This window comes from Cervus elaphus, chromosome 17 (assembly GCF_910594005.1).
Source record: "Cervus elaphus chromosome 17, mCerEla1.1, whole genome shotgun sequence".
Lineage (NCBI taxonomy): Eukaryota > Metazoa > Chordata > Mammalia > Artiodactyla > Cervidae > Cervus > Cervus elaphus.
Window position 1 is genome coordinate 59,067,552 of NC_057831.1, and position 539,949 is coordinate 59,607,500.

General features: G+C 42.4%; 2 protein-coding genes, 1 long non-coding RNA gene and 1 other non-coding gene across 22 annotated transcripts; 2 read left to right on the forward strand and 2 right to left on the reverse strand.

Annotated features, from left to right (window-relative positions):
* Positions 1-843: 843 nt before the first annotated feature.
* LIMCH1 (LIM and calponin homology domains 1) lies at positions 844-348,860 on the forward strand. Of its 19 annotated transcripts, none has more exons than XM_043871027.1 (33): positions 844-959; positions 143,199-143,269; positions 168,672-168,741; positions 247,722-247,828; positions 253,278-253,308; positions 255,285-255,395; positions 263,535-263,730; positions 269,256-269,508; positions 270,558-270,824; positions 279,014-279,316; positions 282,104-282,346; positions 282,867-283,199; positions 285,248-285,369; positions 285,455-285,566; positions 290,811-290,846; positions 295,740-295,866; positions 297,366-297,523; positions 297,728-298,136; positions 302,079-302,297; positions 316,689-316,779; positions 317,910-318,073; positions 320,209-320,314; positions 324,829-324,869; positions 327,593-327,673; positions 330,100-330,192; positions 331,045-331,149; positions 332,540-332,667; positions 333,841-333,959; positions 334,450-334,573; positions 336,715-336,801; positions 338,280-338,388; positions 340,581-340,683; positions 345,938-348,860. In XM_043871027.1, exons 1-33 carry the CDS (start codon positions 864-866, stop codon positions 345,961-345,963), a joined length of 4,641 nt encoding a protein of 1,546 aa, XP_043726962.1. In that variant the 5' UTR covers positions 844-863; the 3' UTR covers positions 345,964-348,860. The 19 variants fall into 19 exon arrangements, with proteins under 19 accessions (XP_043726962.1, XP_043726966.1, XP_043726965.1 ...); XM_043871031.1 differs by having other exon boundaries at positions 336,715-336,792; XM_043871030.1 differs by having other exon boundaries at positions 333,844-333,959.
* Positions 299,706-299,777, reverse strand: TRNAC-GCA. Its single transcript has one exon. It is a non-coding gene; the product is annotated as a tRNA-Cys (tRNA).
* A 59,524-nt stretch (positions 348,861-408,384) lies between the features above and the next one.
* On the reverse strand, positions 408,385-411,960 carry PHOX2B (paired like homeobox 2B). Its single transcript, XM_043871176.1, has 3 exons — positions 411,360-411,960; positions 410,316-410,503; positions 408,385-409,343 (listed from the first exon to the last, which is right to left on the reverse strand). Exons 1-3 carry the CDS (start codon positions 411,598-411,600, stop codon positions 408,825-408,827), a joined length of 948 nt encoding a protein of 315 aa, XP_043727111.1. The 5' UTR covers positions 411,601-411,960; the 3' UTR covers positions 408,385-408,824.
* A 62,314-nt stretch (positions 411,961-474,274) lies between these two features.
* LOC122673191 lies at positions 474,275-505,743 on the forward strand. The gene is made up of 3 exons (XR_006334635.1): positions 474,275-474,316; positions 487,280-487,283; positions 505,642-505,743. It is a non-coding gene; the product is annotated as an uncharacterized LOC122673191 (long non-coding RNA).
* Positions 505,744-539,949: the final 34,206 nt, after the last annotated feature.

Consider the following 539,949-nt stretch of genomic DNA (forward strand, 5'->3'; position numbering starts at 1 on the left):
TTTTTATCCCATTTCCTCTAGAATGTAATTATTTTGAGCGCCAAGACTTCCCAGTTCTTCCTCTTCCCACCTAGCCCCTGCCTTCCCTTCTCTTTTTTCATCCTTGTGGTCCCAACACATAGTAGGTGCACAATAAAGATGAATTAAATCAATCAGCACAGGTAACTTGCCTGGAGAGACAAAGGTTTATAAAGGATCGTTTGTCTTCTTTATCTTACAGAAAGATCAGGGGACTGAACATCCCTGCCACGGGGTCAGCGGGCTGCCCCTCTTCCCCCCACTTCCGTAGCCGGGGTTGGCGCGGGGTGCGGCAGGTGCGGGCGGCCACTGCCCGGCTGCGGCAGCGCGGGCTCCCCGGGGACGCGTGCGCCGCGCTGGCCGCGCGTCTCCCAGGTGCGGCCCGACCTGCCGGCCCCTCCGCAGCCGGCGGGGCGCGGGGCCGTGCGGGGCGGCTGGCCGAATCCCTCTCCGGGTCGCGTTGCGGGCAGGGGAGGGAGGCACGGTGCTCACTCTCGGTTATTTTTAGTCGGTGGCTGACACCCCCGCCCGGGAGGGGCTGGTGCGGCGCCCGCAGAGGAGGTGGGGCGGGGTGGGGCGGAGAGGGAGCTCCCGGCGCCGGGGCGCTCGCTCCCGCGGGGACACACGGCGCGGCCGGGCCGGGCGGCGCGGGGAACAGCTGCGGCGGCGTGGTCGGCGGCAGCGCGGCGCTCCTCCGGGACCTGCGCCGCGCGGGGGCGGGGCGGCCGGGGAGGAGAGCGGGCGGGCGGGCGGGAAGGGGCGGGGAGCGCGCTCCTGCGGCGGCGGCGGCGGCGGCCGTCCTCATCCCGGCGGCCCGGCTCTCGAGTGGACGCGGGGCTTCGCAAATGGCTTGTCCCGTTCTCGGTCTGGAAGCTCTCCAGCCCCTGCAGCCCGAGCCGCCCCCCGAGCCCGCCTTCTCCGAGGCGCAGAAGTGGATCGAGGTACGTAACCCGCGGCGGGCGGGCGGGCGGCCTGGCCGGGGCAGCGCGAAGCCGCCGATCCGCACACGCCGGGACGACAGGTCGGGTCTCGCCTCCCCTACTCCCCCACTCCCCGCTTTCTTTTCCCGGCTGCTCCGGGTCAGCCAGCAGGGCCTCGAGCGAGCGGCCACCCCCCGGGCGCTTTGCGCTGGAGTCTCGGGCGAGGGTGGGCGCGCAGGGAGGACACTGCGGTCTAGCTGTGGGTGTCGGGGGCGGGAAGCAGTGCCCTGCGCTTCCATCCCTCCTGCCCTCCAGTCGCGCAAATCTCAGCTCCTGCCGCTTCCAGGCGCTGCCCGGGGAAGCGCAGTGCTAGCAGAAGCGCCGCAGAGGCGCATCAAGCGGGAGCCCCCGGAGTCCTGGGGACGCCGCATGTCGGCGGTCCTGCTCCCCGTCCTACCTCCGCCCCGAGCCCCCCTCCCCGTCCTTCCGGAGCGGAGTTGTTAATGTCTCACGGAATCGCACGCCCACCGGAGCCTCTGGCTGTGTTCCTGGCACCGGGTCAGGGTGTGAGGCTGGCACAAGCACACAGGGCCCGGAGCCTGCAAGACCCACCTGCGAATGCACCATCCGCATAGATGTGGCCCATCCATTGGCAGGCCCCTCTCCGTCCCGGAGGTGCCGGTTCCCGGCCCCGTTGGCGTATTTCACTTCTTAAATGGCTCGGTGGCAGGCCAGGGAAATCACTGGAGCTCTCGGCTGGCTGAGTCCAGAAAGCGCTCGCTGGCCGATCCTGATTCTCGATATCTATCTGTAGACGCAGCTTGGTGGCCCCGCGCTCCCGAAATGCCGTGTCTTGCGGGGCTTAGGACGCTTGGAGGACGCGAGGGGTAAAGGTGACCCCCTATGATCCATGCAGTGAGCCTCGGTTTCGGCAGGCCGCCTTTCTTGAAGCTTAGTGAGAGACTGATTTGACCCTGTCTTCCTCAGGGAGGGGCAGCTCACCCTCCCTGGTAGTTCAAAGCAAGAAATGTACCGCTAAGTCATGATTCGGTAATGGTGAAGCCTGTTATTACTCAGACGGTCCCCCCGGCGGCACCGCACATCTCGACGCGGTTGGACAGATTGAAATCTGCTGAACTGCCTGGGAAAACCGCTTAATGCTGCTCTAATGCTCCAGCCAGAGGCCTGCACCTTACCAGGTTAAGCTGTTTCAAGCAAGCAAGAGTGTTAGGCAGAGTTTAGAAAGATTTATTTAAAAATAGGGTCAAAACAAACAAACACAGAAGAATCAACTCAAAGCTCTGTTGCTCTAAGCCCCAAGCCTGTCTCTCATAATTTGATGGCTCATGCCCAGATGAGAAAAAGACTGTGACTCTTGTCTGGGATGTGTGGCTGGCACGGCTTGGCCTGTGACAGGTGTTTTCTCTGTGCTTCATCCTTGGGTTCACAGGACATCCAGGAAGCATTGGTAGTCACTGGCTTGGTTGAGAGTTGGAGAATTGTGTTTTTCTTGTTGTTGAACTTTAAAATTCTCAGGAGAGATTTTTGATGTGGGTGGTGATGAAGGGAGGGGTGAGAGCGGAACACGTTACAGTTCTTGAAGGCAAGTGGTTTGTTCCCAATTTCCTTAATTGTAACACGGACATACTGTACTTGAAAAAACAATGTATTTTGGTATAGTTACACACAGGAGAGTGTATACTTCTTCACTGCACACTCTGTGAATTTTGACCTAGGTATATAGTAGTACTATGCTGCTGTTTAGTCACTCAGTCATGACCATCTCTTTGCAACCCCATGAACTCTAGCCCGCCAGGTTCCTCTGTCCATGGGATTTCCCAGACAAGAATCCTGGAGTGGGTTGTCATTTCCTTCTCCAGGGAATCTTCCTGACCCAGGGATCGAACCTGCGCTGCATCTGCGGGTAGATTCTTTACCACCAAGCCCCCAGGGAAGCCCATATAGTACTGTAGCTCCTCCCCTAGGTCATGATCTAAAACATTTTCCATCCAGGTCAGTCTGTTTTTAAGTGGTGGTATATTTCAAGCTAAATATTATGCGGTGCAGAATATCTGCTCTTGTCCTGGTTCCATAGATTATTTTAAAAAAGAAGGGCTTCCTTAAGAAAGCTGAGCCCCATCGGGCCCTATAGACAGTTGGGCATTGTTCTTGATGCTTCACCAGATCTACCAGCTCAAGAATGTGAAAGCCGCAGCGGGCAGTGCGTGGCTTTAGGATGAAGCGGCCGTGGCTTTGTGCCTGTGCATTATTGAAGCGGCCTATCTCCTTTCAATCGCGGAGTTGGGTTTCAAGGAAAGGAGCGCTTCCCCTCCCAGGCTGTATAAAAAGGTGCTTGCTCCAGAGAGGTAGAGACCGCCTTTCTTCCTTCCCGGAGGTTCCTCTTGAAATGTAAATGCCCTGTCTGCAAAGCGAGGGGAACCCAGCGGCAGTAACTGATGGTTCTGCGCCCAGTTGCCCAGTGAACAAAGATTCCTCAGCTAATATAGCAATAATGTAGTACTTAGTGTGAGCTGAATTCCCAGGGGGACTGTTATCTCAAGACAATTGCATCTCCTTTAGGGGCCCCATTGTCTCTGGCAACATCCTCATTGGTAGGGCTTTGTTTTTCACTTCTGTTCAGCTGGTGATTAAATTTCCCACAGGCTTTTTTTTTTTTTTCCTTTTGAGTAGTCAGGAATTTCACCCTTTCAAAAAAATGTTCCCTTGGGTGTTGCAGGTTAATAAACAAACTTTGCAGCTTGTCTCTTCTCTTCAGTCCCTGGTCTTCCTTAAGTCAAGGATTGGCTTGAAAACTGTTCATTCTTAATAAAGGCTCAGGGAACAAGCTCCAGGAGATAACTTGTTAGTGAGGAATTTCTCGGCCTGCAGCCTTGGCTATTTGAGGGCTGTGTTACTGGGCAGGAAACGGTGGCCTGGGAACCATGCCCCAGCCTCACCCCACCCTAGCCTCTGCCTTGGCTGGCAAAGGTGAAGGCCTCAATGGAGGTCATAGGCGTGGGGTGGGGGTCGGGTGGAGGGAAGTGGGAATAGTTCCCTAACACTTGGAGTGACTTTTTATAGCTGTCGGAGCAGGCTACGTGTCTTAATGTGGCATTAGGGAGACTCCAGAAGGAAACAGCAAACTTCAAGCTTTAACTCTGGCTTCCAGCAGGCAGGGGTCTAAATTCCTTGCACATTCCTTTTCTAGCAGATCTTCCTAAGCAAAGTGGCAGCAAGTGCAGCGCAGTGGTTAGAGGTCAGGCTTTGGGGCTGGGCAGCCTCGGTTGGCATCCTAGGTGTATTGCCTTCTAGCTGTGTGACATTACAAGGCTGTGCTTCCTCTCCTTTTGGTTCTAAATCGTTTCTCTGAAAGCTAGCTCTGGAAAAGTAACAGAGATATTGTTGAAAGCGGCTGTAAAACAGGGGTACTAATAATAGATTACCTATCTGAAAGGTGTGCTGTGAAAATGAAATAAGTTAATAACATTTAAGATGCTTAGACTAGTACCTGGCTTTTAGGAAGTGCTGCATAAGTAAAAGTTGTTATTATTGTTGCCATGACATCACTCCTGCTATTAACATCCTCCTATCATTGCTATAAGAATCCTACTACCATCACCCACTGCTCTCTTTATAAATGCTGCTATTACTATCATTATTGTTCCTATTGTTAACACCAACTGCAGTTGAGTTTAAAGAAAATCTTTAGAACCCTGAGTTTTTAGTGTAAGAAATAGAATTCCGTTATCTACCCATCTCATTCTATTGTCTTACCTTATGAACGCCGGATACCTGGTCTCAAAGTTAAGTAGGTGCTGTGTGTTATTCTAACTTGTGCTAAGTGAGATTGAGGCTTCAGAGGAGAACCAGTAACATCTGCTGATAAGATGACTCTGATAGTCCAATGAGGCTTGGAAAATTATTCCTCAATATTATGTCGACTATATAAGTTTAATGCCTTTAAAGTCTTTGTTATTAGACTCCAAGCAGAATGCTCAGTTCTCCTCTTGAAGACAATCCAACATTAAATCGTTATACAAACGGTAGTTGTCTGAATGGTCATCTCCAGTATAGCAGTGTTTTGTTCACTGAAGTTGTGTCAACGCCCTCTAGAAAAAGAATAAGTCACCCATTTATTTTCCTTCCTGCTTCCTCACTTCTTTTTCCTCTTTCTCCCGCTGCCCCCCACCCCCACCGCCCATGATGGTATTTGTTAAGTTACAGGGCTTTGTTAGCAGGTCAATTATTTGAATTTTCTTAGTTCCCCTCCTGACCTTTGCCTCTCAGCCCACAACAATATTTATCTGTTCTAATCTGCAGTTATTCTCTACAATGCCAAATACTTACTGGAGAAACAGATGTCACTTCAGCTTGGGTTCAGTTGTGACCTGGAACAAGTTGCCAGGCCTTTAAGGAGGGGTTGGAAATTTCAACCCAGCTCAGCCTTACTTCTCAACTTGAGACGTTTCTCCTTTAACTTTAATCGTGACATGCCTGTGGGGCTTGGTGCTGAATATAATCTCATTTGTGACCTAATCCATATTTCACATAAGTCGGAACTAGGGCTGGAAGGGATCAGTTCTTCATTTTGGGTCATTTCCCCCCCTGCTCACACAGAATTGTTTTCTGATTCAACTGGGACCTGATTTTGAAGATTCAAAGCACTGAGGGTACCTTAGCTCTCCAAGACTGAAAACAGTTGTGTTGTTTGGCAGTGGGAGAATTTATGTGTAGCCTATGAGAGGATGTAGCATTTGGTGGCCAGCAGCATGACATTTGCAATGTAATGGTCAATGACCATATGTCATAAGTTATACAGTCATCCTAATTCTCCTTCTCTGTTGGGACTTGATGACTCTTACATCCTTTTTACAACAAAGATTTAACATTGCATACGGTTCTCTACTTGGCACGGAGAGCCAGGGAAGAGGAAGAAAAACTTTTCTGGCTGGATCAGGAGTAGAGTAGTGGTCTGAATAGATATGGAAATGAGAGCAGGCGGCGCCATTCTCACAGTGACATGTAAATGGTCTGGCTTGTTTGTACACAAGGGCTGCTATGACACAGTGCTATCGCAGGGTAGGAGAACAGTGAGGTCCCACAGATTTGGGGAAAGGGGAAGTGGAGTGGGAGGCGGAGCTGGCTTCTCTGGCCCCAGCATCTCCCTGGAAACCAAGTTTGCATCAGGCCAGCTCCAGATGAGCAGACTGAGCTCTGGCCACCAAAAAGCAGTGGGGTGGGGCCTGTGTCCCCAGGAACTGGTTCTCTGGGCCCCCGGCTCTCTGCGGATGTATGACAATGGAACCATGATGCAGACATCTGGCCAGCGATTCTGTGGCAGGCAGTGCCAGGTGGGACCAGGCAGCCCCTGGAAATTGGCCTGGCAGCTTCTCTTTTTGCTTTGGACTATTCTGAAACTTAAAAATGTCATAGCTCGGGTTAACATGGTAATGATGGTGGTGAAACCGATGCTCATGATGATAAAAGTTGCTATTTTTTGAGTGCTTACTCTATGTCAGGGACAGAGTAAAAAAGTCAAGGTAGGCATTAATCCCTTCTAAGTAAGTACTGTTATTATCCCCACTCACAGGTGAGAAAATGTCTTGCCCAAAGTTACAAGTAAGTGGCAAAACTAGAACTTTAATTGAAGCATCTTTTAAAAATATCTACAAGTATTTGCACCCAGATACCCAAAATCTGCAGTTGAAGACATCGAGGCTTCCAGGAATTAGGAGTCTTGCCTAGGTTCACCTCGTCAGGAAGTTCTGGTTAGAGTTAGGATTCCAAACTCAGGCTGCCTGACGTCGTAGTCCTTATTATCTTTCTAAAATATTTTTTAATTGAAATATAGTTGATTTACAATCTTGCGTTAGTTTCTGTTCTGCAGTAACATGATTCAGTTATACATATGCATGTTCTTTTTTTACACTCTCTTCTGTCATTGGTTATTACAAGATATTGAGTATAGTTCCCTGTGCTGCACAGGTCCTTGTTGGTGATCTATTTTATATATAGCAGTGTATATATTTTAATCCCAAACTCCTAATTTACCTCTCTCTCCCACTCGGATGTCCGTAAGTTTGTTTTCTGTGTCTGCGAGTCTATTTCTGTTTAGTAAATAATTTCATTTGTATCCTTTCTTTAGATTCTACATATAAGTGATATATGATATTTGTCTTATTTGGCTTATTTCACTTAGTATGATAATTTCTAGGTCCATCCATGTTGCTCTGTCGATGGACACTTAGGTTGCTTCCATGTCTTGCCTGCTATAAGTAGTATTGCTGTGGACATTGGGGACGCAAATATCTTTTCAGAGTATGTTTTTCTCTAGGTATATGCCCAGGAGTGGGATTATAGGCTCATACCCTTTATATTGCTTTCTACGTTTAGGACCACGTGTGCAAACTCCTGCAAGGACTGAATTTCCTGTTCCTCTGACTGTGCAGAGGCCCCCCACGCCTGTCATTCATTTTCTGAGTCACAATGTGGATTTCAGAAGCTGCAGCTGCCTAGTTAGTTTTTCTTCGCTGTTCACACCTTTCCACTACCAGGGCTGAGGGGCTGTCCTTGCAGGACAGGCCTTCTGCTGGGTGAAGGCGGGGGTGGGAAACCAAGTCGGGGGTGCTACCACGGCCCTCAGGTGAGCGGAGTCAGGCTCCGTGCCTTTGCTGGCTGCCGTCAGCCTCACTTTGCTGAGGTGGAAAGGGGCACTGGAATTGTCTGTAGCGCACGGCTGCTAGACTGGTTTCTGTCTCCTGTTGTTACAGCCCCCAGGCCCTCCACTGAACTTTTCTTAGGGCAAGTGGCTAATAGGTAAGTAATTCATTAAAAAAAATTTTTTTAAGCTTGCTGATTCGTTAACATGTGATTTCTTAAGAGGATGGATATTCTAGAATAGACTTATTGGAAAAGACCCTGATGCTGGGAAAGATTGAGAGCAAGAAGAGAAGGGGGCAACAGGGGATGAGATGGTGGGATCACATCATTGACTCAATGGAAATGAGTTTGAGCAAACTCCGGGAGATGGTGAAGGACAGGGAAGCCTGGTGTGCTGCGGCCCCTGGGGTTGCAAAGAGTCGGACACGGCTGAGTGACTGACCAATAACCTGACGTTAGGGACCATGGCTGTCTCGTAATGGTTTTTACCTCCAATGGCTGTTCCATCTGCTGATGAATGTGTAGTCCCTGGGCGCTTTAGCGTGTTCTAGTGGAGCAGGTGAGCATGCGCGTTATTCCATACTTTCCCTTCCCAGAGAGTTTGAGCAAAGACCTGATACCCATGTGATCTGTTCTGTGCTCCAAGTACGGGCACAAAGGGCTCTCTCTTCCCCATGCCGATGTGTGGGAGCGCTGTTGGGGTGTCTGTCTGAGGCTTTACCAGGCTCCTTCACTCCCACCCGAGAGTTCTCCCATCTGGACAGGGGCTCACCTGGGAGCACTTTTGTTGTTGAGTTCAGCCAAGAGGCAGGAGCTTCCAAGAGAGGAGCGTGGCAGCCTCTCCTGCAGCTGTCCCAGACCATCCTCAAGAACTGAAGGGTCTGAGTAAGCAGTTCTGTGACTTCTGGGCGTCTTGGCTTGTCACCTACATTCCAGTCTAACCCAGGTCATTTTGGCCTTTATTTTCCTGGTTGAGGACTGGATCACTTAACAGTGGTTGATTTTTGACTACTCTCATTGGACCTAGATTTTTTTTTTTTGGAAGGTCAGTTCACTCTTTTGTGATTTAGAAAACCATGCAGTACAATTTATAGTACTTCCCCTCATCTGTTCCTAAGGATGTGTGTGTGTTTACTTTTGAAGCAAATGAAAGGTATCAGGGTCTTTTGGTGGGGGGAGGATAAGAGGGAAAAAGGATGACTTCAGTGCAGTCAAATGAGGAGGGGATAATAGAGCTTTGTTTTTAAGTAATTGAGAAATATAAAAATAGCCTCAATTAGAGGGTTACTAGATGATACAGGAAGAAAATAGTCCTTAAAAAAAAATGATGGAACATTGGAAAGACTTCTGCCTGGACACGGGGAGATGTTATATCTCTCTCTGCAAGGCAGAATGATGTCATGGAGTTCAGTGCTGCTGTGGTAAAATTCCATGTTTGCAGTGTTGAAAACAACACTCCCAAAGAGGTGTCCTCATGCAGCTAGCTAACCCTGATGGTGTGGCCATAGAAGCTCGGAGAATTATGTTTGGCAAACGGGAAAAGCCAAGGGGAAGTAGTCATACAACATGCACCTAAGGAATATCTTGGCTGATACCTTTTCACACTAAACTTATACCATCAACAAAACTGTATCCTTTTATCTACGTTGGGACCTTGAGGATAAGATATTGGTTAGACTGAGAAAGCTCCATGTTTCCATGGCTCTGCAATTCTGACTGTGACATTTGCAACCATTGTCAGAGGCAACTCAGTCTCCTGGTCAACCTTAGCAGTTAGGGATGTACCCCACCCATCTATCCCTAAATAGCCCATTAGGAGACCATGCAAGAATAGACCTGCACTTGTTTTTCTTTTTAATAAAGGTCAGGGGCAGACAGGCTTGTGGCTTTTTTATTTTTACATCCCAATACTGTTATAAAAAAGTCCTCAGCCTTATTTTTTACCTAGTGGGGCACTAAGTGAGGAATTGAATTTATTTATTGTGGAGTAGATGGCTCTCTTTTCCTCTCCTAAGAAGTATTTTTTAAAAATAGTATTCAAACAATTATTTTATTCTAATAGGAAACTGAACGAAGGCTGAGATAGGTTCAGTCAGGTGGTTTGAAATATGAACATAATTATTTGGGATACTTGGTTGTCCCTCATAAGTTGGTGTGTGTGAGCTCAGTCGTGTCCAGCTTTTTGAGACCCCAAGGACTGTAGTCCTCCAGGCTCCTCGCTCCATGGGATTTCCCAGGCAAGAATACTGGAGTGGGTTGCCATTTCCTTTTCCAGGGGATCTTCCCGACCCAGGGATTGAACCCTTGTCCCTTGCATTGGCAGGTGGATACTTTACCACCGAGCCACCAGGGAAATCCTTCACTTGTGAGTTCACTTCAGTGTAAACACTAAAAAGAAGCATTAATGGTGAAGATAAGCACTAATGTGTGAAAGCGTTTTAAGCGGATTTTAAAATTCATTCCCTGAAAAGTGTTAACTGAGCTTTGACCATGTACCAGGCATCGTGCTGAGAACCAAGGTTAGATGGTGAACAAAGTAAACGTGATTCCTGTCCACAGGAAATACACAATGTAGCAGAAGTGGTGGGCATTGAACTTAAACAATAAATTCACAACAACAAATTGGGATAATTGCTATGACAACAAAGAATGAGGGTCTTAAGAGAAAATGACTTTAGGCAGGCAAGGGCTCATAGTGAAAGTGATGTTTAAGCTAAGACCATTGACGGGGTAGCATATTAAAAAGCAGAGACTTTACTTTGCCAACAAAGGTCCGTCTAGTCAAGGCTATGGTTCGTCCAGTGGTCATGTATGGATGTGAGAGTTGGACTGTGAAGAAAGCTGAGCGCTGAAAAATTGATCCTTTTGAACTGTGGTGTTGGAGAAGACTTTGAGAGTCCCTTGGACTGCAAGGAGATCCAACCAGTCCATCCTAAAGGAGATCAGTCCTGGGTGTTCACTGGAAGGACTGATGCTGAAGCTGAAACTCCAGTACTTTGGCCACCTCACGTGAAGAGTTGTTTCATTGGTAAAGACCCTGATGCTGGGAGGGATTGGGGGCAGGAGGAGAAGGGGATGACAGAGGATGAGATGGCTGGATGGCATCACCAACTCGATGGGCATGAGCTGAGTAAACTCCGAGAGTTGGTGATGGACAGGGAGGCCTGGCGTGCTGCGATTCATGGGGTCGCGAAAGAGCGACTGAACTGAACTGAACTGAGAGGGGAATTAGATTGATGCTGGTTTATTGAGATAAGGGCTTACATGCTTTTATGCTCTTGTAGTTCTCCAAGTGTGTTGAAGGCATGTGTGTAGGAGAGCAGGTGGAGAAAGGCGCTGAGTCAGAAGTGCTTGAATATTCTTGCAGGCCACTCAGAGTAGGGTTTGCATGATGGTCGACTGGAGCACTTAGGATCAAGGCACAGTAAATCAAGAGACCCTCTTCTAGAAGAAATGGCAGAGAGAACTTTGGGATTTACATTTGAACCTGGACTCTGGGATTAAAAGTCTTCCCCAGAATAGGGTCTGTAGAACCTGTGCTCTGCTCTGAGGTGAGAAGGGACTGCAGAAAACCTGCCTAATTTTAGTGAGTAAGCAGAGCAATTCTGTGTGAGACTTTGAGTGGTGACCCACAGATGTCCTCTGATTTGGGAACTTGTCCCCCAAATTCCTCTAAAAGAAGGTGCTTTATAAACTAATAAAGTTGTGTGTCATCTGGGAGCCCCGTTAGTTGTAAACCCTGTGACTTAGATTTCTTTTAACACTGAAACCCATCATCTCCAGACCCTGCCCCTCCTCCTTCCACATGGCCCAACATGGCTGCTGGAGATTCACCATCATATCACCCTTCCAGGAAGCAGGGTGAAGAAAGGGAAAATGAAGAGTGCATCCTTCCGCTATAAGATGCCTTTCAGACAATTCTTTCTGACACTTCTACTTTCATTTTATTGCCTGGGATTTCAGTAACATGACCTCTCTTGACTGGAGGGGAAGGTGGGTATTCCCAGGTAATAATCGGGGTTCCGTTCCTCAGGAGGAAGGAGAGAATGGTGGTTCAGGTAGGGGTGCCCTGGAATGCCCCTTCTCCACTTCTCCAGGGGCAGATCCTTTTAAGACAGGGCTTAACTATGACTGCTGCTGGGACAGACTCCCTGATTCCTGTAAGCCCACTGATCCTCTGTGCATACCTGACATTTAGGATTCACCTCTGTCAGAAACGTTGTCGTATTTCATGGTAACAAGCAGACTGTTGCTTGGGGCCTGCCTGCTTTGCTAAGCCCCAGGGCTCTTGTGGCCATGGTGTGGGTCTTGGTGACCATCCCATTCCTCTTTGGTTTATTCTCTCTGCTCCGACAGGGCCCCAGCGCCGCATTCCCCGCTGCCCGAGAGATTTCTCAGTGAGTCCGTGCCCAGCTATGATTGCCTGATTGGCACTTGGACTCTGCTGTGGCAGAGAAAATAGACTCTGTTGCTGCCCTGACGGGAAGCAGGGTGGTTTTTTTTTTTTTTTAAAGACTGATTAAAAAAAGCCGTTTACCCAGTAGTTGCCTGGAGACAGTCAGTGATCGGACACTTGGGGAAGTGATTGTACTCTTGGCTCTTAGGTAGGTGATATCAGTTGAAGGAATTATTTAGGAGGCCGCCCTTGCCCTCAGGTTGGACTGGGGCAGGGCTGTGCTCTGCCCTTGGCGTTCCTGTCGGCGGGGCTGGAGAGCAGACGTCTGCTTTCTCCCAATAAACATGCTTGCTTCCCAGCATTCTGCCGCCAACTCTCACCGCCCCCTTGTGTCCCCACCTCGGCCAGTCAGCCAGCCTCCTCTCTCTCCCCTGTGGTAGGATCCAGGTAAAGAGATAGCAGGGAGGAATTTTATGCTAGCGGTCATCTGGGTAAGTTCCTATTGGATAGGTATTTTAAACGGACCATGCCCCCCACACAGGCTAACGACCAGCAGCTGACATTAATCAGGGGCTATGACTGTGAGCGGTCATTGTCATGACCCAATGGAAACACTGAGAAATGGCATTCTCTCTGCCTTTCCTACAGAACATGAAAAAAGGGAGCGTGTGGAGCTGAATGTTATCAACCAGCAGATGTGGTTGCCGCCTGTTTCCTCAGGAACCTTGCAAGATGTCATAAATCGGAGGGGTGGGTGACAAGTGGAGGCCTGCTTCATCATGTTGCGGGAGTTGATGGAGTGTGATAATGTAGAGTGATAAAGTGGATAGCTCAGTGCCAAATAAATACAACAGTTAACAGAACTCACTTGTAGAACACATCTTAGGGCCGTGCGTGTCTAGGAGCTTGGCTTATAATATATAATATAATGTAATATAGCATAATATAATATAACCTATAACCTAGCACTGTGCCTGGCACGTAAGGGGCTTCTCAGGTAAGCACCACTTTATGCCCATTTTACATGACAGGAAAACTGGAATGCAGGAATGTTACTGATTTGCCTGAAGTCACATAGTTAATAAGTGGTAGAGCTGGGATTTGAGCCCAGGCGGTTTGGTTCCGGAGCTTGAGCTTGAGCTGGTGACTGCTCTGCTTTAGAAGTAAAAGCAACCATCTGCTTGCTTAGATCCCAGCCATCTAAGCCAGCAGATGACCTGCCCTCCCGTCTTCCTCATTCCCTCAGCAGCTGTTTAGTGAGCATCTTCTGTGTGCATCATACTGTTGGTTGCTAGGAAACAGTCCCACCTCTGTGACTCCCAAGCGCATTCTCTGAAACTGGAGCCTTCTTATTGCTTTTAAAAAGATACATTTTGGCAGTAGCGTGGTTAGGACTGTGATGAAAAACCATTGCAGGAGCAGAATAAACCATGTCTGATGGGTGGAACTATTTTTACTTCCTTTCTCTTTACCAGTCTCTTTTCCCTTGGTTGAGATATGGCTCCGTGTTTTTCTATCCAGTGGTCCTAGACCAGGAATTGGCAATGGCACCCCACTCCAGTACTCTTGCCTGGAAAATCCCATGGACAGAGGAGCCTGGTAGGCTGCGGTCCATGGGGTCGCTAAGAGTTGGACATGACTGGGCGACTTCACTTTCACTTTTCACTTTCATGCATTGGAGAAGGAAATGGCAACCCACTCCAGTGTTCTTGCCTGGAGAATCCCAGGCATGGGGGAGCCTGGTGGGCTGCCGTCTATGGGGTCGCAAAGAGTCGGACACGACTGATGTGACTTAGCAGCAGCAGCAGACCAGAAATTATTAACAGGAGGAAGAAAAGCATGTGGTTAGTATGCATCTCTGCCAGGCATTGTGCTGGGTGTTCGGCATTTGTCATTGTATTTAGTCCTTGGGTCACACAGATATCCGTTGCCCACTGACTCAGGTTGAGGGTCTCTGCTGTGACTGTTGCAGTGTGTTTCTTTAACGTTAAGGCTGGCTGGCAGATGGGTCAGGACTCAGATCTGATGCGGCTCCAGGGCCCTCACACAATGCCCCTGCGGTGGTCCTTCTCTTGGGCCAGTCTTTCAGTACTTCTTGATTGCAGCTCCCTTCTCAGCTCTCTGAGCCGGCCTGGGGCCCTGGTGTTCTGAGCAAATACCATTGGCTGTGCTACAGTTTATGTTTCTGTAGTGTGAATTATTGCATATGCAATTGGGAAATAGGGAGTGATGCTTTCAAGATCCACGTTGCAGCGGTTCATGTGAGATTTTCCTAGCACCTTTGTATCTGGCATTACCCGTTAGCAGTAATTGAAAGCAAAGAAGACTAGTGTTAAGTGAACCAGGGAAGCAATGGCACCTTGTTCTCGCTCTGGGCTCCATTTGGCTTTGCATTTATTAAAAAGTTTGATTTTCCCAGACCTTTCTGCGTTTTATCTTATCTTCTTAATGCAGCAGCTTGTCTTTCCTTACACCCTTTCCATACTGCCTCTTGATCCCATCCTCCTCTCTGGTACAAGTCCCACATTTATAACAGGAAGTAGAAAACATCTTTTTATATGTGCTAGTAATTCTCAGTTTCTTATTGTTTTTGTTATTCTGGTTACAAAGTTGAATGGGACTTGAGCCTTCTGTCCCAACTCTAAATTTTCCATCAGCCTTATTATTTTTTAGTGTGTGATTTTGCAATATATGAGGTTTTTGGTTATTTGTCTTACTTTGGGACATTATTCATTCATTTTCAGGAATTGCTTTGTTTTATAGTGGAAACACTTGGATTTTAATGTTTTGTGGAGACTCTCTCTACTCACATGCTCAGATCACAGACAGAAATGTGTAAAACAACAGCTGGATGATTCCTGATGCTGGAATTTAGACTCTTGGGTCATAAGAAACTTTTTAAGGAATTTTACATTTCCTACCTACCATCAGACGACCTTAGACAGCATTCCCCAGAGAAGCTCCTCCTGTTTTTGGAGAAGGGGTGAAATAGCGCAGTCTTTTCCTCTGAGGCATCTTTCTTTTAGATTTTATGTGTTCGTAGTACTTCAAGTACCTTCCCAGGCGGCTCACTAGTAAAGAATCCACCTGCCAATGTGGGAGATGCAGGAGATGTGGGTTCGATCCCCGTGTCGAGAAGATGCCCTGGAGTGTGTGTGCGTGTGGTGTGCGTTCAGAAAAGGAACAGGAAGTCCTGTGGACATAGAGAGGTCTGGGCCTCCTTCACTCTGTGGGCCTTGGGCCGCTTCTGTGAGGAAGAGCTGCTGAGCTGAGACCTCAAGGATGAGTAGGGACTGGTCAGACAGAAAGGACCAGGAGACTGTGTTCCAGGTGGAGGCTGGGGGATGGACAGAGACTCCAAAGAGCGAGCCCTGGGAGGCGGGCGTGTGGGGACCCAGGGCCGGGGAGGTGCAGGGCGAAGGCCGTGGGGGGAGGGCCGTCAGCCTGGCGCAGAAGCTGGGCTCCGCAGGGCTGTGGGCTTGCGCCTGGAGGCCAGGGATCAGATTTTCTGTCAACGTCCTAAAATTATCCTAGTTCATGACAGTAATTTATACTTACTGCTGGCTGGCCCTATTCTAAGCATTAGCTTCTCAGCCGTCCTGTAAGCCAGGTGCAAACGTTTTTTCCTCTTATTTTATAGAGAAATAAGTAAATAGTTGAAGATCACACAGTCATTAGATGGTGGGGCTGATCTTCAAACCCAGGCAGTCTGACTGCTTTATCTGTGCTTGTAACCACCACTCAATGGGCCGTGATCCAGCCTCTTCACCAAGGGCAACCTTGAGGGATGTTGGTGGTGGGGGGCAGCAGTGAAGAGGTGGGCCGAGTGGGAGTGTGGGTGATGACTCCGTGCTGGAGGCCTGTGTTGACTTTGAACATGTTTTCAGTAATTTCCAAGAAACTCCCCAAGTGAATCTTTTCATCCAATATACTGCCTGATAGTTGCTGCCACCTGGAAGGGGGAGTTATTTTATCCAGATGAGGCCTCAGGCATCGCCCCAGCCCTGCATTCTAATGCATTTATGGTCTTGGTTCCTGGGTGGCCTGATGGACCCTGATAAACCACTGATTTTTAACTTCCACCAGGAGCTGTGAATTGTATAATGTGTCAAAAATTTTTCTTATTCATGTGGTTTTTTATGAGTGTGTTTAGTAATTTTATTCATTAAAACATTCTTTTGTGTGTTTGAGTTTGTAAAACTAAACTAACTGTTCTTTTGCAAGCAACAGAAATTCAACCTAAACTGGCTTTAGGGGAAAAAAAGATGGTTTATTGACCTCCTGACAGCCTGGAGGTAGATTCCTACTTCAGACGCGGTTGATTCAGCGGCTCTATGGTATCAGTAAAGACAAGGATTCTCTCGGCCTTTCAGCTGTGCTGTACATTGCATGGCTTTATGCTCAGGCTTTGTGTAAGTATCTAACCTGCCCTCCTCCATTCCAGAAAGTCCAGGTTTTTCTCCTTGCGGGCTTGGCTGGGCAGGAGCAATTCCAGTCCTCATGTTCTCTTTACACCCTCTGGGCAGAGAACGGAGACACATCCCTCTTTCATAATCACCTGGGGAATAGATAAATTGATTAGCTTAAGCCAGTCAGCATCCACCTTGGCCCATCCCTAGTAAGGGATGGTATGTTCATCCCCACCGCTGGCTCCTACCCAGCAGTGAAGAGGTGAATTCCCTAAAGGAAAATCTGGGGGAAGTAGATGATGAGAAGGTAGATGTGAGTTTGAGCAAGCTCTGGGAGATAATGAAGGACAGGGAAGCCAGCAAATGTTAGCAACATTTTGGTAACCAACGAATGTTACCAACATTTTAATTAAAATTCAGTAGTATATAGGAGGGCATTCACGGGAGCAAGACTATAGAGAAAAGCAAGGAAATAGTTAAAAAAAAAACTCAGAACAGTGGCTCCTTGGAGCTGAGCTTGGTATTATAATCTAGGTTGGTTAAAAAAGGCATTAACAGATTGTTTAGAAGACTAGAAAAGGGTCAGTTTAGAGATGTCGTTGAGTGTCACATCCCCAACTCAGCCCCTAGTTGATTCTATGAGGTGTAAAGATGTGGTTGAGTGAAACACTGGTTTTGAAGTGTTGACTAAAAAGTAATGTAACTCATACAACTCAATAGTAAAACCACAAACAATCTGATTAAAAAATGGGCAGAGGAACTGAATAGACATTTTTCTAAAGAGGACATACAGATGGCCAACAAGTACATGCAAATGTGCGCAACATCCCTCACCAGTAGGGAAATGTGTCAAAACCGCAGTGAGATATCACCTCACACTTGTTAGATGGCTATCCTCAAAAAGATGGTGAAGAACAAGTGTTGGTGAGGACGTAGAGAAAAGGGAACTCTTATGCCCTGTGGGTAGGCATGGGCATTGGTGCAGCAACTATGGAAAACAGTGTGGAGCTTCCTCAAAAAATTAAACATAGAGCTACCATGTGATTTAGCAATTCCACTTCTGGGTATTTTCCCAAAGGAAATAAGAACACCGATTCAAAAAATATATGCACCTGTATGTTCATTACAGCATTATTTACAATAGCCAAGATATGGAAACAACCTATTAATGAGTGTCTATCAAGAGATGAGTGAATAAAAAAGATGTGATCTGTACACACACCCAGACACATGCATGCACACACACAATGAATTCTAATCAGCCATAAAAAAAGGAGAAAATCTCTCCATTTGTGACGTTCATGAAGGAACCTTGGGTATTATGCTAAGTGAAATAAGTCAGACAGAGACAGATAAATATTGTATGATCTAACTTATATGTGGCATCTTAAAAAAAAAAGTTGAACTGATAAAAATGGAGAATAGAAAAGTGGTTGCCGGGGTTGAGGGTGGGGGAAATATGGAGAGGTTTGTAAAATGGTACAAACTTTCAGGTGTAAGATGAATATCTAATGTGTAACATGGTGACTGTAGTTGATAATACTGTGTTGTTAAGATTTGCTAAGAGAGAACTTAATGTTCTCACCAGAAAAAAATCCCATATATATAATATACACAAGCATATATATATATAAATACATGAGGTGACAGAAAGTGTTAATTAGTTAGATGGAAGGAATCCTCTCATGTATATGTATTAGATCATCATGACAGACATTTAAAATATCTTGTCATTTTATTTGTCAATTATGCCTTAAGAAAGCTGAAAAAAAAAAAAGAAAAACATAAAACGGTCCAGCCTGGGTCCTTCAGTTCTCCTTTGCATTCAGTTTACGTTGACTGTTTTACTGAATTATATAAGAGAGGCGCTGTTGACAGATGTTAGAAATGAGGTCATGCAACGCCAGAAGCCGATTCGTTCCCCCATCCAGGTTCCTGTTCCTCAGGTGAGGCTGTGTTCTGTGGAGCCTGAAGCCTGGAAATAGCAGAGCCACGCCGCTGCTGCTCGCCGGAGAAGGCCCGCCGTGTCTGCACGCTCCCCAGGCGTGTGGGTTTCTAAAAGAGGGTCTGGCGGCTGTCGCCCACTGATCCTCTGGCTGAGTGACCCAGATTGGCACAGCGCAACTGGATCCTGGGCAGAGCCTGTACGGGAAAGAGGAGGGTAAAAATAAAAACCACTCGGACCGGGTAGGTGGAGTCAGGATGCTTGAAGCTCACTGGTTGCTTCACTCCGCCTTGGTTAGATTTTCTTTCTTTCTTTTTTTTTTTTTTTGAGGACTAGCAGTGGTCATAGGGATGGTTTTCTAGGTTTCTTAAACAGTAAAATAGTTTCATATAGCACAGCAAAACACGTTCTAAGATGCGTTTTCTATATGTAGAAAATACATTTTTTGAGTTTACAATATCTTACCTGTAACATGTAGAATATCTTTACCTGTAAAATATCTCATGTTTTATTTATCCCGCTTCCCTGGTGTCTCAGACAGTAAAGAATCTACCCGCAATGTGGGAGACCTGGATTTGATTCCTGGGTTGGGAAGATCCCCTGGAGGAGGGCGTGGCAGCCCACTCCAGTATTCTTGCTTGGAGAATCCCATGGACAGAGTAGGCTATTGTCCATGGGGTCGCAAAGAGTCAGGCATGACTGAGTGATTAAGCATATTCAAGTCTTTAATAAACCTTATTTCCAAAGGCATCTCTTTTATGGAATTTCTGTCTGAAATAAGACCTCTGTCTTTCCCTCTTTGATAATTGAGTGAAATGAGCTTGTCATATAGGGTTTTGTTTTACACATGATTTTCTTTGTTATAAAGAGTAACAGTGTTTAAGTATGGTGTCAATTATTCAGTGCGAATAGTTTTTCAACCCTGTCATTTTTTTGGGTTTTGACATTTCTATTTTAAAGTGTGGATTTGCTAATTTTTGAAGCTCTGGTCCTCATTAGTGGAAATTTTGAGTTTTTTATTTTTGGCATTTGACCAAGATGATTTTTTAAAGTGCAGAAGCAGTTTCTATGTCACATTTTCATCATTACTGATAGCTTTGAACTGTGTGACATTTTTTTTTTCTCTTACGCTTGGTGTTTTTTTATGTAAGCATCTTTCTGTGATCTGTAGATTGAAAATTAAAATCCTCCAATGAGCATTGCTTTGCAATGCAATATATGAGTATTAAATATTGATATTAAATATCAATTGATATTAAAATATATGGAGAATGTGAGTATAAATTATTTTAAAAATAAAATTAAAAAATAATCTCATACCCTAATAGAGACACATTTCAAAAAAAAATTTTTTTTTTAAATTTTGGCAGTGTTTATATCATGATGCTAGTTTGGAATAAGAGTTCTAAGAATTTTCTTACATATCATTTATTAAGTTACTAATTATTTTAAAATCTACTTAGAGACTAATAATGCCTATGAGTATCTTTTGGGAGTGATAGAAATATTATAGAATTAGATGGTGGTGATGGTTGCCCATTTATTTATAATACTTAGTGAAAATACTAAAAAAAAATTCTGAATTATACATTATACATACATTAAAAGAGTTTTATGTTAAATCTATTAAAAGCTCATAATGTTGTCAGCACTGTTCCCAGTCCTCAAGACATGTTAAAAGACACATGAAATTAAGGTATATATTAGTTGACTCTCGGTACAATAGTGCAGTGTGACGCATCAATCACCCACCAAAACTCTCAGAGGCAGAGAGCAGTAGTTTTTATTTTTTCTATCTCGTGGACCCAAGGGTCTCTTGGAGCAGTTCTGCTTCGAGCTCCGGGTTGTCTGCACTTGAGTCAAGCCTGTGGATTGGGTTCAGATCTGCTTCATGTGTTTGTTCTCCTTGGCCCAGAGACTATGTGGGAGACGCCTGCATGGCAAATGCATGACAGGTGCACCAGAGCGCAGCCAAATCATGCAGCAGATTTAAGGTCTCCACTTGCCTCGCATCTACTCACATTCCCCTGCCAAAGCAAGCGGCGTGGCCAAGGCAGTGGGACAGGGCAAGGCATTCTTCTCACAAGGGGAGGGGAGAGGAAGGGAAGGGAGGGGAAGGGATATTCTTCAGGCAATACTCCAGTCTGTCCTGAAGCGTTTGTGGTTCCTGGTAGCTGCAAAAGAAGAAGGGAACTGATCCCTGGATCAGGATCAGTGTCTTTGAGAAGATGAGCATCGGGTTGAGTCTTGATAAGTGAGCCTGTGTGGTCAGCTGGAGGGAGAAGGTAAGGGTGAGGAGGATAAGAGCAAGGGCTGGCGAAGGGCCTCTGAGATCATGAGAACACCTTGAGCAGAGGCGTGGAGGTCTGCAGGAGCAGGGCATGTCCAGGAAGCAGCAGGGACCCAGAGGACAGCATCTGGAAAGGGCTGCTGGGAGAAAATACCGGGTCCCACCCATGAAGACCTGTGTGCCGTGCCTCAGGGTTTGGTGTTGGAACTAAAAGGGCTGGACTCTGGAATCACAGCCTGGGTTCAAAACTTGGCCATTCCATTTCACTAGCTCTGTGACTGTGGGGGAACTTACTTAGCCTCTCTGTGCCTTAGTTCATCATCTGTAAAATGGTAAAGGCTGTTTTCAGTGCCTACCTCGTGAACTGTTAGGATTAAAAAGTTAACACATAGCACCTGTAAAAGTGCTTGACATTTAATCAAGTGTTTAATAGATGTTGACAGCTAGTAGCATTTTAAAGTGGAGTTTAGATTTTGTCTGGAAGCAAGGAGGAATAACTCAAAGGAAGGAACAGACCCCTGGTGGTTCAGATAGTAAAGAATCTGCCTGCAATGCAGGAGACCCAGGTTTGATCCCTGGGTTGGCAAGATCACCTGGGGAAGGGAATGGCAACCCACTCCAGTGTTCTTTCCTGGAGAATCCCTGGACAGAGGAGCCTGGCAGGCTGTAGTTCATGGGGTTGCAAAAGAGTCAGATAGCTCTGAGCGAGTGGGAGGATAATTTTGGTGGCAAGGAAGGGAATGATCACGGGGATTGGTGCTGAAGCAGGGATGCCAGAGGGTTATTGCAGGAATATAGATACGGTGATCATGGTAGCAAAGTGGGTGTGAATATGAGAGACATTAAGGATGTAACATGGATGAGATTTAATGAGTGAATGGATGGGGGAGATGAGAGAAACGGAGAAATTGAGAGCAACTCCCAAATTTATCGCTTGATCAGCTGGGTGGTAGACAGGGGACATAGGAAGAAGAGTGATGTGAGCAGAAAGAGGATGAGCTCAAGTTTTAAATGCGTTATTGGAGGAGCCTAGTCAGGGATGTTTAAGGAACCGTGTCCCTTGGCTGTAAGAGGATAGTGTGAATTATTTTAAGCGACTGCAGTGATCTAAGGCGTAGTGAGTGGTATAGAAGCGGGAGAGGGGGCGTAGATGGTAATTTTGTGGTGCTTGACAGTGAAGAAGGCAGACAGCTGTAAACAGCAGGGGGAGAGGCGTACAGGATCGTAGTAGGATTTGTTTCGTTCTGTACATGAAGATGGAGAGATGTGAACATATTACATGACTTTGAGAGACGAGGAGGGGAGCTATTGATGATATCACAGTGAGAAGGAATGACTGAGAAGACGAGTTCCTGAGACATACAGGAAGGGAATTTAGATGAGATGTAGGTAGGAGAAAAGATGCTTCTCGATACTTGTCAAGAAAACTATTAAAAGCTTTGTGATGATGCATTAGTTATTTATTGCTGCATAACAAATTAATCCCAAACTTAGCAGTTTAAGTCAACAAATATTTATCATTTCTCCAGTTTCTGTGAATCAGAAATTTAGGAAGGTTAGGTGCGTGGTTCTGTCTCAGGGTCTCTTTGGGGGTTACAAATCAGATTGTTGGCTTGGGGTGTAATCATCTGAAGGCTTGACTAGGGCTAGAAGATCCTCTTCTTTTTTTTGAGGTCTTTATTGAGTTTGCTACAGTATTGCTTCTGCTTTTTTTATGTTTTGTTTTTTTTCACCCTGGGGCATGTGGGACCTTGGTTCTCTGACCAGGGATTGAACCTGCTCCCCCTGCATTGGAAGGTGAAATCTTAACTGCTGGGCCACCAGGAGAGCCCCAGAGACTCTCTCTTCTAAGACAGTCCATTTATGTGAGCAGGAGCTTTAGGTCTTTGCTGGCTGTTGGCAGGAGGTCTTAGTTCCTTGCCTTGCAGGCCTCTCTGTAAGGGCCACTTGAGTGTCCTTGTGACAACTCACATCCTCCCAGAGTGAGTGATTTAAGAGAGTCAGGATGATGCCATAATCCTATTGTGACCTGGCCGCAGACTTCACAGGCTTCCATATCTGCCAAGTTGTATTCCTTAGGAGTGAGTCAATAAGTGTAACCCACACTCAAAAGGAGGGGAATTAGGCTTCACGTTTTGAAGGGAGGAGCATCAAAGAATTTTTAACCACCGTAAGTTGCTATAGAATCAACATGTACTTCTAACTGTAATTGATCATGTATCATGATTTGTATATAAGGAATTCAGTAGGAGGTATTCGACATATAATCATTTAACCTAATCCAATCTATTTGGATAAACAGTGAGTATACGATGGTCTCTCTAGATATATTTTCCAAAATGGATCAAGTCTTTTAAACTACACAAGTGTAAACAATAGCAACAATGAACAATTCAGGGATAAGACAGCCTCTGAACCAAGACTCTCACCTTTTACAGATGATCACTCATGATATGGACCATTTATACCTAAACCCATGTTGCTCAAAATTTTGCTTGATTTGGAGCTTTTTGTTCCAACAAAATCTTCCAGAGATTTTGAGTTTTCTCAAATTTTATTTTATTTTTTAAATCAGCATGCAATAATAATTACTGCCTCCCTGTTAGCAGAGAGCTTCAGCTCAGCAGTTCTCAGCTCTGGCTGCACATTGGAATCACTTGGGAGCTTTTGATTTAAAATGATCTGGATCAGGGCCTGGGCACTGTTATTTCATAAAAGTTTCCCCCGAGTGACTCCAATGTGCAGCCAGGGTGGAGAACCTAGCAGATGACAAAACAAGCAAGCGTCGGTTGCACAGGGCAATATTGGCAGATGTAAGATTTCAAGCATATTTTAATCATTATTTCTGTGGGGGTGTGTGAAGGGATGTGCATCTGGGGAATATAGTTATAGTTTCTGCCAACAGCATCATTCCTATTGTGTGTGATGGAATAAACTAATCAGTATTTCATGGTGGACTCTAAAGAAGAGTGTGAAACTCCAGGTACCCGAACACATTTGACAACAGTTTCTTTTAGGAGAATCTTTGTTTTTTTCTGCATCAAAACACAGATGTCCCAGAGTGTAAGCTCACATTATAGTGTTCTTTATGTGAATACATTCATTAATAAAAAATCTTGAGCACCTACAATGTGCTAGGTACTCCCAGGCACTGAATGCCCAGGGAAGAATAAGACACATATTCTTGCTTCAAATGAGTGACTCTTCCTCTCAGTGTAGGAAATATGCAGGTCTACAAATAAGAGGAAACGAAGGTAAGAAAAGTTAACTGTTTTTAAAACAGCATAGCACCAACCAGTCAGAACAGCCCTGTTACAGTGATGCCAGCCACAGATGGTTGCTTCAGTCCTTACTGGCTGCCCTGAATATAGGTAATATTCAGGGCAATAATATTTTAAATAAAAGTGAAAGTCACCTGGTCATGTCCAACTCTTTGCAACCCTATGGACTGTAGCCCTCCAGGCTTCTCTGTCCATGGAATTCTCCAGGCAAGAATACTAGAGTGGGTAGCCATTCCCTTCTCCAGGGGATCTTCCCAACCCAGGGAACGAACCTCAGTCTCCTGCAGTACAGGTAGATTCTTTACCATCCAGGCCATTAGGGAAGCCTGTAATATTTGAAATACCCAAAGACAAGAGGGGGCAGAGAGAATAGAACACTTTTATAATTCCAAATCCCGATTTCCCTCATAGAGCAAAGAGAATGAGTATGGTTGGTTGCACCCACCTTCATCCTGTCCTATATGCATCCTTTGCCAAGTGAATACAGTTCTTACTAAAGAGGTGGAGTCTGTTTCCCTACCCTGTGGATTGGGGAAGGCCTTTGACTTGCTTTGGGGAATAGAATGTGGCAGAAGTGATGATGTGTCAGTTCTGAGCTTAGCTGTAAAATGCCTTGAGGAACTCAACTTGCTCTTGCTCCCCTGCCATTGCTGTGACTAGATACATGAGACAGCCTGCAAGAAGATGAATGACCACGGACACAGCCAAGTTGCCCCGGTTGTCCCAGATGCGGCTATATGCTTGGTCAGCAAACAGCCAGTGCCTCTAGCAGGGTTCTTCAACAGTGGCACTGTTGACATTTGGAGCTGGCTAATTCTTTGTTGTCGGGGGATGTCCATTTTAGGATGTTTAGCATCCTCCTGGGCCTCTACCCACTAGATGCTGGTAATACCCACCTCCCTCCAGTTGTGACAAGCGAAAAAGTCTCCAGACATTCCAGATATCCCCCTAGGAGAGAAAACTACCCCTGATTGAGAACCACTGCCCTAGACTTATGAGAGTGTCCGTCCAAGATCAGCACAACTGCCTAGATGGTGACCCCAGGTACATGAGCGATAAATGCTTATTGTTGTTTGCCACTGAGATTGGTGGTTGTTATGTAGTATTATTGTGAACTAGGTAGCTAATACAATGAGTGAAAACATGGAAATGTGAAAATGGGAGGTAGAACTGGATAATAGCAAGTAGTCCAATGTGGTGAAAGCATGAAGAATGGGTTTGTACTAGAATGGGTTAGTGTGAGGTACATGCAAGACTGAAAACCTTGGTTAGGGGCTGTTTGCATGGAGACTTTAGGTGCCTTGGTGTGAAATGTGAACATGATTATTCATGGGCAAGGGAGAGCTGTAAGAAGTTTTATGTTTTTGTTGTTCAGTTGCTCAGTCGTGTCCAGCTCTTTGTGACCCCATGAACTGCAGAACGCCAGGTTTTTCTGTCCTTCATCAACTCCTGGAGCTTGCTCAAGCTCATGTCCATTGAGTCAGTCATGCCATCCAACCATCTCATCCTCTGGCATCTCCTTCTCCTCCTGCCTTCTGTCTTTCCCAATATCAGGGTCTTTTCCAGTGAATCGGCTCTTCCCATCAGGTGGCCAAAGTATTGGAGCTTCAGCTTCAGCACCAGTTCTTTCAATGAATATTCAGCATTGATTTCCTGCTGGCTGGTTTGATTTCCTTGCGGTCCAAGGAGCTTTCAAGAGTCTTCTCCAACACCACAGTTCACAAGCTTCAGTTCTTTGGTGCTCAGCCTTCTTTATGGTCCAGCTCTCACATCCATACATGACTACTGGAAAAAACCATCGCTTTGACTATTCAGACTTTCTTGGTAAAGTAATGTCTCTGCTTTTTAATATGCTGTCTAGGTTGCTCATAGCTTTTCTTCCAAGGAGCAAGCATCTTTTAATTTCCTGGCTGCAGTCACTGTCCATAGTAATTTTGGAGTCCAAGAAAATAAAGTCTGTCACTGTTTCCATTGTTTCCCCATCTGTATGCCATAAAGTGATGGGACCAGATGCCATGATCTTCGTTTTTTGAATGTTGAGTTTTAAGCCAGCTTTTTCACTGTCCTCTTTCACCTTCATTAAGAGGCTCTTTAGTTCCTCTTTCTGCCATAAGGGTGGTGTCATCTGCATATCTGAGGTTATTGACATTTCTCCGTCAGTCTTGATTCCAGCTTGTGCTTCCTCCAGGCCAGCCCTTCTCATTATATCCTCTGTAAATAAGTTAAATAAACAGGGTGACAGTATGCAACCTAATGTGCTCCTTTCCCAGTTTTGTACCAGTCAGTCGTTCCATGTTCAGTTCTAACTGTTTCTTCTTGATCTGCATACAGATTTCTCAGGAGGCAGGTAAGGTGGTCTGGTATTCCTATAGCTCTTTAAGAATTTTCCAGTTTGTTGTGATCCACAAAGTCAAAGGCTTTATTTAGCACAGTCAGTGAAGCAGAAGCAGATGTTTTTCTGGAATTCTCTTGCTTTTTCTGTGACTCAGTGGATGTTGGCAATTTGATCTCTGTTTCCTCTGCCTTTTCTAAATCCAGGTTGTACAGTTGGAATTTCTTGATTCACGTGCTGTTGAAATTTAGCTTAGAGGATTTTGAGCATGAACTTGCTAGCATGTGAAATGAGCGCAGTTGTGCGGTAGTTTGAACATTCTTTGGCTCTGCCCTTCTTTGGGATTGGAATGAAAACTGACCTTTTCCAGTCTGATGGCCACTGCTGAGTTTTCCAAATTTGCTGACATATTGAGTTTTATGTATGTATGTATTGTTTATTTTGGGGCTTCGCTGGTGGCTCAGAGGTAAAGAATCCACCTGCTAATTCAGGAGGTATGGGAGACTCGGGTTTGATCCCTGAGTTGGGAAGATCCCCTGGATAGAGAAATGGCAGCCCACGCCAGGATTCTTGCCTGGGAAATCCCACGGACAGAGGAGCCTGGCGGGCTATAGTCCATGGGATTATAGAGTCGGACATGACTTAGCACCTGAAGAACAGCATTATTTATTCATAGCAGAGAGAACAGAATAATTAGTCTGTACTTTAGGCAGTCATAGGTAGAGGGAATTGGAGGTGGGAGGGAAGGTTTTGCAGTAGTTCTGTGATGGGTATAGAAGGCCTGAATTAGGGGATAATTGTGGGTTTGAAAAGGATGGTTGCCAGAGACATAATTGGTACAGTTTGGGAACTGGTACATTGCTGCCTTTGCACATTTGGTTTCCTCCATGTGAAATGTCCCCTTTCCTCTGGGATCCTCTACTCAATATTCAGGATTCAGCAAGAAAGTCTTTTTAGTGACATCTTCCATTTTTCATGAAGGTAGAGCTTTTCTAGCTCTTACCACTGTTTTTTTCCTGTCGTAGGACTGTGTTTATCTTTTCAGCATTGAATTTTCCCATCTTTTTAACAAAGCAGTTGTAAGTCTGTTTCTTGAATATTATCAGCTGCTAATTCCCTTATTGTGTGTGTGTTAGTTGCTCAGTTGTATCCAGCTCTCTGCAACCCCACAGACGGTAGCCCGCCAGCCTCCTCTGTCCATGGGATTCTCCAGCAAGAATTCTGGAGTGGCTTGCCATTCCCTTCTCCAGAGGATCTTCCCGACCCAGGAATCGACTCTGGTCTCCTGCTTTGCAGGCAAATTCTTTACCGTTTGAGCTACGGGGAAGTCCTTAATAACTCCTTTATTAAGCATCTACTTTGTATTTGGCACCATGGTAGGTTCTTGGGAGACAGCTGTGAATTCAAGAGATATATACTTTCCTGGGGCTTATGGTCTGTCCGGTGGAGCCACACACAGATGAACAGGCAATCACAGCGCGTGCTGTGATGAGGGGAGCAAGGAAGAGTGTGGGGGAACTTGATCCAGAGCAAACGGTGCCCGTGAAGGCCTCCTGGATGAAAGAAATGGCAAAGAGGCAGAATTTGGTAGGGGAAGAGTTAAACCAGAAAACTGTGGTTTTTATAGCCCTAGGTTGAGAGGAAACACAGCACATATGAGAAACAGAAGAAAACTCAGCGAAAGCTTGACCATGAAGGGTCTTGTCAATTATGATCAGAGATGTGCTGGGCAAAAATCACATTGATTGATTTTTAATCCTGGCTGTACATCAGAACCACTTAATGGAACTTTTAGTAACATGGGTACCTGAATCTCACTCCAAACCACTGATCATTATGACCAGAGTATGTGGCTTATATGTGTATGCATTTAAAGCTCCCTGATATGTGGGCAGGCTTGATTACTCTAGGCCTACAGTAGAGAGAAAGGACTGGAGGAAGGGCATGATTGGATCAGGGAAAAACAGGGAGGAATCAAGTGATCTTGGTGGGTAATAATGGTGTGAATGGGCTTGAAGAAAGCATGTACAGAGTAAGAGATATTGAGGAATTAAACCAATAGAACTTAAGATTGATTGGTTGTTGGGGGATGGAGGAGTTCAAGGAAGACTCCCAGTCCTCTAGCATGGTCATGGAAAGGTAGGTCGTATGTTTTACTGACATAGGAAATGTTGGAGGAACAGGTTTCATAAAGAAGATAAGGCTTTTAGTTTTATTTGAGTTTGAGATGTTCAGTGAAACCTCCAGATAGGACTGTCCATTAGATAATTGGTTATAAGAATCTGGAGTTCAGGAGAAGTAATAGCCTGGAGATGAAAGAACAGTAGGTCATCACTGTCTGATGATCTACATCATTGGAGCCCATGACAGTGGGTGAAATGGACTAGGGAGTATGTGAGAAGGAAAAAGGGAACTGGGAAGAGCTGCAGAATTTAAGAGATGTGTAGAAAAGGAACCTACTAAAAAACAGATAGGAAAGTAAGGAATGTTGGTGGACAACTAAGAGGCTAGAGTCTTGGGCACTCATGGAAGACAAGTTTTCAAGAAGGAAGGAGTGAACACTGTTGTCAAATGCTGCCAAGAAGGCAGAAAATGAACTGAAAACTGACCACTGGCTTTGGCTGCTGAAGGCTGTTGGCGATCTTGTCTGGAGCCGGTTCAATGGAGTGGTGGGGTAGAAACCAGACTCTGGGGGTGAGCAGTGAGAGGGAGGTAAGAAAGTGTGGACAGTGAAAGGGCCTTCACACTGGGTTCTGCTTTCTTGGTTTTCATGGAATCCTCTGCACTATAATTTTAAATAGGTGGAAGAATGGATAATGGTGGAGGAAGGGGCTAAGGTGATGCAAAATTTTTAGCCTGGTAGATTGGTCACATGGTAATGGCATTTGTTGAGATTCGCAGCAAAGCAGGAAGAACAGCCTGAGTTGGTTTTTGTGTTTTAGGTGTGCCCGGGGTAGATCCTGGGTGGGATTTTGGGCGTGTTGAATTATGATGCTCTTTTTCTGATCATTCTGTGAATAGAACATTATCTTCAAAATCCAGTCTAAATACAACCAGGGATATTGGTTAACTTGGCAGATAACCAAAATTAGGTTTTTCCTTAACTTTATAAGCTTGGGAGAATGTAATAGAACTTACATTAAAAAAAGAATAAGAAATATAGGGATTTAAGATAAAAGTAATAAAAAATATCTTCCTAGGTGTGAGTGAACTAGAATTGATGCAAGGGAGAACATATCCTCTTTGGATGAGCAGGTAGGACTACTCCTATTATGGTATTTTCAAGTTGAAAATTTGACTTTTCAATGTATTTAGCTTCTCCATTCTTTGAAGTTGGGAAAATTCAGTTGTACTCTGGACCAATGTAGAATTGTGATCTGGCTGTGTTCCACTTGGGCAGGCTTCGTTTCCTTAATGAATGCACTTCCTTCATCTGTGAGTGATAAGAAGGCAAGTGAAGAATTCTTATCTGCATATATGGATTGAACATCTGTTTCTGTTCTACTGTTTCAGCTAGACTTCTTTGCTAGGAAATTAATGCAAATAAGGAAGCCCTCTCTTATGTAAAGCCACTTTAGATTGAGAGTTATCTGAGCACCTTGTATGGATTAAATTGATAATTCAGATCTTTTACTGATACTTCAAGTAATGCAGAAATCATTGTCATGTGTTCCCTAAATATTGCAATAAATTAAGGAAATGTAGTTTTGTGGATAATGACTCCCAAGAGTAATCTATGGGTGTTCAAAATTGTCAGAGTGCTGTAACACATTTTATTCTGCCTATAAACAGTGTTCCAGAAAGGAGAGCAAAAAAAAATCACCATGGAAACTTGGTAGAATGCTCTCATTTGTTTTTCTGAAAGGAAAATTCTAAAACTAGATAATGAAGTATAAAAGAGCAATGCAGACTGTGTAGCTGGCTTCCAGGAAATGAACTCAAAAAAGAATGGATTTGATGCCCTGTGTGGGTCAGTGTTATTTATGATCTCATTTCCCTTTTCTCTTGAAAAAAGGCTATAAAAAGGTCCAACAAATAGCCTGTTGAGTTTTTCTTTGTAGTACAACCTTTTTGGAGACACTTGCAAGGGACAAGGATGAATGGCGAACTATAGGAGTTGGTGGAGGAAGACCCTTGAAGTTCCATTAGACATCATCTTGACCACTGGAATAGTGTTACTGGAATGACTTGCTTATAACAGTTTTGAGAAGGGGAAGACAAATATAAAAAAAGATGTAATGCATAGTCAGTGAATTGATGCACTGATCAGTAAGAACTAAAAAGTGGGATCAAATCCACCACCGTTTTTGTGGACGGACTGGCAGGCAAGGGCATCTGGAACTCAGTGTCTGACCTCCAAAAGGTAGGACTTCTGTGCCCTGTCTTGGAGAAGCACCATCACACTTACAGGGATACCATTACATGTATTCAGTAGGGGAGGGAGGAAGCACTCAGGCCTAGAGCCCAACTGACCAGGTTGGAGTCCCAGCTACACCATTAGCAGCTTAGGAAGGTTGCCTAATCTCTCCCAACTTCCATTTCCTTATCTATGAAATGATTATGATAATAGCACCTATCTCATAGAGCTGTTTTGAGGAATAAATGAGTTAATATATAAAAGAAATGTCTGAAACACAGAAAGCACCAATTATTAGCTCTGGTTATTCAAGAATCTCTGAGCAAAGCTATTTTGGCTGGGATTGTCTCTGAATTGGATCTTTACAAAATGACCAGCCAAGCAGTTACTGTATGTTGTTGTGCTTTAGCAATTGCTATTTTTCTTTAAAGCAATTAGTTTTGATGACTTAAAATGGGATAAATATAAACAGGGAGGAGAGATAGTGAAACTCACTTTTCAATCATGTGGCAGCATGTGCAATACTGGAAGAAAACTGACGAAATATTCTGATCCGAAGCATTTAGGGAAGTGTGGCTCTTTAGCAAAGGAATATCGAAAGGGTAGCCTGGATAATCATGAGATCAGCTCAAGGGTGGGGTTTCTGATGTGCACTAAACTCAGGGGTGACTTTTCTGGTGTGAACTATAGGAAAATAAATTGCATACTTTTCTCTTCTTTTGCTTCTTTCTTTCTTTCTTTCTTTTTTTTTTTAGTTAAGCAGCCTCATACCTGTATGCTGTGGTGGATGCTGCAGCGTTTGGTCCAGAGGAGTCTTTTTGATTGTCTAGGCTGTCCTTTTCTCACTCTGAAGAGTGATGAAGAATTGGCTACCAGAAAGCGCAAAAAGAATGAAACAGTTTTACTTCTTAGACACAAATTTTTATTGATGATAATAATTAAGTAAATACTCATGCATGTTGTATTTTTTAAAAAATTAAGCAAACCTTTCTTTCATTTTCTTATTATAAAGATATGGAAATACAGCAAATCAGAAAAAAAATACAGCAAATCAGAAAATATAAGTACAAAGAAAAATGTTCATAAATCCTTTCACATGGAAATCTATCATCTGAACATTATCTAGGTACATAAACACATTTTTATTTAAAAGGGGATGATAGAAGTCCTATTTTAAAATATAAACAGATTTCCTCTACAATGAATATATATCTACAATGTAATTGAGCAACTTACTTTAAAAGATAGACTAATAAAAAGTGTTGAATCATTAATCAACATGTAAGGTTTTACAAGTTTTGTAAACCTGTTGCTAACTAACCAGGACTGGCTACTTGCCAACTGTGCATAACAATGAAATTTCTTCAACTTAAAAGGTTATTTATTTTAACAGCCAAAGAAGCAGGTACCCTCTGCATATGTGCACAGTGGGGGACTTTTCTTGATGAAGGCATTTCATTGGATGAAAAGCCTACATCAGTTTTATACGGGAGGTATAGGAGTATTCAGTGAGGACCTGAGTGATGAGCAAAGGAACAGTAGGTAATTACCTTGGAAATCTGCACTTGGCAACTGTTTCACAACAATTGCCAATTAAAACTTGATATTCACTTTCTTTAAAACTTTACTATAGACGCAGCAATCCTACTTCTAGGTAAGAGAATTGAAAACATGTATTAATATTTATACAGTAACTTGTGCATATGATGGTTCATAGCAGTATTATTCATAATAGCCAGTAGGTGGAATCAGCCCAAGTGTCTATGAACAGGAGAATGTATTACAAAAGGTGGTCTGTGCATATAATGGAATACTATGCTACTTAGAAATACAGACAAATGAATTACTGCTCTATCCTACAACATGGATGAACCTCAAGAACGTTATGTAAATAAAGGAAACCAAACGCCAAAGACATACATTGTATTACTCCATTTATATGAAATGTCCCAAAAAGGCAGATCTGTAGAGACAGAAATCAGATTGGCAATGGTCTGGGGCTGGAGGTAAGAGTGGGCATGAACTCTGGAGGTAGGCATCTGGAGGCTTTTTGAGGTGATGGAAATGTTCTAAAACTGGTTTGTAGTGATGGCTGCACAACTCTATAAATTTACTCGAAATTACTGAGTTAGTTATTTACAATGGGTAAATTTTATAGTGTGTAAATCACACATCCATAAATCTATTTAAAATAAACCTCGATGCTCTGTACTTGATTGTCAGTACTTGAAAAAGGAAACTGATAAGACATCTGCAGCAGAATTTTCCAACCTGTCTGCTTATCAGAATCATTTGGAAAATTTAAAAAAAAAGAATCTCTGTCATACTAAATGAAGTAAGTCAGACAGAGAAAGACGAATATCAATATCACTTATATGTGGAATCTTAAAAAATGATACAAATGGACTTATTTACAAAACAGAAACTGACTCACAGATAATGAATTTATGGTTAACTGCAGGGGAAGGAGGGGAGGGGATAGATTGGGAGTTGATTGGGAGTTCAGGATTAACATAGACACACTGCTAAATTTAAAATAGATCAGACTTTTGGACTCTGTGGGAGAAGGCGAGGGTGGGATGTTTCGAGAGAACAGCATGTATATTATCTATAGTGAAACAGATCACCAGCCCAGGTGGGATGCATGAGACAAGTGCTCGGGCCTGGTGCACTGGGAAGACCCAGAGGAATCGGGTGGAGAGGGAGGTGGGAGAGGGGATCGGGATGGGGAATACATGTAACTCCATGGCTGATTCATGTCAATGTATGACAAAACCCGCTGCAATGTTGTGAAGTAATTAGCCTCCAACTAATAAAAATAAATGAAAAAAAAATAGATAACCAACAAGGACCTATTGTGGTATAGCACAGGAAACTCCACTCAATACTCTTTAATAACCTAAATGGAAAAGAACTTGAAAAAAAACAGATACGTGTATATGTTAACTGAATCACTTCACTGTGTACCTAAAACCAGCACAACATTGTTAATCAATGATACTCCAGTGGTTCTCTGGTTTCAGTGGCTTTCCTAGGTGGTTGTCATGGCCAGTTGGGTTGGAAACCACTGCTCTGTGACTTTAGCTTTGGAAATGTTATTAAAAAATCAAAGACCTGCATGGTCAGTGGTGCAGGTTTCACCTTCCCTTCCATCTGTGTTGAACAGATGTCAGATCTCCCCTCCCCAGCTCCCTATGGTTTCCCTTCTTCATGGAAGCCTTTCTTCCTGTTTAAAGCTCGGTGCTTCTTTGCATTCACTGTAGGGAATTGACAGCATGGAAGCATCCACACCATAGAGAGATGAAGAGAAGCATCAGCCACAGAACAAACGTTCTTCTTTCCCCTGAATCCTGGGTGTCCTCTCTCTATGACCGTTCTGCCGACTCTTTGCCCCATGCTTCTCCCTCTTGTTCTTTCCAAAGCTTGGGTGACCCCATGTGTTCTTATTCCACCTGTTTTTCTCAGAGAGGGGATGCTCTTCACACTGAGCCTCTCTGCCTCCCTGGACTTCTGAGGACTACAGTTTTCTTCCTTCTGTGGACTGGTGGTTGCATTCATGTCCTGCTTAGTTCCTCTCAGGTCATCAAAGAGTCGCAGAGGTAGTGATGTGTTGGAGGGTCTGCCGTGTGTGGTGTGTGATGTTACCATGCATGGATTATCAAATGGCGTCAAGGTGTCTAGGCTTTGCCATCTGACTAGGGTTGTAAGATTGGAGAAGGCAATGGCAACCCACTTCAGTACTCTTGCCTGGAGAATCCCATGGACAGAGGAGCCTGGTAGGCTGCAGTCCTTGGGGTTGCTAAGAGTTGGACACAACTGAGCGACTTCACTTTCACTTTTCACTTTCATGCACTGGAGAAGGAAATGGCAACCCACTCCAGTGTTCTTGCCTGGAGAATCCCAGGGACGGGGGAGCCTGGTGGGCTGCCATCTATGGGGTCACACAGAGTTGGACACGACTGAAGTGACTTAGCAGCAGCAGCAGGGTTGTAAGATACAGAACACAAAAATACATGGTGCCCAGTTACATTTGAGTTTTGAATAAAAGACACTGTTTTTAGCATCTCTATTTCCCTTTGTCTGCAAATTCAGATCTAATTTTGTATCCTGTAATTTATTGGGCAGCTGTGAAGTTTTTACCTGACTGCCTTCACTTTTGGTTTCTCCACTCAACTAGTTAGGAATTCAACAGATAACATCTCTAAACCTGTTGTTGTTTTTTTTAGTCTTGTTCAGTTGCTTAGTCATGTCTGACTCTTTGTGACCCCATGGACTGCAGCACGCCAGACTTCCCTGTCCTTCATTATCTCTGGAGTTTGCTCAAACTCATGTCCATTGAGTTGATAGTGCCATCCAACCATCTCAGTCTGAAAATTAAGGTAAATATTACCTGTAAGCATGGGCTCCCTTCTCCTCAGTGGCTTCTGAGGTCATGAGGGGCAGTGGTTAGGCTTATATGCTGAGTTTAGAACTTCTGCTTACATTTTACTGTCTGGGCTTTAATCCAGTGGCTCCACCTAGCTCCCAGAGTGGCTTGGATATAGTTTTTATTCTGGGTAACTTAGTGTCTAAGCTACAAATTGAAGGTTCTATTATATGGGAAAAATTTTGGAACAATGAGTAGTCTTTACACATTTCATTTTCTCTCAACAGTGAAGTTAAATAAATGCTATTGATGAAACACAGTTAATAAAACAAAGGGTATTGCCCAGTTGCAACAATCAAGAAATTGTTTGGATCGTTGCCAAGGATACAGCAAAGGGGATTATTCTGGGACTCATCTCATTTGTTGTTTTATCCGGTCATATTGGGAAAATATTTTAATACTTCCATGCTCTACTTTTTCCATTTGTGTGGTCAGACTCAGAGGATGAGATGGTTGGATGGCATCACTGACTTGACGGACATGAGTTTGAGCAAGCTCGGGAGTTGTGCCTGACGGACGGGAAAGCCTGGCGTGCTGCAGTCCACGGGGCCGCAGAGAGTCGGGCACGAACTGACTGACCGGGTCAGGCTCTACCGGAAAAAGAAGGGGTCTGTGTTGATTGGGTCCACAGAAGTAACCCTACGATATGACTGAGTATTGATCCCACATTTGACAAGGCACCCACATTTTATACACCTCTTATATCATCTTCTCTTAGTGACTGAGTGGACTTTGGAGGTGCAGTTTTGCAAGCGTTATGTTCTAAAGTCAGCACACAAAGCAAATATCACATGTAGTTAAAAGGACTCCTGAGCGTGGGCTGATATAGTGACTCACTTCTAACAATTAGAATATGGAAAGGGGAAAGCAGTATCTTTACAGTGGAGGAAATCGGCAGTACCACCTTTCCCAAATATTCAAGGCTAATGTCAATAATAACAACAGTAATAAGCCTCATATGCCTTCTGATATGGTGCAATGAGAAGGGCGCTTTATCCCTGTGTTATTCTTCTCCACAGTCCATACCCCAGACTAGTCATGAGAAAGCTTCAGACAAACCCAAACTGAGGGACATTCTACAAAATATCTGACCAAGTACTTTTCAAAAGTGTCAAGATCACGAAAATCAAGGGAAGATGAAGCTGTCAGTGGTTGGAGGAGACGAAACACAATAAGGACATTAGTGGAAAAATTGGAGAAATCTGAATCAACCTTTGCAGTTAACAGTATCGGGTCAATGTTAATTTCTTAGTTTGAAGAAATGCACGTGGTTAGATAAGTTTACACTAGTGGAAGCTGGGTGAAGGGTACATGGGAACTCTCTTTGTAATGCTTCTTAAATCTGAAGTTATTTTTTGAATATTTTTTAAAAAGTACTTCCTACATTCTCTGGAGAATGTCCTGTGTTGTGAATGAGAACCATGTGCTACCTGGAAAGAAGATTAGTGTGTCTGTATTTCTCCTGGTGTTAGAGCAGATCACTGTTTTACAGATAGATTTTTTTTTTCCATTTATTTTTATTAGTTGGAGGCTAATTACTTTACAATATTGTAGTGGTTTTTGTCATACATTGACATGATCAGCCATGGATTTACATGTATTCCCCATCCCGATCCCCCCTCCCACCTCCCTCTCCACCCGATTCCTCTGGGTCTTCCCAGTGCACCAGGCCCGAGCACTTGTCTCATGCATCCAGCCTGGGCTGGTGATCTGTTTCACCCTAGATAATATACATGCATACTCCTGCAGCTCAATTCTAGAAAAATAAATGACCCAATCAAAAAATGGGCCAAAGAACTAAACAGACATTTCTCCAAAGAAGACATACAGATGGCTAACAAACAGATGAAAAGATGCTCAACATCACTCATTATCAGAGAAATGCAAATCAAAACCACAATGAGGTACCATTACACGCCAGTCAGGATGGCTCCTATCCAAAAGTCTACAAGCAATAAATGCTGGAGAGGGTGTGGAGAAAAGGGAACCCTCTTACACTGTTGGTGGGAATGCAAATTAATACAGCCGCTATGGAGAACAGTGTGGAGATTTCTTAAAAAACTGGAAATAGAACTGCCATATGACCCAGCAATCCCACTCCTGGGCATACACACTGAGGAAACCAGATCTGAAAGAGACACGTGCACCCCAATGTTCATCGCAGCACTGTTTATAATAGCCAGGACATGGAAGCAACCTAGATGCCCATCAGCAGACGAATGGATAAGGAAGCTGTGGTACATATACACCATGGAATATTACTCAGCCATTAAAAAGAATTCATTTGAATCAGTTCTAATGAGATGGATGAAACTGGAGCCCCTTATACAGAGTGAAGTAAGCCAGAAAGATAAAGACCAACACAGTATACTAACACATATATATGGAATTTAGAAAGATGGTAACGATAACCCTATATGCAAAACAGAAAAAGAGACACAGATGTACAGAACAGACTTTTGGACTCTGTGGGAGAAGGCGAGGGTGGGATGTTTCGAGAGAACAGCACCGATAGATATTTTAAATTAATTTTTATTGGAGTATAGTTGCTTTACAACGTTTTTACTTTCTACCATACAGCAAAGTAAATCAGTTATACATATACATATATCTACTCTTTTTTAAAAAAACATTTATTGTTTGTCTGCACTGGGTCTTAGTTGGGGCATGCAGGATCTTTTTTTCTGTTTTTTTCGTTGTAGCATGGGATCTCTTCATTGCATCATGTGGGATCTAGTTCCCTGATCAGGCCCCCTGCATTGGGAGTGTAGAGTTTTAGCCACTGGACCATCAGGGATGTCCTATAGTCACTCTTTTTCAGATTTTATTCCCATAAATACTTAACATGGGACCTGGTATTTGTGACACAGCAGTGAACAAAACAGTTAAAAAAAAAAAATAAAGAAGCAGAAAAACAAAAACCTCTGCCCTGATGAAGCTTACATTCTAGAAGGAGGAGATAACAAATAACACAAAATGTATGTTAAATAGTGTTAAGTGGTATTGGGAAAAATAAAGCAGAGAAGGAAGAAGCAAAGTGTTGGAGGGTTGGTAAGCATTTAGATCAAAGGATCAAAGAGACCGCACTGAGAAGATGACTTTAATGTAAATATACGAGGAAAGTGAGGAAATGAGCCACATGGGCTATATAACTGTTTTGGGGGAAATCCTCCCAGACGAGTAAAGAGCATGTGCAAGGGGTGACATACTTACTGGCATACTTAGGATACTGCTTGCTTGTTTGAGTTCCAGAGTAGGTAGTTTTCATTTGGGGTTATGTTGTAAGAAAATCTGTATCCTTAACTCCTGGAGTCACACTCAACGTGGGACACTTATACTATAGGCAGCATGTAGGAACTCAGCCTGATTGAAGGGGCAGCCTTGTCCCGTCTCGTCCAGCGCCATCCCCTTCTCCAGTAAAATGTCCATGCTATTCAAAATGTTATTTTTCTCTGTTTTTGGTCAAGCACATATGGTTTATATTGAATTCGTTCAAGGCCAGTTGGATGGGACTCCATAGTACATTCGTGATTGGAAAAGGCTGACTTTCCAGAAAAGGCTGCCATTCTCCGCTGACTTTCCCCATTGAGTGCCCACTCTCCTGCCAGCTTGCAGAGGGAAGTGCGGGAGGAGAATGCTCTGTGTTCATTCCCTTTGGTTGCAGATGAGAAGGTGGCAGCTGCTGCGGGTTGTAAATTAGGGTGATTATGCTCTGCTGTCTGAATGTCACTCTCACGGCAATAAAGTGTGCTTTAGTAGAATGTGTGGGGCTGTTCCACCTGGCTTTGGCATGCGCTTTGGTAAAAGATTCCTTTATTATAGGGCCCTAAAAGGCAGCCTCTTTAAACATACCTGGTGAGAGGACTGGGCCCGTTACACAGATGAGTGTTCTAGTTACTCACTCATATGTAGCTTGACAGTCCTGTAAGAGAGGCTGAGCAGCTGAAGGCTCTGTAGGGTGTAAAAGAAAACGAGAGTCGCTCCTGTGGAATACGGAACCACAGTTCGTTTGGAGCTTTAAAACCATGTAACAAAAGGAAAAACACTTTTATCTTGACCTCTTCAACCTCTAAAAATGGCCCTCTTTCTTAGTCATCTGGACTTGTAGGTATGAATATAAACTGTAAAATTGGAAAGACCAGAAGATGCTTGTACAAAAAGAAATAAACTTTCCTTTTCTTTAAAACATATTTTTATTGTCTGGCTCAGGCTTTTTCATTTTTAGATGTATAAAATGGAACCATTTCAACTAAGTTATCTCAGCAACTATTTTTACTGTGTCATTAGGAAAAATAACAAGGGTTTTGGAATAACAGAATATGTCCCCAGGTCTGAAATGTATGGGTTTAAGTAGAAACTTTATATCTGAGGGCAGATTTTTATCCTTGCTTTGAGGACTGAATTCTTTGTCTATGTAAACTTAGTTCACGTAATTTTAAAGTAACTACATAAAGAATTTTCCCTCCGTTTCCAAAGGGTGCTATGCCAAAATTGTCCTGTTTTATGTCTTATTGACAGTTTGTGATTGAGCACCATCTGCACTGCCAGGAGAGGATTGCTGAGTGCATTAAGAAATGAACACTTTCAGTAGGACCCTGGTAATGGCAGACTGATAGAATCAGAAGTTGGATTCTTGGGTTACATTTAAGCCCTCCCAATGAAAAGGACTTTTTTTGTTTATTATGCTATGAAACAAGAATGAAATATTCACTTGCTCAGAATCTGTTAAATTCTTAAATTTCATATAGGAGGTACAGAATAAAGACCTATTGTGGACTAAACCTAATCTGAAAATCTCTATCATACTTCTCTGCAAGCTGGGAAAGCTGGGCAGCTGCACTCTTGGTCTTGGTATTTAAAACCTTTGGATTTCCTGAGATTGGGAGTGGACGGGAGTGGAAGTGAAAATGCCGAGGAAATGACTGCTCTCCTTGATCTGGGACTGTAAGGGCTTCTGGGACCTTTAATTCAGAGTCTTCATTGTGAGTCACCTTCATGTTCCCCTGGAAATCACATGTGTCGCAGAGCACCTAAATAGCTTTCTCCTGATTCTGTAATTGGGAAGTATGTAGGTCAGCACAGATGATTCAGAGGGCATCTTTTGTGGCTGCAGGAGTCTACATGCTTGGAGACCTGGCAGAACATTGTGGCATTTGTATGCCATGCTCGGGGCAAGGCGCTGCCTGGATCCAGGTCAGATCAGGCACTAAGGACCTAGCATGAATTCTCCTTAAAATCTGTGTGGTCATTGAATCTCAGTTAACAGCCTCACTCCCACCTTGGACAAAAGGATAAGATGTACCACTGGATGTCCGAGAAACTGAACTACGTGCGCATGTAAAGATCGGATTTGACGCTGACAGCATAAGTAAGACGGGGAGGAGTTGTTCAGTTGCTAAGTCACGTCTGACTCTTTTGAGACACCATGGACTGTGGCCCACCAGGCTCCTCTGTCCAAGGGGTTTCTCAGGCGAGAATATTGGAGTGGGTTGCCATTTCCTTCTCTGGGGATCTTCCCGACTGAGTGATTGAACCCATGTCTCCTCCCTGCAAGTGGGTTCTTTACCATTGGGCCACGAGGGAGGCCAAGACAGGGAGTACCAGGACTCTTCTGTACAGTTCTGTTACCTTTGTTGTTCAACTAGTTTCTCATAAGGGGAGAGGGAAGAGAAAAAGTTTGCCTATGTTGTATGATTGTTGGGCATCAAATGTTAATTTTAGCAAAATAATCTTATTTGATTGCTGGCAGCTTACCCTGGGAAAGAGTAATTTGATACACTATTTTATACTTTTAAAATGGATTTTATCAGCTGGATTAGTAGAAGTGAATATACTCATTGGTGACATAATTATTTTTGAACTTAAGAAAGAAGAGAAAATAGACTACACTATGAAAATACTTCTTGGAGGCTAGGTTTCAATTTATACTTTTATAAAGGTGTATTTTTTTCCTGTTATGCTTTCATCTTACCCCCATTCATTCATTCGGCAGATGTTTTTTGAGCACCTATTATGTGTTAGGAACTTTTCTAGCTCCTTGGGGTCCCTGCCTTCAGGAAGCATATATTCTAGAGAGTAAAGACATAAAAGGTAAATATGTACATATCAGGTAGTGATAAGTGCTATGGAGAAAAATAAGCAGGATAATGAAATACTTGAGAAAGAATATGCTGTATATAAGGTGGTCAGAGGCGGTCTCCCTGGGAAGGTGACATCTGACCCGAGACTTGAAAGGCACAAGGGAGAAGCTGTCGGAACGCTGGGGAAGAGAGACCTTTTGTCAGTGGGAACGAGAAGGAAGTGGTGGCGCGGAGAGAGGAGGGGACCGAAGTGGGAGATTCCCTCGAAGAGACCATGGGACCAGACGTATAGGATCTCGCAGGCCAAAGGGAAGATTTTTGATTTTTTTTCTGTGTTGAGTTGTATTCTAAGGTGACTTAGCTCTTCTGCTCAGCCTTTCATCCTTTTCCTCTACTATGCCCAGTTGTTTAAAAAAAGAATAACAGAAAGCAACCCAGAGTGCAAACAGTTGAAATCTGGGTGTCTCTATTAAACAGTCTTCTTTATATGTGTCATTTGCTGGGGAAAGCAACACTTGCTCCTGACCTATTTACGTCTTCTGAGCTCAGGGCCCTTCCCCGTCCAACAGGATGAACTTCGCCCTCTGCAGGGATGCTGTGTTTAGTCACCCAGTCGTGTCTGACTCTGTCACCCCATGGACTGTAGCCCACCAGGCACCTCTGTCCATGGGATTCTCCAGGCAAGAATACTGGAGTGAATTGCCCTGCCCTGCTGCAGGGGATCTAACCGCCCCCCAGGAATCGAACCCAGGTCTCCTGCACTGCAGGTGGATTCTTTACCAGCTGAGCCACCAAGGAAGACCAGAAATACCAGAGTGGGTAGCCTATCCCTTCTCTAGGGGATCTTCCCAACTCAGGAACTGAACCAGGGTCTCCTGCATTGCAGGTGGATTCTTTACCCACTGAGCCACCAGGAAGGTTGATAAGTTGTTTCAGGATTGCATCATGCGGGTTTTTTGGTTGTGTGTCTGGCTTTGCTATTCACCTGCATCAGGGTAGTTGTAGAAAGTAAGCTTTGAGCAGACAGGTGTGCTTTTTAAATAGTGGTGATTGTGTTTGACTCCCGGTCATCCAGGCCGCCCACCTTGGTCACTGTGGTTGACGGCCTATGTGCGGTTAGCCCCTCCTAGTGAGCTAGTCCTGGGTTTCATGGATCCTAGCCAGGGATTGGATAAGAAATGGGCTGGTAACTCAGTCGTGGCCAAAGTTGGGGGGAACATCTATGAAGGGTTTCTGGCTTCTAAAAAGGGCAGGAAGAGAAAGTTGTTCGTTTGCTCTGGCTGGGTCTGTAAGTAATGCCTGGAACAGCAGCAGCCACCTTGCTACCAACCTGAGGATGAAGTCAGCACGTTCTGAGCTGTGGAGTCATCCTGCTCAGGAGCCCACTGCTATGGGCTCTTTATGGTGTGAGATATATAATACACATTATTATTCCGAGCAAGTTGGTTTATTTCATTAGAGCTGAAAGGATCCGAACCAACAGAGATTTGTTAGTTCCCATTCTGCAGCTCTTCTCAGAATACATTGTGTGGATTTACACTTAGTGTTTTCTAGTAATATTTAGCCTCATGGACTCCCAAGTTACTGAAATGATTTAGAAGATTAAAACAGAAATGTTACATTAAATTGCCTTGTATAATATCTAGAGTTTTGTGTATATAAAGTGACTGATAATTTTGGCTGTTTAAAGAGCTGGAAAGACCCTTTAGACAATACTAATTTATTTGAATGATCATACTCTGCTCTTTAATAACATCTGAACTGACAATAGTAGGAAAAAAGGTAAATTTTAAGATACAAACCTGTGCCCACATGCCTGAGTTTTTTGAGACTTCTCTTGCATATGCCCAGATACTTAAAAAACTTAAAAAAATTGTTCAATATCTTTGGTTATTGCTTTATATCCTGTTCATTCACTAGACGTAAGCACAGGTGATACTAGCAAATTGCCACACTAATATACAAGGGTTTCAAGTAGGCCAGAACTGAAGTCTCATCAATTTCTGTACTTTTTTATCATCCGGCAGAGTTTAATGAATTAGGAACCTTACTGCCTTATTTATGTGACCTAATATTTTTGGTATTTTGTCTTAACCCACATATCTCTCTTACTAGTTGTAAAAGTTTGCAGTGGAACCTTCTCAAAGGCAAGTGAGCAGATGAAATGAAACGTTTGGCCAAGACCCTGGGAAAATGCTAACAGTGAGTGTCTTTTCTCCACCTGACCTGAAATCTGAGCAGTTCAGAGGTTCTGCCCATGCAGCTCTGTGCATATTTCTCTCATTGTTGAGCCTGCCCTCAGCTGCCTGACAGGCTTCTGATAATCGATGCCAGAGGACACTGTTCTCATTCAAAACCGTGTGGGGCCAGGCGGACAAAAAAGTGTGAAGTAAGTATTCTCTTCCCAAGTGCCCCCATCCTAAGCCTCGCGCCGCTGCAGAACGTTGACAAAGACTTAGAAGCAGTCGTCTCTCTTGCCTCCTTCACCCCTGATTACAGCAACAGGCAGACAACCCAGATGTCTAGCAGGAAGAGAGTTCTTTTTTTATTTTGGCAAAATCTAGGAACTCCTTGTGTTATGGTGCCTAGAAACATAAAAGGAGATTTCTATGAAAAGATTTCAGCTAATTAACATTTACAGGGGGCCCATTGCTCTGCCACTGTCTGATGTGGTGTTTAAGCTTTGTAGAGAGAAATCAACATTTGCCTTTGTCTCCTTGCCTGCTTAAAGGGGAAAGCAGAACAGGAGGTGTTATTATAAAGTAAGGAGGTTGATTTTCATGTGAGGCTTAGTATAAATCAGCCTCATTACTTTGTCTTATTGTTTATTCTGAAAATCTTCTGTTTCACACAATACAGACTTCTTTCTTTATTTGCTCGTTTCTTATATAAGACTGCCCAGTAGGACAAATAAGATGGAAAAAAAAATCCTGCAAAATTAGAAAGGATGATGAGGGTGCGGGGAGAGGAAGTAACTAAGGAGGAGAAGAAATAAAATGATTTGCCCGAAGGAAGCCAGGAACTGAGGCAATGGAGGGAGTTGAGATTGAATTCAATTAAAATAAATGAGGGCAGTTCTTGACTGAGAGAAGTAAGATTCCCTATTACAAAGTCTTGCATATAGCTGGTGAAATATGGCAGGTTATAGATGTACCTTTCACGAGAAGTGGTAATTATAAGAAGAACATTGGCTAATGGTTTATGAATGTTTATAATGTTATACATTATAACATACATTATATATGTATGTATGCACTGACAAATTTTATTTTCTTGGGCTCCAAAATCACTGTGGATGGTGACTGCAGTCATGAAATTAAAAGGTGCGTGCTCCTTAGAAGGAAAGCTATGAAAAACCTAGACAGTATATTAAACAGCAGAGACATCAGTTTGCTGACAAAGGTCCATATCATCAAAGATTAAAGCTATAGTTTAAGATTAAAGCTATGGTTTTTCCAGTAGTCATGTGTGGATGTGAGAGTTGGACTGTAAAGAAGGCTGAGTGCCAAAGAATTGATGCCTTCAAATTGTGGTGCTGGAGGAGACTTTTGAGAGTCCTTTGGACAGCAAGGAGATCAAACCAGTCCATCCTAAAGGAAATCAGTCCTGAATATGCATTGGAAGGACTGATGCTGAAGCTGAAGCCTCAATACTTTGGCCACTTGATGTGAAGAGCCAACTCATTGGAAAAGACCCTGATGCTGGGAAAGATTGAGTGTAGGAGGAGAAGGGGACGACAGAGGATAAGATGGTTGGATGGCATCACTGACTCAAGGGACATGAAGTTGAGCAAGCTCTGGGAGATGGTGAAGGACAGGGAAGCCTGGCGTGCTGTAGTCCATGGGGTCGCAAAGAGTCAGATATAACTTAGTGACTGAACAAAAACAACCACATAATACATGTGCTCATACTAGTGGGAACTGAGATTTTTTTGCATGTAATTCAACTAATTTTAGTTTTAACTCTCATATGAGGTGGGTGTGATTTTCATTTCCTTTTTTTTTTTTGAGGAGAGAATTGAAGCTTAGAGAGATTAACTTTCCTAAAGCCTCAATTGACAATAAAACTAGAATTTTATACCAAGGCTGTGCCCCTAATGGCTATCCTAGACTGTGATTTGAATACTTGAGGAAATAAAATAAAATACACAATTGAAATCACTTTGTACAGTTTTTTAAGCAGTAGCAATTGAAGCACAGCATTTTATAGTTTAAATGGTTTTTAGAGGTCACTTCACAGAAGAGAAAGCTGAAGTCCAGGGAGAGTGTCTTAATGTTCATAACTGGTCATATGACACCTTCAAAGAATTTCCACCCTTGTATTTAAACTTTGCAAAGAGGATAAAATGCATATTCTATCCTGTCGTTTTTTCTCCCCAGCTTGTTATTCATTAAATGTCAGGGAAGATGTCTATTTAAAATTGGACTTTGTCATTAGTGATGCTTGAAGAATTACATACACTTTGCAGTTCGTACTGGATGTAAGACTGAAGTACAAGAGAATTTTCTATCTTGTACTATCTCATTACACGTGGGATTAGAAGAACAGAACTCTAATGCAGTTTATTTAGGAAGTGTAGGATGCCAGCAGTAATTAAAATTATTATTATGCTGTAATGCCAAGGGCTCTGGAATATAGTTTAAATATTACTTGGTGTTTTCTAGATAGATCTTAAAATAGATATCAATATGAAACAACCTTAATGGTATGTAAAAATGGATCCTAGAATGTTAATTCTAGGACATATTTCAGTGAGAATGTGAGAAATTAGCCAAAATTCACACTTAGCCCCTGGAAATTTGCAACAGAAATTTCAAAACTAAATATGTATAAGTGTTCTTTGAGCCTGCTTTTCTTGTTTTGTTTAAAAAAAAAAAAAAAGACCTATCCAAATGCTGAAAGTGAAATGAGTAGGAATTTGATGAGGTTGAAATATTTCATGTTGACAATTCTATGTAGTTATTATGGCCTTAATATTTTCCATGTCCAAAAAATTAATAAGCCTAGTGGATCAAATCTAGGAAAGGAGACTGAATGCTATAAAAATGTCCCAATTGTCTATGAGACATTTTATTACTCAGCTTTCTCCTGGGGTGAGGGTGGGAAATAGAATTTCTTACTTGATTTATAACATGGAATTTAAGCTGTAAGAAACTGTTGCTTTTTCTGTTTTAAGGAACCCACCAGAGTTCTTTAGCTTTGTTCTTCTCCACTGTATGTGTGTTCAGTTGCTCAGTCCTGTCCGACCGCATGGACTGTAGCCCACCAAGCTCCTCTGTTCATGGGATTTTACAGGCAAGAATACTGGAGTGGGTTGCCATTTCCTTCTCCAAGGGATCTTTCTGGATGAGGGATCAAACCCACATCTCCTGTGTCTCCTGCATTGCAGGCAGATTCTTTACCACTCAGCCGCCTGGGAGCCCTCTTCTCCATTAGTAACCCACTAATTCTCACCTAGCTCCTTCATTGATCCTGTATATTTTTCAACTTGAAATATTTCAGTTGACCTACTTGTGTGTTGAATTCCCATGGCAAACTTCATTAATCTCATTAATTCCATGCCCTTGTCAAGTACTGAGAAGAAAATTTGGAATTGCAATGAATTCTGTTGGATGAAAAAATAGAATGGTGGAGACATTATTTCCTTTCCTTCCTTCCTTCCCACCCTCTTCCCCTTCTCTTTTTTTTTCTGTCCAGATACTTTGCTTTAAAAGAAAATTATAAAAACAAATTGATTTCAGGTATTTGAGATGTACTGTACTGGGGCAGCTGAGGTGTGTTTGATACGGGATAGAGGTCCAGGGGAAATGTGGTGGTTTTTATATGCTTAATACTCTGTGCCTGGGCCAGGGTGGCTGGATTATGCATCAGTAACAAACAACCCAAGATCTCAGTGATTGGCATGATGTTTTTTTTTTCAGTCATGTGATGTGTCCAGTATGGGTTAGTTCGCAGACTAACAGAGGCATCCTTCGTAATATCTAGTGCCAAGTCACTCTTGCAACGGGGAGGGAAAGTAACTTTGCTGGAAGGTGATTCGTTGGCCAGGGCAAGTTCTACAGGGTGCCCGACTCTAGAGGAGACAGATCAGAGCCGTCAGACCCTGTGTCTGAACAGCAAAGCCAGAAACCCGTGGCAGCTAGTGCTTTCCGTGTCTTTCCTGGGCAAAGAGCAGTATCAGCAAAGGTTAAGGTGGGTGCAGGGCTAACTACTTGAGTCCGGTGCCATCTCTCTGAGAATGTCTTCTTTTTAAAAATCTATGAACAGAATTCAGTAAACCAAATGTGGTATAAGGAAGCATTGGCCAAATAAGTGATCCCAGGGCATGTTTGTCTGTTCATTCTCTTCTTCATTCCTTTATTCCTTCAGTAAATATTTATTGAACTATCATATGTCAAGTAGCTAATGTAAGCTTTGGCCTTTATTTTCTTGATTTTTATTTTACTTGCATAATCTTTGGTGTTTATTTTTTTAAACACATTTTTTATTGCTTTGTCAGTCTTTTGTGTGTGTGTTTATTTTGAATTTATTATTTTTAACTTCCTTCAGGTTATGGCCCTGACCTGTTTTCTTTACTGGAGTATCCAGATGTGTTCTTGCTAAATATTTGATAACCAAGGAGTAAGCGCAGTGCTTTTGTTGTGTCTTTCTTAATGTTTCTGTAAAGCAATTTCAGTTTAAAAAGCTTAATTAAAATTTTATTTAATATTTAAGAATTTCATCTATATAACGTTGAGTTAATTTTTCCCTTGCAGTTTTATTTGAAGGATCAAATGACTCCATTACATGTCATTCAGGTGACTCAGAAAACCTCTGAATAATGAGTGAAATTATTCTAGGTGAGGGATATCATTTAAGCATTGAAAAATAGAGTGGTTCTTGAGTTCAACTGAACATTTCTTTTCAGTAATCACTGTACCCTTGCTTCATCTTTGCTTTGTATTCTTCATTTTCAGCACACAGTCAAACTTGTAACGTGGTTCTCTAATTTTGTCTTCCTCAGCACTGGTGAGCACGGAAAGTATGTTACTTATCTTTGTAGCCTACCACCCCTCAAGCCTCACACAACACCGTGTACACACAGCTGTTAAATATAATCTTGTTAAATGGATTCGATTTTCCTTGTGTGCAGTGGTTGAACTTTTGAAGTCATGCAATGCTAGAAGCACAACCATAATTATTTAATACATACAGAAGACAGTTGTAAAGCTAAGTCTGAGAGGAGATGGGACAAGAGAGACCACCTTGAAGTTTCTGTATGGAACATTCTCGCCTGTTTAGATTGTCTCCATGTGTTTCAAAGGGAACAGCTTGTTTCACACCGCCTATATACAATTAATGTTCTTGAAGTTGAAAAAAAAAGTGAACTTTCTGACGCAGTGAAGCCTCCATCAATCACTTGTCCTTTCTTCTTGGAAACTTCAGTATCTTCCTTTCAGGAGGGTGGTTGAAGTCAATTCTTCTGGGACAAAATCCAGTGTTTCTGCCTTGAAGAAACATAATTAACTGACATTTTAAAGGTGCTTTATAGGCCTGTTCTGACCCTGGGCAAAGAATATTACCTGATTTATAGTTATGAAAAGCCTACTTTCAGAATTTGGGTATGTTTTATGGTAGCTCTTTTAATTGATTGCTTTCATTTTTATTCAGTAAATTATTTAAAACAGCTGTGTGATGTCATCAGAAGCTTGACTTTTACTTGTCTGTGCTTGGAAGGCTGAGGCACAGGGAAATATCTATTGCACAGTGTGTAGGGAGGCTCAGCATCTGTGCAGAGAAGGTAACTGGGGATGAGAACTAATGTGAATTGATTTCCCTCTTTCTGTGGGAACCAAGGGTTTGAATATTATTGAGCAAAGAATATTGAAATGTCAAGGATTTTTTTTTCTCTGACTCTGGATTTTCTGAAGACCTGCTCTAAAAGAGTCTAACAATGGATTACAGTGTCTAAAGACACTTAAAAAGATTTTTTTCATTAAATTTAAAAAATTGCAACAAAATACTGCACAGTCATACCTTCCTTTGGTGTCCATGGTAATAATTTTTATCCAAGTGAACTGAGACAGGGTGTATATCCCGACAAGAACACTATTTTAAGTTTCAAAGAAAAGATTCTCCCAAAGTTACCATCCTTTAGGAAATGCAATGAAGAGTTGGTGACGTTTGTTCACAAGCCACAGGCATCCTTGGCAGTTTGAGAACACGGTTTTGTGTGTGATCTGCACACTTCCAGGCATACTTGACTGTCATCGCTGAGTGTTCTAAGCTTCTCTAAGGTCTGTGGCATCAGTTCAAGTCCATGTGCCTCACGGATTTCAGCTGCTTCAGCGGAGCCCGGCCCTGCTTTCGTGACAGTGGATGTCTCCAGTTTCCTAATAAAGAGGCTCCGTGCTGATCCTGGTTCCTTTGTGAGTCCAGATTCCACACCGAGTCGTCCCCTGATCTTCATCTTCCCTGAAAGGGGCCCCAAAGGTAGTGGTCAGTGTCCCTTGGCCTGCCTGCACCCTCCGGGGAAGGGTAAGAGGAGCAAACAAATGAGCAGGGCAAATCCAGACATCCCAAGTCTGGACTTGAATATCTGAGTCCTCGAAGCTGTTTTCCTTACAGCTCTCTACATTCCCAGGCTCTCGTGACCCAAAGTCCAGGCTGTAAGCACTCCGGATGTTTCAGTTTGTTGCCCAAGAGACCTACTAAGTGCATTTCGCTGGACTGAGTTTTGTGAGTATTATTAAAAAGAGTTCCTGGAAACAATACACCCAGAAATGATTTATATATAAAGTGATTGGCCTGGCCTTATTTCATAAGGTTATTTCATAAGCTTATTTCATGAGCTTCACCTGGCTCAGTGCGTCGTCCGTAATTGATGCACAGAATACCAGGTTGAATGGAGGAGGAATGGGTACCAGGTAGAGTCACTGATCCAGGGAATGCGGTGAACACAGAGGTAGTTGGGCAGGGGTGGGGGTGGGCACTGGGCGTGCCTAGAGGAGCTGAGGACAAGAAAAGGCTCTCTGGGCTGCCGAGAAGAGACGGCGGGGCTGCCGCACAGAAAGAAGAGTGACTTTCTTGAAGCGTCAGTCTGTGACATGTTCTTCAGAACACAGACATGCTCGTGGAGAGGACAAGGTTTGGAGTTAGTGCTGGGCTCTTGTTCGGGCCCTCTCACATATTGGCTGTGACCTTGGGCTGGCTGTAATATGTCTTTGGGCCTTTGGTACCAGTTTAGTAGTTGGGATGATTAATACATGTGAAGGTGGCTAACCCCTGTGTGTGCGTGTATGCCTGTGCATGTATAAAATTTTGCTTTCTGATTTATCAAGTGCTGCGTAATTTTTTAGTTTTAGTTAGTATTTAGTACTTAGTTTATTTAGTTTTTAGTATTTAGTATTTAGTTTAATATTTACTGTAGTATTACTACAGTGTTCTCAGCGCTTTCCAAGTGTTCATATTAATTCATGTAATCCTCACAGCAACACATTAGGTCAGTATCACTCTTGTTTTCCAGATAGGGATGCTCAGGCACTGGATAATACCATAAGACACCATCAGCGGGCAGCGGAGCTCAGTGGTCTAAGACGAGCCGTCCTGTAGGTGCTCACAGTTACAAGGTCTAGAATTGGACTTCCTCCCACACACATCGGGTTGGTTAGACTCTGCAGTGAAAATACCACAGATAGTCACTGTGTTAATTTCATTTTAGTTAAAGTGGCCATTTCTCCTATCCCCCACCCCCTTTAAAAAAATACTTGGAGTGATTTTGGGGGTTAGAGTTTTAGTATTGACTACTTACATTACTACGTAAGTCACTTGGCCCTTTATTTCTTCAGCAGTAAAATAGAAACACTGTATATCTCTTCAGATTGCTGGAATATGCAAAGAGGAGACTAAAATGAAAACAGCAGACTGGAAGGCATCATAGAACTGAAGGCCATTTGTCACAACATTTAATGTCTTGGCCTTGACCAAATGCCAGCGACAGCATTTAAGAAGTAATTACTTTGGCTAATGTTTGTGAAGCATCTGTGATATCCTTAAGCATCTATGATATTTTAAATTCACTTTCAAGTCTTATTTTGCACAGGGATTAAAGTCAGTAAATCAGGTGAAAATATATGTATGAAAATTATCCTTAGAATACCTACATTTTCTTAACTCTTCCTCAGGTGAGCTCTATAATGTTAACTCCAAGGATTTTGTTGCTTTCCTTCACTGCTGCATGCAGGACCTGGAAGAGTGATCAGTACATATTTGTTGAATGAATTAATAGTTGATTTGCATTGAGGGACCAATTATGTGAAAAGGAGATACGTTTTAATGCCAGCATCCCACTCAGTACAGTAAAAGGCTCATCCTAAGATATCCTCATGAGAACTCCCTGTGTGGAGTCTGTGTGGTTGGATTTCTTTAATTTAATGCAAATATAACATGACTGTGATGTGCTGTGCGTAGCCGCTCAGCCCTGTCCGACTCTTTGCGACCCCATGGACTGTAGCCCGCCAGGCTGCTCTGTCCATGGAATTCTCCAGGTAAGAATACTGGTGTGGGTTGCCATGCCCCTCTCCAGGGGATCTTCCCAACCCAGGAATCGAACCCCGGTCTCCCACATTGCGTGTGGATTCTTTACCAGCTGGACTACCAGGGAAGCCCATAACGTGACTACTGTATATGTTTTTATGCTTACAGCAAGCTGCACGGCATCTATTACTATCTCATTTTAGAAATGGGAAACTTGGAATAGTCAAGAACTCATCCAGATTCCCATAACTGGTTTTCATCTTAAAAGGTTGAGTTTTCCATTTTTTTTTTTTTCTATTGCAGCAAACTATATAGCATTTTTGCCCTGAGTAAAAGTAGGGAATGAGTGAGAAAAGTAAGTAGGGTTGTTTCCTGTGTGATTTTATGGCATCACAAAGAGTTGTTAAATCAGCACGTATTGCTTTTGCCTGAAATAACATCTTCACTTTGTTTAGGCCTTTTAAAAACATCTGTGATGGTTTGAACTTGATGGAGTTCACTGAGGTTAACTTCCAAGATGGAACAATTATTCGTCCCAACAGTTATTGCCGTGGAATCTTCTAGCAATTGAATTGGCTCTGATGTTTCTGATAAATTCCAAGGATGATCAGCAACTTGGTCTTGGAATTAAGGCTTTTCACTTTAGCTGCAGGAACCAATGACCCAGAATAATTTGATGGCATCTGTATCTTGATAAAAAGTATTTTATGACATGTACTAGCCCTGACTTGGTCAGTGCTTGGGTTATGTAGGTCAGTGTGGGAGAGCATGCTTGCTTCATTTTGGGGACTTTTTTTTTATTATTACATAAGCTTGTAAACTTGCCTTGCAATTCTGTGATATGACTCTTAATCCTGTAGTAACACCAGGGCTTGACTTATTGTTCATGCCAAATTAAAAATAAAAACATTATAAGCTATGACATTTGACTCATTATTACTCATGAGCACCTGAAGTCAGCAACTTGAATTTTGAGTCAGTTCATTTGGAAATACTTAGCAAACAACATTCCTTGAGGCTCGTTTGGGTCTAGAGTGTCAAGGGGATTAATGCAACTAATAGACCATTTCTACTATGACATTTCCATTGAACAAAACACCATTTAGGTGGATCAGAAAATATATCCAGTGATAACTAGTAGTAGCTTGGTATTGGGTAAATATTAATTGATTTGATTAATCTTTTAAAATTTAGATATCCTTGTTATAATTAAAAAGCTGTCATATGTACCTAAGTGAAGAAGGGTAATGATTTGAGAGCTGTAAGCCATGGAGTTTATTCAGAAATTGTGTTGAAATTAACTTATGGGTGGTTCCTATAAATGATGTAACAATACAGTAAGACTGTATTAATCCTTTAGAAGTCTACTCTTGGCTCTTTTACTCCAATAATGTTGCCAGATTTTACAGCTGCAGTGTAATCTGAAACAACGTGAAAATTGCTCTGTTTACTCATTCCAAGCAAAAGGGCTAATGCTAAATTAGTTTTTTTGTTACAAGTTGATTGAGGTGAGTAATAGCCAACTTTATTCACTCTTCTCTGGTAGTGTTCTTTTATTATTCTGAACATTATAAAGTTTGTGTGCAGTTGTTTGTCCTGAAACTCAACAAGGATTTATCTTGGATTTTACTTACTTAATTTTTAAAAAAAAAATTGATGTATAATTGATTTAAAACATTATATTAGCTTCAGATGTACAGAATAGTGATTCAATATGTTTATATATTACAAAATGATTACTACTAAGTCTAGGTACCATCTGTCACCATACAAAGTTATTATATTATTACTATATATTCTTTATGCTGCTGATTTCATTTCTGTGACTGATTTCTTTTTTAGTTGGAAATTCTGGTCCTTTTAATTAAAGCCTTTCCTTCAATACAACCATTTTTATTTAAATTCTTTAAGTTATGAAAAAGAAAACCAAGGTGTTTCTTTAATATGCTTTAGAATAGCTAAGAGAAAGAGTATGAGTGATGTGTTAGGAGGTCCTGAAAATGGAATCATAGCAGAGTTTTATATCTTACACTGCCAAAATCCTTTAGAGTAAACAGGAAAACAAACCAACAAATAAAAAAAACCCATCAGATTTGGAATGAAAGCACAGGGGAGAAAAAGTCAGGAATGATTTTAGCAAAGTAGCCTCAGAGGATATATGCATTTTGACTGTCTTGCCTTCCAGAAACAAGAGAAGTGGTGATTCAAGGTCTGATTGATACCTTATACTTTCCTGGGAGGCTGTGCTTCGGGTTCCTTAGGGCCTGGAGTATCTTACACAATGTTTGATTCTGCCCTCCTGTCTGGGTTAACTCAAGTCTTCACATTCTCACTACAGTTTCTTTTGGTCAATTAAAATTTGCTTCTGCTCTTCCATCAGAGCCTGTGCTGTTGGTACTACAAGGAAGAGAGATGTCTTCCTGTTGCCATCACTGTTGCTTTTCAGTGGTCCGTATTGCCTTCAAAGCACTTTACCTCTAGACCTGGTTGTAATAGCTCTTCTTCAGTTCGGTCGCTCAGTCGTGTCCGACTCTTTGCGACCCCATGAATCGCAGCACGCCAGGCCTCCTTGTCCATCACCAACTCCCGGAGTTTACTCAAACTCATGTCCATCGAGTCGGTGATGCCATCCAGCCGTCTCATCCTCTGTCGTCCCCTTCTCCTCCCGCCCCCAATCTCTCCCAGCATCAGGGTCTTTTCTAATGAGTCAACTCTTCGCATGAGGTGACCAAAGTACTGGAGTTTCAGCCTCAGCATCAGTCCTTCCAATGAACACTCAGGACAGACCTCCTTTAGGATGGACTGGTTGGATCTCCTGCAGTCCAAGGGACTCTCGAGAGTCTTCTCTGCTCAGGTGCACGTAAATAAAATGTGATGAAGAATAGAGCTCCCTGCATTCCCTGTCAAACAGCTCTCTCCCGGTGTTAGTCATGGCCAGCAGCCCCCTTCCTCATTCTTGAGATTCAGTGAGAAGTATTTGGGGCCCAGACATTTGTGGGTTACATTATCCACTTCTGTTTCTGCTACATAATTGGTTCATTTAGCCTAATGCCGTGCTAGTCAGCTTACCTCAGATTAGTGAGTGGTTCCTCTGATTTTTTCCCATACTTATTGCAAAACTGAAGAGAATTATTATCTTTTTGTTGTATTAGAAGCATTTTTAAAAAGTCACTATTTCTCTCTGTTCTGTAGGACCCTGCTTATAACTAAGGGCTTTTAACCTATTTTTGTGCTCTAGACCCCTTGATTGTCTGGTCAAGCCTATGGACCCTCTCTCAAAATAATGTTTTAACTGTATCAAATAATATAGATACATGGTACTACAAAGGAAGCCAGTTATGTTGGAATAAATTGTGAAAATATTAAATTTATGATACAGTAATATATGTATTTAAATAACAAGATTCAGTGGTGGCTCTAAGAACTACCTTAATTTTAAAATATTGATGATAGCTAAAGATAATTTTGATATCTTTAGTTGTAATGTGACCACAAAAAAATCCTTGATTTCCTTTGGTCATATTAATAGATTGTGCTAATACCAAAGGAAATGTTAAATATTAAACTTCAGAAACAAAGATGTAATTTTTCTCCTCCCAAGTTCACAGACACCTTCAATGTGGTCTCTTGACTCCCATGTATGATGTATGCTGCCTGCCTGACTTTTTGCTTGACTTCCCTGCACCAAGCCCTTATCAGCTTGGGACAGTGGTACCACCTTGTCTGTCCGTCTTACTTACCTGGTCCTTTTGCCTCCCTGTCCTGACCCTGGGGTCAGGTGAACTCACCCCATTCTGCAGTCTTGCCCATTGTGTTTATAGATGTTTATACAGCCCAAGAAAATGTTCACCATCATCAGGTTATTTTTTCCCCTTTCTGTTAGACTGTTAAGATTCTCAGTCTTCTCAGACTCAATCCTGATATAATAGCCTACGTTTGTAAGCATTTTTATGGTGTGCATTTTACCTAGATGTCTCACTTGTTCTTAAGAGACAATAAGGATGTGCATTATTATATAGTCCATCCATCCATCCATTTATCCATCATTTATTGAGAGTCAGCTTGGTGCCAGGTATAGATCTAGACACGTAGGACGTGGTAGAGAAATGCCATGTGAGTATACAGCATGAAGACCTGGTCAACCTTAGGGATCGGGGATAGCCAGAGGCTGTGAGGTTAAAAATATGAACTGTAAGATTTGGTGAAAGAAGGTTGGATGTGAGGAGATGGAGGGGTCCACACAACCAGGAACGTGGGAATTGTTTTGCTTTCCTCTGCGCCATTCCAGGGTTAGAAATTACATGATCCTCTGCAGTATTTTGCTTCTGTTGACTATTTCAGTTTATCACTACATGTGGAAATAGCCAGTCTGACATGTGTGTTTCTCATCCTTCTCTCTCAAGTTGGATATTCATTGAAGAAGTGTGTGTGTGTGTGTGTGTGTGTGTGTGTGTGTGTAACTGTGGTATCAGTTAAAATTCTATGAGTTTGACTGGTACCCAGGAAAGATTTTATATTACATGATAATGATAATGATGATGACATGATATGGTCACACAGCACTAGCATGCAGACTTCCCTGTGTACCAGGAAGTCTTCTATATACTTTAAACATATTCATTCACTTAATCCTCAGAACATTCCTCTGAGATAGAGAATATTATGGAAGTACATAGAGGCGGAGTGCTCTGAAATTATAAAATGTATTTAGGACACACTCAGGCTGAGATTTCAACCCAGGTAGTTTGGCTCCAGAGCCTATTTTTTTAAATTACTAAGTTTTATACTTGGGATAAATGGGGGATAAGAATTTGCACATACTTCTTTATATAATAATGTAACCCATTCTTTTGTTTACATGCTATTCTAACTCATCATGGCCAAAATTATCAAAACTTTTCAGCCAAAAATAACTGTGTGACTGTTTTGCATTTTCTCAGTGAGTTTCCCTGAAGGTTTAAGAGATCTTCAGACCTCACAGTTTCCTCTCTGTCTGGTTTGGCCCTAATGTGATTCATTGTCTGGTTGGCGCTTTCACCTCCCACTTCTGTGGTCCATCACTTGCCAATGAACTCAGCTCCTAGAGAAAGAAAAGATAGCTTAGACGCAGGTCAAGAATGCCTGTTTAAAATTGACTGCAGAGAAAAAACCCAAAACACAATAAAAATAAACAAAAAGATTGCAGAGAATGAACATTGTAAAAGACCAGCTCCATCAGCAGAGGCTATTAGCTGTGTCCCACTATGTCTCACTTAAATTAAGTTCTTTTAGAAAATATTTTCTTCCTTGAGGCTGCAATCCACAACTCTCATCCTCAGAATCATGCACTGGAGTTGGTGCAATTCAACAGTGATTTATTAGGTACAAATTGAAGATTTCATATGCAGCTTGGTTTTCTCATGCCTCTTGCAGCCAAATATTTTTAAGTGTGTCTAAGAAAGGGTCCAGTTGAAAATTAGAATATAAAATTATTAAGTGAAATACAGTTATGTATTGAAGATATCTGACAGCTGGAGTTTTAGGTGCTGAATTGCATATCTCAACTCATATTTTCCCTTCACTTTTCAGATCTGAAAACTTTTAGATAATTCCAGTATCTGTAGAGGTTACTTAAGGATACTAAGTGACTTGAGGTTTTATAGTCATAGGGGGAACTAGAGGTAAAATGGGAAGCTCTAAAACATTAAGATTTAGGGCAGTATTTAAAAAAAGAATATGGTAATTGGGTCAGTTTATATATTTGTGCATGTGCGTGAGAATAACACATGCATTGGAAAAAGGAAAACTTTTTTTTTTTTTTTTGCGTTACATTCTAATACTGTCACATGTTTACATAGTGCTTCATTGAGGACACATGAGCCTCAGAAGGTTAAATGGCATGACTGAGAGGTTATGGGGAGTGAGGACAGAGCCAGCATTGAAACATGTAATTCTGGCTTCAAGTACACTTGACCTTGGCCTTCAGGCCAAACAAATGGTGAGAAGGATCTACTATGTCAAGAGAGAAAGATGGAAAGACAAGGTGTTCATCTTGGGGACTAATGTGGTATACCTGAGTCTGGATTTAAAAACAAAAGGTTGACACTTCCCTGGTGGTCCAGTGGTTAAGAATCCATCTTGCAATACGGGGGATGCAGGTTCGATCCCTGGTGAGGGAACTAAGAACCCACATGCTGCAGAGCAGCTAAGCCTGTGTTGTGACTACTGAACCCACACACCCAGCTGGAAGGTCCGTGAACCACAGTGAGGATCCATCTGATGCAGTGAAGAGCCTGTGCGTCACAGCTGAGACCCAATGTGGCTAAATAAAATACTAACAAAAAATGTTTAGTGCAGTTCTGGGCTTATCAGATTTGTAACCTCTGTAAGTTACTAGACCTGGGACCTCAAGTTGGAAGATCCTATTTATACCTAACCCGAAAGGTGTTGGGGGGATCGAGTTTGCCTACCCATTCTGAGATGAACTGAGATCATGTACGTGACAGTATCTGGTGCTCGACAAATGTGACACTCCTTTCTCCTTCCTTTACATACTGATCTATAAGTTGTCTACATTTTTCCTTCCGACATTGTTTTCTGCTGAGTCTTATTTGTCTTATAAAACCTCGTAAAGAACCACTTTATTATATGCAATGTGCATGTGTGCTTAGCCACTTCAGTCATGTCCAAGTCTTTGTGACCCCATGGACTGTAGCCTTCCAGGCTTTTCTGTCTATGGGAATTCTCCAGGCAAGAATACTGGAATGGGCTGCCATGCCCTCCTCCAGAGGATCTTCTCAACCCAGGGATCGAACTGACATCTCTTATGTCTCCTGCGTTGGCAGGCGAGTTCTTTACCACTAGCAACACCTGGGAAGCCCCATTATATGCAGCATGTAGATTTAATAAGTAAAACAGAGCTTTTCTATGTTTAAGGTATCTTCCTGGAGGTTATCTGGCCACATGGCTTGACACTTTGTGGGGCCAGGAGATTCAGTCTCCAATTTAACTTTCACAAAAATAGCAAAGATGTAACATAAACACCAAGAGGAACAGTGAGATGTTCTCATCTTATCCCATTTATCCTGTGGCTGTGAATATTTATTTGGCCTGGTTGTGATTTTTGTTCTGGAGTGGTTAATGTCCAGATCAGCTCACATAATGGAAAGCTGATCTCAAGTAGGAGGAGGATAGATGTGTTAAGAAAAGAAAAAAAAAAGAAAGACCAGTGGAGAGTGCTGTGGTTTGTAAAAAGGAAGTAGTCGGGGAGTAGATTGATGACTGAGGATTAATAGACCCTGGGTAGCTGGTGCAGGGTTTCCATGAAGACCTTGAGAGTAAGGGGTGGTGGGGCCATGCTTCCCTGGAAGCCTGGAGCCTGGTAGAATGGGAAATATCATTAGAGGATAATAAATATATTTAGTTGAAACTTTGATTCTTTATGTTTACAGAAGAAAGGACTAGATTGCAGATTTATTATAACTGATTCCCCTGAATATCTGGGAGTGAATAAAAAGCTGAATAGTCCTCTATTATTCATATTAACAGGGTGGAGGAGGCAGGAAGAGGGTGTGTGGATGATATACAACAATGAATGAGATGGTGGCCGACAGACTCCCACAGAATCTTCTCTGTCTTCTGCCTGACCTTCTTGGCTGGACAGCACGGGACACAGCCAGATCTTTAGCAAGAGAAAAGGAGATGGGGCAAAAGAGAAAACTCACGCTCTACTGACTGTTGATGATCTTAAATCACCCCAACATCCCCTCCCTAAAAACTGTTTTCCTCTCAACTTCCCACAGTTGGAGAAATACACGCATAAGCCTCAATGCCTGACTTGATCCTCGCTGTAATGATTAGAGTCAGATGTTTGGACATTCTAGGTGAATGTGCTTTGACTCGGCCTTAGCTGAGCCCATAATTCCACATGACAGATACTGGGTGACTGCCACTTTTGTTTTGAACATAAACCGCATCGTACCTGGCGCCTGATGTAAACTTGTGCTTTATGTTGCAGCATCAGCTGATCGTCATGGAAGCCTTTGTTTGCTGTGTGTCCTCATTGTCTAATTTCGGAGAATGAAATGCAATAGAAGGTGCCAGTTTCAAACTCAGATGTCAGCCAGCTGTGATGATAAAGTTTCCTAAATTTGTGCTATAAAACAATGTAAATCTCATAGGTGGTTCTCAATATAAAAAGAATAAAATCATTCAGTGCTTTTAAAGTACTGTGCACATTATTGTACTCAAAATATTCAAAAAAGCAAGTGTTACTGATAGAATGGGAAGCATGATACAATGATGAGGAGTGTGGGTGGTGGTTGTTGTTAAGTCGCTAAGTCATACAACTGTTTGTGATCCATGGACTGCAGCACTCCAGGCTTCCCTGTGCTTCACCGTCTCCCAGAGCTTGCTCAAACTCCTGTCCATTCAGTCGGTGATGCCATCCAACCATCTCATCCTCTGTCGTCCCCTTCTCCCTCCTCCTGCCTTTAATCTTTCCCGGCATCAGGGTCTTTTCCAATGAGTCAGCTCTTTGCATCAGGTGGCCAGAGCATTGGGGCTTCAGCTTCAGCACCAGGAGCATGGGATTTGAAATTAAACCTTAGTCTGAGTCTTGGTCCTGGTCCTTACTAGTCCTTTAATCTCTTTCAACCTCATTTCCCCCATGTATACAATGATACTTGCTTCATAGAGATGTTGTGTCGATGAGATAACGGATTTAAGGACTTTCACCTAGCATATTGTGAGTACTCAAGAAATGGTAACTACAGTCAATAGTAATGATAGAAATACGGTTACCACCCTTAACGTTTTGGATTTATAGTACCTTCTTCAATATGGAGAGCTGTTCATGCCTTTTGCTGTTAACTGATATCGCTTGTGGGTGTTAAATCACTTCAGTCGTGTACGACTCTTTGTGACCCTATGGGCTGTAGCCCGCCAGGCTCCTCTGTCCATGGGGTTCTCCAGACAAGAATACTGGAGTGGGTTGTCGTGCCCTCCTCCAGGGGATCTTCCCAACGCAGGGATCGAACCCGAGTCTCTCATGTCTCCTGCACTGGCAGGTGGGTTCTTTACCATTAGCGCCACCTGGGAAGCATATTTATTTTTGTCCTTTAGTGCCTTTTAAAGCAGTGTGGAGATACCAATACTGTGTCTCCAGGGTTTATTATTGGTTGATGACATGCTAGTGACTTTTTTAAAAATATCCAATTAAAGTGAAATGTGCTTTAAGTTTTCCATCTCCTCTCTTGTCCCCTTCCTGCCTTAAAGAGAACTTGGGTGGAATAAAGTGTGTATGATTTTTTTTTTTTGCAGGCATAAATGATCTAAATTCTTCGAGTATATGAAATAGCATGTTGTGGTAGAAAAAGAACAGGACAGGAAGTCAGGAGTCTGAAACCACTCTTGTCTATGAATCTGTCTTCAGCTTTAGAGGACAGATTTTGGAATTATCACCAGCTCTTTGCTACTTCTGTTGCTCTGGTTAGTCATCGCTTTCTTTGTCCACGTCTGGTATTGCTATTTGTGTACATGCTGCTGTTACGCTTGGAACACCATATGGTTATTTAAAAAATTGGAGCTGCCTACCCACAAGACTGAGAGTTCTTTGAGGGTGTTTTATGTATCTTTATATTTCCAGTGCCCAGCAGAGAGCCTGGTGTTGAATACCGACTTTAGTAAACACTTGTCAAATGATTGCATGGCCAGAATCAAGGCATAACTTCAGGCTTCCTGGCTGGGTGGTCTTGAGCAACTTACTTTTTTTAAACCCACAATTTCCTTGTCTCTCAAATGAGTGTCACACCTGACTTGCCACCTACAAATCATTATGTGAGCTCAAATGAATGAATGTGAATAGTTTATGTACATTGTCAAATTCTGGGCAATAGAAGATAATGGAAAGTCATAATATTGAAACCTAAGCTATACTTTTTATTGTGATACAAATTATAATAGTGAGAATTGGAAATGTCTATCACTGGGACATTTGCTAAATAACTTACAGTATTATAACATTTAATATTGGGCAGCTGATAATATTGATTGCATTTTTGCCATGTTCCAGGTCCTATTCTAAGCATCTAGCAAATATTTAATCCTTACAATGTTGCTGTCAAATCTGGATGCCATTGTCCTCAATTTACAGATGAAGCAGAACTACATTGACTAGCATTGAAAGAGATACAGACCATCTTACACATGGATAAGAAGCAGGTCAGAGAGCAGCATGCAGAGTGTTGCGTATACTTATTAAGCAGAAAAGAAGCACCTGTGATAGGCCATCCACCCAAAATGAACAGTGGTTGTCTCTGGGGACTGTCTCTGGGGATTTATGAGGAAGCTTTTGCTGTGTGTAGATTTGAAAAAAAAATTTTTTTTTTACAGTGAGCAAGTATTATTTTATAGTCAATAAAATAAAGCTAGTAAAGGATAGTTCTCAACAAAAGAAACATTGTTTTCTTATTTAAAACAAAAGACACTGAAGACTTCTTTTTTCTCTTTCTGCCCATCATTTTCCGTCTCCTGGGTCCCAGCACTTCACTCGCTTTTGACTCTCACTTGCCGTCTATGTGAGGGTGAGTGAAGCTTTAGCTAATGAATAAGATGGTATGAAACCTCAGTGACTGTGAATAAGGGTACAGCCTTCTAGCCAGCAGACGCTTCTTTTCCATTAGGGAGCAAAGTCTCTCACTTCCGAGAATTTAACATGCCGAGTGACTGCCTGCTAGATGACAGGGAAGCTATAAAGCTTCATTGAATCTGGCTTCTCCGTTCACCAGGTATGAGGAGGTCCTCAGCCCGGGGAGGCTTCTGTTTGAGCAGCTGGCATCGGGCTCCCTGGTCGCCCACGTGTGGTGCAGACAGTGAGACCCTCTGGGGCTGCTTGAGGGGTGCCTGGCTGGGTGCGAGGGGCCAGCCGCGTCGCCAGGCTGCCCCGAGCCTCGCCGGGGCAGGGGGCCGCGGCCGCCTGGCTGGCCGGCCTCACCAGCACCTGCGCCTGCTGCCGGGGGATTCCAGCTCTCGTTGCCTCCTCGGGGACTTTTGTTGCCACAGAACATTCTCACACTCACTGGCCCAGATGTTCGCTGAATTCCAGGGCTCGTGTGTGTGGTCAGGCAGCCAAATTCCAATTTTAGAATACTGCTTGTGACTGAGAATCTCTGTTAACTCAGGCTTTTAGAGGGCTGACTGTGTGTGTGGTGTGTTGGGGATGGGACCGTAATGAAGAGCAATCAACCAACAGTTCCCAACCAGAGAACAAACATATATGCTTCTCAAGAAGTTTTGAATGTCAGCAATGAGCAAACGAAGTTGTCCAAAAGGTCGAATGGCCCTGGAATTTTAAGTCACACCTCAAAAGGACTGCACTAACTTTTTTCTACCCCTCCCACAAAAGACAGTGCTTAATTCATCCCTGAATTTCCAGCCAGTTTGCAGCTTCCTTTAGTAATGCATGTCAGAATTTGACATCATTTCTAAGCCATGAAGTTCTTTCTCTCCAATGTCTAAAATAAGCCTTTCTCCCTCAGACTTATGGAGACATTTCCTCCCTCCTTCCCTTCCTTCCTCTCATACCTAAGTGCCTATTCTTTGACAGGCATTGATATTGGCATTGGAACTATACCGGACATTATTATTGGCGCTGGAGCTTTGAACTAGACAGACAAGTTTCCTTGCTCTCAGAAACTGACATTCTACTGGAGACAGACAATAAATAAATAAGAATTTCAGATAGTATTAAGCACTGTAGATAAAACTAAACAAGATCATGTGAGGGAGAGGGGGCTGAGAAGTGGAGTGGGGAGATTTATTGTTGCTCTCTCTTTTTTTTCCTCATTCCATTTCTTTTTATTAAACCAACAATTTGTGCAGTCTGTGGCCCTTATTTCAAATCCTTTTTTTTTTTCTTCTTGCTTTCTGTTGCATGCTTTGGTCATGATTCTCTGTGGAGCTGACCTTTCAGCTGAGACCTGAATGATGAGTAATTATGGAATGGACTCATGGCTAGACCTGGGAATATCATTTTTCCTCAGTGTAAATGGTGGCAGATGGGGTGGGACAATGATACCTATCTCCTAAGTTGGTTGGGATTAGCTAAAGTAACTTGCTTGGCATAATGCTTTGTCATATAAAATCCTTAAATTATAATAATAGTAGGGCTTTTAAAAAAACTGCCGCCACGATTTTGTATGTCCTTTAGTCGAATTAGTCATCATATCATCTATTAATATATAAAAATCTGTCAATAATAGAGGCCAGAATTAAAGGTCTACTGGAGTTATGCTTTGGATTTACATTGTAGGAGTGAAGAAGATAATGTCAGGATCTAGCCAGACTCCTTGATATCACTAGAGGGGTCAGTTTTCTTCTGTTATTTACCAGCTTTATTTCAAGAGTTGGCTACAACTGAGTTACTTGATAGAGGAGTTGGACATAGGACTTCACCAGGTCAGCCATGCCTTAGATTTACTTAACTTGAGTCCTGCTCCCCAAGGAGCTGAGCTGCAGGAAGCCCTGAAGGCAGGGCCAACACCCTGACCTCAGGAGCCTCGTGGGCGTGCTCAACTCTTGGCAGGTCATCTGCTGAAATCCCCAAGTCCTGCCGTGCAGAGCCTCAAGAGCTGGCGTTGGCTTGGGAAGATTTGACGGCAGGTGTTAATGTGTGGCTTCCAAGCACTAGAGGACAGAGATTCCTCACTGCAAGAATGCTGCAGAGAGCGTGTTTTACTGTATGCGGGCCAATTTGACTTTTACTATATGTGATTGTTGTAGACTTTATTTCACAAGCTGCATTCGAGGTTTACTGAAGTAATACAATAACGATAATTAGTGCTCACGTCTGGATAATGTTTATACCTTGACCTGGATCTTTGTGCCTTCCAGCAAGCCTGGTGGTTGTCAGGGTCATCCCAGGAATGGGCTCGCCAGTGGTGCGGCAGAGGATCAGTCAGGCTATGATGCTGTGATGCTGGGTTCGACCACCAGTTGTGAGCTACTCATTGATATTTGACTCCTCTGTGACGTGGTTCCTCATGGTAAAGTGAGGCTCACAGTGCTTATCTCAGAGGAGAGTGTGAGGATGGAGTTAATATATGTAAGCCCCTTCAAGTAGTGCCTGGGTCTGAACCAAGACTTTGTGTGGGGGGGAGATGGAAGCTCCAGAAGTCGCATTGCTGGCTTGAGTGAGCCCATTTGCAGAGCAGAGACCCAGCGTGAATCTCTTGATTCTAAGTCTAGTAATCCTTCTACTTTTTCTTGTGCTGAACAGTTATTAGTTATGATTTTAAAATGCAAATGCAGAAAGTAGCCTATTAGGGTATTTAGTGATAAAATAGCACATATTAGTACTTGTGCTGTTAATGCTACTTGACCTACAGGGAAACTAAGGTTCATAGTGGTTACTTTGAAATGACTCTTAATGTTACTTTGGTGATTTTTTTTTTTAGCCTGCCACTGGTCTTTCTCTATCTGCTTTGTAATTGTATAATGAGTGTGTAAAGTCTAACACTGAAAATCATATTTCCAGTATTAAATAAAATCAACTTTCCTTTGAGACAAAACTATAAAAGAATACAATGTAAAAAAATGAGCTGGAAATGTCTATGTCACAATGAACAGTTTCCCTTCTGAAATGAAGTTGCAGACTTTTTCTACTGATACCATCATTCTGTAAATATGCCAGAACTTTTCTCCTTGGAAATGGCCTGAAAAATCAGCATTATATTATTTTAATATTAATTTTTAAAAATAAAAAATTTGAGGACACATTTTATAAATATATATATATATATATATGGAGAAAAACACTTGAGGTTTATTCAGAAACAAAAAGTGGGTTCAAAAGTAACACATTAAAAAAAAAAAGTAACACATGAAAACAGTCAATGAGTCATCAATTTGGGATTAAAAAGCCAAAGGTGTGGCAGCTTGTGACTTTTCCCGTGTGATTCTGGAAGATTGGTGGAAGATTTCCAATGGCATCCTCTGTCACCCATGGCTGCCTCAGTGCAGAAAGTGAATATGCCCTCCTGGAAGACGACTCTGAAGGCTGTCCTCAGAGGACACTCTTCATGGTGGTGTCCTTCGGAAACGTTGCCAGAAACCTTCAGTGATGTGAAGAAGTCAAGAAGAGTCAGTAAATTTATGAACTGGGTTGAAGTCATTACTTTTCTTTCCAAGGGTTATTGCTTAAGGGAATGCCTTTTGGCTTTGATTACAGCCATCTACAAATGGAAACATGTGAATTTCATGAAGCCTGGGAGAGAGTTTTGGGTGGGACACACACCCAAATGTTCAAATGAATTTTGCAAATGAGTTGAAAAATGATTTTCATTAACTAGAAGTCTGTTGTCTTAGGGTAAGAATAAATCCCTCAGATCTCCGGGGAGAGCACGAGGGTATTGATTTGGGAGTGGAGGTGGGAGGAGATGTGAGAAATTACGGCGATCTGTTGGGAAAGGCAGAGGAATTGGTAAATTGTGGGCTTCTGGAAAATTTCCTGAAGGAGAGGGGATGTAGAGTTAGCCAAGGAGGGGATGTCCCGAGTGTGCCCCCAGACCAACTTGTCATGATTACCGTATTTGCCCCAGGCACACATAGTTGGTGTCTGCTTGGAGTTACAGATGAGAGACTGTTAAGCCCAGGCACGTCCCTGATTCAGAAAAACCCGTGCAAAACCACAGTGTTTCATCAGCCATTCAGGACTGAAAGCGATCACTTTGTTCGCCTGAGGCATGGCGCAGTGGATGTAACAAACATCTTGGAATGTGACACTTGTACTTTCTCCTGAAACTTTTATAGCAGACGTATAATAGCCAGACGTGTGTTTTACAGCTGATTGAATCTAGGATTTCCAATTGCAGCGGTGACACTGGCTGTTAACTTTCACAACTTATTTCACTTGTGCTTTAAATCGAGTCTGAGGCGATAATCGTTGCGAACATCAACTGTGTGAACGCGTGGTCGTGTTCAGGGAATTTAAGCATTGGGAGATGATTGTAACTTGGTTGGAGATGGGAATAAGTTTCTGTTTCAAGGCTGACATCATCATGAGGAATACAAGCCAGGAAAATGTTACCCAGACATCTACATTGTAAAGACCCCTCCAGGTACCTGTTCAAGAGGAGAACTCCTTCATCCAGGAAAGGAAGCGTGTGCAGTTTTCTTTGTCGTTTAGACCGAAGCCTTAGCTGGGACAGGGAAAGGAAAGCCAGCCTTTCTCTGACCTTGAATAAGTCTCTCTAAGCCTCGGTTTCCTCGTGTCAAAAGTAAGATTCCTAATAGCGTCTACACTACTTGGTTTTCCTGAGACTGAAATGAAACATACATAGCGTCTGGCATGTAAGTGTATGTGAATGTAACAGAAACGTCACGTGAAGTGCTCCCGTCAGTCAGGGAGATAAGTCGCAGTCGAAAGAGTCGTAGACTTGAGTCCTGTCTTCATGGCCACATATTCACGTCATGGTGGGGCTGAATTCAAGCTGAATTCCTTCTGAATGTAGAAGTTCAGACTCTCCCCATTGCACTTACTTTTCCTGATTAACCTGTGTGGTGTAAGTGAGTGAATAGGAGGTTCATTAATCCTATTAGCTCTTATCATGCTCTGGGTCCACTGTATCTTAGCAGAACAAGCTTACACACGTTGTTTCACCTTTCTGGACCTGTTTCCTCATCTGTAAAATAGGATGAAGACTGGTATCTGTATATGGGATTGTCTGAACACTCAATGAATTGAAACACATCAAGCTCTTCCCTCAGGGCCTGGCACATTGTACATGCTCAAGAAGTGCTGGTTATCACCGGCTTTATTCCTAGCACTGCCACCATCACTGGCTCTGTGTTGGTTCAGGGACTAGGCTTTCCGTGTCGGCTTTCAGCGCGCTGTTTGACTTCTTCTTTGGTAGAGACAGGGGGTCTGGCACGACCCCTCCAGGCATCCCCGTTTGTCTGCTATCAGCTGCCAGGACTGGAGACTGTTTGTTAAGAGCGTGTGTGCATGCTAGGTGACTTCAGTCATGTCCCACCGGACTCCTCTGTCCGTGGGACTCTCCAGGCAAGAACGCTGGAGTGGGTTGCCATGCCCTCTTTCAGGGGATCTTTCTAACCCAGGGATCGAACCCGTGTCTCTTATGTCTCCTGCACTGGCGGGCAGATTCTTTACTGCCGGTGCCATCTGGGAAGCCCTTGTTAAGAGCAGGCCAGCATATTCATTTATAAAAGACAGGGTATAGATGCTGTGTTAGCTTTTTAGTATCTGGAGAATTCTGACACATAAAAAGTATCTGGCCCCAAGACTTTCAAATAGGGCTCTGTGTGGACCTGGACCTGGTAAGATTACTTTAAACAATCAGTAAGAATCTTTGAACCAGGACTCCGGATATTTTATATGGACACAGTTGTTAAATAGAAAATAAAAACAATGCTTGGTTGAGCAATAATCAAGTTTGCTGGGATACTATCTCATTTTTACCTTATTCATTCAACTAATATTTTAATGAAAATGTTTTTAAAATTGAAGTATAATTTACAGCGTTTAAAGTATATAGCAAAGTGATTCAGTTATAACTGTATCTATTCTTTTTCAGATTCTTTTCCATTATAGGTTATTGTAAGATATCGAATATAGTTCTCTGGGCTATTCAGTAGGTCCTTGTTTATTTGTTTAATATGTAGTAGTGTGTATCTGTTAATTCCCGTTTTATCCCTCCCTTCACTTTCCCCTTTGGTAGCCATAAGTTTGCTTTTGATGTCTTTGAGTCTATTTTTGTTTTGTAAATAAGTTAATTTGTATCATTTTTAAAATTCTCATGTAACTGATATTATATGATACTTGCTTCTGTCTGAATTCACTTAGTGTGATATTCTCTAGGTCTGTCCATATTGCTGCAGATGGCATTGTTTCATTCTTTTTATGGTTGAGTAGTAAGGATTCTGTTAGATATCTATCCTGCATCTTCTTTATCTGTCCATTTGTTTATGGACTTTTAGTTAACCAACATTTTTAAAAGGCCCCCACCATGTTAGACAGATAGGTCCGAAGTTCCTACCTTCTCAAAGCTTACATCCTCTGTGTGTGGGTGTGTCTTATAAACAGATGCATTTTAATATATACTGGTCTTTGCTGTGATCACCCCAGGCTAGGAGAAGTCTTAGTTGAAGGCTGAGAATTGGGAAGTGAAGTTTAAGCTGAAGTGAAGGCAAGGGGCTTAGGGGAAAGGAGGCATGTGGTGGAGAGAAGGTGGTGGCTGGGGAAAAACCAGTGAAGCAGAGTGGTATTTCCAGTGGGCAGCGCCAGTGAGTGGATGTTCTGAGCCAGTGAGTGATGTTCTGAGCCTCAGAAAAATTAGATAAGATTCTGCCAATAGCTCTGTTCTTTCTCTCTTTCCCTCCCTCTCTCCCTCTCATTTTGATATGATCAACGAAGACTTCGATGAATTTTTCTCCACTCACATCCAGCCCTATGCATATGACAGAGTTCCTTTCTCTCTCTCCTCCCTCCCTCCCTTCTTTCCTTCCTTCCCTTCTTGTGCTCCTGCTGAGTCCCTAAGACGTGTCCGACTCTTTGCGACCCCATGGACTGTAGCCCGCCAGTCTCCTGTGGCCATGGAATTCTCCCGGAGTGGGTAGCCACTCTCTTCTCCCTGGGATCTTCCGACCCAGAGATGGAACCTTCATCTCCTGAGTCTCCTGCATTGGCAGGTGGGTTCTTTACCCCTGAGCAAGCTTGGAGGCCCTCCTTCCCTTCTCTGTTAATTTCTGTAGCTACAGTGATTCTTATTCCTGATCTTGCTTTATATACAAGGCAAAAATAAAATTGAGACCTTTCAGAAATAAACACACCAATACCTAGCCAATTTCAGGGACATAGTGAATGCCCTAAAAATGTTGGTTTAATGAAAGAACCTAGGTGAAAATTAAAAGCTGTTTCATAAATTCTTGTCTGCAACCTAAAGTAATCTTGCTGTGTAAAGATCCACAAACACTTACCTGAAATTCTTGGGGCCAAATACATTCATATGTTAGAATTTTTCGATGTAAAGGAGTTAGTACAGTGCATATAACACATATTTTGTAACATCTCCCTTTGCAACACCCTGTAGTCAAAGGCATTACTATTATATGAATGTTTATATTGGATGAGTAAAGATAATACAGGACTTCAAGTAAACTCAGGTCAGGTTTTATCACTAACTGAGTTTTCACCAAACTTATATACTTTTGGTTTTCAGAGCTTTTGGAATTTTAGAATCGTGGATCAGACATTGTGGACCATAGTGGCTCTCTGCAACTGCTTCTTTCTTATGCTGCTGCTGGATGTTGTCCAGTCCACCTTTAAAAAAATCATGTTCGTCTGGGTCAGAGTGGCTGTCCATATCACTTGTCCTCTCTTTCCTGCAGGAAATCTGTGTTTCTTTCATGCTCCACAGTCGCAGAGAAAATCAGAGGAAAATTCATCTTTGGTCTTCCCTCTGGGCGTCTGTCTGGATGCTGACTGAATCCGTTTCTCAGTGATCCCAACATTCCTCTCAACCACCAAGTCTCTTAGTCCCTCTGCTGGCCCCTGCTTGAAGAATACGATGACGTTGTTCACTGCTTTGAACAACCTTGGTTTGGCCTAGTACAAATGGATTCTTCAGTTGAGACGAGCGTATCTGTTCTTCTTCTGAACACTTAAAACTATTTTGAATGTTAAACAGACTGCAAAGAGTAATTCACTTTAAAACAAGTGAAACAAGTGTATTAAAACATACAGAAAGATAATACCTTCTAATGGCTTCATGTCTGTAAAGAGTTGGGATGCCATTAATGGTTCCAGCCTCATTTGTTTTTGCCTAATTTCCCTTCCCATCGGCACAGTTTCCACCTTCACTTTTCAGTACGCTCAGGGGATCTCTTTCCTACCCCCCCATCTCTATTTCTGTAACCTGCTGTTTTGTATACCAGTTATAAAGACTCAGTTCTTTATATCTGCAGACTGGGTGTCTGTGGGCGCTGGCTTGGACAACCAGTTGCCAGTCTCTGAAAACAGTTACCCAACAAGCCCATTCACTGTTACTCACTGTTCATGTCAGAGGCTTTTCTGGATTCTGCTGGGATATGCAGACACTTAAATGTCTAGTTTCCTGGCTGTTTTAGGGAACTGGGGTTTCTGGACAGCTGAGAGCTGAATGTCTGAGATGCTGCTGTTTTTAGAAACATTTATTGACATGCATGTGGATACTTTAGATCTGAAACCAAGGCTAACTGTGAAATCTGAGAGAGTGAAAAGATTCCTATAAAATTCCAGGTGAGTCTTAGTTTTTTTCATGGTATGTATATAAGAAGGATTTTCCTGTATTCTTCTTTATAATGCTGAAAGATTTATTCTACATAGATGTTTCATAGGAGACTTTAGTGAAATTTATGAGTCATAACCGTATCCTGGCAATTTTACTTTAGAAATATTGTAGGCTTTAGAGTAATTCAGATAACTCAGTCTTTTGAAAGTTCTCTGCATATTACTGCCTTTCACATTTGAGGAGAGGTTTGGAAAGGATTGTTCCCTGGATGTAAAGAGTCTAATATGTATGACAACTGGTTCCACACAGATATGTCATTTCTTAACAGGGTCTGTCCCCTTAGACCAAGGGTTGACATGGAACGTTATTGCCTAAAAGAGCCACCCCATTCTTGAGTGCAGCTTGACAGGTCTTTGGAAAGAAATTTCTTTAGCCTTGTTGAAATTAGGGAATATTTCAGCCCTCACAGTTACATTTCACAGTTACGGAGCAATTATTGTTGGCTCCCTTTCATCTCAAATAATCATTACAGGTAAGATACTAGGTAAATAAAGCATTCGTTTATACTCTTGTTACATAGAAACACACCTGCTGGATGTTTTCTGCAAAGTTCCAGTTCACTTGCAAAACCCTGCAGATGAAGATGTGATGTTAGTCTCTGTCCCGCGTGCCTTGCCCAATTCCTGGGCACAGGAGGTGTTCAGTTCACACTGGGGGAATCAGTGAAGGCATGATCATTGGTGCCTCCTGATGATCAGACAAAGTGGCCAGACCTAAATTATTTTACATCAGAGCATTTCTTGGGTGGTTTGGGGAGAGAGAAGTTTTCAGACTAGTGTCTTGAGATGCTTTTGAGTCTTGGGGGCATTTCCATGGCTCTTCCTACCCCTCTCCTTTTCCTCCTGTGAGCTGTCAAGGGTCTTCCTGTTCACACTCTTCATTTCTGCCAGCTCAAGGGGAGACCATGTCACGTGTTTTCAGGACCACATGAGGTTTGTCCTCAAAGTGAAGCTGCCTTTGACAGCTCACAAATGATAGATTTTTGTTTTCCTTCTGCCTGAGGGACAAGAGAGTGGGCAGATCTGTATTTATCAGTCCACATGGCCATTTCCTCCCTCCTACCCTGCTACCCTCTTATGCAAGAAATCAGTGGGTGCGTACAGTGACCTCCACCAGGTCAGACACAATTCTGGAAGCCTTTGTATGTTCATTTCCTTAAATAAGTGGAAGGTAAAATGTTTGAAAGCAGGGCAGCTGTGGGTTGTTCTAAAACAGCAGTGTTGGTTGTTTGTTTTTCTGGATGTTAACTCTTTGCCAGAAGACCTTTGCACTTCTGCTCATGCAACCCCCACCTCCAAGTTACAAAAATACATAACAAAAATAAAACAGAAGCCAGACTTAGGGTTATCTTACCAAAGCAGGACTCCTTCCTTCTTGAGAACAGATGAGTTCCCCAGTTAGTTTCAGCCAATCATTCCTGATGACTTCAGTGCAGGTTGTGCTTTATCTTGAAACCATACCACTTTGTCTGGTCCTTGGGGCTCAGTTATGTTTCCTCATCTTGTTTGCCCACCAAATGGAGAGTGCATCTGGAAAAAAAAAAAAAGAGAGTAGTTTACTGCTCTGTTTTTCCCTCTCCAAGTGTTCAGCAATTAGAAAAAGAATTTTTTCCACAGTGTGTGCTGGGGAATAAATAATAAGTGGTTTTCTTTGGGTGATCTTAGTAGCTCAGTGGCTAGATTGCTCTGGAATTGAGATTCTCAAAGGTGACCTCTTGATGGGGTTGGGGGAGCGCTGACTTTCTCATGTTTGGAAGAGAAGGGCATGCAGCCGTGGAGAGAGAGAGCGTGGAGGAGTGGTGAAGAGCGGAGCTGAGGCCCGGCTACTTGGCTTTGAATCCTGCCTCTTGCCTTCTCCTCATAGTGGACTCTGGACAGTCACTTAACCTTTCTGGGTCTTACCTGTATAATGGAGATAATAGTGCTTACCCCATGTTATAGTGACTAAAGAACTCAATATTCCTAAGGCACTTAGAACAGAACCTGACACTGAGTAAATGCCACGTGTTGGTTAAATAAAAGGAACTAGAGGTGGGAATTAAAAAAACTAGCGGTGGGTATTAAAAAGCAGAGACAACACTTTGCCGACAAAGGTCTGTCTAGTCAAAGCTGTGGGTTTTCTGGTAGTCGTGTATGGATGTGAGAGTCAGACCATAAAGAAGGCTGAGTGCTGAAGAACTGATGCTTTCAAACTGTGGTGCTGGAGAAGACACTTGAGAGTCCCTTGGACGGCAAGGAGGTCAAACCAGTCCTTCCTAAAGGAAATCACCCCCGAATATTCATTGGAAGGACTGATGCTAAAGTTGAAGCCTCAATCCTTTGGCCACCTGATGAGAAGAGCTGACTCATTGGAAAAGACCCTGATGCTGGAAAAGATTGAAGGCGGGAGGAGAAGGGGGCGACAGAGGATGAGACGGTTGGATGGCATCACTGACTAAATGGACATGAGTTTGAGCAAACTCCAGGAGATAGTGGAGGTCAGAGAAGCCTGGCATGCTGCAGTCCATGGGGTCTCTAAGAGTCAGACGTGCTTAGCGACTGAACAGCAATAAGAGGTGGGAAAATGACAGGAGAGATTAGTGTCAAGATAACTAATGGAAACCTGCTGTCTTGCACAGGAAACTCTACACAGTGCTCCGTGGTAACCTAAAAGGGAGGAAGAAACCGGAAAAAACCAGTGGGTGTTTGTATACATTTAGCTGATTCGCTTTGCTGTACGGCAAGAAGCTCACACAGATTGTAAAGCAACCGTATTCCAATAAAAATAAATAACGACAACAAAAAGTCCTCTTAGGAGGCACGTGTCTCAAAACAGAAACCCTCCAAGGGAGGAGATGGATTTCAAATGAGAAGAGGTAATCAGTGGACATAAAAATGGCAGAGAAAGCAAGTAGGTGAGGATCCAAAGGTAGACCACAAGGCAAGTATTTGAAGGTATTAAGTGGCTTCTAACTATTCAGATGTGTGACCTTAAGCAAGTCACGTAACCTCCCCACAAGTTACAGATCAGCTGGCTAGATATTCTTTTAGGTTTGTTCCAACTCCAGAAATCCATGGACCTAGCGTCCGTTTTTAAGGATGTACCAGGAGCAGAAGCTGCACTGTGGCTTCAGGTAGGGGTAAGGAAAGATGATAGTATTCACATCTGGTGTCTAAGCCATTTCCTGAGCTTGAAAGAGAAAAGAGCGTCAGGAGGGGCAAGGCCGAGGCTGGGAGGCGCGGGCTTGGATTGCTTCATGAAGATGGTGGCTCTCTGCCACCGTGAAGCTTTCATGGGCTCCTTGAATGCGTTTTCCTCTTCTCCTCTCGAGCACTGGGTTCCATTTCTTATTTTTCGACCTTTTCCCTTTTTAAGTTGCCTGTGAAAGGGACTCATTGTTTGAAATATTTCTCCTTAGGAAGGAAGAGTGTGCTCAAGACGTCAGCAGCCACATAAAGAGCAGGTGCCAGGACTCCAGATGGGCTCCGGCTCGGGGAACATGCTTAACTGGCTGTGCTGAATTCTCTCTGCCCAACTTGATAGCACATTTTTGATATTACAGTCCATCTGCATGCCATTTTCTTATGTGTATGTTTTTGTTGTTGTTGTTTTTTTTTTTTTTGAGTTGATTTATTGTTCTCACTTTTCCCTTGGGCTCCTTAAATATTCCTGTTTTACAAAGCGGCATTTGGCTTTTGTTTGTTTGTTTTTGTTTGCTTCTAGTGCTCTGACTTTGGGTTATTTGAATATAAATTTATTGTGTTCAGCTACCGAGTGAAGGGTACTCGTTTCTGAGGAACAGACCTGTTATTCTGGCTTAAGATATGCAAACAGGTGGTTCTCCACAAATTTTAGTATCTTTGAGAGGTGATGCTGACTGCATGGGTCTTTGGCAACCTGATTTAAACAAATATTCACCTTGGTCATATTAATGTTTGTATCAGGCTGTGGTAAGCACAGTGTTCCTGGATTTGAACCTGGAAGGAATTATGAAAAAAGAACAGTGAGTTCAGTGGCAGTGGTCATCTGCCTATAGACTTCAGGTTTTCCTTTCTTGGCTTTTCTTCATTGAAGTTTCATTTGGAATATTTTTTATTAGGTTGTGCTAGGTTAAGCTATAGTAACAAAAAACACTCAGATCTCAGCTGCTTAAGACAACGGAGTTTTCGTTATTGTTTATGTTGTTGTTGAGTCACTCACTTGTGTCTGACTCTTTGTGACCCCATGGACTGCAGCACCCCAGCTTCCCTGTTCATCACCGTCTCCTGGAGCTTGTTCAAACTCATGTCCAATGAGTGGATCAGGTCGTCTGACCATCTCGTCCTCTGTCGTCCCCGTCTCCTCCTGCCCTCGAGCTTTCCCAGCATCTGTGTATTTTCCAATGAGTTGGCTCTTCGCATCAGGTGGCCAAGCTATTGGAGCTTCAGCTTCAGCATCAGTCCTTCCAATGAATATTCAGGGTTGATTTTCTTTAGGATTGACTGCTTTGATCTCCTTACAGTCCAAGGGACTCTCAAGAGTCTCCTCCAATACCACAGTTCAAAAGCATCAATTCTTAGGTGCTCAGTTTTCTTTATGGTCCAACTCACATCCATACATGACCACTGGAAAAACCACAGCTTTGACTATACGGACCTTTGTTGGCAAAGTAATGTCTCTGCTTTTTAATATGCTGTCTAGGTTTGCCCTAGCTTTTCTTCCAAGGAGCAAATGTCTTTTAATTTCATGGTGGCAGTCACCATCTGCAGTGATTTTGGAGCCCAAGAAAATAAAGTCTGACACTGTTTCCATTGTTTCCTCATCTGTTTGCCTTGAAGTGATGGGACCGGATGCCATGATCTTCGTCTTTCTGATGTTGAGCTTTAAGCCAGCTTTTTCACTCTCCTCTCTCACCTTCATCAAGAGGCTCCTTAGTTCCTCTTCTCTTTCTGCCATAAGGGTGGTGTCATCTGCATATCTGAGGTTATTGACTTTCCTCCCGGCAATCTTGATTCCAGCTTGTGCTTCCGGCTTGTGTCACACTGTTTATGCTGCACACCGATGGAGGGCTGGCTTCTGGTGGCACATAGGCCGGTAGAGTTTCCTCACCTGGGATGTTACTGGTAACCGTGGTGGAGGGAAAGAAACCCCGTGAATCATGCACCACCTATTATGGGATTTGTTCTGGAGGTGATATTATTTCTACTCACATTTTATTGCTCAGTAAATAAAAGGCTACTTGAGGCAAGTCAAATGGCCATACTTAACTTCAAGTGGGCAGAAAAGCATAATCTTATCATGTTCTGGAGGGAGGAGAATCAGAAATATTTGATAAATAGCACTAAATATCTACCACAGGTTTTACATAAGCCAGATACTGTAATGGATGCTATGGACACAAAAATGAACAGAGTATGTCCTAGGCCTAGAGAAATTAAATTTTGGGGAAACAGCTTTATATAGGAATTTCAAAAATAATGATGAAGCAGCATTGGTTTAAAAATTATCTCTGCATTAAGAGACAGGGACTGTTTCCTTATTTCCAGTTTTTGTAATTATTTTCCATAAGCTGCAAATAGCTATGAAATAGTCTTCAGAACTTAAATCTGGTTAAGAAAAATTGGCTTTACTTAATTTCACATAATTTTTAGGTCCTCTTTTGCATCATTATGAAACAGACAGTTTTTGTGTTTTTGCCATGCTTTAGGAGTCTAAAAATTGAATGTGCCTAAGGAGAATAACTTCTTTATTACAGGCTGGCTGAAAACTCAGACAAAATTCCATTGAAAGCCAGTTGGTTTTCTATTTTTTTCCAATGTGTCCTTCAGCGCTGAAATTGGAAATAAACCAGCCTTATGGCTTCATAACTGAAAGTGTAGCAATTCTGTACAATATACAAGCAAATTTGCCATTTAAAATATCAGACATCTGTCTGAAGTTGGTGCTGACCTTCTAAACTGCAGCTGAATGTCCAGATTGTTATTTCTTCATCCTCTTCGGAGGCATTTCAGTGCTGGGTTCACAGCCCCATGATTCTTGTCTGCTTCCTAGCTGGTTATGGGTTGTTTCCTAGAGTCTAGACATGAAATGAAAAATGATTATGTAATTCATTTCCTGTTCGTCCATGCAAAATTCAGAGGAAGGTCTCAAATCTTGGAGACATATACCTCCTTCTTGGTAGAAAGAACAGATGCTTGGGTTTTATGGACATGAGTGGAAGTCTTGGCTGGCCTCCTGCTACCTAGACAACCTTGGGCAAGCTGCTTAATTTCTTTAACTCTCAGTTTCCTTCTCAGTAAAATGCGGAACTTAAGAACTGTTTCAGAGGGTTGTTGTGAGAGTTCAGTATATGATGTATATAAAATGCAGCAACATCTGACGTGTACTAAGCACCCAAGAAATATTCACTATTGGCAAGGTACTTACTGGTTTTCAAAGGGTTTTGTTGGATTTTAGCTCATAGGAATAAATCAAGGAGGTAAAAGGCATATTGAAGTGGATTTCCATTAATTTGACAAAGATAAAAAAAAGACTTCTAATTCTCTTGGCTGTATTAGTCACAGCTGACTTAGTGGAGCTCTAATCTAATTATGATGTGTCTTTCTTTTCTCCTATATTCACATTTCTTCTCACTTGGCATTGTGTTAGATTCCATATACATGGAGTCTCTCCAACCACATCTGTTCACTTCTAAATCTTTTCTGATACTTTTTTGAGTGTTGAGTGGTTACCTTAGTAAGGGCTTCTCAGGTGGTGCTAGTGGTAAAGAACCCGCCTGCCAGTGCAGGAGACTTAAGAGACGCAGGTTCAATCCCTGGGTCAGGAAGATCCCCTAGAGGAGGGCATGACAACCCATTCCAGTATTCTTGCCTGGAGAATCCCATGGACAGAGGAGCCCGGAAGGCTACAATCCCTGGGGTTGCAAAGAGGTAGACATGACTGAAGCAATTTAGCACACGTGCACACACGCAGCTTAGTGAGTAGTGATTAAGGGCTGAGGAACTGGGTACCAATGCTATACGTAAAGAGAACAAAAACTTCCATAATTTTAATGAGAATAGCCAACAGTCATTGAATCTGTGTCTAGTTAGTAACTGAAGTTTTCTTTTCTCATATAAAATCATTGTTCCCTCAATCCTGTAAAGTAGCCATAGATGAAGAAATTCAGGCCATCCATTAAATAATCTGCCCTGGGCAACATACTTAGTAAATGCTAACAAGCATGGTGTCTGGAATTTGAATCCAGACTCCTTGACTTCAAAATATTAATAGCTTGTTTTTCTCCTCTGAGCCCTATTATACAGACAAGTTTGAGTTCAAAATAGGGAGGTTATGTTCTTGGCTAATGAATGCTGTGTGAACATCGCTTGAGTAGATTAACTAAAAATAACACTGTATTGTTGCCTTTCTGGACAATCTAAACTTGCTTGTCCCAGTGACTTTAAAATACAAGTGTGGCTCTGCTCGAGATGCCCCAGAGGGAGTTTTGAGACCTGGAATCCCGTTTTGGGGGTGACTCTCCGTTTGTAATTTCATGTTTTGTGTACGCGTGGCCTCTCGTCCGTATCCATATGGGTTAGGAATGAGAAGAGTAGAAAAAGCAAACAGCCTATACCTTCCTGTCTGAATAACTCCCCCATATTTCCCACCTCTGACAACTTTCTAAACAGACTGGCCTAGTAAGTCAATCCAGGGGCTTTCTGTCCTTGTTTTTAATAATATTATTTGTGCATGGCTTTGTGGTCAGTTTTCCATTTAAAAACGTTTCCTAAAGTCAATGTTAAGGCCTAGGTGACAGCTACTGATTGAGACGTTTACTTTGAATTAAGAGGCTTACTTGGCTGGACATTGCTCTTAAATGATAGTAATCTCTCGTGACTTAAAACCTGATGGCTAAAATGCAGGACACTTGGGAGCTCTTAAAAAGATCGAGTTTCTGTTTCATTTTTTTTTTTTAAAGTTGACAGTGGACGCTGGTGCATAATTTTCCGATCTAGTTTCACGGTCCTTTTGATCAACCTCAAATAAGACTGAATGTGACAGCATCTCTCAAAGGGTTAATACCCTGGAATGTCACACTTAACAATTGGCATTATGTCTTCTGCATTCTTGAGGAATTTTCTCACTGATGTCAAAAGATTTTGGCTTGTTATGCAAGACAGTGGTCCTCTGACTTTGCATATCACATTCTCTCAATCTGGATGGAAATCCCTGCATGCTAATTGGGGAAGAAAAAGGGTGGTGTAAGTGGTTCCTTGGCTACAGGTGAATTAAATGCGTGAGTGCATTTAGTTAAAAAAAAAATAAGCACAACAAAGCTCTTGAAAATGAGTGGGCATTCTGTTGAAATGGCTGCTTCTCACGTTTTTGTCACTTTGCGTCTTACTACTGTGCCACTGTGATTACACTTTAGGAAACCCTTTACTGTATTTATATCTTGTTTTTCTATTATCTGATTGGTCTTCGTTACATCTTAGCTGGGTAAGAAATCGTCCCAACTTATTGGCTTAAAATACAGCAGTTTATTGTTTCTCAAGATTTTCTGAGTTGACTAGCTCAGCTGGGCAGTCCTCTTCCAGGTGATGTTGGCAGGCCTTAGTCTTCAGCTGGTGTTGAGAGGCTGGGTTGAAAGGTCAGAGAGGTCTTCTCTCTCATGCCTGGTATCTCAGCGTCCTCTTATAACATGGTGATTTCTGGGCAGTTGAACTTCCTCAGGTAGCTGGATTCCAAGAGACAGAAAGCAGAAGCTGCTCATCCTCTTAAGGCTAATTCCAGACCATATTCAGTTCAGTTCAGTTCAATTGCTCAGTCGTGTCCGACGCTTTGCAACCCCATGGACTGCAGCATGCCAGGCTTCCCTGTCCATCACCGACTTCCAGAGCTTGCTCAAACTCATGTCCATTGAGTTGGTGATGCCATCCAACCATCTCATCCTCTGTCGTCCCCTTTTCAGTCTTTCCCAGCATCAGGGTTTTTTCCAATGAGTCAGTTCTTCATATCAGGTGGCTAAATAAAGTACTGGAGCTTCAGCTTCAGCATCAGTCCTTCCAATGAATATTCAGGACTGATTTCCCTTAGGATTGACTGGCTTGATCTACTTGCAGTTCAAGGGACTCTTAAGAGTCTTCCTCAACACCACAGTTCAAAAGCATCAACCCCAAAGTTCAAAAGCATCCAGACCATGTACTTTCACCATATCCTATTGGTCAAAAAAGTTAGAGTTTAGATTCAAGGGGAAGCAAATAGATCCTGCCTCTTGATGGATGAAGACGTGTGTGCCTAAAGGGATGGAAGGATTGATGGCCGAACCAGACAGGTAGAGGCAGTCCTCAGGGTAGAGAGCATTGTCCTGGCTGATGCAAATGCCGAAGGCAGAGGCACATTTTGTCCCACTTCCTGTGTAGGGCTCTGGGTGGAGACTGCTTCACGGAGTATCGGCATGCCAACCTGCAACAGAGGGAACAGCAACGTAAGAGGGGGGCACAGTGGTGAAGTCAGGTGGAAGGAGGTCTCAGCTGCACTCTCAGCCCTTTCTCAGCTTCTGTGTGGTGGCGGAAGGCACCAGAAGTTCTTCATTTCTTCAAGGGAGAACTCACAAGATAGTGGAATTAAAAAACGGTGGGCTTAGGGCGGGAACTGGGTGGAGCCTGAGACCCAGAGCTGGCTGCAGCCATACTGGAGCCTGGCTGGTGGTACCCAAGGCCCTGACCACTGTCTGTCGATGTCAGTAGCAGATGCCCATGGAATATCACGGGTGAGAGAGAGAGCCAAACTCACTTCTGTGGTCCCTAGGCAAGGCAGCAGGGGCCAGACAGGATTCAGAGGATACCATCTGATTTGCATCCCCCATCTCCCATGTCACTGTAATAATGGAGATATATCACCTTCTCTCCATACACCTAGTTACTATCCTGGAGATAAGCAGGAGGAAAGCAGGAAATTGGAGCAACCGATCATGATGCTTAAAATGACTGAACTTAATGGAACTGTTTAACTGATTGCATTGGACTAAGTATTTGCCAGATTTTTCTATAATTAGGTCTCTCTTCTTCTGGTAGTCTGAATGATGGCTCCCAAATATGTTCATGTCTTAAACCTTGTAACCTCTGAATATCTTATAGTATATGGCAAAAGGAAACTTTGTAAGTGCAATTGAATTAAGGATCATTTGATGAAAAGATTATCCTAGATTATCTGAGTGGGCCCAGTATAATCACAGAAGTCTTTGAAGAGTGATACATGACAACCGGGCCAGATGTTGGAGTGATGTCTTAATGCTTTGAAGAGGGGGGGAAGGGGCCGTGAGCTAAGGAATGCGGGAGCCTCTAGAAGCTGGAAAAGAAAAGGAAAGCTCCTCTGGAGCTTTGGAAAGGAACGTAGCCCTGCCAGCACCTTGGCACAAGACTTCTGACCTCTAGAACTGTAAGAGGATAAATTTGTGTTGTTTCAGTCGACTAAAATTGATGTGGCAATTTGTTACAGCACCAGTAGAAAACTAAATAAAGTCACTTGGAAACACTGAAGCTACAATTTTATTGTTCATCTGGGTGCAGAACAGAGCTAGAATCAGCTTTATTTTATTCCACATTCATTCTCCTAGTAAGGTATTATTTCTATTTGATAAATACGAACACTGAAGAGCAGGGAGTAAAGGTCAGTAGCTTTGTCCAGACTGAATGGTTAATGATTGAGCCAGGTCTAGAGCTCAGTTCTTTCTGAGCCACAGAGAAGCTCCCTGGGCACATCATGCAAAAGCATGGTCTTGTACCAAAGTGTGTCAAGCAGAAATCGATATACAGAGTACACTTCCAGGATCTCAAAAATCCTGTTTTACAAGTCCTGCACTGAGGGACTTCCCTGGTGGTCCAGTGGTTAAGAATCTGCCTTTCAGTACAGAGAACTAGGGTTCCATCCCTGGTCTGGGAATGAAAATCCTGCGTGCCGTGAGGCAACTGAGCCCGTGCTTTGGAACCCACACCCGACACCTAGAGAGAAGCCCGCATGTAGTGATCAAGAGCCCACACGCCACAACTAAGACCTGACGTAGCCCGCCGCCGCCCCCCCCCCCCCCCCCGCCCAAAAGAGAAAGAAAAAGTTCTGTATGGTAGCAACTTACTGGCATGATACTTCCAAGAAATACCATGACAACAATTGCCGCTCCATGACTAGATGACCCTCACATCCTGACTTTTGAAGATTTTGATTCCTTAAGAAATAACCAAGGGGAGAAGGAAATGGCAACCCACTCCAGTATTCTCGCCTGGAGAATCCCATGGACAGAGGAGCCTGGCAGGCTACTGTCCATGGGGTTGCAAGAGTCGGACACAACTTAGCGACTAAACTACAAACCATCACATCCCATGTTACATTTCAGTAAATTGTCCTGACACTGTTTCTCTATTAAGATTCTTTACATATTCCCTTAAGGCTTTCACATTGTACAGACACTAATGAGTATTACTGGAAAACATGCTTCCTAAGAGAAAACTGGCGTGAATTAATGGCTTTCACATGAAATTCTTTTTGTTTTAAGTGTAATTTTATTTTTGAAATTACATGAGTAAATATACTGTAGAATAAACCCCCTTCCCCAAAGTTCTATTCTTCCTCCATGTAAAGCACCACTGTTAATAATTTTGATGTATCAAATGTATTTTCAGTAATGTTTTAAACTTAGTTTTTCCTGCTTATAATTGTAGAAAATTTTGAGATTATAAAAAGGAAAATCACTCACCACTCAAAAGCAATTTGACAAAAATTTTGCCTTGTTTTCTATTGATATTTTAATATAATTAAAATTATATTTATATAATTTTGATCACTTCCTCACATTAAACCACCTTATATATTTATCATTTGTAATGGCTGCATAAATCTATCATGTAAAAATATATTAATAATTTGTTTAAAAAAAAAAAAAAAAAGAAAGAACCAAGGTACTATATTCTCCTTTAAATGGTGTAGGCCGCCTTCAGTTCTTTACAGTTTTTGACAAAGTTGAGTTCTAGTTACTTTTGATGGGAAAGGTCCCAGAACCACAGGAAAGTCCTCTGGCTTTTGAATTAAAAAAAAAAAAAAATCCTTCTGATCCCTACATTAGGATGCCAGGAGTCCTTGTTCCATTGCTGGAGGTAATGGTGGCCGGGGAGGGTTGAGCCTCTTGTTTCCTCATCTTCATCTAGACTTCTGGACGCCAGGCGCCTTCATTCTTTGTGCCCGTCCGTCACTGTGGTACCACTGGACTGTGAGTGGGCTCCCCTCCACGTCACTTCTCCTGGAGTGGTCTGGCCTGCAAGAAGTGGGCTCTTGCCCCCAGTGGAGGATTGGGATTGCAGGCTTAGCCACGGCCTGCTTACCAGTCTGGGTCACTCAGAAATCATATCCATATGTTGGGGACAGCTTGTGTTAAGAATAAGCTTTGTGAGCCAGTTAATACCACGAAAGATTTTTTCCTCACGTTGTCATTGTGCTATTTGCAGCCCAAGTTCCAGCAAAACAGCTTTTCCATTTTATCATCAGGATTGTGGAGGCAGCATGCAAAGCAATTGAAAAATGGCGCCAGGGCAACCTGTGTGAGAGATGCTGTCAGGATGGGGCATGGAGTTCAGACATTTCTAATTTTCTGGGCATGCTCTTCGGTCATACCCAAGGAACTTTAATATGTTTTTCATTGCTTTGTTTGCAAAGGATGAGAAACGTGGATTTGCTGCATGTCCAGGTATGTATTGGAAGTGTGGCTCTGGTAGAAATAAATCCACTAAGGAGATGCATTAAAAAGTGCCTCACTGGGCTCAAAAGACGTGGCTTCTAGCTGGTCTTCCACACCTCCTACGGAAAAGGGAATTCTTTAAAAATGAAATCCATCTCCAGAGTCCCCTAGGTAACGTGTCAAACCCTGTCATGGAGCGCGGATCCCTTTCGATACGCTCTTTGTTATTTCTGAACGTGAGCCTGACACAAAAATCTTCTAAGAAGGATTTCCAGAAGGGCTACCGTAGCTGTGTGCATGCTTTAGAATAAAAGTGAATCCGTTTTTCGCTTAAACACACACACACACACACAGAAAACCCAATTTGTGTTCATGAAAAATATCTTTGCCTGTCTAGACAGTAGTGCTGATCACTTGTTTTTCATAAGGAAGGGATACAGAAAAACCATTATTCTCCCCAGAAACCTTGTAAGATCCTATGCGACCCAAGTGACCTCTCCCTCACCCAGTGTAACAGGAGCCAGAGTGTGTAAAGAGCTTGACGGCTGATGTTCTAAAGCAGACCTGGCATTATGGAGCTTTCCTGTTTGGAGCCTCTTAAAGACGATTGCTGATTGCCCTGCAGATTGAGGGTGAAAAAGCTTTGGAACCAGTGTGACTAGTGTCACTAATGTGTTGTGAGGCTTCCACCCAGATGGCGTTTATAACTAATAGAAAGGAAACTCTGTAATGTAATTAACTGACATAAAGGAAGGAAGCATTAAAGCCCAATTTTACAGGCAAGAACAGCAGAGAAGGATCAAAGGGGAGTCTTTCTTTGCTATCTGCCTTTCCAGATACTGTGCTCGGGGTGTTGCAGATGGGGCTTGGCAATAATGAGAAAAGGGTTTTGCTTTTGTTTTTCATTTACAGAGTGGTCAGAATGGCCTAGTGCATGCCTGTTAGGTCTCTGTGTATTTCCCTCTATTTTCCACATAAATTCATTTTTTCCCTCTTGTTCTCCCAGACATCTTCTGCCATGTTTATGACTGTAAGTCATCAAAGGCATCTTGAAAGCTGTTTTTAGGTCTTCAGCTGTCATTGGGTGGTGTTGAGAAATTTTTGCTCTCACAGCAGCCCAAAGTGAATTGTCGCATGTGGTTAAGTCCGAACACCGCAGTGACCACAGGATCTAGTCCTGTGAGCCCATTGCGCACAGAACTTGTTGCCAAAATATTTTCCACCTGGGGTATGAGAAGATGCTAAGACGCTCACTGTATTGTTGCAGGCAAGCTGTTGCCCAGAACAGATAGCAGTTTGTTCATATGTCTGAAGCACATTCAGTGTGTGACTGACCCTTGTATTGAACACATATTGAAATTGTCACGCATCACATGGGGAGAAAGTGGGTTATTTAACAGAGACACAGCCTCCTGCATCCTGATCTGCTCAGATAAAAGGATGGAGGTGCAGAGAGGTTAAGTAACTTGCTCGGGTCCCAGGAACAAGAGGACACACTGCTGGGTCTGTTGGCGTCCAGTGCCTCTGCTCTTTATCACGGGGCTTCTCAAATCTCGGTGGTGATGGATTAAGTTTTTGTTTTCTCTTTAAAATTTCCAGCCCATTGTTAATACTGTAACCATAGTATTTTGTGGTGATTAGTACACAACTTGCATCACATGCAACTAACCCAGCCACCTCGCCAGCACCTAAACCAACTGAGATGCCGCTCAGCAAGACAGGTCCTCTAATGACGTACGTGCTTGGATGGGGTGGCAGTGCCAGATTGCTGTGAAAGTTTCTGAATGCTTATCTTCAAGTCCATGGTGACGTCGTAGACTGGTCTGGATGGACCCGCAGCTGGCACTTGGGATAGTGCCCCTTTGGTGTGCGGTTGGTGAAGGGAACTGTCTGTGTGGGAAGAGCCAGACTCTGACTCAGGAGGAAACACGGGGAGTGAAGGTGAATATGTGGAAGGTAGACCCTTCCCTCTGGAAGATGTGCTTTTCCTACTCTCTCCAGGACGATCCTGAATTCTGGAAGATCGTGTTTGCAGCCTGTCTACCCAGGTTATTGCTGTCAAGTCAGATGGGAACCTGTTGCACCCTCCTCTGCAGGAGAAACCCCAGGAGATTTCTAACACCTATATAACAACATTGACATGCGGGGATGAAGGGCAGGGAGATTCATAAAGGGGAGGGTAACAAAGCACCCATCTTGCAGTTGTTTTTCCCAAATCCATTTTAATCACTTGGAAATTTGTTCAACTCATGTATTGAGCATCACCAGTACACTTGCCTCTTGGTAGATGTTTCATGACTAAGGTAGTGTTTATGGACGTGGCAGATTGCTGCTGCTGGAGGGAGGGAAGCAGTAAGAAGACACTTAAAAATATCATTAAATAAACTTTAGTATTAGTTTTGTTATTAGTTGCTCTTCTGCAAGTAACAGTTTTAAGAAATGTTTAATGCTTAATTATATCCTTTGTATGTGACTAAATACAGTATTTGTAGTAATTTTATTTTTTTTAAGGATATTAATCAGGAAAAATGAGGCCTTACAAATAGCTCAGAAAAGAAGAGAAGCTAAAGGCAAAGGAGAAAAGGAAAGATATACCTGTTTGAATGCAGAGTTCCAAAGAATAGCAAGGAGAGATAAGAAAGCCTTCTTCAGTGATCAATGCAAAGAAATAGAGGAAAATAATAGAATAAGGAAAGACTAGAGATCTCTTCAAGAAAATTAGAGATACCAAGGGAACATTTCATGCAAAGATGGGCTCAATAAAGGACAGAAATGGTATGGATCTAACAGAAGCAGAAGGTTTTAAGAAGAGGTGGCAAGAATACACAGAAGAACTGTACAAAAAAGATCTTCATGACCCAGATAACCACAATGGTGTGATCACTGACCTAGAGCCAGACATCCTGGAATGTGAAGTCAAGTGTGCCTTAGGAAGCATCACTATGAACAAAGCTAGTGGAGGTGATGGAATTCCAGTTGAGCTATTTCAATCCTGAAAGATGATGCTGTGAAAGTGCTTCACTCACTATGCCAGCAAATTGGGAAAACTCAGCAGTGGCCACAGGACTGGAAAAGGTCAATTTTCATTTTAATCCCAAAGAATGTTCAAACTACCACACAATTGCCCTCATCTCACATGCTATAATGCTCAAAATTCTTTGAGCCAGGCTTCAACAGTGTACATGAACCATGAACTTCCAGATGTTCAAGCTGGATTTAGGAAAGGCAGAGGAACCAGAGATCAAATTGCCAACCCCCACTGGATCATCGAAAAAGCAAGAGAGTTCCAGAAAAACATCTACTTCTGCTTTATTAGCTATACCAAAGCCTTTGACTGTGTGGATCACAACAAACTGTGGAAAATTCTGAAAGAGATGGGAATACCAGGGCACCTGACCTGCCTCCTGAGAAATCTGTATGCAGGTCAAGAAGCAACAGTTAGAACTGGACATGGAACAACAGACTGTTTCCAAATCAGGAAAGGAATATATCAAGGCTGTATATTGTCACCCTGCTTATTTAACTTATATGCAGAGTACATCATGAGAAATGCCAGGCTGGATGAAGCACAAGCTGAAATCAAGATTGCTGGGAGAAATATCAATAACCTCAGGTAGGCAGATGACACCACCCTTATGGCAGAAAGTGAAGAAGAACTAAAGAGCCTCTTGATGAAAGTTAAAGAGGAAGAGTGAAAAAGTTGGCTTAAAACTCAACATTCAGAAAACTAAGATCATGGCATCTGGTCCCAACACTTCATGGCAAATAGATGGGGAAACAATGGAAACAGTGACAGGCTTTATTTTTGGGGGTGCTCCAAAATCACTGCAGATGGTGACTGAAGCCATGAAATTAAAAGATGCTTCCTCCTTGGACAAAAAGCTATTAGCAAGCTAGCCAGCATATTAAAACTCAGAGAGATTACTTTGCCAACAAAGGTCTGTCTAGTCAAAGCTATGTTTTTTCCAGTAGTCATGTATGGATGTGAGAGTTAGACTATATAGAAAGCTGAGCACTGAAGAATTGATGCTTTTGAACAGTGGTGTTGGAGAAGACTCTTGAGAGTCCCTTGGACTGCAAGGACATCCAACCAGTCCATCCTAAAGGAAATCAGTCCTGAATATCCATTGGAGGGACTGATGTTGAAGCTGAAACTCTAATATTTTGGACACCTGATGTGAAGAACTGACTCACTGGAAAAGACCCTGATGCTGGGGTAGATTGAAGGGGGGAGGAGAAGGGGACGACAGAGGATATGATGGTTGGATGACATCACTGATGCAATGGACATGAGTTTCAGTAAACTCCGGGAGTTGGTGATGGACAGGGAGACCTGGTGTGCTGCGGTTCATGGGGTCGCAAAGAGTCGGACACGACTGAGCAGCTGAACTATACTGAATCAGGGAAATAGCATTTAGTTAGAACAGTGTTTTTATAGGAAAAATCAGATCTTCCTGAAATGTTTTTTTACTTTAACACTTTTCTCAAGAATAAAACCTGTCAGAAGTGTGAAAACTGCCTGTACTTAGGAGAATAATTTATTATGTGAGACAGTACTGGTTAAATGGTGCAGTATAGTACCATTTGGGCTCATTGGCCCAAGCATAAATAATTTTCTAGAATTTTAGGATCTACAGAATGAAGAAGAAAATATCACTGTCTGTTTCTGGTGATATGGGCAGACCTAATTCTATGGTGACCAAGTATAAAAAAGATTAGTGACACTCTCAAAAGTCTTTACAATGACTCCAATTATGAAGGAGCAGAATAAGAAGATCTTAAGTCAAAGATCTTACGTCTTGGACTCTCACTGTCCACAGATTCTGTCCTTTCCTGTTAGGTTTCACTCCTGCCTCACTCAGTGTTTCATTTAGTGCTGTTTGTGCAGTGTGGTTGGGCTTCCCAGGTGGGGCCAGCAGTAATGCCTAACAACGCAGGAGACACAAGAGACGCAGGTTCTGCCCCCGGGTCGGGAAGGTCCCCTGGAGGGGGGCATGGCCACCCGCTCCAGTATCCTCGCCCGGAGAATCCCACGGACAGAGGAGCCTGGCGGGCAGCGTCGGACGAGGCTGGAGTGACTCAGCACGCACGTCCTGTTGGTGCGCTCTCACCGGAGTCTCTGTCCCTCGGTGCTGCGTGTGTAGGTGGCAGGGACTTCAGTCTTTCTTCCTACCACTTCTTTGCCTTTGAAAGTCAAGGGTGTTGTGGATTGCTGGGGGTTCTTGATTCACCTTGCATTGCATTTCATCTCTTGCATGGAGATTACTTGGAGAAAATATGAAAACGCATATCTAAAATTTATTATAGAGATCAGTAAAATAAAATTTAGTTCAGTCTTAATGAAAAATGAAAATCTAATAGCTTCTTTATAAATAAAATCTATTAGTAATAACTTGAGTAAAGACCTAATTTCAGCTCACTTCAGTCGCTCAATCATGTCTGACTCTTTGTGACCCTGTGGACTGCAGCATGCCAGGCTTCCTTGTCCATCACCAACTCCCGGAGCTTACTCAAACTCATGTCCATTGAGTCGGTGATGCCATCCAACCATCTCATCCTCTGTCGTCCCCTTCTCCTCCCCCTTCAATCTTTCCCAGCATCAGGGTCTTTTCCGGTGAGTCAGTTCTTCGCATCAGGTGGCCAAAGTATTAGAGTTTCAGCTTCAGCATCAGTCCTTCCAATGAATATTCAGGACCAATTTCCTTTAGTTGGATCTCCTTGTGCAACTGAAGAAGAACTAAAGAGCCTCTTGATGAAAGTGAAAGAGAAAAGTTGGCTTAAGACTCAACACTCAGAAAACTAAGAAACGGTCCCAGGTCCCATCACTTCATGGCAGATAGATGGGGAAACAGTGGAAACAGTGTCAGACTTTATTTTTTTGGGCTCCAAAATCACTGCAGATGGTGACTGCAGCCATGAAATTAAAGGACGCTTGCTCCTTGGAAGGAAAGTTATGACCAACCTAGACGGCATATTAAAAAGCAGAGACACTATTTGCCAACAAAGGTCCGTCTAGTCAAAGCTATGTTTTTTCCAATAGTCATTTATGGATGTGAGAGTTGGACTATAAAGAAAGCTGAGCACCGAAGAATTGATGCTTTTGAACTGTGGTGTTGGAGAAGACTCTTGAGAGTCCCTTGGACTGCAAGGAGATCCAACCAGTCCATCCTAATGACCTAATTTATATGTATTAAAAAATACTATTTGTTGTAGATTTGTTGGCTTGATACTCTCTTTCTCTGTTTTTGAGTTTCTAAAGAGAAAGGCTTCAGTACTTAGAGTGTCTCGCAAATCTGTGATTTTTTTTTCTCTCTGGTAAAGACATCATTGTACTTTAGTTTTAATATGAGGGAAAATGAAGGTGGGAGTGGAATTTCTATTAAATATTTGGAATTTTTGTCCCCCCCCCAACATCTAAAATATGCATGGGATTTGGAAAATGAATTAGAAAGAGAATCTTTCACAGATATTTAAAAAATGCTCTTCTAAATGGTGAAGAGTTCTGATTTCTGAATAGTGCTATTTCGTTTAGGAGCTTAGGTTGCTAAGTGGTATGTAATAATCTCTATTTTTCTTCTCCTTGAGTTCTCCTACAGAATGAAAGACCTTTTATTAAAAAAATTAATTTTAAATGTCTACTTTGCTCACATAAACTCTTTTGCTGGTGTAAACTAACAATAGTACAGGCTAAAAATATATTAATTTTACATTTTGGGGAGTGGACCTCTGCTAAGGAAAGAGAGAGTGATGAGAGTCAGGTTTGTTTCTTTGTCTCTCTGCCCCTAAGCTCTTGGGTTAGTGGGAAGCTGGAGATGGCACAGGAAACGGGGGGTGTGATTTCTTCTCTTAGACGTTAATTTTAACTTAAAAGAGGACAGATGGGCCAGAACAGCCCACCAAAAATGCATTTTACAGAAGACATGAGTTTGGCCATTTAGAGCCGGGTCTAAAATAGATTCAGTGTTGTACAAATGTTCAGCATGTCCCCTGGCATACACGGCTCTCTGTCTTTTTTTGTGGAGCCAATGAGTGAAATCAGAATAATTGATTTCGATAATGAGACCTTCACTAGTGTGGGTCTCCACTGTGGGCTGAAATCACCTGTGTTTTCCAAACAAACTTTGTGTGCTCATTTTGGTTGACTTGGTTGAAGGCAGAAACTTTCTAACGCTCAGAAGTCCAAGCACAGCTTCTCACAAAAGCATTCATGTTACAGTGATGCAATATGGAAATAATAACAGGTTGAGTTTTAATCATTTCAGCGGCACATGTCCTCTCCCTCCTCACTCCTTTTTATCACGTGTAATTACATTATTAGGCATCAGTAGCTTAACCACAATAAACAATAATTTCTGGGAAACTATGGTTTTTAATTTGGAGAGAGGAATTGCTATGTAAATGGAAGGGAGAAGTAGGAACGTGTTGTTTTCGGTGACTCCTTTTGGGTAACTGTTTAGCAATTCAGGAAGTGACTTAAATCTTGCCTGCCAATGTTTGATGCTAGGTTTTTTTCGAAGGAAAGGTCATGTCGTTTTTCATGTGTGCTTAGTTAGAGATTTGTTTAAATGGAAACATACTCTAGCAAGCATCAGTCTCAAATTTGGGGGATGAGTTCCTGCATTAAAAACTTTGTGTCTCCATGCTCCAACATAAAGAGAGAAAAAAAGAAATCATATTGTGTGTCTTTTTCTTTCTGCTCTGGGAGTGCAGCAAATGTGAGCAATGTTGTGAGTTCAGACCACCTGTGAGACTCCAAATTGCTTTCTTGAATCTATGTTAAATTAAGTAACAACAGTTGATTATAGTATTTAAAGCAAATCAAGGAATATTGAGATGAATCAGTGGATAAACACATTTAATAGTAGTATGGACCTTACTCTTATTGCAAATGGATTATTATCCAATGAAACCATGCTTTCATCTTGTAAAGCTTTCCAGATTACAGGAAGCCAGGGCAGCTGTATTTTTCAAAACCTCACGTGTGATCCAAAAGCACCATTTTCTAGGAGAAATGAAGTTCTGTGGGTAAACAGTATTTGCAAGCAATGCATAACCTCTTTTCTAAAAACCTCAAACATACACCTGGTGAGGGAAAGCTCTCCTGCCAGATAAAAGGGAGTGTTGTCAGTTAACCAGGGAGCAGCTTGGCTGGGAGAGAGACTCACGGAGCAGGTGCTGCTGGGTCTCCGGTTCCAGCGTGCAAAGGATAGGAGCAGATTTCTCTGGCCTCAGGGCTTGAGAGCTATTAATATAAGCGACTCAGCAAACTTCCTTCTGTGTTGCTGGCTTTGTTTTGAAGGATGTACCCACATAAAATCCATTGGCTCAAGGAAATGCAGGCTGACCTAGACCTATGTAAAACTGTGATTGGCAGAAAAAGCTACATATATCCTTCAGAGAGAACTATGATAGTGCAGCTGTTTCTCTCTGGGTAGGTATTGTCAATGGGACTGAATGGAGTTGAAACGCGTGCAGGAATGGCTCAGAGACAGAAGAGTTCTTCCAGTTTGCGTGAGTCTGAATAGCTCCCAAAACTTCAGACATTCATTTGGCTTGAGTTTAAGATCTGGCACGTTTCCTTTGTACAAAATTCTATTTTTGATACTTCTAAACAGTCCCTTGGTAACTTTTCAGTGCCATATGTGTGTGTATTTTTTCTCTCTGTTGTTCAGGGCATAGCGTTGATTTATTTCTGTAGTTTTTTTGAGAAGTGATAAGGATGTTATATAGTTACAGACTTTGGGGAAAATCCATACCAGTACATGAGCTTGACCTTCAAGATAAGTCACTGGTCCTGGAACTGTTTGGTGGGTGTCAGGCCAGTACATCATTTGTGTTTGTGGTGGTGACTCTTCATTGCTGGACACAATGGCCTCTTTGCCTGGCATCTCTACCTCTCATTAGGCAGTCAGCACATCACAGCAGCGCTTTCCTCCCCAGATAACCCTGGAACAGAGACGCTGACACAACCATAAACCCTCGCCAAGTACAACAACATGAGGTTCCATCTGCCCTAAGGAGGATCATCCCTAGAAACCTCAGAGCCCCCTGGGTTGACCCTCACAGCAATGGGATTTCACTCTTGCTCAACATTGGGGATTTGAATATCTCTTAGGACAATCTTCCCTTCCCAAGTGGTTATGGATATCATACTTATAAAAGAAATCTTCTTGTGGACTATATTTTGCCTAAATCTGTGCATCCACAGTCTCTGTTTTAATGACTAGATCATCAGACTGAGGTCGCAGTGCTGGGTGATTTATTGGTGATGTTGCCAACTTCCACTGGCTCAGATGGTCTTGCTAAATAACCAGTATGTGCTTTCCTCGGTACAGAGTAAGTGACTCTTCACTGTTTCCCCTTTCTCTATTAACCTGTAGGAATCATATTAGGATCTTAAGCCTCTGATTGATGATCGGTTCGTTGATTGCCTGTGAGAGGTGAACTCAACCCATCCTCTGTTCCTCAGTGTTAGTTTAGGTGGAGAATGACAACTGCCCTCTGAAATGAGAGCCCTTACAAAGTAACCGTAAAGTGGGAAGGTTCAGAGGCACCTGTGGAATTTTCATCCTTAAATTTTTCAGCAATGAATATTGCAATTGAAGCACTCTTAGTATTTTCAAGAAAAACAGTAAAAGTAGACTGTTACAATTAGTTCTTCCAATTAGGTATTCAAGGAAAGCATAAAAATAAGTGAAGTGTTATCTGTTTGCTGACTTGTATCTTTCCACAGTACTTTTCAAATGGAATTTATTTAGCCTAAAAATGGAAACTAATTTTGCATGATAGCTTGAGTTTCTGTCTATTCTGGAGATGGGATAGCTACTGACTGATATCTTGCTTTATTATCTGTTGCTCTTGGCAGCACCTTCCTCTTCCACAGCACTTTCCCGGAATGGTTCGGTAAAACAAATGCAATCTTTGGAGAACTTTGGTTCCTTGTGGCTGAGATAAATATATGTCAACTTAAAGTGGGTTTTGTTTCCCTCTATGAATGAATTCTTAGAGAATTGCCCTTGTGAAAAGAACTGAGAAGTTCAAGTGTGATAGAATGAAGTTTCCCTAAACGGTTATGGTTTGACGCCTCAATACATTGAGTGATTGTTCTATCATAGGTCCTTCTCGTCAAAGGGTTTGAGGGTTGCTACTAGTTCATATCCAAGCTGAAGATGAGAGGAGCAGTTGTAAACTGTAGGTTCAGTCGGAACTTAGTGGGGGAAAAGTTGCCTTTCTGGCCATTGTCCCTTGTTTGAAGTGAGATGGGAGCTATTAGATCTGGGCAGCCCGGCGTGGGGGGTGGGGTATGCAGTAGGATCTAGGGGATTTGGAGTAGCCATCCTATTCCTGTTGTATTTTTGAAACCTCTGAGTCTGTGACTGCCTCATACAAGTGTATGTTAAAATAGATGAACAACTAGATCCCTCACCAATCAGGAAGGGAACATTATCCTAAGAGATTCACAAACACAGAAGGTTAGTGGAACCATAACTTTTAGAAGTGCCGTATTCAGAGCTCAGCATGGAAATAGCTGGAATAAAGTGAGTTTTGAATGCCGACGACTGCTTTATTTTCATACCAGCTAATGAGTTAATGTGCCTCACATCCTCTAACCTTTCTGGAATGGTGAACAAATGGAGCGATGTGCTGAGTAAGTGGTAGAAGACAACATGAGCCCGAAGGCAATTAGCTGGAATTTAAAGGAATAAACCATGTGTTTATGATTAAACTAGTATGTAAATCTAATTGGTAATGCTTTATCTAAAGAGAAGTGATAAAATCCCTAATGTTTTCCTTGATCTCTCAAACTTTCTTTAAAATGGAAAATGACTTCAGAAATTGAATTAGCGTGAGAGGAAAAGGAAGAGTGATGTTAGTGTGTGTGTTTCTGAGTTGAAGGTTCTGATGTGGATCAGTGTAATGGAAGCATCAGAGACAAATCTGAAGGTTAAATTAATGTATTTCGTTACAAGAGGAGCAAGTGTTGTGTGAGAAGGCTCAGGGGCTTTGGGTAAGTGGGGCGAAATACTGATTTTTGCTTCTTTAACAGGATCACCATCTGCATCTATGTCTGGAAATAAGTAACATGATTGTTAGGCAGCAAAATGCTGTTTTTATTATTATTGCAGTGATGTCAATCCAAACTAGATGACTATGATTCATGGAATCTTCAAGGAAAACCAAATGTTTCTTTTAAATAAAGTAATGGAGTTAGGATTTGCACATCTGCTCTTAAAAATCTGTTTTTTATAATATGGAACATATGTTAATCACTCCATCTTTTATTAAACTGAGGGAAAATTCTTGTCCACTGGATTAATTCGAGATCCCAGGAATGTGGAACAGTGGAGAAGAGCAGATTTGAGACAAATGCCCATTTGTCTCACCTCTTACCCACAGAACAGTGATTTCTAAACTGCTGCTTGTGACCCTTTCGAGGATAATCAAATCAAGCTAGTGGGTCGTGACTAGCATTTTAAAAGATGAAATGGAATAGAAAATATTGACTCTAGTGAAAGGTCAGCACTGTCCTGCAAACTTTGTATTAGCCCTATATGTGTGTGTCCACACAGGTGTAAGTGGTCATGATGGAAGACAGGTTTTTTCTGTGTTCTAGAGCCTCAGCTTTGGAGGCTGCTTTAGGCTTGGGTAGACCAGAAAACCCTACCACTGTTTGGAGAAGTAAGGCTGACGAGCCCAGGCTAGGGTCCTGGGTCTGACTCAGAGGGGTTCCATACCACCACAACTTTCTGGTCCCTTATTTGGAAGCTACGTTACCCCTGCAGGTTCAGCTGCCTGCACGTGTCTGTCCCCCCACAGGTGAAGAAATGCTCTCATTTATCACAGGTGTCTCCTGCTGTCCCCTTGACCTGCACAGACCCAGGAGCTAGATACGCTTGCCATGTATGTGTGTGTGCATCGCTCAGTCGTGTCTGACTCTTTGCGACCCCATAGACGGCAGCCCGCCAGGCCCCTCTGTCAATGGGATTCTCCAGGTGAGAATACTGGAGTGGGTTGCCATTTCCTACTCCAGGAGTTGCCATGTATAAAGAAGCACAGTTCTCTAGTTCTTTTTTCTTTTTAGTTTTCAGATAGCTTTTTGGAGAAATAGTCCATATACAGTACCATATAATTCACCCACTTAAGGTATGAAAATCGTGTCTTTAGGGTATTCACAGAGTTGTGCAAGCATCGCCACAATCAATTTTGGAACATTTTTACCATCTCAAAAGGAAGCCCCATATCCTCTAGCTATCATGGGTTCCCCAGTCTGTCTTCTCTTGGGTTGATGTTGCGGACTCAGAAAAAGCTTTGAGGAAAAAGGTGAGCTTCTATATCTAAGATGACTCAGTTTATTATATATAAATACATTTATAAATCATATATGTCACTATACTAATGTATTGTTGTATTATCAGACACAGACTAATGGAGTAGGAAAGCAGATAATTTCCCCACACTCCTCTGTGGTCATCTGGTATACCCCACCCTCTTCTCTCTTTTTTTTTTCCCTTAATGTTCTTGGTGTATCATAGACAGCGCACTTCAGTTAGGGCCCTGAAACCTCTTAGTTTCTCTTCCTGCCCTCTGCACTATCCAAACCACTTCTCACAAACTCCAGGTGGCTTTTTTAGATTCCAAGGGTTTTTTTGTTTTTTTTTGTTTTTGCCCCCACTTTGCCACCACTATATCTTCGCTGTTCCCAGTGCCTGGAATGCTCTCTGTCTCGTTGTCCTTCTGGAGGACTGTTCTCTGAGAGAATTCCCAGCTTTGCCACCTATGCTGCTGCTGCTAAGTCGCTTCAGTCGTGTCCGACTCTGTGCGACCCCATAGACGGCAGCCCACCAGGCTCCCCCGTCCCTGGGATTCTCCAGTCAAGAACACTGGAATGGGTTGCCATTTCCTTCTCCAATGAAGGAAAGTGAAAAGTGACAGTGAAGTCGCTCAGTCGTGTCTGACCCTTGGCGACCCCATGGACTGCAGCCCACCAGGCTCCTCCGTCCATGGGGTTTTCCAGGTAAGAGCACTGGAGCGGGTTGCCAGTGCCTTCTCCGGCCACCTATGCTAGTCTTCTTTAATCTCCTAAGCACAGTTAGGTTTAGTTCTGCCTCTCTCTTCCCTTCACAGTTCATACCAATTTATTATAACTTAATATATTTGTTGGTGTCCCATGCTAGATGGCAAGGAATAAACTTGTAGATTGCTTTCTTTCTTCAGTTCAGTTCAGTTGCTCAGTCATGTCCGACTGTGACCCCATGGACTGCGGCACGCCAGGCTTCTCTGTCCATTACCGACTCCCGGAGCTTGCTCAAGCTCCTGTCCATCGAGTTGATTAACCTATTAGAAACAGTGTTGTGAAGAACATTTTCCCTTGTACATGAATCTCTGTACGTTTCCACCCGTCTCCTTAGGCTAGATTCCTAGAAGGTCCATGTCATTTTTTTGTCCTACTTAAAAAAATATCCAGAAAAATAGGTTGGGATCAAGATTGTGGAGTGGCTTGAATATCAGATTGAAGTAATTTCAAGCATTAAAGCTTGTTTATGGGGATGTTACTTATGCCAGTTTGCTAAGGCTTCTGTTACAAAGCGTCATCAACCAGATGGCTTAAGAAACAGAAACGATTGTCTTAGTGCTCTGGAGGAAAGAAGTCCAACATCTGGGTGTTGGCCTGGTTGGCTCCTTTTGAGGACTTCAAGAAAAAGGTCTGTCCTGGGCCTCTCTCTTTGGCTGCTTCATGGCATTCTCCCATATGTGTGCCTGCGTCTACAACTTCCCCTTTTGGTGGGAGGAAGGGATAGTGAGAGAATTTGGGACTGACATACATACATGTACTTAGAATGGGTAACCAACAACACCTACTGTATAGCACAGGAAACTCTGCTCAGTGTTATGTAGCAACCCCAGTGGGAAAGAATTTGAGAAAGAACAGATACACGTATCTGTATAACTTTGCTACAGACCTGAAGCTATTGCAACACTTGTTAACTGACTGTGCTTCAACATAAAATAAGTTAAAACAATCCCCCCAGTTCCCCCTTTTGTAGAGACTGCAGTCAAATTGGATTAGGGGTCTCCCTACTCTAGTATGACCTCAGCTTAACTAATTATGTCTGTAATGACCTTATTTCTGAATCAGGTTACATTCTGAGGTTTTATGGGGTTAGGATTTCAACATTTGAATTAGAAAGAGGGGAAACACAATTCAACTCATACATTGATACAAAATTGAATTTATATTTTGTTTGGGGAAGTGTGATATACTTAAAATACTGGAATTTTTCTAATCAGGAGCAAGATGTATTTCTCTTTTTATTGAAGTCCTGTTAACATGTTGTATCAGTTACATTCTGTAGATTTATTGGACTTGAGGCACTTAGAAAATTACAGTATTTGGGAAGTAACATCAGAATACGAATACTGGATGAACTGTGTTAGGAAAGTTAAGTAGATATGAGAATGAAATGAGGTACCTGGCAGATTGTTGGCACTGCGTGGAACAAATTTGCTGGAGGGAGTAAAATAGTAAGGGAGAAAATTTAATTTTGCAATGTAAAAATTGTGGGAAATGTCACTGTATCATCTAGGGGTACTTACATATTTGAAATAGTCTAAAATTGTCCTTTATCAGAATGGCTGAGATTTAAATGGGGTAATTTACTTTGTGTGTATCGTTTATCATAGAATAAGCTAGTAGTATACTAGGATAATACTAGTTTATCATAGTGTAGGAGGTGAAATACTATTATGAGGAAAGAGTTCGCATAAACTCATTACCACTTAGGGTCTCCTTTCCCTTCTCATGTTAGTCTTTAGAAGTACAGGTATAACTGAAAATTATTTATATTACATGGGGAAAAAAGAAATAATTTCAAAAGGTATTTTTAGAACTTTTGTTTTCATGGTCGAAAGAAAACTTCCCGCTCTGTACCCTATTGTCTTCCCAGGTCCTGGGAGTTCTTCCTCCTCCTGGGTCTTTCCTTTCCCAGTCAAGTGCTGGTTCAGGAATATCTGAAGTTTGGCCTGTTGCATCAGCTTGTGACATTTCACGTTTCATCTCAAATCCTGTAGCTGAAAGCAGAAATATTTCAAGTTTTGAAAGCATGAAAAGCCTTTACATGGCACAGACCTGCAGTTCCTGGTTTCAAAGAATTGCCTTGAAATTGGCTATGTTATTACAGTGCTCGGTTCGAGCTTCTACGTTTTGGGTGGCACTACACATTCAATTATTACACTGTTAGCTTTTCTTTCTTCTTTTTATGATGCACAAAGATTCATCTCTTGAGCTAAGCTCCACCCACCCCATCCTCTTCCTTTGGCTTAGGGCGTGTTCCTTGAGGGAGTCTTCACTTCCTCATGAGCCCTAGTATGCTTCCTCATGAGCCCTAGGACAGGCTTTCTGGACACAGTCTTTTATTTTCACCATCAAACAACCCAGCCCCTGCCTGGCTCCTCCTTTAGGCTCAAGATCTTAGCTACAGAACCCCCATCCCTCCAGTACAGAAAAAACTGCAAAGAGGCAAAATGTGCTTTTGCTGCCATGGCAACCACCGCCTGCTACTTCTTAGCTCCTTTTTGAAGTTATTTCCTTGTTGTGAAGGCTAATTTGCATCAAGTTATCAAATAGCTGGGCTCAATGCCTTCACTGTTCCCAGTCTTCATTTGAAGGCTTCTCTTGCTTCCTTTCAGAACCTTTACTATAGCTCTTTGGTGCATAGATGTCTTTACTGTAGGTAACTTAGAATATTTCCCCTGCCTATGCCCTCCAGAGCATTTCATAGACAGACTTATAAGTCCCTCTACGTGAGGCGGTACATCAGCTTGCTATGCTGACTCTCAGTTTGAAAATATGTCTTGGATGATGCGTTGGCTGTGAATCTGAAATAGGGTATTATCTTCCAGAGTTGAGACTTAACACATGGTAGCTCACTTTGGGCCATTGTGAAGGCAGAAATTCTTTACTCCTCCTAACAATGGTTGACCTACAAACAGCTCTCAGGGACTGCTTGCATTCCTACCATTAGTATGGATGGAGATGTCTCGAAGACCGTGGGAACACAGAATCGAGTGCAGGCGATGACGGGGAGCGCGCAGATGGCTTCTAGCGATGTGACTAGGAATTTGAGGTCACTTCTGCCGGGTGGCCATTGAGTAAGAATCCTGAAGCCTTTGAGGTGGTGTGGTTCCTGAGTCCCTTTGCTAAGTTTTGGCCCAGGTGGGTTTCTCACTTCACTATAAACATCTTCAGGGTTGTTTGGGAAAGTCACTCTGTTTTGGGAATGCCATTTCAACCTCGTCCATCTCCTCCTTCAGTAGCTTTTTCATATTGAGACTCCTTTCTAAGGGCTGCCATTATGTCAGCTTGTCCCTGGGTTTTCCAGCCGTTTGGATTCCCTGGACTGTGTACAAACATTTGCATCTGTTGCACAGTTAGGACACAGTAGTAGAAAGGAGTGATGTGCTCAAGCAAAGCCATGGAGGCAAGCATCCAAGAAATGCTCATATGGAATGTTGGTTTGCTGACTCATTCAACAGACTTTTGAGGACAGGTAAGTTGTGGAGCAGAGCACAGATGCTGAGGACTTAGAGATGATAGGTGTTGTCCTGGTTTCAAGAGCAGGGAAGGGAGTATATATATCTAAAGCCCATTCTATACCTCTCCCCAGTTATACTCTTTGCATATTTAGAAGCAACCACTAGCCTGATTTTGTTTTTTTTTTTATCATTCCATGCACACTCTTATATTTTTACTGTATATGTGTATCCATAAACTATGTATAATATTGCTTTGCATGATTTTGAACTTTCTAGAAACAGTAACACACCGATTGAGTCATTCAGTAACCAGTTTTCTTTGCCTTGAGATTTACTTGTGTAATTCTAATTCATCACTTTTGCTCCTGAATTTTGTTATATGAAAGAAGCATTGTTTGTTCATTCCATCTGTTGATAAACACTTGGTAGTGTCGGTCTAGTCACCAAGTCATGTCGGACTCTTTGCGACCCCATGGACTGTAGCCCACCAGGCTCCTCTGTCCATGGGGATTCTCCAGGCAAGAGTACTGGAGTGGGTTGCCATTTCCTTCTCCAGGGGATCTTCCTGACCCAGGGATGGAACCAGGCCTCGTGCATTGCAGGCAGAGTCTGCAATGACAGAGCAACAAGGGAAGCCCAATACATACTTAGGGTTTGTCGGTTTTTCACCGCGGCCAGTCTTGCTGGAGGGAGCAGTCTGCACATGTCCCTGTACAGAGTTTCTCTAGATTTGTTTGTGTAATTGTTGAGTCACGTGAGCTGTGTTATCTCCAGGCTTTCTAGACATTGACCAGTTCGTTGCTTCTCAAGATGATTATGTCAACTGACTCCCACCCGCACTGAATTTGCATTTCAGTTCTGTATATTGTCATTAACGGTGGAGTCTGTTGTCTTTTTTAACGATTGCCCTTCTGATATTCTCATAGCTCCCCGAACTTTTGTTTTCTCATCACACTTGTTCTTGCCGGACTGTAGACTCTTGAGAGGCAGGGACAGCACCTGTCTGTTCACCCTCCCATCCCCAGGAGTTATCTAAATCTGACTCCTTCATCCCTCTCTTGTACCACAAGGCCGATTTTAGATGCCATGTCTTCCTTGAGCCCTCAAAATAAGATGGCTCTTCCTTCTTTGGGGATGAGCCTGAAGCATTTTATTTGCATCTCTTTTACGTTTACCATCGTCTGACCCGACTTACACTAAACGTGTACTTTTCTGTTGCCCCTACCTGATGAATTAGCTCTTGGGGATAGAGAAGATCTTACCCATCTTTGCGGCACCCACGGTACCTGCGCCTTGTCTGTTCTAGGTGCTTGGTAAATATCTGTGTGTGTACTTCAGTGCCTGCTATGTTCTGGGAAATCATTCACACCCTTCTTACTTCACTGTCTTGAATTTGGGGTTGCCAGCAAAAGATATGCACTCATTGTGGGTTGTTGATCGGTGGCCAGGTGGTGTTCTAGAAGGACTGCAGAAACAAGAGGACTCCTCACGCCACACCTGCCCCAGTGCTGAGGTTACTAGTCTCTTTATCTTTGTCAGTAAAACAGAGAAAATGGTATCTCTTTGCTTTAATTTGCTTTGAACATTAGTTAAGTTGGACATGTTATGAATATTAGCATATATATATATATATTTTTTCCCCTTTGTGAGATTTCTGTTCATGTCCTTTGTTCTTTTCTCTTTTAGAGTGTCCTATTGTTTGTATGCCTTTTTCTACGTTTATTTGTGTAATTGTTGAGTACTTTTTCCCAAGTATATATATTTTTTATTATTAATCACAATATCACAATATGACATACTCTGAACCATCCCTTCTGACCCTCATTCAGCTCTGTGTGAGTCACCAGCGACTCTGTTGAGGGTCACCCATTTTCTTCTTGTCCCAGTCCCTTCTGACACTCTTAACCTGGTCATCTCCTACTCATCCTTCAGAGCTAAGTTTAAATACCATTGCTTTGGAGAGGCTTGTCCAAGCCTGTCCTCCCAGCTCATGGAAATCACCCCCTTCTCCCACTGTCCTCTTCCATAATTGCCTTCATGCCCCCTTCATGGCCTGACTGCTATTTGCAATGTATCCACGCTTAATGTTTTCATCCACCGCTACAATATAAACCCCTTCAAGGTATGGGACAGAATCTGCTTGATAAATAAGAGAGAGAGAGTCCATTTAACAGCCAACTGGTTCTCTTTTATCACTCCTTTATTCAGTTAAATCAAAATTAAATTTCTGTTTCATCAGATGGTAGAGAAGTTGTTAAAGACTTCCACTTGCATTCTTAAAAGAAAAGGGATATGTTTGCTAAATGGAAGCTATAAAAATGGAGCTTTTTCCGATGGGCGGGTGATGGGGGGAGAGAGTGTCCATCTGGAAGCGGAGCCGCGTGTCTGGGGGTGGGCGTGGCCAGCTAGCGTGTCTGTGGGTGGGCGTGGCCAGCCAGCGTGTCTGCGGGTGGGCGTGGCCAGCCCTGCGCCCCCGGAGCGCGCTGCGCCTCGCCTGGTATGTTTGCCCGGGGGCTCCTCAGAAATCTGTCGCGTTTGAACAGCCCTCCGAGTGGGACTCTAGGTGTGTGTCTACTGGCAGTGCACATTTTACAGATATTTCCAAAAGATAAAGCCGAGACGTAAGCTATGCCAGGCACGTCCGCATTCCCAGCAGGCCATCTTCTAGGGAGTATTTGTGAAGGTGATCTGATTATTAGGCTATTTTCACACATGGTAGGTGTGCTTTAAGGGCAATTCCATGCTCAGTGGTGAGAAAATGGGAGATCGAAGTCCTGACCTTCTCTAATTCTGCATCAGATATTCTGATAGCACAGAAAACCTATTCCCGAGGGTTTTAGAGCTGTGTGCGCCTGTGCATGAGCGTGTATGTGTGTGCGTGAATGCACATTCAAGGGCATTGTCAAATTTAATGCAAACACGTTCCTTTAACTGGTTAGTTTGGAATTATTGAGGTGAATACTATAGATATAGCCATTAAATGTGCTGTTACTTCTCTGTGGGCTTGACTATTGTAAATATGTACATGCATTTTCTTTTCTAATATACAATTTCCCCAATTTTGAAGGCAAACTATAGCTGACTATTCTGAGATGAACAAAGGGGAGGCTGCTATCAATTATTGTGTTTAAAAGTATGGCTTTAGAAAAAAGGATGACTTGTTATTTAATGTATCAAACGATATTGTGAGCAAATTCTGGTTGACCACATCTGGGTGTGTCCCCTTTGACCCTAAAAGGAGAGGAGTGAGCCAGGAATGATGAGGTTGGAACCAGTGGATTGTGTGGACTGGAGAGAGACACTGTTAGAATTGGTCCTTAGAACTGAGCCTGGGGATTTGGGGAGGACATGGCTTTAGTCCAGTTGTGTGCAAGGTCAGCTGCACATGATCTTTAGTTATTATTTTAAATCACCTTCTGAGAATATAGCTTAAACTCTCACATATTTCTAGGTGGTTGGCGTCGTCTATTTAGTCTTCTTTTAGATTTATTTCATACCCTGCCCAAAATGATTTTTAGCAAGCAAGCAAACAGCCATCCTCCACATATACTGGGGAGGACTTCTGCGTTTGGTTGCTTTGACTCAGTACAAAGATACGTTTAATGCTCCGAGTTTGATGAATTATTTAAGCCCTACATTGTTAACTGCTGTGGTTACTCTAGAATGTCAAGAGTTTTGTTAATCATTTTGGCTACATTAACCTGTTCCTAAGGACGGACTTCAGACACCATATCCAATGGTGGTAGTTTCTGATGTGACCCTAAAGATTTAGAAATTCCTTGTTCATTAATACCTACTAATATAATATTAATATGATTACTTACCAGTTGGTGAGTTCATATTTTAACATTCCTTTTTTCTTGATTTACAATGCTGTGTTTAATTTCTGCTATATAGCAAAGTGAGTCAATTATACATATATATGTGTATATATATATTGGAGAAGGAAATGGCAGCCCACTCCAGCATTCTTTCCTGGAGAATCCCATGGGCAGAGGAGCCTGTCAGGCTACAGTCCATGGGGTCGCAAGAGTCGGACATGACTTAGTGACTAAATCACCACCGTGTGTGTATGTGTGTGTGTGTGTATTATTTTTCATATTCGTTTCCATTCTGGTTTATCATAGCATATTGAATATGTTCCCAATATTCAAAACTTACTGCTTTTTAAAAGCCTTTTAATTTTGTATTGGAGTATAGTCAGTTAACAATGTTGTGATAGTTTTAGGTAGACAGCAAGGGGATTCAGCCATACATACGCACGTATCCATTCTCCCCTAAACGCCTCTCCCATCCAGGCCGCCACTTAATTAAGCAGGGTTCCCTGTGCTATGTAGTATGTCCTTTTGTTTTTTAAACATTCCTTTATTTCTGTTTTTATTTAGTTCCCGGATCTGAGACACCTGCCTTTTTTTTTTTAACCTGCATGAGTTTGGGTTTTTATGATATTGATGGAATAGCTAGCTCAGTATCTTTTATTACAGTAATGATTTTGTCAAAAAGAATATTTGATCCATCAGAGTTATAAAACTTATAACTCAGTAGCAGCATAGCTTTATCAGGTATTATTTTGGAAAATGGCTATTTTATATTTTTCATACAGCTTATTATTAATGTTGGTTTTAGGGCTCACACCATATTATTAACAGAGAAAATGAACAATCCAATTGGATTCTCTTTTTTTTGTAGTTTTCCGAAATCTATACTACTCTGATGCATTTTTTCCTAATTTTTCTTATCATATTTATTTGATTCGGGGAAAGAGGGATGAACTTTTCTTGCCCAAAAGAGCAATCACAGATTTCCCAGGTGCAGCAAGTAATATATGTTGTCTTAACTAATTAAACAAATAAAAAATGATCAGATTTAGATTTAGTGTGATACTGTGCCCTGGACCACCTTCCTTGACCAGCTTGGCGGTTTTGAAGAAGATGCACTGAGGTGTGAGCAGGTGGAAGACTCTGCCTTTATCAGTTAGCTGTTGCCACGTAACATACCGTCTGCTTTAGTTACTATGCCTCCTTCACTAATTACCCCAAAACTTGGTGGCTAAAAACCATGACAGACTTTGTTTCACTCCCAGACCTGCACTTTGGTCAGAGTTCTGCAGGGGTAGCTTGTCTCTGTTCCACTCAACATCTGCTGGGTCAGCTCAAGGGCTGGGGGCTGGAATGATCTGTGGCTCGCTTGCTCACATGTTTCATGGATGATGCTGGAGGCCAGTGGGACCTCGGGGAGGACTGACACCGTCATACCTGCTTGTGGCCTCTCCGTGTGGCCTAGACTTCCCCACTCTGTGGGGGCTGGGTTTCAAGGACACGGACAATGTCCTGTTACTGTGTGAGAAAGCGATGCCAGCCAGTACTCTGTCACTGATGCGCAGACCATCAGAGCTAGACCATCAGAACGCAGAGGGGGAGGACCGTTTGGAAACGGCACAGCGAACCTAAAAACCCAGAATTTATACGTTAGTTAAATACAGGGACCATGTCTGTGTCTTCCCTATGGGAGGCATGCTCTAACAGATACAGTGGGTTTATTGGATACATAACTTTCAATTTAGACAAGCTTTTTGAAATATTTTAACTTTTCAACGGTCAGTTTTATCTTGCTTTCACAGACTCATTGACATTATTCTACTTATAATAAATTTGATTATTGTTTATAGGTACAGACTATCTGTTTTCTGAAGGCCACAGTAAAACCTAGAGGGAGATTATGGGATCTGAGATCTTTACCTCCATGACTTATGGAAGTTAGGTGCGTTTTAACCAGTTCCACCATACCACTGGTTTGGGAGGTGATGTCATATTAGTAAGAACTAACATTTATTGAGCACTTAGTATACTCCAGGCACTATTGTAAGTAAGCACTTGGTATAAATATCTCATTTATTTCTCCTGGTAGAACTATAAAGTCGTTTTATCATTTTCATTTTAAAGGTGAGAAAACAGTAGCCCTCGTAGTTAAGTGAAAGTGAAAGTCGCCCAGTCATGTCCAACTCTTTGTGACCCCATGCTCTTTACAGTCCATGGAATTCTCCAGGCCAGAATAGTGGAGTGGGTAACCTTTCCCTTCTCCAGAAGATCTTCCCAACCCGTGATCGAACCCAGCTCTCCCACATTGCAGGTGGATTCTTTACCAGCTGAGCCACAAGGGAAGCCTGTTAAGCAGCTCGTCCCAGATTATACAGATGTTAGGAGCTGCAGCTGAGTTAAAACATAGGCAGTTTGACTGTAGAGTCTGTGCCCCTAATATGGTGAAGGTAGGAATTTGGACAGAACCTAGGTCTTTGACTTCCATTTTTTTCTGAGAAATCACATGATGCTGCATCTGTGAAGGGTTGTGTAAATGACCTAAACAATGTTTTGCAGATCATCTAAAAGTTCATTTGTAAATGTCACTCTTAGATGCTGATGAGAGATTAAAAAAAAAATCTTTAAAACACCGTCTATTCTCCCCAAAGACTTTGCAGTTTTATAAAGGTAATATTAAGATAAGAACACAGCTAGAATACAAGCCAAACATTAGAGAAATAAATGAGAACTTATTAAGTGGGGAATTTCAGAGAAAGGTGAGATGATGGTGCTTTGGAAACAGTAGATATCACCTCTCTGTGATGTAAAACGAGAGGGGGTTTGGGCAGCAAGGAATGGATCTGAGTAACAAATGACTGGCACAGATGGAATTATAATGCTGTTTCCAAAGCACCAATAATTATAATTATTATGCTGAAGTCAAATTGAATTTTGAATAGGCCTTGACAGGTGCCTAAGGGATAGAATAGGGGTGGGAAAACACTTATTCCATATGTAGGGAAAGCTGCATGTTGTCAGTCTGGATATGAATAAGGAGAAAGTAGAGCTGTGACTAGAAGGGTAATTAAAACTGGATGGCTGAGACTCTCTTTTGAAGAGCAGGCTGAGGAAGTTGAACTTTTTCCTGAGACAATGGGGAGTAGTCGACAGTGTCTGAATAGTGTACTAGAGAGGAAGGAATTTGTGTGACCTGATATGCACTCTTGAGACACGCTGAGTCACTTGGTTGCTATTTAATCTGTGTAAGCCTCTCTCTAAGCCTCACTGGACTCAGTTATAAAATGGGGATAAAAATATTGACCTCCTAGGGTTTTATAAGGAAAAAATGAGCTATGATATGTCAAAACCCCAAAGCTTGACATAAGCACTGTTTAAAAGATGATTTCTGATATACTTTTATATCACATCCTGTTTTGATGGTGAAGATGATGGCTGGTTTCATGATAACAATTATCAGAATAAATTAAAGAGGAGACTCGTTTGGGTGGAGTCTCATCAGTCTTTCCTAAGGAAAACAAAAACCATATTGGATATTTTAACAGAGGGAATTTAATAGATGGACTGGTTACACAGATGGTTTAAGGGCTAAGAAGCCTAGACCCACAGTGAGCCAACCCAGAGATTAGTAATGGTAGGAAGGTGCTACTATTCCTAGAGCTGAAAGGATCCAGGGAGAAAATAGTGTGACCTGAGCCCAGAGAGTGGGGCTGCTCAGTGGGAGACAGACTGTGATGAAGACTGCCAGTGAGAGCTGGAACTCTGGAAGGGAGGTGACTGCTGCTAGAAATGCCTCCTGAGGCAACGCTAGGGATGGAGAAGCTCCCTGACTTTTCTACTGCTCCTGCCCACTCTTTCCCAAAGCTGCTCACTGACAACTTGCTTAGAAGCCACTTGTCAGAGGAAGCTGGGAACTCAGAGTCCCCTGTGATGTAAAACAGATGGGGCTGGGCAGCAGCAAATGGATCTGAGAGGCACCAAGTGACTGGCACATATGATATTATAATCGGCTATATCTATGCATATTAAAAGCAGAGACATTACTTTGCCAACAAAGGTCTGTCTGGTCAAGGCTATGGTTTTTCCAGTGGTCATGTATGGATGTGAGAGTTGGACTGTGAAGAAAGCTGAGTGCCGAAAAGTTGATGCTTTTGAATTGTGGTGTTGGAGAAGACTCTTGAGAGTCCCTTGGACTGCAAGGAGATCCAACCAGTCCATCCTGAAGGAGATAAGACCTGGGTGTTCATTGGAAGGACTGATGCTGAGGCTTAAACTCCAATACTTTGGCCACCTCATGTGAAGAGTTGACTCATTGGAAAAGACCCCGATGCTGAAAGGGATTGGGGGCAGGAGGAGAAGGGGATGACAGAGGATGAGATGGCTGGATGGCATCACTGACTCGATGGGCATGGGTTTGAGTAAACTCCGGGAGTTTGTGATGGACAGGGAGGCCTGGCATGCTGCAATTCATGGGGTTGCAAAGAGTCGGACATGACTGAGCGATTGAACTAAACTGAACTGAACTGATGCTGAGACAATGGGGAGTAATTAACAGTGTCCAATATGGTCACCATGAGCCACCTGTAACTACTTACATGAAATGAGATTTAAAATCCGCATTTCCTAGGTGCACTAGCTGTATTTCAGGTGCTCAATAGTCACATGGGGCTAGTGGCCACCATATTGGACAGTGCAGATATAGAATAGAGGGCTCTATTGGGCAGTGCTGGTATATAAGCTGTCGTTAGGATGTATTAGGATAGTGCAAATAGAAAAGTAAATTTAGATTTGAGAGGCAGTGAAGGAATAAATTGAACAGACCTTATAAAATAATGGAATGAGGAAGACCGGGGGCAGGGGGGCGTGTGGAGAGAAGACAGGTGCTGACATTTATCTCTGTGGCAAAGGTACTACTAGTAGTTTTAGAAGTGACAGGAAAACCAGGAGAAGGATCTGCTTTGGAAAGAGAGATGCTAAACTTGTTGGTATCCAGAAAGCTATGTATGTGAAGCTATCTAGGCGTCATATTGGGATCTTGTTAGAGACTGAACTTGTAATGTAAATTTGAAATTTGCTCTCATTGAAGTGGTGGTTGAAGTTCTGGGAAGAGAGCCACCCACTAAATTGAGTTGTTTAAGGGTATAGGTGCAGACGAGTACCTGTGGTCCAAGCCTTGGCAAATCAGGAGATGGTGATTCCATCTAAAACTGTCAGTCATGCAGCCCAACTGAAAAGAAAGGTTGTCGAAGCCAAAGCAGAAGCGATGGGTTAGGAGAATAGGGCAATTGGAGATCTCAACGGAAACAAAAAGTTGATCCAGTAGGTGGGAGGTAGTGTCAAGGATAAACGGATAGCAGGGGAGCAGATGCTGCCACTAGGAAACAGAGTTAGGGATCTGTTTGGAGATGCTACCCAGGGTGGCGTGCAGATGAGGTTTGGGGTCAGGGAGACATGGACTGGGGGAGCCTCTCATTTGCAGAAGAAGAGATTTGAAGACTTAGATCCTTTTTGCAGTTGAAATTGCTGTGGATTCATTCGTTAAATAAATATTTTTGAGCTTTTACCGTGTGACCAGCCCTGCAGTAGGCCCTGGGCGTGGCGAACGACAGAGCCAGCCCCGCCTCGTAAAGGGATGCGGAGTCTAAGCCAGAGCGAGAGTCTTTTTGGGGTGGGGGTGGGGTGGGCCTTGTTTGAAACACTGGTGCTGGGCCCACCCCTAGAGGGTCTGAGAGGTTCAGGGTTTGGAGACAGAGGACATAGAGGGTGGGCTGTGAGACAGCAGAACTGAGAGAGCGGGGGTAATTCTGGTCCTGCGGGGAAGATCGTCACAAACTCAGGTCTGGGCCACAAAGCCTTCCAAGAAAGAGGTAGGACAGAGACAGAGGGCAGGTGGTGGACCCGCATTAAGGCAGGAGGAAGGCCAGAGAGGCCGGCTCTTGTTTCTGGAGGACTTTGCAGAGCGTGGTTGTCATTGTTCAGGTGCTCAGTCGTGTCCGACTCTGCGACCCCATGGACTGCAGCGCACGAGGTTCCTCTGTCCTCCGCTATCTCCCGGAGCCTGCTCAAACTCAGTGATTCCATCCAGCTAACTCATCCTCTGCGGCCCTCTTCTTTTGCCCTCAATCTTTCCCAGCATCAGGGTCTTTTCCAGTGAGTCAGCTCTTCACATCAGGTGGCCAAAGTATTGGAGTTTCAACTTCAGCATCAGTCCTTCCAACAAATATTCAGGATTGATTTCCTTTAGAACGGACTAGTTGGATCTCCTTGCAGTCCAAGGGACTCTCAAGAGTCTTCTCCACCCAGCCCTAAAATTCTGTGCGTAATTTTTCTATCCATACCTGTAAAACTTTTGTTTTAATTAATTAATTTATTGCAGGTAGTCCTTATTGGTTCTCTCTTCAATATAGTAGTGTGTACAAATCAATCCCAAACTCTGAGGAGGCTCTACAAATAGCTGAGGGAAGAAGAGAGGCAAAAAGCAAGGGAAAAAGGGAAAGGTACACCCAACTAAATGCAAAGTTCCAGAGAACAGCAAGGAGAGACAAGAAGGCCTTCTTCAGTGAACAATGCAAAGAAATAGAGGGAAACGACAGAAGGAGAGAAGGAAATGGCAACCCACTCCCGTGTTCTTGCCTGGAGAATCCCAGGGACGGAGGAGCCTGGTGGGCTGCTGTCTATGGGGTCACACAGAGTCGGACACGACTGAAGTGACTTAGCAGCAGCAGCAGAGATGTCCTGAAGAAAATTGGAAATATCAAAGGAACGTTTCAGATATCAAAGTTAATATCAGAGAAATATTTGGATGTTTAAAGGAACATTCAAAGATGGGCACAATAAAGGACAGAAATGGTAAAGACCTAACAAAAGCAGAAGAGATCAAAAAGGTGGCAAGACTCCACAGATGAACTGTACAAAAAAGGTTTTAATGACCCGCATAACCATGTTGGTGTGGTCGGCCACCCAGAGCCAGTCATTCTGGAGTGTGAAGTCAAGTGGGCCTTAGGGAGCACTGCTGCTGGTAAAGCTAGTGGAGGTGATGGAATTCCAGCAGAGCTATTAAAAATCCTGAAAGATGATGCTATTGAAGTGCTGCACTCAGTATGTCAGCAAATTTGGAAAACTCAGCAGTGGCCACAGGGCTGGAAAAGGTCAGTCTTCACCCCAGTTCCCAAGAAGAGCTAAAGAATGTTCAAATTACCAGACAGTTACACTCATCTCCCATGCTAGTAAGGTTATGCTCGAAATCTTTCAAGTCTAGGCTTCAGCATTACGTGAACTGAGAAATTCCAGATGTTCAAGCTGGGTTGGTTTAGAAAGGGCAGAGAAACCAGGGATCAAACTGCCAACATTTGCTGGGTCATAGAGAAAGCAAGGGAATTCCAGAAAAAACATCTACCTCTGTTTCATTGACTGTGCTAAAGCCTTTGACTATGTGGATCTTAACAAACTGGAAAACTCTTAAAGAGATGGGACTACCAGGCCATCTTACCTGTCTCCTGAGAAACCTGTATGTGGGTCAAGAAGCAACATTTAGAATCTTATGTGGAACAACTGACTGGTTTAGGATTGAGAAAGGAGTACGTCAAGGCTGTTTACTGTCACCCTGCTTATTTAACTTATATGCAGAGCACATCATGAGAAATGCCGGGCTGGCTAAGTTACAAGCTGGAACCAAGATTGCCAGGAGAAATATTAACAACCTCATAATGGCGGATGATACCACTTTAATGACAGAAAGTGAAGAGGAACTAAAGATCCTTTTGATGAGGGTGAAAGAGGAGAGTGAAAAAGCCGACTTAAAACTCAAGATTAAAAAACTAAGATCATAGCATCCGGTCCCATCACTTCATGGCAAATAGAAGGGGAAAATGTGGAAGCAGTAACATTTCCTCTTCTTGGGCTCTAAAATCACTGCGGATGGTGACTGCAGCTATGAAATTGGAAGACGACTTGGCAGGAAGGTTATGACAAACCTAGACAGTGTATTGAAAAGCAAAGACATCACTTTACTGACAAAGGTATGTATAGTCAAAGCTATGGTCGTTGTGAAAGCAGGACCGTAAAGACGGCAGAGTGCCAAAAAACTGATGCTTTCAAACTATGGTGCTGGAGAAGACTCTTGAGAGTCCCTTGGACAGCAAGGAGTTCAAGCCAGTCAGTCTTAAAGGCAATCAATCCTGAATATTCATGGAAGGACTGATGCTGAAGCTGAAGCTCTAATGCTTTGGCCACTTGATGTGAACAACTGGCTCATTGGAAAAAGACCCTGATGATGGGAACGATTGGAGGCAGAAGGAGGAGAGGGTGACAGAGGATGAGATGGCTGGATGGCATCACTGATTCAATGGACAGGAACTTGGGCAAACTCTGAGAGATGGTGAGGGACAGAGAAGCCTGGCATGCTACAGTCCATGGGGGTTGCAAAGAGTTAGACACGACTTGCATTATGTCTAGAGTTAGACCTTGACATGTGTCAATCCCAAATTCCCAGACTGTCCTTCACCCCCACCTTCCCCCTCCCCATGACTGTAAGTTCATTATCCAAGTCTTGTGAGTTTATTTCCATTTTGTAGATAAGTTGATGTGTATCATTTTTTTTTTTTTGGATTACACATGTAAGTGATAGCATATGTCTTTCTTTCTCTGTCTGACTGACTTAGTATGATAATCTCGAAGTCCATCCATCTTGCTGCAAATGGTGTTATTTCATTCTTTTTTATTGTGGGATACTATTCCATCATACATCCGTACCACATCTTTATCCATTCATCTGTCAGTGGACGTGTAGGCTGCTTCCATGTCTTGGCTATGGTCAGCGGTGCTGCAGTGGGTATTGGGGTGCATGTATACTATCGAACAAGGTTTCTTTCTAGATACATGTCCAAGAATGACTATCTATCCCTTTGTGTTAATGTTTAGCAAAGCTAAATATTTCCGTCTACAGGGTGGCCTTAAGGTGACTTGATCATGGCATTCAGAACATCAGATGGTTATCACTTCAGATTTATGGTGACGTGAGAGCCATTCCCAGCAAGTTCTGCTTCCTGGGGCAGCTGCCAGCCTCCGGGAGCCCCGGCCTTGTTGGAGCACTGCTCACCGCACACTCTAGTTCAACTCAGTCTTTGAAAAGAGTGGCCCGCCTTGGTCACAGGTTTTTCTGCCTGTTGGCCCTCTCTTGGTTCACTCGTGTGCTGTTGTGAGTGGCTGAGAAGGTGTGTCCTCTGGTCTTTTCCTTTTGTAGTTAAGCTTTTTATTTCACTTTGTGCAGTTGATATTTACAGCCAAAGTGACTTGCAGGGTGGTGAGAAAATGCCTGCCCCGATGGCCTCCCTGCTCTTCTGAGTTCCCTGAGGACCTGGATGCAGCAGGCACTGCCGGTGGCTATTTGGAAATTGCTAGGTTTTGTTTTGTTTTTCTTCCAAACAAATCATTTCTGAATGACCCTCTTGTTCCTTATTTCTTTTTGTTTGTTTAATGAACAAGATGCAATAATCTGGTATGTTTATCATTTTGTGGAAATAGTAATGGTGAACATTTATATGGTGATTACTGTCTGCCAGGTCCTCTCCTAAACATGAGTGCTTCCTAAGCATTTACGAATTCATCGACTCTTCAGGAAAATCATTATGAATTGGGCACTGTTGTTATCTTTAACTCACAAACGGGGAAACTGAGGCAGACAGTGTTGAAGTATAACTCACTCTTCGATGGGAAGTGGAGGAACAGGGTTTCAGCCCCTGGCTGTCTGGCTTCAGAATCCATGTTCTTGACCGCCTTTCTCTCTGTTGGGGCCTAGCAATGCTAGATGCAATTTGTTTGGACTTAACTTCTTTGTCTGCTTTAAATGACCAAAGAGATTTCGCCTCATTTGATGCATAGTTCTATAGTGAGTTGCACAATTTTCAGTCTTTTGCTTATAAAATGGGGGAAAAGAAAAAAAAAAAAACCATAAAAGAAAATTACAGATGTTTTTTAAGAATCTGAGGGTCTGTGTTCCTATTTCATTGTATTGTTATCTAATCACATGAGACAGAAATATAGTCTTAGCTTATATATTTATTCCCTTAGGATGTCTATGACAGACAATACAAAACTAGCAGAAAGGGGAGACAGACCTTACCAGGGTTGCCTTGGGGGCCAGTGCCTGATTTCTGTTAGGTTCTGAAAAGCTTGGCAGTTTCGAAAGGGCTGGGAGGCCCTCAACATAATCTGGAATATTTTCTTTTGAGGACTTAAGTTATGAAAGCCAGCAGCAAAACATTAGCCCAAGTGGCATTTCCCCCCACCTGCCATTCCTTAGCTTTGCATGGAAATGATTACCATAGTTTGAAAACATAAAGGAGAGAAGTCCTCAGACCTAAGTAAGATCCCAATGAAATGAACGTGTACAGCCCCTGGCCGTTCATCAGGGCTGAGACCATGATTGATTGTTCTGCAGGTCTGTCTAAATCAGTAGCGTGTTTTTGGACAGCATGCAGAAGACGGATCTATTTAGCATTTTGGCCAGCGTTGCCAAGGAGGCGGGGGCAGGGGTGGGCTCCTGCTTCAGGTCTGTGCAATTCTCTTTGTTTGATAAATAGTTATAAAGGAAACTGTCGACTTGAGCATCTGGCTGATGGAAAGACTGACTTGAAAGCGTGCTGAACTTTGGGTGTATGCAGCCCCAACATCTGGTGTGGGGACCTGATGGATTTGGGAGGGAAGCAGTATGTTTGGCATCTGTATATTAGGTCCTAGAATGTTTTTTTCAAGTCGCTTGTGCTGGCCCCAGTTGACTTGTATCCTTTAGGAAATAAAAAGGCAACTGCAAAAAGGATTAATTAAATTCCATTTCTCTGGGGAAAAAATCTTTATTGGTAACTTACGGTTTAAGACGAGAGTTTCATTGGTCATGTAGCTCCTTATGGGTTTGACTTTCTCCTTGAGTAGATTACAGCAAGGAGGTGGCTCAGGCAGAAAAAAAGTTCTAGCATCATAAAGGTAAAAAAAGAAGAGAGAAAAAGAATCCCACAAGAATCATGAGCGCGTTTGGCATAGAAAAGCAGAAGTAATTCAAACATAAACTGAAAAAAATGTTTTGAATCACCATAGACAAGCATAAGTAAGTCATCAGTTCTGGATGCATCTTGAAATTTTGAACTTTTGTACATAACGTAAACTAAAAAGAGCACAAGTTTTATATCAGTGACCCCAAACCACAGAGCCATTTACTTTTATTAACATTGGAGTAAATACCAGTGTTTTCTGGCTTGTGGCTTGGATATGAAACATAAAAGAGGAAAAATCTGTTTGGTTTTTTCCCCCAAAAAACTGAGACAGCTGGCAAAAGGCAACATTTTGCCTCATGGGTAATTGCCCGGAAATTTAAAATAGACCTTTTACTTTTTCAGAGTTTATATTAGAATTCCATCTTCATATGAAGTCAGTCAACATAGGTTTAATAGCTCACATTGATCTCTTATGTGTAGTTTATATTATGTGCAAGGCCAGAGCAATTTTTAGCACCAACATGGCGGAACTCTCAGTTCTCAGGATGAAGCTCCTTGGAGTGGATCCAGGATCTTGAACCACCTGAAAACTGAATAAAATATTAAATCCCCCAGATATTGCCTTCTGTGCTGCTATAATCATCTATTCCCAGGAAGGTCTCAAAGAGACGTATATTTCGAGAACCAGTTGAATACATTTCTTGTGTTTTTTTTAACTATGAATTTCTTTTCTACAACCCCAAAGGCCCCCTTCAGAGCTTGGAGAGGATGACCCAAGTATCAGCTGTTTAAGATCTAGGCACAATTGACTTCCTAAAGGTGACTTTTTCTTTTTTTAATAAACTCCCATTTATGTTATCAGCCATAGCCTCGAGCCTAGAAGGCTCTATTATCTGTTTTTTGGGGCTCAGACAGAACAGGAGAAGATGAGAGAGGATTCATGGTTTTACCTTTGCCAGTAAATCTGTGACACATGTTTAATAGCTTGAATCCAGGACCGAGGCATTTCGGATTGGTAGAAATCTACCATTTCTGGTTGATTGTGGCGTGGCTTCCAAGTAGCAAGTCTTTAGCAAAAGCGTCCCAGTGTTGTTCTTCATCCACAGCCACTTGCCCTTCTCCTGATCCTTTCCTTATAGTGAGATTTACCTGATCTGTCACCCTTCCCAACTCTGCTTACGTTCATCCCACGGCTTCTCATTGTTCCTGGGCTCAGGTGACATTTCTTCAAGTGCCCCGGAAGACTTGGCACTGGTCCTTGTCCACGCGCAGCTCCAGCCAGGCCTGAGGGTCTGCTCACTCAGCTCTCTGAGCTCCTCCTCTCTGATCCTTCTTCCTGCCCCTCAGGTGTCCTGTTCCGTCTTTCCACCGGGCTGTGCCCACGTCATTTCTTCTTCCTGTAAGGCGCTTCCCCTTCTTCTTCCTTTCTTACCTCCTTGTCATTCTCAGTTCAGAAGCCACTTTCTTGAGCAGATCACATGCTAAGCTCTCCTGGCCCCATGTATTTTTCCTTTCTGGAAACTACGGCAGTTGTATTTTTGCGTGTGTGTAATTTAATGACTTGCTCCCCTCCACATACCTCATCATTCTGTTTCTTGTATCCAGCACAGTGTCTTTCCTCTAGTAATACACACCGGTATTTGTGGAATCACTGCATATTCTGCAGGGTAGCTCTACTCCTGGATCACAGTGGCCAGAAGCATACCTCTCTGCATGCAGAACATAGAAATGTGCAGTGGGGGTGCCTCTCATCTCTTTGTGTTTCCTGGGACCCCTGTCTACTGTTTGGCACATATTCTGTACGTTTAAAATCTCAGACTTTCCTTTTGGACTAATACACTCCTGGCAACCCAGAACTAAGTTGAGAAGCCTACTTTAAAAAATTTGTTTGTTTTTTTTTTAATTGTTTTTGTTTGTGAAAATTTCCCTTCTTCTATCCCTCCCTTCCTTCCTTTTGTAATTCATTTAGTAACAGAACTCTGACTTGATCGTAAATGACTTCAGGCTCGTCATTATTTTTATTTGTTCCTTTTAATGTGACCATTCAAATGTTTCACCACAGAAATATTGTGTTTGATTCCAGGGTACTTCCCGAGACCCCCTGGAAGTGTTACATAATAGTGTATATATACATAGGGCGCTCGCCCCCAGGGGTTCAGGCAGGAGCTGTGGGGCCAGGGGTCCTCGGCACCTAGGCTGAACCTAGTTTTGTGTGTCTGAGGCCTCAGCTGGAAGACTTGAAGCCTGAGTCTGTGATCATCTGAAGGCTCGTCTGCTCACAGGTTGAGTAGCTGATGCTGATGGGTGCTGAGCAGCTCTGTGTGATGTTTTCACATCGACCGGTTTGCACTTTCTAAGAGCATGGTGGATGGATTTCAAAGCACGTTTCATGACCCTGGTGGTTCTACTCTCCCACTGCTGGTCCTGCAAGGACAGCTTAAAATCGAATATACTGACCTTGGGAGAAACAGGGCCATCTCTAGACTGCTATGGCCACCAGGAAAAAAGGTGGTGGCCCTGGTAAGAAGGGCCTCCTATGAACAAGAAAGATGGATGTTCAAATATGAGGGATCCCAAGTGGAACAGATGTATCCTGTTTCAGAGAGCACACCATTTATGATCCCCCACCCATGAATCAAACTGTTATTAATCATCGTTCCTCATTTCCTTCCACTGCTGGGATTTCACAAGGATTTTCTTTTACCTTGAAAAACTGCGCATGGTGGAGAGTTTCTTTGCTTTATTCCTGCAGTCTTAACATATCCTACTGGGTAAAGTCTCATTCTACTGATGGAAGAGTTTGCAGAAATTTCTACCACATTCTTCAAGGATTCTCATTATGACAAATTGAAATAATAAAAAGTGGATTTATTTTCTGATGTGGTGTACAATACATTTTCTGGTTATCACTTGAATTTTGCCTTTAGTTCACATATATTCTGAGCATGTGAGTAACTTAAATTTGCATCCTTTAACATAAGGGAAGTAAAAAATTTGTGGCAAAGCCATGTAAATGAGAACGATATCTCAAATAATAGTGGTGATTTTGGTCTACATACTACTGAATTGGGAGCTTCCCTGGTGGCTGAGTGGTAAAGAATCTGCCTGCCAGTGCAGGAGACACAAGAGACATGGGTCCTTTCTCTGGGTTGGGAAGATCCTCTGGAGGAGGAAATGGTAACCCACTCCAGTATTCATGCCTGGAGAATTCCAGGGACAGAGTAGCCTGGTAGGCTTCCATCCATGGAGTTGCAGAGTCGGACAGGACTGAGCGCCTGAGCACGCGTGTTGGTCTGTACTACCAGGTATTTGATTTTCTGTCCTTCAGGTAAGATTAAAGTTGGTGTTGACACTCCAGCTACCTTTTGGAGTCCTGTTTACTTTTGTACACTGTTATTGTCTGTTATTTGGCCAATATAGCATGTGGCCAAATATAGCAACTCAGATTTCCGACTCTGGGCTTTTGTATGTTGGGATTGTGCGTGAAACTCACTTGTGAAACGAGTCTGATTTTTGAAGCTGCAAATCTGTCACATGACCCTGGGGAACCCAGGCAAAGTGTTTTATCTTAGTGATTTTTAAATCTTTCTTCTCAAAAGTCTCAGCAGAGGATTTGTCATCATGGTTTCTCTTAAATGTAGTCAAATGGGCAGCTTTCACCATGATATTTATAATGATGTCACAGGGTCATCCTGTGAATTCATGGAGGCTGAAGATCATGATATCTCTTTAGAAAATAGAAAATTGATGAGCTGTACCTCTTAGTAGTTGGACACTGATACTTTTAACCTCCACTCTGCATCCCCACAACACACACACAACAACTGAAATGAAGTAACCACATTTGAGTGACTGACATTCCTTTACCTGTTTATCTTGCTCCTCTTTGGAGGAAATGGGTTCACTTATATGACTCCAGAATATACGATTGTGGTGCGAACTCAAAAATCATACCATACTGATCTGTTTTATTTTCTCCCTCCTCTTTTGGTAGACTCCCCAAATTTCTGAAGTGTTGTTTCTCTGGAATGTCCCTTTCACCAGGGACTCCCGTGGACTTGTCAAGATGAGATGACTGAATGTGGCTTCAGGCCATGCTTGTAGTCCTAGGCACTTGTCATAGTCTCCAAGGCAGGGCTGGTGACAAATATTCCAGAAAAACTTTCTTTTTAGTTTTAACACCCCTTTCTCAGGATACCATCATCGCTGGTTTGCAAACATCTTCTGTTTCTCAAAGAAATCAGGCTCGTTGTTAAGTGCATGTCTCTTTGATAACAATTGCAAGCTGTAGAGGTTCTTCGTTTAAAGCAAAAAATTTTTAAAAATTTATTTGGCTGTGCCAGGTCTTAGCTGTGGCGTGTAGGATCTTTTAGTTGTGGCATGTGAATTCTTTTCAAAAAAATATTTATTTTATTTTTGGCTGTGCTGGGTCTTCATTTCTGTGCACAGGCTTTCCGTAGTTGTCATGAGTGAGGGCTACTTTCTAGTTTCGGCGCTTGGGCTGCTTACTGCAGCGGCTTCTCCTGGTGCTGAGCGTGGGCTGTGGAGCTCTAGAGATCGGGCTTGGTGGTTGTGTCTAATCGGCTTGGTTGCCTTGTGGCATGTGGAGTCTTCCTGAACTAGAGATTGGACCCGTGTCCCCTGCATTGGCAGGTACATTCTTAACCACTGGACCGTGAAGGAAGCCTGGCTTGTGGACTCTGAGTTGTGGCATGTGGGATCTGGTTCCCTGACCAGCGTTCGAACCCAGGCCCCCTGCATTGGCAGCGCAGAGTCTCAGCCCCTGAACCCACCAGGAGAGTCCCGCTCTAGAGGTTCTTGAAGGCTGAAGCAGAGAATGGACATCACATGGCAGCCCACACTTATTCACTGTCCCTGTATCACTTCACTAGCCCCAGTCTTCCTGTTTCTCTTTCCTAAATCTCCAACATCCTTCTCCTTTTTTTTTTTATCCTCAACTGATGGCTTCTAAAAGCGTCCTGATGAGAACTGCTTATCTGTTCAGATTAGCAGTTACACTTACTGCTGCATCTGTACCCATTTACTCTGCCTTCCTTCCCTGACTGCACGACCTCTCTCCTCACATCTAAGGCCTGTCCTCGGCCTCGTGAGCTACTTCCCCTCACCTCTTCAAAGACTTTCTCTCTGCTTCTTCAGTTGTCACTTCCTCTCTTTCCTACACCATTGCCTTCTCCTTTTCTCTGGGGTCATTCCTCTAGCAAGTGCCCTTCCTAAACTACACATCTTCACCTTCTTCTCCAAACCTACTCAATGCAGAGTTGACTGTGTTCTCCTTCTTATCCACTCTAGTATACTGGCGTCCTCACCATTCTGTAGAAATTACCCAGGTCAAGGGTGACCTGTGTCTTTCTTTGCCCAAGTTCAACAGACAATTCCCAGTTCTCATCTTATACAACCTTCCAGCACCATTGGACCATTATCCTCCCCTTTCTTCTTCAAACACTTTTTTCTTCTTTAGCTGCTAGGACATTCTTATCTTCTAATTGTCCTCCTAATTCATTAGCCATTCCTTCTTGTTCACCTTTGCTGGACTCCCCTCTTTTTCCTGATTTGCAATTGCTGACTGACCCCTAGGTTCAGTCCTTGGACCTCTACTCCTGCACCCTTTAGGGGTGACTTTATCTCATCATCCATGTCCAAATGTGTAGCTCTGTCCTTTCCTTTGAACTCTAGTATGTGGGTTTCCCCAGTGTCTCTACTTGGATATCACATGGTCCTCTCAACCTTAATAAGAACAACATATAACTTTTGATTTTTCTTTCCAAAACTGCTCCTCTCCAAGTCTTCCCTATCTCAATAGCACCTGTTGTTCATGATCAAAATGTACAGAGATTCTCAGGTCTTCTCCTTTGCTAATACCTCACATTTGGACATGCCATCAGCAAATCCTTTAGCTTCTGCCTTCAAGATAAACCTGGGATTAGACCACTTCTCATCATTCCCTCAGCTGCCAACGTCATCCCAGTTACCATCTTTCTCACCTAATCTATGTAGTTGCGCCCTCAATGGTCTTTCTGTCCGCAGTCTTACCCACTTATCCCCCCCATGTCAACTCCCCATACAATGGTCAGCATAATTTTTTAATGTTAATTAAGTCATAGTGCTTCCCTGCTCAGAACTCTTTTCACTGAGGGACTGGAATGCAGAAGTAGGAAGTTAAGAAGTACCTGGAGTAACAGGTAAATTTGGCCTTGGAGTACAGAATGAAGCAGGGCAAAGGCTAATAGAGTTTTGCCAAGAGAACGCACTGGCCATAGCAAACACTCTCTTCCAACAACACAAGAGATGACTCTACACATGGACATCACCGGATGGTCAATACCAAAATCAGATTGACTATATTCTTTGCAGCCAAAGATAGAGAAGCTCTATACAGTCAGCAAAAACAAGACTGGGAGCTGACTGTGGCTCAGATCGTGAACTCCTTATTGCCAAACTCAGACTTAAATTGAAGAAAGTAGGGAAAACCACTAGACCATTGAGTTCAATTCAATCCCTTAGTCGTGTCCGACTCTTTGCGACCCCATCGACTGCAGCACGCCAGGCCTCCCTGTCCATCACCAACTCCCGGAGTTTATTCAAACTCATGTCCATTGAGTCAGTGATGCCATCCAACCATCTTATCCTCTGTCGTCCCCTTCTCCTTCTGCCTTCAGTCCCTCCCAGCATCAGGGTCTTTTCCAATGAATCAACTCTTCACATCAGGAGGCCAAAGCATTGGAGTTTCAGCTTCAACATCAGCCCTTCCAATGAATACCCAGTACTGATCTCCTTTAGGATGGACTGGTTGGATCTCCTTGCAGTCCAAGGGACTCTCAAGAGTCTTCTGCAACACCACAGTTCAAAAGCATCAATTCTTCTGTGCTCAGCTTTCTTTATAGTCCAACTCTCACGTCCATACATGACCACTGGAAAAACAATAGCCTTGACTAGACGGACCTTTGTTGGCAAAGTAATGTCTCTGCTTTTTAAAATGCTGTCTAGACTAGACAATGCAGGTATGACCTAAGTCAAATCCCTTACAATTATACAGTGGAAGTGACAAATACATTCAAGGGTTAGATCTGATAGAGTGCCTGAAGAACTTTGGACAGAGGTTCGTGACATTGTACAGGAGACAGGGATCAAGACCATCCCCAAGAAAAAGAAATGCAAAAAGGCAAAATGGCTGTCTGAGGAGGTCTTACAAAGCTGTGGAAAGAAAAATGAAAGGCAAAGGAGAAAAGGAAAGATATACTATCTGAATGCAGAGTTCCAAAGTATAACAAGGGAAAGATGAGAAAGCCTTCCTCAGTGATCAATGCAAACAAATAGAAGAAAATAATAGAATGGGAAAGACTAGAGCTTCAAGAAAATTAAAGATACCAAGGGAACATTTCATGCAACGATGGGCACAATAAAGGACAGAAATGGTATGGAGCTAACAGACACAGAAGATAATAAGAAGAAGTGGCAAGAATACACAGGAGAACTGTACAAACAAGATCTTCATGACCCAGATAATCACGATGGTGTGATCCCTCACCTAGAGCCAGACATCCTGGAATGTGAAGTCAACTGGGCCTTAGGAAGCATCACTACAAACAAAGCTAGTGGAGATGATGGAATTCCAGTTGAGCTGTTTCAAATCCTAAAAGATGGTGCTGTGAATGTGTTGCATTCAATATGCCAGCAAATTGGGAAAACTCAGCAGTGGCCACAGGACTGGAAAAGGTCAGTTTTCATTCCAATCCCAAAGAAAGGCAATGCCAAAGAATGCTCAAATTACCACACAGTTGCACTCATCTCACACGCTAGCAAAGTAATGCTCAAAATTCTTCAAGCCAGGCTTCAGCAGTACGTGAACCGTGAACTTGCAGATGTTCAAGCTGGATTTAGAAAAGGCAGAGGAACCAGAGATCAAATTGCCAACATCCGTTGGATCATCAAAAAAGCAAGTGAGTTCCAGAAAAACATCTACTTCTGCTTTATTGACTATGCCAAAGCCTTTGACTGTGTAGATCACAACAAACTGTGGAAAATTCTTCAATAGATGGAAAGACCAGACCATGCCTCTTGAGAAATCTATATGCAGGTCAAGAAGCAACAGTTAGAACTGGACATGGAACAACACACTGGTTCCAAATTGGGAAAGGAGTACGTCAAGTTTGCATATTGTCACCCCGCTTATTTAACTGGTATGCAGAGTACATCATGAGAAACGCTGGGCTGGAAGAAGCACAGGCAGGAATCAAGATTGCCGGGAGAAATATCAATAATCTCAGATATGCAGATGACAGCACCCTTATGGCAGAAAGTGAAGAGAAACTGAAGAACCTCTTGATGAAAGTGAAAGAGGAGAGTGAAGAAGTTGGCTTAAAACTCAACATTCAGAAAACTAAGATCATGGCATCTGGTCTCATTACTTGATGGCAAACCGATGGGGAAACAGTGGAAACAATGGCTGACTTTATTTTGGGGGGGCTCCAAAATCACTGCAGATGGTGACTGCAGCCATGAAATTAAAAGATGCTTGCTCCTTGGAAGAAAAGCTATGACCATCCTAGACAGAATATTAAAAAGCAGAGACATTACTTTGCCAACAAAGGTCCGTCTAGTCAAAGCTATGGTTTTTCCAGTAGTCATGTGTGGATGTGACCAACTCGGACTATAAAGAAAGTTGAGTGCTGAAGAATTGATGCTTTTGAACTGTGGTGTTGGAGAAGACTCTTTGAGTGTCCCTTGGACTGCAAGGAGATCCAGCCAGTCCACTCTAAAGGAAATCAGTCCTGAATATTCTTTGGAAAGACTGATGCTGAACCTGAAATTTCAATACTTTGGCCACCTAATGTGAAGAACTGACTCATTGAAAGAGACTCTGATGATGGGAAAGATTGAAGGCGGGAGGAGAAGGGGATGACAGAGGATGAGATGGTTGGATGGCATCACCGACTCAATGGACATGAGTTTGAATAAACTCGGGGAGTTGGTGATGGACAGGGAGGCCTGGCGTGCTGCGGTCCAGCAGCAGCTGGGGTCGCAGAGTCGGACACGACTGCATGACTTAACTGAACTTGAACGGCACTGAGATAAATTCCAGGGTCCTTATTGTTGCCTGTGAGACTAGTAGCTTCCTATCTGTCCTCATCTTGTCATTTCGCCACCTTATTACCTCCATTCTAGCAACAGAATTAGCAGTAGCTTGACTTTTTCCTTACGAGGCACTTCATGCTCATCCCCACCTTTGGGCCTTGAACTTAGCGTGTCTCTCCTTTGGATGCTTTTCCCACAGAAGTGAGCACCACTCACTGCCTCCGTCTTAAAGTCTCTGATTATGTGTTGCCTTTCACTTTAAAATATCTCAAGTAACAATCCATTTTTTTTTGCCACTTTTTAATCCCCTTATTTTGCCTTGTTTTTCTTCATAGCTCGCACTATTGCCTGATACCGTATTACATGCCATATTATCTTCTGTCTACTAAACAGTGCCATGAATTCAGGGAATACATCCCCAGAGTCGAGGCGTAGAAGACGTGCTCTGTAAATAATTGTTCAGTGAATGAATCTACTCAGGAACACAGGGACAAAACATACAAGTATTAATGACAATATAAGGTAAATTACATTTCAAAGCTACATTTTCTCATTACTGGTATTCACGTGCTCTCATACACATAATCTCATTTAATCCTTACTTGTAAGATCAGTGCAGATGCATTCACCCCAAATCACATACTAGTTTGTGGTGGAGGTGGGATTTAAGCCTGGATTTTCTGATTACAAACCCTGTCTTATTTCATGGATGTGCTGTTCTGTGCTTGTTGCTTAGTCTGACTCTTCGCGACCCCATGGACTGTAGCCCACCGGGCTCCTCTGTCCTTGGGGATTCTCCAGGTAAAAATACTGGGGTGGGTTGCCATGCCCTTTTCCAGGGGATCTTCCCAACTCAGGGATCGAACCCAGGTCTCCCACGTTGTGGGCAGATTCTTTACTGTCAGAGTCACAGGGAAGCCCATGAATACTGGAGTGGGTAGCCTATTCCTTCTCCAGGGATCCTCCTGACCTAGGAATCGAACTGGGGTTTCCTGCATTGCAGGCAGATTCTTTACCAGCTGAGCTACCAGGGAAGCCCTATTTCATGTATAAAAGACAGTAAGTGCTTTGGGAGTTGGAGATAAATTTGGTTTATTGAAGGATATGGGAGTTAGTGGGAAATTTTAGAGTATTTGTATCTTGAGGTTTGAACATGGGATTATATATAGTTAAATAAAGATACGGCATTCCAGACGTGGTCATGGCACAAGTAAATACAAGGAGACGTGGATATGTGTGGTGAATACATGGAAGGAATAGATGTATGTTGCAGATTGAAGTTAGTGCTTGAGCTTTAGGCAGTAGGAAGCACTTAGAAATATTTGAATCAAGACTGCCACATGCAGAGAGGTTTGCCGAGGAGAGGAGGTCAGAGGGAAGGGAGTGGGAGCAAGGGCCTCGGTTGGAAGGACTTGCTCAGAAAGCAAGAGAGGCAGTTCTTTGCTTAGAGGTAGGAAAAAAAGGTGCCAAGATTAGGGAAGATTCTGGTAGCTCCCAAAATTTTGGAAGATGATCTTTTTCGTGTGTCTGCGGTTGCTAATCTTTCTAAAACAAGACATTGTTTTGAAAATAAAGGTTGAAAACTAGTCAAGTCTGAGGGCTGGGGTTTTGAGTTGTTAGTAGAAATCTTGGAAGGATCATGATGTAAAAAATAACAGAAATTGTAGAACAGCAATAGTTAGATCTTGACTCAGATTTAAAAGTACATTTTGAGCTTCTATCACGTGTTAGATCTAACTTCTTAAAAATATGAAAATGTTTCTGTAGCTTTTTGTTGTTGTTATTGTTGTTTTAGATTGTGCCAATCACGCTGTGCTGACGTTAAACCATTATGCTTCATGACTTCAAGCAAGGTGAAGCTTTATTTTAGACGCTGACTTAGTTCGCACTGTTTTTTAAATAAATGTTCTAGGGCAGTCCTTGGTGGAAAGATCTGAGTGGAACAATGCTTAATATTTCAAAGTGAGCCCTTGAAAATCTATTTGTGCTTTGTAGTAATAGGATCCCCGAGGTTCCAGAATTTTTTTCAAACTGGTTCACTGGTTCTTGGAGGCCCCGCTATCCCAGGTCTGTGGAACTGGCAAGGAATTTGATGTAATTGCTTTTGCACCTGGCATGTGATGGGGATTGTTTTGGAAATTACTTAGTCATATAACTACAAAATATCTAGTGTTTATCCTCTTAGAGATTGGACTCAATGGCCAAATGGCTTGACTTGACCCTATCTATGGTTCGGAGCCATTTAATTGTTAAAATTCTTGACCACTGTTTTCCTCAACTAAATTACAAATTTAAAATGAAGCGTGTTTCAGGTCTATATTTTGAAGCAGTCTGTGACTGTTTTTATGACTTACTGGTTTCAGGCTTATGCTGTTGTTCTTGACATTTCCTTTAGCTCTGTACCGTCCCTCCTTTCTTCTTGCCTGTCTCCGCTTATCCCCACTTTCAGGGGAAGTCTTTCCTCTTCAATACCTCACTCTCACTTAACTTTTGTTTCACTTCTCTGAACACCTGTGTACAGCGCACTTGTCATTTTTCTTTCATTAACCTCACTATAAACTGGGTACATTATATAGTTTGTTTTTAAAATTCCTTTATGGTTTAAAATAACCTGCACAGAAAAGGCAACTCTTTGGGCAAGGAGTGCCTCATGAGTCCCCCCCCATACCCCATTTTTTTCTAGAGAAGCAAGAAAAAAGATCTTTGTTGTTGTGCTTAAATATTAGCTCTTCTGCTTTTAAATTTTAGTAGCTTATTCAAATTTTCTAAAGTACCAAGGACTCCAATACAGTAAAGAACAAACAACTTATGTGACGAACTCATTGGTGCCACCATGCTATGCCTACCAGTGCCCTGGAAAGTCAGTTTCCTGATACACATTCTACAGAACCCTGATTCCGCTCCCTAGACTTTTCTTGACAGAGTCTTGATAAACTCTGTAAACTTGATAAACTCTTGGTAACTTGATAAATAGTTTAAGAAACACTATTTTATCCCCCGCTGGAGGATCTCAGTGCACATTAGCGTATTATTGGCTCTGAGAAGCTCAAAGTGGAAAACAAAACAAAAACTCAGCATTCCCCAAACATCCTTGACCAGGCAGCCTTTTTCCCACATCATCTCTTAATTTCCTGCGGAACTAGGTGGACATACTTTGGGAAGTGCTTAAGTGTTTCCTGTCTTAGGCAGGCCAGAGAGTAAATGTGAAGGTCAATCCCCACGAAATAATAATTTGATCTCCCTCAGACACAGTGTGGGAAACAAGTGTTGTCTTTGCATTTTGATTCCTCCCAATGCTGTACGTTGACGACTCAGTAAGTTGTGGTGTGAGGGGCCTGCTTGTGTTACCTCGAGAGTGGGGAGGGGAGGCGTGTGGGCGCTCACGCGCGTCCTTGGCGGGCTGGGTCTGCCCCTCTGTCCGCAGCGCACGCTGCGCAGTGGCGTGTCCTGGTCCCGTCGCCATCAGCATGCTGCATAACGGACGAGGCTGGAGAGAGGGCAGGAGCAGGTGTTCTAGCAGTTTAGAAAAGAAAGGACAGAGCTGTCGATTGTTGCCAGCCGCACCAGTCCTGCCTTTCTTCCTTCTGCAAACAACAGCTGCCTGTGTCGGTCAGGGGCAAAATGGCAACTGGTCTGCTTTGCTAGCTCTCCAGAGCAGCGTAGTCAACACTCCTGTTAGGATAGTTTGTGTCCTTATGTTGGAAGCAGAGGGTGGAGTGTATTTCCCCCTTTGTCTTCTAAAGTATTGCCACGATCTACATAATTGTCCACAAAAAATTGTATCATGCAGGTAGTTATTAGCTATGCTATTAAATATTATTTTTGGTTCTCTTATAAGAGTGGAGGGGTTTCCCTGGTGGTTCAGCAGTAAAGAATCCGCCTGCAGGATTCGATCCCTGGGTCAGGAAGAGCCCCTGGAGGAGGAAATGGCAACCTGCTCCAGTCTTCTTGTCTGGAAAATTCCATGGACAGAGGAGCCTGGCGGGCTGCAGTCCATGATGTTGCAAAGAGTCAGACACAACTGAACTATGACTGAGCATAGCCCTGATAAGTGGGGGAAGGAAGTATGTCTGTAAATATGGGACTCAAGAGAATACAGGCTTTCAAGAACCTGAGTATGTTCCACAGCCAGGAAATATTTAGGGCAAAGGTAAACTTTTTATGTTTCATTTTAAATTGGGAAAGACCTATTCTTTGGATTATTATTACTGCTCCAATTTTGGGGAATTCAGTGAATTCCTTTTGCTTTCTGATTGCCTACCTGTAGCCGGAAATCAGAAACAGCCCCTCTGAAAGGACAATAGATTTATATCATCTTGGCATTGAATAGTTGTATCTTTCTGTAAGATGTTGACTGTTTATGAACAAGGGTGTGAGAAAGTTTAGAAACATTGGTACAGTTATATGCTTTTCTTTCCGTGGTTATTTGTTAATTTTCCAATGTCATAGAAATAGTGATACATTTAAAACACCACATTTAAGTTAACAGCCTCATGATGTGTATGTGATACACAATGCAAGTTCATGGTGGTATTCAGGAGCCAGCTCATATGGCTCAAGAGAGAAGATTTGTGTTCATTTCCTCTTGACTCTGTGTTCAGTGACATCGACTGAGCTGGAAATCCGCAAGGGTGGGAATATTTACAACATGGAAATTGGCTCTTCTCTCCTCCCCATCTCCTGATAACCAGTTGTTAATCATTTAGTAGAATACCATGGGTTCTAGGCCATCTCGCAGGATGACTTAATTATAAGGAGTTTGAAAAATATAACCAAGGACTTCCTAGAACAGATTGCCTGTTCTAACAACAACACAGTTACCTTTGCATGCCATTTTCCCTTTTTTTCCTCTTTCTTCACTTTTGATTAGTGAAGTTTTTCAAGATGATGTGTGGGCAGAGGGTTCTGTTTGGTTTTGTTTTTGGTTAAATGTGGCTCTCACCTACTAGGGAAGCCCTACCTACTTGGGCTTCCCTGGTGGCTCAGAGGTTAAAGCGTCTGCCTCCAACGTGGGAGATATAGGTTCGATCCCTGGGTCAGGAAGATCCCCTGGAGAAGGAAATGGCAGCCCACTCCAGTATTCTTGCCTGGAGAATCCCATGGACGGAGGAGCCTGGTAGGCTACAGTCCACAGGGTCGCAAAGAGTCGGACACGACTGAGCGACTTCACTTCACCTACTAGGTGTATAACCAATAGCCTTGCTTTTGCTGTAAGTTACCTAGAGTGGGGCAGCAGCACACTGTTCTCCTGTGGCTCTTTGTAACACCTGGAAGACAGGACTCCTTCTTTGTTGATGTGCAGTGTTTATGGAGGAAACATTGTGTAAGGAGAGCTAAATACAGATTCTGAGCAGTGTTCACTCCAGTAGAAACCAAGATGGCACTGCTCCTTCGGTGGGGTCAGCCGCCACACTGAAGTGTCAGTGAGGCCCAGCAATGAACAACACTTCAGTCGGCTGGGATTGCCACCTGCTGTCTTCATCACAAAGCAGCCAGGAGAACAGACTTCCTGCCGTAATACGTTATTTGTGAGTTTAAAGAACCAGAGGAAGATAGGTAGGGGAATATTTTGTTCTGAAATGCCTCATGGTCTCAAATGAAGCACCTTGTCTTCCTTCTAGTCCCATTCACTCCCTGTTAGTGGGTGTTTATTTTTTATCCCACAGAGGATCAAGTTGTATATAGGGTTCTTTCAAGTTGGATTCTTTGGCTATGTGTGATGATTTTTTAAATACAGAGATTAAAGTCCAGTGACATCACAGAGATTTCTATGATTTCACCCCATGGTGTTGAATGAATTGACACTACGTGGCAGACATTTTGGCATTTCTGTGGATTTCAGGGTTTATGTTCTTTTTCCACTTTTTGAGGAAGAAGCACATTGAAGAGAAGAGATTGCATAGGCAGTAGGAAGTTAGATCTTTATTTACAGCTCAGTGGACACAGGCATATTTGGGCAGCATAGCCTTCTGTTAGGAACGTGGGTAGGGAACCAGACTGCCCAACTTAGAGTCCCGGCTCTGCCACCTACTGTGTGAAATTAGGCCAGTTACTTCATGGTCTATACTTGAATTTCTCCATCTGGAAAACAGAGATGATAATAATACTTCTACCGGGGCCTCTGATAGCCCATTTAACACCTTTGTGTAAACTCAAAAAGATACCATGGGTAGCCTCTTTGAGCTTGAGTACAGACAGTGGCTTTATATGAATTAGGAAAATAGGACTTTTCCATGACAAGAGTTTGTGCAGTTTGACAGAGAGAGCCCAGGCTGGGCTTTGGCCCCAACTTGCCTCCTCAGCTGGGCGTCTTTGTTCAGGGCACCGCTGTGAAACCCGCCGCCGTGTCCCTTATAACCACACCAGGGAACTGAGGAGTGAGTGAGTCAGTTAAGGTTCCATAAAAGCTGCTGTTACTATTACCATCAAATCTTCAAGGTGAAAACCTGCTGCATAGCTCAGGGAACCCTGCTCAGTGCTCTGTGGTGATCTAAATGGAAAGGAAATCCAAAACAGAGGGAGGTGTATACACATATGTGTGTGCGTATATATATATATATATATATATATGTAATTGATTTACTTTGCTGTACCGTAGAAACTAACAACGTTGTAAAACAACTCTATCTAATAAAATTAATTAAAAAAAAAAAAACCCAAACCGAAAAACACATGAATATCAGTGGCAGGTGGCTGTACACTTAGCATTAAGCATTAAATTTACCAAATTAATGCCAAAGGTGAATGAATGATGGTGGCACAGTAACGATTTTAAAATGTGGGTTTTATCTTATAATCATGACACATCGCCCTCATATTTTTATGTTAAAGGACATCTAAGGTAACAAATGATTTCAATGTAAAAAATACCTGCACATTTCTGTTTTATTCTGTAACATGTATAATAAAGTTGAATTCTGCATCATACTCCAAAACAAACAAACAAAACTTCTGGTTAGAGTGGTTAGGGTGGAAGAGGGTTCAGAGAATCTGTAGATTTGTGCAGTTATCTTTGACTTGGAGATTTGCTGGAAGCCCTTGGTTATTAAAGAGCTGTGGCTAGAACCCAGTTGTCTGGACTTTCAGCCTCCTACCAATCCTGACCAGGTGTCTCTAGACAATCATGGGATTTAAATAGTAGAACCATTGATAGACGATAGGGACAGGGGCAGTGTGGCTGTTTCTGACCTCACATGTCTGCCTAGAACTATTCAAATTGTAAAATCTTGGAAGATGATGTGTCCTTTATTTTCCAAAGCTTAATAGTACACCAGCTCCTTTGTCTGATATTCAGATGTTTGTTTTTTACAATATACTATGCATTAGGCATGTGTGGGTCTCAGCCACCATTTTTGTTGTTGTTGTTGAGTTACAGTTATTTCCAACATTGTTAGTTTCAGGTGTACGGTGAAGTGATTCAGTTACACATATCTATATTTTCTGATTCTTTTCCATTATAGATTATTACAAGATGTTGAATATAGTTCCCTGTGCTATACAGTAAATCCTTGTTTGTCTATTTTCTATGTAGTGGTGTGTGTCTGTTAACCCCGTACTCCTAATTTATTCCTTCTCCACCTTGCCACCTTTGGTAACCACAGGTTTGTTATCTAGTTCTGTAAGTCTGTGTCTGTTTTGTAAATAAGTTCATTTGCATTATTTTTTAGATTCCATGTATAATTGATATCATATAATATTTGTCTTTTCTCTGTTTGGCTTACTTCACTCAGTACAATAATCTCTAGGTCCATCCATGTTACTACAAGTGGCAGTATTTCATTCTTTTTATGGATGAGTAATATTCCAGTGTGTGTGTGTGTATCACATCTTCCTTATCCATTCCTCTGTCAATGGACATTTAGTTTGCTTCCATGTCTTGGCTATTGTAAATAGTGCTTCTGTGAACATTAGGGTGCGTATGTCTCTTCAGGTTAGAGTGTTCATCTTTTCTGGATATACGCCTAAGAGTAGGATTGCTGGATCATATGGTAACTTGATTTTTTGTTTTCTTAAGGAACTCTGTACTGTTTTTCATGGTGCTAGCCACCATTTTAATAAGTGGACCTGAGGAATATTGTTAAATAGAGGTGTATTTCTATTATATTTGAATGAAAAACCTTTTACAGTTGGTATTTTCTGACTACAATAACTTTTCTGAGTTTAACAAAATGGAAAATGGCTTTTGTTTCTAACAAAAGAAAAAGAGAGAGAGATTGAGCCACTGTGGAGGTCCACATCTATATCCCCAGCGCTCCCTTTAAAATCTTTCTACTTGTAAAGTATAACACAATTACAGAAAACCACATGAATTCATGGCTTAGTTTGTCATTAAAGTGGACAGTCTTGGAATCACTGTGTCAAGGAGGAGATCCAAATCAAGAAGTAGAATTTTGTCACCCTGGAAGCCCGTCCTGGACTCCCTCCCATTGGTAATTCCTTCTTTCCTTCTGAAAGTCACTTTCTCATTTTATTCTTCCTTGCTTTTCTTTTTAATACTTGTATTGCCCAGGTCATGCCAACTTTTAAAAGGACAGGCTGTTTAAAGTGTGATCACCCTGTCTGGGTAATGAGCATTTCTCCGTGTTTTATTTTCCTTTGGTAATGTAATAACTTGTTTGGGTGAATTCTAGTAGTTTTCTAACTCGACTTTGATGTGTTTTAAAATACCAAGTACTGTTGAAACACAACAGCTTTGTGGTTACTTTGGATTCTTAGCTAAAAATTATTCAGTTATTAGAATATCAAATGCTGAAATTGATCAGTTCTTCAGACTGTCACAGGACTGTGTGTACTTGGCAGAGCCTATAGTTCCATTCTTTGCCCCAAATCAGGAAGCCAAGGGGCTTGACCCCTCTTCCTTCCCATCCTCAGTACGAACGTCACGTTGATTTGAAGACTGGCAAGAACCATTGCTGAGTAGTGAGCAGGCGAGGCAGTGGATTGGACAGATACGAAGTAACTGACAGTGAACTGAGTAAGTGACTGTCATCAGTGAGAACAAATATGGAGAAGTGTTCCAAGGGACAAATGAGGAGGTACCAGGTAGGTTTTTGACTTGAGTACTTTCCTTGGACTGCTGAATGGCTGTCAGTCCTAGCTCCAGATAACATTTTATTGTGAATATTCTGTAACGTGAGAGAGAGAGGGAAAGGAAGGAAAGAAGGGAGGAAGCAGAGTTGTTTGGTTAAAGAGACCGTATACCCACTACCTGCCCAGTTTTAGTAATTGTTAACATTTTCTGTATTTACTCCTTTTTAATAATTTTATACTTTATCTGTTCCTTTATTTTTGGTTGCATTGGGTCTTTGTTACTGCATGGGCTTTCTCTAGCTGTGGCGAGCAGGGGCTACTCCCTAGTTGTGGGGTACAGGCTTCTCATTGCAGGGGTTTCTCTTGTTGCAAAACATGGGCTCTAGGGTGTGTGGGCTTCAGCGGATGTGGCTCATGGACTGTTACCCTGCAGGATCTTCCGGGACCGGGGATGGAACCCGCCTGTGACCCCTGAATTGGCAGGGGGATTCTTAACCTGTGGACCACCAGGGAGGTGTCCTATATTTCCTTCTTACACACACACAGTTCATACATCCTCCGAGTATTTGTTCAACCTTTTCAAAGTAAATTGCAGACATCAGACCCCTTTCCTTTAGTGCGCCTCTCCAAGGTATCAGAACGTTCTACAGAACCGACATGCCACGGTCACTCTTAATCCTGTGAAATAATGCCAGGTAACTGATATATATTCAGATTTCCCCAATCGTGCCCAAAATATCACCTAAAAACTTTTGTTTAACTAGAATTTCATTAAGATGCAGACAATTGGTTGCCATGTTTCTTCAGTCTCAACTCTCCCCTCTTCTTCAAGACGTTGACTTTTTGAGGGTCAGTTTTCTTATATAATGTGTCATTTTTTCTGGATCTGCCTAGTTGTTTCCTCCTGGTCTCATTTAATCCAGTAGGTGTGTGAGAGTCTGTCACATTGTGTGATTTTGTACCCAACACTCACAAACCTGATCCATGTATGAGCCAGCACATCTGCCTCAACCATACTCAACTTTCTCTTGAGCAGGATTTCTAAACAAAAATTGCAACCACCCGGTTTAGGCTCTCCAGCGTGGATTCTTTTCTCATCCTTAGGGGGAAAGAAAATGTACCAGAACTTCCAGTCAGTAGTAAATGTCCTATGAGATGGTTTCTAATCATGATTTCTAAGTTCTGACAACTTTGTAAAACAGATTTCTGCACCTGTCTTTTAAAGATGATGGAGCGAGCTCGGAGAAATGGAGCCATGTGCCCTGTGTCACATAGCTCCGAAATGTCAGACCTGAATTTTAGACCCAGACCTTCCCTGGTAGCTCAGACAGTAAAGAATCTGCCTGCATTTTTACCTGGAGAATTCAATGGACAGAGGAGCCTGGTGGGCAACAGTCCACAGGGTCGCAAAGAGTCAGACACAACTGAGCAACTAATACAATACCTGCCTAACACAGATTTGCATGTTCTGAGGACTGGATGGCAGTTCCATGTACAGATCTGTCAAAATTAGCCAAGAATTGAAGTGTTTTTTTAAGGAGCACCTTGATACCCAGGTAAAAACCACCCGATGGCTGAAGCTTATCTCTGCTCCTTGCAATGGAAACAGCACAGATAGCCCAGAAGCACTCCACTTGCCCGTATTTTTCCAGGACTCTTTCTTTGCTCTCATATCAATTGCTAATACTTTCTGTTGTGTTAAAACATGTGAGTTGTTTGTCTTTCTTTGCAGTATCCGTTCTGTTTCCTTGGAAGGTAAGAAGAGCCTGAGGATGTGCAGACACACTCACTGCTAAACCCACTCACATGTTCCTGGACTGACCCATTTTCTGTGTTGAGAGCACGCAATGGCGAGATCGGAGGATTTAATGCTCCCAGAGTGCTTTGGAGCATTTCTTGTATTCTTAATGAGATTTTTTTAGTGGAGTCTGTCAATCTGTGGCTATAAACAGTGCCTTCTGGGTTTCTGATGACATGATGAAAATATAAATGGATTCTGCAGATTGCATTTTATTATCCTCAACATTAAACACTCAGAGCTAGTGCTGGAGAGGATCGCAGTCTGATAATGTTGATTAAATAACCTCAGGCCTGGACTTCTGTGCCGTTGCGTTGCCATCCCAAGCTGAATAGATGTAAGGCACTATGTTATTAAAGAGAGTGTAGCAATGTCATTGTCATTAGAATATATGCCTTCAGAAGGCAGTGGTGTGGGGTGGTGAAGCCCTGGCCTGGGTGAAGGGAGATATGGTTCTAGTTTCATCCTTACTGATAGCTAGCTTATGACCTTGAGCGAGTCACTTGCTCTGCAGGGCATTATTTTTCCTCGTCTTTAAAATGAAGAGCTTGTGTATATAACTTGGACTTATTCTGGTGTAGTGAGAAGGGGCATGGGGTTGATCTATAAGAAGATTTCTGGGCGCTGTGTGGGAAGGCTAGAAAGGAAGCTGGTGTTTGTTTGCTGAGGGGTGATGGAGGCTTACGCTAGTGTGTGGCGTAGAGATGGAGGGTAAAGGGTAGATCTCAAATGCATTTTGGAGAGAGGAACTTTGCTCTTCTTGATGGTTTGAATGTGTCTGTAAGTTCCTGATGATGGGAGATGGTGGTGCCATTCATTGATATGTAGGAAACCACAAGTGGAACAGGTTGGAGCAGAGGACAGATGTCATGAATTTTGTTTTGATCTTGTTAAGTGTGAAATATTTATTAGGTACCCAAGTGGATATGTTAAGTAAGAAATTGGATGTTTGATTCTGAGCTTCAGGGGAGAAGGGTGAATGCTACACATAAAAACATGTTAATTATCGTATGCAAGATGCTTAAAGGCAAGATGTTTAAGCTCATAAAAGTGAAAGAGTTATCATATGTGAGATATTTAAAGACTTGGGGCTGCCCAGGGAAAAGAAGCTTGTGGCTATAGAGAGAACAAAGCAAAGGTGAACAAAGGAGAAAAAGAACCATGTTTTACACCTAGGAAGTGAATGAAGTAGAATGACTTAAGGCAACAGAGAAAGGAATGTTTATTGAAAGAGTCAGGAGGAGAATCAGGAGTATCTGGTGGTGGGGAGTCCTAGGAGAGGCAAGTGATCTCAAAAGGAAAGAATGATCGACTGCCACGATGCTGAGACCTTGATTCAGATCAGAGGAGATAATGTCTGTTGGATTAGGTGGTATGGTGATATTAGAATTTAAGAGGAGAACCAGTAAAGCATGGCATCATTTAAGATCAGGGAGGAAAGATCTGCAAAAAAGCATTGGAAAGAGAGAAATCATAAATGAGATCTATGGTAATTCTAATATTGTGGCCAATATTGACACTGAAGTTTCTTGAGCTCTTTTTATGGATTAGGCACTGTAAAAGGAAGGGTTTGACATACACTCATTTATTTATTCTTATGTAATTCATTAACTCTTCATGCATTTGGAGGAAGTATAATTATCACTTTGTTAGGTAGGGAAGCTGAGGGTTAGTGGAAGTTCATTAATCTGCTTATAATTTAGCTTGTACTAGTGGAGCTCAGTTAAATTTGCAGGTCTCCACTCTTAACCTTTTAAGAATTCTCAGTGAATTCAAAGAGGACAGGTGGATGAGCTGTGATGACAAGAGTAATAGGAACAGGATGCTCATGTAGGGGTTTGGACAGTGAAAGGAAGGAGAAAAGTGAGGCTGCATTAAGTTAGGTGTTTTAGGAAAAGTGGGAAATCATTATGCTGTTAGCACAGAGACGAAAGACACTGTGGACTGCGGGGTAAAGTTGAGATAAAGGTAGCACCTACAGATAGGAAGAAAGGGGATTCAGGTCTTTCACAGAGGAAAGAGAAAGTATATTAGTTTCTTTTGAGAGGGCAGAAAAAGATGAAATGATATGAATAGATACGGTCTATAAAGGAATGTTGGGGGGCGGGGGCTAGGGGTGGTGGTCCTAAAGGAAAGTCTGGCTACATGGTCTTAATCTCACGGTGATTCAACAAACAAGGTCATGAGCTATACAATGCAGGCAGGAGAGTCCATAAGGAGGTCACTCTTGTACCGTCTCTTTAGGAATGGGGAACTAGTGGGAAATAGGGAGACTGATTGCCAGAGTCCCTTTCCCTCCCCCCATCTTCTTGGATGTCTTTGTTCTTTCAGGTTCAAGTACAACCCGTAGTTCTGACATGCAGGTCCTTTACCCCCGGGCTATGTCTGTTGTAGCACCTTACCTCCCACCACCCTCCCCTCCCTGCCTTCCTCGCCCTGGTCTCAGCCCTCTGGACGTTTCCTCTTAGTTCAAATGAACCTTTGTACAGGTCTTTGTGTTTGCCTGGGATGCCCTATTCATCTCCTTCCTCTGAGGGATCCTTTCTCCTGCGTTGGGACCTTCTCACTTGCCAGCTCCTAAAAGGCTTTCCTGGGCTGTCTCAGGCAGAGTTCCTGTCTTTGCTCAGACGCCGTGCAGAGTCAGCTGTGTGTAGGAGTGTGAACTCTCCACTCAAACTATCTGAGGTTAAATCTTGGCTCTGCTAGTTACTAATTTTGTGTCCTTGGCCAAGTCACTTAACCTCTCTGGGTGTAGGTTTCCTTGACTTTTAAGAAGGAAGTGATAATAATCAGATCTACCTCATAGGGCTATTATAAGGATTAAATAAATTCGTATGTGGCACACATTTAGAACAGAGAGAGCCTAAGGAAATTGCTATTTGAATGTGAACTATTATCATTCATAAATTCATAAATAATTTCTTTAGTTGTGCAGTTCATGTTAATTGCTTGCTCCATGCTCTTGCCCATATTTTCCCTCTAACACCAGCTACTGTTTTGTAATGCTTTATCTTTCCTTGTGGACTGTGGATTCTTACTGAGTAGGGTCCAAATCTTGTTATTTTGATCTCACTCACTTCTCTTACACTGTCTGGCCTGAGGTAGGTATTTGGTAGATGATTGTTGGTTGATTGCTAATTCTGGCTGAAATAAGAATGACTTGAGATGGTTTACAAAGAGTTTCCTTAGGATTTTGATTTGATTTTTCTAGCAACCCTATTAAGGTAACAGAAATAGCAGTGGATTTATTTCTCCGTAAATGTGAAAAATAAGAGCAATTCTATTCTGCTTTGTTTTTTTAGGTTTAAAATGAGATACTCTTTTTGTTAAATATGTCAAATATTCTCAGAAGGGAAGTGAGCATAATGAACTGCAAATAATCTTCTCCAGTGAATTAAAGAGATGTGATTTTCATTTACCATTGGTAGGAGGAAATCAAACCTGGTTTTGTACAATAATTTAGATAAAATGTCTCTGTCTTCCAAAGATTAAGTCCAAATATAGTAAATTTTGTATTTTTCTATTCTCTTCTTAAGATTTTACCATAATAGGGTTTTCAGCATTTATTTAAAATCAGACCTGCAATTCATTAGTGGACTGCAGTTTGTCCACCAGATTGCTTTCAAAAATCCTGAATATTTAATATTTTTGAAATACAGTTTGTATAAATAGTAATGATCAAGATGAAAGACTGATTCTCGGCCGTCTTTGACTGTTCATGGCAACTGGTTGATAATGAAGGAAACAAAGTAATGAACAAAATGTGGCTTTATGACACAAATTATAAACACATCATAAAAATGTTACTGTAAAATCATGTGGTTTCTGTATTAGACTGTTTATTTTGAACTCCTCCCAATTTTAGTTACTCAAATGGTTTAGAGCATTGACATGGACAAACTCAGAGATGTAATTACCTTTTAGTTATTATGGGAAGGAAATTGAGTACAGATGAGCTTATTACCAATAATTACTTGCATAAAATAGTGTGATGATATGTCACGAAATCCTCTTGCTTCTGCTTTTGGTTTGATTGCTAAGGTAGAAGAAAGTGATTCTTATCCTCTGAAACTATCAAGGTTTTGGCATGTTATCCATTCATAGACTATTTTACTCTGACAAAGCATGTCCATCCAACAAATATTTTGGTTAGTGAAGAAAGTGAATTAATTCTAAACCATAAAGTAGGAAAAAAATCTGGCATTGGGTTCTCCTGAAAGGCTTGCCGGGCATAGTTGGTGATGTCATTGCCACCCTGAGTACTTCCGAGGACCCCCATGAATGAGGGAGATGTATGCAAGTTCATTATATCCACCCTTAAAATAATGGTGGCGTTTAATAGCTTCCTCCATGTCCCTTTGTTTGTGTTCATGCTTAACGCCTTCAGAGAACTGTGGAAACTTTGGCTTTTACTGAGTGAGATGGGGAAGTACGGAGCGGAGATTGAATATGGAGTAGTGACCTAACTTGACAGGGTTACCCTGGCTGCTGGGTTGAGAACAGATGGACGAAGGCAAGGGTGGACTCAGCGAGCCAATTGAGACTCTCATCTAGGTGTAAGATGATGAAGGCTCAGAGTAAGGTGGGAGAAGAGACGTGGTTGGATTCTGGCTAAATTCTGAAGGGTGAACCAACAGGGTTTGTTACTGGGTGTGCCTGGGTACGAAAGATTGGGGTCATGGACGACTAAGCTGAACAACTGCAAGGGTAGAGTTGCAAGGACTCATTGGTAGGTAGGTGAGGATCAGCGAGGTGTGAAGAGCAAGATTTGCTGGGGTGGTAAAGTGCTGTTGACATTGCACGCTTCTCTTCCCCTCTTAGCCCCTGAATGCTTCTGAACCTGGGCTCTCTTCCCACCCACTACACGTCCCAGATCTCCATCTTTTTAAGGGCTCTATTAATCTTCCCATGCTGTTATGGGTCCTTGGAGAGTGATCACAGGCTGATGGCTTGGCCAGTGCCTTGTCTGGAAGGTTACTGAGAGTCCCCTGTCAGTCGGGGTCCAGGTGGGAAGATTAGTGAAGAGTTTAGCAGTCACTTTTCATTTCCCCTGCTCATGGTCTGTTGGTAATGGTGGCTGATTCTTGGTAGTTATTTTGCTTTTTTAAAAAAAAAAAATAGCAATGGCTTATGCTGTTACAAAGAGAACGGTAATTAACAGTCTTTATTGTTAAAATATGCAATGTATGACTTTGTAAATACATTATAAAGATGTTGCTAAGATGGGTCATTGAGACAGGTCATCCAAAATCCTGATTCCAATGAGATGTCCTTCATTTCTGAGTATGAACTTCGGACTTAATATACAAGGTCAGGGCTTTGTAAAATGTACTTTACATATGAGTCACATGGGGATGCTTTTTAAATGCTTGTTCTAAGTCGGTCTTGGAGACAGTGGGAGGACTGAGAGACTGTATGTCTAAATTAATTCCAAACGAAGATGCTACTGTCCCTGCTGGTCTCAGGACCAGACCTTTCAGTGGCACAGACCTTGCTGAATTTCTGGAGTCTATTCAGCTGTCGACCCTCCTAACAAAGGTCCAGGTGCCTCTACACTGAATAACCTGGACTTGGAAGAGTAGATGGCGTTTGGACCAGTGGAGAGCAGTGTCGAGGTTATACGGGGACCTAATGGACACAGGAGATGGGGGAAGGAGGCAGAGGGGAAGGGACAGAGGTGGAGATGAGCAGCTGCCTCCAGATGATGGTTCCTACTCTTACTTCTACAATTAGGAACCTAGGAAATTGAATTTACTCAGACTACATCTTGATTAGCAGGCTGACTTTAGACTATTAAACCAACTCTACTTGAAATTTTTTAGTTTCTATGCATCACATACAAAATAATTTTAAGTAGTACATAGGAATTTTTAGATGGTTCATAAGCCACCCATGTTGGAAAGTATTATTTCCTTTTCATTTGTCTCCAAGAGTGTATATAGAGTTGCATTACTTCTTTCTTTAGTATTTGCTGTAATTTACCAGGTAAGCCTTCTGGACCTGGCATTTTTTGTTTGGGAAGGTTATTTTTATTATTATTATTTTTTGAGTGGACTATGGTTGTTTGTGTCAAAGAATGTATTTATTCAATTCATCTAAGTTGGTGAACTTATTGGCACAGATTTATTTATAATATTTCTTAGTTATCCTTTTAGTGTCTATAGAATCTGTAATGATATGATGTCATTCCTGATGTTGGTAATTTGTGTCTTTCTTTTTTGGCTAAAAACCAAAGGTTATCAGTTTTATTAGCTAAAGGTTTATCAGTTTTATTGAGCTCGAATAACCAACTTTTTATTTCACTGATTTTTTTTCCTCTATAACTTTTTGATTTTCTACTTGATTGATTTCAACTTTGATAGAATTTTTCCTTTTTTTCTACCTAACTTGGGCTAAATTTTCATGAGGTAGAAGCAGAAGTCAATGATTTGAGATCTTTTTTAAAATATATTTTCCCCATATACTGCCTTACAGTCTTTCTATACATTTTTATTTTGTCATATTCTTTCACTATAAAATACATTCTAATTTCTTTTTATTTCTTCTTTGAACAATGGGTTGTTTAGAATTGTATTACTTAGTTAAAAATATTGGCGTTAAGGATGTTTGTTGTTAATTTCTAAGTAATTCATTTTAAGTTTGTGGGGAATTGTTTTCTGACACAAAATTTGGTCTACTTCAATAAATGTTTATTGTGAACTTAAAAAAAAAAGAAAAATGTTTATTGTGAACTTAAGAGGAATAATGTTTATTCTGCTGTTGTAGGGTGGAATATTTTAGAAATGTCAATTAAGTTAATTTGGTTGATAATGTTGTTTAAGCCTTCTATATCCTTATTGATTTCCTGTCTGCTTATTCTATCAATTATTGAAGAGAGATATTAAATCTCTGACTCTAGTTGTGACTTTATTTATTTCTCCTTGTAGATCTATCTGATTTGGTTTGTGTCTATCTTGAAGCTTTTTAAAGAAATTTGGTGTAAAAATGTTTAGAATTATCTCTCTGGTGACCTAAAGATTTTGTCCCTATAAAATGACTTTCTCTGCTCTGGTATTATTCTTTATTCTCTTGTTATTTAGTTGCTAAGTTGTGCCTGACTCTGTGACCCCATGAACTGGAGTCTACTGGACTCCTCTGTCCATAGGATTTCCCAGGCAAGAATACTGGAGTGGGTTGCCATTTCCTTCACCAAGGGCTCTTCCTGACCCAGGGATTGAACCTGCGTCTCCTGCATTGGCAGGTGGACTCTTTAACCTCTGGGCCACCAGGGAAGCCCATTCTTTGTTTTAGAAGTTGATATGACCACTATAGCTTTCTTTTGATTAGTGTTAACATGGTGTATCTTATTCTATCCTGCTTTTAACCTATTCATATCTTTCTATGTCAAGTGTGTTACTTGTAGGCATCACATAGTTGGGTCTTGCTTTATGAATGCCATCTTTCTTTTACTTGGGGGTGTCTACACCATTTACATTTAATGCTCTGATTGATATGGTTAGGGTTAAGTCTATAATATTGGTATTTGTTTTCTATTTATTCCATCTTTTCTGTATTCCTTTTCCCTTTTTTATTTTTTATTGTTAGGCTATTTTTTTTTTTTAATAATTCCATTTAATCTCCTTTCTTGACTTACTAACTTTATTTTAAAATTTTGCTATTTTAGAGGTTGCTTTAGGATTTACAGCATGCATATTTACTTGGCATATTGTAGATGCTCAGTAAATATTAACTGAGTAAAAAAATGAATGCTTTGGTGCCCAGACCAAAGGGCTACCGAGTGTCAGAGGCATCAAGCAAAGGCATCAGTACTCAGCATGGTTCACTCTTTCCCAGCTTTTATTTTGCTTTTTCATACCATGTTAGCATGGGTACTGGCTTTTTTCATACTGTCTTAATGTTAGTCTCTCAAGGTTAGACGTTCTGGGTCCTTCTCTCTGCCTCTTAATGTTTTAACAAATGGATTCTTTATCCTTAGATGGTACTTTCTGCAGGCTTTATTGAAAGTGTAGGTTGGGTCCTCAAGATGAAAGAGGCTGTGACCTTGACTTATCATGGCCAAACTGCCAAAGTAATATCCTTATCAGGAAGAACAGATACTTTTAAAGTTTTGAATAAGAAAAAACTTCAAAGAAATGGTCTATTTAAGATTAGCTGAGCTAAGCAAAGTTACACATGGAAAGGAAATTCAGACCTAACAGATTTTTCCCATTCCTGGAATGCTACCAGTTATTTAAAGTCTCTTGAAATATCTTGAAAAAGAATCATTGAGCTTCCTGATTGAAAAAGGAAAAAAAAATTATTCTCTGCTTTTCTTTTCCAGCAAGTAACCGGCCGAAGTTTTGGTGATAAAGATTTTCGGACAGGATTAGAAAATGGAATCCTTCTCTGCGAGTAAGTATAACCTATATTCAGTTGGTTTTATTCAAGAAAAATCATTATTGCTGTTCAGTTTGTCTGCAAAACTTACATAGTTTGTTTGGAATGCATTCACAGTTTGAATCTTAAATTTAAGAAAGAAAATCACTTAAGTGGGTTAGGCCGTAAATATAAGCATATTGGTTCAATAGGGAGTGGTGGGGACTATGGTATTTTCAAACTAGATAAAGAAGGAGTGTCTGACAGCTGCTACTCAGTCCCAACCAACTTTTACAGTGTAGCAGTTTGGGCCTAAGTGATTGGAAGGATGTAGACCAAATTGTGGTAACAGTAGCAGCTTTTCTCCTTATTCCCTCCAAACAAGAACAGTTTGTGCTAAGTAAAAGCAGTGCTTCTATTTATTGACAACCTCTTGAAACTTGCCAGGTGATGTTCCTCAGTAGACCTACTTCCCTGAGGTATGTTGAATATATTTAATTCATGCTGTTGACAAAATAACTGTGGTGTTCAGTTTTTATGCTTTGAATATGGGCTTTGTTGTAGAGTGCTCTTATGATGATGTAGTCAAGAACTTTCTGTGTGGTGATTCCAGACATGAAATTAACTGTAGCCTTAATACTTAGAGATGGATGAACATAAATATCAAATCAAGATTTCAGAGTTTTGAATTGATTTAATACGTTCTGTAATTAGGATATTTATTTTTGCTTTATTGAGGTGAAATGTACATGCATGAAATGCAGAACTTCTAAATATGCAACCTTATGGGTTTTGGGAACAGTGTACATGTACATGCATGTAACCTACACCCTGATCAAAATACAGATCAGAAAGCTCTCCTGTCCCTTCCCAGTCAATCTCAACCACCTGTAGAATAGCACTGTTCCGATTTCTATTACCATATTATCTATTTTGCCTTCTCTTGAACTTTATGTAAGTAGAATCACACAGAATGCAGTCTTTTCTTGGTGACTTGGAGAATATTGTTTGAGACCCACTGATATAGTTGGCAGAGCACCGGTGTTGGAGCCTGAGAATTAAAGATTCAAGTCCTTTCTTCACGCCTTAAATGATTTAATCTCCTTGCGTCTCATTTGCTTCTCTTTAAAAGGGTAGTAAAAATTTTACAGCTCTTGCATGTTTCATAAGCTTTTTGTAAATTTCAACAGGATAATGTAAAGTGCTTTAAAAAATTACAACATTTGCTATACAAATGTGGATTTATTATGTAGCAGTTTTCAACACAGTTCATGTCAACCTTGATATTTCCTGCCTTCCACTGCCCTTCTTTCTTCAAAGAGTAACTTATATCCTCTAATTGCTGTTTCCATACCTTCCTTCCTGTGGAGTCTCTTCCCTTTTCTCACACTTTACTTGCCTTACCACGTGTTTTTCTCTTTAAAAAGTCTTAAGTCAGAGCTCATCTGTTAAGTAAACCACAATTAGTTCAGCGTCTCACAGAGACAAGCTCAAACAGGCTCCAAACACCTCCCTTGGGTTCTAGCACTTGCTTCTCCAGTGAGTCTAGGCTTGACCCTCTGATGTTAACAGATTCACCAGAATCCAGTCTAGTTTACGTGCATCGTGCTCTCTGAAGCCTGTTGAAGTGGGTCTTGGGAACCAGCTTTTGTTTGCCTCACATCAGCTCCAAAGATTCCTATAGGCATCCACCTCTCCACCATGTGAGGAAATCTGTCATGGAGTGATGTCTCTTGCCTGCCTTTGGACTAGATGGGCTCACCTGAGGACAAGGCTCTGGATCCAGAGACATCTGCACAGGTGGACTTGGGTTCTTACCTGGATGAAGACGTTGAGTCAGAGGCTGGAGTCCCACGTGTGGAGTGGCACCAACCACTGACCCTTTACAAACACGTTAAGGAGTGTTAGGGTTGTTTAGAGGTGGAGAGGTGGAGATTAGGTCTGGGCCATGGTTGGGAAACAGCATGGTTAGACAGCATCGAGGCGCCAATTACAGCCAGGCACGTCTTAAATAAATAAAGAGTTTTGAGTGCTCACAGCCTATGGGTGAGCTGAGGGAAATGGCCAACACGGAGAACGTGGACCAATGTTTCTGTCTGGGTAGGTAGGATGAAAACCCAGGACAAGCGAGTTATTGTCTGACTCCTCTAAGCACAGGGGATTAGAGCCGCTGGTGGATTCGGAGGAGTCTGACGATTAGGGTCAGGCTTCCCCATGGGACTCCATCTGGCAGCTCTGGAGCAGAGTGTGTGATTGTGGAATGAACTGCCGTGGTGGTCTAAAAACCATGAACGCAGACCCAGCCAGAGCCTCGGAGAGAAAGCTGAGGCGGTCGCCAGACACACAAGAGGCAGACAAAGTTCTAAGTGCAGGGCCTTCAGAGCAACGAGACAGAAGTAGGACTCAGGACTGGATGCACTCACCGTTGGTAGCAATGGAGGAAGAAGGTCCTCCTCTCCTTGTTGGTCAGGGGTGGGAGCGTGGTTGGGTGTGATCTGAATAGCAGTGTTGGGCTGCTGCAGACTGAGATTAGCAAGTGTATTCTTCTGGGACTTGTATGCAGAGACCAGTCTGGCAAGGAGAGGGGACTTGCCCCATTCCAGGCATGGAGCTGGTTGATGGTAGGGCTTGAAAGTCAGGGGGCTCAGTTTGGAGAGTCTCAGGAAAGTGAGGGTTCCCAGATAATAGATCTATACAGCCTGTCTTTGGAGAGTAGATGAGGATGCCCATGACTGTGCCTCTCTCTAGAACCAGAGAGAGTTCTGTGGATGCTGGTGATTAAGCCGTCCTAACTTACCACCACCACCACCCAGGTAGCAAGACTTGAAAATATAAGAACATGCTGTGATTTCAAAATTTGAAAACCAGCAGTTCAGCTCTTCTAAGGTGGATTGGCTCAAACTGTTGGTTTTAACCATGGAGAGACACCATGCTCTCTGTTCACTAAAAATTTCGTGGGTTGTTTGTGAGTCTGAAAAATTAAACCTCACAGTTCTTCTCAAATGGAAAGGCGTCTTCTGGGCCTGGGTCTGGTTTTCCTCTTACCAGCCTGGTTCTAGATTTACCTGTGGCCCGTAAGAGCTATTATGATACCCAGTCTACAGAGCAGCTAACTGAGGCACAGTGGACTAAATCACTAGGCTAAGATTGTACACTGGAGGAGGGCATGGTAACCCACTCTAGTATTCTTGTCTGGGAAATCCCGTGGACCGAGGAGCCTGGCAGACTGCAGTTCATGGGGTCGCAAAGACTCAGACTCCACTAAGCGAGTAAGCACAGCACACGGTTGTACCAGCTGAGAAAGATTTAAATTCAGAAGTCTCATTCCTTTGCTTTTGTTCTTAATCATTGCCCTGTGTCTAGAGCTGGGATTTTAACGAGAGAAGAGCAAGAGGTTGGGGGGCGGGGTGTGGAATTGGTGCCAGAAAACCTAGAATATGGGGAGAGGGCACTACAGAGGATGACCACCAGGTCTCAGCTGAACAGGGGAAGAAGGGCTGTTTGGGGTTAGTAGTCTTGGAAACATGTAGGCATCAAGGGCCTGGTGGTCCCTCGTAAGGTAAGAAGTCCAGTCCAGTGAGAAGGGGGGCAGGGGAGAGCTGAGGCTGTGGTCAGTGGGCAGTGTAGTGAGGTGAAAGGCACTTAGTCATGTCCAGTTCTTTGCAACCCCATGGACTGTACAGTCCATGAAATTCTCCATGCCAGAATACTCAAGTGGGCAGCCTTTCCCTTCTCCAGTGGGTCTTTCCAACCCAGGGATCGAACCCAGGCCTCCCACATTGCACATGGATTCTTTACCAGCTGAGTCATCAGGGAAGCCCAGGAATTCTGGAGTGGGGAGCCTATCCCTTCTCCAGGGGATCTTCCAGACCTAGGAATCGAACCGGAGTCTTCTGTACTGAAGGCGGATTCTTTACCAACTGAGCTGTCAGGGACAATGTAGGGGTGTCAGTTTTCTTAGGTAAGAGTTGTCAAAACTTGTTGGTCACCTATGAAGTTGGTGGACCTGTACTGAAGACCACAGAGATGCGAGAAAAAAGACTGGCACCTACAGGCAACATATGAGATGGAAATTGAGTAGCTTCAGAATCACCCTGGGAGCTCTTTTACTCTGCCTGTGAGATGCAATACACTTGCCTTTGCATATGTATCCCCAGATATAGTCATCCTTATGCATAAATATATAACTTACAGTAAAAGCAAGAATAGAATACAGTGCAGGTGCCAAATAGACTTGTAGTACTGTAGATGTATTTTTGCTCTAACTTTCTCTGTTGTTTTTGCCAAGTGTGTCGTTGAAGTTTGGAGGTTAAATACTCCAATGATGTGAGCTCTCCCCTGAGCGTTATATAAAAGGCCTGGGGTCAAAGTGTGACAAAGTTGCAGACGTGTGACAAGTGTCATGCTGTTAGAAATGTTAAATGAATGCCACATTGTATCCTTGGGGACTTCAGAGACTTTAAAAGGAAAGCTACAAAGACCGTTCCCTGGGGAAGCTGCTCCCAGTCCAGAGCCTCTCTTGACTGCCATCTAGTTTCCTGCATGCAGCTCAGACATACTGTTGTGAAATATTCCAGAAAGGAATGGTTCTGACTTGTTTTCCTGAGACTTGATTATTAGATCGAACTGGGAAGATTCCCCTGGAGAAGGGAATGGCTACCCACTCCAGCATTCTTGCCTGGAGAATTCCGTGGACAGAGGAGCCTGGTGGGTTACACAGAGTCCATGGGGTTGCAGAGTCGAACATGACCGAGCAGCTAACACTATGGAATTCCATCTATATCAGGAGTTGGCAAATTCTGGCCCTTGGCCTCTTTTTGTGCAGGCCTTCCTGCTTGCTAAGAATGGTTTTTACATTTTGAAAGAGTTGTAAACAAAAGACAAACCAAAACAAAGCAAGAGTTTGTGTGGGGCTCACAGAGCCTAAAATGTTTAGTACCTGGTCCTTTACAGAAAGTTGGCCAGCCCGTGAGGACTATGGACTTAATTTTGGTTGTGAATTGCTTACCCTCATAAAGTTGAGTTTTCAGGGCAAAGTGCTATTTGGGTAAATCAAATGCCTTTTCAAAGAAGGGCTTTTCAGGAGTTTCTTTGTAAGTCCCCCCAACAACTTGTTATTTTGAATTTTTTTTTAACTTATGGAAAAGTTAGAAGAATAATGTAATGATTATCCATATGCCCTACAACTATATGCAGATCGCTCGGGGAGAAAGAGGCATATACAGGAAGAGATAACGCTAGCATAGCAAAATAATAATAATGGCATGCAGTTGGAGGGTATATTTCTTCTCTCTTCTCTGTGGTTTGCTTTCTCATCCTCACCTCACACTTTTCTTTCTTTTTGGTTACTATCCAAAGATATATATTTAACCAAAGCCAGTTCATATCTTTTTATGGGGAGCCTGGTGAAAAGTGAATGGATTTGGGAACGCCTAGGTTGAATCCTATGACACTGTTGTATCAGTAGACCACAACCAGGCAGATGATGTGATTTCATGTGCTTCAACCTAGTGGATGGTCCAGATCCTAGACTCACCCCCTGTGTGTGCTTAGGTGTTACCTCACCTCCCTGAACCCCAGTTTCCTTATCTAGGAAAGCAGACATAATTGTACCTAATTCATTGAGTTTTTCAGAGAAGTAAATGATTGGATCATGGATGTAAAACTCCTTAGTGCTTGAAACATAGCAGGCACTTAAGTGTTAGCTTTTCTCCTCTCATCCATGAAATGGGGGAAATTCCTGTCTCATCAGATCCCTGAGAGAGTCCAGCGAGAGAATGCATGAAGCGCTCGGCAGTGCCTGGCCTGGGCTGGCACTCTGGATCGCTCGCCGTTTCCATTATTATTGTTGGAAATAGGCCCAAAGTCGATTATAAATATGACATAGTCAAGGCAACGCTGTGTCACACATCAGCTGTCTCCCTGGGCTGTCAGCAAGCCACAGGGTGGACCAATGGGGGGCCTGCGTGCCTAGTTTCTCTTGCTCAACTTGTGATCAAACCGGGCAAGAACATTTGGGTCCCTTACAAACTTGATCATCTGTGAATAATGAATTTTGGCTGGCAGAACTCGAGGCCAAGAGCGATTGTTTTGAAAACAGTGGCCTTGACCTCTGTGGTGACGTCATTTCCTCCGGCTTCCTCCGGTCTGTTGTGGTTTTTTCCCTCTCGGAAGCTATTCCAGGACCCTCCAGGCAGAGCTGATGGGCTCCTCTCTGGCATCTGTCTACCTGTACAGCCTCCGCGCTCGTCCTTATCACGGTGCTCGGCCTCTTTATCCCTGTTTGCTTCCTGTACCAGACTAAAAGCTTCCTGAAGACCTCTTTTATTTATCTTTGGATTTCCCCTTGGACACTGGTCTGGTACATAATACGTCTGTTACAAACAGCTGTTGGATAAATTGAGTCCAGTAGTAGGCAATCTAGTCATCATTAGATTAGATCTAATCATCATTAACTTTCTCCCAATTTTTGCTGTCATCATCAGTATTATCTCCCTTCTCCTCTTCTCTCTTTCCCTCCCCCCTCAACTCCTCCCTTGCCTACACACACACACACACACACATACAGCTTTACATAAAGAATAAACCCATCCCTGAGGCCTGGGAGTTCAAAGGATGGAACTGTCTGTACTCTTTACCTTTCCTCTTTCTCCATGTCTTCTTAGGCGTCACGGAGGTGAACTTCTGGGGTTTGTTCTGCAGACACATTTTGATGGAATGCAAAGTCCAAGTATGTGGGTCTGCAAATAAGTGACCAATAAAAAATGTCTCAGTGGATTTTTGTCTCAGTTCTTATACTGCTGAAATAGTTTTCTGAAGATAAGAAGTCTGCTGGCAAACACTTGTTTATATCATCGCTGATGAATTAACTACTTATCCTGAGAAGAAGGACTTGTCTTAGATTCTTGTCCTGATTTCAGCATAAACTGTGGAGTGCCAAGAATATGGACTCATTCCAGGACAGTTGGGGAGTTGATGGCATAGCTTTCCACGGAGACATTTTCTCATATGGAGGACTTACTGGACATTGACTGTGTTCTGTACAGTCCCACATTAGGCCCTGAGGGGCATAAAAAGAATATATATAAGGCTCGATCCTTGCTCTTTAAGAGTTTTATAATGTGCTTGGGGATTGACATACACTCAAAGCAGTTGTCCTATGTAAACCAGTGTGTGAGTAAATGCAAAGGTAACTAAGATGTAATCCACCAGGCTTAATAAGAAGTTAAACAAGGGAAGGTGGTTGTGGTTTGGGGGACGTTATACCAAGTGACTTTCCTTAAGATGAGAAAAGGTGAGGGCGTGACAAGGGCAGGCTACACAGGAACAGAAGCCGAGGAAAGGTCTAGGGGCAGGAATGAGGACCCTGTGTTCAGCAAATAGTGGAAGTCTGCCTGGCAGGACTTTCTTCATCCAGCTAACCTTTTTAAGAACCAGCTTACAGGTGTGGCCAGTTACCATAGAGACTAGTAAACTAAGCCATAACATAATATAACAGGAGTGCTGAAATGAGCTTCCAAATTGAACCCTAGTCTCTTGTGTGATGTTAACCTAAGGTTTCCTGGAGGAAGTGACATTTAGGTGGACTCCTAAATGAAGAGCAGAAATTAGCCAGGAAAGAGAGAAGAGAGGTGAAAGTAAGGGGAAGTCATGTTCTAACCCAAGAGAATAACATGTTTGAAATGTTAAGGCATCATCTTACCATGGTTAAGATGGAAGCTCCATGTATCGGAAGAGTTGCAAGAAGACTCATTTGGCGAAAATGTAGAAAACAGGGAGGATAATGATATAAGATGAGGATGGATGAAGAAAAGTAGGCAGGTCAAGATTGCACAGGGCCTTTGTAAACTGTAGAAGAAGTTTTGGGGTGTGATTTCCAGAGCAATGGAAATGAGAGGAATTTAAAAGAGATCAACAGGGAACTTCCCTGGCAGTCCAGTGGTTAAGAATTGCCTTCTAGTGTGATTTGATGGGGACTTGGGTTTGATTCCCTGGTTGGAGAACTAAGATCCCACCTGCTGCCAGGCAACTAAGCCCACATGTTGCAACTGCTGAGCCCACATGCTCTGGAACCTGCACGCCACGATTAGAGAGGAGCCCATGGGCTGCAGTGAAGACATGATGCAGCCAGAATTAAATAAATATTTTTTTAAAAAGAGAGAGATCAACAAGACTCGGTAGGCTATAGGGAGAGAATGAAAGAGAAGACTGAAAAATCACTTAAACATTTCAGTTGTTCATGACAGGCAGGGTGGGCCTTGGGTGTGAGCTGGGAGGGCTCCTCTGGTGGGAGAGGCCGTAACTTCAGTTTGGGGTACAGGCCGTCCGCGCCGGCAGAGAGTCCTGTAGGCCATCGGGGGACAAGGGCAGAACTTAGTGGTTACATGATAGATTTAACTTATTTAAATTGGACTTGCCAGCCATTGTTGGACATTAGGATGAAGCCGTGATATATGACAGTCTCTCTGAGGGAAAGAGCAACTCAAGAAAGAGCCGCAGAGCAAGGTCTCAGTTTGAGGACGCCTCCTCCCTGGTTAGGGATGAGAAAAAGAGAAACTCACACAGAGGCGATCAGAGAGACAAGAGAACACTCACGAACATGGTGTCATGGAATCCAGAGGAGCTAAGAAGACTTCTGAGGAGCTGAGGTCTCCTGGATTGCCTGGCCCTGGCAGGTCTCACTCAGAGAGGGAGGCCCTGGAAACTTTGTCAGTTAATGGCCATCTCTGGGAATTGCCAGTCAACTGACCATGATTCCACCTAATGGTCTTAGCTCTCACTCATGCTTTTGCATCATTTCAACAGGCTATTATTGTTAGAGACCTTGTATCTAATATAAACTTCACATGCAGTATTTTCCTCCACTGTTGATAAGGAAATGAGATTAGCTTGACTCAATGGCTTAGCAGTGACGTGACCTCATGTCAGACAAAATGCTTTTGAGAGTGAAAGGGGGTGTTAACCAGCTGTGCTGCTGGAGCCGCAGATGAAACCTGGGACTGTCCTTGGCAACGTGCATAGGTGCATATGTCTGTATGTAATATGTCTGTGTATGTACAGAGGTGTACGTGCGTGCGTGGTCACCCCAGTGGCTGGCCAGTCCAGACTGGTATCTTCCAGTGGCCATGACCTTGGTCCGTATTCACAAACCCACCCCTTATTTTGTCCTCTCAGTGACCACGGTAGGTAAACAACCTGGATCAGATTGTCCCACCATCCTCTGCAGATGACAAGATGGAGACCCAGGGTGCTAGAGGGCAGTGTGTCTTCCAGTCTTTGTCGGGAGCTCTTTCGCTAAACCAGATACTCACTCCAATCTCACAAACTTGGGTCCTTTTGCCCTAACTGATTTTGACTTTAGCAGACTGGTGAGAATTTGATAGGCCTCCTATGTAGGGTTCTCCCTTGTCTTTCTGCCAAGTCACATTTGGCCTCATTGACTTGGCCTGATTCCAGCCCTTTGGCACCAAGACCCATTAAGCTTTTAGGTTCAAGTAAGGACATTTCAACCCACTCTTTTTGTAAAGATCTCCAGTGAAAAGCAGCTTTTTGTTTGAAGATTGGCCTGGCTTAGGTGGGGACTTAGGCAAGAACTGAGTATCCCTGACAGCCTTCTGTTAGGAAAGATGAAAACAGATGAAGGCCATGGAAGGCGAATTTGTAGGATTCATGATGAGCAAAACAGACGCCCAGTATTGCCTTTCTTTCCTCTCTGAATCCTCACCAAATAAACAGCCTTTGGTTTCTATTTAAAAGAGGGGCTCTTTGCACAGTGTGTAGGGGGAAATTCAACTGTTCACATTCAAATTGTGCTTTAGCATCAATTACAAGAGTCTACTAGTGGGAGGGGGGACTTTTTGCATGCATCTGAAATGTTCTCAAGTTCATCCATCTTTGCACATAGCTTTTCCATTTAAAAGTATATAATCCTTGTCACAGCTTCTTTTCTCTTAATATATAGGGCAAGTATATTTTGTTTTCATGCTTCCAAAAATGTATTTGAAACTTCTTTTAGCATAATTATCAGTCCGAAACCACTTCCCTCAAAATATGACTTCCTTCACCCTGGGCTTCCCTGGTCGCTCAGTGGTAAAGAATCTGCCTGACAATGCAGGAGACATGGGTTTGATCCCTGGGTTGGAAGATACCTTGAAGGAGGAAATGGTAACCCATTCCAGTATTCCTGCCTGGGAAATCCCATGGACAGAGGAACCTGGTGGGCTACAGTCCGTAGGGTCTCAAAAGAGTTGGACATGATTTAGTGACTAAACAGTAATTAATTTGTACCTTGATAAGTATTAAACTTCCACTCATGGAAATCACAGGCTTAATCTCTTTCCTTGTGAACAAATTTATTGCATATTTATTGGAATGATTAATTGGCTTAAAAAATATATATGTAGATATATAAAACCAGTAGGTTTAAATATGGGCTGCTTGTGTGGTTGAGGAGAAGACGACCTCTCCCATTGGCTGCCTGTGGGCTTGCATGCTGGATTAGGCTTTGCTTGCATTTGAGAGGATTTAGTAGCTCCCTAATTGTATTTCCTTAATAATCCATTTTTTGATTGTCTCTACTGGCCTGTCAGGCTGGGTGGGCTGGCCTCCCACAATGAAGTTTGCAGAATTTCTGCCATTCTAAATGTTTCCTTTGGTTACCTGCAGAAGAGGACCTTTTCCTAAATAGCCCACCAAGGACCAAGTTTATAAATGATTCCTTTCTAAGGTCAACTGTACAGAAATAGACTTTCCTCTTTGTCTTAAGGGGAAGAAGAAAGAGTGAATGAAAGGACAAATGGGAAGTTAAGGTTAAGGCAATGATTAGCTCCGGTGCCTCCGTTTTCTTCTGTTTCCATGAACCCTGCCGTGAGGCTGACATTCCGAAGCATGGCTTCATCATGCCCAGCACCTCTTCCTGCAAGGCAGCACGTAATTCAGGTTCCTTTGCCTAAAACCTGGTGTCCTTCACTGTCTGGGGATGGCTTTTCTATTTGGCTGATCTTCATCAGCCCTCTGCATTGGCCATAGAGAACTATCATCATTCCCATGATTCTTTTTGTGCTCCCCTAGCTCCATGCCTTGGCTGCGTTTCATTCCAGCCACTTGGGGTACTCACTTGCCTGTCCATTTCTATCTCCTTGCTTCCTAAACCCACACAATATGCACCTTTCTGTCCATTAAGATGTCCCCTTGGCTGTAGCCTGAGTTCAGCATTCCCTTCTCACTCAGAGTCCATGGCGATGATGACAACCATACATCTTGTAGTGGAGATGAAAACTGATTTCAAGTGATCTCTTTCTTGTTTCTGGTTTGAAAAGTATTTTGGCTTTGCCTAGAGCAAGTAACTTGTCTTAGACATGGCACTACTCATGAGATTGTATGTGTTAACTTTCTGTTAGATTATAAATTCCTTGACACAGTAACAATGACTCACCCATCTTTCCATATATAATGATGCTGGCACATGGCAAGAATGTGTAGTAAGTTTGGGGAAAATGGGAAGAGGAGGGATTATTGCAAAATTAGCATTTTAAAATTATTAACATACTTATAGTTAACCCATAAATATGTATTAAAGCCATGCTGTATTAATTCAAAATGGGTCAAAATGGATCATAGACCTAAAAATAAGCTAAAACTATAAAACTCTTAGGTTAAAACATAGGAGGAAATCCTTGTGACTTGGAGTAGATAATTCTTTCTTGCACATAGTATCAAAAGTATAAACAACAAAAGAAAACATACAGGTCTTCCCTGGTGGTCCAGTGGTTAAGAATCCGCCTGCCAATAGCAGTGGACAGGGGTCCAAGCCCTCATCTGGGATGATCCTGCATCCCACGGGGCAGTTAAGCCTGTGCGCTACATCTACTGAGCCGTTGTACCCTAGAACCCACGCTCTGCAGCGAAAGAAGCCGCTGGGAGGAGCCTGCGCACCGCAACTAGAGACTGGCTCCTGCTCGCTGCAACTAGAAAAAGCCCGTGTGCAGCAATGAAGCCAACAATAAATAAATAAATTTCTTATATAAAAAAAAGTGAGCAAAGATATCTGAGTTGATACTTTTTTAGAGAAGCTATACACATAGCTGGGAGTTGCAAAGAGCCAGACACGACTGAGCAACTCACACACACACACACAGCCAATAAGCATATGAAAATATGCTCAAAGTCATGAATCTTTAGAGAAATACAAGTCAAAATCACCATGAGATACTGCCACATATCCATCAGCATGGCTATAATAAGAAAGGAATTCAGAAAGTTTGGCATGTGTGTGGAGAAACTGGAGCCTTCATTGCAGGTGGGAAAGTAAAATGGTACAGCCACCTTGATGAACAATTGGCTCTTCCTCAAAAGGTTAGATGTTAAGTTACCATAGGATCTAGCGATTATACTTCTAGCTTCATATCCAAGAAACATGAGAACGTATGTCCAAACAAAAACTTGCACCAAAATGCTCATGAAAAGCTTGCTTATCATAGCCCAGTGTTGGAAATAACCCAAATGCCCATCAGCTGATGAATGGATAGGATGGTATATTTATAGAATGCAATATTATATGACCATAAAAAATTTTAACTATCCATGCATTTTACAACATGAGTGAACCTTGAAAATGTTATGCTAAGTAAAAGAAACCAATCACAAAAAACCACATATTATATGATCCTGTTTATATGAAATGTTCAGAGTAGGTAAATCTATAGAGATAGAAAGTAGATTAGTGGTTGTTTAGGGCTGGGGTTGTGGGAGGGTGGCATAGGGAGTTAAAGCTAATGGGTATGGGGTTTCTTTTGGGGGAAGGAAAACAAATTATTTTACAGTGATGGTTGCATCCTGTGGATATACAAAAATAATCATTGTATAATTTCAATGGGTGAACTGTATGTGAATTATAACTTAAGCTATTAAAACACAGATATACTATGGAATTTAAAATTTTGCTTCCAGTTGTTTAAAATGTTCCCTAGCAGACTCATTCCAATACCATTTAGGGCATTTCTTGATGTACTAGTATCATATTGTAATTCCAGTATTTTAAAACTTCACTGAAGAAAAAGTGCTATAGATTGACTATATTCCATTTTCAAAAGGGTTCAAAAAATCCAAAAGGATTTACAAAGGAAAATTACAGATCTAAAACTAAAAATCAGAGGCACTTCTTTCAACTCAGAAAGTGACAAAGGAAGACCACAGAATGGAGAAATGAGACTTTATTGCTTAAATACAGTTTTTCTTCACTTAAAGCGCCTTTTTTAGCACAGAGGAAAGGGAGTCTGATTCCGTCGCCACCAGCGCTTCTGGCCTCAAGAACACTTTCTCCGTTCCTCTGAATGAGACTGCATTTTGTGTTTCTGCAGCACACCCAGTAGAGAGATGTGTGATGCCCAAGGAGAGGTGATCACAGCGACCCTCAGCCCCTTCCCTGTGAGTGTTCAGTGAGGAACCCAGAGGTTTTACTGTCCCCTTTGAGGTCAGCCAGCTTCCACTGGTCCTTTGGGGAGTGACAAGGTTACTTGACTCATTCCTGCCCCAGCCCACAAACTGCTGGAACTTCATGAGCTAACAGTGACTGGTGGGAGCTTGTCAGATGATTCTTCTGTGCTCTGGTTGCCTAAATCCAGCTTCAGTCTTGGTGCTGAGAAAATGGTTCAAGTGTGATTCATAACAACAGTTGCAACGTTGTGAATGGACCTGAAGTCCACTGTAGCTCCAAAACCGACATTTTGAGCTTTCCCAGTCTTTGTGATTATTGCTGGTTTCATTATCAATTTACTTGGCCAACACAAATAGAGGCCTTACCAATGACTGACCCTTATAGAAAAGCTGACGTTACAGTGAGGAATAACCCTTTGCCTAGCGGGGAGGTTGGGCAGATTCTGTGATGTGTGATAAATAGATAAATAGAGAGTGTTGGGACCTAGAGGTGGGAGGTACAGTTTCTACTGAGGAAATGGTTTGAAGAAGAGGTAACATTTAATCTGGGTTTTGAAGGATGAGTAGAAGTTTGCTAGGCCCACAAAGAGGGGTAGCAGAGACCTGTGGGAAAGACATGTCAGAGGAAGCAGCACGCATGTGAAAATGCTCTGCAATATGAAGGGGTATTGCTTGCCCAAGGATGAAACTGTGGTCAGAGCTTAGACAGAAATGGGACAGGCTGGAGATGAAAGGTAAGTATCAGGTCCGTTTGTACAAGACCTAGAATAGCAAGTAAAGGACTTTAAACAGCATCCAGTGAGCAGCAGACAGCCAGCACAGTCTCTATTCAGAGGAACAATGACATTAGGTTGCTTTTTAGGGAATTACATCTGTTGGCAATGGAGACTTTTGATTACTTTCTGCTGTTCACCAAACACGAATATTTGGGGGAAAATGTCATGCTTCCCAAAGAGAAGCAGAACTACGTCCTACGCTTGTCTTGCTATGTCCATCTTTAATGTATAACCTTACTATGTACATTTTCTGTTCCCTTCCTTTAGAACTTGGAACACTAGTTCCGGTGGGGAAAAGTCTTCTGTGACGCCTGGCACAGTTGAGCTAGCGTCAGTCTCACTGCAGAACTGTCTCTGGTGGGGGAGGGGTGTTGTCTGGGCTTAGCTCGGCTCCTGGTATGGGGCATTGGATAACAGCATGTGGGATGAATAGGAAATCAATTCAGAATTCTAACTAGCCACATTAGGGGCCGACCTTCTGTTTCTAGGATAGCAAAGGACCTTGGCTTTTCCCCATCACCCTCAAGATGGCAGGTGAGATGTGGGTGGGGCCCGGAGCCTTGGCTCGGATGTGGCGGGGCGGCGGGGCTGGAGGCAGCCGTGCGCACAGACCGTCCTTGGGCTTCTCACTGCCGTGGCTTGGTTGGCTCCCACCCTTCCTTCCTCCCCGGGGCTCACGGCCTTAGAGACCACGCCCCTGCTGTCCTGCCCTCCGAAAGGACTAACATGATCTCGTTCCCTCACCCCAGTGCTTTCACGTCTCCCAACTCCCAGCCTAGCTTGAGCCACAGGCAGGATGCTTGGGAGGAGAAGTGAGCCAATCATTAGTGCATAGTCTTCCATCTTTCGGCAGGGTTGGGATCCAGACCTACGTGGTAAGCTGGTTGAGGGTGGAGTGGGGTGGGGGGGCAGGGAAGAGATGATAGTGGTAACAGCCTTGGTGAAGTGCCCACTGTACACCAGGCCTGTGCCGAGTGTATCACAGGCGTTATTTCACACTCTCACGCTGTGACTAATAGGGATTATTGTGCCCATTTTTCAGAGCAGGAGACTGAGACTCGATATTGAATATTTACATAACTTGCCTGTGAGTGAGTGAAGTTGCTCAGTCATGTCCGATTCTTTGCGACCCCATGGACTGTAGCCTGCCAGGCTCCTCCATCCTTGGGATTTTCCATGCAAGGATACTGGAGTGGGTTTCCATTTCCTTCTCTATGGGTTCTTCCTAACCCAGGGATCAAACCCGGGTCTCCCACACTGCAGGCAGACTGTTTACCATCTGAGCCACCAGTGAAGCCCAAATAACTTGCCTAGTGAGTTGCAATTTGAATGTCAGGTCTTTCTGTCTCTGGAGGCCCCTATTACTGTTGGAATTGTATGAGTCTCAATCCTGGAATTCTTGATTTTGAGCTCTTCCTGCTGAAGAAGTGTGGAAAGCAAGGAGCTGGCTGCTTGTCCCACTCAAGCCTGGGTACTGAAGCTTTCAGAGCCACATTCCAGCACTTTCACACTCCAAGTTTTCTCCCACCCTTCTGACAGTAAACCCAGCAATACCGGGTGTTAGCTGTGCAAAAGAAATACTAATTACAATCATTTATACATAATTACTACACAGCGCAGTGATGATTACACGTATCAGGGCCTGTGTTGGAGTAACTTCAGTCTCCATTTTATTTGGTTACACTTAAATCTCTTCATGTATTGCCAGCTTTCCTGGTTCATTGATCATGTATGTCATCTTAAACTTGCAGCTCATAAAAGTGGGGAGGATCTTGAATGGGAGCTGCTATTATATCCGACTCTGTGGGACCCTGTGGACTGCAGCCTGCCAGGCTCCTCTGTCCATGGGATTCTCTAGGCAAGTGTATTTAGAATGGATTGCCATGCCCTCCTCTAGGGAATCTTCTCGAGCTAGTGATCGAACCCGGGTCTCCTGCACTGCAGGCAGATTCTTTATTGCTGAGCCAGTAGGAGGCACAGTGGCAAAGGCACTTGGGTGTGAAGGGGCTTGGTTCCCAGGTGAAGGCATCAAGAGGGCATCCTGTGGGCACTCGGGAGCCTGGGAGTCGTTGGAGGAGGGAAGCAGTGCGGCCAAAGTCAGGGTTTAGATGAGGTTGGTTTGGAGGCATTGGGCAGATTAAGATGGCAGAGATGGGGGGCTGGAGATTAGTTATTGAAATGCAAGAAATAAAGTACTCTTCTCAAAGTAGACACCTGTGGTAAAGAAACCTCCTGCCAGTGCAGGAGATGTAAGATACGTGAGTTTGGTCCCTGGGTTGGGAAGATGCCCCGGAGGAGGGCATGGCAACCCACTCCAGTATTCTTGCCTAGAGAATCCCAGGGACAGAGGAGCCCAGCGGGCTACAGTCCCTGGGGTCACACAGAGTAGGATATAACTAAAACGACTTAGCAGACAAGCCTGAGTTTGTAATCCTGAGTCTACCGCTTAGGAGCTCTGACCTCAGGTAAGTGCCTGGTGACACTTTCCATTCCTCGATTTTCACTGATTTTTAGATCTTTTCTAATCCAAAAATTTTGTAATTTCTATACAAGAAGAATGGTTATGCACAGGATAGATTGTGAGAGAGATTGCAAATGAATCAAAAGGCCTCCAAGATATTCAGATAAGTGCTGGAGGTTCCTTTCTATGTTTATAGATTATTTCATCACTGTAGGGTTTTTTGGGTTTTTTTTTTTAACATTTGCCTGGTTTTTGTTTTTAGAATTGAGAGCAGAAGTGATAGGCGAGAAGACGTTTTATCCCTAGCAAACGTAGGAAAATGGGTCCATTTGTTTAGAGTAGCCCCAATTTTAGCTCTTCTCTATCCTGCTGCCTCCCAACAAGACCCAGGGGAAAGGATGTGCCCAGGTGTTTAATTTTGCAGGATTTCTTGGTTACAGTTTGCCAAAGTAAGGCCCCTATTTATTGAGAAAAGACCTCTGCTGCTGGCTGCTGTGACTAATAAACTCCTAACTCTCTGTGGTTTAATGCAATGGAAATGTCCTTCTCACTCCCGTGTAGCCCAGTTTTGGCAACAGGAAAGGGTGGAGATGACAGCAAGTCAGGTAGTTGTTCAGGGACCCCAGCTCACAGAGACTCCATCCTCAACATGTGGCTTCTAAGGTCTTAGTTGGTGTGAACCTCTAACTAGTAAGTGGGGGAGGCAAGAGGGAGAATGGAAAATTGCTTGGGAGAGGTTTGGGAGCAGACTTGATTGTGACGTATATTACTCTGCCCACATTCCATCGGCCAGAATTCTGTTATCTTACTACAGAAAATTGCAAAGGCATCTGAGAGATGTTGCCTAGCTGTGTGTCTTGGGGAGAAAGAAGATGAGTTTGGAGAGCAGCTGCATTAGAATAGTAATAGCTCTGTTTAGTCCTAGAATTCAGGGTTGCCGTTTCCTTCTCCAGGGGATCCTCCTAACCCAGGGACTGAACCTGAATCTCCCACATTGCAGGCAGACACTTTACCATCTGAGCCACCAGGGAAGCCTGCCCTAGAATTCACAGTTAGGTCCAATTTCTTGGAATTTCAAGTCAACAAGACCTTCTAAAATTCTTATGATCTCTTCTTTAGTTATGTTCAGGGAAAGTGGCTTAAAAAGACCCATAGTTCACGTGGTCTTGACAATGCATAGCAGCCCCCCAAAAATTTGGTAGCTACTAATGGTAGTAATTTGCATTCCAGTACTGTTTTGTTCATATGAAACTCCCCTTTGGTTCAGGTTTCACTTTCCCCCCTATTTTAGTCAATTCTTCTTGACCTCAGAAGGTTTATTAACTTTCCTGCTTTCGCCAGGGCAACTCTTGGCAAAGAGAAATCTCTAAAAATGGCATCTGTAACAGGTTTATAGTCAAGGTTAAATCGATCTCATGCTTAGGTTCAAAAGCAGTTGCCATGTTAGATAAAATGAAAGTGCACACACCTTCCATCAGGGTACGTAGTCAAACCAGAAAGTGATCAAGGAAACCACAAAGAAAAACACTAGAGAGCCAGTGAAAAGGGACACAAAGTAGGTAATTTTGTGACCAGCGTTGCCTTTGCAGCTGTAGAAACCCAGCTACGTGAGACGATGATGTAATCTCTTGTTGCAAAGAATAAAGTGATTTCCCATGAGAGTAAGCCTGAACTCTCCAACGCTGTGTTGAAGGTCTAGACAGCGTCTCTGCTCTCTCCCAAACTCTAGGATAGTTATTAGACTTGAATTTCTGAATCGAATGACGTATAGAGTAAGCGGAATTTTGCAACCCTTTAAAAATGTTACCTTTAATGTTTATCACAGTCCGGTAAAAAATAAGCTGCCCCTTGGTGTATTTCGTGACATTAGGATGATCTGATACCTTTTGTCGCAGTCTTCTCAGCATTGTGCCCCTTGAAGAGTTATTATATGAGCTGTTGGATGTGTCAGTATGAAACAGAACCTCTCTGCCCCACAGTTGGGATTTGAGTTGTTTTTTTTTTAATTGCAGATATGCACAAATTTCTTCAGTTTGTATTTTATAACCGTTAAACTATCATTGAGAGGCTATCATAAATTGGATATTATGTTACAAAGAGTTATAAAAATATATCCTGTGGTTGTGTCTTGAATCAGAACATTAGCATCATTCTTGGATGTCTCAGCAATGTTTCTTTAAGGAATATAGTCTTTAATCTTTTAAGAACTGGATTCCACAGAATGTGTGCTGAATGTCTTTAATTCACCTTCGCAAAAATTCAAGATGGCCAAGCATTAGGTAGCATGACAATGAACCACATATGTGCCTAGTTCTGGTCTTCCTGTAGGTTTTAAATCTCTTAGCGAGCACACCCCATGAGGGAAAGACCTGGGGTCTTTGTGTTCCCATGCCCAGCTCCAGGTTGGGACATCATGCATACCCAATAAATGTTTGTTGAGTGTGTGAAAGAAGACATGAACAGCCTTACTTGAAATAGGTCACAGTGTGTTTTAGATTTAGAATGTAAGAGTTTAGTAGACACCGAGTCATTCCTTTCATATAAGAAACACATGTATTTTTGCTTACCTTCAATGGAGAAGGAAATGGCAACTCACTCCAGTACTCTTGCCTGGAAAATCCCATGGACGGAGGAGCCTGGTGGGCTATAGTCCATGGGGTCGCAAAGAGTCGGACACGACTGAGCGACTTCACTTTCCTTTTCCTTTCAATATCATTGAATTTTTTCGTAGTTGAGGATTATCCAAGATTAAAATTTTCTTCCTGTTTTTAGTTGTTTCTTACCAGATATATATATTAGGCAAGCTGTACACATCTGTTGAGTTGATTTCTTTATGTGAGGTTTATATCCAGAGGTGGCCAGGAAAGAAGTAAAACTTATTTTAGTCTTTGGCAGCTGGCTAATGGAAAAGTTGAAACTAAAGTAACTTGCACTTACTTAGCAGAAAGGGACATGCTCAGTATAACAAATGAATGTGAATATGCAAGTTTCCACTTAGCAAATTCTAGCAACACATTGTCCCACTGGCTCCTCACCAGTCTTGGATGGAAGGTCAGGTTTTCAAGATCTCCATTTTATTAAGGGGAAAACTGAGACTGTGATCAAGGGACTTTCCAGGAGCTCATAGCTAAATGCATGTTTTACCTGTTAAAACCTAGACAGCTTCCTCCAAATTCATTGCACTTTCCTCGTGATAACACTGCTGAGTGCCATAAGTTTTTTATGGTGTTTTATTCACCTATCTGATACTCATGATTTTTAAGAAATAAAAGATTTCTATTTACCTATAGTTGTACATTTATTTTAATACTACCTGCATATGGTGATGTTTTAAAAGTACAAATCAGATCATTTCGGTCTTCATCTAAAAAATGTGATATATTTCTAAATACACTGTACTTAGGAAAAGTCCAGACAGCTTACCTGGGCCTGAATGTTGCTTACACCCTGGCTATCAGGTCATGTGTTTCTTCTTCCACTCACTCTGCTTGGCCACATTGGCTTTGAATATGCTAAGCCCACTCCTGCCTCCAGGCCTTCCTACTTACTGTTCAGTCCACCTGAAACTCTTGTCTGCAGCTCCTCTTTGGCTGATGCTTTTTTATCATCCCATTTTCTCCCCAAGTGTTACCTCCCCAAGGCAGCCTTCTGATCCCCTGATTTAAATGCCACCTGCATGGGTTACTACTATGCTCGTCTACCCAGGGCTTGCGTGATCTGAAAATTTCCTCTCATCTATTTACTTGTTTATAGTATGTTCTTCCTACTTCCCCCCACACCTCACTTGTTCCAAGAAGAGCAGTTCTAAAGGGCAAGTTCTTTTGTTTGTCTGCTCCCTTCCTGCCTTCCCTGGGCCTAGAACAATGTGCCACACATGGCAAGCACTCGATAAATAATTGCTGCATCAATACATGTCTGAATATTAGTTCATCCTACTCAGCTTCCATAGCTCCAGTTTTTTTTTTTTAATGTTTCTGTTTTCTGTTTTGTGGCCAAATCTCCACATGTGATTCTTTTTTTTTTAATTTTTTTTTTTTTACTGGAAGATAATTGCTTTACAATATTGTGCTGGTTTCTGCCATCAACATGGATCAGCCACAGGTGTACACATTTCCCTTCCGCCTTGAGCCTCCCTCCCATCTCCCACCACAGCTCCAGGTGGTCCCGAGCACTGGGCTGTCCTCCGTGTCCTGCACCAGGTTCCCACGGGCTGTCAGCTTTACGCACGGTGATGTGTCTGTTCCCACGTTACTCGCACGGTGATGTGTCTGTTCCCACGGGCTGTCTGCTTTACGCACGGTGATGTGTCTGTCCCCACGTTACTCGCACGGTGATGTGTCTGTCCCCACGTTACTCGCGCGGTGATGTGTCTGTCCCCACGTTACTCTCTCAGGTCACCCTACCTTCGCTCCCACACTGTCCACAGGTCTGTTCTCTGTGTCTGCGTCTCCACGGTAGTTGTGGGTACATTTTATGCAGGAGACGTGGAATAATACCAAAGCTTAATATTTTTGTTATATAAAATTATGCCACATGCCCCAGAAATGTCTTTAGACGAATACAAAGATAGTCTGTTACCGGCTAGGGAGGGCAGACTGTTCCAGTGACAGGTTTTGGGGGCTCACCGGTGGGAAACTTGTGTGGGGTTCCACTGCATGGGGAGTTGCCACAAATGAACGACCACCCCCTTTACCCTGCAGTTCCTCCTGAGGACGTTGTTTGTACGCACAAATGAAACTTGGATCCGGTGTGTCTTGCACTTGACCACCTCTCAGCAGATACCCACTTCTTTTTCCCTTGTATTCCCACCTGCTGTTGATATTCTCCCGTTGTGTTTAGATAGTGTTTATTGGAGTTTTTGGTTTTTGTTTGTTTTCCCTGGGGTGGGTTGTTTTGTGTTTTTTTTTTGGTTTGTTGGTTTTGTATTGTGCTTTGATGACACATGCGGAAGTTGGACTTTGGACTTTATTGTGGTAGGCTTTGCCCTCTGGCTGCACATCTGTGTGCACATCTCCGGGGAAGCCTTCACACCTGTTTGAGGCTCAGACTTTCCTTCTATAAAAATGGAGTGATTACAGGACCTGTCTCTGCAAAACAGGACAGTTGGGGAACACTATATCTCAGGAGGTTCATAAATATAAAATATCATCATCATAACTTGAAAGCATGTTATCAATAAATATTTTTAAAAATATTTATATTTAATATGTTGGAGGGCAACAGTGGTTTTTAATAAAATTGCAAGTGAATAATATGCTTGACTCATAGCTGTTTTGCTAAGCTTCTCATCTGATTCTAATAAATACAGAAAATGTCCTCAGTTTAATGCAAAATACAAGATAAGCAGGTGATGGGCATTTCTGCAATGTGAATTCAATGTTATCTTTTATTGTTGTGTACTGTAAATTGTGTATGGAACTGGGGCAATGTTTACATGAAAAAAAAAACACAGCTGTCTTGATCTTGAAAATATCCCAAATATTTAAGAGCACTATGGCTTTTTATTTTTTAATTTGTTGTGAAACATTTTGATAGACATCACAGTGGAGGTTTTTTTGGTCTTTTAATTAAGGTCTGTCATTATAATTTTTTTTTATAACTTCATGTAACAGGAAAGATTTCTGCCAATAAGTATAATTCTACAAAGGATAAATAAAGTATTTAAAACTTTAAAAATCTAAACATGTATAGAAGAGGAGTTGGTGGAGCCATCGTTACTAAAAGTAATACAACTCTTAGATATAGAAGACAAAATGGGTACCTTGTTAAGCAAGGACTTGTAATTTATGATTTTTTTGGTAGGATATCTGTTATTTTTTCTACTTTGACTAATTAGAAACACCACCTGATACAATGGTACTTTGTTCCATTAGAAAAATTTAAAAGTATTAGAGAAAGTAGTTGATCTAGAATGCTGTGAATTGAATTAGTATAAATAAATACTTAGATGCAAAGTGTGCAAAACCATTTATAGAAAACTTATTATGCCCAAGGCTCTGTGCTGGCTTCTCACATATTTTGTCACATTTCAGCCTCACTGACACCTATGCCATTGCTGCCATTGTTTCTCTTAACAGTTGAAGAAGCTGGTGTTCATGGGCTTGCCCAAAGTAACACCCCCAGTGAGTGACCAAGCTAGTCTTTGGGGTCAGTCCGCTGGACTTCAGAGACAGTGCTCTCAGCCCCACCCCACAGCTCCGCATCCGTCTGTCCACCGGTAGTAAATAGGACATAGGTCCAAACACACTGACACGGCCCACTCTCCAGAGTATGTTATTAAGCCTCCAATATGCATTGCTAAGTGGAAAAATAAAGTGGAGAACGGTGCATGTTATATACTACACCTGTCTTTTTAGAAAAATTATAACTGTCTTTATATATTTTCTTTGGAAAGTCTTTAAGGTTACTTCAGGGATTAGTCTGGGGCCCCGTGGGGTCCCAGTGACAACGAGACTGAAGTTTTACTGGATATCCTTTGGGTTCCTTTTGAATTGTCAGCACTGTTGTTGGTTGGCAACCTTGGATTTCCCAAAGTGAAATTCAAACCTGGTCCCCTGGTCTCCTTGACAGAGAAGGCAAGGAGAGCCCCCCCCAAAAGAAGCAGATAGCACCAGACTTGTAGGTGGCAGGGTTAATAAGCAAGGAACTTACATATGATGCTTGCCGTGGGCAGCTGAAAGAAGAGGAAAATCTTGCCAGAATCTTTTGAGTTTATATAGATGCTTTAACTGGGTTCAGTCACATATTCAGTCCAGGTAGTCTCAATAAGACACTATTATCTCAAGGCTGAGTGCTTGAAGATGGTCCCCACCGTGGGAATGGCGGGCAGAACCTACAGGCCAGAGATGGGGCCAACTTGGGTTAACCGTCATGTCTAGTCAATGATCTTTTTCAACAACTGCGTGTGACTACTGTTTAAAACTCCATTTTAAAATGACACTGTTAAGAACTGGTAAGAAAATTAATATATCGTAAGAATTTTGTACATTTAAAATCTGCTTTTCAGGCATCCTATCTGTTTATTTTGAATCACAAGCTATGGGATGTTAGCTCTACCCAAGAGAACGTGTTGATCCAGGGAACTCGGATGTTGGGCCTGATGTACCACTCAGTCAGGTCATCATCGTCAGGCCTCAGTTTTCTAAACTGAAACATGAGAAGAGTGAACAAGTTGCCTTCCAACTTGAAAAACCAATAATTTCAAGATAAGCTATAAAAAAACACTTTTTAAGAAGATTAAATTCATGGTTAAAATTAAGTGCCTTCATGAAAGGAGCGCCATCTTGGTTCTTAATGGGCCAAAAGGCACTACTGTTTTGTGGCTGCTCTGGGTGTTGCCTCTTGGTGGCAGCACTTAAAAATTGGGGTTAAAGTTTCCAAGAACAGGCACTTCTTAGTGTAAAACCAGAATGTCCTATCATAGCCACTGTAGCAACATTTCTGCATCCATCAGTACATAGTGGTGTCAAGGTCAAATATAGGCTGAATTCAAGACTAATTATTGGACTCTTGCATAGCATCTTTTGTTACTGGTTTGTAGAAATCTATTAGGCATGGGTTCTTCATAATTTACTATGATCTGTGGTTGCATGAATGATAAGAGTTCAGCAGACTTTTTGGTAAAGGGCCATATAGTAAAAATTGTTTAATTTGTGGGCTCTCCCTTCTCTGTTGTAACCTCTTAGCCCTGCTGTCACAGCACAAAAGCAGGAGTAAATAAAACGTAAATGAATGGGCAAGGCTGTGTTCCAGTAAAACTTGTTTACAGAAAAGGGCATTGGGCCAGATTTGGCCCATGACTTATAGTTTGCTTACCCCTGAATCATAGAAAACAAACCCCTGCCCTAACATTCTCTTTGCCCTGTGTCCTGAGATAAATTACCTTATTGCCGCTCCTCTAATTCCTGAGTGTAAGAATAAATGCCTCCATTCTACAATACCATACCTTCAGTAATTCCCTTATGAATAGCCCTAGTTGGCAAATGCTACAGTTCTACCACATCACCCTGATGCCCTCCCTATTTTAGTTTTACAAGTTGCCTTCCTTATTTCTTTTCACTCTGAACGGATATTTCCTGAAGATAAACACTTATGATTGCTTCTCTTGCATTCCTTTGTATTACCCTTTTTACATGATTTCAGCCTTTACCCCCACAATGTTTGGGTCACATATTTTTATACCTAGGGAATTGTGGCCAGCATTGTTTCAAATCTGCAGGATATAATTGGTTAACCTCTTGCTAAACATATTCCTTCCTCTCTTTAGCGAAACTCGCTACATTTAACAAGCCACTCTCTTCAAAGAGCAAGAAAGTCTGGAGGAAGAATTAATCTTGGCAAATTATTTGCAAAGATAGATGTTGGTCTCTGAACTCAGTGCATCCCTGGAGAGACCTCTGCCTTAGCCAGGAGAATTGGGAAGCAGCCTTGCTGAGTAGCAATACCTGGCTCTCATCCTAGACAATTCTCTCCCAGCCTCAGTCCAGCTCACATCTTGGTCTTTTCCCCTGAAGCACCTCCTAGTTTCCATCCTTTCTTTTCTCCCAGTATTTCCAAATTCTAAACCTTCACCTGCCATGGACAAACTTGATGTTGGCAAAGTTCTTCACTGGGATGCACGAAGGCTCACAGATTATTGAGATTTACTACATGCTTTAAATTCACGGCTTTTCCTATTCAGCAATTTAGTTGTAGCCCCGGATAAAGGTGATTTGTGTGATCCATCTTGCTTTATGTCTCGCTTAACATTCTGTCTTTTTCATGACAGGTTGCTGAATGCTATAAAGCCAGGACTTGTTAAAAAGATCAATAGATTGCCTACCCCCATTGCAGGATTGGTGAGTATCCAGAATTGAGATTTATCTTCCAATATTCCTTTGCTCTAACCTAAGGGTCATGACAACGCCATTTATTACAGTTCTTTCCTGCAGTATATATTCCACATGAATGAAAATGCATTGAAGCCATTAAACTGTGAGGTCACTTAAAAATGAAAAATTGCGGTTATGCCTAAATGGCATCTTAATCTTTGTGTTTTTCCCATGAGTGATAAGAATGACATTCATTCTTAAAGAGGTAAATTTGTTTTGGGGTGAGAAGCTGGTAATTAAGTTGACCCGAGGGGAGGAATGTGATGGTAATTATGGTTTTCTCATTTCAGTTCTCTGCATTCCCCTGGAATGAAGGAGAGAAAGGGTAGTGAGAAAAAGAATTTCATGATGAACAAGCAGCATTTTCATGATAAATTGCTGTTTTCAGTCTTAAAACTCTACTTGCGTTTAAGCACCACCTTTGTAGACCAACTTTCTAAAGACATAATGGTCACTGAGGTGATTCTGTTGTCTGGAGAATTGTTAAGCAAATCCCTGGTTCTTCTGAACCTACTCAGCTAAAACCAGTAAGACTCAAATGTTCACATGTAGTCAGATGCAGGATTCTTCTTCATGCATTGATATGTTTCATAATTCTTGGCAACTAATTTTTATTGTTTAATTGTTGTTACCTTTTGCTAATAAGAAAAAGGTGGAAGATCAAAAGGACAAGCAAATCTTAGTTCTGGAAGCAACACGGTGCATATGTCTGGGCTCACACATGAGCCCTCACATTCACACGTGTACATGTCCAGGTACATGTATGCACAGAAAGCTGAGGTTATGTGTGGCTTAGTAACAATGCTTTGACTGTTTTCATTGTGGCTGCCTTCTGTGCCTGTGGTCTTGCAAAAAACAATTAGAAAAATGTCAAGAATTTAAGCAGGCTCCTACTTAGACTCTGATGATTTGCTGCACAGTCATATGACAATGACTAATTGAAATTTGATGCAACAACAACAGAATTATGTTTGAGAACTGTGGGGGTCATGTAATTAGGTACATGGTTTAAGCAAGTTGAATGAAATGGATTTTTAAAAATTGTAAGAATTGCTATTTCTGCAGGTGTGTTTTATTTCCCGTACTGGTTAGTAGTACATTGGTAATTAGTTATTAAAAATCTTTCTATAATTTCATTCATCAGAATCATGTAGCTAAGTAAGTCAATACATAGTTAAATTTGGAAGAAATGGATTTAAATAATATGATTAAAAACCTGTATATCATGTATATTAATATTATATGCATTAATGTGTACATGTATTAGTTATTTTAAAACTTTTTATTGAATCCATCTCTTTCAAATGTTAAGGCCATCACTTTAATGATGCTGACAGATATCTGGTTAGCCCCAAGCATGTGGCATCTCCAGACCTTGGAAGTCTAATATATAATATTATAGGAGCAGAACTTACAGCAAGAAGTCAAGGAAGGCACCAGTGAAACCCACATGGCTGCAGGAAGCGGCTCTCAGTCCAGAAGCTAAGGAGAGAAGGGTTTTATAAATACTAATTTAAACTGTAAATCATAAATAATTTGAGCGAAATTAAGGGTTTGAGACACATGCATTGATGTTTATGTTGGATTCTTCTAGCAGATCAAGCATTGTTCTTTACCTGTTGCCTCTACTTTGGAACAGGCAGGCCATGTGATTCAAGAGAACCAGGGGACCTCTGTTGCTTTACTCCTGTTCATACCCCTAACTTTTCCTTCTTCTTTTTCCTTTTTCATTTGGATTTCCTTTCCATTTTATCCTTTCCATCATTTCTCGGTTTTCTTGCTCTTTTCCAAGTAATAGTTTCCCACTTATCCCATCCTGTATCACTTCTATTTTCTTGACTGATTTGTTGTTGTGATACTGTGATTTGTAATAAGCAATATGTGTTTGGACTTTGTCTGTTTCTGGCACAGAGCACCCAAAACCGTTGGAATTTCCTAAGCCATAAGAGCAATGGAAACATCGTTTGTTATAATACTTGGTCTTCTGTCATCAGGTCCTGAAATGGCTCCAGTCCTATAAAGGTGAAGGAGTATTTTGTTCTTTATAACAAGCTCCTTTCAGCCCCACCCGAATGAGGTAACTTTTGGAAAGTCCCAAAGATGGGGGCTGGTTGCCAGGGGAACCAACGTCACGAAGAGACAGTTGGAACTTTAAGTCCCGCCCTGCTGACTTCCAGAGAGGGCAGAGGTGCTGGAGGTTGATTGAGTTGCCCATGTCAGTGATTTAATCAATCTTGCCTATGTAATGAGGTGGCCATAAAAAAACCAAAAGGACGTGATTCGGAGAGTTTTCAGATTGGTGAACACATGGAGATCCCAGGAGAGTGGCATACCCAGACAGCATGGAAGTTCTATGTCCTTCCCCACATACCTTGCTCTATGTACTTCTTAATCTAGCTGTTCTGAGTCCTTTATAATATTCTTTATAATAAACTGATAGACCTAAGTAGGTGTTTCTTTGTGTTCTGTGAGCCACTTTAGCAAATTAATCAAACCCAAGAAGGAGATCTTGAGAACCTCTGATTTATAGCTCATTGTTCAGAAGCCCAGCTGACAACCTGGACTTGAGACTAATCTCTGAAATGGGGGCAGTTCTTTTTTTATTAATTTTTTTATGGGGACAGTCTTAATGGGACTGAGCCTTGACCTGGGACATCTGACACTATCTCCAGGTAAAGAGTGTCAGAACTGAGTTAATTGCTTGCTGGTGTTGGAAAAAACACACAATGGAGTTATCTTTAGCTCCCCCCCCCCAAAATACTTATCTATGTATAATTAATTACTGCCCATTCATTCATGATTCCTTAATATACAAATCTGGTCAAGCTCTTTTTTTTTTTTCTCTCTTCTGCAATTACCACCGGATCAACATCTCCAAAAACCAGTGCACAAGTTGGGGTACCAACAGGAAACAGAACTTCTGTACCCTTTCCCCATCCGGTTAATGTTCTTCCAGAGTTTGCTCTTCAGATCTATCCTGCTTCCTGTCTACACTGATGTTCCTGTTTGCCTTCATGACCTCAGCTCTTCCTAGCATTGACCCAAGTCATCACTTCTCACCAAGTTTTTTCTGCTGAACTCCAAGTCTCTTGTTCTGTGTATTGGACAGCTCCATCTGGATGTCCTACTGAACATCTCAAACTGAACATATTCGAATGAGACTTAAATGACCCCTGCTGCCCGCCGATGTCAGTAAAGGCATCATAAACATGCAGTTGCCCTAGTTGAGCTATTAAAGAATATGGCAACTTTCTTCAGTCTGTCTACTTGTTGCATTTCGTTGGCCACTCAATAAGGCCTAGAGCAGGTCTTCCTCATCTCTTTCCTAGACTATCACCGTCAACTCATAGGTCCTCAGATGTTATTCACTGTCATGTGTGAAGCCTTTTCTCATGACACTTCTTATGAATATATCTCTCTCCACTCTTCTTGACTAAATCTTATTTACTTATCACGACCCAATGCAAAATCACCTCCTTTGTGAAGCCTTTCGTGTTCATGGTCCATATGATCTCTTTTATAGAATACTGTTAGCATCTCCTGGTTTATGAGAAAATGAGTTAATAGAGATAAAAAAAACACACCTGTATTGAAATATGATCCGGGGAGTAAGATTTTTGAGTAACTATTGTTACTAGTTTGCAATTCAAGGTGTGCAAATGATGTAGTATTCATATTTAAGCACTGTAGCTTTAAAATCACACAAACAGGGAAAACTGAGATGGATCCAAAGCCCTTGCTCTTACTTACCAATGCCTATAACGGGTGCAGTGATAACGGGTGTCCTAGGGATGCACAAAGAAGCACAGCATCACCCTGATGGAGTGTCTACCAAGATCTCCAGCCTGTATCCAATTCTGAGGAAACAAATTGGACCAGTCCAAATTGAGGGACATTCCATAAAACAACTGGTGTACATTCCTTAGCTCTGTCGGTATCATTGAAAACACCTCCCCCGCCCTCCAACTGTTGCAGATGAAAGGTGACTAAGGAGATATGACAAAATGCCGTGCCTGATCCTTGGTTGAGAATGAGCAACTGTGTTAGACTTATTGGGACAGTTGGGGAAATTTGAGTGCAGATTGAATGTTAGATAACAGTGTTTCCTCAATCTTGAATTTCTTTCACATGTTCACTATCTTGTCAAAGACAGTTGTGGATACAGGGGAATATTCTTGATGTTAGATAAACCAAAGCTAGAGTCTTTAGACATGAAATGTCACAACATGTACAACTAATCCTCAAGATGTTCAGCAAAAAGAGGTTTGTGCATATAATGTATCATTTTATATATACATATACATGGAGAGATAGGGGGAGAGAAGGGGGCAGGAAGCGGGGCAGGGAGGGAGGGGAATATGGTAAAATTTTGTGTCTAGATAAAGGATATACAGTTGTCATGGTACCGTTCTTGCAAGATTTTGGTAGGCTTGAAAATTTACAACATAAGACATTGGAGATTGAAACATTAATTCTCTTATCTGTTTTGAGAAGGAAAGGGGACTTCAGGTGAGCAGTAGATTTGAAGGTAGCAGAGACTATCTTGGATGTGTAGAGCTGCAACCTTTTGTGTGAATATACTCTTCACGTGACATTTCTTCCACCCATATTTGTGACACTCAGGAAAAAACAAGCAGCATTCCTCAAGTGCATCTGCAGACTTCTAGGTTGATTTGTACTTTGTCAGAGAGTTGACAGGTCACTGACCATCTACTCATTAAGCAGTTCTTAGTAGCAGTGGCCATAAGAGATCTAAGAAGTATGGCCAGAGGGATTTCCATGCCTGGAACCCATGCCTGTGTGACTTAATAGCCTGGTGCTGAGAAAAATCCATTAAGATGGCCCAGCTGCTTGACTTGAAGATAAATAGAAAAGTGTGTTTTCACATAGCAATCCAAAATTATAAACATATGTAGATTTACAAAGGCATGAATAGGTGTATTTTAGCCCCTGAGTTGAGCTGTGGTTACAAAGAATTCAGGGGTGAAGGTGTTAAAACAAAGTAGTTGAAAATCATTTCCTGGCAAGAATGCAAAGACCCTGGATCTGGGTCTGTGTTTCTTCTCTAACGATTGCTGACATACGCAGCCGCATGGTGACTGCCTGCAGATGCTTGCATTCTTTTTTAGGTGTGAGTGACACTGTTAGCTGTTGCCAGAGAGAAAGACCTCAAATTTAGGTCTTTGGTATAGCAACAACTTTTAAAAACGCTGCCCTTTATTCGGCCAGTTTGACAGTATTGTGTAATCAAGCCACATCTAAAACTTGGTTTAATGGTGGTTAAAGATCATGGTAAATTCTGTTTCATCCAGAAACATCAGACTCTGTGCAGGAGACATGTATGTATGAAATCCTTGCTTGCAATAGGAATTTGGACATTAAGTCTTTTCTCACCTGGATTTTAGTTGTAACAGCCAGTGTGTGTGTGGTGTGTGTGTGTGTGTGTGTGTGTGGTGTGTGGTGTGTGTGTGTGTGTGGTGTGTGGTGTGTGTGTGTGGGGTGTGTGTGTGTGGTGTGGTGTGTGTGTGTGGTGTGTGTGTGGTGTGTGGTGTGTGTGTGTGTGTGGTGTGTGTGTGTGGGGTGTGTGTGTGTGTGTGTGTGTGGTGTGTGTGGTGTGTGTGTGTATGTGGTGTGTGTGTGTGGTGTGTGTGTGGTGTGTGTGTGTGTGTGGGGTGTGTGTGTGGTGTGTGTGTGTGTGTGGTGTGTGTGTGTGTGGGGGGGGTGTGTGTGTGTGGTTGTGTGTGGTGTGTGTGTGTGTGTGGTGTGTGGGGTGTGTGGGGTGTGTGTGTGTGGTGTGTGTGTGTGTGTGGTGTGTGTGTGTGGTGTGTGTGTGTGTGTGGTGTGTGTGTGGTTGTGTGTGTGTGTGTGGTGTGTGTGTGTGTGGTGTGTGTGTGTGTGTGTGGTGTGTGTGGTGTGTGGTGTGTGTGTGTGGTGTGTGTGTGTGGTGTGTGTGTGGTGTGTGTGTGTGTGTGGTGTGTGTGGTGTGTGTGTGTGGTGTGTGTGTGGTGTGTGTGGTGTGTGGTGTGTGTGTGTGGTGTGTGTGTGTGGTGTGTGTGTGTGGTGTGTGTGTGTGTGTGGTTGTGTGTGTGTGTGTGGTGTGTGTGTGTGTGTGTGGTGTGTGTGTGTGTGTGGTGTGTGTGGTGTGTGTGTGTGGTGTGTGTGGGGGGTGTGTGTGTGTGTGTGTGTGGGGGGGGTGTGTGTGTGTGTGTGTGTGTGTAATTGGAAATAAGTATTTGAGGATTCTGCCCTTGGGTGCTGAACCCTCCTAGGGCTGTCATGAAATATTTGCTTGATCTTGCATGTGAATCCAAGAGGATGAAAGCAATCAGAGAAGAAAAAGAACTTTACTGCAGGAAGGGCATCTTAGGTATATTTGTTTTACAGATGAAGAGGGTTCCATAGAGGGGAAGATCACACAAACAGTAAAAGCTGAGATGAGTCCGAAGCACAGACCACCTTTCTCTGTGGTTATATTCCTCACAGATATTCCCAGTTGAAAATGGAGCACTTGCAAATGACAACTGTTTTACCTCTTGTGAGAAAGACGGGAGAGATGGCAAAGACTCAGTCTTTCAACTCATCTCTCTTTTTGTGTTTCTGCTGTTCAACATCTTCAAAATATCTTTCCAAGCTCCGTGAAAGGGCTCACTTCACCCAATAAATGCTGGGAATTTGCACTCACTGAAGTTCAGTAGGTTCTAGCAGGAAGGTAACTGGTAGAATTATCCTACTATTTAGTTACTCTGATCCACTCAAAAGTTTATTCTTTAGGAAAAAAAGGTATTTTTCTAATCAAAAGATAAGATTTCAAATATGCTTAGAGCTGAGTTTTCTCAAATGGATAAAAATGTAAGTTCCCAGAAACTCTGTGGACTTTAGGAAGCTTTCAAAAGGTATATGCTTTATTTTATGAAAGCGATACCAGAGCAGATGATATTTCATTATTTGAGAGAGGTCAGAAAAGGAGGAATGATGAAAAGGCAGTGGCCATTTCCACATTATGAGAAGATTAAAAAAATATTGTCTTGGACAAAGGTAAACATAGGAAGCTATTGAAAACTGAGTAGTATGAGTGAAAGACCCTTATTCAAACTTCATAATTTTAGGAAGATGACGATGCAACAAATTTGAGTCCCAGATGTTCTGAGTGTCTACCTGCCAAGAAGTGGCTTCCTGCAAATCCTACCTGGAGATTAGCTCTTGTCTGTCTCAGTTCATCCTTACCAGTGTCTTATATTTTAGGTTTATATTTTATAGTTTCATTTAGAAATTCTAGCGTGTTTACCTTCCCTGCAACAGTTTTCTTTTGGTTTCCCCCAGAAAAAGCTGGTCAGGGTTCTGATCTCTGCCTCTGTTTCTCTTCCAGTCAAATGATTGTTTCAGACCAGGAAGGAAGCAGAGAAGCAAAGAGGGAAGCCAGGGGTGTAAGTCACCATAATGACAACCATCATATTAATATATTAAAACCTACCTGTGTACAAAGTGTATCCTTGATCTTTACAGTTCCCCTGTGATGCAGTAATTGTGTGCCTTTACTATAATCTCAGGAGACAAGGGTGCTGAGAAGTGGGTTACCAGCTTTCCAATAAAAAAGAGGTGATATGGACATTTGGACCCTGATTCATCCAGCTCTAGACTCTGTCTTTTCTGCTGTGTTATACTATCTCCACGAAGCCTTATAATAGACCACTCAACCTCAGCACTCCTGAACATCTGTTTGGAGGCAACAGTCTCTAAAGAGATCTCATGTTTTTAGAGGACCACCTCTCATCCCTCTCATTTCAGATCTATTAATTTCGTCAAACTGAGGCAGTGGCGTATTTTAAAGAGCCCTGTAAAGGCGGGATTTCTACTATCCTATGAGAGCAATTTCCATGAGGCTGCCCCTCAAGCATCGTAGTCGATGAAGCGCCAGCTCAGCAGCTGGCGTCAGTAGGGGAGCTTGCGACGTCTTTACTGTTGTCGTTCAGTCAGTGAGTCGTGTCTGACTCTGCAGCCCTGTGACTGCAGCATGCGAGCTTCCCTGTCCTCCATTATCTCCCAGGGTTTCCTCAAACTCATGTCCACCGAGGGTCTTTCCAAAAAATGTCATAGAGCGATTCCATTCTAACATGCAATAAAACTTCCTAAAATGCCCTCCTCTTGGTCTCCTCTCTCTGTCTTTCTGTACACACACGCACACACACCTCTCACACTTGCCAGCACCCCCTACAAATCTTTCCCACACCAACCACCTGAGGTTGTCCAGACTCACACTGTACTGGCCCTTGTCTCTCTACCCAGCCTTTTCTCTGCTTCCACTGCCCCTCCGCCTTTTCAGGTACAGATCAACCCAGCTAGGCTCAGCACCTTTCAGTAACCACCGCCCCCACCCCCGCCCCAGAATCATGATTCTGATGCAGGGCAACGAAGGTTCGGGAAGGTGCAGGTGCACTTCTCCTTCACAGGCAGGCAGAGCCCAGAGACTTGGAACACACCCACCCTGTGTGTTTTCCCTGAGGCAGTGGCATGGTGTGATGGGGGTAGGGGTCGGGTAGGGTGTCTCTGGAGGTGGTCTTGCTCTTCCTTGGGAGCCAAGTGGAAACTAGTGTTAGAGTGATGCTCTGTATGTAGGAGGTCCGTTTCACTGTGGGAAATGGAGAGACCTCGTCAAGAATCTCAGCCAAAATTGATTTTACTGACACATGTTCCTTTATCCTCATCCCTGGCAGTGAGAGAAACCTCGGTTGTGTTCCCACACCACACACAGAAGGAATGCTCAATTTGCTCCTCTCGGGTTTGGTGCCAAAACCGAGCCCAAGCAGGAGTGGTGGTTAGTCTTTTAGTAGCTTTAGATGTAAAAAAGTGCAAACTAGAGGGGAAAAAACAATTAAACCCATGTGCTCCTTAGTACACTTGATCCTACTTTCAGTTAAATGGTGGGCTGTGAACCTAGGGAGGATTTCTTTGTTCAGTGCCTCCCAAGTCAGCATGGCTTGTGTGCTGCCAGGGGTAACAGTTTCCACAGGTACCTTCTAAAAGTATCGATTGTTTCAGGTCCCTTCAGTTCAGTTCAGTTGCTCAGTTGTGTCTGACTCTTTGCGACCCCATGAACCACAGCACGCCAGGCCTCCCTGTCCATCACCAACTCCTGGAGTCCACCCAAACTCATGTCCATCGAGTCGATGATGCCATCCAACCATCTCATCCTCTATCGTCCCCTTCTCCTCCTGCCTTCAGTCTTTCCCAGCAGCAGGGTCTTTTCAAATGAGTCAGTTCTTCGCATCAGGTGGCCAAAGAATGGGAGTTTCAGCTTCAACATCAGTCCTTCCAATGAACACCCAGGACTGATCTCCTTTAGGATGGACTGGTTGGATCTCCTTGCAGTCCAAGGGGCTCTCAAGAGTCTCCTCCAACACCACAGTTCAAAAGCATCAGTTCTTCAGTGCTCAGCTTTCTTCATAGTCCAACTCTCACATCCATACATGACCCCTGGAAAAACCATAGTCTTAACCAAACAGACTTTTGTTGGCAAAGTAATGTCTCTGCTTTTTAATATGCTGTCTAGGTTGGTCATAACTTTCCTTCCAAGGAGCAAGCGTCTTTTAATTTCATGGCTGCAGTCACCATCTGCAGTGATTTTGGAGCCCAAAAAATAAAGTCAGCCACCGTTTCTACTGTTTGCCCATCAATTTCCCATGAAGTGATGGGACCGGATGGCATGATCTTAGTTTTCTGAATGTTGAGCTTTAAGCCAACTTTTCCACTCTCCTTTTTCACTTTCATCAAGAGGCTCTTTAGTTTTTCTTCACTTTCTGCCTTAAGGGTGGTGTCATCTGCATATCTGAGATTATTGATATTTCTCCCGGCAATCTTGATTCCAGCATGTGCTTCCTCCAGCCCAGCGTTTCTCATGATGTACTCTGAATATAAGTTAAATAAGCAGGAAGACGATATGCAGCCTTGACGTACTCCTTTTCCTTTTTGGAACCAGTCTGTTGTTCCATGTCCAGTGCTAACTGTTGCTTCCTGACCTGCATACAGATTTCTCAGGTCGCTTATCTTGTCAGATAACTTTATATAAGGGCTTCCCAGGTGGCGCAGTAGTAAAGAATCTGCCTGCAATGCAGGAGATGTGGGTTTGACCCTGGGCCAGGAAGATCCCCTGGAAAAGACAACCACCCCAGTATTCTTGCCTGGAAAATCCCATGGACAGTGGAGCCTGGCAGGCTACAGTCCATGGGTTACAAAGAGTTGGACACAACTAAGTGACTGAACACACACACATGCAACCTTATATAGCTGTCCACTGCATAGAAGGAATAAAATTCAAACAGCTCAGAAAGGCATTTAAGGCTTTCCCTGAGCTAAAGGAATGTTCTAGGTATATCACCTACTACATATTATCACTCTTAGGAACCAGAATTACAGTTAACTTACTACCTAAATCAAAAGACTTGGCACAAAGTGAATACAGAAATAAAAGTGTATAAGCTGGTGAGAACCATTCTCCACAGTGAGCTGGACCAGGAGAATGTTGATGGCCACTGGAACAGGCTGGCTTGTGGTTATCTGCTAAGTGCTTGGACCAATAAGTTAGTCTCCTTTTCCATATTGTTTGAGTACTTGGGAAGACTCAATAAGAGGTTTTTTTGGTTTTGTTTTTGGTTCTTTCCACTCATCCTGTGTTTATTATCTGTTTTCTGATTTTCTTATTTGGTAAGGGTATATTAGTTATCCACTGCTGTGAAGAACCGGCCTGCCAATGTAGGAGATATCCACTCCAGTATTCTTGCCTGGAAAATCCCATTGGCAGAGGAGCCTGGCGGGCTACAGTCCGTAGGGTTGCAAAGAGTCAGACATTACTGAAACCACTTAACATGCACACACACATGCTGTGTAACAAACTGCCTCTGAATTCAGTGGTCTAGAACTAACACTAAAAAGGATGTCCTTTTCATCAGAGGGGACTGGAATGCAAAAGTAAGAAGTCAAGAGATCCCTGGAGTAACAGGCAAATTTGACCTTGGAGTACAGAATTAAGCAGGGCAAAGGCTACCAGAGTTTTGCCAAGAGAATGCACTGGTCATAGCAAATACCCTCTTCCAGCAACACAAGAGATGATTCTACACATGGACATCACCATATGGTCAATACCAAAATCAGATTGATTATATTTTTGCAGCCAAAGATGGAGAAACTCTATGTAGTCAGCAAAAACAAGACTGGGAGCTGACTGTGGCTCAGATTATGAACTCCTTATTGCCAAATTCAGACTTAAATTGAAGAAAGTAGGGAAAACCACTAGACCATTAAGGTATGACCCAAATCAAATCCCTTATGATTATACAGTGGTTTTCTGAGGAGGCCTTACTAATATCTGAGAAAAGAAGAGAAGAGAAAGGCAAAGGAGAAAAGGAAAGATATACCCATCTGAATGCAGAGTTCCAAAGAATAGCAAGGAGGGATAAGAAAGCCCTCCTAAGTGATCAGTGCAAAGAAATAGAGGAAACAATAGAATGGGAAAAACTAAACATCTCTTCAAAAAAATTAGAGATACCAGGGAACATTTCATGCGAAGATGGGCACAATAAAGGACAGAAACAGTATGGCCCTAACAGAAGCAGAAGAGATTAAGAAGAGGTGGCAAGAATACACAGAAATGTACAAAAAATATCTTCATGACCCAGATAACCACGATGGTGTGATCACTCACCTTGAACCAGACATCCTGGAATATGAAGTGAAGTGAACCTTAGGAAGCATCACTATGAACAAAGCTAGTGGAGGTGATGGAATTCCAGCTGAGCTATTTCAAATCCTAAAAGATAATGCTGTGAAAGTGCTACACTCAGTATGTCAGCAAATTTGGAAAACTCAGCAGTGGCCACAGGACTGGAAAAGGTCAGTTTTCATTCCAATCCCAAAGAAAGGCAATGCCAAAGAATGTTCAAACTACTGCACAATTGCACTCATTTCACACGCTAGTAAAGTAATGCTCAAAATTCTCCAAATCAGGCTTCAGCAATACGTGAACTCTGAACTTCCAGATGTTCAAGCTGGTTTTAGAAAAGGCAGAGGAACTAGAGATTAAATTGCCAACATCCTTTGGATCATAGAAAAGGCAGGAGAGTTCCAGAAAAACATCTACTTCTGCTTTATTAACCTCAGCAAAGCCTTTGACTATGTGGATCACAACAAAGAGTGGAAAATTCTGAAAGAGATGGGAATACCAGACCACCTGACCTGCCTCCTGAGAAATCTGTATGCAGGTCAAGAAGCAACGGTTAGAACTGGACATGGAACAATGGACTGGTTCCAAATTGAGAAAAGGGCACATCAAGGCTGTATATTGTCACCTTGCTTATTTAACTTTTATGCAGAGTACATCATGTGAAATGCCAGGCTGAATGAAGTACAAGCTGAAAACAAGATTGCCAGGAGAAATATAAATAACCTCAGATATCAGAAGACACCACCTTCATGGCAGAAAGCAAAGCAGTAATAAAGAGTCTCTTGATGATAGTGAAAGAGGAGAGTGAAAAAGCTGGCTTAAAACTCAACATTCAGAAAATGAAGATCATGGCATTTGGCCCCGTCGCTTCATGGCAAATAGATGGGGAAACAGTGGAAACAGTGGGAGACTTTATTTTCCTGGGCTCCAAAATCATTGCGGATGGTGATTGCAGCCATGAAATTAAAAGACCCTTGCTCCTTGGAAGAAGAGCTGTAACCAACCTTGACAGCATATAAAAAAGCAGAGACGTTACTTTGCCAACAAAGGTCTGTCTAGTCAAGGCTGTGGTTTTTCCAGTGGCCATGTATGGATGTGAGAGTTGCACTATAAAGCAAGCTGAGCACTGAAGAATTGATGTTTTTGGACTGTGTTGGAGAAGACTCTTGAGAGTCCCTTGGACTGCAAGGAGATCCAACCAGTCCATCCTAAAGGAAGTCGGTCCTGAATATTCATTGGAAGGACTGATGCTGAAGCTGAAACTCCAATACTTTGGCTACCTGATGAGAAGAACTGACTCATTTGAAAAGACCCTGCTGCTGGGAAAAACTGAAGGCAGGAGGAGAAGGGGACGATAGAGGATGAGATGGTTGGATGGCATCACTGACTTGATGAACATGAGTTTGAGCAGGCTCTGGGATTTGGTGATGGACGGGAGGCCTGGCGTGCTGCAGTCCATGGGTCGCAAGGACTGGGGTTGGAGAAGGATGGTCTGGCCTCAGAGGATGGAATGAGAAAGGCTTTGAGCACAGGAACCTGGGTCTTGTCTGTGAGTGGCTTTTTGTATGTGGCTGCAACGGGAGCCCAGGGTCCCTGAAAGATATCAGTACTGTGGAAAGTGGACCAGGAATAGTAGGTTGAGACAGAAATGCTGTCTGGAAGTGTTTGGGCTCATATACAGCAAGAGCCGCTGCAAACAAAGGAATCTTGTGTTCCAGGTAACTTTGGTGGCCATGTGGAAAGTAGATTATGGGAAGAGACCAGCAACCAAAGTCAGTTAGGGGGAAAGTAGTCTAAACGAGAGGTAATGTCTCCTACTTGACCTTCGTAGAAGCAGTGAGAGTGGAGATGAGGACATGGGATTTATGGTTCTATGTTTTTCACTGACAGTAATGTGCCCTTCATTGTAAGACATACCATTTAAAAAATATACAGCTAATTTTTAAAATTCATTAATGAAATTATAACACAATGTTAACATACCAGCAATGGAAAGATGCATCATTATTTTAGAGGTAAAAAAATTGTACAACTTGGAATTAATGAAATATAATAAATAATCTTAGGAAGACGACATCTACATTTTGGATTTCAGCAACTTGGCGAATAGCAATGCCAGTAATAGACATCATGGGAACAGGGGATGAGAAATGGGTTCCAAGAGAAAAGATGAATTCTCTTTTGGATGTATTGAGTTGGCTACCTTTAAGAGATATTCATGTACAGATGTCTGGCAGACAATTGGAAAATGTTGGTTTGGAGCTCATGGAAAAACGTATAAGAAATTGGACTAGGTTAATGAATGGCTGATTTTAAATTTAAATTCTTATGCTTAAGTATATATGAAGACACATTATTTCTTTGCCTATAAACACAAACTTTGAAATTTCCTCCCCCTCCCCCCCCACAAATTATAGTTTGCCCTTTGTAGCATTTGACTTTAACTGGAAGGGGAGGTGGGGGAGGTTGGGATGATGAAAGAAGTTTGAGACCACAGGAGGAGTCATTAGCAGTTGCACTTAGATGTGAAAATCATGAGAGATAGTAATCTTCACATAATTAATGGTTTACTGAGATGTAATATCCAACCAATCTCATACCCTCTAGCCTTTCTTATACCCTTGATTCTTCACTCTTAGTGCTCGATAAACAGATTAATTTGCCGCCATAACAAAGTATAGCAGATTGGGTGCCTTAAAGGAGAGAAATGAAACCCAGCAGAGGCAGGGTTGGTTGCCTCTCTCTTTAGCTTGAAGATGGCGATCTTCTCCCTGGGCCTTCACTTGTCTTCCTCTGCAGTTTGTATCCTAATCTCATTTTTAAAAATAATGACACCAATCATACTGGATTAGGGCCTGCTTTAAATGACCCAATTGAACATAATCCCTTCTTTGAAGTCACTACCTCCAAATCCAGTCACAGTTCTGAGTTACTGGGGGTTCTGACTTCAACATACCAATTTGGCAGGGGACACAATTCAGTCCATACCAGTGAGTGAGCCAGTCAAGGACTGAAATTCTTATTCACATGTGTTATGAATGCCTAGACATGCTAGTTGAAGTCTAATATCCTCTTTATACACCACAAATTATTTTTCCATGCTTGTTTCCATAATTATTTTATGTCTCTGCAGAGGTGGAAGGTTATATATAGAAGTGCTGTAAAACTTTTTTTTCCTGTCCCCCCACCCCCACTTCCTATCCGGGGGTAGGGGGGGACACATTCTTTGAAAAAAAGAAACCACTTATTCTCTCTTATCGTTCATTGAATAGCATTTAGCAAACTTTGTGACATTACATCAGTTCCTTACTTTTCCCCCCCTGAGGAACAGACCTTCAATGAGGAACTGTGAGGAAAAAATATACATAATAGCAGGAAATACATATCTCAGCCTAAGCCTTAACTTCTTTTTTTCATAGTCATAACTTTCCTAAAGAAGGAATTTCTGTGGAACTAATTTAAAGCAAATTCTTCAAACCTAGATTCTTAGGGATTCTGTGGTTTGAAAACAGGGAAAAAAAACTTCACCAAATACCTGAAAGTATTGTATGGTAGAGTAAGATCCTGCTAGGTTGAAACAAATTCTCTTCAAATATGCCATCATCTGAGATTGTTTTGTAGGAAGTTTGTGTTGGCAAGCACCTCAAAAGAACTTTTGTAATTAGCTGGCTTCCTGCAAAAATCTTAGGTCTGTCTTCATCTCAAGATGGACACAAAAATTAGTTTCCCTCTCGGTCATTCTCTCCACAAAATAAAATATGGTATTTCTGAGTAAATAGTTTGTTGTTTATCTTTTTGAAAATTAACTTTATTCAGTTTAAAGTTTTGATTTGACTTAAATATTTTCCCCATATTTATTAAGAGGATGATTGATATGGTGTTATGGCAATGGTGTTTATCTCAGTGGTCTTCCTCCCCAAAACCCATAATCCCAATCTAACTGTGAGAAAAATATCAGACAAACCCAAATGGAGGAGCAGAATCCTTGACCAGCACTTCTCAAAACTGTCAAGGAAAGTCTGAGAAACAAGGAAAGTGCAGAAGAAGCTTAAGAGAAATGATGATTATAATATGGTGCCTTGGATGGATCTTGGAACAGAAAAAGTACATTAGTGGAAAACTAATGAAACCCAAATAAAACCTGAAGTTTAGCTGGTGGCAGTGTACCAATGTTTGTTCATCAATTGTGATAAATGGTACTAACCACTGTTGAGTAATATCAAATACCAGAACACAAGTTATAATGGACTATCTTTGCAATTTTCTGTAAATCTAAAAACTATTTTAAAATAAAAAGTTTGCTTGAAACCTAGACTGATTGACGATAAACATAAAATAGAACATAATGCAAGGCTTCTATAAAATAGGCAATGAAACAGAAGTTATTAATAAATATTAAATGTTGTCAGCCCACCACTTGATGTATTGGTATCCATAAATGGCAGGATATCAGTGAGTCAGTGGGCATATCAATCTAATAAACTTTTATAAATGATGAATGGGCTGTAAACACTGTTTTATAGCGTTTGAAAATTCCAAACAGTAAATCCACACACGATGTTTCTGCTCACATATTTCATGATCCCCATTTTTTAGAATCTACACAAAGAAATATTTCATGCCCTTTAGGGAGGTTTAATAAAAAAAACAACAGGTGGGAAATGGGTTTTGCAGTAGCATGAACGGCCGTACCATAAATTCTAGTACCTGAGAATTACCCCAGCAGAGGATTGTAAACACATTAATCACTCAACAGTGCAGAAATTCCATCCTCAGATGTCATCTCAGTTTCAGACACAAAGATGAAATGCTTCCATTTAAATTCAAAACCCTGAATGGATATGATGATCCTTTATTTTCATGGGGAATCATGGAGTGAGTTCCCCAGTGTCCTCATCTATAAAATGGGGTTGATAAATCTCATCTCCGGATCATGGGATTAAATAAGATGATATATGTCAAATGCCTAACATGGTGGATGGTACCTCGTCTGTTTTCAATATATTGTAGCTGTGTTTATTATTTATTATATATTCATGATTTTTCTGATAGCCTTAAATTTTCATAATTGGAAGCTATTTAAAGGGATTTTTAAAGTTTTTTATTTTATATTTTACTTCAGTTGGAGTACAGTTGGAGTACAATGTTGTATTAGTTTCAGGTATACAACAAGGTGCTTCATTTATACATATTCATATATTCATCCTTTTCCAGACTCTTTTCCTCACATAAGTTATCACAGAAAGTGAAAGTGTTAGCCACTCAATTGTGTCCGATTCTTGGTGACCCCATGGACTGTAGCCTGCCTGCCAGGCTCCTCTGTCCATGGAATGCTCCAGGCAAGAATCCTGGAATGGGTAGCCATTCCCTTTTACAAGGGATCTTCCCAATCCAGGGATTGAACCCAAATCTCTGAGTCTCTTGCATTGCAGGCAGATTCTGTACCATCTGAGCCGCCAGGGAAGCCCGGTTGTCACAGAATATTGTTCCCAATGAGGAAACTGAGACTCCGAGGGCAGTGACTGGCCTGGGGCCCCGAGGCTGCTTTCCTCCGGAGCCGGGACAGGAGCTCTGCTCCCTCAGGCCCTCGGGCCCTACTGCAGATCCAGCCTGACCCACTGCTCTGAGTGCTGGCTCTCCAGCAGCTGCGGGCGCAAGGCTCGGCTGCAGGGTCGCCCTGGGCACCTCTCCGTAAGGGGATCCTGTCCCCCTTCCTCCGTGGGAGCAGAACTCTCCGCCTCCCTCCCCAATAGGTGTGGCAATCATGCTGTCTTCCAGTCAGCTCTCTTTCACCGCCTCAGCATTTCAGCGGCTGCAGCCTGCTGGGGCAGACAGAGCAGGGTGTGCTGCGCTGAGGACTGTTTTCATAAAGGAGATGTAAGGGCCCTTTGGCTGCCGCGCGGGGCTGACTGGAGCACCCAGGACAGAGGCCCTGCCCGCCTCCCACGAGTGGGTGTGCTGGAGCCCTGTGTGAACTGTGAGGCCGTGGAGGGGTAAGTAAAACCCATTATGAGAAAAATACACGATGATGGGTGTCCGTGAGTGAAGGAAGGAAGCTATTTAGATTTTATCACTTTTAGTTCTTTTAAAAACGTCCCTTTGTATACACTTATGATATGGCTGGAATACACCAGAATTGCTTTCCTATGGAGTTTACCTTATCCCCTGATATTTTTTACCACCTGTTGCTTTTAATGGAGTTTTCTTATTGTCTAAGGAAAGCATTATTTTTTCCTTTCAGGGTGTGTCCTGGAAGGCACATAGACACAATAGTCAAAATAAAGAGGATTTCTCAAGCATTTTTGTGAATTAAAAGCAACTGGGCTACATCTTCAAAGATGTGTTCCTCAGAGCACATGGTGTCCTGGGGAAGATGTGATGGCAGACCTGTGAGCTGTTGTTTCACCTGAGTTCCCCTCACGTTCTTCTTGCTTCCCCTGCCCTCTTTGCTTTCTGAAAATGTCTATTTCTTGAAATGAGGAGGGAAAGAATTGAGGAGAAAATTGAGGGGGGAGTAGAGGATGGTGGGGCTTCCCTGCTGGCTCAGACGGTAAAGCGTCTGCCTGCAATGCGGGAGACCTGGGTTCAATCCCTGGGTCGGGAAGATCCCTGGAGAAGGCAATGGCACCCCACTCCAGTACTCTTGCCTGGAAAATCCCATGGATGGAGGAGCCTGGTAGGCTACAGTCCGTGGGGTCGCAAAGAGTCGGACACGACTGAGCGACTTCACTTTCACTTTCAGAGGATGGTGACTCTGGGGTCAAAGGCTACTCGTCTCAGCCCAGCCCACTCTTGTCCTTCAGAGTCAATATTTACTGCAGGCTCGAGAAGGGATGGGGGTTATTTCTGGACATTTCTCTAATAAAATCCTGTCAGAACTGTCCGAATACTGAACGCTTTATGGCACTGGTTATCTCGGGGAAGGAAATTTTCCTCAGTCAAATTTATGAGGCTGGGTTGAAAACGAAGCTGAGACAGAGCCTGGCGAATCCCCGTGGCAAAATGATTCATCTTCGTGGAGTTGGAAAATCTATTTTTATCACCTTTATTAAGCCAACTCCTTCATTTTATTCCCTTGCTGGACGCCTGCTGTTTCCTTCACGGTGCTGAATAGCCCGAATGTGTCGGAGCCTGAGCTCCTCCGGCTCTTCCCAGCCGGGCTGATCCAGCAGCCTGAGGAGGGGGCGGCTCTGCGCGGCCTGGGCGGTCACACGGGGCCCCACAGCGTGGAGGGTGACCCTCAGCCACTCAGTCGTGTCCGGCTCTTTGTGACCCCGTGGACTGTAGCCCACCAGGCTCCTCCGTCCATGGGATCTCCCAGGCAAGAGTACTGGAGTGGGGTGCCGTGCCCTCCTTCAGGGGGTCTGCCTAACCCAGGGGTCGAGCCCAGGTCTCCCGCGTTGGAGACAGATTCTTTACCATCTGAGCCACAAGGGAAGCCTGAGGGTGATTGGGTGACCGTAATTCTTGCTGAGAAGGCCTTTCCAAGGGCGGGAGGAAGGGCGGAAATCCAGCGGCTCCACGTGGTTTGCCTTTATGCTGTGAAGCAGGCGTGAAAAGGTTGCCAGTGCCCTCCATCTAATAATAGAATGGAAACAGCATTCTACTCATTTCCCTGTCTCCGTTTAGGTTTCCGTCTATGCCATTCAAATTGCTGCACATTTCATCGGCTCTTGCAAGAGTCCCATGTAATGCTAAGAAGATTGGTGATTGTTTGCAATAATAAAGTTTAAAAGACGAAGATGAAGGAAAAGAACCAGTTCTTACTAAGCTTCCTTGTCTAATTAAATCTGCCAGCTTACTGTTTGGAAGAAGTGGCAAAAGGTGGTTAGAAATAATTGACTATTATATGAACAGTGTTTGTCGCTGTATGGGGGTGGGATTTTTGGCATCTGGCAGAGTAGGCACTCAATATATATTTTACAGAATGAATGGAAGGATACCATTCCTCACAGCCTTCTTAGCTTCCTTAACCTTACCGTTTGCCCTCTTAACTTCTGTCCTTCAGGGGACAGTGCAGCATGGTCATTAGGACTTGGCATTCTGGAGGCAGATGGCTTAAATTCAGTTCCCAGATTTGCAGCTTCTTAGCTGTGCTCTGTGGCAGGTTCCTCAGTCATCTGAGGCCTTTGTTTCCTTGTCTGTAAAATGGGGATAATACAGTGACTACCTTATATGGTTTTCAGTAAATAAGTCAATATAGAAGTCTAGAATTTTCCTGTAACATGGTTCAAGATGTGAAGAGGGAGAAAAAAAAAACAGGAGGAGGTGGTTGAGGAGGATTGGTTATTGGAATGAATTTGGGAAGTTTTGAGATTTTGACCCTTTTTGGTTCATTCATTCCCTTAAATCATGATGCCAGTGATTTATAAACCTTCCTTTGTTCAGTAGAGAAAATAATTTGAGAATAAGAATAAAATGGAATTTAGAGGAAGAAAATTACTTCCAATCTCTCAATAAATAGTTATTGAGCTCCTCTACTCTGTGCAAGGTACTAAACGTTGGATTATCGAGTGTTGAAGCTGATCGTCATCATCCTTGCTCTCATGGACGCTACAATCTAGACTCTTTTGGGCATTATGAACTTACTGACTCAGCTGCTGTCTCTATTCAAAAGATATGTTGAGTAGATGTGAAAGGACAGTCAAACTTAGCTCCCAGCAGTGAGTGAGGGTGAGGAAGTAGCCAGATAGTATTGTGGGGCTTCCCAGGTGGCGCTAGTGGTAAAAAAAAAAAAAACCCTCCTGCCAATGCAGGAGACGCCAGAGACTCAGGTTCAATCTCTGGGTCAGGAAGATCTCCTGGAATGGGAAATGGCAACCCACTCCAGTGTTCTTGCCTGGAAAATTCCATGGACAAAGGAGCTGGTAGGCTGCAGTCCATGGGGTGCTAAAGTCCATGGAGTCACAAAGCGTCGGACCCGACTGAGCGCTCACACACACTCTGTGTATGGAATGGCTTGCAGAGCCCAACCCGAAGGCAGTCTAAAGGTAGATATTTGCCCATGTTGCGTATGCAAGATATGTAGCATGGGCATTGGATTGACCCACGAAACTGGAGCAACATCCAAGGTAGTGATATGTATAATCAACCTCTGAAATACAAAGGAGTGCAGGTGGGGAGGAAGAGAATGAGAGAACCAAAGCAGTTGTAATGATGAAAAGAGCCGTAAGTAGAATGAAGGCTGGATTTCTTGAGATTATCTTCTCTCTTTAGCACTTGGCAGGTGGGCTTATGTTTGGTCTTCTTCAGAACCTGGAGCTTCACATGTTTTGGAAATACAAGGATGTGGGTGAGCTACTAAGCTGCGTGTGGTTTTGTGGTCTGTAGAATATTCTGATATTTTAATTTGGCGGATACCCCTGCTTTTTCTTTGTTTCCTTTGGAGAACAACAGTGTTTGGAGACCTGCCCCTTCCTTACACCATTCATTCACCATTGTCACATATATTTTTGAGGAGCAGTTTTAACCTTAGGTGCCTTATAGCCGAAACCCAGTGAGCTACCAGTGTGGACTGTGGAATGCGATAATTAGTCATTTTTCATTCTGCTTTCATCTGTGTGGCTGGATTCATTCCTGGGGTCTCTGTCTTCTGGACACAGTCATTTCTTCCACAGCAGACGTCTGTGAAGAAACCGAGGTTGCGAAATGGCTGGGGTGTGTTTTACATGGCTGTATTCCGTTCCTTCTGTTTGATTCCCATGTCAGCTTTGGCAGGGATTTCCACGGTTTTTCTGTGCGTGGTGCCAGAGAATGACTTTGGTAAACAGCCCCCTGGCTGCTGTTGGCTGGGTCCCTGCAGACACCATGAAGGATGCAGCTTGCGAAGTCGCTGAGGTTCCCCTGTCCTCCTTGCGCTGCCCCAGCCCTGCTCTGGTGTGAGCTGCAGCAGGGAGGCTGGCCTGTCTGCTCTCTTCTGCTCGGCTGTCCTGTGAGCCTCTGGAGTTCCAACTGTGTTGAGTTTCCCTCTCCTCTTAATACACATCTTGGGATTTTCAGTCCAGCCCTGAATCTCTTGGAGTCTTTTTGATAGAATCTCATTTCATCTTCGTCATTTCTGTTTCAGCTTTTCACTCCCAGAATAACCAGTCTTGAAGTTCTCGATTTATTTATTTTATTCAGGCTCTTGCTGCCACATTCTGCTTTTAGGAATATGAACAAGCTTGGTTAGTTATTAGATATAAATGGATATGGATATAAATATTCTACAGATGTCAATATGTGTGTATATATATTTATTTTTCCTGATAAAGTTCTAATGACAGGAGGTTTTTGCTCTTACACTATTCAACCAAGGTAATTGAAGATAGAAACATTTATATATGTGAGTTAAGCAGTAAAAACTCATCCAAAAAAAGAAGTCCTAAGAGAAAAACAAATTTAAGTAGGTTTGTTAAAAGACAGACAGACAAAAGAAGGAAGGAAAGAGAAACCTGATTGTCTAGCAACTGAGCATCCCTTTGTTTACAACTCTCTCTTTTTTAATTTTAATTAGCATGTGCTGCTTATTTCCTGAAGTTGACCTGTTTTCCCTGTTCCTCTCTTCTTCCATTGCCATAAAACAAGTATTTATACAGTTTATTGCCACATTGGTATTTCAGTGGCATTCATCCCATCTAATACATTCCATTACACTGTGAGCAAATCTGATACAGATATTGTCTTAAGTCAGAGGACAGTCTACCATCAGTGCAGGTATTAACAGTTAGGAGAGAAACTTACTATAATGTGTTTATATGAATTAACACATTGACAATAAGAACTAAATAAATTATAGAATATTCCTCACATTATTCTTAAAGAATTATCTATTTTGATGGTAACAAAACTGGTTACTAAATATAATGGTCAAGGTGTCAGTTGACCTTCAATAAATAATTAACTGGTAACTTCCCCAGTGGCTCAGATGGTAAAGCGTCTGCCAACAATGCAGGAGACTCGGATTCAATCCCTGGTTTGGGAAGATCTCCTGGAGAAGGAAATGGCACCCCACTCCAGTATTCTTGCCTGGAAAATCCCATGGATGGAGGAACCTGGTAGGCTACAGTCCATGGGGTCCCAAAGAGTCAGACACAACTGAATAACTTCGCTATCATTTTTTGGCAAATAACACATTGGTTCAAAGAAAGCTAATGGCAGAACGTTTTTGATTTGTGAGGGAGAGTGTAACCTGTGCAACAACTGTGTCTAAGATTCTGGGAATAATTCTTTTGGTGGATTCAGCATCTCCTTCCCCAGCAAGGAGTATTTGTCCCTAAGACAAGTGGTATCTTTCAAGGCAAAGAGTGTCTAACTTTGCTAAAGGCATTTAGTTTTTACTATAAATATACATATTGTGTATTTGAGTAGAAATATGTTAACCTATGATTAATAGATTGAAATATAAAGACATAAAACACATGAATTACATTTGAGTGTGATTAGGGACATTTTTGAACTACTGCATAGGGAGTGTTTTATCCCTAAAAAACCCTAGTATTTAAGAAAGTTGGATTTTTCATGAAATTTACTCAAGCAAGATGACAAGTCAAGTTTATTAATATATGACAATTAAACCCTAGCTTTATTTTGTCCCAAATTGAAGCTTTCTTTTTTTTCCCCTGAGCCTAGGGATCAAGGTTGGCGCACTTGACAGTAAACTGAAATGTGTTCTCACGGTCATTCTGCCTGCATTATGAGCCTGATTCATTGGATGGCATATAAAGGAAACTTGTTACCGTTTTCTTTTCTCTCCAGGTCTCAGCTCCCTTGACAGGCCTCTGAGTCCAGAGTAGTGTTATACTCTAAGGTCCTAACATCTCGGCTAGGTTTCTGATTTAAAAAAAAAAAAAAACCAGGAAGTTCTGTGCCATACTTTTGCAGAGAGCATATGGTGTGTACTTGTTTTGTGATAGGTTTTTATCCCTTGGCGGGGAGATGTCACTGTATCTTGAGTGAATGTTCACTCCATCATTGCACAGACCCTCATTGTTTTTCTTTTGTGTGGGTGATAGATCGCGGGGGCGTGGTGACAAGACTGCCAAGGAAATATTCCTTCTCCAGTGTTTACTTCTGCGTGTTTATCTGAAATTCGATCTTCTCATCTTTAGGCATGCTTCCCTCCAACAAACAGCACGATGAACTCTTGATACTGTACTTCTGACTCCCCATCCTTGCCTTTCCAGCCCCCTCAGCTCCAAACCTGTGATTATGCTGGATGCCTTCTGTTATGCTTCGGCTTGCAGCAGGCCAGCTGAAAGATAAACAGCTATTAAATAAATCTATGACCCTTTTTAGAACAAATAGAGCTGTTGAAAGAGTTTAAGAACATAGTGACTCCTTGAAAGATTGTCAACATTCTTGAACCCTTTGACTGAAAGTGAATTTTCTTCTGTGTGTGTATAGATACTGAAATTTATTTAAAAAAAAAAGAAAGAAAGAAAAGAGCTTCAGTAGCAAGACATTTGAAGACTTTTTTGTTCTTAACCTTGCAGTGTTTTTCTTGGCAGAACTTGAAGAAAACTTAGCTGTCATCTACTTTCTGCTCCTGTTGAGGGGCGCGATTGGGACTGCGAGACTCTGGGTTGACTGGGAGAAGCCCGTAGAGGAGAGGGGAGCCCTGGACTTGCTGGGTGCCAAGGACGTACCTTGTTAATCCACAGCATTCACCCTGCTCCCTAATGCTGAGGCTTTCTTTTATTTTCTATTTTCTCATGCGTCTCCATTGCTGTGGGGCTGGAACACTGGAGCCTACCCTGGACCACACACATCTCCTGTGGTACCAGATTCATCTCTGGACACTAGATGAGCCCTACTGCCTTTGAGATCGTGCTGCTTCCTAGGGAGCCTCGTCTATCTGTGTTGGGGCAGCTAAATGGGGCCACACACACTTGGCTCTCATGGGTTCAGCTTTGTGGGACTCCCCAACTTGCCTAAGTAGCTCTTGGGTTCTTGATCTAAACTCCATAGTCACCAGGTGATGAAGATGCAGTCATTTGAACTGATCTTTCTTCCCTCTTCTTTCTTGTTTCCATTCTGCCAGCAACTGCTCTGAAATGGCAAATGCCTATGGGGACAGTTTACTTTACTTCTCTGTGTAACCTCAGAGTTATTGCCAGCATAAGGGCGAAACTTTTTGGTCATCATCCTGAATGGCAGTGTGATGTGAGTTGGAATGCTAAAACCAACATAGAGGTATTTTTAGCAAAATGAAATATTTTGATGCATATCTCTCACCTGAAATTTTTCCCAGATTTGCTATTTCTAGCTTCTTAGCAGCTTCACAAAGGGGTATTGTATTTGAGTCGGAAGAGAAAAATATTTTTATTTCCTGCCCTTGACAGTTAGTGGAATTGATAAAAAGCATCAAGGCTCTTTAAGTTCTGGGTCTCCCACCAGAAAAACAAAAACAAAAAAACCCCAAACCATTATGTAAGAAAGAATTTGAGTGGTTTTTTCCTGTTTGTCAATATGTGGGGAGAGTTACTGTGGAAAGTGAGGGGCAGCTGTCAGCAGGAATGGAAAACAAAGAGTTTTACTGGGAGAATCATAGCGAGAGAGAGATTGGGAAGCTACAGTATCATCTGGCTCTAAACTTGACATTGACCTTGACTCATGCCTTTAAACTTTCCCTCCCCAGATCAGTTCAAAGGCTCCTTTACTCATCTGTATTTCTGAAAAGAAATAGTTGCAATTTGAGTTGAAGGGTATTAGAGCTACACTGTGTTTTATTAAGTGGCTATCTGATCAATAAATGAGTGGCTGATAGTTTCTTATGGTTGATCAGAAAATGTTAATTGAAAAAGTCACAGGTTTGACTTCAAAAAGTTAAGTAAACACATAGGGCTTATGTACATAACCACTTGGAAGACAAAATAATCATTTAGTCAAGAATATCCATTTCATTTCATACTTATTTGGTATTTTAATTTTTTGACCATAGTGTGTAGGTGACCTAACTGTTATCTTGGTTAAATTTGCTGACACGAAGTATTAACAATGGACTGACTGTGTTACAAAAAATAAGGAATTATTCCTATTTGGTTTACTTTTTTATTCATTCCCCAAGATTTCCCAGACTTTGTCAGTAGATTTCTGTGCAGATATATAGTGACACATTGTCGTCAATGCTTAGAAGACTGCCTGCTATGTAGAGTAGAAAGATGTCCTTACTCATCTCTAATTTTTTTAATTAAAAATGCCTGTGAGAGATCGTTTATGCTGTTCTCTCATACCTGTCTGTCCATGGGGTGAAATCAGCATGTTGATTTTAATTTCTCAACTTCATGCTTCCTGCTCTAAGCCTTCCCCTCCTCTCATTTTCCTTACTCCTGAGTCTTCAGGCACTTTCAGCATGCTCTTCCCATATGCCTGATTCACTGTTCCACTACTTGGCATTCAGGCAATGGACAACTACTGCTGCTGTGATAGATGATGGCCCTGAAATAAGAGCGAGCTTTAGTATAACCGGAGCAAAAATTGCTCTCTTGGGTCAGCCCCATTCTTCCTCTACCCAATAGCATGTTCCGTTAACCACAGAAACGCCAATTCCCCCATCTATAGGAATTCTTTAAGGCCTATTTATATCTCCTTTTTGGCTTGGGCCTTTTATACCAGATGAGTCAAAGATCTGCAAATGAATTTTCCTTTTTTTTTTGCATTTTCTCCTTCCTATTATATTCTTTTAAATTTTTTCGAGGTAATTGACATACAACATTATATTCATTTCAGGTATACAGCAAAATGATTCAACACTTGTATATATTGTGAAATGACCACCACAATAAGTCTAGTTAACATCCGTTACCACACATAGTTACAGAACTTTTTTTTCTTGTGATGAGTACTTTTAAGATCTACTTTCTTAGCCATTTTTAAATATGCCATACAGTATCATTAACTGTAGTCACCATGCTGTATATTATATCCCCATGACTTATTTATCTTATAGCTGGACATTTGGGCCCTTTGACCCCTTCACTCATTTTGCCCACCCTAACCCCCTTGCCTCTGGCAACCACCAATCCTATTATTCTTAGAGGTGTTAGGCCCAGATTTTTCTTCTGGTTCAGCCACTTTCTAGGTAGGTAACTTTGGGCCGGTTATTAAATCTTTTCTAATCCTCAGCTTTCTCATTGGTAAAATGAGGATTAAACTGTAGTACTGACCTCATAAGTCTTTATGCAGTACTGACCTGCATAAGGCTTTACGCAGGTAAAATTAGAATGTTTACCTAGTGCATGCTGGGCAGGTGCATGCTCAGAAAAATGCATTGGTGGTAGTGGTGCTGACGCAAGTGCTAATGCCACTCATCCTTCCCTGAACCTCTACTTTCTCATCTGCAAAATGGCGTAATAATAGCACCTAACTCACTGATTTGTGAGGAAGTGTGTGTGTGTGGATCAATTCTGTGTCTTGTCTGACATCTTGTAAACTCTCAATGCGTGGAGGTGGAGACTTCTGCAATAATGTACATTCCTTATACTTCTGTTTATCTCTGCTCTTTGTTTAAGGCTTATACTTTAAGCCATAAATCCATCCATGAGGACCTGAAACTAAACTAACCAAGTCACTCTGAACAAGTTCACTTGCTCTGTTTCCAATTCCTCATTGTAAAATGACAGTGTTTAAAGTAAATGCTCTGAATAGTTTCTTCCCTTAAAGTATTTTAGCAATGTTCACTCCATCACTCAACTCAGTTTTGAAAATACCTGTTAATGAGAAACTCATCCAAAAGAACTTTGCCCTCTACTACTGAAGACCTTACTAAATTAATCTCCTTAGTCCCTTAGTAAATTTTCTCTCACTTAAAAACCCAGATTGTTTTGTTTATATGATTAATGACTTCATCAACTGGCCCCTTCCAAAAATGTAACTGACCAGCCTATAATTCCCCAAAGCCATCTTATTTCTCATGGTTATAGTTTTAGTCTAAAAACCCTTGTCCAGATTCACAAAAATTAAATCCTGATGCCTTGCAGATCTACCCCATATTGAGGAACAGTGTTCAATTTTGTCTGTTTGCCAGTGGCCGCTTTTACTTTCCTCTGCTCCCAAATCCTCATCCAGTTCTTTTCCATTTGGAGAATAGACTTGAAAAAACTAGTTTCCATTACAAGCTCATCATCCTTGCGACAGGAAGACTCAGTATGCGGTGGGATTTCAGGCCAGGAGCGTTGGACTGAAAGCCCAAAGACTTGGGTTACAGTCTAGGCTCTGCCCCCAAGCAGAGGGACTTTGGACAGTATACTCACTGTTGCTTTTGTCCTTGGTGTTGATAGACAGGACAGAATGATTCCTGAGAGTTTTCTACCTGTGAAGATTTATGGTCCCTATCCCTTCCCATTTTGTCCTATACTGGGGGGGTGTGTTTGTTTGTTTTTGCTTATTTTATTTGTATTTATTTTGTTGTTGTTGAGGTATAATTGCCAAGCAAAATTATATTTGTTTCAGGTATACAATATAATATTTTGACATTTGTGTATATTGCAAAATGATCACCACAGTAAGTCTGGTTAATGTGTGTTACCACTTATAGTGATAGATTTTTTTTCTTGTGATAAGAACTTTTAATATCTACTCTTTTAGCAACTTTCAATTATGCCAGTGTTATTAGCTATAGTCACCATGTTGTACATGATAACCCCATGACTTACTTTAAAACTGCAAGTTTGAAGCTTTTGGTCCCCTTCACCCATTTTTGCCCTGTCTGATTTATTTTGCTTAGCACAGAGCCCTCAAGGTTCATCCAGGTTATCACAGATGGCAAGATTCCCCTCTTCTTATGGCTGAGTAATAATCCATTGTAAACATATGCCACATTTGCTTTATCTTTCATCTACTGCTGGACGCTTAAGTTGTTTCCTTACCTTGGCTATTGTAAATAACGCTACAGTGAACATAGGGGTACGTATATCTGCGATTAGTGTTTCATTTTCTTTGGCTAAATACCCAGAAGTAGAATTGTTACGTCATATGGTAAGTCTGTTTTCCTTTTTTTGAACAGCCTCCATACTGTTTTCCATAGCGGCTGCACTAGTTTGCAATTCTACCAATAGTGAATGAGGGCTTCCTTTCCTCCATGTCCAAACCAACACTTGTTCCTTCTTGTCTTTTTGATCGTGGTCATTCTCAAACGTGTGAGATGATAACTCGTTGTGGTTTTGACTTGCATTTCCCTGATGATTAGTGATATCATCTTTTTCACTGCTGTTGACCAGAACTACCACTTATTCACACTATGTACTTACAGTATGTCAGGCATTAACAGGTTAACATTTATTGAGTGCTTATTATATGCTAAGCCATTTACATCTATAAACCACATCTAAAATTTCACATCTCCCCATAGTAACCCAACAAGGTAGATACAGCTAGTATCTTCCTCTTACGGGTAAGGAAACTGAATCCTGGGGTGCTAGGTATGTGCTCAGAGTGAATGAGGAAGCAGGTAGATAATGGATTAGGTGAATGAGGGAGCAAGTTGGTGTTTGAATCCAGGAGTCTGGTGCCACACCCTTGCCACACCTTGTTTTATTACACAACATCCCTAAGCAATTAGTTTCCCCCCCTTTTCCTTCCTACAACAAAGCAAGGAAGGATAGAATAATACCCTTATTTATTAAATGAGGAAACTAAGCTCAGAGAAGTGAAACATTTCACCAAAGTAATCCAGTTGGTTAGACAAACTAACCCAGCTAGTTAGCTAGCTAGACAGAACTGGGATTCAAATCTAAGCCTGGCTCTTAACCACCACATCCCATAGCCTTAGTGGATTTCTCAGTATTCCCACAGGTATCTTCAAGATTAGTGAAAAGCTAAGTTATGATACGTTTTTGAAAGGAAAATACTTCTTTTTTTAAGCACATAAGATAGAGGCTTTTAAGCACATGAGAGCTCAGATTTGCTTGAAGAGTAGGTACAAATCACTTTGTAATCAACACATTATTTATTTGCAAATAGTCTTTTTATTTAGTGAGATATTAGGTTAATCTTCCCAGGTGGCACTAGTAGTAAAGAACCTGCCTGCGGATGCAGGAGACGTCAGAGATGTGGGTTCGATCCCTGGGTTGAGAAAATCCCCTAGAGAAGGAAATGGCGACCCACTGCAGTATTCTTGCCTGGAGAATCCCATGGACAGAGGAAACTGGCAGGCTATGGTCCATAGGATCACAAAGAGTCAGATACACCTGAAGTGACTTAGCACTAGTTAGTTTAATGTAGTTCCTATCTGATTTGTCTTTATTCCAAATAATGCTGTCTGAATTAATGAAACCTCATCATGTACCCGAATTGCTGAAGATTGAAGACTTCACCCACAGCATCCTTAGTACAATTCTGATTATTTATGTCCTCGATTCTTTCTTTGCTGCTGAAATATCTATTTCCTGTTTACAGGAGGGTGAGACCCAAAAATTGATATAGAATCTAATTGGTTAATTTTTATTGTATGTCTGACATGTAGTGGGAGCTCACTTAATGCCTGTTGACTGACTCAATAAGGAAAAATAATTTATACCCTTGTCTCATTTTACTCTTCTAGGCATTAAAAAATATGACTGACTTTCTAAATGACCTGGAGTCAGTGGCACAAAGCTTTCTCATCTCACTATCTCTGGGCGCATTGAGTTGGAATCACTCACTCACCACTTGGTCTGAAATTCTAACTAGGAGTTGACAGGAAGTGGGCAGGAATTGCTGCTTTGCTTTTTATTGTTTGTGTAAATATTAAGTGCCATGGCTACAAAAAACTAACAGCCAGATGAAGAACAGAAACATATGGAGAAGTGGAAGCCTATTTTGAAAAAGAGGATATTTGAAAGAAATGCTTCATTTGGCTTATTTTAATATGAATGTATTGCTTCATTTGGCTTATCTTGATTTGAGTGTATTGCGAACATGATTTATTCTGTTCCTGAGGGAAAATAAAGATATCATTGGGGGGAAAATAAAAGTTCTGTAGAAAAAATATCAATATAACCAAAGAATAAATATCTTATTTAATTTCTATAATTGGGGCACAAACTTATCTCTGAGTTTCCTGGCAGCCACAGTAAAAAGGAAAACGTGATTATAAGGTTTTCACTTCTGTGAAATACAGTCAGATTAATATATTTTGAGGAAAAAGCCTATTCACATCTAAGATTAGAAGATAAAATTCTTTTTTATAAGTCTTTCTGAAGGAGACTAATAAATCTTTGTTTCCAAAAGAGTGTTTCTCCTCTTTCTTTCTACGTGAGAGTAAATTGACAGCCTTCAAGGTGAGAATCAAATTTTTGAAGTCCTTGCTGGGTTAGTTATATAATTAGATAAAAATACAGATGGTCTGTGGTTGGTGGGGGTGGGATGTGTGTCTTTTATCTCTAGCACTGCCGGTAGAGTTCATGAGTTTAGTCGTATCTTGAATCATGAGTATATATAATAGCTCACCCTTACGTTGCCAGGCTCACTGGAGACCATGCAAAACAGTGCTTGAGCCTTGAAATTTCCGAAAGGAATCATTTGGGACAAAGTCATCCTAGTAAGATCTACCTTTTTTTTTTACTATTTTAGTTTTATTGGATTATAGTTAGTTGTGTTAGTTTATGTAACATTGTGTTACATAATGTGCTAGTTCCAGGCGTATAGCACAGTGATTCAGTTATGCATATCCATATATTCATTCTTTTTAGTTTCTTTTCTCATATAGGTTACCACAGAATATTCAGTAGAGTTCTCTGTGCTATGCAGTAATTCCTTGTTGGTTACCTATCACGTATATATTGTTGTTGTTCTTGTTGCCACGTCATGTCTGACATTTGCGACCCCATAGGCTGTAGACCACCAGGCTCCTCTGTCCATGGGAATTCCCAGGCAAGCATACTGGAGTGGGTTGCCATTTCCTCCTCCAGGGGAGTCTTCCTGACCCAGGGATCAAACCCGTGTATCCTACATTGCCGGCAAATTCCTTATCACTGAATCCCCAGGAAAGCCTGGTGAGCATATATAGCAGTGTGTATGCGTTCATCCCAAACTCCTGATTTATACCTCTACCCCACCCCCATCTCCCCTTTGAGAGCCATAAATTTGTTTCTGGTATCTGTAATTCTGTTTCTGTTTTGTAAATAAGTTCTCCAAAGAAGACATACAGATGGCCAAAAGGCACATGAAAAGATGCTCAACATCACTAATTATCAGAGAAACAAAAAAGCAAAACTACAATGAGATGTCACCTCATGTTGATCAGAATGGCCATCATCAAAAAGTCTACAAACAAAAAAAAAAAAGTCTACAAACAATAAATGCTGGAGAGGGTGTGGATAAAAGAGAACCCTCCTACAGAGTTGGTGGGAATGTAAATTGGTACAACCACAAGAACAGTATGGCGGTTCCTTGAAACACTTAAGATATACTTTATGCAATTGTATCATAAAGTTAACCGTTACTCCTATCGAATCAAAACGATCACTACTGAGAACCTTCTAGGGACAGTCTGTTTAGCATTGGGCAGTAGGAGGACCCAAATATGAGAAAAATCTGGGGGGCTCATATGGAGCAGGGGTCAGCACGTGATGGCCTGCCAGCCAGAAGCAGCCTGCTGCCTTTGTTTACAATTTATTATTTGTTGGAGGATAATTGTTTTGCAGTGTTGTGTTGCTTTCTGCAACCTTAAGTGTACATATATCCCCTCCCTCTGAAACTCCTTCCCATCCCCCCATCCCACCCCTCTAGGTTGTCACAGAGCACTGGCTGAACCCCCCATGTGATACAGTAACTTCCCACTAGCTATCTATTTCATTGCTTTCAGCTGCTCAGTCGTGTCTGACTCTTTGCGACCCCATGGACTGCAGCACGCCAGGCTTCCCTGTCCTTCACCATCTCCTGGAGCTTGCTCAAATTCATATCCTTTCAGTCAGTGATGTCATCCCGCCATCTCATCCTCTGTTGTCCCCTTCTCCTCCTGCCCTCAATCTTTCTCATCATCAGGGCTTTTTCTAATGAGTCGGCTCTTCGCATCAGGTGGCCAAAGTATTGGAGCTTCAGCTTCATCATCAGTCCTTCCAGTGAATATTCAGGGTTGATTTCCTTTAGGATTGATATGGTGATATCACAACCCGCAAGCAAAGAATGGATTTTAAAAATGTCTGTAACATGGTTGAAAGAAATTTAAAGAATAATATTTTGTAACATGAAAATTAAGTGAAATTCTAATTTCAGTATCTATAAGTAAAGTTATAATGGAATACAGCTATGCTTATTGATTTATATAATATCTATGGCTACATAGATGGTAGCCATCTCTGTAGTTGGCTCACATATGGCTAATAGTCCACAGAGCCTAGAATATGCAACTGTGATAAAAAGTTTGCTGACCCCTGTTATGGTGGAGAGAGTACCTTCCATGTGTTCATGAGCCCAGGGAAGAGTCTGAAAGAAGAAGAGCTGTCCTGTCTAAGAGCCAGGGGCCTTTCTGTGGTTCATCCCTTATGTCTTCATGTATTGATCTTTAAGACATAGCATCTGCTAATTCTGCATGTGCATCAGGATCCATTTGAGAGGAAGAATGTTCCAGAAGACTGCAATCATGAGCTTAAGGATAAATATATTTATTAACAGCATCCCCTTGCTCCTGAAGCCTTTACCAGTTTTATTCTCATGGAATCAGTGCCTTTTCCTGTTCTTTGATTCTCATCCCCCTAGGCTGCTTCTCACTAATTCATAAAAATTATAAACATGAATATTTTAGAGTTTTGTGCCATAAAATATTCAAATTACCCCAGTTCTACTTCTCCTCAGTCTGTTCTTTATTACTCCTGGTCCCTTTCCAGGAACTTGGAAAACAGCTTTTCTAAATATTTCTCTAAATATTTGGTTAGATCTATGTGGCTTTTTAGACCCAGTTTCAACAATTTGCCCTCTTGGATTCAGGGTGTAGGGACTAGCCTTGCCGTCTTCCATTCATTTTTGGTTTAACAAATATTTATTGAATACCTACGATGTGCTAGATCCTGTGCTATTATCCAAATGTATAAGGATGAAAAAACGAACCAGATAAGGTCCCTGACTTCAGTGAGTTCTCAAGTTCTTTAGTATTAAGCCAGGGCAGGCCCAATCCAGCAGCCTGAGCCTGGTAAAACTGATGGGGTGGTTGACTTTGCTGGCTTCCAAGCTCACATTCAATAAAGCCCACTCATTTGATGGATGGCTCCAATCTTTGGGAAACTCTAACTTTCTAAGAACCAAAGTTTTCTTCTTGAAAGACACTCTAAGGATTTAAATAAACTCTTCTATTCTCATCTTCTAAGGACATAGAACAATTTTGCTTCCTCTTATAAATGATAGCCCTTCCGCTATTTCCCTGTAGGGCTTCCATGGTAACTCAGATGGTAAAGAATTTGCCCGCAACACAGGAGACCCACGTTTGATCCCTGGGTCAGGAAGATCCCCTGGAGAAAGGAATGGCAACCTACTCCAGTATTCTTGCCTGGAGAACTCCAGAGGAGCCTACTGGGCTACAGTCCATGGAGTCACAAAAAAGCAACTAAGCAACTAGCACTTTCAACTTTCCACTGTTTCTCCTTGTATCAGCTAGATGTGGTTTGGCCAGTTGAAAATACAGAGGTATCATTATAACTTATCCTCCAGACATATTGCTTCTGTTAATTGTTAATTTGGACTCAGATGGAATGAGCTTATTTGGCCGATGAATTGCACAGTTGGCTGTCATCTCATGTCAGGCTTGAGAAAAAGCAAACCTCTCAGATCTTTTTCCATATATACTGTTGCCAAGTCTCATCCATCCTGTTGAACAAAATCTTTAGTCCTTGAACTGTCAGTTGGGTTTCATAAAAGGACTTTGAAATATGTATTGAATTAATTAAGTTGATTCATTCACTCAATACATATTTCTCATGTGCCTCTGAGGTGCCAGGCACTGTGCAGGGAACAGGACGTTGCCATAGTCCTTGCTCCTGTGGAATTGATGCTGTAATGGCAGCAGGGTAGGGCAGAGGCCGAATATTCAGCAGTCAGGATTAACAAGCTTTATCAACGTCATAGCATTTTTTTTGCTATGGAAGCATCTCCTTTCTGTTAGAGAGCTCCTGTGGCTGATTAAAATTCCAGTCACTGCCATTTGATTGATATTTTGGTGAGATGTTGACACATCTGCCTGAACGAGGCATGAATAGTTGGCGGATGTGGAGCTGTTCACAGATTTCAAAGAGCAGGTTTCTGTTGGACACTGTGAACTTGATCGACATCACACACATGGTGATGTTGATTTAGCAAGAGATCCCTACTGTTTTCAAGGAAAGCTCAAACATCTTCCCCCTGTGCCGCTTGATGGGCATAATGTGTGAAGAATTTTAGGCGAGGGAATGTGTTGTGAATACATAAGCCTATCTCAGAGGAGCCTCCTGTCCCCCACGCTGCTGGGCATGCCTATGCCAGAGCCAGGGAAACACCTTCCGTTGGTTCTGGGTGCCCAGTTACTGGTGCCCTCCGTCCCTGACTCTAACGCTGATCTGTAAGGACTGTGAGGAAGCCTTGCCCCTTTTCAACTGACCCGGTATTCAAATGCAAAACAAGCCTTCTTCTTTCATCAAATATCAAGAGTCCACCAAATGCTGGGAATGCATCAGTAGGCAAAACAGATGAAACGGCTGCCCTTGATGAGCTTATGTTCTAATGAGAAAACAAATACTACTACTAATAAAACTAATAAATAAAATGATAGCATATGTTCATTGACCATAAAAGCTTGGGAGGGATGGCTATAGGCTGTCATGTGAGATGGAGTGAGTGGTCAGGGCAGGCCTTGTTGAGAAGACAATATTTGAGCAAAGATCTGAAATAAGTGAGAAGTTAGTTGTGCAGCTACTGGGAAAATATCATAACATGCAAAGATCATAGCCAGTATGCAAATTCCTGGGTCTATTTTTTTTTTTTTAAATCACTAACTCTGCTATCAGCTAGCTGATTAAGTTCACTGGCACTTTGTGAGTGCCCACAATCTGCCCAGGCTTTGGATAGTTTACATATATTGTTGGGAATCTGCTTAGGAGGTAGGTTATGCTATCAGTCCCTGTTAAAAGCTGAGGAATCAGAGACTCAAATAAAATAAATGAAGTCCCAGGTCTTAAGTGTCAGCTGAAATGGGATTTGAATTCACATAACTTTGAACTCTAACTCGCAAAGCCCGATCATTTCCCCCCCTGACGTGCAGTTTCCCTTATGTTTGTGACCTTGGTGAGAATAGACTGGGGAATTAGCCTTCAGGTCAAGCAGTTTGGGGAGTGGCCTTGGAACTAAGAGATCAGGTTTCTGAGAGATAAAGTCACATCACTCACACACTGTGCAAAATCTACCTTAGTTAGGAGCCACTTTTTCTAGGAAACCTCTCCTAAACAACAAAAGTATTTGGTCTGATTATCCAGCTAGGGTAATAGAGCTCTTTGAATAAGCTATTTGCTTTAAAGCAGCCCTCTTGCACGGAATTTTGTTTATCTTAACTGTCATTAGTGACGGTGGTTGGCGTTTATCTCTGATTAGTGATGGCTTGACATATAATAAACACAGAAGGTTCTTGTCCTCTAATATTCCAAGTGTATCATCATGTGGGCTGTTGTGAGGTGGTGCTCACTTTTTCCATAGCAACAATATGAGGATGAAGGAGTTGCCTGCCTTTATAAGGACTAGGCATTGAGTAGTCACCATGAACTACAAAGTCATAAAAGCGAAGGTGAATGTAAAATTATGTTCCAAGCCTATGAAAAGGGTCATATGAAGGAGTTCCAGGTACTATTCAGCATACATGTAGCACATCAATAGGAAGTTCGGCTCCATTCTCTGATGCATTTAGAGTTTATAATGGACATGAGTTTGAGCAAACTCTAGGAGAGAGTGAAGGACAGGGAAGACTGGCGTGCTGCAGCCCACGGGGTCGCAAAGAGTTGGACAGGACTGAGCGACTGAATAACAAGGAGAGATGATTTGGAAAACTCAGATCTCTTTTTAAAAAGCTAATTTCTTTTTTTAAACTCAGATTTTAGTTTTTAGTTTAGTTTAAAAAAACTGAGATCAGATTGATTTAGTGGAATTCTTTCCCGGCACTACATGATTGGAAGAGATCCTTGGGTCTGCACTGTTGGGTGAAGGGGGTGTGACAGAATGAAACCCCCAGGGAGGTTCTAAACTACACACTAAAGAAGGTGAGTCCATCAGTGTGAGGCCTTTATGGGGGCTTCAAGGGTGAGTTTAAGATCTAAATAGAAATACGGAAGAGCTGAACTCGGCACCAACATATTCTCTTTTTCTAACCCATCCCATGCTGAACTCAGCCTCCCCTAAAAATGGGTGTCCAACAGATAGGTTTTCAGGTTGCAGATTCTTACTTAACCTGAGTGTGGTGCCCACATGTGCAGCCTGCTGGTTTGAGTTCCTTAAGGATACCTCAAGGCCATCGAGTTTACTTAAAGCTTTAAGATTAGCTACTATATACACATGGACCAAAAAGAAAAAAGAAAAGAAAAAGCCATCTAGAAACAGTAAGTGCGTGAAGGGTACTATGACACCTGGGTGACAACTCTCACACCATTTCTCTCTTCTTTGAAGAGTCGTAGAAAATGAATACCAACATTTTAAAAGGCTTCACTGATAGCTCAGTTGGTAAAAAAAATCTGCCTGCAATGCAGGAGACCTGGATTCGATCCCTGGGTTGGGAAGATCCCCTGGAGAAAGGAAAGGCTACCCACTCCAGTATTCTGGCCTGGAGAATTCCATGGACTGTATAGTTCATGGGGTTGTGAAGAGTCGGACATGACTGAGTGACTTCCACTTTCAAAAGATAACAGAACTTCAGATCTCATCTCTCAGGGTTGTACAGGCAGGAATGAGACAGCATTGTCCTTCCTTTCATCTTATGGGAATTTCCTAAAGAAAGGAGGGGGAGGGGCTGAGCCTTTGGCTGAGTAAATGTCTTGCAACAAATTAGACAGTGATTTCTGATTATGTTCCTTTGCAGTCCAAATTCTTGTATTGGTTCCAGTCCCAGCAAGATACAGGCCATATTATTTTTTGCAGTCTTTTCCCAACCCATTTCCTCCCCGCTCATTCTTATCCCCTACCATCCAGTGCCCCTCTCTTTTCAGAGAAGAGGCAAGTGTGAAGCCCCCATTGGAAATCCAGCTCACATCACTTCTCTGAAGCCCCTGCTAAGCACTTCCAGCTGGGTGTTCACACCCCTTCCACGTTCACAAGTTCTCTACAAGAGCTTCAAAGTGAAAGTGGTAGTCGCTCATTGTGACCTCATGGACTGTAGCCTACCAGGCTTTACTGTCCAGGGACTTCTCCAGGCCAGAATACTGGAGTGGGTAGCCACTCCCTTCTGCAGGGGATCTCCCCAACCTAGGGGTCAAACCGGGGTCTCCTGCATTGCAGGCAGATTCTTTACCATCTGAGCCACTAGGAGGCCCACAAGAATGTCAACTACGTCCTGTTTAGGAAAGTTGTGTTTATATTTCTCCTCCTTGAGGCACTAAATTCTATGAAATTTAGGGACCATTTTTTATCAATTCCTTCAGTGTGTGGCGTAATTATAGCTCATGAATGATTGAATTAATGTTACAAATGCTGTGAAGAAGCAGCTTCCTGTATATCATCTTGATGCAAGCAGCACTTCTTTCCTTCTTAAAATTACTTGATTTTTGATTGTTAACCTTCATTTCAACAAACATGTCTTCACCATCTTAGAATTATGATAAACATTGATTTACTAATGCAGAAAATTAGGTTTGTCAAATGCCCGTAGTTATTTTGGTTGGTTGATTTATTTCATATTATCCCTTGAAAGCATCATCATTTTGTAGCTGAAGAGAGGTAAGTCTTTTGTCTAGTTTAGCAGTTCTGCAGAGCAAGGGGAGAGTTATGATGGTTATGGCAGTATGTTCTGGAAGGCTGGGTTTTAAACATTTGTGTTAAACACAGCACTCTGAGAATAGTAGGTGTCCTTGCCACTAAAACAATGAAAACAAATCACGAGTCCAGCTTCAAGTCCTCTTACAGAAGTACCCTCCATTCCTTCCTTTCTGATGCAGATGTGGAGAACAAATGTATGGACATCAGGGGGAAGGGAGGTTTGTGGGAGGAAGTGCGAGATTGGAATTGAAATATACGGATAACCAGTGAGAAGCTACGGTATCGCACCGGGAACTCTACTCAGTGATCTGCAGGGACCTGAATGGGAAGGAAATCCAAAAACAGAGAAGACTTATGTAAACATAAATCGGTGAAGAGTCTGCCTGCAGTGCAGGGGCCACAGGGTTCCATCCCTGGGTCGGGAAGATCCCCCGGGGAGGGCACGGCACCTTACTCCAGTATTCTTGTCTAGAGAATCCCGTGAACAGAGGAGCCTGGAGGGGCCACCGTCCGGAAGGTCCCAGAGTCAGACCCCACTGAAGTGACTTGGCACGCAGGCACTGCCTCATTCCCCTTGACAATCTTGCCTGCTCCCTTCATTTCAACCTCTGTCTATGTGCTGAGGACCCAGGTTCCTGTGTCAGGGCCTCCCAAGTATAAGCAGTACCAGCCTCTCTCCAGGGCTTTGGCGCCTTTTTCCCCTATGTTACTGACAGTTCCTCTGTTTCATTCCATCGAGAACATAACTGGTCTCCACATCAGCCTTCCTTTCTTCTCTTAATCACCAATTTCCCTTTCTGGCAGCACCATCTTTTCATCCATTTTGCTTGAAGGCATTCCCAGTACTCACCCCTACCTCCAGTCATTCCACGGTCCCGCACATACCACCCAAGTCCTCTCTCTCTCACATCCATCATCTCTTCCTTTCTATTCCTTCTGGCCTTTGTCAAAGCTCCTGTCACACAGGGGGATTATGTTACTCTCTTGCCCCTTCAGAACAACATTGAAAGACTTCAAATTCCTTAAATTCCTTTACGCTTCCAAGACCACACGGGTCTGACTATAATTTATCTTGTGTAATTATAAGGACACAAATGAAGGCAGCACTGTGTTGATGGTAAAAGTCCAGGCTTCTGAGGCATATTCACATGAACAAAGGCCTCAGGCTTCCCCTCCCCAAATCTAGTTGCCCCTCCCTAAGCTTCATCCTCATTACTCCCCTCTTTCTTGACTGCTGGTTACAGAAGGGTTTGGGTGCAAAACTATTTGCACTCTTTTCCTGACCAGAATATTTCAGATCCATGAGAAGACCCAAGTGGTGAGCTGGATCTATAGAATTTGTCAGGGTCTTCCAGACCCTGAATTGCTTAGTCCAGCCAGCCTAAAGGTAAAAGGAAATAAACAATGTTGTCTTAGTACAGATAGCTTCCCTGTGGCTCAGATGGTAAAGAATCTGCCTGCAATGCGGGAGACCCAGGTTGGGTCCCTGGGTTGGAAAGATCCCCTGGAGAAGGGAATGGCAACCCACTCCAGTATTCTTGCCTGGAGAATCCTATGAACAGAGAAGCCTGCTGGGCTACAGTCTATGGGGTCACAGAGACTGGAACACAGCTGAGCGACTGACACTTCATGGAGTTAAGTCAATTGTAAATTACCCTTCCTTCCTTTCTCTCTCTCTCCCTCTGGTTTAGAAATGCCATACTGAAATCTAGCCTTGTTTCCTTGGTTGTATTTTCTATTTTTCATAACTGCATGGATTTCTCATTAGGTGCTAGAAAGTCTAGATTCCAATCAACTTTGCCACTGATTGCTTTGTAAATCTTGGTGAGTCAGGGCTGGTTTGTCAATGTTGATGAAAATTTTAAAGTTCTTCGAGCATGGTGACACATGAGCAGAATACAGATAAACTAATTAGGATGTATAGTGGCTGCACTTGTATGTGTGGTTTTGAGAAGAAGCCTGTAAATAAATACGGGGCTTTCAAGCCTTGTTTATGGTTTTCAAGTGAGAGTTTGTATGCTCTATCTCGTGTGCCAAGCTAGTCTGTAACATTTTCTAAATCTCTCTTCATCTTGAATTCATATTTTTTTGGGCATTGAAATATGGAACAAGCATCATGAGAAAAAAAAAAAGAGAAATGGATACTCTTCAAAAAATTGCACTGACATTGACTGACTAAACTCCTACCAGGAATTTGATCAACAAGAGACTGAAGCCATAGCAGGCTGGGAAACGTACCCAACAATTTCTGTCCTTGATGCCTCCTAATTATCCAGTGAAGAAACAGAGGGATGTCACAAGAGCATGCACTTCAATAAACATTTGCTTGAAATGGGGTATTTAAGAATCCTCAGAAATCTCCCCAAAGGCCTCTAAAAAGCTTCTGTCTAGAAAAAATTCTGATGATAAAACATTTTCTGCACGTCTCGCTCGCTTTTACAGGCAATGTCACGACTGCTGTGGGTTTGGGGTTTTACTTCTCTTTTGCTTCTGTTGGGAGCCTCTGAACAGCTTGATAAGTTACTGGAGTGGCCTTGCCTCTTCCAGGTGCTGTCAGCACCGGCTCCAGGCCTGGGGCGAGGCAGAGGCCAGCCTCACTTCTTTTGAAAAAGAGGCTCACAGATCTCCTCTCCACTTGGCATAGTGATTAATAAACCACTTCCTCACTTTTTGGTCGGAACTTTCTGCAAGTTCTTTGCTTCCCTCTGAAAGTGTTCTTATTGGGACCTCCCTGGCATTCCAGTGGCTAAGATTGTGTGCTTCCTCTGCAGGGGGCACAGGTTCAGTCCCTGGTTGGGGAACTAAGGTCCTGCACGCTGCACAGCGTGGCCAAAAAATGATAAATAAATAAAAATGTTCTAATCTTACCATGTGGTCAGCATGTACAGAACGTTTTCTGCTTCTCAACATGGTGAGGACAGCCAGGCTTTCTGAGTTGTTATTTTAGCTATCCTCTGTCCCCATTCAAAGAAGTCAGAGAGTATGTCAATTAGTAAAATTTCTACCAAGAAGTGAAAGGAAAAGAGAAATTGTCAATAAGTATGATAGCAGGATAACAGTTTTGGTGAAATGTCTAAATAAAAAGAAAGTATTTTTTGACCTGCCTTGAAAATTAGTATGGAGTCAATCATTCTGTCCTAAAAGAAATAAATTTAGCTGTTAAATAAATTGTGCAGTCAGATAACAAAATCTCCAGCAAAATTTAAGGTTATTACCTTAGTATCTAGACTAGGGGTATTGAACCACAGTCATGATTTTTGATGTGGAAACATTTTAAATGAGAATGTTCAGACTAGAGTCTGCAAAGAAGTGTTGATCTCTTCTGTGGGGCCAAGGCTTTGACAGAATGAACTTATTATTAGATAGATGCTTGAATATCTCTACCACAGAGAAAGGGCTTCCCAGGTCGCTCACTGGTGAAGAATCTGCCTGCCAATGCAGGAGATGTGTGTTCGATCCCTAGGTCGGGAAGATCCCCTGGAGGAGGAAATGGCACCCCACTCCAGTATTCTTGACTTGGGAATTTCATGGACAGAGGAGGGCTGCAGTCCATGGGGTCGAAAAAGAGTCTGACACTACTTAGCGACTAAGTAACAACAATAGCCGGGGAGAAAATACTGTTCTCAGTGGACCACTGGGAGGGTTTTTTGCTTTTCCTTTTACCAGAACTGATAGACATTTTCTAGAGAAGATGTTCAAAATGATATGGGTTGTGATAAACACTGGCAGAATATTGTGAAAGGATTTAATTCCCCAACTGTAGCATTGTCTTTCTAGATTAAATTAAGCATCACCAGTTCTACTGAGGATGGATTATTTTGGTCTCCAAATGAAACACTGGGAAGGACTGTCTTGTAAAGTTCAGTGTATTTCAACTGGGAAGGTTCATCTTCTGCCTTTTGAAGTTGAAGGTTCTTAGCATGCACTGTGGATTGTAGAGACTTAGGATCAACTGCAGGGCTGTCACCCGTGACAACGTGAAAGTCACATCCTTTGCTAAACACTTGGTGTCTTTGATCTGTGAAACTTAGTGGCCGTATATTCAACGGATGCTTGTGTGAATAAAGGATGGGACACATCAAGTAACCATCGCCATGTGGGCACACAGCAAACCCTTGCGATCCTGGTATCCACTCTCCATGTATATTATCCTCCTCCAGAGATGAACCCAGAGCACAATCATAGCCCTACAAATAGCTTGTAAAGTGAGAGGAATGTCTTCCAAATGCAAACAACCAGCCCAGATGTTTTTGGATGGGTTTTAGTATTTTTTTCTCTGCAGAGGGGCAGAACTAAATTACTCTTAGTGATAGATACCAAGAAACAGAGTGAATTTCTTCCCTCCGTTGTCCTGATTCAATATGACTGAGAAATTCTGGGGACATTCTGGCAAATCCAATGAGCCAGTGTCTTGAAAGCAGCCATGCTTTGGAGAATAGTTTCTCCTTCTCTCCATCCTGCAGAGATACGTGAACGCTGCCTGTGAGTGCCGAGCACGACTGTGCTCCAACTTCCCTCCCTAGAAACCGCCCACCTCCAAGTCAGGTTTAATGCGTAACAGCTTTCCTCGCACTAGCCAGGAATCATCAGATTTTCTTTCTTAAGTCATAGGATATCTATGTTGGAGATGGAAACAGAGGACCATTATGTTTTGCCTCCTTCCTCATTCTTGAACTAGTAATCAGAAACATTTTCATCAAGGTACTCTTGACAATTCTCTCTAGGTCAGGAGCGCTGGACCCCCTTGGCAATCCCCTTCGCTCCATCCTAGAACAGGAGGACCCCGGGGTCTGTGTTCACACTCTTTGCTCTATACATGGGGAAGTGGTAGAGCAAGGTGACTAAGTGACTCCAGGCCCTTCAACTAGCAAACAATAAAGCAATAGCTCACATTATGGATGTGAGGGTTAGCCCATAAAGAAGGCTGAGCACCAAAGAATCAATGCTTTCAAATTGAGGTGCTGGAGAAGACTCTTGAGAGTCCATTGGACAGCAAGGAGATCAAACCAGTCCATCCTAAAGAAAATCAACCCTGAATGTTCCTTGGAAGGACTGATGTTGAAGCTGAAGCTCCAATACTTTGGCCACCTGATGCGAAGAACTCACTCAATGGAAAAGACCCTGATGCTGGGAAGGATTGAAGGCAAGAGAAGAAGGGGTGACTGAGGATGAGATGGTTGGATGGCATCACCGACTCAATGGACATGAGTTTGAGCAAGCTCCGGGAGATAATGAAGAGCAGGGTAGCCTGATACACTGCAGTCCGTGCGGTCGCAAAGAGTTGGATGTGATTTAGCGACTGACCAACAAGCTCGCACTGTGCTGAGTGACCATTCACTGGCCAAAAACTCTCCTTAAGAACTTTATATGTGATACTTACTTCTCATGACAAGCCTGAAAGTGAAAGTGAAAGTTGCTCAGTCATGTCCGACTCTTTGTGACCTCAGGGACTACATAGTCCTTAGAAATTTTCCAGAATATTGGAGCAGGTACCCTTTCCCTTCTCCAGGGGATCTTCCCAACCCAGGGATCGAACCCAGGTCTCCTGCATTGCAGGCAGATTCTTTACCATCTGAGCCACCAGCAAAGCCCCATGACAAGCCTATTATCTCTAATAATATTACAGATAAGATTATTATCCCCACTTTACAGATGAGAAAAGGGGCACAGAGAGGTGGGTAACTTCTCCGAGATGATAGACCTTGAGTTAAAACTCAGCTGACTCCAGAGGCTTCTCTCACTTTTTTCTTCTGCTGCCAGATCTGGGGAGAGAACTCAGATCAAGGCTATTTCCAACTTTCTATAGAGAGGACTCCTGGTTCCCACGTAAGTCTTGTTGCTCAGGTCATCACAATAAAATATAAAGGTCTGCTTTTTTGTAATTCAGAAGCATTTATTTTGAAAGTGTTTATTGAGTACATAATCTGATTAAAAGTCTGTGCTAGGTTGTGTGTACCAAAGAGACATGGTTTCTGCTTTGTCCTCAAAGAAATTAATATATTCTGTTCCAGAAACTTCATGGTGACTTGAATAAAGTTAGCATGACTGATGTCAGTTTTCACTGGATACCACTGAGTCCTTAGAAAATACGAATAACTTGAAGGGCAAATTGTTTCTGTGAAAAACAGGACTCCCTGGTGGTCCAGTGACTAAGACTCCATGCTCCCAGTTCAGGGGACCCAGGTTCAATCCCTGGTCAAGGAACTAGATCCTACATGCCACAATTAAATATCCTACATGCCCCAGTGAAGATCCTGTGTGCTGCAACTAATACCTGGTGCAGCCAGATTAGTAACTATTTAAAAAATAAGAGAATAATATATGAATAAATAATGAATAAAGAATAATTACGAGTAAAGAATGTCAAATTAGATCTTGGGGAAACGATGAAAGCAACTGGCTGTGTACTCAGTCATGACCGGCTCTTTGTGACCCTATAAACTATAGCCCACCAGGCTCCTCTTGCATGGGATTTCCCAGGCAAGAATACTGGAGTGGGTTGCCATTCCCTTCTCTAGGGAAAGCGACTGAAGTGTGCCTAAAAGCTCGTGTGAGTTTACAATGATTTTGTTTCCAAGTTGTCACCATTCTGTTCTCAGGGAGGATCAGCCATCTAGGTCAAGATTTTCTTGATTTATGCCTGATGGTTTGATTGTTCTCCATCAGGGATTGACATTGCAGGGAAGAAGATTGGAAGTGACAACTCCCAGGAGGGATTTGGCTACTTCGGTGATTTTTTTTTTCAAGCTGGTATCTGTGTTGTGTGGGTTTTTATTGTTCCAGACAGTCTTATGGTTTTCAGAATTTCCCTTGTCTCGTAGTGAAAAATACCACTTAGCCTTTAAATCTTTCACGAAGAAGAATCCCATGATGTTTTAGAAGGCCCGTGTGTCTGTTACCACTAGAGGGGTAAACAGTTAAATCTGTAAATCCCAGACAAGCAGTGTTGAGAAAGGGAGAGGCGGGCATCTTAGCTGTCACTCCTGGGGCTGGCGTTGTGACACGTGCACGGGGAGCTTAGGACTCCGTGTCTTCCCAGCCCTGCCTGCGCTGGCCTGAATCTGGACCAGGGTAGGCGTCGCATTCCCATTTGTGTCCCCACACTGTCACAACGTCCGAGATGGGGATGACAGCAGCTACAGGGAACTCTGTCTGGGGACATTTACTGTGTTCTTGGGAACTTCCTATTTAATCCTCACAAGAATATGTGTAGATACTCTTGTTTCTATTACACAGATAAGGAAACTTGTCTGAGGTCACAACGCTAGTAGGACGGAGCCAGGGTTCAACCAATGTCTGTTTCACCCCATCCCTGAACTCCTGACCACTGACGTGGGGATCCCTGGTGGAAGAGAATACTAAGGTCGTGTCATATGGATGGATGCCATTGTGAGGTTTTGCGTGGGGAAGGGAAGGCTGAGGAGAGATGTGAGGACGTATCAAAATGCTGAAGGACAGTCGTGTGGAAGACAGCCTGAGCGTGATGTCGACAGTCTCATGGGGGTAGAATTAGAACCCCTGAGGAGAAATGGTTGGGAACGCCATGTTAGTACAACATAAGTGTTTTCTACCACAGAGCTCCCCCACAGTGGGCTGAAATGCATCAGAATTCAGTCACTTGCTTGTCACTGAAGCCTTTCACACGCGGGCTGGACAGCTCCCTGGGGATGATACAACCACGGTCACTCCTCCACTGCTTTGACACCAGGAATGTTCTTCAGAGTGCCCCCAACGTACCCATCAGAATAGTTGCAGGACCTTCCACCCTCTCAGACATCTCTGTTTTTAAACTTGTTCTCCCTTTTAACAAGTTCAGGGAACTACCAGGGCCTCTGCCAAATGGTCCTCCGTGCACAGTCAATATAAGACTGACGCGTGTGCTCAGGAAGGCAGAACCTGCAAGGGAAAGCTGAGGCTTGCCTGGGTTTGGACCCTGGCTCAACCCCCTGCTGTGTGCCTGCTGAAGTTACCAAACCTCCTGTGCGTTGGTTTCCTCCTGTTTTATGCCTTAAATAGGATGATATTAAAACAGAGGTGTTCTTAGGATTAATGAGTTAACACATTTAAAGCCGACAGAACAGTGCCTGGCGTGTTTTGGGTCATCAGTGTTAATGTCTAGTTTTATAAAGGTGATGTGCTTTTGACTCACTCTCTACCAAATAAGTGAAACATTCATTCAGTCATAACCATAATAAGCTCAATAGTAGCAGCAATGATAATTATAAATTTTAAGCCAAAATTAAATTCCAGAGCCCATACTTTTAACTCCTTTCTTGGTGCCAGGTGCTAGCTGAAGAACTGTACCTAAATTATCTCATTTACGCCTCAGGAAAACCTGGTAGGTGCATTTGATTGCATTTTACAGGTGAGGAACCTGGAACTTAGGTTATGTAGCTCACCCAGTATCCCCAGTTAGTGGGTACGGCATGATGAGAAACTAGGTCTTTCTATATTTATCTTTGGACATATTTCTGCCCCAATGAATTAGTAATAACCCTTCAAAAAAGCTCCATAATTAAGTGGCATCAGAGATGATTACAGGTTGGTTTCACTTCATAGATGATGCCTTTAAGATTTGCAACTCTGACATTTACTCACAGAGACTGTCAAATGGCATTTGAGAACAAATGGTCAGTAGGTTCCCATATTTATAACTAAAAGTGACAGTGAAATTACAGACTCACTACAAAGAATTCTTCCCTATTGCTGTACAATGTCATGTGATCTGAAAATAATTTTTTAAAAGAAGATGATCAGGACCCAGCCTTGGCCTGCTTATGTTACACACTGTTTGAAACACCAGAATTGCAGGATAAGAAGAATTTCACAGTCCCACGGAATGGGGTGTCATGGAATTCGACCCATATGGACACTTGAGTTTGTGTATTCAAAACTGGTGACATAATGTTCTACTTATTTTTAGATCTAAATTTCTTCAAACACCAATGCTAGAAAAATACCCTAAAATGGATTAGTTCTTCTGGCTTTCCTTCAGAAAGACTAAGAAAAATATGATGCTGCTAAAATGGGCCAAAATGTTGATGAAATGCCTTTGGATGTTGTAGGATTTGTGATTGAATGTAAATTGTCTTCTTTGTCATAAATTAGAGCTAGGCTACAAGGCTAGGTGTTGGTGTATCTGGTAAAGAGCAAGGAACTGTTGAAAAGGGATGCTTGACTTTGAAACTGACTGCAGGGATAAGCATTTAAAAGTATTTTCCCAAATTCTAGGTCTTTGAGACATGTTATTTACTTCCCTAGCCAGATTACCTTGCTTGTCTTGGCTCGCTGGCAATCTCACTAAATTTTTCTTCTCTTTTCTCTATTTGTGTTTGTATTTCCAGTTATTCATCCTGTTAGCTTTCGAGATAAGGGTATAATGAAAATACAAACTGAATGTAATAGAGAAATATGCTTAGTAGCTTTTCAAAAACATAAAATTGTGCTTCCTAACATTGTACTAAAAAGGGAATTATCCACCCAGGGAAAGAGAGAAGAGTTGCTTTGTAAATGTCTAAACTCAACCCAGCATGATGCTGCTGTTCCGTTGCTCAGTCGTGTCCAGCTGTTTGTGACCCCATGGACTGCGGCACGCCAGGCTTCCCTGTCCTTCACCATCTTCCGGAGCTTGCTCAAAGTCATGTGCATTGAGTCAGTGATGCCGTCCAACCATCTCGACCTCTGTCTTCCCCTTCTCCTCCTGCCTTCAATCTTTCCCAGCCTCAGGGTCTTTTCTGATGAGTCAGCTCTTCCCATCAGGTGGCCAAAGTATTGGAGCTTCAGCTTCAGCATCAGTCCTTCCAGTGAATACTCAGGGTTGATTTCCTTTAGGATGGACTGGTTGGATCTCCTTGCAGTCCAAGGGAGATAGCTGGTTTAAGAGCTGGTTTTGTTTCTCATGATTAATAATGCCGTATCACCACTGAGTCTGCTTGAGAGATGTAGGAGTGAGACAGATAGAGATCACAGGCTCCCTTTCTTACTGCTAAGAGCTGGGTGGAAGACTGTGACTTGGGGCTGGCAAGTATGCTTCAGCACTGACTCCGCTAAACTCACCCAGGCAGCCCCAGGGAGAACTCGCAATGCAGATCCCCTCTGGAGGAGCTCTGCCTGTAAAACCTACAGTCTGCAGTGGGAGAGAAAGCCTGCTTCTTGCCTGCAGGAAGAGGCGTGGCTGAAAATGCTGCCTCTCCCACAGCCAGCACTCAGATAACTCCCAAGCAGGGTGACAGTAAGTGCCCAGGAGTGTTACTCCAGGAGCTTCCCCGACCTGGAGACCTGAAGCACAGAAATAAAAGGTCTGCTGTCAGTGTTAAACTACGAAATGAAGTGCAGCCAAAATCTGGAACTTCTGTTTTCAACCCTGGCTGCACACATTAACTCCAGTACGTTGTGCTTATCTACTAGTATGAGTGATGTATCCTACGTCCCCAGATTACTAGAGATGGGTTGTCATGGTAATAAAGTCCAGAGCCATATTCGATCCTGGGGACAGTTTCAGAGATAATGGTACATGAGAAGGACTCCAGAAATGCTACTGAAGAGCAGATTCCCAATTCTGCCCGTGCGTCAGTCCCCACTGAGAAAAAGCCTGTTGAGGAGAGCGAAGTCTTGCTCCTCCTCACCAGGAAAAGCTTTATGCAGAAATGTCCCTATACTACTTAATTTCTCCAGCATTTCTCTGGTTTGGGGGAATGAGTTTCTCCTCAAGGAGGAAAAGAGAAGACGAAAAGGCAGCGGTCATAGTGCATGAGTGAGCGCGGTGTGAGCCCTGTGTATGCAGAATGGTGGCAGTGGCGTCCAGTCCATGTGGGATGGCGGGCGTGGCCGTCCCCGTGTCTCAGTAACACAGCCGTACCCTTGACAACATACTCTGTGATCCCCCAGGAAGCGTTCGTTTCGGCTACATCACCTTGAACACTGGAAAATGGTAAGCCTGCCTGGGACTCGGTTCTATAGCCATTGCGTGCTTTAAACAGTAGTCCTAAAGCGAAGGTCCTCCCTGAGGTATTCTGAATATGATTCTAACAGAACTTTGTCTCCCAAGGGGTTTAAGTAAATGATCTCAAAGATTCGCCTCTGCTTAATTGCCGCAGAGATTCTACCGTTTCAACTGGAGCTGTTGATCTGAAACTTAAGCCTTGCGCTCATTCTCTTCTTAGCTGATATGGTTTGCATTTGTGTTGCAGCGGAGCAGATAGAAACCCACTGAATTCCTGTTTCATGCATACATTTAGGCAGAGGCAATAGTTCTGGAGACAGAATGAGTCATGATTTCACCTAAGCACCACAGAAAGGAGGAAGTTGTTGCTTAGCACTGTCCAGAACATGTCCATTCTCTGGGCATCTTGTGGCATAAAGATGTCCTACAGGTGGTTCTGAACAATCTATAAGATTCAAGGATCATAAATGTTTAGGCAAAGGTTAAAGCCAAAATGATGAATGACATTGCCCAGGAATAGACTAAGAAGACTAATCAACTGTCATTTAAAAAAGAGTAGAGAGGAAGTTCCCTGGTGGTCCAGTAGGTGGTACTTGGCTCTTTCACTGCTGTGGCCCCAGGTTCAGTCCCTGGTGGGGGAACTGAGATCCCACAAGTGGAAGTGGCACAGCCAATACGTCAATAAAAAATAAAATAAACGGTAGAGAAAGGAACTCACAAAAAAGACTGAGAAAAAAGATCAGAGAAATATTGGAAAGTGGACATAATAGCATCAACGGGAAGGAAAATGTCTCAAGGAAGAAAAGGTGATGAGCTGTGTCAAATGCAGGGGGAGAATTAACCCATTGAAAGAACTGGGACGTCTCTCTTGAATTAAAAAGCAGAGGAGGATTGTTGATCTTAAGCACATTTGTACCAGATGGTGAGAATTGAGGCCACTTGTGAAGAGAATCAAACAAGAGGAGTTAAGACTGTGACTAGGGCTGACTCTTGTGAGACCGAGAAGGGGAGAGAATGAGTGTTAGTTGGATGGAGACACAAAGTCTTCGCAGGGTTTATCTGTAGAGTAGGAAAATTTTTGGCTTGTTTATATTACAAAGAGAAGAAGATTAGTGAGAAAAAGAAGAGACAAGAGAGAGGATACAATAGGTAGGATGAAGTCTTGGAAGATAGGAAGGGATGACCTTGATAAGGAAGGAGCGACCTCTCGTGGCCTGAGACCAGGGGAAGGGAGGTGAGCAGGGGTGTGCAGATGAGGGATGGCGTGTGACGGTGTCGTTTTGGTGCAGCAGGAGGCAAAGGTGTCTGAAAACCAGTGAGGGGAGTGTTTTAGAAAACAGAGAAGTGGGAGATTGAGTCAGCTGTGGAGGGGGATGGAAAAGGACTGACCTCAGTGAGGACTCTGCTAAGTTTGCAAATCCTGAATTTATAATCGAGCCAACATGTTTCATTAAGTGTTCAGGGCTGAGAAGTTGGTGATGTGGTCTCAGATCTAGTGCATTCTGAATATGGAGTAGAATTGGATGCGTCATGCGTTTGACCATGGAATATGGTACTGGGTTTTCCAAGATAATCACCGTAGGTAATGACAAAGTTCACATCTCCGAAGTGGAGCCTGGCCTTCAGGAAGGCTAAGTGGATGACTTCTGTGTGGTTTGATGTCAAGGATGTTGAAAAGCCAGATCACCTCAAAAATTCACCCTTACCCCAAGTAAGTATTTATAAAAAGCCTGAATGTCTATATACCTGCTTTATACCTGCCTTTATAATAAAACCAAAAATAGAATGAGCCTGGTAATATTTTAATGCATAATGATTTCTACTCGAGCATGAATGAAAAATGAATAGGACAGTTCTCAGAAATATTTATTGGTTGGTTTGCTGATACGGGTAGGAGCAAGTGGAGAGAATGAGTGTAAGCTCTGACCATGAGAGAAAGAGAGAAACTTTAGCTGCTGAACTGAGTCAGCGTCCTCAAACTTTTCCTTTTCCATCTGTAAATGTAACACAATAGACAACATCTTCACAGATGCAAGAATATGGTCTTGCAAATGCCCCACTCAAATTACTATAAATACTATAGAAATGCATACAGTTTTAGAATTACGAAGAACAAAGATTTGGCAATTAGCAATACATTGGATTAAGTAGGTTACCACTGGAGTTGGCTTTATACTACATCTCAATGCCCCAGCTTGAAAATCACAAATTTTTACAATCCCTTTTTTTTTTGTTACTTGAGGAAGGAAAATATGAGACACCTTAATTCCTGGAGAGAAAGTAGGAGTGGAGTTTGAGTGATATTGAACTTGACAGAGAAGTAAATAAAAGAGGGTCTGTGAATAAAACACTCTGGCAAAAGAAGGCAAGGCTTTTAATAGCAGATTTTAAATGAGCACCGTTAAGAAAAATAACATGGAGCAGGTTCTTTAATAGGCAAGGAAGAGAAAACATAGAAACAAATAATGCAAGGTCAGATGGAAATGAACTGAAATTAGAGTTTGTGACAGTGTATAGTCAGAATATTGCCTCACAGATTTCGTGTTTTGATTTCAGTGTCCTGACAGTTGGCTGGGGCTTTGGCATAGAACTGGGGAAGGACCTAGTTAATGCATCTTTGGTTGGTTAAGACTTTGCAGTCACGAGGCATCAAGAGTGTGGAACTTGAAGGAAGAGGCAGACATGTGTTCACACGGTAGGATTCAGGCACTTCACGTGGGCTATTGCCGTTCACTGACATCATGGAAAGTCTTAGTTGAGAGGTTCTTTTTCCCTCAGACCAAGATAGGGTTGTCTACAGTAACGGAACAATTTCTACATCAACAGTTGTACAGATAAAGGAAATCTCTAAGTAACTTTAGCCTGTGCTGGGCTTTCAAATCTCCTCCAAACAAATATATGGCAGTCAGGCTCTCCTACAAAAAGATAGCTTTGAGTTTCACTATCGCATCCCCTCTTTCTACACCAGTGGTGATACCAGTAACCAGTGAATCGGTCAGATTGCAGAAGGCAAAAGAGGAATAGTCCATGTTGAATTGGCTCAGCTGTAACTGGAGAAACCCCGTTGCTGAAAAGTCAACAGCATAAAGAATCTTTTTAAAAAAGTACTATTTGTGATCTTTTTCTGGATTTAACTATAATATATAATCACTATAAGAACATAAAAATAAAAAAATATATGGAAGATTATACGAATTATACATAATAGTCCTCTCAGAGACTTTAGTGTTCTGGGTTACAGTCTTCTGCTTTTTTCTCTGTACATGAGTTTGTCTACAAATGATATGGTTAAAGTTATTACTGCACATCCATTTTCTATCCTGTGTTTTCCCTAGTCCTTGATCATGAAGATTTCTATGTTGTTAAGTATTCTTTGGAAACCATTTTGATGTATATTTTTATATGTTTATGATGGCTGTATATTTTTCCCCATATGGACATACAACAAATTAAGTATACTCTCTTTGTTGTGCATTTGGGTTATTTACATTTTTGTTGTTGTTTAGTTGCCAAGTCATATCTGACTCTTTTGCAACGTCATGGCCTATAGCCTGCCAGGCTCCTCTGTCCATGGGATTTCCCAGGCAAGAATGCTTTCAGTTCAGTGCAGTTCAGTCGCTCAGTCGTGCCCACTTTTTGCGACCCCATGGACTGCAGCACGCCAGGCCTCCCTGTCCATCACCAACTCCCGGAGCTTACTCAAACCCATGTCCATTGAGGCAGTGATGCCATCCAGCCATCTCATCCTCTGTCATCCCCTTCTCCTCCTGCCTTCAATCCCTCCCAGTATCAGGGTCTTTTCCAATGAGTCAGTTCTTCACATCAGGTAGCCAAAGTATTGGAGTTTCAGCTTCAGCATCAGTCCTTCCAATGAACACCCAGGACTGATCTCCTTTAGGATGGACTGGTTGGATCTCCTTGCTATCCAAGGGAGTCTTCTCCAACACCACAGTTCAAAAGCATCAATTCTTCAGCCCTAGAATGCTCTAGTAGGTTGCCATTTCCTTCTTCAGGGTTCACCCAGGGATCGAACCTGCATCTCCTGCATTGGCAGGCATATTCCACTTTCAAGTTATTATAAATAAACTTCTGATGAGCAATAGTGTATATGTCTTTTTTCCTGACCTCTTTAGAGAACAAATTCCGATAGTAAAATTGTTAGATCAAAGAAAACCCACATGTTAAGATTTTGGAAACATATTGTCAAGTCCCCTGCAAAGGCTGATGGCTGTTTGGTCTTTAGTGCTAAGAACTACTTAAAATTTTTTGAGCCCTGGACCTTTGCTATAAATTCCCATACATAATATAATTAAGACAAATCTCTCTTGTGTGCCATCTGTGAAGGAATTTGTGCCAAATTAAACAAACACACCTCTTTTTAGAATGCAAAGGCAGGAGGTAAGAATTACATAGGTTTCATTTCATTGACCTAGTTTTATTCCAGGCAGATCTTACATACAGTATTAGGTGTGATCTGGCAAGGACCATTGACTGAAAATTTTAAAAAGGCAAATTTTTTAGACTGTGTCAGGAGACCTATCTAGATTTCAGTAGTACCCGTGAGGGTTTGGGCTTCCCTCGTGGCTCAGACAGTGAAGTATTTGCCTGGAGTGCAGGAGACACACGGGTTCAATCCCTGGGTCGGGAAGATCCCCTGGAGAAGGGAATAACTACCCACTCCAGTATTCTTGCCTGGAGAATCCCATGGACAGAGGAGCCTGGCGGGCTACCGTCTATGGGGTCAAGAAGAGTCAAACACAACTGAGTGACTAAGACTTTCACTTTCACCGTGAGGGTCTATATTCACACTGTAGGTAGAGGAATACATCTCTGGGAGAATAGTACAAGCCATAATCCTATCTCTTTATCCATAAGAACTGTCATTGTTTTAATTCATTGAATTTAAGTTATCAAGGCTTCAAGTGTGGCTTTAGATCTCTATAATGCTATTTTTTGGGGGCTTTATGAGAAAATGTCTGTGAGACTGTGTAAGGGAGGGAAAAGGGCATTTGCGAAGAGGTTTGAGACACTGTGGCTCTAAGACGGTGGGGGAGTCTTTCCACCACTCTGGGTCTTACCTTTAATTTCCTTGACAGTAAATTAGGAGAAAAATGAGTCACCTTGTAGGGCTGTAGTGAGAATAAGAATAACATCCTTGAAATACTTTGCACAGTTTTGCTTCTAAATTTTTTTTTTTTTACAGATGCACTCCCACTTGTGTGAAATCGCATATATTATTTATTGCTGCATATTTTAAAGTAGCAAAAGATTGGAACCAGCCTAAATGTCTATCAGTAGAAGACTAATTATTCTGTAGCTGTTGTTACCGCTTTAAGTATAAAGACATTAACAAAATTAGTGTTTCTTTAACATTTCTAATTTTTAAAGGCATCATGATGAAACAGTGAAGTTTTGCCTGTTGGCTTGGAACTGTGTCATTAAGTTGGATTTACTAGGTAAATATCTGTCTCATTCCAAATTCAGTTAGTCAGGAAGTAGTTATTATATGCCAGCATTATGCCATGGTTTCACATACTCATTAGAGGTTCAGAATTTTTAAAGGATATTCATTTTGGCATATAGTCTCTTGGAAATAATTTTCAAATACTGTTTCATCATGTGGATATGAAATCCTCCTTTATGCATTTGAGAACACCCTGTTCTTGATCTTATAATTTCTTGGCATGCAACTTTATATGATAAATACAAAGCTGATATTGGGGATGTCTTGTTAGTAGCAGGAAGATGTTTAAGGTTAAGGCCTGAATATATGAGATTATTAAAACGTATTTTGGCAAGTGTGGATTTCATTTCATAAGTGAAAGAATTTGTGGCTTTTGTCCCAGAGTTATATACATGAATCAAGAATGAGTCTATCTTGGAGGTAGGGGATATTTGCTTCTTGCAGTGATGAGATGGCCCAGTTTTAGCAAACACTCCCAGGCTGTTGGCCCTCACTTCTGTGAAGTTTCCCTACCAAACTTATGGGTTTCAGGTCCAACCACTGTAACTGATACTGTTGATACTACGATAGCTGCCCCTAAGTAGTAGGACCGCCTTTCTGGAACTGTTTGTTCTCTGAGGGCGGGGAGAAAAAAAGACAGGTTTCTTTCAGCCATTTGTTGTCACTTACTGACTTCAAATGAAAACTCACTTGCCTAATTGGACAAAAGGAGAATGATTAAGATACAAAATCAAAGGAGGGTAGGAGATGCACCTTAACTTTAATAAGTATTGGATTTACAAAGTGCTTTTTAGTTTACCCTCTGACTGCATACTCTATTCATTTACAACGTTTCTGGTGGGATTTATGTTTATTTTTGAAACTTCCATATAATCTAAACACCTCAACTCTTAATTCTTTCCAGTCTCATGTTTCTGTATGTTTTTATGATTAAGACAGCTTTAAACTTACTAAATCTGTATTTTTCATGTTATTTTTAATTTTAAAAGCAACTTATTATTTCATCTTACAGTGAAAGCAATACCTGTTTTTTGTTTTTGTTTTCAGAAAAAAAAGGGAAAATAATTACAGCCTTTCTGGATGACAATCTGGAAATATCTATCAGATAAAAATATGCAGATTCCTTTGACTAAGCAATTTCACTCTTAAGTATTATATCCTACAGATGCACTCCCACTTGTGTGGAATGACACATAGATAAAGTTTTTCATTGCAGTATTTTTTGCTCCTAGAAGTGATTAGAAATAACCTTAGTTCCATCAAAAAGGACTGGTTAATAAGTTGTGGTCATTTATGGTTAGGATGACCCTGCATCTAGGTTTGTCTGCGAGAGTCCTGCTTTATGTCTGTGGTTCCACTCTCATAGCATCCCTTTTAAAAAGTGTCTTAATTTGGACAATAAATTATATGTTTATCCTAATTTGCTCATGTCATGGAATACCATGTAGTCATTAAAAAAAAAGGATGACGCTCTTTATCTGTTAATTAATAATAATAATTTTTAAAAACCAAAGCTTACCTACTTTGAGTTAACAAAAAGGTGGGGGAGGATGTAAAACATATGTGCATAGATTTGTATACACACAAAATGCTTCTGGAAAAATACATGAGGAACTTAATGTCAGTTGCCTTGGGAGTGGAAATCTGAGTGACTGGAGGACAGAAATTAGAAGGAAACTACATACCCTTTTGTGTATTTTTAAACCATGTGAATAAAACATCTACTCAAAACACTCAGAAGAAGAATTTTAGAAGAGAGGAAATATTGTGTGTCTATTTCTATAGGAAATTTTCTTTAGAAATCATACCTCCTAATGCTAACAATGTTTATTCTGAATAGTTCCACCGCAAGTCATTTTCTATCATCTTTTAAAATATCTGTGTAATGTGGACTTCAACATTAGATGCCTAGATTCTTCAAATCGTTTAAATGCCTCACATAAGCATATACCACAACGGTTTCCAGCGTGAGCACATACCGCAATTCTATTTAAGCAATCCCCTATTGTTGAACATTTCTCTTGTTTCCAGTTTTTCATTTTAAACAGTGGTCCAGTGAGCTTTCTTTTACAAAGTTGTTCGTGAATGATTCATGTTTATGTCTTTAGAGCATATTCCTGAAAGGTGACTCGCTGAATCCAAGAAATGCAAAATCCTAAGGCTTTTGGCACTTATTTCTAAATTGCCTTTCTGAAAGGTAGTGGGTAACTGGTTCACACTCTTGCCAGCTGAATAAGAGATTGACAGTTTCTTCTTACCTTCTCCTGCACCAGATCTCAGCATTTGTATTCTTCTTGGCCAATCCTGAGGTAAAATTGGCTTTTATGCTGTTTCAACTTGCCTTTAAAAAAAAATCAGGAGGTTAAAATCTCCCCCACATATTGGCCATTAGTATTCCCTACAAGTAAAACTCACAAAAGAAAAATAAAGTTTTTTAGTGGGACAAAAACCTTAAGAGAATGCTCTGGGAAGATGGGATTTTTGTGTTTTTATTTTTTCCTTTTTGCTAATTCAGCTACTTAGAGTTAACGCTGCTTTTAGAAATATCCCATCTAAAATGATTGTGTAAGTCTACAGGCAGCTACTTTGTCGTGCCCAGTGATGCACTTTTCCTTGTCAGACCAGCTCACCACATCCTGATACCGGTCCTGTAGGAGTCTTGTCCAGTTCTCACTTCTGGTTCTTACACCGTGATATTTTGCTGAAGTTTTTTAAACAAACCACAGAATATTGTGCCCTTAAACATGGAGTGGGAGAATCTTTTGTGCTAGGATGGTTTTACCTTAATCTGATTTTTCCAATGCTGCTGAGTCAGATGTCTCAACACAGTCACAAGGTCCATCTGGTGTACAGACGGTCACCATTAATCCAGCAGTTATCTGAATCATGTATATATGTCCAAACATCAAACAAATCAAACTCTTTTGATGTCTTTCTCAATCAGTCTTTAGTTTCAAAGATATTCTCAAAAGTGCTGAGAGAAACAGCCAAGTTGCTTTAAGTCCCCCTTCTCCTCCCCACCGCCAGCGCACACGCTCACAGTGTTTTAAGGGAATTAAAGCACTTCACTTCAAAAAACACGGGCTGGGATGACTGCCTTTCTCTAGGATCCCCTCTGCACAACACGCAAGAGCCTGTGCAATGTACATGCGGCAGTCTGTCCATTTCTTTCTTTAAAGCCATGCCACATAGCTTGCGGGATCTTCGTTCCCCAAGCAGAAATTGAACCCAAATCCAGAATCCTTGACCGCTGGACGGCCAGGGTATTCCCGATGTGTCCATTTCTTTACCGCTGTGTGGTCCAAGGAGCAAGATCCCACTTGGATGTTCTCACCTAGTAGGGCTACAGAGAGCCGCTTCTTAAGGGCAGTATTTGATGAACTACCTGGCATTTTTAGGAAGGCCTTGTGTAGGAAGGGAAGGTACCCCAGGCTTATTTAATTTCCTCACTGGTAACACTACAAAGCAGGTAAGTGTGATTTACATTTTACAGATCAAGTAACTGAGACCCCGTCCTATGAAGGAAGGAGAGAGCCGTTTTTAATTCCAAATCTCTTGCTTTTTCTCATCATGTCATATTCAGTGTCCTGTAGAACAGTTGTTAAGTGAACAAATTTCATGTCAACTTTCAAAGATCATAGTCAAACAGATTAAAATAGACGGGTAAATGTCCTTGAATTATTTAATGCCATCTCCTTCCCTTGAATCACATACTTGATCACAAAGAAAGCCTTCAAAAACTGAAAGAGAGGAGAGAGATTTATGAAGGTTGCTTCCTGATTATGATGTAGTGAGAGTAGAAAGAAAAAGCAAGAAGATAATTTTAAAAACCTTATCCACTTGCAAATTATAAAACACACTCATTGATAACCCTGGGAGCAGAAGGAAATCAATGAGTAAGTTAAAGTTACTGGGAAAGAAATGAAAAAAAAAAAAAAAAAGAATATTTCTTTATCAAAACTTCTAAGCATAGTAAAAACTGTATGCAGAGGAGATGTTTTGTTCTTTTGTAAAGAATAAAGGAAAAATAGTTCAACTTATTACTTACAAAATAAAAAGGAATAAAAAACCCTAAAAAATTAGTAAGAGAGGATTAATAGATGAAAGCTGAAATTAAAGAGATAGAATAATGGGTGAATAAATCCAAAAGCTCATTCTTTGAAAAGATCAGTGAAATAGATAAACCCCTCAAAAGCCCAATTAAGGGGAAAACATGATAGCAGAAACAGATGAAATAAATAAAAATGGCAAAGCAATAAATCCAAGGAAAATTACAATCATGTTGAGATGTGTATACACAACCCTTTAATAAGAGGTGTGAAAACTAATGGAAAAGGATGATTTCTTAGCAAAATACAAATGGTCAAAATTGACCCCAGGAGCAGTGGAACCCTTGAAGATACTGGATTATCATAAAGGGGCTAGAAAGGTAAAAACTTACCGTTGATAAGAACCCTAGAAACCTGATGGTTACAGAGCTGACGCATAAAGAATAGATAGTAAGAGTATGTAAACTATTCCAAGTGAATTAAGAAAAACTTACTGCAGACATGAGGAGTACTAGCCACAGTGCTACTCCTAAAATAGTGGATTACACTGGGGGGTGAATTCATGCGTGAAAACTCGTGGCATACACGGTGGGGAAGCCGTAGACTCTGACCATAATACAGAGCTGAGTGTGCGTGTTGCCAGACATCATGGTTCAGGCAGTGCCAGAGGAATGTGGCCCAGAGTCATGGGGAAAATTGAATGGATGATGGTATTTAAGCTATCTTTAAAATAGATATCTTCAAAGACTAGGTGTGAACTAGAATTTTAACTTGTCTAAACATTATTTATAGCCTATTGACATTTTTGGTTTGTGAATCGTCATAAACTAACGAGGTTTACATCTTTATAAGTGTGCTCAGTAGCTCAGTCATGTCCAACTCTTTGTGACCCCATAACCTGTAGCCCTCCAGACTCCTGTGTCCATGGGATTTCCCAGGCAAGAATGCTGGAGTGGTTGCCATTTCCTTTTCTAGAGGATCTTCCTGACTCAGGGATCGAACCCAAGTCTCCTGCATTGGGAGGCGGATTCTTTACCACTGAGCCACCTGGGAAGCCCATGTCTTTATATACCAAGAGGCAATGCAATAAGAGGTAAAGAGCAGAGGAGCTGGGCTCTGACTACCTGGATTTATTAGCTGTGTGCCCTTGGGAAAGCTGTGTTACCTCTCTGTACCTCACTTTCTCGTCTAGAAAATAGGAATAATAATAATACGGCCCTTGTAGGGTTGTTGTGAGGAATAAGCATATGAATACATACAACTTGCTTAGAATAGTGTTTGGCACAAAATAAGCACTTATCAAGCCAATGATAAAAATGAGAATGGAAATGATGATGTTTGTAATTAATTTATAATACCACCATCATCTGTATTGTTATTTTTGAGAGCTATCAGGAAAGACTATGGGCTTTGAATCAGACCAGTTTACCTCTTGGCTTTGTCATGGACACACTCTGTAATCTTGGGAAGCTACTAAACTTATCTTTTGTTTTCTTGTAGCAAAATACACATAACACAAAATTTAGCATCTTAACCATTTTTAAGTGTACAATTCAGTTTGCATTCCCACCAACAGTGTACAAGGTACAGTGTAACTAGTGCAGCCACTATGGAAAACAGTGTGGAGATTTCTTAAAAAACTGGAAATATAACTGCCATATGACCCAGCAATCCCACTCCTGGGCATACACACTGAGGAAACCAGGTCTGAAAGAGACACGTGCACCCCAATGTTCATCGCAGCACTGTTTATAATAGCCAGGACATGGAAGCAACCTAGATGCCCATCAGCAGATGAATGGATAAGGAAGCTGTGGTACATATACACCATGGAATATTACTCAGCCATTAAAAAGAACTCATCTGAATCAGTTCTAATGAGGTGGATGAAACTGGAGCCCATTATACAGAGTGAAGTAAGCCAGAAAGATAAAGACCAATACAGTATACTAACGCATATATAAGGAATTTAGAAAGATGGTAATGATAACCCTATATGCAAAACAGAAAAAGAGACACAGAAGTACAGAACAGACTTTTGAACTCTGTGGGAGAAGGTGAGGGTGGGATGTTTCAAAAGAACAGCATGTATACTATCTATGGTGAAACAGATCACCAGCCCAGGTGGGATGCATGAGACAAGTGCTCGGGCCTGGTGCACTGGGAAGACCCGGAGGAATCGGGTGGAGAGGGAGGTGGGAGGGGGGATCGGGATGGGGAATACGTGTAAATCTATGGCTGATTCATATCAATGTATGACAAAACCCACTGCAATGTTGTGAAGTAATTGGCCTCCAACTAATAAAAATAAATGAAAAAAAAATTTCTAAGAAAAGAAAAGTGTACAATCCAATAGCATTAAGTACATTCACGTTATTGCACGATCATCACCACCGTTCATCTGCAGAACTTTGATACCCCAAAATTAAACACCACTTAGACAGTGAATTCAACTGAACTTATGTTAGACGTCATATTTCCCCACATCTGTTAAGGCAGACATACTTAGAAGTAGGTTGCTAGAATTAAATATGATATAAATTTCAAAGTCCCAGACACATTACAGGGCCTCAGTACTTTTTTTTTTTTTTAATGTGGACCATTTTTTTTAAGTCTTTATTGAATTTATCTTTTGGCTATGAGGCATGTGGGATCTTAGCTCTCCAAGCAGGGATGGAGCCTGCACCCCATGCATTGAAAGGTGGAGTCTTCACCACTGGACCACCAGGGAAGTTCCAGCCCCACTGATACTCTTTTAAAACCCAAGTGCCTAGGAGAGGGTCCTTTGCAGCCCATTGGTGGTCTCCACATTTCTATGCTCACCCTCCCACCCAGTGATATTTTTTCTCAGGTACCTTGTTTTGTGAACATAAAGAGCATATGCAACGTGTTAACTCTTTTCAGATGCCAAGAATGTGCTAGGTGCTATTTGCAAGAGATAACTTGCCCATTAGATTTATTGTGTAAATTAGGCCCAACACTAACTTGGAAAGAGGAAACCAGTATCCATGGAAAATTTATTATTTTGAATATCCTTTTTTAAAAATGTTCCTTGAAGATGAAATGTGGTTTCCACTTGGGTGCATGATTATAAAGTCAAGAATCTAAAGTTATTCGAAGACAATCTTTTCTCCACACCTTTTTTGAATTACAGAGACAAAATTTGGAATAGTACAGGCAGCCCCAGCTTGGGCTAAGAACCTGATAAACTTGAAAGAATAAAAAGAGTGGCTGTGATGTTTTCACCAGATTTCTCTTTTGTGCTTCAAAAGCCTATTCTGCATACCTCTTCTTCCTTTGCACGTATGTTTTAATGTCAGTGGAACATTTTAAGTGAGCTTTTCTCCAGCCAAAGAATTAAAAGCACTAAAACTCCTTTAGGACATGCTACATTTTGATGAGTGCAAAGGTTGCTTTCGGTTTTTTACCTTTTGGTATTTCCTTTCTTGCTGACTTTTTCGCCTTCTCAGCAGAAAGGTTGTGACCTTTAAATATGATAGGGGGGAATGGTATTTGTATCTACTGATATAACCCCTGCTTTGCACACTCATTTGCACTCTAAAAGCCTGTTTCTTTTTCTAATGTCATCCACATGTCTGACCTAGGCTATGAAGTACTTTGTTCTTCGGGTCACTCCTAACTAGGAAGTCGTTTCTTAACTTGCAGCCCTTTAAAGACAAATGTGAAATGTATCCTTATAGTGGCGCTTAAAGGGCACACGGAGGAAGCAGGCCCTGGCTCTTTGACTCTTGCTCGCCTGGCATGCCTGGGGCTTCACATTGCCAGTGTAGGCTCTGATGGGAGGGTCTAACCAAAGGATGATCATTTTAGACTATGGCTGCACCCTAAGTGTGATGACGGTTGCTCTCTTATTTGTGTGTGATCTGAAAGTACAAACCATGTCTTGGTAGTTCATCTGGCTCAGCATTTCTTAAACCACGTTTTGTGAGATATTATAAATGATGTATGGTAACAAAAAGGTTCTGAAGTCCATATGTTTAGGAAATGCTGAGTTAAAATTAAAGAAGTTTCTTAGTAAGGAATTTCTCACGACTGTTAGCCTGAGCTTCATGAACTCCAACTGGGGCTATTTTATGTAGCATTTTCCGAGTTTTATTTGATCTAGAACCTCTTTGGACATATACTCTAGGGCAAGGATTCTCATACTATTGTGGTAAAGAACAGGATTTATTATTGTTGGAGGGGTTTTTTGTGGGTTTTTTTTTGTGGTAAAATATAGAAAACATTAAATTGACCATTTTAACCTTTTTCAGGTGTACAATCTAGTGGCCTTAAGTGCATTAACACTGTTGGTGCAAAATCACCAGTAACCATTTTCAGAATTTTCTCATCGTCCCAAACTGTAACTCTGTCCCTGTTAAACAACATCTCTCCATGCCTCAGAACTCCCAGCCCCTAGTCTGGGAGTCTCTGTGAAGTCTGGGAGTCTTTATGTCTCCATGAATTTCCCTATTCCAGGTACCTCATAGAAGTGGAACCATATAGTATTTGTGTTTTGGTGTCTCGCTAATTTCACTTAGCACAATGTCTTCAAGGGTTCATCCATGTTGCACTGCATGTCAGAATTTCCCTCCTCTTTAAGGTTGGATAATGTTCCATTATACTCATGATCCACATTTTGTTTATCCATTCATTTGTTTATGGATAGACAGTTTGGTTTGTTTCTACTTTTTGTTTATTGGGAAATGAACTTTGATGTACAGATATCTGAATCCCTGTTTTCAGTTCTTTCGGTTATATACCTAGAAGTGGAATTGCTGGATCATACTTAACTTTGTGTTTAACTTTCTTAGAAACGGCCAAACTGTTTTCTATAGAAGCTACACTATTTTATGTTCCCACCAACAACACACAAGGGTTCCAATTTTTCCACATTCTTGCCAACATTTGTTATTTTCTGCGGGTTTTTTTTTTTTTAAACAGTCATCTTGAAAAAAGTGAAAGTGAAAGTCGAGTCTGACTCTTTGTGACCCCATGGACTACACAACCCGTGGAATTCTCCAGGCCAGAATACTGGAGTGGGTAGCCTTTCCCCTCTCCAGGGAATCTTCCCAACCCAGTGATTGAACCCAGGTCTCCCACATTACAGGCAGATTCTTTACCAGCTGAGCCACAAGGGAAGCCCAAGAATACTGGAGTGGGTAGCCTGTCTCTTCTCCAGGGGATCTTCCAGACCCAGGAATCAAACCAGGGTCTCCTGCATTGCAGGAGGATGGTATTTCATTGTGGTTTTGATTTGCATTTTGTTATTGTTTAATTTGTGATTCAGTTTGGGCTGATGTGTGATGCTAGTGCCATTAACTACACAGGTCACACAATATTCAGGTTGGACAACATCCAAAATGGTGTGTACTCTGTTCAGTGAGATGTGTCCAGAGATCACAGACTTGGATGTGGTTAGAATGCCAAGTTGTTATAGACGTTTCTAAATGCTGTTTTCCAGTTCTTCATTTTTCTCATCATGAACCAGGACCAAACCCACAGTAGTCCACAGATCATTGTTTGACCATCACTGCTGTAAGAAATGCTGAAGGAGGTGTCAAATATATGAGTATTATTTAATGAAGTAAGTTAGATAATTTAAGCAGTGTTATTCTTACATAACTGAAAACTATTTTTTAATTCAATTACCAAATACAATTCATACATTATGCTGAAAAACCACCTGGCCATATAACATAATAAAGTTGTTTTTGGTCTGGAGAGAGTTTGGTCACTTTTTGGTGGGATAACAGCCTTGGAATCGGGATAGTTTCTTTGATACGCTGGCATCTGAGTTCTCCTGAGATAGCGCTATGACATTGACCCTTAAGTAGGCTTGACTATTAAGTCCCTGAAAGGAGAAGCAGCCGCCATGTGGTAAGTGTTCTGACCCAAGAAGAGCTAGGCTCCAACTGCCGTATTGATGAGGAACTGTGCTTGTAAAAGCCCTTCCAGCAGAGGTAGTTAAGCAACATGGGCATGCCTCGTTCCGTGGTTGGCCATCTTTGGCATCAAGCCTGTTACCTCCGGGAAACTGAGACAGCATGACGACTTAGTGCAGAGACCCTTTCAAAAGAACATCTTTAGGGAAAAACTAAATTTGACCTGTTATATTTGGACCGTGAAAGATGGTAGCGGTCATTCTGTCTTCTACTCTATAAGAACTCTGAGATAAAAACCCACATCCGATCTGCTTTTGTGAAGGCAGCCAGTGTTGCTGGTTTTGTCTGCCCCAGGTCCCCTTCCTAGGGGATGCACATTCCTAGGGGGTCACATTCTCCTTTGGGGAACTGTTCTGGCTCCTCTTGCTCCCCACCATTGATTTAAATGATTCATGATCTCTTTTAACTTGTCCCATTAGTCACTGTGGGAGGGGACCTGACCCCAGGCACACCAATAAGGGTCTTTTCCTTTTCCTGGTATTTTTTCAAACTGCAAATGAAGAAAAGTCAGTCCTCTCAGGTGGTGAAAATCTTCATGTATGAGATTGGAAACTAGGGGATCCATGTGAAGGAAACCTGTGTGTGGTGAAAGCAAGCCAGCCAGTGTGCAGAGCAAGTGGATAGGAGATGAAGCAATTCCAGGTTCCAAATAGATGAAGCCCTGGTTTCCTATTGTTTCAAAGGGTCAGCTGCCCCCCTACATCCTTGTAGCTGGATTGCACTGGGCTCTGTAATCCGGTAAAAGCCTGCATCCATCTGGGCTCTCTCACTTGTGAATAAGAGTCCCACCTCTCACAGGACCCTTTCCTGCACAAAGCATTTAGCACATTGCCTTTCATACTTCTTGTTGTTGTTTAGTTTCTAAGTTGTGTCCAACTCTTTGCGACCCCATGGACTGTAGCCCACCAAGCTCCTTTCCATGGGAGATAGGCAAGAATACTGGAATGGGTTGACGTTTCCTTTTCCAGGCAAGAATACTGGAGTGGGTTACCATTGCCTCCCCAGGGGATATTCCCAACCCAGGGGTCGAACCCACATCTCTTATTAGGCAGGCAGATTCTTTAGCACTGAGCCACCTAGGAAACCCTTTCATACTATACGTATGCAATTAATATTTTTGAATAAGTATAAAAATTAAAGATAATAGAGCCTAATTGCTGGCTATTTGCTCTTCATTGTGACACTGACCCCCGTTTCACTCCCATTGATGAAAACATGTTAACAGATTGCTTGCAAATGTCTGCAGTTGTCAACTTTATATTCTTTTTTTAAAAAGTGTTTAGATGCAGAACGTGGGAGGGGTGATGCAAAGGCATTAACTCTTGGGAGCTAATGACATCTATCTGTTGATGGGAGAAGAAGGTGAGGACGTGGCAGAGAGCTTTTAGAAAGCAGAGGAGGTTTGTAAAACCCTCTGCAAGGATGGGAGAAGGGCTGGCCAGGAGCCCCAGAAGGATGACCAAGTGGGCCCACTGAGGCAGGAGCTTGGAAATGTGTAGCAGTTCCGGACCCAGCAAAGCACCATCATTTCCAGTAGCACCAGGAGCAGAGAGCTAGGGATTTAGGGTGATCAGTAAATAACACTCCTCTCTTTCCCTCCCAGCTGAGACATAAACAGAGGAGTCAGATAGAGATGAAAACATCAGCTTTACTTCTTATGAAACAAATAGGAGAGCGTGGGTTTAGAGCTGCAACCAAGTGGATTTGCTAATCCTTGCTCCTGAATTAAACAGGTTTATTCACCCATTCCCAGCACAGCTGGACAACCACAGGCTTCACCCACCAGAGAGAGGCCCCTTCCCACACGGCAGAGACAGGCAGGGCGTATGTGTCCTGTGGACAGGCTGTCTGCCACAGAGAGGAAGTCTCAAGCTGGCTGAACCGAGCATGTCCTCCCTGTTCCTTCTCCCAAACCAACCTAGGGGAGGAAGAGTGAGGGGCCAAGAGTGTTCTTCCTCCATGGAGAAACATGAGGAGTGGGCATACCTGTTCCCCGCCTCAAGCAGAGGCAGAAGTGGTTGGCGTAGCCTCCAAGGCTCATGTCCGAGGCTGACTGTTCCACCTCTGCACGCCTCTTCCTGCTCATTGCTCCCTGGGGGAAGGCGGAGAGCTGGGGCTGTTGAAGGTCCAGGCGGTGGAGCTGTGGAATAGTCTCACTCGTCTGGACTGGATCGGGAAGGAAATAAGGCAGGGGGAGGAGAGGGAAGTGAGCTGAAAGGAAAAGACGGGGTCTAGAGAGGAGAGAGCAGGTGTGTGGGAGAGAAGGAATGAGAAGCCTGGGAGGAGAGGCGCTCGAGCCAGGGAGTAGGATAGTGGAGATTGGGGTCCCCACAGAGCAGGTGTGGGTGATAATTATGATCCTAAAACAGAGTGTATGAGTAAGAACGATTGGAATTGAGGAGGTCAGACTCTCAAGCCAGGCTGTCGAACAGGTTGCTGTGTAGAATGTGAAGTCACCTAGAATGTTGACTGCAGTCAGCAGGGGACCAGAGTTCTCCATGATTGATGGGAATGGTGGGCAGGATGGAAGGTCATTATCGTGAAAACTGGTGGCTTAGACCTTCCTCGCAGCGAGGATTCCTCATGAGGATGGGAAAGTCCGTGGTCTGGGAGGGCAAAGAAGCTCTGCGGCAAGCAGAGTTCCATGTCTGTCCTCACCTGCCACTTTGCTGAAATTAACAATCAGCCAGCCTTCCTTTGACCCACCGTACCTTTTCTTAATCTCTTTGCTAAACTTCCTAGAAGTGTCTCTTTGTGTTTTCTCTATTGTTTTTATTCTACACTAATTTCCTAACTTCCTGCAATATGGTTTTCACGCTCTCATTCCATTGACGTTGTCCCCAATGTCAGTAATGTCCTTCTAATCAGAAATTCCATTCATTGATTACTTAACAGTTTTATTCTAATAATAGAAATAAATATCACAATTGAAAACATTTATTGTGTCGAACATGGTTCTGTTTTAAGCACTTTACATATATTTTCTTGTTTAACTCCACAACATCTCTGTGACATTATATGTATCCCCACAATTATGGTCATTCATTCCTTCCATGCATATATCTTGACTGTTTACTTTTTGTATATAAGAGATCCTTCTATATTGATTTCTAACATCTGCAGTGATAACAGATGCTGTATGATTTCAGTACCTTTAGACCCTGAAATTTCTGCCCCTTGTTTTATGTTCCTGGGCATCTTCCAATGTCTCCTAGTTTATAATCTATGGGAACTTAAAGGGAATTTGTATCCTTCTGTTATGTGAAAATTGTATAAATCTTAATTATGTTTAAAAAAAAAAAGGACCATTCTAGATAATACCTAGGTAAGAAAAGGAGCAGTGCATAGGCCCTGGCAGGGATCTTCCTGGTTGGTTGAGGACCAGCAGGGAAGGGGCTGTGCCTGGCTCCAGGGAAGGGGAGCAAGGTGGGGTGGGGTCAGAGAGGCAGTGGGCGGGTCAGAGAGGTAGTGGGCGGGTCAGAGAGGCAGTGGGCGGGTCAGAGAGGCAGTGGGCGGGTCAGAGAGGCAGTGGGCGGGTCAGAGAGGCAGTGGGCGGGTCAGAGAGGTAGTGGGCGGGTCAGAGAGGCAGTGGGCGGGTCAGAGAGGTAGTGGGCGGGTCAGAGAGGCAGTGGGCGGGTCAGAGAGGCAGTGGGCGGGTCAGAGAGGTAGTGGGCGGGTCAGAGAGGTAGTGGGCGGCGGCTCCTGTGGGGCCTTGTGAGTCTTCGTAAGGACCTGTGCTTTCAAGAGAAAGCTGAGGCAGAGATTATGTAAGCAACTTGTCCGAGGCCCTTCAGCCTCCGAGTAGCCAACCAAAATACAAGCTCCTGATGAACCGTGCCTCTTGGAATAGGGAGTGTTCCAAGCTTCATTTATTATTTCTGTTTCTCACAAATCTCCCCTTCCTCTGTTTTTTAAGATGGTCTTAATGGCTGAAAACGTCATCATCACTCCAAACCCTTCTCCTTCTCCTCACCCTCTATTCCTGAATCCACTCAACTGCCAAGCCAACAGTGGGTGCTCACACTCTCCCCCCTTTCCTGCCCTTACTGATGGGTTGGCCCAAAAGTTCGTTCGGATTTTTCCATTTCATCCTGTGGAAAATCCCAAATGAATTTTTTGGCTAAACTCAGTACTTCTGAATAAGTTCAGGCTTTTCCACATCTCCCAGAGCTCTTATAATTTTGAACGGACCCTCTCCTCCACCCAGGGGATCTCTCCTGATGCCACCCAACATATTCTCCCAAAATAGAGGTTGATCGCAGGACTGTTTCTGTCCTTATTACCTGGACTTGATTCCCCAATGCCTAGAGAACAGTGCTTCACAAGGCTTCACAAATCCTTCCCAAGGCTCTCACAAACTCTCCCAAGCTTACCGCGCAGAGCTCTCTTCCCCTCCCCATTCTCTTCTTGAAAATCACTGTGCTTCTACTCGCTTCCCATCCATAACATATTTTCTTCTTCTGCAAGCAGCAGCCCAGCGGCCACCTTCTGGGCCAGACTTCCCCCGAATTCCCCCGGGCAGGGCGAGCCGCCTTTGCCTCTCCGTGGAAGGCCTGGTATCCTCATTAAGTGCTCCCGGCAAACTCAAGTGCGTTAAAAGTCTGGCAACTGCTGATTGTGGCTGGACACCGGCCAGTTAATGCAGCCAGGCTGGAACCCATGCAGGTTAGGAGAGCGACCGTGAACTCACGGCAGGTACCGGAAATCCCCAGATTCTATTAATTGCGGGCTAAGTTCCTGCAGATATTTCGGTAATGTATTCCTTAAGTTCTGAATTTCATAATTGCACTTCTGTTAGAGGGAATTTGTTTGCTTCAAATGCAGGAAACCTAGCAAAAACCATTAAAAAAAAAAAGCCTTAGAGAACAGAAAAGTACCATTGCTATTAGTTATTGATTTTCAAGAAAAGTCTAGATCTTCTCTGATATGCTTGCAAATCTTTGTGAGCTACCCTAATCCTTATTAAGATTTTTGAAGCAAATATTTACTATAGAAAATGGGTTAAGATAATAAATTCACCAGATGTAATGTCAGTTTACATTTTGCTACCTCTGCCTAGTCTTTTCCTTTATAGAAATTGAAAATTATACAGAGGCTTTATATATATATATATATCATTTAAAATTTTAATTCTGAAAATATGATAACACATTTATAGGCGACTTAGAAAATACAGAACAAAGTTACATATAGTTCCACTGTATATTATAATTATTTTTTAAGTAGATAAATTAAGATTTTTAGCTGGAGTTTCAATATCAAACTCTCAGAAACTAATAGAATGAATAGCCAGAAAAGTAGAAGGATATAGTAGACCTGAAAAGTGCTATGAATCAATTCAACATAATTAAGATATATACAATTTTTACACAACAGCAGGGTACAAATTCTATTCAAGTTCCTAAAGATTATAAACCAGGAGACGCTGGAACATATCCAGAGACATAAAACAAGGTGAAAAATTTCATGGATTAAAGAATTGAAATCATACAGGGTCTGTTCTTTTCAGCTTAGTTCAGTTCAGTCGCTCAGTCGTGTCCAACTCTTTGCGACCCCATGAATCGCAGCATGCCAGGCCTCCCGGTCCATCACAAACTCCCGGAGTTTACTCAAACTCATGTCCATCGAGTCGGTGATGCCATCCAGCCATCTCATCCTCTGTCGTCCCCTTCTCCTCCTGCCCTCAATCTTTCCCAGCATCAGGGTCTTTTCCAATGAGTCAGCTCTTCGCATGAGGTGGCCAAAGTATTGGAGTTTCAGCTTCAACATCAGTCCTTCCAATGAACACCCAGGACTGATCTTTAGGATGGACTGGTTGGATCTCCTTGCAGTCCAAGGGACTCTCAAGAGTCTTCTCTGTTCTCTTATTACTGTGGAATTATGTTAGAATTCAATATGAAAAGATATTTGAAAATAATCCAAATATTTTCAAGTGCAATGTGACATTTACCAAGAGAGATCTTTGACTTAGCCGTGGAAAGCCTCAACGTTACAAGACTGAAAAAACAGAGGATGATTGCAGAGAAGAAAGCATTTACATGAGAAATAATATCAAAGATACTTTAAAAAAAACCCATGTATTTGGAAATTAAATGTACACTTTTAAATGATAGGTATATCTAAGGAGCCCAGGTATTGTTTTTTCTCCAGAGCTCCAGGTGTGATTCTAATGAGCAGCCATGTTTAAAAACAACTGGACTATGTGATGATCTTTTACTTTTATCTAGCTTGTTTCACCGGAGAAGGCGATGGCACCCCACTCCAGTACTCTTGCCTGGAAAATCCCATGGACAGAGGAGCCTGGTAGGCTGCAGTCCATGGGGTCTCGAAGAGTCAGACACAACTGAGCGACTTGACTTTCACTTTTCACTTTCAGGCATTGGAGAAGGAAATGGCAACCCACTCCAATGTTCTTGCCTGGAAAATCCCAGGGACGGGGGAGCCTGGTGGGCTGCCATCCATGGGGTCGCACAGAGTCGGACACGACTGAAGCGACTCAGCAGCAGCAGCAGCAGCACATATTTGGGATCTAAAAAGTCAAACTCAGAGAAACATAGAAGAGTGGAACATAGTAGAGTGGTGGTTAGATTGGGTAGAGCCGGAGGCTTCTCCATCCCTGTCCGGCTTCCCTAGAGATCCACTAAGGGCTGGTGCCTTCCTCAGAGCCAGAAAGCTACACGTTGCTCCTCAGCGGATCAAGAGAAAGGGGAAACCCCTTGCCAGTTGGAAATGACAGCCGGGAAACGGAAAGGTAGCAAGCAGGTCTTTGCTGCCTTCGGAAGGCAGTAGGGAGGCCCGAGGTGAGACAGTGATGTGTCTCAGGGGCTGCACGGGAATGAATTGCTGGCCTGCCTTTCTTCCCTCTCACTCTTGCCCCTCGCCCCTGCGGTGCTCCATTGGGCCGTGGAAGCCTCTGCTATGGCCTTTGGAATCCTCCATCGGACTACAGCCTAGCACACAGTCAGGCCTTTCTGAATAAGCTTCCCAAGTGAGACATTGTTCTCCTCAGCCGTTAGGTTCCATGGTGTAATTAAGACCCCTTTTCAGTTACATTTTGGATTAAGTAGGTTTTTCTGGCTTAAACTGGCAACCACCATGCAAAGACTAATTCTGTGAGTTAATTACAAATGATGACCTACAAGCCATCTTCTTAGAAATGGACTTTTGGTACATAGCTTACACTTGGGTTTGTGGCAGCCTGTATAAGTCAAGCTGGCAATTTGTAACACTAACTAAACAGCAGTAATTGCAATTACCCTTTAAAAAAAGCAAACAGAAAATCTCCCATATAACCAGCAAGGGCTATAAATACTGTTTTTTGTGGATGGTTAGAGTTTTCTCACTTTCTCTGGTCCCTTCTTAACCTGAGTTGACAATAAAGCCATAATAATGCATAACATCCATATAATGAGTGTCTGGAAACACTAGAGACACTGGAATATGTTCTCAATACATTTGCTGTTGTTCAGTCACCAAGTTGCATCTGATTCTGCAACCCTACTGACTGCAGCACGCCGGGCCTCCCGTCCATCACCCCGTCCCTGAGCTTGCTCACCTCATGCCCATCGAGGCGGTGATGCCATCCAGCCAGCTCATCCTCTGTCGTCCCCTGCTCCTCCTGCCCCCAATCCCTCCCAGCATCAGGGTCTTTTCCAATGAGTCAGTTCTTCACATCAGGTGGCCAAAGTATTGGGGTTTCAGCTTCAACATCAGCCCTTCCAATGAATATTCAGGACTGATCTCCTCTAGGCTTGACTGGCTTGATCTCCTTGCAGTCCAAGGGACTCTCAAGAGTCTTCTCCATCACCACAGTTTGAAAGCATCAATTCTTTGGCTCTCAGCCTTTTTTACAGTCCAACTCTCATAATTCTGTCATCCGTATAAGATTAATGGCATCCCCTACCTCATAGATTAGAAATCCAAAGATCAGAAGTGTTGGGAACCATGCCCAAGACCATGTAACTAGTATGTGGATGAGGCTGGGATTCTAACTAGAGTCCTCCTGACTCCAAAACTGTTATGCTGTGTTCCATGGTACATTTGTTCCCTCATTTCCATTGTCTAATTAGACAATTTTTTGTAAACAAACCTCTGTTTACATGTATCTTGAACAAATCCAGCTATACAATAGATCATGAAAATCGTGAAGATAACATACTTCTAAATCCTTCTCATCTACCAGAATTTTGTAGGCTTTTTTTTTTTTTCATTCTTATAAGTACCTAGAATGTAGTGCTTAATTTGTTTTAAGTGTTTAGTGAGTACCTGCTATATGCTGGGGAAACTCTGGAGGTGGAGACCATCCTGGCCATCCTTCATCTTGACTTTGGAGCAAGAAGGGAAGGGAGAGAATCATCAGGGTTTCTTCAGTGAAGAGGCCCTGGGGAGGGCTGAAAGCTCAGACCTCAACCCGGGCCCCCCCAGGAAATGTTTTCACACACACTGCGGGCCCACAGATTAGGGACATGGGAAACCCCTGGGCCAAGAACCAGGAGTGAATGCATAGTCCTTAGGTAAACAGAGGTCTAAACCTATTCATTACTATTAGTTGAGCACAAAATGGACTCTTTCAGGAACTTTATGTTCCGCATCTGTGTTGAATTGAGACTCATGTTGCAGCACTTTCCCATTAGCCAGAAATAGAAAACTTTCCATCAGTAGCGCTGGAGCCTGTGCCTCAGAGACTTTGCAACAGTTGTCTCCCAGGCAACCGTTCTTTTTCCCTTTAGTTTTACGAAACTCACAACCCTGTGGAGTTGAATATATTTCTACACATTTAAACACTTTTTCTCTAAACTTCTGGGGAAACTTTTCAGATATATAGATGGCATAATCAACACTGGAATACGGGTCACCTAGAACCAGGCCAGTGGACTGCAGCCCGATGCCTGCTTGAGTAAGTGAGGTGTGTCGGGAGGCTGACACTTCCACTTATTTGTGTATTTGTCTGGCTTCAGTGACAGAGTTGGGGCTTCACCGATGGCTCAGCGGATAAACAATCTGCCTGCAATGCCAGACACCCAGGAGATGCAGTTTTGATCCCTGGGTCAGGAGGATCCCCTGGAGAAAGAAATGGCAGCCCACTCCAGGATTCCTGCCTGGAAAATCCCATGGACAGAGGAGCCTGGAAGGCTACAGTCCATGGGGTCGCAAAGACTCAGACATTAGTGAGCCACTCATCATGCACGCAGGGTAGAGTAAAGTCATTTTGACAGAGACCACCATGTGCCCACAGCGCCGCATTTACTGTCTTTGCCACCCTTTGGACTGTAGCCCACCAGGCTGTAAAAAAAAAAAAATGGCCAAGTTTTGAGATATATATTTGCCAATTATTAGTTATTTTTCCATACTTGCTTTATCTCTTTCTCCATAGTCGACAGATAGCATCCTCTCTCCCTATCTATTTCCATCTCTCCTATCCACACATGTGTGTGCATATACTAAGTCACTTCAGTTGTGTCCAACTCTGAGCAACCCTATGGATTGTAACCTGCCAGGCTCCTCTTATCCATGGGATTCTCCAGGCAAGAATACTGGAGTGGGTTGCCATGCCCTTCAGGGGATCTTCCTGAACAGGGATTGAACGTGCATCTCCTGAGGCTCCTGCCTTGCAGGCAGATTCTAAACCACCAAGCACTGGAGAAGCCCATGCATGCACACACACACACATTTTATTTTGTTGAACCATTTGAAATTATGTTATAGACATGATAACTTGTCCTTGAAAAATCCATATGTTTGCCTAAAAATGAAGGTATTCTTTCATATAACCACAACACCAGCATCGTCATGCCTAGAAAATTAACATTCATCCAATAATGTTATCCAACAATGGTCTACCTTTAAATTGAACTTTTATTGTCTTTATTATACTTTTCCTTTCTGGATCTAAGATCCAATCAAAGGTCATATGATACATTTGGTCATCACGTCTCTTCAGTCTCCAATATTTGTTTTATCATGACATTGACATTTTTGAAGAGTTTTTAAAAAATTTCTTTTGAAGCCTAAGAATTAATGGGTTTGCAGTACTATACTAGTAAGAGCTAAATAGAATAATCATTGCAGTAAATCAGTGTCTCTACTTCTTTCCCAGGATTGAGACACAGTTGTGTTGCTTGGCTTCAGAAGCTAAGACACTAGATTGTTAGTTTTGCTTGGAGTTGTAAATGTGGAAAAAACCCAGCGTGAAGAGCAAGGCAGATGGGAATATGCAGGATGCATTTTAAGTAATTAAAGGCACAGCCGTCCCTGCCCGCTCCGATCGCTGCCCTTGTTAGCTCTTGGCTGAGGGGGCTCTTCCTTCTGGCTTTTCTCCTGACTGGGGTCTGGCTCCTCTCCAGCATCATTAGGGTGCAGCACAAAACTGGAAGGAGACCTGCCGTGATTTAAGTCTGGCAGCCCAAAATGTTCAGCCCGAGTGGCTGCACGGCGCTTCTGCATCTGCAGCCTGCGTACTGAAGCGAGGGCGGCGCTCTGGGGCACTTCTGCCAGCGCCCGTGGGAAGAACGCTTTCGCGCCTTCCTTGAGAATCTGATGGGCCACAGTCACGTGCCTCTGATGGGACCACGTGGGGGTCGCTGGTCTGTTCCTATCATTGGGGTCCCAGATGATTCCTGGAGAGTTCTGAGACCCATCCTTTAATGTCCTCTGGGCTAGAAGCCCTCAGAGCTCATAGGCCAACCAGAAAGATTGCTGCATGCCCTGCAGAAGGCTCACCTGAACATCTACAAACCTCTGGAAGTGGGATGCAAAATAGGAAAGCTCCAAAGAGAAATTGGATCATTTTAAAACGTGTAAAGCGATTGGGGAAGAGACTGTGAAGGGTAGATGACTTCAGACTATAACCAGCTCACTGTCAGTCTACAATATGTCTTGTACATATGACACGGGTCTTATGAATGATGGCTCTTCTTACCCTGAAAAAAATCCAGGGACACAGGAAAGACAACGTGCTGGGGGAAAGACATAACACACGGGAAAGCCTCCACGGGGGGAGATGAGATTAGAGTATCTCCTCATTGGTTTCCCAGTCTCCTGCCTCGTTCCTCTTAAGTCCTTCCTTTGCACCGTCTCCTCCCCGAGGCCTACCCCCGACGATCTACTTCTGCTGCAGACCTGGGCGTTTACTTCCCAGGTTACCACCCCTCTGCCCTCCATGGCCTTCAGGGGCCCCTTTGATCAGCCCCTGACTCCAAAGCCTGCCCTTCCTTTGGTGCCGGCCTCAGATTTGGTGCTTGATCCCCTCGTGTCTGCCGTGGCTTTTTGCACCCCCATTCTTTCCTGGCTCTGCAGCCTTGGTTCCTTCACTGCTCACTGGCTGAAGTCAAGTGAAAGCTGCTCAGTCGTGTCTGACTCTTTGCGACCCCACGGTCTATAGAGTCCATGGAATTCTCCAGGCCAGAATGCTGGAGCGGGTAGCCTTTCCCTTCTCCAGGGGATCTTCCCGACCCAGGGATCGAACACAGGTCTCCCACGTTGTGGGCCGTTTCTTTACCAGCTGAGCCACAGGGGAAGCCCAAGAGTACTGGAGTGGGTAGCCTATCCCTTCTCCAGGGGATCTTCCTGACCCAGGAATTGAACCAGGGTCTCCTGCATTGCAGGCAGATTCTTTACCAACTGAGCTATCAGGGAAGCCTTAATGATGCTTAATTGTTCCATGCCTTACACTGCTCATCTATAAAATGAGGAGGATCATAGTACCTACCTCATAAAGTTGTACGGGAATTAAATGAGTTAACATATGTAAAATTCTTGGAAGAACGCTTGGCATTTAATAAGGGCTATATAAAGGTTAGCAATTTATTGCTATTGCTCTTGTTATTTTGAGCCTGGATGTATTAATTTTTATTGCTGCATAAAAAATTACTGTAAACTTAGCATCTTCAGTCAAATCCACTGACTGGCTTAGTGTCTTTAATCAGAATATTGGCATGGTGTGACTAAATTCTTTGCTCCGGGTCTCACAGTGCTGAAATTGAGGTGTTGGCAGGGGCTGAAGTTCAAGCTGAGCTTCTTCCAGGCCTCTTCCTAGCTCATGTGGTTGTTGACAGAATGCATCTCCTTGCAGCTGTGGAATCTATGGCCAGCAGGAACTCTGACTTCACCTTCTTTGTAAAGCTCCCCATGATTAGGCACAATCAGGCCATCTTTCTTTTGATCAGCTCAAAGCCAAGTGGTTAATGACATAATCACAGAGTGGTAATCTACCACAGGCTCCTCTGGCACTCAAGGGAAGGAGATTGTATAGAGTGTGTCCCTCAGGGGGTGAGATTCTTGCGGGCCATCTTATTAGCAGAATCCTGCCTACACACTGGTCATTGGGAAATACAATGACTTTTGTTCACTTTGTTAAATTGCACTTCAAGTATATGATTTATTTACCAGCACCATTACTTCAGATTTTTGTAGCATCTGGCTTAGAGCATTTAGATAGGTTTGCTTCCCTGGTAAAGAATCCCCTGCAATGTAGGAGACCTGGGTTCAGCCCCTGGCTTGGGGAGATTCCCTGCAGAAAGGAACAGCTACCTACTCCATTATTCTGGTCTGGAGAATTCCACGGACTGTATAGTCCATGGGGTCACAAAGCGTTGGACATGACTGAGCAAATTTCACTCTCACTTCACATTGATCCGGCTCCTGGAACCAGTCCTCATCATTCCTTTCCTGAAGTTTGAACTACCTGATGGAACCAGTTAGCTCATCTTTTACAAAGTCTTTTACGAAGACCTCACTGATGAATCTGCAGCTAATATCCTAGAGTTCCTAAAGGATGACTCACAATTTGCCATCCCTTCCAGAGCCATTTGTTTATTCTTAATGACTCCAAATAGATAAAGACCAGGCCCTTCCTCGGCTGTTGATTGTGGCTGCTACTCTGCCAGGCCAAAGTCAACTTGCACCTGATAGACAAATGCATCACCATGAGGAAGGTCTTTGATATTATTTCCAAAAGATTTCCTTGCCCCCTCTTTTTCCCCTTCCAGTTAAGTCTAGATTCCCCCCACCAATTTAATTCAGTTTACAGTCCACAAAGAGGTATTATTGATCAAAACCCACTGATAAAGGATCTATTTTTGAAGATCAGTTAGAAAGAAAAACTCGAAGATGACTCTTAGGTAGTAAAACCTATTTTTTATAGGCAATAAGACATGGGACAAAACTTTGAAGCAATAGGAGTACTGTGTATTAAGTTGCTTGGTTGTGTCTGACTCTTTGTGACCCCATGGACTGTAGCCCACCAGGCTCCTCTGTCCATGGGATTCTCCAGGCAGGAATACTGGAGTGGATTGCCATGCCCTTCTCCAGGGGATCTTGCTGACCTAGGGATTGAACTAGCGTCTCCTGTGTCTCCTGCCTTGGCAGGCAGGTTCTTTATCACTAGCGCCACCAGGGACTACTCCCCTCAAATCGCTGTTGCACTTCTTTTTTTTTTAAAAAAAAAATTATATATTTATTTGTTTTTGGCTGTCTTGGGTCTTCGGTGCTGCAAGCAGGCTTTCTCTAATTGTGGCTAGCAAGGGATGCTCTCTTGTTGCAGAACACAGGCATAAAAGTGAAGGATTAGCAGTCGCCTCTCAGGATGTGGAATCTCCCCAGAACAGGGATCCAATCCTTGTCCCTTGCATTGGCAGGTAGATTCTTAACCACTGGAGCAGCAGGGAAGTCCTAAGTGTTATTTTTCAGTGGCATTTAACTTACAGTTTTATACCAGTGTGAAAGGTAAAGGGGAGGAAAATGAATTTGACAGAGCTGTGGGTTCAGAAGTGTGAAGTGTCTGTTTACTCCAGGATTTCATAACAAAGTATGATTTTATTATCTAACAAGCCATGACTCACGCTTGACTCTCACTGCCCCAATGATTGTCTTCTCTCCAATGCTTTGGACAATTAAAGGGGAAAGACTGGTTCATGAAATAATATTAAATAATATAGACTTAGATTTCTTTTCTTCCTTCCAGGACAATATCATATTATTCTTGAGAGGTTGTAAAGAGCTCGGCCTCAAAGAATCTCAACTTTTTGACCCCAGTGACCTACAGGATACGTCCAACAGAGTAACAGTCAAGTAAGTCATGCGCGATTTATGTTCAAGGGAAACCCATTTATGGTTTGATTTGCAGTTTTGTGATGATGTTGTAAGGTCTAAGAGGCAGAGAATTGGACATGCCTAATAAAATAGAAATGTGAAGGTGAAAATCCAGCTTTCAGAACAAGCCACATTGGCCTTCCCTTGTGCGTAACTTCCATTCTGATCAAACATAATTTTTTGAAATGCAAAAATCATACATATTGAGTTAGAATTTTAGAGAAGAGGAGGAAAACTTTTAGGTGAAACTTAACAGAGGGACAAGCAAGGGAGAAGTATGCACAGAATCTGTTTGGGTTAGACAAAAAGCTTTTATTGGCTCCAGTTGGGCATATGAATAGGCTCTTGGAAGACTGCAAACTCCTAAACAGTTCTGAGCTCTGTTTATTATGCAAAGAAGGCAATAGATTATGGAAAAATCTCTTCTTCATTTACATGTGTAGCTGTTTTCTCGTATGTGTCAGTGATTAAGTTCTCTGAAGATGGATCATTGGCCGTTTGGCCATTGTTGACTGTGTCTACTCAATGAACCATGTTTGGGGCCAAGGAATTCTTGGGAGAGAACGTTATAGTAAAAGAAAAGGCAATATGCGTCTCTGTAAAGAAATAGCTGTGAGCGGAGTAATGAGATGAAGAGTCCTTTTGAGATGGTAGAGTTAACTTTCCTGTAGTTTAAAAGTTCTTCAGACTCTACCAAATTCATATAAAACATTTTCCAAATTAGTCAAACAGTATTTGGCATTAATATGCTTTAATAATAAGCTTAGTTACATACATAGCATCTTTGGGTTGGATGTTACTTCTCCTTTTGATTACTTTTGGATCATTTTATCATAGAAAGGCAGAAGAAAGAGAGACACCAAAATTCAGAGCTGTAAATTTTTTGGTATTTGCCTGCTGATACTGGCTTTTTTTTAATGATGGGGGAAATATGGAAACTACTAAATGAAATCGAATTGGAGTTCATATTGGATTTTATGATTTATGACTAGGAGTAAGGGAGAGTCATCCATGATTGATATATAAAAATCACTTCTCTGTTGTCAGCATGCCTTCTTTTTAAGTGTAATTGACATTTGCTGTTGTGGTTCACTCAGTCATATCTGACACGTTGCAACCCCATGGACTGCAGCACACCAGGCCTCCCTGTCCTTCACTATCTCCCAGAGTTTACTCAAACTCATGTCCATGGAGTTAGTGATACCATCTAACCATCTCATCCTCTGTTGCCCCCTTCTCCTCCTGCCCTCAATCTTTCCCAGCATCAGGGTCTTTTCCAATGAGTCAGCTCTCTGCATCAGGTGGCCAAAGCATTGGAGCTCCAGCTTCATCATCAGTCCTTCCAGTGAATATTCAGGGTTGATTTCCTTTAGGATTGACCGGTTATCAAGAGTCTCCTCCAGGACCACAGTTCAAGAAGATCCCCTGGAGAAGGAAATGGCAATCCACTTCAGTATGCTTACCTGGAATATCCCATGGACAGAGGAACCTGGAGGCTACAGTCCATAGGGTCACACAGAGTCGGACATAATTGGCATACACTATGATACTAGTTTCATATGTACAACATAGTGATTCAGTATTTGTGTATATTGCAAAATGTTTACCACAGTAAGTCTAGTTAACATCTGTCACTATATAAAGTGTATTTTTCTTGCAATGTGTACTTCTAAGATCTTCTCTCTTAGCAACTTTCAAATAAACAATATTGTTTTATTAACTATAGTTATCATGCTGTACATTACAACCCCATTATTTATTTATTTTGTAACTAGAGGTTTGTACCTTTTGACCTCTCTTTAATATTTCTCATGGAAAAACTTTAGTTAAGGGCAAAAATAACAGAATAAAAGTTATGATATTTGAATATGGAAAGCCCCATAAACCTCATTTTAGTTCTCACATGCTCCATTTATTCTGTATCTAAATCCAGCCTGTATAAATCATTACTCAGTTTAGGAAATTGTTTCAGGTTCTGCCTCATCTCATATTTGTAGTTTCACCTGGGTGGCAAGTGACCAGAAACAATAGTAACTGTGCGGCATGGTCGGTAATCATTAGTCACACACTCATTGCTGAGAGGGTGAAGGAAAGTTCACTCTGACAGTGTTGGCAGCTGCATTCATTTTTTTTTTTTTTTAAGTCACTCTAAACCAGTATGTTACTAAACCAGGAGAACACTGAGATTGATTAGTTTTAGAGATTTAGAACTCATATCACCGTTATTGCTTTTCTATAAAACCCTGGGCATCAGGAAATCCAGGGTCTACCTCTGCATGTGCTACCCCTTAGGTCTATAATCCAAGGCAAGATCCTTTGCTTCAGTAGGCCTCTGTGTCTTCATATGTAAAATGGAATTGGACAGAATATTCTTACGGGTATGATTCTAGCTAAAGCTTGCTCGGGGCAGATCTGGGAAGATGGTTCAACCAACTTCTAAAGAGACTTTAATTCAAAGACACAGAAAGCAATCCAAAGGAAAAAAAAGTCACTTAGACCAGTGGCTCACAATCACTTCTCAATTACTAGGCCGTCTTCCCCTCCTCCTGTTCTTTCCTCTGTCCTTTATCTTTCTTTTCCTTCTTTTCTCTGTCTCCTTCTCTTCCCAGTGCCTCCCTTCCCTTCTTTATCATATCTTTCCATTTATCTCCCATTTTATATTTCTTCTTATTTTCTTCCAAGTTTTTCCTTCACTTGAGGTTATTATTTTTGTTAAGAAACACTTGCCCATCACTTTCCCCTGTGACTGATATTTTTCATTCATTCAACAGATTTACTGAGCAGCTACTATGTGCCTGATCCTTTCTGGTCACTAGAGAATAGGCCTTCTGTTCACGTGAAATCTATATACCGTGTGTCAAGAAATGAGAAGTAAATAAGCAGATTTTTAAAAATTGCAGGGAGTGATAAGTGCTGAGGAGAAAATAAAATAGTAATAAAATAGATGATGTAAAAGATAGTGACAATTGCAATATGTATATATCAAATCATTGTGTTGCATACCTTAAACTTACATAATGTTTTATATCAATTATAGCTCAACAAAACTGGGGGGGGGTAATAAAAAAGAAAGGGTGTCAAGAATAGTCTCTCTGAAGAGGTAGCATTTCAGCTGAGGACTGAGGCATGAAAGGAAAGCAAGAGCCAGCCATGCAAAGATCTACAGGGTATTCAGGGCAGAGGAAGGGTAGGTAGAAAGGCTAGGGAAGAAAAGCAAACTTGATGTCTAGGAAGAGAAAGGAGAGTGGCCTGCCAGTGTGGTAGAAGAGTAATGAGCAAGGATGAGTGTGGTGTGAGGGGTGGTTCACAAGCATTATAGGAGGTTGAATTTGGAATAATTATAGAGAAGGAATTTTTATTTCACTGTATGAATATTTAGAACATAAAGAACTTTATATGGAAATTATGCCATAAATTCATTTATGGCACTTAGAAAATCTTCTGTAGCCTTAAGGAGGATTGGGGCATGGAATGAACTATCCGCTTCACAACTTATCTGTAAGTGATGCTGGTTTAACTTAGTACCGTCTGGGGACATTTGTAACACATGTGGATTTCATAGCTATGGTAAATGAAAGCAGAAACTGCTATATTTTTCTGCTTTCCCCTCTGAAAGTTGAGCCAAACATTAGCAGATGGAAAACACCCTGTTGACACCAATTAGTAGTGAAAGCAATAGGTAGAGGGGTGGATCCCAAAAAGAAAATTTTGATGCTTTTTTTTTTTAATTGGAGTATAGTTGCTTTAGACCACTGTATCAGTTACTGTTGTAGAGAAAAGTAAATTGGCCAACATATTCATATATAATCTTGATACTTTTTCAAATTGTCTTTTTAAAAGTACTCTTTAGACTAGCTTTCTTTGTAGGTAATTTTTCTTACTTTTGTTTTTTTTTTTTTGAGAAGTAACTTGAGTAGAGAAAGAAAGAAAGAGGGAGAACCTGCAAATGATTACTGGGTGTGTAATTTCGTGAGGTCTACCTGTAATGGGTACCAGACAGCCTTGGTGAGAAATGAAAGCATAATCCAAGAGGGCTTGCAGCAAATACCATTCTAGAGAACTGCAGTGACTGGATGGAAAGGAGGAAGCCTTTGGGTTGCTCCCGAGGATGTCTCTGAAAAATTTAGAAGCGTTTTCACATAATTGGTTGTTATGTGGAAATCACTCAACAAATGTTTTGTGAGCTCCTAGTGTGTGCCAAGTGTGACTTTTTTTTAGAACTGGGTCACAATTTTTAGTCAAAAAATGTTCATTGTCAGTGCAGAAAAAGTCTTATGTTCCCTGTTCTTGTTTCTCACAAAAATTTCAAATCTTTCATAGATTTTTGTTTGCTTTCATCTAGTTTTGTTGTTATGTTCAGTTTTTTAAAATCCTAGCAAACACCTAAGCAGTTAATGACATATCATTCTTTCTGTTAATAGGGGGGAATATGAAACATGCTCTTAATCAAATCCAAATTGGACCACTGCTTCTTACAATGCAAGTGTCTGTTGATGGTTTATATCCTTAATGTGGCCTATGTTGTTTTCTGTTCCCTCAAATCTCAGTTGATTTAAAATTGTGCATCTGTTCATTAATCTGTACTTTGGGTCAGAATAGGCAGCAGTTAGGTAATTGTGATCTAAATATCTGAAGAAATTCTTGACTAGTTTTTTCAATAGAATTACGTTCTCCCTCCCCAACCCCCAACTGAAGTTCTGTGGAAAAAAGAAATGTAGCTTTTGTTTTCCTAGTATTTATTTGTTGACATGCTAAAGAAAACTTAGAATAATTTAGAAGAAATTTTTATATTTCACTGTATGAATATTTAGAAAGTACCACCAAGTAGCTTTTTTGTTTATAGTTTGAGAATAAATGTTTCTGTATATTTAAGAATGTGTGTATATTTGAACATAGCATGCATATTTTCCTGCTAATGGCTAATCCCCAGCACTAATTTATGTCCATAGCAGAAAAGAACAAATATTTGGATAGTATTGCCTCTTCTACATATATTTTTCAGGTCTATTTAATTAAGTAGTTTTAGACCTTTGTTAAAAGTACTTGTATAAAGAAGATTTTGGAAGTGCAGTCAGATTTCAGTTTGACAGTGATATATAACCTAGGCAAAATTGTACTTGAACAGTTCAGCTTTGAGTATACAAATATAAACAGTCCTAGTTTTAAATGGAATTCTTCATTTTCCAGATGTTACAAAACATTCATCTTTCCATGGTGTACTATGGAATTTTAATCCCATATTATCCTTCTATATTTTGTTTTCTAAGTAGTTTTATTTAGTACCTGAAATTACTAATCGTAGACCTTAAAAATAATATATTTTGATGATTTCATTATATTTGTTAGCTTTCACATATATCTTAGAGATGTTGAAATGAAGATCACAGTGAAGAAACTGATCATTTTTCTTTTCCTTTTTCCTGATTAGGAGTCTTGATTATAGTAGGAAGCTGAAAAATGTAAGTGTTTTAGCTTACTTTCTAAGCTTTTCTCCTTCTAACATTGGTGGTTCAGGTATAAATTTTACCTCATAAGTTCAGTGCCTCTCGAATGCCTAGCTAGAAAGAATCATTCTTAGAAAACAAGTATATGTGCCTCTGATAGAAAAATTAATGTCAGTGATAGAAATAAAAATGGTAGTTTTTTTCGGGGGGGATGTCTCTTTAATTAGATAAGAGCTCCATCTGAAATAAATGAAAGCTTGCACTCTATTTGTAATTTGGTTTCTTAAACACAGAATGATCTGTCTGAGTACTAACATTACCTCTTTGCTGTTGGTAAGCACAGATGGGGTTATTAAATTAAGCAGTTGGGCAAGTTGGTTTTGGGAAAACATTAGTTTGATATAAATACCGTTGACTGTTGTGGGCCCGTACCTTTTGTGTATTTTTTTGCTATTAACCTTTGAGGTTTTTATTAGTACCTTCCAAAATCATCTTTTTCTAGTTAGATCTTATTTTCCAAGGGCAAGTACACTAGTGCTCTTTTAAGTTTAAATCGAAGAGTGTATGAAATGACCTTCTGTATATAAAATTTTAAAATTGGCTGCGACCCTCCACTTTTTAAAAAATTTCCAGGGTGCTGTTATATTTGACTGACATTGTCATTCTTACCTCCTTTTTCTTCCTCTATAAAACCAGGGTTATGTGCATTTTTCATCATACAATTTTAAACAGAAATCCCACAATCTAAGACACAACACAGTCCTGTCTTTTGTTCTCCTATTACACTTTCCAAGAGAGCCTCAAGCTCTTAGCACACATGAGTTATTTTATGGGCCTAGTTCATGTCCTGACATCTGTAATTGTCTGTACTCTAGAAATTTATTTGTAAGTAATCATTTAAAAAAGTATTTCTGGAAGTTTTGAAGGATTCTTAAACTAACATTTTCCCACAGAGGTAGGAAACCAAATCACATCGTAGCAGTGATGCACATAACCATATTTTGGGCCTGTTGCCATCTGGAAGCTTGTACATATATCATGTTGTCCAAAGCATTTTCTGGCCTAGCAAATAGAGGGAGGTACAGTAAATACTTCCCAACCTAGCTGAAGCATTAAGACCAAATGTGAAAACAAAATCGTAGTCTTAGCTTTTCCATAGGCTTGAGATCCCGGTCATTCAACTTTATGGAGCTCATCTTCAGATGACCCCTGTGGGGTTCTGTGGGAAAATCAGTGTAAAGAGAATTCACTTTTGTGGATAGTTTCTTTGGAAAAACAGGACAAAATTCACTTAGGACTGAAGCTTCAGACCAGGGAATATTCATAGACATTCTTAAACATTCAAACGGTTGCTAATTGGCAGTAGTCTTGCCCAGCCCCAAATTTCCCATCTCAGAATTAATAGGAATCTAACTAACTATACCCCAGAGCTAGGTCTCTGCAGAATGTATTCTTCATTACATTGCTGTCCTCTGACTTTAATTAGATATGTTTTGTTGATCTTGTTCTGGAAACCACTAATTACGTTTTCTCACTCCTTTGAAAAATTTTTGCTAATGGCCTTAGCAGAACCTCTGTGCCCGCAAGTAGAAATTATGGGCCTTTAAAGGTACCGCTCTTAAAAGGAATTGACAACCTGTTTCATTGCTCGCCTGGGTAAGACTCCAGAGTTTCTGAAAATTTTTGCTTCCTGGTTTTGAAACCTTCATGACGTGAAAATAGTTTTGGAAGATTTATTTTTCCTTCCTGCTCACATTCTCACAACCAAATTCTTCCTAAAACTAGGGTCTTATTTTCGCTACTGAATCATGTTTCTGTTGACTGGTGCAGAACTGGGTTCCTAGTAAAACAGTTTTACCTAAATGGATACCTCAGGGAAGGTGTTTTTTGTAAATTAGTGTTTCACATTCTCTCTTCCTGCTTTCCTGTTAGAGGAGCATTCTTGACTCTTAGCTGAAAAGTAATTCTCTGTGCACGATTCTGTATCACAGGTACTGGTGACCATTTACTGGCTGGGCAAAGCGGCCAACAGCTGTGCCTCGTACAGTGGGACTACGCTGAACCTGAAGGAGTTCGAAGGCTTGCTGGCTCAGATGAGAAAGGTAACTTGGCTTTTCTTCCTCATCCCGTGAGCTTTAGACAAGGTGGGAAAGCAACACGTTTGCTTGCTTTCAAGATCACTACAGGTCCGAGTGATGAAATCGCACAGGCCAGAGATGTCATGTGCTCAAGGAAGTGACCGCTTGTCTTACCCACGACAGCTTTGCCTCCTATACCCCACACCTACCTGAAATTTTATTCCCTTCTGAGAATGGGAGGGCTTATCTCTATACAACTTTAATTCCCAAAGAACAAATTCAGTCTCTCAGTATATGACTCTGGGTGCCAAAGAGCTCAGTGCCTGCTTTCTTGGGGAAATAATGCCTGAGTGAAACAACACAGTATTATACAAAAATGAAGACTCGCTCTGCACTTTGATCCTAAAGGTCATTTTGCTTACCTGTCAGGGCCTTGGTATGGGTGAGGTAACGTTGGCCAAGTTCTTGCCTTGGTCTCTGAAAAATTAGAAACATACTCTTCTGAGATGCATATCTTATGACCTTTGCATTTGAATGACCTGAAAATTTGGAAAACATGGTAATAGTCAGAGCTTTGTATTTAATTATGGGAAAGACTGACCTAAGGTAGGGGTTTGTTCAAGAAAAAGTAGTATGTTTTCTGTGTGGCTGCCTGTGTATGCCTGTTGAAGATGCAGCAGTAAATAAGAATTCACCCGAAGTACTAGGATATGGTCTCTCCTGGGAGCAGCCCCACCCAGCAAGCCTCAGTGAGTAGGGAAGACTCATTTGGAATCAGTAATACCCATGGGTTTTGGATAAGACCCATAGTGCAGCCGAGATAACGAAGGCCTTCCTCCTCTTTCTTCTAACGTGAAAACTAAGTGCAGTAATGAGACCTCGGTGAGGGACATTCTGTATTTTATAGTTTTGCTTTTAATACTGAAAGCAAGAATTTGCTGCAATTTTCTAACAATTTATTCTTTTCTCCTTAAAGCAAATAGTTCTGACAGTTCTTTGTGTTTGGCTAGAAACAGGCTGGCTCATGAACGTTTAAATGGACAAAGCTTTCATATTGGTCTGTAACACATATAAACAAAGTCCTTTAAGCTCAATTCCTTGAAAAATAAACACACCGCTCAAACACATTGTTTCTTAGTCTTAACTCTTATTTGTCCTTTAATCTTCATCTCACTCCAAAGAGTTACTTAGGCAAAGTACAAAGGTAAGCTTTAGTCTGGATTTGTGAAATCTAAATGTTTATTGTTTTTTGTTAAATTTGGACTTGGATAATGATAGATGGATTATCTGTTTTAAACTATTTAAAAGCTCTGCCTCATAGTTTCCCTGCTTGATTCTCTGGAAATGTAATTTCTTCTCATTATTGACATTTCTTACTGCTAGTCTGGCTTCTTAAAAATCTGAGCATCTATTGGTCTCTGCAGCTGCAGAGTCTCTCCTAACTTCCCTTTCTTTTGAGATAGTTAGTTCTCAACAGCTGCCTTGAAAGGACCCGCTGTTGTGAACAGCTGTTACCTTTTTAATGAAGATAGATGTCACGGAACCCAAGGGAGTAGTTAGTACCACTGGACAAAGCATACCAACTAAACAAAACCAGCCCTGGTGCTCCCATGTCTCCATGCAAACTAGAGAGTAGCCCACCTGAACTTCACTGGTCTATTTGATAACTGGAAATATTAGATTCGTTTCTCCAGCAGTCATGTGTGGATGTCAGAATTGGACCGTATAGAAGGCTGGCACAGAAGAATTGATGCTTTCAGACTGTGGTGCTGGAGAAGACTCTTCAGCGTCCCATGGACAACAAGGAGATCAAACCAGTCAGTCCTAAAGGAAATCAACTCTGAATATTCATTGGAAGGACTGATGCTGAAGCTGAAGCTCCAATCCTTTGGCCACCTGATGTGAAAAACTGACTCATTGGAAAAGATCCTGATGCTGGGAAAATTGAGGGCAGGAGGAGAAGGGGGCTACAGGGGATGAGATGGTTAGATAGCATCACTGACTCAGTGGACATGAGTTTGAGAAAACTCTGGGAGATAGGGAAGGACAGGGAGGCCTGTGTGCTGCAGTCCGTGGGGTCGCAAAGAGTTGAATAGACTTAGTGACTAAACAACAGTATTATCTCATTTTGTGTATTATTTTATCAATTAGGATTGAGTTTGGCTGGTCAATGTGGAAAACTCTACCAATGGCTTAGATTAAATAGAGTTTTATGTCAAACTCGCGTAAGTAAGACCTGGACATGAGGTGTCCAGGACTGGTGTGAAGGTTTTGTGACCAGCTGGGGCCTACTGTCTTTTTACTCCATGATCCTCAACTCATAGCCTTTTGATCCAAGGTAGCCATGCAAGCTTTAGCCTTCACGTCCTCCTCTTAACCCAGAGAAATCAGGGATGAGAAGAAGAAAGCTCTGTGCCTTACTTTAAAGACACTTCTGGGAAGTCATGCACTACACTTCTGCGTACATCCTGTTGACTTAAACTTGGTCACAGGTCCGTTGCTAGCTGCAAGGAAAGACTTGAGGAAAGTAGATTTTATTTCATTCTAAAAACTGCATGTGGACTTTGCTGGTGGTTCAGTGGTAAAGAATTTGCCTGCCAATGCAGAAGACATGGGCTCGATCCCTGATCTGGGAAAATCCCACATGTTGCGGGGCCTGGGAGCTACAACTACGGAACCCACATGTCACAGCTACTGAAGCCCGCATGCCCTGGAGCCACGGTCCACAACAAGAGAGGCCACTGTGATGAGAGGCCTGTGCATTGCGGCTGGAGAGTAGCCCCTGCTCACCGCAACTAGAGAAAAGCTCACGCAGCAACGAAGATCCAGCACAGCCAATAAACAAATAAAATTACAGTGTCCTGCCTCCCAGTGAAAAATAAAGAGCAGATTATGGGTATTTTCACTGGAAGAGAACTGGAAAACAGATACTGAGAGCCAGCTGGAATCTCTTCTGCACATACTCAGGCTGAAGTAGATTTGAAATTTAAAGCTTTTCTTTCACAAAGGCAACAATTTCCTTCATATTCATTTTTTTTCTAGTAGGAGAAATGTGCAAAAAATGATTAACGATGGTACACATTCTATAGTGCATTTAATATGTGTGGAGCCCTTAACACAAGTGTCTGACACATACTAGGTGTCCGTAGTAGGTTGCTATTGCGTTAGACCGTAAAGGCCTCTGAAGGCATGGTGATAATGGCCTTTCACTGGGCCTGGATATGTCAGAGAAGGTCTCCCAAAGGGGGGGACACCTAAGCTAAACCAGGGGGAGTTACTACAAGAATAGTGAACCATGGGGATGAGGGTGGCCCTAGAGATCTCAGGGTCTGGATCTATGTTGACTTTCTAGGTTCTTTCTCTTTCTTGCTCTCATCTCTTCCTGTCTGTCTTTGAATTCATCCTCTCCTTCTATAGGTAGACATTCTCCCATTGCAGAGAGTATGGCCAAAAGCAGAATTCTCTGCTTCTAGCTCCTTGCCCAGAAAGGCAAGGAATTCTCCTACCTGGCCCTGGTTGAAAAGTCCTGGGGTGCACTCTGGCCCCGTGTGGGTTCTATTTCTGAGCTAGTCAGTGTGACCAGGAGCAACATATACCGTGATTGGCCTAAACTACTCCTGTTTCAGATGGTGAGGGGTATTAGCAGAACGTGGGGATAAAGAGGGGGGAGATGGATAGGCCAACAAATACAAGACCTCGCCCTAGATGACAGCCACCATCAGCTTCTCTTCCCTTAATCTGCTTTATTTTTTCATGATACATACAGTCCAACTTTGTCTTCATTTACTGGTGTTTCTGTTTGCTTTTCTTCTTCCCTGCTAGAGTGTAGGGCCCAAGAGGGACAGGGTATTTCTCGAATTTGTGTAACATTATGTCCCCAGAACTGAGACAGTGCTTAGCACATAGAAGATGCTTGGTCAGTATCTGTAGAATGAATAACTTCCCAACCAGAGCGTGGTGGGTGGAGACAGCTCATCAGGCTGGAAAAGTAGAACCTGAAACACTCCAGAATAGAGTTTAACCGCCTTATAAATCAAAAGAAGCAGAAAATGGTGAGCAGTAAAACAGAGGCGTCTGGAGTTTCTCAGAAAGCATAAGTCATTCACCAACCCTAGCTGGTTCTCATTATCTCCGACAAAGGAGGATGAGAAGAGGACAGATGAGTGAAATAATCCAAAAATATTGTGGAAGCTAGTAGTTCCCACCCCATTCATTAACACACTTTTACTGGAGCAACCGACAGTTAGCACACTGGAGAGCCTTAAGTCTTATCCCCTCTCCTTGGAGTGCTCTCTGCAGAAGACAGGATGCAGCTACTGGGCAACTAGATGGGAAGCATAGACAACATCACAGATGCAAAGAAAGGAACATTTAGACTGTGCAAGCCTTTGCGTTGTTCATATCTTCTAACCCCTCTCGCAAAGCTTGCCTTTGGGTGTCTTGATGGAATCCAATAAGATTGTTTATCCTGCTAACATCCACATCTTTGTTTCCAATCTCTTGCTTCACCCTGAGGTTCCTATGGCCAAGGATGGCCGCAGGTGGCCTGGTTTACATTTGTCAAGCTGCCATTCAGCTTCCAGCTCTCACTTGATCCAAGGTCTTGTTCTTGGCTTTCTATGAAGTCATGAACAGAATGGCCTTTCTGTTTTTCTTTCCCAGAACTACCTGTGAGAAAGCAGCTGAAGCTCCAAGAAGCATGTTGACTTTCAGGGTTTTTTTCCTTTCTCTTCTCCTGTGGTTTGTAGGGTAGGGTAGGGGAGACACTTGGGAGTCTGGGAAAGCTTTCCTGATACTTGTTGTTGTTCAGTCACTAAGTCGTGTCCAACTGTCTGTGATCCCAGGCACTGCAGCATGCCAGGCTCCTCTGTCCTCCACTATCTCCCAGAGTTTGCTCAAAATATGTCCACTGAGTCAGTGATGCTATCTAACCATCTCATCCTCTGTAGCTGCCTTCTCCTCCTGCCCTCAGTCTTATCCCAGCATCAGGGTCTTTTCTAATGAGGTGGCTCTTCACATCAGGTAGCCAAAGGATTGGCGCCTCAGCTTCAGCATCAGTCCTTCCAATGAATATTCAGGGTGATTTCCTTTAGGATTGACTAATTTGATCTTGCAGTCCAAGGGACTCTCAAGAGTCTTCTCCAGCACCATAGTGTAAAGCATCAGCTCTTTGGCACTCAGCCTCCTTTATGGTCCAGCTCTCACGTCCACACATCACTACTGGAAAAACCACAGCTTTGACTATACGGACCTTGGTCGGCAATGTGATGTCTCCTTTTTTCATACACTGTCTAGGTTTGTCATAGCTTTCCTAAAGACCAAGTGTCTTTTAATTTCATGGCTCCAGTCACTGCCCACAGTGATTTTGGAGCCCAAGAAAATAAAATCTGATACTGTTTTCTTGAAAATCCAGTTTTGTAATGCTGTACCAAGCAGCTTGTAAAATTGTGTCATTTCTAGCATTTCTAGATATGGGCTTCCTAAGTGTTTGCCCTCCCTGATGGGAAATTGGGCCCAAGGCATCTAGTTATGGGATGCAAATGGAGAAGGAGATAGAAGAGTATCAGTGTTTATATAAGATTATGTCCTTAACTGTACTTATAAATTTTATATGATTTATATATTGACATTTACATGCCAAATGAATGCGTAGCTAACATTTTTTGAGCACTTACCCATCAGGCATTTTTCTGAATGCTTTCCATGTGGTAATACAGTTAACCCTCCCAGCAACCCTATGACAGAAATATTATTGGCTCCATTTTACAGATAAGAAAACTGAACTTGGCCAAGGTCAAATAACTAGCCCAAGGTCAGACAGCTGACAAGGGGGTGGAGCCAGGAGTCAGCTGAGCTTCCAAGACCATGCTTTTAACCTACTCCAAACTCTCTTTTGCAGCAGGTATAGGTTGGGAATCTAGGCATACACAGCATTTAGTGAAGGGGGACTATCCAGGTTAGCATCATCCGGTATAAGCATGGGTCTTCCCAGATGGCACTAGTGGCAAAGACCTGCCAATGCAGGAGACATAAGAGACACAGGTTCGATCCCTGGGTCGGGAAGATCCCCTGGAGAAGGGCACAGCAACCCACTCCAGTATTCTTGCTGGGAGAATCCCATGGACAGAGGAGTCTGGTGGTCTGTCGTCTATAGGACTGCACAGAGTCAGACACGACTGACGCGATTTAGCATGCAAGCGTACGCAGGCAGTAAGTATACAGCGGTTGGAAGAGGTGATGCTGCTGACGGCTGTCATTATACTGAAGTGCATCTGCTGTCAGCTTTTGCCGTCTGGGAGTTGGAGACTAAGTCCTCTGTCAGAATCCCAGCTTGGCCGATTACTGCGTGACCTCCGTCAAGTTACTCAAACTCTCTGATTCTTTTCTATAAAATGGGGACAACGCCAACCACATCACTGGGGAGTAGGTTGTGCAGATTGAATGACAGGGCCTACAAAAAGCATCAAGCATAGCCCCAGACACAGAGTAAGTGTTCAATAACATTAGCCATTTGGCCTGTTCTCAGTGGATAAATAACCCAAGATAATTACTTGCATTTCCAAAGAAATTAAATGCAAAACCGTATCCAATTTAGATATATAATTTTCAGTTAGTCATGAGTTCTTCCTTTTCCTGCTGAAAGTCAGGCCTGGCTTTTGTACGAGTCCTGGTTAACTTTTGACCTACAAGTAAACTACCTTCATTTCCATAACTGGAATTTCTGCCTTCCTCCGGAGGGTCATGTCAGCTGAACTCACCCGGGCCACATTCAGGTCCTCGGCGTGGCGGCTGCAGGGTGCCTCTCTCCACACTTCTCTTCCCCTCTCGCTCACTGAGTCCTGATGCAAGAGCTGTGTGTGCCTGTGAATGACACCCGCCCTGTCCCCCCAGAGGGCCCCCCACGGGGGAGAGTCAGCGGATCTAACTAAAGTCAGAGTCAGAGGTTATAACTGATGGAAGCCGCTGGACAAGGCAATTCCTGCAAAGACACTGGCTGTGGTGGGCATATAAGTCAGTGTAGACAGTGTTTAAAAATTGCTGACATGGAGTATATTTGTTTGTTTGTTTTTCCTTTCTATGGGGAATGTGGAGGGTACCTGGCTGAGCATCCCAGGAAATCTGCAGTGGGGCCTTTCAGTCTTTGTGGATGTCATTCCCAGCCCTGATTTTAAGCAACAGTCTGGGAGAGATTAAGCTGAGGTTTATCTTTGAGTGACCGGAGTTATTTCTGTTTTCGTCAGCTTGGACTCTTGTAATTAATGCTAAGACACTGGCGGGAACAAGGCTTTTATTATAATGTGAGGGTGAGGATGGCTTTGACTGACCTTTCTTCTGCTGGAGTTTCAGTGTTTTAGTATGTGCTGCTTGCGCTGGAAAGAATTTATAATCACAGGCTGTCAAAGACAGCCATTGTTTTCACTGCTCTGAACATGTGGGTCAGCCACAAGTGCTTTCAGCTCCCCCAGCGCCAAGAGCTGGCCGAGAGGGAGAGCATGCCTGGATTCTTCTGAAGCATCAGGAAAAGCATTTTGCATATTTTTCACTGCTTCTTTTTTTTTTTTTTTTAACTTTTTGCCCCAGAAAAGACAGCTCCCTTTCAGAGCAGGAATTTCCCTTCAAGGTAGCAGAAGATGGAGCATACTGCTCCAGGATTTTATGAAACTGATTCTGCTGCAAAAACAAATGCTGGGTGCCTCAGCCAGACAGCGTAAACAGAAGCAGTTGTACAACTAAACGAGGGGCTGGGTCCCGGAACAGACATGCAGTTATGGATCCTGAAAGACGGGTCAAGGTTAAGGTTTTTGTTTTTCACTTTTCTTTTCATCTTTTATTGTATTCTTGTGAATCCAAACTTGATGATCTTTTATTCTTAATTTCTCAAATTTTTTTTTTTAAACATTGTGGACTACGAGATGCCTGGGGATTTTTTATTTTTTTAATGTGTGTGATTTTCTCATTGAGAAAGTTGTAGCAGGGAAGGGTTGAAGAATGAAATGTTGACTTGCAGATGATAATCAATGTGATAACTGCTTGCTGTAGCCTTTCCAGTGATTGTATATGCAGGGTTTTTTGGAGACCGCCGGGGACTGATTTTCCTGAGATTCACAGGCTCTGTGTCTGTTGCAGTAAGGTCTGTAATCCTTTTGTTTTCTTCTTGAACAGGAGACTGATGACATTGAGAGCCCTAAACGTAGTATTCGAGACAGTGGCTACATCGACTGCTGGGACTCGGAGCGCAGTGACTCCCTCTCTCCCCCTCGACACGGCAGAGATGATTCCTTCGACAGCCTGGATTCCTTTGGCTCCCGTTCCCGGCAGACTCCTTCGCCAGATGTAGTCCTCAGGGGAAGCAGTGATGGTAGGTTGGAGCCTTAATAAACTGCACTTCTTAGAATGAAACACTAACAAGAGCTGCCTTGTCCCCAGCCGAGAGATTGGCACTGGGAAGGCAGACTCCATACCTTCCTTGCGGCAACTCTAAACTGGTAGGAAAAAAAAATCTCTTAATGTTGTTTTTTGGTGGTCCTTAGAATTTGGGTTGCCTTTGCCAGCGGTTGGTTTGAACATTGCCTCAGTGAGCATATCTTCTGTTGGAAAATGTGTTACATCATTCCTCCCTGGGTCTCAGTGAATCAAGAGGCTGTACAGACCATTAGCTCATAAAGTGTGCTGGAGGTTTATATGTTCCAGGTACGAGGAAGGGAAATGCTTGAGTGAGTACCACACTGTATAAGTGAAAATGGATCAACTTCCAGCAAACTGGAAACACACGGCCCAGACTTATGACAGCTCGGAAGCTTGGGACTGTGAAACTTTAATTGGCATGGTTTTGCCCATATTCGATGCTTATGGTAACTGACCGTTGACTAGAGCGATGCAGGTGGTCCTTGATGTATTGAACACAACCCAGACTGCTTGTTTCTTCAGAGGCTGGGTTTGATTTAAATCTCCTGGATTTTATATCACCTGAAAGGAATGATCATTTTTCTTTACAAAAATGTATGGTCATGCAACCTGATGTAAGTTTAATGCATATTTTTCAGAAGCCGTTTACCTTACTTATCTTGTGCCTTTGTGCTTTTGTTAATAAGAGGGGAAGATAGCTTGGTTCTGCGTGTGTAAACTTGGAGAAAGACTCTCAGGGGAATTCTTTTATTTGTGTCTATTTCTTTTTATTAGAAAAAGAAATAATTAGCTTCTGATTGAAGCTCATATGTCTAGAGACTTTAAGTCTTCTGTCTGAGATGAAAATTTTATTTTATAGCTGAAAGATCCCTTCCAGTTATAAAATTCTATGTTACTGAAGTACTTGGGTGTTTAATATGCCCAGGTCCTGAGTTCATTACTCGACCTCTGGTATCTCATTTAATCCTTAGCACAGATTATGAGATGCCCAGTATGTGAGTGAGTTCTCTCACAGGGCTATGAAACACTCCTTAGCCATATTTTACAGATGAATCTTAGGTTAAGAAACCATCCTAACATTTTAAGTGCCCCAAATCACTGTAAGCAGCGTGACAATGTTAGCCTCGAGAAGTGTGAGTCCAAAGCTTATACCCTAAAGCTTAATTTACTCACACTTCTTTCTGTTTGCTTAATAGATTTTTCAGATTCTAGCATGACTGAACTAATGCTTTTGTTTAGTACTTAAACTTGCCAGCAAATAGATTAGCCTCAGGGCCATATCGTATGTGACTCCTAAAGAATTCCATGGTGCATTGTGAGCTGCTTGAAAAACATTTCTACAATTTTACATGACATCTTAAGTCCCACCCACAGTATTGGAAGTTGCAATACCAACTGCATGATCTAATTGAACTTTAACATAACTCAAAGAGAGATTTACTTTCATGAAACATATCATAACTAAACTATTGCATCCATATTATTTTGATTGTTTTAAAGAATTATTATTGTCTCATCCTGGTTTTTAATAACTGGTAATGTGGATCCTTTATTTATTCTGTCACCAGCTTCGAGGGGTTCAGAGTTTATAATGAGCCACATCTTGAAGGGATTTGAGATGGTAATTACTAATATTGTCCTAATATGTGCTCAGGCACAGTTTCATTTGCAGCAATTAAGATTGATAAGCCAGAGTCTTTTCATAACAGTTTTTCCCATGTAGAGAAAAACATGAAATTGAGCTTCACAAAACACCAGCCGTGAAAGAGCATCTTAACACACAGATTTCTCCAATCAGTCTGATACCTTCAGGCTCGTATTCTTGTAAACTAATCAAGACCTAATGAGGTTTTAAAGAAAAACAACAGTTTTTGTCTGCCTTTAACAATGTGGTATAATTTTATCCAAATTGATGTTGTATTTCATTAGAGTTTACGGTATATTTTTTAAGTGATGTAATCAAGAAGATTGCTAGTCCTAATAAACACTTTCTAATTTAGAAGAACTTTTTTTTTTTTTTTTTTAATTCTTGAAAATTTACTTCCTAGGACTCATAATCAACTAAGGAAAGTCTTACCATGAGATTTTCCAACTCCATATTGGGTCGAGAGAGAGTTTTCATTTTGTTATTACTGAGGCCCACTGACCCATTCAATAGGGATAGTCAAGAGCCACGTACATAAGAGGTGCCGTGACTCTATGGGTTGGACACAAGCCGCACGGTAAGGAAGCTGTGGGTCCCAGGGTCAATTCAGCCTGTCTTGCCTGATAGGCCCCCAGTTCCTCCCTCACTTTCACTGAGATGCCTTCTGAGGCTCCACTGAAGAGGAAGTACAAAATCTTCCACTCGGGTGCTTTTAAAATTAAGAACATGTTTTATAAACATAATGCATTTTGTTAAATGAATATTCTTATCTCTTATATAAAAGGTTGGTTAAGGGAGAGAAATAAGGAATGAGAGAAATTAAAGTACTAGAGGAAGATGAAAAAGTAGAGGGTTGGTGGTGTATATGGTAAAGTCAAGGTGAAAGTGAGGCGCTCAGTCATGTCTGACTCTGGGCAATCCCTGCCCTGCTCCTCAGTCCATGGGATTCTCCAGGCAAGAGTACTGGAGTGGGTTGCCATTTCCTTCTCCAGGGGATCTTCCCGACCCAGGGATCAAACCCAGGTCTCCTGCACTGCAGGCAGATTCTTTACCATCTGAGCCACTAAGGAAGCCCGTATATGGTAAACATAGGTTAAAAAAAAAAAGAAAGACTCCTAGTTGTTGGAAGGGAGAGAAATGTAGACCCAGTGGAAAGGAAGGATCGGACTTTGATAAAAGCATGTCATCATGGTCATGTGCGCTATTGGGCATAGATGGAGAAGCCACCCTAGTACATTTTCATCTTTTCAGGATTAAGTCAAAATCTTTTGAAGTCTTGGCCTGAGATAAGAAGAGTTCTAACACTTGGGTGCTTTAGGTATCAGGTAATCCTCACAACAACTTATGAAAGCTGTATTATCACCTTATTTCCAATGAGGACCCTGAGGAACAGAAGGGTTACATTCCCCAGTCACACATCTAGGCGATGATGGAGCTGAAATTAGACCCTGGTCTCCAAGTCCAGAAGGTTACACTGCTTTCAACTAAGTCACTCTGCCTCTGGGCATTTGTAAATTAACTCTTTTTGAAGTGTCTGTTGAAGACATTTATCAAAGAGTAATTGGAGAGGAGGGGGAGGTGATCCATTTATGTGTTAAACAACCTATTTTGAGACTCTCAGTGTATTATAGGTAATATGTTTTTAGATATTGTACCAAAATAAGTTTCATAGATTATAGGGTTTTAGAACAGAGTGAATAGTGACAGCTCTATTCCATGCTAGGCCTTCACAGTTGATTGAAGAATCATTTTCTTTCCTTCATTTATTCAGCAAAGTACAGTCAGGATGCCTTTAAGCAGGGGGCATTGCACCCAAAGTTAGAAAACTGCAATAGTGCATGTGATGATGATGATGTCCTTTTATCAAACTCTGATCCTTCCTTTCCCCAGGGCCATGTTTCTCTCCTTCCAGCAACCAGGGGTCTTTCTTGGGCTGGAATCTGGAGAACAGAAATTGGAGTCTTGAGCTGTTACTTACCAGCCGTGGAGAAGGGGCCCTTTAGGGGTCTCTTTGAGCCTCTGTTTTCACCTCTGTATCATGGGGAAAATATCAAATAGGGAAACAAATCCAAGTGCTTGGCAAGGCAAGGTAGTATTAGTGTTTGTTATAAAGCAATTCCCCGAGGGCTCTGAGTATTTTGTTATGATACTGAGACAGATATACGTGCTAAAAGACTTGGGGTGAGAAGGGAACTAAGTTATGAATCAAAAACCAACAAGTAATGAAATGGTCAAAACTCCAGAAGGGAGGCTGAAGGTCAGTGACATGAATAATTCATAAACTGAACATTTCATCTGCAACAATGAACAACTTGTTTATGGTCAATGCTTTTAACTTTCATCGTTGTGTAAAAGCCATTAAATCATTTAATCTCCAGGGCAGGTTATGTCATTCCTATTTTTTTACAGAAAAGGATGAGCAGGTGTATTAGAGACAAGCCTGGGAGCCCACAGCTCATCAGTGACAGATCGGGAACTATTAGCATGAAGAGTAGTCAGTGTTTGTTAAGCGCTTACTCAGGACAAGGACCGTAGCAGTAGTCTCACACGTATCTGATCCTCCCAGCGGTGCTGCGAAGTAGGTGACACTGCTATCCTCACTCTATTAAAGACTGGAGAACTAGCGGTGTTACTTTGGCATTGGTCCCTGCCCCACGCGAAGCCTTGCTGAGTGGCAGAGCTCAGTACAAAGTGGATCTGACATAACGGCCTGCACTACCCGCTTCTCTAAGGCTGCCACATCTCTCGACTTTTAGTTTAAGGTTCTTTTCACAAATGTAAAGAAGTCAATTTCTGTTTGCTATCAATGGAGTTGAAGGACCCTTTTATACGGCACTCACTGATTAAGAGTTTTCAACCAGCGTTCAGATGGTGGCTGCCTGTCACAGGAATGCATGTTTTGATGACAGTTTCAGTCCAGTGGATGTTAGAAATCTGATGAGATGAGACTCAGGAAACAAGGATACAGTATAATTTGGATACTGACCAGTGAAAGACTGATGTTGGTAACGTTGAATTCCTTTGCGTTGTATAGAATGCTCTTTAAGCTAGACTAATTCATTGATTCGTCTGATCGTTTGAGTATATCCATTGTGTGCAAAGACCATGTGATAAGTACTGTGAAGGGTATAAAGCCCTGTTCTCAAAATACAAAATAGAAAGGATAAAGTGCCAGAAGAAAAATAGATCATCGGGCCATAGTGTTCACAGGAAAGAACTGCCTCCAGCGCTGGGTACCAGGAAGGGCTCTGATATAGAGGAATATGCATTTATAATAACTCAAGCCATTTCCTGGAAGGCAAACTCTTGGTATAATCCATACTGATCATTTTTCTGAATTCCTATAGTTCTTATATGTCTGTGCTCCTTGACTATAACGAATATTCTCCAGGTGTTTCATGAATTGGCTAAAGGTACGTCAAAGACAAAGGATAATAATAATTCTTATTTGTGAGAATATCTAGTGCAGAATAAGACATGACAACAGGTACTGTGTAAAAACGCCGTAAATTTATTTTTTCTTTTGAGACTTGCAGAATCTGAGCAGGCATCTAGTCCTATTGCAAATGTATTGTTAATTGTAACTCTCAGATACAGCTAAACTTACTTCTTTTTTTTTTTTAATTTGACTTTTTTCTCTCTTGATTAGAATTGAGAGCTTTTCCCAGAGTGGACTAACTTCGACTGATACTTTCGATTTGTTAAGTGAATAATTTAAGGAAGTAATCCCCGGAACCCACAGATTTAACCACATCCCCCATACTGTATACTTGCCATTTGGAATTTTATTGCTAGCCCGGCACACTGTCTCAGCACCTGTCCTCTCTCCCCAGGGAGGGGGAGCGACTCTGAATCCGACCTGCCCCATCGGAAGCTGCCCGATGTGAAGAAGGATGACATGTCTGCAAGGCGGACGTCCCACGGTGAGCCGAAATCAGCAGTGCCTTTTAACCAGTACCTCCCCAACAAGAGCAACCAGACAGCTTACGTCCCCGCGCCTCTGAGAAAGAAGAAGGTGGAGCGAGAGGAATATCGGAAGAGTTGGAGTACCGCCACCTCCCCCCTGGGTGGGGAGAGGCCCTTCAGGTAAGACCTGGGCTGTGCTCGTCCTGTCCTGGCTTGTGATGCAGGAACTACGGCCCCTGGATATGAATGAGCCCCAAGAGCCACTGTAGACCATTGATGTGAGATTACAGATGGAGGTGGGAAGAACAGACCTTCAGAGAGAGATCGTCAATAGGATAGAAGCTTCACGAAGGCACCTACAACTGTGCCTGGCACACAGTAGGTATTCAACCAACACTGGTCTAATGAGTAGATTTTTGAAACCAGCTCCGTCATCAGGACGTTGAGAACAGATCTGTCATCCATATCCTTCCCTGGAGACTATCTGACTCCCAGTCCTGTTAGATCAGGTACAATAAGACCTTTTATCTACATGGAAGTTTATCTAGACATAAGCTCAAGCATTATGTAAGGGATGCGTGAACATGCTTGAGTCGTAGGTAGAAACAAACAGTCCTAATGAAATGGAAGAAGCATTGGACTTCTCGTCTCTTTAGGGAAGCAAGCAGTCTTTCCCCTAATCTCTGATTATGTTTTTGTATTTCTTCATTCATTTATTCAGTAAGAATGTGTTTGTTGAGCATCTACCATGTGCTAAGTAGTAGATCTTTTAGGTGTTGGGGACCCAATAGAAGGTAAGATAGAGTCTTTGCCTTCAAAAACCTTACAGTCTAATAAAAGAAACTTATAACCTGGTCTAATCCTTTTAGCAAAACCATCCTGATCATTGCTTGGTTATTTTTTCTGGTCTACCTTTATTATCTATGATTTTCCATTGAGTAAACATTTTATTCAAAGTTGTAGTTATTAAAGAAAACATAAATTTTGCCTTTCTGTCAGAAACGGTTTTTGCCTATCAAAGTTTGAAATAGCTTTCAATCAGTGTGGAGATCATGATGTGTTGTATTAACAAATGGCTGCATTTAATTTTCTTCATGTTACCAGAATAGTATTGCATACTATGATCCTTTTTCAAGTGGAAGTAATATCAGAACGACCAGGAGCTGATCTATGATCTGCTCCCCAGCCTCGTGAGTTAGTTTGGTCAATTATGTTGTCCAACTCACTAGCTATCCTGAAACGATAGAGGAAGAGGAAAGTGAAGTGGGGTCTCCTTGTGAAGAGGACCCCGTCAGTCAAATGGACACCAGTGGGAAGCCGCCTGATGGTGGGTCAGAACTGCCCACCAGCTGTGGGAAGGAGCAGCCTCCTCCAGAGGGGGCTGTGGTGGCACCAGCTCCCAAGTCTGACGAGAAAGCTGCTGCTGAAATGCAGAAGCGCAGAAGGCTGGAGCAAGCCGGAATCAAGGTCATGCCAGCAGCCCAGCGCTTTGCCAGGTTAGCTGTGCGGGCCCAGGACTAGCCTGGCTGGCTTTGTGCATGCCCGGGGCTTTGGAATCTGTCTGATGTGGTGGAGTTTCCATCTTGTTTGCCCACTTCCTGCTTTACCCGTTGCATCATTATTTCCTACTTGGAGCAAATAGAAATAGCTAATCGTCTTTGCCTTCAGGCCTGTCTCTGCCAGATTTTTGGTTATTTTAAATGGAGGTAAAGAGTGAGCTTCGTGCTGCTTGAGTAGACCTTGTCTTGGTCAAGGATGTGTGGTCAGTCACTTGTGGGCTACAGGATGTATCTGGCAATAACATCTGATTTTTCAATTGTTTATGGCTTGTTAATTTTCACACTACTCCTAAATGGCTCTTATCTTCCTTTACACATCACTAGAAAATAGTTCCTTTGGCATGGGAAGCACCGTCTTTAGAAAGAGTGGCTGTCTGACAAAAATCCACTTACTTTCTTTGTCCCAAGGGAGTAGTAAGTACGATTAGGTTTATTTGACTCATGTCTAAAACTTGTTGATTCAGAAACAAAGAATGGAGTAATTACTTCTCTTCGTTGTAACAGAGGCACTAGTATAGGTCCTGGTGGCCTCGAGTTACATGAGGTGTGGAGACCCTCAGCAGCTGAAGTCACAGAGAAATGTGATTGTGCAGTTTCATGTAGTGTTTGGAGAAGCCAGTTAATTTTTGCCATGTAATAGCCACGAAGATCCTAACAGATAATAGTGAGACCAAAATTTACTGGACAAATGGTAATTCACAACAGTTTGACCATTGAAATTCCTTTGCCACTTGCTCTCTCATTGAATCCTGCAAGGTAGGTGATATACCCATTTTTTCAAGCAGAATAAGCGGAGGATCAGTGAACGTCGTGACTTCCCCGTCTCTGAGACACTTACTGCTGACCTGGTGGCCACCTTCAGGTTTCTCTGACCGCAGCGTCACCGCTGCCTCCCACACGTTTGACAGAATGTTTTCCATCCCTCTGTACAACTCCCTGTGTGGTTACTCTGTGGTCTAGATCTTCACTGAAAATTCCAGCACTGGCTTATATGGATTTAATCTTAGGGTGGCTTTGTATTGATAATACACCGAGGATATAATTCTTCCTGTCTGTGGTATCCCACAGATAAACACGTCTGTCCTAAATGTGTATGTGCTTCTAGAAAACTCTGACATAAAACTGTGCTTATGCTACAAGAAACTCTCGGGGTTTCTAAAATTATAAAGGGTAATGTCATACCATCTTAAAAACAGAAATAAATCCAGATATTCTTTAAATTGCAGTTCAGAGACCTTTTGAGACACAGGCTGTTTCAACATCATTTGAGCGTCTGTGTATGTCAAAGACCCAGCTAGGTGCTGAGAAAATCAAAATGGAGTATATCCTCTTAACGGTTTTCAGTTTTTCCTGCTTCTGTCTTCAAGCCTAGGGCACTGTGGAAATCAGTAATAAGTGATACAGATAAGAGAGTGAATTTATTAAAAAAAAAAAAAGCTTTAATCTTAATTTCCTTGACACACATACCTTCATTTTTATCACATCTGTGAAGTCTGTAACTAAAAGTTACCAAAGACACCATCATCTTTTTTATTGTTTTTCTTGTTATTTTCAAAAATTGCCAATGTTTGAGTTTTAAAATATCATTTTTTAAAAATTGATTTTTTTCCATAATTACTAATGCTGTTGACTGTCACAGCATGTATATTGGCTACTCGGGTTTTTTCTTTTTCCTACAAAGTCCCTCATATCTTCTGTCATTTACTTTTGTACTTTTAAAAAAATGTATTATTGTGGTAAGAACACTTGGCATGAGATCTATACTCTGAACAAATCTTTAGCTGTCCAATACAGAGTTGTTCACTGTAGGTACAATGTTGTATACCAAATTCCTAGAATGTATTCAGCCTGCTTAACTGAAACATTATCCTATTGATTAGCAATCCCTGTTTCACCCTCCCTCCATCCCTAGTGACCACCTTGCCATTCTCTGATTCTCTGTATTTGACCATTTTAACTACAGGATGTAAGTGGAATCATGCCATTTTTTTCTTTCTATGACTCTGGCTCATTTCACTTAATGTCCTCGAAGTTCGTACATATTATCACATATTACAAAATTAATTCTTCTTGGAGGCTTAATAATCTTCCATTGTATGCATGTACACAACCTTACCCTTATTCATCCCTTGATAGACATGTGGGTTGTCTCCACATCTTGTTTGTTATGAATAATGATGTGGGAGTGCAAAGATCCCTTTGGGAATCCTGGTTTGAGTTCTTTTGGATCTATATACCCAGAAATGGGATTGCGAGGTCTAGTTCTGTTTTTACTTTTTGAGGAACCTCCCCGTGTCATCTTTGTTGTTACTACTGTCCAGTCGCTAGGGCATGTCCGACTCTCTGAGGTCCCATGGACATGTGATCTTTAGAGTATCCAAAAGAGCACGGGGAGACAAGTGGGCAGAGACTTGAAGAGAACGCGGCGCACCCAGGAATCGTGATGATGTGGAGAAGAGAGGAGAGTGGGCAAAGGCTGGGGATTCCACGAGTGTCCTGTGCCTCTTTAGTAACTGGAAGTTTATTTTCTGATAAAACAGTGCAGTCTTTTATGACCGCTCCCATCCTGTGCACAGACCTAGAGTCGTAGTTAGTCTACAACCGTGAATTCTAATTGAAGAATAATAGTATATTTGTGTGGTAATTTTTGCTCCTGTCCATGTTCCTGGGATCTGGCTTAGTTTTTCCATATTTTATCCAAGTTAGCTCTATTAAGCAGAAATCTGCAGGTCAGTTAATGTCTGCAGATGTCAGTTAACGTCATACTTTAGAGCTACTGACTTAGCATTTTATAAATGGAGTTCAGGAAAATCATGCATATTCCCAGAGAATGTTCCCAATAGCAACACAACACAGCTGCTCCAAACACCCAGAATTCATTTGTTAGAGAGATTTTTCAGCTGCTAGCTCTCTCATAAAAGTTTTATATAGACCATGCCACCAGCCTGCCCTGTCTGTGTCTTTGTCACTTACTTTTTGCAGCCCACAACAGAGTCAACGGCCATCCTAAATTTATCACATTTTGGATCCTGCTTTTAATGTGGCAGAAAGTAGCTTAACTGGAATGAAATGCATCTCATGAGGAAGGAAAGGATTCTTGGTGTCTGGAAAATAAGACTATGAAACATTTCAATATGCTGATGTCTCTTAAGGCATTTTAACTTCAGTCTCCTATCTTTGCAATCCAAATGCATTCTGGCCACCACATCTTGGAACCCAACAAGAGGCACCAGATCCTTCTTGTGCCTATTTCTGAGCTGAGAAAGTCTGTGCTTGCAGAGATGGGGAGAGAATGACGTCCAGGCAAAGAAGGAGGCATGTAGATGAGAGGCAGGCCTGACTTTTGTAGACCAGTTTTTGATGGTTGTGTCACAAGTATTCTCAAACACCTCCTTGAATTATTTTTAATACCATATAAAAACGAGCAAAAGTGCGTGAGTTTTCTAGTCGAGAAGTCCCAGGCTTCCTGTCAAAGAATATGTTAGGAGGTATCTTAGCACCATGGGACAGAGTAGGTCTTTCTTATTAAATACGTCTGCCGTTGAAGTCAGAAATGCATAAACTACTTTTCCTTCCATGTTTATGATTTTAGTTTATGATGTAGTTAGCTTAATTACCCCCCAAATATGAGACTCTGCCAGAGAAGCTGAGATTTCTGTGTTTAAGAGGATAAAATAAGAACCAAGATTCACTTCCCCTGAATTAAAATGCCATGGAGATTTGAATTCTCCGACTTGGTGTTTCCCATTGGAGAAGTAAACTTGTTTTTGAACTGAATTATAGGTTTCACGTGATTGGGCTTCTTTTCTAATTGTTTTCATATGTTTCAGCACTCAGTCTTTTCTACTAGCCTGTGGATCTTCTCAGGCACATAGTAATTAATCACAGAGAGGGGGAAAAACCCTCCAAGGAACAATAGACATTTTAGAAGTCTTTGGAGGAAGAGCAGATGCAGCTAAGTGCCAGACACGTATTCCTCCTTACCAGATGCCTGTGTATCCTGACTGTTGCCGAACAGATTCCGGGGTACCAGGGACCAGGCAGACACAGGATGTGTGTGAACCTCTGTGACTCTGGATGTAGCTGCCCTGGTTGGGAGGTCTCTGGTAGTGCCCGTGACGTTCCCAGGAGGCCTAACAGGCTTTTCTGGAGGGCCCGGTTTCTTCCAGTGGAACAAACTGACTGCTAGTCTGAGCTGATTGCTTGTGCGCCGTCAGGTAAAAGGGAGCGAAAGAAAATGCCAGCTTTTCCTCAGTTGAAATCATTATCTCACTCACTTTGAAATATATAAGCCTCAGAAGCTTTGAGACAAGGGCTTTTCTTCCCACTCACCTGCTCAGAGCCTACAATCTGTCCTTCAAAGATAGCCTTACTTGTTTTAGGACAGAGCTGCCAGGTTGGAGACAGGGCTTGGCATTTCTCATGTCACGTTGGACTGTATACCTCCTAAGTAAAGCAATGAGCTAGGCCCCCCGAGGAACCCCTTCTTCAACACAACTCATCTATGAATAACTCCGAAGAAATAGTGCCAAACCTCCCCCATGAATATCAAGCCAGATAGCCAAGGTCTGCCACTTACATGTGCTTACTTTACTTACATTCAGATGACCATAACTGGAAACCTCAACATTCCCCTCTGCAGAGTGGTCATTGTAATTCCAATCTTACAGCGTTGTCTTGAATGTTAGTGTATCTGGAATATACTAGCTCTTCAGAGCTATTGTAATTATTATAAAAACAAAGTAGTGTATACTGAAGGTTTACAATAAACTGACCTTCAGAAAAGAAGGGCATGTTATAAAAAGTCATTTAAATATTTCGCTAACTAGATACCTGTGTGCGTAAGCCTTCATATTTGCCTTATATACATTATTTATTACTTCATAGCCAACAGTGCCAACCCAGAATTTATGTCATTAAATTTTTTCTCTTTCTGAGTCTGCCTTGAAGCTCTGAATTTACAGGATTCAAGCAATTAGCAGAATGTCATTATGATCATTTTTCAAGTGGGCAGGGAGTGGCTTTAAGTGGCCAGTGATATGGAAAGCCTTATTCACCCCCTCTTTTTAAGCCTGCATATCTAAACTGAGATCATTTGAAATGAGTCCGGCCACACTGGGCATTTAGCCTAAAAAGAAACACCCCAGGGAATTTGTAGCCTAGCTGGATTCACGTGATGCATAAGGCCGTAGATTCTCCTTGCTCAAGTTGGCATGGCTGTTTGTGTAAATGCATGTTTTATCGCATAAAATTCTGCTTGAGTTGGGAGAGATTGAAGCCCAGGACTCTGGTCAGAAAACAGAAGGACTGTTGCTTTTGGACTTGAGAGCTTCAAGCTCGGGGTCTGCTCCGGATGAGATGAGACAATGAGTTTGAAAGGGCTTTGTAAGCTGTAAAGTGCTGTGCCAGCCTGTCAGGTGTGGTTAGCTAGCCTCCTATTGTCAGTCCTGGCTGAGCATTACCATCTGCAGCTAGCAGTGCCAGCCACACCATTCCAAGCACAACTTCAGGGCCTCTTCATTTAGTGACCAAAAAGCTTCTCTGTCTCCTGCTTCCATAGTAACGATAATGCCTTATTTTTTACACGATGCTCCACTGTCAAAACTTGCTGGAGATAGCTTTTGTTTAATGGATAGTAGAGTGGTTAAGAACAGGACCTGTGGAGCCAAACGGCCTGGGTTTGACTTGTAACTTAAGCAATGGCGCTTTGACCTTGGGCAAATTCCTTCTCGTAATCTCAGTTTCCCCTCTATAAAATGGGGATGCTAACCCCACTGCCATTGCAAGGCTAGTATTAGAGTTCAATGAATTAACACTAGAAGGAATTCTAGCCCATTCATAATAATGAACCACCCTCTTTATCATCATCACTGTGCTGTTTAAATAATGAGTTTTTGAAGAGATTGATTCAGTGGCCTCTCATTTCCCACTGACCATTCTTTATGGCCACAGTCAGCCAATGCCAGTTGGTTCTTGCCAGACTTGTTGGCTAGGGAGGCAGGGACGAGAGTGTAATGCCGTCCAAGAGGGGCCAGGCAAGAAATGAAGAGCAGGGCTACTCAAAGGGCAGCGTCTCATATATTAAGAAATAAATTTAATTTGCACAACATGGATGGACCTAGAGATTATCCAATTAAGTGAAGCAAGTCATACAGAGGAAGAGAAATATGTGATATCATATGATATCATGTATATGTGGAATCTAAAAAATGATACAAATGAACTAATTTACAAAACAGAAATTGACTCACAGACATAGAAGACAAACGTGTAGTTACCAAATGAAAAAGAGAGGGAAGGATAGATTAGGAGTTTGGGATTAATAGATACACATCACTATATACAAAATAGATAGACAACAAGGACCTACTGTATAGCACAGGGAACAATACACAATATAGTAATTTTAATGGAAAAGAAGCTTAAAAATATATATATATTAATATATAAAGCACTTATATATTAATATATATATACACAATATGTATATGTAACTGCATCTCTTTGCTGTACACCAAAACTAACACAACATTGTAAATCAACCATATTTCAATTAAAAATTTTTTTAAAGAAATAAATTTATTCAAGGAGCATCACCCATCACCTCTAAATTCCATGATTTAAAATTTTATTGAGAACAGTGGTCAGCAGGGAGAAAGAGTTTTCTGGGCATGATTAGAGCTGCCCAGATTTTGATTTTGATGTTCCAGAAGTCAGGTGGAGTGAGGGCCTGCTGTCACCTAAAGCTGATGGCCTCCTCTGGACAGTGGGCTACCTGGTCGACCAGTGTAGACAGTACCTCCTTGCTCTTAGCCAACCTAATTCCTCCTGTCTCCATTTTTGAGCTGACCTGTCCCATGAGCATGAAAAATTTACTCTTAATACTCTCTCAGAATTGGATACAAAGTAGTTCAACTTCCTTTAGAAATCAAGATGTTTTATTTACTTATCTCTATGAACTGAAAAGATAATAAATCATTTTTTAAGTTTTAATATTTTATTATGATTTAGAAGCTAGGCTGATCTTATGAGTAGGGGGAGGAGTTTGTCTGAATATCAGAAAGGCATCATCAACTGTATTCTCACCCTGCCTTGCCCCCGACAAAAGCAAAAAGCATAAAAAGTCCTAATAGTCCACCATTAAACTGCGTTTCCCCAAGAACTTAAAGTTTGGGGCCTTCAAGATTTCTTTGAAAATGAAAATAGTCCTAAGTAAATGTCTTGACAGAATGCCTTAACACAACTTACTTGGCAATTTACTAAGACAAAGAAGAAGAGCTGAAAGGTGGAGAATAGTGGGGGTAAAAGCCTGAAGAAAGGATTGCTGGTGGTAAGGAGCAGGGCAAGATAAGCTTTTGTGCCTGAGTCCATTCTGTAAATGGTCACAGACTAGCCCAGATGCCTCAGCTTAGCTCAGTGTTGCAGGAGGATTATCCTTACACTTTGCAGTCTGGTACACGTCCTATCTGTGCCGTCACGTAGCTGCATTCAGTAGCATTTCCCCCAGATTAGTTTCTTGGTGGCTCAAATTTTTGCCCTGTCAGTCAAAATAAATTGAGTACCTATTGGGTGCATTACTAATGAGGAAAAGAAAAAAATAACCAAAAAAAAAAATGCTTCTTGGGATTTCCCTGGGGGCCCAGTGGTTAAACTGTGTGCTTCCAATGCAGGGGGTGTGGATTTGACCCCTGGTCAGGGAACTAAGATCCCACATGCTGTGCAGTGCAGCCAAAAAAAAAAAAAGAAAGAAAGAAAACCAACAACAGCAACCAAAAAAACCACAAAGTCATAAAAATATTTTTTAGATGCTTCTTATTTTTCCCAATTTCATTAAAGAATTTGGATTGTCACTTTCAGAGCCATTTAGGATCCTGTCTTTCTCATGCTGATGGGGCGCTGCAAGTTAAGTGAATGTTTAGTACTGCTAGTAGCTGGCTAAATTCCAGCTTTTGAAACCCAGCCTAACTCTCTGCAACGCTGGATTAAAGTAGTAAACAGATGTCATCTGGACTAACGATATCGAGAAGACCTTTCACTAACAAGACAGTTGTCTGCCTGACAGTGGGGATTTAAAAACTGCTTTGGTCTGATCACATGTAGAGTTCCATTTAATTTTGCTCTGTCAGTCAAAAGCAATTAAATGATGAGAAAGAAGCTGTTCGCAATATTATCCTTCGTAAAGAAAACCCTTTCCTGGTCCACCAACACGGCAGAGATTCAGAATCAGAAGATGAAGTTGCATGTCGACTGCCTGATCTTGAGAAAGATGACTTTGCTGCTAGAAGAGCAAGGATGAACCAGACAAAGCCAATGGTGCCGTTGAACCAACTCCTCTATGGGCCTTACCGGAAAAAAGAGGCAGAGAAATCAGATGGCAGCAAACAGCACTCAAAGGGAATCTCAGAAAAGAAAACTCTAGAACATAAAAGGTGTGCACTCTGTGTGTGTGTGTATGTGAAAGAGAAAATATAATTAGGTGAAGGTGATTTGAATTATAGCCCCTACCCTGGCTCCCGTTCCTCTATTTCCTGCCTTGATTACATGTAATCAGTAATGGGGGTTTATTCTGAAGTGGAATTCCAGATAGCTAATCTCTTCTAAGTTCACATGGCAGGGGGTAGAATGACCAGGTCCAAAACAGGGCTGAATTCACCGAATAAACTTGGGGCCCAAATGTGCAGGTATGCTATATCCACACCACGTATGGGTGCTGGTGTCAGACTGGCGTTCTGTGACATGGGACAGGGACGGCCACCGCTCCAGGCTGCCCCAGTCCATCCACAGCAAGCAGAGATCACAGTTATTCCTCAGCTATGAACCCTTCTTGGAGAAGGAAATGGCAGCCCACTCCACTACGCTTGCCTAGAAAATCCCGTGGACGGAGAAGCCTGGTGCAGGCTATTGTCCATGGGGTCGCAAAGAGTCAGACACGACTGAGCGACTTCACTTGCCTTTTTTTCTTTATGAACCCTTCTATCTTACTAATGCCTTTCAGATGTTGGAAGGGGAAAAAAATGAGGCTTGCTGTTTCTTCCCTCACAGCAGCGTGATCACCTAGACATCTGATGATGGAGACTTCTTATTAAAAAAAAAGTCCTCAGATATGTAACACACTTCTATTCATTCCGTCATGGAAATTATTTTTAAATTATTTTATTTCATAAAATAAGAAATTATTTTATTTAATAAAATAAGTTATTATTTTATTCTTTGTCCCAGCTTTTCTTCCATCTTCTTAATTAAGGAAAGGAAAATTTAATGAAATGGATTTGACCAGTGATTTTTATCCCAAGAGGGATACGAAATCAGTCAAGTCTTCAGCCTGCTGAATTTTCACGTGCAGAGTTCATCATTCTTTTCCTTTATATCAAAATCAAAGCTCACATCTTTATTATTTAATTGCCATATTTCTGCCTATCACTTAAGAGGTTTATAATCTGTTGAACTAAAAATGTTACTATCTCAACTGTATTTTACACAATTAAAGTGGTTCTTTGGGCCGAGTCATTGAGATCAGCGGAGTAGTTCATATTTTCCGTTGTATTTTAGTTTTTTATTTAGGAAGCACCAGATACAAAGCACATGAAAGATCTCTGGACATAAACAGGGATTAGAGCATAGAAGACCTGGCACAGTTTTATAGGACACATTCTAGCTTCAGGAGGCTCTTGGTCTCTGCAGTTCTTGCTGGCATGCCTTGTAACACACCATTCTCAGAGGGCCTTGTGGGAGGGATCAGTTGCTGCCGGTGAAACAAAAGCTTCTGGATAACCGAGTAGCATCAAGACATGTTGATGGGGATCAGCAATTTGAGTTAGGAAAGGGAGTAGCTTTTGTACCTCCTTTTTTCCTTTCCCCTGCATGCAATTTTAATTCCTGATATTTCCAGCCCCATTTGTCTGTCGTCACCTGAGTCTGTTTGCGGGGACACAGCCCATGATCTCTCTAAAGAGCTTCAAAGAACTGTTGAAAAAAAAAGAGAGCCCCCTGGTGGCTTTCTGCTCTGCCCTTCGTTCCCCTTCCCCAAACTGAAAGTGAATAGAAAATTCTGTAGCCTTCCGATGTCCATAGACTGTGTAAATACACCAAGTCATCCAGGTGATTTAGCTTGGAAAAAATGAAGAGCCCTATTTATGTCGATTTCTAAAAACTTCTATCTTAGGAAACGTATTTTAGTTAGAAACTGACTTTTAATGTGATGGAATGTTTATGCACATAGATGCAGCAGTTTTTAGTTTAAATGATAATATTGTCAACATTAGCCATTTAATATTTGCTTCTTGGGGGAACAATTGAAAATATCAGGCCACTTCCCTCATAGTCCAGTGGTTAAGAATCTGCCTTCCAGTATAGGGGACGCAGGTTCGATCCCTGATTGGGGAATTAAGATCCCACATACCTTGCCCTGTGGCCAAAAAAGTTAAAAAAAAAAAAAAAATAAAACAAAATTTGCCAGAGAGCTTAAAGAAATAGCTGATTAAAACATCTCTGTATATAAAAAAGAGAAAGTATCAGATTTATCATTAGTAAAGGTGAACAGTTGACATAAGAAACAAATGGGTATTGCCCCTGTGGATACAAGTAGAGAGGATACCTTCTCTGCTCATCAAGTGTCCATTAACCAGACCTAATGGATGCTATTAAAAGTCAGAGACTGAGTTTGAACATTGAACCTTTCTCTTCAGCATTGACCTAATCATACTTTCTGGCATACCTACGAAGGTTTATGGTTGAGATGTCTAATATGTGAGCAATGTTCCAGCTATCTCCACGCTAATTCTAGAATTTGGATCATGCAGAGCTTGTTACTAACATTTTACTGCTGCAGTAAAAGACATTCCAAGGGGGCTCAGGGATTCAATCAGAAAACTTGAATTCATTATAGTAACTTGAATAGGGTGGGAATTGGGCATCATTACTGTCAAACTGAAATCTCATTCCCATCTCTAATACCCTTATGGCGAACCCTGGCTTCTCTTCTTAAACTAAACTAGAGACTGTTATCTGGTGGAAACGTCTGTCTCGTTACAGTGTCAGAAGGGTAGCATAGTAATCCAGGCTACAATTGATTCCATATTTTTGAGAGAGGAAAGGTGCTTCCATCATTCTGTTCTGTGCTCAGCCTCTGAATTTCTGTGCTTGACATTCTGTTTATCTGCTCCTCTTCCTGGAACCTGATTTTTCCAATGATGTGGGGGCCTGGACCAAATTAACAGAAACCAGGGCCAGACAGAAGAGGTGAAGTCAAGGGTGAGCTGTATTGTGCGGGCCCAGGAGAGTGAACCTGCGGAAGAGGGACTCAGGAAGGTGCCGGATCTTTACAAGGATGACCTGGCCCAGCGGAGAATTCAGGGCAGGCCTGGCCCTCACCGTGAGGCCCCACGCTTTATCACGGCTGCCAGGATAACAGAAGCTGACCTGGAGACGTGGGAGAGGCTGAAAGTGTCAGAACAGACGAGGTGTGTCATGGTTTCCCCTAACAGTGGCATCATTTAACTTTGAGCAAATCAAACACATATCCTTCTATCACTCTTTACTTTCATGGCCATAAAAAAAGACATACCTCTCAAAAGACAGAACATATTTTGCATGAGTTAAAACTTGTTAATACTAAAAATTACAAGCCACATGGACAGGAAACATCCTTTTCAATTCAGACTTATTGTGAATGCTTATTTCAACAGGCTTGTTTATTAGTAAGGAATGTAAACTTGACTTTTAAATCTTTTTAATGACTTTATTGTACCTAAGATTTTCTTATGCTGTCATTTATGACCTTGGAAGTGATATTTTAAAAGCTGTAGAAGCACTCTTTACCCAGGCAAGGCAATGATCATTTCTTCATTTGATTGATTACTGCAAAAGCAATTCTGCTTTAGCCATCCAAGTATTTTTCATACATCCACTATATTTCAAAAACTCTTCCTTGATCTGTACTCACCTTAGAAACCTTTGGAACTTATCTCCGGTTCTGACTAGGGATGGAGATGTGGAGCACACGTGTGCCCCTGAGCCTTCACCAGAAATTAAAGCGGAAACTGCCATCCGGGATGACTTTGCCAGCCGCAAGGCAAGGGCCTATAAGAAGGCTTCCAGCAGCCCTAGGCAAAAGTTCGTGCACTTTGGACCAGTGACAGAGATAGATCAGCAGACGTGGAAGCGGCTCAGCATCGGCAGGGCGGGGCCCAGGGAGAACGCAGAGGAAGGCATCGGTCACGACCGCAACATTCACACATGCTCCGTGTCTGCTGCCTCAGCGGCCACGTCCAACTCAAAGAAAGACCGCATGCTTAATCCACAGAATGGCTGCAGGTATTTTCACCGTTACATGTGCAAGGAGGTCTGCATGGGAATCACTGCTGCTTTTAAAGAGTTCGCTGACACACATTAAAGAAACCGCCAGAGATGACAAAGTTTTAACAGGCTCTTTTGCTGGTTAGCAGAGAAGGGAGGTCAGTACCCCAGGGGGCAAATGTGTGTGAAGTTAAAAGACATCCATTTTGATTCTGTTGTCACCAGAATCACTGCCTGGGAATGCCAATAATTTTGGCAAATGACCCTTTTTCCCTTGGCCGCATTAAGCGCTATTTTATTCGTCAGCAACACTGAACAGACAAGATGGGATGTTTTAATGATACCCTTTGTGTTTTTTCTAAAAATATGTTGATAAAAATCTAGATTATCTATACACTCCCTCTTTCTTATCCATAAGGGAGAAAAAAATAGTTATTAGTATCGTAAGTTCAGATTTCGGATATCTAAGCAGCCACACAATAAAGTAAACCTCTCCCCCCTCTACTTTTTAAAAACATATAACAGAACTCGAGTGGAAAGACTCTTTTGGGGGTTCCTATGAGTCAGGATTCCTTGGATGAGTAACCATTCAACTTTGTGAGGGATCAACTGGGAAAAGACCTTGTAGACCTGTCCCCCGTCCTCATTCTTACTGGAGGGCTTCCAGCTGTGATTTCCCAAGCCCTGTTTGGGGGATTTGTAAGGTACAGTTCCGGCGAGGCGGAAAAGGAAAGACGACCTCAACAGAAGTAGGTTACCTTTATTTAGGCAAGGAGGGGCGACAGTCGGCCTAACGACCAGGCTGAGCGCCGAGAGGGATCAGGGAGGCTTCACACTTATAGGGAGGTTTGTGGAAGCGATAAGGGAAACGTCAATCAGGCGGGATATTTTGAGTATTCTTTTGTTGAGATGACATTTGTAGTTGGGCAGGGGGTGATAAGTCTTCTGGGTGGGTGTAGGGGGTGGTAGGTTTCCGGACAGGGGGTGATAAGTCCCAGATAGATGCAACCGGCCTAGAGCATCAGGATGGAACTAAAGTTATACTGTGTTTTCTTCGAAGTTAGATGATTCAGCAAGGGGTCTTTGAGACTGCCTGGAGAATCCCCATGGACAGAGGAGCCTGACGGGCTACAGTCCATGAGGTCACAAAGAATCTGACACGACTGAATGACTCAGCACAGCACAGGGCATTTATAAGATTCTAGATTCTCTGTATGCTGGGTGAGGTAGGGGTAACTTAGAGATCAGAGTCCAGTCTGCACCCCACTGTCTCTGCATGGTCCAGCAAACATTTATTTACTCAACATCTGCTTCGCCATCTCCAAGTGAATTGCCTTCCTCCCATTTGAAGTCCCAAACCCCTATCCCCGCATCCTCTTTTGTCTTTGGCTGAAGATAGTATTTAAGGTGAGGGTTTCAGTAATTTTAGTAAGCTTCTCAGTTTTCCTGGGTCTCTTCCATGTAGATATGTTATTGAAATTTGAGTTTCTGTTAGAAAAAAAAAAGATTCTGGATTCTCCCAGGAGCCTCCACTTCACCTGCAGGGCAGGAGCAAAGCAAAGCCCTTCATGGCAGGAGGGACCGCTCGGGACAGCCTCCTCCATCCTTTGTCCTTGATGTTCAAAGCACATCGTGGATCGTCTGTGACATACAGAGGCGTTTCTTTGGTTTGATTTCTTCGTGGATGATCCCATAGAGGAGGCTATAAATATAAATAACCTGGGTACACCAGAAGTCACTGCTGGAGTTTCAGAGGCTAGTGGGGATCAGGCATGGAGGGAGTGGGAGTAGGAAATTAGTAAGAAATGCACCCTTGAGTCCCTGACTACTAAGGGGTCATCACTCAGCTCCACGGGGAGAGTCAGGCCAGCCTTCTTTGACTTTCTCAGGGCCTTGCTAGGGTTCATATTCTATTATCCCGTTCTGAGGATGCCATCCTAACTAACCAGCTTCTGGAATAGCAACCAAACTTTCTCTCTTAACCTTTCCATCTCAAAGACTTTCACTGTCTCCTTTCCTAACTCTTTTTCCTCTTCTCTCTTGCTACCAATGCTACTTGTCACCAGCAGAACAGTGACTTCTGACGTAGATGACTGTTGTCAAAGGGTCTCTCGGCTGGCTCCCGTGCCGAAGTCCCAGGAGGAGCCTAGCGTCAGTGCGGGCGAGGGCCTCAGGAGGACAGAGGAAGGTGAGGAGGTGGAAGGCGACAGGCGGGGCCACGGCCTCTGGTGTGAACTCCTCCCCAGTGGTAAAGCTGTCCTGTCTGGCTCTAGTTACCCGCAAACAGCAGCCACAGGACGGCAAAGAAGAGACTGAAGGAGTTGCTCACAGAGATTCTGAGATGGCGCCAAAGGCCAGAAGACCCCAGGAGAGCAGCCAGCCCCTGTGAGCGCCTTGCCTGATTCCAGGGTGTGCTGCGTCTGCTGTGTGTGGCTGCTGGCTCCCCCAAAAAAGCTTAAGCCACAGTGTGCCCTTGATGAGTGATGTGGCATGGAGCGGAGTCCCTGAAAGGAATGCGCCCATCCCGGGGTCAGAGTTCTGCTTTCAGCGCCCCTGGCTGGGTAGAGATTTTAGCCTTTGCACGTGGTTGGGTGCTGGCCGGATTTCATTCTCAGGAATCACGAGAACCGAAAAGGGAAACCCATTCCTGTGTAAGTATCAGTTGCATGAAGAAAGTCCCTGGTATTAATACTCAGTTGCTATGTGAGCTGCTGCCTCCGTGAACATTGGCTTCTCCTGTCTTGAGTTAACGCCACGTGAGTGATGCTACTGAAAACATCTTAAGCAGTAAATGCCACTTGACTGGCTGGACTGACGTGTCCTAGCTGACATCCTCTGACCTCTGAATGGGAGGCTTCAGGGAGAGAAGAGAAATCAGAGAAGATGACAGCTCCTGTCTGGAGCCGCAGTGGACTGAAAGGCCAAAGAAAATTGTCCGATTCACAGAAAGATGACATGATGACCTGGAGACCTGGGATGTCTCTTAGTCACACTGGATCCAGCAAACCAGTTCCTTCCGGTTCCATTTGCAAAGCAACGTATTTGGGAGGAATCTGCCAAGGGTCCGCCAGTAAAAGATAAGAGGTCAAAAGATTATCCCAAGCTGTTTTGACTTTGTTTCTCTAGTCTGAGCCTTGATCCATGCTTTGAATATGTTATTAATGCTTTATGGTTTATCAGTGCTACTTACCTGCTCTTGCTAGCAGAAACGAAATCATTAAATGATTGGCCCAGTCTACCAAGGTTTTTTTTTTTCCTCTCTTGCATGTAAGCAGGTGTGGAAAGAAAAGTTGTGAATTGTCCTATTAGACATTCTTTCTGACTGCCATCTTGTGGGCAGCCTAAATGGGGAAACTCTCATTTCTTCCTAGCACACACAGACGTCATCGGGTAAAGGAGCGGAACTTCTTTCTGACCTACTTGATTCCATTCTGATTCCAGGAGGGTCTTCCAGTCTAAAGAAGATGTCTATTACTTATAAAATTAATTTAATTTTGACATTATCAAATAGTGATTTCTAGAGGTAGACTTTTCATTCCATTCTCTGACTTGATTTAAAATGAAGGTATGGATTATATATGGAGGAGGTCATGGCAGCCTACTCCAGTATTCTTGCCTGGAGAATCCCATGGACAGAGGAGCGGGGTGGGCTACAGTCCATGGGGTCGCAAAGAGTTGGACATGGCTAAAGTGACTTAGCACGCATGCTGGGAATATATAAAAAAGATAATCAACAAGAACCTACAGTGTAGTACAGGGAACTCTACTCAATATTCTGTAATAATATGGGAAAAGAGTGAAAAAAATGGATAATATGTATGTGCATAACTGAATCTCTGCAGGACACCTGAAACTAACATTATATTATAAATCAACTATACTCTTGATATAAAGTACAAATAAAAAAAATTTAAAATAGGTAAATAGTAATCCTGAGATTCATGGTCTACTTTAAAATCCTATATGTTGACGCTTCTGGTGTTATTTTGAAAGAGTGATAGACTTGTGAAAAGTGTGGTCTGCCAGATCTCGTAGAGCAGAGGAGCAAGAAGTGTGTAGCGTAAGTGAAGCTCCACTATCAGACAGGAAGCGACAGAATTCTGCTTCACTTTGGCAGTAGTGAGACAGAAGGTGGGGTGGAGAGCAGAGAATCTCAATAATCTCCAAGTTTCAAGTGGGTAGCCAAGTTGCCGTTACCACCTGGATTTAGCGTGCCTCTTGCAGCCTTCTGAGTCGTGATGCTTCTCGCAGAGCCGTCCTGTGGCCCTAGCCGCAGGCAGCAGGGGTGGGAGCTGAGCCCGCCCTTTCCACATACCTCTGCTCGCTCAGCTCACCTTCTCCTGGGAACTCACGGGGAGGTGGGATGCCCGTTGGCCCCAGTTCACGAGTGGGACGCTGGCAGTAGAGAAGTTACACCTGGGTCCCCGCTGGGGAGGGCAGGGGGGTGACGAGGGACGGCCTGGCCCAGCGCACTCGCTCAGGCCCCAGATGCCCTGACGTGGTGACGGGCGCCGCCTCGGCAGGCTGGTGGGAAGCAGTTAGCAAGGGAGGAGGGAAGGAAGTGAGGCCTGGAGGCTGCCTGCTGGACACATCCTAGGCAGCCCCTGTCCGCCCCACACAACCTTGGAGAGGGAGCCGCTTCCTCTGTGTTCTGCAGGAAGGAACCAGGTGGTGTGGCAGAAGCCAGAACAGTATGGTAAAGCACTTATCCTCCAAGTTAAAGAGAAAAAGAAAAGAAAGAAACCAAGGCCCAAGTCCACACAGCCGGCAGTCACAGATCCGAGATCAAACCCTGCTCTGTCCGAAGAGGGAGCTGCCCTCGCAGGCCCAGGCCAGTGCATCGCCTACCAAGTCACCGGAGGGGACGGGAGGTCTGACGGCTCCCTTTCGCTTGTCCTCTGTCCCTCTGGACGGGATGGCTGGTTAGAGCAGGAGGAGATATAGTCAGAGAAACTCCGTGCCAAAACTGCGTGAGGGAGCAGGCACACACCTTGGGAGCTCATGGTTCCCTTCAACAAGTGTTTATTGAGTAACTGCTGTGTGTAAAACACTGTCTGTGCTGGGTGCTGGGGGTAGTCTGAAATGACGGGTAAACTCATTTTTCCTTCTCACTTCAAATGAAGTTTGTGCTAGTTCACAACATTGCTGAGCATTGATCCTGAAGTGCTTTATTTGTGCTGAAAACTACACAATGCAATCAATAGGTAAAGAAGGTACTCTTTTTATCTTTCTAAATACCCCTACCCTCACAATTAAACTTTATTAATTGTTGTTTTTGGTAGGATGCTTATACCAACTGTGATTTGTCTGGCCAGTGTTGTAGGTGATAGTCTGTTGGCTTACCTACTTTGCATTTTTTAAAAAATCTCTTTATTAGTGGTTTTTTAAAACTCATCTTTTCTTCTCTATCTTTCATAGAACAACTGAGAAAATCATTTGAAGCCCAAGCTCTAATTATCTTCTCCATAACAGCAAAGGCAATTCTGATGAAATTGGTCCCTTCTTAAAGCTAATAAATTAGTCTGAAAGGAAATGTCTTAAAGCCACAAGTATATAGCAAACAGATAAATGAAGGGTATCTTCAGAGACTGCACTGTTCTTTTCAATTTCCTGAGTATCCAATAAGGATTTAGTAAATACTTATGGAGGGCCTGGTCCAGTCACTCTTCAGGGAACCCCAAAGAAAAATCCCGTCTCTCATGGGCCTTGCAATGCAGGGTTAGTCAACATTTGTTGGCAGAGGTCTCCATGAAATGCTGCTGAGTATTTTGTGTAGAAGCAATTTAAATTCTAATGTATCCTGCATGCAACAACATAGCTGAACCTCATAAACGAAATGTGCTAATAAGGAAGCCAGACTCAGAAGAGTACATACTATATATGATTCTATACACACAGCACAAAGCTCAATGCCGATTTGTGGTTTGTGAAGATTCATCAAGATGTGTGTGTGTGTGGTCTGTGCACTTTCTGTATGTATAGTTTACTTCAATAAAACATCAATTAAAATATTCAAACCAACACAAAAACACCAACTATCGATTGATCATTTCTAGATTAACCATCCATTAGGAATAACTTCTCTGCTTACTTCCATAGATAATTTAGAGAACACTATATTCAACTGCCTATTCCAGTAGGCCTACTAGTGAACTGGGAAACATTTATCCAGGCTTCAGAATCAACACTGTTAATTCTGGGTGGAATTTACACTGTTCGTGTACTCTTTCTTGATGTGAAGGAATTCATCTGCCTCCATGTGGAGATGGTTTTGGAAAACTGAATGTATTAAGTCAAACTTCAGCACCTTCTAAAACTATCCCCCAGAGAAACAGAAAATGGGTCTTACTTCCAGAAGAAAAACATCCACAAACGCTTTCCTTTTCTTGCTTTTGGCCATTTCAACTGAAACCCTTATTAGTCTTTCACTAGTGTGGTTGCCCTCACTGTGCGTGAAAATAGTTATTAATGAATTCATACTGTTACAGGGTAATAAAGGCATCAGAGAGAAGGGTGTCTGTGTGTGTACACCAATGTGTTTGGGGTTTTTTCTCTAAGATCATAGGAAGAGATCTTTAGAAATTACTCCCTTCCCCCTACATTGTTGTGAAACTGAACATCGGATCAGGTAGTTTTTGCTGAAAACCCCCGAATTTAATTTTTTGGACTGAAAGCCTGGCATTTTTTTCTTTGCTCAAACAAGTCTTTGTCCACCATCAGAATGCATGAATAAATTGCCTTTCAGGGCATAGGTAAGAACCTTCTCTTAAAATTCCCCTTTCCAGAAATAGTCACTTGTGGGAGCTCCTTTTTTTAAATGCACTTAAATATGCCCTTGTAATATTCTAGTATTTTTTCTAATTTGACCTTTTTCTTTGTTTTATCAGATACATTAAAACTTAAAATGCCCATATTAAAGAAGGTACAACTTTGTAGCTATAAATAATCAGAAGAATATAAAAGATGGTTAAAAAAAAAAACAACTTTGCTTTTTCAAGTTATGGAATATCATCCACCTCTGGTTTTGATTAAGGCTGCCAGTTTTCTAGGAATTGTGGTTTTTGTCAAATGCATGCGGAAGGCACTGATTGGGGTTCTGGTTGGAGTTCTGGTTTGCTTTCAGAAAACTTCAGAAACACTCTTTGATGTTATTTGTGCAAATGCATTAACACATCAGGGAAAGGGTCAGTAAGCGTGTGCTTCTATGCTGGGTGTCCATTACAGCCCATTACTCTACACAGAAAGGCAAAAACCGGTTCAACCATTTGTGAATGACCGTAATACACATTTGGTTTTTTCAAAGCTGTCTTCTCTAAACATTGTGGGTTGCACCTAAGCCTTTTTGTGTTTATATTGAACGATTTCTTTCTTTGTGGGTAACATGGAGAGGTATTTTTATTTCCCCTTTGGGTTTTCCTACAAATTTCGCATTCTTCAGAAATGTCAACTTTGCTTTCATTTTTAGCCATTAGTGAATATTGTTAATTGTATAATGACACTTCTCTTCCAGTATGATCAGCAAAAAAGGTTTGGCACGTATACCTTTCACTTGTAGTTTTTATTTCCAGCTTGGTTACAGTGTTAACCTTCTGTCTTGCCAATCCTCTAATTTTGGATTTGGTCTTATAGATACGGACCGAGAACTCCTGTGTCTGACGACGCAGAGTAAGTTGTTTTGTATTCATAGGAATACATTAATTATAGCCTAAACTGCATGCTTCCAGTACTCACCACTAATTGAAACGCAGTTGATGTAACAGTGGACTGAAGAGCTAACTGACTCTTCTCTGCAGCCTCAGAGAAGCCCTTGAAATTGGAATGCAAAACATATGTTCGGTGCAGGAGAGATGAATGAAAAAGCCACTTAAGCATGATTCTAATACGCAGCTGCTGCTTAAAACTTAACATTTGCTTTTCATAGATGGGGCATGTGAAAGTTGTTCTTGTTAGGGTTTGGAAGTTGGAACCTCTTCTGAACCATGGAATTGTTAAAAGGCTCTTCTGTGCTTTGCATTGAATCCTTGATATGTGAAGGCTTAGCCGTGCAGCAGTCATTCTCAAAGACACATTTTTTTTTTTAAGCTAAGAAAATAAATTCTAAACCACTAATGACAGATTCAGAAGCCCAAGTTCCTCCCAGGTTGGAGTAATATAAACGGCGGGATGCTGAGCCCAAAACACTGGGGTTTCGTTCATGTTCTGTGGCACAGCCAGGGGTCAAGATGTACAACATGACTTGGGTTGCCTCTCCTTGGTTTCCGCTCCACCCAGAGATGCATTGCCCGTCCCCAATCTCACATCCAAGTTTGAGAAGAATCTACTCTCTCCCATCTGTGACCACATTGACTCCATTTCAAAAACAGATTCCCCATAGGCAGAGCATTCTGAAACTGATAGCCAAGACAGTTTTCTTTGCGGAAGGCTAGCTTGCTCAGATTTAAGAAACATGGTCAATGTCTCACTGCAACACCAATGGCCCGCTAAGCCTGATGTCTGTCCTCTAGGAGAGGTGTTTTGTGGCCTTGTGGGAGTCTAGGCCATTCTAAGAATGAACCCCAACATTCCCCCTGCTTGTCTTCCTGGCCTGAGCCATAGTTTCGAGTCACCGAGTGAGGAATCCGAGTAACAGTGTAGAACAAATATCATTTCCACCAGTAACTGCAATCAGGCCACACTATTGACTGTATTTGAATTGTGCTTTTTCCCATGTTTGTGTTCAAGATGTCAGCTTAGTCTGCACTTTTAGCTCTAAGCAGTCTGACTCGAGTGCCAAGGAGATCAGTTTCCGATGTGTGATGTATGATTGCTTTGTGGCCTGACACACGGAACATTCATGTCTCAGAACTAAATTCAGCCGGAGCTTGACTGACTGCATGGAGTTAAGTAGTCTATAAAACTGAGCCCTGGTTATTGCTTTTAAAATCTACAGTGGCAGTATTTAACATTCACTGAAAGGAGGATTATATAAGATTGATAGGCAAAACACTACTTTGATTTGGTTAGCAAAAACATTTTGATAGAATGGATTTACTCTTCATCATTGCAAAGCTGCTGTGCAATTTGCCTAATACAGATCTCTCAAAAACCCTGAAAGCTGAAAGAAAAGGAGCTACATTAAAGAGCTTTTGAATGCTGCCTGTACTTAAATATGAAACCTCACCCACAGGAAAAGTAAATGATTTTTTAAACCAAGTGGGGGTGCAGGCTTTTCTAAATTTACCAAAAAAAAAAAAAAAAGCAGCTTGTGATCCAGGAAGAGTATAAGGAGCTTCTTTTCCAGGGGTCTTATCTAGGAACATCTAAAGGGCTGAATTTCTTTCTTGGAATAGACAATTTATATGAAATCAAGTGGGTAATAAAAAAAATTTATGTCAGGAGTTTTTTTTTTTTAAATAGAAATTTATAATATGTTTCATTCCCCGCCCCTCCTATCTCCTGTTTTCAGAATCTTTACAGACAACTATTGGCACAGGCTCTATTTATTCATAATTGACACATTCTTAAAATGCAGCCCAATCAAAAAAAGATGTGCCCTTTAAGGAGAATGCGGGTCAGGGGCAGACCTACCACACAGGCAAACAGAAATTTCCGCCTCCTGGCAAGCCAAGAATGTTTCCATGGATTTAGTTTCACCTTCTTGCCCTTCTCTTCACTTCCACATACCTCCTCTCCCAATGGTCCCCACCATGGAGCCTGGAAGCTGACAGCCAGAGGCCATTTTGCTCCTAATTCCCTTACCTCAGGCTTGGTCCAGAAACAATTTCCAGGCTCCCCTGGAGGTCCTTTAATCCTGGCCCTAAGAAATGCCAACCCACTGCAGGGAGAGGCTCCTGGGCGCTGCGGCCAGGGGCCCTGTTCCCCACCGCCCAAGAGCACGGCCTGTCACGCTGAGCAGCACAGGTTTGGTGCAAGTCCTGTTAATGTTGTGGAGCCGAGACCTCTCCAGGGTCCCCCGATGTGTTATGGTCTACTAAGTCGCTTCAGTCTCCCGACTCTTTGCGACTTTATGGACTGTAGCCCGCCAGGCGCCTCTGTCCATGGGATTCTCCAGGCAAGAATACTGGAGTGGGTTGCCATGCCCTCCTCCAGGGAACCTTCCCGACCCAGGGATGGAACCCACATCTCTTACGTCTCCTGCATTGGCGGGCAGGTTCTTCACCACTAGCACCACCAGGGTCCCCCACCCCATCCCTCGACATGTACTTCTTCATTTTGGAGGCTGAGTGCAATCTCTGAATGAGGGAACATTTTCTGAATGGTGACTTAGCTCATTTTCTGTCTATTATCAGTCCTTAGCTTGCTTCCTTTTTTGAAATGGTTTAAAGGTATTGCTCATAGTTTTATTATTTCTCTTTTGCTGGTGTTGCTTTTAAAAGAAAAAAAAATTCTCTAACCACACACAAAAAAAAGTACTTCCTGGTACAGGAGAAGGCAGACAAGAGTTTTTATTTCACTAACCAGCTTTTGGCCACATTTGGGGATAAGACCTTGGGACAGAAGAGGGCCATTCCGAAGGCCTTGCTCCCCCCCGCTCCACACCAATCAAGTGTGATAAGCAGTTCTCAAATCCTGGAGAAGCCTGCCATTTTCTTACTGGGGTCGCAGAAGAAGACTTTGCCCTATGGCCATCAGTGTGACCTAAACCAAAATTCTGCCCTTTAAAAATTACAGATGGCAAAGTTGAAGGAAAGGACCTCCTTTCTCTCCCATAATCTGCCAGCTATTTAGTAGATTACAATAGAGTCCCAGCTGAGAGGGGTTTATGTCCTCTAAGACCATCACAAAGCCTATAAATTGCCTTGAAAGAGAAACAGGCTAAATTTGATACATGTACAGTTAAGTTTTTGGTTTTTTTTTTTTAACTCTGAAAAGGAAGATGGGATGAGTTTGGGTCCCTTTCTGGAAGGGTTGTTTGAGGGCATTATGATCCATGAAGTTTAAAAACCATGGACTAGACTTTTCTACCTAACTCTGCAAATTCCTAAATTTTCCGTTCACCACATGAATAAGCAGCATAAAGTAGGTGACAAATCGCAGTCGACAGTTTACCTCCCAGGAAGGCGCAGTTTCCACAAGCGGCACTGTGGCCTGGGTTTGTGGACAGCTCCACGCAGCAGTCTGCCACATCCATGCAGATAGAAGCCCTGGATCAAAGAAAGTCCTACGCAGCCGGATTATTAGAACCAGAGTAAAGTACCGTCTTCAGTTTTCACTCTCTGTGGTCAGACCCAAACTGTCCAACATCTAAAGACACGGGAGAGGCACTCATGCGTTCATAGTGGAGTCGACGGAAATGAACGTGGGCAGCCATTGCTTTGGGGTCGTCTTCTCCTTCCAGAGAGCTGCCTGCTGAGGAACCCCTGGCATCCAGCGATGCTGCTGCTGGGCTTTGTCTGGCCATGGGGGAGCTATTTTGGACATCACTGATGATGTCTGGGATTAGTTAGTGTCTTGGTGCATGGCTCTTCTTTTTTTGTGTGTTAAGCTGGCTTCAAAAATGGACTGTCAGAGTCTTCTGTTCTTAAAGGGCCCTCCACTTGTTGGGCACTTTATCACCCCCTTGGTCCCAGAGCTAGTCATTTCTTTGAGAGGAAAGGAAAAAAAAAAAAGGAAGATTTTGCTTTGGTTTTTATTTCTGTTTTCATCTTGCTGCTTCAGCTTTCACTGTAACAAAGGTCTATAATAAGCATTGCAGAAAAGGCCCTATGGTCTTACCCAACATTTAATAGGCTCCTGCAGAATGTATCAATTACATGAACAGCCTAAAGGTTCTTAAAATTTGCTTTCCAAATCCTTTTGCTTTTAAAAGAGTAGGGTATAAAGTATACACTGATTTTTATATTTTGCCCTTAACCTTATCATAAAATACCTTATTTTCTTGATTTCAACATGCCATCAGCATACTACAGATTTACAGTTTTACAGGACATAGAAATAAACCACAACAAACATATGTATCATTTGTGCATAGTTGTTGGATGCATCCAAAATTCAGAAAATACAACATGAAAAAGTGGTACCTTAGATTGAGGCTGTATATCACTTTTTAAATGGAGAAATTGCCGGTTAATGAAGAAAGCATTTAAGCCAGTCCTGCACAAAGAAGCATTTACTGCAATTAAATTTTCACTCCAGGGGACGCCATCCTCCTTCCCCACAAATTCTCTCCAAGTTATACATGTTAATGCTCTTCATTTTATTTTCTAATACATTTATAAGTGAGACCAGCTCAGAGCTTCAAATACCTTTTCAAGCCTCTTAGTTTAAACATATTATCTTGGCTCCCAACATGTAACATTAATTGACTGATTCAGCCATCACTGAAGACAAAGATGGTCACATTTTGGCTTCTGCTTCAAAAGAAGAGCTGAGGCTCCTAGCATGCCCGCTGCTGCCGGCCGAGGGAGGAACCGATCGCGGACCGCGTGGCTGCCTTAGGCTGCGGAGGGGAAGGGGCAGGTTTCCGCGCGCGGTAGCGCCCCCGCGCGGCGGGCGCCGCAGCGCGCGGAGCTGGGAGGTCCTCACCTCCGTCCGCGCCTCTGCTCTCTCCACGCGCAGGAGCACGAGTATGTTCGACATGCGGTGCGAGGAGGACACCGCGGTGCAGCCGCACAGCAGGGCCCGCCAGGAGCAGCTGCAGCTGATCAACAGCCAGCTGCGGGAAGAGGATGACAGATGGCAGGATGTGAGTGCTGGGGCCAGGGCCCTGGGCGGTGGGGAGACTGCGCTGCCCGCTGGGCCAGAGGCCCTGGGGAGCGGAGGACCAGACTCAGATCGGGTGGGAGCCTCGGGCTGGAAAGCCGTGCAGAAGGGGCGGGGTGGCGGAGAAGACTTCAAAGGGTGAGCACCGCCCATGTGGGAATTAAGGCAAGGACCCTTGCTGAGGCTTGGCCAGAAAGCAGAGGGGCGCGGGCGGGAGGCAGCTAGCATGGGATGCCAAATCAAGCATGCACTGTTTTCTGAGTTTGTATGTTTGGAGTTGATAATAATGCACATGATGACAACGATGATAACTGCCCACGTGGAAAGCATGCCGGTAACAGGTACTGTCCTGAGAGCCTTGCGGTGAATCGTTCCTCAATCCTCTCAGTAACTCAGCGTGCTCGCCACTGTAGATGTTACTGTGCTCAGTCCCACAGAGGGGCCCCAGAGCAGTGAAGTAACTTGTCCAGAGTCACACAGCTAGTGAGTAAGAGATCAGGGATGGCTCCAGGGCCTGATGGGGGCCTTGGGATTGTCTGTGTGCTGAGAGCAGAGAGCTAGGGCAGGAGAGGAGCTCGAAGCTCGGTATGAAACGGGGGGAGTGGACTATTTCATCTCATCCTCACAGAGCGCTCTGAGGTAGTCACTGCAGATTTGACTCTACCTTTAGTCAATTAGTGAACTATCCCAAAGTCGATCAATTGCGGTAACGATTATGTCTATGAGATATCAAGCGCTTACTGTGTGCCTGGCACCGGAACTTCGATACCTCATTTCACCCTCATAACAAGCTTGCCAGCGTAGGTATCATTATCATTTCTCTTTTGGAGATGAGGAAACCAGGGTACAGAGAGGCTAAGAAGCATGCTTGAGATTCCAAAGCATGGAAGAGATGGAGCTGGGATTCTTTCCCACAGCCACATGCCTACCTGTCTGACTCCAGAATCCTAACTTTCTCATTAGGCTCTAATTGCCCATAGGATTTGTGGTGAGGTTGTCATAAAGATCAGATGACTTAGGACATACAGAACTATTGGTTCTGCAAGACCCCAAAACCAATTGTTTCTCTGCTTTTTCTTCCTTCCCTGAGGGAATTTGTGTAGGTCTGTGGCTAATTCCTACCATTCTATTGTCAGCGAGTCCATTCACAATGCAGAGGTCATAAATAGCAAGAAATGAAGTTTCTTACAATATCCTGTGAGACAATACTTTAACATTTGACAAATGACACGGAATACAGTAGCAAATTTTACGTTACCATGTTTTACAAAATGTGCTGCCCTGCTCTGCATAATGTAGAATATCTGATAATGTAGAATATCTGCCTTCAAGATATTCCTGTTCCAACCAAACTTACACTGGATCGTAGAGGAATGTCTTAGCCTGGCCTACAGTCAGCACTCGCTAAACCCTTAAGTGTAGAAATGGAATTACATGCAACTCTGAAGGAGAGTGTTCTGTCTCCCTCTCCCTCCCCCATAGGACCTGGCTCGTTGGAAGAGCCGTAGAAGAAGTGCTTCTCAGGACTTAATCAGAAAAGAGGAAGAAAGGAAAAAAATGGAGAAGTTACTGGCTGGAGAGGATGGGACAAGGGAACGAAGGAAAAGCATAAAAACCTACAGAGAAATCGTCCAAGAAAAGTGGGTTCTTTCTGTTGTTTAATGTACAGTATTATTTAGATGTGCTTTTTCTAAAACTTGTCAGTCATCTCAAAGGCTCTGACACTATTATTACACACCCTGTTTGGTCTCTTCAGCTCTACGTTGGGTCCTACCAAGGTCCTCTTTGCAATTCCTGTGACTGTTGACTCTCTTCTTGCTTCCCCTCCCATGTCTACCCTTTAGAGAGCGCAGAGAGAGGGAGTTGCATGAAGCATATAAGAATGCACGGACCCAGGAGGAGGCAGAGGGTATCCTTCAGCAGTATATCGAGAGATTCACCATCAGTGAAGCTGTTCTTGAACGCTTGGAGATGCCAAAAATCCTGGAAAGAAGCCATTCAACAGAGCCAAACTTATCCTGCTTCCTCAGCGACCCCAGCCCCATGAAATACCTGCGGCAGCAGTCACTGCCTCCGCCCAAGTTCACTGCCACTGTGGAAACCACCATCGCTCGTCCCAGCGTTCTGGATGCCAGCATGTCAGCAGGCAGTGGGTCTCCGAGCAAAACTGTCTCTCCCAAAGCAGTGCCTATGCTGACGCCCAAGCCTTACTCCCAGCCCAAAAACTCTCAAGAGGTTCTGAAGACCTTCAAGGTAGGATGAGTTCTTTAAGGGTAGAACCAAAACTGAACTCCTGGGGGAATCACTGAGAAGAAGCATCTTATCTCAGGAAGATGCAGTTGTTCTTATCAAACAAAAGCAAACGCGTTAACATGTACAGTTATGAAGTTTGTGTGTCTCTGAGATTTGGTTTGCAAATAATTCAGGGATTGATGATTCTTCTCAATTCCTATTTTTCATACTAATGGGCTTGAATGAGATTGGTGGTTGAGTCACCTCCCTGAGCAAAAGGTCTATTTCATAGTTTGACATGCTGAGTGACTGAACATGCATGCGTGCATGATGGTATGGTATCTCTGTGGCAGTCGGAACAGACCCCAATTTAGCAGCACCCTAGGTATCTTCATTTATCTGGAGGTATTGAAAATGCCTCAAAACAAACTTTTAATGACCTTTAGTGTAAATAGAGGTGTATACCACTACCTCTGTATATACCTCTGACATCATAACTGAAAAGATGCTACCACTGGGGAAAAAATGGTAATATAAGAAATGCATGGGATATACTTGGTATTCAAATGAGACAGATTTTTTTTTTAATTTTAGGTGGGAAGAAACTATGTTATTTTGGAGGTGGGGGGGTGCCAATGAATGTGTAAAATAGTGTTCCAGAACCACAGAACCTATGGCAGACAAACATCTTTTTTTCTTCCTCAAATCCTCGTATTTTTCCTCACATCAGGAGGAAGTACTCATCCTTCATCCCACGCGAGGTTGACTACAAAGAAAAATCAGTTTTCCTTGTCCCTGCACACCACATGGGCCCATCATAGAACACAGAGGTGGAAGTCCTCGGTAGCAGACCCAGACATGTGACTGTAAAGAGAGTTTGCTAAGCTAAACTAACGGAGCACTGTGTGTGTGTATCTTCCGATTGAAGTTCAGAGGGAACCAAGCCGTATTTCTAACTTTCTTAGCATCTTTCTTAGCTTAACTCTGAGTGTATCTCTGAAATCTGTGTCTTAGGCCTTGATCAAACGAAAGAAAAACGTCCTTTCCGTCTCATCTAGGTCGGATGGAGATGGTTATCCCTCCAAGGGCAACCGCTGTGCGTGTGTTCACAGCTGCATCCTAAGAGCCTGGTGTCTGTGCCCAGGCACTCGGCAAGTGCCTGTTGAATAAACACATGAATTTTTCCTGAGAAGATGAGACACTCATCGTGCAGACTGGCGCACACACAGATACACATGCAGTCGCATGTGGTCGGCAGGCTGCCTAAGTACCGTAGCAACTCTCCTCCTCCCGGGGCCCACGACCATCAACTGTCTGATAGCTTCTCATGAAGGATGGTTTGATATTTTGGTGGCCGAGAACAGGGACAGGGAATACATGTATTTAACTTGGTGTCCAAGGAATGTGATCAGTGAATCTAGATGTCCATTTCCTTTCCTTTACATAAACTGTACAAAAGTAAGTGAAGTCACTCAGTCATGTCCCGACTCTTTGCGACCCCATGGACTGTAGCCCAGCAGGCTTCTCTGTCCATGGGATTCTCCAGGCAAGAATACTGGAGTGGGTTGCCATTTCCTTCTCCAGGGGATCTTCCCAACCCAGGGATCGAACCTGGGTCTCCTGCACTGCAGGCAGACACTTTAACCTCTGAGCCACCAGGGAAGCGAAACAGTACAATGTGATCATTTAAACAGCAGATGTAGGATAGATGACTTCATGGCAAGACCCTGAGAAAACCCAGTTCCTTCTGCTGTGGCAAGACAGGGTGGAGGCTTCAGGGGAGGTAGAAGGAGGAGCTTGGATAGAGGTCCTTCTAGAGCTGGAGCTCACCAGGGAGCCCTCAGCTCACTGTAGGTGCTGACGGCTGTCGGCCCTGTTCACAGCCCCGCCATCCAACGGGTGAGCGCGCTCGTGGTCAAAGGTGGGGTGTGAATGGGCATTTGCTAGAGACGACACCAGAACCAGAGCTCAGATGTGTGTGCGCGCGTGTGTGTGCGTGTATGCGTGCATCCGTGTACACGTATGCATGCGTGCATGCACGCGTGCGTGTGTGTGCGCATGTATTTTCTTGTGGGGAGAAGGTGGGCGTGGGAGGCGGGGAATGCAGGCTCAGTTTCTTAGCACAACAGATTTAAGAGCGAAAGAAGACAAGTGTCAATAAAAGGAAGTAGCAGAAAAATGGTTCAAGGCCCTGTATTCAAACTGACAGTTACCCCCTATGGCTAGGTTATGAAAGTGATTTAGTGGTTTGGAATCAGCATTCTTTTTTTAAAAAGCTGAGGTAAGATAGAATATGTTTAAAAACAGTATAGTGCACAACATATGAAAAGGTAAATATTAATTGTTAAACTCCATTTCAGTTATCTTTGTGTGTGTGCTCAGTTGTGATTTAAATTTTGTGGATCACAGACAGTAGACAAAACACCAAATTAAGGTAAATTATCTATAACTAGTATCTGCCCTTCTATTATTCTTTTTAAAAGATTTTAGAAGGTTTAGTAATAAGAATAGCTAATATTTACATACATAAATATGCCAGATACTGTTCTAAATTCTGTGCATATATTAACACATAAATAATACCAGCATCATTCCGTTCAGTTCAGTTCAGTTCAGCCGCTCAGTCGTGTCCGACTCTTTGCGACCCCATGAACCGCAGCACGCCAGGCCTCCCTGTCCATCACAAACTCCCAGAGTTTACTCAAACTCACATCCATCGAGTCGGTGATGCCATCCAGCCGTCTCATCCTCTGTCGTCTCCTGCTCCTCCTGCCCCCAATCCCTCCCAGCATCAGGGTCTTTTCCAATGAGTCAGCTCTTCACATGAGGTGGCCAAGGTATAGGAGTTTCAGCTTCAGCATCAGTCCTTCCAATGAACACCCAGGTCTGATCTCCTTCAGCATCACTAAGGAGATACTATTATCATAGAAAGGAGGAAACTGAGGATCACATGGCTGTTAAGTGGTGAAGCCGGAACTCAGGTTGTCTCACTGCAGGGCTTCCTCTCAGGACCACTCTACATACTGTCAGACTTGAAAGAGATTTCCAGGTACCTAAATAAGTCAGACTAACGACCCTCAATCCTTGTTTCTTGCTCCCACCACCGTCCCTAGACATGGGGGCAAAACAAAGATATTGTAATGTGCATGGCCTCTTTGTCTTGAGAAAAACTGAGACGGTTAAATTAACTAGAAATAGGAATTTACTGTGGGGTTCCCCAGGTGGCTCTGGATAAGGAATCCGCCTGCAATGCAGGAGACGAGGGTTCGATCCCTGGGTTGGAAGATGCCCTGGAGGAGGGCATGGCAACCCACTCCAGGATTCTTGCCTGGAGCATCCCCATGGGCAGAGGAGCCTGGTGGGCTACAGTCCACGGGGTCACACAGAGTCAGACATGACTGAGTGACTGAGCGTGCACGCACGCACGCTCACAGGAATTCACTGTCACATAGTAACTCCCCGGGTTCCCTGCCCTCCATGATGGCTCCCAAAAACTTTTCATTGCCCTCGACCATAACAGAATAACCTGTGAAATATTCCTGATTTAAGATGAGCTCCACCTAGTTTATATGTTTATTAGGAAAAAAAATCTCAAAATTGTGAAATAGCAGTCCCAGAACTTACATGAAAAATTACTGGAACCCAAATATGCGACGTGTATTTATACCTAAGATCCCTTAATTTTCTATACTACGAAATAAAAGCAGAACCCCAGTAAGTTGAGCATGAAATATAATCTAACATGAAGTGATCTGAGAAGGCAGACCACCTTTTAAAGAAGTCCTCAAAGATGGCATTTAAGGGAGCCCTGCTTTCTAGACTGATGGAAGCATGTAAGAGAACTTATTCTTTGTTAGAATGTGATTGTTAAATGCTAATGGTTTAAGATGATTCTGAATATGTGACTTTGTTATAATTATTCACTGGGGAATAGCATGTTCTTGTTCATCCTGGTTTTTACAGGTAGATGGGAAAGTCACCATGAATGGAGAGACGACTCATGGTGATGAGGAGGAGAAGGAAAGAGAGTGTCCCACGGCGGCACTTACCCCCTCGTTGACCAAATCCCAGATGTTTGAAGGTGTGGCCAGAGTGCATGGGTCCCCTGTGGAGCTGAAACAGGACAGCAGCAGCATTGAGATCAACATAAAGAAGCCAAGTTCTCTTCCCCAAGAGCTGACAGTAAGAAGCAAACTTTTTTTTTCCCTCTTTTTGAAATAATTTATTTGTTAAAAAAATAAGTAGGTCCTGACAACGATCATTTCTTTCTAGGTGAGTATATTCGTTTGCTAGGGCTGCCGTAACGAAGTATCACAAACTAAGTGGCCTGCACAACAGACAGTCCTGCCAGTTGTATCATAGTCCTGCTGGCTGGAAGTCCAAAGTCAAGGCGTTGTCAAGGCTGGTTCCTTCTGGCGTCTGGGGTGGCCTGCTGGCAGTCTCTGGCATTCTTGGCCCTGTGGGTGTACCACCCCGATCTCTGCCTTCGTGTTCACATGGCACTCTCCCTGTATGTTGTCTATGTCCAGATCTCCCCGTTTTTATAAGGGCACAGGTCATACTGGTTTAGGGCTCCCCTCCCGTATGATTCAAGTGGTAAAGAATCTGCCTGCTAATGCAGGCGATGCAGGTTCAATCCGTGGGTCAGGAAGATTCCCTGGGGAAGGAAATAGCAACCCACTCCAGTATTCTTGCCTGGGAAATTCCAAGGACAGAGGAGCCTCGTGGGCTATAGTCCACACGGTTGCAAAGAGTCAGACAAGACTGAGCAGGCGCATGCCGTGCCACTTCAGTATGATCTCATCTTAATTTAACGACATCTGCAAAAGTCCTGTGTCCAACACGGTCACATTCTGAGATGCCGGAGGTGAGGACGTCCACGTATATACTTGAGGATGGACACAGATCAGCCCCTGGGCTTCCATGGTGGCTCAGACAGTGAAGAATCCACCTGCTAATGCAGGAGATGTGGGTTCAGTCCCTGTGTGGGGAAGATCCCCTGGAGAAGGGAATGGCAACGCACTCCAGTATTCTTGCCTGGAGAATTCCATGGACAGAGGAGCCTGGTGGACTACAGTCCACGGGGTCACAAAGAGTCGGACACGACTGAGCAACTAATGTTAACTAACAGTTATGCCGTAGCAGAGGAGGGTAGCAGAAGGTGATATATTGTGAGTGGAAAACTGTCTTGTCCCTCCGTGATTGGTGTCTAGAGTCTTAAAAAAAGAAGCAGATCTCTAAGGACTGTCCTGGCAGTCCATGGTTAAGACTCCATGCTTGTAATGCAGAGGGCACAGTCTCCATCCCTGGTCAGGTAACGAGGATCCCACATGCTTGCCACACAGTGCGGCCATAAAACAAGAAAAGGAAATATCTGAAATACCTTCCTTTCGGTTTATTCAACCTCATCAGACTCGCTAAAGTAATATGAAAATTACTGGGGCCATCAGAATGTGGCTTTCCATCCTTGACAATATGCATAAAAGAGTCTTTTTTACTAGCTTTTTTAGAAACTCATTAAAAACCACATTAATTTTTTCTTGGTTTAGCCCCTGAAATCCAGAGTAATTGTAATTGCTAACGAACGGTCAAGCTGAGAAATGTAGGGTAATTCAAGAAGAGCAGACGAGAGAACTCAAAATAACGTTAGATTTGCCTCTTTGGAGTATAAAACATCAAGAAGAGCACGCTTTTCTGCTGAGCTCTCTCTCCAGGGTTCATGCTGGTTTTGCTGATCAGACGGAAACTGTTACTACATGGATGCAGCCTGGCTTTTGGGATAGAATCTGGACTCTGTTCAACCTCAATTTGTCCTCACCAGAGGCTGGTTTCTGAGATTTTAATTTATCATGTTTGGGTTGGAATTATCAAGGTGAGGGGGTTGGTGGGTGGGCAGCTGTCAAGATTTTTTCCCCCAGCACCTGGAAAGGTTTGGTTCAGAGGGAAACTTGTCTTCCAGCTTCAGGGCTAAATTAAATGACCCAGCTAGCTAAACCCACCCGGAGGACTAGATATTATTTTTCTTATCTCCAGGATTTGTCTTTTGAAGAATAAAATATGTTTTCTCAGAGGAGTTGAGAGGATGTAATTCTTCCCTGCAGTGCTCAAGCCCTAGAAAGAGATTCAAATTGGAATAGACCAAAATAACTTCCTCACCATGGCAACGTGTTTGCTGGTCTCTAGGAGCAAGGCTTTTGTGATCTGGGCGGAGGCTGAATTCCCTCCACCTGGAATTTATTTCCACTATTCATTTGCATCAATGTGACCGCCTCTGAAGAGTTCTCACCGGTTATCGTGAGAGGGAATGTTGAGTTTTGCTAGAAGTGTGGGAACTTTGCTGGCTGAGTATAACATGAACTTACGCTCTTAAATTTAAATGAGAAGCTCCCCCCAGATTAATTGGACATTACAGTGGTGGGATTGCTTTTCTGGGGCAGTTAGTAATTCTGCTCTTGTTTCTCTTTTGCTTCACTTTTAATGGTGAGTGTTTCCTAAAAGTGCTTAGTCACTCAGTTGTGTCCGACTCTTTCATGACCACATGGACTGTATCCTGCCAGGCTCCTCTGTCTGTGAGATTTCTCAGGCAAGAATACTGGAGTGGGCTTCTATCTCCTTCTCTGAGAGATCCTTCTGGACCAGAGATTAAACCCACGTCTCCTACATTGGCAGGTAGATTCTTTACCACTGAGCCACTTGGGAAGCCTGTTTCCTAAGTTCCCTTCATCAATGCCTTTCCATGACTCATTCTGGTTCCTGTGTCTGTCAGGCCACAGGCCCTTTGCACATGCTATTGAGCAGCTCTCTGTTCCTGTTTTTTGGAGAAGCAGCAGTGTAGGAGCCACGCTGATCCCATAACAGAGGCACCCAGGGCTTAGTCAGGCGCAGTAGATTAATTATATGAACAAATCCCAAGGCTCTACAGTCAGGCATGTGTACATTTTCTACCTTTATACTTCTGCCCTCTGACTATTTTGTGGTCAGTTTAACAGGTTACCCTGCCCTTGACCGGATAGATTTTTTTTCCCAACAGAAGGTAAAGGAAAAATTGAATAAACCAGATAGTATAAGGCCTAAACTTCCTACACCAACTAATCTCTCTTGTTCAAAGCTTCTAACCCTTTGGGGAAGAAAGCTTTACTCATCCTGTATGGAATCATAAACAGAAGAGAAGGGAGTTTTGTTTGTTGGTTTTGGGGTTTTACTAAACCTCCCTCAAAAAATTACTCATTCTTAGTAATTACTTATTTTCTTATTTTTACAGTGAGCAACACAAAAAGAAAATAGCCTATTCCCTCTTACTGCCAGGCATTTAATAGTCATTATCCTGCCACTTTAATAGTCGTTATCCTGCTTCACTTGCTAATGGCAAAGAGAAGATGGATTGAACATCACAGTTGGTTACATTGTCCCAAAAGTATCTTGTTTCAAGAGAGACAAAATTAGATGATCTGAAAGAAATCCTGTTATTTCAGGAGTTTATACAGTATAACCAGCAAAGTACCCAACAAAATGTGGCCTTGTGGACTTTTTTCTGGAAACCATCCTGACCCTGGGAAGCCTCAGGATGAAGGTCTCAACTCGTGGAAGAGCCTGAGAGCCTCTTACTCAGGAAAAATCTGCCTAGTTAGGAGTGAGCTCTAGTTCATTAAACCATAGTGGTTCTGAAGAGGCTATAGCATTTATTTACCTTGTTTCCTGGTGGCTCAGTCCGTAAAGAGTCTGTCTGCAGTGCATAAGACCTGAGTTGATTGATTCCCCTGGAGAAGGAAATGACAGCCCACTCCAGTATTCCTGCCTGGAAAATCCCATGGACAGAGGAGCCTGGGGGCTACAGTCCAGGGGGTCACAACAGTCGGACACAACTTAGAGCTAAACGACCTCCTAGTACTTTATCTCTTGAATTAGCTCTGACAGGGGTATTACATTATTTTCTGGGTAGATAACTCCGTGTATATACCTATTAGGCTACAAGCCAAGTTGTTATAGCTGCCCTACATGAAATCTTGGCTAAAACACACTTCATACGCGCTTATAATTTATGACACATAAAGTTTTCCATTCAGCATATGTTATCCTAAGAGGTATTTTGAAAGAATCTCTTCTCCAGTAAACCTACTCCTCATTTTCCTTCCTTCTCCATATTCCAAGAAAAGCACTTCTTGACTGCGTTTCAGCCAGGATATTCCCACTGAGACGGTAGAATTCATTGGTCATGACAAAAAATATGGTGACCAGCTTAAAACAGGGGACTGCACTTCACAGCCTCCCGGGGCTTTTTACCAGCTTGGACTTGACTTGCTGTTTCTAATTCATTTGCCCTGCTCTGTGGGGCTGTCAAAGGAATAGTGTTCTTCCTTTTAAATAGTGTCTTTCTTCCCAAAACTGCATTCCCCACAGATACACTCTTTACAGAGGAGTAGCCTCCCCCACCACTAAAATGTCACAGTTCCTTCAGGGCGAGCTGGAACCATTCAAAGGGCATAGCAGTAGTAGGCAGGAGCATTAATTAGGACCAGGAGGCCAGGCAGTGGAGAAGGGCGGCCGCTGGGCTCCAGTGGGCAAGTGGGCACAAGACTGCTTCTTGGGTCAGCATGACCACCTTTGTGTATTATGTCATCCCTTCCGTTTCCTTCTACCTCATCTTTCTTGTTTGAAACTCTCAGGACCATGGACTCTTAGTTTAGAAATAGATCCTAGATTAAGTTTGGCTTGTTATTAATTTTTAAATACTCTGGTTCTATCAGTTGATACGAACAAACTCCAGGTCACGTTCAGTTGAATCACCTTTAAGGTGAACAAGCTGCGATAGCCGTTGTCATGCCAGGGGCTGCCTGTTACCTGGTCAGCATGAATGAATGAATGACCTGCTTTGTGCCCAGCTTTTAAAGAAATGCTTGTATGTATTTGTTTATCTTTGGATCTCCTGGGTCTGCGTTGCTGCCCAGGCTTTCTCTCGTTGCGGAGAGCTGGGGCCCCTCTCTCGCTGCGGCACGCAGGCCTCTCGTGATGGCGGCTCCTCTCGTTGCGGAGCACAGGCTCCAAGCCGTGTGGGCTGCAGTGATCATGGACGTGGGCTCAGTCGTCGTGGCTCCAGGCTCTAGAGCGTAGGCTCAGTAGCTGTGGTCCACAGGCTTCATTGCTCTGCCGCATGTGGGATCTTCCCAGCTCAGAGACTGAACCTGTGTCTCCTGCGTTGGCAGGCAGATTCTTTACCACTGAGCCACCAGGCCAATCCCTGCGCCCAACTTTTGAAATAGAAAAAAAAAGACTCATAAACTCGCCATGAAAGCAATGAACGTAAAGCAACTGGGAAAGTGTAGAAGATAGTATTTAACGAAGTGCTAGATGATAGGGATACAGCGGCAGCAATAGGGAGAGAAGACTGGAGGGATATAAGGTGGCAGAGAAAAGGTAAGATCAGTATCGGTCAGGGTTAGTCTAGGTGGGGAGGTTTCACATGAGACATTGATTTTGAAATTGGTGGCATTTGCATTGGAGTTGGGGGGGAGACAGACTGTCTTCCATATTGGGACTATCAGAAGCACAGGCATGGACAGCGTGGGCCTCCACAAGAGGACCGCAGAGGGATCACAGGGCGAAGAGCTGATGGAAGTACCTAGGCGCTGAACATGCAGCCAGAGAGGCTGGGGTTCCCGTGGCCCCTCCCGGCTATCCCCGAGATATTTCCCAGTGGAAATCTGACTCTCACTTTATTTTTTGAATTTAAAAACACTGGCTTCTCTAAGAAAATCATATTGCAGCATGAATACTGGGCTCTTAGAATCCAGGACTGGAAAAGAGTTTGGAAGATCTTCTAATCTAAGGTCTTACAGAGAAATGTCTCAAAAGATGTTCTATGTCTCCCTTAAAGATAGTTCATTATTTTCTTGGCCCATTGTGAATGATTGAATTCTTACTTACCATTGAATCTCTTCCCGTCTTGATGGTGCCAAAAATGACCCTTTCTTAAAAGACCTTAAGTACCCCATGCACTGAGTCAAAGCTCAAACCACACCTGAACCTCAGTTTATATTTAAAATAAGGATGGTAATAGTATAGGCCCCTGATGGTTATCATGAGAATTCATGTGGATAGGGCACTTAGTATGATGCCACAGCGGCTCACAGAGGTGCCCTTAAGTTAGTTTAAACATCATCATTCAACAAACGGGAGAAAGAAAGTTACCATATATTCTTCATAAGCCTGGAAGGGTGATGGGTACAAAGTTTTTCAGGTTAAAGTCAAGTCATCAAAATCACCATCCTAAGCAGATGTGAATCTCAAACACATGAGGCGAGTTCCTTGTCGGCTTCCAACTCAGCCCGCCAGTAGCTTCAGCTGCCAGTCTCTAGGAGACTTGCAGAGCTGAACCGCTTTTTCCAAAAGACGATTGCCCTGGCAGGTGTTCACTGGCTTCTTCCTGCAGCTCTTTTTTGCTTCTCCTGTTATTCACTCTTTCCCAAGTCTGGCTTCCTCTGCCCCCGAGACTCCCAGGACTCCCACCACGTCAGTGCCCTCTTGACAGCTCATCCCACCCCCCACCCCCCCGCAGGCGGGCACCCTCCCGCCAGACCGGTGGCAGTTCTGCCTCACGGACCAACTGCCAGCCTCAGCTCTCAGGTATCCAAACGACGTCATCTGGGTTTCTCAAACTAGGAAACAAGATAGATCTGTTATTTCCACCGTGACAAAGCTCTTGGCCTTCTGGAAAATTCAGTACTTCACTACTGTTTTCTGATCCAGGAAAACAGACAATCAGATCTTTCTTGAAACATTTCATTTTGCAGTGAGAGCAGGGTGAAGGCATTTGAGTAGGTGCTGTTTGCCTTAAACTGTGACCAACTGCAGATTCCTTTTAGATGTCAAATGTCACAAATATTTCTCCAGAAGCTGTTTTTCTCCATCTAGAAGTAATTGCAAGAGCTTAGATTTAAAGCTCTTTTTAAGTCATTAAGGTTATTAGGGTATAGAAGTGTTTCCAGGCTTCTAGAAAGTATACATTAGGGACAATTAAAAAAAAAAAAAATCAAACCTAGCCCATCTGACCTGGATAATTTTTCGTCTGGAACTTTTAAAGCAAAGAGAAAAAGTTTAACGAATGGAAAGGCTGATTGTCCATGTAGATCTTCTTTCGTCCAGTAAAAATAGATCTTTGGTAACATAAAAGCGAAAGGGGAAAACACATGCATGGCATATGTGGCACCTGGGTCCTGGTGCCAAGACATAAATAAACTGATTTTCCAGGCTTATGTCCAGATAAATTATTCAAGACTGGAGCCGGGAAATCCATCAGAGTCGCTGAATAGGAGCTCAGGGAGGGACCATCTTGGACATCACATCTTCTGACACATGGAGGATGCATGGCTGTTCCAAGCTCCGGTACCTCTTCTGTCCTAGAAAGAGGACCACTCAAGCCCTGGGTCTCAGGACCATCCTTCCCCCACTGCCTTGTATTTCCAGTTCTTTCTGCAGAGCTGCTCTCTGGGCTGGTCCTCCAGTAAGCTTCTTGTTAAAACAAGCAGGTAAATCTGTGGCCAGACCTTGTCCCTCTCAAGCCAGGAAGCCGCCACCTCCCACCCGTGGCCGCAGGGCTCCGTCTGACACAAGAGCCAGCTTGGAGGCTGTGTCAGTCAAGGGGAAGCCAGCTGCTGGCTTAGGCTCCTGGAACCTTCCGTGCTCTCATTCATTCGTGTCCAGGGAATCTGGTTTTATTTACTTGTTTCCATCCTTGAGACCGGAGAAGGCAATGACACCCCACTCTAGTCTTCTTGCCTGGAAAATCCCATGGACGGAGGAGCCTGATAGGCTGCAGTCCATGGGGTCGTGAAGAGTCGGACACGACTGAGTGACTTCACTTTCACTTTTCACTTTTATGCATTGGAGAAGGAAATGGCAACCCACTGCAGTATTCTTGCCTGGAAAATCCCAGGGATGGGGTCACACAGAGTCGGACACAACTAAAGTGACTTAGCAGTAGCATCCTTGAGACAGTTTTACCAATTGGAGAAGGGAAGGCTTCTCCTCTGTTCAGCTGGACCCAAAGGAAAGTGTGGGTCATAAAACACAGTTTCCAGCCAGGCAGGTGTGTTTCAGGCAAGTCTGAGTCTACCAGCACTGGTTAAAACTGTCCATTTTGGACTCATTTCCTTTGAAGTAATGATGTGAGTACAACATTAACAAGCCTTCAGGATGGAGTATCCCGGCAGGAGTTAAACTGGCTTTGGGGATCTCCCTTGAGAACAGAGGGCTTCCCTCGTGGCTCAGGCCTTAAAGAATCTGCCTGTAATGCAAGAGACCCGGATTTGATCCCAGGGTCAGGAAGATCTCCTGCAGAAGGAAATGGCAATCCACTCCAGTATTCTTGCCTAGAGAATTCCATGGACAGAGGAGCCTGGCAAGCTATAGTCCATGTGTTCACAAAGAATCAGACACAACTGAAAGACTAACCCATCTTGAGTACCTATAGTCTGTCTACATGTATATATATATATGTATAATATATATATTGCAGAATTTGGAAAACTATAAAGAAAATATAAACTACCGATTACTCCAGCCACTCAGAAATTAAGATTCTTTAAAAATATGTCCTTCTCTTTTTCTCAGTGTATATAAAATATTTTATGGGGCTCATAATTCAAAATGTGTTGCAATTTGCTTTTTCTCTTAATTTATCCTGAATATTTTGTTAGTAATAGCCTGATTTTTATGACTAATATGCATTTAAACCAAGCTTGAGAGTATAAATCCCATAAATAATGCATCTCACATTTGCTTCCCTGACATGGATTGCATGTCTGCTCTGCGCCAGATGCTGTGCTGGGACCTCCCCCACTCAGAACCTGGACTGAATGAAAAGCCCTGAGACAAGGTGATGGCTGGGAGTGGTTCAGTCCCAAGCCACCCTGGGAAGTGGAGGGTTGGCTAAACTGCCCCCCTTTTCTGAGAGGTTCCAGAGAGTTCTCATCTTTTGCATAATAAATAGGTGAGAGGTAGAATGAAAAGAACAAGGTAGAATGGATGAGAAGGAAAAGATGTGGAAAAGGCAGTTTGAATCATTTTAGCAATAAACTTGAGACTCTCCGGTTCTGGATTGCTTCTTATGGGTCAACACCTTTTAATGTGCGTGCGTGCTAAGTCGCTTCAGTTATGTGTGACTCTGTGTGATCCCATGGACTGACGCCCTCCAGGCTCCTCTGTCCATGGGATGCTCCAGGCAAGAATACTGGAGTGGGTTGCCATGCCCTCCTCCACGGGATCTTCCCGACCTAGGGATGGAACCCACTAAATACCTGGGGACAACTTTGACGTGGGTGTGACTCCAGGCCCAGATGACAGAGAATCGAGGTGGCCAGCACAGGGCAGGGCCCCCACCTCCCCTGCCTGCTAGTTGAGTGGCCCCAGGTAAGTCACCTTGCCTGCTGGGCCTTAGCTTCCTCATCTGTATAAAGGGAAGCATACTTTTAGATACCTCTATACGCTTGCTCTGAGGACCACAGAAGGTAATCCATGTCAAGTGCTGACACATGGAAAATCCAGTAAATGTTGACTGTGGCTACAGCGACAAGAGTGTGGAATCTTTAAAGCACCATTTTAAGGGAAGATAAATCGGGTCATCTGAGAGTTCAGTGTTTGAGTGTGAAGCCACATAGAATTGCATCCAGCAATGTGAGCATTCTTTTCTATATATTTATTTATTTATTGGCCTGCATGGGGTCTTAGTTGTGGCATGCTGGATCTTCGATCTTCACTGCAGCATGCGAACTCTTAGTTGCAGCATGTGGGTGGGATCTAGTTCCCTGACCAGGGCTTGAACCTGGGCGCCCCCTGCATTGGGAGTGCAGAGTCTCAGCCACTGGATCACCAGGGAATCCCCACGTAAGCATTCTTGAAAGTCAAAGTTCTGCGTTAGTCACGAATAAGTAAAATATTAGTGCGGTACGGTGTGCTCGTAAAATAACCCTTAGTGAAGAAGTGCTTGAGGACTTTGTGTCCTTTGCATCATAGCATCACAAGTTGTATCTAAAGGTCTTCATGGATTATCTTATTTCATTGATTCCAAGGGGCGTATTTGCCACGTTTGAGCATCTCTAAGTCAGAGTATGTCTTATTGATGTAAGATACATCTAATTTTTTAGATTCCACATATAACTGACATCATGCAATATTTGTCTTTCTGTGCCTGGCTTATTTCATTCAGCATGATGTTCTCCAGATTCATCCATATTGTCACAAATGGCAGGATTTTCTTCTTTTTTATGGCTCAATAATGTCCCACTATATATGTGTGTATAATATTAATGTTTGTGTACATATACAAACTATATGTGTGTATAATATCATGTCAATGTATGACAAAACCCACTACAATATTGTAATTAGCCTCCAACTAATAAAAATAAATGAAAAAAAATTCATATTTATATATCTGAATATATGAATAATATATATCCACTCATGTTTTCTTTATCTATTCATCCATCAACACTCAGATTATTTCCATACCTTGGTTATTGTCAATAATGCTGCAGTGAACATGGGAATAAGATGTATCTTCGAGATACTGATTTCATTTCCTTTAGGTGCCTTTCCTTTACCCAGAAGTAAAATTGCTGAATCACAGGCTCGTTCTGTTTTTTATTTTGAACCCCCCAGTGTTTTCTCTAATGACTGCACCCACCATCAGTGTACACTGGCTCCATTTACTCCACGTTCTCAACAACACTTTTCATCTTTTGACTTGTTTGATAGTAATGATCCCTACTAGGTGTGAGGTGATGTCTTACTGTGGTTTGGACTTAATGATTAGTGAAGCTGAGCCTCTTGTCACATACCTGCCTCCAGTTGGCCGTTTGTATATCTTCTTTGCAAAACTGTCTTTCAGGTCCTTTTCCCATTTTTTAAATTGGGTTATTCGGGGAGGGGGGTGCTGTTGAGTCGTTAGAGTCCCTTATATATTTTGGATATCAATCCCCTGTTGGATGTAAGATCCGTAAATATTTTCTTCCATTCTCTGGATTGCCCTTTCGTTTTGTTCTTTCCTTTGCTGTGCAGAAACTTGTTAGTTTGATGTAGTCCCACTTTTTATTTTTGCTTTTATTGCCTGAGCTTTTGGTGTCAGATCTAAAAAATCATTGCCAACACCAGCTCCCAGGAGGTTTCCCCCCTGTTTTCTTCTAGGAGTTTTGTGGCTGCAGGTCTTGCTTTTAAGTCTTTAATCCATTTAGACATTGATTTTGGTGCATGGTGTAAAATTCCATTCTTTGGCATGTCGATATCCAGTGTTTCCAACACCACTTATTGAGAAGACCGTCCTTCACCCATTTTGTTTTCTTGGTGTCTTTGTCAAAAATGAGTTGACTGTAAAAGTGTGGGTTGATTTCTGGGTTCTCTATTCTATTCCATTGATCTATGTGTCTGCTTTTATGCCAGTACCAAGCTGTTTTGATTGATGTAGCTTGGTGATATAGTTTGAAATCAGGACACGTGATGCTTCCAGCTTTCCTCTTCTTATTCAAGATTGCTTTAGTTATTTTGGGTCCTTCATATTTCCATATGAATTTTATAGTTGTTTTTTCCTATTTCTGTGAAAAATACAGAAATTCAAAATTCTGTTAGAATTTTGATAGATTAAATCTGTAGATTGCTTTGGGTAATGTGGATATTTTAATAATAATATTTCTTCCAATTGATGAATACAAGAAATTTTTCCATTTATTTGTGTCTTCTTCAATTTCTTTCATCAACATTTTATCATTTTCAGCACACATACCTTCTACCTTTTGGTTAAATTTATTCCTAAGTATTTTATTATTTTTGATGCTATTGTAAATAGGATTTTTTAAAATTTAATTTTTGTATAGTTCTGTATTGATTTTGTATCCTGCAGCTTTACTGACTTCATTTTTAGTTTTAACATTTTGAGGGAGGGGGGAAGTCTTTAGGGTTTTCAGTATACAGGATCATTTCATCTGCAAACAGGAACAATTTTACTTCTTTATTTCCAATTTGCATACCTTTTATTTCTTTTTCTTGCCTAGTTGTTCTGGCTAGATCTTCCAGTACTGTGTTGAATAGAAGCGGTGAGAGTGGGCAGCCTTGACTTGCTCTGATCATAAAGGAAAAGCTTTCAGCTTTTTCCCATTAAGTATGATGTAAGTTATGAGCTTGTTAGTTATGGCCTTTATTATGTTGAGGTACATCACCAGGGCTTCCCCTGGTGGCTCAGTGGTAAAAAAATCTTCCTACAATGCAGGAGATGCAGATTTGATCCCTGGGTCAGTAAGATCCTCTGGAGAAGGAAATGTCAATGCACTCTAGTATTCTTACCTGAAAAATCCTATGGACAGAGGAGTCTGGCGGGCTACAGTCCATGGGTCATAAAAGAGTCAGACATAAACTGAGCAACTAAACAACATTCTTCTATACCTAATTTGTTGAGAGTTTTTATCATGAAAGGATGTTGAATTTTGTCAAATGCTTTTTCTGATGAGATGATCATATGATTTTTATCTTCATTGTATTAACATGATGTATCCCGTTTATCAACTTGCATATGTTGAACCATTCTTACATCTTTGCATAAATTTTCTTTATTTTTAAAGAATTAAATACCACTTTCCACCAAAGCATTAACTTTAAAGGGCTTTCATTTTTGTAACTTTGATTTATGAGTAAAATATGTATACTTGTGAGAGACCAATAAATTCATAGGCTTTTGAGAACCCACAGCAGTATTTTACAAATTAATAATGCCTTTTCTGAAACCAGTTTTATTCTTTATCTTAAAAACCTCTTAAAATTTATAAAATATTCATACACACTTTAAAAATTGAACTTTAACCCTTTACAATAAGACGTTGTTACTAAAAAGCACCATAGTCTTTAACTTATTCTCTTTGGTTATTGAGGGATATTCTAGCCCACATTTAGTTCAGACTTATGTATTTTTCATTTACTGTAATATCAGTGGGGGAATTTTGGAATTCACTCTAGAGTCAACTGGCTTCCAACTGAAGGTAATTTAAAGTTACACTGATTTTGTCTTCTCATTACAGAAGCAATACATAACATAGTAATCCTGGAACACTTTGGAATACAGAAAATACATTTTAAAAGAAGAAAAAGTCATCCAAAATTTAAGAACATTAAAAATAATCACTGATGACATTTTAATGTTTTCCTTACTGTCTTTTTATATAATTTTCATATACTTATTAGCAAGTATGTTTGTGCATACACATAGCATATATAAAATCTTATATATGTAGTCATCATACTCTATGTACACGTCACTTTTTTTTAACAACGTTGGATAGTATTTTCACGTATCAGTAACTATCGTTCAGCACTTTTACAACTACATAGTGTTTGCTTTTACAGATATACGGTAATTCATTCAACCATTTGCCAACTGTTGGTCATTGAGGTTGTTTCAGATTCTCTTAATGTTATTAATTTCATCAAACATAAAACTGGTACAGTTGAGGTGCTGACGAGGGAGAGGAGCATCACGGAGATGTGCCAAGTGGTTAGACAACAAAGCAGAGAGTCCCCTTAGTGGAAGACCGAGGAAGGAAAGGCTAAACTTGGACCTGGTTGTAGAAGCAGCAAGAGATGCACATGAAGACTATTGTGTTAGACTTGACAAAAGATGGACCCTCTTGAAGTATGAGTCAAGAAACCCTTCAAAGTTGAGTTTGTATGTTGGGGAAAACAGATGCCATAAACAGAAAGTATCAGATTTGGAGGAGGAGCTTAGGCGTGTTGAGGATGAGCATCATTTACCATGATGCTGATGGTCAGCTCTAATGGACTCTCAGGACTGGAGATGAAAAAAGTCGTAAATGGATAGAGAATGTCGTGATGAATTCATGGGAAAATTGGGTGCATTGGAAGGTGATCCTGCACAGATGGAGGAAAATAGTTGAAGGTTTTAGGAATGGCCCGTATTTTAATGAGAAGGAAAGGAATAACCAGTAAAAGAAGAGGAGGAAGGGAAGGAAGGGGGGAGAGAATGGGAATCAGAACTTGGGGAACTTGGGGAACTTGTTGAGAGCCCCGGAAGGGCGAGAACTCCGGGAATAAAATGCTCAGCGCTAAGTGCCACAGCCCTCTGTGCTGAAGGCAAGCTACTGAGAGGTTAATTGCAACCTTGAAATATTTTTTTTTCACTGGTTATATGACCCTAAGCCAACTTTAAAGGCATTTGGGAGCCAGTGGGTGGAATCTACCATTTTGAAAATTTGGTGGTGAAGGAAGGAAAAAGCGGGGGTGTGCATTTGAGGCAGTCAGAGGAGGCTGGAGGGAGTGGGTGTGTGTGCCTTGGTGATCACACACCGGCTATCTATCGTGATAGCTGCCTCAGCACTTCTGTCCTCTGCGGAATGTCTCCTGACAAAACCAGCCTTTCACCGTGAAGCTGCCTTGGAAATAGAAGAGACTGAATTCATATAGGCAGCTTGCCTTCTTGGCCTAAAAATTACTGCTTGAAAAAACAGAAAGGAAGCCTTCACGTTTTAGAACCTTCAAAGGGATAATTTATTCAAGGTGGGAAAACCATCTTTCTTTCAGGCAACCACTGAAGACACGGAAGCGAACAGTCAAGAAGATGAAAACGACGGTGAAGAAGCAGGAAAAGGGAATATAGAAGTTGCCTCATCAGGTTTGTTTTTGTAACAGACTGGGTTTTAAAGATAAACCGTAACCCTTAAACTATGGAAAATAAAAAAGGTCGTGAATGAGGCGAGTCTCTAACCGGTGTGGTTGTGCTGCCACCTGGTGGCGTCCCGGGGAAATTCTGACCATGTGGTTAATCTTGTAAAAAAAGCAAGGCTTCCTGCGTCTTTGCTTCCTGATTTTGTTTTTGAAAGTTTACCTCCATCATTACAAAAAGATTATATTTCTCAAAATAAGTAATGCTAAAAACTGAATGTTATGTTTAACACAGTAATAGCAATTTAAAATAGCAGGCTTAAAATGTATCATAAAAATAGATCTTAAAACAGCAAAACTGGTGAATAATTTAAAAGAATAAGGTAATGCTACGAATATGAATAGTGAGTTCAAATAGAGACTCACTCTTCCTAAAGCAGCATATCTCAATATTTTTAACACATTTTTCTTTTGATAAAGCATGAAAACTTCTCACCCTCCGTTAATACCAAATTATTTTTAAACAGCACCTTAAACTAAATGAAATGTCATTACTAAAAATTTTAGCATACACTTTTTCAAACTAGACTGTACCTCCACACTTCAATATGCCCCTTCAGATGGTGACTTTTTCACCCACTTTATATATTCAAGAACACAATTTTCATTGTATTATATAAACTACACAACCCTTAACACATTCCAGTTACGAAAACTTGATGTTAAAAAGGAGTATTGAGATACAAAAGGAAGAGTCAGGTTGCCACTCATTTGGATAGAAATTTAGATAGAAATTATCTGTAAATGTTCTCCCATGCAACCCACCTCCCTTAATATTCTAGGTCAGCATTTTGTTCCATGTAGTGTTATTCATGTGTACACTGGGACTCTTATTCAGAACATAGGTTTTCATAGTGGGGTTCTTTGATGTGTTTTATGTTGCTTGATTTTTTAAACAATACCATGGAAAGGCCTAGAGAATCCTAGCATCCGAGGCTCTTCTGCACGTCTCATCACGCTGTGATCCAGCCGCATGTGGCCCAGGACAGGATGTGTGCTCAGCGTCCTCTGCGGGATGGCAGAACTGAGCCTTCATACAGTTTTCATCTCCTTTGTGTTCTGAATGTAACTCCATTCCAGAGCCACAGCTTTTTACAACAACTGTGACCAGATCCAGCCCGACCGTGGCCTTCGTGGAGCTTTCCCCCAGCCCTCAGCTGAAGAATGAGGTGCCAGAAGAGAAGGAGCCGAAGAACCCAGAAAATGAGATGAGCGGAAAGGTGGAGCTGGTGCTGTCCCAGAAGGTGAGGCGGGCCGAAGCCGGTGCGGCCGCGGTTCTCGCGGCTTCGCGTTGCTGCTGGCTGCTGCCGCGGCAGGCCGCACAGTGAAGGTCTATTTTCTCTCCTGATCCTTTTTCCTACCTTTAAGGTGTATACTTTTCTAAAGACAAATATAATACATGCTCATTGTAAAAAAAATAATAATAAGTGTATATAGAAGGATGTCTGTATAGTCCATTTGGGCTGCTATAACAGAAAACCACAGTCTGGGTGGCTTATAAACAACAGAAATTTTTCTCTCAGTTCTAGAGCTGGGAGATCCAAGATCAAGGCACCCGTGGATTTGGTGTCTGGTGAGAATCCACTTCCTGGTTCATAGGCGGCCATCCTTTAGCTGTGTCCTTGCTTGGCAGAAGGGGCGAGGGAGCTCTCGAGTCCCTTCTATAAGGACTATGGAAACATTGTTTTCAAGGGTTCTTAACTCTGTGTGTGTACATACCCACACCATGGACCCTTTGTCTATCTGGCAAACAGTGTTCTCAGAATAATATTGTTTAAACCGTAAAATGCACAGGATTACCAAGTTTTCCTTGGTATCAAGTGGGTCAAAGTACATATCATCACATGGATTCTTCTCTGTGGACCCCAGCTTAAGAATTGCGGCTAGTTGATTAGCAAATGGAATAATGGTCTGTGGACCCAGTGCTTCTCACACACGTGAACTTCTCCTTTCCCTATCGCACAGTTATCTTTTAGAGAAAGAAGGCAAGATGATGGCAGTTGTTGCAACAGCTTTTATTTTCTGACTTCCTTTGAGAGTGTTGCTTTTATAATCCCAAGTAGCCGTGCACACAGGCTGACCTTTTACATAGTGGTTATTTTCAGCATTTCTGCTGATGATTAACTGTTTCCCTTACAATCAGGCATTATCTGACACAGGTTTGTGTCAGACTCCACTATGGGGAAAATGGTATGAGGTTAAGATTTGAGGGCTGTCCACTTTGGTAACTCTCGGTCTTAAGTTTTGCTGCATGTTTAACACTGAAGTTCCTTTGGACACCTGCTTGACCCCCATAATACAGAATGACTCACTGTATTTTCCTCAGGATTCCACTAGGGTTGAATTATATTAGTCATCAAGAAAAATAAAATCCTACGGAGAAGAAATTCTAGACATTGAATCATCCTGAGGACCAAGCAAGAGATAAGCTTATGATGAAACAAGTGCTCTAGAACCTCACTGACCATCGAGTTAATCTCTTCAAGGCCACCAGCCAATGAATCAGAGAAGGTCCTGTAAGAGCTGAAAGGACACGAACCGACGCAGCTACGCTGCTCATGCCGACCCCTGACTCTTAATATTAGCTGTCAGTTTGGTTACCTGTTCACTCAGCAGTCAGTTGATTAGAAGCAACAAGTCGGAAGGAGGTGTTCTACCAAAGGCCATCCAATAGCAATAACCAGAAACATCTACTTTTACAAACCAAACATTAAAAATTTTAAAGCCTGTAATTTTGGAACTACTTACCATAAGATTATGTGGGCTAACCTGCTTCAAAAATCCCTCAAGGGCCATGTCCCTGTGGCACTGTTTGATATAACGGTTATTTACAATAATGCTTCTTTGTCAACAAGCACAGTATATTGTCTTTAATGCACTTTGCACAACTTTGTGGGAAGTTATGTAGCGTCTCAAGAATAATGCCTGTTAGAATGTATTACTTTAATATTTAACACTAACATAGTTAAAAAAATTTTTAAATCTTATGTGGAACATCTTACTTCCTGACATTACAAATTCAGTATTATGCAGGACCACAAAACTCTGGTTAATTCCAATGAGAAAATGAGACAGAGTGATGCATAATCTCAAAGACAGAACGTTGTCTTCTGAGTCTGAAGAAAAGTGATCATCAAATTTGAAACAAAGTGATCATCAAATTTTTATGCTGTAGGTTGAGTTCTATGAAGAACTGAACTCTGTATTAATGTAGAAAGCATGAAAGGGGTTTGGAGAAGGGACAACATTTTCTATTTATGGTTTTAATGTTTGGGTTTATTTACTTATGTAATAGCCATGGACCTTTAAATTTTATTCCACCTGTGCATTTGTTAATGGCCGGTACCTGTGATGTTTATGTCTGTTGCCTGTGTTCCAGGTGGTAAAGCCAAAATCTCCCGAGCCAGAAGCAACCCTGACATTTCCATTTCTAGAAAAGATGCCTGAAACCAACCAGTCACCTTTGCCAAATCTCAATTCTCAAGGTAAAAAGAAGGAAATGTTTTGTTTTAGTTCTACATGTTCTGCTGGGCCCATTTGTAGTGAAATAGTCTTTATTATAAAGACAGATTCCTTTTTTTATGTTGCTGTACCTTTAGCTATTGGGTTTTCCCAGAGTCCATGGGGGCTGAATTAATACCATCAGAACGAGAGCTGGGGCTACATTCTCTCTATTGGCTTAACCAGGAACTCCAGCTGCTGGGACCACTTCGTCAGCCAGGCACAGTAGGGCCTGCACAAGTGTTTAATACCTGAAAGTAGTTTGTATGGCCTCTAAAACGTTTTTAAAATTACAGAATAAAAAATCAATAGCTTTAATAGTTTTATCATGTCAGCTTCATTAATTGTTAATTATTAATCTCTAGTCTTCTTAAAAATACTTCATTTAATTTGACAACAATTGACAATGATTTGACTGTGATTTTGGAAGGAAGTCAGATTTCCTTACTCTGTAATAGTTCCTGGATATGCGTGATGATTCCTGAGAAATCCTTCATGATCATAGATTAAATGTGTTACTCACAACCAAAACTAATCTTTCCAAAAATCTTTATGCCAAGAATATATATATATACACATGCATATAAACCTATTGTGCACATATATATAGACTGAGGATATATCTTAATATAAATCACTTGTTTGATATGTTTGAACACTTTTGATATAATGTGGAGAGTGGTAACCTCAAAAAATATTGGGTGTTTAGGACCTATGAAGGTGTTAGAATGCAGTGACTACTGCAAACTCCCCAGGGTTTTAGGCCCTGCTTACTTGTGAATGCACCCCCTTTGCTCTTTAGAAGCCCAGCTTGAATCCCTTTATCTTGGTAAGGACTGCACGTTCCCACTAGAAAGGATCCTTAAGAATGTGAACAGTGGAGGGGTGGGTCCTGAGGACTCTGTGATTTGTAGGGACTGCTTCACAAGAGACAGACCACTGGCTTTACTGGTGTGATGTGAAAATGGCTAGACTTCAGGAGGCAAACACTGTGAGATTTCTTGTTTTTCTTTTTTAATGTACTTTTCCTAGTGCGTTTTATAGATTTATCAATCCAGGCAAAGAGAGATTGTACAGGTCATTGTGACTGGGGGTTTGTTACTTTTCTTTTCCACGCTGGGCAGCGATTTGGCAGAATCTGAATTGGCTTCCATTAGTCTTTGTTGACGGCTGGGAAATAAGTTAGGCTCTGACTGCATAGCAGGAAGTACTTGGGAGGGAATTAATTGGCACAGGTACTAATGATCACTAACTTCTTCTAAATGTGGAAACAAGTTTAATACTATCTTCAAAGCATTTGATTTAAAATTCTCAGCCCTCCTGTCCTGAAGGGAATGGACAAAAATAAATTCTCCCAACTGGGCCAGGAATTGTTCACATTTAGATTTTAATTCTGCCCTATCTCTAGCACTTTTTTGTAGATAAGTAATATAAAGAGGAAATAGATATTTTAAGCCTTATTAATAGTTTTTCTGTCTTATGTATTTTTCCATCTCATTATCTGTTGAAAGGCATTTCAGTTTTGTAAAATGTACTGTTGAATTAAGGGATTTGACTTCATGCTTTATCTAAGGTGAATGATTAAAAAATAACATTCAGTAGCACCGGAGCATTTCCAAAATCATTCTTCAAGATGAGATTATATTTGTCATACACACGTTCCAAGTTCTTGTCTGGCTCATGGAACTGTAATTACAGCTGCAGGCTCCGGAGACAGAAGACCCACATTCAGATTCTGTCTCTTCTGGTTCTTATCTGTATGACCTTACCCACTAAGTTCTTTCTAGTCTGTCATCTGTAAACTGGAAATAATAATAGTTCAAACTTCATAGGGCCATTGGAAGAGTTAGATAGGATAAACAAAAAAAGAGAGAGAGAAAAGCATTTAGCTTAATATCTGGCCCAGAATAAGCACTTTAATATAATCCAGGAGCTGCAGAACAGTTGAATAGGAGTGGAAGTGTAAAGCAAGGTGCCAGGTAGGAATAAACCCTTCTCAAATGCTCTCCTCAAAAGAGGAGTGTGTATATTACAGAGACATAGCTTAAGCAGTGATTTTCAAGCACGAGTGTATGACAGGGTCCTCTGTAGGACTCGTTAAAACACAGACCTCTGGGCTCTACCCCTGCCATGTCTGATTCAGTGGTTCAGGCCTGGGGCCACAGTATTTGCATTTCTAACAAGTTCCCCAAGTTGAGGCTGATGCCACAAACGCAGGGATCATACTCTGGAAACCACTGGCTTGAAGTATGTGTTCAAATTGTGCACCAAGGACCATCACTGGTAGATGTAAAAATAACAGTGATACTTGTTCGGAATGTATCAAGTTCTTTCTTTGTATCTTTCAGGAAGCAAAAGGCCTCTAATCAATGTGTTCTTAAAAGACATGATTTGTCTTTAATTCGGGGGGAAGTTTAGGGCTCTGCCCAGATGTAAAAAGAGTGCACATTTAAGTGACTAGTCAGAGGCTGCACGTCAAGTCCAGGGTTGGGATCAGGATCTGGGAGCCACACCTAATGTTCTGTCCCCAGGACGATGATGTCACCACCATCACCACTGAGTCCTCTGTCTCTCGGCCGATCAGACAGGCTACCCCAGATTTACTGGAGGCCCTAGTGATGCTCCACAGATTTCCCTCCAACATACAGAGTGCATAAATAATCTTAAATACTCCAAAAGCATTCATAAAATGCATTTAAAGATGACAATTTCCTTTTCTCAACTGTCTCCCAACAGTAGAAAAATAGCTCAAATGGATGTTTCAGGGAAATATGTGCACATTTTAAAAACTGATGTCTTTATTTGCATCAAGAATGATGACAGATGAGCCCAACACAAACGTTCAGAATGCAAATGCTTGCCTTGAGCTTCTGTCTGTTTGATGCTACCCCATTAGAGATACACGCATATACATCCTTTTGCTGCACACATATGTAACTGCCACCACAGACTTCCATAATAACCTTTATAAAGTGTGTAAAAATAATTGAACTCATCTCTGCTGTCTTTTATACTTTTTTCTAGTGCTCTCCAAAAGCAATGTCAGCTATGCATATTTTGCCCTTGCATAGTATATTCTCCCTCCATATTGAGATTCAGCATCTTAAGTATCACCTTTAAGTATGAGCCCCTAAAATCCAAACCAAAACCAAGACAAAGTATAGCATAAGCTTGCCCATCTATTGACTTTTGTCCACATCTTTGGGTTTTGTGTCTGTTTTATGGTGATGCTTAGATTCTTAAATATAGGTCCTTACAAAGAACATATGTAACAGGGGTCCCCGACTGGGACCAGGCTGCAGAGCAGGCAGTGAGCAGCGGGCGAACAAGGGAAGCTTCGTGTGTGCTGGTAGCGGCTCCGCGTTGCCCACATCACTGCTTGAGCTCTGCCTCCTGTATTAGAGCATTAGATCCTCATAGAAGTGCAGACCCTCCTGTGAACTGCCCATGCGAGGGACCTGGGCTCTGCACCCCTTATGAGAATCATCCTGAAACCATCCCCCCGCCCACTGTGTGGAGAAATTGTCTTCCACAGAATCCGTCCCTGATGCTAGAAAGGCTGGGGTCTGCTGATACACAAAGGTGTACTTGAGATTCTTTCCCCCTCGGTCCTTGTGTGGACGACAGCCAGACCTCCGTTGGTGTTTGGGAGCACGGCTCTGTTCAAGTCTCACCCCTGTTCTCACGGTTTTCTGTCTGTTCTGTTCTGCCGTCTCATCTAGAGTCGCCTGGCACTGCCGGCGTTGCGCTGAGAGTTCAGAACTCTTGGCGACGCTCCCGGTTTTTCTCCCGGTCAGGTAAAATGCATCCTGGGCAGCTCTGCTGCTTTTGTGCAAAAATCCGTGTTGTGGGCAACCAGCGCTATCTGGTTCCTTTCTTCATTTCTGATTCCAGAGGGGGCGTGGAAAGCTTGTTTCGGGCACACAGTTAAGCAGAGTTAATTCTTTGATATCAGCACCAGTTAATGCTAAAATTGGGGGGAAGTTCATGGAATTTGACTTTGATTTTGAAAATCCAAAGAAACAATATTTACCTCTTTCTTTATGGTCCTCTTCTGTTTCTAAAATAAAAATTGGAAGCATTTAGCAGGACCTGGTCACAGTTCTCTTGTTAACTGTGTCTCCCTCTCTACCTCCTGATGACGTCTGGCCTCTGTGTGGGCTCCTTCTCCACGTCTGACAGTGGGGGCTGCCGGCCAAGCCAGAGTGTGAGGTGCATTAAAAGCAGCACTCGGAGGAATCGATTTTGCTTCCTGTAGCCTAGTACCTGGTACTAATTGATGTGATCAATCATGTTATACCGGTCGCGACTTCTCTTGGTGGTGGGTGCAAGCTGCTTCAGAGGCCTGCTTTATTGTGATTCTCTAGTGCTCTTGGCTTACCAAAAAAAGTTGGTTTGAAGCTGACATGGGAACCACACTCCACTGAAGAGGATCAAAAAAGAAAGACAATTAGAAGGTTCTCACCTTGTGATCTTTCTTCCCTTTCTTTCTGTACAGTGGATTCTCCAAGTAGTGAAAAGTCACCTGTAACTACACCTGTAAGTAACTCCTGTTAAGAAATAAGATCACGCATTTGGTGGATTTTAATTTATAAGGTATTTAATTCACTTAGGATTCAATCCAAAATGGGCTTCAAACTTCTGATTGGAAAAGAATATTTGTATAAGTTGTGTGTAATGCTGTCAGTTGAATCATGAAGAAAGACATGGATTATCATTTTGCAAAGTTGAAAACAAAATGGTGAGTCAGGAAAGTAAAATCAAAACTAAAATCAAAAAGTGATAAAATATGTAACTTCTTTAGGCATTCAAAAATCATTTTTTAATTTTTTAATTAAAAATTATACTTTTCAAAATTGTTTTCTCAGTGGGACAGTACATTAACACAGCTTACTACTGGCAGATAGGGCCCAGCCTGGAACATGTCTGGGTGACCCAAGCTGTCTGAGTTACACTCCTCACAGTCAGTATCTTGAATAATATTAACTGTACATTTAATTTTCAATTTTTTATTTTGATGAAATGAAAAAAAGCATTTGCTAATTAAAATGTCAAGTCACATGACACTGAAAATTCCCTGCCCCTGAGTTATGCCCGAACACTCTCTGTAGACCTGACTCTTCTCTGAGCTGAGTGTTTCTGGTGCTGGGCCTGTCACCCTTACTCTCTGAAATTCCCATCGAATCTGGAGCCTTCCTCTATGGGACAGTCAACTGTAGCACTTCTTGAGCGACCCAGGTGTCACCACACAATCATTATTGTACCTTTGATTACAGACTTGCTAACCATATGACCCTGAAGGTGCTATATATCTTTTCTGAAACTTGTCTTCCTTGGTCATACAATGAGATAGTAATACTTTCCTTTCAGGATGTTATGAGCTTCATTTGAAATAATTACACACAAATCTCTAGCATAGTGCCTGATACATGAACGAATCCTTCCCAATGGCTGATCCAAGAGGCCCACCATGGCCAAACCTAATTCGTCTCTGTGGGTAAATTGTCTCACCTTAGGAATTCCTAAGTGCAGGATGGAGAAGGGTCGCAGCACCCAGTATAACATAATTCACTGATTTCCATTTTAATGACACAAGAACAACACTGTCAAATTGTTCTTGTTCCCCCTGGGCAGGGGTGGAAAGAAGGGGTGTTCTAAAGAGATACATTCTTATTTCTAAGGTATGGAAAATAGAATAAGAAAGAGACAAGTTACTGACCTATATAAGTGAATTCCCTGAAAATACTGACCTAAATTTGACGTTCTTTTGACTTTTTGTGGCCATCCCTGCCATTTGCAGGACCCACAGCATGAGTATGAGTTGAGGCCCACATTTCACATGTCTAAGTACATTAAAGCTATAAATGTTTATAATGTTAAAAACCGAGCCACACGCATGGCCTGGCTCACATTCTCGGCCTGAAGATGCTTCGTGACCAGGCCAGCCACTGTGCTCCTGGGTGGTAGCCTGATCGACTGTGGGCAGGGCAGGATGGCAGGTGGGCTGGCCCAGGCATCTTGGGCGGTCACTCGGCCCCTTGAAACCTTGGATGAGGTTGATTCTGTCCCGCTCCGCAGGCAGCCACAGCGGGTGGCGTCTGCTCGCCACCCACCAGCCCCGACTCGTCCCCCTCCTCCCTACCCCCTCACCTTCACCCGGCTCCTTCTCAGGATTCGGAGACAGTGCCATGCGGCTCCCAAAACCAGCCCGTCAGAACAGAGGGGAGTGCAAAAGCACAGTGGCTGGGGAGACGTCTTCTCCTCAGCACCCACTCTGGGTGAAAGGGAGGCCAGCCTTAAGTACAGGCGTCTGTCCACTGTGGCTGACTTTAAGGACCAGTTATGGTTTTTCTTCCCCCTTCGGCTCTGAAACTCATTCATCTTCCATGGCCCAGGTGCCTACCGTGGTTTATGCATCCTGCTCCCATTATTTCCATTCACTCACTTGATTCCCCAAATCACACACTCTCTCTCTCACACACACACATAAAACCTGTTTAAAAGACCCAAACAAACTCCAACAGGGGTTCTGTATCAATCTAGAGGGGTGAGATGGGGCAGGAGATGGGGAGAGAGGTTCTAAAGGGAGGGAATATATCTATCCCTATGGCTGATTCATGTTAAGGAAGGTTTGACAGAAAACAACAAAATTCTGTAAAGCAGTTATCCTTCAATAAAAAAATAAAATAACATAGGGGGAAAAAAAAGACCACGAAAAAAAAGTCTTTGTGTTTGCATGTTTCTTATGCAGGCCCTGGGCAGTCCTGCTGAGATAAGCACGCCTATTTGCTTGATCAGTATGCAGAATGAGTAGCTTATGCTCAGGAGTGTGAATACATTTAAGAAATCGCTTTTAAGAGAAATGAAGCAAAAGCCTTCCCATGCCAGTGGCTAATTACTTTGTGTTTTCATTAGCTCCAAAACGGTTCAAAGAATCATACCAGCATTCTGGAAGTAAACCGAAGAGGGATTAAGGCTAAAAAGTGGTTTCCATGTAGTCTAGTAGTTAAGTCTCCATGCTCCCAATGCAGAGGGTATGAGTTCAACCCCTAGTCAAGGAACTAAGATCCTGCATGCCAAGTGGCAAAGCCAAAAAAAAAAAAAAGGTAGTTTCTGCCAACAAAGAGTACCTTTAGATATGGGAAGGCGTCTGCTTCTGCATGTCCATCTGAGTATCAGACCGGGAGCTAATTGTGTCCCTTGTCCCTGCCTGGCCTCGAGGACGTGGCTGAATTTTGATCATGGTTTTCTTTTCTGAGCAGTTTAAGTTCTGGGCATGGGACCCAGAAGAGGAGCGCAGGCGACAGGAAAAATGGCAGCAGGAGCAGGAACGTTTGCTGCAGGTGGGTCTGCAGCTTTTTCCCCTCTTTTAGGGATGCTCTCCTAATTTCTGTTGTGTTAAACAGTCGCTTAGCACAGGAGGTGCATGGACTCAGCTTCTTCTCAGAAGTTGTTGAGCCTAAGTTCATCCATTTTGTGCCCATGAGACAGAATGCCCAATGTCTAATTCCTCCCACCAGAGGTTACACAGATGAACATAAGGAAAAAAAAGTTTCACTTGGAAAAAAATTCAGGTATTCATTAAGGGCCCACTGACCCATTCATCATCTCCTTAGCTGCTAGTCAAATTCCAGTCCAGCTAAGGGTGGGAAAAAATCAGAAAGCTATTTGATGGCAAACATGTGAAATAACATTTGACCTGAGTCTTATACCTTAAGTAGAAGTACTCGCTCCATCTTTGAGCAAATGCTCCTAATTTTCAATTCTAGAAAAATTCTGGGAGTGAGCGTATCGTGCCCCTACTTGTTTGGGGCCAGGTTTGCGGAGCAGCGTTCCTCGGAACAGAACCGAGTAACCTCAGAAACTAGCCTATGCTGAGAGCTCATGGTGTGCCAGAACTGGCATATTTGTGGGTGCTTGACATGCTCTGTCTGGTTTAATCCTCATGAAACTTGCCCAAGTATGTCTTATTAGTCTGGGTTTGCAATTGAAGAAATTAAGGGTCAAAAAAAGGTCATCTTCCCAAGGCCACACCTCTAACAGATATTGAGCCTTGTTTCAAATCTGCAGCTGGATGACTCTGTTCTTTCCACTATATTCCCAATGGTGTTGACTTTCTGCCGATATGTAGAAAGCAGTGCTTCATGCAAATTTATTTTACTTTTTTTTTTTTTCCTTATGTTTTTGTTCTTATCCTTTCGGCTTAATTCCCAGGGGTGGGGAGCAAGGGTCAGCTCCATCACTGTAGTGTGGCTCTCGGTCTGCCCTTTTACTTTGACACTTTTTCAGAATTTCATAGGAGTAAACTTTCAATGCCAAATGTTAGTGAGAACTGAAGTCAACAAAGTCCCAGAGCGGTGGGGACTTTTAGGTCCACTGGGAGGCATCAGACCAGCCCTGGGCATCTGTTTGTCTCTTAGACATCAGATGCCCATGTTTCCCATGGTGACGCTGTGTCTGCTACACTCTGAAAGGTGGCCGTGGTTTTCGGTGTGGATTGTAGGCTGGGGGCTAAGGTGTTTATGGGGAAGGAAGGGTGTGTGTGTGTGACAGACATCCCCCACCTTTCCCCTCTGAGTGAGGGAGACATCGTCAGTTCATCCTCTTGGTGAGGGAGACATGACATCGACCCCTAGAACTGAGAAACCTAAGGGTCTTTGCTTGTTTTTCAGGTTTTGTAAAGTTTGAAGTTCTGTTTCCTCTACTCTGAGGCTCCCTGGCGTCTCTCTCTAGAACTGTACAATATTAGGTGCTGATAAAATTTTGACCTGGAGTTAAAAGCCTGCCATGGGTTGACCAGCCACGGTTTTTGCCAGAGCATGAATACACACATTAGTTTCCATTCAGCCCTTTTGCTCCTAAGGTACTGATATAACGAGTAATGCCTGGAGGAACTTCGGGCACCTTCCCTAGAGGACAAGAGCACAGACTCTGTCAGCCTCAGAGAGAGTCCTGACAGCAACCAGCCTGAAATGTTGGCCGTGTGTGCTGCGATACGCCCCAGTGAGTCCTGAGTCTCTGTCACGTCAGGGACGCCATTCCCAAGGCGTCCAGGGACGTCAGTTCTCATCTCCAGTCACGTTTTTAAAGCTCTCCAAAATTCAGAGTATTTTTGCTTTGTTCCCCAGAGGAGGTGACTAGTGTCATATTTTTTCTGAAAACAATAAGAGCAGTTCTGATATGGACACCTTCTAATGGGCTGTTTAAAACCTATTCTTAATTCAGGATGACTTAAAGCCAGGAAGACTTCATTTTAGTAGAATGGCCACTCAACTAATTATCATCTCATCCACTTTGGACCTTTCTCCATCATCTGTATTGTAAACCTCCGAGATTTTTAAAAAATCTTTTATTAAACTCTCTCAGCAGCAACATATTTCTCTTAGCGGAATGGCAAAACTCATCTCTGAAGGGCCCAGTAAAAAGCAAACTATTGGTTTAGCCTGTCTCTTAAAATGCAAGTTAAGAAGATTTTAGTCTTTTCATCTGTCCTCTTTTCATAAGCAAATATCTACTCGTATATCTGAGGAACAATTCTATGAAATACCCACAGCAGTAAAGATTGTTCTCCTTTGGATTTTTATGTCCCTAACATGGTTATGTACCACAAAATGGCATTCCTCTTTGGGTGCATGAATGGGTTAGGATTCAGAACATTACAACAAGAAGAGAGTTTTGCAACACATTGTACATGATGGTTTACTGGGGGAAGGTCACAGGGCTGTATGTTCTGGTCAATTCACAACAATCTGTGGAAATCCCATAACAGGAGAGATACCAGAAGGAGCAGGACAAGCTGAAAGAAGAGTGGGAAAAGGCCCAAAAGGAAGTGGAAGAAGAAGAACGCAGATACTACGAGGAGGTAGGACATTCCCTAGTGGGAATGTAACCCTGGAGCCTGAATGCCTCAAAATCGCTCAGAATTTTGTGTGTCCATTCTGCACAGCGTGTGGGGCTATCTTTGATTCTCTTTACTCACAGTGGAGCCCCACATCAGCCTTTTAAGAGAGTCCTGTGGGCTGTGAAAGACCACTGCTCGCCCAGATTTAGCTTGTGGTGGGGCATGTTGAGTCACGGTCAAGGGAGGGGATAGAAGTATACCTCTTCTTTAGAGGTCAGATTTTTTATTTGTCTTACAAGACATGAAAGTATCAATTTGTTTATCTGTGTGTTTGTTAGGGAATTATTTGTGTGTTTGGCAGTAGGGAATTAATACTAATTTTGCAAGGATAATTTTGATATCAAAGCTAAGTGAATCCTTACTACTGCATTCACCATAATACTAAAGAGATTCGGAAGGGAGGAGAATTTGGTTTTGTTTGTTTCATTTTTTTCGATGAACAAGCCAGACCATATTCAAGAATTTGAAGCTATACATTATGTATATTATCCAAAATTTATGGTTAATATTGTTGTGAATTTTATCTTCAACAATAATTTTTGTGGATAGTCCTCCCCCAATAGCGTTTCTAATTAGGCCTCATGAATCATATGAACTAATTATCTTGCAAAGACTGTTTTTCTAAATTAAATGCTAATTTCTTAATCATTCACCATAGAGAATCCTATCTGATTTTAAAAGACCTTTTTTTATGCACTGCTTGTTTGTACATAATTCTGATGTTTTTCCCTAAAGTCCTTTAATGACACTTTTCTCTTGACAAATAACTGTTTTCCTTTTTCTCCCTTTCATTAATTCTTGTCCTTCCCCTAGGAGCGGAAAATAATTGAGGACACTGTGGTTCCATTTACTATTTCTTCAAGTTCTGCAGACCAGCTCTCTACATCTTCCTCTGTGACAGAAGGCAGTGGGACAGTGGTGAGACCATAGATTAAAAGCAATTCGTGAAATAAGTAAGCCAAAATAAAAATATAAAACCACAAGGCCAAGTTTCCCACCAGTTTATACACAGGACTGCTATAGAATCATGTCAGCTACCACATGGCCATGGTACCCCATGGTACCATCACTGCCACGGCCAAACCCTAGAGTCGATCCCTAAGAAGCAGCGCACGCATTACTGAGGCCCGCTCTGCCCGCACAGGCTGCAACCAAAGCCCCTGCACTGGTTGGCACGACCCTGGTTAGCGAAGCCGTGTGCTGGAATGTCTTTCTCACTGCCCATCATTCACTCACTCAGCAGACGTGTGTTTCTCTCTGCCAGACCATTCATCTCTTTGCCCTGGATGGTAGCAGCATGATGCCAGCAAAGCCAACAACATGCTCACACCAGCCTCCACAAAAGTTGCTTCTAAATAGCTCTTGAAATTCCACATGAGATATATATGTGTCTCCAAGGGCTGGAGAGAGTCCAGAAAGGCTGGTCTAACTCTTATCCCCTAAATAAGGTCATGGAGGTAATGGACAAATGTCATAGCAAGACCTGGCTTGTCCGTAATCTACACTATGTTTTTGACGATATAAATAACAGAATACATTCATTTTGCAATGAATGTAATACCACTTGGGTATATGTCATATTTGTTGTTTCTATAGTCAATTAAGGTGTGCTGCAACACACTATATTTTTTTTAATTATCCAATTTTAACTTAATACAGATTGTACAAAAGAAATTCAGTACATTTGATATTGCCTGGTTACTCACCAAGCTCAGAATATTGCTTATCTTTGCTGTTGTATACAAAGAGCATCACAAAAGCCAAATCTTTCATATCTCTTTCATATATTGCAATAATTATGAAACGTTGTGTAGACTTTAAAATAAGTTGTTTATAATCGTAATCAAAGGAATTCTACACTGTCCAACAACTAACTTTTCAGTATGCACCAGCCATTTATACATACTGAACTTTGAATTTTTTATTTAAACTTTTAAAACACTTTTAAAATTTAAAATTAAATTTTTTGTATAGTTTTAAAGGTTATACTCCATAATCTGCATTTTAAAATAACCCATGGATACTTGAAGCCACTTGTTCCTAAATGAGCAGTCCTATGACCTTGTTTTATTTTGGAAGATAGGTTTTCTAACCAAATCCCTTTTGTGATAACTTTTGAGAGAGATCCAGATTACATGTTCATTTCAAATTATTGGAAATCAGTTACCATTCAGTTGATTTGAACAACCATTCTTTAAACTGTAGACAGTGTGATTGAAAACAGTTTCAAATATTCCATGGCCAGACATGAGTGTTGTCCAGTATGTTTAAAAATTATATTCAAGATTATCCTTGATTTCCCCATTAGAATAAGATGGACTTGGAAAACTGTTGCGAGGGAGAACAAGAGGCAAGACAGAAGAGACCAGTCCAGGAGGATAACAGCGACTCCCTGCTGAAGACTAGGGCAGGCGATCCACCGGAGGAGAAGAGCAGGTATGGGCCGGTCCAGGCTGTTCATCCGTGTGTGTGCGGCGGGGCTGTGCCCCTTCGCTCCATCACTAGGGCAAACCATACTCAGCTTTGAAATTACCTTCCAATCATACATTATCCATATATCATTGCCTGAACACATTCTAACAGCTCTGAAGTCAGTGTCCTTATGCTATTGAATAAAAATAGTCTAGTTTTTAAATAGGTGAAACCTTTTTTAAACAAGGAGAGACTGTGTAGATCACCCAGGAGGCTGGCTCTGCTACCAGCAAGTTCTTTATGATAGAAGTGTTTGCCCCTGGGGCTCCAATATGTCAGATAGATAGTGACAAGTGTGCATGTATGTGTGCATAAACACTTGGGTACACGCTCATAGCATCCTTAGAGGGACCCAGAGAAACAACAGGTTATCTGAGTATTATTTTCAAATCCTGACCAATTTGAAAGGTTGGTTGGGAGCTGAACTCTTCTGGCGGGACTTGCTCTGAGAATTCTTCTGGGCTCATCAGCTAGAAGACCCGCTGAATTGTAGGATGTTGGAGTTTGGGGCCCATGTCTAGAGCCTGCAAAGCCCTTTAAACAGCACATCTGTTTTCAGCTAAAATTATTTACAGAGCGTTTCCAGTTTTGAAATCCACAAGTCGAGGATGTCTGACGGATGCTGGTAAACATTTTACGTGAATTATTGCTATTTCTCCAGACAGTCCGTGTTGTCACCAGAAACTTTGAAAAGATCTCCTCCATCTCTCCTTTCTTTGCCTTTGTTGTTATTTTTTTTAGTCACTAAGTCGTGTCCAACTTGCTACTAAAAGACCAGTGAATTATCATAGGCTGCCAAAGCCCCATATGGCCGAAATGCTTTCTACAATAAGCCCTCTCTTGTGGAAATCTGGGGGAGTATAGTTAGCTCTGTCATGCCTCAAAATTATTAGAATGAAGAGTTTTGTGGACAAGGAGGTAGAGAGGATGTCAGAAATGATGATTTGTTAAATTGACGGATAATGAAAATGCAAAGCATTTGACAGGATTCTAAATCCATTTTAAATCTAGTTTAAAATAATATTTAGTTGGCCCCATTCTTTTCATTTTGTAATTGGTACTTCCTTGTCCTGAGGGATAAGATCAATCATTTCAGTTACTTTTATCCCTGTTCTGAAATATGTTTCTTTGTTTTAGCAGCCTAACTCAAGGGGTCTTGACTCATTCTGAGAACCCTGCATCAGAAGGCATCTCCCACCAGCTGGATACAGAAGCTGGGGCCCCACACTATGGGGTGAACCCACAGCGAGCTCAGGGTAAGGATGGAGAAGGCCAGCTCCCACGTTTCAGTGGGCTTCCCATGGGGCGCTAGTGATAAAGAACTTACCTACCAATGCGGGAGACTTAAGAAATGCATGTTTGATCCCTGGGCGGGGAATAACCCTTGGAGAAGGGCATGGCAAGGTGCTCCAGTATTCTTGCCTGGAGAATCCCATGGACAGAGGAGCCTGGCGGGCTACAGTCCATGCGGTCACAAAGAGTCAAACAACTGAAGCGATTAGCAAGCACACATGCCTGTTTCTATTATTGTAAGACCCCTTCCCCACCCCATCGTCCAGACAGATGTGGCCTCTGCTGGCTGCTATGCTAATCGGCACAGTGAATAAACTCCCACCACTGTGCCCCAGGAAGTCCCATGAGATCACTGTGAGACCTCAGCAGACATTAGCATTAGAAAGGTGATTCCTAAGCACGAAGGTAGCAGCTTTACCGAGCACTAACTCTATGTTCTTTCTTTGGCCTCAGATCCATCCCAGAATCAGCAGGTATCAAACCCACCGATGCACATTTTAGAAGATGTGAAGCCAAAAACCCTTCCATTGGACAAAAGTATTAACCATCAGATTGAGTCTCCAAGTGAAAGGCGGAAGTGAGTAACCAAATAAGATGGTTGTGGAATTTTTCTTTTTCTTAATTTTATTTTTTTATTGAAGTTTAAATTACAGTGTCATGTTAGTTTGAAGTGTACAGTGAAGGGATTTAATCATATGGAATGTCTTGTCTTTTAAACTGACTAAGAAGGGGGAAAATGAAAAAGTGAGAGTTGGCAGGTGGTTTGCAGCATTTTTGTGCTTTCTCTCCATTCACTGTCATTGTCGAGGTAACAAATACTTATGAAGTTTGGGATGATCTTCCTGGCAAGTAAGTATTTACTCTGAATTTAGCAACTTAAAAGAGACAAAGTAATGTTTTTCACTGACAAATCTAAACATTGGAAAGAATTTTCTGGCATGTTGTATTACCGATTTATTTAAGCAAGTTTAATGGTCTCAGAGCCTATGGACAAATGTTCTTTCAAGGAAAAAAATGTTTTCCTCTCCTTACCATTCTCTTTCCTTAAATAATTACCCCCAGGCTTTAGTCTAATTTTGTAACAATTACATTTTTTACAATAAAAATAGTTCCCATCATTTTTGAAGCATGGCAATGTAACAGGCACTGTGTTGAAGGGTTTGCAGATATCTGTCACCTCTTCTTTTCGTGTATTAACTCACTGAACTCGCCCAATTACATGATTGAGTTATTGTTCCCATTTTACAGATAAGGAAACTGAGGCTCAGGGAAATTAGATAACTTACCCAAAGTACTTGTCCGAATGAGTAGAGGTAAAGGGATTCAGTGTGAACCCACAATTTCATTATGTCATATTTGACCTATAGTTTCCTTGTAATCAGTTTTAAAAAGATAATATACATTATCCTTTAACCAGTCATACGACCAGGAGCCAGACCACCTGGATTCAAAATTTTGACTCTGTCACTTGCCTGCATAAAACTTAGAGCAAGACACTAATCTTTCTCTGCCCCAGTTTCCTCGTGTATAAAATGGGAATAGTAGAAGCGCCTACCTCCTAGGGTTCTGTGCCTGGAAGATGGTAAGTTCTACACATTGTCGGCAATGATGTTGAAAACGATAGTGATGGTGATACCGATGATGATAATTTGTCTTATAAGTTCACCTTTTTATCTGATTTTTCTTGTTAACACTTTTTTCTCAACACAGTTTTAAACCATTTCCCCCTTTACTCTTATGTCTATCTAATTTCATTCCTCTGTGTCTAGAGGACATATGCAGCATTAACAGAAGGTAAAATCACGTAGAAGGAGTCATTATTGTTATTGATTATTGTGATTTTCAACCTTTTTTCAAGGCAATGGTTCTTATACTTTAGGATATTCCATGAAAAACTGATATTTTGAAGAAGACAAGCTCTGTCTAGGGAGGGAGGCTTGGGGTTGGGGAGGTCAGGGGCTCAGGAAGTTATTCTGAAAGCAGTTACAGGACAGATGGCCTCACGCCCTGTGGATGTCTTTGCTGGCATTTCTCTTTCCCTCGTTCTTTTCTGTGTCCTATTCCTTTCTTTACAAGTGAAATTAACTTTTAAAAGCGAAAGCCCAGAACTGACAGCTTGATCACAGGCAGGGCTCACGTGTAACCAGCCGCACCTGTGAAACCATTGAGGGAGCTTCTGGCTGGGAACCATTCTGCCTTGGATATGCCCATGACATAGTGGTTATTGGTTGTTTTGAACATCACCCCTGATCATTTGGACCTGTGATGAGTTTCTGAATAAGGGTGGAAGCCACCTCACTGAAAAATATTTACTTTAAGCACTGCTCTTTATTTCTGGGATCTCTTGAAGAGCTTTTCCCTATAGCCTCACTTACCTCTCCCTTCCATCCCATTTGTAGTTTTTATATCTAACTCAACGTGCAACTTTAACTAGCAGAGAGCCTGGCAAAAATAAGGAGTAGAAAATTGTTTTGTCTTTTCTGTTCAACAGTGCCAGCCTGGTTTTGATATGATACCAGTTCAGCCAGTGTCTGAACAAGCCTGCTAGATGGAATTATTTTTTTGCTCTTTATTAAAAAATTACCACCAGGATGTGCAATGGTCTTTTACTTGGTTGTCAAGGAAGAGGGCTTTTTTTTTTTTTCTTCTAAAAGGTCTTTTCTTGTGGGACTGGGCTCCTGTTTACTTATGATGTTTGGCTCCTTTCCCGTGTTACAGGAAAAGCCCTCGAGAGAACTTCCAGGCTGGGCGCTTGTCCCCCTGCTCCCCCACCCCTCCTGGCCAGTCACCAAACAGGTACAAGAGGTCAGCAAGCCTTTCTGAGGCTGCTCTGTTTTGGCTGGAGCCTGCTGCGCATCATCACCACCGAACGCGTGCTTGCCAGGGGCCCATGTGGATTTGTCCACCCGCGTCTCTTCCTACACACACGCAGAGGCGGGACAAAGGAACACACGCCATCCGCCTGAGGAGTTTATCAGCCCTCGGTCAAGAGCCAAGCGTGTGGCGCTGGCACGACTGTGGCCATCGGCTTTAATGACATTGTGGGAACCCGCAATCTAATAAGAAAATCCACCAGGCAACTGCCAGGCTCCTAAGCCGGCGCCTTTCCCCCCAACGAGGCTCGGTCCTCTAGGCGGGATCCGCTGAGGGCTCTTAGAGCGGTCCAGGCAGGCGCTGAGAAATGAAACTTCATCTTCCCTCTTTCTCTCCTCCAGCCCTCCAGTGAATGCTTCTGGACATTAATTGGGCCCCATGATAGTCTTAAAAGCTGCCTGAGCTCCCCTTCCTGGAGAAACAAATTACTAAGTACTGCAGGGTTTTCTTTGATTCAGAAATTTCATTTAACTGCGGGAGAAGAGGGAAATCCTAATACATAGAGTTCTGCGAAGGGCAGCTCTTCCTTTTTTTCCTCTTGTCTTCCTTCCTGTGTCTTCTGTCCCTGTGTGTAAGGTTAGCTTCCAAATGACACTGCATGTTTTAAAGTTTCTTACGTAATTCCAGGAGTTTTCCTCACAGTCGGCATCATTGCAATCTGACCTTCGTTGTGGGAAGGCTGGCTTAGGGCACAGCCGACCTGTCTAAGCCAATGCAATGGAAACCCAATGTGAGTTCTTCACACCAGATCACAGAACTTGGTGTCGGCAGAGCTTTGATCCTATATGTGCCTGGTACCTGTTAGACTGGATCCCGATTCCCTCTTTACTTTTAAGCAACAACAACAAAATTTTAATAAATAAAAAGGAATGCCCTAGTGGGCCAATGAACCAATTACAGAAAAACTTAACACAACTAAAACCTTAGTAAAACTAAACTTGATGGTCTTTGAGGATTTAAGAAAACATATGATAAATACACTGAATCATTTCAAGGCATTTGATCACTGTGCTTGAACAGACTACAGCACAAACTTTTGATAACAAATAATTCAATTAGCCTCCAACTAATAAAAATAAATGGGGAAAAAAAACAAATAATTCATGCATACAGAGTTCCACAGAGTGCCACAGCAGAGGCTTACTGTATTTAATCGATCAGTTATCACCATCTTATAGCTAATGCTTAATTCCTGCTCATTATCATTCCGGTATCCGTCATTTCATTCATGATATCAGTGTTTTAAGAAACCATTTTTTTTTTTGCATGAGGCTCCGTATTCGTGAGGCTCCGTGTTCCATTTCATTTCTGCGTGAGGCTCCATATTCGTGAGGCTCCGTGTTCCATTTCATTTGTGCATGAGGCCCCAGACTCTAAGCAGCGCATCTTACCAGGCCGCGTGTTTCTAGGTCTGTGAGCGGGAAGAAGCTGTGCTCTTCGTGCGGGGTTCCCTTGGGCAAAGGCGCTGCTATGATCATTGAGACCCTCAGCCTGTATTTTCACATCCAGTGCTTCAAGGTACGTATTCGTCACGCCCCTCCCTGAGTCCAGGCTCATCCTGTGTTTTGGCCTCGTTCTGCGCTTAGTAAGCGCCTCCTGGAAGTCCTAACAACCTTTGTGTGTGAGGCCCCCCAGCGCTAGGTTGTACAGAAATGGGCATGGAGTCCATCTTTGAGGATAAAATTCTTCTATCACGCATCCCTCTGGGATGTCGGGTTAGAGGAAGCAAGATGTATATGTGCCACGTGTCTTTGTAAAACTGTTTTTTTGTTGCTAAAGAGTGTTGCTCTAGCAGGAAGCTAAGCAAGCCACCCAGGAGGACAGTGATACTTCTGAATCTTTAAAGGCAGGGCAGATTTATTTGGGATGTAACATCTTTGCTTCTTCTTAGACTCTTGTGACCCAGCTCAGAGGTTTTTGGTCTTTGACCTTGATGGGAAATTTCCCTCAATTAAGTGGTTGCAGCTAGTTGCTAAATTGTAGATCTCCACATGAGTGTGTCTGCAATCACAGATGGAGTATTACTCCCTCTAAGAGCTGCCCTGCTCAGCACACTGAATCAAGTTGCCTTTGTTACAGGTCCTTATAGAAACTTTCATGCTTCTTATTGCTCACGATCGGACTGTTTAAATATCATCTCTTCTCATAAACTACAAGCTCCATAAGGGCAGGTACCGTGTCTGTCTAGCTCATCATTATTTCCTCTGTATACCTAGAGGAGATGGTATCAGTAAATATTTCTAGAAGAGTGAATTAATGAATAACTGAAAATGAGAAGGCTTAAATTTTAGTCTCAGATCTCCTGCCAATTAGCAGATGAGCTAACCACTTAATGCTTGCCTGATTTATTTTTAAGAATTTACAGACTATATCGGCATCTCCTTTCATCACCCATGGGCATGTTTCAAATAATATATAATTTTCGAAGCTACACCCTCTAGCTCTGGAAAAGAATAATTTATTTTCCTTCATCATGCGGACATGTTTTCTTCTGTCCTCAGGTTTTGTCCTGTTTCTTGTTGGCTCCCCCCTAGGCTATAAAGTAAACTTGCACAGGTTTAAAATAACTCTCACCTTACCTGTACACTAAGAGAAAGTGGATGAAGCCGTTCTGAAATTATTAGCTTAATTATGTCAGTAATCACTGGAAAGCAAAACTTATCATGAACAAAACACAATATGGATACTTAGACTCAATTTATCAATATTATTGTTGTAAAATTAACATAAATAATGTATATCCTAAATTATCTTGGAGTATTGTGAGGCTCATAGTATATACTTTTAAGAATTTCATGGTCATATCAAGATAATATGTTCTAACACCACAGTTTATTCTCAGAAACTTAACCAGAACTCGAAATAATCAAGGTGACAAAGAGTTTTTGCAGATTCTCAATGGACAGGGGACTTAGCTGTAAAGGCCTTTGTTTTCTCTAACCGTTCACTTCCAAGAGCTGACTTGAAGCTTTAAGCTGCGTCACCATATGGGTTTATCCCTACCCTTGTGTGTAGGTATAGCTCGTAATATAATTTGAATGGAGCCCTCCCTGTGCCCCGGGTGACCTTAGAGTCTGGGGCCCTTTGTTCGCTCCTGGGCTCGGTCATAATCTGCCTGCAGGTGGCTGGCATGAAGCACGCCCCGCTGCCACCGTCTCTGGTTCAGCCAGTACCGTGCACCCCACGGTCTGCTGCACTCAGGCTGACCTGGTATCATTGCCTCTAACATGGAAACTTAAGATGGGGGGTGCTATTCCACAGTAATTATAGTCAGGTGTTAATAGAACTTGCCAACAACTCTGAAAAGCCTCATTCAGAGACAGGCTTCGATATATAATTTGTTGGCCATGTGTTTACTTAAAACCACTAAGATTTAATCTGTTTAAGACAGTCTTCCATCTTGAGAATCAGCTTTGGGATTCAACCTGATAACCACTCACCAACTTCACAACCTTGGACAAGTCACCTCTTGTCCTAAGCTTTCTGAACCATTGTCCTTCTCCGTAGAATGTTAGGACTTGGGATAAAATGCTAAAAGTATATTGTTTCTGGAAGTCAGCTTGCGGAGCAGCCTCTCATACATAGTAGATACTCAACAAATGTGGAGGTTAGAGAAGTGATCACCGTGCTCCTCTTGTGAACAGTAACCAAGCATTGTAAGGAAACAGCTCCTTATGTGCCTTATAACTTCTGTTGTTTCTGCCCTGCAGTGTGGAATCTGTAAAGGACAGCTTGGAGACGCAGTGAGTGGGACGGATGTTAGAATCCGAAATGGTCTTCTAAACTGTAATGACTGCTACATGCGATCCAGAAGTAAGTCTTGGGGGGAAGTGCCTTGAGATGTACGGGTGCAAGCACATGCCTTTGCTGGACCAGTTTAGGAATTCAACTATTTCTCCTATCAGTTGATGCTCCTACACTAAAAGAAAGATTTATTAGCAATGGTAAAGAATCTGCCTGCAATGAGGGAGACCTGGGTTCAATCCCTGGGTTGGAAAGATCCCCTGGAGGAGGGCATGGCAACCCACTCCAGTACTCTTGCCTGGAGAATCCCCATGGACAGGGGAGCCTGGTGGGCTACAGTCCACGGGGTCACAAAGCGCTGGAGGTGACTGAGTGACTCAGCACAGCACAGGTAAAAGAAACACTAGTGAAGTGACCCCTTGTTTACTGTTTCTTTCTCACTTGAACGACTGCTGCAATGTGGCCAAATTCCTTTTAACTAGAAAGGCATTAATACACTAGCAGGTGAAAATGTAGACCGAGTTTGAGACACTGGCTGAGCTCACCATGGAGATGCCAGTGAGATACAGGGGTGATGTCAGGCCTGTAAAACCCTATTCATCTGTTGAGGGGTCTCTTTAGGAGACCAGCAGCATGCGGAGGGTATCTCACAGGTGAAGAGTCGCTCTGCACTGTTCATCAAATCAGGCACCCGCTCCTCAATGCCTGCATTCAGGGGTTTCATGGCATAATGTGGGCTTGTTCCCAACGAAATTGAAAATTCTTTGAGAGACAAAACAGTGTGTTTTATTCTCTGTGAATTCCCACTCTCCTCCAAAACGCCATAGTACGTACTAATCAGCGCTGAGCCAGTGTGTGCTGCCTCGAAGCTTCCTTGAGCCGCCTGCTGTCCCATCTTATGCCTAGGCCTCCTGACGTGGACAGGTCTTGTATTAATAAATTTGGGGGGGGCCACAAGGGGGTGCTGTTGCCCAGCTGCTGTTTAGAAAATATGAAACTAGCCGGTGGCTAGCCTCTGAATCTGTCCTCAGTCTCCATCATAAATATAGTCCTTATGGTGGATAGGGCTTCTCTGCTGACTCAGTTGGTAAAGACTCTGCCTGCAATGCAGAAGACCGGGGTTCAGTCCCTGGGTCAGGAAGATCCCCTGGAGAAGGAAGTGGCGACCCACCCCAGTATTCTTAGCTGGAAAATCCCATGGACAGAGGAGCCTGGCAGGCTCCAGTCCGTGGGGCCGCAAAGAGTCGGAAATGACTGAGCACACAACACTCAAAAGCATGTGTATGTGTATAATATATAATTATATTTTATTTAAACTATATTTGTATTTGTTTGCTTTGTTTTTATACATTAAAAAGCAAAACTAAACCCTTTTGTCCCAGGATTCAAAGTAATATTTTTTCTATTATTGACACAACTTGGGAGTTTTCCTGCAACCTCAATGACCTGTTGCCTGTGAGCCAGGGGACCAGAAGAGGGCGCTGTTAGGCTGAAGGATGGTTCAGCCAGATTTGAACGTGCTGTAAATCTGAATTTCTTTCGTCCTTTAAAGGGATTGAAGGATACCAGCAGAGAACAAACCCAAACCCACCTCTGGATAACAGTGACCTGTTTTCATCCAAATTTTTATTTTAATTGAGAAGCTGGGTGTTTCATTGTCATTTCTTTCGGAAATTAGCTTTTAGGATCTAGGCCAGCAATTTTTCTCTTGTGGATACAAATATAAAGGATGTTAAGTGCTTTTGATTCCAAATCTAAAGACAAGAACCATGGGGTTCCTGCCACTGTCCTGTAAGATGAAAAATAGGTAATTGGAAGTAGATTAAAGGTACTATTTTTTCTTTAATATTTTTGATGCACTATTTCACTAGATGATTTTTAGAATACAAATGTACTAAGACCAAACTAAAAGGTTCATTATCTCTTTGCCTAGAGAACCAGTATCTATATTCAAAAGAAGAAATAAATAGAAGGTATAAATGATAAAAGTTTAGGGGAAAAAATGGATTGTTTAGAAAGATAAAAAATGAAAAATGAAAAAAATCTTCCGTCAACCGCATAATCACTTTCTAATAATTTCTTGGGGACAGGGGCAGAATGTGTGTTTGTGTATATACATGTGTGTGCACACACACCCAGATGCACACGTGTGTGACAAAGCTCCCTGTGTTGGCTTTTATTTCACAAAGATAAGGGCACAGCCGCAGTGGTGCTTACTTTTTGTTGCTGCTGTTTTTAACTTAATGATGAAAGTGAAAGTGCTGGTCGCTCACTCGTGTCTGACTTTGTAACCCCATGGACTGTAGCCCACCAGGCTCCTCTGTCCATGGGATTCTCCAGGCAAGAATCCTGGAGTGGGTTGCCATGCCCTCCTCCAGGGCATCTTCCCAACCCAGGGATCGAACCCAGGCCTCCCACATTGCAGGCAGATTCTTTACCCTCTGAACCACCAGGGAAGACAACTTAGTTATATATCTTGGCAATTTTTTCATATAGCATGTCCTTTCCCCTCATTCTTTTTAAGGCTCTTTTATAGCTGTGTGCAGTCCTACTGTATGGACTTACCATAACTTAAAACTAACGCGCTATGAAGGAGTGCTCCTGTTAATTCCAGTTTTTTTAATACTATTTTTTTTAAATGCTCCAGTGAACAGCCTTTTATGTATGTCTTGATGAACCTTTGAAAGCACTTCCACAGGGTAGATTCTGAGCAGTGGAAAGTGAAGTCGCTCAGTCGTGTCCGACTCTTTGAGACCCCATGGATTGTATGTAGCCTACCAGGCTCCTCAGTCCGTGGAATTTTCCAGGCAAGAGTACTGGAGTGGGTTGCCATTTCCTTCTCCAGGGGATCTTCCTGACCCAGGGATCAAACCCAGGTCTCTCACATTGCAGGCAGACGGTTTACTGTCTGAGCCACAAGGGAAGTGAAACTGCTGAGTTAAAGGCACATGCTGTTTAAATCTTCAAGCAATTTGCCTAATTATATTCCCCGAAAGAGCACACTCTCTCCAATGTATATGAGAGCCTGTTTCTTTCCCTATGCCTTTGTCAGCTCTGGATATCATCAAACTTTTAAAATTTCCACTCTGCTAGGCCGGGGGGATACAACCTCTTTGCTTGGATCTGTAGTCTTTAACTAACTATAAGTGAGTTTAAGCATCTTTTCATTTGTTTGTTCACCATTTATACTTCTTTTTCTATTAAAACCTTTTATATTTCTTTATCATTTTCCCGTTATTCTCAGTTGCTTTTTATGAGTTTTTTGTAAATTAAGGAAATTTTCCCTTTATTTTATATTTGCTACTTTGGGCAGTTATCATTGGTCTTTCCACTTTGTGATTTTTTTTTTTTTCATAGAATAAATTTTCAGTTTAGGTAACATAGTTACCTAAACTTAAGTTACCTAAACTTAAGTTAGTTAAACATAGCTCTCGTTTTTCCTTTTTGGATTCTGGGTTTTGTGTTCTACTTAGAAAAGCCCTGAGTACTCCAAGAGTATAAATAAATTTAGCTGCGATTTCTCCTAGAATTTTTTTAATTTTCTCTTTGGCATATAAACATATGATAATCAGAAATGTATGTGGGGGTAAGAAATAAGATAGATACTAGATTTATTTTGTTTTCCAGTTACCCAATTGTGTGACTATAACTTACTGAAAAATCCCATTTTTTCTTATGAATCTGAAATGCGACTTTCTCCTAAACTAAGTTCCCATATATATTTTGGGTCTGTTTCTGGATATTTTATCATGTTTTATTAACCTGTTTATTCTCTAGTATCAGTTTTAATTAATATAGCTTCATATTACGCTTCAGTATTGAGAGACTGGCCACCTTCTCTCCAATTATTTTTTCCAAGTTTTCCTAACTCTCACATTTATTTTTCCAGATAATTAATATCATTTTAGACTAAACTTTAATCAGGTCAACAAATGGCAGGGAGAATGACCACCACATCTGAGAGTACTGCTCATCTCTTTCTTGGTGTCAAGAAAACTCTACCTTCAGAGTGAATAGGGGGAGAGACTAACAGTTGGATAGAGAAGTATAAATCCACTTGAATTGATTGAATATACCCCAGATGCAGTAAAAGAGTCAGAATGGGGAAAATGGCTAAAAATCATTTTTTTCTTTTTTTACTTGATTTTGATCTGAAGTTAAGAAGGGAGATGGATAGATGTGAGAGGTGGTTTATCTCAAAGGCATTCTTAGTGAAATGAAATAACTTCATTGTGTGGAATAATAAAACCTGAATATATAATCCTATTTTCTTCAAGTAACTGGTCACATTTAAATGAAATTTTTCTCTTGGAGGGGGAAAAACAGCATAACAGCATATTAAAATGCAATTCCTAAAAGTAATGTAAATAGATTGTAAATTCATATGTAAATGGGAAGAGATGTGCAAAGCAAATTACCTGTCACGAATCAAGCCGTCACATGGGTTAACCGGCCCCATTTGTGCTTGGGTGTTGGATGACCATGTCTTTGTGTCTGTTTGATCGTTCACTTTTGTGAAATGCATTTAACGCAAAATCCCGGGGGTCTTTTCCAATGTTGCAATTGCCTCAGCATAACTCTAATGCCTAAAATGAAGGAGAAACTTTGTGAAGGTTTCAGCAGGAAATATGGAGCCCAAACCATCCTTCCTAGATAGAATTGCCAGATAAAATACAAGATGCCCAGTTACATGTTTTTGAGTTTCAGCTAAACAATGAATTTTTAGTATGTGTATGTCCCGAATATCTCTTGCTCAGGATTTAGCACAAGTATATCCCAAATAGCCCATGGGATATATACTAAAAACTTTATTTATTGTTTATCTAAAATTCAAATTTTATTGGGTGTTCTATATTTTATTTGCTAAATCTAACACTCTTGTTTCTAGATCATATGTCAGATTCCTCCTGTTGCAATGCATTTATTCTTAGAGAAATCACAAGCTAAGGAAACTGACAGAACAGAAATTATTTTCTTGCTTATTTGCCACACAAAACAAGGAAGAAAACTTGGTGGAGGTCATTTGGTTTAGGGTGAAATCCAGAGGACTTCAGCCAAACTTCACAGGGCATATGAACCACCTGGGCTTCTTGTTCAGTTCTGGGATAGTGCTCAAGAGTCTGCATTTCTAACAAGCTCTAGGTGATGCCAATATGGGCCAGTCCCTGGACCACACTTCAAGTGGCATGGTGGGACAGATTTCTTCTCCCTGGAAGGAAGAGATGTGGGCAGTGGCCATCACTAGTTTCAGAAATGTTTGAACATCTAAATCCAGAATGGCTGACTACTGTAACCAAGTGTCGCTCTGTTTCCTTCACGCCAGGTGCTGGCCAGCCCACAACATTGTAAGGTGGTCTTCAAGCTTCCAGATCACTCACCGTTTCCTTCCCGAGGGTGTCCCCCGGCAGCTGTTTAACAAAGCCCCGAGTTCAGGGGCTCCACAGCGTTCATCTGGTTTCTGAAAGGCTACTTTAAAAGATGGTATCTGTTCTTCTGTAGCACAGTGTTCATGGTTTTCCTGGTTTCCTTTTTTTGTTTTTTTTGGCATTTGCACAGTATATACAAAAGAATATTGAATTGTAATGATCCTGAATAGTTCAAAAAGAAGAGGTCTTAGCATGGTCAAACAGGCGTATGGTTTAAAATATGTTATTCTCTTTTTTGGGAGTTAATGAGATAAATGATACAATAAACCTGTTTGGTTTTTTTTTTTTAGCATTTCTAGGAATTAAACATTTTATGTTTACAGAATTGAGCTGCAGAAAATGCAGGACATGCCAATTTGAGACACGTGGTCTTCTGAGTCAGGAGCATACAATTAATGCATTTCAGAAACTAAAAATCACACCATCTAGCTCTGAGCTATAACTTGTTTTTACTGCAAAGTCACTAGGCTGATAATATAAACTGTAATCTTGAAACATTTGTGTTACTTACCTTTTGAGGTGGAAGTCATACCAATAAATTATTGTCCGTTAGTATTAGATTCTGTGTCCTTTGGGAATTATGCCATTGATATAGGCTGAACCATCAAATAGAGAGAACCCTTGTAATATTGGCTAGGTTTACACTCTGGGGCATTGCCCAAGGGTAGGAAGAAACCAGAGGGACATAATTCAGTCATTATTTCCAAAGTTGCTACCAAAATCCGTGAAGAAGTTTAATCTTCCAAAGAGTGGTGGGTCAGTGATCGCCGAGAGGGCTTTGTTGCTTGCTTCTCTTCCTGCTCTAGATTCAATAAAAGCCTCCGTGTGGGACATATGGAAGCTGTCATCGAGATCAGTCCATCATTAGGGGTGACCCTTGCTCATCATTAGGTGTGACCCTTGCCTGCAAGTTCTCCTTGGGGGCAGAAGCCCAGGTGGCTAAGGAAACGCACTGAGTCCATCCAGACAGAATCCAGTGACGAACAAGGTGAGAAGCCACTCGTGTGTGATCAGCAAGGACCTTCTACTCACATTGTCCCCGCCCACCCCACTGGATACCTACCTGCTCTCCCTCACGCCATCCGTCACCAGCTCTCCTGACTTCTGGAATTCCAGAACCAAGAATTCTGGACCTTGCTCATGGAGAAGTTTAGCAAGGAACTCTTGTGGAGGGCTGGTTTATTTTTTGCCCTGTGTGATGAGTTTCATCTGGCCAAGAAAGGAATCAAGTTATTAAAAAGCATCCCATGTTAGATCTCCAGGCTGTTTTCCTGAAGACTGGGGAAAGGGGGACTATTTATTCTGCCTTAAAATGATGGCAAATAAGTGAAGATGACAGATGACATTTTGTGAATGAAGACTCTGGATAATCTCCTAATAGGTTAATGTAGTCATAAAGATCAAGTAGATATTTTTCTGTTATGTAAGCAATAACTTTTTTTTCTGTGTCTTATTGAGTATGGCTAGCAGTTATTTATTTACTTGCTAGATGGTTCTCTGCATGCGGGTTCCATGTAAGTGCAGAAATTTCCTCAGCCACTGGAGATAGTTTGGCCATTTTGTTATTTGGACGAGCTGTTGTTAGATTGAAATTTACACATCATTTCATTAAAAATTGTGCCTTAGAAAATGCAAAGCTGTTGCACATAGTGATGAATTATGGATGCAGTACATTGAAGAGAGATGAAGTCACTTCCAAGTTCTCAAGACTTCTCATGGAGGTGTTGGCTGCTTTACAGGGGAAGAAATTAAAAAAAAAAAAAAAAGAAAAAGAAGAATTGAAAACATTTTGAAAATGTACAGATTAAGTCCAATATTTTGATTAACCACCTGCATGTTTTATTAAGTATTTTGATAATATGGATGTTTGCACTTTGCATGATATTAGAAGAGTACTTTACCACCAATAATGCACAAAACATGTACAATAGAATCATTCATAACCGATTTTTATAGAATACTTTTTACATGTGGAACTCCATCCGTTATGTAAGGATTATATGAATATTGCACATTCTCTTCTGGTTTCACAAACCCATTTATACATATTTCTTAGTGAGACTCATTGTACATGTATTGAAGCTAGAATCAAGTCAAGAAAAATAAAGCCCCATTCTCCAACTGCAAAATGTGCTTTTCCATAATGAACAATAGTCACCAGCACAGAATAATCTCCAACATTTTCTAAATTCTAATTGCCAACTGTTTCTATTTATATTTGATTTATATTTCATTTGGAGTCTGTTACATGGCAGCTCGGGCAGACTAGATCTTGTTTTTTCCAATGCAGCATAATGAGTATGATCTATTTCTTTTCAAATAATCTTTGAGATCCCAGGAAAAAAAAAAATGCTGTGCTCTGTTGAGCTACAATGTAAATGTTTGTTTAAAAAAAAGGTGAGGCAAGTGAGTGATTTATTGTTCCTGAGGAAGTATATCTTTTTTTCCTTATACTTCAAAAGCTAGTCTCTTCTTTCTTGAGGAAAAAAAAATGGGTAACTCTGTTTTTCACTTGCAAACTTTCATGACGTGTTCATTCTTTCTGTGTAGTGTTATTAATGCAATACATACTATAGTTATCTATACACAGTGTAAGACTTAACAAGCTGAAATGATCCACCTCATATGTGAGTCCGTCCAAAAGATGTTACTATTCTGGGTGGGCCAATGTTCTGTATCAGTTACACTAACCTTCATTTAAAATATTTATTCTAAAATGACTCTGAGAAATAGTAAAAAAAAAATAAAAAATAAAAAGTTGTCTAAAATGCAACAGCTTTTATAGTAAATGTACATTTATAAATAAAATACTCAAATTAATTTTGTATTTCACTGATTTTTTTTTTGAGGGGCGGGGAGTCAATTTTCTCACTTGGGGAAGAGAGAATCAAGCTCCCTCTTACAGCTTTTGGTCCGGAATCACAGTCAGATGACAGCGATGATGCAGATTTGCATATGTATATTGATGCATCTTGAGGTCAGCTATTTAAGGCAAATCAAACTTACCAGCTGATTTGGTATGTCCGACTCTCTGTGACCCTATGGACCATAGCCTGCCAGGTTCCTCTGTCCATGGGATTCTCCAGGCAAGAATACTGAAGTGGGTTGCCATTCCCTCCTCCAGGGGATCTTCCCAACCCAGGGATCGATTGTAGGTATCACTGAGGAATTGCCTTCCATTGAAGGATTCAAACTCCTAGAGATGAGATGAACAATAACCAGGAGAGGGCTTGTGAATGCCAGTGGACATTGTCTGAACAACCAAATGATGGCTAACTTCCAGTACTGGCTAGAGAAAACCACATCAAACCCTCTGAAGTTGCTATATTCTAGCACTGTCCCAGGGCTCACTCTCACTGAAAACATACAGTCTGTTCACAGAGGACATTTCTCTCCATTGTTGAATCAGGGAATGTGCTTTGAAACAGTGGCATTCTGCTGATACTGTTAACTTCCCAAAATACACATGTATCTTGGCTGGCCCTGTGTCTCAAATTTGTAGGTGGTGACAATAGCAATCAAATTCCTTGAAAGTTTCCCTCATTTTAAGATACAGTATTCTAATTGTCACTGCAAGTTGTATTCTGCTTTTTTTTTTTTTTTTTTGGCAAAGTTGGGTATGAGTTAGTAGTCACTGCTCTTTCCATAGAAAAGTGAATTCTTTGCCTTTAGAAGAGAAGTTTACCAACTATCAGAGTAGTTTAATATAGCCATTGTTATGTAAGTGAAAGCTTATTCAACTATAATGCAATTCAAGACAAAGAAAAGATTGTTATTCTAACATATGATCTATGAGGAATGTCTTGATTAAAATAAAAATATTTTTATCTAGGATAATGTTGAACTAGCTTTGTTTCCATTGACTTTCTTCAAGACCTAAGGACTTCTTTTTAGGGTCCAAATCTGGACCACAAAGAATCTCTCCTCATCCTTCAGCATTATCTAAGTCAGGGGTTACAAATTCAAATGACTGGAGGGACCAGTTAGGCATTGTAAATGAGAACCAGAAGAGGATAATATTAAGAGAGTGGTGTAGACTATGGCAAAGTGAAAAAATGAACAGTTCTGTCTCACAAATGAACGTATCTACAAAACAGATACAGACTCATAGGCAGAGGATAGACTTGTCATTGCCAGTGGCGGGGGGTGGGGGGGAGAGGGAAGGTTTGGAAATTTGAGATTGGCAAATGCAAGCGAGTATATGTAAGGTGCACAAACAACAAGGTCCTACTGTATAGCATAGGGAACTAGATTCAATATCCTGTGATAAACCATAATGGAAAATAATACAGGAAAGAATACGTGTCATGGCTGTATACCAGAAATTAACACAGCATTGTAAATTAACTATACTTCAATAATTTTTTTTTAAATAATGGTAGTAAACATTGGCGCTGGTACACAGTGGGGGGTGGGGGGAAAGAACAGTTCTGTCTAAAGGAAAAGGCAGCTATCGGGCTCTAAACAATTGTTTTCACGTGAAACCCCCAGCTTTTTAAATGTTGACAGCAATTCCAGCACAGCGCCAACCAAAATTGTGTCACTCCACAAACTGTACCCACAAGTTCAGTTTTGTCCTCAGCCCACCAGTCCACAACATGTAGCTAAAACCCTTGCTTTTCCATCAGCTACTAACTTGCTCTGCTGCGAGTCGTTTCATTGGACCTATACATCAAGATTTGCCATCGGAGTTTTTGCTTTCGGAGTATCTTAAGTCATTCAAAGAAGCTAACAGATCCATTGATCAGCAGCTGGTATGGCTACAATTCATGACACTTTCAGCATTATTCATGTATTGTCATCAAAGCATGCTATGCTACAACACCCGTGTTCAGCATTTTGCAGAACCATGCCCATCCCTTTCTTCTTTCTTCAGAATGACGCAAAAGGACAGAAGAGTGTGCAAATATACAAAGTAGAATTTTTTCTAAACTTGTTTAGCACCGTGTTCTCAACTGTACTTCTGCAAGCCCTGTTTTATTTACCAAAAAGCAAATTCTGGCACGTGAGAAGATGAAAGTATGCCTCCCCGTTTATAGATAAGGAATAGACATGTGGAGGAATAAGCGAGTTATTCTAGATGAATATAAGATTTTACATAGTTGTGTGTTTCACCCACTGGCTCCTATCAGGGGTGATTAGGTGAAGCCCCTACTCAACTGTGCCTGACCCTCATGTCTGGGACCCCACATTAGACAATCTAAGAGGACCCTGAGCGTAGCTGGACTTCACAGAATTCAGTGTACACTCAGAGACCAGAACACCCTGTTTATAGTAAGCTTAAACTTATAAAATACTGAAATAGATTTAGTATCCCATTTTTACCCTTGGGGTTTGCCTTCTTACTCTGGGGTGAAAGAGGAGAGCTGTCCCTTTGACGTACCCTTGGACACTTCAGTCTTTCCTGCACAGGAAGCTGTCCGTGTTTGTCCAACCCAACTTTTGTGTTGTGAAACTGGGCTTCCACTTCCTCAAACCCAATAGCCAAGTCTTGAACAAGAGAAAAGTCCCATTCTAACCATCCTGATGGGGAGAAGATGCTGAGGGCCCAGCACATTAATTCCTTTATCACCACAAACAAATTCACTCCTACATGAATCAAGGCCTTCATTTTTTCAGCTGGGATAGTGATGTTGTCCATGTTTTCTTCACTGTCCACCAAGGAGAGAGAGAATTATCACAACAGGCCCTGTTGGTTTAGAAAATACCTTGGTTGAGGATTTCTCCCGCAGTCCAATGGTTCAGCCATGGGGGTTTCGTTACTGGGGGCCTGGGTTTGATCCTGGTTGGGGAACTAAGATCCTGCAAGCTGCGAAGTGCTACCAAAAAGAAGGAAAGAAAAAAAGAAAATATCTTGGCTGAAAGTCAGTGAAGTAAAACTGTAGGAAGTCGCCATTAAACATGGCACCAGGCATTATACCCTCCCTTTCAATCAGTTCAGTTCAGTCGCTCAGTCATGTCTGACTCTTTGCGACCCCATGGACTGCAACACACCAGGCTTCTCTGTCCATCACCAACTCCCGGAGCCTACTCAGACCCATGTCCACTGAGTCAGTGAGGCCATCCAACCATCTCATCCTCTGTCGTCCCCTTCTCCCGCCTTCAATCTTTCCCAGCATTAGGGTCTTTTCCAATGAATCGGTTCTTCCCATCATGTGACCAAAGTATTGGAGTTTCGGCTTCAGCATCAGTCCTTCCAATGAATATTCAGGACTGATTTCCTTTAGGATGGCCTGGTTGGATCTCCTTGCTGTCCAAGGGACTCTCAAGAGTCTTCTCCAACACCACGGTTTGAAAGCATCAGTTCTTTGGTGCTCAACTTTCTTTATAGTCCAACTCTCACATCCATACATGACTACTGGAAAAACCATAGCTTTGACTAGATGGACCTTTGTTGGCAAAGTAATGTCTCTGCTTTTTAATATGCTGTCTAGGTGTGTCATAACTTTTCTTCCAAGGAGCAAGCATCTTTTAATTTCATGACTGCAGTCACCATCTACAGTGATTTTGGAGCCCCCAAAAATAAAGTCTGTCACTGTTTCCACTGTTTCTCCATCTATTTGCCATGAAGTGATGGGACCGGATGCCATGATCTTCATTTTTTGAATGTTGAGTTTTAAGCCAATTTTTTCACTCTCCTCTTTCACTTTAATCAAAAGCCTCTTTAGTTCTTTGTTTTCTGCCATAAGTGTAGTATCATCTGTATATCTGAGGTTATTGATATTTCTTCCTGCAATCTTAATTCTGGCTTGTGCTTCATCCAGCCTGGCATTTCGCATGATGTACTCTGCATGTAAGTTACATAATCAGGGTGACAATATTCAGCCTTGACATATTCCTTTCCCAATTTGGAATCAGTCTATTGTTCCATGTCCACTTCTAACTGTTGCTTCTTGACCTGCGCACAGATTTCTCCGGAGGCAGGTCAGATGGTCTGGTATTCCCATCTCTTAAAGAATTTTCCACGGTTTGTTTTGATCCATACAGTCAAGTGCTTTGGCGTAGTCAATAAAGCAAATGTAGATGTTTTTCTGGAACTCTCTTGCTTTTTGTATGACCCAGCAGATGTTGGCAATTTGATCTCTGGTTTTCTAAATCCAGCTTGAACATCAGGAAGTTCACAGTTCACATACTGTTGAAGCCTGGCTTGGAGAATTTTGAGCATTACTTTGATAGAGTGTGAGATGAGTGCAATTATGTGGTAGTTTGAACATTCTTTGGCATTGCCTTTCTTTGGGATTGGAATGAAAAATGACCTTTTCCAGTCCTGTGGCCACTGCTGCATTTTCCAGATTTGCTGGCATATTGAGTGTAGCACTTTCACAGCATCATCTTTTAAGATTTGAAATAGCTCAACTGGAATTCCATCACCTCCACTAGCTTTGTTCGTAGTGATGCTTCCTAAGGCCCACTTGACTTCACATTCCAGGATGTCTGGCTCTAGGTGAGGGATCACACCACTGTGGTTATCTGGGTCATGAAGATCTTTTTTGTATAGTTCTTCTGTGTATTCTTGCCACTTCTTAATATCTTCTGCTTCTGTTAGGTCCATACCATTTCTGTCCTTTATTGAGCCCATCTTTGCATGAAATGTTCCCTTGGTATCTCTAATTTTCTTGAAGAGATCTCTAGTCTTTCCCATTCTATTGTTTTCCTCTATTTCTTTGAATTGATCACTCTCAAAAGTTCAGTACTGATTACCATCCCAAGGTCTGATCTTGGAGCCTTCAACATTCTTCCTGAATCCATGAAAAGTTGTGATGAAAGTATTTTATGTTTTCTAACAATTTGAAAATTCAGAAGTTGCATCTTATTTATATGCTAAGACTCTGGGAAACAAGCGAAATATTTGATCAAAGACATGGAGAATGCCTGTTCTGAGATAATTCAAGGATCAAATTTGCCTTACCAAATGGTAAACTTTACTAGAAAGAGCACAATAAACAAAGTAGGTATCTTGGGCAAGAATGGATAAACTAATTGTAATTAACATAGTAAAGTATATGGCCCAGAAACAGACCTAAATAAACATAAAAACTTTAGTACATAATACTGATATCACAAATCAGTGGAAAAAGGAGAGACAGTTGATTAATGTCATCTCTTCATAACAAAATTGACTCCAGATGAATGAATTTTTGTCAAGTGTGAAAAACAAAGAAAAATAGGAAAAAGAAGAATGATAGGTTTGAATGTATTTAAGTATATACTCAATACTGAGAATTTTAAGCAAAATCTATAAGTAATAAGAAACTAGGAAAAATATTCCCAACAGATATGACAAAGCATTAATATCCTTAACATATGAAGTCATTTACAAATAAATAGAAAATGGGCAAAAGGATATAAAAAAGCTGACAAAAAATAAATGCAAATGGTCAATAAACATGAAGAACAGTTCAACCTTATGATCAAAGAAATGCAAATTTTAAAAGATGAGACTCTCCTTAGCCCCACCCCAAATAAAATCCTTAATTGTATTAAGAATTAAAAAACTTCTGTATTGAGAAAATAGTTTAAAAACAAGCTAGAAACCAAGGGGAGCTTTTTGTCACACATACAACCAACAAAGAATTGGCATACAAACTACATAAAAAACTCCAAAGTAAGACTGGTTCAACTGGTAGAAAGCAATGCAGTACTGTAAAGCAATTATCTTTCAATTAAAAATAAATTAAAAAAAAAAAACTTTTTAGTGGACCAAAGACTTGAATAGGCTTTTCACAAGAAACATGAATAACAACAACAACAAAGAAAAAAACCAGCAAAAATATATCCAATTTTATTTGGAAAGAAATGCAAATTAAAACCATTATGAGATGCCACTGTATACCTGTGAGACTAACAAAAATTTAAAATTTAAACGTTGACGGTATCGGGTGTTAGTGAGGATGTGGGGAATGGGAACTCACATTGCTGATGATAATGTATATTGGTAAACAATTCTGCTTTATCTAGTGAAGCTGGTGAAGCTCACTGATGTAGCAGTTTCACTTCTAGAACATTGATGTGAAATTTCACTTTAGCCTAAACTCTAGAGAAGCTCAAGAAACCCTCACAGATGTCCATGGGGTAGGTTCAGGAATGTCCCTCACAGCACTGCTTGTATAAATTATAATATTTCATTTTAGCAGTGAAGAGTGAGCGAGCCACAGAGTACATGCATGTATTTGGATGAATCTGAGAAAACATAACATTAGGTTAAAGTCGCAAGATACCAAAGATTAGATACATTATGGTACATTTTAAAGTCCAGAGATAATAAAAAAACTAAGGATTATAGTCTCTGTGGGACTTCCCTGGTGGCTCAGTCCAGTAAAGAGTCCGCCTGCCATGCAGGAAGACTCCTGTGATGCAGGAGACCTCGGAGAAGAAAACGGCAACCCACTCTAGTATTCTAACCTGGGAAATTCCAAGGACAGAGGAGCCTGGCAGGTACAACCCCTGGGCTCGCCAGAGTCGGACACGATTTAGTGACTATACTACTACTATAGTCTCTGAAGGTACATAACATAAGATTTTTTAAAAAATGAAAAGCAATAATATAAATAAAATTCAAGATTTGGAGTCAAAAAAGGGGAATGCTGTCAGGGAGGGCATACCGGAAGTAATAACTTGATTGCCTTTTTATTTTTATTATCTATTCATAAGTTCTGTTTTGTTATGAGTACCTTCAGCCCTGCTAGCTATTACCAAACTGCTTCCAAGGTGATTGTTCCAAATAACCTGACAACAGTGTATGAAAGATTCTATGTCCCCCATTACACCCAAAACTCTCTGTGCCAGACTTGTTAATTTTTACTTTTCTAATGAAAAGTGTCAGTTGCTTAGTTGCGTCTGACTCTTTGTGACCCCGTGGACTGTGGCCCGCTGGCCTTCTCAGTCCGTGGAATTCTCCAGGCAAGAATACTGAAGTGAGTCGCCATGTCCTACTCCAGGGGATCTTCCTGACCCAGGGATCAACCTTGGTCTACTGTATTGCAGGCAGATTCTTTACTGTCTGGGCTACCAGGGAAGGGAAATGGTATTTCATTGCCTTCGTTTGCATCCCCCTGACTACTGAAGAGGTTGAGCCTATTATCGGATCTTTATTGAACAGTCCCATTTCACTTACGGAAATTACCTGTTCATTTCCTTCACCAATTTCCTTGTTAATTGCTTTTCTTTTGTTTCTATTGCTTCTTAAGGATTTTGTAAATATTCTAGATCCTAAATCCTTTGTCAATCACATGCATTGCTGATGTTTCTCTCGGTCTGTGGCTTGTCTTTTAAACCTTGTCTTTCACCTGTCAGTTTTTAATTCTATCATAGTAAGCACATGAACATTTGTGTATGTTCTGTGCTTCTGGAGTCTTGTTGAAGAAATCCTTCCCGGGACTTCCCTTGCAGTCCAGTGGTTAAGACTACTCCACCACTTCAAGGGGTGTGGGTCCCATCCTTGGTCGCAGAATCAAGATCCCACGTGCTGCATGGCATGGCCAAAAAGTAAAAGAGAAAAGAAATCGTTCTCTACTCCAATTCTGTAAAAGTATTCTGCTATGTACTCTCTCAAAATTTTTTTAAGTTTTGAATTTCACAGTTAGGTCTGTATCAAGTGAACCATGGGCTTCCCCTGGTGGCTCGGTGATAAAGAACCTGCCTATAATGCAGATGTGGGCTCAGTCCCTGGGTTGGGAAGATTCCCTGCAGAAGGAAATGGCAACCCACTCCAGTATTCTAGGCTGGGAAATCCCACGGACAAAGGAGCCTTGTGGGCTACAGTGCATGGGGTCACAAGAGTCAGACACAACTTAGCGACCACACAACAATAACAAAACTTACTAGATAGCTCATTGTTTTTCTGCTGATTTGTAATGTTACTTCTGTGAGAGACTGTCTTGCAGTATTGAGAGTCTGTTTCTGGGCATTTACTCCATCTCTTTGGTCTATTTGTCTATCCCTACACCAATATCACATTGTTTTAATTATTATATATCAAGCCTTGATATCTGAAAGGGAAAATTTCCTCCTTTCTCAACATTATCTTGGGCTGTTTTTGGATCTTTACTCTTCCATATGAATTTTAGAAATAGCTGTAAAATACCTGTTGGGATTTTAATCAAAATGGAACTTACAGACTATAATTTTCTAATTGGTATTTTTCAGTTCAGTTCAGTTCAGTTCAGTCACTCAGTCGTGTCCGACTCTTTGCAACCCCATGAATCGCAGCACGCCAGGCCTCCCCGTCCATCACCAACTCCCGGAGTTTACTCAAACTCAGGCCCATCGAGTCGGTGATGCCATCCAGCCATCTCATCCTCTGTTGTCCCCTTCTCCTCCTGCCCCCAATCCCTCCCAGCATTAGAGTCTTTTCCAATGAGTCAACTCTTCGCATGAGGTGGCCAAAGTACTGGAGTTTCAGCTTCAGCATCAGTCCTTCCAATGAACACCCAGGACTGATCTCCTTTAGGAGATTGGTATTGTTAGTATACACTGATACCACTGATTTTCTTGAATGTTTTGGGCCCAGCAATTTTGCTGGACTCTCTTATTAGTTATAATACATTATCATTTCTCTTTGATTTTCTATGTAGTTAATCATCATCTACCACCAAAATAATTTCATCTCCAATTATGTCTTCATTTTTTCATGTTTTATTTTACTATTAAGATGTCTAGTAAGTGGTGATAATGAGCATTCTTATTGCACACTGCTATCTTATAGGCAAAAAAAATTGCAAAACACCCTAGATGTCTAACAACAGGGAAATAGTTGTGAAAATTACAGTACCCTTATAATGACATTCTGCCACTGAAAAATAGCATTTTCAAAAGCATTTAATTCAAATTATTAAAATATCCAAGATAAAATGCTATATAAAAGCCTTGATATCAAATTATATAAACTATGATTCAAGTTTTATAAGTAAAATATATAGCAAATGCTATATATTGTACATGTAACTCAAACATCCCGAGTTTTTGACACTTACAGGATTGAGATGTCCCGTAATATCCAAATATAAACCCATGACCCATCCTACAGAACTACAGGAAGCCTGGCTCTCTCCTCCATGATTTATGAGGATCTTCAGCATGACCTGGTTTTTCTTTTTCACTTTCCATGCTCAACTACTGCCCCAGCCTCCTCCTACCCACTTTTGCCTGTTTCATCATTTCTTCTATACTTCAGTCCCAGATGTTAATATAATCCATTATTCTTTCATTCTTCAGGGACCAACTAACAGAAGACACCTACATTTTAATAAACTTAAGCTTAAGTAAGTTAAATAAACTTGCGGATAGCACAGCCAAATTACAAGGCAAGAAATAAAAGCATCTAAGTGTAATTTCGGTATCAGTGCACTTAAAATCCATTGGCCACTCCTGCTCACAGGGACATGTCTCCCGTGCCCTCTCGCTCCTGGCTTCTGGTCTGCTGCCGTGTTCGGGGACACATACCTCTCAACTAGTTCGCGCTTTCATTCCCTCATGCTTTCCCCTCCCCTCACCCCCACCCCTACTCCTTGGAGTACACCACTGGATCCCAAAGTGCTAGAGGAAGCAGGCTCAAACCACCTAATTTCACAGTGATTTCTCAGGGTTACATTCAGTCCACAGTCAAGGCAGCCTTTCCCTCGCTAAACACCTGGGTTAACATCTCAGTCTAAAAGAGGAAGACAGACTCTGGAGGTACAACGTTCAAATCCCAGCTCTACCTCTTACTACTTGTGATCTTGGGCCAGTTGTTTATCCTCTCTGCGCCTTGGTTTCCTTACCTGCACAACAGGGATGATAATAGCATATAACACATAGTGTTATTGTGAGAATTAAATAGGGTACTGTGTTTACAATGGGACATATTCTAATGTATAGAAAATGTTAGCAGTTTCTATTAGCACTGGGATTCCCATGTGTTAGGAGGAATACAGTACAAATTGTAGGAGTGGAATTATTCCTCTACAATATTCAAGGCTACAGTAGGGAAAAAAATCTTCCTAAACTTGTATTTCTTTGACTAATCTCACCAGTGCAGCTCTTCTGAGAAGAAAGAGACTGCCCCCCGCAAATAAATTCCAGCCTATAGTATTACAGCCACAAAGAGTTCAGAAATAATCTCAAAGCATCCTGCCAGGGAAATGTGTACCAACTCAAGATATAAAATGTTGAAGTAGATAAAATTCACTCTGTCGTCTCCGACTCTTTGCTATCCCAGGGACTGTACAGTCCATGGAATTCTCCAGGCCAGAATACTGGAGTGGATAGCCGCTCCTTTCTCCAGGGTATCTTCCCAATCCAGGGATCGAACCCGGGTCTCCTGTACTGCCGGCGAATTCTTTACCAGCTGAGCCACTAGGGAAGCCCATAAACCAAAATATCAAGAGTTATTCTTGATTAGTGGGATTATGAATGGTTTTTATTCAACTGCTTATTTCTGTGGTTTGCCAACACTGATCATCTTTTGCTTTTATAATATGAAAAATAATAAGACAATGTAGAAAGAAAACCGTCTACCCCAAATAAGACAGTTTATTAGAATTTATTCAGTTACCAAAATTCTACAATGAAATGTAGTCTAGGCTTACATAAAGAAAGAATTCTTCTGAGTATTGCGTCTTGGCAAGGCCTGGCTGTCCCTGTGTGACCGTGTTGCTGCTCTGGGAGTGGCCTGAGAGCGTTTCAGCTGTCGCACCTTAACCTAGATAATTAGAGTTCTGTTTCCCCGGGGCAGGCTCAGGTCTTAATAGGCGCTTGTAGCTGACAGCAGATCCTCATCGCCATTTGCAGTTTGTGTGTGGAGCGTTCACTCTTGCCTGAAAAGTGGGTTGCAAGACTGCTTCGGTAAAACTTAACGTCAGTTGTTTAAAACCATTGTGTTGCTGCTTTCCAAGTTTATTATGACCTCGTATTTACATAGCAGAATGTACTTTAAGACAGGAAAAAGGATCCAGTTAGAGGTTAATGGCAAATGTCCTCTGCCCTCAGTAATACAACAATTAAGATGAATCAGAGGCTCCTGATTTTGAATCAGATCTGCTCTCCTTGAGAAAATAGCTTTTGGGCCTTTTTCCATTCTACTTCTCTTTGGGGAAAAAAAAAAATGGCAAAGCTTTCCTTACCGCTGTAAAGCAATTATCCTCTAATTAAAAAATAAACAAAAATTTTTAAAAGAAGAAATATCTGAACATACCTGAAATCTCTTAATTAAATGACCTTCCAACCTGTCCCTAATTTTCTCTATTTAAATATCAAATATATGGTGTTGAAAAAAGTTTTATAAGATAGTGTTATTTAATTTCTTAATCCTTTCTTAGCCTCCTCTGCTTATTAAATAATTTTAGCACTATAAAAAAAAAAAGCTTTCCTTACTGGATTTTGTCATAGAATGGAATCCTAGGAACTAATAATAAAAACCAGCAAAGGCAATCAGATAATAAACTCTCAGAAAGCGTGGTAACCCGACACAGAGGAGCATTTCGCAAAGTGAAATGTGTTATATGAAATGTTCTCCAGGAAAAGGACTCCACGGTCAAACGTGTGGGGAGCACTGAATATTCCTTTTTTTTTTTTGGAGATAAAGAATGCATATTAAAGACCTGAACAGTTCCGCAGTAGTTCATCTGAATTTGGTAAACCCATATTTCAAATTGCCAACATGCCTTGGATCATCAAAAAAACAAGAGAGTTCCAGAAAAACATCTGCTTCATCAACTACGCTAAAGTCTTTGACTGTGTGGATCACAACACACTGTGGAAAATTCTTCAAGAGATGGAAATAACAGACCACCTGACCTGTCTCCTGAGAAACCTGTATGCAGGTCAAGAAGCAACAGTTAGAACCAGACATGGAACAACAGACTGGTTCAAAACTGGGAAAGGAGTATGTCAAGGCTGTATATTGTCACCCTGCTTATTTAACTTACATCCAGAGTACATCATGCAAGATACTGGGCTGGATGAAGCTTAGGATGGAATCAAGATTGCAGGGAGAAATATCAATAACCTCAGATATGCAGATGACACCACCCTCATGGCAAAAAGTGAAGAAGAACTAAAGAGCCTCTTGATGAAAGTGAAAGAGGAGAGTGAAAAAGTGGGCTTAAAGCTCAACATTCAGGAAAAAAAAAAGATCATGGTATCCCGTCCCATCGCTTCATGGCAAATAGATGGAGAAACAGTGGAAACAGTGGCAGACTTTATTTTGGGGGGCTCCAAAATCACTGCAGATGGTGACTGCAGCCATGAAATTAAAAGATGCTTACTCCTTGGAGGAGAAGTTATGACAAACCTAGACAGCGTATTAAAAAGCAGAGACATCACCTTGCCAACAAGGGTCTGTATAGTCAAAGTGATGGCTTTTCTAGTAGTCATGTATGGATGTGAGAGTTGGACCATAAGAAGGCTGAGCACTAAAGAACTGATGCTTTCAAATCGTGGTGTTGGAGAAGACTTTTGAGGGATCCTTGGACAGAAAGGAGCTCAAACCAGTCAATCCTAAAGGAAATCAGTCCTGAATATTCATTGGTAGGACTGATGCTGAAGCTGAAGCTCCAATACTTTGGCAACCTGATGTGAAGAGCTGACTCATTGGAAAAGACTCTGATGCTAGGAAGATTGAGGGCAGGAAAAGAAGTGGGTGACAGAGGATGAGATGGTTGGATGGCATCATCAATTCAATAGACATGAGTTTGAGCCAACTCCAGGAGACAGTGAAGAACAGGGAAGCCTGGCGTGCTGCAGTCCATGGGGTCACAAAGAGTCAGACACAACTGAGCGAGTGAACAACAAACAACAAAACCTGTATTTTCCTAAATATATTTCATCAAGAAGTTGTTCCAGACTCTTCTGAACATTCTCTGGCACTTTAGAAAATATTGATTGAATAAGCAATACATTTGGAAAACCACACAAATATCTTGATGATATACTGATATTTTTCTTTAATTCTTAGACCATTTTAAAATTCATGACTCCCAGCTACAAGAATGACAACATTAAAGCCAAGTGTGAAATGCCTGGAACTATCAACGTCTGAGGTTGGGGCTTGTGTAAGATAAGAACCAGGACAACTGTGGAAACAACTGGAATTCATTAGCACTCTTTATTCAAAGTTTCTCCTAAGACATTTCTAATGGAAATTAATGCTGTCATTAGGAGCCCTGTGGAGAATATGGTTGGGGTACTCATTTCTCAGATCAAGACTAAAATTTTGTGGGGTGTCAAGAGGTTGAATATTAAAAGAAAAATAATGTCCATATCTACCATTCCTTTCTCCTACCATCTCCCAGCAATCAAGCTCTAAAACTAGTATTTCAGAAAAAAAAAAAAGGCTCTAAAACTAGCATTCGAAGTTCTGAAGCACTGTACCATGAACCCACATTCAGAGGGTCGGTGGAATCTTAGCAAGTGTATAATCACCAAAAGCTGATGAGACTAGGAGACTAGGCAACTAACATGAGTTAGTATTGAAAAAGCATATCAGACAACCTATTCTGATCGACTAAATAAAGAATGTGCCAGAACTTCCCTGGTGGTGCAGTGGATAGAACCTGCCTTGCCAGTACAGGGGACATGGGTTCTATCCTTGGTCTGGAGAGATTCCACATGCCACAGAGCCCCGAAGCCAAGGCACCAGAACCACCGAACCCTTGACCTCGCCCCATGAGCCGTGACTACAGAGCCTGTGTGGAGCAACTAGTGAAGCCCGCATGCCTAGAGCTCACGCTCTGCAGCAAGAGAAGTCACTGCAGTGAGAAGCCCGAGCGCTGCAAGGCGGAGCAGACCCCACTCACCGCAACTAGAGGAAGCCCCACGCAAAGCAGCCAAGAGCCAGCACAGCCAAATAAATTAATTAATAATAATAAAAAAAGAATTTGCTGCCTTGGGGACTTCCCTGGTAGTCAGTGGTTAAGAATCTCACCTTCCAATGCAGGGAACATGGTTTAATCTCTGGTCAAGGAACTAAGGTCCCACATGCCGTGGAGCAGCTAAGACTACAAGCCATGACTAGAGAGTTTGAGCGCTGCAACAAAAGATCCCAAATGCAGCAACTAAGGCCCAATGCAGCCAAACAAATAAATATTAAAAGAAAAAAAAAGAATGTACCACCTTTCAGAAAGCTGGTAAAAGAATGCTTGTAAATTGTGATATCAGTTGTCTGTTTGACCAACTAAACCAGATTTTCTTCTGTACCCAAAGATGACCTTGTTTGGAAATTCAAGAGTATTCAACATATGCCATTGTTTTTTTCTCTTTGGGAAATCTTTTGAGTGGGATAAACTTGCCCTTGTCTAACTTAGTTTATCTTTGTAAAAAGGAAAAAAAAAAAAAAAAGTAAGACAGGGAAGTATCTTTTGCTTTAATAAATCATTTAATACAACATTTTGGTAGTTTGTAAAAAACATTTATGGAAGTTCCCAGCTTCATTGTCATTGATCTTCATCCTCTGATATAGAATTGAAGAACTCTCTCTGACCTGAACCAGGGTGTGAATCAGTGATTCATAGAAGGAAAGCATGAGTAACAAAAATGACGAGACTCTGCAGAGCAACCTCACAATCTCACTCTACTATCTCTCAGAAAGAGGCCTCAGTAAAAAACATCAAGCTTTCAACTTACTGCTGTGGGCTTCTCCGGTGGCTCGGTGTTAAAGAATCTGCCAGCCAGTGAGGGAGACGCAGGTTCAGTGCCTGATCTGGAAGATCCCACACGCCGAGGAGCAACTAAGCCTGTGTGCCCCAAGTATGGAGCCTGTGCCCTAGAGCCCAGGAGCCACAACCGCTGAAGTCCCCGTGCCCCAGAGCCCCTGCTCTGCAATGGGAGAAGCCGCTCCAGGGAGAAGCCTGGGCACCGCACCCAGAGAGCGGCCCCTGCAGCACAAAGACCCAGTGCAGCCAAACATAAACATATATAGCATTATAAAGAAAAAAATTAACTTACTGCTGCATCCTTTACTGCCTATCAGAAAAGACAGTTCAAGGATGGGCACTTTGAAGTCACTGTTTCCCAGAGTATCCGTAACAGAATATCTGTCTCCTTCCCAACACAGATTCCACAGTAGCCATGATTTTAGGTGGGATGAACCCCTCCATCAGCTTTAGGGATCAAGTCTTACTGCTATAATCAATCAGGATAATCCACTCCCTCCCCATAGATATTGTTTCAAGTGACCTAGGTTTAAACCAATGAATGGTCCAAACAGCAGGAATCTCAGAACTTTTTTGTTAGATAGTTAGGGAAAGACTCTATCTTTTCATGGATAAGAAAGAGGAAACATGTGAACCTAATTATACTGACAGCTCTCTTACAACAAGGGGCCCAGCCTCGTGGTAAAGCCCACGTGGTAGACAGCAGATGTAGAGGAAAAAAAAAAAAACAATAGAAAACAGAGTCCACAATGAGCCCTGGATGAACCAGTTCTGAAACTCACTACCTTTCCACAAGGCCTGTAGATTTCCTTATTATTTAATACAGTAGTAGCTGACTTTTAGGTTGCTTGGAATGGAAAACTTCCTAATATGGGCAGATATATTAGGCTATGACATAGCAATAAAATCACATTAAAATGAACATAGGTGCTTACAATTCTATCCCTGGCAGTACTCGGGGTTGAAAAACATTTTTATGATACTTATTTTAAGGTCAAAATTTTAAAAGGTTCCACAGTTTTTTTCCCCTAGTAACAACTTCCCTGCCTTTAACATCGTTGATTTGCCTTTCTTTTTATTTATTTTTCTTCAACACCAGTCTCCTGACTTTCCCATTTAGGGGGAAACAAATACAAGCAGAAGAAGTTTGAATCTCTTTTTAAGTCAATGCAGTTATTATCTCAAATTCTAGAAATCTGGCTTAGTTCACAGGGTTCGGCAGCTCGCCTGTTTGCGAGAGGCCCATCTGTTCTTGTTCAGTCACTGAGTTGTGTCCAACTCTTTGCGATCCCATGGACTGTAGCCCACCAGGCTCCTCTGTCATGGGGTTTCCCAGAAAGGAATACTGGAGCAGGTTGCCATTTCCCTCTCCAGGGCATCTTTCCAACTCAGAACTAAACCCGCATCTCCTGTGTCTCCTGGATTGGCAGGCAGATTCTTTACCACTGAGCCACTTGGAAAGTGAAGTCCACAATGAAGTCCAGTTACTTCTCGTGTTAACCAAATAAAGGGGAAAACGTGTCCTAACACAGTTTTGTTTAAAAATGATCAAATAAACCCAAAGTGACCAGGTGGTGGTGTTTTTCAGTCACTAAGTCGGGTCCAACTCTTTGAGACTGCATGGACTGCAGCCGACCAGGCTTCCCTGTCCTTCACTGCCTGCTGGAGTTTGCTCAAACTCACGTCCATCGAGTTGGTGATGCCATCCAACCATCTCATCTTCTATCATCCCCTTCTCCTCCTGCCCTCAATCTTTCTCAGCATCAGGGTCTTTACCAATGAGTGGGCTATTTGCATCAGATGGCCAAAGTTTTGGAGCTTCTGCATCAGTCCTTCCAATCAATATTCAGGGTTGATTTCCTTCAGGATTGACTGGTTTGATTTCCTTGCAGTCCAGGGGAAAGGGTTGCTATTTCTCAAGAGCCTTCTCCAGCACCACAGCTGGAAACCATCAATTCTTCGGCACTCAGCCTTCTTTATGGTCCAACTCTCACATTCGTACGTGTCTACTGGGAAAACTATAGCTTTGACTATACGGACCTTTGTCAGCAAGGTGATGTCTCTGCTTTTTAATATGCTGTCTAGGTTTGTCATAGTGTTTCTTCCAAGAAGCTTGTGTCTTTTAATTTCATGGCTGCAGTCGCCGTCCACAATGATTTTGGAGCCCAAGAAAAGAATATCTGTTACTGTTTCCACTTTTTCTCCATCTTTTTGTCATGAACTGATGGGACCAGATGACATAATCTTAGTTTTTTTAGTGTAGTGCTTTAAGCCAGCTTTTTCACTCTCCTCTTTCACCCTCATCAAGAGGCTCTTTAGCTCCTCTTCACTTTCTGCCATTAGAGTGGTATCATCTGTATATCTGAGGTTGTTGATATTTTTCCCGGTAATCTTTACTCCTGCTTGTGATTCATCTAGCCCAGTATTTTGCATGATGTACTCTGAATGTAAGTTAAATAAGCAGGGTGACAATATACAGCCCTGACATACTCCTTTCCCAGTTTTGAAATAGCCCATTGTTCCATGTCTGGGTCTAACTATTGCTTCTTCACCTGCATACAGATTTCTCAGGAGACAGGTAAGGTAGTCTGTTATTCCCATCTCTTTAAGAATTTTCTGCAGTTTGTTGTGATCCACACAGTCAAAGGCTTTAGCATAGTCAGTGAAGCAGAAGTAGATGTTTTTCTGGAATTCTCTTGTTTTTTCTATGATCCAACGGGTGGCCAGATGTAGTCAAATCCAAATCCATGGTCTTCTCCCCAAATCTAACACTGTATTCCTTTGATGTTCTAAAAACATCACCTCCTCAGTTGCCCTTCCCTGGAGATGGAAGGTTAATTGCTATGGGAAAAGATTACAATATTTAATACTCAAATCTTAAAGCCTGGGGTGGAGAGGCCTCTATAGACAGGTCTCTCAAGAGTTCTTTGGAAAGTACACTGCAGTTTTCCCTATGTAAGTCACAAGGCAAACCTCCAGTTGAAAACATTTGAACCAAGCACCAGAAAAATGAATGGTGTGTGTAGGAGGACACATTAAGTACTTAACCCAGAGGATATTCATACTATTAAGTTCCGAACCAAGGTGATTCCCTTCAGCAACCTGGGGTGCAGTTGGTGGGTAGGCTAAAGGGCAGAGTTAATGCAAAGTTAAAAGAGTTATTTCCACTTGGTGACTAGCCCCATTTGATTGTCTTAAGTGTGTTTGGCTTCTAGAGAGTACTTTTATTTCAGATGATTATGGATGTTCTGAGAGGACTCACTGCAACCACCTGGCTTAAGGACTGTAAGGCACTTCGGAAATCAAATTTCAGGAAAGAAGATTGGTTTGAGAAACAATGAACAAGGAGAAATCTTCTCTTTGCAGAGCTGCAGTGTGTCAAAGTTTATCCTCATTATATTATGGTAGGAAGAAAAGAACAAATTAAGACATTTAACTGCTTAAAATTTGAGACCCAATTGCATTTAACACAGCAAATCTTGTTACCAGACCTGTGGGCTTACCTTTTGCCTGTGTGAAGTCTGGTATGTATTAGCAAATAACATTTTTTTTTAAAAAATCATAGAATGGATCTGGGCTAAGTGGATAATCGCAGCTATACTTTCCCTCTAAATAAGAGAAGATCCTGTAGGATCGAAAAAGTTTTAAAATTGATTAGAAGTGCTTTAAAATAGAAAACCTCAAAATAACCTTCTTACCTGCCCACCATTGCTAACACCAGCATGCTTTAAATTAATAGCAATTATATAACTGCACAATTCTAATTTTTAATGTAAGAAGTCATTCAAACACTTAAACTATTTTTTCAAATTGGCTCCCATAATAAAAGAACCATTAAGGGGTGAGTGCTGTTCCAAAAGCTCTTCCCCAGAAAGAGAGAGAGAAAACTGGCTCCTTCTCTTTGGCCTGTAAGCCACGTTTTAATTGAATTTTGATGAGATGATAGATGTTGTACTGTATTCCAAGTCTATATGCTAAATTAACAAGGCCGTCTGCTTAGTTTCCTCTTTTGAAGGCACGCTGAGAAGAATTTCTGCTAATTCTCTTACATGATGTGATGTTTCAGATTCTTCGCTGGTGCCTGAAGTCGCCATCTCCAAGTTAGCAGTAGGCTGGAGCACAAGCCTTCTGGTTGGAGGAAGGACTCCCAGGTGAATAATGTTCAATCATCCAGGAAGAATATATCTCAATATTTCAAAGGCATCCACTAAAACATTTAAAACTTCGTAACAACATTTTTAAAGACTTATTTATGCATCTATTTATGGGAAGTACATGTCTCCAGTGTTGACTACAGGTAGTTCATATTTGTCTATAAAATAAGAGTGATGAATGGTGCAATATTCAGGAAAAACAGGAAATTTCCGCAAATTCTAGCACACAAGTATTCATTTACTTCCCTTGCTTTGTGCATTTAGGAAACTTGGAGGCTAAACTCTAGCTGATTTTTCTTCTTCTTCTGAATAGTTTCACAGCCACAGTCTTGAAGGGTGACCTGTTCTCTAGAAATAAGAGGACTCAGGGAAGAGGAATATTATTGAATTTTGCTATTTAGAGTTTTGAGACTGTTTAACATTTTGTCATAATAGCCATTTTACTTTTTAAATTTCTAGACACAATAGACTTTTCCAATTAGTCAAAATAAAATATAAATTCATTCATCATTCTGGTGCCCCAAAATAGCACACCGAAATAGCACACCAAATGACCACTCTCTACCTCTTACAAACTAAAGGGGTCAGATACACTGTGCTTCATTTGAGACGCCCAATGTAGTCTGGACTTGAGGCATGGCAGCCACAAAATTGCCAGGAGGTCATAGACAGACATTCCCTAGAGGAGGAAATGGTAACCCACTCCAGGATTCTTGCCTGGAGAATCCCCACAGGCAGAAGAGCCTGGTGAGCTACAGTCCATGGGGTCACAAAGAGTCAGACACCACTGAGCACGCATGCGTAGACAGACATTGGCCCAGGGTTTGGGGTGCTCTAGTAGAAACTGATCCCCAGGCATCCTGAGAACTAGGTCCGAACTTCAAGCAAACTCCTCCCATCTATCTTGCTCCAAATCTCATCCCTCAAAATAGATCAGCCACTAACAGTTTTTGCAATCCATTTATCCCATGACCTTTTCTGTAATACTAACTTTTATAGGTTGAATTGTGTCCTCCCAAATTTATGTGTTGAATTCCTAATACCTAGTACACGTCTTTGGAAATAAGGTGATGGCAGATGTAGTTAGTTAACACGAGGTCATATTTTAGTAGCTTGGCCTCTCAATCCAATGTGACCAAAATCCTCATAAAAAGGGAAAATTTGGACACAGACCTATGCACACAGAGAGAGCACCTTGGGAAGATAAAGGCAGAGACTGGGGTGCTTTCACAAGCCAAAGTTTTCACCAAAGATTGTCAGCAAACCTCCAGAAGCTAGGGGAAAGGTATGAAACAGACTTTCTCTCAAAACAAGTGGATGTAACCAACCATCTTGATCCCAGACTCCTAAGCACCAAAACTGTGAGACAATAAATTTCTGTTTTTTTGAGCCACCCAGTTTGCTATGACAGCCCTAGCAAATTACTACACTAACCCAAGCTCTTCCATTCAAATACTCCAATAGAACCATGAATACTCCAAATACTGATGTCAGATATGTTTATCTTTAGTAATGAGCTAATTTGTCATGTTCAGGGTAGAGGAAAGAGATAAAAACGGTATGGCCAGAAAGCCAAAGTTCTCCTCTATTCTTGAGAATAAAGCTATCATTGACATTTAATTGAAAATACTGAACAAGACCTCACCAGTGGCGAATGTTTGCATATCTCCTCAGATATCAAGTAAAGCATGTCTTCTCTGGGTGGTATCTTCCTCAAGTGTATGATGACAGGCCTAGACAAAATAACTATTAAGGACTCATCTACTTCTGTAATCTATTAATTATTATAATGTCATTTCTTATTGTGAAATAATATTCTCAATACAAAAAAAAATTCAGAAATCTTAAAAAGAGTTCATACATATTTCCAACTCCCAGAAAAACCACTCTTTGGAATATAGCCTGCATCTTAATTCAATAAACAGCCAATACATGAAATGTTTATTTGCATTCAACATATTTTTAAAAAGTATTTGAGGTGGCTTCCCATAAATTCCTAATATTCAAAAAGACTACTGCTATTAGGCTAAAAGTTGTAGGGCTATGTAATGAACACAAGGACCTCTTTGCCCAAATATAAGGATGTTAACAAGAATGGCTGAAGAGGCTTCCTTGGTGGCTCAGTGGTAAAGAATCCAGCTGCCAATGCAGAAGACACAGGTTCAATCCCTGGTCCAGGAAGATCCCACATGCCTCAGAGGAACTAAGCTCATGTGCCACAACTGTTGAGCCCATGCTCTCTCTAGAGTCTGTGCCCTGCAATAAGACACGCCACCTCAGTGAGAAGCTTGTGCACCTCAACTAGAAAGTAACCCCTACTGGCCACAACTAGAGAAAAGCCCACAAAGCAATGAAGACCCAGCATAGCCAAAAAATAAGCTTTTTAGCAAATATCTGAGGATGACCCCCAGTATGTGTTCCAAGAGAGCAGGACTTTGCCTGTTCGTCTGCCTCTATGCCCTTTGATGGTTCCCTGTTGGCTCAGACGGTAAAGCGCCTTCCCGCAGTGCGGGAGACCCAGGTTCGATCCCTGGGTTAGGAAGATCCCCTGGAGAAGGAAATGGCAACCCACTCCAGTACTCTTGCCTGGAAAATTCCATGGACAGAGGAGCCTAGTGGGCTACAGTCCATGGGATCACAAAGAGTCGGACACGACGGAGCAACTTCACAACTTCACTTCATGCCCTTTGATGGCCACTTCAAGCTTCTTGCAGAAATTTCACTAAAATGGGACCAAGAATCAGGGGCAGTTATTTGAAAGCTTTGAAGATGATAAGTTATTTGAGGAAACTGATCTACCTACCATTTTCAAGGCTTCCTATTGCAGCCAACCAGGGGCAATCATTGCTGGAGGTGACCACAGTTACAAGGTCTGAGCACCCTGGAAACCACTCATCTTTGAGGCATATTAGGTCTTCCTGAATAGATGAGGTTATTCGTAGCACTGTGTCTCCTTGAATATATATTCAAGCTTGAAAATATATTCAAGCTCTTTCGAGAGTACTCAGAGACTACCAGCACTCTCTCTGAAATAAATGATACAGTGACTTTGAGGTGTTGTTTCTGTTTAGTCACTAAGTTGTGTCCATCTCTTTCATGACCCCGTGGACTGTAGCCCACCAGGCTCCTCTGTCCATGGGATTTCCAGGAAAGAATACTGGAGTAGGCTGCCATTTCCTTCTCCAGGGGATCTTCCCCACCTAGGGATCAAACTCTTGTCTCCTGCATTGCAGACGGATTATTTACCACGGAGCCACGCTTTCTTCTTTAGCCTGATGTTTGCAACTGTTCAGAACCAAAGGTGCTAAGTCCTAAGTCACTCAGTTGTGTCCGACTTTTTGCAACCCCAAGGACTGTAGCCTTCCTCTGTCCATGGGATTCTCCAGGCAAGAATACTGCATGGGTTGCCATTTCCTCCTCCAGAATCAAAGTTGCTGGCACATCTATTATGTGCTAAACACTGGAGATCCAAAGTGAAATGAGTAAACATAGTCCTTTTCCTTGAAGAGCCTACAGGCTAGGAACAGAGCTAGACAAATATATAATTACAGAAGAGTATGATGAGGTTATTATAGGGGAAGGGTAACACAGTCTATGAACTCATAGTATAAGCTCACTAAAGATTTGATGAATGAAAGAATTAAAGAGTTGCATGGGAGCGCTTGACCAAGATAACTAATTCAGGTTTGGAGGATCAGAGAAGGCTTCAAGTAGGAAATTATATTCAAACTGAGACCTGAAGAATGAGTAGAAATTTAAAAATGGAGAAAGAGAAGGGATGGCCACAGGAGAAAGTATTTTAAGTAATTCAGTTCAGTTCAGTCACTCAGTCATGTCTGACTCTTTGCAACCCCATGGACTGTAGCACACCAGGCTTCCCTGTCCATCACCAACTCCTGGAGCTTACTCAAACTCATGTCCGTTGAGTCGGTGATGCCATCCAACCATCTCATCCTCTGTTGTCCCCTTCTCCTCCCGCCTTCAATCTTTTCCAGCATTGGGGTCTTTTCCAATGAGTCAGTTCTTTGCATCAGATGGCCAAAGTATTGGAGCTTCAGCTTCAGCATCAGTCCTTCCAACTGGAAAAGGGAATGGCAAGCCACTTCAGTATTCTTGCCTTGAGAACCCCATAAACAGTATGAAAAGGCAAAAATTTTAAGTAGAAAGAAGAGCAAATAGAAATGCAGGAGTTAAAAAAACAATGTGCCACTCTGGAGAAATGGAAACAAACCTAGGATGATTGAAATGTAGAGTCACATTACATAAGTCTAGAAAATAAGCAAGGGCCAGAGCCTGCACAGATTTGGAAGCAATGCCAAGAAGATTGAATTTTATCTTAAAAACAACAGAGACCCATGGAGAGTTTTAGGTGGTTGACCAAGATTATAACCAAATTTGCATTTAGATGATCATTCTTGCTACAGGAGGAATCTAATAATAGAGGAAGGAATGATAGTGCTCTGGACTGGAAAATGGCATGTAGGGGAAAAAAGGCACTCTTCCAAAAGTATTTAGGAGGTATAGTCAAAGAGGCTGGGAACTAGACATGGAGGAAAAGGGAGAGAAATGAAAGATGATCTTCAGGTTTCTGGGGATGTGGTGTTTCAGTTACCTGCATCACGGGATAGCAAACCACTTAATATTTAGTGGCTAAACAAATGACTGCTTCCTCATTTCTCATGATTCTGTCAGTAGATGGTGCTCCACTCGGTGGGTCTTCTGCTGATCTTGTTTGTGCTCCTTCACATGTTTGCAGTCAGCTGGAGTTAGGCCGTCCAGGGTGGCTTCAAGAACATGTCTAGGACCTTGGTGCAAACGACTGGGAAACTGGCTCAGTTGAAATGTTGGGAGAGCTGGGCCTCTCTCTTCTTTCCGTGGAGACTCATAAGGACTCTATGGAAGGGTAGCTGGATATCTTGGGTGCTAGTTCAAGGCTCCCCAAAGTGCAAAGGTGGAAGCTGCCAGCGTCATGTCTCACTTCTGCCATATTCTACTGGTTAAAGTGGGTCACAGAGCCAGGCAGATTCAATGTAGAAGGGTCTAAATACAAGTATGGATACGGGAAGGTATGGTTCAGTGGGCTGTCTTTGGTAAACAGCTGTAACATGCTGATACCATTCGCTAAGGATAGAAAAACTAGAGAAGGAACATCTTTGAGGGAAGCAGAGCTTTTAAGTTGAATTTTGGGTAAACTGAGCATGAGATGCATTTAAGATATCCGGTAGGTCAGCAGATATGTACAGGAATCTATAACTTAGGATGGAGGACTGTGCTACAGATATAAATTTGAGAGTCCTCATCATACGGTAATTAAGGCAAGAAGACTGAGAATATTGAGAGGACAAGAGACCCCAGGTTAGAAAACTAAGAAACCCAACATTTAAAGACTGGGACTGTGTAGAAGAACCTTAAAGGCAGACAGAGAAGGTGAAGTCAAAGGTGTAGTAAGAAAATCAGGAGCGATCTGAGTGGCATAATCCAAGGAAGATGAATGGAGTTGGATGCCTTCAAAGAGGCTATCGGAATAAGCTAGGTGATGCTGCAGTAACCCCACATCACAGAGGCTTTACACGATCAGTTTATTTCCTCCTCACACTCAGCCTGTTGCAGAACTCACAGGAAACTCACCCTCAAAGGTGACCCAAGGGGCCAGCCTGGTTCCATCCTGAGTCTCTGGCACCTGAAGTTAAGTCAGAACAGAGTAAGGGCATGATGAGCTCACATCAGTTTCCTGAAGAGCTTTGGGCCAGAGGTAGGTTTCAAACTTACTATAGTGGAGACTGGAAAGTGCAGGAAGAGACTGCCCTGGTGGACCAGTGGTAAAGAATCCGCCTGCCAATGCAGGGGCCATGGGCTGATACCTGATCAGGGGGATTCCACATGCCTCAGGGCAGTTAAGCCTGTGTGCCACAACTGCTGAAGCCCTCACGCCCTAGACCCTGTTCTCTGCAAGAGGAGCCGTCACAATGAGAAGCCCACGCACAGCGACTGCGGAGAAGCCCCTGCTCACCGCAGCTAGAGAAGCTGGTGTGAATCTGTGAAGACCCAGCGAAGTCAAAAGTAAAACTTTATTATCTTTAAAAGTCAACAAGTATTTGTATTATAAAAAATAAAACTTTTTAAAAAAAAGAAAGAAAATGCATCCAAGAAGAAAAAAATAACATAGAAACCAGTGAGTGCATAATACAGTTTTTTTGCCACAAAGATCAAGAAGGATGAGAACCAAAAAGCGTCTTGGATAAAGTAACAAAGTTATGTGTGTGCCCTAAGTAACTCACCATAGTGAAAGTGAAAGTGTTAGTCACTTGATTGTGTCCCACTCTTTGCGATCCCATGGACCGTAGCCAGCCAGGCTCCTCTGTCCATGGAATTCTCCAGGCAAGAACACTGAGTGGGTATCCCCTGGAGAAGGGGATATTCCTGATCCTGGGATCAAACCCCGGTCTCCCTCATTGCAAGCAGATTCTTTATCATCTGAGCCACCAGGGAAGCCCAACTCACCATAATGGGTCTTCAAAACAGATGTTTATTGAGATGATTAAGCACCCACTGCATGTTTAAATGTGCTCAAACCCATTCTGAAATAATCTCTAATAACTCTTCTAGACCTTAGGGACCTTGTCTTTCAATACTTAGCTCCTCCAGTCTACGTAATAACACCTACCAAAAATACGAAACATCTGTAAGGTGTCTTCCATCATGGTAAAAGCCAATTTGGATGAGTGTTTGGTCCATCTGTCTGCCTTTTCTTTTCAGACAGTCAAAAATATGAATCAGCGGAGACAGTGGCTATGTGGACGCTCTAGTCTAAGCCAGAATCTTTAATCTCATTGTCTTCTCTTATGACAAGTAATTAGAAATGACTGTTTCCTACTAGTCTGCATTACAAGATAATTATTTCCCTTTAACATTCACTGGCTGCTTGGCATTGCAAGACTGTGGTATTATTAAAAATACATGAATTATTGGAGAAAGTGGTCAAAAAGGAGCTGTTTTTCAGATTTCAGGGTCAACTTTAGTCACAAGGAAGAGGTCAATGGGGAGGGACCAAATGTCCCATGAAAATCCCGCTTTGGAGCTTTTTAGGGAGTAGTTCTGAGAACGTTGGTTTGCCAATGTTCAGAAAAATCTGCTTTTAAATCAGCTCTCCGCCTTGCATGCTCAGTTGCTTCAGTCAAGTCCAACTCTGTGCGACCCTGTGGACTGCAGCCCGCCAGGCTCCTCTGTCCACGGGATTCTCCAGGCAAGAATTCTGGAGTGGGTTGCCATGCCCTCCTCCAGGGGATCTTCCCGACCCAGGGACAGAACCCAGGTCTCCAACATTGCAGGCAGATTCTTTACCATCTGAGGCACTGGGAAAGCCCCTGAGCCACAGGGCAAGCCCATGAAACTAACAAGGTGAGGTAGTGATGAACAAGAAAGAATATTCTGTTTCCAACAAGGAGAAATGATCAGTTATCACCAACTGAGGGTGAAACCACCCCCTTCACCAGGGAGGAAGAATTTTAATAATCAGTAAATGAAAAAGAAAGAGGCCTGGAGAAAATCAGCCCAAGAAAAGTATTTTAGGGTGGTGGGTAAACATCACATTTTCTTGTAGCACCGTTTCCTCTAATGATGGGAAAGAATCAATTATTTTAAAAACATTAACGTGGAGAGTAAAAGATGCCTTCAAATTACAGTTCAGTTCTCCCTCTGGAAAAAATCAATCTAAGATAGAAAAATGATAATGTTCAAGTAATAGGAGCATACGATGCAGAGAAACTTTTCACAGGACATATTCCTTATAGTTGTAACTAAGAATTATTGCCACTAACAAGATAATGCCTTCTGCTGCCTTCATTACACATCTCCAAGGAAGAAACATGAGTTAAAAGCTTACAATTCCAACATTTTGTTTAATGCCACGGAAAATATACTCCCATTTAGAAAGACAGTATGGTTCCACAAACACGACAATTTCTTTGAGAACTAAGGAAAGAGTGTCCACGCGGTAAAACTGGTTGATCTCATCGGGTCTGTAGAGAGACAGACACAACGTCAGAATGCTCGGTGCATACTATTTGCAAAGATATATATGTATATGGATCTGCATCCAAGGAGAGGCAGCTACATCCAGACACTCTGCTACCACAAAACAAGGGCTTGCAGATGTCCGGCTGGTGGTCATAAACCATCACTGTAAGCATATCATAATTTGTGGTTACTGGGGCAATATGAAAGTGGAATTGTAAAAAACAACCAATGAAGCAAACGGTTTTCTCTTGGCTAAGAAATGTACTAGCATCTTAGCAATGACATTGGTGGCATAATAGAGATCTACAGAGGTGGGGTGACTAGAGAAGAAGTCCCTTGGAGTTTTGGGTCACTTTTGCTTTTTGTGTTTTTTTTAGTCTCTTCTGTGACAAAATCATGCTTACATTTCAGTTTCTGTGATAAGGTGGATGATTAGAAATACCACAAAAACGTCAGGCCACAACTCAGCTCCCTAAGTTCGAGGAAAATAAACTCAGTCATGGCTGTCTTTTTTAAGAAGCATTTTTAAAATATTTGTTTCTTTATTTTTGGCTGCACTGGGTCATCGTGGCTATACACAGGCTTTCTCCAGTTGCAGCAAGCAAGGACTACTTTCTAGTTGTGGTGCGCAGGCCGCTCCTTGTGGTGGGTTCATCATTTGTGATGCATGGGCTTAGCTGCCCCCTGGCATGTGGAATCCTCCCGGACCAGGGATCAAACCTGTGTCCCCTGAATCAGTAGGCAGATTCTTAACTCCTGGACCACCAGGGAAGTCCTATGGAGGTTTTCTTCCACATTGTGTTTACTTGGCTTCCAATGAAATCTTAAAAAAAAAGAAAAGAAAAATGCATTTATCTTGTCATTTATGCATAAAAAAGACTGTATGAATGACCAAGAAAGCTACCTTTAGTTATCTATAGTCTCCATTGTTTCTAGACCCCATGAGTAACATTTAACACAAACTGATGTCAAAATAAAATTCAGAGAGTTCTAGTTGATATGAATATTTTGTTTTGCAAGAAACAAACTATGACCAGGGAGACTTCAAAATCAAAAGTGGCTTTCAGCAGCATCAGCTCACATAATAAATAAGAATGAGAAAGTTCCTTTTTTAAAATCTGTGATTGGTTGCTAAAAACTTGCCTTCCTCGTTGGGTAACAGCACCACCGGAGCCTACTTGTTTGACTGATTAATGAGGAAGCTGCAAGGTCACACTAACTGGAAGAAAGCTTACGTTTTGTTTTAAGGTCAGAATCAGCATTTGGGGAAAATCAGAAGAGTTTAAATTTTGGTTAGGAGGCTATGAGTGGTTGACTTAGGTAAACAGTCAACTGTGACCTCTGCTTTGGTCTTTCTTTGACAGAGATTCAAGAGGGTAGTTTTGCAAAATGTGAAAATATTTCAGAGGATTCCGAAGGATAAGCCACAGTATAGATGGAAATGTGCATTTATTACTTATTTTATAAACATGGTTGACTATGTTCTTTAAAAAAGGAAGTGCTTTTTAAAAATTTATTTTATTGAAGTATAATTGATTTACAATGTTGTATTCATTTCTACTGTGAAGCAAAGTGTTTCAATTATATATGTGTGTATGTGTGTGTATATATATGTACATTCTTTTTTCATGTTCTTTTCCATTATGGTTTATCATAGGATATTGAATATAGTTCTCTATGCTATATAGTAGGACCTTGTTGTCTATCCATTCTATATATATTTATATATAACAGTTTGCATCTGCTAATCCCAACCTCTCAACCCACCCCACTCCCACCCCCTCCCTTTTGGCATCCACAAGTCTGTTCTCTAAAACCGTGAGTCTGTTTCTGTTAAAAAAAGAAGTACTTTTTAAAAGAAGATGTTATTCCTTTAACGTTTAGTGAAACCTACCTTCGAACTTCACAGAATTCTTTGAACCATGATGAAAAGTAATTTCTTCTGCTTCTTTCTTCTGCTCTAGACAAGTGAATTCTTGCCTGCAGACATAAATGAACTTGCATCTACACTCCCACTTTCTGATCTCAGAGGGCCTGGCATCATATGTACCTTCTATTTTTTTTTTTTTTTTAGCAGTAGTAATTGTTTAAGTAGTTAACTTGATGGAAAGATTTCTAAACTTTTTGTTGTCTCTAAACACCAAAAGATGGCCAAAATGAGTAGGGGGAAAAGTTGCTAAATAAATAATTGATGTATAAAAGATAGATAGATCAGAAAAGAGAAATATGTTTGTGACTGCATAGAAAAAAGATTCCTGGGGGCTCCCCTGGCAGCTCAGTTGTAAAGAATCCACCTGCCAATGCAGAGGATACAGGTTCAATCCCTGGTCCAGGAAGATCGCACTTGCCATGGATCACATGCATGCATCACATGCCCGTGCATCACAATGACTGAGCCAGCACCCACAGCCAGGGAGCCGCCACGACTGAGCGCACGCGCCTAGAGTCTGTGCTCTGCAACAAGAGGAACCACCGCAATGAGAGGCCCAGGCACCGCAACTAGGGAAAGCACATGTGCAGCAGTAAAGACCCCTCACAGCCAGAGATACGTAAATCTTAGAAAAGGAAACAAAGAAAAACGATTCCTAAAGGGAATACTTCAAACTCTTGACTACCTTTTTTTTTTAATACAGAGTTTTTATACAGAGTTCGTTGTGATATTCATTTTTTTTCCCATTTATTTTTATTAGCTGGAGGCTAATTACTTTACAATATTGTAGTGGTTTTTGTCGTACATTGACATGAATCAGCCATGGATTTACATGTATTCCCCATCCCGATCCCCCCTCCCACCTCCCTCTTCACCTGATTCCTCTGGGTCTTCCCAGTGCACCAGGCCCGAGCACTTGTCTCATGCATCCAACCTGGGCTGGTGATCTGTTTCACCCTAGATAACATACATGTTTTGATGCTGTTCTCTTGAAACATCCCACCCTCGCCTTCTCCCACAGAGTCTAAAAGTCTGTTCTGTACATCTGTGTCTCTTTCTCTGTTTTGCATATAGAGTTATCGTTACCATCTTTCTAAATTCCATATATATGCGTTAGTATACTGTAATGTTCTTTATCTTTCTGGCTTACTTCACTCTGTATAATGGGCTCCAGTTTCATCCATCTCATTAGAACTGAATCAAATGAATTCTTTTTAACGGCTGAGTAATATTCCATGGTGTACATGTACCAGAGCTTCCTTATCCATTTGTCTGCTGATGGGCGTCTAGGTTGCTTCTATGTCCTGGCTATTATAAACAGTGCTGCGATGAACATTGGGGTGCACGTGTCTCTTTCAGATCTGGTTTCCTTGGTGTGTATGCCCAGGAGTGGGATTGCTGGGTCATATGGCAGTTCTAGTTCCAGTTTTTTAAGGAATCTCCACACTGTTCTCCATAGCGGCTGTACTAGTTTGCATTCCCACCAACAGTGTAAGAGGGTTCCCTTTTCTCCACACCCTCTCCAGCATTTATTGCTTGTAGACTTTTGGATAGCAGCCATCCTGACTGGTGTGTAATGGTACCTCACTGAGGTTTTGATTTGCATTTCTCTGATGATGAGTGATGTTGAGCATCTTTTCATGTGTGTGTTAGCCGTCTGTATGTCTTCTTTGGAGAAATGTCTGTTGAGTTCTTTGGCCCGTTTTTTGATTGGGTCTTGACTGCTTCTGATGAGAGATGGCAAATGGTGCAAAGGATTGGACTTTCATTTTTTATTTTACTCATTTCACTATTGTTTTGTGTTTTCCTTATGAATATAATTACTACTTTGGTAATGGCTTAAGCACTTAGTTTTCTTAAATAAAGATACTTAACCATGGTAGTTGAGGCCAGGGGAACAATGAAGAAGTATCTCTGAAAGACAAACTAAACTTGCAACCATTAAATTAATAAGTCCTGGAGCTGTAATGCACAGCATAGGGATCATTGTCAATGACATCGTCTTATAATCTTCAAAGTTGCTAAGAGACTAGATCCTAACTGTTCCCACCACAAAAAAGAAGTGACAATTACGTGACATGATAGAAGTGTTAGCTAACACTCTAATGGTAATCACATCGCAATATAAAAATGTATCAAATCAATACATCGTACTCTATGTTATATATCAGTTGTGTCTCAGCATAAATAGATAAATAAGAAAAACAAATTTTTTCAATACACGATGGCTTTCACTTCCAAAACGTTGTGACTAAAAGTTGGCTGTTTGTAACCCACAGCACACACAGAAATGACGACAACCTACTTTAACAGAGCCGAACTCCCATGTGGCCTTCCCCGGTGGCTCAGCGGCGAAGAATCCTGCTGCCAGTGCAGGAGATAGGAGTTCGATCCCCGGGTCAGGAAGGCAGCCTGGAGAAAGAAATAGCAACCCACTCTAGTATTCTCGCCTGGGAGCTCCCACGGACAGAGGAGCCTAGGGGCTACAGCCCGTGGGGTCGCGAAGTGTCAGGCACGACTCAGCGACTAAAACAGCGACAAGAACCACATATTGAGAACTAAACACAGAAGAAGACATTCATTTTAAGAATTATGTTTCAAGGGAAAAAAATACTGAGTGTGAAGTAAGTCTAACCTTAAATGTCATAGTTAGAAGTGGATACGCCTAGGGTTTCCTGTGGTGATTCTGAAGGAAGTTGGTATAGCAAAGGGCCTGGTGACCGTGATTCCTCCTTATGTGATATATGGTTCCAACATTTCACTTGTTTTTCTTACGTCTACCAGCCTATTCTTACTTATATTAAGATAAAGCTTTTTTGGTTTTTTGTTTGTTTGTGGGTTGTTTTTTTTTTTTTTGCCAGAAAAAGAGAGAGGAAGCAGAGAAAGTTATGTAGAAGAGCAGGTGGGAGTCACCTGGGGAAGAGATTTTCCTAGTAATTGGCGATAGTTTAAGAGACAACAAAGAGGAATGTGCATAAAGAATATGTCTCTAGATCTGAGGGGGGAGATGAGCCCAACAGAAATAACTGAGACATAGCTGTAGAAAAACAAAAATTGGGAGGCAACGCAGACCCAGTACGTTATGTTCAGCTCAGTTCAGTTCAGTTCAGTCGCTCAGTCGGGTCCGACTCTTTGCAACCCCATGGACTGCAGCACTCCAGGCATCCCTGTCCATTGCCAACTCCCAGAGTTTACTCAAACTCACGTTCATTGCGTCGGTGATGCCATCCAGCCATCTCATCCTCTGTCGTTCCCTTCTTCTCCCACCTTCAATCTTTCCCAGCATCAGGGTCTTTTCCAATGAGTCAATTCTTCGCATCAGGTGGCCTAAGTGTTGGAGTTTCAGCTTCAGCATCAATCCTTCCAATGAATATTCAGGACTGATTTCCTTTAGGATGGACTGGTTTGATCTCCTTGTAGTCCAAAGGACTCTCAAGAGTCTTCTCCAACACCACAGTTCAAAAGCATCAATTTTTGATGCTCAGCTTTCTTTATTGTCCAACTCTCACATCCATACATGACTACTGGAAAAACCATAGCTTTGTCTAGATGGACCTTTGTTGGCAAAGTAATGTCTATGCTTTTTAATATGCCGTCTAGGTTGGTCATAACTTTTCTTCCAAGGAGCAAGCATCTTTTAATTTCATGGTTTTAAATTTCAGGTTATGTTGACTCTTAAGAAACATGGTTGGCCTTAAAAAATTGGAAATAGAACTGCCATATGACCCAGCAATCCCACTGCTGGGCATACACACCAAGGAAACCAGAATTGAAAGAGACATGTATACCCCAATGTTCATCGCAGCACTGTTTACAATAGCCAGGAAATGGAAGCAACCTAGATGCCCATTGGCAGACGAATGGATAAGAAAGCTGTGGTCCATATACACAATGGAATATTACTCAGCTATTAAAAAGAATGCATTTGAATCAGTTCTAATGAGGTGGATGAAACTGGAACCTATTATACAGAGCAAAGTAAGTCAGAAAGAAAAACACCAATACAGTATATTAACGCATATATATGGAATTTAGAAAGATGGTAATGATGACCCTGTATGCGAGACAGCAAAAGAGACACAGATGTAAAGAACAGACTGTTGGACTCTGTGGGAGAGGGCGAGGGTGGGATGATCTGAGAGAATAGCGTTGAAACATGTATATTCTCATATGTGAAACAGATCGCCAGTCCAGGTTTGATGCATGAGGCAGGGTGCTCAGGGTTGGTGCACTGGGATGACCCCGAGGGATGGGATGGGGAGGGAGGTGGGAGGGAGGGTCAGAATGGGGAACACATGTACACCCATGGCTGATTCATGTGAATGCATGGCAAAAACCACCACAATATTGTAAAGTAATTAGCCTCCAGTTAAAATTTAAAAAAAAAAGAAAGAAACATGATTGGGTGACCCATGGGTTCAAACAGTTCCACAGTTTTGCCAGAAGGTGGGGCAATTGTCTTAACATGGCTTGGTTGCTGTCTCTCATGAACCTTTGAGTGGCTAGGGACATTGCATTCTATCTCCAGTAAACAATCCTGTAAGGATTTTACAACTTGAGGAGTCCCTGTAGCTGATTCTTTAATAGTGTTAACCATTTTGAATATGATTATGGAATGTTTCTATTAATCATCTCAAATTGAAAAGATGTCAGAGAAGTTGACCTTCTGAAATCAGAAAGAAAAGCCTCTCAGCCCACCCAAAAATTGAAATGGGAAAACATTTTGTCCAGTAATTGAAATCACTTTGGACAGTGAATGTTGCATCAAGAATCTTCAAATATTATATGGGGTTGGATATTCATCAGGTCTTGTATCTGTTATATACAGCTTCTAAAGTGACTTTAAAAGTTTACAGTCCATAGTCTTTAAAATCCATTCTTATTGATGGATACTCAACAGCATTGATTCTGCTGTATTAGATTGAGCAGTTTATTTTAAAACACAGTACAGAGAGAAGTTGTTTGCTTGAGAACAATAAAGTAATAATGATAATCATTTTTCCTCTCCCCCTCTTTTAGGTTTTGACCAGGAGAGAATAACTACAAGAAACTACTAATTTACAAAATGTGCAGATGACCTAGTTTATTCATAACCATAGGAGTTTTAATTTATTAACCAACAATTTAATATAAGCAGTGCCTAGTAATTCTAGTTTGCTGTGCTTTGTAGGAGAATAATGTATTACTTAATGGGGAAGATAAATCTATTATTGGAAAATTTTAATAATGAGCAAAATTATGTTTGGTATTTTTATGGGAAGTAATTAGTTGCAAACTGTCCTTCCACTAAGTGGGGCCATATTGGTGGCAATTGTTATTTGGTGGTGAATTTCCTACTAGACAACCAACCCACATCTTGTTGCAGAGGAATGGGGGGAGGACCAGCATGGCAGGGCCAGGGCCCAGAAGAGAGCTCACGAAAATAAGCTTTTGACATCCATTAGCTTCAATCCCTGCCCCGCAGTTACCCCAGAGTGGATATAGAGAGGGCATAGAGGTTGCAGGTGAAGAATCCTGCCTTATGGTCTCAGGTGACTTGAGACTATACAGACAGCCCAGGTGCCCTCAGCAAATCTCTCTCCCTTTGGCTTGCTAAACTGCCTAAAACTTGTTGCCTCCTCAGAAAAGACTCCTTGGCAAGAAAGTATTAGTTCTAGACGGCCCTTGGTTAAATGCAAATGTGAAACCAGATGAGGAACATATTAATAATAATTCATGAGAATCTGTGAGTGCTTGTGTATTAAGTAGTAATTTTGTTGTAAATAAGCTTCAGGAACTGCCCTGCCAGTAACAAAAGCTCAGTTCAAACTAGCTTAAGCAAGTAAGGAACTCATTGGTTCACAGAGCTGAGAAGGAATCTGAGGTGGTCCATGGGATTCAGAAAACTAAGCTCATGGCCTCCGGTCCTATCACTTCATGGCAAATAGATGAGGAAACAATGGAAACAGTGACAGACTTTATTTTGGGGGGCTCCAAAATCACTGCAGATGAAATTAAAAGATGTTGCTCCTTGGAAGAAAAGCTATGACTAACCTAGACAGCATATTAAAAAGCAGAGACATTACTTTACCAGCAAAGGTCCATCTAGTCAAACCTGATTTTTCCACTGGTCATGTATAGATGTGACAATTGGACTATAAAGAAAGCTGAGCACCAAAGAATTGATGCTTTTGAACTGTGGTGTTGGAGAAGACTCTTGAGAGTCCCTTGGACTGCAAGGAGATCCAACCAGTACATCCTAAAGGAAATCAGTCCTGAATATTCATTGGAAGGACTGATGCTGAAGCTGAAACTCTAATACTTTCGCCACCTGATGCAAATAGCTGACTCATTGGAAAAGACCCTGATGCTGGGAAAGATTGAAGGTGGGAGGAGAAGGGGACAACAGAGGATGAGATGGTTGGATGGCATCACCGACTCGATGGACATGAGTTTGAGTAGGCTCCAGGAGTTGGTGATGGACAGGGAGGCCTGGCGTGCTGCAGTCCATAGGGTCACAAAGAGTTGGACACGACTGAGCGGCTGAACTAAACTACTGGGATTCGGGGGAGAGCTTCAGGAATAAGACCATGAGGTCTGGAACCAACCACTCAAACAGCACCAGAATTCACTCTGTCCATCTCCCAATTCTACTTCTCTCTGGGTGTTGATATAATATTCTATTACTGAAGATGAGCTTTCTCCATATGGATAGGACTACACTTGCATTATCCTAGTTTAGCAACACCAACAAAAGAGAGATTCCTTCTTTCATCTAGCATCCATGTATCAATTCCAGGAAAGACTATGAGTGGCCCAAAGAGTCACATCCCTACTTCTTGGACCAACCACCGCTGTCAAGATGAAGGGGCGCTAGAGTTGGTTCAGTCTGGGACTTCATGTTTGTCCCTGTGGCTGGAGAAGGATGCCATGATGAAAACCCCAGTAGAATCCCATGAGGTAGAATACAAATTTTCACAAAGGAAAAGGAAAATATTACTTGAGTTAAAAGAGACCTAAAACTCTTATTCCTTACTGTGGAGGGGGAAAAACATTAAGAATCCATGGCAAAGCACAGTCCTAGGAGTAAAAAAGTTAGTAATGAACACTCTCTAATGTTTAATATTTCAAAACTCTCAGCAGAATCCCACATGTACCTGACTTCCAGTGACACAGACTATCTAAGATGTCACCTTCCCCCTTTTCACTTGAATTGCATCAACTATTGAGATGATATTATGAATCAAAAGGTCTGCTTGGCTTTTGAGCAACCAGGACATTTCTGAAGGTGGTGGGCAATACAAGCAGCATCATCTGATACCTGCGGTTTCTGAAATAACAGTGGTATTTGGTTTACAAATGTCCTTGGAAATGGGTTTAAATTGATGGACACAAATAACAGATATTCTCTTTTTTCTAAGAAAAAAAAATTTTTTCCAAATGGGTGGTACAGATGGGATTGACTGAAGGGAGTCCTTAGTGAAAAACTGGAAAACCACTTTTGAAAGGCATGACTGGAAAAGAGCAGAAATAGACAGGATTCACCGCCAGGAGCAAGGGGGAGAAGCGAGTGAAGGGGAGAGGGTGTGAGATAGATGCAAAGGGATGAGGGAGACACTGCAGGAGTCTCCATTTCTAAAATAGCTTTATCCATTTCTATTGTTTGCCAGGACGCCCTCTTCTGAACACCTCAGACCTACCACTCAGACTGAGAACCTGGCACCATCCTAAACTCCTCTCCCTTACCAACCCACCGCATCGTTTGCCTCTGATCTCAAGGATTTCCTAATGTCTCTCCTTTGGTCTACTTCTCTCTTGTTTCATTTAGACCATCATTACTTTTCACATAGTTTACCACCACAGCCCCAGACCGGGTGTCCCAAGCTCTAATTTTGCCTCCCCACTGCCAACTTCACAGCTCCAATCATTCTCCCCTCTCCAGGGTCATCTTTCTAAAATAGAGATTACCCTCTTACTTAAAACTTCAATGAGTCTGCCTGGACTCAAAATAAAGTTACTGAACGTGGCCTCTCAGGCTGATCTCTGCAACCTCTTCTGTCAGCAGTTTCCCAGTACAATCCATGCTTTATCCACAGAATGTCTTTCGGTTCTCTTAAGGCAATTTGCATTTTGTGTGTGTGTGTGTGTTTTTTTTAAACCTTACAGCCTTCGTAGAAGCTGTGTCTTTTGTGCCCACTCTCCCCCTCCTCTATTTTCAAACGTGGCAAGTTATACAAACCCAATCAACTTATGAGACAACCAACAGGTAGTATTTGTTAGGGCAGACTCTGACAAGCTAAAACGATTCCCCCAGCATGGTGTGGCTTCAACAAGAAGAGCTTAACATTTCCCGCCCGTGTCATGGTCTGGAGGTAAAGAGCCCAGGCGAGCAGAGCAGATCGGCCACCTTCAGCTGGAGCGCCTCTCTGGCTGCTTTCTCTTTTGCATGCATTGCCGTCATCAGAAAGAGCAAAGGGGCAAGGACCGCCTGCTCACTTCTTCTAAAGTTACAGTTGGGAAGCAGGGCAATCCCATTGGCTAGAAAATACAAGTGAGCACACGGGGATTCCAGGAATTATGGGAAATGTAGTGTGCAGCTGGCCGACGTCTGCCTGGCTAAAAAAACTGGACAACTTTTCAAGATTATATGTAACCCCTTCTTTCTCTCTGTTCAGAAGCAACGCCAACCCAGTACAGGGAAGTCGTTTGCTGAGGAAAGTGGGATCAGGAGTTCTGAGGTGGGGACGAGAGCCAGAAGCAGGGCCATTACTCAGGATGCACCAATATGTCTGCACTGGTTATTAAAATATCAAAATATAGCTGTCCAATGTGGCAAAGAATCACTCCTCTTAGATCTCCTAAATGCCGGCCTGCCTATATGACCATCCCCACTCCTCTTCTGGGACCCTCGGACTTCTTCCACAATCCAGCAGCTAAAGGATTAATGTCTGGCACAGAAGGGGACCCAAGAGATCAGACTCTCTCTGCTTTTTTTGTTGTTTAGTCCTAAGTCATGACTGACCGTTCACGATCTCATGGACTGCAGCATGCCAGGCTTCCCTGTCCTACACCATCTCCCAGAGTTTTCTCAAACTCATGTCCATTGAGTCGTGATGCCATCCAACCATCTCAACCTCTGTCGTCCCCTTCTCCTCCTGCCCTCAGTCTTTCCCAGCATCAGGGTCTTTTCCAATGAATGGGCTCTTCCCATCAGGTGGCCAAAGTATTGGAGTTTCAGCTTCAACATCAGTCCTTCCAGTGCATATCCAGGGTTGAATTCCTTGAGGCTTTGCTGGTTTAATCTCCTTTCTGTCCAGTGGGACTCCGAAGAGTCTTCTTTAGCATCACAGTTTGAAAACATCAATTCTTTGGCACTCAGCCTTCTCTGTCGTCCAACTCTCACATCCGTGCATGACTACTGGTAAAACCATAACTTTGACTATATGGACCTTTGTCAGCAAAGTGATATCTCTGCTGTTATAGCCATGCTTTCCGGGAAACAAACTCACTCAGAAGGACAATGCAGATAGTGAAGTGCAGTTTATTACACCGGCGGGCCCAAGGCAGAGTCTCCTCTTAGCCAAGGGCCCCGACCAGCATTTGTGAAAATCTTTTGTACCCGATGTGTACATGTCCAAACCCACCAGCCCAAATCCCTTGAGGCTTACAAAGGAAGGGTAAATACAATCACAATAACCCCATCATTCACATGTTATGTGTTCAAACAGTTAATAATCAATAAGCCTGTGGTTACATTCCGATAGATATTGTCCGGAGGCAGGGGTGATTAGTGTCTGTTTTCTCTTAGGCAATGAGTAACCTGGATGTGATCTTCAAGATTCCCCTGCTCAGAGAGGATCTTATCCTTCCATTGTCATTCCCACCGGCGCTAAGCACAGAGTTCAGAGTACACTGGAGAGGTGGCCGCGCACGACCAGCAGGGACAGGCCTGAGATGGAGTCCAGGCCCTATGAGTTCCTTCTTCACTGCCTTTTACTATGCTGTCTAGGTTGGTCATAACTTTTCTTCCAAGGAGCATGCGTCTTTTATTTTCATGGCTACAGTCACTGTCCACAGTGATTTTAGAGCCCAAGAGAAGAAAATCTGTCACTGTTTCCACTTTTTCTCCATCTGTTTGCCATGAAGTGCTGGGACCCTCTCTACTGGATAACCCATTTAATTGATGCTGATTGTTGATAATTTGAACATTACCCCTGACCAGAAGTCTAACATCCAGTGGCCTTCTTCAGTCACTGAATCCACTCCAAAATAAAAACCTCTGCAATAGACAGAGGTTACTGAACCTCATCTTTATTTTCCTTTGGAAATCTTGCTTTAGGGACAGAAAACCTGAAGTTGAGTCAGATTTCCATGACCCATAATATGAGTGAATATGACCCCTGTGGGCGATGTTCATTTTGCCAGAGAAGAAAGAATCTGAGCTCATGGGAAGAGAGGCCTAAGTTATGTGTCCTAAACAATGCAGACAAGACTTTAAGAAACCAACAACTGGAAAAACCAGACTTCATCTAATTGACAGCCCACCCAAATCTTCCAACCATCTTCCAACCATTAAATCCTTTTTCCTGATGGGTTACAGGTGTGATAGAGTGGGACGAACCCTGGATTTGGGGCCAGAAGGCCCTGGTACTCGCTTAGAATAGTGAAAAAAACAGGTTTGTAGACTGCTTCCCTGATTACAATCTGTAGAGTCCATCTCCACAGCTGTAAAATGAGAGATAATATTTACCACAAAGTACTATGAAGGGTGAATGAACTAGGGTATGCTGGATGCCAGGCATGGCAGCAGGCATGAATAAAAGCAAATTCATGTTTCTTTTTTAATTTTTAAAAAGTATTTATTCATTTATTTGGCTGCACTGGGTCTTCATTGCAGCATGCAGGATCTTTGATCTTTGTGAAGCATGTGGGATTTTTTTTTAGCTGTGGCATGCGAGAACTTTAGTTGCAGCATGTGGGACCCAGTTCCCTGACCAGGGATCAAACCCGGGCCTCCTGTCTTTGGAGCGCAGAGCCTTAGGGACTGCACCATTAGGGAAGTCCCCATGTTTCTTTCATTTCCTTCTCCTCTCTTGTTCTCTGTCTTCACCACGCTTCTGCACCTATTCATCCCCCAACCCTGTACTCACTCGCACCGGAATTTGTAGTGGGACCACCATCAGGTTACATTAATGTACAGTTCAGTTCAGTTCAGTTCAGTTCATTTCAGTCGCTCAGTCGTGTCCAACTCTTTGCGACCCCATGGACTGTGGCACGCCAGGCCTCCCTGTCCATCACCAACTCCCAGAGCTTGCTCAAACTCATGTCCATCGAGTCAGTGATGCCATCCAGCCATCTCATCCTCTGTCATCCCCTTCTCCTGCCTTCAATCTTCTCCAGCATCAGAGTCTTTTCCAATGAGTCAGCTCTTCGAATCAGGTGGCGAAAATATTAGAGTTTCAGCTTCAGCATCAGTCCTTCCAATGAACATTCAGGACTGATTTCCTTTAGGATGGACTGGTTGGATCTCCTTGCAGTCCAAGGGACTCTCAGAAGCCTTCTCCAACACCACAGTTCAAAAGCATAAATTCTTTGGTGCTCAGCTTTCTTTATAGTCCAACTCTCACATCCATACGTGACTATTGGAAAAATCATAGCTTTGACTAGATGGACATTTGTTGGTAAAGTAATGTCTCTGCTTTTTAATATGCTGTCTATGTTAGTCATAGCTTTTCTTCCAAGGAGCAAGCATCTTTTAATTTCATGGCTGCAGTCACCATCTGCAGTGATTTTGTAAGCATATATACTATATATATATACATGTATATGTAATATATATATATATTTATACACACACAAATCAGTTTTCCACACGAAAAGCAGGAATTCAGCAGGATTTCTTGTGTGATGAAATTATTAATGTGAAGCAGGATACAGATGTGGAGGACTGCTATTTGTGGTCAAGAGGAACAAAAGAAGGTGACAGATGTACATAATTTTCAATGCATATTGCATAGTTTCTATAATATAATTTACAAAATCATCTACACTAAAAATTTCAGATTATGCCTGAATTAAAGCAAAGATCTGTGATATTGGAGATGCCAACCATTTGTGTCAAATGACCCAGTCTTTCAGAATATGCCTGGCCCAGAATCAACACTTAGCATTTGTGGAGTGAGAGTGGATTTATAATGAAATATGGGCTTTGTGAGGCAAAGGCAGTGTAAAGTAGAATGTACTTAAGGCATGTGTGGGCTGATTTCATACCAAAACCAGACTGATGTTTGAAGAAAAATGAACCAGCTCATGAATTATGCTGAAGCTTAAACTTCTCTTCAAACTGGTAATTGCTCTAAGAAAAGCCTTCTGCTTTAGTCATTGTCAGCTAATAGATGAAAATGTATGCTTTCTTAAATGTGTATTTGAATTTCTAAAGTCTTGTGTTTCACACCAAGAACCAAATTTCAGTCAACATTTTCACTTACTAAAAGGAAGTAATCGATGAGTAAGCTTTGTTTTTGAAGAATTACCTTTCAGAAGAGAAGTAGAAATCCATACATAATTCATGAATCAGCAAACGATTTTTCTGCATTTCTTTAGTATTGCTCAGAGGTGCAAAATACCCCTCTTCTCTACAGATCCATCGGCAAGTGTTCATTGAATGTCTTCTGGACTTTGTCAGAGAAGTCTAACGTGGTGGAACGAAATCATTAGAGAAAAAGGAGGGAATGTAATCAAGCATTAGGTTCTAATGTTACAAATAAACCATGTCCTCTTAAATTAGATGTTTTGGGGAGTAACATTTAGAAGATTAGGGGAAGAGAGTCCTGTCCAACTCTTTGCAACTCCATGGACTGTAGCCCGCCAGGCTCCTCTGTCCACGGGATTCTCCAGGTAAGCACGCTGGACTGTGTTGCCCTTCCCTTCTCCAGGGGGTCTCCCTGACCTGGGGTTCACACCTGGGTCTCCCGCATTACAGATAGATTCTTCACCATCTGAGGCACCAGGGCAGCCCAGCCTGGAAGGGAGGCAACGAATAGAAGACCATTAGCTAGCTCAGGTCATCACTGGGGTCTTGGGGGAGGGGAATGAGCTCAAACCACTTCAGTGAGGATGAAAGCCAGGTCCTTTAAATTAAAGGGAGGGCCAGGTAATGCGAGGGATGGGAGTTGATCCATTGCTGAGGACAGGTAGGGGAGAGCACTTAGGAGTCAGGACAGGCAATAGGATTTAAATAGGTCTTAAACAAATTTAAACGATAGTTTAACGTCTGGGGAGAAGTTAGATACTTTTCCATTCAATTCTTGCTCTTTTCTTGATATTTTAATTAGAAGGTTAGTTAATTCCTCTTTTGTACATGCAGAACACTGAAACACTGACCTGATTTTTACTTGTTTACATAGTATTATTTGGAATTTTTCACCTCTATTCTTCAGGTTTCAGGAAACCCATCTTGGTTTATTTGCCCTTTTTAACACCTCCATTCCCCTGGTCAGTGACCAGGGGTAAGCCCTCTGGCAGCGAGAGAGGAGACAAAACCTTTATTTGCCCTAAAACCTTAAATCTTTTATCACTCTAGAGATAAAGTGAACTTTGTTCTATCAATTTTGACAAAAAAATAACACAGCTCATCTAAATAGAGTTCATGTACAGGACTTTCAAACTTAAAATTACTCCATGCATATTTCTCATAAAAGTCTAAATGATATTATTGTATTCTCAAAGTAAGGTGTGTGTGCCGCTGGTGAAGCTGAGACACAAGCAGCCGTGTTTTTTTCCTTTAAAAATCTTGCAGTTTTTAATGCTTTCTATTTCTAGTAAGTCATACTGTTATCATTTAAAATAGTGATAGGAAATTTCCTTTTACTATAAGTTTATTTAGATAAAGAAAACTAGGTAGTTAAAAGACAGAAAAATTACACAGGAGGTTCTCTGATGTATCAAAAATTGTGAAGGTGGTAAAAAGTGACTGAAGTTTGGGGAACATTAGACAAGTAAGCAGAACATGAGGTAGCAAGGCAGAAGATTCAAGTCTTGGCTTGGTCATAAATAACCAGCTCTAAGCCGGTTAGGCAGTTTAGTCTTACCGAATGTCATCCGTGAAATGGGGACGGTAACATTCCCCTTATAGGGTCTTAATCAAAAGAGACAAGGCATGTGATGGCACCTTGAAGCCTGCCAAGTCCATGGAGACTGGCAGCTTTTATTGCTGTGACAGGTGCCGCGGGCACCGATGCTCAGCTGCTGATTTACAATTGCTCTTGTAGAGACAGAAGGGTAGCGCGGGGAGCTCACCTCCCCTGCACCAAGTATTGTGCCCTAAAATGCATCTGTTGCTTCCTGATGATGTTATCAATCTTTAGGGGAAGGAACTTATTGATTTGTTTCTCTTAGAAGTGCTTCTGCGAATTGATCTGGCCATTCTGATGCTGCAGGCTTGCTAATGCCTCGGCCGGGCTGCCCCTGACTGTGGTTGGAAATGATCCTGCTGCAGGGAAAAGGCCGATCGTTCTGACACTCTGGGGTCTGGCCTGGCTCCTCCAGGTCTGAGCAGCCTCCGAGCTGAAGCTTAACTCCTGCGAGGCTCTTGTTCAGCAACAAGCAGTAACAACCAGGCTCAGAATGTGTTTCTGCGCCCAGCAGTACCTGGGGCTGGAGGTCAAGGGTATTTTCATGTTTTCCTTCCTTCAAATGGGCTTCCTTTGTGGCTCAGCTGGTAAAGAATCTGCCTGCTAGGAGGAGACCTGGGTTCGATCGCCGGGTTGGGAAGATCCCCTGGAGAAAGAAAAGGCTACCCACTCCAGTATTCTGGCCTGGAGAATTCCATGGACTGTATAGTCCACGAGGTCACAGAGTCGGACACCACTAAGCGAATTTCAGTTTCACTTTTCCTTAAACAAGTCAAAAGGAGTAGGGCAAAAAACGTCATATATTCCTCCAGTAAGAGAGTCATTTCTGTAGTTTTTCCGTTCCAAACCTAGGTTCAATGGAGGCAGCAGAAACACTGAATAAAGTGCATGGGGTTTTGAATGGTAAGTTTTCACCACTTGTTCCTGAAGCAATCTCCTACAGATTTTGCATGCCCCTCCAAGCCTGTGTTTATCCATCTGGAAAACGGGAATAATAAAACCTATCTATAAGGTTCCCCAAGTGACAGTCCTAAAGGAAATCAACCCGGAATATTCGTTGGAAGGACTGATGCTGAAACTGAAGCTCCAACGCTTTGGCCACCTGATGCAAAGAGCTGACTCACTGGAAAAGACCCTGATGCTGGGAAATATTAAGCGCGTGAAGAGAAGATAGTTGACAGAGGATAAGATGATTGGACGGCATCATCGACTCAATGGACATGAGTTTGAGCAAACTCCAGGAGACTGTGAAGGACAGGGAAGCCTGGTGTGCTGCTTGGAGTCCATGGGGTCACAAAGTCAGACACAACTGAGCAACTGAACAATAACAATAAGGTGGTGCTGGTGGCAAAGAGCCAACCTGTCAACACAGGAGCTGTTAAGAGATGCTGGTTTGACCCCTGGGTCAAGAAGATCCTCTGGAGGAGGACATGGCAACCCACTCCAGTGTTCTTGCCTGGAGAATCCCACGGACAAAGGAGCCTGGCAGGCTACAGTTCATAGGGTCACAAAGAGTGGGACCCAAGTGAAGCAACTTAGCACTCAAGCTGAGGTTGCTGTGAGAACTAACTGAAATAACTCATTCTCTGATGCAACTGGGCAGAACAGCAGATTCTGGCATCATTTAGTTTCTTGGGACCCTGTTGGGCTTTGGTTAAGTACAATCCATTTATCACCTGCAACACATCCTCAGGCTCAGATTAAAGTGCTGGCAACCCTGAATCAGCCCACTGCATACTTACCAAAATGAAATGGCCATACGGGCACTGAGCTGGGGAAGAGACACTGACTCTCTACTCCTATAAAAAAGTCATAAAGGAAGGCCCAATGATGTAATCTTTGTCTTTTGGGGGCCACCTCCTAAACTCAAGCCCATATGGCTGCTTCTGGTTATGCTCTTGTGAATTGGACTCTAAGGAAAGCTGCTTGAAAGAGAAGTGATGGTCAGGGAGAACAGCATCCGAGGTAGATCCCACAGGCTCTTGTCCACTCCCAGAGCATCATGGAAGCCTTCCTCCTCCAACTCCTTGGGTCGAGTAATCACCGGGCAGAGGTCAGCCCTCAGTAAGCATTAGCTGGCAGAAGGATGTAGTTTAGAACGCACAGGACAGAAATGCTCTCAAATATTTAATCACACAGAAAACTGTGCACAAATACGGACTTGTGCCCAGCTAAGCTAAGACCTGTACAGGTAAGGGATCCTTCGAGAGGAATCCTTTATGCTCTGATGCCTGAGTGAACATGGCGTGCTATGCATAGTAGAGCAGAGTGGTCTCCGGAGTCAGGCTGACCTGTGGTTCTGTTGTTTAGTCAATAAGTTGTGCCCAACTCTTTTGCAACCCCATGGACTATATAGCCCACCAGGCTCCTCTGTCCATGGAATTTCCCAGGCAAGACTAAGGGAGTGGGTTGTCTTTCCCTTCTGCAGGGGATCTTCCTTGAATCAAATTACAGTCCTGCTGCTTACCAGTTGTGGGAACTTGAGCATGATATTTAATCTCTTTTGAGTCCTGGTTTCCTTATCTCTAAAATGGGCATAATCATAGTACTCATCTCATGAGGTTGTTGTCAGGATAAATGAGGTAATGCATGTAAAATGGTTAGCACAGTTTCCTGCATATGATAAGCCCTGAATAGAAGTTGTTTTATTATTACTATTATTATTATAGTTATTTTTGTGGTCAAATATGCTTGACTTTTTTTTTAATTATTATTTTTTTCCCAATTATTTTTATTATTACTATTATTATTATTATTGGCTGTTAGTAGTAGGGTTCCATTTTCATGAAGGTAAAACATGTTTCTAGACCTGCTGCAAGGAGGTTATTGACTGGGTACCTAATCAAGTTCTTGGGAAGGTTGTTTCATGTTTCCATGTAAGATGTTTTGAGATGCATAGATTATGCTTGTATACATGTTTTTTGCAAGAAGACACAAGTTGCATTTTGAGGAACTGATTTTTTATGTGTCTTTTTTTTCAAGGTTTATTATTTACTTATTTATTTACAGGAACTGATTTTTTAACCTTAAGACAATTCAGAATGTTTTGCTCAAAATGTTTCTACATAGAAGGAGAGACCCATACTTAAATAGTAGCCCTGTGGTTACTTTCCCTTTGGAGGACTATCCTTCAGCACAATTAGCAGTAGGATTGGTTAGGATTGGTTTTCAAGCCATTCTATTGGAAAAAACCTGTTCTTGGATTTCCTTGTAAATGACAAACAAATTAGGCAATGCGTGTGGATGATGCCCAAGTCCATCAACATTTTCCAGGAGGATAAAAACTTTAAATGAATACCATACTAATGGTACTGTGAAACAATTATGGACTCCGATGACAGCAAACCTGGATTACCTAACCCATCTGCCATTTCCTGGCTCTTTTTAGAAAGCATACATTTCTCCAATCTTGTACATGTAATGGCCTGGAAAGCCATTCTCACACCGCAGTCCATCTGCTGAATCCTGGCTTGCCCGGTGGCTCAGATGGTAAAGAATCTGCCTCCTATGCGAGAGACCTGGGTTTGATCCCTGGGTCCAGAAGATCCTCTGGAGAAGGGAATGGCAACCCACTCCAGTATTCTTGCCTGGGAAATCCCATGGACAGAGGAGCTTGGAGGGCTGAAGTCCATGGGGTCGCAGAGTCGGACACGACTGAGCGACTGACACTATACTACACTATACTGCTCAACATTTAGCACAAAATATCAACTCTTCAAGGACAACTCATATTTGTCAAGAGAGTGGTTCCGTTGTTTAACACAGATCAAAGAATAGCTGGTGGAACAGTTTATGTATTTCTCTGTGAGAGTTGGTAGAGGATGACAAGGATGGGTTCCACTCTAAGAAGTGGTCCCTGGGCTCAGACAGCTTCTGTTTCTCCATCCTATCCCCACAGCAAAAGCGGAAGAAGTTGAAAGCAAGCAGCTTTGGCACAGATCCCTTCTGATCTCATCTCATTGACAAGAACTTGGGTACATGGCCATGCCAAGGTTCAAGGGGGCCTGGGAAATGGAGTTTCAATCTGAATGACCATGCCCCAGCCAGTCAAAAAGTCAAGGGGATTCCTTCATTAACGGAAGAAGAGGAAAATGTTTATGAGCAGCCATTAGCAGTCTATTGTTACATTCTGTCTTTTCATTCCAGGCATTAGGCGTGTAGGAACCATGTTGCATTCCTTTTTGGAACCCAAATACTATGAAACCATTAAAAAATAGAGCAGATCAACAGGTTTTGATAGGGAATGACCTTCAGGATATACCTTAAGTTTAAAAAAAAAGTACAGAAATTAAGTATAATGGAATAGCTTTTGTGTGCTTATGTATATTGACCTTCTTAAGAAAGATACAAATTAAACTACTAAGTCTGGTTACTTTGAGGGGACAGAGGTAGGAAGAAGATAAACTTTTCATTGAATAAGGCTTAATTCATTTGAATTTCTACCTTGTGCGTGTTGTATTACTTATGACATTTTTTAAAACTTTGAAATCACTGAATTATTCAGATATGGTTCTATTACTTATCACAGACTACTTTCTCAACAGTAAGTGTAATGACATGGAAACTAGTCCTAAACAATCCTAGTCTTAACAGTGCTGAAGGATGTCCCACCAAGAAAAAAAAAAAAATGTAACTACAGGACTATCATCTGGATGTGGTTCTCTCCTTTTAAGTAGACAATTTCTGAGCAGGACAATCCTGGGTTGACAAAAAGACCCAAATGTCTTAAGACCAGAAAATCAAGCCCTCAAAATGGCAACTTATGTCTTCTTGCAAACTCATACACTAGCGTCATCCATACTTCTCAAAAGATGTTACAACAAAACGTGAAACAACTTTCTAGGTGAACTACCCTGACTTACGCTGGTAAGTGTGCACCTAAAATTTAGGCTTTTGAGAATTTTCAAGAAATGATTTGCTTAAAGTGTTTCCATGAACTTGAAGAAAATCTCAGCATAAGTGAATGAATGCCCTCAGACATTTTCAAATATCCTCTAAATTTAACTTCCTTTCCTTCAACAGCAGGCCAGAGTGCCCCTAGAAAGAACTATCCATGCATGGTTTTTTGAACATACAGTTAAGTATAGGGATGGTTGCCTGCAGTGCAGGGGACACAGACCAGGCACACAGCCCTGGTCTGGGAAGATTCCACGTGTGGTTGGACACTAAGCTGTGTGCTGCTACTACTGAGCCCCCCACACCTAAAGCCTGTGCCCCGCCGCAACTAGAGAAAGCCCACATTCGGCAACAAAGACCCAGCATGGCCAAAAATAAATAACTAAGTTAATTTAATTAAAATTTAAAAAATATTACAATGTAAGGCTTCACCTGAGGCTTCCCTGGTGGCTCAGACGGGAAAGCGCCTGCCTACCATGCGGGAGACCCAGGTTCAATCCCTGGGTCGGGAAGGTCTCCTGGAGAAGGAAATGGCAACCCGCTCCAGTACTCTTGCCTGGAAAAATCCCATGGACGGAGAAGCCTGGTGGGCTACAGTCCATGGGGTCGCAGAGTGGGACACGACTGAGCGACTTCACTTAGCACTTAGCACTTAACTTAAGGCTTCACCTTAAGGGTCTTTTGCCCACTTTGTTTTAAAATCAGTACTGGAGAACATACATCCATTAGCCCAGAAAAAGGACAATTGCTTAAGAAAACGGTAATATTTTTCACTCTCTCTCCACTCCTGTTAATTCATGTTGCTGTGGTTTAAGACTATGATAAAAAGGTATACGAATTATACCTGCAAAAAATCAAGGACATCATAGATGGAGACTTCACATGGGTTTCCTGTATTACTGCTTAAAAAAAATTTTTTTTTTGAGGAAAGAAAAAGCCAGAGGTATCATGCTTCAGATTTCAAACTACACTACAAAACCATAATAATAAAAACAGTTTGGTACCAACACAAAAGTAGACACATCAACCAGAATTAAGTCTCAACATATACAACCCACTAATACTTGAGAAGGGAGCCAAGAATGCCTGACAGAGAGAGCAGTCTCTGCAACAAATTGTGCTGGGAAACTGGAGAAACAAGTGCAGAACAATGAAATTGGACCCCTTTCTCACACCATTCACAAAGCTGAAATTGATCATGGACTTCAGCATAAGGCCTGATACCGTAAAACTCCTAGAAGAAAAATGTAGGAAAGAAACTCACCTATGCTGGTTTTGGTGAACCTAATGGCCAAAGCACAAGCAACTAAAACAAAAGTCAGACAAGACTATGTCAAACTCAGGATCCTCCACACAGCAAAGGAAATGGTTAACAGAATGAAAATACAATCGATAGAATGGGAAAAATTTTTGTAAATCATATATCAGATAAAGGGTTATATTCCAAAATATATAAAGAATTCAGTCAACTTAATAACAAACAAAAAAACCCTCCAAACAATCTGATTTTACAAAGGGCAGAAGAACTAAAAATACTTTCTTTTTCCCAAAGAGGACATCAAAATAGACAATAGACATGTGAAAAGATGCTCAAGATCTCCAAGAATCAGAGAAGTGCAAATCAAAACCACGATGAGATATTACCTCATACTGTTAGAACGGCTGTCATTAAGAAGACATGAGCCAACAAGTGCTGGCAAAGATGCGGTGAAAAGGAAAATGTGCAGCGGGAACGTATTGAAAATATGGAGGGTTCTCAAAAAATTAAAAATAAGTCTACCATGTGATCTAGAAGTTCCACTTCTAGCTATACACCCAAAAGAAATTAAAACAGAATTTTGACCAGATATATGCACTCCTGTGTTTATTGCAGCATTATTCACGATAGCCATGATAAAGAAAAAACCCAAATGCCCATCAATGAGTAAATGTACAGAAAAGATGTGGGGCAGACATGCAACAGATTATTCAGCTATGAGAAAGGAGTATATCCCCCCATTTGTGACAGCTTGGATGGACCTCAAGCACATTGAGCTAAGCAAGACAAGTCAGACAGAAAAAGACAAATGCTGTGTGATATCACTTGTATATGAAATCTAAAAAAGAAAAAGCCATTAAAAACAGAGTGAAACGGTGGTGACTAGGGAATGGGGGCAGATAGGAGTCATACTATTCAAGTGTACAAACTTGTAAAGAATAGTGAATGAGTCATAGAGATCTAATGCATGGTATAATGGATATAGATAATAATGTACTATAATTATAGAAAGCAATAAATTTTGCTGCATCAGCAATCATAATACAATACATAAATGCATCAAAGTAACACAGTTGTAGACCTTAAATTTATGCAATGCTACACGTCAAATCTATTCAGTAAAAAATTGAGATGTGATTCACATAAAATTCACTCTTTTAAAGTATACAATTTGGTAGGGTTTAGTATATTGACAAATCTCTATAGCCCTCAACACTATAAGTTCCAGAACATTTTCATAACCCCCTCTATCCTTGAGATTGGCTTAGGCCATCAGCAGGCAGGCTAAGGGCAGTGCTGGGTTCTAGGCTGTTGCCTCAGTGACTTTTCTGGACTCTGGGACCTCTTAGAGATTGGGGCTTTGGGATCAAAGAGACATGGATTTAGAGGTCAGGTCTGGCACTTACCAGCTCTGAGATCTTAAGCAAGTTGCTTGGCCTCTCTGTTACTTGGATTTTTTTTTTTACCTGTAAAATGAGAATAATAATATCTAGCTTAGGAATTTTGAAAGATTGTAATACACAATAAGTGCAAAACAGTTAGCCAAATATCTAACACATACCAAATACTCCAAAAGCACAATATCATCTGCCTCAGACAAATCAGGTTTACACTCCACTTTTGCCCGAGGTAGCCATGCCACGAGGGCCTTAAAGAAATTAAGTTCTACACTCAGGCTCTTCCTGTTCAGAGAATTGCCGCTTAAATCATTGGAGAACAAATAGCAAACAGCCATCCACTTGGTTCCCTAATGAAATTATGTCCAGGTAAGAAACCTTTATTTCCCCCTTGTTGTATGACTTTCCCCAGAGGGAGGTCTTTGACATAAAACATGAGACTAAAGTAACATCCTTGTTCAATCACTTGGCCTTGGGGTATTTTAACAAAATAAATAGCTTCAGGTTCAGACATAAGATGCCGTGAGTGATAACTGGGCAAATGAAGAATTCCTTTTCTCGTTTTTTAAAAAGTTTTTTAACATATTGGCTAAGACATAGGTCTGTGGGTTGAATCCTGATTCTACCATAATTAGTAGTGTGACTTGAACATGTGACCAAGTGGCTTTGGATTTCAGTAGTGTGATAGAAGGAAAGCACCATCTTTAGAATGGGGGCTGCTCTGTGGTGTACTCAGAACAGTACCTGGCCCATGCAGATAGTACGTATTATGAGGATATTCAAATTCTGCTGAAAACTTTGAATCACCTCCTACTCTCTCATGCTGCCACATCCACCCAGCAGTGGTGGGTAAAATTCTGAAACTTTCTTTGTTCAGCTCTGGGGGCTTGTTTCATTCTATTTTGTCCGTTGAAGGGGCATCTGATGCTTTGGTCTTGAGGTTGTTATTGTTCAGTCGCTAAGTCGCGTCTGTCTCTTTGAGACCCCATGGACTGCAGCACACCAGGCATCCCTGTCCTTCACCGTGTCCTGGAGTTTGCTCAAACTCATGTCCATTGAGTCGATGATGCCATCCAACCATCTCGTCCTCTGTCACCCCTTCCTCCTCCTGCTTTCAGTCTTTCCCAGCATCAGGGTCTCTTCGCATCAGGTGGCCAAAGCATTGGAGCTTCAGCTTCAGCATCAATGCCTTCCAATGAATATTCAGGGTTGATTTCCTTTAGGAATGACTGGTTTGATCTTCTTGCTGACCAAGGGATTCTCAACAATCTTCTCCAGCACCACAATTCAAAAGCATCAATTCTTGGAAGCTCTCAGCCTTCTTTATGGTCCAGCTCCCTCATCTGTACATGACTACTGGAAAAGCCATAGCCTTGACCATAAGGACTTTTGTCAGTAAAGTGATGTCTCTGTTTTTTAATATGCTGTCTAGGTTTGTCATAGCTTTCCTTCCAAGAAGCAAGCATCTTTTAATTTCAAGGCTGAAGTCACCATCCACAGTGATTTTGGAGCTAAGAAAATAAAATCTGCCACTGTTTTCACTTTTATCCCATCTATTTGCCATGAAGTCATGGGACTGGATGCCATAATGTTAGCTTTTTGATGCTGAGCTTTAAGCCAGCTTTTTCACTCTCCTCTTTCGCCCTCATCAAGAGATCTTCAGTTCCTCTTCACTTTCTGCCGTCAGGGTGGTGTCATTGGCATGCCGCCTCTTAGCTGCTCAGTTGTGTCAGACTGTGACTGATGGACTGTAGCCCACCAAGCTCCCCTGTCCATGGAATTCTCCAGGCAAGAATACTGGAGTGGGTTGCCATCCCCTTCTCCAGGGGATCTTCCTGAACTAGAGGTTGAACCCGGGTATTCTGCATTGCAGGCAGATTCTTTACCATTTGAGCCGCCAGGGAAGCCCTGCCATCATCTGCATATCTGAGGTTATTGATATTTCTCCTGGTAGTCTTGATTCCAGCTTGTGATTCACCCAGCCTGGCATTTTGCGTGATGTACTCTGCATATAAGTTGAATAAGCAGGGTGACAATATACAGCCTTGACGAACTCCTTTCCCAATTTTGAACCAGTCCGTTGTTCCATGTCCAGTTCTGTTTCTTCTTGACCTGCTTACAGGTTTCTCAGGAGGAAGTAAGCTGGCCTGTTATTCCCATCTCCTTAAGAATTTTCTTAAGGAGAAAGAGTTTGCTGTGATCCACACAGACAAAAGCTTTCGCAAAGTCAATGAAGCAGAAGTAGATGTTTTTCTAGAATTCCCTTGCTTTTTCTATGATCCAACGGATGTTGGCAATTTGATCTGTGGTTCCTCTGCCTTTTCTAAATCTAGCTTGTACATCCTGAAGCTCTCAGCTCACATACTGTTGAAGGCTAGCTTGTAGGTATTTGAGCGTTACTTTGCCAGCATATGAAATAAGCTCAATTGTGGGGTAGTTTGAACATTCTTTGTCATTGCCTTTCTTTGAGATTGGAATGAAAACTTACCTTTTCTAGAACTGTGACCACTGCCGAATTTTCCTAGCAGCATCATCTTTCAGGATTTGAAATAGCTCAGCTGGAATTCTATCACTTCCACTAGCTTTGTTCGTAGTAATGCTTCCTAAGGCCCTCTTGACTGCACACTCCAGAATGTCTGGCTCTAGGTGAGTGACCACACCATCGTGGTTATCCGGGTCATTAAGACCTATTTTGTACAGTTTTTCTGTGTAGTCTTGCCATCTCTTCTTAATCTCTTCTGCTTCTCTTAGGTCCTTGCTGTTTCTGTCCATTATTGTGCCCATCTTTGCATGAAACGTTCCCTTGGTATCTCTAATTTTCTTGAAGAGATCTCTAGTCTTTTCCATTCTACTGTTTTCCTCTATTTCTTTGCACTGTTTGTTTAAGAAGGCTTTCTTATCTCTCCTTGCTATTCTCTGGAACTCTGCATTCAGTTGAGTATATGTTTCCCCTTCTCCTTTGCCTTTTACTTCTCTTGTTTTCTCATCTCTTTGTAAGGCCTCCTCAGACAACCACTTTGCCTTCTTGCATTTCTTTTTCTTGGGGATGGTTTTGGTCCCTGCCTCCTGTACAATGTTATGAACCTCCATCCATAGTTCTTCAGGCAGTCTGTCTACCAGATCTAATCCCTTGAATCTATTCATCACCTCCACCGTATAATCATAAGGGATTTCATTTAGGTCATACCTAAATGCTCAAGTGTTTTCTTCTCCCTACTTTCTTCAATTTAAGCCTGAATTTTGCAATAAGGAACTCATGATCTGAGTCACAGTTGCCTACATGTCTTGTTTTTGCTGACTGTATAGAGCTTCTCCATCTTCCACTGCAAAGAATATAATCAATCTGATTTTGATATTGACCATCTGGTGATGTCCATTTGCAGAGTCATCTGTTGTGTTGTTGGAAGAGGGTGTGTGCTATGATCAGTGCGGTCTTGAGGAGAGGTTCTTAAAGTCAGAGTTTTGCAGAGGGATGGGACACCCTACTATTGGTAATTAGCCAGGAACTTCTAGCTTATGTGTGTGTACGTGTACCTGTGTGTGCACTTGCCATGAAACCTTTGGCAGCTGATGATGCCCATGAACCCCTCTCAAGATAACATTTTTAAATACAAAAAACCCCCCAAAAAACCAACAAATAAAATGCATAGGATTACCAAAGAAGCCAATTAAAATAAAATTATGAAAATGTAGAAGCATGTATGTGTGTCTTCATTAATATGTTAAATAACAAAGTTTTAGTTTTTGGTTTACTAATTACCATAATTTCAAATTAATGATGAATGCAAATGACATATTGAGATAGTCTCCAAAAGTCTAATGCAAAATGAAAGTATCTGTGATTTCACTGGTGACAGCCATAGGTACTATTACTGATAAATCTGTGGCTTTGTTGCCTACACTCATCATCGAAAAAATGATAAATTTCAGGTAGAGATGAGTGAAAATATAAATGTATTCCTTTCTCATCTTCCTTGAATTCTATCCACGAACCCAAGGTTAAGAACTCCTGAGTTAAGCCAAGACCAGCATGATCCAAGATGTCTACTGTGGGGATGGGGACACCGTCACAGACTGTTTTCAGGTAACCTGCCTTTGGCCTGAGGAAGTCACAGGTCTTCGCAGTGTACTTTGCTTTCTGAAAATCAAGGATTAAGGCAGGTTTTTGCCATTTGCACCATCTGTCTGTCATGGTGGTGATAAATGAGCCTGGAGGTTGACATTTATTCCTGACATCCATTCCTATCCATCGACCAACATTCCGCAGTTCATCAATATAACTGGTCTTTCCCCTTTCATATGCCATGCTTCTGGCCACTCCTTGCCTTATTCACTTACCAGAAAGGGACTATGAGCTATTCTGCCTTGCAGCAAACATTCTCTCTCCTCCTGGGGATCCTAAAGCCTGCTCCCTTTTAGGCCCTGGACTTCATTCTGAATCTGGTTGGGATTCTCATCCCAATCCTGCTCTCCTGATGCCCTTCCTAATTCTCATCTACCCTTTGGAGTCTTTTTGCAAGAGGAGGTCACCTCCTGGCTCCGGCGGTATTGGATCTCAGGGCTATAATGAATTCTTCCCCTTGCAGAGCCTGCAAAGGCTGTGTGACCTGGGCATGTTACCTCACCCCTATTTGCCTCAGTTTCCTCCTAAGGAAAAAAATGGAAATAGCACTTTTCCAGTAGGATTGAATATGAGGAGTGAATGCTTTAAAACTTAAAAGTGCCTGGCATATAATAAGCACTCAATAAATATTAGTAGTTATTACTTGTCAGCCTTTGGCTGATTCTAGGCTGTTAACTGTCACCCTCAGCAAAGTTCTCCAATTCCAATCTTTGCACATTCTCCCACATTCTGGGCCATTGACTTAAGAGACAGCAGAGAATGCTTTTTAGTCTTCTAAGGCCAGAGCTAGGGAGATCAAGACAGAATCTAGGAGTTACATAATAAAATAATATTAAAATAATGTCTAACATTTGAAAACTGCTGTGCCAGACACTTATTGGACATCTTTTTTTGTCCCCCAACAACTTCACAAATATGTACTATTATTCACACTTCTGATTGATGAATCAGACTCAGAGGGATTAATTATTTGCTGTCCAAGATCACAGAGTTCCTCAATTCCTGAATTGAGAACCATCTCTATCTATCCAGAGGCCATCTTCCTAAGGACAAGAGGTGGCCACAGAGAAGCATCTGGATCATACACAGCTACTTTTTGCTGGGTTATTGGCTCCCCTCTGAAACCCCTCTCTGGTTGCCCGTACTTGGCCATGGTGAAGGAGACTTGGCATAGAGCTGGCCGTCTGGCAGTGGTTCACGCAGGTTTTGTGAAGTCACATGTGGTCCCGGAGTTGCCAGGAAAAAGGATGCCTTGATGAGCCAAAATGCAAATTCCTTAGGAGAGGAAAAGTGAAAGTGAGCTTGTTCACACTATGCAGGGCTCCAAGGAAATGACACAATGCGAGAGACATAGTGTCCTGCCACTGGATCCTTCATGTTACAGGAGCATTATTCTGCATTTGATCACAAGCTTGCCTCACAACAGTTGGCTTCTTTGACCAGAGGCAGAGGCGATCCGAAGTAAAAAAGAAGCTGGTATCTGAAATACTAAAAGCTGGCTGCCTCTGAACCCTTAAAATACAATCTTCTGGGAAACTGATGCATAGTAGAAGTGGAGAGATGGAAGCATGTTTTCCTCGCCATTTTCCAAAGTTTCCTTGGTCCTTGAGCACTTTGATAAAGTGCTCAAAGCAGGTTAAGGCCAGGAGAAGGGAATTTGGGGAAACTTACCAAGTTTATTCAAAGCTGAAAGGATTTCTAGGACCCTCTCTGGGGTTTCCAAAATCTCTTCTTTGGTTATTTGTTATTTCTCTTCTTTCCCTACCTCTCTTCTTCCTTCTCTCTGCTGCTTGTTTTCTTTCTCCCTCCCGGTCTTGCCTTCTGCAGAATGCCTGTCCCACTGATTTGCCCAGAGGCTCACCTGCTGTCCCTCAATGCCAGAGGAAGGCTAATTTTCCTCTGGCCAAGTCCAGGACTGAGTTACCTGGGTCTTGAATACGTTTCTTTTGTCAGTATATTTCAGCCCTTCTTTTTGCCTCTCCCAGAACTTCTAAGTTGTATTTACAATCAAAGACTGGGATTTAAGGGGTCTGGCAATTGCTGGCATTTTAGACCATCAAAATTAATGCCACTGTTTATGTAATGTTGTCTGGGAGAATTTACTGAAGGTCATTAAGATTCAGATTTTTTTAAAAAGACTATTTAAAAGTCTTTTAGAAAAACTGTTAGAAGTGCAGTAAGACCCAAAGGTTTCAAATTTTTAAATGAAACCTGCCTGATCTGATGCAACCCATATTTAGATGCTTGAGGTGAGAGGCCTTGATAAATTCAAACCAGATCAGCTGCTAATCCTCAGACTCGAGAAGGCAGACTGTGGCCTCCCATCAAATAGGGGGAGCTGACTCATGTATTGATAAAGTCCAGCCAGGAAGGTAATTGCCAGAAATCCACACAGGCATCTACTTGAAGAAGGCGGCCCAGCCAAACCGTCCAAAGAGGAGACAAGATTCTATCTGGAATCTGTGATGATGATTATATCCTTCCAAAAGGGAGTCATTGAAGTGTCCACACACAAACAGGCCTGTTTCCAATGTAGTTCTGATTCTAGAAACTTCCCATTTGGCTTTATTATACTGTAGTTCAGTTGTTCTCACATTCTCTATAGGGCTTGTAAAATACAGATGGCTGGATCTCACTCCCAGAGTTTCTGATTCTGTAGGTCTCAGATGGGGTCTAAGAATGTGTATATCTGATAAATTCCCAGGTGATGCTGAGTCTGCTGGTCCAGGGACCACGCTTTGGGAACCACTGGTAGAGTTTAATGGACAGGCTCTGGAATCAGATTTCCTGGGTTCAAAGACTGGCCCCAGCACTCTTATGCTAGGACCATGTGAGCAAGTTAACCTTTCTGTCACCTCAGCTTCCTCACCTGTCTAAAAGAAACTAAGGATAGGAATTACACCTGCTTCCTGATGTTATTTTGAGAGGTAGGTGAGATAATGCATAGGAAACACAACCGGGTACCAGGCAAGTGCTGGCTAACTCCAGTTGTGGATTCTCCAAAAACACTAACATTGCAGAGCTGCTCTCCCCGCTCACACAAACACCCTCCGGTATTCCTGGTTGCCAGTGGCTTGGTTTTCAGGGCTTAAGGTGGCTGGGCCACCTGGGGACCATCTGGCCCTCCCCAGACGCCACTGGTCCTGAAGGCACCTGCACGGAGCGCTTTCAAGTCCTTCTTAGGATCAGAATCCTGCTTAACCTTGCCTTCTCTGCTACCAGATCTGCAGAATATCAGTCCAGGCACTGACCTGAATACTTCTATCAATGGCCTCCTGTTCTGTTGTGCTCTGTGGCTGGGAAAGAAAGAAAAATGGACCAGGAGAATCCTGACTGCTATCCCAAGCACTAAATTTTATATTGGCTGAATTTAGCCACATGAATTTAGATTCTCCAATCTACCTAGGTTTCCAGAGCTGCAGAGGCTTCTAGATATTTTCTACAATTTCATCTGCTCTCCCTTATCATTATAATCATAATATAATTTTAATTAATTAAAAACAAGCAAAAACAAATCAAGAAAAAGTCAGAATAGTTCAATTGCTAGACTTGCTTTTTGTTTTTATTATCAACAATCAAGTTAATGGTACACTCTTGGAAAACTATATGCACATGTAGAAATATTTCCCTTTTAAATAGAAGCATTCATTATAACACATATAAATAAATTTGAAAATCTGAAACATAACTTATGACGCTTATGTTCACAAACATAGTCCAACAAGAAGAAAAAAGAAATCAGACAGACATGCACCTGATAACAAAAATATATACCATTGGCTGAACCGTGGTCTCTCTAAACACAAAGGAATTGAACCCGTGAGAACCTTATTATTAGATAAAGACACACCATAGAGACTACAAGAAGAGAAAAACATTATACGGTCACGTAGGAGACGGGCTGTACTGATATTAACACGATACAATTGAGTCACAGAACACAGTTGTAGAAAGACACCAAAAAAGTTAAAGCCTCAACATTCAACTAATATCTATATAGTTTGTGCCTTTTAAAATAAAAAAAAAAAAACCAAATAAACAAAAAATCCCAACAGAGATGTCTAAACTGCAAGAAGAATGGAATCATCAATATACAGTCCATCCACCATACAGGATGTGAGTCCATTTCGGATCAAATAGAAATGCAGAGACACTTCTGCAAACTTGTGTGCGCCTCTTTTCCTTGCTGGGTAGATTTCTCTGCAGCCAGCTGCGTGAACTGCAATTGACTCCCATCCAAAGCAGTGCCAAAAAGTTCGGTAAAAGCTGGTGGAAGAAAATGCCGGCGGGGGTGTCAGGAGAGAAAAAAAGGGAAGAGTTGAGAGATACGTGACGAAGTTTGCAGAGTTCGCGGGTGAAAAGGCATTTCATGGACAGGGCATCTTTCAGGGCCGCGTGGCTGCAGAGACTCAGGAGGAGAGCTGGAACGGTGAGGGGTTCGGATGCGCAGTTGGCGGGATGGTGTTTGACGAGGTTGGGGCAGGCAAGCGGGCGCGAGGCAGCCACCTTGGCCGCGGGGACAGTCTGCAGGAGGCGTCACCGCGGTGGCCCGAACCCAAGGACAAGAGGGGAAACGGGTCGACTGGAAGGCCTTCCTCCTCTCCCTGAAGAGGAGCCTCAAGGGTGGCGTTCAGAGGGTGCGGATGAATTTAGGAATTCAGGAGACAGAGCCCTCAGATGGGGCCCGCTGCCGCCTCCCTCTTCCCCCTTGTATTTTTTCCTTCCCTTGGATTTTAAAGCCTTTCGGGTTTTTGTTTTTGTTTTAACTGTCACTGCCTCCCTATTTCGTTCTCTTTTTAATTTGGGGGAATTCTGTTCGCTTTTCTCTTTCCCTAAGCAAGTCACTGAGTTGGTTGTGGCCTCCCAGCCGTCTTTCTCCCTGTCCTGCTCGGGCCATAGACACACACTCCCCGAGACAGACACACACCGACACGCAGACAGAGCCCCCTGAGATTCCACCCCCCTCCCCGAGTCCAGGCCGCGTCGCTCACACCGCCCGGGCAGCAAGCGGGGCCGCCTGGCCCATGCGCGCGGCCCCGAGGCTGGTGCGAAGCCAGGGAGGTGTTTCGTTTTGTTTGGGGGTGAAGGAAGGGAGTAGGACTGGGCTTGAAATGGGGGCGACGCCGTTTTCTCTTTAATCTTATCGCGATTACTTTAGGCTCTCAAGGGAAAAGCCACGGCAGCAGCGACAATAGCCTTGGGCCTACCCAGCTCACCCACTCGCCCGCGGGCACCCGGCTCGCCCGCCGCCGCCGCCGCTGCAGATCCCAGATCAGAACATACTGCTCTTCACTAAGGCGGCTTTGGCACCGTTGGGTCTTTGGAGCGAAGATAGGACGCTGGCGAAAGGACCCCCGAGCGAATCCGGGATGGAGGTGATGGGGCCGGGGCCCGGAGCCCAGCCTTGTCCAGGGCCCCCGGCCGCAGCCAGGCCTCCGGCCGCTGCCGCCGCCGCCGCCGCTGCCGCCGCCGCCGCTGCCGCCGCCGCCGCCGCCGCACCGCTCTTGCCCGGCTCGCCTCCGGGACCCCCCGGTCCCGCCGCCCCCGGGGCTCCGGCGGGGCTGGGCCCGCCGCCGCCGCCGCCGCCACTCGCCCCGCAGCTGGGAGTGGGGTTGGGGTTGGGGCCCGGGCCCCCAGTGCTGTCCGGATCGGTGCTCTTGGCCTCTTTGCTCTCGTCGTCCCGGGAGGAGTCAGACTTCTTTCCCGAAGAGCCGTTCTTGGCCGCCGCCGCTGCGGCCGCTGCCGCGCGCTCTTGCTTGCGGAACTTGGCGCGGCGGTTCTGGAACCACACCTAGCCCGAGAAGAAAAGACGGCGAAACAGGGAGAAAAAGAAGAAAAGAAAAGCAGTTAGGGCGGCCCGCGTTCCCTTCCAGATTGTTTTAAACTGCACGCGCCGTGGGTACTCTCGCGCGCATCCAGCCCACTGAAGCTGTCCCTCCACTGGTGCATCTTTTGAGAAACTTTCTTAGGACCACCTGGGCACGTCCTGGAAATAGTAGCTTGTAGGAGGGGAAAAGAGGCTGCACGTCCCCGAAAGGCCCTAAAATAGAAGTCCTTATTTTGACGGCACCTTATTTTGGCAAAGTACCCTTGCTGAGTCTACTTTCTGAGCCATCCCAAATTCGCCATCACCTCTAGGCCTCAGGTCTCAAGTTAAACTCTGACTGGTAGACAGGTGAGGGGGTCTCTGGGTTTGGCGCCTGCTGCCCATCCTGGCCTTTGAGCCTGGAGGTGCTAACGTTGGGGGCTGGTTTACCAGGAGAGGCGCCACGGCCAGCGCTCGGGTGCACCTGTGTCTCTGAAAGGTTAGAGTAAGGCGCCGATCTTGACCTCCATAGAATCCCAGCCCCTGTGCGGATCTGCTGCAAGTCACAGTTCACGGGAAAATGCACCTATACCTATACGCCAGTAGCTCTCCATTAAAAGCTCTGGAGTTAGGAGGTGTTTGGGGGGCGGGGGGCGGAATACTTATAATACGGAGCAAAGTCTGCATTCCTCCCCCAGGGCACTTCCTAGCCCCCGAAATGCCTCTCCCATCGCTCCTGAATGCAGTACAGCCCTAGTTGGGGTGGGAAACACTTTGAGGCCGTGAATTTAGAGCCAAGAACGCGCTCCCTGGCCCTTCCTCGCGCACACAGCCCCTCCGAACGCGGCCTCTCGGGGGAGGCCCGGGGACGCAAGCCTTCAGCAGGATCGCCCGCACCCCGCACTGCGCCCCTGCCCGGCGCGGTGCCGCAGAGCCGGGCGGGCCCGGGGCGCATACCTGCACTCGCGCCTCGGTGAGGTCGATCTTCAGCGCCAGCTCCTCGCGGGTGTAGATGTCGGGGTAGTGCGTCTCCGCGAAGACCCTCTCCAGCTCTTTGAGCTGCGCGCTGGTGAACGTGGTGCGGATGCGGCGCTGCTTGCGCTTCTCGTTGAGGCCGCCGTGGTCCGTGAAGAGTTTGTAGGGAACTGTGGGACACCAGAGGGGACAGGGCGTGAGCAGAAGGATCTGGAGTGCGCCGACCCGCGAGCCGGAATGTGGGGGCTCCAAGGGCAGGTGGCGCTGGAGCCGCCGCCGACACCGGCGCGGGAGCGTGGCCGAGAGGAGCTGGCGAGATAACCCGAACACATTAGTTATACACCGAAACAGGGGCACACACGCCGGGATTAGCTGGGGTCCCTCCGCGCACAAGCGGCCTTTGGGTGGCTTGCCGAGCGTTGGAGACGGCTGAGGACCGGGGACGGGGAAATACTGTGAAGAGGAAAAGGTAGAGAGCAAAAAGTTCCGAAAACATCCAAAGGAATACCAGGAAGCCAGGAATGAAGTTACCAAACACTCCCACTGTGGAAACTTTTTAATTCTCAAAAGTTGACCCGGCCCCAAAGTTGGGGGAAAGCGCTGCAAAAGAATAATAATAATAATAATGAATTAAAGAAATCATCAGAAAAATGACCAGCAAAGAGGTGTGAGCCGCTGTCGTTTCTTTAAAAAAGAGAGAGAGACACTGCCAGTAATGAGCTTTACTCTTTGTTATTTAATTATTTTCTAAGCTTTACGTCTCATCGCAAAGTAAATAAATTATGCCTATCATTTTGGCAGCTTAAGATAATTTTGTTGGCGGTTCGGGTGTGACTAGGATAGTGTAACCCTGTAAGTGAATTACCCCTCCCTGCAATCGCTTCTAACGTGATAAATTCTTTCATTTGTGTAAGCAAATTTCGTTTGGTAAATACTAAACACATTTCCATTTTCAAATGCAATCAAGGCTTCCTATATACAAGCGGAAAGGCGGCTTCCTCCGCGGAGAAAGCTGGCGGTCCTTACCTGCGGCGTACGGGCTGCTCTGGTGGTCCCTGAGGGTGCCCAGGCTGCAGGATCCCGGCGTGAGGGACGGGCAGCCGGACGTGGCCCCAAAAGTGGTCCTTATCGGGTTATACTGGAAGCCACTGGCCTGGCTGCAGGAACTGAAGTCAGCATAGGCTGAAGCCAGGCTCGAGGTGTCCATCCCGGCCATACAAGACTCGTAGGCAGAGGAATTGAGGTAAGAATATTCCATTTTATACATTGAAAAGGCTCTGGATGGCTCAGCCAAGTGGAAAAATGAAATAAAAGATGGGTATGGAGAAGGTGGCTGGAGTGGGGAGATGTGCACAGCTCAACGCCTGCCTCCAAACTGGCCTCCTTACTACCAGCAGAGCCTAGTTTTATGAAAAAGCCTCCTATGAGATGCCTTGTCTGAGGTCTCTAGAGCATATAGTCCTCATAATAAACTTGGCTCTTTCCACTTGGACAATAGCAAAGCGGTTGGTCTTATTGCTGGCGCTTTTTACATGACAATAACTCATCCGTCTATTGGGCTGGCACTGGGGAACTGAGCTGTCCAACCTCCCTATCATTGATTCCTGCATCTCTAATTAGAATTTAATACCACACCATTACGCACTGAGCCCCTGATCCTCCCTTCTAACCAGCTCCCTGCCCTTTAATTCAATCACACTACTTGGAAATAATGAAAGTTGGGTGACGATTCTCCCTGATCCAATTTCCCCGAGCTTTTAAGCCTTTTTAACTGATCATATACCTTAGGCATAAATTGAGATAGTGTGTGTGTTTTCCGCCTTCTCCCTTCTCCCTCTCTCTGTCTCTTTCTCAGTTAGGGAGAAGAAACCTTGATGTCATAGAAAACCTGTTTTGTAAGAGCGTTACACGCTCAATTTAACAACAAGTCTACCCCCTGAAGTGCATGAAATGTTATAAAGGACTGGGACATTGGCAAGACTCAGGCGCCCTGTAACATAGAGTAAGTGGGCCAAGGGGGTTTCTGTGAACGCTAAGCGGATTTCTTTAAAATACACCTGGTAGAGGGGGTTAAAAAAAAAGCATCATAAATTGCATTTCTTGTCGCGGCTTAATGTGCTTTTCTAGAGTCTCTGCTTACACAGCCATTTAAAAAACAAAAGAACATCTGAGTAGAGCTCTTGAATGTAATACATCTGGATTCTCAACTGATGGCTTCCTTGCGCTCACTTCTGGGTTTTTCTGCAGTATCGTGAGGTTTGCATTTTGTTGGTCTGTGTCATTGTTGGTTTTCATTACGCTGTGTAACTGGCAAGCGGGCATGAAGTGTCCCCAAATGTGCCTCCTCTTCCATCCCTCTTGGGTCTTCTCCCTCTGACTCTTTTTTTCCCCCCACCTCCACTTTTTCAGGTGCCCATAATTCCCTAGAGACCGGAAGCTTCCAAAAAATGATTGCTCTCTGCTTGGTCTTTAGGTTTGCCGATTGCAGTGAACGAAATCCTTGCTCTTTAAATGCCCAGGCTCCAGGTCGGGGACTTTTCTTGTCCAGCTCCCCAGGCTCTTGGGTGCTGGCAGCGAGGCACAGACAAAGAAATGAGCCATGATTTGTGGACTTCGGTGGCCCCATGATTTAAGTGGAGGGTAATTTTCATTTGGTTCGTTAGGCTCTAGCAGAATAAGGGAAACTATTTCATTAAATCCTTCCTCTCGGTGGACAAGAGGAGGAATGCTTAGTTGAATCGCCATGTGGTGTAAACAAACCCTGGATATTTTATATGAATTAAATGTGTAGATAATTAGTTTTATTGCATTCATTACCCCCTTTATGTGCTCTGTAACAAGTCAGTAATTAAAGTAACAAACTCATAAAGTCTTTATAGGGGCATTTAGGCGTTCAGTGTTTGCCAAACTAAGTGGTTTAATTCGATGCTAGTGCCGGGGAGTGGATGGGCGCCCGCTCTCCACTGCCACTGTGTTTTATTGCGCAGTAAACTGCAGCGGACGCCGTAATGGATTAAACAGGGACAGCGGTCCCCCAGCCTCGTGCTTCTCCGCTGGGTGAGTTTCCGGCTGGTTTCAGGTGATGGCGCATCCTCTGGACGTGAGGAATCACTAAAGTCTCTCGAGAGTGCAGGCAGCGGACCCGCCGAGTAGCCTGGTGATAGTTTTATGGGGAGGGCTGATAGTTTTATTGCAGTTGTATGTTGTACAATGCGTATTTGATAAAGAAGGGTCCTTGGTGACCACTGTGCACTTTTTTGTGCACGGAGGTGAAATGAAAATAAATGTGTACAAGGTTTTACTGCGGCGGGAAACAAATTGCAATGCTCTAAATGGTTTTCCTTTATGGTCACCAGACAAGAGGAGAAAAGAGATGCAAACATCTGTCTCCAGTCTCCTAAACCTAAAGGCCAGCAAAGACGGATGCGAATCCAAGTGTTATTACAGTGGGGATTTGTCTTTATTTATCCCTCTCTCATGAATATGAATCTACATTTGGACCGGGAGGTGGCTGTGCCCACCCTCCTATGGACCCTACACACAGACCTTCCCCACCCTGACTTACTGCCCCCCTCTCCGAGGTGGGGGATAGGTTATCAAACACAAGGCTGCAGTTGTCCAAGTTTCTCTCGAGTCCCTTGGACTTCTCAGGGGCGCTTCCTGGCGCTCCCAAAGCCACACCGCCGCCCCCGGGCCCACGCTCCGGGGATGCGGATGCGGGGAGCGCAGACCCGCCTGGCACCCAGCTAGCCCGCTTGTGTGGGGTTTTAAGCACTTGTGTGGATAAGAGAGTGACATGAAGCGTCCGTGAGCAGATACGTTTTGGCTCCAAAGCCCACGTTTGGCAATAACCAGGCTCACACCCGTCTTAGCACCCGCGCCTGGGTGCACCCAGGGTTGTGTCTCCGCGGGGTCTAGTGCGCGCGCGCTCGGAGCAGGGAGCTCCAGCCGAGCCCCACGCCACCGCTCCGCGCCCGGGCCCGGCCCTACGCCTGGCCCGCAGGCCCGGCAATTCCTGGGTCCTAATTTGCAGACAGCCCCAGGCCCCATTGGGGGCCGAGGCAAACCGCGAACCTGGGAGTGTGCGGGGAGCTGGGAGGAGCGGGGTTGTTTCGGCAGCTTTGGCGAATGACTTTTCCGCGAAGACGTAGAACTCTGGGATCTAGTCGGTGCCTGGAGGCAGATCCTGGGCGCCGGGGATGTTGGCGTGGGAAGAGCGGTGTGCAGCTCGGAAGAGCTGGGTGTTGACGAGGAGTCGGAGGGCGACCCGGCAGGAAGCCGAGGAGCGGGAGGGGAGGACCCTGCCGAGGAGCGAGGGCGAGGGAAGCGCGAGGCCGCGGGGGGCGCGCGAGGGAGCCGCGAAGGGCCAGGCCCAGCCGCTGCCAGGCAGGGCGCGGGCTCGCGCTCCCCGCAGCCCCACGGCCCCACGGCCCGCGCCGGGTCCGGTCACTCCCCGCCCCGGGCTCCGGGCTCCCACCGGCCTCGACTCCCCGCCTCCTCCGACCCACCGCGCCAGCCCTCTCCCAGGTGCGGGGCCCAGCCCCGGCCTCTCTCCGGGCGCCCCCTGGCGCCCGCCTCGCCGGGTAGGGAAGCGGCGCGCCCCCTCTGTACACCCGGAGACCTTTCTGCGCCAGCCCCGCGCGGTCCGATGAACAGGCGCGCTGACTTCATCTTCCCCTTTGTAGGCCTTGTAGGTTTATTCTGTTCAGTGTCACCGGCCCGCTCTTCACCCCGCCCCCACCACCCCTGGCCCACCGTCCCCTCTGCGGGTCTTTTGTGGCCCGGGGGCCCTGCTTCTGCTCCGAAGATGAAAGGCGTTCGGGGCTGGGCCAGGCCGGAGCCCCAGCCCCAGCGCCCTGTTTTGTTCGAGATGTGCTTTCTACACGCGAGCTCTCCCCTAAAAGTTGTACCAAATGGTTAATTTAATTATTCCAACTATAGACCAACTGCTTCAGCAGCCTCCACCACGCGTCTGGGAGGAAAAAAGAAACCATCTATAAGAAATAATCTAATAAAAGTGAAGTGTAGAAAAACCCCTCCTGATTTTCAACCGGCACAAATAGAATTAGAGCTTCAGCATCCTTTTCCCAAACAGACCTTTTGTCCAGATCACAACTTCAGCCAACCAGCGATGTGTACAGTGCCCGCTATTTATTTCAATAGAGGCGGTGGGTAGCGAGATAGATTGATAGATAAATGGCCACATGGATAGATGGATGGTTTGATCCATCTTCCTCTGACTTCTCTTTCTTAATATGTGTACACGGTTGATTTTTTTTCCCCCTGCTGATTTTCTGAATCAATAATGGAAAGGCAATGCTATGTGGTAAAAAGGGGGAGAAAGGCTATTTAAAGCACAAAAAAAGGGAAGAAACTACTAGCATATATACCATGAGAAAAAAATGTTTACATGCTACCCAGTACCAAATGAAGAAAGGTTGAAAGTTTAAAAGAAACTTTTCTTTCCTTTTCTTTGCCATTCATAGGAGGGTTTCTTTTTTTTCCTTGAAAGTCAGAAAGAATGTTCCAAGACAAGGAAACAAAACAGCAAACAAAATGCCATTGTATTGTAGTAGCAATTCATGGGAAAACGCTTGTCAGCCTCCTAACACTTCACTCCTAGGAGGCTGTTTGGAGGCTGTTTTACCACAGGCGAAGCACAATAACATGGGAATGAATAAAATATTAAATACCAGTGAGAGTTTCAGAGGAATTTTCTTTTTGATTGCTTTATCTGATGCTGCAACCAAATGATTCCAGCACAGGGAGGCCGCCAAGGGCTCAGCTCAGAACCAGCTCTTCTCTCAATCAGAGAATAAAAGGACCAATTTGTCTTCGGATTTCTCCAAGAAGAGTTCTGCAGGCAGCAGTCTTTCCCACTCACCTGCACCTAGACAGGATTTACTTCCCCAGAATATAATAAGAAACCAGCCACAGCATCCCCAAGCATGAAGATCCACCGATATTCTGCTAGCATTTTAGAATTTTTACCACATTTTCCATGTGCCTAGCAGCCATAATATACATGTGTCATAACAGAAACTCTTTGTATTTCTGGTAACTAACCTCAGCACTGTAAGACAATTATTAACTGATTAACCATACTGTGTGCAAAGAGTTAACACGATGCTTGGCACCTGGAAAGGCTCCAATGAACGTCACCCACCAGTATTGTGATGATGATGATGGTGATACAGTTTCCTTGAACTTCATATTAAATTCTTGACTTTGGGATTTAGGTGGTGCATGGACAATGTCTTTTCTATTGTATATTTATAATGTATGTGGAATAGGGTGGACAAATCACAGAGCATGCTCTAGTATATCAAATAGGAGAAAACAAAGCAACAAGGTAGAAACCTTCCATCCTTTAGGAATTCACCAGAAGGCATGTATGTATTTAAGTTAATTCTGTGTTTTGTTTTACATTATGCACTCTAATTGTGCCTGATTAAGATGGCGCTTTACTCTTGGATGTAAATACTGTGAGTTTGGGCTAGAGCTTTATAGCTAATTCATAGATGGTGTTTCTATGTTTGAATTAACTTTGGAGACACTCCATGTGTAAGTGCTATCCTCTATACAGATGATGAGGTACAGATCCCCAGCACCCATCCTTTTAAGGACATCATCATGGAAGAGCCCAGCTCTTCTCCTCTCCTCCACCTTCTCCCATCCTATGATTAGCAGAAGGGGCTGCCTGTTACCTTTTTTTTTTTCTCCTGGAGTTTAGCTAATAGTGGTAACATCTGCTGGACTGGTGGTGGAGGAGACATGGGGTATTTGATCAGAGTCACAGATGTAAAAGTGACATCTGCTTGCAACAAAGAAAGGAGAAGCAAAATTAAATTAGGCAGAGAGGCCTCTCCGAACCAAAAAAAGAAAGAAAAAAACCTATTTGAAAAGGAGGAAAAAAATAATCATGAGCCCTCACCAGGCTTGCAGGGTGCAGAGGAGCACTTACTGAGAGGATCATGAGTTTTAGGACCAGCAGCTGTCAGAATAACTGGAGTGGCAACATCCTAAGGGAGCAATGTCCTTAGGCCTTAAAGACACCTTTTTATGCTCCAAAGAAAGAGTCAGGTGAGATTGTCCTTCTCAGCTGAGAATGCCTTGGCCTGTTTGAGTATAGTATAGGTTGAGAAATCATTTTCATGTTGAAGACAGGAAGAAGGTAAGGATGAAACCTCTTGGGTTGATAACAGTCCAGAATATTTGTGATGAGTTTGGACAGAAACAGATTTTCATTTCAGAGCTATGTTAAAACTACTGCCAACAACTAAGAATGAGCCACTTTTTACTGGGCTTAAAGGATTGTATTTGGCAGTTAAAACGTACATGCTTGAAATAGGACTCAAGCAGAAGGGGATGCTGGTTTAGAAAAAGCATTCTCCACACCCCCCCCCCCGACCATTCCTGTAAACCACAAGTGATACAAAGGGGCATCCCCTCCCCAGTAATGACCTCCTAAATTTCTCCAAATGGAACAGACTTCAATAGCGCTATATAAATTGAATACACAGTGATAACAGAAACCAATGGACAAGATCACCTCAACTTTCTGCTTCTCTGCCTATAAGCCGGTCGGCCTCTGTGTACACTTGCGCCTCTCTTGTCCCTTCTGCATGCCAGAGGACGTCCCATTCCCATCTAAAGCCAATCCCTCCACAGTGCTTTGGAGTCCTATCTCTTCCGCTGGCTCAGGACGTTACCCAGTTCTTCCTGTCTTGGATCTTCAAACTCTCATGCTCATCTGGATATATGTCATTGTCATCTAAACGTGCTCAAACTACATTCGTACTAATAACCAACCAATGAACGCTGTTTTCTTTCTTGCCTACGCTTCCTGCCACCACGACTTCGCTTTCTTCTCCGCCAGAGATCTTGAAGGAAGTTATCTCTTCTTGCTGTCTTTATTCCGTTACTTCTCAATCACTCCATCGCTTCCTCTAATTTGGCTTCCACCACCTTCACACAGTTTGAATATTTCTTATTAAGATCGCCATATCCACTGAGTATTTTCCTAGTTTTATCTTCTTTGAATATCTTCATTGCTAAGGCTGTTTAACAAATATTTCCAGTTCTCCGCATCTCCAGGCACATAGTAAGACTTCACTTCCCTGCCCCCTAGAAATTAGATACAGCCATTCTATAAACATTTGAGTGGAAGTGTAAAGTGTGACTTCTGGCTGAGCCTTAAAGGTTGGTGTCCAAATCTCTACCTTCTCCCCTTTTCCCTGTTTAATAGAAGCTGACAGAGCTTCAGATGGTGGCTGCTTGATCAGCCTGAGTTCTGGTGAGGATGCATGGAGGAGAGGTCCCAGAAGACCCGTGGTGAACATGTAGCGTCTCAAAGCATCAGAGAAGGATTCTGCAAGAGGTGATTCCTCTGTGCTGGGTACTAAAGGGTGACCAGGAGGAAGTGAAGAAGGTGACAGTAACGTGAAAAAGGAGGAAGTTGCAGGCAAAGGAATCAGTGCTGGTCAGACTCCAAGGTCAGAGACAGCATGGTGTGCTTGGGAATCTAGAAATAGTTCGGTTCAGTTTGCTGTTAAGAGAGGAGAGATGGAGGGGGGTGCACCCAAAGAAAGGTATGATGAGAGAAAGGAGGAAAGAAAGGCTGGAATCAGGTCCTGCAGGACTAGGGATGCAGTCAAGTATGATTTGAGAGGGAAGGAATGAGGGAACAGGGAAGCTTAGAGACAAATTAGGAGGCTGTGTCTCCTCTCAAGGCAAGAAACGATGACTTCCTAAGCCGAGAGAATAGCAATGTAGGTCAAACAGAAGTAAAAGACCTCAAGAGAGGTTACTGATACGGAGTCTTGGGGCAGGCAGAATACACTATTCTGCCCGATGCCAGGATTCTAGAGGGTCCAAGAGGATACCTCAGAACAAAACCTCTCTCCCATATCTGCTGGCAAGATCTTCACTTCTGTAACTCGGGCCTAAAGTTCTTCATTACTTCTCTGGGTTTTGTAACATGTGATACTGTCAACTGTTCACTCATTCACTGATTCAGCCCATGTTTATCAAATATCTCCTGTGTTGTAAGGATCAGCACGTTAGGGTAGAAGTGGTTCAGACACTGTCTGAAAAGCAGACTTTTGGGATGGAGCAGACCCAGGGTTCGCGAGTTTCTGAGCGGTGGTGGAGGGCGTGGGGTGAAGGTGGAGGCCCCGTCGGAGTGAAGGTGCAGCGTGGACAGAGAGGACAGTGACTGTCCTCCACGCCTCATCCTTTACGTTACGGTTGCAGGATTTTGTGTGTTTCTCTCCAGGGGTGGTAGTTGTTCGGCCGCTGAGTCTGTGACCCCATGGTCTGCAGCACGCCATAATTCCCTTTTCCTTCACTCTCTGCCGGAGTCTGTTCACACTTATGTCCACTGAGTCAGTGATGCCGTCCAGCCGTCTCATCCTCTGTCGCCCCCTTTTCCTCCTGCCCTCAATCTTTCCCAGCATCAGGGTCTTTTCCAAAGAGTTGACTCCTAGTGGTATTTTCAAATAAAGATGCCAAGAACCAGGTGTCACAGAGGAAAGAAGCCCTGATGGTGGAATAGTAGGCATTCTAGAAGTGGGGACAGCTCTTCTAGGCAGCATCTCCCTCTGTGACTGTTATCACTCCTAGTGGGTATCCGGATCCTCCTCCTTCAAGGAAGCTTGCCTAGCACTTGGTAGTCAAGAGCTCTGTGCTGCCTCTGCCATAAACAGAATTAGGATCAGCAATACACTCTTCTACCTGAGTCAATCCAGGAAGCCATATGAGAGCCGTGGCAGGAGCCCTGGAGTCATTCGCTATCTTAAACTGCTCAGCCTTGAAATAAATAGAAAAATGCTTGAGAATCCTAACACTTCTGAAAAAATATGTTCCTTTCTGGGCTTTCCATGGATCCTATTGCTGTTTGTTTATATGATTTTGTTTTATTTGGGAAGTTTGTGGAGTTTGCCAGTAATACGCTGCAGCATCATACATTTTAATGTGAATTTCAGCTGATTCAGAATTTAGAAGCAAATGTAATCCGGCCGTCAGGGACAGGCACCACGTGTCCTAGACCGCAGGAGCCAGAAGACAGTAAAACGGTTAAAGTGATGCATGTTTGTAGTATTTCCCCAGTTAGATGTAATGGAGAATATTAATTTTCTTTTAAAACACACAGCGTTGTTTCTCTCTCCCTTCCTTGTTTACTGGGCTGGTACACTGGAGGAGCGCAGGGTTGTAATCGCAAGCTCACTGCTAACTCAGTTGCTTATTCATAAACCTGCACCATTTGAGACTGGACTTGAGGAAACGGAGGAGGAAGAGACGTTTTAAAGAAGAGGCAGGGAGGCTGCTAGGAGGGAACTGGGACATAATAATGGACAAAACAGCACAGTGAGTCTACACAAGAGACTACACAGCAGAGGCCAACAGCTTTAACCCAGACCCCAGGGAGACCTCTTGAATGAACAGTGCTAACTGCTGCGAGGTGAACCACAAAGCCCCGGACAGCCCCAGGGCGGGGCCCGGCCGTGCCCTTCCGGAGAGCGAGCTGAGGCCGGTGGGGCTCCTTGGGCTTGCCTCGGCCAGGCCCTGGATTCTGGGGCAGATTCCTTGGTTAGCAGTTATTGGACAGCAAGCCTCTCACCTTTTATCCAGGGGAGTCACTGATTCTGCCCCCTTGTCTCTATGCATCGGGAGGGGACAGCAAAACCCTTCAAGGGAGGTTCATGCCCGTTCTTGGGCAATGGTCAGGCCAGAGCTGACTGCACCCCACAGAGGGACGCAGAGTGGCCAGAGCTGGCCCTGGGTGCTCTCTCCCTCTTTTTATCCTTAAGTACCTTTTTTCTTATTCCAAACTACCTAGTATCCATTATAGAAAATGATATGGCATGTATTTCTTAAAACAAGAAAAAAAATTTTTAACTTTTTAATATAACTTTTCAGTCTTTTTTTTTCCTCATCTGTAAACATAAATTTTTTTAAGTAAGAAGCATTCTCTATGGACTGCTTTTTTATTTCCTTTTCCCTGTAAATTAAGTATCATGAACACCTTCCCATTTCATGAAACATTCTAACATTTTTTTTGGCTATGTGGTATTATATGGCATGAGAAGTCATAGATTATTTAGTCAGCTCTGTCTTGCTGGATGTTTAGTTTGCTTCTAATTATTAAAACTATATTAAAAGGACTGCTCCAGACATTCTGTTAGCTAAATCTCTGTGCATATCCACATGACTTGCTTAGAATTAAACACTAAAAGTAGAATTTCTGGATCAAAAAATACAGATTATTTAGAAAGCCTTCAACACATATTGCAAAAGTGTCTTCCATGAAGGTAGTACTGGTTTATATTTTCAGGGCAGAATATGATAGTATCTGCTTTCCAGTCCTTACCAGCACTGTGCAGTCCCTGGAAAAAAAGTTTTGCCTACCCTTTTCTTACTGTGCTATTTTCTGCACAAAAGAAGGCAAGTTGGGATAGGCCATTCCCTTGTAGCTCAGTTGGTAAAGAATCTGGCTGCAATGCAGAAGACTCGAGTTTGGTTCCTGGGTAGGGAAGATCCCCTGGAGAAGGAAATAGCAGCCCACTCCAGTATTCTTGCCTGGAGAATCCCATGGACAGAGGAGCCTGGCGGGCTACAGTCCACAGGGTTGCAAGAGTCGGACACGACTTAGCGACTGAATGACTGAACCAGGGACCTGTAAGAACAGAGTCAAAATGCCAAAGTCCAGCTTTATTTAAAAAAATAAAAATCCGATGATGACAAAGAACTAGATGATTGTTTTTTTAAAGGGTAAGTTCACTACTTGGGAATGAGTTTTTTTTTTTAATGTTTGTTACTTATTTATAGCTATGCTGCATCTTCATTGCTTCATGGGCTCTTCTCTGGTTACCGCCAGTGGGAGTTACTCTTAGCTGCTGTGTTTGGCTTCTAATTGCAGTGGCGTCTCTTGTTGTGGAGCACAGGCTCTAGGGAACACGGGCTTCAGGAGTTGCTGCTCCTGGGCTCGAGAGCACAGGTTCAATAGCCATGGTGCACGGGCATGTGGGATCTTCCCCGATCAGCGATCGAACCAGTGTCTTCTGCATTGGTAGGTGGATTCTTTACCTCTGAGCCACCAGGGAAGCCCCTAGGTTTATTTGAATGTTGAGAAACTATAAAGAAAATTGAATAAGACTCCAATTTTTTGTGTGTCTTTTCTGTCAAAGAGAATGAGCTTCAGAACAGAAAGGATTAGCATGAACATGAGTGACTGGGACCAGAGCCCCGTGTGGTCTGAGTGACTCTGAGGGGTCTCGCCCACTTTAATGAATTCTGCAAGGTCTCTGTCCTGAGGGCATCACCAAAGGGTGGTTGGTGGTTTCCGTGGAATCATGAAGGATGAAAGAGGAATGAAAAGACTGCTCTTCTGGCAAACCCATAAATATTAATAAAAAAAAAGGAATGTGGGTTCTGAAAATAACAGAACAATTCAACAACAATTTCAGGTAAAATTCTAGGTTGGATTTTAACATTATGATGAAAATTCCCCACATACGAAGGAAAGAGAACAATATAAAGAAATCATCGTAGGGATTTTCTCCTGTGGTCCAGGGGTTAAGACTCTGCCTTCCAAAGCAGAGGGCACAGATTCAATCCCTGGTCAGGAAGTAAGGTCCCACATGCCATGGGGTGAGGCCAAAATTTTTAAAAATAGAAAAGTCAAGCATCATGAACCTCTCATCCAGACATGACAAGTACCCGCTCATGGGAAACCTTGTTTTTCCATCCCCAACCCACACCCAACCCCACCATCCTGGTCACCACCGACTCCCTGACTAGATGGTTTTGAGGCAACCTAAGACATCATATAATTTCCTCTCTAAATATTTCAATATTATCCCTAAAAGATAAGAACTTTTCCCTCTAAAAATACATAACCACAGTGCCAAAATATCAACTATGGTTTCTTAATATCTTCAAATGACCGGTGTTCCATTTTCCCAGATTGTCTCACAAAAAGTATTTGCTAGGTTGTTTTGTTTGACTCAGAATCCAAACAAGTTCTGCGCTTTGCATTTGGTTTTCGTGTCTCCAAAGTCTCTTCTGCTCTACAGGTCCCTCCCCTCACCCCTGACCTTTACTTTCCTCCTTACAATGTGTTTTAGAGGAAAATGGATCATACATGCTGTAGAAGAAGCCATATTCTGGATTTGGCTGATAGCCTCCCCATGATGTTGTTTAATCCCAACCCTTTTTATTTCTGTAGACTGCGAGTTGGGTTTCGAGGCTTCGTAGGTTCAGGCTCTATTTCCAGCGAGGATGTATCCCAGGTGGTCTGTGTGCTTCCTGTTGCACCACCGCCTGTCTCTCTCCTTACAATGTCAGATATGACCTGCGGGATTAGGTATTATCGTCTGGAACCATCCATTCAAAAGTTCCCCATGAGCTTTTTACCTAATGATTTTAGGAGACGTTGGTTAGCATTGCCTAGATTACAAGATTTTATTCTTTTAGGGGTTTCAAATGATAATATTCTAATTATATCATTTTTGTTAGTTTTTTATCTAGAATATTTATATAAAGAGAAAAAAGACTTCTATCAATTATCAGATATCTAAGGTATGGTAAGGTGTGACAAGTTAAGGAAAATGCTGAATTCTTTCTCTCTATTCACCAGTTTTCAGAAGAGTGAGTTTGTTCCATGGTGTCCTTCAGGGACCGTCAGTGGATTTTTGTGTTTTGTTTTGTGGGTTTGTTTTGTTTTGTTTTGTAGCATTATGAACTCATGGGTAAATGTATTTTATGTGTTTTCTTTTATTGCAGTATTTATTCTTATTTATGCTCAAATTATCCAAAATGAGACCAATGAAAACCTCTTCCTTTTGGCTTCTCAGTTCTTTTGATTAGGACCCTAACTGTCCTTGTAGCTGGTACAACAAGATAGCCCAGGTTCCTCTTTTATACTTCTTACCTAGACCTGGAATCAACTATTCTTCCAAGGACCCATGATTCTTTTTAGTGGGAATTGGTATTTAGAGACCACATTGAGAGTCTTAGATTGGATTTTGGCATGAGTGATTTATGAGTATTTTGGAAAGGAAGTGATGGTCACTAGACACCAGGGTCTAGTAAAATTAAAGTTGTCACTCATTTATTAAATAAGACATAGCTCATTTCCCAGGTGGCACTAGTGGTAAAGAACCCCGCCTGCCAGTGCAGGAGACAGATGAGGGACAAGGGTTTGATCCCTGAGTTGGGAAGATCCCCTTGAGGAGGGCATGACAACCCACTCCAGTATTGTTGCCTGGAGAATCCCATGAATAGAGGAGCCTGGAGGGGTACAGTCATGGGGTCACAAAGAGTCAGAAACGACTGAAGTGACTTAGCACGTACACATGCACATTCTAGATGAGAGAGGGGAGAATAGTCCTAAACAAACAACTGGGACATGATACTGTGTATAAAGAGCTTTGGGGAAATAATTATGCTTGGAGTTAAGGAATAAAGCTACAGTGAGGAGGTGATATCTGAGCAATGGGAATAGGCAGGCAGCTGAGGTGGAATGGAAGATTTGGACAGAGAAAAGAACAGGAGCAAAGCCCTGCAATCATCAAAGTGCATGGCGTGTTTGAAGAAGAGTCAGATTTGCTTCATCTCCTCTGACAGGGATAGTGGATGGAGGGAGAAGCCAACTGCATTCGACATAATGTGTGTGGACTTCAGCAGGGCATGTATCCAGACCTCTCGTGATATGACTGTGGACAAGATGGAGAAATACAGGCTAACTGATAGGACGATGAGATGAATTAAGAACAGTTAGGTGAAGAAATGAACCCAAAGGATGCTGATTAGTGGATTGACATCAGCATAGAGGATGGTCTCTAATGGAGTGACGTAGGGCTCAGTCTAGTTCAACATGTTTTATCAATGATTTAAATAAAAGTAGTAGAAAAAATACATAACAGATCTGCAGGTTATAGGAAGCTAAGTGAGATAATGAGTAGCCTTAGGGACTGAGTCTGGATTTAAAAAGATATCGTCAAGTTGGATCTGTTGAGATAAAATTTCTGGCAATGAATGTAAATTTCCACAGCTGAGTAAAAAACACACAAAAAAACAGGCACACACAGACACACACATGCACACAACCTCCTGGAAGAAGCATGGTTAGTAGATCATACATGGAAAAGATTTAAGGCTTTGGATCTGCCTCACGTATCATTAGCCTGTGTGTGGATAACAGCGGGGTACACAGCATGTGTTGTGTTGACAGTGGGCTACCCGGCTCCCTACTGGAGAATACTTAGAAAGAGCCATTGGCCAACTGGGGGAGCTTATACCAGAGTGTCTTGATTGGTAGAGGAATTTTAAAAATTATAATGAAGTGTCAGAAACCTGGAGTCAAGGAATTCACAGGGACTCCAAGCGCTATAATAGGCATAGGGCTGCATGTAGAAGTTTTCTGCTCTATTACCCTAAAGCAGTGTGAGTATGTGAGTATACAACTGGAACCATTGGGCAGAAGTCAGAGGGAAACAGATGTAGGCTCTGTGGAAAACGTTATATTAGAGTTCTCAGAGGCAGAATAGGCTGCCCCGCAAATCAAACCTACCATTATAAAGACAGAGGTAATTAGCAGGGAAGTCACTGAGGAAAATCAGTCATCTTAAGAAGGAATTGAGTTCTCTTCTACATCAGAGAATCCATGAGCCCCATTATCCTTAACAGCTTCCCTTTCAGGCTCCCAAATGCACAAGCTACTGTCATGGTTGCCTAGACTCCACCCTGAAATGTTCTTCATTCACAGGGGCCCCCACAATTTGGTCTTATCTTTTCACCCTCCTCCAAGGTACCACTGGAGATGTCTCCATATGGCACAAAGACTCGGGAGAGATGGGTTCTAGTTTTAGTTCTTCTCATGCTAATTCCAGGACCTCAGGTGTGGAAGGTTAAAGATGACGTTCCCCCACTGAGAGATGGAGTCCAGCTCCTCTGTGCTTGAACTTGGGCTGGTCTCAGTGACTTGCTTAGCTGACAGACTGCAGTGGGAACCGTGGGGCTTCTGCGGCTAGGTCACAGGAAGCCTTGCTGTCGTCACCCAGCTTCTTGGAATGCTCACCCTGTGAGGAAGCCCCGGTTGTCACTAGGGAAGGCCAGGGAGAGAGAGAGAGAGAGATGTCCAGCGAGCCCAGTTGCTGCAACCCTCTGATGCTGGAACCACCCCAGCTGAAGCCTCAGACATCAGGTGGGGCAGAGATGCCATCCCTCCAAGTCCAGTCCAAATTTCATATTCAGAAAAAAGGGAAGAATTATTATATTTTCAGACACTGAGCTTTGGCATGGTGTGCAGCACAGCAGTAGGTAACCAGAATATCTTAAAAGTCATCCTAACTCTTTGGGAGTCAATTTTCAATGTGTAAATGGAGTGAAAGAACCTAATACTTTCCAGGGTCCTCTTCTGCTTTGACACTGTCAACAGCTAACCTTTGTGGTCCCAGCCTGCCTTTACCCAGTTTTTAATAACCACTTATTTTATTTATTTTTCTTCCAGCTTTATTGAGATATCATTGACGTACTCTTTGAACTCTTTAAAATCATTGAGGATCCCAAAGAACTTTTGTGTATGTGGGTTATACCTATTGATATTTGTCATATTGGAAATTAAAGCTGAGAAAGTACAAAATATTTACTTATTATTTCATGCAAAAATAATAAAAGCCTAATTTATTAATCTTAAAAGTGCATTTCAATATACATTAGGTGCAGACAAATACTGTTTGATTCCACTTATACGATATACCAACAATAGTCAAATTCACAGAGTCAGAAAATACATTGGTAGATGAAAGGGGCTGGGAAGGTGGGTGGATGAGGAGGGGGAAATGGGGAGTCAGTGTTTAATGGGGACAGACTTTCAGTTTAGAAAGGTGAAAAATTTAGGAGGCGGACGATGGTTAAGAGTTGCTCAACAATGTGAACATACTTAGTACCACTGAACTATCGGGTGTGTGTGTTAAATTGCTTTAGTCGTGCTGACTCTTTGACGCTGTTGATTGCCAGGCTCCTCTGTCCATGGGATTCTCCAGGCAAGAAAACCGGAGTGGGTTGTCATGCCCTCCTCCAGGGCATCTTCCCAACCCAAGGAATGAACCCGCATCTCTTATGTCTCCTGCCTTGGAAGGTGGGTTCTTTACTAGTAGGGCCATGTGGGAAGCCCACTGAACTATTAAATATGGTTAAAATAGTACATTTTATATTATCTGACTTTTACCACAATGAAAAACATTTTAAAAGATCTACTAAATATTAACACAAGCAAAATACTTTTGATGAAATATTTTTCAAAACAAAAGAAAATTATTGAAAGAGTGGCACTGTTTGACATTTTTGCAAATTTTTTTAATACCTAGCTTTATAGAAGACACCCTGAGTTCTCATATTTGCTTCGGCACTGAGATGTTGCAATATCACATGTTATGTAACCTCTAGAAAATTTCACTGCATACTTGAGAGAAAATGAGCCTGCCTGAGGTAAACCGTGTATTAGTATTTCTATGGGAATAGTTTCGACCTCACAGACCCACCCCAACACACACCAGATAAATGTTGGGGGAACACTGCTCTAAGGAAATTATGTAGAAAATGAATCCCCATGTTCATTTACTTGTAGCTGATAACTCTTAACAGGTTCAGATTTTTAGAGTAATTTGTATTTTAACAAGGAATGAAGTCTTCCTCAGAAGAATCAATCTCTAGTGACAGCATTTCAAAAACATAGAGGTCTTTGGTTAAGGGCTCCCTGTTCTAGTCCACTTCACAGGTCTCTGTCCTCTCAGCCTCCACTGACTCTGGCCCTGGACAGGGAGAAGCTGTGGCCACAAGACTAGATCCATCAGAGACAAGAGGAGAGCAAGTATACAATCATGTTTGGGTCATCCATGGCTTCTTCTCTTTTAAGACGGTTTCTTATTTTATGGGCAGAGAAGGGTTCTTTGAGTAATTAGCAAAGAATTTAAGATTAATAACTCTCATTGCCTTCACATTAAGCAATTAGACTGAGTTCTTCATCATGTTGGAAACTATGCTGAGAGACTGCTCTAACATGGAGGTAATATGCTTGTTTATTTAATTAAATTATTGAAAATCAGAAATGATATCATATCTAGACTTTCCTAGCAATGTAGACATTTCCCAGAACTTTTAGCTGAAGATTTTTAGTAATTGCATTGTGCTAATCAACTAAAATGGCCCAGTATAAATGTTAATAAATAAACATAATCATAATTCTAGACATAGTCAGTTGCCAAGGACTCCAAGAAGGCATCAAACCCACCCCCCTCTGCCTCCAAGTATGCTTTATCATCTGATCAAGTCTCAGCAGAAATAACGTCAAAAAATATGCTCTACATTGGATTACTTCTACCCACCTCCTTTATATTTTTTTCAGATATTCTAGTCCAGAAAAGAAAATGTCAGTTAATTCAAGTTATTTCAGAAAACATTTAAAAAGATCAAGATACTGTACAAGTTTGTTCAAAGGAAAATATTTAATGGATCTCCTTTTTTCTATAAATGAGGCAATGAATATATTTTACATGTAAGACCTACTGAGTCTGTACATATTGAATTTGATTTGAGTTATTGGAAGGCTGGGTTAAAGGATTTTATTTTTATATATTGGCAATAACCAAGTTGTAATAAATGATTAATTGAGCATTTTCCACCTAGTTCCAGTAGAAGTCAAATATGTTTTGATGCATTTTAAAAAGTTCAGGGATTTGAAAGTTGTATAGACTGAATCCTTCTCCATCAGAGGGCAGATAGACTGCAAACCACAATCACAGAAAACTAACCAATCTAATCACATGGACCACAGCCTTGTCTAACTCGGTGAAACTATGGGCCATGCCATGTAGGGCCACCCAAGATGGATGGGTCATGGTGGAGAGTTCTGACAAAATGTGGTCCACTGGAGAAGGGAATGGCAAACCACTTCACTCTTCTTGCCTTGAGAACCCCGTGAACAGTATGAAAAGGCAAAAAGATAGGACACTAAAAGATGAACTCCCCAGGTTGGTAGGTGCCCAGTATGCTACGGAAGGTCAGTGGAGAAATAACTCCAGAAAGAATGAAGGGATGGAGCCAAAGCAAAAACAACACCCAGTTGTGAATGTGACGGGTGATAGAAGCAAGGTCTGATGCTGTAAAGAGCAATATTGCATAGGAACCTGGAATGTTAGGTCCATGAATCAAGGCAAATTGAAACTGGTCAAACAGGAGATGGCAAGAGTGAATGTCAACATTTTAGGAATCAGTGAACTAAAATGGGTTAGAATGGGTGAATTTAACTCAGATGACCATTATATCTACTATCATGGGCAAGAATCCCTTAGAAGAAAAGAAGTAGCCATCATAGTCAACAAATGAGTCCAAAATGCAGTACTTGGATGCAGTCTCAAAAATGACAGAATGATCTCTGCTCGTTTCCAAGGCAAACCATTCAATATCACAGTAATCCAAGTCTGTGCCCCAACCAGTAACACTGAAGAAGCTGAAGTTGAATGGTTCTATGAAGACCTATAAGACCTTCTAGAACTAATACCCCAAAAAGATGTCTTTTTCATTATAAGGGACTGGAATGCAAAAGTAGGAAGTCAAGAAACACCTGGAATAACAGGCAAATTTGGCCTTAGAGTACAGAATAAAGCAGGGCAAAGGCTAATAGAGTTTTGCCAAGAGAACGCACTGGTCATAGCAAACACCCTCTTCCAACAACACAAGAGAAGATTCTACACGTGGACATCACCAGATGGTCAACACCAAAATCAGATTGATTATATTCTTTGCAGCCAAAGATGGAGAAGCTCTATACAGTCAGCAAAAACAAGACCAGGAGCAGACTGTGGCTAAAGATCATGAATTCCTTATTGCCAAATTCAGACGTAAATTGAAGAAAGTAGGGAAAATCACTAGAACATTAAGGTATGACCTAAATCAAATCCCTTACAATTATAAATAGTGGAAGTGAGAAATAGACTTAACAGACTAGATCTGATAGACAGAGTGCCTCATGAACTATGGACGGAGGTTCATGACATTGTAGAGGAGACAGGTATCAAGACCATCCCCAAGGTAAAGAAATACAAAAGAGCAAAATGGCTATCTGAGGAGGCCTTACAAATAGCTGTGAAAAGAAGAGAAGTGAAAAGCAATGGAGGAAAGGAAAAATATACCCATTTCAATGCAGAGTTCCAAAGAATAACAAGGAGAGATAAGAAAGCCTTCCTCAGTGATCAGTGCAAAGAAATAGGGGAAAGCAACAGAATGGGAAAGACTAGAGATCTCTTCAAGAAAATTAGAGATACCAAGGGAAAATTTCATGCAAAGATGCGCACAATAAAGGACAGAAATGGTGTGGCCCCAACAGAAGCAGATCATATTAAGAAGAGGTGGCAAGAATACAGAGAAGAACTGTACAAAATAGATCTTCATAACCCAGAAAATCACGATGGTGTGATCACTCACCTAGAGCCAGACATCCTGGAGTGTGAAGTCAAGTGGGCCTTAGGAACCATCACTACGAACAAAGCTAGTGGAGGTGATGGAATTCCAGTTGAGCTATTTCAAATCCTAAAAGATGATGCTGTGAAAGTGCTACACTCAATATGCCAGCAAATTTGGAAAACTCAGCAGTGGCCAAAGGACTGGAAAAAGTCCATTTTCATTCCAATCCCAAAGAAATGCAATGCCAAAGAATGCTCAAACTACTGCACAATTGCACTCATCTCACATGCTAGTAAAGTAATGCTCAGAATTCTCCAAGCCAGGCATCAACAGTACCTGAACCATGAACTTCCAGATGGTCAAGCTGGTTTTAGAAAAGGCAGAGGAACCAGAGATCAAATTGCCAACATCTGTTGGATCATAGAAAAAGCAAGAGAGTTCCAGAAAAACATCTACTTCTGCTTTATTGACTATGCCAAAGCCTTTGACTGTGTGGATCACCACAAACTGTGGAAAATTCTGAAAGAGATGGGAGTCTGTATGCAGGTCAAGAAGCAACAGTTAGCACTGGACATGGAACAACAGACTTGTTCCCAATAGGAAAAGGAGTACGTCAAGGCTGCATATTGTCACCCTGCTTATTTAACTTATATGCAGAGTACATCATGAGGAACACTGGGCTGGATTAAGCACAAGCTGGAATCAAGACTGCTGGGAGAAATATCAATAACTTCAGATATGCAGATGACACCACACTTATGACAGAAAGCAAAGAAGGACTAAAAAGCCTCTTGATGAAACTGAAAGAGGAGAGTGAAAAAGTTGACTTAAAGCTCAACATTCAGAAAACTAAGATCATGGCATCTGGTCCCATCACTTCATGGCAAATAGATTGGGGAACAGTGGAAACAGTGGCAGACTTTATTTTTGGGGGCTCCAAAATCACTGCAGATGGTGACTGCAGCCATGAAATTAAAAGACACTTACTCCTTGGCAGGAAAGTTATGACCAACCTAGACAGAATATTGAAAAGCAGAGACATTACTTTTCCAACAAAGGTCTGTCTAGTCAAGGCTATGGTTTTTCCAGTAGTCATGTATGGATTTGAGAGTTGGACTATAAAGAAAGCTGAGCACCATATTAGAGAAATGCAAATCAAAACCACAATGAGGTACCATTACACGCCAGTCAGGATGGCTGCTATCCAAAAGACTACAAGCAATAAATGCTGGAGAGGGTGTGGAGAAAAGGGAACCCTCTTACACTGTTGGTGGGAATGCAAACTAGTACAGCCACTATGGAAAACAGTGTGGAGATTCCTTAAAAAACTGGAAATAGAACTGCCATATGACCCAGCAATCCCACTTTTGGGCATACACACTGAGGAAACCAGATCTGAAAGAGACACGTGCACCCCAATGTTCATTGCAGCACTGTTTATAATAGCCAGGACATGGAAGCAACCTAGATGCCCATCAGCAGATGAATGGATAAGGAAGCTGTGGTACATATACACCATGGAATATTACTCAGCTGTCAAAAAGAATTCATTTGAATCAGTCCTAATGAGATGGATGAAACTGGAGCCCATTATACAGAGTGAAGTAAGCCAGAAAGATAAAGAACATTACAGCATACTAACACATATATATGGAATTTAGAAAGATGGTAATGATAACCCTATATGCAAAACAGAAAAAGAGACACAGAAATACAGAACAGACTTTTGAACTCTGTGGGAGAATGTGAGGGTGGGATGTTTCAAAAGAACAGCATGTATACTATCTATGGTGAAACAGATCACCAGCCCAGGTGGGATGCATGAGACAAGTGCTCGGGCCTGGTGCACTGGGAAGACCCAGAGGAGTCGGGTGAAGAGGGAGGTGGGAGGGGGGATCGGGATGGGGAATAAGTGTAAATCTATGGCTGATTCATATCAATGTATGACAAAACCCACTGAAATGTTGTGAAGTAATTAGCCTCCAACTAATAAAAAAATTAAAAAAAAAAAAAAAAGAAAGCTGAGCACCAAAGAATTGATGCTTTTGCACTGTGGTGTTGGAGAAGACTCTTGAGTTTGTTGGACTGCAAGGAGATCCAACCAGTCCATCCTAAAGGAAATCAGTCCTGAATATTCATTGGTAGGGCTGATGTTGAAGCTGAAACTCCAATCCTTTGGCCACCTGATGTGAAGAACTGACTCATCTGAGAAGACCCAATGCTGGGAAAGACTGAAGTCGGGAGGAGAAGGTTGGATGGCATCACCAGCTCAATGGACATGAGTTTGAGTAAACTCTGGGAGTTTGTGATGGATGGGGAGGCCGGTGTGCTGCAGTCCTTGGGGTTGCAAAGAGCTGGACATGACTGAGCGACTGAACTGAACTGAATAGAGTGTTTAAGGGGTCTTCCCAGGTGGTGCAGTGGTAAAAATCTGCCTGTCAATGAAGGAGATGCAAAAGACAAGGGTTTGATCCCTGGGTCGGGAAGATCCCCTGGAGTAGGAAATGGTGACCCACTCCACTGTTTTTGCCTGGAAAATTCCATGGACAGAGGTGACCAGTGAGCTACAGTCCATGGGGTCGTAAAGAGTCGGAACGCCTAAGCACACACACATGCGAATAGACCATAAGTTAGCTAATACTTACCTGGAAAGTTACTAGGATGATCAAAGATTTATGTAGTATTGAAGAATATTTTCTTACCCTTAAGATTAAATGACTTGTGAGAAAAAGTCAAATGACAACATGTCAGATGATGTCCTCGAAATTTGGTTTTATGAGATTTTCTAAAATCATAGTTCCTGGGTTATCAATAACTCTCAAAATAAGAAAATAATCTTTTGGAGGGCTTTCCACAGGCTCTGAAACCTACAGAATAATTCCTTCTTTGATAGTCTATAAATTAAGCTCTGGCCCAAAAGCCACAAAAAAGGCAAAGTACTTCTGTTTTCAGAGTTTTTCCACCATCAAAGATGGAAGTATGTACCTTCTTTCCTTTAACATGACAGAGGTCTTTGTCTAAACCCTGGTTATTCAGGGACCATCTCTCTCCAGCCCCCATTCCCACCCACTATGGTCAGTTTTGAAAGTTGAAGCTAAACCTTTACTGTCTGGAAAGTGAAAGTGTTAGTCAGTCAGTCGTGTCTGACTCTTTGCGACCCAACGGACTGTAACCCACTAGGCTCCTCTGTCCATAGAATTCTCCAGGCAAGAATACTGGATTGGAAAGCCATTCCCTTCTCCAAGGGATCTTCCTGACCCTGGGATCAAATGTGTGTCTCCTGCATTGGATGCAGATTCTTTACCATCTGAGCCCTGTCCAGAAATAAGTCCTCAAACCTGCACCAGCTATCATGTTCAATACCAGCAGTATACTTTGATGCCTTATTCTTTGGTCTCGAGTACTAAGAGAGAATTCAATGTTAGTGCCAGAATTAATAGAAGAGCATGCCAGTTTAAAGAACCAATTTTGAAGTCTAACCCCAAGTCCGCTTCATCACTAACTAGTTATATAACCATGGACAAATTATTTAGCTTCCATAAGTTTAAGAATTTTCATGTGTAAAATGAGATGGTGTTAGTCTTTTGATGATAAGAAACAGAAAACGGAAATCAAGCTGGCTTATTAAACACACACATGTGCACACACTGGATTTATTAGTGGCCATAACAGCGTAACTGCAGGAGCAGACAACTGAAGAGCTTGTTTCAAATGTGGCCGACTGAGGTTCTAAAATTCTGGCGGAGGAACTTTTTCTCCACATCTGAGTTCTGCTTTCTTCTGTGATGGCCATATTCTCAGCCAAGATCTTCATAGAAAGGGCAAGATGGCCACAATAGCTCCCAGCTTCCATTGAAACAGCTTTAACAAACCGAGTAAAAGAAATGCCTCTTTGCCAAGAGTGCCAGCCAAAGTCCCAGTTCAGTTCAGTTCAGTCTGTCAGTCGTGTCCAACTCTTTGTGACCCCATGGACTGCAGCACACCAGGCTTTCCTGTCCATCACCAGCTCCTGGAGTCTACTCAAACTCATGTCCATCGCGTTGGTGATGCCATCCAACCATCTCATCCTCTGTCGTCCCCTTCTCCTCCTGCCTTCAATCTTTCCCAGCATCAGGGTCTTTTCCAATGAGTTGGCTCTTCGCATCAGGTGGCCAAAGTATTGGAGTTTCAGCTTCAGCATCAGTCCTCCAATATATAGTCCCAGAGTGGCTGTTATTGCCTTTGATTGGCCCAGCTTGGGTCCAAACCCATCTTTAAACCAATTGCTGTGGCCAGAAAGATGCTTGTTTTCCTTAGCAAGGCTTGAGTCATAAGCCCACTGCCGGAGTTGGGGATGGGATCAATCTCACCTGACTACACAGATGGAGATAGTTCTTAGATGGTTCTTGGAAGAACAATTGAGTTGCTGCTTGTAGATGAAGGGGCAGTAAGTACAGGCAAGACTAAAAATAAAACACAGCTAATCTGTAACTGTCTGCTACAGTGGATAATAACATCTACTTCTCCCTCATTGAGTTTTTATGAGAATTAAATAATAATGCAAGGAGAGCACCTGGCCCAGTGCCTGGCACATTGCAAGAGCTCCGTGACATTAACTCTTACATTAGCTATTATATTCCTCAATAAATCTTTGTGGAATGAATGTTGAATGTTAGAAAAGGTTCAGTAGTAACCACACAGAATGGATGGCATTTCACATATTTAGTGAAAAATCTTAGAAGAGAAGTGGCAGCTCACACACCAAGTCCAGGACTGATGACTTGGAGTGCTGTGTTGACAAGGATTCCGAGGCGGAGTCTTAACCCATCATGAACCCATGTTCATTAGGAATGCCTTTACACCTTCGAGTTCTCCTTTTACAATAAAATCTAGTACACAAGGTTACTTAGAAAGCTCTTTCACTTAACTTTGTGTTGGAAAGTTATTAAAATATAGAACTACACACAGACTTTCAATCCGTATGAGAAAGGTCAGTAAGGGCCGTATCATGTGTATTCAGAGAAAGAAGAGGGCAAGCATCAGCCTCCTGAGCGCTTGGAGAGTCAATGTTAGCACACAGTCGAAGCTCGGTCAATTTTTTTTTGCATTGAGCTGAAAATAATTATGTTATGCTGAAATTCTTCCCATGGAACCCAGGGGATACTGGTAAAATTAAACTTGAGTAGCGTTAATGTTTTGTTCATAGGTTTCATGTATTTTTGCATATATTTCATGGCATTTATATTAAATTCATAAATAAAATATTCCTCTGTTGGTATGAACTCAATAAAGCATTTTAAAATAACAATAAAAATGTCCTCCTGCCCTCTTCTATATCAGTAATTCCCCTGATTTCTCAGCTCTTTAAGACTTAATGAAAGAACTATGCAGGGTGGCAAGTTGATGATAGCAGATGTGTCTGGCCAGTCAGACGCAGAAAAGGCCTTATGTGCCCTGTGTGCAAGGAAACAGAACTGCTCTTCTGACCTGGGCCCTTGACCACTTGCCTTCTGATAGAATGCTTGGTCACGACGTCATGAAACCCATGCTGCGTCTTCACTACACACTCTGGAGAACGTATATTAGAAGTGCCTGGGACGTCCCTGGTGGTCCAGTGGTTACGAATCCGCCTGCCAATGCAGAGGACACGAGTTTGAGCCCTGGCCCGGGAGACCCCACATGCTGAGGAGCAGCTAAGCCCATGGGCCACAACTGCTGAGCTCACGTGCCTAGAGCCCATGCTCCACAGCAAGAGAAGCCACTGCAATGAGAAGCCCTCACATCACAGCTAGAAAAAGTCCAAGTGAAGCAACGGAGATCCAGCACAGACTATAATAAATAAACAAGCAAATACATAGATAAATAAAGTTTATTTTAAATGCCTACATCAATGAACACTGAATGACTCAAGTATCGCTAACAGAGAGAGTCAAGAACACTGGTTGGGGGCCACAAAGGATTAGTGCCCTGTACAGTGTCGAGAACATGGGTTTTCAAGCCAAACTCAGGTTCAAACTCCAGTTCCACCAGGACTTTTAGTATGTCACCTCATCTCTCAAAGCCTTAGTTTCTTCACCTGCAAAAAGGAGCTAAAAATTTATTAAAAATAAAGAAATAGCTTCATAGATTACTGTGAGTAAACAAAATCAAGGCCTTAGCATGTGGTAGGTGCTTAATAAATAGTAGCTATTTGTTATTGTTGTTTTGAGTTTAAGCCCCTGCTCAGAGGATGTTAGTGGGTAAAATCATAAATAGAACAAAATCTTGTAGATTAAATTAAATGCATGCACAAACATGTTTGCACACATAAAATTGTGGATTACTTATTGCTACATTTTATTGTTGTAATATTCTCCAAAATCTCACTCCAAGAATTTCTGAAATTTTATCACCAGTATGGCATGATATAAAAACAGCCCATTCCATTCTCTTTGGAATGCTATTTGAAGATTTATTCCCTCTTGGATGTCTTTGGGAGTCCTTTTATATGCACTGGGTCAGGACTGAACAAAAATTCAACCCAATAATAGTATTTTGTAAAAGGAGAAAAAAATATTGTTTGTTCAGAGCATTCCATGTAGTCATACTGCATGGGATGCTCTTTACAAACAATATTACTAAACCCAAGAGATGTCTATATAATAAACTACTCAAACCCTGCGTTGTTCCCACTTTTCCTCTTTTGTATATTGGGTATATGATGACACAATGTAAGGAGAACTCATTTTCCCATCACCTGGCTGCTGAGGCCATAGGCCCATCTGGCTCACAGCCAGGAGCTGACAAAGAAAGATGATATAAGGACAAAAAAAAGGGAAAGTATTAGAGGCAGCTCCCTGGAGGGTAGAAAATGCCTCATCCTTAAAGTACCCCCAACAAAGGTACCCCCAACAAGTTGCATGCCCTGGACCAGCCATTTCTAATAGCTCTTCTTTGTAAGACATGAATTGGTTCAGGAAGACTTCTTACAATGGGAAACTTAGAACATCTACACACACATGATCTCCAAGACTTCTTGTTGCAATATTTCACAATCTGATGTTGATGATTATTTCATCATCAGGTGGATGCAGAAGAATTACAGAGTCCAACACAGCTGATGTCCACTTTGCTATAAGGACTGAGAGCATGCTCAGCCCCCTAAGGGTTTGAGGCTGAAATAGTTCACATAAAGAGGAAGCTGCACTTCCATTCCTGAAAGCTCAGCAGTCTTCAAGCAAATTAAAAACAGGATCTGAGATTTTAACTCTGAGAGAAATTTGGTCAAACTGAGATTAAAAATGAGGTCAAGATAGATGCAAACTGAAATGATTCCTCAGGCAGGGGGCATGTACGTCTTTTAATACATCTTCATAGTGACACAGGGGGAAAGTGAGGGAGATGGGCCAGACTTTTGCTTGGAGATTTATTTTTCAGTCAATAAAACCTACCATTTGGAGACTATTTCCTTTGTGTCAGGCTTACTTCATTTAATCCTTGTGACATCTCTATGCCTGTGGTTGCCCTTTGTTAACACAACAAGCTGAGACTCAGAAAGACTATATAATATGCCCAAAGTCATATGGGAAGGGGGCATTTAATAGCCGAGTACCTCACTATTACATTTACTATCTGGTTGTTTAGTCACTAAGTTCTGTCACATTTTAATACACAAAACAGAGTCAAATATTTTAATTAACCTATTAGTCACCTTTTGAGATTAAAAAAAGAGAAATTCTAAATATATTTATAACTATATGTTTAATACTGTGCCACTAATGTATATTTTTATCCAATCCCTAATTTTATTTTTTAAAATGAAAGATTCATTAATAATTATCACAATCATAGGCAACTTATTAAATATGCACTGTGTACTAAAGTAGTCTTAAAAAAATGGTTTTTGCTATATGGGAAAAGAATCCAAAAAAGAGTGGACAAGGAAATGGCAAACCACTCCAGTATTCTTGCCTAAAATTCCATGGACAGAGGAGCCTGGCTACAGTCCATGGGGTCACAAAGAGTCAGACATGACTGAATACACATGCCCATGCACACACGCATGCACACACGTGTGTATATATGTAACTGACTCACTTTGCTGTACGCCTAAAACTAACACATTATAAATAAGCTATATACCAATAAAGTTACTTTAAAAATAAAATAAAATAATTTCTTTTGAAGACGTCAAATCTTAATCTCTGCAACAATTTATATGGAAAAAGTATCTTTGAAGATATGATTAAGATAAGAGTCTTGAGATGGGGAAACTGGACTGAATTATCCAGATGAGCCCTAAATGCAATCACATGGATTCCTTTTTTTTTTTACTAAAGTATCTTTGACGTACAATATATATGTTACAAGAGTACACTATAGTGATTCACAATTTTTAGAGGTTATACTCCATTTATAGTTCTTGCACAATATTTGCTATATTCTCCATGTTGTACAATATATCCATATAGCTTACTTTATACCTAATCATTTGTGCCCCTTAAGCCCTGACTCCTCTATCGCCCCCCTCCCCTCTTCCTTGTCCCTACTGGTAACCACTAGTTTCCTCTCTATGTCTGAATCACAGAGATTCCTGTAAGAGAGAGGCAGGGGGAATCAGGCAGAAGAGAAGGCAAGACGATCATGGAGGCAGAGATTAGAGTAATTCAGCCACAAGCCAGAAAGAACAGTAATAGTCACAAGGAGCTGGAAAAGGCAAGGAACTGATTCTCCTCTGAAGCCTCTAGAAAGAGCGCAACTCAGCTGTCACCTTGATTTTGACCCAGTGATAATGGTTCCCAGCCTCTGACCTCCAGAACTGTGAGAGAATGAATTCCTGTTGTTTCAAGTCACCGAGTTTGTGGTAATTTTTTACAGCAGACCTAAGAAACGAATTCATGTATCATGCCCTGTGTGAGGTGTGTGTGTGTGTATTCTCTGTTCCTCACACTAATAATATGAAATAAGCACTTTATGTTTACAGATGAAGGAAGAGATGCTTAAATAGGTCACAAACACAGATTGAAATCACACAGCAGATCTGGGCTTTGAGTCCTGCTCTGGACTCCATGCACCCCACCAAGCCCCCTCCCTGATGAGTCATTAATACCCTTAAAGTGAGTTGGATAAGCATCTCGGGATAAATATTGGAGGGTTATTGGAGTTTTATTTGTAAAAGGAATTTCAAAACCCTTGAAGGTAGATTCCTTAAGATCCCAAATTATCTGAGAAGTTGACCAAGTCTACTCAATCTACAGTGTATCACATATACCTACACGCCTATACCAACGGCCATGGTAAGAAACGCTCTATAACAATTAACCCTCCTGGCCAAGAAAAACCCACTCCTGACGGTGGGTGGGAAATTTCTACAACCTCCCAAAGGAAATGAATATAAAAAACTCAGTCCAGATCCATCAACAGTGTTATCGAACATAGAATTTTTGAAAACTCATCACTTGACATAGCCTGAATTCTAAACCGGCCCCTGTTGAAGAAAGAAAGGCTGATGCAAACACTGAGCAGTGTTGGTTTTGGGTACATGTTAGAAGCTGGTATGCTAACGGCCCTTCCTAAATGCAGGGTCAGCCTGAGTACTCCTCATGGACTGATGGCTTCTTTCAGGCAGTAAGAAGTCAAAGCACAGAAAAGAAGATACCAAATAAAGAATCCATGCCTCAGTTTATAATCATCTCATCACTTGTGTTTATAAAAAAAAGTTATCAGTCTATTAACATTTTTCCGTCTATGACTAGATTCAATACACATATTCTGAGATATTTGCAAGGCAGTGTGTGAGTTGCTGCATAAAGACAAAAACTCCTAATGGAGTTTACAGGCTAGTTAAGGTAATCGCAGAAACTAACCCCTACATGGCACTTCCTATGTACCAGTGTTCTAAATGCTTTCCATGAATGCAGTCCTCACAATGAGCCTATCACTACCACTCCCATTTTACAAATCAGGAAAATAAGGTTTAGAGTGATTAAAACTTGTCCATGGTCTTCCAGCTAATAAGCAGTTGAGCCACGATTTAAGCCAGACAATCTAGTTAAGAAATCCATGCTCTTTTAACTCTCTCATATGCTGGAACCATACAAGAGAACAGTCGACCAGAACATAAAGTGGGGAGAGATAATAGTTATAGGAAATGTACGTGAAAAGTTACCTGAATGTTTATAGGAAACTGCATCTTGCCATCCTCCTTCAGCTTGGATTAACCTGCTTCCAACTCTTCAAGCACTTTCAACACAAAAACCTGGTGCTTGTGGCTCAGGACCTTTACATCACTATTTCCTCTGCCTGGAATTATTTTTAAGTATATTAGAATTAATTTAATTGCTTTAACTTAATGAAAAATAATCATATTGATTTTATTCATTATAATGATTAGCACATTTATTTATTAAAATTATTTTACGTGCTTGTTTGGTAGTTTATTTGTCCATTTTTCATTCGATTCCAGCTCCATGAAGATGGGCCTCATCTCTGTCATGTTCATCATTGAATCCCGAATGACTGCCCCGTCACAGGCCCTCAATTTGTGTTTGTTATGGTTGCACAGTTGCAGGACTTAGAAAGCATTCATGCAAGTGATCATTTCGAAGCTGGCTTGCAAAGTTGGCTACAAGGCCATGATTTTCAACTGCAGGGTTGATGGGGAAAGAGATTCAGTTGGAGGAAGCAGGATCAAATTTCCCTGAAGTGAAAGTGAAAGTTGCTCAGTTGTGACACACTTTTTGGGACCCCATGGACTTTGAAGTCTGTGGGATTCTCCAGTCCAGAATACTGGAGTGGGTAGCCTTTCCCTTCTCCAGAGCATCTTCCCAACCCAGCGGTCAAACCCAGGTCTCCCGCATTGCAGGCAGATTCTTTACCAGCTGAGCCACAAGAGAAGCCCAAGAATACTGGAGTGGGTAGCCTATCCCTTCTCCAGCGGATCTTCCTGACCCAGGAATCAAACCAGGGTCTCCTGCATTGCAGGCGGATTCTTTACCAACTGGGCTATCAGGGAAGCTCACTAACATGCTTATTGTTAGACTTAAGTCAGAAAATGTATTACATGAAACACTTTGTAAAGAATTGTGCATTTTTGCAGCAGTGGGTTGGTAAGCCTGGAAAATAGGATGTCTTCTATAAACAGTATTTAATCCCCATGGACAGAGGAGAAAAGTGAGAGGCCAAAGGATGAAGTTACTTACCCAAGCAGGCAACAGCTTGTAAGCAGCAGCAGAGCCAGAATTTGTGTCTGGTTATATTTAGGACTGGCTAGCTGGCTTCCCCAGTGGCTCAACAGGTAAAGAAGATGCCTACAATGTGGGAGACCTGGGTTCGATCCCTGGATTGAGGCGATCCCGTGGAGAAGGGCATGGCAACCCACTCCAGTATTCTAGCCTGGAGAATCCCTATGGACAGAGGAGCCTCGAGGGCTAACAGTCCCCGGGGTCACAGAGTCGGACACAGCTAAACACAGCACTCAGGGTCATGCGAGTACAGGGCTGAATCCTGGTCTTAATTTTAAATTGTGATATTTTGCCCCTCCTGGATTTCTTTGGTATTGATTTTTTTTTTTTTTTTTTTTAATATGGCATTAAATGGGAATTCCCTGGCAATCCAGTGGTTGGGACTCCAGGATTCCACTGCAGGGGGCCCAGTTTCCATTCCTGGGCTATATCCACTGCTGTAAGTAACCATGATGAAAACATTTGCTTTATCTCTTAAATAAAAATCAAGACCCAAATGAGGGAATTGGGAGTGAAGATAGAAAACATGGTGAGACTATTTTCAGAGCGAGAGTCTATGTGACTTGGCAACTGACTGCACTGTGAGAAGAACAGAGCAAAGACCCTAAGGCAACACCACGGTTTAGAGGAGTGAAAGATAACCCTGAAGTTTCAGAACTGTGCCTCTTTAGTCAGGACGTCAGGAGAATATGCTGGCTTGGGAGGGATCGTGGTTAGGGGTCTGTGACCGCTAGGAGAGCACTGGGGTTGTTCTGGCCTATTGTTAGGCTACTGACACTGTTGCGTAGCAGCATCCGAGTACAAAACATCTGAAATAATTGGGCCAATGATTGGAACTTGAAAATCATTTTGTTTTAGATTTTCATGATATATTTTTGTTATTTTGGTAATAAGGTTTTGGCTTTTTGAAGATAAAAATGACCATAATGTCAGTTTCTCCTCCCTTCTGTTGAGGAAAATAAAGACAGGATTTATTTATTTGCTTAATATCTAGATTTTCCTCTTTTGATCTCACATCAGGCATCTTCAATGCTAAATATCTTTTCTCTCTCTGGGGGGTTTTCTGCCTTTATAAACCCTCGCCCAGCTACTATATTAGCTAATTTTTCTTTCCTGAAATTCCCTTTTACCTGAATTATTTAAACAGATCTTTTCCGAACTCCCTCTAAGTATTTTGCTATTTCATAAAGCACAGCATTTTAGAATGTGTCCATTTACTAGAAATGTCTCTGGAAGCCCTTTCAGCCCATTGTATGATACAATACCCTATTGTGTGTGTGTAACCCAAACTAGTCTCAGGCTATTTTTACCACACACGCTCACACTGGTTTGAGCATTTTAATTAAATCAGACCAACAACCAATCACTAACTTAGTCAGTAACCATTCACTGGAAACAGTCAGACAGATTGTGTCTGTAGATATAGCCTCAGTCTTTTTGTTAACACAGCCATTTTGGTTTTCTCCACTTAATCTCATTAAGGGCACCCCCCCTCCTTCCACCTGACTTACGACTTTCTAGGTTTCCCTGAGCCAATGAATGTTTAGGTTTCCAATTATGTGTCTCCAGATGTATTTGTTCTGCCTTCTTTCTTTTTTTCTTTCCTTTCAATGTATTTAATATATTGTGATGCATTGTATTTTTCATTTGTTAAAACTAGTTTTTACACCAGTTTCCAGTTTAAGGTCTTATCATTTTAGTATTAGATATGCGTAGCGTCTGTGTGTGTGTTAGGGCATTATAACATCCTTATTTTGGCTCCCTTCCATCTTCCCCTGATCCTGGGGATGGACGAAGGCCCCGTGTCTAATAAGTCATTTGCATCAGCATGTCCCAAATGACCAAGAGATGAGGATAGGAGAGATTAGCATGGTAATCTCATTCTGATGGATAAAATTAGCAAAGATATTCCCCACAAATGGAGAGCTGCCATTGGCGAACTGCTGTGCTTAGAATCAATTACTAAATTACTTTGAGCTCTAAGTTGACATTAACAGAAAAAAATTGCCATCGACCGAAGGGAAATAAGATAAAAAATATGCGATCATTAAATCTCTCGCTACTATTCACGAATGTGACTCACAAGAATGGTACACAAAATAGGGCAGAATTTAATTTCTAACAGTGCCCCCTGTCAACAATTCATCCTCAGCCTCTCTGTGGCCTGTGAGCCAGCAGTGGGCTTTCCCACTCAGTCTTTGCAGAAGAAAGAGAAGCAGGAAGGAAAGAGAGAACAGGTCAGGAGGAGAGGTCTAGTTCAGCTCCTTCACTTTCCTCCAAGTCTCAGCGTCCAGTTGAAGAGACCCAAGGGCGATTTCTGACTCCTCAACCCCCCGGCCACGCCAAGCAGGGATTGGCAGGCCGCCCTTTCGTGTCCAAAGGAGGGGTCACAGCAGAGGAGATTCGGAATGCTTTCTGAACCACGTCAACAGTAACAATGTGAAGCTGGCTCTCTCCCCAGTCCCTGCTGGCCCAGCCTGCCAAGGAAATAGTGACTAAAAACACTTCCTGACACCATCACTCCTACCATCAGTTTATCCAGAAGCTAACTCCCATAGAATTTCTTAGAAATACAGGACACCTACATTAATAAAAGCTTTTCTCTATTCAGAAACCCATCCTTATCTTAAGGGGAGACCATGCTGATGGTGGGTATAAACAGGGAAATCAGTTCATATAAGGGAAGAAGCTTTAAAGTTGCTTTTTAAAGTCAGAGCCTGGGGAATCCCAGTGGCAGAGTAATTGTTAATATTATTAGCACAGTATACATATCAGCTGTCGAGATATTATGAGGACTTGAATTCAATCTCTGTTGGGGGAGTCAGGGTCAACATCATTAACTATAGATCTTGTCTCGGTTTCCATATAGATGCCTCAGGGCAAGTGTCTGCCAGATACATCTCTATAGATGGGCAGAACCATAGGACATACAAGGGGCCCATCACACGCATCAGTAATAGACAACAAGCTTTTGTTTATCTGAAGGTTTGCTGGAATTAACTGATTAGTGTCAACTTGACACAATAACTTTTGTCTACAATGCAGTAGATCATTTTGATGGTTTTATTGATGGAGTGTGTTGTCTAATGTAAATTACAGGGGGAAGTTGAATTTAGATAAAGTCTGGCACATTTTTCTTAAGAGGAAACTGGAAAAGCTGTTTGTAAAGGCACCCATGACAGGACACCTTCTGCAGTCTTATGGATATTACAATGGTAATTGTGATATTAATAATAATAATTATGGGAGAGTGTTTTAATTTAAATGTATGCAATTCAGGGGTTGGCAAATGCATCTTTAAAAAGACACAGTTTGTGCTTTTATAGATATTACAACAAAATTGTGATATTAATAACAGTGATTAGAAGGGAGATTTGTAAGTGAAATGTAAGCAATCCATTCTTAAATTAAACTCGGAACACAGAATCATTAAAGGGAAATGAGAAAATAAGTCTAGGTTGTTAAGGATGACATGATCTTCATATAAAAATTGCCTATGAAAATGGCAGAGAAATTAAATAAGAGCAAGTTGGAGTTTATAAATTTACATGGAATTTTAAGTAACTATAAACAAATTTTGTCCAAAAGCTAAATTCTAATTTGGGGGGAAAATTAAAAACAGATCCTGAAATTTGAGGGATTATTTGTGGTAAACAACAGCAACATATCAATAAAGCAAACAGCACACACGGTTAATTTTGAGATTTGGGTAAATGCAGTGGCTTCTAGAATAAATAACTGTGACTATTACTGGTAATTAAAATCCCCTAAATCAAATAGTTTCTAGAAATAATCATTACTTTAGGTTTTTTGTTTTTGTTTTTTTCAGTTTTGTCCTAAGATTCTCTGGCAGAATTGTTAACAATTGCTGTTTTCTAAACCCACATTTTAGAAAGAGAAATGATGACTTGCTATAGTCACTGGAAAAATGACAATGTTTACCTTGAAGGAAGAAATACAGAGAAGTGCCTAGGAATTAAGGAACTTCTTAAAGGAATATAAAGATGATGCAGACACTTAGTAAACAGGCACCATTTAACTCTAAAATCTCTTCCTATTTTTGCAAAATAAATTTTTTTCTTCCATAATAACATGTTTCCGTGAAATACAAGACACATCTTTCCTCCTTCCTTTTCTGTTCTTTTTTCCTTTTTTCTTTCATCTCATTGTTCTAAACTCTCTGTAACCATAATGTATTACAAATGACAAACACACAGATCACAGAGTACCGCTGATTCCCATCAGGAATTGTTGGTCACACTTTTCTGCCAGGGTCACACACTTTCCTCTTCTGGGTTCCCAAGACTAAAAAAAATTACCTAAAGGAGTGGGAGGGGGTGGGAGATGGGAGAGAGCTTGAAGAGGGAGGGGACATAGGTGTACTTTCGGCTGATTCATGTTGATATATGGCAAATACCAACACAATATTGTAAGGCAGTTATCCTCCAATTTAAAAAATACATTCAAAAAATAAATAAATAATATTTTTTAAATTAAGGGAAAAAAGATAACATCAACAGAATTTCTTTTCCTGAGAAAGGAGTATTTTACTATCTTACCTACAAATGTTAGGATAACTTCTGTATACACCCTACAAAGTGTAACACATGCCTTTAAATACTCTTGAACCAAAAATCACAAATGACTCCTGTGCCGCCCACATGCCACACGCCTCTCCCAGCTAGATTCTCTGAGATTAGAAGGTCACCTGAGGGTCACCTCAGGCCCCAGTATCCTTCAAACAAAAAGGACCTGATATCTCCTTTCTCCAAGCCATGAACCTAGAAGAACAAAAAACTTAGGGGGAGGGAAGGGAAGGTTAGTAAATTAATTCATCCAGGCATAAAGGAACAATTTAACTAAGTAGAAGATGTCACCAAAATAGGAGTGTTTTAAAAACAGAAGAAAATAGCTCCTCGTGCTATTAAGGCTGACAACATCACTATCAGTGAACGTGCATGGGTCCGCAAGCATAATCCTTCAATTTTATTTAATACTTTCAGCAATTCTGTAAGATAGGGACCATCATCACCATTTTATAGACAGGAAAACCGAGGTTCTGCCAGGGGAAGTAGCACAAATCGCAGTCACACAGATTAATGGCAGACCTTGGATTTTAACCAAAGTTCAAAAATACTCTGATTTTAACCGTGGCCTTCTACCTCTTTCTCTGGATGGCCCACCACCACCCCACCAGGGGTGGCCCCGACACAGCTGGGGGAGAAGCTGAAGCGTCCTCATTGTGCGGGGATGCAGGGCTGGGCTGCGGGGCAGCGGTCCGCCCCCGGGCGGTGTCTGAAGCCGCCAGCAGAGCCTCGCGAACAATCACTGACAGCGCCGCCCGCCGAGGTTCCGAGGGCAGAAGGACTCAGCCCCGGGAGGGGCGGGGACAGAGGAAGAGGAGCCTGTTTTTTCCTTTGCTGGTCGTCCTCCAGATTCCTCGGATGAGAGGTCATAGCAGCAGATCAGAATTTGAGCGTATTTCCCACCTATGCCCATCCCTCCGCCCCCAAACCTCATAATATCTCATGTAATCTGGGTAGTGAGAATTCAGCCCAATGAAAAATAGATCTGATAGGCAAAAAACAGATCAAGGAAAATGTGAAGTCTAGAACCTTCCTTTTGCCCTTCTGCAGCCCCCATTTCCTGAGAGTCTAATGTTGGGTCCCGCCACGCTGAGGGTCTCCCAGCACCCAACCCCTTTATGCTTGCAGCCTTTTATTTTGCTCCCATCTCACTCCTTGGGGGTCCACAACAGGATGCTCTTCCAGATTTTCTGGATTTCCATTGTTGGACACCTCTGCTCTGACAATCTACTCAGAAAATTATTTTGACATTTCAAATGGTGCTGCTGAAGGTAGTAGAATAATTTGGGTAAATGCTCTTCAAACAAAACTAAGTATAGGGGACAAAATGCAAAATTACACATAAACTCAGATGATAACAATCAAGGTAGCTGAAGCATGGAATTCAGAGTCAGACAGACCTTGACTAGAATCTCTCACTTACAAGCTGTGTGATTTGGGGAAAGTCATTTCACCTTCCTAAGCCTCTAATTCTTTCAGCTATAAAAGAGTGGTGATGACCAACACAAAGACTTGTTCTGAAGATTAAATGAGATAACACCTGTTTGAGGCTTAGCATAGGACCATGTCTGTTGTAAGCATTTAATATTTGGTGCTTACTGTAATTAGCAGAAATGTTGAATTGAGATATGGAAGGAAATCCTCTAAAATGTTTGCAAAGTTCTCCAAATAATTGAAAGTGCAATTTGAAAAAGCCCGGGAGGAGAGATTTCTGAGTAGGACCAAGCTAAGGGACCCACTGACCCTTGGAGCCTAGAGAAGAGAAGCCTGGGCTTCTTGGGATCAGCCAACTCAGCCTCAGGATCCATTCATATGAGCACTTCTTGGGCTGTAGATCAATAGATGGACAAAACAGGAGCTTATGATTCTTGACACATTTAAGATCCATTTATAGTCACTGTTAGCTTTAAATTCGTTATTTTAGAGGGCCCAACTGAGTGAAAGAAACATGAGAAGAAATCTACCTGACAGTTATGATCCCCAGTGGGGACCAAAACATATCTACACACCAGATTGTATGTCATTCATCTGACAGCCCTTTACCTAGGATGCTTCTGCACCAGGCACTGTACCTGTGAGGATCTTGGAAGGACACCAGTCAGACTTGCCCTGCCTTATGCTGCTCACGCACCTTCTGTGCTGGGCAGAAAACCTTGCAAGGGGCAACTTCTGAGCAGTGGAAATAAACATTTTTTTTTGCTTCTCCAGGTTATTCTATGCTTTCCTATGTTTCTACTACAAAAATGTATTGTTTTTTTTCAGGGAAAAATGTTATTTAAAATCTACCTGCTAAATCTAAAAACTAAATAGAGAATGTAACAAAAAAGAAACAGATTCACAGATATAGAGAACAAATTAGTGTTTACCAGTGAGGAGAGGGGAGGGGCAAAATAAGAGCAGGGGATTAAAAGATATTAACTACTATGCATAAAATAAATAAGCTAGATAAACAACAAGGTCCTACTGTATAACTCAGGGACCTATACTCAATATCTTGGCAAGAATTAAAATGGAAAAGAACCTGAAAAAGAATATATATATATATATATATATATATGTGTGTGTGCATATATTTGTGTGTATGTGTCTGTATGTATGTATAAATGAATTACTTTGCTATACACTTGAAACTAGCACTATATTGTAAATCAACTATGCTTCAATTAAAATAATAATAATTAAAAACTAAAAAATAAGCAGCAAGAATATATTATAAAGCACAGGGATACAGCCAATATTTTATAATAACTATAAATGGAGTATAATCTACACAAATTTTTAATTTCTATGTTACACATCTGAAAATATAATATTATAAATCAATGATACCTCAGTTATTATAGATATAGTTTTATTTTTTATATACAGAGTTTTATATATATATATATATACACATACATATATATATATATCCCACTATCAAAAACTACCTGCTACCAAGTAACCAATTCAAGCAAATTTCTAATTTTCAGTTGCTAGGTGGGTATTGGGTAACTTGGCTTCAGATGATATCGGGCGCGTTCAGGGTGGTATGGTCATACACGGAGAGTTGGCTTCAGAGGCTCCTGCATTTCTTTGACTGTGAGCTCAGCTCCATGTGGTTCCAGCCATGAACCTCCTTGAGCCCTGGGAGCCTACACTTGGCAGGTAGGAGCAGCAAGTCTTGATTTTCCCATCTCCCTCTCTACATAAATGGGACTAAATTACTTTCAAACACGGTCATTTTTAAAAAGCAACTTGATTTCCGAAATTCATTTCTAGAATTTAAAATTATTACTAGCAATAAATAAATAAAATTATTGCTAGCATCTCTGGATCAGGTACATTGTGCTAAGCACATTGTATGCAATGTCTCCTTTCATCTTCACAACAAACCTGAGGAATGTAAAGCAGTATTATTGGTGACTAAGACTGTAAATAATCTGCCTGCAATGCAGGAGACCTGTATTTGATCCCTGGGTTGAGAAGATCCCTGGAGAAGGGAGTGGCTACCCATTCCAGTATTCTTGCCTGGAGGATCCCACGGACAGAGAGGCCTGGCAGACCACAGTCCGTGGAGTCGCAGAGTCGAAAACGAGAGAGCAGTAACACTTCACTTTCATTCTCATTAAATAAGTTGTCCATGACTATAGAATAAGAAGTAACATAACACACAAAAAAATAAATAAATAAATAAATAAATAAATAAATAAATAAAAAGAAGTAACAGAGCCAGATTCAAAGGCCAAAAATCAGAGTCCAAAACCTGAGTTTTCTTCCACACCACTCTGTCGCATCCTGAAAAACCGCTTCCAAGGTAAAATGGGGTTTGGGAATCAATATTTGAGTTGGAGTCAACTTCTAAATGCTGGAGAACCAATAATACATTTCTTGCTACTTGAACTTCAAACCAGTAAAGAGTAAATCCCCTTTCCCTGCTGCCCAGGCAAATACAGACCCTTTGCTTTTATGACTTCATTGATAATTGCTACCAGGAATCATGTGGAGTTACAAAACTTGATGAGAATTGGTAAATAACAGGGAAGTACAGCTTCTTGAGATCTACGTTCAAATATGGAACAGTTTCTCATATTCATATCAATATGCAATTTTAAAAAATCGTGGTTTTTTTTGAGCACATAGTCTGTATCAGTTCAGTTCAGTTGCTCAGTTGTGTCCAACTCTTTCCGACCCCATGGACTGCAGCATGCCAGGCTTCCCTGTCCATCACGAACTCCTAGAACTTGCTTAAACTCATGTCCATTGAGTTGACGATGCCATCCAACCATCTCATCCTCTGTCATCCCCTTCTCCTGCCTTCAGTCTTTCCTAGCATCAGGATCTTTTCCAATGAGTCAGTTCTTCATATCAGGTGGCCAAAGTACTGAAGTTTCAGCTTCAGCATCAGTTTTTCCAATGAATATTCAGAACTGATTTCCTTTAGGATTGACTGATTTGATCTCCTTGCAGTCCAAGGGACTCTCAAGAGTCTTCTCCAAGACCAAGTTCAAAAGCATTGATTCTTCAGTGCTCAGCTTTCTCTATAGTCCAAATTTCACATCCATACATGACTACTGGAAAAACCATAGCTTTGACTAGACAGACCTTTGTTAGCAAAGTATTGTCTCTGCTTTTTAATATGCTGTCTAGGTTGGTCATAGTTTTTCTTCCAAGGAGCAAGCGTCATTTAATTTCATGGCTGTGGTCACAATCTACAGTGATTTTGGAGCCCCAAAAATAAAGTCTGCCACTGTTTCCATTGTTTCCCCATCTATTTGCCATGAAGTGATGGGACCGGATGCCATGATCTTTGCTTTTTGAATGTCGAGTTTTAAGCCAGCTGTTTCACTCTCCTCTTTCACTTTCATCAAGAGGTTCTTTAGTTCCTCTTCACTTTCTGCCATAAGGGTGGTATCATCTGCATATCTGAGGTTATTAATATTTCTCCTGGCAATCTTGATTATAGCTTGTGCTTCATTCAGCCCAGTATTTCTCATGATGGACTCTGCATATAAGTTAAATACGCAGGGTGACAATACACAGCCTTGACGTACTCCTTTCCCACTTTGGAACCAGTCTGTTGTTCCATGTCCAGTGCTAACTGTTGCTTCTTGACCTGCATACTGATTTTTCAGGAAGCAGGTCAGGTGGTCTGGAATTTCTATCTCTTTCAGAATTTTCCACAGTTTATTGTGATCTACACAGTCAAAGACTTTGGTGTAATCAATAAAGCAGAAGTAGATGTTTTTCTGGAACTCTCTTGCTTTTCTGATGATGCAATGAATGTTGGCAGTTTGATCTCTGGTTTCTCTGCCTTTTCTAAATCCAGCTTGAACATCTGAAAGTTCATGGTTCACATACTGTTGAAACCTGACTTGGAGAATTTTGAGCATTACTTTACTAGAGGGTAGTTTGAGCATTCTTTGGCATTGCCCTTCTTTGGGATTGGAATGAAAACAGACCTTTTCCAGTCCTGTGGCCACTGCTGAGTTTTCCAAATTTGCTGGCATACTGAGTGTAGCACTTTCACAACATCATCTTTTAGGATTTGAAATAGTTCAACTGGAATTCCATCACCTCCACTAGCTTTGTTCGTAGTGATGCTTCCTAAGGCCCACTTGACTTCGCATTCCAGAATGTCTGGCTCTAGGTGAGTGATCACACCATTATGGTTATCTGGGTCATGAAGATCTTTTTTGTATAGTTCTTCTCTGTATTCTTGCCACCTCTTCTTAATATCTTCTGCTTCTGTTAGGTCCATACCATTTCTGTCCTTTATTGTGACCATCTTTACATGAAATATTCCCTTGGTATCTCTAATTTTCTTGAAGCCATCTCTAGTTTTTCCCATTCTATTGTTTTCCTCTATTTCTTTACATTGGTCACTGAGGAAGGTTTTCTTATCTCTCCTTAGAACTCTGCATTCGAAAAGGTATATGTTTCCTTTTCTCCTTCACTTTAGCTTCTTTTCTTTTCTCAGCTATTTTTAAGGCCTCCTCAGACAACCGTTTTGCCTTTTTGCATTTCTTTTTCTTGGGGATGGTCTTGATCACTGCCTCCTGTACAATGTCACGAACCTCCGTCCATAGTTCTTTAGGCAGTCTCTCTATCAGATCTAATCCCTTGAATCTATTTCTCACTTCCACTGTATAATCATAAGGGATTTGATTTAGGACATACATGAATGGTCTAGTGGTTTTCCCCGCTTTCTTCCATTTAAGTCTGAATTTGACAATAAGGAGTCTGTATCATGTCCTCTTATAAGTGCTTAGATGTGATACCTTGTTGACGGAAACTGAGACACAGATGGGTTAGGTCGCTTGCTCAAGTGTACAAAGCGCTTGGATTCTGACCTAGACTGTCTGGCTCCAGAGCCCAGGCTTTTAACCAATACAGCGGTTGTCTCTCCTGGTCAGCGTAACTTCAAAGGGCAGAAGGGTATAAAAGAGGAGGGTTTGAGTCTCATACAAGAAAAAACTTCTGGAACCTTGGGGATGTCCCGCAGCATGGTGAATCACCTTTCAATAATGAGCACTCTGCCAGGAAGTATAGACACAGCCGGGTTTACATGCTTTGGAATTCCGAGCTAAGAGTCTTGGCATTGTGTGAGAGAGGTTAGAATAGACAGCCTCCGAAGAAAATTCGGTGAGACTGGGAGATTTCAGATCTTGTGTTTTCCTACAGTAGGATCCAGCCTCCACCTTCAGTTCACTAGTGGGGGGCCTCTGTGGATTCCAAATGAACCAATTTATTATGAGGCATCAATCTCATTTTAACCCACCTCCATCAAAATCCAAGAGCCCACTAGCTTGAAGACCAAGCCAAGTGTCTCTGTTCTCATTCTTTCTCTACTAGCTGACCTGCCTCTAAGAGTCCTTCCAACTCCAAGGGTGCCCAACCTTTTGTAAGATATTGACTGGTGAAATAGACCTGGTGTGCAAGAAGTCAGTGCATCTCAGGAATCACATGTGAATGAAAGGCTTTTTCAGAAAGCATATCCAGAATGAGTATTCTCTACCACTTCCACTTCCACCACCTTGGACCAAACCACCATCTTCTTTCACCTGGAGAATTGCAGTAACCTCATTATTGTCATCTGGTGTTCTTGTCCCCAATATCAAACCTCCACATTTCGGAGTGATTCTTAAAATACGTAAATCAAGTCACATCACTCCTTGGTTCAAAACCTTCCGCCTACTTCCTGTTTCCATTAAAGTAAAAGACAAAGCCTCTACAGTGGTCTCCCAAACCCTCTGTGATCTGCCCTTCCCGTCCCCAGCCTCGCCTCCTACCACCTGCTTATCATTCACTCTGTTCACGTGGCTGGCCCTCTGACTCTAACACGTGAGAAAGCTCCTGCTTCAGGGCCTCATGTTTGCTGTTCATGCTCCTGACAGCTGCGTGACTCCCTTCTTCCAGGTCTCTGCTAAAATGCCACCTTATCAAGCCCAGCGTTAGTCCAAATGGATGAATTGCAAACAAAGGTCCCCTCTTTCTCAATTTGATACCATCTGCCAGAGTATTTTCATAACCACATAGATGCATGAGGAAAAAGTACCCCTAGAGCTGTGTGAAATCCAGTCCTCAGTAGTATCCCTGGATGTGGGGTCTCCTGTCTACTTCTTGTAAAAGAGCAACACCCCCACCTCCCGCGGCACCCCCATCCTCCTGGTCTTATACGTGCTCCTCTTGGGTGCTCATTGCCAGCTCAGGTAGTACTTATCTCGTTGTGTGTTTGTAGACTGACTCTCCACCCACCACTAGAATGAAAGAAGCCAAGACTTCGCTTTGGTCAGTTCTGTACCCTAGCACCTACAACAGTGCCTGCCACATAGGAGTCACCCCCAAAATATTTGTTACATGAGTGAAAGACCGCATGACCTGATGCCTTCAGGAACAAAGAGTTTAGAGTCAGGTGAAATAAGGCAGTGGTAGAGAATAGAAAAAAGTGGGGAGAAATTATTACTTTAAATAGAGAACTAAGATTCTGGGGAGAAATGATTACTTTAAATAGAAATGATTAAATAGAAATGACTACTTTAAATAGAGAACTAAGATCCTGTAAGCCACAAAACATGACCATATGTATATATACATATATATAGCTTCCCTGGTGTCTCAGTGGTAAAGAATCTACCTGCCAATGCAGGAGAGACGCAGGTTCAATCCTTGAGTGGGGAAGATCCCCTGGTGAAGGAAATGGCAACCCACTCCAGTATTCTTGCCTGGGAAATACCATGGACAGAGGAGCCTGGTGGGCTACAGTCCATGGGGTCACAAACAGTCGGACACAACTTAATGACTAAACAAAGAGAGAGTTATAAGATTAAATGCCAAAACTGTCTATAAATGGAATGATTGTGTAACTCTGTGCAAGTGACTGAGCAAATTAAAGAAAAGGAGGCAAGGAAGGACATTTTAAACAGACCATTGCCTGTGAGCCGTGACTTGCCGCTGGCAGCCGAGTCCAAGGTGTGGAGGCCTGAGGAAGTGGGATGGCTTCCAGGGCTCTGTGCGTGGCTCCCAGCCGAGGCCGTGTGCCTGAACATGAAGGGCTGCAGAAGCAGAAGAATACGGTTGGTCCTCCTTCACTGTCCCTCTTCTGTCCCTCACCCACCGACGCCCACACACACCCACATCAAGGGAAAGGAGAGGGAAGCAAACCTAAGGTGTAACAGGGAAATCTTCGGCCATGTGAAGCCAAAGGAGCAGCCCCAGAGTTCTCTAAAGAACTGGAACTGTGCCTGGGCTGAGACGCCACCTGGGTTGGTGATCAGCCAATACGCAGCTTCGCGCACCAGGATGGCACAGTCTGAAAGGGCATCTGAGGACATCAGATCAGAAGGAACATTTCTGAGCAGCTGGCTGTTCAAAACAAAAACACGGGAGACAATTGAACAGAGACAGACTCCTAGGTGAGGGAAAATGAAATCTATTTATTCCAGTTCCATCCTCCTCCTTTGTGGAAATGTAAAGAAGTATGAAGCATAATTTGAGCCACTTCTGCTTTGATGCTCTTTAAAAACACAAAAAAAGTGTTTTACGTTTGAGTCCAAAGCCCCTGAAAGAGCAGTAAGTAAGAGTCACACTGGATGGAGCACATTTTTCAGGGAACATAAACATACATTGGGGGACTTTTTAGGTGCTGAGTGACAGTTCAGTCAGCCACGTTTGATGCTCCTCTTCGGAGAAAGGGATGTTAACACTCCCAAGGTCATAGCTGATGCAGTGTGGGGAGCAAAAACGTCCTATCCATATCTGAGGCACATAGATTTTGTTCTTAAATAATTAAAACTTTTCATCCCAGAGTTCCTTTTCTGCCCCTAAATGTGTCATCTCATTAACCAGGACTGTGTGAGCAATAGCATTTCACTGAATTGCATTAACAATCGTTATTGTAAAACAATATCGGAACTGTATGTGATTTAGTATAATCCATTTTCTGTCAGGCATTTGACTTAATGATATTTCCTCTTCTACTTACTTATGCATTTCATTATCTGTTTTTGTGTCTTCAGAAACACAATAAACGATAAGCAACAGGAAAAGATTGGTACATTTTTCAGAACATATTTCATTTTTCATCTTTAGTGGGTCTATTTGTAGGGTTCTTGCAACCAATCAAAAGGGAATGAAACATTTCCTTGCCTTGCACCCAAAGTACTGCTTCCACGTGAGGCAACCTTTGGAAGGGAAAGGCCTGACATTCAGGGAAGGGAGTGATGGAGAAAAAGGCAAGTATTTGTACTTTGAAGAAGAGTGGCTTCCCTCCAGCCACAGACACTGTAATTGCCACCCCCTCCTTATTTCCTTCTCCTTCCTCCCATCTGCTTTCCTCTCCTAGGTACGCCGATGTTTTGGTTCAATTCTAATTGCATTTGTGTTGCACACTAAAGCACACAGGATTCTTTCTCAACAGACATTATTTTTGCGGGTATAAAGTGCAATTTTCTTCCACTACTCGCTTTAAAATATACTTTCCTCTCTCTCTTTAGAAATGTCCTAAAGGTAAAGAAAGCTTAGGTACTGTCCCCTGAGATCTTGCTGCTTAAAACGGGGCCTCAGAACACCAGCAGCCCCTGGAGCTTTTGCTAAAAATGCAGAATCTTGGGCAACATCCCAGAACTACTGAACCACAACCTGCATTTTTAATAGGATCCCCAAGCACTGACTTAGAAAAAGACAAAGACTGGATGATATCCACTTACATGTGGAATCTGAAAAATAGTGACAAACTAGTGAATATAATAAAAAGAGGTAAAGAGAGAACAAACTAATGTTTACCAGCTGGGAGGGGAGGGCAATACGGGGGTGAAAGAGTGCGAAATACAAGCTATCTGGTGTAAGATAGATATTGTACAACACTGGGAATGCAGCCAATATTTTCCAATAACTATAAATGGAAAGTAACCTTTTAAAATTTCATAAAATTGTATAAAAAAGTAAAATTTTTAAATAATTAAATAAAAGCACTGACTTAGGTCAAATCAAATGGAATAAATAAAAGTCAAGTATAAAAGTTTAGATATGGATAGATAATAATACACAGAATTAATTTGATCTCCTAGCGAAGTGAAAGTTGTTCAGTAGTGTCTGAGTCTTTGAGACCCCACGGACTGTAGCCCGCCAAGCTCCCCTGTCCATGGAATTCTCCAGGCAAGAATGCTGGAGTGGGGAGCCCTTTCTTTCTCCAAGGGATCTTCCCAACCCAGGGATTGAACCCGAGCTTCCTGCGTTGAAGGCAGATTCTTTACCGTCTGAGCCACCAGAGAAGTCCTTTATCTTCTAAGAATGCAGTAAAAGTGAGGTTTACACCACTTGTTTTTGAGGTTTAAACATTTGTTCCTATCTTTTTCATGCAAGTCTTCAAGATATACAGATGGAAATATAAAATGTTCCAAGAAAACATTCATAAAAATCTGTATTTTTTGTTTGTTTGTTTTCTTATCAGAAATTAAGGATGCAGAAGAAAGAGTAAAACACTAGACAACATTGGTTGGCCAAAAAGTTCATTGGGGTTTTTCCAGAAAATCGACCTTTTTGGCCAGCCCTATTAATGTCCACATGTGGTAATTCAGGGTGGCATGCCTGGATGTTGAACTCCCCCCTTGCCAGATGTCACAGAGTCCCCTAAGTCTTGGATAATTACAAAGTAAACAGACCTCCAAGAGAGAAGGCCCTCCCCACTTTCAGAAGACCCCGTTCAATGTTACCCCACTAAGATTTTAAACACAGAAACTCAGAATTAATGACACTGCTCCCTTTCAAACTCAACAGGACATCTTGACTTCTTAGAAAGCAAAGGACTTGGTACAACGACAAACCATCCCCGTTTGTCCAGGAATGAGGGATATGTTTCCCCAGGGATGTGGGGATTTCAGTTTTAAAATGAGGAAGTCTCAGAATAACTAGGATGGTTAGTCATCCTATTCTAACATCATTCATGAAACCCAATTGGCCTAATGAAATTGGCACAGGAACACTAACTTGTTAGAAGCAAGCAACCTTCATAGAAATAATTTACTGTAACTGCAAGCGAATTCTCTGTGCCCTCACCCTTGAAAGCCACAGAATCGAACAGATCATCCGAGCAGATTTCCTTAAATTGGCTGGAAGCGCACAGCTCTTGTTTCAGCATCAATAGATGTGTTCAGTTTCAAGTAAGCAGTTCACTAACTGCATTGATTTTTAAGGCTAGGCTAAAGGTATTGAGAAGATATCCAGGGGACACAGGAACTGGGGTGTTTGGAGGTTGATGGGCAAAGGAGAAATTTTGCTCTTGTGAGGGCTTCCTGGGAGTACCTCTAGCTGGGTATGCATATCCCAGGGGCCCTTAGTAGTTTTAACCTTTGGCCACTTGATGATGGAACCATTCTAGTCTGTCCCCATGCCTGGGGCTCTCAGAAGACTCTACGGGTACAAGTTCTTGCTCAAGGTCCAACAGCTGTCAGAGCAGATGGCTGGAGATTTGTTTACCAGGGTCCTAAGTATCACCCTTTAGCTCTAAGGCACTGGGAACAATTTGACAAATTTGATTAACTGAGAACAATATGATGCTGGCCTAGGAAGCTCAGTCTACACTTTCACAGACTCCCTTATGTTCTTTTCATGGTCTAAGGATACAGGATGATATTAGCTATTTCTTCAGCCCAATGAGACCCTCAGAGAAAACAAAGAGCGTCACCCTTGGCTACCCCTTTTGTCTTCCAGCCGAAGGTTTCGGTGAATGAGGCTTGTGATTCACACGCGCAGCCAGCTGCGCTATCAGAGAGAGGCTGGGCCCATCCCTAGCCTCCAGTAGACGGAAATGTGGCTTCTTGTTCCAAACCACGCCATCACTTGCTCGTCCTTTACAAACTGCATCAGCTTTGTGAAACTAACAAGAAGCAATCTGCTGGAAAATCTTATCTACCCTCTACCCTCCCACCTTGCTTCTGCCTCCTCTCAACTTCCAGGAGTTTCCTTGGCAGACTCCCAATGGATGGTTTTGCAAAGCATTATGTGCTGTGAGATGGCGTGTAAGTCCTTGGCTCTGTGAGAGGCCTCGCTGCTGCTGGGTGGGGAGACAATAGTCAGCTACTATTCCTGCGGGAATTCCTGAGGGAGCTGCAAGTTGCTATGAATAGCCTGGCATTTGGAAGAGAAGTTTTGCAGAGGAGTCTCCCGCTGTGCCCTCTAGCTCTAAACTTGATGAAGGAGACAAGCCCAGAGCCCAAGAGGTTGTGAAGGGCTCGGGGAGGAGGCCTATTAAGGGACAGGCTTTCTTGTGTCCAGATTCCACTTGGGTGACCCTGGGGAGAGAGACTCTTTTCCAGGACCACAATGCTCCATTTATAAGCCGCAATTAGTCGCAAACAAAATTTGTGCATCCACCACTAACTGTCAGCTCAAGAGGTTGAAAGTTCAGTCCCGGGGAGGTCAGGACGTCTTCCAAGGGGCCGAGGACTTTGCCTACAACCTCCCCTCCCCCACGTGGTGCCGCGGGACCCTTCCCTGGGGAGGGAGCCACATTCCAGATGAGGCTGCCTGCAAAGCTGAATGAGCAGCGTCACGGGGCCTCTGGCTCTGAAGTATCAGCGCAGCAGACAGATGGGCCCGTTAGACTGACCTTTCTGCTGCAGAATGTTGACTTGGTTTATAATAAATACAGCCATCTGAGGAAGGCAAGGCAAGGAACACTCTAGTGATTATTAGGATTTAGCTGATGTTTGAAAGTTCAGCCAGTTTTGCTTGCATATTCCATGTGGAATAAAACAGCCAGAAGGGCCCAGAAAAAATGAGCTGTTCTTTGCCAAATCAAAATGTGTAAATAGTTCTTCTGAGAGCGCAACAAAGGGCCTATTTTGCCTTTAAACACCAGAGCCAAAAACAGGAAAAGGCTGCAATTAAGTAACAGCAGAACAATATGAAGTTAATCGATAATGGAATGATTATTACAAAGCTGTCATGCATTAACTATACCTACTGCATGAGTGCTTCTTTCAGAGGATGAACATCCTTTCCAATTCCAAATGCACTTTTTTTTCTTTTGCGATGACACATTTTCATTTTCTATTGCGCTCTTAATTCTCATTTGCAGTCCCCTGAACCTCATTGCAAACTGTGACTAAATTCCTCCTCTCCCCTCATGTGGGACCGAGTCGGGGGTGGTGATGTTGGAATCTCTGGGTGCACTGCACTTCAGAGAAATGAAGATTCTTCCGTTTGGAGCCTGGGCTAGCGAGGATTGCATCCTCTATTTCCTTAATGAGCTCAGAGTGACTGCTCATTAGCTGATGTTGACTCTCTCAGATAAAAGTGAAATTAATGGTTCCATTTACGTTGAGTAAATCACTTCAGGTCTTCCCAAGTTTCCTGAATGGGTCACCCAAACACCAGCCTCAGATCTAGCCGAGAGAAACGCTGATGATTTTATAACCTTCCAGGCAGTATGAATGCAGAGGCACTCAACAAGCCTACCTAACCAGAGGCTCAGCAGGAGCTAGATCATGGCTCCGAGTGGGAGGGAGGCTAGCTGGCTACTCCACCCACGGCTCCCTTGCAAGAACCACTCAGCCTAGAGGCAGACTTCTCTTCTAGACCCCTTTTGGACCAGACCGAGATTTCCAAATGTAACGTCATCAGTGATGGCGGACATAGTGTAACGAAGTCAGACACTCAGAGAGGTCTTCCCACCCCCATTGGAACCTCGGCTTCCACCCCTCCTCTCTCCTTCTGACACCACCAAAGCCACCCACCGATGTGTGCTGCTCCCGCTCAGAGGGAGTCGCCCTGGCTCTCTTCCCAGGATGGTCTCTCTCGGAAATAGTCTTTTTCTTCACTCTTCCTATCACCTCCCTCCCCGCCCACAGCCCCTGGAATCAGCTAAAGCTGTTGAGAGCACAAGAGTAACTGTTCCTCAGGGAGTAAAGATCTTGAAGGCAGACTCTGATGCCCAATGATAAATTAATGAGAACTCTCCCATCACCTGGTGGGTAATTTTTTTCTAATTAAGTTAATTGGATTTTTTATTATAAAAGGAATGTGTGCTCGTTATTAAACATTTGTAAAATACAGAAAAGTAGAGAGTTGGAGGAAAAAATAGAAAGTCTACAGGTGGGTAATTAGAGTCGGAGAATTATTAGTTATTTTGACCGGGTACCAGTTAATCCATAAATTAGATTTTTAGAGTCAACTGCAGTTCCACTTTCTAGTTCAACTACTAATGTCCACCTAAGTCAATGCCATGGTTATTTATCACAATTCCCTTGGAGAAGGCAAAATCCTTTCTGTCTGGACTTCAGGTCCACTTAAAGTTCCAAGACAATAAATGGGAAGGAAATCCAAAAAAGAGTGGAGATATATATATACATATATATATGTGTATCTGATTCACTTTGCTAGTACAGTAGCAGCTAGCACAACATTGTAAAGCTGCTATACTCCAATAAAAGTTAATTTTAAAGAAATCCAAGCAGAAACTGCCCTCCTCAGAGTCGACAGAGACACTCCCCGGAACCCTCTGTGCGGGCCCCAGGGCTTCTCCCGCTAGACCTCCTTCCCCAGGCCAGCTCCCTGATCACCAGCTTTCATGGCACACAGAACTCTTATTCTTTCCCCACAATAAAACCTCTCCACATATCTCCAAAATCCGTTTTTATTAAAAGTCCAATGTCTAACAGAGTTTCTCGCAATTAATCTCTTTATTTCCCTTTTCCCAAAATGTGAACATTTCTACAAAAGGATGAAAGTAAAATTATGAAGGAAACATCAGGCAAAGTCTTGACTCTGGTACAAAAATCAAATATCCATCTACCTCAGCGACCTACAACTCAGCAAGGAAGCAACAGATGATCAGTCAAGTTTCTAAGCAGCCAAAACAGCCCTGCAAAAGCAGGGTTCTAGCGGCCGTGTGCCCTCTCGTTTCATCCCTCTCATTAGAACTCAATTTGAGAAAATTCGAGTTCTCAGTTCCCTTAGCTACAAGGAGCGACCTGCAAGGTGAAAACGGATTCTGGTGGTGAGTAAAAGCGAGCCAACTGGGATGAAGGAAATAGAGAAACTATCGAAGGCAGATGTGAGAATTCCCCAGGCCTAACAGCCTGAAGCCATATTGCGCTCAGCAAGTTGTTCTCTACACTTCACTGGCTCTTGGCTCACTGCTACATGACCGCATACTGCAGTTATAATGATAACAAGGTAAAACTGTGTTCTGAACTGTGAGTCTAGAAAAAGATGGAAATTTGTAGGCCATTTGAGAAATAATTTTCTTAACTTTCAGTGGGACATCTCCATTATACGGTAAACTCAATTATCACAAGTTTATTGTCCGTGGGAGGTTCTGGCCTGCCCTGAGTTACTGTGGCTGACCTAGGGACTTCCGGAGGCCACTAACTTCCTCCCAGCTGTGTGAAGGCAGAGCTTGCTCTGTTCTGTACATTGCCTCTCAGGGATACCTATGACACTGGTGGTACATAACTGATGCCCAAAGTGATGTTTGTTTAATTAATAACTGAAGGCTGATGGGAAGTCTAAGGGCAGAGACGAGGATGGATATAAAGACAACCATCAAGGTAGACTCTGAGGACAGGTTAGGACCAGAGACACATGAGACACTGTAGATATCTTCTTAGTGTTGAAGATGTTTCAATAGAAAAGAACTTAGTTATTTTCTGTAGCCAATAGAATAGCATTAAACTAGTTTGACGCATCTTAAAAAACACAGTAAATAGACTAGTCAACATATAATTATATGTAACTATATTATATATAATAATATGTGTGTGTGTACATATATATATATAAAATGACTCAAACACAATGAAGTTCATTTATTATAGGGTGAACAGATCAGCACTTCCCCACCAGTCACCCAGGGACTCAGGCTGATGGAGGCTCTGCTATCTTTAAGAAGGGGTTTCCAATCACTCTGGGGGCTGTCCCCACCCAGCCTACTGAAAGGGGAAAGGGATATACAGTACTTTTACACTGGTTGGTGACAGCACAGTCTCAAGGCAACAATGAACTCCAAGGGAGGCTGGGAAATGCAGCTTTATTTTCTAGGAAGATGAGAAAAGGGGCTTTGGAGAACGCCTAGAGGTCTCTGCCATAAATTGAATAGCTGAATTTAACAACCACCTTCCTTCAACTACTTAACAAATATTCTATTCCTTCATTCCATAAGGAATAAAAGCCATTCTACAAAGTATCCCACTATCAAATCATTATGTTGTACACCTGAAACTAATAAAACACTTTATGTCAATCATATACTCAATTTTAAAAAGAATAAACTTTTTTTTAAAAAGAGTACTTTCTATACGATTCAATTTATAGGAAGTTTAAAAATAAGCAGAACTAATCCAGAAGCTAGAAGGATTGTTACTCTTTGGGAAGAGAGGGCAATGATTTGGAATGGACACATGATGGAGATCCTGCAATGGTCTGTTCCTCGTATGTTCTGTTTATCAGACATGTTCCCTCTGGATAATTCATTAAGCTATCTATATACTTGTGATTTTCATACTTTTGGTATATGCATGCTCTGCTTCAGCACAAACCCAGTCAGTAGGATCCAGAACTTTGTTTTCTGGTGAGTTTCATGGTCAGATGGCATAGTGTTTGGATCAAGACTCTGGAATTACAGGGTCTAGATTCATATCCAAGATCTAACCACTTCCTATCTGAGAGTCACTAACCCTCTGTGCTTCAGCTTCTTCATCTGTATGGGCTAATTGCAATACTCAATATCATTGAGAGAATTAAGTCATCTCAATGAATACTAGCTCTTGGGATGGTTCTTACTGCTCTTCTTCTATGCCCATAGAGAAGATGGAAGTGTCCTGAGGAAGAGGGAGGGAAAGGATGAAGTTTGAGTTAAGGTAAATTTTGAAGGTGAAGAATCAGGGGGAAATTATCATGTTGAGGTGAAGGAAAAAGACATCAAAGAGGTGGATTTCCTCCTTCCATTCTCTGTCTCTGGTTTCCTGCCCTTCTCTAAACATGGAAGATCGAATAACTACCTGGTTAGTCTTTCCAGCTATAAAAGTACAGAAATGAGAGGGCAATGCAAATGTTATCCAAAGTGAAAGTGAAGTCACTCAGTCGTGTCCGACTCTTTGCAACCCCATGGACTGTAGCCTACCAGGCTTCTCCGTCCATGGGATTTTCCAGGCAAGTGTACTGGAGTGGGGTGCCATTTCCTTCCCCAGGGGATCCTCCCATCCCAGGGATCAAACCCAGGTCTCCCCGATTGTAGGCAGACACTTTACCCTCTGAGCCAGCAGGGAAGCCCTAGTCATCTGTTATCCAAACCACACACAAATATCCATATTTGAGCTGACCTCAAATACAAAGGCCCCAAGATTTGGGAGTTAAGGGAGGTAAATTCTCAGTGGTGGAATTATGGATTATATCTTCTTAGAAAAAAAAAAAAGAAAGAGCATAACCACAAGCAAACACAAGTTCATACAAGAAATTTATGCATAGTGGATATGACTTGAATTTATTATAGATGTAGTCTAACCTCCTGTACTTCTTTTTTTTTTTTTTCCTCCTGTACTTCTTAAATGAAACTATAAAGTCATAGTGTCTCAGAACTGGAAATGAAAATAGAAGCCATAACTCTATCCCATCATTTTGTGGATGAGAAAACCAACACCAAAATCCTCTGTGATTTCCCCAAGATAACAAAACGAGTTAGCTTGTGACAGAGCTGGGGCTAGGACCCAAACTTGATAATAATGGAAATGAAGAACAGTGACCCTGAGTTTCTGAAAGACTTTTAATCATTAAGGAGACTATGTCCATTATAATCTACTTGCAGGACTAATATATTTTAGAAACATTTTCATCAACAAAGGTTGAAATAAAAATGATTGCCTTTCTGAGCTGATTAAAGATGATGGCTTGGAGATCATAAATTCTTTCCTGCTCCTCCACCGAGAGGCAGAGTTGACTTCTGTTCCCTTTGATTCGGGTGTGCCTCTGAGACCGACTTCAGGCAACACAGTACAGCTTCCAAAGCTGGGTCTCACGCAACCTGCAGTTTCTGAGTTTATTTCCTTTTAGAACCCAGCTGCCAAACTACGAAAAATCTGAACCACGTGAAGAGGCCAGAGGAGGGGAGCTAAGGCATGCTGATAGCCCCAGCTGAGCTCCCAGCTTATAATCACGCTCACCGCCAGCCCCTTGGGGGAGCCTTCATAGCATTCAGCCCAAACCGTAGAGTCATGAGAAAAGAAATTGCTGTTTTAAATCTCCAAGTTTCGTGGCTCTTTGTTTTAAAGCAATAAAAGCTCACTCAAGCACTAAGTTTAAAGAGTGTTAAGTCACTTCAGTCATGTCTGACTATTTGCAATCCCATGACTGTAACCCCCCAGGCTCCTCTGTCCATGGGATTCTCCAGGTAAGAATACTGGAGAGGGTTAGCGTGCCCTCCTGCGGGGATCTTCCCCACCCAGGGATCAAACCTACTTCTCTCATCTCCTGCATTGGCTGGTGGGTTCTTTACCACTAGCACCACCTGGGAAGCCCAAAGTTTAAAGAGTCGTCCCCTTTTGCTGTCTCGCATACAGGGCTATCACTACCATCTTTCTAAATTCCATATATATGCGTTAGTATACTGTATTGGTGTTTTTCTTTCTGGCTTACTTCACTCTGTATAATAGGCTCCAGTTTCATCCACCTCATTATAGCTAATTCAAATGTATTCTTTTTACTGGCTGAGTAATATTCCATTGTGTATATGTACCACAGCTTTCTTATCCATTCGTCTGCTGATGGGCATCTAGATTGCTTCCATGTCCTGGCTATTACAAACAGTTCTGCGGACTCTGTGGGAGAGGGCGAGGGCAGGATGATTTGGGAGAATGGCATTGAAATATGTAAATTATCATGTGTGAAACAAATCGCCAGTCCAAGTTCGATGCATGATACAGGGTGCTCAGGGCTGGTACACTGGGATGACCCTGAGGGATGGGATGGTGAGGAAGGTGGGAGGGGGTTCAAGATGGGGAACACATGTACACCCATGGTGGATTCATGTCAATGTATGGCAAAAACCACTATAATATTGTAAAGTAAAAAATAAATAAATAAATAAAATAAATAAAGAGTCATCACCATAGTTAACATTTTTATCAACTTAGTGAAAAACCATTCCAATATTTTAATTGGAGGAGAAAATGGAGATGAATTATTTCCCCAAATCTCTAGAAATAAATGTCAGAGGGATCTATTTGATTAAGAGTGGTCAGGGTAGGCCTCTCTGATAAGATGACATCTGAGCAGACCTCTGAGGGAAGGAGGGAACCACATATGTGAAGTCAAGATGCAAAGGCTGAGAGGCAAGTGAAGACTGGTAAAGCTGAGAAGGTCCCCTTTACCTGTTCCAAGATCTTGAGTTCAGACAGTGATGGAAAAGTCAATGGGTATATTTTCTTCTTTGTCAGATCATTTATTTATTCATGCATACATACATTCAACAGTTACTTATCAAATACCTGCAAGGTGCCCGATGTTGTGATAGGGGCTGAGGATACATATGGTAATGAATACGAGAGGTGAGGGTTAGGATTAAGGTTAAGGTCAGGGTGTCCAGGGATAAGAAGACTGAAAATAAATAAGTAAATGAATAAATGGACTGGACACTTTCAGAAGGTAAGTGCTATGAAGAAAACCAAAAAGAATGAAATGACAAGATGTGACCGGAAGGAGATTCAGATTTAGAACTCGGGGAAGGGCTCTCCGAGAAAATGACATTTGTATGAGACCAAAATGACAAGAAGGTTATAGCCACACAGAGGTCTGAAAAAGAGTATTCCAGGCAGAGGGAACAACAAATGCAAATGTCTTAATCCAGGAATGAATTTAGCATCGTCAAGAAACAGAGAGAAGGTCAGAGTGACTGAGGGAAAATAAAGCAGGCAAGTAGTATCAGATGAAGTCAGAGATAGACAGGGGCCAGCTTCGTGTAGAAACTTGTTAGCCCTGACAAGCCTGGATCTGATTTTGACTGAGATGGAAAGTCATTGAAGGGTTTTAAGAATAAGAGCTTCTCAATCTGATTTGTGTGCTTTGAATATCACACTGGCTGCCATGGGGAAAAGGGAGGACAAGTGAAAAATGATGATAGCTCCAAGTGGGGTGGTATCTGCGGCGAGGGCAGGAAGTAGACATGTTTAGCATGTTTTGGACCTAGAATCAGTCAGACTTTCCAAGAGGCTGAAGGTGGGGGTTGCAGGAAAGAGAGAAATCGAGAATGACCCCCCTACTTTTGGCTTGAACAACTGGGGTGATGGTGGTCCCACTCATCAAGTTGGAGACCACTGTCGTGGGAGGAAGACTGGTGGCAGGAAATCAAGAGCTCTGTTTTGGTCATGGTAAAATTCAGAACTCACTAGATACAGACATGGAAATGTCAGAAAGCAAGGGGAGGTCTTCCCTGGTGGCTGAGTGGTAAAGGATTCGCCTCCCAGTGCAGGAGACACAGGTTTGATCTCTGGTCCAGGAAGATCCCACATGCCTCAGAAGAAGTAAGCCTGTGCATCACAACCACTGAACCTGTGCTCTTGAGCCCTATTGAGTCCACACACCTCAAATACTGAGGTCCGCATGCTCCAGAGCCTGTGCCTCATTAGAGAAAAGCTCATGCAGCAAGGAAGACCCAGCGCAGTCACAAATAAATGAAATTAAAAAAAAAAAAGGCAAGGGGATTTTTGAGTCTGGGCTTCAGTGGAAAGGACGTGACTAGAGGATGAGGAATCGTTGGATCCCTATGGATGGTATTTAAAGTCTTTACAGAAGATGAGAATTCCTAGTGAGAAACTGTAAATGAAAAAAGAGGATAAAGCCAAAAATCTAGCCCTGGGTTACTCCAACATCAAGGGCTTGAGTAGCGGATGTGTCACCAAAGGATGGAAAGGATCAGCTGGTAATAGAAGGAAAACCAGAATCAGGGTGTGCTGGTGTGGAAGCCAGGGGAAGAAATATTCTTCTAAGGTGGGAATGACTGAAAGTGTGGGATCATGTTGAGAGCTCAAGTGGGAGCTGTCCTTCCCATTTTACAAGATAAAAACCTGATTCTTCCTTCTCTCACTCTCCATATCCCGACGGCAAGACTATTTTTCGCCAAGTCATGTGGATTCCTGAAACAGCCTCATAACCGGACTCTCGGCTTCTGCCCTTGCTCCATGTATTAATTACCTATTGCTGCAGAGCAAATTATCCCAAAGTTAGCAGTGTAAAGTAAGCATTTATTACCTCACAGCTTCTATGTGTCAGGAATCCAGGGGAGACTAAGCCGGGTGGTTCTGGGTCAGCATCTCTCATGATGTGAGCATCCAGCCCTCTGAGGGCTTCGGAGGATCCGCTTCTAGGATGGTTCCCTGGCAGGCAGCCCACACAGGACCTCTCTGGCTACCTCTCTGGCAGGAGTTCTCAGTTCCTCACCGCATGGGCTGCTTGAGTATCCTCATGACATCTGGCTTCCCCCAGAGCAAGTGGCCAGAGAGAGAGAGAGAGGAAAGAACAGGAAGCTGCATTGCTCCTTATGCTTAATCTCCCCTCCTAGACCCCTCTTCACCATTTCTATTGTGAGGATTAAGTCCTGCGTGCAGTCCACACTCAAGGAGAGGAAACCGGGCTCTACTCTGAAGGGAGGAGCATTGCTGCATCCGTGGATACAAATTTCAAAGCCCTCACACTCCCCTATCATTTTTTCTCAACACAGGAACCAGAGTGATCACTGATGTCAATTCTCTGCCCAGGGCCTTCTCATCTCACTCCATTAATTGTTTTATTCTCTTAGTCACCTCTGACTCTTTGCGACCCCATGGACTGTATCGTCTGCCAGGCTCCTCTGTCTATGGAGTTTTCCCAGGCAAGAATACTGGAGTGGGTTGCCATTCCCTTCTCCAGGGGACATTCCCCATCCAGGGATTGAACCCAGGTCTCCATGCTACGAGTAGATTCTTTATCATCTGAGCCACCAGGGAAGCAGTCAAATCCCTGCAGAGGCCTCAGTCCCGTGAGTGCTCGTGACCCTGCACCCTCTCTGGTCTCTCCTCCTCCCCCTCTCCGCATTCTTCTCTCCTCTCCAGCCCCTCCTGTCTCCTTGCTGCTCCTGCTACCACCTTGGGCCTTTGCATTTGTTGTTCCTCTCCCTGGACTGCAGATCCTCCCAGATACCCGAACGGCTCTTTATCTTGCTGTCCTTAGGTTTTTACTTACTGAAACCATTCCTGACCACTCTATTTCAAATTGCCACTTTCTCACCTCACTCATACTCCTTAACTCTCTTCCATACTGTATTTTCCTTCCCAGCACTAATCCCATCTGTCATCATATATATCTTACTTCTTTTCTTTTGCATCTGTCTCCCCCACTAATAGGCAAGCTCCATATGGGCAAGTGTATTTGTTTATTTTCTTCACTGCTATAAACCCAGTGCTAGAACAGTGTCTGGCACAAAGGAGACACTCAATATGTCCTGAATGTTAGCAGCCAAATGTAGAAAAACACCGGAGGAATCATGCTTCCAAAATGAAAATCTGGGGAATTCCCTGGCTGCCCAGTGGTTAGGACTCCATCCTTTCACTGCTGAGGGCATTGGTTCGATCCCTGGTCAGGAAACGAAGACCCAGCAACCTGCATGCATGTGGACAAAATCACAACAAGAATAGCAACAATAAAATGAGAGTCTGCTCTTGTCCTCAGAAATTGATCTCAATGAGATAATTAGTAAGAACTATGAGCTCTTCCCCCTTTTTAGGATGGGGTATGTTCTTGGGCTTCCCAGGTGGCGTTAGTGGTAAAGAACCTGCCTGCCAATAGGAGACTTGGCTTCCATCCCTGGGCCGGGAAGATCCCCTCGAGGAGGCTGTGGCAACCATCCCAGTATTCTTGCCTGGAGAACCCCATGGGCAGAGGATCCTGGTGGGCTACAGTTCATAGGGTCACAAGGAGTCGGACACGACCGAAGTGACTGAACATGTAAGCATGGTAGTCACTAATCCCATGTTGCTGTTGAGCAGTTGGAATGTCACCAGCGCCACTGAATTTTCTATTTAGTTTCATTAAAATAGCCCTATATGGTTAGTATCTACCATGTTGGACAGTGCAAATCTCGAGTAAAAGAAGGTCTTTGGAGTCCAACAAACCTGGATTTGAATCCTGGTTCTGCTGTTCACTAGTTGTATGACCTTGGACAAGTCATCTCCAGAAGCCCTAGTTGCCCCATATATAAAGCAATGCTAATGATACTTCCTTCATCAGATCATTGTGAAGATGAAATAAGCTAGCATATGAAAAGCACTTGACATACGGCTGCTTGATGTTTGCAACTAACCTCCCAATCAAATTTGCAATAAGTGTTGATTAAACTTCTTTCCCATGATGAGACTTTGAACACTTGTTCCAGCAGTGTATAGACCAGTGGTTCTCAACTGAGAGTAATTTTGCTCCCAGAGGACATTTGACAATGTCTGGAAACATTTTGGATTGCTACAAATGGGATATATTGCTGAAACCAAGTGGGTGAAGACCAAGGATTTTCCTAAACATTTTACAGTACCCTGGACAGCTTCCCTCCACCCACCCTTACCAATGAATGATCTGTCCAAAATACCAACAGTGCCAAGATTAAGAAATGCTGATGTAGACACACCCTAAGAATGAAAACAGTGAGATATAGAGCCATTTAAAGATCTCACCTCATCATTCCCTTAAGCCTTCCCCTCACTCCTCCAGACTCTCTCCCCAGCTTTCACCAACTATCCTCCAAATTTCTACTTTTATTGAAAGCCCCGTGAACGTGGGAAATTCACTAAGGGGTGTGTACACAGTTATATTCACAGAGGCACATTTCACTTCAGCGAATGTAGTCATTGTCAAGAACCACCCACCACCATGCCTGTTGATTACTTGAGATGTCTTCATGGATTTCTTTATCATTCCCTAATGGTCATAAACTTTATTTTTCAATTATAATTTTCCAAAGAGGCCTTTCCAGATTGAGTTTTGAAAACAGCCTGGCCCTGTCATTCTCTAGTCCCTGTTCTATTTGTTTTTCAGAACATCTGACATCTTGCGTCATGCTTATTTGCTTAAAATGGAAGCTCCTCAGAGCAAGGATCTGGTTCTTCAAAACTGAATCCTCAAGGCCTGACACACAGCCACTGCTTAGGAAATATTTGTCCAATAAATGAAAAAAAATGTTTCTAGCCAGTTAAACTGACATCCCTATATCAAAGGAATATTTAAAGCAATGATTTCAAGCATAAAAAAGTATTTAAGTCTCTTGGAGTTCTCAATAATAGGATCTGACCTTTGTCAGAGAATAACATGAAAAGATTCAGTGAACATGAACTTGGGCAAACTCCAGGAGACGGTAGGGACAGGGAAGCCTGGCTGCTGCAGTCCATGGAGCTGCAAAGAGTCAGACTTGACTTGGTGACTGAACAACAGCAGCAGCAAAATGAAAAGAAAGAGAGAACTGACCCGAGTCTTAGGCTTCCCCATCCCGTTCTGGTTCTGACACTTAAATTCACCATGTAAGTATGTGTATATGAGCACAAGCAAGAAAGTGAGGGAGATTTTTGGAAAATTCAGATTTTAGGCTTGTTAAGACGTTAACAATCACAACAACAATAATAATAGTTGCCACCTTTCACTGAACATTACTAGCTTCATGCCAATATATTTTCAGTTTCAGCAAAATCAATTATTTAATTCAATCCCATTTACAGGTTCTTATGGTAGGGACCATTGCCTCATTTTACACGCGAAGTCAAGGCCTTAGGAAGTAAAGTAACTTGCTCCAAGGCACACAGCTAGCAAGTTGTGGGAATGGAGTCAAAATCAGGCCCATGACTCCAAATCTTAGATACTTTACCACTATGCAAGCACCAGCTCCAGCTCCTGCCTGAATGGGGAAGAATTTGCAAATTACAAAGAACCATTCCCGCTGCAGCAAAATGGGATTTTTCCTTTAGTTCCCTGTTGGTTTGTTTTTTTTTTTTTTTTTTTTTTCGGTTTTGTTTTGAAGTACCAAATGTTCTCTCATAATTAATTCTTTTAACCATCCCAGTTTTACAGAATCATGCAAAGAAGTTTGGAATATTTTATCAAAATTGGCTTCAAAATAATACAATGTACTTTATAAAACTAATCATTTTACAGACAGCTTCCAGTGTGGGGGAAACTCTGCCAAATAAATGGGATCTCCTTCCAGCTGGAAATTGCTCCCTGGAAGGAGGGACAGTGTTATTCCCTGTAGGCTTCCCCGGGGTAGCCCAGATCCTGACACAAAGCAGAATCTCAGCCACTGCCTGCTCTTACCTCCCGCTGCTCCCTCCCTTTTATCCACAAAATGAGAGGCCTGGTCTTGAAGGCCTCCCTCCCCGGTCCCTGACCCGGAGGTGAACATTTGCCAAGCACACCACAAAACTGGGTCCTGGCCTCCACTTTCTCCACCCTTCTATCCATGCAGAGACGGGACTGCTGGTCACCTGCCATTTAGCTTCTTGGCCTCCCAAAGGCTTCGTTCAAGTTTAGCTGCTCTTCAAGACACAGCTGCCTCTGCAGGGTCATCCCTACCTCCACCATTTCCTGCCAACTGTGATGGATTTAAGCTCTGCCCCACCTCTTCCTGCTATGACCTCCCAACAGCACTGAGTGAGGAAAAGCTGACTAAAATCTAACCTCTCTTGTTACTACCAAGGCAAAGACCATCTGATGTGCAAATCTCTCTGCAGAGCTCCTTTGGTTATGTACATTTCAGGGAGTCCCAAACTGAGCTTCTTTTGCCAGAAATTAAATTTGTATTGACCTCATTTGTTGCTTTTGTTCTTTAGTCATTAGTGTCTGACTCTTTGTGACCCCATGGACTGTAGCCCACCAGGCTCTTCTGTCCATGAAATTTCCCAGGCAAGAATACTGGAGGGAGTTGCCATTTCCTTCTCCAAGATATCTTTCCAATCCAGGGATTAAACCCATGTCTCCCTGCATTGGCAGGCAGATTCTTTACCATTGAGCCACAAGGAAGCCCCTATAGACCTCATAGCTTTTCTTTTTATCCTCTGGTATAACCTCAATGACATTTCAGTTCAGTTCAGCCGCTCAGTCATGTCTGACTCTTTGTGACCCCATGGACTGCAGCACGCCAGGCTTCCTTGTCCGTCACCAACTCCCAGAGTTTACCCAAACTCATGTCCATTGAGTCAGTGATGCCATCCAATCATCTCATCTCCTGTCATCCCCTTCTCCTCCTGCCCTCAATCTTTCCCAGCATCAGGGTCTTTTCCAATGAGTCAATTCTTTGCATCAGGTGGCCAAAGTATTGGAGTTTCAGCTTCAGCATCAGTCTTTCCAATGAATATTCAGGACTGATTTCCTTTAGAATGGACTGGTTTGATCTCCTTGCAGTCCAAGGGACTCTCAAGAGTCTTCTCCAACACCACAGTTCAAAAGCATCAATTCTTTGGTGCTCAGCTTTCTTTATGGTCCAACTCTCACATCCATACATGACTACTGGAAAAACCATAGCTTTGACTAGATGGACCTTTGTTGGTAAAGTAATGTGTCTGCTTTTATATTAAAAAAATTATTAGCTGTCTAGGTTGTCATATTAGCTGTCTAGTTTGGTCATAACTTTTCTTCCAAGGAGTAAGCGTCGTTCTATTTCATGGCAGCAATCACCATCTGCAGTGGTTTTGGAGCCCAAAAAAGTAAAGTCTGTCACTATTTCCATTGTTTCGCCATCTATTTAATAGACATGAAGTGATGGGACCAGATGCCATGATCTTAGTTTTCTGAATGTTGAGCTTTAAGCCAACTTTTTCACTCTCCTCTTTCACTTTCAAAAAGAGGCTTTTTAGTTCTTCTTCACTTTCTGCCATAAGGGTGGTGTCATCTGCATATTTGAGGTTATTGATATTTCTCCTGGCAATCTTGATTCTAGCTTATGCTTCATCCAGCCCAGCTTTTCTCATTATGTACTCTGCATATAAGTTCAATAAGCACAGTGACAATTTAGAGCCTTGATGTACTCCTTTCCCAATTTGGAACCAGTCTGATTTTCCATGTTTAGTTCTAACTGTTGCTTCTTGACCTGCATACAGATTTCTTAGGAGGCAGGTCAGGTGGTCTGGTATTCCCATCTCTTTCAGAATTTTCCATAGTTTGTTGTGATCCACAAGTCAAAGGCTTTGGCATAGTCAATAAAGCAGAAGTAGATGTTTTTCTGGAACTCTCTTGCTTTTTCAATGATCCAGTGGGTGTTGGCAATTTGATCTCTGGTTCCTCTGCCTTTTCTAAATCCAGCTTGAACATCTGGAAGTTCGCAGTTCACGTACTGGTGAAGGCTGGCTTGGAGAATTTTGAGCATTACTTTGCTAGCGTGTGAGATGAGTGCAATTGTGCAGTAGTTTGAGCATTCGTTGGCATTGCCTTTCTTTGGAATTGCAATGAAAACTGACCTTTTCCAGTCCTGTGGCCACTGCTGAGTTTTCCAAATTTGCTGGCATATTGAGTACAACACTTTCACAGCATCATCTTTTAGGATTTGAAATAGGTCAACTGGAATTCCATCACCTCCACTAGCTTTGTTCATAGTGATGCTTCCTAAGGCCCATTTAACTTCACATTCCAGGATGTCTGGCTCTAGGTGAGTGATCACACCATCCTGGTTATCTGGGTCATGAAGACCTTTTTGGTATCATTTTGTGTATTCTTGCCACCTATTCTTAATGTCTTCTGCTTCTGTTAGGTCCATACCATTTTTGTCCTTTATTTTGCCCATATTTTCATGAAATATGCCCTTGGTATCTCTAATTTTCTTGAAGAGATCTAGTCTTTCCCATTTTATTATTTTCCTCTATTTCTTTACATTGATCTCTGAGGAAGGCTTTCTCACCTTTCCTTGCTATTCTTTGGAATTCTGTATTCAAATGGGTATATCTTTTCTTTTCTCCTTTGCCTTTCACCTCTCTTAATTCGTCATAATTATCAGACTGATTGCCTGGTTTTCTACTTATACAAGGATTCTTAACATCTCTAACTCTCATCTGGAAATCAGAGCATGTCATCTTTCCACCTGGAAATTATATTCATGTTATTCTTTGTATTGTTAAGGTGTTTTGTGCTTTTCAAAACTGTCTCTTTTACTGAGCTCTATAATAAGCCAGAATAAGACTGCAAGCTTCCCAAAGGCAGGAATCATCTCTATCTTATTCATCACATAGTACTTACTTGAAATATGCTGGTTGAATGAATGACGCATCCTGGAATAGAAGCCAAGAGTCCTAGTTTCTAGTACTGGCTTGAGTATAGTCTAAGCCAGCACTGTCCAGTAGAAATATTTAGAATGCAAGGCACATACTACTTAAAATTTTCAAAAAAAAAAAAAATTCTAGTGGCCACATTTTTAAATTAAAAAAAAAAGTAAATACATTTTAATATTTTTTACTTAATATATCCTAAATATTGCCTTTCTATCAGGTAATCAATAAAATTATTAAGATATTTCCTCCTTTTATTCACCCAACTCTTTGTAATTTGGAGTCTGTTTTGTAATTACAACACATTTCAATTTGGACTAATCACAGTTTTAAAAAATAGACTGTATTGTTTTAGAGTAGTTTTGGGTTCCCAGCAAAATCAAGCAGTAGGTACAGAGATTCTCATGTAACTGTTACTTCTCCCTCTCCACACACAGCCTCCCCTACTATCAACGTTCCTCAGCAGAGAGGTACATTTGTTAGAACTGATGAACCTACAATGATATATCACTATCATCCAAAGTCCGTAGTCTACATGGAGGTTCACTCTTGGTGTTGTATGTTCTATTGGTTCTGACAAATATGTAATACACCCACCATTATGGTATCATACAGAACGGTTTCACAACCTTAAAAATCCTCTGTGCTCTGCACAGTCATTCCTCCCTCCTTGCTAACCCCTGGCAACCACTGATCCATTTACTATCTCCATAATTTTGCCTTTCCCAGAAAGTCATATGGTTGGAATCATACAGAATGGAGCCTTTTCAGATTGACTTTTTCACTTACTAGTATGCATTTAAGTTTCTTCCACATCTTTTCATGGCTTAATAATTCCCTTTTTTTTTTAGCACTGAATAATTTTTCATTATCTGGACATAACAGTTTATTTATCCATTTACCTAATGAAGGACATATTGGTTTCTTTCACATTTGGGCAATTATGAATAAAGCTGATACAAACATTTGTACAGGTTTTTGTGTGTACACAAGCTTTCAACTCCTTTGAAAGAAGCACAATTGCTAGATAATATGGTCTTCTTTTGAAAGAAACAACCAAACTGTCTTTCCAAAGTGTCTATACCATTTTTCATTCCCACCAGTAATGAATGAGAACTCCTGTTGCTCCGCATCGTAGTCAGCATTTGGTGTCAGGGTTTTGAATTTTAGCCATTTTAATGGGTGTGTGGTGGCATCTCGTAAATGACATATGATGTTAAGCAACTTTTCATATGCTTATTTGTCTCTGTATATCCCTTGGTGAGGTGTCTGATTAAGTCTTTTGCTCATTTTTTGAGCTGTTCATCTCCTTACTGTTGAGTTTTAAGTGTTCTCTATATGTCTTGGATAACAGTAGTAATAGTACTCAATAGTCGTAATGGTTGCTATACTGAATTAGACAGCACAGCTTTCAACAGATTACCCTGGTAACGGAATGCAGCCACTTTAACCTTTGAGATGGGCTATCCAAGAGGAAATACCTAATTGGTGGTTGGATCTAGAAAGTGGGAGCTCAAAAGACAGATCCCAGCAGAATGTAAAGTCTTGAGAGCTCTCAGCAGTTAGACAGCAGCTGTGTGTATGAGTGTATGAGACTACTCCAGGACAGAGTATTATTGCTTGGGATGAGGCTAATTTTCTCTAAGTTCCTATTTATTTATTCATTGTTGGCTGCGCTGGGTCTTTGTCGCTACACTCCAGCTTTCTCTAGTTGCAGCGAGCGGGGGCTACGCTTACTTGTGATGCAAGGGTTCCTCATTGTGATGGTCTCTCTTGACTGGAGCACAGGCTCTAGGGCTGGCGAGCTTCAGTAGCTGTGGCTTGTGGGCCCCAGAGCACAGGCTCGTAGCTGCGGCACACAGGCTTTGTGGCTCCTCAGCATGTGGGGTCTTCCTGGACCAAGGATGGAACCCACGTCCTCGGCCCTGGCAGGCAGTTTCCTCATCACTAGACCACCAGGGAAATCCCAGAGACCACTTTCTGAATAAAGTGCCTGTCAAACGCTTTCACTTGGGGTGATGGGGAATATTCTCAAATTCGAATATCCTCAACTCAACTCCTTATTTCCCCCCTTCCCCAAATCTTTTTATTCATTTACAAACTCACACAAGCTGAAAATTGAGAAGTCAGCCTTAAGTTCTCCTTCAGCTTCTAGTGCTTATCTATGCCCCACTCCTCCTGCTGATTCTATATCCTAAATTGCTCTTGCATCTGTCCCCTATTGTCATCCCCATTTCATCATCCCTCACCTGGATCACTGCCATAGTCCCCCAACTGGCCTCTCTGTCTCCAGTCAGGCCTCGCTCCAATATGTTCTGCACACTGATGTCACAGTGATCATTTAAAAAGTAAATCTGATCATGTCACTCCTGACTGAAATCCTTCAGTGACTCCCCATTACATTCATAATGAAGTCTAACTTCAACATGGCAGACAGGCTTTCATGCTTACCTCTCCAGCTGCGCGCACATGGAACCCTGGACTTCAGCACCACCAAGTGCCTGCCAATTCCCTGGTTCTCTCTCTCCCTCTGTCTCACTCTCTCTCACTCCCTTATTATTGCTCTCACATCTTTACCTTTATACATACGTCTGCACCGAATGCTTGTGTCTCCCTCAGATTTACCTGTTGAAGCCCTAATCCCCAAAGTCGCGGTGTTTGAGAGGTAACGAGAGTTAGATGATGATGTCTGTGCCCTTATAAAAAGAGGAGAGACCGGAGACCTCTCTCTCTCTCCACCTCATCAGGATTCAGTAAGACGGCAGCCATGTGCAAACCCGGAAGACGTTGAATCAGGCAGCACCTTCGTCTTGGACTTCTAACCTCCAGAACCATAGGTGTGGTTTGCTTAAGACACCTAATCAATAACGGTGTTTATGGCAGGCAGATCGACTGAAACATACTTCCCTCTGCCTTCCCTCAAATAAGCCCCGCCTCCCTCTTCCTTTCCCGCCTGGAAAGCTCCAGCCACTTCCGGTGAGACTCAGCCCAGTGTCTCCTGTTACAAGCGCCCGCCCATCCCCGGTTCCCCACGCTGAGCTAGGCCTGCCTCTTCTCTTCTTCCTTCCTACCGCATACATGGTGGCGGACTGTGGTGGAGTCGCTCAGTCGTGTCCGACTCTCTGCGACCCCGTGGACTGTAGTCCACCAGGCTCCTCCGTCCATGGGATTCTCCAGGCAAGAGTACTGGAGCAGGGTGCCATTTCCTTCTCCAGGGGATCTTCCCAACCCAGGGATCGAACCAGGGTCTCCCGCATTGTAGACAGACGCTTTACCGTCTGAGCCACCAGAGAAGTCTTTAAGATTATTTGGTAAGTGCTATATACGCATCTGTCCTACCACCTAGAGTGTGCGCTCCCTGAGGCCAGTGATTCCATCATCTTCGTAGCCCCAGAACCTTGCCCAGCGTTTGGTAGGAAGTTCCTAAGAGCAGCAGACGTGCCAGCCCTGTACCCTGAGAAGGATCCAACAAGGCCATCTCATAAACTTACCCAAAGAACGTTTTCAGGGTTAAACTCATGGATGAAAGCCATTAGTGGCCCCTGAAGTATTGAAGGGGTGAAATATTTAATGTCAAGTGGTAACGGTTAGAATTTTTATGGCTTTGTTATGAATGAATGGCCACATTAGGAAAGTTGAGGGGTTAACACCCGCCATCAAACAAGCCCTTGCAGAGTCTCTTGCCTGTTTCTGTGCACATTTCCACTTCCTGTTGTCTCTTTATCTGCCTCTCCAGAGTGACCTAACACACTTCTAGTGGGTCTCACCCCATTTGGTGAACCCCAAAGTGTGAGGTAAGGCATGCCTTCAGTGATCCTTTGAGTCCACAGTACATTCCCTCCCTGAGGTTTCAGAGACAGAATGTCATATTTTAGTTTGAAACCAGAAAGTTCTCCAGAACAGAGAGAAGCCTTCCTGTGGAGAATCCATCTCAGTCCACCCTGAGCATGAGCGTGGGAGAATCAAAACAGATATTTTGAAGGGACTGGGTAGGGATTTGGCTTTCAGCCAGCATCAAGGGCTTCCCCGGTGCTGGTAAAGAACTCACTTGCTCACGCAGAAAATGCAAAAGACATGGGTTTGATCCCTAGGTCGGGAAGATCCTCTGGAGAAGAGAATGGCTACCCACTCCAGTATTCTTTCCTGGAAAATCCCAAGAACAGAGGAGCCTGGAGGGCTACAGGCCATGAGGAAGCAAAGACTTCGACACGACTGAGCATAGGCATGCATAGCTCAGCAGTGGGTGGAAATGGGCAGACAGAACTCCACCAGACGTGCCCTGCAGTGGGGTTCCATCTCATCAGGGGTTTCCTGGTTGCCACTAGGCAATGACCTCTGCCCAGGGAAGCCTTCCTCTCCCTGAAGTTCCCAGACACCCAGCTCCTTCCATGATAGCCTCACAGGACCAGCGCAGATTCCCTGCTTCACTGTCTGCCTACTGTCCAGAGCAGGAGCCCTGCGCTCTCTATCTGGAGAGGAAACAGGGTGCTGAGAACTTGGGCACCAGCATCAGACAGAACTGAGTTTGAATCCTGGCTCCACCAGTTACTAACTAGCACCCATGGCAAATTATCTGAGCTTTGTGAACCTCGGTTTCCTTGTATCTGTTTCCCGTGGCTGTTGTGACAAACAGCCACCACAAACTTGGTGGCTTGGAACAACATACATTCACTCTCTCACAGTTCTGGAGGGCAGAAGCTGGAAATCAGTGTCTGTAGGCTGAAATCAAGGTGTCAGCAGGCCACGCTCCCTCTGAGGTACCATGGGAAAATTTTCTCCTCTCCTCTTCCAGCCTCTGGTGCTAGGGGAATTTCTTTAAAAAAAAAAAAAATTTTTTTTTTTTTTTTGCTAATTTCTTTAGATTGTTTTTGGCTGTGCTGTCTTCGTTGCTGTGTGAGCTTTTGTCTAGCTGCTGCGAGTGAGGACTACTCTCTGGTGTGGTGCATGGGCTTCACATTGCGATGGCTCCTCTTGTTGCGGATCACAGGCTCTATAGGGCCTGCGGGTTTTGTAGGTGCGGTTCCCGGGCTCCGGAGCACAGCCTCAATAGTTGTGGCCAACCTGGAGATTGAACCCTTGTCTCCTGCACTGGCTGGCAGATTGCTTACCACTGAGCCACTGAGCCAGAGGGCATTTCTTGACTAGTTATCACATCACTCCACTCTGCCACTGCGGTCACATGACCTCCTCCTATTCTGTATGCATCAGCTCTCTCTCTCTACCTTATCCCATGAATAATAATATCTGAAGACAAATATGAGGGCATGTAGGGCTCATCTGATAATGCAGGATAATCTCCCATCTAAACACCCTTAACTTAATCACAACTGCAAAGACCCTTTTTCCAAATAAGAGAATGTTTACAGGTTCCAGGGACTGGGATTTAGCATCTTTGAGGATCACCAATACATTCCTCAATTATTGAAATGTAAATGCTAATTGTTTTCATTTGATTTCCCCCCTGGAAAGCAGGGCTGAGACCAAGGACTCATGCAAGTAGTTATTTGGGGGGAAGCTATCTCAGGAAACAAGAGCAGGAACTAGGAAGAGTGAAACTATGCAGGAGGGAAAATCAGTATAAGCACACATGAGTGAGCTGGTCAGTGCGGCCACTGGGGCTCCGTCTTGCTGGGACCCTCTGAGGAACCGTGTAGACCTCAGAACTGTCCTTTTGAGAGACAGAAGAAGCAGCACTTATCACATGGTAACCCCCTCGTATTCTCATCTCTGAGCTCACATCGGAGTGGCTGAGCAGTTCTACACGTGCAAACCTTGGCAGCTGCACTGAAGCTCCGGGGCAGAAAGTGAGAGGTCAGTGGTGTAGCTCAAAGAAGATTCTGCCCAGGTTATACCTGTAGAAAGCTGGTTGTCATGGCAAACAGCTGGGCTTAAAAAGATGAGTCAAAGGCTTCCCTGGTGGTCCAGTGATTAAAAATCCTCCTGCCAATGCAAGGGACACTGGTTCACTCCCTAGTCTGGGAGGATCCCTCATGCCACAGAGCAACTAAGCTTGTGGGCCACAACTCCTGAGCCCTTGCACGCACTACTTAAGCCCAAGCACCTAGAGCCGGTGATCAGCAACCAGAGAAGCCATCACGTTGAGAAGCCCGTGCACCGTAACAAGGAGTACCCGCTGCTCGCTGCAACTAGAGAAAGCACTTATGCAGCAACGAGGACCCAGCACAGCCAAAAATAAAATAAATAAATCTTAAAAAAAAAAAAAAACATGAGTCAGGAGAGACAAGGTAAGGCGTACAATGGTCCTGTACATTAGAGGTTGTTGGAAGGATTAAATACAGCAATGTGTGTGTCTATCACATGGTAAACACGCAACAAAACCCTCACCACTTTTTTGGTTGGTGCTATTACTGATACCTGTTCTTATATCACTTGCCTAGCATAGTGCCTAACATTTGGGCAACCCTCAATATATTGTTGCTGGCTGGCTAAAAGGAAGGAACAATGGATGGATGAGCAGACAGACAAAAGCAAACACACCAATTCATGTCTTGACAAATATACTTCGGCATCTTCTCAGAAAAGAATCCATAAGTTTCTGTGAATAAATCAGGTAGTCAGATGTGGATGCCTTTGAGGCACCAGGTAAATCTAACAAAACACAGGATTAGCATCCAAGATTAATGCCCTTTTAACCTAACTTGTTCATTTTTTTCTTCTTTCACTATAACCAAAGTTAAAAGAGACTTCCTCAATTCATTCAGAGTTTTTATTGCGTTGGGCAATTTTGAGATTCAGATCTCAGCTATTTCACTCTGGCCTGAGTAAATTAGAGCCCTCGTGGTGTGTTATGCTAGAACAGATTTGACTTTTAATCCTGGAGTGAAATATTTTCTCACGACCCATGTGCACTCCATTCCTGGCCTAATTCGAAGGCACAGGATTACAGGTTAGCCACAGTCTTTGGGGAGAAGATATATACTTCCTTATGTATCATCATCACCACCCCCACCATCATCACTGTCCTAAACAAACACTTCACGCTTCACTAACTGCTTACCAGGAAACACTCGCTGGGCACTAAGAAAAAAGACCATATTCCTGCCCTCAAAGAATTCATGTTTTCTTTGGGGAGATAGTACAGTTACACGAAAAGAAATACTGTTGCTAGGCAAGTCGTCACAAAAGCCTACTGAATGCTCCTAACAAAACTCCTGGGTTTGAGGGCAGGGGAGGGTTTGGGGAGAATTCACAAGTTAATGTAGCTTATCCAGTCTTCCTGAAGGAACCAGAACAAACTCAGGCTTTGAAGAGAGGCAGGACTTGGATACTTTGGAAGCGGACAGGGAGAGGTGATTCAGGCAAGAGGAGCCAGGTTGGATAAGAGATCGTGACTCTTTAGGGAAGCTCAGACCAGGAACTTTCAGGCGGATGAGCCTGCAAACAGGAGAGGAAAGAGGAAAGCACTAGTGCTCTCTATTCATCACAGCTCGAGGAAGAAATGCTGCACCCCGGAGCTGAGGCGACCCACTTCTTTGTGATCGGGTAGCTTGAGTGCCAAGAACAACTTAATCTGAGACTGAGGCTAGTGAGATCACAGTTGGCTAACTTTCCTCTAGCCAGACCATGGTTGGCTGATGCTTTCTGGCAAGAGAGCTAAGAAATAAAGTCCCTCTTCCCCATATGCTTTCCATCTTCCCTGCCTCTACCTGGTTCTGCAATGGAAAGGAAAGACTACCCTCTTGGGTTCACTCATTTATTCACATGTTCATTTAGTAAATATTCACTGAGCATCTACTATATGGGGCTTCCCAGGTGGCTCAGTGGTAAAGAATCTGCCTTCCAATGCAGGAGATGCAGGTTCAATCCCTAGGTCAGGAAGATCCCCTGGAGAAGGAAACAGCAACCCACTCCAATATTCTTGCCTGAGAAATCCCATGGACAGAGGAGCTGGTGGGTTTCAGTCCACGGGGTCTCAGAAGAGTCGGACACAACTAAGCGACTCAATAGCAACAACATCTATTACATGCTTGACTCTGCTGGGCGCTGGGGAGTCGGTAGTGAGCAAAAGCAGCCATAGGCCTTTCTCCTGTGGAGCTAGAAGTCTTGTGATGTAGACAGTTGTTAATTAAATAATCACTCCCAATAAAGACAAAAATCACAACTCAGTAAATTTAGAGTTTCAAGATGTATCATATGAGGGTTACTTAGTCAGAGAGATCAGGGGAGACCTGAGGAAGTGACAACCAAGTTGAGACCTGAAGGGCAGTAGGATGAGTTAGGGTTAACCAGGTCAAAACATGGGGCAAGATCATTCCAGGCAGAAGGAACAGCCCATACACCGACCCTGTGGTGGCAGAGAATGCACCACGTTTAAGGAATCAAGAGCAGGTCAGTGAGATGGGGGTTGGGAGACCAAGGAGAGCAGATGATGTCGGAGAGGCAGACAGGACCTGAAGGGCAAGGACTTGTGGTCCATGACCTGGATTCTGGATTCTGGTCTTTAGCCTAAGAGTGATGGGGAGCCATCAGAAACCCAAGTCGTGCTGTCCCTAAGGAGCAACAAGAGTTGGCTACCAGACTAGCGTGGAGGTAGGATAAGTTTTGCTAGTGCTATCAAGCTCAAGTATCAGGCCTGGTGATAGAACAATATAAATGTTTTCCCACAACTTCCTTGGTGGTCCAGTGGTAAAGAATCTGCCCTGCAATGCAGAGGGTACAGGTTTGATCCCTGGTCAGGGAACCGAGATCCCACATGCTGCAGAGCAGCTAGACCCAAGTGCTGCAACTAGAAATTCCGTAAGTGGCAACAAAAGATCCCACGGGCCTCAACTAAGACCCAACGCAGTCTAATTAATTATTTTTTTAAATTCACATAAAATGGAATTTTTTTTAAAAAATGCTTTTCCAAATTAGTTAGGCAAGACCACATGGGTGCTGTAACAGAGACCCAGAATAAGAGTGACCTCAGTTTACATCTTTCTCTGGGGTTGGCAAGATGGCTTCATAAGTCAGGGGTCAGGTCCCCTCCATTATGTTTCTCTCCTTCCCAGGTCCCAGATGGCCCACCACCACCACCGTGTTGGCACTCTAGCCAGCAGGCAAGGACGAAAGAGGGCAGAGAAAGGGATGACCGTTCCTTCTAACGGCATAACCTAGTGATTGCACCCACTATTTCTGCTCATATCCAATGGACCAGAATGATTTTCTTGGCCTCTCCTAGCCACAAGCGAAGCTGGGAAACCTGACCTTTCTCCTAAGCATCTCTGTACCTGCAGCTGAAATTCTACAGCTCTCCTATAGAATGGAGAACGAATATTGGTGGAAAGTTGGCAGTCTCTGCCACGGGCCCTTGACTGCCTAGACCAGGACAACTAATGCAGAGGCACACTTATTCAATGAGCACTGTATGCCATGCACCACACCAGGGGAAGAGGTAATAAAGACGAATGCGATACAATAACTCCCTTGCCCCACAGTCTAAGGCAGTGGCTCCATGTGAGAGTCCCTGGGGAGGATTAAATCCCTCAGCCCTCAGGTCTCCCCACTCACAATTAAATCAGAATCTCTGAGGGTAAGACTCCCCAGAGACTTCCAGTGTGCTGCCAAGGCTGACCAACACTGGTTTAGTTGAACAAAGACAATGGGTTGAAAATGGGTTGACTAAGCTCCAGCACAAGGCATTATACGCAGAATGGTACGAACCTCTATAGAGACATAGGGAAGCTTGTGACTACTTAAACAGACAAAGGGTCATCAGGAGACTCGTGAGCAGTCTTAGATCAGTGGCAGCTTGTGAGCACAGCTGGGGAGGCCATTCCAGGTAGCGTAAAGAGTATACACCAAAGTGTGGAACCGTGAACCATTTTTGGAATTCTAAAACAAGGAGAAATATTTCTCCTAAATTACCCTAGGTGCTAACATATGTAGCCATGGATCAGTCCGAGCTCTGCTCGTAGGACTTGAAAGCAAATTCTGGTCTGCAAGTGACTAAATGTTTAATATTTTATACTTATTCTCCGACTACTGTGTATAAGCACTTGGCCTTGTAGATTCCTGGGGGTACCGTGAGTGCACCTGAGCCATGGGATGATGAGGTGGAGTGTCTTCTGAAGGGCACCGACTGAATAGAGTGGAGGTCAAGAGAACACCCCGCTGTGCCCAGCTTTAACTGTTTGGTTGCTGAAATATGGAAAGGTGGGACAGGAGCCCCAAGGTTTGGGCTGAAAAGGCCGGATCAGCAGAGATGCACTGTACAGGCTCAGATGTTTCGGCCAAGGCTACGACCTTACAGTTTCGTGTGACTTTATGTTAACCCTGGGCAAGGTGCCCACGGAGCATGAGGAAGACAGCGATCATCCCACGACATGCAGGATGTGTGACGCTGACGGGAGCGAGGCCACTAACCAAGTAGAGATAAGGCGAAGGACCAGGGTGGCCAGATGGGACAGAGTATTAGAGGAGTGATGGAAGGAGTGCAGATGAGGGAACGGAGGGTGAGAGTAATGGAAGAAAGGAAGATTTTGAGAAAGTCTGGTGGCGGGGGTGGGGGGGCAGAAATAGAGGCTTATGAATACTGTAGCCTGAAGCTCCAGGCCTCATAACATTCATGTCGGACATGTCACTGAAGATGTTTTTCTGGAGCCCCTTCGGGCTTTCTGGTCTTTGACCCAGGCTGAAGTTCTGCAAAATGACAAGAAGCAGAGTTCCGGTATGGCTGGAGTTTTCCAGCTCACTCCCTGATTACTCAGAGCGGAGAGGAGCAAATCAAGAACTGTGCCACACACAGCTATCACCATGGACGCTCCCCACTGGCCCAGGAGAGGACGGTCCTGGGAAGAGCTGTCCCAGGCTTGGCTGTGGCCCCTCATCCAAAATGAGAAGTGGACAAAAGGAGGCCATTGTGCGTCCAATCAACTTCCAATTATCCAGGGGCAGCTTCTCCACTCAGTGGGTCCCCCCTACTCCCTTTGAGTTCCCTCCAGCTGTCTGCCCTTTGACCGTTTTCCTGCCCATCAGAGCCACAGTCAGAGGGTGGGCAGGTGGAGGAAGGGCGAGGAAGTAAAATTCAGATCAGTCATTTCATAGCTGTCCCTTAGACACTCTTGCAAAAGGGGGAGAGTCATTGGTTAAACCAACATTCAGTCTATTTGGGGTTTTAATTTATCAGAGCTCTGTCTCATCCTTCATTAGCATGGATAATTGGTAATTGGTTAAGTGATATTTATTCAATCTGTGGCGCCTCTGCTACTGTATCTGCCTTGTTTCATTTAAAAAATCGTCTGCATTAGTAAAAGCTCTATTGAAATGATTTTCTTAATGCACTTAGAGCTCTGCTATTTTAGCATAAAACCTACATCTGCATTCCCTATGTGGGAGAGGGGGGAATTTGGAAGTGCTTGGAGTAACCACAGATATTGGTAGGGTAGGGGTCATATCCATTGGAATATTTAAGTAAATGCTTTAAAGTTACACTTATCTCACTTTCAAATACAAACAATCCAAATCTGAAAGCGATTTGCATGGGTGTTTTTAAAACTCTCCCCCAAGTTTTTTATATCATCAAGGTGAAGACAGCAGATTTCTGAGTGGCCTCCTATCACAGCCCCCTCACATTGGACATCTTCATTTACTCACCTGCATGGAACAAAGGTTGTTCTTTGCCTAATTGCTGTTTAAAAAGTTGAATGAAAAAAAAAAAAAGTTGAATGAACTCATGTCTGCACAGAAAAAATATTAAGTCTGGAGGCAGCATATGGGTTTAATGTAGCATTTAAAATGAAATCATAACTAGGAGAACTCAGGCAGGGTAGGTGACTCAGCTTTATTACTCGGCTACACTATGAGGGGAGCAGAATTTACATTCTAGGATTAGAAATTAAGTTTCCATCATGGTTTTTTGGTACTTTATTATGGATAGCCCATATCGTTTTGGGGTTTTTTATATATATAAAGAATAGGGCCAGCCACCACTAGCCATGAGTTAGGCTGTGACATAGACAGGTTATGTGCTCTGGCTTTGGATTCAGAATAGAGCAGGCTGGATTTGAACAGGCCTGAGGAGTCTGCCTTCTGAGGGGCAGGGTGATTTCTGCAGGAGCCCTGACCTATTCTGAGAAGCTCTAGGCTTGACCCCTAACTTTGTTACTTAGCTGTCAGTAACCATCTCTACACCTCCTTTTCATCTTCTAATGTATGGCAATGATAATGGCAGCTACCTCCCAATATCTGGGGAAGGAGTAAATGCATGAGAGTGGTTGTCGTGTTGCTTGGCCCATGATACTCACTCAATAAACATTCAGGGGCTTCCCTGGTGGCTCAGTGGTAAAGAATTCACCTGCCGATGCAGGAGACTCGGGTTTGATTCCTGATCCTTGAAGATCCCACATTCCGGGGAGCAGCGAAGCTGGTGTGCCACGGTTACTGAGCGTGTGCTCTAGAGACCATGCCCCGCAACAAGAGAGGCCGTCGCAACGAGAAGCCTTCGCACAGCAGCTAGAGGATAACCCTTGCCCTCCGCAACTCAAGAAAAGCCCATGCAGCACAGCTGAAAATGAATATATAAAATTTTAAAAAATAAGCAAGGTTCGATATATTCAAGACTTACATTTATAGCAGAGTCTTGGCACCCTGAAGCTCACCAGTAGTTGTATAAAGAAAGTATGTGAGAAGTCACCAAAAAAAACTGTGAGAAGAAAGGATTTCAATTGTATAAAACAACCTCCTCCAAGATGAGATACTTACTTATCCATTCATTATTTAGTAAATACAGTTAGATCACGAGCCTCACGGCGTCATTTTTACCTTCAAGCAGAGACATGTCCTGGGTTAAGTTAGTGTGAAGAAGTATATTCCCTTTATAGACAGATTTTGGGGGAGGGGTCCTGAAATGGTCTGTCAAAACCGTAAAATCTTCCCATTTCTCAGCAACAACAGCCTACTAGATGTAGCCAAAAATGCAGACCGTCTGGTAATAGGCCTGAAGAGACATTTTCATGGTCTCTCACAATGTATGGAACTGCTGCCTTCTGCTTGGGCTTTTCAGGAAACATTTGGATTGCTTTAGATGTCTTACCATGCTAATTAAATAAAATATGGCTAATTAAATGTCATAAAGCATGATGTTAACTTGTTAATGTCAGGGGAGATCTTTAAAAACAACTATCAAGATGGGCAAATTTGTCAACATTTTGAGTTAATTTTCGGAGGTAAGTAAGCAAATTTTATTTAAGAAATGTGAAAACTGTGCGGCGATGCGATTAAGGCATCCTATATTTTGTGCCTGATTAGACTGTGGCTTATACAGGGGGCTGGAGAATCTCTTCTGAACAGTTAACTACCCATTTTTTCAATTAAACATAATGTTATGTTAACATCCTTAAAGAGGTAAATGATGGCACAGTAAATCCGATTAGAACACATACTTACCACTGGATTCTCCTGCAATTTTCCGAAGGCTGATTGCATTTTACGTCTCTCCTGCCCCTGCTGGAGCGGCTCTAGCGAGAGTTGCCGCCCCCCGCCGCCTGGTGCCTGCGTCTTTCCGCGGTGACCTTTGCTGGAAGAGCGGGTGCAGACATCACAAACCCTCACGTCAATTTGCCACAATTGGATGTGGCATCTCGCAGCTAATTTGATTTGGGGAGAAACGCACCTGGCTCTGTTTTTTCCCTATAGAATGTGGAGGCAATGCTGAATCCTCCCAGAGGCCGTCTACCCCGGGAGCCCATGTGTTTTCCAAGGTCTAAGCTGTTTGTCTTCATCTCCCCAAATCCAACCCGTTACAAAAGGAAAGGAGCTGAATGATTTAATGCAAAAATAAATTAGATTGGAGTCAGGGAAGGAGAATGAAAACAAAGTGAACTGAAAAAAAATGCAACTGTTGATCTAACTTCCAGACTTCTTTGCTTCAAAAAAAAAAAAAAAAAGCCAACCCTTTTCCTTTGGCTATTCAAGTCTATGTTACTTCCCCTTGCTTTTATCACATTGATTAAACACAATTTCCACCCTATCAGAATTCTGCAGCACTGCTAGTCTGTCAAGTTCATACTATGCAAAAGACATGCAAACATACAAATATAGTTGGATGGTGTTTTTTTTAAAGTTTCAAACCGATATGGGGTTGTGGAAAATAGATAAAATGGTAATGTGCTTAATATATTATTGATGAATTGAAATAGATCAAAGGGCTGCTTGTTGAAGAAAAAACACAAGTCCTGGGCCCTTTATTCAGTGACCTACATTTTATCTCAATTATACTCCAGATGTTGAAAAACAAAATAATCAACAACAACAAAACCTACCTTGTAAATATGATTTACACTGAGTAGGCGAAGATGCGCTGAAGGTAAGGGAAAGAAAAAGGACTACTGAATATTTGCACATTAGGTTTAACTTGTATGGGAAGAGGGGGTAGTTTCCTGGAGAGGTAAATGAATGTTAATGTTATAGCTCTCTCCTAGGGCAGCTCACATCATATGGATGCCATATTACCTTATGAAGACATATACCATAGCTCATGTGAAACAGGGGTGGGGGTATTCTTTTGGAGAAAAGAAATCTGAATGAGTCTACATTGGGTCAAAGGTTAAATTGAGGCAGTTTTACACATGATTCCAGTTTGGAGGAACCAACTCAACACAATATATGTGTGTTTGAAGTAAAGATGGGTGAGAATTTGAATAATTTTTGTCAACGAAAGGAAGACAGCTATTGAAAACTCTAAGAAGCAAGAGGGCAAGGACCGTTCTGATTTTGCTGCTTACCCCTATCTCTGGTGCCAAGTCTGTAGTTAATATTCATGAATATTTATTAAATGAGTACCTGAAGCTTTAGGACTTCAACACAGTTTCCTTCTTCATAGATAGACCAAGGCTAAATATGTCTGACCTGTCAGGAGATAACTAAAGGATTTATGTGCTTAGCTGAATGTTTGAAAAATTTTACTTTAAAGATGGAGAGTGTATGGTTATTGTGATCACAATTCCCTCCTATACTTTCATATCTGTTTCCCCTGTGTCTTAAAAATAGAAGACTTCACAGGAACATTCATAGTTGAAAAGATAAAGGACAACTCATTTCAGGCTGGTGAGAGTGAGGGATGATGTCATTTCTAACCAAAGATGGATGCAGGGAAGAGCCGGGAGCAGGAAGCAAAATCAAAGCAAGTTACCAGAACTCTGACTCCCACCGTCACCAAGGCCTTTTCAGTGCAGCTTCATTCTTTCCTCTGAACTTTCGTGAATTTGCAGATCATTAAACAGCTCCATTTTCAAAAAACAGGAAGATATTCTAACACAAACACCATTATTTTGTATAATTTTCCATTCGGGTTTATTGGAGCTACAACTCATCTCCATGAGATCCAGTAACCCGGAGAAGGGAATATACCAAGACGTTGTTTTAACATTTCAGAGTCTACCACAGAGTAGGACTCAATAAACACAGGAATGAATAAAGAATCAGTGAATGAATGAATGAATACAGAAACTAGCAGCTATGAGTCAGGAGAGGTTGACTGCCAACAACTGATATCAAACAAGCAAAATTACGATGGCTTAACCAAGAAAACATTGATTTCACCCTCATGTTAAAGAATTCCACAGTCAAATGTTATCAGGTTGTTACAGATGGCAGTTCTGTGATGTCTTCAGAGACACAGGCTCCTGTCTTTCTGAAGCTATGCACAGAGTGTGGCTCGTACCTTCACAATTTAGGATGGCTGCTAGAGTTGCCACCATCACATCCAAACTAAAGTCTAGAAGATAAGAAGGTAGAAGGACAAAAAGGGAGCTCCCTATAAGATGGGACTGCTTCTGTTTAGCAGCTTGGAAACTTATCATCTAAAATGCAGTCATAAAGCTATACCAATCTGCAAGAGAGACTTGGAAATTGAGGCTTTTTTCTACCCCTGGAATTCAAGTTCTAGCACTAAGGAAATGAGGGTGAGTGGATATCAGTTTAGGCAATAGCAATATCTGACACATTAGCATACATTCTGCAATAGAGGTGGTAAAAGGAAATGAATTGATCCTTTCATCTAGCCTCAATATACCAGTCTGGAGTAGAAGAGGAAGCGGCAAATGGTTTCCTTAAGCACAAACGTCAAAGGCATCAAATAAAAACACAGGCTGTGTGCCAGACACTGTTCTAAATTCTTTACCCTTATTAACTTTGTAATCTTCACAACAACCCTATCTGGAAGGTACTTTTATTACCATTATGATACAGATAAAACTTGAAGGCACAGAAGATTAAATGGTTTTCCTAGGGTCACACAGCAAATGTGTGACAGAGGCAGGATCAAACCCAGGCAGTCTGACTCTTAATCTACTGGTGAAAAGCTGCCAAATAAAGACAGAACAGTTTAACATAAAGCTAGAGACCAAATTCTCAGATTTTCACTAAAAACAACATCTTAAAAGCACTGTTCTTTGGATCATATAACTTGGCAGTCCCTATGCTAGAAGTGTCTTGTGTTGAGACAGCTCTCCACAAGTTCTTGCATTTTTGCAAGTCCTATTGAGGCATTGGCTGCCTTTGGTCTGAATTACCATTTCAAGGATGTTTGTGTAGCCAATAGCCTTGGAAGATCTAGTGTCTTCCTCCAGAGCTTAGGTTTTCTTACAGGCATGGAAGATAGACATATACCTCCTTCTGGAGCAAAGGACATGCATACTTACTGCCCTTTTTTTTTTTTTTTTTTTTTACTTACTGCCCATTATAAAAGATTTGGATTCTCTAAACTCAGGGTCCTTCTACTATAATGCAGTCCACTATGGGTGCAGGTGTGATGTGATCCTTCTTGTATCACCTTATGGAAATTGGGGCTCAAGCAACCAACATAAAATGCTTAAACTCGTCTGTTCTATAGCTTTGAGTTATAAACCATGCTTCATCTCTGACCCAGTAGCCTCATCCATGGGGCTCTACCAGCATCCCAGAAACTGTGGCAAGCCAACTTGTTAGCTTGCAAGTAGAATAAAAATCTCAGGCCCTTCACAGCTCTTGACACGGATGGGAACAGATGCCATATGCCATATATGGTAAGCCCTAATAAAAGTGCCATAACATAGACCCAGAGGATCTAACCCCTAGGCTAACAAATTGACTCATATGCATGTGGGGACAATCATAGCTGAAATCTGTAGGACAGGCTGGAAATATAGGTGAGAGTTAATGCAGCAACCTTGGGGTCGCATTTCCGGCACTGGAAATGCAGGCAGTGTTTTTATGTTGCAGTCTTAAGGAGATTTCCTTCTGCTTCAATAAACCCCAGTCTTGGCTCTTTGAAGCAAAAGTAACTTAGAAGACATATTCCTCTAGTAGTAGAAGAATTGCCCAATTGGAATTTGTTGGATCTAATAAAAGTGGTCCTTTGTAAAGGAAGGCCATTTTTTCCATTTGATCTTTCATTGGTACCATTATTATTATTATTATTTTTCCCATTTATTTTTATTAGTTGGAGGCTAATTACTTTACAATATTGTAGTGGTTTTTGCCATACATTGACATGAATCAGCCATGGATTATTATTATTAATTGATATAGTCTTAGTGCCAACTACAGAGACTAAAAAACGTAATTGTACTTTGAATGACTGAATAAGTGGGATTTATTATTACAAATGCTTAGAATATGAGTTTACAGTTATAATCATTATTTTTAAGCACAAATGAAGTAAGGTAAACAGCTGTTAATTCAATTTAATGTATTAATAGTTACATTTTAATTTGTTATAACCAGATTTACAAACAACTTTACACTGTATTTTATACATTAATAAATGCTCTCATTAATTTAAAAAAAAGAAAAGAAGAAAGAAAGTAACCTCTTAAGGTCTTCAACTGATTGTATGAAGCCCACCCACATTATGAGGGTAATCTGCTTCCCTGAAAGTGTACTGATTTAAATATTACATCTAAAAAACCACAACCGCAACAAACCTTCACAACAACATCTAGCCTGGTATTTGACCAACCAGAGAGGCACCAGAGCCTGGCCAAGTTAACACATGGAATCGTCACAGCATCTGGGCTCTGAAGCTCGGCACGGGAATGGTTGCGGCCTCAGTTGTGGCTCCTCTCAGTTCAACTTCTCCTTCCGCCCGATTCTACTCCCCTCACTCTCTCACCCCAACTGTTCCCAAGAGCACCCTCCCATAACCTCCTGCCCATGCAGGTCCTTCTCTGAGTCTGTTTTCCCAGAATCTTGCCGTAAGACGAAGCTACTATAACCAACGAATCATGCTACTCAGAATTATTACCAAGTGTAAGTTAGCAACTAACTCCCAAAGGTTTTGGAATTGGCCGCTTTTTAAAATATTTGAAATCACAGTCTGTTGTTTTTGAGAGAGATGAGCCACTTGACTACAAGAACAAAGCAACTGGTCAGTTAAACAGAAAGCAAATTATGGTTTAAAAAAATCCCTCAAAAGCCCCTCACTCACTTGTTTTCTGTTCGTCTGCTTTTATGTCTAAGCAGGAACCACTCAGAGTTTCAGAGCCGCAGGCTGTTGGTCTATTACTCTTATCCAGGCACATGTTTTGGGAGTGCGCGCCCACAGACATTCAGCAGATGGTCTTGGGCTGGACATCTGGAAGTCTCATCAGATTAGGGGGCACAAATTTGTGATAATAGGTTTAATTCAGTTTTTGCTCAACATTTTTTGGCTGGTTTAAAGACCCTGGGGTCAGTATGTAACTTGGCAAGAGTTTTACAAAAATTGTTCTGAATTTACCATCAATGGGCCGATCTTATACAATATTTTGTTTGTGCAACTCAGACCAGCTGGGTAAAAGCTAATGAAAGGAATGCAATTATAGGGGGGTGAGAGGTACATGTAAGCCTTATTAATGCATTAGTCATTCTCTGTGTACCCCTGACCATCCCACATGTGCGGCTGCATAATGAGGGCAAGATAACCTTGGGGGAGCATGGCCATCTTTATTTTCTGATTCTAAAATCTAGAATGGATGCTTTATTTGGACAATTAAGGGCAATACAATAATCATTGTAACTACATCATTTTGTATTTTTATCAGAATAGTCTGAAATAAACCTTAAGAACAAAATGTAATTGAAGATTAGTCCTAATACAATACAAATAATATATGGAAGAAGAGCTTCCTCTACTTACCTTCAAAAATAGTATAAACTGAATATTTTCATGTAAGTGACAACTTTTTTTCTTAATTATCTCATAGCATCTAACAACCAATTTTCACTTAAAAAAAAATGAAATGGATGGGTAGATGGATTTATTTTTCTTGTTTTTTTAAAAGCTAAAGTGAGAATTAAACCAAACAGGAAAAAGCTAAAAACTCATTAAGAAAGTGATCAACAGACATAGAGAACAGGCTTGTGATTGCCAGGGGCAGGTGGGATGGAGGAGGGATGGATTGGGAGTTTGGGATTAGCAGATGCAAACTATTATATGCAGAATAGATAACAACAAGGTCCTACTTGTTATTGAACTATATTCAATATCTTGTGATAAACCATAATGGAAAAGAGTATTTTTTAAAAAGTGATCAAAGGCCATAACATGTTGCTAAGAAGAAAGAAAAACTGATGGCAAATAAAGTACGGAAGGAAGGTCACGCTCAAAATTAATTAGGGAAACCAAATGACAATGAGAAATCATTCCACAGTCTTCAAATGGGCAAAGATTTAAATAGCAGCAGTTCCAAAGACTGGCAAGAACCTTCAAACACTTATGGTGGGGCTGTAACTGGTATAATCACCTGGAAGAGCCATTTGCTATTCCTAGTTAGAAAAAAGTTACACTTAGCCTATGACTCAATAATCCCATGTTCAGGTTTACATGCTGCAGAGGGATACAAGTTCACAAATGTTCATTGTTGCATTGTTAGAAATAGTAAAAACAAAACAAAATTGTAAGCAACCTAAATGTCCATCAATGGAAGAATGGCTAAATATGTTGCCTCATATGTCTACAAGGGATTACTACACAGAAGTCAAAATGAATAAATTAGAGTGACATCTATCAACACGGATAAATCTAAGAACAACAACCACCAAAATAAGCAAGTCTGAGGAAAAAAAGTTTAGATGTTTATTGATACAAAATATAGAGAGAAATTATTAAAATGCACATAGAAGTGATGAGCGCTGAAATAATTATTGTGGTTAACTCTAAGGAGGAAAGTAGGAAAATGGGATTGGGGAGAGGATTCAGGATGGCTTAAATTTTCTATAATATTTATATTGGTATGGGAAGAGAAAAATCTGAAGAAAATAAGGCAATTTTTAAAACTGTGTTCTTTTTACAATTTTCTATTTTTTTAAGAATGTTTAAAATATGTAGCAATTTTAATGCAGTGTTTAAAATAAAAGAATCAACTTTTTTCTATTGTAGCTTATTATAAGATATTGAATGTTGATATTGAGTATAGTTCCCTGTGGTACACAGTAGGATATTGTTGTTTATCTATTTTATATATAGTATTAATAGCTTATATCTGCTAATCCTGAGCTCGTAATTTACCACCTCGCCTTCAGCCCCAGCTTTTTTCCTTTGGGAACCCTAAGTTTGTTTTCTATGTCTGCTTCCGTTTTGTAAGTTAAACTCTTTGGTATCACTTCTTCAGATTCCACATATAAATAATATCATATGATGTTTGGCTTTCTCTGTCTGACTGACTTCACTTAGTGTGATAACCTCTAGATCCATTGATGCTGCAAATGGCATTATTACCTCTTACTATGGCTGAGTCCATCACGTATATGTACCCATCTTTTTTAGACAGTTGTCTGTTAATGGACACAGGTTCCTTCCATGTCTTGGTGACTGTAAATGGTGCTGCTGAGTTTTGGGGTGCATGTATCTTTTCAAGTTAGAGTTTTTCTCTAGATACATGCCCAGGAGTGAAAATAGAGCTGCCATATGACCCAGCAATCCCACTGCTGGGCATACACACCGAGGAAACCAGATCTGAAAGAGACACGTGCACCCCCATGTTCATCGCAGCACTGTTTAGAATAGCCAGGACATGGAAGCAACCTAGATGCCCATCAGCAGATGAATGGATAAGGAAGCTATGGTACATATACACCATGGAATATTACTCAGCCATTAAAAAGAATTCATTTGAATCAGTTCTAATGAGATGGATGAAACTGGAGCTCATTATACAGACTGAAGTAAGCCAGAAAGATAAACACCAATACAGTATACTAACGCATATATATGGAGTTTAAAAAGATGGTAACGATAACCCTATATGCAGGACAGAAAAAGAGACACAGATGTATAGAACAGACTTTGGGACTCTGTGGGAGAAGGCGAGGGTGGGATGTTCTGAGAGAACAGCATTGAAACAAGTATACTATCAAGGGTGAAACAGATCACCAGCCCAGGTTGGATGCATGAGACAAGTGCTCGGGGACTGGTGCACTGGGAAGACCCAGAGGGATCGGGTGGAGAGGGAGGGGAGGGGGGATCGGGATGGGGAACACATGTAAATCCATGGCTGATTCATGTCAATGTATGGCAAAAACCACTACAATATTGTAAGGTAATTAGCCTCCAACTAATAAAAATAAATGAAAAAAAAAAAGAATCAACTTTTACTTAGAAACTGAAATTAGAGATCAGCTCTCTTTTGCTCTATAAATTCAACAACCTAGGTGAGGGGTGACATGAGGTAACTAACACCAATCCTTACTCAGGCCTACCTCTGGCTAATGTTCCAGCAAGCAGTTCTCCTGGTTGTCTTTTTTCCAAAATTTTCATTGAAAAGTGACAAAGTTGGCATGATTTGTCTAAGAGAACTGCTGCATCTTCTTCCTGTAAGAGTGCAAAATTTCCATGAATTTCTTGCTTACACACAAACACAAAAACAAAACAAACAAAAAAACCAGCTATCTCTTCAACAGGCCTAGCTGGAAAATTCTACATCATCTAAACCCCACCAGCTGCCCAAGCTCATGTCTTTAATCCTGCCACACAAGGTAAATGTTTTTACTTGGAATCGTTTTTCCCCTGGAGCTGACATGACCCAATCCAGACTTTTTTGTTTCTTAAAAAACACAACAAACAGGACTTCCCTGGTGGTGCAGTGGATAAAAATCTACCTGCCGATGCAGGGGACATAGGTTCGATTCCTGGTTGGGGACGATTCCACATGCTGCGGAGCAACTAAGCCTATGGGTCACGACTACTGAGCCCATGCTCTGCCACAAGCGAAACCACCGCAATAAGAAGCCTGTGCACCTCAACGAAGAGTAGCCCTCTGCTCCCTGCAACTAGAGAAAGCCTGAGTTCAGCAACAAAGGCCCAGTGCAGTCAAAAATAAAGTAAATAAAAAACAAAAATACCAAACCCTCCCCCAACCCACTCTGATTATGACAGTAATAAGTGTTCTTTGTAGAAAATTCAAAAAGTGCTGAAAAGCACTCCTCAAATTAAAAATCACTTGGACTCTCAAGACTCAGAAATAACTACTTTTAACATATCAGCCTTATCTTTTTCCAAGTTTTATTTATGCATGTACACCCACACCCACAGGCACACACACATGTAATTGGAATCATACTGTGTCTACTGTCTTGTATTTTTCTTGCTCAAAGACATAATCCATATTCATCTGAGCATCATTTTTATGGTTCACATAGTATTCCCTTGTGCAATGTTCCATAATTTATTTAAAGACTCTCCCTCCCATTGTCAGGCATTTGCATATTGCCAGATTGCCATTCCTGAAAGCATGAACCATTTCAGACCCCTCTCAGCCCTATCAGCAGTTCAGGGCCATGGCCGCTTCTCTGTTCCCTTAGCAACACTGCTGACTAAGTGGGTCTTTTTCCTCCACAGAAAGATAATGGGAGACTCTCATTATGACACATAAATTTGGAAAGAGGAATTTACTTTGTTAACAACACTTTTAATGTGTGTATCTAAAGTACTGTTTAATTACCAGAGAATTTTCATGCAGTTTTTTTTTTCTCTTCAAGATATTAGTTGTAGTTAATTAACACTGTGATGAAATTTTAAAATAATGTTTATTTCCATTAATGCTCTTGTTCTCACTATGGAAGCTCCTTGAGGCCAGAAACTATGTCTTACTAATCATTGTATTTCCAGAATCTCTCACATAAAAGGCTTTTAATTAATGTCTGCTGGACTTCCCTGCGGTCCAGTGGTTGAGTCCACCTGCCAATGCAGGGGACATGGGTTTGATCCCTGGGCCGGGAGGATTGACAGGCTGTGGGGCAACTACGGAGCCCAAGGGCCACAGTTACTGAAGCCAGCATGCCCAAGAGCCTGCGCCCTGCAGCAGGACAGGCCACTGCAGGGGGAAGCCTGCAGGCCCCAAGGAAGAGAAGCCGCCACTGCCCTGCAGTGACGATCTAACACAGCCATAAATAAGTAAATAATTGTAAAAATAAATACATAATAAATACATTTCTGTTGAAGTAATGAACAAAGTTTAAATAGGTGTCAAACAAACCAACAGTCACGCCATGGAAATCACTTTGGATAAAGCTAAAAATTGGATCCAGCTTTATTTTTAAAACTTCAGTTTTCAAGTTAATCTTCTCAACTGTTATATTTGTCTTAGGACACTAGACCCTGACTGCACCTGTGCTAGGTACTGGGAAAGCATCAGAGTAAAATAATAGGAAGATATCTCAGTGCACAGACATGCCTGCCTAGCAGTATAACTAGCCTAAAGATCAGCAGCATAGCCCAATGACTTAGGCTGTTGCCTTCAGTTTTGGGTCTACACTGAGGACACTCATCTTTGTGGTAGTAAGAGAAGACTGTCTCAGCATCCAGGAGTGATTCTGATTTAAAGAGACCCAGAGCATTGGCTTCCCACTCTCAGACGGTGAGAAGCTCCAAATCAGACCACTGCAAGTCAGCCTTGACCACATGCCAGACCAAGAATGGTACTGTGTCTTCCCGGCAATTCACAGGCGAGCACAATTCCAGGAATTTCTTTTGGGGAAGATTTGTAATAAGCTCCGGAATGACTATAGAAACAGCCACAATTGGTGTTCTATAGTAAGACATATTTTTAGATTCAACTTTCAACTCTGGTCACACAGAGCATAAGCTCTGGACATTGTCTTCTGCATCCTCTTTCCCAGGATTTCTCAAATTGCTGGGGGGTGGGGGTGGAGTGAGGTCATGACCCCCATAGGGTCACAGAGAGGAAAACAGCAAAGCATCAAGTAGAGTTTTCTTGAAACTGCTGGGAGTGGGGGCGGGGGTGGGGAAAGAATTCTCTTGTCAGTGGTTCCTACCGATGCCTCATTGCCATCACACTGCTGCCTCCTTCTCTGTTCCATCCGTCAGTCACGACAGCTGCTTCTGGTTTAAAACTTACTGAGTGTCAGGCATCATCTAGGTACTTTCATTCCCAGTGCCTTTTATTATTTTTCATGTCATGGCACAAAGAAAATGATACTATCTGTGCAGCCAACACACAGGGGTGGCTCTTCATGGGAGGAGGCCACTGGGTGAGCGTCTTACCCCACTGGTCTGTGGACTGAAAATACTCTATTATGCCACACTCTTAATCCATTTGTGGCATGCCACTAGGAAATTCTGCTTTAAAGGGATTTTATCATCTAATAAGTACAATCTTATGGGCTCTTGGGCTTCTGAAGTGGCACTAGTGGTAAAGAATCTGCCTGCCAATGCAGGAGATGCAAGAGATGCAAATTCGATTCCTGGGTAGGGAAGATCCCCTGGAGGAGGCAATGGGCAAACCACTCCAGTATTCTTGCCTGGAAAATCCTGTGGACAGAGGAGCCTGAAGGGCTACAGTCCACGGGGTTGCAAAGAGTTTGACATGTCTGAGCAACTGACCACCTAGGGTTTTTTTTTTTAATTGCTATTTATATTAACTAAATGCAGCTCAGGAAAGTTAACAGCCTTGCATCTGGTCACACAGCTAATTGGGAATTCAAACCCAAGGGTTTTAGACTATATTATTTGTTCACAGTTATTTATTCCTTTTCTGCCTTGCAGTGCTCACTTGTAAGATGGAAAATGCTTCTCCATTCTAATGACTTTGGTCTTGGCCATATGATGTGCTTCGGTCAAAGAAATGTGAATGGAGATGCCATATCCAAACAGAGGCTTCAACCTCGTAGAGATATCTGAACCCTCATGTTCATTGCAGCATTACTCACAATTTAAGTTAAGATATGGAAACAACCTGTGTCTACCAATGGATGAACAGATAAAGAAGATACAGTAACTATACATATACAATGGAATACTATCCAGCCATGAGAAAGAATGAACTCCTGCCATCTCTGACAACCTGGATGAACCTTGAAGGCATTATGCTAAATTAAGCAAATTAGACAAAGACAAATATTATATGATATCATATATTTGGGAGAAGGCAATGGCACCCCACTCCAGTACACTTGCCTGAAAAATCCCATGGATGGAGGAGCCTGGTAGGTTGCAGTCCATGGGGTTGCTAAGAGTCGGACACGACTGAGTGACTTCACTTTCACTTTCCACTTTCATGCATTGGAGAAGGAAATGGCAACCCACTCCAGTGTTCTTGCCTGGAGAATCCCAGGGACGGGGGAGCCTGGTGGGCTGCCATCTATGGGGTCACATAGAGTCAGACACGACTGAAGTGACTTAGCAGCAGCAGCACATATTTGGGATCTAAAAAGTCAAACTCAGAGAAACATAGAAGAGTGGAACATAGTAGAGTGGTGGTTAGCAGGGGCTGCAGGTGGGAGAAATGAAACGTTGTCAAAGGGTACAAATTCCGGTTATAAGACTAGCAAATTTGGGCATCTAATGTACAGCATGGTGATTATAGCTAATAACACCATAATATACATACACTTAGTGTTGCTAGGAGAATATATCTTAAATGTTCTCATCACAAAAAGAAATGGTTGGAATTCCCTAGTGGTCAAGTGGATAAGAATCTGCCTGCCAATGCAGAGAACACGGGTTGGATCCCTGGGCCCACATGCCGCAGGGAAACCAAAGCCGTGTACCACGACTGCTGAGCCCACACTCTGGAGTCTGTGAGTCAAACTCCTGAGCCCCCAACACAGCTCCTGAAGCCTGAGAGCCCCAGGGCCCGTGCTCCGAGACATGCTCCCACCATGGTGAGATGCCCAGGCACCACCACCAGAAAGGAGCCCCTGTGCAGGGGAGACCGGGAAGACCCGGTATTGTCAATCAATAAATAAATACCTAATATTTAAAAAAAAAAAAAGAAATGGTAACTATATGACAGGATGGAGCTAGTAGCTGATGTTAAGGTGGGAATCGTTAGGTAGTATGTAAGTGGAGCAAACCATCACATTTGCACACCTTAACTTACACAATGTTAGGTATCAATTATATCGCCATAAAGCTGGGTAGAAAAAAACAGAGGCTCTAAAAGCGCTTTCATGATTTAGCTTGACTTCTTATGCTCCTGCCACCTGCCACAAAAACATGCCCTACATAGAAGAACCAGAACGAAAAGACAGAGGGAGCAAATCTAAGAAGAGTCTGGCAAAAGCAAGCAAAGCTATTGCCAAGCCTTAGATTTGGGAGAAAATACTGTTGTAAAACACTGATTTGGGCAGTTATTAGACAGCCTAAGTTGTCTAATACATGAGGTCATGTCAATCCACAGTCCAGGCCTTTTCCACTCTGCTCTATTGCTTCTCACCTCCAATCTTTCAAGGAGATTCCCCCATCAGCCTATTTTTCCGAGTATTTTTATTTTTCATATTCTCAGTAAAAATAGTAGAAATTTTCTTTCTATCCTTTTTTCTAGCTGTGATACAGGCCCTCAGAAGATGTCAACATGAAAGTAAGAATGATCCCTTGCAAGTGAAAGATACATATATAGACGATAGTTGATAAAATTTCCAAAACCCATCCACTTCTGTCACTATTGTTTTGATACGTACTACCTGGTGAGATAGGCAGGACACTCTTTCCACAAGATCAGTACTCAATACCTGTTTACTGAATGAAGCAGCCAATCAATAATCATTTTGCTTAAGAGAAAGCAAAAGACTTAGAGATTGAATAACGATAATAGTGATCTTTAGTTCTGTAGTTTAGTCATGGACCCAGTTCTGTGCTAAAGATGTCATGTAATCTCTATCCTATTCCTGTTTGCCTATAGTAATAGAAACCTGGAGCTAGGCATCTGGCCACCAGGAAATACTATGGTTTCCATGATCCTTTGCAGTTAGCTCCAGGCACGTGCCTAAGGCCTGGCCAGTGGGATTTAAAAGACGTCCCAGTCAGGATCTGAAAAGAAAAGTAATGAATCTTACCTTACCTAGTCCTTTTTCCTTCTTCTGCAATCAGACACAATAGCAGTAACTGAAAGGTGCATTTGATCATGAGATGGGAGCCCAGTGTGCATGAACTTTTGCACGTAAAAGTAAAATTGTATTTTTGTGTTGTTGCTGTTCAGTCACTAAGTCCCGTCTGACTCTGCAACCCCCTGGGCTGCAGCACGCGGAGCACCCCTGCTCTTCATAACCCCCTGGGGTTTGCTCAGATTCATGTCCGTTGAGTCAGACATCTTTGTAAGCCAGTGTATTTTGAGTTACCCCTCCTGTGTTTTTCTTTACAGCAACCTAATATATTTCCTACCTAATGCTGCAGCTATTATCACTTCTTTTCAGATGGGGAAACTGAAGTCCAGATTGATTAACTTACATCAAGTTCGCACAGTTATTAATAGTAAGCAGTAGAACCAGGGCTCAGATCAAGGCGTGACTGATGCCCATGGCCAAGTTCTGTGCCCCTACGCCATCCACCCTTCTCCCAAGGGCAGGCTTTACACCTGCTGTTCAGTTTTCTCTTGCTCTATAACTGAGGTTTCAATTACAAGTACTTACTATATTACAGAAGGTAAATTTATTTTTCCCATTAAGAAAGAAATCTTCAGATCTGCCTGAGATGGAAGGGTAGTATTCTCTGGCATGTAATAAAAATTTTCAACTAGAAGAGAATGAATTAGGGCAGCCTACACACTGGTGGCAGAGAGTAAAGAATCTGCCTGCAGTGCAGAAAACCCGGATTCAATTCCTAAATTGGGAAGATCCCCTGGAGAAGGGAATGGCTACCCACTCCAGTATTCTTGCCTGGAGAATTCCATGGACAGAGGAGCCTGGCAGGCTATAAAGAGTCAGACATGACTGAGCTACTAACACACACACACAAACCACGGGCAGACGGAAGTGAGAAGTGAGAAGAGGGCCTCGGAAGACCCTTTGTATATGTAGGAAAAAACATTACAACTTCTGCTTGCATTTACGATTTCATCTTTAAAAGCCAGAAATGTAACTTAAATAATATGTAAAATAGGTAAGGACATCGCTGCCTTCATCCAGTCCCTCTGACAGAGATTCATGTGTCCAGCAGTCTCTCCCAGAGAAGGGAAGGAGCACCCTTAGGGTTCTTAATGTAAACTTTTGCCAGTGGCATAGTGAAACATCTTACAATTTAGAGTGTGCCCAGTTTATGGATTGAGAGTTAAATTTTCTGGTTTTAATTAAACTAGGAAAGCAGAAATGTAGTTTAAAAGGAGAAACTGTGAACTGAAGATCATTCTAATAAAGCAAGCACAAACAACTTGAAAACAGAAAAATTTATACTTCTGGAAAGACTCATCAGCTATAATGGTGGTTTACCTACTAAGTTGAGTATGACTCTTTGCCACCCCCATGGACTATAGCCCACCAGGCTCCTCTGTCCTTGGGATTTTCCAGGCAAGAATCCTGGAGTAGGTTGCCATTTCCTTCTCCAGGGTATCCCCACCAAGAGATTGAACCTGGGTCTCCTGCATTGCAGGTGGATTCTTTACCAACTGAGCCACCAGGGAAGCCCAAATAGAAAAGTAGCTTAAAAGGAGAAACTGTGAACTGAAGGTCATTCTAACAAAACAAACAACATGAAAACAGCAGAATTTATACTTCTAGAAAGATATCATCAGCTATAATGAGTTTTTTTTAAGATGATCTAATCAGATCTGACATAAGTCAGATAAACAATTTTGAAATTGTCAAGAAATTATCTTGTTTAAAATAGGTTAACATGCACACTCATTAACAATGAAACTTACCCCAAGTATATATTAAGCCTTGAGATATTGGCTAATGATTGCATTAAGTCATCACAGTTAGCAATACATTTTAAACTATAGGTAATTTCCTTTATTCCATTATGCTAAAATGTTTGCTCTTGTGTATTATAGTGATAATATATATTGTTATTTTTCAGTCTCTTAGTCATGTCCAACTCTTTGCGACCACATGGGCTGCAGCAAGCCAGACATCCCTGTCCATCACCAACACCCAGAGCTTGCTCAAACCCATGTCCGTTGAGTTGGTGATGCCATCCAACCATCTCATTCTCTGTTGTCCCCTTCTTCTCCTGCCTTCAATCTTTCCTAGCATCACAGTCTTCTCCAGTGAATCAACTCTGTGAATCAGGTGGCCAAAACATTGGAGCTTCAGCTTTAGCATCAGTCCTACCAATGAATATTCAGGACTGATTTCCTTTAGGATGGACTGATTGGATCTCCTTGCAGTCCAAGGGACTCTCAAGAGCCTTCTCCAACACCATAGTTCAAAAGCATCAATTCTTCGATGCTCAGCACTCCTTATGATCCAACTCTCACATCCATACATGACTACAGAAAAAACCATAGCTTTGACTAGACAGACCTTTGTTGGCAAAGTGATGTCTCTGCTTTTAATATGCTGTCTAGGTTTGTCATAGCTTTTCTTCCAAAAAGCAAGCATCTTTTAATTTCATGGCTGCAGTCACCATCTGCAGTGATTTTGGAGCCCCCAAAAATAAAGTCTGACACTGTTTCCATTGTTTCCCCATCTATTTGCCATGAAGTGATGGGACCAGATGCCATGGTCTTTGTTTTTTGAATGTTGAGTTTCAAGCAAGCTTTTTCACTCTCCTCTTTCACTTTCATCAAGAGGCTTTTCAGTTCCTCTTCACTTTCTGCCATAAGGGTGGTGTCATCGGCCTATCTGAGGTTATTGATATTTCTTCCAGCGATCTTGATTCCAGCTTGTGCTTCATGGAGCCTAGCATTTCTCATGATGTACTCTGCACATAAGTTCAATAAGCGGGGTGACAATAGACAGCCTTGATGTACTCCTTTCCCAATTTGGAGCCAGTCCATTGTTCCATGTCTGGGGCAAACTGTTGCTTCCTGACCTGCATACAGATTTCTCAGAAAGCAGGTCAGGTGATCTGGTATTCATCCTTGAAGAATTTTCCACTGTTTGTTGTGATCCACACAGTCAAAGGCTTTGGCGTAGTCGATAAAGCAGAAGTAGATGTTTTTCTGGAACTCTCTTGCTTTTTCAGATGTTGGCAATTTGATCTCTGGTTCCTCTGCCTTTTCTAAACCCAGCTCGAGCATCTGGACGTTCTCGGTTCACGCACTGTTGACGCCTGGCTTGGAGAATTAAGCACTCTAAGATGTGCTTATCCCTTTGCCTGAGAAAATTGATGAAATCATCTTTCAGCTAGGACAAACTTTCCTTTCTGATTGTGTTCCTTATCAGCAAAAAATTTTAAAGCACGCACTCTCAAAATAAGTACAATATGTTCACTTACAAATGGCATCTGCTTAATATTCATACATATGAGTATACATATTTATGTACTCTTAATATATATCATTATAATACACAAGTGTGGTATGGACCTAACCGAAATGGGTTAGAATGAAATTTCTGGACAATAGGGTATTGTGTATACAGAAAGTGTCAAACTAAGATTCTGTTGTTTTTGTGTACAAACAAGTATTCCCAAACACCTTTGAATACTACACTACTGCCATTTAATGAGTGTCTACAATATGGGTGAATCTTTGTCCAGATTCTAGTGAATCCTCGCAACAATAGCAATAAAACAAACATTTACATACACCTTGGTGGCAGGCACTGTTCTAAGCACTCTGCATGTCTTAAATATTAATTCTCCAAAATACGTACCATTATCCCCACTTTTCAGATGAAGAAACAGACCACAGAGGATTTAAGTATCTCACCCAAGACAGGGATGGCAGAGCAGCCTGATCCCAACTTCATGCTTTGAGCCACTCTATCCTATGTTTAATGGCCTAAGCAGGTACATGTTATTAGCTCCACATTATAGATTAGGAAAATGAGGCACTGAGTGGTAAAACTTGGGTTTGAACTCAGCCTAACTGAATCCGCAGTCTCGACCATGCCCTGGTGCCTTCCAAAGGTCAATAGTGCAGTGAGTGGCCCAGTTCCCAGAGAACATTGGGAGGGCCACACTTTATCTTGTTGGCAAAACTGTTTTTTATAAAGAATATATTAGTAGGAGAAAAGCAACATGATAAATTGTATTTAATAAATAAGAACATCTGATTTTCTTATTTGCTTTGCTTGCAAAAGTCAGAAAGTTAAAGTCTTTTTTCTTTTTAGAAAAGGTTTAAAACATGTTCAGAAAAATGTAGGTATCTTAAGTGTACGGCTCAATGAATTTTCACAAACTGAGAATTAGCATTCTCTTCAATCTGCAGTTTCTCTTCTGAAGACACATTTTGGGAGGGTTTCTTTAGTTAAATATGCATTAATAGTTGTAAACTCAAACCATGCTTGCAATTCAGGAGACTGGGGCCCTCTTCCCTGCGTCAGAAAGATCCCCCTGGAGAAAGGGATGGCTACCCACTTTGGTATTCTTGCCTGAAGAACTCCATAGACAGAGGAGCCTGGTGGGCTACAGCCCATGGGATCACGAAGAGCTGGATACAACTGAGTGAATTACACTTCCACTTTTCACTACAGATATTTATTTCCTGTTCATGGAAAGACCAAAACAGGTGTTCCTGATTATCAGCAGCTCTCCTCTGAGTGATAAATCAGGCCAGAAGCCTTTCACCTTGTGGCCCTGCCATCTTCTATAATATGGGTTGCTTCTAACACTATAGCCTAAGGAAAGATTGGGACGATCCTGGGTCAGAGGTGTTACTGGGCCATGTCTGAAAGCGGCATGTATCACTTCTGCTAACGCACCATCAGCCAGAACACATGACCACAGCTTACTATGAAGGAAGAAACTAGAGTCTAGCTACGTGCCCAGGAAGACGAGGCAACAGGCTCAGTCCGGCCACAATGGTTAGCAAAATGCAGAGACAATTCTAAACAAAGAATACTCTAACTTCAAATCCTTTTTAATCCTTAATCAAGCCCTATGAAAAGATCACCGCTCAACAAAATGAAATTTATCCTAAATCATACTATATTTTGTTACTTTAAATAAGACCACCTTTCCTTTTTAATAACTTATATTCCATATGTTTAAAGTAATTCAAGCCAATGTTTTCTATCATTAGATGACATTGTACAGTTATAGAATTTCAGTTTTGAAAAAAAACCTAGTGCTTGTTTTTATTCTGCAAATCAGAAGACTGAAAACAGAGAAGGCTGGTAGGCTTGGTCAAGGTTACACAGCAACTTACTGAGTAGACAGCGATTTTCTGTTATAAGCTTCAACTTCCTCAAGTAAAACATCCTTCATGTCTTAAATATAATTTAAACTTTTCTAAAGACTTTTTTCCGTTACTTCCCATTAGGGAAATTACTTTTACTCTTTGTTCAAGGAATTGATATCTCAAAGGGCAAAGCATCTAAAATAAAAGGAAGTTACTTAAGAATTCCCTTGATCCATATATGAATCCTAGGTGCATTCTGCCCTCTTTTAAATTGAGACACATTTTGAGCCTCCCTCACTGATAACTTTCTGAGAGTGAATTAAGTAGTATAGTCTATTCAGCCCACATTCTTTACAGTAAGGTGGACTGCATTTCTAAAGGGATATATCGGTTATTTCCTGGCTTGTGTAATTGGTTGGTTGATTATTTACTGAAGAAAATTGGTCAACTGGTAACTGTGTGTTTTTTAAAAATTAAATTCTAAGTATTTATTGAGCCTTTCAGTTCAGTTCAGTTCAGTTTAGCCACTCAATCATGTCCAACTCTTTGCAACCCTGGGAACCGCAGCACACCAAGCCTCCCTGTCCATCACCAACTCCCGGAGTCCACCCAAACCCATGTCAACTGAGTTGGTGATGCCATCCAACCATCTCATCCTCTGTCGTCCCCTTCTCCTCCTGCCCCCAATCCCTCCCAGCATCAGGGTCTTTTCAAGTGAGTCAGCTCTTTGAATCAGGTGGCCAACGTATTGGAGTTTCAGCTTCAACATGAGTTCTTCCAATGAACACCCAGGACTGATCTCCTTTAGAATGGACTGGTTGGATCTCCTTGCAGTCCAAAGGACTCTCAAGAGTCTTCTCCAACACCACAGTTCATAAGCATCGATTCTTCAGTGGTCAACTTTCTTTATAGCCCAACTCTCACATCCATACATGACTACTGGAAAAACCATAGCCTTGACTAGACAGACCTTTGTTGACAAAGTAATGTCTCTGCTTTTTAATATGCTATCTAGGTTGGTAATAACTTTCCTTCCAAGGAGCAAGGGTCTCTTAATTTCATGGCTGCAATCACCATCTGCAGTGATTTTGGAGCCCCCCAAAGTAAAGTCTGTCACTGTTTCCACTGTTTCCCCATCTATTTCCCATGAAGTAATGGGACCAGATGCCATGATCTTAGTTTTCTGAATGTTGAGCTTTAAGCCAGCTTTTTCACTCTCCTCTTTCACTTTCATCAAGAGGCTCTTTAGTTCCTCTTCACTTTCTGCCATAAGGGTGGTGTCATCTGCATATCTGAGGCTATTGATATTTCTCCCGGCAATCTTGATTCCAGCTTGTGCTTCTTCCAGCCCAGTGTTTCTCATGATGTACTCTGCACATAAGTTAAATAAGCAGGGTGACACTATACAGCCTTGACGTACTCCTTTTCCTATGTGGAACCAGTCTGTTGTTCCATGTCCAGTTCTAACTGTTGCTTCCTGACCTGCATACAGGTTTCTCAAGAGGCAGGTCAGGTGGTCTGGTATTCCCATCTCTTTCAGAATTTTCCACAGTTTATTGTGATCCACACAGTCAAAGGCTTTGGCATAGTCAATAAAGCAGAAATAGATGTTTTTCTGGAACTCTCTTACTTTTTCGATGATCCAAAGGATGTTGGCAATTTGATCTCTTGTTCCTCTGCCTTTTCTAAAACCAGCTTGAACATCTGGAAGTTCAGAGTTCACGTATTGCTGAAGCCTGATTTGAAGAATTTTGAGCATTACTTTACTAGCATGTGAGATGAGTGCAATTGTGCAATAGTTTGAGCATTCTTTGGCATTGGAATGAAAATGGACATTTTCCAGTCCTGTGGCCACTGCCGAGTTTTCCAAATTTTCTGACATATTGAGTGCAGCACTTTCACAGCATCATCTTTTAGGATTTGAAATAGCTCAACTGGAATTCCATCACCTCCACTAGCTTTGTTTGTAGTGATTCTACCTGAGGCCCACTTGACTTCACATTCCAGGGTGTCTGGCTCTAGGTGAGTGATCACACCATCATGATTTTCTGGGTCATGAAGATCTTTTTTGTACAGTTCTTCTCTGTATTCTTACCACCTCTTCTTAATATCTTCTGCTCCTGTTAGGTCCATACCATTTCTGTCCTTTATTGAGCCCATGTTTGCATGAAATGCAAGATTCCCTTGGTATCTCTAATTTTCTTGAAGAGATCTCTAGTATTTCCCATTCTGTTGTTTTCCTCTATTTCTTTGCATTGATCTCTGAAGGAGGCTTTCTCATCTTTCCTTGCTATTCTTTGGAACTCTGTATTCAAATGGGTATATATTTCCTTTTCTCCTTTGCTTTTTGCTTCCCTTCTTTTCACAGGTATTTGTAAGGCCTCCTCAGACAGCCATTTTGCTTTTTTGCATTTCTTTTCCTTGGGGATGGTCTTGATTCCTGTCTCCTGTACAATGTCACAAACCTCCATCCATAGTTCATCAGGCACTCTGTCTATCAGATCTAGTCCGTTAAATCTATTTCTCACTTCCACTGTATAATCATAAGGGATTTGATTTAGGTCCTACCTGAATGGTCTAATGGTTTTCCCCACTTTCTTCAATTTAAGTCTGAATTTGGCAATAAGGAGTTCATGATCTGAGCCACAGTCAGCTCCCGGTTTTGTTTTCGCTGACTATATAGAGCTTCTCCATCTTTGGCTGCAGAGAATATAATCAGTCTGATTTCGGTGTTGACCATGTGGTGATGTCCATGTGTAGAGTCTTCTCTTGTGTTGTTGGAAGAGGGTGCCCAAGTATTGAGCCCTCACTCTGGACCACATACTGCGCTAGATGCAGGAGATGCAATGGAGGGCCACACGAGCACCACCTCCTTCCCCTTCCCAGAGCATGGCAAGCCGCCTACTCTGACCGCTCATCACAAGACAGAATTCACAAGGATGCAGAAAGTACTTTTTCCTTTTTTAGAAAAATACATACTTGGAAACATGCATATGTTGTGGGTGTACAGCTCTACAAATTCCTACATATTGAACAGACCTGCATCACCAGTACCCAGAATAAGAAGTAACAAATGATCAGCTCCATACAGGTCTCTCTGTGCTCCCTTCCAGCTGCTAATCCTCCCAGAGTAATCACCACCCCTACTTCTACTTTTTTCAAAAAATTGTGTTGAAGTATAGTGGATTTACAATGTTCTGTTAATTTCTGCCATACAGCAAGAGATTCAGCTGTGTCTATATATATATATTCTTTTTCATATTGCTTTCCATTATGATCTATCACAGGATATTGAATATAATTCCTGTGCCATACAGTATAACCTTGATGTTTATCTGTTCTATACGTAACCGTTGGCATCTGCTAATCCCAAACTCCCACCCTTCTCTCCCTTACCCCCTGTTGGCAACCACAAGTTTGTTCTCATATCTGTGAATCTTTCTATTTCACAGATGTGTTCACTGCCTTATTTCATTCCACATACAAGTGATATCATTTGGTGTTTGTCTTTCTCTGACTTACTTCACTCAGGATGATCATCTCTGGGTCCATCCTTGTTGCTGCGAATGGCATGATTTCATTCTTTTTTATGGCTGATTGGTGTTTCATTGTGCGTATGTACCATGTCTTCTTTATCCGTTCATCTGTCAATGGACAGTTAGGCTGTTTTCGTGTCTTGCCTATTGCAAATAGTGCTACAGTGAACGCTAGGGTGCAGGTATCATTCTGAATTATAGTTTTGTCCAGACACGTGCTCAGGAGTGGAATGGCTGGGTCATATGGCAGCTCTGTTGTCAGTGACTGAAGAATCTCCGTGCTGTTTTCCACAGTGACAACAATTTACATCCCCACCAACAATGTCACCTCAACTTCTAACAACACAGATTAGTTTGCAGATTTTAAATCAATTCATATAAATGTAATCACATTATATTTTCTTTCGTGTCTATATTCTTTAGCTATGCTTGTGAGATTCATTCATATTATTGCATATAATTGCCATTTGTCCATTCCCAGCCTGTCTACAGTAGTGTAAATTCTATGCGTGATATAAATATTCCACAATTTATATAGTCATTCTGCTGATGTAAATTTGAGTAAAAGGCCATTGTGAACAGACTTCTATAAACATTCGTGTAAGTGTCTTTTGGAGCATTTGTATATGTATTTCTATTGGTTATATGGCTAAGAAAACAATTATTGGGTCATAGATAAGTTACATATAGATTTAACCTTAATATATATTGTCAAACAGTTTTCCAAAGTGGTTATACCAATTTTCATTCTCCAAACCATCTATGAGAGTTGTTGCATCAAGTATTTTTTTTTTCAAGTATTTTTTAACATACCAATAAGTAAGTAAAATAAGAAATATTCAGAGGCCAAAAATTAAATAGAAATCCAGAGAAGTACTTAGGGCCTTGAAGTTAACCTCCCGCAGTAAACATTTGTTGAGCACATAAGATTTGGGGCTTGAAAAATGTATGGCCTCAAGGGACATGAGGGATGACAGACGAAGCACCCAGGTAACAGTAAACCAGAAATAAACTTCTTCCTGAGGCAGAGAACAAAAACGTTACCCAGAGGGATCGGGTAGAGAGGGAGGTGGGAGGGGGGATCGGGATCGGGAACACATGTAAATCCATGGCTGATTCATGTCAGTGTATGACAAAACCCACTACAATATTGTAAAGTAATTAGCCTCCAACTAATAAAAATAAATGAAAAAAAAAAAGCTGCCTTTCTTGAACCTTGGCATAGAGTGGGAGAGGGAAAAGAGAAATTCACCCTGATAATTCATAACCAAAAGCTGGCCCTCGCACAGGTTTGCAGCCCAAATTCATGTCACCTGAGAGGTCTAAAAAACCTCAAGCCTAGAATTTAAAGTAGTTCTGAATGGGTAGTTCACCCAAGGAACCTAGAACAGAAAAAACAACTATCCTTCAAACCATATCTCAAAGAAATTCCCTAAGAATTACCCAAAGAGCAAGAGCATGTGGCTAATTTTTTTAAAAACTCACAGAACACACAAGAAATGAAGACACCATGAGCAAAAGGTAGCAGAAACAATGGGCAGCAGCATGAGAACTGCCACACAAGGATGAAGAGAATATTCTTAACATCACTGGCGTTTTCGTAGCAAACAGTTTCCTTTTCTAACACTTAAGGCCACTGTTATTTTTGTGATTTTCAGTCACTTGGAATGGGAGGAAAGCTCACTAAATGATTTTCTATTTCTTTAGCAAAAATCAATCTATCCAAAGTTTCCCAATTTCAGTCCTTGATGGACCACCTTTCATGATTTCTTCCATACTGTGGTACCATTATACTATTATATACCCAGTATTTTATTTAAATTGACTTATTTTGAGAAAAATGCATGTTCCTACTTTAGCCTAGCTCTAAGCAATAATATCCCAGAACCACAGTTGTGATGTACAAATTCTGTTTCTAATACCATTCAAAATACATTCTTAACTATTACACCATAAAGATTTCTGTGGATACTATCCAAAATACTCTTGAACACTACCGGGTTCACATGAACTATGTCTTACAAAACTGGACTGGACTAGACCACTAGGAAGTGGTCATTTTCATTTTGAGGAAAGAAAAGGCAAGGACAAGGTGAGGACTGAGGGCAGAGGCAGCAGAGAGAGCGTGGGCATAATGTGAAAAGAGTAATGAAATATTAAAAAAGCAAAGAGTAGAGAGAGACCAAAGATGAATTTACCTAATTTACAGATGTGTCTATGATGTCAGGGACTGTAGCTCAACGGGTTCCTCTGTCCACGGAATTTTCCAGGCAAGAATATTGGAGTGTGTTCCCGTTCCCTTCTCTAGGGGATCTTACCGACCCAGGGATCGAGTCTGGGTTTCCTGCATTGCAGGTGGATTCCTTACCATCTGCGTCACCAGGAAGTCCACCCAGGAACAGGCCCATGCTCCCTAACTGTCACAGACGGCAGCTGCCTTTCAGGCCTCCTGCTGCAGCAGTTAACTCTGTCTGAGCGGATGCCCCTCGCAGCTGACACACTCCCAGCCCCAGGATATTGACTGTAATAGCACTATGTTTCCCCTACTCAAAAAATCATAGTTGAAATTAGATGGATGCAAAATTGTTCTAATTTATTTTTAAGATAAAATTAAAATTCACAAAGGTCTATACATTATTCATTTCTGATTACTTGCAACACATTTCACAACTGATCTAATCCAGTCATTCCATTTTACAGATGAGGAAAGTGAAGGCCAAGAAGGGTGATTCTGATCTGCCTCCTACGCTCCTTGCCCTGTGGGCTCTTCTCAACCAAAGATTTAAACATAAGGGATTTGGGGTTTTAAGCCATTTGTCACATTTCCTTAACCAGCAGTCTTTCCAAATAATGAACTAATTCTACCAAGAGTCCAAATCTACAACAGGGACCAGATTTTCCTGGCCTGAATACGTCTGAGAGTAAGAAAGCCTACACGACTCCCAAAGAACCACCTTGAGAGAATACAGTTGGGTCCATTTGGCTTCTGGGTCTCAATTCTAACGCAGTACTGCCACTCAGATTCACAGAGAGACGCCTGTCGGATTTAGCGACCTAAGGTTCTCTGACTACGCGGAAGAGGTCAGAATGAGCGGGAACTCCAGAACGCAGCCAGCCTCAGCCCTCTCCTCCCGCTGCTTCATACAGGCAGATCCGGGCCGGCAGATCCTCTTTCACGGGAGCCTCTGAGTCCCACAACACTAGGGGGCGCTATTCCCACTATATTTGATGACGCTGACCCCCAAGAGCAGAAGTCCATAGTCTTATATGAGTGGCGCGCCTGGGTTTAAGCAATGCGGGGAACATAGCAGCCTCTAAATTATGGGACCAGGAGATTAAATTTTTCGACTGAAAACTCGAATGCTTCTACCTTGGGAAAACAGCCCACCTTAACAAGGCTTTCATTTTTCTTCCGAAGAGCAACAAAATTATTGCTCTATTGGAAAGATGAGTCAGTCCTTCTACCATGTTGACACATAAATAACTGCATTTCTTCCGGAGTTCAGCTTACCAAGTTTGAAGTAGTTAGGCTACTCCCCAGCACCAGAAGCCAAAACTCTGCTGCCAAAGGTCCCGACCATATGGACATGCCTGCAAGTCTCCAAACTGGTTTGATAGCCCGCAGGAGCCTATTGCTACAATCATAAATTATACATTTCTAGGAATGCTGCTTTTCTTTTCATTGACTGCCATTTCCAGGAAAGGGTTTTTCTTTTTTCTTTTACTGCTCTCAATGGAAGTTTTTCTGCTGACACGGTCCATAATTAAAAATCAAAGTAATAAAGTGACATTCTCAAATTTGAATACTGGGTACAAAAAGCTTAATTGCCAGTCCTCCAAGCCAAACGGCACAGTGGCTCCAACATTAAGTCATAGAGATTTTCAAGAGAGTAATTAGATAGGACTTTAAAAGTGCATCCATTTAATTTTATTAGAACAAGTTTTAGAACCTTAAGACAAGCTGCAAATACTGAGCTACAATTTTTTCCTTTTCATATTTCATTTATTGGAAAGTTATTTAACAACTGTCATTATATCCAAGTGGATAGATAACTGTTCAAAGAACTTAACTAATAGGGAATGTCATGAAAGTTTCCTGGATTTAAGGTGCTTGTTCCCATGATGATGTATAAAAGTGAAAATACCCCGGAAGCTTTTAGCACCTCAACCGACCAGCACCCAGTGTGTGACTTCATATGACAGAGTAAGGGGTCACTAAGCGAATTGACTCCACAGAATGAAGTTGCCTCAAGCCAGTGTAGTTTACAACATCATTCCTTTCCCAGAGGACTCAGTTAAACAAGTAAGGGGAAAAATAACATTCAACATGTTTCATTTTTTTTCCTCTTGATCCCCAACATCTCCAAAACTAGAGGAAATAAACATGATCTACTGCTTCAAAACATGTATCCATAATGTAGTAGATGTTAAGTCCTTGTACCTCTTTTCCTAGGATACTACTGATAGAATATAATGGGGTTCGAAATATAGATGGTTTAGCCACATAAGCCACTGAAATTGATTTTAAGAACAAAGACTGTTACATAACGTCTATTGGAACATGGACAGCAAAAGGTTCAGAATTTTCATAATCTGGGAAGTCAATTATTTATCAAGTGTGATGCCTTTTTAGCAAGTTATCTTGATGTAGCAAAAAAGACTTAGGTGTGTTTCTAAGCTATTTTTTTAACTTCAATGCTGGAAAAATGATTTTACTGAACCATGTGAAATAGTGGTTAGAATTGTTTTTACTTCAAGCACAGAATCTGTATTAAAAACAACACAGCTTCATGTCCTTCCTTCTGTATTTCTCCTCGCAAAAGGGAAAAAACACATTCCCCAATATATTTTCTGGGAGCACTCTCTTTGTAATAGTTCCTTTGCAAAGGTCCTGTTCATATTTATATCTTATTACTTTTCTTATACTGGATTTATTGATAGTTTCTAACAAAAATATGATTTCAGTATATTTACTGAACAAAATCCAATATAACAGACCCCAATTCAATTTTTTTCATCAAAATGGAGAACAATAAAGAACCGAAAGTCCTCAGTTCAGACACATAGCATCAAAAAAACTTATATTGTTTAAAGAAATAACTCAATAAGGAGGAAGTGATAGATATTACTTAAAGAACAACATTAGCTTTGTTTATTTATCTATGTTTCTAATAATCTTGCCTCTAACTTAGTAAGCGACAAACAGTTTTGGTGTTCCTGGGTTATTGAAACCCATGTAAGTACAGTCATTTTCTAAAAATAGAGAAAAAAATCGTGATTATGCATTTTGAGGTACCCATGGTCCATACTTACTGTTAATCATCATTTCATGTCTTCAAGTTTAATTTAAGAGAATATTTTAAAACCTTACTGTTTCCCATATTATTTTGCTATTGTGCCAGTATTTTTTGTAAGTTAATCATGTTTATGCTTTGCATGTTTATAAGAGTTTGTACTCTGAATCTATAATGTCCTGCTTTTGAAGACCGATTACAGAGGGTTTTCTTCATTGACCATTAGGTAAAGGGTTGAAAAATAACTTTGGTTTACAATAGATTTTTACTTTAATGGATGGGTGTTTTCATTATTTACCTGTTTTCAGTCTCTTGTGTATCAGCCTAGTGATGATTATAGTTGTTTTAAAGATGATGCTCATTTCTGGTCTATTGCATCATCCTGAGATTTAGTAATGATTTTAGATTTTCCACCTAAATTACAGGGCACTTTCCACTGAAAATGGTAAACAATATTACAAACTAAAAAAAAAGGAGTAATCTGATTTCTGGGAAGAGGGAGCCCAGTGAAAGATGTGTGCTTTTATAAGGATGGACAATGGAAAGCAAAATAATAACTCCTAACTTTGATTGTTCAAATATATTCTGCAATACAGAGAGCTGCATGCAGGCTGGAGCAGGCATGGGGCAGGAAGGTTAAGTAGAAGAGAAGGCGCAATACTTCAGATTGGCAGTAGACTGCAGCAAGAATAATCTAATCAAAACGAAATTAAATTATCTAGTCCCAGGGCAGGCTCCTGGGACCGCTGCACTGAATGCTCGGAGAACTCCTCCCAGACATTTTCCCCAGTCAAACTCACATGATGAATGCAGATGAAATTTGAAATATGAAAATCTGAAATAATTTATGGAAGTTGTCAGAAATTTGGCCTGCTTGTGGTGTAATTTCCTCTGAGACGAGGCAGGCCAGCTCACTGCTGCAAGACTCGGAGCGGCTGCTGGCCTTCCAGTGGATGGATCAGCCCCTTTAAAATGCTCTACCAGACAAATTACAGCTCATTACACACAGCCTTGCACCATGCCATTATGTCAGAGGAAATCTTTTTTCATTTGCACAAATTTGCTTGGAATTCTCATATTTATTTGAGCATCCATTATCGAATCTGAACATTGAATTATCCACAATTATTTTCTGGGTACGCGGATGTTTGTGTATATGGAATAGATGGTGACTGTGGGGCTATAAAAATATTACCGTGTGGCGGAAACCCCACGTCCTTTGCAGCTATGTAACCAAGAGCATCGTGTGACTGTTGAAAGAGAATTGACTTTTGCGAAGATATTTACAAGATTCTTTTTCTTTGTGAACGTCCTTGGAAGGAGGCTGACTGCTCTCAATGTCTCTGTCTCTGCTCTGTGATGGATGAGAACTACAAATTATTTGTCACACCTGGGTTAGGATCCCATGCTCCCTCCACACGCAATTTGGTTTTTGATGGTCATTTTCCTATTAATCCGACCCTGATGTATATTCTTCAACAAGGCATTTCTTCTGATTGCTGAAAAAGACATCACTCTCCTGAAACTCATTCCTTTCTTTGTCATTTTTCTCATTACATTGCCATAGCAAAAGTAGGCTCTATGGCTCAGAAACACTGCAATATAATCACACAATTAAATAATTGTCTACAGAAATTAACTAGTTTTATACAAATCCTAATTATAAGAGTGTTTGTATCACAGCTTTTAAATGGTTCCTATTGTTTAGCCTAATCAATCTCTGCTAAAGGTAATATTTCTAAATTGAGTGCAGTACTTCTCAATATTATTTTACCCAGTCATACAGGCTTCTATCTAAATGCGTCGTCAACCTTTCCAGTGACTAAATAATTAAATGTTCTCCATTGACTTGTTGACATTTCAGTCCTTATAACAGGTATAGATTCAAAAGGAAAATGCAATCATTCTCCAAAGCCAGCTTTTATTTTCTTGAAGGCTTTGATACATGGGTAAAACAACTTGAAAAAGCTCTAGGGCAAGTATACCTTTAGACTCTCACTATGATTTTGAAAATCCGATTCAGTTACAAGAAAACAAGATGTACTTTTCCGTATAAGATGTGTTTGGGTTGGAGAATCTGTAGTGCTGACACATCAAGGTGAGTAAATAACCTATTATTTTGCTAGCCAACATCCATAAACATTAGCATAGTATACTTTTTTAAGTAAAAAAGAAAATAAATTCTACATACTGTAAGTAGTGATTACCCAAATTTAGGAAAACAAAGTGGCTTGTCAAACTAATGGAAAAGCTAGATTCTTTCATAATACCAAAGCAACTTCACTCTATACTTCAGCCCTTCGGAGCCCAGATCCTCTAAGATCCACTGCAGGGCTGGAGCATGTCACAGCCTCCCCAGCTTCTCCTTGCTGCAGGAAACTTTGTAATAGCACTCAAATAAATAAAGAAGCTGGGTTGGAGATTATTGCTTTCATTGTGCTATTGTATATGTGCATTATAGAGTCCCTCCATAGTTTGACACAATCAGTTGAATGTAGGACAAGACAAATGTTGTCTATGACAGTGGGGTAGTATTGAAGGATGACCCCATATCTAGAGGGCTGAGAGTTATGGATGCATTGATACTTGCTACTAACATTTTGAAGCGTGGCTGTTAAATTTTGCCTGCTGGCTTCTGGCTGGAGGCCGGCCTGCCTGGGCAACAGAGCAATTGAAAGGAACTGCAGGCAGCTTTTTTTTTGCAGTTATACATCAAGGAACTTTGTTCTTTCTTTATTATAACTGACCACTGACAGGAGTGGCTTGTGAAGAAAGCAAGGCAAACAAGGCGCATTGAACACTTCCCAGATAATCATTGTTGCGCATTTTATTCACTTTCAGTGGACACTTTTTTTCCTTAAATAACTGTTTGAAATTTTTTTTCTTAAATAACTATTCAAAAAATTTAAAGAGACATTTCTAAACCAGAATATATTATGAAAATCACAGGAAAGACTGAGAATATACAAAGAAAACATTTTTTGTTGATAGAGTAGGACCTACTTAGAAAATGTAGTTTATGGAAAAAATGAGGTAATTAGTGTTTCTTATAAAGACCTGTTGGGAAATTATATAATTAAAAAGGTCTCAAAAAATGTGTGTCTAGAATGTTTGGAAGCTAGACTGTGAGTAACATTTATTTTCAAAACAGTAAATAGGTGGATGGTCTTTGAAAATATGGTGTATGTTCTATATGTGCAAAGGAAAATGTATCACATGAACATTAAGCTTACAAGTTTGAATATGATATATTTACACAATTACATAGCTATGGTCTTTGTGAAACATTACTAATAACCAACCTCTTTTATAAATTAATTTGAGAGTACATTTTAAAAGTGGGGAAGATAGTTTGTTATTCATAATATGGATAAAGACATTTGACTCTAAGAGCCAAACTTATATATTTTGTGTTTAACTTTGTGACCTTAAGGCTTTATTAAAAAGTCCCGGGAATCTGGGCTTGAGTTAAGGCCATGAAGTTTCTTTGTTTTGATTTGCTTTCACCATAAAGGATAGAAGAAGTAAAAATACAAAGAATATGAATGCTGCTATCTACAGCCTTATTTAAATACACAAACGAAATCCACCTGCATCACTATCAAACAAATGGACTAAAACTATAGCCATGTAAATATCAAACATCAATACCTCCTGCTTATGAAATTCTATAGTCATACAAATAGTTATGTAAATTCCAATGTTTATGAAATTCCATCCTACACTTGAACAAATGCAATTTTTCAGTCACTATAGCTAGTTATTTTGTCATTTCTTACCAGATTTCCCTAGAGATCCAGTGAGGCCTAAGCACATAAAAAGTTTCATCATTTTTATTCTACAACCAGCCAGTTTTCAGAGGAAAAGCAAAATTTTTCACCCTGCACTTTTAAACAAATATTTCTGAAAAATTATAAGCATAAAGAAATAGCTATGCAAATATGTGCATAGCCTTAGTAACAGTACTTGGATAAGCTAATAAAATAATATTTATTACGAAAAGAAAATTAAGTAAAAATTCAGCCCCTGCAAAATTTAAATGCAATTTTAGGCTCATTTCCTTGACCTTCCTTAAAAGAAAGTAAACAAGGAGGTAAAAACCAACTATTTTCTTTTTTAATGAGAAAACAAAACTTGAATTAACTTGGGAGAGGAAAGGGAATAGAAAGATATTTTACAATGTCAAGTAGAGGGTTTTTTTTTAAACTCACTTGCAGGAAATTTTTCTCATAATGAACATCTTTGTTATGATTACAAAAATATTCCCTAGGTCCAAATAATCGTATATACTTAAGTATATAAAATATAAAATATATACTTTTCATATAAAATCATTTCACTTTTCAATGTTTAAGGTACAAAAGTGCTGACTCATTCATCTGCATAAACCTTCTTTATAATTTTTCTTAAAATCCAGTTAAACAATAGGAACTCAGAGCCATAAAAAAGACAATAAAAGCTTTCCCTATAAAGCAGCTAATTAAAGTACACCTGTAGGTGCATTCATAGAAAATAATGGCATGAAAAGTTAACTGTGCCTTGGCTTGAGTACTTCCTGTAAGCACACTGCCTGTAGGGTTCGCATTTCAGCTGTCGAAGTTCCTTTAGACCCTCAGTCAGAAATTTAAGCCAACTCTGGGGCTTCTCCGGCGGCTGAGATGGTAAAGCATCTTCCTACAGTGCAGGAGACCCAGGTTTGATCCCTGGGTTCGAAAGATCCCCATGGACAGGGAAGCCTGGAAGGCTACAGTCTACGGAGTCACAAAGAGTCAGACACCACCGAACAGCTAACACTTTTCACTTTCACTTTGGGAAAAATGGATTTGCTCTCTCTTTAAAGTAATACTACTAGCTACTTCTACCTAATATTAGGGATCCAGAGACACAAAGCAGCCTTTTTCTTCCAAAAAGGTTGTAGTTTATTTTGTTCACAGACAAGAAATTGAGAGCTAAGCGGTTATTAAACCAACAAAATCAATTTACTTGAATAAAATAGGAGAGATTGAGATCAAAATCTCTTTCTTTTTCTCTCTCAGTAATGTGCATGGAGATATAGACGTTAAAATATCTAGTTATAATAAAAATACTTTTAGGGGAAAGTTTTTACATTTATCAAATATCCATTCAGCCAAATTATCTCAATTCTATAGCCCAATTTGGTAAATGATGTGGCTACAAAGATTTTATGTAGATGATACTGACTGCAGTTAATTGTTGCTTTTAAAAGATGATGACTTCCCTCGAATCTCAGACAAGCCCCTAGTTGTATTCAAGATGAAATTTTCGGGTCTGGTCTCATCTTCTTCCTGTAAAGATTTCTGTAAACATATAATATTTAGGAGCTCCAGAAAAAAAGAACAGGATTCACTTTAATATAGCAAATTGAGGAATGTTTTCAAAGGAATATCGTTAAGAAGTGTGATCATAAATGTTTCTTTTTCTAAAGAATCCTAAAATAATATATTCAAAACCTTTTAAAATAATATATTGCTTTGCAATCAGAGATAAAGATTATTTTTAAAATACTTCTTCTCATCTGAAGGTGGAAGACCATAATTTCCTACCTTTTCTCTTTTAAATGATAAGTTCATATGATTTGTTTATTAAGTTCTACTTGCTTGTAATACAATACACCACCATTTAATAGACAGGAAACCTATACTCCAGAAGCATGCCCTCTGAGTTAAAAACTCAGGGACAAAAGAAGAGCAAGCTGCAGTTGATAGGTGTGAACAGTAAAAATGAACAGAGTAAGTCACTACGTTGTACACATGCTGTTTGATAGAGAAGCCAGCTAATGTCCAGGCAAGTTCCTTTTGAAAAATCAGAATTTGCAGGTGCAGGGGAGGGTTTCTACCACTTCATTCACCTACAGGGCTCTCAAATCTTCATGGGTACCAGCAACATTATCATATTTGTCCACTGAAACATATAACAAGATATAGCTTCTACATTCATGAAAAAGAAACTGAAGACAAGTTCTAGTCAGTGACTAAAACTTACAGGTAAGGAGTTGTATATAATGAACTGTGTCAAAAGTATGCCCCTACTAAAACCCCAAACCTCTATTCTGTGGATGGAAATGTTCCTTAATCCTTCTGTACCTATAAGTAAGTGCTTATCAATTGACATTGGATTGTGGGGAAAAGGGACTATGTTTGCCCACCAGGCCCTGAGGCCCAGGAGGAAAAAAAGGTAAAATTTCACCTTGTGCTATGCTTAGTCCCTCAGTCATGTCCGACTCTTTGCAAACCCATGGACTGCAGCCCACCAGGCTCCTCTGTCCATGGGGATTCTCCAGGCAAGAGTACTGCAGTGGGCTGCCAGGCCCTCCTCCAGGGGCTCTTCCCAACCCAGATCTTCCGCATTGCAGGCAGATTCCTTCCTGTCTGAGCCACGGGGAAGCCCAAAATTTCACCTTATTCTCATTCAATTTCTGAGGGAACAGAAGCCCCTTAACTGCAGGGCGTCAGCTGCTACAAGGGTATTTATGTTCATTTGGCAGTTCCTGCTTCCCTGGTCATTGAGCTCTCTAATTCCAAAACCATTTCTGGCCAAATGACTGCTACCTTCTTTATTTGTTGTAAGAACTATAGCAACTATCCTCTCAGAAATTATATGTATGTATATATATATATATAGAAAAATTAGGGTTTTTTTCACCCTAAGCTAATAAATCTTGTTTTATTTTTAATGGAAAAAAATTTTTTCATTAACATCCCTGAGTAGATTTGGGAATCCCTGCACCCCAAACCTTCACAGACTAGAATCTTTTGTTTTAATCATTACTTTCTAATACCTAGGCAGGGAGGTGCCCAAACGCTGAGTAAGGCCTGCCAAACCACTGTTGGCCTTCTGGGACCTTCGCTCTGTCTCTCTGTGACCCAGGGAAGGGAAATACCCAGGTCCCATACGGAGTACCTGGACATCTGTGGAGGCTGAGCCTGATCTGGTCTTGACTAAGTCAGAGGAGATAGTGAGAGGCCGGCAGCCATGTGTGTGTGTGTGTGTGTGTGTCTGTGTGTGTCTGTGTGTGTCTGTGTGTGTGTCTGTGTGTGTGTGTGTCTGTGTCTGTCTGTGTCTGTCTGTGTGTCTGTGTCTGTGTGTCTGTGTGTCTGTGTGTGTCTGTGTGTCTGTCTGTGTGTCTGTGTCTGTGTGTGTGTGTGTCTGTCTGTGTGTCTGTGTGTGTGTCTGTGTGTCTGTGTGTGTGTGTCTGTGTGTGTCTGTGTCTGTCTGTCTGTGTGTCTGTGTGTGTGTCTGTGTGTCTGTGTGTGTGTATGTCTGTGTGTGTGTGTGTCTGTCTGTCTGTGTGTGTCTGTGTGTGTGTGTGTCTGTGTGTGTGTGTATGTCTGTGTCTGTGTGTGTGTATGTCTCTCTGTGTGTGTGTGTCTGTCTGTCTGTCTGTGTGTCTGTCTGTGTGTCTGTCTGTGTGTGTGTCTCTGTGTGTGTGTGTGACCAGCCCGGAGGCCCGCCTCTCACCCTCCCCACTCCCTCCGCAGCCCTCCTCTGCTCTCTGCGGCTGGTGGCTCAGGGCCTGAACTGATTAGGTAACAAGGGAGCACCTTCCCTCCCTGTTTCCTCTCAATGCATTTGGGCCACTGCTTTTGAAGGAGTCCAGCCCTGCCACTATCCTGCCTTTATCCCGGGCTGTATGGGGCTTTCTCTGGAAATGCCTGGGCTTTGCCCCTGGCTTCATCAATCATTTGGACCAGTTCACATCCCCTTCATGGTGTTCCGCCTCATTAAACCCATCAAGCGCTCTGCGGAGAGGCAGTGGGGCCAGGGAATGCCTGAGCACTCTTCCCACTGCCCCGCATCTCAGGGCTGGAGAGGCCCTGCTATCGCGGGGCAGAGGGTGCACGGGATGACTGATAAGGCCGCTGGACCGTCAGGCCTCACCTGCCCTGCTGCTCTGGGAGACTTCTTGGAGCTGGACTTGGGAAATTTGATGAACCATTTTTAAAGAATTCATTTATTTGCTGAAAATGGAGACCACCGCTTCATAGAAAATGAAGTGTTTTAAGGCAAGAGATGAAAATGCTGGTTATAAAAAAAAAAAGTCTAGGGCTTCCTTGGTGACTCAGTGGTAAAGAATCTGCCTGTCAATGCAGGAGACACAGGTTTGATCCCTGACCTGGGAAGATCCCACGAGCCTCAGAGCAACTAAACCCATGGACCACAACTACTGAAGCCCATGCACCCTACAGCTTGTGCTCCACAACAAGAGAAGCCACTGCAAAGAGAAGCCCAAATACAGCAACTTGAGGAACCCCACAGGCAGCAATGAAGACCCAACACAGCCAAAAAGAAAATAAATTTAAAAAAAAAGTCTGAGGGATCCAAGTTCCAGAGGGAAGCCTGACACTAAACCTAGACAAAACCCAGTTCTAAATTTGGGGAAACTGCAGAAATGTGTAGAAATTTCTAGAGTTTTCCAAAGTTCTATACTACTTATGACTCAGATTTCTATTTTTAGAAAATAGAAATTTCTGGTTACTGCTGGTTATTTTATTTTTATACACACATTGCAAGGGGTTCTCTCACAACACTACTTCAAAACAACCTTTGGAGATATTTTATTTTCAATGTTATTTTAAAAGTGAAAAAGCAAAGGCAAAGAGATTGAATTTAACCAAGATCACATGGCTGGTACTAGGTTTAAACCCTATCATTTCTCTTACACAACTTTGTTAACACGGGAAAGAGACATTCTGGAAGGCGCTATGGTTTGTGTGAGATTTTCCTAACTAGGTCTGTGAGATGACCTCAGATGTCTGGATACAAGTGGACGTCCCTGAAAGACTTCCTCAGGCTATTGGAGAAAGAAGAGTAGGAAGAAGTAAACAAAAACACAGACGTGTTATTGCTCTGGTGAAAAGCTGTCTCAGAACCAACCAGGAGTTGAGAAGGATATGCATTTGACTTACAGAAGAGAGAAGGAGGAGCGGGGTGGAGGTTGGGAGAGAGGAAGGAAACCATTACCTTAGAGTGGCCTCTTAACATCCAATCTGTACTACAAACAAGAGCCAAGCTTCATCTCCTTACGGCACCGGGAGTCAAAGACTCTGAACACTTCGCGCACCCAAACAGCTCTTTTACCGACCAGGCACCGGTACCCACCGTGCTATTTTACTTCTGGACTTTGTGGAGAATCTAAGGATGAGAATCTAACCCTAACCCTAACCCTAACCCGCCCGCCACCACCTGGCCCCCAGACAACTCCTGCTCCAAGATTCGCAGTCCCTGGGCGGCCTCTTCAGGAGTCCTGGGCTAGGAATGGGATTACGGAAACCCTTTGCTGGCATAGCGCATCCCGGCCGGCCTGCAGCTCCAGCCCGCAGCCCACGCACCCACTGGCCTTTGCGCTTACACGCCAATTTGCATCCCCAATAACCGCGCACTGCGCGCCTCCCAGAGCACTGCGGTATTAATAATCATAAAAGACTAGGCGATTACAAAAAAGAGAAAGTGCTAAATGTCAGGAGCTGGGGCAAGATTTTTAAAAGGCAACGCACCGAATCCAAGTCTGTACTTTAACTTTTTTAATAACGATTTCCCCCCACCCCTGGGCTGGAAGCTCGCGCCGAATCCTGGAGGAATTGCTAAATCAAATTAAGGTTATATTTTGCAACAGACTGGATGGAGCAATAAAGGAGAGCGCGCGGAAATGGGACTTCACCCATCAATTAGATCTCTATTAGCAGCCAATACAGGCTTCACCACAGGAAATGTCACATCCCAGCCCAAGCGGACCCTTTCGTTACCCACCTCCAGCTCCCACCTCCCCTCTCCCCTAGAGTTTTAAAGTCTTCGGGCACACAATTTGGAGCCAAGCAAATCCCTTTGTTTGATCGGGGCGGGGCGGGGGGGGGGGTTGATTTGTTTTCTCTTCCCAGTCTCGTTTTGGAACCCGGCGCCACCTGCCTCCCCCAGCACTTGCGCGGCGCGCTAACCCCGGGACACTCCCGCCCAGGCTGGCTAAACAGGTTGCAGGGCGACACCTGCGCTGTCTGCTGTGTCGCTCAGCACCGCGGCGCGAGGGCTGGTGCGCTGGGCCTTATTAATATTAAAAGCTTTATGATGGTCCTGAGCAGTCCATAATGAAAGGTGATTAACAAGACAATGGACAGTGCTCTGAATGGTGGCGCAACTCAGCTGCCATAATAGATCAAATCCGCCTCGGGGGTCCCAGCGTGCGAATTCCGCCCCAGGATTCGAAGGAGTCCGCGGGAATCGAAGGGAAAGCTGGCGTGATAAGGCCGGACGGGGAGTCAGACGGCCGAAATGGCGCGCCCTGCAGGCTGGGACTAGACACTGTGACCTCAGCTTCGTCTCGGATGGCCTTGCAGGTCGCTCCCCACTGGAGTCCCGAGATGTGTGCGGTCCCCACCCAGGGACCAGAGGGCTGAACCCGGATCCCCGGATCCTAAAGGTGTTCACCTCTGCCCATCCCGCTGTTCCAGATACCAGAGCTCTATTGGGAAAACGCCCTGATCTTGGCTGCTTCGGCTTGGCACAAAGACAGGGAACCCTGCATCCACTCCCTTCCAGACTCCGGTAAATGCACCCAGCCCTTGACCCCTGGTCCTCCGGTCCCCAGCAGAACAGAAATTTCCTCGGGCCCCAGAACGTCTCATTTATCATTCTCGTGGGGACCCGAATGACAACGCCCCTTGTCCTAGCCCGGCTGTGAATTGCGCCCCCCACCCCACTTCTGCCCCCTTCTGCTCTCCGCCCCCTCCCGCTCCACACCCTTGCCCGTAAGGAGACTAGGTGCAACAGCCCGGGAATGAGCAAGCAGGAGAAGTGGCCGGACGGATAAAGGAGGCACTGTTGCCGTGGCCGCCGCCGCTGCCCCCATTCAGGGGCCGAATTCAAATGGATATTTTCCCCCCTCGGTCCAGCTGAACGAGCCTCAATGCCTCAAAGGTGCAGAGCTGCCTTCTTGGACATGCTCTGTGGCTGATATTATAATTTTCATAATGCGCTTTTATGTCGCTCCAGACTCCTCCGGTGAGGAGCCCGCAGAGCTGCTGAAAGGGGCTTTGAGAGGCCCTGGCGCTCGGCTGCTGCGAGCTGCGCGCCCCCCGCCGGCCTGAGTGGCACCGCGTGCCCCGGCCGGGGCGAGGTTCCTGGGCTGCGAGCGCGCAGGCGGCGGCGGGCGCTGCCCGCGCGGCTCATTAACATGCACCCCGAGTGCGCCCCGCCAGCTCCCGCCCGCTTCCAGGCCTTTCTGCGCCCCTCGGGGTCTCTGCCATCCGACGGGGTGCGAGGTCCCTGGCCTCGTCCGGGCTCACACTCCAGCTCCGGGCCGGCGGACCTGTGGCCAGCCAGGCTTAGGGAAGGTCTAGGTGTTAGGGTGTGAGCGCATCCGTGGAGCAGTCAAGGGGCGAAGCCGTCTCCTGACTCGGCGGAGGCCGCTTTTGCAGGGCTCTGGAAGCGAGGGGACTCTGGGTGTGAAGGGCTTCTAAGTGAAGGCAGGAAGGTGGAGCGGAAGCCTCCTCACTCTAACGAGTGTGGGTCGAACGATTTTGTTTTAACCACTTAGCAAGTAGTAATCATTTAATCTGCCTAACAACCCAGGAGGAAAAGGAGCGCAGAGAGGTTAAGTTGTTTGCCCACGGTCGCGCCGCTGGGAAGTGGGAGGACCCAGATTCCGACCCGGATCCCGGAGTCCTCGCTTTTTATTTAACTAATAGCTACTTTTCTGATGTTGGCTCTGTGTTCGGCCTAAGCAGTCAGTTCACGAGCAAGCCCACTTGCCAGATGAGTAACAGGTAATACAGGTCAGTTACAGATTGATCCAAACTCCTGGTCCTCACCTACACTCAGTCATAAAAGAGCTCACTACTACTACTAAATGGATAGTGTTACCTCTCTCTTGTCTGTTTCAGGCTCACTGTAGGAATTTGCATGAAATACTTAGGGCCTCTGAAACTTTTAATCAGACAAATACTTTACCTTAGTCACCAAAAAACACATTAAAAATTAATGAATATGTATCATGGTGAAACTGAGGGGATGAGGGAGGGAAAAAAGATGGGGGGGGGGGACTTGCATTCTCAAGGAACTTCCCAAATAAAATCACTTGTAATGGCCCTGGGTGGAGAATTTAATAACCTTAATCCACATTACAGTAGGCCCCTTTATAGCAGATTCAGGGCTACCCTTCTTAAAAGATTCATTCTGCCAAACCTTGGAACTCTTCACAAGAAATACTAGGTAAACCTTGTAAGGCTGTAGTAAATCTTATCCCCAAGACCAAAGTTATCAAAGTGTTCTCATAATTGCTCTATAAAGTAAGTCCTATTAAAGTTGCTAAATAGCACCTTTATTCATTTTTAGGAGGTCCTGCTGATACTGAGAGAGAGCAGTCAGTATATGTCCCCCCAATTCATATTTGTTCAGAAGGCAGACATGTACCAAAGAAATAAATACATGCATAGTCCCAAATCTCTTGCTATAAATAGGAGTAAAATAAAGAATGAATTCACAACTAGACTGTCTGTTCTGGGAGTTATCAACCTATAAACCCTCTGGACCATAGCACAGGCTCAGTTGTCCACGTGGCATAGTTAGAGAGATACCATGATATTGTAAATGCCCACCATGCACTGGGCCATAAAAATGTGTTCCATATGTCCATCTGCAGTCAAGAATCAGTGTCAGACTGGATTTTAATTTTTCTTCACAAAGGTCTTTTAGGGCTTAATCTAAAGTTGAAAATTTCTTATGACCTAGAAACTAAGCAATAGATCCGAAAACAGTTCCCACAGATCCCATCCCCAGAGTTGTTATATTTGATTTTCTTCCCTAAACTAGCCTCCCTATTCTTGTGTGAATCTACTGTTGGAGTCCTGCATATCTAATAGAATGATCCCAAATTGCAGCTAAAATCTGTTCTTCTTCCTGATTTGTTGCAGCACAATGAAAGATAACTACCTCTAAAATTGGGAGACAGCAGCTGTTCATACATTTCTTCATTAAATAAACATTGGGATACCTGCTGATTGAAACCATTTTGGGGGTTTGATGTGAATGGCTCCTTAAAAACCTTCCCATATGTTAGCCTCTAGTAAATTCAGCAGCTTTGCTCTGCTTCTAAATCAGAGAGATTATTAAATTCTTATTAAAATTTGAAAATGTTCTAAGGTAAAATTGTATCACATACTTGTAAAGAAGTGATAAAGTGCCATTTCTGACAAATAATTTTTAAAGTCACGTACATAATAGGCTACAATCAGAAGGTCCAGTCAACTCAGAAAATTCATGACACCTACTGTTCAAATTACCCAACTAGAAGAGAGGGAAAATAGATTTGATTTAAATTATTTACTTGATAGTGACTTTTCAATCCCTAAAAATGTGTCAGTAAACCACATGATTTTCAGAAACTGTGAGATTTGCCAATAACTACCAAAATAATCATCCTTACAGAAGAGGAGATGATAGCAAGTTAATGAATGTCCTTATTGAAAATAAGAATGCTACCCCTGCTTATTGTGCATGTTAACATAGCATTAAAAAATCTTTGAAAAACATAATTGATCATTGTCAAATTATGGATTTGTGTCAAATAATGGATATAAAATATTATGGTACTAGGAAAATAAGTACATTCTATATGATTGCTTGAGATGTGGAAGTTACTCAGTTACTTAAGATGTGGAGTAGTTACTCAGAAAAGTGAAGGGTGAAATGAATCATACAGTAAATTCAGGATTTGAAAACAGGCAGACTGGACAACTATGGATCCAAATATCTCTTTTTCCACTCCTCTGGGGACATTTTTCCTCTTTGTATGTATAGGCATAGCCTTTTTCTCTTTCTTCCTTTTTTCCTATTTGAAGCAATTTCATTTCCTTCATTTTATTGCAAGTAGAGAAACAGAAATGGGAATATTGAGGGAACTCTAATAATAATTTTAAAGAACAAAAATCTTCCATGAAAGGAGAACTGCAGCCCAGCTCTCTAAGTTGGCATTGACTTAGCTGCCCTTGTGCTTCCTTTGGCCTATGCAGAGATTAACTGATTAAACGTAAGCTGCAAGTGGGAGAAGGATCTTGAAAGAACTGGATTTGGATGCCTTTTTTCTTTATTTATTTCTTTTTTATGAACATGGAAAAAAATTGTGGAGAAATGTGTCCCTGATTTAGTAAGGGGCCAGAGAGAGACAGTGGAAAGAAAGCTTAGTTGCTCTTGCAGTCCTGCCATGAATGGACACTGTGACCATCTTATCTACCCAGCCTCAGTTTTCTCATCTGGAAAAAAATGGGAAGTTAAATTGATACAGATATTCCCTCTCTGGTTTACAGTTCCGGTCTTGGGAAATCCAGTACCTGACAAAGTCCAAATTACTGCCTGCCTGGTCATAATGTTTCCAGAATGTATCTTCATATCTGAAATTTTAAGTTTATGCTTCAACATGTGTCCATTGGTCTGAACTTTATAAAATAATTTTTTTAAAAAGCATAGCCCACTGGATAGGACTGTTTGAAATTTTTCTGTTCATCAGTAAGTCTTCTGCTGTCATCAACAATGACAATAATCAAATGCTTTCATTGTATGTACAGAGCATGACAAAATTCCAACTAAAAATTTTATCAGTGACTGGTGTGGTAGGTGGATTAGTGAAAGAAGATATGTAAAACAGACTAGAATTGTGAACAAAATTCTATCATTCCATTTATACATACGACAGTTTCAGATATGCCTTTGTGATATCCTGATTGGAAGTAACCAAAAAGATAAGTAACTAAGTAGATTTCATACATACCATGGATATATCTAAAACAAATATTAAGAGCAAAATAGAATGACAGGGCATTAGAGAAAATATTAAACAAGATAATTATTTTTCCCTTCATAAATTTATGATTTGAAGCAGTTTTTCTGAATTCCAGAAAATACTTTTAAATTTAAAATATCATTTGATATTAGATTTAGTAGATATGTTCTCAACCTTTTAAAATGTAAAATTGAAAAAGTAAGATAAAGGATCCTTCAAATAGCTATACACTAAGTTAAAATGTTTAATACTTGACAGTAAGATTTATTAAAGACAAATGAGAGGAGGGAATTTTTTCTGAATCTCCAATTGCCATTTTAAATTTTACATGGTGAGAGTGTATCCAAAAATTGCAAATTATTTTAGCTAATAATGAGTACTTAAATAACTGTAGCTGCAGCTATGTGCTTCATTCAAAATTAATAAAGCCAGTAAGTTAATAACAATAATTAACTCCCACTGTACCGTAGTCTCTTCTATAGATGCTTTGTAACATACATTTGATATTTTAGTTGGGGAATGAAAGTGAAAGTCGCTGAGTCCTCAATCATGTCTGACTCTTTGCGACCCCATGACTATACAGTCCATGGAATTCTCCAGGCCAGAATATTGGAGTGGGTAGCCGGTCCCTTCTCCAGAGGATCTTCCCAATCCAGGGATTGAACCCAGGTCTCCAGTATTGCAGGCGGATTCTTTACCAGCCGAGATACCAGAAAAAGTTGGGGAATATGAAAAAGCAAAGCACAAAGAGGAGATGATATTCCTATGAGTATAGGGAAAAACTATAAATATTTGCTGCATAATCAAGTATACTTCCACAAGATCTATGAGTTCATGAGGACATACCAGATAATTAATTCATAAACAACTAAGAATGTCAAACATGACTTCTCAATGAGGAGCAAGTACTATCCTTCAAATATCTTTTAAGATAGTTGGTTAACTAAAAACATTGGGTGAAGAGATTATCAAAATGAAAACATCTGCAGGGGAAGGATCAAGAAGACTTCAAAGGAGGGAGACTTAAACCTCAGTCATCAGCAATTAGTCTGCGATGTGCCTGCTGAGTAAACATAATTTTCTTCATAATGAAGAGAAAAATGTAAAATGTTCTTCTTCACTTAGAAATTATTTCAGCTAACCCTTTGAAAGGTCTCTGGAGGTAGTGGTCTAAATACCCTTTGGGAGTTTCTCCTGTTTCTTTTAGTGTTTCCTTTTATTCACCTTATATAAAAGGCCATTTGTCAAGTTCAAGATTAGGAAGGACACAGTGCCAGTGGGAGTTGCTGTGGTTGTTATTATTAGGAAAATGGGTTTACAACCCAGCATGGTATCTAAAATGGTATCTCCAGTGCCCTGTGAGCAACCACCAAGCGAATGAAATTTCCACACCAACTCCGGGGCCTGCAACCTCTCGACTGGCAGAGAATTGTCTAGACCAGACCCATATTCTATTGATTTGAGCAATGAAGGAAAAAAAAAAAAACTTCTTGTGTGTGTTTTGGGGAAAACACACATACACACACGAAGGAAACAAAAATACTTAAAGCAGCACACTTGGCAACTCAGTAGGGGAAAGGCCAGACTACTAGAGACAAGTAAGTAAAGACACCTCCTAAACCATGGGAAAACACGGATAAATCGTTTCGACTCACTGCATTCAGAACCCATGGAAGAGAATCACAAAACTGCACTTTGCCATTGTTGCCTGAAAGGATATCTATTTATCATCTCATAAGACAGCTCGAATGATCTTTATCTACTTTGCCCACTTTCTGACCCAAATTCAGGGTTTTTATGGAAAATTGCAGTCAGTTTGATTGATGAAATCCAAAGATGTCTAAAATGGCACCAAAGATCTCCAACTGTGCAGACTCCAACCGCGGGCTTCAATGTTGGCATTGTTCCTGAAGGAATTAAAAAAAAAAGAAAAGAAAAAGTTGAGAAAAACAGGCAAAAGTTAGGGGATTTCTGCTTTAAAACTTCAAGTTTCAATGAAGATCCCCAAACCCATTATCCCTGTTCACACGTGCGAACTGGGCGCACATCAAAGTATTTCCCACACATCGCAACAAAACCGGGTTCCCAGTGAACCAATCAACCCCTTTGTGACCCGTTGAATGGCTGTATCTACGGAGCGAGCTGGTTTCAGAAAGGCTCTCAGGGCAGCGTGCAACGGGAAGCTGGGAAGCCGCGGAGCCCGGCGCGCCTGCCGGGACGCAGGAAGGAGCAACCAGTCTACGCAGCCGCCCTTGCCACCGGCCGCTCGGGGCTTTAAGACGCGCAAACGATGAGTCCCGGCGGCCACTCGGTGTCCCCGGGCAGGCCAGCCCGGCGTCCTCCGCGCTCTCTCCCCAGCCCTCCGGCGGCGCCACTAATTCATCCAGAGCCAGAGCCAGGCGGAGGCACCGGCGCCGAGGCCCGCGGAAGCAGGAGACAGCGCAGTGGCAGGCGGTTCGGTTTGGGGGACGATGCATTGTATTCGAATACTGTCACCTGCCTAATTGTTCGAAGCTGCCCTCCTCCTCTCCCCCATTACTAATAATAGCTGGAGCGCGCCTCCTACCGGGTTACCGGGCCCGGGAGCTGATGAATGAACCCCCTCGTAGGGGAAAATCTTAGGAGCTGTCTTCTGTCCTATTACCCAAGGGGGCCAGCTATAAATCTTCCTCCATTTTAACCACATTTACCCTCATCCTCCTCGGGGCTAGGGATGCTGCGTTAAGATTGCCCTGATGTGCCAAGGCTCTGGACCAGCTGCTCCTAAATACAGACAGGTCCTTGTCAATTAAGGCTTTGAGAAGCAGGTCCTCCGAGGCCCTGGGGCATTGGAGCAGCCAGCAGCGTGCAGCCCCCACAATTAGTATCCATTTGGAAGGGACCTTCAGGGCACAAATGCACAGGCAAAGGAAGAATCAAAACACCAGGCAACTTCAATTCTGGAAATTGGTCTGTAAGTGTTGTGAAACTGAGCAGACGGCCCCCAAGAAGCAGCTAAGATTTCTGGTGTGAGAGGGGCCTCTCCCACCAAACCCCACCCCACCCCACCCCCGCACAACTTCCCAATATTTTCTCTTTCTCTTGTTTCAAGCCGGGCAGTCGATTGAGTTTGTGGGTAGGTTTGGGGTGGGGGGGGGGTGGGGGGGGGAGAAAGATAAATGAATACATTCATTTGCCCGCTCCTAGCTGAGGTTGTTTTTTGGTGTCTTTTGTGGCCAGCTCAAGCAGCTGGTCAACCCTGCCCGGACCCTGGCCTTTGGCCCAGGGGGCGCTGGACAAGGCAGGCGCTCCAAGGAGAAGAGCTGCGATGTATCAGGTCAGGGAGGCCAAGCCGCCTGTGGGCCGGGCTGAGCATTAGCAGCTCAGCTAACAAAACCCAAAAGGTTCAGGGGGCCTGGGGCGTCAGGAGGCAAGGTGTTTGTTTAAGTGATTAGGAGCAGTTGGGAGTTAGGGGCGGAGAAAAGGCCAGAGCTTGTGACACAGGGCAAGTTAGCCGGACAGCAAGGGTGGACATTCAGAGGACACCACTGTTAAAGACTGTGTGACCCCACCAAGTTCAAGAACAGAGCAAACAGCACAGGCCATTAGGGACAGCCATCAAGCGGATGGCAACAAAGCCAGGAGGGGCATTGAGAAAAAATGTTTCAATATTAAATATGGAAAAGTACTGGGGAACGGGGCAGGGGGTCAATGAAAGTCAACAAGAGCTGAGGCCTAACAAGAGAAAGAATTTAATATCAAAAATGCATAAATCTGCAAGTGAGGCAGCCCCATAATACAGATAAAAGAACCAGTTCAGTCAACATTCTGGGATAATGGCACCATAATAGATAGCATCAGGTTGTTAACATTTAACACAAAAGTGAAGCGAATGAAAGGAAAGGCAGTTCCCTTAATTGAGAACCTGCTGGAAGATTTCCACATGCCACCAGGGATGAAGACGTTGCTAACTAGCTGCCTTATCAACGTTCTGACCATCAAGGGAGGCGTGGACCAGCTTCTTGGAGTTTCACCCCCACGTCACTTCTCCCCTTTCCCAAGGTTTCCACCTCAAAGGCGCTTACTCTGTCTAGAGTCAAAGTCCTTCCTCTCAGAACCCACTGTGACTGTCCTCCCGGTTCAGCCAGGAGGTAAAGTTTCTTTTAAAATGCACCTCACCTCCCTGAGTGAGCTAGCAAAGTTCTTAGCAAGGAGCATAGAATGAGAAGAATGGTTTGGTTTTTGAGTCAAAATGAGCAGGCTCTTTTTTTCCTGCTAAGAATGAAAGTATGTATTTCTTCAGAAGGGATGGACCATCACAAAGCTTCAAAAGAATATCTCCCTTTGCTGACTTTTCCCCCAATCAATAACAAATCTTATTTTCAAAGAAACTTGTGGCAGCAGAGCCTTGAAAATTCAGTGAAGCTTCCTGAATCAAGTACTCCGGCTGTCTGTGCTGGAGCTCTAGGGCTTTGCCTATGTAGGACAAGCCCTTCTCTTTAATATCCACAGGTAGATGCTGAAAAGATAAGTCATTCCAGTAGCAGACAGCTGCTGCCTAAACTCAGCATCCTCCCACTCCCGCAGAGCCAAAAGACAAGCCCACCTCACCCCACCCCAGCCAGCCGCACATCCACCCCTCACCTCCCTTCTACAGAAGGAGCCATGGCTCTCCGCTATGTGTGTCTCTCATTCCCAAGATGCCTGTTAGTTTTTAAAACACATTTACCTACCTAATGAGAGTTGATACTTACAACTACTTTGTGGAGTAAATAGGGTAGAAATCCCCACTGTTTGGTGAGGACACAGAAGGATTAAATAAGCCAACTTATTTTTCACAATCAAGATTCCGAATCTAGTACGTATTCCACACCTTCCTTTTATTTTGTCCTCCATTATTTGGAGGCACAGAAAGAAACTGAGGTCTTCCTCAAGCCCATGCAGGCGCTTTGATGCTCATTTCTATCTGGACTATGGCTATTACTTATGTGTTTTAGGGCACACAGAGAATTTAGGGGATTCCTTGGTGGCTCAGTCGGTAAAGAGTCTGCCTGCAATGCGGGAGACCTGGATTTGATCCCTGGGTTGGGAAGATCCCCTGGAGAAGGAGATGGCAACCCACTCCAGTATTCTTGCTTGGAGAATTCCATGGACAGAGGAGCCTGGTGGGCTACAGTCCGTGGGGTCACAAAGAGTCAGACACGGCTGAGTGACTTTCACTTTCCCAGAGGATATATTCCAACAGGTTCACTCTACACAGGAGAAAATCGAAGCTCAGAGGCTTTCAGTACCCAACTCAGGTCCTAGAGTCAGGAAGTGGCAAATCTAGGCTCAACCTGAGTCCTGAGGTTCTATAACCAGGCTACATCAGAAACCCTTCAGTATCCACAACACTGGATATTTCTTCCAAGGAAACTCCAAGTTCCTTGGGGGCAGGGTCTTCTGTTTCTCTTGTATCTCATGTGGAACATCCCCTCACAAAGTGTTTATAGAATTAATTAAAGAATGACTAATGGCTAGTAAGTGAATGGCTGGGATTAGGAACAGTAATCAAAGAGACACCACTTGGGCCTACCTCCAATGACATTAACAGTGACAGTATTAAAAAAACCATACTCCAGAAATAGGGACATTTAAATGACCCTTTTTTAATGGAAAGAAAGTGTTATGAGGAAAACTGGTCTTAGAGCTTCAGAATCTGAAGATCACTGTTTGTTCTGTTTTGCCTTAGTAACAGCTGCAAAGTCAGATCTTGTGCCTGCAACTGCAACATCCCACCACTCCTGAGACCAGCCTTGGCTCCCCAGATATCCCTGCGCAGGTGGGGAAGTCAGAGAAGGTCAGGAGGCCGCTCCCAGATGGCGGTAGATGAGAAGTCACTCTGACCACCCGACCTCTAAGAGCTCTTCCATCCTGAAAGTTCTGAGATGCTGTCTAGATCCTCTGACTCATGGCCAGCTGGGCCTAAGTAGACCGGAGATGACTTACAGGAAGTCAGTGGCACGCTGTCCCCCAGCGCCCACCCAGAGGAAGCCTCGCAGAGAGAGCAAGGCCGGCTCTGGCATCTTCAGGCCAGCTCCAGCTGGGGATCCACGCTGGACACAAGCCTGGAATCTTCGGACTCACCCCTCTGCCCCCCTCCACTATCGCTCCCTCCAGTCTTGGCGCCTGGTGACCGCAGCGCGTGGCGCCAGCACGGGCCCTTCCGGGGCCGCCCCCGCAGCCCCCGCTGGATCAGGTCAGCGGGAGCACACGCCAGGCGCCAGGCTGCTCTGGCTGGCTGGCCTGGCCCCAGCTGCGACCCCAGACAGCCCAGGACCAAGCCGGTGATCAGCACCCACTCTTCCTTCTCCCTCACTCAAGGTCTGGCCAGGGGAGGGGATTTCAGAGGCGGGACCACCTCAGGGCGCCTTCAGGTCACCTCGGAAAGTTCAGGGGTGCCTGCAACAGCGCAACCAATGCTTGCGGCACAAGCGGGCGGGACCCCAACCTCCAGAAGCGAATTGGTGCGTCTGGCAGCAGTGTGAATAGCAAGACACACCAGAACTCGAATTAGCTGGAACAAGACAGCAGACTAGAATTTACAGTTTTAAAGTTTTTTTGTTTTTTGTTTTTTTATTCTAAAGAAAAATGTAACTTGGGTAAATGCAGCAAAGATTCTCCGCGGGTTCAGGAGGTCAGGCAGATGTAGACAAGCGCTTGGGAGTTATTTATGTCAAGTCGGGTTATTGTGAAGGCGAGAGAGCGGACCGCCGAGGCGACTCGGGCAGCCAGTAGGCCCGCGCGCCGGGGTCAGGGTGGCGGGCAGCGTGTCCATCCTGGCGGGACAGTAATTGCCTGGGGTCTGACACGACGCCGGGGGCTCCAGGAGCCTCCATCCATCTCTAGCCAGTTAGCGCCGTGCCCCCCGCCGGTGGGAGGCCCGCCTCGGGTCTCCGCTTCGAATAATGGGAAGAATTGTCTCCCCGCCTGGCATTACCCTGCACTGCTCGGGGCTCGCTGCCGCTGTCCACTCTCTGGCCCCACTTGCCCCCCAGCCTTGGCGATGCGGTTGGAGGGAGAGGGCACTCGAGATCCGGTGTGCCCCGAGCGCAGAGCGCAGGGCCTGGCCGAGAGAAGACCGGAGCCTCGGCGCCCGACCACCCTCCACTCCGCTCCCGCCGGGCACTCACCCGCCTCGGCCTCCAACCTGCCCGGCTAAGCCGGCCACCTGGCCCTCCCTTCCCTCCCCGAAGCCTCCGGATCCTGCCGGGGGCTGGTAGAGGGTCTTCCCCCTCGGACAATTTAATAGTCCCGAGTCATCGTCTGCGTGACACTGGCCATCCATCTTCTCCCAGGGGAGGACAAAGCCGGGCCTCCCGGACCCCAGGCCTCTCCCGCCCCAGTTCTTTCTATTTTGAGAAGGCCGCCCCACAATGGCGTCCTTATGAACCATAATGACTATGTTTATGAAGGCCGCAATACCAGTGTATGAAGACAATTTTATGCCTAATTAGAAAATGATGTAACCAGACAGAAGACAAAGGGAAGCTGTCCCCCCCTCCCGTTTCTTTCTCTTCAATCACACCCCAAATTTCCTCGGGCCGAGGCTTTTGCGAGTGGTCGGCGCTCCTGGCCTCGGCTTTGACAGCAGCTCGGCTGCCCTCGGCCGCGCGGCAGGCGGCAGCCGGCACGTTCCCTCCCCCCGCGCCCACCCCCCAAGAGGGCAAAGGCTGGGGGGCGGGACGCCGCGGGGAGGGGCAGCGACGGGTGCAGAGGCTTAAAGAGATTTGGGATGCGCGCTCTCGTACTTTTCTCTTCCCCACGAGCCCTCATCCGAGGGGACTTCACCCCTGGGAAGACTCCAATAAATGCAAGCCGGCGCCACTCGATTCCGGGATAATTTTTAATATATATGCAATAAATGTTCACTTTGTTAGATTGAATGACAGACAATAATATCGGCAAATCTTCATATCCATCCATTACCAGCAAATGAGCCGCACAAAGGACAGATTTGCTTTTGATTAATTTATTTGCAGACTCGGGTTGATAAAGCAATAACTATTTGGTTAAACTTGACATTTGGTCTTCGGGGGGTTATCAGACAAATCCCTGTCGTTCGGGAGAGATAATAAAGCTGTTTAAAAGGGATTAATTATTAATTGGCTGCAATTAATTTCCCCCCTTTGCTCGGCTGCTGCCACAAATGCACATCACTCACCTACAAACAAAAGGCAGTGGATTTCCCCTACTCAGCCGACCTGGGGCGAGGAGGGGTTTGCCCACAGCCCCGAGCAGAGACGCGGCCTCTTGCACCCCGGTTATTCTTGCGCAGACTATTTTAATGAACCACTATCCCGGGTAAAACCTGTCCTTTTGGTGGTCATGAATTCTGCCTTGGAATCAGGGGTCTGACCGAGCACCCACTTGAATATTACGGCCTCTGTACAGATTCCCTGGTCTAGATATTTTCGAGGACAGCAACATCAGTTCTAAGTTGTTGTTTTATCTAAGAGTAAGCCCCAGAGTTTGTCTCCCGGGGGCGGCAGCTTGAGGACTGAGCGGGAACCGGGCGTGGAAGAAGAGAGGCTCGGTTCACACGCGAGGAGAATTCCCTGTCCCCGACGC

Excerpts from the sequence above, each read along its gene's own strand:
- PHOX2B (XM_043871176.1), bottom strand. The coding sequence starts at position 411,600 with ATGTATAAAATGGAATATTCTTACCTCAATTCCTCTGCCTACGAGTCT. Across the intron at positions 410,504-411,359 it reads GAGCAGCCCGTACGCCGCAG|TTCCCTACAAACTCTTCACG; the intron begins GTAAGGACCGCC and ends GGTGTCCCACAG. Across the intron at positions 409,344-410,315 it reads TCACCGAGGCGCGAGTGCAG|GTGTGGTTCCAGAACCGCCG; the intron begins GTATGCGCCCCG and ends TTCTCGGGCTAG.
- LIMCH1 (XM_043871027.1), top strand. The coding sequence starts at position 864 with ATGGCTTGTCCCGTTCTCGGTCTGGAAGCTCTCCAGCCCCTGCAGCCC. Across the intron at positions 283,200-285,247 it reads AATCCACAGAATGGCTGCAG|CAGAACAGTGACTTCTGACG; the intron begins GTATTTTCACCG and ends ACTTGTCACCAG. Across the intron at positions 330,193-331,044 it reads AACGCAGATACTACGAGGAG|GAGCGGAAAATAATTGAGGA; the intron begins GTAGGACATTCC and ends TCCTTCCCCTAG.